General features: G+C 43.2%; 3 protein-coding genes and 3 long non-coding RNA genes across 18 annotated transcripts; 4 read left to right on the top strand and 2 right to left on the bottom strand.

The window, feature by feature from the left end:
• Nucleotides 1–117016: 117016 nt before the first annotated feature.
• TNPO1 (transportin 1) lies at nt 117017–283740 on the top strand. Of its 6 annotated transcripts, none has more exons than XM_073344303.1 (26): nt 117017–117113; nt 122033–122203; nt 158137–158250; nt 166812–166887; nt 184539–184688; nt 195617–195723; nt 197362–197495; nt 200282–200363; nt 202985–203107; nt 212164–212282; nt 221269–221329; nt 221762–221930; nt 228758–228910; nt 239688–239913; nt 243629–243800; nt 248057–248143; nt 248858–248965; nt 249172–249330; nt 249436–249523; nt 252298–252396; nt 252582–252677; nt 261692–261767; nt 262626–262725; nt 265688–265762; nt 271702–271844; nt 278436–283740. In XM_073344303.1, the coding sequence occupies exons 3-25, from the start codon at nt 158146–158148 to the stop codon at nt 271807–271809; spliced, it is 2673 nt and encodes an 890-aa protein (XP_073200404.1). In that variant the 5' UTR covers nt 117017–117113; nt 122033–122203; nt 158137–158145; the 3' UTR covers nt 271810–271844; nt 278436–283740. The 6 variants fall into 6 exon arrangements, with proteins under 6 accessions (XP_073200404.1, XP_073200400.1, XP_073200406.1 ...); XM_073344302.1 differs by lacking the exon at nt 117017–117113 and adding an exon at nt 117129–117241; XM_073344299.1 differs by lacking the exon at nt 122033–122203 and having other exon boundaries at nt 117018–117113.
• On the bottom strand, nt 151023–158619 carry LOC140911384 (uncharacterized). The gene is made up of 4 exons (XR_012158929.1): nt 157750–158619; nt 154182–154308; nt 151561–151617; nt 151023–151277 (listed from the first exon to the last, which is right to left on the bottom strand). It is a non-coding gene; the product is annotated as an uncharacterized lncRNA (long non-coding RNA).
• On the top strand, nt 168028–173318 carry LOC140911381 (uncharacterized). The gene is made up of 2 exons (XR_012158927.1): nt 168028–172666; nt 172788–173318. It is a non-coding gene; the product is annotated as an uncharacterized lncRNA (long non-coding RNA).
• Nucleotides 254471–298305, bottom strand: LOC140911383 (uncharacterized). Its single transcript, XR_012158928.1, has 4 exons — nt 297979–298305; nt 292594–296809; nt 258120–258215; nt 254471–255940 (listed from the first exon to the last, which is right to left on the bottom strand). It is a non-coding gene; the product is annotated as an uncharacterized lncRNA (long non-coding RNA).
• Nucleotides 298306–298425: 120 nt separating this feature from the next.
• On the top strand, nt 298426–515517 carry FCHO2 (FCH and mu domain containing endocytic adaptor 2). 5 transcript variants are annotated; one of them, XM_073344290.1, is made up of 28 exons: nt 298426–298590; nt 321348–321466; nt 322312–322403; nt 328358–328432; nt 332822–332963; nt 333056–333208; nt 351362–351466; nt 380813–380911; nt 396600–396696; nt 420708–420752; nt 422528–422600; nt 427432–427456; nt 451922–451981; nt 459418–459591; nt 460630–460641; nt 463457–463481; nt 465083–465125; nt 467583–467683; nt 472457–472543; nt 488450–488553; nt 489950–490079; nt 494963–495074; nt 495684–495839; nt 498210–498342; nt 500186–500385; nt 503758–503822; nt 513258–513422; nt 513710–515517. In XM_073344290.1, exons 2-28 carry the CDS (start codon nt 321449–321451, stop codon nt 513730–513732), a joined length of 2514 nt encoding a protein of 837 aa, XP_073200391.1. In that variant the 5' UTR covers nt 298426–298590; nt 321348–321448; the 3' UTR covers nt 513733–515517. The 5 variants fall into 5 exon arrangements, with proteins under 5 accessions (XP_073200391.1, XP_073200394.1, XP_073200390.1 ...); XM_073344293.1 differs by lacking the exon at nt 321348–321466 and adding an exon at nt 318526–318624 and having other exon boundaries at nt 298427–298590; XM_073344289.1 differs by lacking the exon at nt 321348–321466 and having other exon boundaries at nt 298427–298590.
• Nucleotides 515518–535852: 20335 nt separating this feature from the next.
• Nucleotides 535853–569725, top strand: TMEM171 (transmembrane protein 171). 4 transcript variants are annotated; one of them, XM_073344296.1, is made up of 5 exons: nt 549856–550365; nt 554274–554357; nt 565443–566149; nt 568483–568624; nt 569414–569725. In XM_073344296.1, the coding sequence occupies exons 3-5, from the start codon at nt 565522–565524 to the stop codon at nt 569601–569603; spliced, it is 960 nt and encodes a 319-aa protein (XP_073200397.1). In that variant the 5' UTR covers nt 549856–550365; nt 554274–554357; nt 565443–565521; the 3' UTR covers nt 569604–569725. The 4 variants fall into 4 exon arrangements, with proteins under 4 accessions (XP_073200396.1, XP_073200399.1, XP_073200397.1 ...); XM_073344295.1 differs by lacking the exons at nt 549856–550365; nt 554274–554357 and adding an exon at nt 535853–536086; XM_073344298.1 differs by lacking the exons at nt 549856–550365; nt 554274–554357 and adding an exon at nt 538359–538557.
• Nucleotides 569726–576716: the final 6991 nt, after the last annotated feature.

The raw sequence follows: 576716 nt of genomic DNA, 5'->3' as shown, positions 1-576716 counted from the left end.
TCTGAGCTCTACTGAGGGGCCCAAGGAAACACCCTAGGACTTGCTGCTCTGGAAAGAAGAGGGTGATTTAAAAAATAATAATTTTTTTTTGGTTGAGTTCTGTGGTGATTTGGCAGGACTTTTCTGCTGGCTTAGGGGGAGCTGTGCAAAGGGACTTTAAGGAGGCCAGCTGGGAGAAGCCATCTTAGGGTCTGTCCAAATACAGCTGCATTTGCTTACCCTGGAAGGGGGACTGAATTTTTAAGTGACCTGGCCAAAGAGCTAAACCACAGAAAACCCAGCCAGAGGTGACCAACAGGACTCAGTGAGCAAAGGGAAGGCCCAGCAATCCTGTACCCAGTCAAAAGGGCATGGGGGCTGGTGAGTCATTTCTGTGTACATGGGCCTCACGGGGGCAGGACCCTATAACACTTGTATTGTAAAAACGCCTAATTAAGTTTCTGTTAGCTTCCTGATTTGTTTGCATTCTAGGCACACAAGCCTTTCACAGACCAGACTACTTTAGCATATTATTCAGAATAGTTTCAAAGGAATCTTTACCCTGCTCCCATTCAAATGGTTCAAGCATTAGGGCATGTCCTTGATGCACTCCACAGTACATCCAAAGCCTCATTAGATGGCTTGAAAAGTGCTGTCACTAGAAAAAATTCTGCTATTTCAGTTTGTCCATAGATGTTAAATCATAGATGATTTCTATAAAATTGTTATATAAACTGATTTGGTCGTCTTTGAGTGTCAGTGAGGATCCACTGCAGGTGTGAATGCACAAGGGATTGGATTTTTTTAAAACAGCAGTCTGTTGGAGCCATGCATGCACCCTGTGTCACCTAATATACCCATGCCAGGACTTAAAGAGTGGAGTGAGTGCAGGGAAGCTTTTGGGAAATACATCCCCCGAATAGCGAGGCAAGGTGCTTTGTGCCAACCACTATGGCAGACTCTAAACCTTTAAGTTTTCAGCCCTGCCTAACCTGTGACTGACTCATCTCTCTGACTGATGGGCATAGCTAATGCCTATTCTGCCTGGGGGAAAGTCACATTCTGGGCAAGTGTACAGTGTGCAGATCTTTTTCATTGAGGACTTAAAGTCAATGGATGAGTGGGTGAAGTCAGCTGCAAAAGCAATGCATGCATGTTGCCTCAGACCCAGAGGAGACCTCTATGTTCAAGGAACCGTAAGGGTCACCTTCAATGAATGTCCCTTCTAGAAGACACTGCGCCCTGAGGTTCAGCAACAAGAGAAAACTGAAGAAACACCTGTCAGAATTAGTACCGGTCACATTGACACTGGTCCCATGACAGTGGGACAATTGGCACAGCTAACTTCAGCAACCACCTCAGAACTAATACAAACTGGCTAGGCACAGAGATCAGCGCTGACTCCTCTGGCATCAAAAAGTCACCATCACAGCCAGCAAAAAGGAAGAGTCGAGGAGAGGCCAGACCACTCCAAACACAGAGTGGGGAACAGGCATCCTTCCTCCAAGAATAGGGCGTCTCAGTGTGCTGCTCCGTTGGTAGATAGCTGTGTGCAGACTCCACCGGCATTGGCACCAAACAACACTGGCAATTGCTATGCAGATTACAGTGCCTAGATATGCCCACACAGAATTGCCAGGTTCCCCTTCATCGGTACCAATACTCCACCAGGCATCAAGACAAAAGCCAAGACCATTGCCACTTGAGGAATACTACTCCTCATCACCATTTCTTCACTGTGCGTTCTCCCCAGCGTCGAGCAAAGATGCCTCTCCATTACTCTGAGAACAGTGCTAAGGCTGTTGCAGGCAATCCTTCTCACAGGGCATGAACCCAGCACAAGCCCAAATGGCATTAGGCTGATCAGCCACAACTGAGCCAGTACCCATTCAACATGCCACCCTGGCCTTACTGGCCCTGTTGGGGACAATCATCTCAAGTGTCCTGTCACAATCTCCTTCCTGCAGTTCCAGGAAGAGGAGAAGATCTCGCTGCCTCTGGTGGCATCACATTGACCACCAGGAACCTGACTTCAGTGCCCAGGAGTGGAGAGGAGCAAAAGAACAACAGCACCCTCAACCTCTACTAAAAGGATCAACATCATTACCTGATAAGGCAGTTCTATCTGCCCTGACCAGTGATGACTCTAAGGCTTTTCAGGATCTACAAGTTCATCTAGCAGAGACTGTGGACATTGAAGAGATGGTCACACAGGAGAGATCCCATAAAATTCCACATCCCCCACAATAGACTTTTATGACAAGAACAATGTAAAATGTGCTTGTAATAGGGTGGACTGGCCCATTAAGTCTAAGGGGGGCCAGAAGACCCTGTTCCAGTGATGTTGCTGTGAGCACAGGCTCAGGAACTGGTCGGAACTAAAAGAAAGGGGGTAGTCCCTGTCGGGAGTGAGATCCTGCAACAGAACCCAAGGCCTAGATAGCCCAGCATCCAGGCAGATTAATGAGCTTAGTGGGGTTGCAGTAGGAGAACCTGACTGGCTGAAGGGAACTAGCAGGCCTGCTTTTAACTGCAGCAGCAGGTTGCTGGCTGCTCAGTGCTTGTGTCCATAGTAGTAATCACTTCTGTTACCTGCCTTGCTCCAGCCTTATTCCTGTCCTCTTCCAGCCCTGATTCCCTGCTTGCTCCTATTGCTGACTCTGACCCACAGCTTGACTCCCAGTTCCTGACTCTGGCCACTAGGCATGACTGCCTATGCCCTGGTTTTGACAGTCCTGGGGAGCTAGCAATGGGATGGGAAGATCCCAGAACACTGTCACTTTAAGGGTCTGGGATCAGGAGTCCTGTAGTATAGGGTAGGGAAGGGCGCCTCTCCCTCCTGGCTAGGAGAACCTTTCAGAAGGAGGGTAGTATATAAACCACCTTCTCTCTCAGAACAGTGCCCATGCAGACAGAAGAAGAAAGCTTGGGCCAGAAGGCTAGGCTTTTGCTGAGCAGAATAAGGTCTTTGTGGATGGCAGGAGAGTTGGAGATGGGTATGAACTATGGGGATGCTATGATGGACCTTGTGTTTGGGGCACTGAGGAATATTTTCAATTACTTTGGGTTACTAACAATCTCGGGAGGGTTGGTGATAGCCCTGAGGGAGAGTATATGGTGCTCTCAAGGGTCCCCAAAGAGGGAGGGCCCTGCGGAAACACCTCTGGCCACAAAGGGTTGCCTGGTGAATGGTGACTCCACTACAGTCCTCAAACAAAAATGCACCAGTCCTTCACTCAGCTTTATCAAAGTCCCCCTTGCAGCAATTTCAGCTTGTCATCTGTCTTCTCTCGTTCCATGGTATTGGAGTGTCTTAATCAGCTACTACACACTCCTGCCTGGGACCACCGTATAGTCCTCCTGAGACTCATGGAGCCTCCATCTGAGCCTCTGTTCTCCTTATACCTGCTCCTTACACCACCTGCGGTGAAGATGATCTTCCTAGTTGCTATTGGGAGTGTTCTACAGTGACTAATAATTTATGTGCTTTTTCTGATGCTCGGTCCCGAAGGAGATTTTTGCAGTCGTTATCACTATCCAAATTATCTCTGGCTCACAGAGTGAAACCTTATCTCTGGGAAATCTTTTGGCAACATTTTAGATTGCCTTCATGCTGCAATAGATAAATGACATCTTTGAATCAGGAAGCTAGCCATGTAACAAGGATGTACTCCTCTTTATGCAAGGTCCTTCTTTTATCAATTATTAATATACTCTGCCTCAGATGCATAGCAACAATATCAGCAGGCACTTTAAAATGCTCTTGCATTTGCTTTTTCCTGCATGCAAAATAGAATGTTGATCTGGCTGAGGAACCAGCATTATCCTGATTAAGTACTTGTGTAGATTTCTTCAGAAGAGGACCAGTTTTCTATAAGATTTCACTTAGTTGTATCACCTTCCCTTCCTCCGTATTTTGAAGTCACTATCTAGCTTTTCAAGTACTGTACTCAATGATATTAGACATTTGATATATCTAAACTTCCGTGATATTTCATACTGTGTAGTATCTTAGATAGTACCATAGCCCAGCAATGCTTTGCACTCTGTGTGTGACAGATTGAGAGGTGAGAAAGGTAAGCTGTGGTGCTATGTACAATTTTTCTCCCGTAATCAAAGAAGTAAACACCAGAAGGATCACCCCTGCTGTAATGGTAGATTTATTTTATGGTATATTATTCTGTCACTAGAATCTCTGTTGTACAGACAGGGGTGTGGTCACTGCTGAACATGGGAGTCAAAGCTAGAGTTTGAGCTGTGTAGAATCACTTTAGGTGAAAGTCTCCTCTTTAAGACAATGATTCCATTTATCATGACAGATGGATTCTAGTCCTGACCCTGCCTGCTATCCTAACTCAGTCACACTTGAGATAAACTGGTAGAATAATCTGATGTGTGGGCATGTATGTCTGAATTTTATATTTAAAAAAAGTTTAAACTCCTCATTAAGCTGTAGCTCACGAAAGCTCATGCTCAAATAAATTGGTTCGTCTCTAAGGTGCCACAAATCCTCCTTTTCTTTTTGCAAATACAGACTAACATGGCTGCTACTCTGAAACCTGTCAGTAGTGGTAACAGGAAGTGTAGGCAGCTGGAGATAGAACAATCTGGCCAGCTAGCCACTGGCCAAGATCACCATGCTCCTTTCCTTCCTGAGTATGTAGGGTGTGGTCAAAGCAGCAGTGGGCAGAGGAGTGGGGGATGGATTTAGCCAAGCCACCCACTCTGGAGATATCTGCACTTTCTCCCTGGGATGGGGGAGTGTAGGGTGGTTGCAGGAGCTGGAGCCACAGCCACAGGGAGTGGTGGGGGCAGCCAGGTCTGACGGTGCCTAGAGCTGCAGGTTGCTGAGTTAGTGAGATCTAGGGAAAGTGAGTGCAGGGAAGCTTTTGGGAAATGGGGAGAGGAGGAAGGTGGGAATAGAAGAGTTGAGGGCATGTCAACACTATGAAATAAGGTCAATTTTATAGAAGTCAATCTTTAGTAAGCGATTTTATATGGTCGATCTTGCCTGTGCCCAATAAGTGCATTAGGTCGGTGGAGTGCATCCTCAATATCGTGGCTAGCATTGACTCATGGAGTGGTGCACTGTGGGTAGCTATCCCACAGTCCCTGCTGCCCATTGGAATTCTGGGTTAAGCTCCCAATGCCTGATGGGGCAAAAACATTGTCGCAGGTGATTTTGGGTACATGTCATAAGTCTTCCCTCCTTCCATCCCTCCCTGAAAGCAATGGCAAACAATCGTTTCACACCTTTTTTCCTGGGTTATCTGTGCAGACGCCATAGCACGGTAAGCATGGAGCCCATGCAGCTGCACACTGCTTTTGTGAGCATTGTAAACACCTCATGCATTATTCTGCAGTATGTGCAGAGACTAGCTAGAAGCCGCCAGGAAGACTGTGAGGAGGACAGATGAAAGCACGGGATGTGGCAATTGGGATATCATGGTGGCATTGGGGCAGGTTGATAGAGTGGAATGCCAATTCTGAGCCTGGCAAACAAGCACAGCCTGGTGGGACCGCATAGTGTTGCAGGTGTGGGATGATTCCCAGTGGCTGCAAAACTTTTGCATGCATAAGGCCACTTTCATGGAACTTTGTGAGTTGCTTTCCCCTGCCCTGAAGCGCAGGAATACCAAGATGAAACCTTCCCTGACAATTGAGAAGCGAGTGGCGACAGCCCTGTGGAAGCTTGCAATGCCTGACTGCTACCAGTCAGTCGGGAATCAATTCGGAGTGGGCAAATCTGCCGGGGGGGCTGCTGTGATCCAAGTAGCCAGGGCAATCAATAACATTCTGCTAAGAAGGATAGTGAATCTTGGAAATGTACCGGTCATAGTGGATGGCTTTGCTGCAATGGCGTTCCCTAACTGTGGTGGGGCGATAGACAGAATGCACATCCCTAGCTTAGCACTGGACCACCTTGTCAAACAGTACATAAACCGCAAGGGGTACTTCTCAATGGTGTTGCAAGCACTGGTGGATCACAAGGGTCGTTTCACCGACATCAACGTGGGATGGTAGGGAAAGGTGCATGACGCTCGATTCTTTCGGAACTCCAGGCTATTAAAAAAACTGCAAGAAGGGACTTTCTTCCCAGGCCAGAAAATTACCATTGGGGATGTTGAAATACCAATAGTTATCCTTGGGGACCCAGCCTACCCCTTGCTCCCAGGGTTCATGAAGCCATACACAGGCAGCCTGGACAGCAGTAAGGAGCAGTTCAACTATAGGCTGAGCAAGTGCAGAATGGTGGTAGAATGTGCCTTTGGACGTTTAAAAGGGTGCTGGTGCTGTTTTCTGAGTAGGTTAGACCTCAGCAAAAGCAATATTCCCATTGTTGTTGCTGCTTGCTGTGTGCTCCATAATATCTGTGAGACATTTATGGCGGGGTGGGAGGTTGAAGCAAATTGCCTGGTGGCCAATTTTGAACAGCCAGATACCAGGGCTATTAGAAGAGCACACTGAGGCGCACTGCGCATCAGAGAGGCTTTGAAAAACAGTTTCACGACTGACCAAGCTACGGTGTGACAGTTGTGTGTGTTTGTCCTTGACGCAAAGCCTCCCCCTTTGGTGAATGTACTTCCCCGTAAGCCAATCCCCCTCCCCCTCCTTCGACCACAGCTGGCACGGGAGATAAAGTCCCTATTGTTCTGAATCCATTCATTCATTATTTATTTAAAAAAACTTGAGATCACCGACAACGCTGACTAGTAAAAGGTAGCCCAGGTGGGGTGAGGAAGGAGGGAAGGACAAGACCACATTGCTTATTGTAGCCACACTACAAATCAAAGCTGTTTGAATGACAGCCTTCTGTTGCTTGAGCCATCCCTAGGAGTTGAGTGGCTGGGTGCCCGGCACCTTCCCCTGTGTTCTTGGGTGTCTGGGTGAGGAGGATATGGGACTTGGCAAGGAGGGCAGGTGGTTACACAATGGATGCAGCAGGGTTCTGAACTCTAGTTGCCTTTCCTGCAGCTCCACCAGACACCTCATCATGTCCGTTTGCTCCCACATTAGCCTCAGCATCTCCTCCTGAGTGTTCCGATCACGGCCACTGTATGCTTTCCTGGCCTCTGCCACCGAATGCCTCCATGCATTCAGCTGTGCCCTATCAGTGTGGAGAGAGAACAGAGAGGGATAAGTGAAGAGAAATAAAGGGAGAGAAGAGGAAAAAGAAATAGACTGAAGACACAATGATGTTTAAAGCAAGAGAGGCTGAGACAGAAAAAGTTAGGAAAGACGGAACTTTTAGATCAGGAAGTGTAATGTTTTATTTTAATCTATATCTGTGCTGATCTGTGTAGTTTATGGGCATTTCCCAAGGATGAGACATACAGATCTTTAAAACAAATGTATTGATAGCATTGACCCTCACTGCTTCCTTGTGGACTAAGTGGTGGGAACACAAAGTATATTTGCCTAAGGCACCAGCATACCTACGGCCAGTTCTAATAAATTTGTTAGTCTCTAAGGTGCCACAAGTACTCCTGTTCTTTTTGCAGATACAGACTAACACGGCTGCTACTCTGAAACCTGTTTTGGAATGCTGTTGGTTTCTATTGTTTCTCTCCATTCCTCCCTTTACTTTTCCTCCCACTGTCTCCTGTTTCGCCATCTGTGCTTCTCCATACATTTTCTTCATAGCTCAGCGTGGTTACTCTTTTTTTTTTTAAGAGGACTTTTTAGGAGCAGATGTTCCCATTCCTCCTTTCTCTCTACGTTTTTCTGTACAAACAGCAGATTGCATTGCTTATGACATGTCAATTTGATTTACCAAGGAAAAAGCAAATGTTTGTTTTTCTGTTCCTTTTCTCTGGCCTCTTAAACCTGGCACTCCAGCCAGATGATTACTCTAGGGCAGGCCTTCCTTCTAAAGTCCCTGTTTCCTTTTCACTATAGTTATTTAACTTGGCTTTCTTTTTGAGCATCTGTTTTCTTTAATACTTAGCACTTACATAGCTTTCTAAAAACATCTAACTGGTCCTTAAATGCAGTTGTGAGGCAGATAAGTTTTATCTCCATTTTTACAGATGGGGAAACTGAGGAAGAGAGGCTACATGACTTGCCTAAGTTGAGAGAATCATTACCATAGCCAGGATTGGAACATGGGAATTCCCATACTCAACCCACAGCTCTGTTTCTTACTACTACTGTCACTAACACCAGTGCTATCAGCCTTCAGCTCCCAAATTTCCCCTTTGAGTAGCATACACACATATATGACGGTGCCTACGTTTTATGGTCATGAATGAATGCTTTAAAAATTCCTCACAGCCCTGAGTCCAGTGACCTTCCTTAGCCAAAGAAGGCTACTGGGAATTGTGTGATTATGGGAGACTTTAATTTCCCAGATGTAGATTAGAGGACAAATACTACTAATGGTAGGATCCAGATATTCCTGGATTTGATAAATGGATTTCTTCACCAATAGTCACCAAACTAACAAGAGATTATGCCATTTTAGAATTAGTATTGTAAATTGGGAGGACCTCATAGAAGAACTGGTTTTAGAGGACAATCTTTGTTCAAGTGATCATGAGTTTATTTTTCCATTTCATTTAAATGGAATTAACAAAAATAGTTATGCAACTAAGATCCTTGATTTCAAAAGGGCAAACCTTTATTTCTAAGAGAATTAGTTAGGGAAGTGGATTGGACTGACGAACTCAAGGATCTGAATGTGGAAGAGGCTTATAATTAGTTTCTGCAACTTTGCCGTACAGTATCTGGAGCCTGAATCTAGAGCAAGATGGGCGAAAAACTCATAGGAAAGCGTTGGAGACCAAACAGCATGAACAAGCACCTCAAACAGTGTTCTTAAGAGAAAGCAGAAAGCCTACAAGAAATGGAAGAAAGAATGGGTCAGCAAGGAAAGCTACCTCTTGGAGGTCAGAAAGTGTAGAGATGAATTGAGAACTACCACAACCCAAGCAGAGCTGGAACCTGCAAAAGAAATTAAAGCCAATAGTAAAAGATTCTTTAGCCATATAAATGAAACAAAAACAAGGAAAGAAGAAGTGGGACTGCTAAACATTCAAGACAGGGTGGGGATTAAAGATAATCTAGGAATGACCCAATACCTAAATTAATACTGTGCCTCCCTTTTCAATAAGGGTAATGAGAAGCTTGGGGGCAGTTGCAGGGTGGCTAGCTGGAACAAGCAATATGGAAGTAGAAACTACCACATCCAAGGTGGAAACTAAACTCAAACAGCTTAACGGGACCAAACTGGGGGGCTGGATAATCTCCATCCAAGAATATTAAAGGAACTGTTACATGAGGCAACATGGGCAACCATAGCAGGGACAAAGACAAGAGGGGAATATAGAGAGGAAATCTAATGAGCATCTTAGATATATGTATACTAATGCAAGAAGTATGGGGAATAAACAGGAAAAACTAGAAATGCTAGTGAATAATCACAGTTATGATATAAATGTCATCAGAGATTTGGTAGGATAATTCACGACTGGAATATTGATATAGAAGGGTACAGCTTGTTTAGAAAGGACAGAAAAGGAAAACCAGGGAGGAAGTATTTTCTACATCTTTGATATACAAGGCACTTGCACTGTGAGGTCACAATAAAAGTGGGAGGCAGACTTGTTGAAAGTCTCTGTGTAAGGATAAAAGGGGTAAAAAGCTGATGTCATGGCAGGGGTTTACTATAGACCAGTGATTCTCAACCTTTCCAGACTACCATACTCCTTTCAGGAGTCTGATTTGTCTTGTGCACCCCAAGTTTCACCCCATTTAAAAACTACTTGCTTACAAAATCAGACATAAAAATACAAAAGTATCACAGCACACTGTTACTGAAAAATTGCTTACTTTCTCATTTTGTCTGTATGAAATTTTAGTTTGTACTGACTTTGCTAGTGCTTTTTATGTAGCCTGTTTTAAAACTAGGCAAATATCTAGTAGAGTTGATGTACCCCTTGGAAGACCTCTGCGTACCCTGAGGGATACATGTACCCTTGGTTGAGAACCACTGCTATAGACCACCTAACCAGGAAGAAGAGGTTGATGAAGCTTTTTTTAAACAATTAACAAAATCAGCCAAAACATAGGACTTTGGGGTGATGTGGGAGTTCAACTATCCAGACATTGGTTGGGAAAATAATACAGCAGGAAACAGATTATCCAACAAGCTCTTGTAATGCACTGGACACAACTTTTTATTACAGAAGATGGAGACAGCAACAAGCAAAGAGGCTGGTCTAGATTTTATTCTGACAAATAGGGAGGAACTGATTTCTGAAAACTGAGGATCTGAAAGTAGAAGGCAGTCTGGGTGAAAAGGGATCATGAAATGATGGTTCATGATTTTAAGGAATGGTAGGAGGGAAAACATCAGAATAAAGACAAGGGACTTCAAGAAGGCACACTTTAGCAAACTCGGAGAACTAATAGGTAAGATCCTATTAGTCAGCAGTGTGCCCTTGTTGCCAAGAAGGCCAATGGCATTTTGGGATGTATAAGTAGGGGCATAGCGAGCAGCTCGAGGGACGTGATCGTTCCCCTCTATTCGACATTGGTGAGGCCTCATCTGGAGTACTGTGTCCAGTTTTGGGCCCCACACTACAAGAAGGATGTGGATAAATTGGAGAGAGTCCAGCGAAGGGCAACAAAAATGATTAGGGGTCTAGAACACATGACTTATGAGGAGAGGCTGAGGGAGCTGGGATTGTTTAGCCTGCAGAAGAGAAGAATGAGGGGGGATTTGATAGCTGCTTTCAACTACCTGAAAGGGGGTTCCAAAGAGGATGGCTCTAGACTGTTCTCAATGGTAGCAGATGACAGAACGAGGAGTAATGGTCTCAAGTTGCAGTGGGGGAGGTTTAGATTGGATATTAGGAAAAACTTTTTCACTAAGAGAGTGGTGAAACACTGGAATGCGTTACCTAGGGAGGTGGTAGAATCTCCTTCCTTAGAGGTTTTTAAGATCAGGCTTGACAAAGCCCTGGCTGGGATGATTTAACTGGGAATTGGTCCTGCTTCGAGCAGGGGGTTGGACTAGATGACCTTCTGGGGTCCCTTCCAACCCTGATATTCTATGATTCTATGATCCTATGGGAAGCAATTCTAAGGAAGGAAAAGAGTTCAGGAGAGTTGGCAGTCTTTAACAAAGGCATTAAGGGCACAAGAGCAAACTATCCAAATGCACAGGAAAGACTGGAACTATGTCAAGAGATCACCCTGGCTTAACCAGGAGATCTTCAACAACCTGAAGCTCATGCCTACAAAAAGTGGAAACTAGGGTAAATTACAAAGGACGAATATAAAAAAAACAACACAAGCATGTCGGGACAAAATTAGAAAAACCAAGGCTCAAAACAAGATAAAACTAGCTAGGGACATAAAGGGGCACAAGAAAACACTTTAGACATACATGAGAAGCAAGAGGAAGATCCAGAACAAGATAGGCCCATTACTCAATGAAGAGGGAAAGACAATAATGGAAAGCACATTTATGGCTGACATGTTAAATGCCTCTCTTGTTTCTGCTTTCACCAAAAAGATTAGCATTGCTCAACCAACTAACATAGTGAACATCAGTGTAAATGTGGTAGGATATGAGACTAATACAAAGAAAGAACAAGATAAGAGTTACTTAGACAAGTTAGATGTCTTCAAGTCTGCAGGGCTTGACAAATTACATCCTAAAATACTTAAGGAACTGGCTGAAGAGATCTATGAGCCATTAGCAATGATCTTTGAGAACATATGGAGGATGGGGGAGATCCCAGAGGATTAAAAAAGGGCAACTATATTACCTATTAAAAGAGGAATAACGATAACCCTGGGAATTATAGACCAGTCATCTTAACTTCAGTATCCGGAAAGATAACGGAGCAAATAATCAGACAATCAGTTTGTGAGCACCTAGAAGATAAGGTGCTAAGTAACAGTCAACATGGATTTGTCAAGAACAAATCAGGTCAAACCAAGCTAATATCCTTCTTTGAGAGGGTAGCCCGTCTTGTGGATGAGGGGGCAGCAGTAGATGTGACATACCTTGACTTTAGTAAGGCTTTTGATACTCTCTCACAGGACCTACTCAAAAGCAAACTAGGGAAATATAACTTAGATCAGAGGTGGACAAACTACGGCCCGTGGGCCAATCCAGCCCATGGGACCCTCCTGCCCGGCCCCTGAGCTCCTGCCCTGGGAGGCTCCCCCCTGGCCCCTCCCCTTGTGTCCCCCGTCCCCCGCAGCCTCAGCTCGCTCCGCCGCCGGTGCAATGCTCTGGGCAGCAGGGTGAGCTCCTGGGGCAGCGCAGCTGCACAGCTTGGCCTGACCCGGTGCTCTGTGCTGCGTGGTGGCGGCAGTGGCAGTGTGGCCCGGCTCCAGCCACCAGTCACCGGTGCTCCAGGCAGCGCAGTAAGGGGGCACGGAGCTGGGGGGTTGGGAGCAGGGGTCCCGGGGGTGGGGGGAGCAGTCAGGAAGGAGGGGGGAGGTTGGATGGAGTGGCAGGGGGCAGTCAGGAGTAGGGGTTCCGGGGGCAGTCAGGGGACAGGGAGAAGGGGTGGTTGGATGGGACAGAGGTCCCGGGGGGGCAGTCAGGAATGAGAGGAGGGGTTGGATGGGGCGGTGGGGGGAAGTTAGGGGCAGGGGTCTGGGAGCGGTCAAGGGCCAGGGAGCGGGAGTGTGTGGATGGGGCAGGGGTCTCGGGGGGGCTGTCAGGGAACAAGGGGGGTTGGATGGGGCAGGAGTCCTGGAGGGGGGTGGATAGGAGGTAGGGGCCGGGCCATGATCCCCTCCCCTAACCCTCCATAAAATTTCCAAAACCTGATGCGGCCCTCAGGCCAAAAAGTTTGCTTGCCCCTGACCTAGATGAACCTACTATAAAATGGATGCCCAACTGGTTGGAAAAGTTCACTCAGACAGTAGTTATCAGTGGTTCACAGTCAAGGTGGAAGGGCGTATTGAGTGTGATCCTGAAGACATCCAGTTCTATTCAATATCCTCACAAATGATTTGGATAATGGCATGGAGAGTACATTTATAAAGTTTGTGGACGATACTGAGCTGGGAGGTGTTGCGAGCTCTTTGAAGGACAGGATTAGAATTCAAACTGATCTTGACAAACTGGAGAAATGATTTTAAATAAATAGGATGAAATTCAGTAAGGACAAATACAAAGTACTACATATAAGGAATAATCAGTTGGACATGTACAAAACGGGAAAAGACTGCCTAGGAAGGAGTACTGTGGAAAAGGATCTGGGGGTTATAGTGGATCATAAACTAAATATGAGTCAACTATTTCAAAAAAGTGAACATCATTCTGGGATGTATTATCAAAAATTTTTTAGTAAGGGCTTGTCTACACTGGCACTTTACAGCACTGCAAATTTCTCACTCAGGGATGTGAAAAAACACACCCTGAGCGCTGCAAGTTTCAGCGCTGTAACATGCCAGTATAGACAGTGCTCCCAGCGCTGGTAGCTACGCCCCTCATGGACTTGGTTTTTTTAGGGCGCTGGGAGAGCTCTCTCTCAGCGCTGTGCTGCGACTACACAAGCCACGTTAAAGCGCTGCAGCACTTTAACGTTGCCAGTGAAGACGTGCCCTAAGACTTGAGAAGTAATTCTTCCACTCTACTCAGCACTGATAAGACCTCAACTGGAGTATTGTATCCAGTTCTGGGCACCACACTTTGAGAAAGATCTGAACACATTGGATACAGCTCCAAGGAGAACAATAAAAATTATGAAAGGGCTAGAAAACATGACCTACAAGGAAAGACTGAAAAAGTTGGATTTGTTTAGTCAGGGGAACAGCAAACCACGGCCAGTGGGAGCTGCGATCAGCCAAACCTGCGGATGCTGCAGGTAAACAAACCGTCCTGGCCTGCCAGCAGATTTCCCTGACGGGCCGCGTGCCAAAGGTTGCCGATCCCTGGGTTAGATGAACAACTGTTGGGAATGGTCTACTCTAGATAATACTTAGACCTGCCGCAGTGCAAGGGGTTAGACTAGATGACTTTATGGAGGTCCATTCCAGTCCTACATTCCTATGATTCTAAGAAATTGGAAGCCCAAGAGCAAGAAATTTTAATGAATCTGTACATATGTGAGTAGTATGCTGTGGAGAATTGCAAATGTAATTCCTATATTTGTTATACCAATAAAATAAAAACCAGCAGGATCTTATTAAAGGGAAAAAGGCAAAATGCCACATTTATTGTGAATACAGAAAGAATCATAGTAAGCAGTTAGTTATAGCTATAATATTCCATTCAATCTCATATTTATTCATACATTCATTCATACAAACACACACACACAGGTTCTGCAAGGTTGTTATCATAGTTACCAGCCTTAGAGTTGCTCATGCCAAGCCACTGGCCAGGTGGCCTGGACATGAGGAGGGAGCAGGGCCTTGTCAGATGCTCATCTGATGCTCCTGGAAGTTGGTTTGTAGAATCAGACCCCAAAGTTCTCACTTTTTAGAATCTATTTTTATAGGAATTTCTTCCTATGCCAGTCTATGGGAATTGCTTCATCATGGTGTTGCTGAATCAATCAGCAGATAGCACGTTCCTGACGGCTCCGTGTTGCTAGGTGTTATCTTGTTCTTTGGTTCTCCCATTCTTGAGGCTGTTGGGTGGATTCCAGTCTGCCCTCTGGGGCTCCTCTGGTTACTTCCACTTGATGCCTTCTTCAGCTGATGGAGACTGGATTCTTAGGCTGGCACCTCCCTGATCATTCAGTTATTATCCACACCAAGCATCCATCCACATACATCCTCTATCTCTATTTTAATCACAATTGTTAATACAACAAAAGGACGGGGAGTATCTGGGTGCTGTTTCTGTTCTTACAGAGTATTGCTTTGAGTCTCTCTCTGTGTGAATTGCTTTGAGAACAGACTCTGTCTTAGGATGTACTAACACAATTAGCAGCTTACAAGTTTCACACATAGAGGGAGAGAAACAGTACCAAAAACCAAGAGACCTCTTAATTAGTAATACCCTGGAATTTAAACTATGGGGAATCAAACTCATTTGTGATTTTAATACAGAACTTCTTTAATATGATCCAACATATTTAAGAAAGATGGGGAGGAAAATGATACAGGAAACTACAGGCCCATTAGTTTGACCTCCAGTCGGGGCTTAAATTCAGCCAGAGCTGTGGAACAGAATTTCAGTAAATATTTTCCCTAGGCTCCAGCCTGATGACGTTTCTAAACTGGGGGGCCACAGCCCTCTGGGGGGCTATGAGCCAGTTTCAGGGGATATGCAGGGTCCCACGGCTGGAGCCCCAAGCCCCGGCGCACCCTGCGGGGCTGAATCCCAGAAGCCCTGAAAGGGGCGGGGGGCCTTTAGGAAATACTCTATGAGAATTTATACCGTGACTTCAGTTATATGCAAGGTCTTAGAACTAATGTTGGAAGAGAGAATAATGAAAGACATAGACGTAAACAGTAATTGGGATAAAACACAACATGGTTTTACAAAAGGTAGATTGTGCCAGACCAATCTGATAACGTATTTTTCTAGAAAAATGAAATTCAGGGATCTAATTTACCTGGATTTTAGTGAAGCATTTGATAATTCAACATGGGAGATTATTAGTTAAATTGGGGAAGATGGAGATTAAGACAAGAATCAAAAGGTGGGTAAGGAACTGATTAAAGGGAAGGCTACAGCAGTTCATGCTGAAAAATAAACTGTCTGATTGGAGGGAGGCTGCTAATGGAGTTCCTCAAGGATCAGTCTTGGTTCCAATCATATTTAACATTTTCATTAATGACCTTGGCACAGAATGGGAGTGTACTAATAAAATTTGCAAATGACACAAAGTTGGGAGGTATTGCCAATACAGAGGACCAGAATATCCATACAAGAAATTTGGACAACCTTGAAATCTGGAGTAATAGAAATGGGATAAAGTTTAATAGTGCAAAATGCAAGGGCACTTCAGGACTAACAGCAATTTTTTTTTCTGTAAGCTGGGGATGTATCAGTTGGAAGTGACAAAGGAAGAGAAAGACCTGAAAGTAGGGGTTGATCACAGGGTGACTGTGAGCTGCCAATGTGATGCAGCTGTGAAAACTCCTAATACAATCTTAGGATGCATTAAGCAAGGTATTTTCAGTAGAGTTAGGGAAGAGTTATTACCATTGTACAAAGCATTGGTGGGACCTCATCTGGACTGCTGTGTGCAATTCTGGTCTTTAAGAAAGATGAATTCAGACTGGAATAGGTGCTCTGTAGGACTACTAGGATGATCAAAGGAATGGAGAACCTACTTTATGAGAGGAGACTTATGAAGTTTGGCTTGTTTAGCCTAACAAAACGAATACTGAAGGGAGATATGATTGTTATTTAAATGGATCAGAAGGATAAACACGAGGGAAGGGAGGAGTTATTTAAATTAAGGGCCAATGTTGGCACAAGAACAAATCGATATAAACTGGCCATCAACAAGTTTAGGCTTGAAATTAGATGAAGGTTTCTAACCATCAGAGGATTACAGCCTTTCAAGAGGAGTAGTGGGGGCAAAAAACCTAACTTGTTTTAAGACTGAACTTAATAAATTTATGGAAGGGATGGTATGAGGACGTTGCTTACAATGGCCTATGGTCCATCCATAACTGCTATTAGCAAATAACTCCAGTGGCTGGAGATGGGACACTAGATGGGAGGGTTCTGAGTTACTGCAGAGAATTCTTTTTCAGGTTTCTGGCTGGTGAGTCTCACCCACATGTTCAGAGTCTAAATGATCACCATTATTTGGGATTAGGAAGGAATTTTCCCCAAAGTCAGATTGGCAGAGACTTTGGGATTTTTGCCTTCCTCTGCAGCGTGGGGCATGGGTCACTTTCTGGTTTGAGCTGGAGTAGATAGTGGATTCTCTGTAATGTGAAGTCTTTAAATCAAGATTAGGGTACTTCAGTAACTCAGACAGAGGTTATAGGCCTATGGCATGAATGGGTGGGTGAGGTTCTGTGCCTCTGAGGTGCAGGAGGTCAGACTAGATTATGATGGTCCCTTCTGGCCTTAAAGTCTGAGTCTATTAGAAGTGGGTCACCATTGCCATCTGGAAGCTGGCCAGCCCAGAATGTTTCTGGTCTGCAGCTAACCCCTTTGGTGGGAGGAGATCAACTGTTGGGGCCACTGTCATGCAGATCTGCTACACCATTTATAAGGTCCTGTCTAGCCAGGTTATACAGCTGGGTAATATTCAGGAGATTGATGGCTTTCCACACATGAGGTTCCCAAACCGCATTGGAGCAACTGATGGGACCTGTGTGCCTATAATTCCCTCCCCCCCCCCCGCCCCAGCCCGGGCTCATAATTTATAAACGGAAAGGGGTGTTTCCCCATGGTGCTCCAAGGAGTGGTTGACCACTTGGGGCAGGTTTACAGACATGCATGCAGGAAGAGTAGATGTTAGAACTGAGTTCTAAGGGATCCTAATTAAATAATGGAGAAAGGACTGTTTGTACACTGTGATACTAAAGGTGTGGAGGTTAGTCTAGTTATTTTGGGAGACCCTGCTTATCCTTTGATGCTCTGGATAATGAAGCCATACATAGGCCACTTTGACAGAAGGACGGAACATTTTAACTATCACCTGAGTAGTTGCAGAATGGTGGTTATGTGTGTGTGTGCATTTGGCTGTCTGAAAGGCAGATGGTGCCGCTCTTTGAATCATTTTGAAAGCAGCAGAGAAAAACAGCCTGACTATTATACCTGCATGCTATGTTCTGCATAATGTTTGTGAGACCAAAGGGGAAACCCTTAACGAAGGGTGAGGCTGAGGTGCGGAGAGTTGCTTTGCAGTTCAAGCAGTCAGCAAGGTGTCCCGTAAAAAATGCCAACACCCAGGGGAATATTGTCAGGGATGCCTGTTAGTCATAGCTGAGACTCGTGCTTGAACATGTGTAGCTGTACATTCAGCACAGGGGTTGGCAACTTTTGGCACCCAGCCTGTCAGGGTAAAGCTGCTTGTGGGCCAGGCCGGATTGTTTATCTGGAGCGTCCGCAGGCACGGAGCCCCGCAGCTCCCACTGGCCGTGGTTCACCGTTCCCGGCCAATGGGAGCTGCAGGAAGCGGTGACTAGCACATCCCTTGGCCCTCACTGCTTCCCACAGCGCTCATTGGCCGGGAACGGTGAACTGCAGCCAGTGGGAGCTGCGGGGCTCAATGCCTGCAGATTACCCTGACGGGCTGGGTGCCAAAGGTTGCCGACTCCGATCCAGCAGCTTATACGTGGGGGTTGGAATATTGTTTATGGGGGTTGAAAGTGGAACATTGGCTTATGAATTATTTTAGCTTTATTTAAAGGATTTTGTGTTACATGTAGTGATGAGTCGTAATGGACTTTTAAACAGCTTTTATTATGAAATGGTAACCAAGCCAAAGATGAAGCTTCAATTGAACCAATGGATCAATAAAAATATTTGAATATAAACTTACCAAGTTAATCTACTGATTAATCAACAGAAAGCAAACCTTTAAATAAAAAGGTAGAAACCGAAGTGCAGCAACGCAAACAGTGAAAAAATAACAAGGTTGGGGAGGGGTTTAAAGTTACAGGCATGTATAGGTCTTTCTTTGCCTGCCTCTCCCCGCTGCCTCTTGTATGCAAGATTCTGGGGTTCGATGGCATGGCTCAAAATTTGCAGGTGTGTTACAGGGGCAGAACTATACACGGCTCTCAGGAGCCAGTGTTCTTATTGAGCAAATGCTAGACCTGAGAGGGGAATGGCCTCTGGGACAAGTGTTTAGTGGATACAGCCAGGAGGGTACCTATTATTGTCCAGGGGCTGAAGAACATAGCTGGTTCTTGGCTGCAGGGTCTGCTGGCCTAGCAGGAACATATGCTGCACAAGGGAGGTCTGGCTTAGGATAGCATTCCTGAGTTGCCTCTTGTCAGGGCCGGTAATAGAGCAGTCATGTAGGTCATACATGACCTAGTGGTCAGAGCCGGGTTGGAGTTGGGGACACAATCAGAAGTCACACCAAAGGCGAAAGCCAGAGTTAGAGTTCAAAGCCATGCAAGGGGTCAAGCTGGAGTAAGTAACTGGAGTTATGGGGAGGAGCAAGAACCAGGAACAAGGTGTAGTAACAGGGGCAAGGAAGGAGGACTTGCTCTCAAGGGGTCTGGTCAGCATGAGGCCTAGCAATTAGCTGCTCATTCAAGGGGTGGAACAGGAACAGGAAGCTTGATACCTGATGGTGTCCGATTAGCAATCCACTGCTAGTTATCTGACCTACCTCAGCCAACAGGTGTAGCCTCTGGTGATGGGGCATTAGCATCAGTTCCTTCATCTGACCCTGCAGTGGGTAAGGCTCTTGCTTAACAACCTCTCAGGCCTGGGTTCAAGACCTGTAGTGCCTGATATCGTCACATCTCCCTGTCTCTTGCCATGCTGTCCTAGGCTGTTGCAACAATCACCTGGGAAAATGGTGTTTCTTTCTCCCTTTGGGTCCTCAACTACTGTCTTCTCTGAGCCAATGTAGCCTTCCTCTGGGACTCTGCCATGAGTTCACCGAACATCTGATGCTGAGTCTTCCTTTTTCACCCCCTCAGGTTGGACAGCCTCTCAGCAGTACACAGAAGCTATTGCAGATACTGTGGCTGTAGGAATATGGAGAAAAAAACAACAACAATCATTTATTGTTCACATTCCTGATAGGCTATGATAGCATTTTTTTTTTTGGTGGTACTCATGGGCGACTACTTGGCTAAGGCTCTTTCCAGCCTTGAGGGGGGGGAGAACTTCAGAGATGGTAGACCACTGTCTGTATGTGAGGAGGTGGAGGGTGCATTGGGATTTGTCTGCTGTATATACTATTTGCCACTGTTCTTTAGTGGGGTGGAGTGAGTTGAACATGTGCAGCTGTACATCCAGCTGCTAATCCATGGGGGTTGGTATAGACTAAGCAATGTCCATTTTGGTTTTATAGTTTTGTTTGTGTTTCTGAGGTGCTTCTGTGGAGTCAGAGGGGTGTGGGGAAGATATGCAGGGGCCAAGCCAGATAATAATCCCGTCTGTGATCCCCATGAGGTTGTCCTGACTCTGTGACATTACGCTGAGGTGAATGACTAGGAGGCAGAGAGTGGTCTTATTCAAAAAAGGCAAAGGACAGACCAGCAAGATATGCTGTGAGGTTATTCATGAAGATGGTCCTCCAAGAAGTGCTACAGGAGTGGAAGGGGATTGCAAGCTATACCGGGGGTGGGGGGCATGGGCATGCAAGCTATTCTATAATGCATGAACCAAAACTGAGCAATTCCTTGATCTTAAATTCTGGTTTATCTCTCCCGCTGCAGGCATGGAGAAAGTGCAATGAAAATAGATAGAGTCCTGCAATGATTGTCTGCTGGAATGCATGTTACAGGGCATCTAACCCTCAGCAGAGATCAGTCCTGTTTATACCTTTTGAAATCTTTACCAGGTATGCAATATCCGTGTGTACGTTATGTAAATTATGAACACTAACCAGACTTCTCTTGCTCTAACCACTCAATAAACTGTTGCATCTTGCACAAATGAAATCTTTCATTATTTGAATGTGCCATGAGTGGGGTGTAGTAGAAAGAGAGATCCTGAGACATAAGGACTGGTATAAGGGCCTGGTGTAAGGCCTAAGGCCCAAACTAAAGTCAGGCCCTGCCATGTTATAAAGCAGATACCTTCTTGCCAAGTTCATGATTGGACAACAAACCTGCAAGCAGACATCTGCTTTGTAACAGGGCAGGCCTGACTTTAGTTAGTGCCTTGGGCCTTGCACAGGTCTCATGTTCAGGCTCTCTTTCTACTACATGGGGGATTAGAGCCTGTGATTGTACTATGCTGCCAGCTGCCATTTTGAGCTAGTGAATTGGGGCAAAGAGGAGGGTTGTTTGCCAGATAGGACAGATGAGGAAAGAGGAAAGCAAAATAGGCAGATGAGCAAATACTCTTGGTGCTGCAGTCCCGAAAACTGTCAATAGTTGTTGCTTTAGCATAAGAGAGAGGCTTAGTGCGTGAGTGGAGTAGCTGCCATTTTGGAAACATGGATGAGGGAGGGGAGGCTGAACAGGCAGTGGGGAGGAAGGTGGAGCTGAATACACTAAAGGGCTGCTAGCTCACATCCATCTAAAATGCCTGTGGCCAATGGGCAGCTGGAATAGAAGACAGCACAGCACTATAGCAAATAACAAACTGTAAGGATAGGTTCATGCCAAAGTTCCCTCCAGGGATCTGCCTCTTTAGTCCTGGCCTGGCTTTCTGGCCTAAGCTCCTGTGTAGACAAGCTCTTACAGCTTAGTAAACTGCCACCCCAGTGTGTATATTCCTTTCAACCTTTCCGTTCTAATCAACAAATAAAATCCCTGAAACTTGAATTTTTCTACTTTTCATTCTTTGTCCAAAGGGTGGAAATAGAATTTCAAACAAATAACAGAGGCAGAAGCTGTTTCATCAGTTGAAATACTCCCATCCACTTCCAGTTAAATTTTTTTTAAAATTTCCCATCCAAAAATAAAACGCTACTGTGCCCTGTTCTCACTAGGAGGAAGAACTAAAGCCTAGATCCTTGTTCTTCAGATGTGCAAGTGCTGGAATGGGGGCTTGGACCCCATTTCTGAATGTTTAAGCAGAAAATAAATGTCATTATTGATGTTGGAAGAGCTTTCATATGACTAAAATTAGGAACAGAAAGGATACTATCAATATGGCTTATGACCAATAGCAATTTAATTAAACTGCTTCAACTTAGAATACTGATGATCAATCTCGAAAGCATGACACGTGAAAAGAAATTTGTCAAATTTTAGGAAATTTCAGTCTGTTCATGAACAATTCTTAAGAAGAAAGAAACTAAATACACTAAGTTGTTCACTGCTCAGATTTTGTAGACTGGTTGATGCTTTGCTTTTTCATGTACTCCATACAGTCTTCCTAATTTGTGGAAAATTTTGACTCTCATTCCACTCACAATTACATACATTCTCCCCTCTCTCTAAACTATGTACAGCTGATCACATCAGTTCTTCAGGTTGCTGAGAAAGACTTTTTACATTTCAAAAGTGTCATAACTTCTGGGTGGTAAATAATTCAATCAGACTTTAAGCAACAAAGGATAACTATTGTTAGTGCATTGAAGTTTTTTTATTGTAACAGTTGCTTAGTTCACCTTTATCCACTACATATATTTTTGCATTATTAGAAGAGAAAATAAGTCAAATCACAATGATGTACCTAGTATAATATGTGGTGGAATCAATCAGCTCAGCAATAAATTAATAAATGTCCTAGGTAGTCACTCAGATTGCTCCTGAATAATAATGAATAGTGAAAAGAAAAGGAGTACTTGTGGCACCTTAGAGACTAACCAATTTATTTGAGCATGAGCTTTCGTGAGCTACAGCTCACTTCATCAGATGCATGCTGTGGAAACTGCAGCAGACTTTATATATACACAGAGAATATGAAAAAATACCTCCTCCCACCCCATTGTCCAGCTGGTAATAGCTTATCTAAAGTGATCATCAGGTGGGCCATTTCCAGCACAAATCCAGGTTTTCTCACCCTCCACCCCCCCACACAAATTCACTCTCCTGCTGGTGATAGCCCATCCAAAGTGACAACTCTTTACACAATGTGCATGATAATAAAGTTGGGCCATTTCCTGCACAAATCCAGGTTCTCTCACCCCCTCACCCCCCTCCCAAAAACCACACACACAAACTCACTATCCTGCTGGTAATAGCTCATCCAAAGTGACCATTCTCCCTACAATGTGCATAATTAAGGTGGGCCATTTCCAGCACAATGAATAGTGCATTTCATTTATCATTTTGTATCTAGGTGGCATTGTTCATTACTCTTAAGATGACTCATCTGGTTTTGTAGAACATTTGATTCCATAAGACACAGTGCCCCTCCCCCGATATCCTTAAAGTTGAACCTATAGAAAACATGTGCATAAAGTTAGTGTCCGCATAGAAAAGATTAAATGAGGCACACATGTCTCTCTATTCACACCACCACAGTAGTAGAGCCATGCACGGAGGAACTCTGCATGAGCTCTCCCCTTATGTCTTGTTTGGTGAGGGAAGAGACTTGACACGAAGTCCCAGCGGCTTTCAGAGTTTCCAGAGATTAGATTAATTGAAGTAAGGAATGAATATATTTCCTAAACATACCTGCCATTTCAAAGATTTTGAGAGACAACATGGGTGAGTAATATCTGTTTGGGCCAACTTCTGTTGATGAGAGAGACTAGCTTTTTAGGCTTACACAGAGCTATTCTCAGGTCTGGCAAAGATTTGGCAAAGTAACAACAGGTCCTGAAATCTCCCATTTGTCCATTATCTGCAGTCTAACCCAGTTCTCACCCTGTTGTAAAGCTATTACTGAATTAATTGTTCCAATGGCCCTTTTAGGTAACAATATTAACATAGGAAACTTCTGAGGGAATTAGTTTCATTTACATTTGGTTTTTTCACCCTCAGTATTTAATATGTATGTTTTGTCTGATTTGAAAAATGGCATCATGATTACTGTGCCTCAATGACTTCCACAGCAAGTGTGCACATTATCACCAGTAATTATTCTGTTACACCTCTGAATTTTACCTAATAAGATCTTGACTGTCAAATGAGTGGAGTGATCCAAAGTTGTTACTCGGAAGAAAACTTTTTTCTGATTGCCACCCCACTGTAGCTCATACATGAGGATGCTGGTTATGTGCAAAGACATGAGCAATGCTGCTTGCATTGAGCTTGAACCTTTTGGAAATGATATTACAACTGACACAGGCAGGGACTACAGACAAAGCAGCTTGTCTGGCTATTTGTCTGATGGCAATCTTAAGGGCAGTATACCAGAATCTCACATCTGAACCTTCACTTTCTGATACATGATTATGGTCCAACATTTTCTGAAATGCAAATACACAAAATTATCCAGTTATCTGAAACTGATTGATTATGCATATTCAGTTAAACTTCTCTAAGACATTCAGATAAGCATACTTGTACTGTAGTGTTGTGTTACACTGAGTCAAAGTAAGGTTTTGGTTGTTACACTGATTCCTTAGGGGGACTTTCACATGGGCAAATCTGAAAAGACCCAACAAAATGCTGTTAGTTTGCCAGTTATGTTTCTTGTAATTGTAACGAAAACACTGAAATCTGCACTGCACTATGACTGACTTTCGATATGCAACCCACTCTCTCGCCCGATTTAAGGTATTCCCAGGGTTCCAAATACAACTCTTTGACCTTTCTAGTTAGAGACCAATCTCCACTGAGTAACTGATTTGAACGGATCCCTTGGGTGATCACTTGAGACAGAGAAACATGTTTGTACAAAAAAATCTCCCTTACACTCAGTTTTCCCCTCATCCGAATCTTGCAATTTATTTATTTTATTTCTTATTTATAGAGTGGCTAACATGTTGTAGGCATTTCACAAACAGAGACAAGGTTCCTTACATCAGGAGTTCTCAGTCAAAATAATTAAGCCTTAGGGTCATTGGTGGTGCATATAAGAGGCTTAGGGAGGCTGAAGCTTAGAGAGGCCTCCCCAAAAAAGGCAGGGGGCAAAAAATGCTGGATGCTGCGTGGGTCACCTCCCTTTGGAGGAGTGCTGGCCCGCTGCCTTTGGAGCGCCGCTGCCAGAAGCTCCCTATAAGTGCGTGGGGGTGGGCCACCAGCACCTGGACTTTGGCCCCACCTGTACTCTGCCCTGAGACCTCGCTCCCGCTTGGCCTCTTTCCCCGAGGCCCAGCCCTCGCTCTGCTCCTTCCCAACCCCACTCTGCCTCTTCCCCCAAGGCCACCCTCGCCCGCCGCTCTCTCTTCTCCGCTCCCTCCCCCAAGTTGCTCCAGCATGAGCACACACAGCAGGAGGAGGAGTCCCACATCTGGACCAGCCAGTGAGAGGCCGTGTGCACTGATGCCAGAGCAATTCAGCTGACGGGCACTGGTACGGGGGGATGGGGGGGCCCCATCACTTTTTTTCCTAACTTAAAGGCAAGTAACAGGGATAGGAAAGGGAGGAGAGGAGCGAGCGGTGGGTGGGGGCTTCAGGGGAGAGGGGCAGAGAGGAGCCAACAGCAGGCATGCAGGTATCAGGAGAGGGGGGCAGAGAGGAGCCAGTGGTGGGCGGGGGGGGTCCTCTCTGGGTGGGGAAAGAGGCAGAGTGGAGGCAGGAAGAGACAGAGCAGGGGGTGGGGCAGAGTGGGGGTGGGGGCATGGTTCAGGTCCAGTGCTCATGTAAGCCTCCCCAAATAAAAGAGTCACGTGCCACCTATGTTTAGGGTCAAATTAACTGCTTACATAAGTAGGCACAACTCCATTGAGTCCAACTGAGTTTGACTTGCATATTCCAGCAGCAAATGTGTAATCTTGTCTTTGTAACATAAAATGTTACTATGGAGATAATTTTGATACAGTAAATTCAATGTCATGATATCCCTGCAAGAGAAGAAAGAAGGAAAAGATGGGTTTAGAGCATGAGTGCTGTTGTTTATTTGTACAGAGTTGAATAATTAACAAAGAAAACACTTTTTGAAGATGTAAAAAGCGACTAGATACCTAATGAAGGAATGTAAACTTTAGATACTCTTCCTATTGGAGAACTGAATTATTGACAGTATGTGTTATTTTCTTGCCTAAGTAGAAAAGGAGAGGTGACAAATATAGAAGATAAAAGAACATAACACAGTTGAGGCAATACGGGTTATGAATTAAAGTAAATATATGCTGTAATGTATTAAAAGTTAGAACAGTGACTTGTTTTGAATCACTTCAACCCACATGGTCCATCTTTCCTCATAGCAATCTGCTGTTAATCTACTTCAGGCAGAAAGTCTTTCAGTTTCTCTTAATCCTTTTATTATTGTTATATTCACTGGTAGAATGTGCAGTTTGGTTAATTGCAACCATAAGCACTAAACCTATACAGACAGACGTAAGGTGGAATGTGCAAAGACATGAGGTGTCATCCATGTGGGTGGATCTCTTTGCAGGATCCAGGCCATAGTGATGTAATACAGTTAATAATTGCAGTTGCACATGTGAAAATATTTAATCATAACTCCATGGATATTTTCTCCACTAAGGTATCACTCTACAAGCTCAATGATATGAGGATTCTCCAGGAGGAAGAATGTTTTCAATGTTTCATTTCATTTTTGTGATACATGGCTTAAATTTTTCAAACCAATTCTTCATTCTTGCATAGCTGTAGCCTGGAGACCGGCTACAGTGTAGGCTGATAGTCAGAATCAAGTCTAAAATGGCTGGTCAAACAGGGAAGAATTGGTTACAGATCTGAAGGTGGAAGGCAATGTGGGTGCAAAGTGATCATGGAATGATACATTTCATGATTCTAAGGAAAGGAAGGAGTGAGAACAGCAAAATAAGGACAATGGACTTAAAAAAAAGCAGACTTTAACAACTCAGAACTGGTAGGCAAGGTCCCATGGGAAGAAAATCTAAGGGAAAAAGGAGTCAGAAGAGATGGCAGTTTCTCAGAGACAATGTTAAAGGCATTACAGCAAGCTAGCCTGATGCAAAGAAAGATAGGCCTCACTTGGGTTACTGTGTCCAGGCTTGGGAGCCCCACTTTAAGAAAGATGCAGAGAAATTGGAGAGAGTCCAGAGGAGAGCAACAAAAATCATAAAAGGTTTAGAAAACCTGACCAATGAGGAAAGGTTTAAAAAGAAAACCGGTGTCTTTAGTCTTGAAAAAAGACTGAATGGGGACATGATAAGCCTTCATGTATTTTAAGGGGTACTATAAAAAGGACTGTGATCTATGGTTCTCCATGTCCACTGAAGGTAGGACAAAAAGTAATGGGCTTAATCTGCAGCAAGGGATACTAAGTTTTTCCTAATATCTAACTATAAGGATAGTTAAATATTGGAATAGGCTTCCAAGGGAGGTTGTGGAATCCCCATCATTGGAGGTTTTTAGGAACAGGTTAGACAAACACCTGTCAGGGATGGTCTAGATAAACTTGGTACTGCCTCACCGCAGGGGGTTGGACAAGATGACCTCTTTAGGTCCTTCCCAGCCCTACGTTTCTGTGATGCTCTGATTCATGAGTAGAAAGGCCTACATACTTCCTGAGAAGGCAACTGTGACAGAGCTAACATATGGGAGAGGAGTCAAGACATTAGCCATCTGAGCACCTACAAAGATCAACTAGGAGGGTAGAGACAGGCCATCACAGTAACCTGCAAAGACACTCTCCCCAAAGGCAACTCTTCCTTTTTAATCATAGAGAACCTGTCCCAGTTCTTTCTCTCATGTGAACCACTACAGTCACCTTCTTCATCCCCTTCTTTTAGAAGGAGAGGGGCCAAGATCCAGAGAGGGCTACTCAAGGGAGCTTATTCATTTGAGTTTCCATGCCCATCCCTGATCATATCCCTGAGTGCAGACTGGAGACCAGATGTGAAACAACTTTGTTCCTCCTCTTTCTCATCTTCCCCAACAGTCAGCTGGACCAGTGTGATGAGGACAACATACGCACCCCTTACTGCCATAAATCAACTGGGTCCAGGATCTGATCCTTCATCTTTTTTATTTATTTTTTTTTCTTGCTAGCTTTTTTGTCATTTTTTATTAAACTTGTAAATTCAAGAGGGAGGGGGAGGAAATCAAACATCAAGCCATGGAGTAGTAGCTAAAAGAATTGTTACCAGCTTCTAAATTAATTTAATATCAGCTGTCTTTGCTAAAAGTCTTTGAGAAATGGAAGTAGATGGTGATATGCACCTGCAGAAACCTCTCCTTGCAATGCTAATGTACAGTATGCATTCTCCCAGTTTCCTGCTCCCTCTCAGCTTCCCTGCCAGAAGCCATTATTTTAATTTAAGGAAGATAAAAATACTTAAGATTTTAGAATTTTTTCCCCTCTATTCTTCAGAATTACAGGCCCAATAGTCCTCTTCACCTCTGTGACCAGAGGATGCAGATCAAGCATATCTGGCCTGAAGATGGAGGGAAGAATGGTTTGGAGAGTACTGGATCCATTTCCCCTTCAACTCCATACTCTGATTTTGCAGAAGCCTCTCTGGGATACACTGCAAAGGTAAGTCTCCATGGACAGGGAGGAGGCAGAGGTGCAGGGGACTGTCTTCAGCACCATTAAATAATCACCTCCCCAGAAACCTCTGGAGATTTTCTAAGTAAGATCATATCAGCACAGGTGATAGAAGAGGCCAAGAAGCATCATGGACGATCTCTCTCCAGGACCTCTAGCCTTTGATTGGTGTCTTGAGCCAAATGGGCTTGGGTCCTTCTGTACAGAAGATATAGAGGTAACCCCACAGGCAGAAAGTCAATTTCCTGTCCCCTACATGTTTGGTTTCCCTCTTGTAGGACTTGATATAGTGCTAATACTGATTTCACTCTTGAAAATGTTTGTCTTTTATATGACATGACTTTGCATGAAAGCTAAGCAACTGGAATCACTTCCAGTAGAGGGGAACTGTAACTGTGACCAAATGGAAAGGACACACATTTGCTCTATATTAAATCTCTCCATGACATACTGAAACACTTGCTGGTTTACAACTTATATGGTAAACTAATTGCTGAATTAAAATAATTTGGCTTCTGCTATAGTAATTAGTATGCAAATTACTGGTGTATTACCTCTGAATCATAAACTACAATGACAAATTTAACACTTGCATATGCCACATACCATTCTTAGAAATCTTTCTATTTGTCAGTAGTGATGGAATTTGGATATTAATTTCCTTATTGAACAGTTATGCATTAAATCAAGAGTGACTAATTAAATATAATTCTCAATGTATTCTAGGTTCTTATATCACACCCACCACCATGTTGTGAACTCATTTATTTCACTGAGCATTAAATTAAGACATTAATTATACAATGCTCCTAAGTGTGCTAAATGACTGACTGAAAAATACAGTTAAGGCAAACAGTTCCTTTTGTAACTAAAAGACAATCTATTATCTGGACACAACAATGCATATTCAAGTTCTATACGGTTTTTATTAGGAACCTTAAATGACTGCATATATCCTGTATGTGCAGATTCTGTGCTTGTTGAGATATACTGGAATCTTAAGTAGACAGGCTCTTTCACCACTGGTAGCAGAGGTATAGATGACTAGGGCCAGATTTGATCCAGTGACCTAGAGGCAAAAGGATGCATAAATACTCCCCTTGCAGTGAATGTCATCCTGTACATTGCATAACGGGGTTTCATCCCTAATTGTGGTGTTTGGGTGTCTCATAGTATACATAGTTATTACTATGATAATTGTCTTGATTCTGCAACCTTTACTCACAAGTACTACTAGGCAGGTGTATCATCCCACTGAGTTTTGAATATATTGTAGTTAAAAAGAAAACTAGGCCAGATCTATTGCTGTTACATTAAGTAACACTTAGACAAGCTGTGATTATGAGAACCCCTAAATGACAACTGGCAATGGGTTCACTGTTCTTTAACAGGTTTCAGAGTAGCAGCCGTGTTAGTCTGTATCCGCAAAAAGAACAGGAGCACTTGTGGCACCTTAGAGACTAACAAATTTATTAGAGCATAAGCTTTCGTGGGCTAAAGCCCACTTCATCAGATGCATAGAATGGAATATATAGTAATATATATATATATATAGAGAGAGAGAGAGAGAGATAATATACACATACAGATAAGTTGGAAGTTACCATACAAACTGTGAGAGGCTAATTAGTTAAGATGAGCTATTATCAGCAAGAGAAAAAACCTTTTGTAGTGATAATCAAGATGGCCGATTTAGATAGTTGACAAGAAGATGTGAGGATACTTAACTTAAGGAAATAGATTCAATATGTGTAATGACCCAGCCACTCCTAGTCTGTATTCAAACCCAAGTTAATGGTATCTAGTTTGCATATTAATTCAAGCTCAGCAGTTTCTCGTTGGAGTCTGTTTTTGAAGCTTTTCTATTGCAAAATTGCCACCCTTAAATCTTTTACTGAGTGGCCAGAGAAGTTGAAGTGTTCTCCTACCGGTTTTTGAATAAAAAGAAAAGGAGTACTTGTGGCACCTTAGAGACTAACCAATTTATTTGAGCATGAGCTTTCGTGAGCTTTCGTGAGCTGTAGCTGTGTTATATTGGCTCTGATACTCAATTGAATCAAACATGCTGGTGTGCATTTGCTACTCCATTGGGAATAGCAAATCTGGTAAGTACTATGAGTGTGCAGTGACAGGGGCTGGACACAACAAGAGGATGTATCTGAGATGTTTGGTGGACTGGAATATACCAAGTGTTTACCTGGAACGCAAAGTGAGGGCTGGCAGAGCCCAGAGAGTTCTTGAGTGCCTGAAGGACTGGCAGTATATTGTAGTTAGAAAGCAAACTATTTAAATTCATATAGGGCCAGATTTTATTGCGGTTACATTAAGTAGCACTTACTTAGACAAGCTGTGACCCTGAGAACTCCTAAATATCTTCCAGCTACCAGAAGAAACAACTCCCTCTTGCTGAAGACAGGAAGGTAGCACAATGACCCACAGCCCTGGCTCTCTGAGAAATTGTCACACAAGTCAGCCAGTGAGTTCAATGAGATTGGTAACATGCTGTATGCTGGTGGACCAATCACCAGCCTGGGACAGATAATTGGCCACTCCCAGTTCAGTCTGCAGCCCTTTTCCTCTGTGCTCTCTTTATTCTTTGACATACACGAAGAAAGAAAGTGGAACAATAACAGGAAGCAACAGTCTTGTTCTTCAGCTCAAATTGCATGGCCCTCTGGCCTCCAATAGCTTACTGCACTGGATGTTCCCCCAGGGATCCATAGAGCTTTCCTGTCCTCCTGCAGCATTCTGCTACAGGCAAGTGCACTCCCAGTCTTCTCCTGCTCCCAACTTCCCCCCCTGGGCCTGGGGCCCTCATTTTATATCCCCTGGCTGGAAATGATCATTTCCAATCACTAATGTTGTCCAGCTGGGACCGATGAGTCCTAGCACCTGTCCAGAAGAGGGCTAGCATGAGTAACATCTGTAAAATCTGGACCTAAATAATTTACTTACAGAATATCCAGACTCTTTCTGCCTTTCCATGTGTGGAGACACATTCAGTCTTGGTGTAAGGGTTGCAGTTCCATTGACTTAATTGAAGCTGTGCCCACCTACACCAAGACTGAACTTGGCCTTTGGTCCATGAAGTGTTTTGTAATAGAACTATGCACAGCTTTCTACATCTGCAACTATGTACAGACACTGTCCCATGGGTTGGTGAAATCATCACATTCCAGACAAGCTTTTAGATCATTTTCTTCAAGGGTTATACGTACTTGGTGTCTCGATTATGTATGGTTTTCTGAGTGCTGAATTTAGAGATTAATCATAGTTGTTATTAATACAACAAGAATGTACTTAGACCACATTCTGATCTGTTAAACCCTTGTATATCCAAAGTAACCCCACTGAGCTCAAAGGGGCTTCAAATTGAGCAGAAGCTTATACATCCTGCTCAACGAGTGTTTTAAATCATATTCAAATTCACTTCTATTGTATGCATTTCTAATGCTGCTGGTAGATGCATTATTTTATTAGAATTTCATTTAGGTTTTTGCTTTGATCTATACATTCACTTTCATTTTCACAAAGCCTACGAGGTCAGATAAAATCTGAAAATAGTAGAATAAGACTGTTTCTATTAAATTATTTATGTTGCTAGGTTTGACTTACTTTGAGGAATGGAGAGATGTGCTATACATACACAAAAGAGAGGGCTGGGTTACACTAGTGTGATTGAGAGCAGAATCTGGCTCATAGATTTCAGGAAGCTAGCAGCATACAATACTTTCTTTTATTTTACAGGTAATGTGGTGTGTTTTCTGTTAACTCCATGGTGAAAACAAATAGCTTTCTTGTCTAATACTTGAAGGATTGGGGGAAAAAATGGGTGGATGAATAGAAAGGCAAGCAAATTCCATCAAGTGGATGTTGATTTTTGTTAAATCTTTCTCTGAACTGTGGCCAGGGAATTAAATAACTCAACCATGATGGGATAATATTTAGACCTAAGCATTGTCTTCTCCATTTCTATATATATTTTGCCTTGCAAGCACAAATTAAAGAGTATAAGAAGAAAGCATACCTTGATAGTTTGTAGAAATAGGGTTATCAGGTTGTTGGCTTTTTTCTTGATTATTTTCTTTGGAACAATTGAAATACGTAACATCATAAACTTATCTTTATATATGATAAATATTGTAACTGATTATACTGCAGCTGTCACTGTATGAGTTGTGATATTCCAGTCGCTTAGATGTTTGTAGTGTGCTAGGTGTACCATGTGCTTGGGATCAAGTGCTGTAGGTGCTCTATGCACTAAGCTCTTCAAACTCTAGCCATCACTGAGTTCCTAAAAAAGCTCATAGATTCCCAGGAAATAACAAGATTCCTTTACTAGGGCTGCCAGCAATAAAAGGTATAATTACTTTAGTTATGTTTGCTGTAAGTTGCCTGCGCTGCCTGCTCCCACAAGCACCGCCCCCACAGCTCCCATTGGCTGGGAACCAGCCAATGAGCTGCGGGAACTGTACTAGGGGCAGGGGCAGCACCCCAAGACATGCTGTCCCCCGCCAGGGGCCCCAGAGATGTGCCAGCAGCCAGCCACTACCAGGAGCTGCGTGGGGCCAGGGCAGGCAGGCACCCTGCCTGAGCCCTGCTGCGCTGCTGGACTTTTAGTGGCCTGGAGATCGCGATCGACAAGTTGGTGACTACTGATTTATTTTTGCGGGGCCCCGTTAGCCCGAGGCCCTGGCCTCCAGCCCCTAAAGCCCCTGCATTAATTCGGCCCTGAATCCTTCCATAATCAACTCCCAGGCTGCTGCCTCCAAGCAGCTGCTCTTGCTCTCACATGCAGCCTCTGGCTCCCTCCTGAGCTTCGTCCCTACTGACCTCTGGGTTTATTTCCCTTTTCTGTACTCTGGAGATTATGGCACTTTCTGCTGGCTGGATGTTGAACTGGGAGTTAACAAAGTGCCCAGCAAAGAGCCAGCGGGTTCATTTTGTTAATTACTTTTTATTACTGTACTTACGCTAAACAATCTGTTCTATCTTGTATTTAGCTGTGACACTGAGTACGTTTCCCAGACCTGAAGAAGAACTCTGTAAGCTCGAAAGCAGAGCTTGTCTCTCACCACCAGAGGTTGGTCCAGTAAAAGATATTACCTCACCCACCTTGTCTCCGTAGTGTACTCATAGGTACATACACTTCCCTCCAGCTTTCTTTTCAGAGGGTGAGCTCTGGGAGGAGGTGGGAAGGGGTGGCCCTTGAGCTTCTTAGAGCAGGGCCAGTTCATCTCCTCCCAGCTCCTCTGCATCTGTTCAGCAACAGCACTGTTAAACGCTCATGAGAGGTGACTTCTAGTCTCCCCTGGCTTCAGTGGAAGAGGGATCCACTGCCTGGATCCAAATGGATTGGACTTAGATTTCCCCTAAAGGTCACACAATACGTACAACTCATGAATTCTGGTGGACATTATGAAGCTATTACTATGAAAATTGCTATGTCAGAGATCAGGGGGTAGCCAAGTTAGTCTGTATCCCCAAAAACAATAAGGAGTCCGGTGGCACCTTAAAGACTAACAGATTTATTTGGGCATAAGCTTTTGTGGGTAAAAAACCACTTCTTCAGATGCATGGAGTGAAAATTACAGCTGCAGGCATTATATAATGACACATGAAGAGAAGGGAGTTACCTCACATGTGGAGAACCAGAGCTTGCCTCCCAAGGTCTGTGAGAGTGAGGGATCGTTTTCCAGGATAGGTTGTAGATCATTGATAATGTGCTGGAGAGGTTTTAGCTGGGGGCTGTACGTGATGGCCAGTGATGTTCTGTTATTTTCCTTGTTGGGCCTGTCCTGTAGTAGGTGATTTCTGGGTACCCATCTTGCTCTGTCAATCTGTTTCCTCACTTCCCCAGGTCAGTATTTTATTTTTAAGAACACTTGATAGAGATCTTGTAGGTGTTTGTCTCTGTCTGAGGGGTTGAAGCAAATGCGGTTGTATCTTAGGGCTTGGCTGTAGACAATGGACCGTGTGATGTGTTCTGGATGGAAGCTGGAGGAATGTAGGTAAGTACAGTGGTCAGTAGGTTTCCGGTATAGGGTGGTGTTTATGTGACCATCACTTATTTGCACTGTAGTGTCCAGGAAGTGGATCTCTTGTGTGGACTGGTCAGGCTGAGGTTGATGGTGGGATGGAAATTGTTGAAATCCAGGTGGAATTCTTCAAGGGCCTCCTTCCCGTGGGTCCATATGATGAAGATGTCATCAATGTAGCGTAAGTAGAGGAGGGGCGCTAGGGGACGAGAGCTGAGGAAGCGCTGTTCTAAGTCAGCCATAAAGATGTTTGCATCCTGTGGTGCCATGGAGGTACCCATAGCAGTGCCACTGCATTCATTGGAAATGTGGAATTCAACAGTGCTGACAGGGCTGAGAGCACATCCCTGCCAGACCAGGGACAAAGGTCTGTCATTAGATCTTAAATGGTCATCTGTTCAGGTGGAAATGCCTGAAGATCGGTAGGCTGGCTAAGGCTGGGAGTAGTTACTTTCTCAAGCTATTCTGCAGGGGAGGATGGAAGGAGGGAAGAGAGAGAATGGAATATCCCCAAGCAAAACAAAGGGACAGAGGTTACAAACCAGGGTTTTAAAAGAGACTCATACGGGTAAGGCTGTGGGGGAGAGACATGGGAAGTGTCTCATAGCAGGGGGAACTGATTTAGTTGCATGATCAACCAACGGCAAAGCAAAGAGAAGCTCTCTGGCTGAGAAGACAAGCCATGTGCTGCAGATGGCCCCTGAATGTCCCAGAGAATGCTCTGGAGTGGAGAGGAAACAGAAGCAGAAAAATCTGTTTAGGGTTTATTATTTTTGTATAGGTGTGTAGTTCTTGTGCTATTAAATAAAGAGCAATGGTGTGTTAGAATCACATGCAAAGTCTGTGTGTTATACCTATCACATGGCCTTGAAGAGTTAACCTGTGAAACTAGAGTATCCACATGGCTAGAGTTCTGAGAGAGGATGTGTTTAAACTATGAGGGAGCTTGAGCTGTCAGCACTGGTCCCAGAGCTATGCAGTTGGACCAGCAGTTCTCAAGAAAGGGTGACAGAGGATCTGCACCTTGAAAACATGCCTGGAGATTCCAAGCCAGAGGCAGTGCCTGGACTCTGGTGGCTTAAAGCACATGGGATGAGCATTTGGATCCCTTCATGGAATGTCCAAGAGAGGGCACTTGTGTAGATCTGTGACATCTCACAGTGGACTCCTCTTATCCTTGTGTGGTTCAGCTGTGGAGTTTGTTCCAGGCTGTTTCCAGCATCCCCTATTTATAACCTCTTCCCCAGTGAGCTCCAGCTGGCTATTGGTGTCTCCCACTAGGTAGTCTGCCCACAATGAAAGCCTCCTATATGTAGTTTCACAACTGCTACTGAGCTTCCATACTGACAGCCATACCCCAGATTCTGAACGTTTCTTGCTCCTCCAGTGGGATCGCCCTATCTGCACCCCATGTGACTGCAGTGACACCATATTGCAAACTAATGGACGACAAAAATTATTCCTTCATTGCTTCCATTCCATATTTGAACAACTGAATGCTGCAATGCAAGCATGTGGGCTATCGTAACACCTGAGGACATCAGACAAGGATCAGAGCACTATTATGCTGAATAAGCTGTAGAAAATAAGGCACATTGTATGCTCCACTTTATTTTTAATTGAAGTTTAATTTCAGCCTTGAAGTTGGGGAGGTCCAGTATATTTTTATCAGTAGTAAAAGTTACAGCAGAGAGAGTTCAAAGAAATGTTCTGATGAGGCTTAAAACAAGATAAATTAACATCAGACATATCCTTACCTGTTCAAATATATGACTGTATCCAATACAAGAGATCTCTGTGTCTTTAAAAAAATAAAACAAATAACCCCCTTTCCCAAAACCCAACATGTTTTGAGAAGAAAAAAATGGTTTCCTTTCATCAGTGAGTGGAAGGGCCCTACTTAATCTCCTTTGGATGACACAGCCCAAGACAACTCATGTAGTGATGCTGGAATTTTCAAAAGATATTATTGGTGCCAGTGGCCAGTTGCTCTCCATGGGATTGAGGCCCAGTGCATGTTTAGCCACCCAGGGAACTTAAAAACAGTTTGTAAGTCCTGCACACATCCCCTGAATGCTCCAAGTGGGACAGTCTGATGTTAAGGGATTGACTGATCTGTCAGAATTTTCAAAAACACTTGGAAGCTGCCAGGAATTCAGCCAAATGAGGACTGCAGAAATAATATCCCTTGCTGTCATTGCTCTACAGTCATTTTATTTATACAAACTGCTGAGCACAAAATGGCAAAAGTTTGGAGATCAAATCCATTTCTGCTCTATTGAATAGACAGAGCTGGAATTTGTTGCACTGAAAAGAATGATGGGCTACCCACAAAAAAGGAGCACAACTTATTTTTGATACAGCCTGGGGCCCTTCTCTTGAAAAGCTGATGTCTCTGAGGATTCTTTAATAGTAATCACTGTTTTCTGTATGCAATGAGAACAAAAGTTACTGCCCGGTATAAAAACATATGTGCAGGGCTTGTATGCTGAGGCATAGTTTTATGTACATGCCCTTCAGGATAATTGTTAACATATTGTGCTGTCTTTTTTTAAAGGTGAAAGAGGGCATGACTTCCCAGTGGTGTTCATAGTTTAGTCAGAGTGAAGTGCTAAACTGTCTTCTTTTTTCAAATGCTCCTGTTTTCTCTGTTCCTCATAACTGTATTAGAAAATCGCAAATCCTATCTGCAATAGAGATTTAATAATAAGATAGAAACCAATATTCCTGTGTACTCAGTGCTGGAAAACTAATGCTAACTTGGGGCCTCATTCTGCATCTCTTACTCACCAGGTGTGTTATGTATTATTTGTATAGTCCCTGGTGTGTGTTAGATTCCTTAAAGAACATATAATAGACCATCTTTGCCCTGAAGATTTTGTAATCTAAGTAAAAACAAATAATAAGAAATGAAGATGGACAATAGGACAGATAGGATTGGGGATGACAAGATTGTCTCAAGTAACACTTATTCATGCAAATAGTTCCATTGAAGTATTGAGCCAGATGGTTCCACCCTATGGGAAAATCCAAAGGATGAGGCAAGAAGAAAAGTCTCTTTGCAGAACAATCCTCTGGTGACAGAAGCGTGGGGAGGGGGGCTATGGACTTTGGAACTCAGGCCTCTCCAAACTTTGTAAAACACAAATTGTCAACATCACATGTCAAAATATACAAAGTACCCTTAAATCAAACTCTAGGTTCTCAAGCAGCATTTATCTTACGTTGCCCATCTGTAAACTTCAATTATCAATGGAAATATTTTTTTCTTCGGTTTGTGTGTGTGTGGTGAAATCTGTTTACTGACATAAATCTCATCCTTCTAAGGCTACCTATTGGAAATGGAACTGTTCTGTAGAGATGACTCTAGCTTTACTGGACCCTCTCCCCCGTGGCAGCATGGCTCCTGCAGGTCTCACGTTATTGCTCAGTATCTGCCATGAAGGGGCCCACACATATGGACTTCTTCACAGCTCAAGACTTGCCAAGGCAGGGGTGGTGCTGCTCTCCATGGGATTGTCCTTTGCAGAACTTAGGGACATAAAGCTCCCAGGTATATTACTTTCTTTATGGAAATCCCCAGGTTCTGTCCAGGGCAGTGCCGTGGAGCACAGCATCCCACCTTCTTTAGAAGCAGGGTTAGAGTTATATATAGAGGGCAGCTTCAAGTGAAGTCCCTGGTAGGGATGATGCAAGCCAAGCTCATCATCCCTGTGAGCAAGATTTATAGGGCTTGGTCTTTAGTTTTTCTATACTGCCACAGTTAGTTAATTCAGTGCAGAAAATTTTAATCTTAAGATGAAAGCCTAGACTGAACTCACTGCTTTACTGTGTTAAATAATTCTCCCCATTATAGCCCTACCATTTAAAAAATCCTGTGTTTAGTTGGTAATAACTTCATCTTAGTACCATGCTTGTGTCAGATATATTTGATCATGGATAAGAAACTAAGCTCAGTTAAAAGCCAGGCTATCGTGTGTAATTAACATGATGATTGTCCCCGTGACATTTATTTGAAATAGAAAAATGCTTTTCTTGTAACTAATGTCATGTAATGAATACATTTTATAATCACCAGGAGCCTCTTACTGTGCATTTAATGCTATAGATGTTAACTGTGAATAAGAGTACTTATCAAAGATTATTTTTACTCAGTCTTTAAAGGTGGATACAAATATTATGAAATATTTTGGAAACAAATGTCAGCATCATTTACAGTGACTTCCAGTTATGCATACAGCTGGTTTCATAATCAGTGAATCACATAGAAACAGTAAAAGCAGTAACTTGGATTGCTTCCAGTGCCAGGACCTATGTGCTAATGGATCTGCATCAGATTTCAAAGTTACATTTAGCTTTCATAGACTGGGATTGGATTGCTTAGAGCACTTGTGTTCACTTTTGAATCTCATTTCAGTTAGATAAGACATTTCGTAAAGCCCTGTACATGCCTGTCTCGCCTCCTAGCAGGACTATGCTGTTGTACGTGCTAACCAGCTCTGGTGCACCTGTCAAAAGTGTTCAGAATAAAAGAGCTTCATCATATAGATCTTTTAAGAAATATTGTAACCACATATAGATGTTCTCTGAGAGATTTTGTGGTGTTTCAGTTTAGTTGGGGGAGGTCTTGGTTGGATATTAGGAAACACTGTTTCCCTAGGAGGGTGATGAAGCACTGGAATGGGTTACCTCGGGAGCTGGTGGAATCTCCTTCTTTAGAGGTTTTTAAGGTTCGGCTTGACAAAGCCCTGGCTGGGATGATTTAGCTGGTGTTGGTACTGCTTTGATCAGGGGATTGGACTAGATGACCTCCTGAGGTCTCTTCCAACCCTAATAGTCTATGAGTTTATGATCTCTAAAGTTATTCAAGATACATTGTACTGTTACTTGATCACGCTTTGAGATCTTATGTGTTATGGAGTAGAGCTGATCAAAAAAATGGGTGCAGGGGAGGGAAGGGTGTTTTTCTATGGAAGTTTTTAATTGTTCATTGAAAACCCAAAAACCTGAAAATCAAAACATTTTCAGTCAAAAATCTGAAAAAAATTAGGTTTTGTTCAAAAGTTTTCATTTTCCAGATTTTTGATTTTCTGATTGAAAAAGTGAATTTTTTGAGGAAACCAGACACTTTCCATGAAAACTTTCATTTAGTCAAAAACCCTTTTATTTATTAATAAATTTTTACAGAAAAGTTTTTTGACAGCAATTTTGGCCAGCATTATTATGGAATAGTGCTAGCCACTCCATAGTTAAATTTAAGATAGCATAGGAGGTGAAAGGGGGCATGGCCAGAATGATTTGGTGCATCAGGAACCACAGATACCAGAGTAGCCTTTAGGGAGCCATTGCAGCTGGCACAGCTTTGAGTTTTTGTATACACTTTTGCAGGGGATAACTTTAAAATGTGAGTCCACTGGGGTGATAATGAGTGTTGAAAGATTATATGGCAGCAAGGAATTGTCTGTATCCCTTAACTACTCATTTCCAGACATTCTAACATTTGGGTTTTCAGAAGGTTTACAAAAGTAAAGAAAGTGCAATGTTGGTCCTGGGTGTTAGCTAAACTCCATTGAAACACATCTCCAAACTAAATATTTTTTTTTAATGACATTTTAGATCTGAATTCTGTTTAGGCTTGCCAATTTTGGTTGGACATGTTCCTGGAGATTTCATCCTGGGACTTCAATCACCCTGATATCTGCTGGGAGAGCAATACAGCAGTGCATAGACAGTCCAGGAAGTTTTTGAAAAGTGTAGGGGACAATTTCCTGGTGCAAGTGCTGGAGGAACCAACAAGGGGCAGAGCTCTTCTTGACCTGCTGCTCAAAAACAGGGAAGAATTAGTAGGGGAAGCAAAAGTGGGTGGGAACCTGGGAGGCTGTGACCATGAGATGGTTGAGTTCAGGATCCTGACACAAGGAAGAAAGGAGAGCAGCAGAATATGGACCCTGGACTTCAGAAAAGCAGTTCCCTCAGGGAACTGATGGGCAGAATCCCCTGGGAGAATAACATCAGGGGGAAAGGAGTCCAGGAGAGCTGGCTGTATTTTAAAGAATCCTTATTGAGTTTGCAGGAACAAATCATCCTGATGTGTAGAAAGAATAGTAAATATGGCTAGCGACCAGCTTGGCTTAACAGTGAAATCCTTGCTGATCTTAAACACAAAAAAGAAGTTTACATGAAGTGGAAGATTGGACAAATGACCAGGAAGCAGTATAAAAATATTGTTCAGGCATGCAGGAGTGAAATCAGAAAGGCCAAATCACACTTGGAGGTGCAGCTAGCAAGAGATGTTAAGAGTAACAAGAAGGGTTTCTTCAGGTATGTTAGCAACAAGAGGAAGGTCAAGGAAAGTGTGGGCCCCTTACTGAATGTGGGAGGCAACCTAGTGACAGAGGATGTAGAAAAAGCTAAAGTACTCAATACTTTTTTTGCCTCAGTCTTCATGAACAAGGTCAGCTCCCAGACTACTGCATTGGGCAGCATAGCATGGGGAGGAGGTAACCAGCCCTCTGTGGAGAAAGAAGTGGTTCAGGACTATTTAGAAAAGCTGGACGAGCACAAGTCTATAGGGCTGGATGCACTGAATCTGAGGGTGCTAAAGGAGTTGGCAGATGTGATTGCAGAGTCATTGGCCATTATCTTTGAAAACTTATGGCGATCAGGGGACGTCCCGGATGACTGGAAAAAGGCTAATGTAGTACCCATTTTTAAAAAAGGGAAGAAGGAGGATCTGGGGAACTACAGGCCAGTTAGCCTCACCTCAGTCCCTGGAAAAATCATGGAACAGGTCCTCAAGGAATCAATTCTGAAGCACTTAGAGGAGAGGAAAGTGATCAGGAATAGTCAGCATGGATTCACCAAGGGCAAGTCATGCCTGACTAATCTAATTGCCTTCTATGACGAGATAACTGGCTCTGTGGATGAGGGGAAAGCAGTGGACGTGTTATTCCTTGACTTTAGCAAAGCTTTTGATATGGTCTCCTACAGTATTCTTGCCAGCAAGTTAAAGTAGTATGCGCTGGATGAATGGACTATAAGGTGGATAGAAAGCTGGCTAGATCGTCGGGCTCAACTGGTAGTGATCAATGGCTCCGTGTCTAGTTGGCAGTCGGTATCAAGCGGAGTGCCCCAAGGATCGGTCCTGGGGCTGGTTTTGTTCAATATCTTCATTAATGATCTGAAGGATGGCGTGTACTGCACCCTCAGCAAGTTTGCAGATGACACTAAACTGGGAGGAGTGGTAGATACAGTGGAGGGACCTAGACAAATTAGGTGATTGGGCCAAAAGAAATCTGATGAGGTTCAACAAGGACAAGTGCAGAGTCCTGCACTCAGGATGGAAGAATCCCATGCACTGCTACAGACTAGGCAGCAGTTCTGCAGAAAAGGACCTAGGGGTTACAGTGAACAAGAATCTGGATATGAGTCAACAGTGTGCCCTTGCTGCCAAGAAGGCGAATGGCATTTTGGGCTGTATAAGTAGGAGCATTGCCAGCAGATAAGAGGGATGTGATCATTCCCCTCTATTCGGCATTGGTGAGGCCTCATCTGGAGTACTGTGTCCAGTTTTGGGCCCCACACTACAAGAAGGATGTGAAAAAATTGGAAAGAGTCCAGCGGAGGGCAACAAAAATGATTAGGGGGCTGGAGCACATGACTTATGAGGAGAGGCTGAGGGAACTGGGATTATTTAGTCTGCGGAAGAGAAGAAAGAGGGGGGATTTGATAGCTGCTTTCAACTACCTGAAAGGGGGTTCCAAAGAGGATGGTTCTAGACTGTTCTCAGTGGTACCAGATGACAGAACAAGGAGTAAGGGTCTCAAGCTGCCATTGGGGAGGTTTAGGTTGGATATTAGGAAAAACGTTTTCACCAGGAGGGTGGTGAAGCACTGGAATGGGTTACCTAGGGAGGTGGTGGAATCTCCTTCCTTAGAGGTTTTTAAGGTCAGGCTTGACAAAGCCCTGAGCTGGGATGATTTAATTGGGGATTGGTCCTGCTTTGAGCAGGGCATTGGATTAGATGACCTCCTGAGGTCCCTTCCAACCCTGATATTCTATGATTCTGTGACATAATCTTTAATTAAAGATTGATCTTTTGTTCCTGGAGACTCCAGGACAATCCTGGAGGGTTGACAACCCTAATTCTGTTGCTTGTTAATAAAATTTAGAGCCTGGTCCAGTAAACGCTACTTTCTAGGTGTAATGCTTACTACCACAATTAATCACATTAACGTTACCCTCCTTACATCTTTACTCACAGAAGTCAGTGGAACAACTCACTGGGGAAATCACTATTCTCGGTAGTAAGTGTTGGCCAGTTTGGACCTTAAGATCTGTTGTATGTATTTAGATGTAATATATTGACTAAAGGTGTTAAAGTAACCTTGTTACTGTCCAACATTAAACAGTGTTAAACAAGGTCCCCAGTTTGGCATACAGAGACCTGAGCCTGCTTAGTACCATGGCAAACACACCATTAAAAATCCTTTTAACCTTTTATTGAAGATAAAGAAAAGGAACAACAGCTAAAGCATTTGAAATGTAAAGTATTAAGGCCTTCATTTTAACAACATCCCTTTCTCTTTAGCTTGAGAGAGTTTTTAGAAGGAACAAACCCCTTGTTTGACAGTCTCTTATATGGTATCACAGATGGTAACCACAGTCCTTTTGGGGAAAAGAGAAGTTAGTTGAGATGAGCTGGAGCTGCTGCTGTTAAAGTCTGATCCCGTTTCATCCTAGATGGTGGTTGGGATTCAGCTAGGGTCGGTAGAGATGGCAATATGATCTCAGTCCCTCTCTCTGGCTGTGATGGGGCTTACCTGGCCCTTCATAGCCCTGGCTAGAGACCCTGTGGTCCTACTACACCCCATCCCAGGAAGGAACAGTGGAGGTAGGTCTTCTAGGTCTGCCTTGTTACCTGCACCCACTCTAGGGCACCTTGCCTTTACCCTTCCGTGGGCTCAAGGCATAACCCCGTTAATTTAGGCTCCCCGACCCTTTCCCAGTTCCTAGGGCTCAGTGCAAAAGGCATCTACCCTTACCCAATTCCTAGCGCTCAGGGCATAATCTTCTGCATGTTTGCTGGGCCTTTTACCAGTGAAAGAGACTTGCACAATAATATCCTTCACCTCTAGTTATTAACAGTTACTAAAACAGAATACACATGCTAAGCATACAATGCTCACCACTCTCAATAAGGCAGACAAACTTTTCTTGATGGCCTGTCAAGATTAGATCATCTGCGGCTTCAGTTTCTTCATGGTGTGATTGGCAGGATGTTGAGGTCTGGCAGCTCTGATCTTGGGCTGTGTCCTAGAGTTAGGTTCCAAAGAACTTCCTTTTGGACCCCAGTTTATAAAATTAAACTTGAGTCCCGCTTAGATATACCTTAACCATCATTTTAAACTAAAGTACTACTAAACAGTATTTTTCATCAGTCCTAGCCCATCACAAAACAATTCTTTAACCAATCAGACCCCACCACCTTAGTTGATTTAAATCTTGCAAAATTAGTTATGCAACTGATCGACACAATTAAAGAATCAGACAGAAATCATACAGATAAACAACAGAGAAGTTAGGATCATAAAGGCAAAACAATAAAGAAGTATAAATTTCACAATCACAACTGTTGATAAGTGGTTTCTAGCTAGACAGAATGCTATCAAACAAAGTTTTCTTTAAAGATCTTAAGACCTGTTTCTTTATCTGGTGATGGTGGGTACTATTAGGACAGAAAGCCTCCTTAACAGTCAGATATCACATTGTTTTGATGCAATTTAAATGGAATGTGAGATTGTAACTCTCTTACGGTTGCTAGGCGTCCAGTTTTCAACCGGAACACCCAGTCAAAAAGGGACCCTTTCGGCTCCGGTCAGCACCACTGACTGGGCCGCTAGAAGTCCAGTCAGCAGTGCAGCAGGGCTAAGGCAGGCTTCTTGTCTCCGTGCGGCTTCTGGAAGTGCCCAGCATGTCCAACTCTTAGGCGCAGGGGCCAGGGAGGCTCCGTGTGCTTGCCAGGCCCTGAGCACCGGCTCTGCAGCTCCCATTCGCCAGGAACCTTGGCCAATGGGAGCTGTGGGGGCGGCAACTGCAGGCACTGCGCAGAGTCCCCTGACCCTGTGCCTAGCAGTCAGACATGCTCGTCGCTTCTAGGAGCTGTGCAGAGCCAGGGCAGGCAGGGAGCCTGCCTTAGCCCCGCTGTGCTGCTGACCAGAAGCCACCAGAGGTAAGCGCCACCCAGCTGGAGCCACACCCCAACCCTTTGGCCCAGGTCGGGACTCCCTCCCACACACTAACTCCCTCCTAGAGTCGTCACTCCAACCTCCTTCCCAAGCCCTGAGTCCCATCCTGCACCCAAATTCCCTCCCGGAGCCTGCACCCCATACCCTGTCCTGCACCCCAACGCTGAACCCTCTTCTGCACCCAAACTCCCTCCCTATGCCCTCACTCCACACTCCCTCCTGCACCCTTGCCACACTCCCTCCAGCCCAGAGCCCCCTCCTACATCCCCTGCTATACCCATTCCTGGCCTCATCCCCAGTGCAAAACTGAGTTGAAAGACCATACTCAGAGTAGTTATCAGTGGTTTCCTGTCAAAGTGGAATTCCAGATAGATCAGTCTTGGGTCTCATACTATTCAATATTTTTATTTAATGACTTGGATAATGGAGTGGAGACTATGCTTATAAAACTTGTGGATGATGCCAAGCTGGGAAAGATTGAAAACACTTGGGAGAACAGGATCAGAATTCAAAATGACCTTGACAAATTCTTGAATTGGGTCTGAATTCAAATCAAACGCACAAATACAAAATGAGGAATAAGTGGCTAGGCAGTACTACTGCAGAAAAAGATATGGAGGTTATAGTGGATGACAAGAGAATATGAGCCGACAATGTGACACAGTTGCGAAAAGGCAAATGTCATTTTGCAGTGTATTAACAGGAATGTTGTATCTAAGACACTGGAGATATTTGTCTTGCTCTGCTTAGCACTGGTGAGGCCTCAGCTGAAGTACTGTGTCCAGTTGTGAGCACCATACTTTAGGGAGATGTGGACAAATTGAAGAAAGTCCAGAGGAAAACAACAAAAATGATAAAAGGTTTAGAAAACCTGCCCTATGGAGAAAGGTTAAAAAAAAGAGCATCTTTAATCTTGAGAAAAGACTAAAAGGGGGATCTGGTAAATCTTCATATATGTTACGGGCTGCTATAAAAAGGACTGTGATCTATTGTTCTCCATGTCCACTGAAGGTATGAAAAGAAGTAATGGGCTTAATCTGCAGCCTGGGCGATTTAAGTTAGATATTAGGAAATACTGTCTAACTATAAGCATAGTTAAGTACTGGAATAGGTTACCAAAGGCAGTTGCGGAACCCTCATCATTGGAGGTTTTAAAGAACATTTAAGAACATTCTAGGTAAACTTGTTCCTGCCTCAGTGTGTGTGGGCCTGGGGACTCGATGGCATCTTGAGGACCCTTCCAGACCTACCTTTCTATGATTCTGTGCTTCATCAGTTCTTGTTTGAAAAGTATATAGGAAGTATCAGGATGCTACAAAATGTGGTAGTGATGAGTTCATAAGTATCACTCTTCCCTGTGATCCAGCACAGAACTAGTGATCCAACCCATTTATGGGGTTGCTTACAGAGGTGTGGTCTTTCAGATGAGATATAAAATCTAAATCCCACCCACTTGTGAGCATTGACTATCCCATGGTACTTTCTGCAGGAGTCAGTGTTAGGCCTGTTGCCCTAACTAAATTCCAGCTGGGATAGATTTGCCTGTTGAAATGCCATTGTGTCTCAAATAGACATGACATTCTGTTCCTTAAACTGTTGGCTGCTGTGCTGTTGGAAGCATTGTCTAGGTTCACCACCAGTATGTAGCGGGCAAAACATTTGCTCTTGCTAGGGTTTCTGCAATTGTAAAGGTACAATCTGTCATTATACTAGGGGTGAAATCCTGACACCATTGACTTAAATAAGGCCAGGATTTAATCGTACGTATTTAAATTGTCTTTAAGAAGGTTTAAGAAAAAAAGGAAAGGGACAGGAGCTTTTGAGAGTTTCTAGGTTAATGGAAACATGAAGCTGACACAGTGCTAGGTTTCTTGGGATTGCTTCCGCAATTCATCTCTCTGTTCCTGCTCTTCAGTGGGGAATGAGATGTCACTGATTAATCTACATCATTTTGCCTTGCTAGTGCAGCCAGTCTAGCAGAAATTCTTTCATAACACAAGTGGTTTACAGCAACAGCAGCACTGACTGTAACTGAACTAAGTCCAGAAATCACTCTCGGTAGTAGCAGCCAAATTCCACAGACCTGTTACAAAATTCACACAACATAGTGACCATCCAAGTGCTTAACATGAGTGTTGTTATATTGAAAAATATATTCAGTTATTCCATTTTAATATGCTGCAAAGCCTTGGCAGAGCTTGCAATGTATTCACTTTCCAGGCACAGAATCACTACAGCCTGGAAGTGGGTGGGAGGCCAGGCTTCATATCTTTCAACACCATCTACATTTTTCCTTGGGTTGTTAAGATCTAATGTGACTGTAGTCTACAGATGGCCTGTCAATTTTAATTTTTCCTGAGCTATCTAGTATGTTTGGAATAAGACATAGTCTCAGATCTTATTTCATTTTTTTCATGCTTCGAAAAAAACATATTATACACTTGAACTGATACAGAGTTGAATTTTACTTTTGATTGAGAGAGCCTGAGGGTTTTTAACTCAATGATTTAAACAGGAATTTGCCTGAGGAAGAACTGAATAGCAACAGCACAATTTGGTCCTATGAAATGCAAAGGCTTGTATTTACAGTGAACTCTGAAGCTGTCATATGCACTGATTGTTCTGCCGGGGTACAGCACAGTAGTGATTTAAGAAATGTGTTTCCACCTTTCACTACTAGTAAGGCTTTTTTCTATTTTCCTACCCTATTGTCCTTACCAATACTGTCACTGACTGAATGTGCAAAGCTTTATTCAATTTCAAAATAACTATGCATTAGTCCCTTTAAAGAAAAAAAATCACTGTAGCCAAATCATTGTTATGTAACAGCTCTTGTATTCAACCTATCCAACACTCTCATTACATCTTTGTATGTGGAAGCTGAGTTCTGAATAGGGAGTGCACGTAAAAGGAGGTGACTAGTATAGCTTAGTGTATTTGAGAGCTGATGTAGATTTAAACAATAAACCAGCTCATGTTTAAATAGTTCCTTTTATCCAAAGGATCCACAATTACCATATGTAAATACAGCAACAACGGAATACATCCACCTCCAGAGTGGATGGTGGATACCTACCAATACACTTACACAACTCATACAAATGTCTACATAAGCAGTTTTTTAGAGTCTCCACCAAGAAGAACCCTAACCAATAAATTGTGTTAGACTCAGTTTACTAATGGACACAATGGGCCCTGCTGTGATTTGAACCTGCAATTTTCACGATAGGTAGATGTTTTAGCCGTGAAATTTGTAACACCATGCCACCCCTCCAGCTCAGACTATTATACTAGAGAGGTCTATGACAAATGTGGCAAATGCCTGATCTGAAGTGCTTGAAACAACGTGTGTGATGAATTGGACCAGCATTGCAGAATAGCTGAAGTTGAGAAATCTTGGGCCAGACTTTCAAAAGGCAGCTCAGTAACCACAATTTGAGCTACTTTAATGGCCAAAAACTTTCAAAAGTGTTCAGCACCGAGCAGCTTCGTCATTTAGCTGTTGGATGCTGAGCTATTTTGAAATTCTGCCCCTCCCCCCTTACATAAAAGCTAGAACATATTGGCAGCAGGCTTCTTGTAGCTTTAGTTGTACGTGTAAATGTGACATTCAGTGTTTCGGGTACTGTGTGCTGGGTAATGATGTGAAAGGACTTCCTATTTCTAAAACTAAATTGGCTCTTTATTAAGAACTTTTTACAGAGGTGCTGTAACTGCAGCTAGCATGCAGCTGGGGCAAATTAGGGTTTGGTGGGGTCCCTGGATCAGAGGAAGTGGGGCCCCTCCCCACCTCACCCCTTCTGCCTGCTTTTTGTTTGTATGGCTCTCAATGGCCAGACTCAGATCTACTCACCTGTGCATAGTGGCTTCAGAGCCTTGGCTCCTCTGTAGCAGCCTGCCTGCCTCATTTGGCATTCTCTTAATTGATTCTGTTTTCTGACCATCATTCCTCCACTGGGCTGTAGAAGACTATCCCTCATGGAAAGCAGAGTCTCGGTTCTTCAGCCCATCAGACCCTGTGCTGGATTACTGTCTACTCCCTAGGAAGCTGTATTATGATGGCCTAACATTGCCAGGTAGGGATCCCTTCCTGTCTGGTTTGCCTTTGTCTTGGCTATCTTCCCACTGCTTTGTGAGTACTCTAGGGGAAGATATCTTGTGCTCACATTCCCATATGGTCCAGAATGATTTCTGCCACAGTGTACTGTGGCCCATTTTCTGGTCATAGAGTGTCAGCTGTACCATACCTTGCAAATGTGCCTTCAGTTTCCTGATCAGTTCTTGTCAGAGCCTACTCTAGATAACCCACCTCCCAGAAGCTGGAGTAGCAATTTGTAAGGCTAGGTTTTAGTCAGGGATATTTTTTGTAAAAGTCATGGACAGGACACAGGCAATAAACAAAAATTCATGGCCCTGACCTGTCCATGACTTGTACTATATACCCCTAACTAAAACTTGGGCCAGGGAGCTGTGGAGGCAGCAGTGGCTGGTGTGACTACCTGATCACAGAATATCAGGGTTGGAAGGGACCTCAGGAGGTCATCTAGTCCAACCCCTGCTCAAAGCAGGGCCAATTCCCAATTTTTGCCCCAGATCCCTAAATGGCCCCCTCAAGGATTGAACTTACAACCCTGGGTTTAGCAGGCCAATGTTCAAACCACTGAGCTATCCCTCCCCCCTCTTGCATTGGCTGCTGCAGAAGTCATGGAGGTCATAGAATCCATGACCTCCGTGACAGTCATAGAGCCTTAGTAATCTGTGACCGTGTAGTTTCTGTCTTTAAAAATGAAGAGGTTTATTCTGACCTTTTCCCAGCGTGAGTTTGGGATTTAATGAGTGTAGAAGCTCTTTCTGCACCAATCAGTACTAGGTTTATAATGGCACCAGAAGTGCCATGGGGCCACGCCCCTGCTCAGCAGGTCCCCCGCCTGCCCGGCGCTCCACTTCACTTGCGCTGCAGCCCAGTGGCTGCAGCACTGGCTTTCCCCTCCTGCCCCTCCCCTGCACTCCTCTCTAGGCCCAACCCAGGACTTCTCACTCCTCCTCTCAGCTGGCTGGCTGAGAGCTCCTCTTTCCGCCTTCGCCCTCCGTCACTGACCAGTAGATACACACCCCTGGCTCATCTCAGGTATGCTTTTATCCCCAGTTCTGCAGCATGTGTCCATCTCATGATGTTGGCTCTTAAATCTGCTGGAATTACTAATCAGTCGCCTTTAAACAAAATCCCAGTTTGCACACATAGCTCATCCCTCACCTCGTGGTAGGGGGGAATCTGCCATTTGCTCTTTTCAATCTGGCTGACCCTGAAGTATGAACATTTTTATTGCCTGTAGCACTCCTTTCTGTTCGGCGCTTTGTTGGATTGCCAAGGGTCTCCCACCAGAAATGCGAAGGTAGTATCACATTTTTATAAACTCCATCTCGTCTTTGACAGAGCCATCTGTGTTGTACTCTGGAAACCATTTCCTCTCACCGTACCTGCCACCAGGAGTGTCTTTCCTGGGCAGTGCCTTATCCTTCCCTCATTGCACTGGAGTCTTAATAGCATGTTGACAGGTTTCAGAGGAACAGCCGTGTTAGTCTGTATTCGCAAAAAGAAAAGGAGTACTTGTGGCACCTTAGAGACTAACCAATTTATTTGAGCATGAGCTTTCGTGAGCTACAGATGAAGTGAGCTGTAGCTCACGAAAGCTCATGCTCAAATAAATTGGTTAGTCTCTAAGGTGCCACAAGTACTCCTTTTCTTTTTTCTTAATAGCATGTGTTATAGTTGCTTGGGAAAACTCAGCGGTGCCTTCGCCATGGTGCCTTCCAATGGCTTGTGATCAGATTGTGTATCCACCTTGTCCAAAGGTGAACTGATGGAACCATTCTATTTGAAAGAGCACAGCCAATAGCTCCTCTTCTATCTGAACATATCCTCCTTCTGTGTCTGTCAGGGCTTTAACACCAAAGGCTATGGGCTACTGGCTTTGCATAAGTGTTGCTGCTAGGCTTCCTGTGCAGCCTTTACAGTAACTCTCGCTGTGCTGCAGGGTTGTAGCACTTTAGAACTGGTGCCTTGTTTATGCATTGCTTTTTATTCTTTGAAATGCCTGTTCTTGGGTTTAATCCTTTAAAAACGCAGTTGGGCTTGTATGTGTTCTCTGCTGTGCATATAGTAGAAATTTTTTTTAAACAATATAATCATTTATTAATTATTACAAAAGTGACGAGGACCTATCCTACACTGCATCATTGTGTATTAATTGTCTCAAGAGTTCACAGGCTTCTGATAGGTGTGTGCAGAATCTGGAAATATAAAAGGTCATCCCTGTGAATCGCTGGACTCCCTTTATATCCTTTGGTCCAGGCATTTCCTTTATGGCTTCGATTCTCAGAGCCAGGTCGGAATCTCTGAAAGCCAACAGATGTCCCATGTAGGGGACCTCAGTTCTCTTCTGTTTCAACTTGTTTGCATTCAGCCTCACCTTCCACTCCCAGCTCTTGTTTAGAGGTTGATGCAGCTTGGTGGTATGGCCCTGGATTGCTTCTTTCTTGACAGCTCCTTCTCCTACAAAAAGAATGTCATCAGCTATGGTCTTGGTGCCTCGAAGTCCAAGCTGCCTATTTACTCTGTTTCTAGGTGCTTCTTTGTTTGCCTGTTAATCACACTCTTCTTTGCTGTTGGTCTTGCTAGACTGACCGCTGCCACCAGGTTTCATGTACCATGTGCTGGGTAATAACATGAGAGCACTCCCTGTTTCTAAAACTAAACTGGCTTCTTATTAAGAGCATAGGCGCCGACTTCATGAGTGCTCCAGGGCTGCAGCACCCACAGAGATAAATTAGCAGGTGCTTAGCACCCATTGACAGCCAAGCTCCCCTTTCTGCCTCCAACTCCTGCTCACCTGTGGCCTCTGCCGATGAACTCCTCCCTCTCCCTCCAGCGCCTCCTGCATGCTGCAAAACAGATGTTCTGCTAGATGCAGGAGGTGCTGGGAGGGAGGAGCAGAGACAGGGCATGCTTGGGGGACAAGGCAGAACTGGGTGGGGAAGAGGCAGGGTGGGGGTGCAGCCTTGGGGGCCAGGGGTGGGGTGGAGGTAGGGACTTGGGGGAAGGGGTGCAGTGGGGGCAAGGCCTGGGGCTGAGCAGGGGTTGAGCCCCCGCAGGGAAAATTAGAAGCCGGCACCTCAGATTAACAGAACTATTTACAGATGCGTTACAACTGCCACTAGAATTCCAGCCATATGCTCAGAGACTGGCTTCCTGGTGCCTCTTACCTCCTGCAATCTATGCTCCTCCCTCCAAGTTTTGTGCAGGTTGTTACACAGAAGAGTATTAAGGTAATGAATTTTATTTCCTGGATCCAGTAATGTGACCTAGTTGAGGTTGCAATTGTTAATACCCCTGTGACAGGCAAAGATCAGTTAAATCTGGTGCTTACTGTTTCACTGTGAGAAAACTAGCCACAATAGAGTTGTTCTCTGAAGCTGGTAGAGTTTTGTTTCAAGTTCTCAGTGACCTGAGACAGAGCAAGGTACAAGCAGAAAATCATCTGATGTAGTGAATTGCCAGTCAGAATAGTAGAATATTCTGTCTGACTGTATGTTAATAACAAATGAAAAGATCTGCAATATTAAACTAATTAAGTACTTAATGTCTGTTCAGTTCTTTCAGAGCCTGCGAGGCTTTCGTGTACAAGTCCTAAGTAGTTAATTGTTGTTATTGCATTATCTGACAGTCTGATTCATAGTCACACACTTTAGCCTTTTTCTTCTAACATTCTGCATGCTTTCTGTAGTGTTTCAGGAAGTATTTCCAAGTTATACTTAGTGTAGAACATCACAAAGAGAAATTGTGAATCATTTTTCTTAGAAATGTATAATAAGTTGTCTATACATTTAGTCTGTTGTTACATCATCAACTGCTTCAGCTTCCAAGGTTACAAAAGCAATTTTTTGGGCAGCATAAGTGGGAGTGTTGTTAAATGCTTTAATTGTTTTTAGCACTTGAAAACCTTCCAGAACAAGTTGTCAGAATAATCTTGGAATCCGATAATGTCTTTTAAAAAGAAAAGACCTACTCAATCCACACACTTCTCAGCTACATGGAGAAAAGCATCAAAGCCCATTACTACAATCTCTGATAGTCATTTAATAGCAAATTACTATCCTGCTGCCAACAGTGTAACAGCTATTTTTTAAAGTAACACTTTAAAATATATATTTTTTCAGACCAACAACATTCATTTTTCGGGGGTTGGGGGGTTGGCTTTTTATATCAACTTCTGAAGTCCCAATTAACTACAGCCAGCCCCAAATAAAGTGTTTTCCAACTACAACTATTGTAGAATAGAACTGGGGAGTTTTGTAAAGCCCCTTTCACAGAACGAAAGCAAGATAAAGTGTTATAGCATCCTAGCTCATGCTCTCTAAGTCTAGAGAGAAAACTGCTGTTTGCAAGACAGTGATTTCCATTTTCTCATAACAGACTGGTATTTAAGTCAGTTTCAACGGGACATAATTGAACCAATATCCCTTAGCTGGGTCACCGTTCTCAGCATAAAGTTATCTCTACGATGCGCAAACAATGTACTGTCAGTCTAAAATACTTCTGCTTTTGATTAAGGAAAACAACACACGCACGGTGTGTTTCTTCTGTTACAGGTTACAGCAATTGTCTACTGAGCTCTACATAGGGAAAATTCTCAAAATGTCAGGGTGCAGTAACAGACAACAAAAGGGGTCATATTTCATAGCTACATGCACCACCTGGATTCAATCTAAAACTCATGAGATTTGGAGAAGTAAGGAGTCTAATCCAGATTTCCAGCCCCTAAATTTGGGGCTGTGTAAATGAGAGGCTTTGGAGCAGTCTCTTTTGGGGCCTCAAAGTTCAAATCCAGCTTTCTTACCTAGAGTTTTAGCCCCTGTGTCCAATCTAATCATTTATGGGCTTTTGCTGTTGCTTTACAAAGCATTGCAGATCATTTTTGTTAGATTCAAAATGTGGTCAGGTGTCAAACCTGATTTTTCTCTCACTTTCTGCTTGCCAGTGCTATGCTCCTATAACAGCTATTAGTCTGAGCCAGCTATCTACCATCAGTTAACATTAAAAAAATTTATTTAAGGGATCATCTCCAAACGGATGGAAAATGCTTCTATGGAGGGCAACACTAAGTGCTTAAACAACATGGAATACTGTTGTGAGTTTTGTGGTCATTGTTAAGCTTTATGGTCGTGCTTATATTTTATGATAATTGCTTACAAAATCTAGAGATTTATGGAGAATGTAAAGTCACTGTGAAAAACTCATGCTTGATCCGTTGTCAGTAATCTGTGAACACCTGTAAAGAATTTCAGCAGGTACCTATTACCTAATTCAGTACATAGAAGCCTTCGAAGTTTTCCTATGTATCCTGATATTTGAGCTCTAGTTAGTAAAGGACCATAGCAATGCTAAAAATCCTGCTTGCAGCTAATGCACCGAGTGTGTACATATGTGAGCAATTTCCCCTGACAAGCAACAAGGGTTGCCAAAGAGACTGCTGGGAAGTAGTTTGGACTCGGAAAATAAGCAATAACACCTCAAGTAGCTGAAGTTCTCATGCCTTGCACATATGATGGTATCAAGTATAACTACACATCTAGGTGTGTGCATATGGAGAGAATGGGTAATCTGTTGGGAAGATAGGATAAAGCGAGAAACAATTGTTGGATTAGATAGACCATACCAAATTTGCTATTGTTTATATTAAAACAGAGAGTAAATAGCTTACACAGCTGTAAATAGCAGACACAGCTGTAAAGGTGCTTGGGGGAAGAACAGATTGTTTCAAAAAGAGGGATGGCCCAATGGCTGGGGCACTAACTTGGTACTTGGGAGGCTCATATTTGATTACTTGCTCCGCCATGCGCTTCCTATGAGACCTTAGACAAATCACTGAAGGCTGGATTTTTAAAGGTATTTAAAGAAAAAGTCCTTTACACAATGCACAGTCAACCTGTGGAATTCATGCCAGGAGATGTTGTGATGGTCAAAAGTATAACTGGGTTCAAAAAAGATTTAGATATATTTGTAGAGGATAGGTCTATCAATAGCAATTAGCCAAGATGGTTGAAGAATTCAGCCCATCTTCTGGGTGTCCCTAGCCTCTGATTGCCAGAAGCTGGGACTGGACAGGGGCCGGGGAAGGGAAGACCGAGCTCCTGCTGGGATTGGGGGAAAAATCAAGCTCCTGGTGGGGCCCAGGCAGGGAGAAAGAGGGAGTTCCTTCTGGGGCTGGGGTGGGTGGAGGGGGGAAGAGTGAGCTCCTGCTGGGGGCCAGGGTGGGGATAGTGAGTTCCTCCCAGGGTTGGGTGGGGAGCGTAGATAGTGAGCTCCTGGGAGAGCACAGAATGTGCCCCTCTGAGATGGGGTGTACTTACCCCACCCTGGCCCCACAATGATTAAGTGTGCATTGCAGGCTGAGGAAGTGTGCCCGTCAGCTCTGCTGGCATGCTTAGCCTGGAGGCAAGATATAAAAGGAAGCAGCCCAGCTCAATTTGGGCAGGCTGTTGAAGGTAGAGGATTCAGACTGTAGGCTCTTTCCAGGGAGCTGCTACAGACCCCCAACCCTAGGGCCAAGGCACACAGAGCCCCAGATGGATTCCAGGCTATCTGACGAATGTAGAGGCCATGTTGTCAGGAACTACACTGCCTGAGGACCCTAGAGACCCATGGAGCTGTGGACCATTGTGGTGAAGACAGGGTAGGAAGCAACCCAGGGGATTTAGACTTTGCTCCGGTGGGTGAACCAGTCGGCATGTTTCCGGCGGATCACCACTGACTTGGGGCGAGTAACCCCGCCACTGCCAGGGTCCTGGGCTGGGGCTTGGAAGAGCAGGGAGGGCCCAATTCCCGCTATTCTGGGTGCCCCACACCCCTGAATGGTGCCCCACTTCCCCAGTGGGCCAATAGGCCACACAATCCCACAGAGGGGTGCGACTTTATTGACTCCGGCCATTAGGCCACACTGCCGAGAACAGCAGGGCGATTTTATTGACTCTGGCCACTAGGCTATACTACCATGTTTTCTAGTAAGGGTCATCAGCATAGGCCCTAATAGGGTGACCAGTCAGCAAGTGTGAAAAATTGGGGTGAGGGGTAATAAAGCATATATAAGAAAAAGACCCACAAATCGGGACTGTCCCTATAAAATTGGGACATCTGGTCACCCTAGACCCTAACCAGCTGTGGTACAGCCTCTTTCCTTTCTTTTGACCACATGTGACTTGACATCCCGTGATGGCATGTACCTATCTCAAAACACCTTCCAGAAGGGGTCAAATTTAAATTCCTGTGCACGCCCTTGTTTAACCATTACTGATTTAAGAGAGGACATTTTATCCCATGACTGCTTATTTGGCTTAAGAGCCTTGTCAAAGCCTTTCTGAAAGTCCAAGTACACTATATTGACTGTATCACCCTTGTCAATATGTTTGGCACCCTCAAAGAATTCTAACAGATTGGCGAGGCATGGTTTTCCTTTACAAAAGTCATACTGACACTTCCCCAACAAGTTGTGTTCATCTATGTGTCTGATAATTCTATTCTTCACTGTAGTTTCAACCAGTTTGCCTAGTACTGAAGTTAGGCTTATTAATTTGTAATTGCCAGGATTGCTTTTGGAGCCTTTTAAAAATACTGGCATTACATTAGCTATCCTCTAGTCATCTGGTACAGAGGCTGATTTAAGTGATACGTTACATACTAGTAATTCTGCAATTTCATAGTTGAGTTCCTTCAGAACCCTTGGGTGAATACCATCTGATCCTGGTGATTTATTACTGTTTTATCAATTTATTCCCAAATCTCCTCTATTGATAACTCAATCTGGGACAGTTCCTCAGCTTTGTTATCTAAAAAGAACGGCTCAGGTGTGGGAATCTTCCTCTCATCCTCTGCAGTGAAAACAAATGCAAAGAATTCAGCTTTCAGCTTGTCTGTCCTTAGTGGTCCTTTAGCACCTTAGTCATCCAGTGGCCCCACTGATTGTTTGGCAGGCTTCCTTACTTAAAACTAACAGCAATTTTTTTAAGCTTTTCTTGCTAGTTGCTCTTCAAATTGCTCTTTGGCCTTCCTAATTATACTTTTACACTTGCCAGAGTTTATGCTCCTTTCAATTTTCCTCACTAGAACTTGATTTCTAGTCTTTAAAGGATGTCTTTTTGCCTCTAACTGCCTTTTTTACTGTGTAGCCAGGGTGGCCTTTTTGCAGAGGTGAAAATAAGCTGGTACGCCCCGGTACGGTGTACCGATAAGAGCTGGTGCGCTCTACCAGGACCAGCTTTCCCAGAGAGCAATTTAAAGCCCTGGGGTGGCAGCGGGGATTTAAAGGGCCCCGGAGCTCCAGTCGCTGCTACCGGCCCTTTAAATTCCCACCTGAGCCTTGCTGCCCGAGCCCTGGGATAGGGGTGGGGAGGCTCTGGCACGGATTTAAAGGGCCCCAGAGCTCCAGCTGCTGCTACCACCCCAGGCCTTTAAATCCCCGCCGGAGCCCTCCTGCCAAAGCCCTGGGGTAGCAGCGGCTGGGCTCTGGAGTGGATTTAAAGGGCTGGCGCAGTAGCGGCGGCTGAAGCCCTGGGGCCCTTTAAATCCCTGACGGAGCCCAGCCGCTGCTACCCCAGAGGCTCGGGCAGCAGGGCTCAGACGGGGATTTAAAGGGCTCGGGGCTCCGGCAGCTGCTACCACAGTGGAGCCCCAGGCCCTTTAAAGCTCTGCCAGAGCCCAGAGCCCCAGGGTAGCGGTGGCAGCTGGGAGCCCCCAGGGCTCCTCAGTGATTTAAAGGGCCTGGGGAGTTGAGGCCATGCCTCTTACAGTTGAGGCCACACCCCCTGCACAGGACTCTGGCGTACCGGTAAGTCCTCTAATTTACTTTCACCCCTGCCTTTTTGTGGTCTTACTGTGGGTTTTGATTTGGGGTATAGGTTTAGTTTGAGCCTCTATTATGGTGGTTTTTAAATGGTTTCTATGCAGCTTGCAGTTATTTCATTCTGGTGATTGTTCCTTTTAATTTCTATTTAACTGGCTTCCTCATTTTTGTGGAGTTCCCCTTTTTGAAGTTAAACACTACTGTGGTGTGTTTCTTTGGTATTTTCACCCCTACAAGGGTGCTAAATTACATTATGGTAGCTATTATTGAGTTTGTCAGCTATACTCACATCTTGGACCAGATCCTTTGCTCCTCTTAAAACTAAATCAAGAACTGCCTGTCCTTGTGTGGGTTCAGGACTAGCTGTTCCAAGAAGCAGTCATAAATGGTATATAGACTAGCTGTTCCAAGAAGCAGTCATTAATGGTATATAGAAACTTTATTTCTGGATCCTGTCCTGAGGTGACATGTACCCAGTCAATATGGGATAGTTGCAATCCCTCATTATTATTGGATTTTCTGTTTTATAGCCTTTCTAATCCCCCTGCACGTTTCCTAATCACCATCCTGGTCAGGTGGTCAGTAGTATATTCCTACTGCTATACTCTTATTGTCGTAATCATAGCGATTCTGTGGTATTGTTTGGTTCATTTAAATTTTTTACTATTGTAAGCAGGGGAGTAGTCCCGCTATTGTGGGGAACTTTCCTTGCTTCTGCACTACCCCGGTGAAGTGGGCTAGCGAAAGGATCTTAGTCCTCGCTCCCACTTCCTTTACCCAGTGGCCTCCCTGCCCTTGAGGACTCCCCTTCCACTCTCCTGTCTGGCAGAGTCCTCGTAACCCCAACAAGGCTGGGCCCAGGATTCCTGGGGGACTCGACCCCCAACCCTGCTGTAGTCACCTAGGACAGGGGCTAGGGTCTCCCCACTCCAGGGTACTGTCTCTGCACTGGGAACTTCTCTGACCCACTGACCATTACATACAAGTTAAAGCAAATGCAAGTTATTTAATCAACAATTAATTTTAATAAGAATAAGGAGAAATGGGAAAGGTTAAAGGAAACACATCAACCCGCTCTGTGGCAGGGAACATCACAAACAGTGTCTCTGGAATGTCCGGGCAGTTCAGTCTGTTCCTTGTAAGTCCCAGGCCGCCTTCTCAGGCCCTGGTTTTGCTGTAGGGATGCTGTGGGTTGGACACTTGCTCTGGTGGTGGCCACACGCTCTGAGGCTCTCAGTGGTAGGACCCTTCTTCCCAGTGTTGCCCCCGCCCTGTCGGGGTTACAATCCAAGCCTGGCCTGCAGGGCCTCTTGACTGAGGCGTCTCCCTGTGCTGGGCCTGCTGCCCAGGGTCCCCATCGCTCTCCCCAGCTGCTCACTGCACCCAGCTCCAGACTGCTCCAGCCCCAGCTCCACCACTCTGTCTCAGCACTGCTGCTGCTCTGCCTCCAGCTCCCTGGGCTGCTTCTTTAGCCCGTCTGCCTCTGGTTGCTACAGCTCTGCTCCCAGGACAGGTCTGCTCTGCAGGCTGCTTCTGTGACTCTGCTCCTGGCACTGACCTGCTTCCTGGGCTGCTTTTCTGGCCCCTCTGGCTCTGGTTTCTGCAGCTCTCCTCCCAGAGCAAGTCTGCTCTCTCTGGGCTGTGCCTCTAGCTTTGGGGCTGCAGCTCTGCTCCCAGGACAGGGTCTACTCTCTCAGGGCTGCTTTTCTGGTCCCTCTGGATCTGGCCCAGCTCTGTTCCCCAGCTTGCTTGGGCCCCTGCTTTCTCCTTAGCTCGGCCCCACTCTGTCTGACCCAGGCAATTCCAGCTCACTCAAGGACTGGACCTCCCTGGCCTCCTGTCTGCCTGATTAGCCTGCCTGCCCTGTCATTCAGGCTGACTGGAAGCGTTGTCCTCTCCCCATTGTTCCTGGGGGCTGTCAGTCTCAGGGTCCTGATTCCCCATCGACCCTTCCCCCTTTTTTAGTACTGGGAGCTAGCAACTAAAACACCCCCACTGAATGTTAGTAAGGGGGCAACAGTCCCCTAACACTATATTTGACACTGTACTTTTTTTCACGTATAGTGCCACTCTCCCACCAACCTACTCTAGTTCTTATGTATTTTGTACCCTGATATTACTGTGTCCCATTGATTATCGTCATTCCACCAAGTTTCCAGGATGCCTATTATAACAGTATCCTCATGTAATACCAGGCAGTCAAGTTCACCCATCTTAGTATTTAGACTTCTTGGATTTGTATATAAGCACTTATACAATTCTGTCAATATTTAATTGTCTTCCTTCATGGATGTAACTAAATGGGACTTTTTTTGTTTGACTCTTTATCTTCAGTTCCTGTTTGTGGTTTATCAACTTCTATCCTCTCCTCTTCTCTAGAATACAGAGACTCCTCTTTAATGAATCCTCTCCTAAGGAATGTCTCTGTCTGAACTGCGTGCTCCTCTGTATCTGTCGACTTTCCCCCAGCCCTTAGTTTAAAAACTTCTCTACAACCTTTTTAATTTTTCATGCCAGCAATCTGGTTAAATTTCAATTTAGGTAGAGCCCATGCTGCTTCTGTTGGCTTCTTCTTTCCCAAAAGGTTCCCCAGTTCCTAATAATGCCTCCTGTGAACTCCATCATCTCCTCCATGCATTGAGACCCTGCAGTTTTACTGGTCTTTCTGGCCCGGCACATTGAACTGGAAGCATTTCAGAGAATGCTATCATGGAGGTCCTGGACTTTAATCTCTTATCTAGCAGCCTAAATTTGGCCTCTTTGACCTCTCTCCTCCCTTTCCTATGTCACTGGTACCTGCAAACTTCACACCCAGCAGGCAATTCACCAGCCAGTTCTCCTGGTCATTACAGACCCAACTATCTATAGTTCTAATAATTGAATCCCCCTTTACTATTGCCTATCTTTCTAATAACTGGGTCCCTCCACAGGAGACACATCCTCAGTGCAAGGATACAATGATGTCATCTGGTAGTAGGGTCCCAAATATGAGATTGTTTTCCTCTGCAACTGGATGTTCTCCTTCCCCGAGACTTTCATCCTCCTTGACAGCACAGGGGCATCAGACTGGGGATAGGACAGCTCTACTGAGTCCTGGAAAGTCTCCTCTATATACCTCTGTCTGCCTTCACTCCTCCAGTTCAGCCACTGTAGTCTCAAGAGCCTGTAGAATCATAGAATCATAGAATATCAGGGTTGGAAGGGACCCCAGAAGGTCATCTAGTCCAACCCCCTGCTCGAAGCAGGACCAATTCCCAGTTAAATCATCCCAGCCAGGGCTTTGTCAAGCCTAACCTTAAAAACCTCTAAGGAAGGAGATTCTACCACCTCCCTAGGTAACGCATTCCAGTGTTTCACCACCCTCTTAGTGAAAAAGTTTTTCCTAATATCCAATCTAAACCTCCCCCACTGCAACTCTGTACTTGGTCTCTGAGGGCCATGAGCTGCTTGCACCAAATACACACAGGTGCCACCTGCCCACAAAACAGGTAATACTTGCTGCATTCAGTGCAATAAATGGAATAGCCCAGTTCTGCTGCTGGACTTCTGCTGGCATTATTTTTACTCTTGCTGGGGCTTTTGTGTGTGTGTGTGTGTGTGTGTGTGTGTGTTGTGTTTATTGGCATAAGATTAGAGAATGTTTGTTAGGTGCACCTGGTTCTCACGCTCCCTCTCTAAACTCCCTTGCAAAACTCCCATTCTCTGGTCGCTTAGCAGCTGGCTTTTTAAACCCCCTTTCTCCCTGAGACATTGTACTGTGGGTATGCTGCTGGTGTCAGGGCTCTGAGCCAAAGCTGCACAGCACAGAAGCACCCAGAGTTACGGGCAGATGGTGACACAGCCCCATTCTAGTCTGGGTGAACCTGCAAAGCCTCACAACCTGCTACCTGCCAGCCAGCCCACACATCAGGAGAGCCAGATGCAGGCCACTGATAAGGAGAGGTGCAAAAGAGCACCTGCACAAAAGACTGTAGTGTGCACACAGGGAAAGAAAAGGCTAGCATTAGAGTTATTGAGACTGAGCAGGAGACTGTTATGGCTGCTAGGGCAGCTGTTCTGGCTTAGGTTAGCAGTTCTCAACCAGGGGTCCACAGCTCACTGGGGATCCTCAGGGCCCCACAGCTAAAACCCAGAGCCCCGAGCCCTGGCACTGCCACGGAGCTGAAGCACGGAACCCTGAGCCCTGGCGTTCCCTGCAGGCTAAAGCCCCAAGCCCTGGCACTCCCATGGGTCTAAAACCCAGAACCCCAAGCCCTGGTGCATCCAGGGGGCTGAAGTCTGGAGCTGTAGGACTAAAGCCCAGAGTCCCGAGGTCCCCCCCCGCAGGGCTTAAGCCCTGAGGCCCCCTCCCACCAGGCCCTGGAGTTCTATAGCATGTTGCTGGGGTGGCAGGCAGCTCTCAGAAAGAAAAAAGGTTGAGAACCCCTGGCTTAAGTAACTAACTGCTGGAGAGGACTCATGGCTGAAGATCTTGAGTGAAGGGAGGCACCCATCTCTGGCCCATCAGTCAGGTGCATCATGTCAGCCACTTAGGTACAGTACTCTAGCCACTTTTTTAGCTCTCGCCTTGGCATTTCACCTCTGTCTAGATTAGGTGGCTCCCTGTTCGACTGGATGGCTTCTGAAAGTCCTCTCCTTAGGTGCCTAATTCTCCCCAAACTTTGCAAGGGAGCCTGGGCATCTAGCTAGGGGCTGAAAAGGCCACTGGACAGCAGACTGCATAAGAGTTGCAACACTGAGCCTAACTCCCTTTGTGGATCTAGCCCTATGTATCTTTATGGACCTGGGCCTTCAGAGCATAAGACCCACTGACTTTCAATGAGATTTAGGCTCCTAAGTCACTTTTGAAAATGGACCTTAGCCATCTAAGTCACATAGACATCGCAACACTGAGTGGAGCAATGCCTAAACACCTTTACAAATTTGGGCCTTTTTGTGTGTCCATTTTCCCATCTGTAAAAGGGGGATAAATAGTATTTCCCTACCTCACAGGGGTGTTGAGGATAAATACACTAAAAGATTGCAAGGGACTTAGATATTACAGTGATAGGGACCATATAAGTATCTAATCTAGACAGAAAAGCATAAAGGTGAATGGAAAAGCTTGCATAAATAGCAAGAAAAAAACTTGATTATGGATCAATAGCAAAATATAGCTGTAGATTAAAAGGGATGCATTTTTAAAAGGTTGGTATCTAAACTGCATCTGCAATACTGGTACATGCAAATCTACATTTGTTCAAGCTCTGAGTATTTGTATGTACTAAATAGGGATGAAGCATGCAGATTTTCACTTCGCAAACACACGATTTGTAGCTCTCTTTTATATCCAATTTCTGAAAATTTGGCTCCCACACCACAAATACAGACGCATCTTAAATCCAAAATATTTCAAAATCATTTTCTCCTTCACAACTTAGCTCCAAATGTGCTGGCTTGAGTAGCAAGAATTGAGGACTTCACAAACTATTACAGCAGGGCATGCATGAACGGAACTGTTCTGCTATCTGGGGGACAGTTCTAGACTCTGGCCTTGGCAACTGATTTTTTTAAATTTTCTTTTTAAAATTTAATTTAAAAATTTAAAGCTTACAAATATATACCAGGTCTTAATCACTGGCTTCTGTTTTCCTGGAGCAAATAATTATGGGTACAATTTGTCATTAGATTTCTGACTGAATTCTTTTAATTAAGTGCTAGGTTACATCTACCCGGGGATGAAAGCCCCGTGGTATGGCTGTCGCTGGCCCAGGTCAGCTGCCTCAGGCTCATGAGGTTGGTGCTGCAGGGCTAAAAATTGCTATGTAGACATCTGGGTTCAGGCTGGAGCCTGAGCTCTGGGATCCTCCACGCTCACAGGGTCCCTGAGCCCAAATATCTACACAGCAATTTTTCAAAAAAATATCTACACAGCCCAAAACCCAAGCCCGGCAAACCTGAGTCTCTGATCCAGGCCAGCTGTGGGTTATTTAATCCCATGTAGACATACCCATATTAAGGACCAGATTTTTAAAGGTGTTTAGATGCCTGAAGATGCAGCTAGGTGACAACTTGCAGATAGGTCTAAGTATCTTTGAAAATCTGGCCCTAAGGCATCTAAACTGCATGTGCTAAATAATTGCAAGTGCAGTGAATTGAGCCTGCATAACTGTGGTACAAAACAAACCAACAACAAAAAACAAAGACCAAATTAAGAAAATTCATCCCTGGCGTAGTTATGCCAGGGAAAAAAAAGCTGGTCCATTTTCTTTTGCTGATTTTGAATTCATTTAACTTTAATGCAGCCCAGACTTGTCTTCGTATGAATTATTTGGTTTCCAGTAGCTCCCAGCTAAAAATACATGCCTCTGATGGTAAAGCAAAAGAGAGGGGCATTACTGGAACCAGAAGTAAACAAGGAATTTGGGAAAAAAAAATTAAAAGGAGAAAAGATGGGGGGGGGCCTATGATAGGAGAGGAGCTGTGTGTGTTTCCACTTGATGCTACCATGAAGAAAAAAAATAAAGGACAAAGTGCATTGGCAAAGAATCTAATCCAGTTGAGATAGCTTAATTATACAAATACATATTTAACAGTTTCATTTATTGGAGCGAGAATGTGGTGGGGTGGGTGGGATATTAGACAGAGACTCAGGAGATTTTGGTATTATTCCTTGCCCTGCCATAGACTTGCTGTATGACCTTGGACAAGTCCCTGTGCCTGTGTTCCCCCTCCCACTTTTTGTTTTGCATTTGTTTTCTATTTAGATTGGCCGAGACACTCTCACTATATATTTGTACAGCCTGTAGCACAATAGGATTGGTTGGGACCTCTAGGCACTTCTGTAATATTAATAATAATGATTATAAAAGTTATTATAATTTTTAAAATTTCCACTGTATGCTCAGCAGAGCGCCCGTACAAGCCCAGCTGTTTTTAAAGGATTAAATCTCATTTTTCTCTCCATGCTTTGCTGACAAGCATTGTGGTAAGCGTCCTAATTTTACCTTCTATTTGCTAGAATCTACTTTGTTACACCCATGCAGCCATATGGGGCCGCACTGATGTACACAAAAGTGGGTTTGCACGGATGTAGATGAATGCAGAATTGACCCAGATGGCCAGATTCATCCCTAATATAACTCCACAAGAAATTAATTTGCTCAGTACTTTTTAGGGCCTCAGCATAGGAGCCTGCCTTGCTTTAAGTAGTACCTTACTCTGAGTAGCCCTACTGATATCAGCGAGACTATTCATGAAGTAAGATACTTCTGATAGTAAAGAAGAGAAGCAGAATTAGAACCTTAGTACTATTTGAAGAATAATTTACCTTTATTAAAAATAATAATAACCACACTGGGATACATTCTCTTCTGGGTTTACTGGTATTCCTCCAGCTGAGGTCAATGTGAGCACTATATATGCATCCAAGGGTAGACTTTGGTTTAATGTTGTTTTTTTTTAATTAAAATATTTATAACTTTTATACATGGTTTTTTAAACATCATGGGCTTTTCTAAAAAGCTTTTTTGGCATCTTCTGTTCCTTTTGGTGGTAATTATCAAGTCTGTTATCAAGGTCCAGAAGCTGCACTGAAAGAAAGTATAAAGTACTGTCTGGTTTCTTAACAATATAGGATTTGTGCCCCTTTGGAGCAGTTAGAGGAAATGGGTAAAAACTGGGAACCTGAAAAAGAATTCATATGACTCAGACTTTTCACTCTGGATTAATAACTAGTAGTAATTGTAGTATTTATAAAGAACTCTCTGCCTTTTATCAACTGTACAAGACAATATGCTTAAAATACACCTTCAATAAAAGTGAAACAAAACTGATAGGAAGCACACACACAAAAAAAATGTGGAAAAATTAATCCATGGAAAAGCCCTGCATACTCTGTGGCAAGCAAGACCTAAACTCAGCAGCAAGATCCCTGGATCCTGAAGTACTGTGGTATGGCAGACTGGAAAGGTTTATCTAAGTTAGAAAATGTGGGATTTTATTGAATTAAATATGTAATTGAGTGAGAATTAGTACAGCTGCTTATGTGTTGTTCATGTTCATATCTAATTTGTTTTTGTAATTATTTTACTTCATAATAGGGCAGCATGTAGGAACCTAAATCAAGAATCAGGGCCCTGTTGTGCTGGGCATTGTAGGTACGTATACACTGCAATTAAAGGCTCATGGCTGGCCCATGTCAGCTGACTCAGGCTTGGGATAAGTGGCTGTTTAATTGCTGTGTATATGCTCCGGCTGGCTACACCGCAATTAAACATCCACTTTGCCCAAGTCAGCTGATATGGGCCAGTCACGGGTGTTTAATTGCAGTGAAGACATACCCTGTCTGGACAAAGTGTGTAGTTCCTATGCCAGAGAGTGTACAGTGTCCCCACATTTGTTTCTGAAGTGCTGCAGATTTTTCTCTTGACAATGCAATAGCTGCACTGTCGAGATTGTCTGGGAGCAACCTGAAAATTTTGGAACTTGAGGCTCTGGGCACTTGGGGAGGCATACAAGGCAGTTTGGGACTGTGGGATATGGATGTTAGCTGGATGATAATGGTAAACTGTTCTGCAGTGATGTAGTTAATATTGACATTTAAATTGTTATTTTAACAACCCATTAAAACAATGGAGTAGTTCATACCTCTCAGAGCTTTTGATTTAGGCTTTTGGAAGACTCAGGATGACAACACTGAGTTCGTTTGCACTCAGTTCATGTTTTCATGGTTTTCTTTGCAACCATAATACAATTTTTTTAAAAAAATAAGCTTGGATATGGTGCCCACAGACTCATGGAATATATGGGAGCAGCCATAGTAATTCTTTGGCAACAACAAAAACCTTTGAAATAAAAAATGTTTTGAGATTATCATAGGTCATAATGATGGAAGTGTATTTGGAGAGATGTCGAGTAGCAGCAAAAGTATGAAGTTGTCTCTAAATTAGACAGGACCTAAGCAGTTTAAATTTGCATCTTCTATTTGTGTTGGTTTTCCCTGTGAGAGGATACAACCTGTACTACTTTGATTGGTCAGGAGATAGCTTTCAAGGAAGCCACTTGAATTAAGAGATTCTTAAAGCCACAGATGCAAGCTAAGAACTCTTCCATGCTTGCTCAGAAAGGAAGGCATTATCACAGGATGATGTCAGTGACTATACACTTTAGAGGAAGGGAGCCCATACCAGGGTAGTGTGCATGGGAGGGAGGAATGAAGGAATGCTGGAGAAGGTTGATCCTAATGCAGTCTCAAAGTGGGGCCTCCTCAACATTAATAAAAAAAGGAGGCAAAAGATCATCTCTTTACTTCAGGACTTGGCGCACACTGAGTTTTTCATCCACATTGTTGTTTTCCAACTGCTTTGCAGATACTGTGTCTGAATGCAGACATCATAAGAGAAAGATCTGCTGGTGCAATCCATATGTGATGCACTGACTTGGTAGGATAAATTCATTATGTCCACAGTCTGACCTGTATCATTAGAACACTGGATTTCTATCCGGTACATTTTGATACCCGGATAATCCTTACCATGTGAAACTTGCTGCTGACACTTACCTTGCAATAAGTACATTCTTTTGGGCCATATTTACCTCTGTAGAACTCAGGCTGTGGCTCCCAATATGAGAAAATCCACCTGGAGAGGGGATGGTACAGTGCTGTAAGCTGCCTGTAAAGTTTTCCCTGCGAGAAAAGTGGGCCTAGAGCTGTATGAGCAAGTGCATCATGCATGGAGCTTCTACTGGTGGGGCTTCTATGGAACTACCCTCCACTTGCAGAACATAAGAATGGCCATACTGGGTCAGACCAAAGGTCCTTCCAGCCCAGTATCCTGTCTACTGACAGTGGCCAATGCCAGGTGCCCCAGAGGGAGTGAACCTAACAGGTAATGATCAAGTGATCTCTCTCCTGCCACCCATCTTCACCCTCTGACAAACAGAGGCTAGGGATACCATTCCTTATCCATCCTGGCTAATAGCCATTAATGGACTTAACCTCCATGAATTTATCCAGTTCTCTTTTAAACCCTGTTATAGTCCGAGCCTTCACAACCTCCTCAGGCAAGGAGTTCCATAGGCTGTGCGCTGAGTGAAGAAGAACTTCCTTTTATTTGTGTTAAACCTGCTGCCCATTAATTTCATTTGGTGGCCCCTTGGTCTTATATTACGGGAACAAGTAAATAACTTTTCCTTATTCACTTTCTCCACACCACTCATGATTTTATATACCTTTATCTTATCCCCACCTTAGTCTCCTCTTTTTCAAGCTGAAAAGTCCTAGCCTCTTTAATCTCCCCTCATATGGGACCCGTTCCAAACCCCTAATCATTTGAGTTGCCCTTTCTGAACCTTTTCTAATGCCAGTATATTTTTTTTGAGATGAGGGGACCTCATCTGTATGCAGTATTAAAGATGTGGGCATACCATGGATTTATATAAGGGCAATAAGATATTCTCCGTCTTATTCTCTATCCCTTTTTTAATGAGTCCTAACATCCCGTTTGCTTTTTTGACTGCCGCTGCACACTGCATGGACGTCTTCAGAGAACTATCCACGATGACTCCAAGATCTTTCTCCTGATTAGTTGTAGCTAAATTAGCCCCCATCATATTATATGTATAATTGGGGTTATTTTTTCCAATGTGCATTACTTTACATTTATCCACATTAAATTTCATTTGCCATTTTGTTGCCCAGTCACTTAGTTTTGTGAGATCTTTTTGAAGTTCTTCACAGTCTGCTTTGGTCTTAACTATCTTGAGCAGTTTAGTATCATCTGCAAACTTTGCCACCTCACTGTTTACCCCTTTCTCCAGATCATTTATGAATAGGTTGAATAGGATTGGCCCTAGCACTGAACCTTGGGGAACACCACTAGTTACCCCTGTCCATTCTGAAAATTTACCATTTATTCCTATCCTTTGTTCCCTGTCTTTTAACCAGTTCTCAATCCATGAAAGGATCTTCCCTCTTATCCCATGACAACTTAATTTACATAAGAGTCTTTGGTGAGGGACCTTGTCAAAGGCTTTCTGGAAATCTAATATGCTAGGTCTACTGGATCCCCCTTGTCCACATGTTTGTTGATCCCCTCAAAGAACTCTAATAGATTAGTAAGACATGATCTCCCTTTACAGAAACCATATTGACTTTTATTTCTTCTATGTGTCTGACAATTTTATTCTTTACTATTGTTTCAACTAATTTGCCCGGTACTGACGTTAGACTTACCGGTCTGGAATTGCCAGGATCACCTCGAGAGCCCTTCTTAGCTAATGTAACGCCAGTATTTATCTTCCAGTCCTTGGGTACAGTAGCTGATTTAAAGGACCGGTTACAAACCATAGTTCCGCAATTTCACATTTGAGTTCTTGAACCCCCCGGGTATAGCAGTCACTGGTACTACTGCCTCTCATCCCCCAGGATGAATCTCCCCAGCAGTACAGTCACTCCTCCAGGCACAAAATGCACAGTTTATAATCCTCTGCACTTGCTCAGGTGAATCTGGCTGTTATCCCTAGAGCAGTGATGGCATGAAACCAAGGTTACACTTTGAGCTAGAGATGTAATTCCCAGCTCAAGGAAACATACCTGGGCCAGCTCTGATCCAGCTAAGTCCGAGACACTAGGTACATATTTGGGGTGGCTAGTCCCTCCAATAGCTCACATTGCCACATCTTCAGTGCATTAGCTTGATCAGAGCTACCACAGGTATGTCGTCTTGAGCTGGAAACTATCCCCCCAGCTCAAAGTGTAGACATACCCTAAGAATATGTCCTTTATTTTGCACAATTGACTTTTAGTTGTATTAATATTAAAGCTGCTTCCACTACTGCACCTGGTATTTCAGCAGCACTGTGATAGTAAACAAATGACTTCTTGATACATTCATTAGAGTTGCCAGAGAGCCAGCTCCCTCTACAGGAGTGTTACAGTCATTTACAAGTCCACAATATAGCACAAGGGTGGGCAAACTATGGCCTGCAAGCCGGATCCAGCCCGTCAGGGCTTTGGATCCAGCCCGCGGGATTGCCACCCCTGTGGCACCACGGGGCTAAGGCAGGCTCCCTGCCTGCCCTGGCCCCATGCCGCTCCCAGAAGCGGCCAGCACCACATCCCTGCAGCCCCTGGGGGAGGGAGAGGGTAGAGGGCTCCGTGCACTGCCCTTGCCTGCAGGTATCGCCCCCCGCAGCTCCCATTGGTAAGCAGCGTTAGGCCGGAGTCTGCACCCCTGCCCCCTGATCCCCCTGCCACACCCCGCACTCCTCCTGCACTCCGTACCCATCCCCCTTGTACACCGCGCACTCCTGTGCCCCAACCCCTTGCCCTGAGCCTCTTCCTGCACACCACACCTCCTCCCACACCCCATACTTCCTCCCTCACCCCAACCCCCTGCCCCAGCCCTGCATTCATGGCCCTGCATGCAATTTCCCCATCCAGATGTGGCCCTCAGGCCAAAAAGTTTGCCCACCCTTGATAAAGCATACCAGTAACTACCTTCTTAGCCTTTTATACTGTACTTTTCATAGTATGCAATTTCTGTTTCTCTGACAATTGATAGCCCATACTATATCTGAATTGACTATTTCAGCAAACCCTCTGGAAGTCATTTGTGGCATTTTATCATCTTCTCTGATAACTATACTATATCAAATACCCATTATGTACCAAGTATTGATTTCATGTGGTTAATTTCAGCATCATATTTAGGCTAAATTCTATCCTCGCCACTAACTATTGTAATCAAATGCCAACTATATAATTTCCTTTAAATTAGACAGGATTACAGATGACTCTCTCACGTCTGGTTTTTACATGCAAAACAAAGGGAAGGTTGCATAATTGCTGCGCCATTGTTGGTGCAGCGATTTCTGGACAAGTACGCGTTACAGCATAAGGCCAAGGGAGATCAGGGAGTGAGTGCACCTGTACTTTCCACATCTGGCCTCAAATGTAGAAGATCTACCCCCTCAATGGTATCTGGGCATAAATGTGTCCTCTTGATTTGTGAATGCCAGAAAGAGGTTAGGACTGGAGTCTACGGTGGAGGAGGGTACCATGTGTAAGCAGGGTCTGAATGAATGCTTCTCTGACAGCTAGCTGGGAGGGGGAGAGACATGGGTGTGTTTATGTAAATACAGTTTGATTCTGCTCTGCTAACATATTCAGCAAAAAGTGATCAACTTTGGCTGGTGTTGGGTACAAATCACCTTACTACCGAATGCAGGGGTAGTAAAATATGGTTACCAATGTTGTAATTATTGTAGGAAAGCAGGACTGTGCTTAACCTGTCCCAAATGACTCCGTTTAACGTGTCACCTGCAGTGGAAAGAACCTTGTTAAGTCAGGGGCTTGAATGTCAGAGCCCTGTGAAAGTAAGAGGGGTGAGAACAGGTTTCCCCAGCTAGGAAGCTGCATACCCCCAAGTATCCTCCCTAGACTGGTTTAACCTATTCCTCCCCACTGTTCAAAGAATAGAGCTAAATAGGCTTCATAAAGACCCTCTTTGTTATATTAAATGTCCAATCAGAACTGAAAGCTGTTGTGGAAAGACTGTGTTTCTGCCCTGCCTGCTAAGAGCTAAAATCACTTGAGATGGGGCAGTGAAAGAGACTGATGTGCAGATGTCACAGCAGAGAGGCAGGTGGCAGCAGAAGGCGACTGACAGCTGGTGAATGAGTGGCTGGTGCAGCAGAGAGGCATGATGAGCAGCCAGCAGGGCAGCTGGTGGAAAGGCCTGATGAGAGCGGTGAGCAGGCAGCCAGCATGAGCAGCTAGCAAGGTGGCTGGCAGAGAAGGGCGGCGATCGAGTGCTGGAGCAGCGGAGCAAGTAAGGTACGTTTTTACTCCACCCAGGGGTGGGAGGTGAACTCTGCAGATGCACCTCTGAACTCTGGCTCTGCACTGACTAAGAACAGCAACTGTGAGCGGGGTGCAGAGAAGGTTGGGCACGTGAAAGGGACTTTTCGGTTGCTGCACTTAAGGACCTGAGGGCACTGCCCAACCTACTTGGGGGTGGGTCTTTTAGTCATGGTTTATGTTTGTGAACCTTGTTTGCAGCGTTTTCCCAAATTAACGCCAAGTTACTTCCCTCCTTTAATTAAAAGTTTCTTTTCTACACTCAGACTCTGTGCTTGCGAGTGGGGAAGTATTGCCTCTCGGAGGTGCCCAGGGGTGGTGTGTAAATTTCCCAGGTTACTGGGTGGGCTTGAGCCGGTTCTGTGTTGTATCAATAAAAAGGAACCCCTAGATATTGAACTCTGCCCTTATTGCTGCTGGCTCCACCTGGCAGAAGGGTTACACATGTATGCAAAAGTCCAATCTGAGCTGAGTTTTTCGTGAGTTCGGTTTCCATATAGATTCTTTTGAATTAGCTCAGCCATGGGACTGGTGCAAATGGTTGTAGTTTCCACTCCGTGTCTGGTGATTGGGTCAGGAGCAGAGTTAAGTGCATGTGGTGCACTGAGGGTGGTTTCAGGAGAGAAGGGAGCACAAAAGTACCCTTTGCACTCTCCTGATTCTGGGCCATTCTGTGCTGGGCTGGTGCCCCCCAAACAGTCCGGCTGCTTTAACCTGTATCTGCTGCCAGTGGCTCCAACAGACTGTTAGAATAAATCTTCAGTCCAGGCAGTAAGCCAAGGAATCAGTACTAGGCAATACCACAATTTAATCTAGGACCCTGGCAGACTTCTAATATTTTACCTGGATAAATTGGTATAGATGTGATATGACGTGTGTGTGTGTATAGGCAGTGTGGTCTAGTGCGGTGGCTCTCACCCTTTTCAGACTACTGCACCCTTTCCAGACTACTGTACCCTTTCAGGAGTCTGTCTTGCATATCCCAAGTTTCACCTCACTTAAAAATTACTTGCTTACAAAATCAGACATAAAAATAGAAGAGAGTCACAGCACATAATTGCTTTTTCATTTTTACCATATAACTATAAAATAAATCAATTGGAATATAAATACTGTACTTAACATTTAGTGTATAATATATAAAGCAGTATAAACAAGTCATTGTATGAAATTTTGGTTTGTACCGATTTTGCTAGTGATTTTTATGTAGTCTGTTGTAAAACTAGGCAAATATCTAGATGAGTTGATGTACCCATGGAAGACTTCTGTGTGCCTCCAGGGGTATGCATATCCCTGGTTGAGAACCACTGGTCCAGTGCAGTGGTTCTCAGCCAGAGGTCTGGGAAGCCCTAGAGGGTCTCAAGCAGGTTTCAGGGGGGCTTCCAAGCAGGGCCAGCATTAGACTCGCTGGGGCCCAGGGCAGAAAGCCAAAGCCCCTGTCAGGGTTCCATCCCCACTCTGAACTCTAGGGTACAGATGTGAGGCCCCGCATGAAAAACACCCTAAGCTTATTTTAACCAGTTTAGGTTAACTTTCCCAAGGCACAAATTTTGCCTTGTCCTTGAACAGTATGCTGCTCCACCAAGTGATTTAGACAAAGAACAGGGAAAGAACCACTTGGAGTTCCTATTTCCCCAAAATATGCCCCCCCCCAGCCCTTGCACCCCCTTTCCTGAGGAGGCTTGAGGATAAACAGGATGAACACAAACCAGCCGTGGTTTTTTAAGACCCAAAAAACCCAATCAGATTTTTAAAAAACAGAACTTTATTAGAAGAACTAAAAAAGATAAGAGAACAGCTCTGTAAGATCAGAATGGAAGATCATCTTACAGGCAGTCAGATCCAAAATCTAGAGAATCCCTCTAGGCAAAAACTTAAGTTACAAAAAGACACAAAAACAGGAATACACATTCCTCTAGCACAGCGAATTTCACAAGCCAAAGCAAAGAAAACCTAATGCATTTTCTAGCTAGATTACTTACTAACTTTACAGGAGCTGGAGGGCTTGCATCCTTGATATGTTCCCGGCAAAGATATCACACAGACAGACAAAAGGCTTCCCCCCCCGTCACCCTCCAGATTTGAAAGTATCTTGTCCTCTCATATGTCATTTTGGGTCAAGTGCCAGCCAGGTTACCTGAGCTTCTTAGTCCTTTACAGGTGAAAGGACTTTGCCTCTGGCCAGGAGGGATTTTATAGCACTATATAAAGAAATGTGGTTACCCTTCCCTTTGTATTTAATTTATGACAGCCCCACTGCATGGGACTGAAGCCCAGGTCCCTGAACCCTGCCACACGGGGCTCAAACTGCAGCCTGAGCAATGTAGCTCTGTGGGGGGCCCTGTGGCATGGGGCCCCAGGCAATGGTCCTGATTGCTACCTCCTAACGCCGGCCCTGGCTTTTATATGCAGAAAATCAGTTATTATTTTGTGGCACAGGTGGGCCATGGAGCTTTTATAGCATGTTTTCTTTCTGAGTTGAAAAAGGTGGAGAACATTTGGTCTAGTGGATTAAGCAGATAGCTGAGAGCCAAGAATTAGTAATTTGGAGAAAGAAGGGAAGGACTAAACTGAACTCCAGTCTAGGGAGTTTCTGTATATTTTCTAGTTGTATTAAGCTGTTGTACACACCACTCACTACCCTCTTGTGGAAGAGACTGTTCTGACCTTTTTTGGTTTTGCTATTGAACTATCCCACCACCCCAGATAGAGACATTAACTTTGAATTTTCTATCTTTCAGATGTATTGGGATTTTTTAAACTACATTCCAACTGTCTTCAAGGTCGTCTACAACTCTACCTCAGATCTCATTTCTCATAATAGTCCCCACACCCCCTTTGCTCTGCCAAAGATCCCAGTATTGCCAGCCTATTTGTTTTCTTCTCCCATTCCTGTCTCTGTGCCATCTTCCATGCACATATGCCTGGAACACCCTTCTTATCTCTTGCTCTTTCCCATTCAGATCCCTCCCAAAGATGTGCTTATTCTGTAAGGCTTACTTGAATCACCATAGAATATTTTAGGGAAAGATGATGGGAAGAATTAAAAAATCAACACCCTCATCTGGTAGCTTAAGAGTATCTTCTAGGTGTATTTTATACTGGCCAGGGCAAGGACTCCATTTTTATGGATTTTTTACACCACAAAGCACATTTTCAGTTCTTACCAAATAATAATGTATTGTTATTACTTAAGTTGCAGTAGATAAAAAATGTGCTAGCTACTGTATACTCAGGCAAGAAACCCCTGGCCCAAAGAGCTTACAGGCTGAAGTTATGTTAAGGTTTTCTTTACTGATACCTACACATATTTACAACTTTAACACTAGCCTAACCAAAGAGGATGGGGTTGTAATATGTATGTGGTGGGTGGGAATTTTTCATCTAAGTCCTCTAAAGGGTAAGTCTACACTATGAAATTAGGTCGAATTTATAGAAGTTGAATTTTTAGAAAGCGATTTTATACAGTCGACTGTGTGTGTCCCCACTTAAGACCATTAAGTTGGCGGAGTGCGTCCACAGTACCGAGGCTAGCATCGACTTCCGGAGCGTTGCACTGTGGGTAGCTATCCCACAGTTCCCACAGTCTCCGCCGCCCATTGGAATTCTGGGTTGAGATCCCAATGCCTGATTGGGCAAAAAACATTGTCGCGGTTGGTTCTGTGTACATGTCGTCAGGCCCCCCTTCCCTCCCTCCCACCGTGAAAGCAACAGCAGACAATCGTTTTGTGCCTTTTTGCATGGGTTACCTGTGCAGACGCCATACCATGGCAAGCATAGACCCCGCTCAGCTCACCGACACTGTACGTCTCCTGCGTCCTGGCAGACATGGGTCTGCATTGCTACACAGCAGCAGCTCATTGCCTTGTGGCAGCAGATAGTTCAGTACGATTAGTAGCCATCCTTGTCTCCTGGGTGCTCTTGGCCGGCCTTGGTCAGGTCGGTCGGGGTGCCTGGGCAGACATGGGTGCTCCTGGCGGACCTCGGTAAAGTCTGTCAGAGGCGCCTGCACATAAATGGGAGTGACTCACATCATTCTCTTCTTTAAGTTTTGTCTAATGGAGATTCAGTCCTGCCTGGAATATTGGCAGAGGGATAACTCAGTGGTTTGAGCATTGGCCTGCTAAACTCAGGATTGTGAGTTCAATCCTTGAGGGGGTCATTCTGCCTCAGGCTGCTCTCCCAGCCAGCAGCACCATCTGCTGCCAGCTACCCCTTGCTCCTCCCTCTGTGAAAGCAACGGCCGACAATCGTTTCGCCCCTTTTTCCATGCTGGCGCCATATTGCTGTCAGCATCGTCATCCACCTGCCGCTTCTGCAGCCGCTCTGCTCTCCTGTTCATGGCAAGCATGGAGCACACTCAGATCACCGCAACAGTTGTGACCACTCGAAACACCACGCGCATTATCATGCAGTATATGCAGAACCAGAACCTGCAAAAACAGGCAAGTAGGCGACAGCAGCACGGTGAGGAGAGTGATGAGGACATGGACACAGACTTCTCTCAAAATACGGGCCCTGGCAATTTGGCCATCCTGGTGGCAATGGGGCAGGCTCATGCTGTGGAACGCAGATTCTGGGCCCAGGAAACAAGCACAGACTGGTGGGACCGCATAGTGTTGCGGGTCTGGGACGATTCCCAATGGCTGTGAAACTTTCGTATGCATAAGGGCACTTTCATGGAACTTTGTGACTTGCTTTCCCCTGCCTTGAAGTGCCAGAATACCAAGATGGGGGCAGCCTTCACAGTTCACAAGTGAGTGGCAATAGCCCTCTGGAAGCTTGCAATGCCAGACAGCTACTGGTCAGGTGGGAATCAATTTGGAGTGGGCAAATCTACTGTGGGGGGCTGCTGTGATGCAAGTAGCCAACGCAATCGCTAAGATGCTGCTATCAAGGGTAGTGACTATGGGAAATGTGCAGGTCATAGTGGATGGCTTTGCTGCAATGGGATTACCTAACTGTGGTGGGGTGATAGATGGAATGCATATATATCCCTATGTTAGCCGACGGCCAAGGATGTTTGGTGAGGTGCCAGCTATGCCCGTTTATACCATCCGTGACTTTAACCGCTAGGACGCACTGTCCCTTCGCGGCGGGCAGCCCGGGCTAGGCTGACGGATGCCCCAAGGTCCTAACCACCCGTGACTTTAACTGCTAGAGCTCAGAGCTCCTTCGCAGCGGGCAGTCAATACTGACTGACAGGTGCCCCAATGGCAGCACTAAGAGCCTCTCCACACCCGTGACTTTAACTGCTAGAGCTCAGAGCTCCTTCGCAGCGGGCAGCCAGGATTGACTGACAGGTGCCCCAAGAGTTTGCCCCATGGAGGCGGCACAACTCAACGCTAGGCTTATAGTACTCTTACCTAATGGCCAGGCTTTAGAGCCAAAACGGCTGAGGTTCTTTAATTGTGTTGGCTGCTTTACAGTAAACCAGAGAAACAAGTCAGGCTTATGCATAAATGGTTACCAAAATTTATTAAGCTAGATTCTAATCATGTGGTTACAAAATTGCTAGTGCCTACTTATTTAAATGTAGAGATGTTACACACACAAACAAGTTACAAAACTGAAGCCACAATCCCAAAGAAAGAAAACAAAGTATAGAGCTCTATTTCAAAATATGTGTACACTAAAGATAGAAGATCAGGTGTGGGTGCTTCTTACCCTCCTTGCATCTCTCGATTCCAGCGGTGCCAAGCCAGGATCGGTCACTCAATTCCGCAGAAAGACGAATAAGGGACAAGGCGTAGGGACCCTCTTAGCTGCAGAAGCCTTGGGAGGCTGTCACTTATCTGACCAGCAGATAGATAGTGAAAAGCACTCAAAAATCATGGTGCTGTAGATCCCCTACTTATACCTCTGTGCTCCTTTATTCTCTTTCTCCTTTCTTATGCCAAATTGAGGCTGGTCTGTCGGGGTGACGCCAGCTTTCGCAAGAGTAGTTTACACTTGCAAAGGAGAGAAACAATAAGTTTCGACTACTGGACATTTCTTTTATCAGGGTAAATATTTTCCCACCTAGGATGTTGGTGTGTGTGCATCACGCTATTTAGTAGGGGCTAAGAGCCATGTCTGTCACAGGGCCTCTGCCTGCTGTGAGCTTAATCGTCGTATCTGTTCCCAGAGGCACATTGTAGCAGCACACCTGTGCTTTCACAGCTTCAAAGGCTGTGCTGGAATATATGTTAAGTGCCCTGTTCCTGCTTCCTCCTGTGTTTCCAGCAATGCTGGTCTGAGGGTGGGGGGGTTGGCTGTCTGGCTACACCCTATCTTGGGACTGGACCACCAAGGCAGCCACTACATAAACTGAAAGAGGTACTTTTCAAAGGTGCTGCAAGCACTAGTGGTTCACAACGTTTCACCAACACCAACGTGGGATGGCCGGGAAAGGTACATGACGCTCGCACCTTTAGGAACTCTGGTCTGTGGGAACGACTGCAACAGGGGACTTACTTTCCAGACCAGAAAATAACCACTGGGGATGTTGAAATGCCTATAGTTATCCTTGGGGACCCAGCCTACCCCTTAGTGCCATGGCTCATGAAGCCATACACAGGCACCCTGGACAGTAGTCAGGAGTTGTTCAACTGTAGGCTGAGCAAGTGCAGCATGGTGGTCGAATGTGCATTTGGACCTTTAAAAGCACGCTGGTGCAGTTTACTGACTCGGTTAGACCTCAGCAAAACCAATATTCCCACTGATATTACGGCTTGCTGTGTTCTCCACAATATCAGTGCAAGTAAGGGGGAGACATTTATGACTGGGTGGGAGGTTGAGGCAAATTGCCTGGCTGCTCATTACACGCAGCCAGACACCAGGGTGGTTAGAAGAGCACAGCAGGGCATGCTGCACATCAGAGAAGCATTGAAAACCAGTTTCATGAGTGGCTAGGCTATGGTGTGAAAGTTCTGTTTGTTTCTTGATGAAAACCCGCCCCCTTGGTTCACTCTACTTCCCTGTAAGCCAACCACCCTCCCCTCCCCCGTTTGATCACTGCTTGCTGAGGCAATAAAGTAATTGTTTCAAATTCATGCATTCTTTATTAATTCATCACACAAATGGGGGGATAACTGCCAAGGTAGCCCGGGAGGAGTGGGGGAGGAGGAGAGGATGGAAGGACAAGGCCACACTGCACTTCAAAACTTATTGAATGCCAGTTTTCTGTTGCTTGGGCAGTCCTCTGGGGTGGAATGGTTCGGTGCCCGGAGGGGCCCCCCCACCGCTTTCTTGGGCATCTGGGTGAGGAGGCTATGGAACTTGGGGAGGAGGGCGGTTGGTTACACAGGGGCTGCAGCGGTGGTCTGTGCTCCTGCTGCCTTTCCTGCACCTCAGCCATACACTGGAGCATATCAGTTTGATCCTCCAGTAGCCTCAGCATTGCATCCTGCCTCCTCTCATCACGCTGACACCTCCTCTTCTCTCACTCATCCCTCCTCTCCCCGCATTCATTTTGTGCTTTCCTGGACTCTGACATTGTCTCCCGCAACACATTGTGCTGGGCTCTTTCAGCGTGGCCTGCATGAGCTCAGAGAACATTTCATTGCGAGTGCTTTTTTTTCGGCTTCTAATCTTTGATATCCTCTGGGATGGAGATGATAGGGGGAGCGTTGAAACATTTGCAGCTGTGGGAGGGAAAAAAGGGAGATTAGTCTCTAAAAAGAGACATTTTAGAGAACAATGGGTAGACTCTTTGATGGTGAACCAAGCTGTTAACATTACATAGCACGTGTGCTTTCTTTACAAGGTCACATTTTGCCTCTTATGTCGAGGGCATGCCAGTATGGTGTGAGAGATCACACACACAGGGCCAGCAGGCAACAGAATTTGGCTTGCAGGCAGACATGGTAAGCCACAGTCTTTTGGCTTCTTTAACCTTTCTAACGTGTGGGAATGGTTTCAAACAGCAGCACCCTCATTTCACATACCAAGCACCCGTTGGGTTGGCCCTTTAAAATGGGTTGGCCATTTAAAAGGAGGGGCTGCGGTTTTTGGGTTAACATGCAGCACAAAGCCAACTAACTCCCCCCACACCCACCCACCCAATTCTCTGGGATGAGCGCTTCACCCCTCCCCCCCACTGCGTGGCTAACAGCGGGGATGATTTCTTTTCAGCCACAGGCAAACAGCCCAGCAGGAACGTCCACCTCTGATGTCCCCTTAATAAAATTCCCCTATTTCAACCAGGTGACCATGAATGATATCACTCTCCTGAGGATAACACAGAGAGATAAAGAACGGATGTTGCCTGAATGCCAGCAAACACCGGGACCATATTCTGCCATGCTTTGTTATGCAATTACTCCAGACTATGTGCTGCTGGCCTGGCGTGGTAAAGTGTCCTACCATGGAGAATGGAATAAGGCTGCCTTTCCCAGAAATCTTTTGCAAAGGCTATGGGAGTACATCCAGGAGACCTTCACTGAGATATCCCTGGAGGATTTCTGCTCCATCCCCATACACGCTAACAGACTTTTCCAGTAGCTGTACTGGCCGTGGATGCATCCCAAATCTTCAGGGCAAATTAATCATTAAACATGCTTGCTTTTAAACCGTGTACTATATTTACAAATGACTTCACCAGAGGTCCCTTCTCCGCCTTCTAGGTCCGGGAGCCTGCCTTCGGTGGGTTGGGAGGGTACTGTCTCCAGGGTGAGAAACAGTTCCTCGCTGTCGGGGAAAACAGTTTCTCCGCTTGCTTGCTGTGTTTCAACCTCCTCTTCCTCGTCCCCAAAATCCGCATCCACGTTGGGTGAGAGTCCATTGATTGAGTCCACGCACAGGGCTAGGGTAGTCATAGGGGCACCCCTTAGAATGGCATGCAGCTCATCATAGAAGCGGCATGTCTGGGGCTCTGACCCGGATTAGCCGTTTGCCTCTCTGGTTCTTTGGTAGGCTTGCCTGAGCTCCTTAAGTTTCACATGGCACTGCTGTGGGTCCCTGTTATAACCTCTGTCCTTCATGCCTTTGGAGATTTTTTTTTCAAATATTTTGGCATTTTGTCTTTTCGAGCAGAGTTCTGATAGCACGGATTCGTCTCCCCATACAGCAATCAGATCCAGTACCTCCCATTCGGTCCATGCTGGAACTCTTTTGCAATTCTGGGACTGCATGGTCATCTGTGCTGATCAGCTTACCACATTCACCAAACAGGAAATGAAATTCAAAAGTTCGCAGGGCTTTTCCTGTCTACCTGGCCAGTGCATCTGAGTTGAGAGCGCTGACAAGAGTGGTCACAATGGAGCACTCTGGGATAGCTCCCAGAAGCCAATACCATCAAATTGCGTCCACACTACTCCAAATTGGACCCAGCAAGGTTGATTTCAGCGCTAATCCACTCATTTTAAGAGCCCTTAAAGTTGGAAGAAATGGCTTTGTAGTGTGGATGGGTGCAGGGCTAAACCGATCTAACGCTGCTAAATCTGACCTAAACTCGTAGTGTAGACCAGGGCTAAGAGCTGCGGACCTTCTAATATATGTCTTCAAAGCTACATATCCGATGAAGTGAGCTGTAGCTCACGAAAGCTTATGCTCAAATAAATTGGTTAGTCTCTAAGGTGCCACAAGTACTCCTTTTTCTTTTTGCGAATACAGACTAACACGGCTGCTACTCTGAAATATATCCTAGCAACTCTCCTTTCAGTGGAGTAGGGTATAATTTGGCTTCCTCCAGAGCCCATCACCTACCATTCCTTGAGACCACCAGAAACTACTACTAGAGAGCAACACAAGGGCTTGTATTGAACGCACGTTTATGTGGTAGTCCCCACCCTGTAGTCTGAGCTCATTGTTGCCATAGGGTGACATATTGCAGCTTCCTGCCCCACCCCTCTATATGCTGAGATGGCACACACCCTTTGGAACCACATTGGCTCTGCTGAATTTGGGTGATAGATTGTGAAAAGCCATGTACAGAGAGTCCAGTCCCCCATTTACACCCCCCTCTCTGTGACGCCACGAACCAGAACCAGACCAAAATAGGTTCCATGTCTAACTCTCTAAAAACACAAACTTGAAAATACTGAAATTTATTTTAAAAAGTTCTTTCTACTATGTATTTTTTTTCAATGTTCTATTCTGGGAGATAGCTTTCCTCCAAGTGTTCCTGTTTGTCTAATGCATTTGCTGAAATATGGGATATTATCTGCCTACATGGAAATGCAGTAGCGGTGTTCTTTCTCTAATTTGCATTATTCATCCAGCACAAGAAAGCTCTGCTTGTCAAGAGGAAGCTCAATGGGCCAGCTTGTTCAGCCTATTAATAAATAACAGAAATAGCACTTAAACATCTAAGCACAGAACTTGGGGGGGGGTGTGGTGGTATTTATTTATACTGTGTTGATTAACTATTTGCTGTAACCCCCTCCCTATCAGTCTCATCCTCTATGACAACAGTTCTTAAACTTGAGCAACCCAAGGACCCACATTTTGATTTAAAATTTTTCACAGACCCCCAACCTGGCTTCTAATTTTCCCTGAGGGTGCTCCATCCCTGCTCAGGCCCTGCCCCTCCTCTTCCCTACCTCTTCTGTCCCCCCTTCCCCCCCCCCCGGAGTGCATCCCATCCCTGCTCCTTTCCCTCCCACACAGCTGTTCCGCGGTGTGCAGGAAGCACTGGGAGGGAGGGGAAGGAGTTGATCAGTAGGGCCAGCAGCCCTGGACATGACTCTGTGGACCCCAGTTTGAGAACCTCTGCTCTATGTGTCACTCCACACTGCCCATCTTAGGCTCTTCTCACCTGCCCTTTTCCCCTCATTCCCCTTTCTAAAAAAAGTGGAACTAATATGACACTTAGTGCCATTGCATTTTTCTTTGCTTGTGTTATGCCTGTGTCTATCTTGTCTGTTTAGATAGTAAGCTTTTCAGAGCAGGGACCAACTGCTATGAGTTTGTACAGTGTCTTGCACAACAGGTCATGATTCTTGATTATTGATGACCTTTAGCTACTACCATAATAAACATGATGATTAATAACCGTATTTGTCTAGGTTTCAGAGTGGTAGCCGTGTTAGTCTGTATCAGCAGAAAGAATGAGGAGTACTTGTGGCACCTTAGAGACTAACAAATTTATTTGAGCATAAGCTTTCATGGGCTAAAGCCCACTTCATCAGATGCATGCAGTGGGAAATACAATAGGAACACGTGTGTGTGTGTTTGTGTGTGTGTGTATATATATATATACACACACACACACACAACATGGAAAAAATGGGAGTTGCCATACCAACTCTTAACTAAACCAATCAAAAATCAATCCCTAAATCAATTAAGGTGGGCTATTTCAGCAGGAGAAAAAAACTTTTGTAGTGATAATCAGGATGGCCCATTTCAAACAGTTGACAAGAAGGTGTGAGTGACAGTAGGGGAAAAATTTAGCATCGGGAAATAGTTTTTAGTTAGTGTAATGACTCATCCACTCCCAGTCTTTATTCAAGCCTAATTTAATGGTATCCAGTTTGCAGATTAATTCCAGATCTGCTGTTTCTCGTTGGAGTCTGTTTTTGAAGGTTTTTTTTGTTGAATAATTGCGATTTTTACGTCTGTAATTGAGTGTCCAGGGAGGTTGAAGTGTTCTCCGACTAGTTTTTGAATGTTATAATTCTTGACGTCTGATTTGTGTCCATTTATTCTTTTGCGTAGAGACTGTCCAGTTTGGCCAATGTACATGGCAGAGGGTCATTGCTGGCACATGATGGCATATATCACTTTGGTAGATGTGCAGGTGAACAAGCCTCTGATAGTGTGGCTGATGTGATTAGGTCCTGTGATGGTGTCCCCTGAATAGATATGTGGACAGAGTTGGCAACAGGCTTTGTTGCAAGGATAGGTTCCTGGGTTAGTGTTTTTTGTTGTGTGGTTGCTGGAGAGTATTTGCTTCAGGTTTGGGGGCTGTTTGTAAGGGAGGACTGGCCTGTCTCCCGAGATCTGTGAGAGTGAGGGATCATCCTTCAGGATAGGTTGTAGATTCTTGATGATGCGCTGGAGAGGTTTTAGTTGGAGGCTGAAGGTGACAACTAGTGGTGTTCTGTTACTTTCTTTGTTGGGCCTGTCCTGTAGTAGGTGACTTCTGGGTACTCTTCTGGCTCTGTCAGTTTTTCTTTGCTCTCCTGCTGATAATAGCCCACCTTAATTGATTGGTCTCATTAAGAGTTGGTATGGCAACCCCCATTTTTTTCATGTTCTTTGTATATAGCAGATAGCTGAGAGCCAAGAATTAGTAATTTGGAGAAAGAAGGGAAGGACTAAACTGAACTCCAATCTAGGGAGTTTCTGTATATTTTCTAGTTGTATTAAGCTGTTGTACACACCACTCACTACCCTCTTGTGGAAGAGACTGTTCTGACTTTTTTTGGTTTTGCTATTGAACTATCCCACCACCCCAGCTAGAGACATATATGTGGAAAATCATATATATAATCTTCCTACTGTATTTTCCACTGCATGCATCTGATGAAGTGGGCTTTAGCTCACGAAAGCTTATGCTCAAATAAATTTGTTAGTCTGTAAGGTGCCACAAGTACTTTCAGTATTTGTTTAAAAACCAGAGCCAAGAGGATAACTAAAACTCTGACTTTTTTATAAAATGACACTAAGTTGTATTTAGAATTGGGGGTTGGATTTGCCCCATTGGCTACAAAGTGGGCGCATTTCCCCTGCACAAGGGGAGGAGGCCTTTGGAGGGAATGCACCCTGTTTGGAGCACTAAAACACAGCTTTGTGAAAGGTCTCTGAATGGTGTGCATGGGAGGCAGGTGGGAGAATGACCAGGGCAAGCTGGGAAAGGAACAGAGCCAGAGGATCCGTTGCTGCATGAATTCTCCATTTCTAAAGGTTGTATCTCTTAATGCCAGAGTCTACTAGTAACTAGGTCTTCAGCAGAGCACTGTAGGGTCAATAGCACATCTGGCAGGACCAGGAGACTGGCACTGAGCTAGTTTAATGGTCCTAGCATGATTATCATTACTTTTTATATTTATAAACCTGGAAATCAGTGACCTACCTTGATATGTCAATTGCAATTACACACACAAATTAAATGTATCCTTGTTGTTGACATTGTTTTTTACTACTCTGCTTTTAACTAATTAATTCATACAATTAAGGCTTGAAACTCTGGTGCAGAAGTCCTCCGAAAGGCATAAAACACTTATTTATAATTTATTCAGGAAAAATGTGTCTTGCTACCGTGTCTGATTTTGTGTGTGTGTGTTCAGCCAGTTTTACTAGCACTTGAGAGCAGAAAGGGAATGAGGAGTCAGATTTCACTATATATGTCATAGCAGCATATTTTTCCAACTGTAAACTACCTCTCTCTGATGAGAACATTAGCTTTTGATTTATTGTACGAACCAGCTCATCTCACGCAGCCGTGGATTCTGTTTTCTTCCATTACACAGGTAAGAGTTTAAGTTGTGAAGGATTGGTCTAATGGATAGAGCAGAGGATTGGCAGTTTGGAGATCTTGGTTTTATTTACAACCCTGCCACCAACTGGCTATTTGACCTGAGATAGGTCATTTTATCTCAGTGTTCATTATCCAATCTGTAAAATGGCTATAATAATAGCTATTCACCTTTTGTAAAGTGATTTGGTATTTATCGATGAAACATCAGTATACAAAGGCAAAGTAATTGTCATTATTATTTAATATTTTGACATGGAAGCTCAGGACAAGCTGCTGGCCAAGAATCTTGCCCTTAGCATGTTTATTATGTATTTTCTACAATTTGATGTACATCTGTGATTATGCAGCTATAGTCATAATGATGTGTTCTGATGACATTATGCCTGTTAACAAGTTTCATTTGACACACATGCCAAAACATGTTTAATGTAGATGAGCAGCCTTCCCAAGTCTGCATGTACCATCTTTCCTCTGAGAAGTCCCTTTTGCTAACGTCACTTTGTTCTACCATGCCTTTGACTGTGGCTGTGAATGTTCAAATGCCAATAGATATTTGTGCTGCGAAAGAGACAGAACTCAAGAACTTCTGCAGATTAGCGATAGCCAGGTTTTCTTTCAGCAGATATCTGAAAAATCTATTAAGAAAATATAAAGTGCCAAACTATGTAATGTATTCAGTTTATTCTATATGGAGATAAGATCATTTCAACCAATGCCTATAAAAAAACAGCACAAGCATATAGCTAGAACAGGGGTAGGCAAAATTTTTGGCCCAAGCGGGATGGGGAAATTGCTTGCAGGGCTGTGAATGTAGGGCTGGAGCAGGGGGTTGGGGTGTGGGAGGGAGTGCAGGGTGTGGGAGGGTGTGTGGTGTGCAGGAAGGGGCTCAGGGCAAAGGGTTGGGACACAGAAGGGGTGCGGGGTGTACGAGGCGGCTCAGGGAAGGGGGTTGGGGTGCAGGAGGGGTGCAGCATGGGGTTGGGGTGCAGGAGGGGTGCAAGGTGTGGCAGGGGGCTCGGAAGGTGGTTGGGGTGCAGGGTGTGGCAGGGGGCTCAGGGCATGGAGTTGGGGTGAGGGATGCAGGAGGGGTTTGGGGTGCGGGCTTCAACTGGTGGACTTATTCGCCCCTCATCCTTCTCTAAGATCCAGTTAAAGGTGGCTAAAGTGGCCAGCGGTTGGAGCACTTCATGTGGTGGTGGAGTGACGCGTGAGTGCCAACAGGCCAGGAAGCTGTTTGAATAGACATATTTGTTTGGTGCATGAAACTCTATACTTTGCAAGGGAACATGGGAGTTGTGAAGGTACACCTCATCAACGCAAAGCTACCAACAATGCCAGCAAAAGCAGACTTCTTCCTCCAGTGGCAGTGTTAATTCTCCACTGGCTCCTCATCCATGAAGCTGGTTCTTGCTGGGAGAGGCTCAGGGTATGTCTACACTACGAAATTAGGTCAAATTTATAGAAGTCGGTTTTGTAAAAAGCGTTTTCATACAGTCGATTGTGTGTGTCCCCACACAAATGCTCTAAGTGCATGTAGTCGGCGGAGTGTGTCCACAGTACCGAGGCGACCATCGACTTCCGGAGCATTGCACTGTGGGTGGCTATCCCACAGTTCCCGCAGTCTCTGCCGCCCATTTGAATTCTGGGTAGAAATCCCGGTGCCTGCTGGGGCTAAAACATTGTCGCGGGTGGTTCTGGGTACATATCGTCAAGCCCCCGTTCCCTCCCTCCCTCCGTGAAAGCAATGACAGACAATCATTTTGCACCTTTTTTCTTGAGTTACCTGTGCAGACGCCATACCACGGCAAGCATGGAGCCTGCTCAGCTCACCGTCACCGTATGTCTCCTGGGTGCTGGCAGACGTGGTACTGCATTGCTACACAGCAGCAGTTTATTGCCTTTTGGCAGCAGACAGTGCAGTATGATTAGTAGCCGTCATCGACGTAGTCCTGGGTGCTCTTTTAACTGGGCACCTGGGCAAACATGGGAGTGACTCAGCCAGGTCATTTCCCTTGTTTTGTCTCATGGTGATTGAGTCCTACCGGCAGTGCGCTGTCTTTTAATCTGCAGCTAGCAGAAGACGATGGCCAGTTGTCATACCGCACCGTCTTCTGCCGAGCACCCAGGAGATGATGAGGGCTAGCGGTCGTACTGCACAGTCTGCTACCAGCAAGATGTATAAAGATAGATGAAGTGGCTCAAAACAAGAAATAGACCAGATTTGTTTTGTATTCATTTTCTCCTCCACTCCCTTCCTCCCTCTGTGAAATCAACGGCCTGCTAAACCCAGTTTTGAGTTCTATCCTTGAGGGGGCCATTCAGTTTCTCACAAAGCCACCCCCTTTGTTGATTTTAATTCCCTGTAAGCCAACCCTGTAAGCCATGTCATCAGTCGCCCCTCCCTCAGGGCAATGGCAGACAGTCGTTCTGCGCCTTTTTTCTGTGCAGACGCCATACCACGGCAAGCATGGAGCTCGCTCAGATCACTTTGGCAATTAGGAGCACATTAAACACCACACGCAGTATCCAGCAGTATATGCAGCACCAGAACCTGGCAAAGCGATACAGGGCGAGTAGGTGACGTCAGCGCGGTGACGAGGGTGATGAGGACATGGACACGGACTTCTCTCAAAGCAAGGGCCCTGGCAACGTGGGCATCATGGTGCTAACGGGGCAGGCTCATGCGGTGGAATGCTGATTCTGGGCCCAGGAAGCAAGCACAGACTGGAGGGACCGCATAGTGTTGCAGGTCTGGGACGATTCCCTGTGGCTGCGAAACTTTCGCATGTGTAAGGGCACTTTCATGGAACTTTGTGACTTGCTTTCCCCTGCCCTGAAGTGCATGAAAACCAAGATGAGAGCAGCCCTCACAGTTGAGAAGCAAGTGGCAATAGCCCTGTGGAAGCTTGCAACGCCAGACAGGTACTGGTCAGTCGGGAATCCATCTGGAGTGGGCAAATCTACTGTGGGGGCTGCTGTGATGCAAGTAGCCAACACAAACAAAGAACTGCTGATATCAAGGGTGGTGACCCTGGGAAATGTGCAGGTCCTAGTGGATGGCTTTGCTGCAATGAGATTCCCTAACTGTGGTGGGGTGATAGACGGAACCCATATCCCTATCTTGGCACCAGAGCATTAAGCCGGTGAGTACATAAACCGCAAGGGGTACTTTTCAATAGTGCTGCAAGCACTGGTGGATCACAAGGGACGTTTCACCAACATCAACGTAGGATGGCTGGGAAAGGTACATGACGCTTGCATCTTCAGGAACTCTGGTCTGCTTCAAAAGCTGCAGGAAGGGACTTACTTTCCAGACCAGAAAATAACCGTTGGGGATGTTGAAATGCCTATAGTTATCCTTGGGGACCCAGCCTACCCCTTAGTGCTATGGCTCATGAAGCCATACACAGGCACCCTGGACAGTAGTCAGGAGTTGTTCAACTGTAGGCTGAGCAAGTGCAGAATGGTAGTTGAATGTGCATTTGGACGTTTAAAAGCATGCTGGTGCAGTTTACTGACTCGGTTAGACCTCAGCAAAACTAATATTCCCACTGTTATTGCAGCTTGCTGTGCGCTCCACAATATCTGTGAGAGTAAGGGGGAGACGTTTATGGCGGGGTGGGAGGTTGAGGCAAATTGCCTGGCTGCTGGTTACACACAGCCAGACACCAGGGTGGTTAGAAGAGCACAGGAGGGCGTGATGCGCATCAGAGAAGCTTTGAAAACCAGTTTCATGACTGGCCAGGCTACGGTGTGAAAGTTCTGTTTATTTCTCCTTGATGAAACCCCCCACCCCTTGGTTCACTTTACTTCTCTGTAAGCTAACCACCCTCCCCTCCTCTCTTCGATCACCGCTTGCAGAGGCAATAAAGTCATTGTTGCTTCACATTCATGCATTCTTTATTAATTCATCACACAAATAGGGGGATAACTACCACGGTAGCCCAGGAGGGGTGGTGGAGGAGGGAAGGACAAGGCCACACAGCACTTTAAAAGTTTAAACCTTATTGAATGCCAGCCTTCTGTTGCTTGGGCAATCCTCTGGGGTGGAGTGACTGGGTGGCCGGAGGCCCCCCCACCGCGTTCTTGGGCGTCTGGGTGAGGAGGGTATTGAACTTGGGGAGGAGGGCAGTTGGTTACACAGGGGCTGTAGCGGCGGTCTGTGCTCCTGCTGCCTTTCCTGCAGCTCAACCATATGCTGGATCATATTAGTTTGATCCTCCAGCAGCCTCAGCATTGAATCCTGCCTCCTCTCATCACGCTGCCGCCACCTTTCAGCTTCAGCCCTCTCTTCAGCCTGCCACTTTCTTCAGCCCGCCACCTCTCCTCCTGGTCATTTTGTGCTTTCCTGCACTCTGACATTGTCTGCCTCCACACATTTGTCTGTGCTCTGTCAGTGTTGGATGACAGCATGAGCTCAGAGAACATTTCATCGCGAGTGTGGTTTTTTTCGCCTTCTAATCTTCGCTAGGCTCTGGGAAGGAGACGATCCTGTGATCCTTGAAACATATGCAGCTGATGGAGGGGAAAAAAAGGGACAGTGGTATTTAAAAAGACACATTTTATAGAACAATGGGTACACTGTCTTTCATGGTAAACCTTGCTGTTAACATTACATACCTAGCACATGTGCTTTTGTTCCAAGGTCACATTTTGCCTCCTCCCAGCGCGTGGCTAGACCCTCCCCCCTACCTGGCCAGTGCATCTGAGTTGAGAGTGCTGTCCAGAGCGGTCACAATGGAGCACTCTGGGAAGGCTGATTTCAGCGCTAATCCCCTTGTCGCGGGTGGAGTAAGGAAATTGATTTTAAGAGCCCTTTAAATTGATAAAAAGGGCTTTGTCGTGTGGACGAGTGCAGGGTTAAATCGATTTAATGCTGCTAAATTTGACTTCAACTCCTAGTGTAGACCAGGGCTCAGAGTAGAGGAAAGGAGTTAATGAAGACGGATAATGCTGGCAACAGGTGAAGGAGCTAACTTTTACTATACTCATGACAAACATGTTGTGCATGCTTGAAGACCATTAGATTCAGTAAGCTTTCTGACTAAGTGTTTTGTTTCTCTATCTATTAAAACAATCTTTTGGCCTGTCATCATTCTTGCCTCCTTTCCCCCAATCATATGTTCAAATTCTTGTCCACTTGACTCTGGATTCTTAGAGCAGAAGGCTGGGGGTAGGGAAACAAAATGCAGTTACCTGTTAAAGGTTACACTATAGCAGCTAGAACACAGTGTAATATGCTTGTTTTACTGTCTTGTTGCACCACCACCTGAGTATCCTGATGGTCTATCCTCAATCATTAATCAGATCAGTACAGAAAGGCCACGAGGAGCAACTTCTTGGATCAAAATGAACCTGGTTTACTTGACCTATTGCGTGAACCAAGATCAAGGGCTAGGCGGAATTTCCGTTTCTTCTGTCTCCTCTTCGTTTCAAAGGAGTCTTGTAAATGCCCAGGAGTTTTTGGTCAGAGAGGACTTTGATAAAGACATAGGGCTTGGCTACACTTGCAAGTTAGAGCACATTAAAGCAGCCCCAAGTGCCCTAAATCCCGACCCATCCACACTGGCAAGGCACTTAGAGCGCCTGGACTCTGAAGCTGGAGCGCTCCTGGTAATCCACCTCCATGAGAAGCATAAAGCTTGCTGCACCTCGGCTGAAACGCCCCAGCGTCAGTGTGAACGAGGTGTTGCATTACTGTGTTCTGATCAGCCTCCGGAAACGTCCCATCATCCCCTTAAGTCAAGTGGCCACTCTTCTCATTGTTTTGGAATCGGCCACAGGAATGCGGATATGCCCTTTCAAAGCTCCGTTTCTGACAGCCGGCATGCTTATCTGCTCCGGGATAAAGCAACCATTACTGTGGAATGCTGCTGCTGTGAGTGTGAGAGAGAGGGGATGGGGGGAAGGGAGATCTGCTGCTGTCTGAACTTACAAGCTGGCTGACATGCTCTCTCCCCCCACATACACACAACACACTCCCTGTTACACTCCACCTCATCCCACCCCCCATTTGAAAAGCACGTTGCAGCCACTTGCATGCTGGGATAGCTACCACAATGCACTGCTCTCTGTGGCATTGTAAGAGCTGCTAATGTGGCCACACCAGTGCGCTTGAATCTGATAGTGTGAACACACAGCAGCGCTTTCCTTACTGCGCTCTCCAAGGGCTCTCCAAGGGCTGGTTCACGGCACTCTACGTCTGCAAGTGTAGCCATGCCCTTAAATACCAGAGTTTCTGAATATATTCTAGATCCACTGACATGGTCTGTTAGAAGCAATTTGGTAATAAGGATGAGGGGAAGAATTTTATTTTGTAATCTCAAATTGAAAGTTTTCCTCTTCCCATTTATTCTGTGATGCAAGGCCAGATATGAGCTGAAAGAACATTCACATCCCAGTGTCTGGATCTTATTGTTTGTTGATATCTGTGGAGGAAGAACTTGACTGGCCTTTGTATGCCTGGGAGTACCAGTGCTGAAGTAGCAGCATGTGTATCTGTTACTCTGGTAATCCTAAAAGAGCAGTTTCTATTGTCAGTAGTTTGCAGCCAAAAGGACCTATACCTGGTCTGACTGCTATACTCCTTTTCTTCCAGCAGTCAGATCCTCTGCAGATTCTTGGCATCCTTGCTTGAGGATATTGTGTTTCCTTTGGCCATCAAAGGAAACTAGAGCCTTGAAAACCTTTAGGGCAGAAAGTTTTTGAGAGTTTTTACATAAAACAGCGTAGCCCAGAGCACAATCCATGCCCACCCAGGGACGCGGGAAGGCTGCTCTTTATTTTCTGAAAACACCCACTCAGTGTGCAGCAGCAGTCAAAAAAGCAAACAATGTTGGGAATCGTTAAGAAAGGGATAGATAATAAAACAGAAAATATCATATTGCCTCTATATAAATCCATGGTATGCCTACATCTTGAATACTGTGTGCAGATGTGGTTGCCCCATCTCAAAGAAGATCTATTTGGAACTGGGAAAAGGTTCAGAAAAGGGCAACAAAAAGATTAGGGGTATGGAATGGCTGCCATTTGAGGAGAGATTAATAAAACTGTGACTTTTCAGCTCGGAAAAAGAGGACGACTAAGGCGGGGTATGATAGAGGTCTATAAAATCATGACTGGTGTGGAGAAAGTAAATAAGGAAGTGTTATTTACTCCTTCTCATAACACAAGAACTAGGGGTCACCAAATGAAATTAATAGGCAGCAGGTTTAAAACAAACAAAAGGAAGTATTTTTTTCACACAGCGCACAGTCACCTTGTGGAACTCCTTGCCAGAGGATGTTGTGAAGGCCAAGACTATAACAGGGTTCAAAAAAGAACTAGATAAATTAATGGTCCATCAATGGCTATTAGCCAGGAAGGGCAGGGATGGTGTCCCTAGCTTTTGTTTACAAGAAGCAGGGAATGGGTGACAGGGTATAGATCACTTGATGATTACCTCTTCTGTTCATTCCCCCTGGGGCACCTGGCATTGGCCACTGTCAGAAGACAGGATACTGGGCTAGATGGACCTTTGGTCTGACCCAGTATGGCCGTTCTTATGTTCTTAGGTTCCAAAGGCAGCTGAAAATGTGGGTACATGCGGATGGGGGTGGGCAGAGAGGAGTGAGTGAAAGAGTGGAGTGCAAAAGAGGGGAAACTACAATAGTCAGACAATTAGCTGTATGTTAGCCAGCCTTAATAGTCTTTCCAGGAGAAAGAACTATTGGTTGTTTTTTGGGTTTTTTTTTTTTATGGTCCATTAAGCCTATGTAATTATGTAAGGCTGCATTAAGGTCTCTTATTCTATCTCATTTTCTTTCAACTCTTCCTTTCCAGAATGGCTTTCCACAGATGAATAACTTATACCTTCTAAATTTTAACTGTTTTCTGTGTCTTCTCAAATCTTCTTTTCTTGTTCATTGGCCTCATGTCATTCCCTCTCCACTGGTCCTGTGCAAACACTTTTATATAACAAAGCTAAAGCAGCAAATTAAAATAATTGTTTAATACTGCTCTTGCATGTTCATGATCAAGAGTAACTTTCATGGATGATCCAAAGTCATCGCCTTGTAACAAGCAGCTGGTCTTTCCTTTCTGTGTGTGTGTGCGTACTTGCTCTAGTTGCATTAGTCATACAAATGATCAGATCACTATAATAAACTAGAAGAACTATGTGATCATCAGCTGCTGGAATTCTATTACTAGAAATGGGTACTCAGAATTATAGATCTTCTTATGTAATAGGACTGCCATAGAATTTACAGAATCTTGCCATTGCCATTCTATTACTCATGCCAGGGAAATAAATTCCCAGACATATCTAGAAATCTCAGAGTCAAAAAGTGATAGTTTTTTAAAAGTGTAGAGTGATAAAACTACTGATAAAACTTTTTCAACAAAGTTGCTGAAATTCTTATCCAAGAAACAAATTAAATCACAAAAAAATTCAGTAACATTAATTGATCACATTATAATTATGGAAATTAATAGCAAAATTCAGACTACTAAAAAAGGCAATTATTTTTGTAATTTTTTTCCCTCTCTTTATTTAAAAAAAAAAATTATTCAGGTTTTGATGCCAACAAAACCATGACTTTTCTCCCTATTTTTAATATGCTATTCAGTGTTATATTTCTAAACACTTTAAAAAGAATTAATCGCTCTTAGGTTTGCTACTATATAGCACTGTCAGAAGCCCGTATACATCCAGGTAATTAGGCCACCTTGGCTGTATGTGTCTGGTCTGAAAAAGGGAAGAGAGATTAATTGTAAAGAATGAGATAATTCTCATCACCTGGCCAATTATCCTTTTCACTTGCCCTGAAATTTAAGTACCACTAAGTAGAAAAAGTGAATTATAATATAACATAACCTATGATTTTCTTCAACCAATGGAATGTGACAGAGGCCCTTTTGTTAGGAATACAAAAATATTAACATTTCTGATTCTGTCATTTGATTATTTACTTTAACCACATGAAAAACGTATGCCTTCGTCTTTATTTACCGTGGAGTTTGTTTTTCCAAGCATGTCATTAAAAATAACTTCCTGAACAGACAGAAGCACTGAATATAACACAGTGCAGTCTAGGTTAAGGGCCATCAACAGATTATTTGAAGATTATCTGGATTATATGATTACCACTGTGAAATGTAGGTGTGTTACAAATTAAAAATTAATCAGATCTTACAAAATCTATTATTAAATCAAGGTAACTGTTGTCCTACTTTTAAAAAAAAAGTTGGGAAACATTTTAGTGTTTCTATAGTTAATAGAATGAAGTGCGAAAAGACTAATAACACAAATGCTTGGATTTTGTTTAAAAAAACTCATGTACTGAATGCACTAAATACTCTTTGAGAGATTTTGTTGTTGCTACTCAATTCATTTTGAAATGAATTACAAATATGTCTGTCTATGACTACTTTCCCCTCCTCTGACATTACACCAGTTTTGATAAAGCTGACTGAACTTGTATTTGGCAAGTTAATCTTGCTCTTCCAAGGATATATTGCAGATATAGGGCTATATGCTGCCCTCCACTGTATGAAGTCAAATGCAATATGATGGATCAAAACCATGGTAGTGGGAAAACAGTGAGGCCACAGTTTTCTCATGAGGTTGGGGCTTTGCTGCTTTGAAGGGGGAGAAGCAGTCCCACTCCCCATAGGTCTGCAAGGTTAAATTACTACTGAGCACCAGCAGCAATTCCCCTGTGTAGCTGTAAAATCTACCAGTCCCAAAAGAGGGCAGCAGGCGGGCGGGGATGTGATGTGATGCAGCTGATTTGGGAGGGGATGGAGGGCAAGTGGGAGCATAGTTCCTGCACAGTCATTGGCAGGAGGGAAGTTCGGAGAGCTGTGTGGAGGCTCTGGGACCCCCAAGTGGGTGCTTTTTGCCTCCTGCAGGCTTATCAAGATCTTCAGGATAAGGACATTGAATCTTCTACCATTTCCATAATAGAACTGAGAGATTGACTTCCAACCTGAAATCTGCATACCACTATTCCCAGTGCATACACTCTAAGTGCATTCGATACCACTGCTAGTACCATCATGTCGTGAAAAGAGACAGGAAATGTGCCTGGATGTGCAAATAGTCAATGTTGATCTGTCCCCATCATGGAGCCATTGCTCCTTAAGAATGACCAAGTACATATATTGACTTAAAAATTACAAATAAAAGATCAAATCTTGCTCATGTAAACTCACATGAGTAACAGTGAAGTCAAATGGACTATTCCCCCCCGCACACCCCTCCAAAAAGAAGAATTTGGTGCAAATAATGTGTCAGAAAATGTATTGAAAATCGGGCTTTCCTTTGCTTAACTGTTAACTGCTTTTGAGTTAAAGGTTTTGTGTTTCTTCTGCTACAGGTAATGGCATCCTAATGTTTAAAGCAGTGTAAGAATTGAAGCTCCTTGAACTATTTAGGTATTAGCAATGTTAACATTTGCAAGGGAAACACATTCTATGGAATTCATGACTTGGGAAATCCATTAAAATCCATTTATTTGTGAAGTTTACATATGCATGCTGTTAGTGATTTAAGTTTTCAAACAGCTGATTTTTAAAGCAAATCGATTCATTTTTAAACATTTGCCTACTTATGTTTCTGTGTCTCTTAAAATTACATGCTGCTTGGTGGGGTTTTGCAGAATATACTTCTTGGGTAGGCAGCAGTTTCATGATGGTTGTGCATTACTCTGTCAGCAGACTCTGCCCCCAGGAGCTACCTGGGGATGGGAGGGGAAAAGAATACTGTGTTACTGACAATGACATGGATGATTCAAGCATCGACAATTTGTGCAAGCAGCAGCAGTGATGGTACTGATGACATTGGGACAGATTATGCATCTTACTTTTCCAACTTGAGGAAAAATCCTTTGTTTATTATTATCTAATATTAGAACCTAATATTGCAAAGGGCGGAGAGCCCTCAACGTTGGTCAACTTGGTGCCTTGAAAGATGGGGCTGCAACTTTTCAGTTATTAAGCATGCAAAATGCCCCCTGACTTACAGGGGCATTATTTAGCCTATACCTGCAAGGTGCTGGCCAATTTTGAGAAATACTAGATAATTACCCTCAATTCCCATTTACTTCAGTGAGAGCTGAGGGCACTCAGCAGATTGCAAGAGTCTGAGCCCTATGTGTATATAAAGACTACAGTGTCTGTCTTTTATTAGCATTTTGGTCATTATGTGTTTGCTTTTTCCCCCCTGTAAAAATGAATCTTTTTTTTACCAATATTAAATTCTAATTACTGCAAATGAATGGCCAGGTTTTAGTGTTAACTGTAAAAGTTGTTTCTAACTGGCTTGTTTGCTGCTTTAATCAGTTTTAACTGAAAAGAAAAAATATAATTGGAAATCTCCTAGATTTCCTTCATTATCCTTTTAGTTGTGACTATGTACAGCAGTACTGATACCATATCATGTCATGGCACCAGCATGTATGTCTCTAGGATTTATTACTAGGCTCATGTCTGCTCTTTTATGGATTTCATCCAAGACATGCTTGAACACAGAGCTCTTGGAATGTCTCCCTTGTGGGAGTTCAGATGCAGTGAGCTGCATCAGCAAATAGCTCTGATACTCAGCAAGGCAGCAACTGTTACATTCCAGCATAGTTTGATTTAGTGCAGGATGTTATACATTTATTCTGCTGTAACCCTTTTATTCCCATTGGTTTACATGATCCAAATCTAAAAATCAATTCTGCAGAGGTTTAGAGATTGCAGTACTCTCCTGGGATTTTATATGGCAAATATTACACATCCCTTTTGCATAGAGAACAACCACTAGATGTTTACTATTTTCTTGTAGCTATGAAACATGAAACATCTTGGATATAGCGGTGGAAAACATTTTTGATCAAATTTCCAGAAAGGGCAGCCTAAGGTCTGTGCACCTACATTTAAATGCACAATTACAGTGATTAAAAACATACAAATCCGGTAACTGTGCATGCAAATAGCTAGCCTGCCAGCCATTTTAATCTGGCCTGTGAGCTCCCACTGCGGAGCGGGGTCTGGGGCTTGTCCTGCTCCGGCGCTCCAGCCGGGAAGCAGGGTTGGGGGCCACTCCACGTGACTCCCAGAAGTAGCGGCATGGCCCCCTCCGGCTCGCCAGCCGGGAAGCAGGGTTGGGTGTCTCGCCACGCGGCTCCCAGAAGCAGCGGCATGGGCCTCCCCTCTGGCTCCTACATGTAGGGGCAGCCAGGGGCCTCCGCTCTGCGCACTGCTGCCATCCCAAGTGCCACCCCTGCAGCTCCCATTGGCTGGGACCCGCAGCCAATGGGAGCTGCAAGGGCTGTGCCTGCAGATGGGGCAGCGTGCAGAGCTGCTGGGCTGCGCCTCATGTAGGAGCCAGAGAAGGTACATGCCACTGTTTCTGGGAGCCGCTTGAGATAAGTGTTGCCCGGAGCCTGCACCCCTGAGCCTCTCCCCATGCCCCAATCACCTGATCCCCCTTCCGCCCACTGAACCCATCAATCCCAGCCCAGAGCACTCGCTTGCACTCCCAGCCGGAGCTCTCAGCGCCTCCCCCCCCCCCCCAGCATCCCGCTCCAACCTTGAGTCTCCTCCTGCACCCTGAACTTCTTTTCTGGACCCACCCTGGAGCCCACACCCCCACCAGAGTCCTCACCCCCTCTTGCACCCCAACACCAATTTTGTGAGCATTCATGGCCCGCCATATAATTTCTATTTCCAGATGTGGCCCTCGGGACAAAAAGTTTGCCTGCTCCTGCTTTAGTTTCATGCACAAAGGTAACTGTGTGTGACAGTGCAGTTTTGCAACTATGCAAAACTTCATTAAAATAAAAGTGCGGCCCAAAGCTCTTATTTCTGGCAAATCAATATATAGTCATTAAAAATCTGGTGTGTGTGTGTGTGTGAGGAGGTGAGTACGCTGCTAATTCACTAATCAGAGCTTGACCTTTAACCAAACACAGCTGTCAAATCTCATTAAACTTCCTTATGTAGGCGGGGGAAGAATGTATATCAACTGCCTTTACATAAGGACAAAGAGTACAGGCATTCTTGGTGTTAATTCCTTCAGTGCTGAAAAGGAAGAATTAATATCCAGAAATTCTTTCAAACAGAAAGAAATAGCTGGCAGGTGGGTTTTTTCCACTCATCTGGTTGACAATAGTGTTTACATGGAACAAGAGAAACAAGCTGAATACATTAGTGATATTTAAGAAGGAAGGAAGGATTCTCAATCTTGTGGTTAAAGTACTTCTGGGAGTCAGGATATGTGAGTGCTGTTCCTGGCTCTGCCACAGAGTTCCTGTGACCTTAGACAAGTCATTTAGGGTGGGCTCTGTGAGAGGACTTAAGTGTTGCAATGCTGAGTGGCACGGCACCTAACTTTTAGGTGCCTAGAAAATCACAGGAACAAAGCTGAGTAAGGCACCTAGGATCCCTGTACAATTCATGGGGGAGGGGGAAGAGGAGTCTAAGAATGTGATCCACAAAAGCCATCAAGCTGGGCAGAGAGTCTCCTAAACTAACCAATGGGACATGGCAAGGAGAAGGGTGTGTGCTAAGCCCTGTGCCTCTCAGAGAGAGATGCCTAGCTCTGTTTAGTGATCCACAAATGGGCACCTGCTACCTAGAATAGACAACATAGGCAGGTCAGGCATTTCTTTTGTGGGAATGAGATAGGCATATGCCTTGCTCCACATAAAGGTGGGGAAGGGGTACCCCTATTTATGATGATTATCCTAGTGGTTAGAGCTCTTATCTGGGATGTGGGAGATCCAAGTTCAGTTCCTTGTTCAATCTTCTCTCCCCATCAGGCAGAAAAGTGTGGGGGAAACCCCCTACCACGCAGGAGAGTGCTATAACCTTTAGTTATAGGCTATTCTGATGTGGGGCTCCTTTTGTCAGGAATCGGTTCCTGCAGCAGACCCAGTCTCTGGACAATCCAATGAGCACAGCTGGCCTATAGTAGGCTGCCTGATTGACTACACTGCCAGATTGGTTGGAAGAGAAATCACGCTTTCTCTTAATCTCAGCAGAAGCAGTAGTTCAGCTGTGATAGTGCCTACTTGTTTGAAGTCCTTTTCTGTCTTTCCCCTGTTCTCCTCCAGCTTTAGCCCAAGCTTTGCTTCACTTCAGGTAACTAGGCTCTGACCCTAAGGCTTGGACTCCTGATTACAGCTGTGACCCTGGGCTCTGATTCCTGGCTACTCACTCCTGTACTGACCATTAGGCATGACTGCCTATGTCCCAGTCATCTGACACCCTCCATCTCTCCTGTTGAAACTGTCCCACTCTGGATAAATAATGAATCATTGGAGCAGAAGGACTGGACCCTGAGTCTCCTAGGTCCCAGGCAAGTGTTCTAACAACTAGGCTGAAAGTTATAAGGCAGATAGGATGAGTGAGTTGTGTACTGAAAATAGGGATTTAGGAGCCTAAGTATTTTTGTAGATCCGACCCTTCACCTAGATTTTCACATTTCTTCACTTAATTTGGGCTTGAAGCAGCAGGGAGCGACTTCCAGAGGTGATGAGCACCCATATCTTCAGTTGATGTCAGTGAGAACTCTGGGTGCTCAAAGAAAAGGTTAAGTGAGACCCCTACAGGTATATTCTGAGGCTAAATGTATTAGTTTGTAAATGGCTGAGCTTCTTGGATAGAAGGAGCTATAGAAGTGCAAACTATTATTTAGAATACTGCCAAATCAAAGTTTAGATTATCATTCACATAAAAAAATAAACCCACCTTTGCCCATTTTAGAATCCAACTTTAACTGAACCTGTTTTAGAGTCTGTTTGGGTAAATGTTTTCCCTCCCAACCCCTTCTGGTTTCCAGCGAGGACCAAACATGGAAGTTCCAAATGCCTTGAGAGAGTCTCTTCACTAGAGAGACAAGACCAAACATTAATTTCCACCAAAAGGGAGATTGCTGGGGAGCAGACTTATTGGTCAACCCTACTGATGGCTGTAGAGGAAGGAGCAGGCTAGCCCCATTGCTATTAAAAGGATTGGGAGTAACTTGCCTAACAGCTGGCTCTCTAAATCCAGTAGAGGGGAGCAGTGATTGCCACCCGAAGAAGACACTAGACTATGAAGAGAGGCAGGCCAGTACAGAGCCTTCCCTCAGTACGTGTTGACACCTGTTAAAGGTACTGGAGCCTATTGAAAAAGGTGGTTGTGTCTATGGGGGGAGGGCCTGGAATTTGCTGGGGGAAGAGATTGTGTGGGGACTTGGAAAGGAGGGTTTGCAGTTTAAGGGGAAGGGAAGGAGTGGAATCCTCAGAACATTCAGTTAATTCATGATTCAGAGGAATTTTTGGATGTTCCTATACATATTTAGAATTAATCCAGGCTGTGAACCATTGAAGTTTGCCCATCACTCAACTGAGGACTAAATTATCCTCTCAGATGCCTATGGTGGTTCCCAACTCTGATATTTTGGAGTTGTCTCATTACATACATGGAACTCTAAGGGACTTAAAATGAGATTGTGAAAATCCAGCTTCTGTTTTTGCACTTAGGAGAGTTGCAGTTGTTCAGGTGATGCAGGACCAGATCAGGGTTGGGGGCTAATGTGATGGTAGCATTAAGTAGGCCTCAGATGGAGGGTGAAAGAAGATCTGGTTTGTGTATGGGAAGTGCAGATGGGAAGGGTAATCAGCAGAAGGAATGTTTGGCTACTAGGGGAGTCTATGAATATGACCTGTTGATATGGCCAGGAGAAGGCACAAGTGCCTATGTTAGTAAATGAAGGGAAAGAAACACTGTTCAGAGGCCTTCATTTTCTCTTAATGGTAATACAAATTGTACCAGTTCAGTACTATTGTACCTTACGCACCATTTTGTCGTCTGATATCTGTTGAGTATCAAGATGGTTGGTGGGGTTAGGTCAGAGGTGGGCAAACTACGGCCTGCGGGACCATCCTGCCTGGCCCCTGAGCTCCTGGCCTGGGAGGCTAGCCCCTGGCCCCTCCCCCGCTGTCTCCCCTCCCCCACAGCCACGCTGCCGCACAGGCAGCAGGGCTTTGAGCTCCTGCTGCTCTGAGCGCCTGGTAAGGGGGCGGCGTGCACGCAGGGCGGTGCAGGGGTTGGGTAGAGGGTCCCGGGGGGGCAGTCAGGGGCAGGGAACAGGGGGCGGTTAGGGGTGGGAGGTCCCGGCAGGCAGTCAGGGGACAGGGAACAGGGGGCAGTTGGATGGGGCGGAGGTTCTGGGGCAGTCAGGGGCTGGGGAACAGGGGGGGTTGGATAGGGCGTGGGAATCCCGGGAGGCCTGTCACAGGGCGGGGGTGTGGATAGGGGGCGGGGCAGTCAGGAGACAGGGAGCAGGGGGGGTTGGATAGGGGATGGGATCTTGGGGCGGGGGGTCCCAGGAGGGGGCAGTCAGGGGACATGGAGCGGGGGGGGGTTGGATGGGTCGCGGTTTCTGAGGGGGACAGTCAGGGGGTGGAAAGTGGGAGGGGGCCAATAGGGGGCGGGGGCCAGGCTGTTGGGAGGCACAGCCTTCCCTACCTGGCCCTCCATACAGTATTGCACCCCAATGTAGCCCTGGGGCCAAAAAGTTTGCCCACCTCTGGGTTAGGTACATACACCTTCTTTGTCCTGTAACCCTACCCCTTGTATCAACATCACACACAGTGGTGGATCTTATGCCAGGGCAAGTAGTGCTCTTCTTGTTCTCCTTTCACAGTATATCATTAGAGTAGTTGCTGAATGTAGAGTGTTCACCTCACTTCCTTTGCTAACTTGGGGTCTGATAGGAATGTCCTTACTGGCATGATATTGATAGTCAATGGGTCTACTTGCATCTGTGAGGCCTACAAATGGGAATAAGTGTGCAGGATTGGGATCTTAAAAATCTAATACGTACACATCAGCATTTTGCCCAGAATTTCTTCTGTTCCATTCAGGGTCTTATTCTGTGCTCACCCCCATGGTACAGGTTTCCCAACTACAATGCCAAAGCATTCACATTGTAGGGAGCATTTTCTATTAAACTGACAATACAGTGTGAATCTCAATGATCATTTATTCCTGGGTTTTGTTCAGTGATACTACTAGCTGTGCTGAACTGTGACAAATCTGGAAACTTGGTAAGAATGTAGGTTTTAATTTTTTAAGATACTAAAATCAATAAATCATTTAGGAATGATCAGTGACTTCAAATTAAAATTAAATAGATAAAGGAAGTCATATTATGGGTAATTTAGGATGACTGTCAGTTTCCATGTTTATAATTCATTAATTTTTCTTTCCCCAAATTGTCAACAAGGAAACTATATGAATACTAATGATTATTTTGTATTGGAACAGTTTATTCAATAAAAGTTTGTTTTATCAGCAATAATAATTCCAGGATGTGACTTTCCATGTACACAAAACATTGATTAGACAAAGGACAAAAATCCCAAAGAAAATAAAGCAATTTCTGAGATTATGGGCTCATGATACACCATTTGTTCAGAATTTTTCTTACATATAACACTGACAGTCTGTACCCCTCTGTTCACCCCTTTTAGTGGATTATGGTAAAACTTGTTCAAAATATGACTTGTTATGTATCGTTTGCGAACTCGTGATTTGCTGATCATTATTGTCTTGGTAAAATATGTGGTAACGTTGTATGTAAAGTTATAAGATTCCACTGTGTGATATCACTGGGACATGTTCTGGAGGGCAGTCACAAACTAGTTCCCCGGAGACAAAAGGCTAGCCAACGCCTCAGCTAGGTGTTAATGAGATCATATGGACCATCATCTGATTAAGTGGCCTCAGCAGGAGATAGGGTGTGGGCAAAGAATCTAAGTTTTGACAAAGAAGCTGCTTGAGGTTCCTGTCTATGCAGACTTCCTGTCACCTGAACGTCAATTGGAGATGATTCTTGTGCAAGAGAAATTACTACAAGATGAGAGCAAACTCCCCGCTCCACTATGTCCCCCCTCCCCCCCAATCACCTCTCCCTTTCTCTCTACCAACAGTATCGATAACACCTGAAGAACAAAGGACGCAGCACTGGACTGGGGGATAGATTGTGACTGAAAGGAGTTCAGCCAGTAAGACTGATGAGATATGTGGTGAGAGAGACCTTTGCTTTGAATTCCCTCTAACTTGTTAAGTTAGTCATTAGTTGTGATTTACTTCTACTTTCTTATAACCAGTTCTGACTTTTATGCCTCATTACTTGTAATAACTTAATCTATCTTTCTGTAGTTAATAAACTAATTTTACTGTTTTAGCTAAACCAGTGAGTTTGGATTGAAGAATTTGGGAAACTCCATTTGAGATAAGATTGGTGCATATTTTCTATTAATAAATTATGGACTTTAAATGAGCTTGTATTGTCCAGGAGGGTGCTGGGCAGTACAAGGCGCACATTTCTAGGGGCAGTCTGGGACTGGGAGTTTGCTGGTGTTGCCCTGCAGTGTAATTCATGAGTGGCTGGCTATAGCACTCATACAGTATAGCTGGGAGTCAATTTCAAAATTGAACATTCTGAAGGAATAAACAAAACAAGATGATTTAATTGGGGATTGGTCCTGCTTTGAGCAGGGGGTTGGTGACCTCCTGAGGTCCCTTCCAACCCTGATATTCTATGATTCTATGATTCTAAGATGAAAATATCTTAGCTTATCATGCTCAAAATATTTTTGTGATTAATAACTTTTTATCTTTAACATTTATTGCATTTTCTAATGTTCCATAAAACATAGGATAATGTCAAACATGAGCTAGTCCCTAAGGATTATATAAGTAACAACAAAAATGACATTAACCTTCCTCTTCCAAATAAAATTAAAGGAAATACTGCCCCAAATCTACAGAGAAACTGTAGGAAGGTAAACATATTAGATAACAAGGAAATAAATTTAATTCATGGTACTTAGCCTTCAGAAATTCCCTTAAATAAATATATAATATCTTAGTAAGAAAATTGTTAATTCACTGTGGTGAATATGGTTATCTACAAGTGATAAGCAAAAAGAACTCCAGTCTCCCTGAATTGATTTACAAGGAAGATATGCCTTCTAATAAACAAGTACTTCATACAGCGAAGGAGATGGGTGCCAGTCTGTCTATGGTATTGCCAGGGAATCAAAAAATTCAGATTTCAAGTCCAGAAGGGACCATTCTGATCATCTAGTCTGACTTCCTGTAGAACACAGGCCAGGAAACTTCCCCCAAATTAATTCAGAGAGCATGTCTTTTAGAAAAACATCCAATCTTGATTAAAAATGGTCAATGATGGAGAATCCACCATGACACTTGGTACATTGTTCCAATACTTAATTACCCTTACTGTCAAATGTATGCCTATTTCCAGTCTGAATTTGTTTACCTTCAAGTGCCACACATTGAATCACATTATACTTTTTTCTCTCTGTCTTTATTTATTTTATTTGTTCCCCATGTAGATACTTGTAGACTGTAACCAAATCATCCTTTAGCCTTCTAAATAGATTGATTAGAAAACATGACTTATGGTTAAGGCTGTAAGTCTGTCACAGAAGTGACAGATTCCATGACTTTCTGGGACCTGCTGATTTCTACAGTGGTCGGTGTGGCTGGCCCTGGGGCCGCCTGAGCAGCTCGGGCAGCCCCTGGGCCAGCTGCACCGGCCGCTGCTAGAGCAGTCTTGGGCCACTGCACCACCCTCCAGCAGCAGCGGGAGTGCCGGGCTGCCATGCCTCCCGGAAGCAGGGGTGCTGGACTGCGTGCCACACCCCACCCCGGAGCACCCATTGCACCCCTGGGCCACCCCCTTCCTCAGAGCACCCAAGATTTAGTCAGGGGTATATATAGTACAAGTCCTGGATAGGTCATGGGCAATGAATTTTTCTTTACTACCTGTCCATGACTTTTACTAAAAATACCATGACTAAAATGTAGCCTTACTTATGGTGATAGACTCAAGAAGCTCATCCTTGTGGCTCTTCTCTGAACTCTATCCAATTTATCAACATCCCTCTACAGCTGCAGACGCTACCAGAACTGGACACTGTATTTCAGCACTGGTCGCACCAGTGCCAAACAGAGGTTAAAATAACCTCACTACTCCTACTTGAGATTGCCCTGATTATGCATTGCATTAGGTTTTTCGGCCACAGCATCACATTGTGAATAATGAGTTGAATATGAGCTGCCAATGACCCCCAAATCTTTCAGAGTCACTTCTTTCCAGGATAAAGTCCCTAGTCCTGGAAGTATAACCTACATTCTTTGTTCTTAAATGTAAATATTTAAATTTAGTCAATTAAAATTCATATTGTTTGGCTGTGCCCAGTTTATGAAGCAAATCCAGATTGCTTTGAATCAGTGACCTGTCCTCCTCTTTATTTACCACTCCCCCAATTTTTGTCATCTGCAATCTTTATCAGTGATTATTTTTTCTTCCATGTCATTAACAAAAAATGTTAAGTAGCACAGGGCCAAGAACCAGTCCTTCAGGACTGCACTGGAAACATACCTGCTTGATGACTCTTTCCCATTTTAAAATTACATTTTGAGGCCTATCAGTTTGCCAGTTTTTAACCCATTTAACCTGGCACACTTTAATCTTACATCATTCTAGTTTTTAATCAAAATCTTGTGTGGTACCAAGTCAACATTATTATTGTTATCAACCAAACTTGTAACCTCATCAGAAAAAGATATCTAGTTAGTTGATTGGCATAAATTACACTACCCTCCTTGAATGCTTTATTAATTGAGTCCTGTATCAGCTGCTCCATTTTCTTGCCCAGGATTGATATCAAGCTGACTGTACAATAATTAACTGGGTCATCCTGTTTACCCTTTTTAAAATTGGCACAACATTAGCTATCATCCAGTCATCTGTACCTTCCCCAGTGCTCCAAGACTTATGGGAAAATTAACATTAACTGTCCAGTGAGCTCCCCAGCCAGCTCTCCATAAAACTCTTGGCTGCAAGTTATTGGGACCTGCTGATTTTAAAAATGTCTAACTTTTTAGCAGCTTTTGCTTAACATTCATTCTCTAGAGATACTAGTGAAATGAGACTACCCAGATTTTGACAGAGCAGAAATATTTATTTGAATAGTCTGCCTTTTCTACATTATTGATAATTCTACCATTTCCATCTAGTAATGGACCAATACCATTGGGGGACATAAGATCTGCATAAGTAGTATATAGTAACAAGAGTAATTTGAAATGCCTTTATAATGAGAGAGAATAGATGTAAAGACCACATGTGACACAGTGCAGAGGCACTGCTGAACAAGGGCTTAACTTCAGCTCAGTTTCCCTTCTCCTTGTGCACGTGCTCAGACAGAGCTATAAAAGTGGCTGCTGGGAAGACAGAGAAGAGAGGAAGGGCTTTCCTCTCTAGAAGTTTTGTATTGCATCTTTTCTTGCTTATGACACCTTATTTTGACTTTATAAAAGCTATTCCCTAATTTTAAAACGTTGCTGTATCTGTTTTTCTGCTTTTTTTTTTTTTTTTTTTTTAAATTCTACCAGTTAACACTACAAAATATCATTGGAGGGGTCTTATGTGAGCTCCTTAGTAACAGAGCTATCCTTAAAGAAAAGGAGTACTTGTGGCACCTTAGAGACTAACCAATTTATTTGAGCATGAGCTTTCGTGAGCTACAGCTCACTTCATCGGATGCATACCGTGGAAACTGTAGCAGACATTATATACACACAGAGATCATGAAACAATACCTCCTCCCACCCCACTGTCCTGCTGGTAATAGCTTATCTAAAGTGATCATCAAGGTGGGCCATTTCCTGCACAAATCCAGGTTCTCTCACCCCCCTCCAAAAACCACACACACAAACTCACTCTCCTGCTGGTAATAGCTTATCCAAAGTGACCACTCTCCCTACAATGTGCATGGTAATCAAGGTGGGCCATTTCCAGCACAAATCCAGGCTTTCTCACCCCCCCCCCCTTTTCCCGGACACACACACACACAAACTCACTCTCCTGCTGGCAATAGCTCATCCAAACTGACCACTCTCCAAGTTTAAATCCAAGTTTAACCAGAACGTCTGGGGGGGGGTAGGAAAAAACAAGGGGAAATAGGCTACCTTGCATAATTACTTAGCCACTCCCAGTCTCTATTTAAGCCTAAATTAATAGTATCCAATTTGCAAATGAATTCCAATTCAGCAGTTTCTCGCTGGAGTCTGGATTTGAAGTTTTTTTGTTTTAAGATAGCGACCTTCATGTCTGTGATTGCGTGACCAGAGAGATTGAAGTGTTCTCCGACTGGTTTATGAATGTTATAATTCTTGACATCTGATTTGTGTCCATTTATTCTTTTACGTAGAGACTGTCCAGTTTGACCAATGTACATGGCAGAGGGGCATTGCTGGCACATGATGGCATATATCACATTGGTGGATGTGCAGGTGAACGAGCCTCTGATAGTGTGGCTGATGTTATTAGGCCCTGTGATGGTGTCCCCTGAATAGATATGTGGGCACAGTTGGCAATGGGCTTTGTTGCAAGGATAAGTTCCTGTGTTAGTGGTTCTGTTGTGTGGTATGTGGTTGTTGGTGAGTATTTGCTTCAGGTTGTGGGGCTGTCTGTAGGCAAGGACTGGCCTGTCTCCCAAGATTTGTGAGAGTGTTGGGTCATCCTTCAGGATAGATTGTAGATCCTTAATAATGCGTTGGAGGGGTTTTAGTTGGGGCTGAAGGTGACGGCTAGTGGCATTCTGTTATTTTCTTTGTTAGGCCTGTCCTGTAGTAGGTGACTTCTGGGAACTCTTCTGGCTCTATCAATCTGTTTCTTCACTTCCGCAGGTGGGTATTGTAGTTGTAAGAAAGCTTGACAGAGATCTTGTAGGTGTTTGTCTCTGTCTGAGGGGTTGGAGCAAATGCGGTTGTATCGCAGAGCTTGGCTGTAGACGATGGATCGTGTGGTGTGGTCAGGGTGAAAGCTGGAGGCATGTAGGTAGGAATAGCGGTCAGTAGGTTTCCGGTATAGGGTGGTGTTTATGTGACCATTGTTTATTAGCACTGTAGTGTCCAGGAAGTGGATCTCTTGTGTGGAGTGGACCAGGCTGAGGTTGATGGTGGGATGGAAGTTGTTGAAATCATGGTGGAATTCCTCAAGGGCTTCTTTTCCATGGGTCCAGATGATGAAGATGTCATCAATATAGCGCAAGTAGAGTAGGGGCTTTAGGGGACGAGAGCTGAGGAAGCGTTGTTCTAAATCAGCCATAAAAATGTTGGCATACTGTGGGGCCATGCGGGTACCCATAGCAGTGCCGCTGATCTGAAGGTATACATTGTCCCCAAATGTAAAATAGTTATGGGTAAGGACAAAGTCACAAAGTTCAGCCACCAGTTTAGCCGTGACATTATCGGGGATAGTGTTCTTGACGGCTTGTAGTCCATCTTTGTGTGGAATGTTGTACATTCACATTGTGAAGAGAGTTGTCACTTTGGATGGGCTATTACCAGCAGGAGAGTGAGTTTGTGTGTGGGGGGGCGGAGGGTGAGAAAACCTGGATTTGTGTTGGAAATGGCCCAACTTGATGATCACTTTAGATAAGCTATTACCAGCAGGACAGTTGGGTGGGAGGAGGTATTGTTTCATGATCTCTGTGTGTGTATATAATGTCTGCTGCAGTTTCCACGGTATGCATCCGACGAAGTGAGCTGTAGCTCACGAAAGCTCATGCTCAAATAAATTGGTTAGTCTCTAAGGTGCCACAAGTACTCCTTTTCTTTTTGCGAATACAGACTAACACGGCTGTTACTCTGAGAGCTATCCTTTTAACATGGCCCCATAAAGTAGCACCCAAGCTTGCATTTAAAAATAGATTGTTTGTAGACCTTTTGCTTGTAAAGATACAAATTCTTTGTTAAGATTGAAAGAAACAAGTAGCTGAGTGTGACCCAAAGACCCCTCGATGCCAGCTGGAAAGGGGGTTACAAGAATATCCTGGTTCTGGTATGTACATTCTGGTTCACCAAAGAATGTCCTGTGAGGTCTTAAATGAAAGCAGGGTCATGCTGGTCCTTAATATTGTTGTGAAATGTACATGTACAGATACTTTGTAAGGAATTAAGTATGTATAATGGATTAATTTTTTTTTTAAGTTTCTGTATCAATGCAGAGTTGACTAACAGGTTTTCTGTCAGACAAAAGATGTTTATTCACCTGTTCCCCTCTCAGGATGTAAATTAAGCACTGTAAGCTAATGCAATACATACAAAGTCAACAGGGCAGCAGCACACAGGAAACTAAGCCACAGGGGTTATTCTGACTCTGAGCACAGACAATCAGTTTTGGGGATATAAGTAGATGGCAAAAAGACACTCTTTATCCTGCACCTTGGAAGTAAATGGACAATGCATTTACATTCATGAAAATGGGATCTCTGCCAACCTTGGAGGAAGATGTTGCAAAAGACTCTAAGTGAGAGAAGGCTACATTAGACAGGAGGTTAGTCTATTATGATTTTGTTTTATATGTAACCCTTTTGTTTCAATATTCAAGAGATAGTGAGTAAGGATAATGGAATTTGTGATAAACGTATTGTTTTCACTGCAGAGATATAATCTCACTGTGTGGTACTAAACAAGGGTATGATCCTCAAGTTAAATCATACAAGCTGGTGTATACACGGTTTCCTTGGGGCAGCAGACTTGGTATTTCTGTTAGTGTTCAGGGGAGAAGGGGATGGACACAACAGGGGAATGCTTCAAAAGAATTGAGACTATCAACAAAGTAAGATTTGCATAGCCCAGTGTTGGGTTGCTAAACAGGCTGGTGGTGTCAGCCAGTTCAGCACAAGCAAGTCTCTCATGGGGTGGCGGAGTGAGTTAACAAGGTGAATCATGGTGCTGGCTACCCCGAGACCTGTCACACTAGCTGCATTCCTCAAGAGGCACAATCCTTGCCTGAGTTCCCTAATCTGCAGGGGGAAGTGTACATGGCACACCATTGACAGTGGAATCCGCTATCCTTGAAGAACTAAGCTAGGTGTAAAGGCTAGTGCACGAGGGTGGAACAGTACCACGGTCCCATGTCCTCCCCTCTTCCAGCTTTGGGGTCACTTGTGCCCTGGGTTGATGCTGGGAGGTGGTAGACTATCTAGTGCCCCAAGCACAGGCACATGCAAAAGGGATGGGAAAGACTGTGCCATCCACATCCCCTTCACAACTACATTGGGACCAAGTTATGTCTGATCTGAACTACTACTCTGTTATGGTTTTCAAGCTACAGTAAGGCGGGGCTGTCCAACAAAAGTAATCTCCAAGGACTTTTAGCTAACACAGCCACAATGCCTCTGGGACCATCAGGGAGAGTCCAGACTAAATGCAAGAGTAGGAGCTGTGCCACTATTTAACAGCGTTCAGTGTGGAATCCCCAAACTCGTATACAAACTTACTCCAAATTTGGGAGAGTTGGATCCATGGTTTTATTTCAGGCCTATCTCTACTTACAGTTTTTTTAGCTAAGAAATGTTGTCAAAGGTCATTTTAAACGTGCATCCTTATAAAGAATGTTTACAGCCTGTACTGGAATACTTTTCAGGGATGGCTGTCATTTGATAAATATCCAATATCTAAATAAAGATAAGTCTAATTAATTACTCTTTTTTTTCAAGCTAATCAGTGTTCTGTATGCCTAAAATGCTCACCATGCTCTGCTTTGAAATCCAGTTTTGAATTGGCTATGAATACTACCCGTTTTCATTGGGAGGAAGAGTAGATGACTGGTGGCTTTTAAAAAATACATTTATGAAGCTTTTTAGGCGGAAGCTTGGTCTATCATAGGCGCCTTCTGGAGGTGGGGGGAAACCCTTAAGCACTAAGTGTCCCCTTTGGCAAACCCTTTTTCAACTGAAGCAGAGTGCTTTTTATTAAATATTTTACCTCAAGATTATGCCTGAGTGGAAAGTCTCAGTGGCACCAACAAATATTTCATCTCTTTATTAGGAAAATTCCATTCCTCAGCTCTTTTGTGTAAAAGAGCTTTCCTGACCAACATTCCTTATCATCCATTGGACTACATGTGGGAAAGCAAATGCTTGGGGTGAAATCTTGTCCCATATAAGTCAATGGGAGTTTTGTCATTGGCTTCAGTGGGTTAAGATTTCACCTGTAATGTTTAGTGATTACATTATAATTTAATATTAACCATACGTCTTCTGTAGCAATGGCTTTATATATTGCAAGTTGTAATGGTTTATTGTAAGTTGTAATTGTAAATTATATATGTTTTACTTTATACTTGTAAGGAAAAAAACTTTCATCTATAACACTGAAGTATTTTGTATTAGTTTTAGTACTTTGTGCAATTTACCTTTGTCGTGCCATTTTTCGGCTTATAGTATTAAGAAATTATTTATAAATATGACTCATCGAAAAACAAGGAATCAATTTATCTATTTTTATATGGCAATGACTCTGCACTTCGGGACTGTTCCTTAATGGATCAGTAATCATATTTTTCCTCATACACACAGTCTGAGCAGTCACACTGAAATCCAATCTTGACCAACAATTACAAATCTATCTGAGCTGATTATATATTGAAAGAGTTTGGGTTTCACTTCCTGAAGTGAAGAATGTTTTGCCATGTCTCTGAGCTAAAAAGAAATTGGGTCAATAATATAGCAAAAACACAGTAGTATGTTTTTTATTAGTGTAGCACCCTCCTGGAGCACCCCCAATCCCCAAGAATGTTAGAGTCCTTTATTCTTGCCTTTTCAAGGGCTCGGTGACCCATATTAGGATGAATGGATCCTGGTTATCTGTGGGCATTGCTTCCACTTACTGGCTGGGTATTTAAATTAATTACCCCTACAGCCTCTCGGGATACTTGAGTGATGCAGGAGTGGGGAATTTGCATTTAGTAAATGTGCTTTGCTCTAGTTAGAGAACACTATTTGTTGGGCTGGCCTCCCCTACCTCTCTCTTTGTCTCCACTTCTGACACTTGCAAAGGATAGTTTTAAACGTTTTCTAGAACTGAGTGATGGTAGTGGCAGTACTGGAGATCCTTGGTGGAATTCATTAGATGGCTTCAGCTTGTGCAGGTCTCTGCTTTCTCCTGTGTTTAGTGGGAAGGGCAGTACCCTCATAAAGCAGTAATTCATTGCTCTGTTCCACAAAAGAACTGGTCAACTGGAACCAATAGGAACCAGTTGAATGTATTCAACTAGAATTTCCAGGATATATATGATGCCTCCTAGATTATGGCACTTAGAAAAGTGACCAGTTCATTGATGTCTGCAGCTACCACTAATCTAGGTTCAAAAGTTCATGGTCTCTTTCACTAAACATTCACTTATTTAATACTGGAGAGCGCAACTTCATCTTTAGAGCAAAATTATATGTTTAATTTGTATATAGTTTATACATTGTCTTCATTTCACTATAATCTTGAAAACCTCTGCAATCGTTTAAAGTTTCACATTCACTCAAAATGGGCTGGGTTTCTTTGAGGAAGGGTACCTAGCCCTGCCAAACAATACAAAATAGGATATAACTCACCAATGGATCTTGCCAATGAAATATTAAACATGGTCTTGCTTCCGAGTTGGTGAAGAGACTATTGTTGGTGTTTTTTGTTCTTTGTTGATGGGGTTTTTTTGGCGGGTGTGGGAGCAGCAGAGGTGCAGAAACCTGTTGTTTCTAATCCGTGATGACCAAAGGTAAAAAGTTCAGCTTTCAGTTCTATCTACAGAGAGTAGTTTCAGGCACTAATTTGAAAGTTCATGAGCTTGACTGAAAATAATTTGGGGATAGACAATTTTAAAGATATTATTTTTTCCTTACAAAGAGGGCCAAATTTTGGACTGATTTACAGCCTATGGCATTTCATTGAGGTCAGTGAGTTTGCTCAGGCCATAAATCTGTGCAAAAATTGGTCCAGGAAGTCTATTCACATGACCCGCATTTCCCAGATAATCCTATATATTTTAGACATGTAGTGGTGTGATGTTTGCAGGTTTTAATTGCAGTGTTCCTCCAACCTCCTTATTATTCATAGAAGTTCCAAAAATATTATCTATTTAACTATTCACATAAGCCAAAAAAATCAATTTTATTCTAATAGGTTTATAAACAATATATAAATAAATTTCCTCAGATTTGTTCTTGGGTCTCCCTTGATGGGGCTGAGAGGCTCTGTTTGGTTCCTTAGGCTTGGCTTCTTCTTGATTTTGTGTGTGTAAATGGTGGTACACTCCCAAATCCACTCACTGAAATGAAATGCCACTCGCAGTATATTGTACATATATTAGAAAGAGGAGGATCATATTACATTCTTCCATAAAGTAGTCAACAATGTTAACATTGTTAAATGTAAACATTTAAAGTAACTCAGATGTCCATTGATAACACCTCACTGATATGAATGGGACATTTAACACCTATTAGATATATTAGAATCATAGAAGATTAGGGTTGGAAGAGACTTCAGGAGGTCATCTAGTCCAATCCCCTCCTCAAAGCAGGACTAACACTAACTAAATCATCCCAGCCAAGGCTTTGTCAAGCCGGGCCTTAAAAACCTCTAAGGATGGAGATTCAACCACCTCCCTATATAACCCATTCCAGTGCTTCACCACCCTCCTTGTGAAATAGTTTTTCCTAATATCTAATCTAGACCTCTCCCACTGCAACTTGAGACCATTGCTCCTTGTTCTGTCATCTGCCACCACTGAGAACAGCAGAGCTCCAACCTTTTTGGAACCCCCCTTCAGGGTCTCTTCTGCGGACTAAACAAGCCCAGTTCTCTCAGCCTCTCTTCGTAAATCATGTGCCCCAGCCCCCTGACCATTTTTGTTGTCCTCTGCTGGACTTTCTCCAGTTTGTCCTCAATCTGACCCCAAAATTGCTATAATTTGATTTGATTTATAATCTAAAAGACAGCCTGCAAAGGGCTATTCTGGCAGCAGGTGATTGCTGAGTACAAGGGCACTCTGGCCATGCCTCTTCCCCAGTCACTGTTCACATACCCCTGAAGAGTTTCATATGCCAGCAAGAGTCCTTGAGCAGTTGGCTTAACTGATATTCGTGCCCCTAGATTGGCTCAAAGCTGCTGCTGAAGGTACCGAGATTTATCCCCCATAACAATAAAACTCCTTTTCTTATTTTTTCCAGACTTCACAGGAAATATTCTATTTTTGAATGACACATGGAATGTGAAATTTCAGGGGGACTTTTTTTCTTTGGTGGGGAAGCAAGATCAGAAGTGTGGAAATCTGCAATTGTCCCCTTATTTTATTAAGCAACTAGTGCAATTTTGGTGGTTAAGACCTGTCTGACTTTTTTTACATTAAACATTAAGAGGCGGAAAACCAAAAAGGAACAGAACAGAGTATGTAAAATATACCACCTGTGTATATAATAAATAGGTTTTTCAGCATATATGGAACATGTATTTTTATTACACCATTGTTTTAATCTCTTTTTGATTAGGATGTTTTCTTTGTTTATTTCTTAGCGTAAACTACTAATAATTTAAAACGTGTAAAACTGCTGCAGGGAGATTTTTATCATGTGTATTGAGGAGAGGAGGATTTTAGTATAACTGTGTGAAACTATGTCTTAGAATTGAGCAATGCCTGAGAAAATGAGGGGGCTGTGATGGCATGTGGCAGCCTTTATTGGGCAGGGGGGAATAGGGTTGTATGTGCAGTGTCCTTTGTCAGAGTGCAGTGACTGGGTGTGGGGGAGCTGTGTGCATGAGTGCTGACCCCTTTCTCAAGGGATAGAGGCTTGGGGATGGAGCTGTTGCGGTATTGCCAACAAAGTGTTAAAAAATCATGAAACTGGCTTAAAAATCTAAGAATTGTAAAAACATATATATATATATATATAAAAACCATCTGGGTTTTGAGCCTTTAAGGTTCACTTGGGTCATATTTTCAATTTTTTCTCTGCAACACGAGGGCAGAAAGTTACATTTTAAAAAGAAATGAGAATCTCATGTAATCACACGAAGCTGGGTCCTTAAAAAACAGACCACATATTACAGGAATCATGATAAAAATCTCAAGAGCTGGCAACAATCCAGGGTTGTGGGACCCTCTTAGAACAAAAACAATGAGAAGTCCTTTGTGCATAAGCTTTCGTGGGCTATAACCCACTTAATCAGATGCATGGAATGAAAAAAAGTAGGTAGGTATAAATATACAGCACATGAAAAGATGGGAGTTGCCTTACCAAGTGGGGGGTCAGTGCTAATGAGACCAATTCAGTTAGGGTGGATGTAGCCCATTCCTAACAGTTGACAAGAAGGGGTGAATATCAACAGAGGGAAAATTATTTTATTTTTTGTAGTGACCCAGCCACTGATTCAGGCCTAATTTGATGGTGTAAAGTTTGCAAATTAATTCCAGTTCTGCAGTTTCTCATTGAAGTCTGTTTTTGAAGTTTTTTGTTGAAGAATGGCCACTTTTAAGTCTGTTATTGAGTGTCCAGGGTGATTGAAGTGCTCTCCTACTGGTTTTTGAATGTTACAATTCCTGATGTCTGATTTGTGTCCATTTATTCTTTTGCCTAGAGACTGTCCGGTTTGGCCAATGTACATGGCAGAGGGGCATTGCTGGCACATGATGGCATATATCACATTGGTAGATGTGCAGGCGAATGAGCCCTGATGGTGTGGCTGGTGTGGTTAGGTCCTATGATGGTGTCCTTTGAAAAGACATGCAGACAGAGCTGGCAATGCAGTTTGTTGCAGGGATTGGTTCCTGGGTTAGTGTTTCTGTTGTTTGGTGTGTGGTTGCTGGTGAGTATTCGGGGGAGGGATAGCTCAGTGGTTTGATAGCTCAGTGGCCTGTTAAACCCAGGGTTGTCAGTTCAATCCTTGAGGGGGCCATTTAGGGATCTGGGGCAAAAATTGGGTATTGACTAGATGACCTCCTGAGGTCCCTTCCAACTCTGAGATTCTATGATTTGCTTCAGGTTGGGGGGCTGTCTGTAGTAGGAAAGGCCCAACAAAGAAAGTCACAGAATGCCACCAGCCATCACCTATAAAATAAATTTTAGTCTCTAAGGTGCCATAAGGACTCCTCATTGTTTTTGCTGATACAGACTAACACGGCTACCCCTCTGAAACTTCTTAGAACAGTGTCTGGAAGAAAAGGAAGCTCTGTGTGGGAGACCCTTTAAAGGGATCAGTGGCTGGGAGAGAAGAGAAAAGTGTGTGTGTGTGAGAGAGAGCGCTTCTGATGGGGACAGTGGCTGAGAGAGGAGGACTGTTTGTATGTGGGACTCCAGGGGCGTGGGGTGATATTGTCTAGGAGAGGGGACTTTGTGTAGGGACGCAGTATTGCCAATTCTCCTGATTTTATCAAGACCCGATCTTAAAGCCCCGACTCTTGGAGGCAAGTGACTATGTGAGAATCTCAGCTTTAAAAAGCATCTAGCTCTCATGGTCATGTAGAAAACATGAGCCAAGTGTCTCCTAAAGATTCAGAAACCAGAAGGCAAATAAAAAGTACACCAAACTATTTTTGGTTTTTAAATCTCAGGATTCTGGAGGCCTGATTCATGATTTTTGAACACTTGGGGTTGGCAATACTGTGACTCTCTGAGGGGGATACGCACTGGCCAATAGGGGAGTGTGTGTGTGTGTGCGCGTGTGTGCATGCGGGGCCGTGGCTGGGAGTGAGGAGAGTGAGCTCTGTGTGACTGTGCAGTTGGCAGTGTGTATGGGTGATGGTGCAGGAGGCAGTGGCTGGGAGAGAGTGAAGGTGGCTGTGTATGTGTGACTGTAGGGGGGAATGACTGGGAGAGAGGGGAATGGGCAAAGTTGCTCTCATGGGGTAAATAAGCACCCTGACTTTCACAATAAACCAAAAAATCAATCCCATTGATCCCATTAATCCCATTGATCCTGCTAATCCCATTTCAAAACAAGCCAATCCCTAAGAACCCTAACACTCTTTGTGACTAGATCCCCCGGCCTGCAGTCGGGCTGTGGTGTGCCTACTCTGCACGCCTGACTCCCCCCCACCCCATTGCCTCTGCTTGCTGGGAGCTGATTGATTTAAAAAAAAAAAAAAAAAAAGAAGCAACAAGCTGCAACAAGCTCCAAGCCAAAAACTAGCCAACAAGCAACTCACAAGCCAATAAGCCAAAAACAAGCCGAATTTCTGCGTTTTTTTGTGGGTCTGGCATGTCTGGGAGTAGGCTCTGTGTGTGTGTGTGTGTGTGAGAGAGAGACTGTGTAGGGGGCAGTGGGTGGGAGCAAAGGGAGTGGGCTGTATGTGTGTGACTGCAGGGGCTGTGGCTGGGAGAGAGGGGAGTGGTAGTGTGCCTGATATTGTGCAGGGGCAGTGATTGGGAGAGAAGGGAGTGGGCTGGGTGTGTGTGTGACCCCGAGGGAAGGGGGCAGAGGCTGGGCTAGAGGAATGGGGTTGGGGCGGGACAGCCATTTCACTGTTGTCTCCATCACACACCAGGCCACGTGTCCCAGCTGGAGCCACCGTTGCCAGGGTTACAGGGCTGTGGAGCCCCTGCGTGCCAGGTCCCGCCCCAATCCCGCCCCCCGACCAATGGGACATGCGGTGGCGGCGAAGCCAGGTTCCCTTTGTTCAGCCATTTCAGGGGCCGGAGTCGCGTTTTCTTGTCGGGCGCTGAGACGCAGCGGGAGAGGACGGGCCGCTCCCGTCCCTCGCCACTCCCCTGCCGCCGGGCTCTGGGATGGTGTGGGTAGGTGTCTGAGCGCCGCGAGGGGCGGGCGGGGGGCATCGCCCCCAAGCTGTCATCGCCTGCTTGCGGGGATAAGGGCGGCGGCAGTGCAGACACCCCCGGGATGCTTCCTTCTCCAGGCCTAAAGGGTGAGTGGCCCTAGCGCCCCCAAGGCGGGAGGTGGGGAGCTGGGCATGTCTAGTCCCGCGCTCTGCCCTCCCCCCGGCTTTGGGCTCCAGTCACCGCGCTGCTTAACGACAGCGATGCAGAGCTAGTGTCTTTGCTCCAGGAGGCTGGGGCCCCTTAAAGGGCTGGGGGTGTGTGCTAAGTACCAGCCATCGCGAGGCTGTAGCTCAGGTTAATGCAATATCCAGGCTGCAAGCGTAAGCTACAGGGTTAAGAAAGGAAAGTTTCCTCTGCAACATGAACTTTGCCATATATATATATATTATATATATATATTGCCTTGCTCCCTTCATCGTGCGTCTCTGTCTCTCCTCGCTCTCTAGATTTGGTTGTGTGCGTTTTTTTTCCTTTAAAGAAAAGCTAAAAGAGGCAGAAAACCCCGGCACTGGTTTGGTTTATATATTCGGCAGGCTTAGCTGACCTGGGACTTGTAAATCCTTTGCACTAATGGAGTAGTGGAAATACTGAGGCCCAGTAGGCTTTTCGGTTTGGTACTAAGTGGCTTGCTCCATTTGTAATCTCTACAGCTCCCTGCTCTGAACATATTAATCTCTTTCTCTCTCTCGAATTTGCAATCTCCAATTTCAGGAGCGGAGTTGAGAAATTGTAACCAAAATGCTGTACATCTGTGAACACATATGGACTGTATATTATCCAAGTGTGCAGGTAGCAATTTAAGGAATTTTCCACTGCACATTCTTCCTTATAACTTTGCCTGTTTAATTTTTTATCCAGTGCTTATTTCCATAGCATTTGAACACTTCACATATATTATTTTATGCTCAAGGACACATAAGGAGCCTGTGGCAGAACTGGGAATTAACCCCCCAGAACCCTCCTCCAGTGTTTTAACCACAGTTTAAAAAAATTGGCAATACTTGTTCTGTTCATGAAAATCCTTTTTGCATACCATATGTGAAACCTGGACAATCAGCTGGTTTTGAGTTATGACTGGGTGAATGAGTGGAAAGAGGGTCATGTTTTCTTACAGTGGGAGCAAACTATGCTCTTGTAATTATTTTTTGTTTATAAAATGGCTGGAGAGTGTGCCCATCTTTTCCCCAAAATTAATCAGTAGTCAGACCAAACTCAAAAATATTTAAACACAAAAGGTAATTATTTATTTGGAAAATTATGAGCATGTGAAATGGGTTAGAAAGTAATGTTTTTCATCTTCAAGTACAGAAGTTGCGGCTGGCATGAATATTGATTTAAGAACCAAATTCTACCATCACATATATGCAGAGTTCTCAGTGACTACCAACTCCAGTCCTGAATTGGGGCTGCAGCTAAATTTTGCTTGGCGTAGCCTGAGGGAAAGTGACTTTATGGTATCTTGGCACCTCCCAGGAGGAAGCTGGGGACCAGAGTGGTCCCTAGTGTAAATTAGGGCAACCCTAGGGACAGTACTAACTTGTAGCTAGCTGCGGAGCCTCCCTAGGAGCTGTCCAGCAGCCCTGAATAGCTTGTGCAATTTGGCCATGTTTCCATCTTTCCCATGTCTGTGCCTTTCCACTCATGCCTCTGGCGCACCCCAATGCCGGGACTACAAGGAGAGGTGACATAAGCCCATTATACCTGCTCTGCACCACTGGGAAATCCTTCCAAAGCTGGTGTACAGGGACTGCAGTGCAGGCCAAAATCCTAGTCACTCTGTCTGCACTTTACTTTCAAATCCCCCATGGGTGCAGCTGCACTAATGTATTCCCGGTGCTGAAGAGCTAGACAACAGGATGGTACAAATGTTAGCACTATCATCAATGGAGCTTTACCAGTGGTAATGAAACAATGGGAGATTTAAAATATAGATATTTAAAGCTAAGTGTAGACAAGGCCTGGGAGCCCAATCCATGCATCTGAAGGAAGAATTTTGCTGTAACTCTGTCTTGTCACTCCTATCCCCAGTGGTAGTGATTATTTATTAAATTAATCCACTCTTGCAGGCTGTCTGGGCAGGTAAAAATTTAAATACATCTGAAAACAGTATAATACTTCACTGATTACTCTTCCCACTGTCTTATGGTAGTGGCGTGGGACATCTTTAGTATTGTGCATGAAATACCTTATTGACATATTTATCCTCACAAACAAGTAGAAAATGGCATATTTTAGTGTGGTAGAGAAGTAAACTGATTCAGCTCATTTCTAGCCATCAGAAGAATGCATTCTTTTTTCCTAACCAGACTCAGTGTCCGTGTTATTTAATTAATGAAATGTTGAAATAAATATATAGCCTACTATAGATTGGATGATTCTGAAGCTGAGTCTGAGTCTAGATTTTGTATTTGTCAAATCTGACACATGGCATACAATTAAAAACCTTTTAAATAAAAGTGAGTTTTGTTTGAGTATAATATAATATGCAAACTATTGTAAATTACCTCATAAAGTTGAAATGTGTACAGCACTGTACACAAAGGAAGACAAGGTGCCTGCCCTGAAGATTTTACAAGCTAAATAATTTAATCAAAATGAAATACAAAAGGAGAGAGAGAGAGGCGTCAAAGCAAAAATGTTTTTTGGTTGAGATTAGAAAATAGATGGGCAATGATGAGGGGAAGAGTTGCAGAAAGACTGTTCCACTATTAGGTTCTGGAAAGAAGGCCCTTGTACAAATGGTGGCGAGATGGTAAGAAGAGACTAAGGAGTCAGTGGTAGACAAGAGATCTAATTCGCGTCAAAGACTGTTTACAAACAATTTTGCAGTAGTTTAAGTAAAGGTACGTTTTTTAAACCAGACCAGTTAAACAAGAGCAAATCCCTGTATAGACCTACTGAGGCCAGGTCTACAGTGGTATAGTGTAACTGTTCCGGCATAACCCTGTAGTGTAGATGCAGCCTACAGTGATAGAAGGAGGTTTTCTGTCACTGTGGGATCACCACTTCATCTAGCGATGGTAGCTAGGTCAACAGAAACATTCTTTTGTCCATCTAGCTACTTCTACACTGGGGAGTTAGGTTAGATTTTTCATACCCCTGAGCACCGTAGCTATGTTGAGCGTGCCTTATTTAGGTGTAAGAGTGTCCTATATCCATTTAGCTTAAGTAAAATCCTTACTCACTTAAGCTAAATGAGTATAAGCTGCTCTTAAACTGAAATGACTGTGTCTGCACAGGGCTTTCCGCTCATTTAACCAACCTGATTTTTAAATAGATTTGAGTTAAACCGGCACAACTTTCTCGTGTAGACAAGCCCTAAGGTACAGTCGTGGAAATCAGGAGTGACTCCAGTGAACTCCATTGGGTTACAGAATATGAGATCAGCATAAAGGATGAAGGTCTGAATGGCTGAAGGATGTCCATAAACAGTAGTTAACAAAAAGAGGAGGTTTGAACTGTCTCTCAAAATAAATGGAGACCCAAATGAGTAATTTTAGTATGAGGGTGAGGTGATTGCACTTCTTTTTAGGTGCGGAGAAGCTAGTCATCATCAGTATTTTGAAAATACTGCAATCTGGAAAGCTGGGACTTCAGGAGGCCACAAGAAAAAAATAGTTGTAATAATCAAACTGAGAGAGAGAGAGTTATTTTGAATGTATTAGTGATCTCTATTTACCAAATTGATATATTAAATATAAATAAGCTATCTCCACGTAGCACATACGAACATAAGAATCAAACCAATGGTCCAGATAGTCCAGTGTTCTGTTTTCTAACAGTGACCAATGCCAGATGCTTCAGAGGGAATGAACAGAACAATTATTGAGTGATCCATCCCCTATTGTCCAGTCCCAACATCTGGCAGTTGGAGGCTTAGGGACACCAGTAGCATGATGTTGCATCCCTGACCGTCTGAGCTAGTAGCCATTGATGGATCTGTCCTCTGTGAACTTACCTAATTTTCTTTTGAACCCAGTTACTCTTTTGGCCTTCACATCCCTGGCAATGAGTTCTGCAGATTTCTAGTGCATTGTGTGAAAAACTTCCATATGTTTGTTTTAAACCTGCTGCCTATGAATTTCATGGAATGACCCCTGGTTCTTGTGTAATGTGAAGGGATAAATAACTCTTCCTTATTCACTTTCTCCACACTGTTCATGATTTTATAGACCTCTATCATTGCCCCCTTAGTCATCTCTTTTCCAAGTTGAACAGTCCAATCTTTTTAATCTCTCCTCATATGGAATCTGTTCCATACCCCTAATTACAGTATTTTATTGTCCTTCTCTGTACCTTTTCCAATTCTAATGTATCTTTCTTGAGATGGGGTGACCAGAACTACACACAGTATTCAAGGTGTGGGTGTATCCTGGCTTTATACTGTGACGTTATTATATTTTCTGTCTTATTATCTATGCCTTTCTTAAGGGTTCCTAACATTCTATTAGCTTTTTTCCTGCTTCTGCACATTGAGTGCATGTTGTCAGAGAATTATCCACAATGACTTCGTGAGTCATAACAGCTAATTGAGACCCCATCATTTTGTATATATAGTGGGATTATGTTTTCCAGTGTGCATTACTTTGCATTTATCAATATTTAATCTCATCTGCGATTTTGTTGTCCAGTCACCCAGTCTGTGAGATCCCTTTGTAACTCTTTGGAGTCTGCTTTGAACTTAACTGTCTTGAGCAATTTTTTTATCATCTGCAAACTTTGCCACCTCCCTGTTTACCCCTTTTTTGAGATCATTGATGAATATGTTGAACAGCACTGATCCCAGTACAGAACTCTGGGGGATCTTGCTGTTTACTTCTCTCCGCAGTGAAAACTGGCTATTTATTCCCACCCTTTGTTTCCTGTCTTTTAACCAGTTACTGATCCATGAGAGGACCTTCCCTCTTATCCCATGACTGTGTACTTTGCATAAGAGCCTTTAGTGTGGGACCTTGTCAAAGACTTTCTGAAGGTCCAGGTACACTATATCCACTGGATCACCCTTGTCCACATATTTGCTGGCACCTTCAAAGAATTCTAATAGATTGGTAAGTCATGATTTCCCTTTACAAAAGCCCTGTTGACTCTTCCCCAACAAAACGTGTTCCTCTTTGTGTCTGAGAATTCTGTTTTGTACTATAGTTTCAAACAATTTGTCTGGTACGGAAGTTAGGCTTACCAGCCTGTAATTGCCAGGGTTGCCTCTGGAGCTTTTTTAAAAAATTGGCATTATGCTAGCTATCCTCCAGTCATCGGGTATGAAGGCTGATTTAAGTGATATACCACAATTAGTATCTCTGTAATTTTATTATATTTGAGTTCCTTCAGAACTCTTGGTTGAATACCATCTGGTCCTGGTGACTTATTACTGTTTAATTTATCAATTTGTTCCACAACCTCCAGTGTGTATATATTATGATTGCTTTGAGGACACTATGCAGTGTCTGTATCATGAAATCCTTTAACCTTACTATATTTCCACAACACATGGTCATGGTATACATTTCAAACCATTGTATAAACTTGTTTATGTTGCCGTGGAAGATGGTATTAAGATCTGCCCATTCCATTGATTACAGTGGTTCCGTAGTAACTAAAACACCTATTGCCCTGGTATTTAAGTAATGAACAACAATTAATTATTGCATAGTGTGGTCAACCTCCCTTATTTGTGATTGTGGATGTTTAGGTGTTTTATTTTTTGTTTTGCTTCTTTCTTTCCTTCCTTCGTACTTTCTACCTCCTCCCCTCTAGTCTCTCATATTGTGGATTGGTTCTGGGAAAATGCCACTACTAAGGGAAGGCCTCATTAAAGAGGTGCATCTTGCACTTGGCCAAGGTTGAGGTCAACCTTTATATTTTCTGTTAATATGTTGTACAGCTGGAGTCCAGTGTACTTGGAAGACAGGAAAAAACTAAACAGAATATGTGGTGGCAATAAAAAGTTTCCTTGTTTGGGAATACTTTTATAAGTATAAACATAAAAACAAATATTATATTAGAGCACCAGACTGAGATTTAGGAGACCTAGGATGAGATCCTTACCCATGCACAGGCCCCTTTCTACCTGGTAAAAGGGCGGGAACAATGTTGCAGGTCTGTAAAAGCCTCAGTTCCATTTGTGGGAGGATTCCCCCCCTAAAGACACTGTGGAAGACAGCAGTAAGACAGGTAGTCTTATTGCTGCTATGGAGGACCCCCCTGAAGGCCAGGTGTAGGGTGGGACAAGGTAGTGCAGTGGGAGGAATATGTTGGGGGCTGGGGCCGCACATGCAGCCCTGCTAAGATTCTAACTACCACTGCAGCCCACAGGCCAAACCCAAGAAGGTTGTTGTAATTTATATAGGCCCATAGGGCTGTCTAAGTTAAATTGGTGGCCTCTCCAACTCCTGGAGCAGCCCCAGGTTGGGAGAGCATAAAGGTGAAAAAGCTATACAAGCATCACATACTCCCTTCCCCCTCTCCTAGGCTGTCAGTTCTTTGCTGCGCGTCTCAGAGTTGCAACAAAGACTCTCACCCCGATCTCTATCATATTTCCACCTTGGCTACTGACCATTGTGCATTGGGCAGTCACTTTGCTTCTCATTACCTTTGTATTTTTATCTGTAAAATAGGTACACAAAACTCATCCTCCCTTGTAAATCTTATGGAAATCGATGGGTAAAAAGCACTCTATAAATGCCAAGTATTTTTCATTTTATTACTATTACTCTTGTGGTGATCTCTCCTATTAGTAAGTGGTCATCCCAATTTTGTAGCACTTTGCACATGCTAATATCTACTGTCATTGCATTCTTTCTACCTGTGATATAGAATTGAACCTTCAGAATGGAGATTCTGAATTGCAGATTTTAAGGAATACATTTTCTGAGATAGTGGATTTATGCTATATTAATGGTTCTAAAATGTTATCTCTAGACTACTGGTGGTCTGCAGAGCTGCTGCGATCACAAATCATATTTAGGCAGATTTGATACTAATGTAAATCTCTACAAGTTGCAGGGAGAAGGAATTTAACAAGTAGAAGATGCAAGACATAACCATATGCATTGCATTGCATCAAGTTTATCTATATTGCTACTTTGTTCGTTCATTTATTCTTTTTGTGAAACGAAGCACTAGAGCAGGTGCCACAGGAAAGTCATGGAGTTGGGAGGGTGGTGGTGGTTAACAAGAGGATCTCTGTTTTCAGATATGGTTCACCGTATGAAAAAGCTTGAACCATTGTAATATCATACCTAACAGGCAACTGTCAGATATAACTGGAAAAATTTGTAACATTGTGTCATATTGAGTTCTGAAATGCCTCTTAAAAACATCTGTTCAGAGAAGCTACAAAAATGTAATATATCATGTACAGAGGAAATATAGATCAGTGGACATGGAAAACTGAATAAATTCAATGCAATTAACTTTATTGGACTGTCCAGAATATGAGCTTTAATTTAAGAGGATAAAATTCATAGCATATTTGGTTGTGAAGTTGTATAAATCAATTAATTGCTGTCATTTGTCTTGTGGAATCTGCAGCTAGGCAGAATGGAATAAAGGCACATGAAGTATCCTCTTAGTTCAGTAAAAGTATAGCTTTTACCTTCTAAGTCCATGTACATTTTTAGACTGCTATATTAGAGAAGTCTGGTTATAATACAGTAGTCCCTTGACATGGTATTAACCTAATTTGGTATTGCAGTGCAGAATGAACTCCGCATTAAGCCTTGAGCTTGATATTTTGGGAAAATGCTCAGACAAACAAGTTTGGTTACAATTTGCAGGAGATAATGCTGCCCACGTCTTGTTTACAGTGTCACCTGAAAGTGAGAACAGGTGTTCACGTGGCATTGGTGTAGCCGGCATTGCAAGATGCGCTAAAGGTTCATATGTCTCTTCATGCTTCAACCACCATTCCGGAGGACGTGTCCATGCAGATGATGAGTTCTGCCCGATAATGATCCAAAGTAGAGCGGACCAACACATGTTCATTTTCATCACCCGAGTCAGATGCCACCAGCAGAAGGTTGATTTTCTTTTTTGGTGGTGTGGGTTCTGTAGTTTCCGCATTGGAATGTTGCTCTTTTAAGACGTCTGAAAGCATTCTCCATGCCTCTTCCCTCTCAGATTTTGGAAGGCACGTCAGGTTCTTAAATCTTGGGTCGAGTGCTATAGCTTTCTGTAGAAAACTTACATTGGTACCGTCTTTGCGTTTTGTCAAATCTGCTGTGAAAGTGTTCTTAAAACGAAGATGTGCTGGGTCATCATCCAAGACTGCTATAACATGAAATATATGGCAGAATGCAGGTAAAACAGAACAAGAGACATACAATTCTCCCCTAAGGAGTTCAGTCACAAATTTAATTAACACATTCTTTTTTTAACGAGCATCATCAGCATGGAAGCATGTCCTCTGGAATGGTGGCCAAAGCATGAATGGACATATGAATGTTTAGAATATCTGGCACGTAAATATCTTGCAATGCCGACTACAAAAGTGACATGTGAATGCCTGTTCTCACTTTCAGGTGACATTGTAAATAAAATGTGGGCAGCATTATCTTCTGCAAATTTTCTCCAGCAGTATCTCCCGTCAATGTAAACAAACTTGTTTGTCTTAGCAATTGGCTGAACAAGAAGTAGGACTGAGTGGACTTGTAGGCTCTAAAATTTTACATTGTTTCGTTTTTGAGTGCAGTTTTGTAACAAAAAAAAATCTACATTTGTAAGTTACACTTTCACGAAAAAGAGATTGCACTACAGTACTTGTGTGAGGTGAATTGAAAAATACTATTTCCTTTGTTTATCATTTTTACAGTGCAAATATTTGTAATAAAATAATTTAAAGTGAGCACTGTACACTTTGTATTCTGAGTTGTAATAGAAATCAATATATTTGAAAATGTAGAAAAACATCCAAAAATATTTAATAAATTTCAATTTGTATTCTATTGTTTAACATTGTGATTAATCGTGATTAATTTTTTTAATCACAGTTAATTTTTTTGAGTTAATTGTGTGAGTTAACTGCAATTAATCGACAGCCCTACTTTTTTTTACATTAAAAAACCCCTCAAAACACCTGGCTAAGATATTTTCAAAGTGACTAGTGATTTTTAAGATGTTTGATTTTGAATTGCCCAATTTCAGAAACCTTTAAATTTCTAATTTTGAAAAAGTGTTGCCCATACTCCCTCTGAAAATCAGACCGTCTTCAAGATATCTCAAATTTGGTATCTTTTAACTGAGGTACTTAAAAATTACTAGACACCAGAAATGAGGTATGATTTTCATGGGGAGGGGGATCAGAACTTTCTGCAAACTGAAAATGTTAGTATGTCTGTGGTTGGACACTTCAAAATGGAGTAACTTATGACAAATAGATTTTTGCACACTATAGAGAATGCTGGTACTTAGTACATTACCTTTCTAAGTTTTAGCTTCTAGGATTCTTAACTTGTCCATCTGTGCTCAGAGGTGCACAACTTACTGAAAGTTCTGCTTTCCTAAGAAACAATGTAGCTTGAGACTAATCTTACACATATAATGGTCCAAATCTTTCCAGAATCTGTATTTACTTGTATCCAGAATTTTATTTACTTGTATTGTGGTAGCACTGAGGAGCACGGAGGGCCCTTTGTACTAGGCACTGTACGGTTATATAACAAAAAGACAGTTCCTGTCCCAAAGAGCTTGCAAATTAAGTATAAGACAGGAGACAGCAACCAGATACAGACAGACAAAGGATAGCACAGGGAAACAATGAGACCATTGTCTCATTGTGGGAGCACTACTATAGTTAAGGTTGCAGTATTGCATCTGATTATAGGTTGACCTCTAAGTTCTCTAAAATGGACATGCTTAGTTAGATTTCTTTAAAATTTGGTGTGCCTCCTGGGAGTATAGGGAAGTGTTAACCCTGGTCTACACTACGAGTTTAGGTCGAATTTAGCAGTGTTAGATCGATTTAACGCTGCACCCGACCACACAGCGAAGCCATTTTTGTTGACTTATTGGGCTCTTAAAATCGATTTCTGTATGCCTCCCCGACAAAGGGATTAGTGCTAAAATTGACATCACCGGGTCGAATTTGGGTTAGTGTGGATGCAATTTGACAGTATTGGCCTCCGGGAGCAATCCTACAGTGCTCTGTTGTGACCGCTCTGGACAGCACTCTCAACTTGGATGCACTAGCCAGGTACACAGGAAAAGCCCCGCAAACTTTAGAATTTCATTTCTTGTTTGGCCATCATGGCATGACCATGCACAGCTCATCAGCAGAGATGACCATGGAGTCCCAGAATCGCAAAAGAGCACTAGCATGGACCGAACAGGAGGTACTGGATCTGATCGCTGTATGGGGAGATGAATCCGTGCTATCAGAACTCTGTTCTAAAAGACGAAATGCCAAAATATTTGAAAAAATCTCCAAGGGCATGAAGGACAGAGGCTATCACAGGGACCTGCAGCGGTGCTGCATGAAACTTAAGGAGCTCAGGGAAGCCTACCAAGAATCCCAAGAGGCAAACGCCCGCTCGGGGTCAGAGCCCCAGACATGCCGCTTCTATGATGAGCTGCATGCAGTTCCAGGGGGTGCTCCTACAACTACCCCACACCCGTACGTGGACTCCTGCAAGGGAGTCTCTCGCAACAGGGATGAGGATCTGGGGGACGAGGAAGATGATAGCGCATACCAGGCAAGCGGAGAAACCGTTCTCTCCGACAGCTCGGAATTGTTTATCACCCTGGAGACAGTACCCTCCCAACCTGGGCTCCTGGACCTTGAAGGCGGAGAAGGCACCTCTGGTGAGTGTACCTTTGTAAATATAATACACGATTTAAAAGCAAGCATGTTTAATGATTAATTTGCCCTGAAGACTTGGGATGCATTCGCGGCCAGTACAGCTACTGGAAAAGTCTGTTAACGTGTCTGGGGATGGAACGGAAATCCTCCAGGGACATCTCAATGAAGCTGTCCGGGAGGTACTCCCAAAGCCTTTGCAAAAGGTTTCTGGGGAGGGCAGCCTTATTGCATCCTCCATGGTAGGACACTTTGCCACGGCAGGCCAGTAGCACGTAGTCTAGAATCATTGCATAACAAAGCATGGCAGCGTGTGGTCCCGGTGGTTGCTGGCATTCAAGCAACATCCATTTTTTATCTCTCTGTGTTATCCTCAGGAGAGTGATATCAATCATGGTCACCTGGTTGAAATAGGGGAATTTTATTAAGGGGACATCAGAGGTGGCCGTTTCTGCTGGGCTGTTTGCCTGTGGCTGAAAAGAAATTATCCCCACTTTTAGCCATGCGGTTGGGGGAGGGGTGAAGCAATCATACCAGAGAATTGGGGTTCGGGGGAGGGGGTTAGTTGGGTTTGTGCTGCACGTTAACCCGAAAACATCAGCCCCTCTTTTTAAATGGTAAATGTGTCTTTTTCAATTTTAATTTTCCTTTTTTTCCTCCCGCAGCTGCAAATCTTTCAATGCTGCGACTAGCATCTCCATCACAGAGGCTAGCGCAGATAAGAAGGCGAAAAAAATGCACTCATGATGAAATGTTCTCTGAGCTCATGCAGTCCACCCAAACTGAAAGAGCCCAGCAGAATGCATGGAGGCAGACAATGGTAGAGTCCAGGAAAGCACAAAATGAATGCGAGGACAAGTGGCAGGAGCAACAGGAGAGGTGGCAGGATCAAGAGCAAAGGTGGCGGCAGTATGATGAAAGGAGGCAGGATGCAATGCTGAGGCTACTGGAGTATCAAACTGATATGCTCCGGCATATGGTTGAGGTGCAGGAAAGGCACAGACCGCACTGCAGCCCCTGTGTAACCAATTGCCCTCCTCTCCAGGTTCCATAGCCTCCTCACCCAGATGCCAAAGAATGCGGGTGGGGCGGCCCTCCGGGCTCCCAACCACTCCACCCCAGAGGACTGCCCAAGCAACAGAAGGCTGGCATTCAATAAGTTTTGAAGCGCAGTGTGGCCTTGTCCTTCCCTCCTCACCCCTCCCCGGCTACCTTGGCAGTTATCCCCCATTTGTGTGATGCATTAATAACGAATGCATGAATTTGAAACAACAATGACTTTATTGCCTCTGCAAGCGGTGATTGAAGGTGGGAGGGAAGGGCGCTTGGCTTACAGGGAAGTAGAGTGAACCAAGGGGGCGGGTTTTCATCAAGGAGAAACAAACAAAACTATCACACCATAGCCTGGTCAGCCATGAAACTGGTTTTCAAAGCTTCTCTGATGCGCAGTGTGCCCTGCTGTGCTCTTCTAACCGCCCTGGCTTTGCGTAATCAGCGGCCAGGCAATTTGCCTCAACTTCCCACCCCCCCATAAATGTCTCCCCCTTACTCTCACAGATATTGTGGAGCACACAGCAAGCGGTAGTAACAATGGTAATATTGGTTTCGCTGAGGTCTAACTGAGTCAGTAAACTGCACCAGCGCACTTTTAAACGTCCAAATGCGCATTCGACCACCATTCTGCACTTGCTCAGCCTATAGTTGAACAGTTCCTGACTACTGTCCAGGGTGTCTGCGTATGTGTTCATGAGTCATGGCATTAAGGGATAGGCTGGGTCCCCAAGGATATCTATAGGCATTTCAACATCCCCGATGGTTATTTTCTGGTCTGGAAAGTAAGTCCTTTGCTGCAGCTGTTCATGCAGACCAGAGTTCCTGAAGATGCGAGCATCATGTACCTTTCCCGGCCATCCCATGTTGATGTTGGTGAAACGTCCCTTGTGATCCACCAGTGCTTGCAGCACCATTGAAAAGTACCCCTTTCGGTTTATGTAGTGGCTGCCTTGGTGGTCCAGTCCCAAGATAGGGATATGCATTCCGTCCATCGCCCCACCACAGTTAGGTAATCCCATTGCAGCAAAGCCATCCACTATGACCTGCACATTTCCCATAGTCACTACCCTTGATAGCAGCAGCTCAGTGATTGCATTGGCTACTTCGATCACAGCAGCCCCCACAGTAGATTTGCCCACTCCAAATTGATTCCCGACTGACCAGTAGCTGTCTGGTGTTGCGAGCTTCCAGAGGGCTATTGCCACTCGGTTCTCAACTGTGAGGGCTGCTCTCATCTTGGTATTCTTGCGCTTCAGGGCAGGGGAAAGCAAGTCACAAATTTTCATGAAAGTGCCCTTACGCATATGGAAGTTTCGCAGCCACTGGGAATCATCCCAGACCCGCAACGCTATGCGGTCCCACCAGTCTGTGCTTATTTCCTGGGCCCAGAATTGGCGTTCCACAGCATGAGCCTGCCCCATTGCCACCAGGATGGCCAAATTGCAGGGGTCCGTACTTTGAGAGAAGTCTGTGTCCATGTCCTCATCACTCTCGACACCGCGCTGCCATCGCCTCCTCGCCTGCTTTTGCAGGTTCTGGTTCTGCATATACCGCATGATAATGTGCAAGGTGTTTACAATGCTCATAACTGCCGCAGTGATCTGAGCGGGCTCCATGCTTGCCCGTGGTATGGCGTCTGTGGGAGAGCAGAGTTGCAGGGGAAGCGGTTGTTCAATGACGATGGTTTGCAGACCTACTGCACCGTCTGCTGCCAGGACACAACAGCTGAGCAGGCTGCACGCTCGCCGTGGTATGGCGAGACAAGAGCAGACAAGCAGAGTTGTAGTGGAAGCGGCCCTGCGAGACCACCAGGAGAGCAGAGTGGCAGCGGAAGCGGTGGATGACGATGGTCATATAGAGGACCTGCGAGGTGGATTCATAGCAGCAGGAGAGCAGAGTGGCATCTCAAGCGGTTGTTCGATGACGACGGTTTGCAGACCTACTGCGCCGTCTGCTGAAAGCACTACGGCTCCCGCATGGAAAAAAGGCACAAAACGATTATCTGCCATTGCTTTCACGGAGGGAGGGGCGACTGACGACACGTACCCAAAACTACCCGCAACAATGTTTTTGCCCCATCAGGCATTGGGAGCTTAACCCAGAATTCCAATGGGCGGCAGAGACTAAGAATTGTGAAATAGCTACCCACAGTGCAACGCTCTGAAAGTCGACGCTAGCCTTGGTACTGTGGACGCACTCCGCTGACTTAATGTGCTTAGTACAATGTGCTTAGTGAATGTACACAATCGACTGTATAAAATCACTTTCTAAAAAATCGACTTCTATAAATTCGACCTAATTTTGTAGTGTAGACATACCCTTAGTGATCCAAATTTGGAGTCATTTGACCAAGGGGTTCCTGAGTTACAGGCTCCCCGCCTCAAAAAACAAACAACAATTTCCTTCTGCTGCCTTGTACTGTTAAACTGAGAGGTGCTAATGACTGTGCACCCCAGCTACACTGCAACCTTAGCTCTGCCAGTGCACCCCAACATTTCATGAAAGCTATAAATAAGTGTTGGAGGAACATTAGTTAGGAAACTGGAGGGTTCATGCCTGACCAGAAAATGTATACTTTATGGCATAGAAACATTACAAACTCTGCCACCTCAGTGTTTCTCAGAGATGGGGTGCATTTACTGGACAGAGGTCAGAGGATCTCTGTCTCAAACATATAACTGTCAGTATTCTGGAACAGAATCCCTGTCTGTGAATTTCTCTTGCCAGCCCAGCCACAAACTTCACCCTCCAACCATTGTGAAACTCTGGCAGGAACACCATTTCACTGTAATGTAGTTATCCTTCTTTCCAGGCACTGCATGTGAGTCAGGTTATAGGAAAGGGAAAGAAAGAGGAACAGAACCATTTGTGTACAAGGCAGTGAAGACTTTAGGAAGATGCATTCCCTGCTTATGGTGGGGAGGCCTGGGTTCAGTAGTGGGAAGGGGCCAGGTTGGAGGGAGGCATGCATTCATTGGGTCAGGGGTATGGCTGAGGAGATGTGCCTAAACAGGGCTGGTGGGGCCCAGCTTGGGTGAATACATAGGAAGGGGTGTGTGTGTGTGTGTGTGTGTGTGTGTTAGGAGAAGGGGAGGGCAACTGGCTCAGTATGGAAATTGCAGAATGTGATATGTACAACTGCCTAAATGACTACTAACTCCTACCAACAATATATCTTTTCATGTTAAACAAAAAACGCTAGGAAATTCAATGGCAAAAAGCTACATTATCACAGAGTCATGGTTGCTTGGTGGTATGTTGTTCCCTTGCAGAATGCTGAGTTGAGCAAAACCAAAATTCTGAAAACCAGGAAATGCACAGCTAAGGTTGCCAATACAACCTTAACTCTTCCCTCTTTCAGCAATGCCCCAGTACACCCCATTAACATACATACCTTTATTCTGCCGGTCCTACGCTTGCTGAAATGTACAAACTCTTCACATCTTTTTACAACGTATTCACTCTCACCTACAGGATTCTATCTAATATTATCGGAAGACAAAAAAGGTTGGGGGAGAAAAAATGTTGCCCTCACCACCTTCCCTCTGCCAACAATGCCTGACTATGTATATAGCACGTATTCACGGTGGCCCTTTGCAGTCTAAGATTTGGGAGGCTTCATATCCTGGCATACACTCACACACTTAGCCAACTACCCAGAAAAAATACCAAACATGTACAATTTAAGAACTATTTTAGTCTTTTATAGCTTCCTCATTCTGAGCTGGGAGGTGTGATTCCTAGCTCATGCAGATGGACCTGTTCTAGCTCCACTTGAACTAGCATGATAAAAATAGCAATACAGCTAGGGTAATATGGGCAGTGGCTCAGGCTAGCCATCCAAGTACATATCTAGGGGATCCAGGGAGGTTTGTACTCGGGCAGCATGTCTGATTCGCTGCCCTTGCCATCCTGGCTGTGCTGCTATTTTTAGTGCAGCAGTTCTCAAACTGTGGGTTGGGACCCCAAAGTGGGTTGTGAACCCATTTTAATGGGGTTGCCAGCTGTGTTCCCTCTAATTTTTCCCATCCATGTGCGGAATGAATTGTTACGTGTACCAATATGGAGGAGATGTGTGACACATCACCTTCATATTGGTGCTCATAACAAAATTAATGGGGGGCTGGGGCCAAGGGGTTCAGAGTGTGGGAAGGGGCTCAGGGCTGGGGCAGAGGGTTGGGATGCAGGGGAGTGAGGGCTCTGGCTGGGTGTGCAGACTCTGGGGTGGGGCTGGGAATGAGGGGTTTGAGGTGCAGGAGGGTGCTCTGCCTAGACTCCCCCCAGCTCTCTCTCCCTGTGGCAGCTCTGGGGCTGGGGCTGCAGGATAGGTGCCCCGTCCCCATCCCCAGCAGGTCTGGGCTGGGGCTGGGTTCAGGCCTGGGGCTGCGCTGCTCCAGCTGCGCCTGGGGCTGGGCTGGGCCACCCCAGCCGTGGCAGGGCCGGGCTGCAGCAGAGTTGGGGCTGGCGGAAGGGCGCCCTGGCTGTGGCAGGTTGGGAGCTGGGCTTGGTTGGGGTCAGGGGAGGGGTGCCACGCTGGTCCCCGGGGGGGTTCCCTGAGCACCTGCACAGCACTAAATAGGCTGCTGTGTGGCTGCGCAGCTTACGGGGAATTTAGGACTCATGGGCTGGCGTTAGACTTCCTGGGGCCTGGGCCTGAAGCTGAAGCCCCACTGCCCAGACCCGAAGTTGAAACCCAAGCCCTACCACCTGGGGCCAAAGCTGAAGCCAGAGGGCTTCGCCCTGGGTGGTGGGGCTCAGGTTACAGGCCCCCTGCTTTGGTCCGTCTGCCCGGGGCAGTGGAGCTCAAGTGGGATCAGGTTTCGGTCCTCCCTCCTGGAGTAGTGTAGTAATTTTTGTTGTCAGAAGTGGGTCGCGGTGCAATGAAGTTTGAGAACCGCTGTTTTAATGTGTTAGCTTGAGCAGAGCTAGTGCAGTATGCCTATATGAGCTCGGAATCATACCTCCTAGCTCAAATGTAGATGTATCGTTACTCACAGGATACTGTCTCAACCTACACTTTCACTTAACCATCATTAAAGCATTAGAATCTTCTTATAGTCCTCCTCGCTGCTGACAGTGTCCTTTGTAATAAAAGCCCTATGTCTTGACAAAACCTAAACAATTTTTCATAGAAATGATGCATACTTCATCCTGAAGGTACAAATGTATCTCTTCCTTTTCCTCAGACGAGAGGATGCAAAATATAGATCCTCATATCACAATCACAGCTTTATCTCCCACCTCAAAGTAATCCACAGATCTTGCAAATACACCTCGCCCATGCAGAGCTAACTACTGCTTCCACTGTTCACTACAGCTATATCTGATACTAACCACAATTAGTGTACTTGGAGTGTATATGAACAATAAATGCTTAGACTGCTCTCACATTTGTAATTGTAAATGGGGAATCATCAATGAACAGGTATGTTTCTAATGGGGCCTCACAGGGATCAGTTCTTGGCCTTATGCTATTCAACATTTTTATCAATACCTGGAAGAAAACATATTTCAGCTTGCTACTGACAACACACTTTGTAATAAAATCCCTGTGCCCTGCTAATTAATATAATGTACACAATTCTGCATTGAAATGATGCATATTGGATCCTTAAGGTACACGTGCAGCTCTTCCCTTTGCTTATACACATTAGTGGGTGCAAATGATGGATTTCCTCATATAATAATCACAGCTCTGCCTCTGTAAGACACTTCAATACAGAGGCTACGTGTGGCATGAGGCAAGTCGGTTCATGTCCGCTCCCCTCCCCCTGATCTCTGCCTTCTATTAAGGAAGCATCCACCAGCACTGGGGGGGCTTGCAAGGTGGAGCTATCACAGTCCAGTGGACTTAGCAGTAGCAGCTGAGTCCGGGGGCTCTCAATGGAGGGACCATCCAGCTGAGCAGCACACTGAGGCTGGGCAGGGCCTTAGGATAGGCAGTGGTAGCAGGCGGGGCAGGGCTGTTCCTGATGTCCAGCAGTGGGGAGCTGGGCTGTGGGTGGGAACCAGCAGATCCATCCCCACCTTCCTTGAACCAGCCACGGGTGCTGGGCTCTACAGGGGCTTCAGTGGCCACAGAGCCCAGCCAGAGGTGGCTCAGCAGAAGAGTGCTCCTTCTGCATGTGGCAGCTGCCTCGGGCACAAAGCCTAGGGGATGAAGCAGCCCCACGGTCCCTAGGGCCTGGGCCTAGCGGGACGGCAGAGGGGCAAAGAGGGCTTTAAGCCCCTGCCTAGGGGGCTCCTGTGGAATCTGCAAATTTGGGGCAGGAACAAGCTGGAAATCGCTTCCCTCCCAACTCCAGCACTTATCTGAAGGGTGGAGAGGCTCCCCCATCAGGTGCTGTGCGGGGCTCCAGGAGGCTCTGGCATAGGCAGAGCTCGGTTCCTTCTGGGCAGTGCTCTGTGTGGAAGGGTCTTGGGCTTTCCTGGGTGCCAGGCCAGCCAGAGGCAGCAGGGAAGGAAGGAGCCCGCTCTCCAAGCTGCAGATGTGCTTAGCGCTCCTCCCAAGGGCTGGTTCTCCACACAGCGCTGGGAGCAGGACATGTCCCGCTGGGGGTTTATGGAGGAGCAGATGGGTTTATGGTTTATGGGGGTTTATGGAGGGGCTGGGGGGTGAAGGGGCAAAGAGGGGAGGGGACAGCAACAGGGGGAGCTGGGGGATGAGGCAACAAGGAGAGGAGCATGCAAAGGACCGATGGGTGGGCAGCAGAGGCGAAACATGGGGCAGTTGAGTGCCCCCCATTATCAACAGTTATGCATTGTCTCTGCTTCAGACAGACATTGAAATAGGCTTTGCTGGAAACTGTTAAACATTCACTATGTAAATAGTGAAAACAACTATATTAAATTAGTATTTCTATTTATTTACAAACACTTATTCATCCATTTAATGAGCTCTGTTTATCTTGGGGGCAGGGAAACAATAAATTTGTTAGTCTCTAAGGTGCCACATGTACTCCTTTTCTTTTTGCGGATACAGACTAACACGGCTGCTACTCTGAAACCTGTCAATTACTATTTTATAATCCTCTGCATATTCAGTTTCTGTCTGTTTCATTATTAGTCATTTTTTGTGGCACTCCTCTTAGTTCTGGAGTTTGGACTAAGAAGTAACTCATAAATGAACAAAATAAATACATAGTAGAATGCTTTGTATAGTGAATAATATTCATAAGCCCAGCAAAAATTATATTAAAATCTTTAAGAGTCTAACAGAAAATATAGAAAACTTACAGTTCAAAGTAGGGATGACAATGAATTTCCTTAATAGGTCACTATTTGAGAATCCCTGATTCATTTTGTAAGAGGTATATTCATATGTAATTGCGAACTGGATGGGTAGCACTGCGGAGCTCTGTCCAGTTTAGTTGAAGCTGCATCAGCTCCCAATTAGTCTGTATATTGAGTTTTTAGGGCTTTTTTGCACTGATGTAGAAACAATGATCTAGCTATGTTTGTGCAAGATCCTAATATAATAGAGTCCTGGTCCACGACTAAGGCTCCTAGGCACTACAGTAATACAATAATAATAATAATTAATAATTGTATAGATACACTGGTATAAAAAATACTTGGACCAAGGTAAATTGTAACAACAAAAATCACTTTTTACACTGGTGCAACACATCTATAAGAAAAGGAGTACTTGTGGCACCTTAGAGACTAACAAATGTATTTGAGCATAAGCTTTCATGAGCTACAGCTCACTTCATCGGATGCATTCAGTGGAAAATACAGTGGAGAGATTTATATACATAGAGAACATGAAACAATGAGTGTTACCATACACACTGTAACAAGAGAGTGATCACTTAAGGTGAGCTATTACCAGCAGGAGAGCGGGGCGGGGGGAAAAACCTTTTGTAGTGTTAATCAAGGTGGGCCATTTCCAGCAGTTGACAAGAACATCTGAGGAACAGTGGGGGGTGGCAGGGCAATAAACTTGGGGAAATAGTTTTACTTTGTGTAATGACCCATCCGCTCCCAGTCTCTATTCAAGCCTAAGTTAATTGTATCCAGTTTGCAAATTAATTTCAATTCAGCAGTCTCTCGTTGGCATCTATTTTTGAAGTTTTTTTGTTGAAGAATTGCAACTTTTAGGTCTGTAATCGAGTGACCAAAGAGATTGAAGTGTTCTCCGACTGGTTTTTGAATGTTATAATTCTTGACGTCTGATTTGTGTCCATTTATTCTTTTACGTAGAGACTGTCCAGTTTGACCAATGTACATGGCAGAGGGGTATTGCTGGCACATGATGGCATATATCACATAGGTAGATGTGCAGGTAAACGAGCCTCTGATAGTGTGGCTGATGTGATTAGGCCCTATGATGGTGTCCCCTGAATAGATATGTGGACATGGTTGGCAACGGGCTTTGTTGCAAGGATAGGTTCCTGGATTAAAAGAAAAGGAGTACTTGTGGCACCTTAGAGACTAACCAATTTATTTGAGCATAAGCTTTCGTGAGCTACAGCTCACTTCATCAGATGCATACTGTGGAAAATACAGAAGATGTTTTTATACACACCGACCATGAAAAAATGGGTGTTTATCACTACAAAAGGTTATCTCTCCCCCCACCCCACTCTCCTGCTGGTAATAGCTTATCTAAAGTGATCACTCTCCTTACAATGTGTATGATAATCAAGGTGGGCCATTTCCAGCACAAATCCAGGGTTAAACAAGAACGTCTGAGGAACAGTGGGGGGGAGGGAGGGAAGGAATAAACAAGGGGAAATAGGTTACTTTTTATAATGAATCAACCATTCCCAGTCTCTATTCAAGCCTAAGTTAATTGTATCCAATTTGCAAATTAATTCCAATTCAGCAGTCTCTCGTTGGAGTCTGTTTTCGAAGTTTTTTTGGTTCGTGAAGGATAGTCACTTTGAGATCAGAAATCGAGTGACCAGAGAGATTGAAGTTTTCTCCGACTGGTTTATGAATGTTATAATTCTTGACATCTGATTTGTGTCCATTTATTCTTTTACGTAGAGACTGTCTCTAAGGTTAGTCTCTAAGGTGCCACAAGTACTCCTTTTCTTTTTGCGAATACAGACTAACGTGGCTGTTACTCTGGTTCCTGGGTTAGTGGTTCTGTTGTGTGGTGTGTGGTTGCTGGTGAGTATTTGCTTCAGGTTGGGGGGCTGTCTGTAAGCAAGGGCTGGCCAGTCTCCTAAGATCTGTGAGAGTGATGGGTCGTCCTTCAGGATAGGTTGTAGATCTTTGATGATGCATTGGAGAGGTTTTAGTTGGGGGCTGAAGGTGATGGCTAGTGGCGTTCTGTTATTTTCTTTGTTGGGCCTGTCCTGTAGTAGGTAACTTCTTGGTACTCTTCTGGCTCTGTCAATCTGTTTCTTCACTTCAGCAGGTGGGTATTGTAGTTGTAAGAATGCTTGATAGAGATCTTGCAGGTGTTTGTCTCTGTCTGAGGGGTTGGAGCAAATGCGGTTGTATCGAAGAGCTTGGCTGTAGACAGAAGACAGAAGAGCTTACAGACAGCCCCCCAACCTGAAGCAAATACTCACCAGCAACCACACAACAGAACCACAAACCCAGGAACCTATCCTTGCAACAAAGCCCGTTGCCAACTGTGTCCACATATCTATTTAGGGGACACCATCATAGGGCCTAATCACATCAGCCATACTATCAGAGGCTCCTTGATCATCACTACAAAAGTTTCCTCCCCCCACTCTCCTGTTGGTAATAGCTCACCTTATTTGATCACTCTCATTACAGTGTGTATGGTAACACCCATTGTTTCATGTTCTCTATGTATATAAATCTCCCCACTGTATTTTCCACTGAATGCATCCGATGAAGTGAGCTATAGCTCATGAAAGTTTATGCTCAAATACATTTGTTAGGCTCTAAGGTGCCACAAGTACTCCTTTTCTTTTTGTGGATACAGACTAACACGGCTGCTACTCTGAAACATCTATAAGAGTTTTCACTGGTACACTTATGTTGGTGTTGCTCTTCTGATGCATAAAACAGCATAGACAATGCCTGAGTCTCTTCAAATCCATTTATAAGTGTTTTTTTGTGTGTGTGTGACAAGAATGCTAACATCATGAGGTAAGTTTTTTTAATTTTTGTTTTATTACTTCCCACACAGATTTGTGTCTTACCAAATACTGTATGTAAATGTATTCCACTAGAATTATGCAGTGGTCTCTGGGGCCTGTTACCTTCAGAGGAAATTCTATGCAATTCTACTAACACAGATCTTCATAGCTCTCTGTAGTAATTTGCCCCTAGCTTTTGCGGCTTCTATTGGCTGTTTTTATTGTAACAACTTGAATAAGTTACTTAATTGAAAGTGCAAGATTTCTCCTAACTCTGATGTTCAGATGTCGCTTCCTAGAGCAATTAGAGTGAGAGAGTATCATTGAATGGGAAAAAGTTGACGAAGAATGCTTGAAATGCTTTTGATGGAAATACGCACAAAGGGTCCATTTTCTATTAGATATTCAGCATGTCTGTTAATTGAAATAATCATTACCATTGAGGGGGTGCTGTTTTTCTCCTCAGTCAAATTAGGCATTCAGATTTTGTTGTTCCTTTCAGTAGAGAAACTGAAAACAGGAACTATTCTCATTGAATATTTAATGTGGTGTTTTAATTTCTAATGAGAACATATTTTATTTTACACTGTACACTTTTATGTATTATTCATGCTGCCTTCTGTACTTGGATAGTACTGTTTTTATCCTGGTTTTTATATTAAATGTTTGCATCACTTCATGTTGTACTATTATTCAGCATCTAAAATATTGATTATACAGATTGGAAGGAAACATGTTTTTTCTTTAAGCGTGTCATTATGGATCCTGCTCTAGGTGTGCATCTGCCTCATGTGCACAAGATTGGAATCTTTTGAATAACAGTGTCAGCTGGGGCCATGCCTGTGCTGGTACATATTCTTGTGCTGTACCCTTCACTTGAGGTCATAAAGAGCAAAGTGCCGCAACCCTCCTTCAGTTCTCTCTTATGCTCATGGCAGCAAGATGGAACTAGCAGTGTTCGCTTGCTACCCCCTAGAATTTTTTCTCCTCTGACTTAGCTCTTTAGAGCTAAATTCCTTTCCTTTACTCTCTGTTATTCTTGATTTCTTATTTTTTCCAATCAAACAGTTTAAAAAAAATTTACTTTTTCCTTTGGCACTCAGTGCCTTTTCCTGCTCTAAATGGTGGGCTCAAAGCCTTCAGGCTTTAAACCATCCCCATCCTGTGGTGGTTTAATTCCTCTGACCGACAGACACAGCTGCTGTTTATTCTGCCTTGGTAAGGCAGATTGGTATTCAGCATGCAGATCTTTTTCTGCCAGGACACAGAAGTCCAGGGACAGAAGTCCATGGAAGTCCATGGAAGTCCTGTGTGAACTGTTATCTTCTTGAACAGTCCATGTGGATGACTTCAGACCCCAAAGAGAGAAGATTGTCTTCAACAGTGGATCCAACACCTAAGTCCTTTTCTGCGGGTGCCCCTTCCAGGGGGTACTCAATCTCCAAGGTCCGTGTTGACAAAAGATCATTAGTATCAGGCAGGGATCCAGCACTAGAGTTCAACCTAGCACCAGCTACCCCAGCAGAGAAGACCAGTACTCCTGTCTAAAGCAGCCTCTTCTCTAAGGCAAGAGAGGCCCAAACATAGGGACAGACATGGCTCCTGGTCTGTGCTTGAGTCCTAAAATAAAATGCTAGGACACCCTTCTGGTATTATCACTCATACCTGATAGGAATGCAAACTAGAGTAGCTTCCCCTGGGTCTGGGGAGCCCCACAGCAGGTCTGTGCTCTGCCCCCTGCTTACTCTGTGCCTCTTGGTACCACCTGCCACAGGTTACTCCATGCTCCAACAAGCCTGCAGACTCCACGCTGGTGCTGGCTGATGCAACAGCAGAACAGATCTTTGGCTGAGTCTCTGGAACATCCCAGCAGTAAACAAAGCACCCTTCCCCTGGCTCAGGGTGGTGAAAGCCATAGGTACACATCCCACATGCTACCAAACTCAGCTCTGCCCTGAGCCAGCGTGGACTGTGTCACAGTGGGGAGCTCTGGGCTGGGATAGGGGCACTGGTTCTGGGAGCCCTTGGGGGGAGGTGTAATCCATACAGCCTGTGATTCCCCCTCCTTCCCCCAGCCTCCCTGTTTTAAGTAATAGTACCAAAATAGTGTTCCGGCTCCCCCAAAAGTCCCGGAACGACATTCTCGTACAACTCAAGCCCTGCTCCTGGCACCAGTCCCTGTCTTGTCATAAGGAGGGGTGATGTCCTCTGTACTGAGGCATTCACAGTCAGCACTGGTGCATACTTCTGAACTCTTGGGCACCACCTCTTGATGATGTCTACTCCTTATCACCTTCATTGGGGCACACTTTTTCTCCCACATCCAGCACAAAACCAACTTCCCTCAGATCAGGAGAGGACTGGAGGCTCTTTCTTTAGAGCTCCTACATATCCTTCACAGGCAGGGCAATGACCTAGTCAGCCACAGGTGAACCAGTGTTACCAGTACTATATGCCATCATGGCCCTATTGGGCATCCTGGGAACCTCCATTCTGGGCTTGCAGGATTTGATTTCCTCCCTACCACTCCATGAAAGAGAGGTATCAGTCTCCCTCTGTATCTTTGGCTAGACTCCTGTCAACTGATAGAGATGAGCAAGTGGCTGAGGAGGAACAGGTCCCAGAACCTCAGGAGCAACGTTTTTTCCCTCCTAAGGACTGATCATCTTCTATCTTGGACAAAGCCATTTCTTCAACCCTAGTACTGCTGCCTGACTTCAAAACATTTCAGAAGTGTTCTTCACAATTTCTGAGACTCTTGATATTAAGACCTTTGTCAGCGGGAAAAGTTCACTAGCTTTTTGATATTCTGCACTCATTTGCTCCTGATAGAAAAGCCCTACCTATCAGTGAAGGCATTCTAGATCCAGCTAAGACCCTTTAGCAGACACCAGCTACTCTACTACCTATGGCCAACAGAACAGAGGAACATTATCCGGTACCCCTTAAGGCAGAGGTGGGCAAACTATGGCCCGCGGGCCCGTCCTGCCCAGCCCTTGAGCTCCCAGCTGGGAAGGCTGGCCTCTCTCCCCTGCAGCCTCAAGTCGCCGTGCTGCCAGTGATCTGGGGGCGAGGTCCCCGGCAGCCTGGCTGCAAAAGCCATGGGGTGTAGTGTATTAAATTGCTCCCCATAAGAATGTGCTACTTATGGTAGGTAGCACATTCCTACGGGGAGCAATTTAATACACTACACCCGGGTAAGGAAGGCTGTGCCTCCCCAAACAGCCTGGTCCGCGCCCCCTATCCCTTTCCCACTTCCTGCTCCCCGACCGCCCCCCTCAGAATCCCTGACCCATCCAAACTCCCTGCTCCTTGTCCCCTGACTGCCCCCTCCTGGGATGCCCTTCCCCTAGCCGCCCCCCCCATTCCAGACTCCACCTCCTATCCAACCCCCCCTGCTCCCTGTCTGTCCCCTGGGACCCCCGGCCCCTTATCCAACCCCCCTGCTTCTCGCCCCCTTACCATACCACTCAGAGCACCAGGACTGGCAGCCGTAAGTAGTACACCATAAGTAGCACATTCCTATGGGGAGAAATTTAATACACTATACCTGGCCCTCCATACAGTTTCGGAACCCCGATGTGGCCCTCAGGCCAAAAAGTTTGCCCACCCCTGCCTTAAGGGATTTGACAAGGTTTATGTGCACCCATCCACCTAGCGTTCCTTGGCTCCTATACACACTTGTCTCTGCTGTGCATAAATAATCTAAGCAGGCAAAAAGCACTCCCAAAGCTAAAGACCCCCCCAAGAAACTGGAGTTTTTTGGGAGAAAGGCCTGTTTCTCAGCATCGCTACAGTCATGAACCACTAGTTACTAGGTTCTCCTTGCAAAACATAATTACCTCACATGAGGTGGGTGTCTCTTTTCATATACAAACTTCCACAAGATGTCATAAAGGAGCTGAAATACATCATTAAGGAATGCCAGCTAGTAGCCAAAATGTCACTACGAACAACCTTGGACACAGCAGTCGGATCCATGGCCAATGCTGTGACCATGTGCTGCTTGTAGCTTCATAGCCACAAGCTTAAGGCATCCATGAAGAGGTGCAAAACACTACTGAGGTCTTGTGCTTTGAGGGAACATAACTGTTCAGTGAACGTACCAACACCTTGAATTACCTCCAGAGATTTCAGGACTACGCTATACTCTTTGGCCATATACACATCAGCCCTGAACTGCAAGCCCTTTAAGTATCAAGGGCAGTCTAGGCAGAAGATCCCTACCTACCTCCCGAATAGATCTTCTGAATACCAACCTAGGAAGAAGCCTAGATATTCCAGAAGAAACTGTTTCCTTTCTTGACCAAAGGTGTGTTCATACCAGCTTCCAGGCAGCATTTTTGACATGAGGGTTGAGACCCACAGTGTAACCTCTCAAGAGGCGATCCCTATTTTGAGTGTCGCCTTGCCCCTTTCCATCAGACTTGGTCTTTTATAACAATGGACAGATGGGTGATGAAGTAGATATACAGGGCTATGCCATCCAGTTTCACTGCTTAGCTCCTACCAACACTCTTTCCTTGTCCTCTTTCAGGAGCCCTTCTCACAAAGCCAACTAAAAGAAGTGGCTTCTCCATTTTTACTAGGAGCCAGAGAAGAGGTACCTCTGGGAGTACAGAAAAGAGGCTTCTACTTGTGATACTTCTTTGTCTCAAAGCAAAAAAGTGGTCTTCATCCAATCCTAGACCTGAGAAGACAACATATATTTCTGCCATTACAAATGCAAGATGGTAACATTTGCTTACAATAACCTCTCCCTTCAGGCTCAAGATTAGCTTTTGACCTGCAGGACGCATACTTTCATATCCCACAGGTAGTATCTGTGATTCTGAGTGGGGCCCAATCACTATCAGTACAGGGTCTTTTCTTTCATTCTCTCCACAGCACCGAGAGTCTTGACAAAATGCCTAGCAGTAGTAGCAGCACATCTCAGGAGAAAAGGCATCCATGTCTATTCATATCTCAATAATTGGCTAATCAAATACACACCGGTATAAAATATTGAATAGTCACTGGGCCAAAAAGTGAAAGAGAGAGAGTGAGAATGAGACTGTAGCTCAGTGGTTAGGATACTCACCAGGGAAGGGGAACACCTGAGTTCCTCTACCAGTCTCTGCTCTAGTGAATATTTAATTGTTTATACAAAGTGCAACAGCTCAGAAGGAGAGACCAAAAAAACCCCCAGGCCAGAATAGCCAAGTGGTTAGGCCACTCATCTAGACTGGGGGAGAACTGGGTTCAAGACTCTGTCCCAGAGTGGGGATTCAAACTTGGTTCTGCCACATCCCAGATGAGTGCCCTAACCACAGGCCTGATTGGTCTAAGGAGATCATCTCTTTGGTTTTTTGTGAACATAGCTCTCCATTTCCTTTGCTTGTATTAAAAAATACCCCACATGAAATTTTTCTGATTTTTTTTTATTTGCTAAAAATTCTGGTTTCAGTTTGACCTGTTTTTTTTCTTTAATTTGGAACTGTGAGAGAAGTGAAAAATCAGTTATTTGTAGAGCTCTACTACAGACAGGATTTCTTGCACTTGTAGGGAACAATCCCTTTTACAAGGCAGAAAGCCCTCAGTGAGGAAGACTTATTCCTCTAAGGCTATGGGCTTGTCTACACTTGGGAGTTACAGTGCATTAAAAGAGCCCCGGGTGCACTAGGTCACTACCCGTCCACACTGGCAAGGCACGTAAAGCCCTCTGACTCTGTGGCTGGTCCGCTCCTGGTATTCCACCTCGACGAGTGGAATAACGTTTTGTGCGCCCCCGCTGGAGTGCCGCTCCACCAGTGTGGATGCCCTGGTCTGTTAGTGTGCTCTGATCGGCCTCCAGAAGTGTCCCACAATGCCACTCTGGTCATCACTTTGAACTCTACTGCCTTGCCCTCAGGTGACCAACCGTCAGACTCGCCCTTTAAATTCTCTGGGAATTTTGAAATTCCCCTTCCTGTTTGCTCAGCCGGGCATGGAGTGCTCTCAGCGAATCTTTCCAGGTGACTATGCCTCCATGCGCCAGGCAATCCCCAGTATGGAGCAGTGGTGAGGTGCTGGTCCTCATCAGTGTTTGGGGGGAGGAAGCTGTCCAGTCCCAGCTAGGCTCCAGCCGTAGGAATTATGATACCTTCTGGCAGATATCAAGGGACATGATGGAAAGGGGCCATGACTGGGACGCACTGCAGTGCAGGGTTAAAGTAAAGGAGCTGTGGAATGCCTACTGCAAAGCCCGCAAGGCAAACAGCTGCTCCGGTGCTGCCCCTGCGACCTGCCGTTTCTACAAAGAGCTGGATGCGACACTTGGTGGTGACCCCACCTCCACTCCGAGTACCATCATGGACACTTCAGAGCCCAGTTCAACAAGGCAGGAGAAGCAGCAGCAAAGCGGGAGCGAGGGTGGTGAGGCGGAGGAAGACAACCCGGAATACCTAGATGCATGCATACCTAGGAGCTGTTCTCAAGCCAGGAGGAAGGTAGCCAGTCGCGGAGGCCGGTGCTTGGGGAAGGACGAACACCAGAGGAGGTTCCCGGTAAGCGGCTTTTATTTTGGGAAGGAAGTTATTCGGTGAGGGCTCTTGGGGCGAGGAGGGTTAGGGCTGCATGCATGCCTAGATGCGGAATAGGGTGTTGATGTGCTCTCTCACATCATGGTAATCGGCCTCAGTGGTCTCTTCAAAGGTCTCATCCAGAACTTGGGCAATGCGCTTGCGCAGGTTTCTCGGGAGAGCCACTGTGTTTCTCGGGAGAGCTTACTTGCCCCAGTAAGGCTAATATGTCTGTGCCACTGTGCCGTGAGGGGTGGGGGGACCACTGCTGCACACAGGCAAGCTGCATATGGGCCAGGACGGAATCCGCATTGCAGTAGAAGACCCTCCCTTGCTTCCCAGGTCACCCTCAGCAGCGAGATATCTTCCAGGACGAACTCCTGTGGAAAAAGTGGGGACAGTGTTCAGTGTAGGGGCCCCCTCCTACAGTTGGCTCTCCCCAAGGCACAGAAACCCAGAGGACAGTACAGCCGTGAAACAATCAGTCACGCTTGACCCTGTGCTTACTCACCATTTTGGGGCTCCCGTGGGTTATGTGCGCTTGCTTTGGGATGGACAATTTATGCTATTGTGTAGACTATGCTTGCCCTTAAGTACGGGGGAATCATTGCTCTGTCTGGTGTGAACAATGCTGCCTATGTTAAGTGTTGGATTTTGCCTTTACAGATGCAAGCTTGAGATCTCAGCTGTCCGTGTTATCACCGGCCGAAAGACTGCAAAGAATCAGAAAGAGGCTGTGTAGAAGCAAGGAAGACGTTGCATGAAGTAATGCAGCATACAAGTAATGAAAATCAAAAAGTGCAGGAGTGGCAGGACAGCGAAAGGAGGATCCGCCAGCAGAATGAGGAGCGCTGGCACAAAAGTACTCCGTCAGCGAAGCACGGATCGGCTGATAAGCATCATGGAGCGCCAAGCAGACTCGATCCAGGCGCTCATAGCCGTGCAGGTGGAGCACTACCGGGCCCAACCCCCCCCTTCAGCGCTTGTCCCAAAACTCTTCCCCTTGTGCCCCCATGTCACCTCCAACCCACTTTCCCCAACATCTGGGTTCTTACCGCCACTAGTTGCCTCCAACACCTGTAGCTTCACCACCCAGCCCTGAAAACTATGACCCTCGCCCGCTGCACTCACCCACCCCCATCACCATGCAGTATAGCCATCCTGAAGTGCAGCACTCATTGCACAGCACTCCAGACAGGAAGGCTGAATATGATAACAGGACATACGCAAAACTACGATTCTACCGTTCCCCACTCCACCCCCTTGCCTTTTCTGTTTCCCAAGCAGTTGTGTTTCTTTTCAATAAAGGGATTTTTTGGCTTTGAAAACATTCTTTATTATTGCATAAAGTAAAAGATATGTTAGCCCAGGAAAGAAACAGGCACTGCAAGTCAGCGTAGCAAACACAGATTCCTACTAACATTGGAACCACTGCACTTCACTCTCGTGCAGGGCACCAGACATTACTGGTGGCTTTCAGCCTCAAGGCATCCCTAATCCTTGCAGCCCCCACGCTGGGCCCCTCTAATAGCTCTGCTCTCTGGATGTTCAAATTCAGCCTCCAGGTGTTGAACATCTGAGGTCCATGCCCAAGTGAAGCTTTCACCCTTCCCTTCACAAATGTTATGGAGGGTACAGCACACGGATATAACCGTGGGGGATCGGTCATCGGCCAGGTCCAGCTTCCCACATAGAGAGCGCCAGCAGCCCTTTAAATGGCCAAAAGCACACTCCACAGTCATTCTTCACCAGCTCAGCTGGTTGTTGAATCACTCCTTGCTGCTGTCAAGGCTCCCTGTGTAGGGTTTCATGAGCCATGGCATTAAAGGGTAAGCGGGGTCTCCAAGGATCAATGGGAATTTCAACTTCCCCTACGGTGATCTTCTGGTCTGGGAAAAAAAGTCCCAGCTTGCAGCTTCCTGAACAGGCCAGTGTTTGGAAAGATGCGTGCGTCATGCAGCTTTCCGGGCCAGCCTGCGTCAATGTCAGTGAAACGCCCACGGTGATCCACAAGCGCGCCTGGAGAACCATAGAAGAGAAACAGCCTTTCCAATTAACGTACTCTGAGGCTAGGTGGGCTGGTGCCAGATTTGGAATATGTGTGCCATCTATTGCCCCTCCTCAGTTAGGGAAACCCATTTGTGCAAAGCCATCCACAGTGTCCTGCACGTTACCCGGAGTCACGGTTCTTCTGAGCAGGATGCGATTAATGGCCCTGCAAACTTGCATCAACACGATTCCAACGGTCGACTTCCCCACTCCAAACTGGTTAGCAACCGATCGGTAGCTGTCTGGAGTTGCCAGCTTCCAGATTGCAATAGCCACCTGCTTCTCCACCGTCAGGACAGCTCTCAATCTCAAGCTCACCCCTCACACAGTCCCATTAAAGTGACTTTTCTCATCTGAAAATTCTGCAGCCACTTCTTGTCATCCCATCACTCACTGCTTGTTTCCCGAGCTCAAAAGCAGTGTTCCATGGTGGTCAGCATGTCCGTGAATGCCACAAGCAAACTCGTGTCATATGCGTTACTCGAGTTGCTATCATCATCGGAGCCCTCACTGTCACTTTGGATCATAAGGAATAACTCGACTGCCAAATGTGACATGCTGACGAGACTTGTCAGCATACTCCTCAGCAGTTTGGGCTCCATTTCCGCAGACCGAAAGGGAAGACAGAGCGCACAGTACAAAAAACGTGGAAAGATGGCGCCAAATGTGGACGGAAGCAAAGGGATTGTTGGGATGTGAACCGATGCATCATGAGGTGTTGGGACAGGACCCAGAATGTCCCGTCCTCCTGCCCCTTTCCCACAAGCTACAGCACCAGAATGTGAAGAGGTGCTCTGTGGGGTAGCTGCCCATAATGCATTGCTGCCAGTGCTGCTGCAAGTGCCGCAAATATGGCCATGCCAGTGCGCTTGTTCCTGTCAGTGTGGACAGACTGCAGCGCTTTCCCTACTGCGCTCTCCGAAGGCGGGTTTAACTCAAAGTGCTCTACATCTGCAAGTGTAGCCATGCCCTATGTTTACACAGCACTTTTGTCGGTAAAACTTCTGTCAGTCAGGGGTGTGAAAAAAAGCACCAGTGTGGACAGCACTTTGTTGGCGGGAGATGCTCTCTTGCTGACAAAGCTACCACTGCTTATTGGGGGCAGTTTTATTTTGCCGGCAGGAGAGCTCTCTCCTGCTAGCAAAGAGCGGCTACACGGGAGACCTTACAGTGGTACAGCTGTAGTGGCACAGCTGTGCCGCTGTAAGGTATGCAGTGTGGACATAGTCTGAATAGACAGGCTTGTCAGTTTGGGTAGTTCAACACAATCTTGATCCAGTGAAGACGCCTACACCAATGATTCCTGAATATAGCCTGCACTTGAAACCTCTGGACTTTCATTCAATTCCATCAAAGTCTGCCTTGCAGTGATCTCTGCATGTAACCCCTCTGTTCAGTCATGTTCAGTTTTCTCTTGTCCCATGAAAAAACAACAAAGAGTCCTTGTGGCACCTTAGAGACGAACAAATTTATTTGGGCATAAGATTTCGTGGGCTATAACCCACTTCATGAGATGCATGAAATGGAAAATACAGTAGGTAGGTATAAATACACAGTACATGAAAAGATGGGAGTTGCCTTACCAAGTGAGGGCTCAGTGCTAAAGAGTCCAATTGAGTTAGGGTGGATGTTACCCATTTCCAACAGTTGACAAGAAGGGGCGAATATCAACAAAGGGAAAATTACTTCTTGTCGTGCTAACAAGGCCAATTCAGTCATGGTGGATGTGGCCCATTCCCAACAGTTGACAAGAAGGTGTGAGTATCAACAGGGAGAAAATTATTTTTTGTACTGACCCAGCCACTCCCAGTCTTTATTCAGGCCTAATTTGATGATGTCAAGTTTGCAAATTAATTCCAGTTCTGCAGTTTCTCACTGAAATCTGTTTTTGAAGTTTTTTGTTGAAGAATGGCCACTTTTAAGACTGTTATTGAGTGTCCAGGGAAATTGAAGTGCTCTCCTATTGGTTTTTGAATGTTATAGTTCTTGATGTCTGATTTGTATCCATTTATTCTTTTGCATAGAGACTGTCCAGTTTGGCCAATGTACATGACAGAGGGGCATTGCTGGCACATGATGGCATATATCAATCACACTCGTAGATGTGCCGGTGAATGAGCCGCTGATGTATGGCTGTTGTGGTTAGATCCTATGATGGTGTCCCTTGAACAGATACGCGGATGGAGTTGGCAACGTGGTTTGTTGCAGGGATTGGTTCCTGGGTTAGTGTTTCTGTTGTGTGGTGTGTAGTTGCTGGTGAGTATTTGCTTCAGGTTGGGGGGCTGTCTGTAAGCGAGGACTGGCCTTTCTCCCAAGGTCTGTGAGCGTGGGGGATCGTCCTTCAGGATGCGTTGTAAATCCTTGGTGATGCATTGGAGAGGTTTTAATTGGGGGCTGAAGGTGACAGCTAGTGGTGTTCTGTTATTTTCTTTGTTGGGCCTGTCCTGTAGTAGGTAACTCTTGGTACTCTTCTGGCTCTGTCAATCTGTTTCTTCACTTCCCGAAGTGGGTATTGTAGTTTTAAGAATGCTTGATAGAGATCCTTTAGGTGTTTGTCTCTGTCTGATGGATTGGAGCAAATGTGGTTGTATCTTAGGGCTTGGCTGTAGACAATGGATTGTGTGATGTGGTCTGGATGAAAGCTGGAGGCATGTAGGTAAGTATAGCGGTCAGTAGATTTCCGGTATAGAGTGGTGTTTATGTGATGTCGCTTATTTGCACAGTAGTGTCCAGGAAGTGGATCTGTTGTGTGGACTGGTCCAGGCTGAGGTTGATGGCAGGGTGGTTTAGGTTGGATATTAGGAAAAACTTTTTCACTAGGAGGGTGGTGAAACACTGGAATGCGTTACATAGGGAGGTAGTGGAATCTCCTGCCTTTGAAGTTTTTAAGGTCAGGCTTGACAAAGCCCTGGCTGGGATGATTTTGTTGGGGATTGGTCCTGCTTTGAGCAGGGGTTGGACTAGATGACCTCCTGAGGTCCCTTCCAACCCTGATATTCTATGAAATCCTGGTGGAATTCCTCAAGGGCCTCCTTCCCGTGGGTCCATATGATGAAGATGTCATCAATGTAGCGCAGGTAGAGTAGGGGCGCAAGGGGACGAGAGGTGAGGAAGCGTTGTTCTAGATCAGCCACAAAAATGTTGGCATACTGTGGGGCCATGCGGGTATCCATAGCAGTGCCGCTGACTTAAAAGTATAAATCAGGGGTGGCCAACCTGGGCACATCCCTCGGGTCATGTCGCTTCCCGCAGCCCCCGTTGGCTGGAGCGGCGAACCGCGGCCAGTGGGAGCTGCGATCGGCCGAACCTGCGGACACAGCAGGTCAACAAACTGGCCTGGCCCGCCAAAGGTTGCTGATCCCTGCTATAGAAAATGTTGGTGATCTCGAAGTTGAATAGTCTTCAGAATCCTGTATGTTGAGGATGGATTCTCCTAAACAAATTGAATTGGCTGTCAGCACTGGTTCTCCACTTGTGAGGTAACTCCGTTCTTTTCATATGTCAGTATAAGAATTCCTGCATCTGTAGTTTTCACTCCATGCATCTGAAGAAGTGGTTTTTTACCCACGAAAGCTTACATCCAAATAAATCTGTTAGTCTTTAAGGTGCCACCGGTCTCCTAAACAAAATAAGTCAATGCAGTTATTTAATTATTATTACCATACTGCTCATTTAGTATTACTCATTGCATTCACTGACACTCTGTACTACTTTAAAGGTGAAATTGTAAAAGGAAGATCTGACTATTTCAGCTATTTATTTTTTATCACAACTGCATCTAAAATGATAGTACCATAGAGTAACAACTATATTTTTTGCTCAAACATGAGAATTCAAGAATAGTCCAGAAGGAAGACAGGCAGTCCTTAGGAAAGAAGTCTGAAATAAAAAAGTTTACCAACCTGAAGATCCTGCATGTTGAGACATATTCCTTTCATCATCTTCAACGCTGCTTCCTCCTGAGAAGGAACACTTCTTATGATGTTGTTTCATTAGGGCAACCAGGCCTTGCATTTCTGTGTTGCTCTGTTTGCATTTTGCACGCATGCCTAGGAACTTCATTAAAATATTCCCCAACTGGGTCTCTTTTATGGCCTGCTGCCATTATAGGTTTTCCCTTCTAGTGAGAGAATAGTATGATAGATCTCAAATCAATGAAGGCTATACTCAGAAAGACCTCAAGACTTCTGGAATGTGCTGCTTAAGCAGTTTCACTTTTGTTTCTACTGCCTGTCCTTCCCTTCTCACATTTATTTCCAGACTTCTTCTCCTTGTCCGGATCTATTCTGCCCCCAACTATCTTCTATTCATTGAACTTTTTGAAACTTTGCACTTTTAGAGAGGTAAGGGGCTGTGTGTACACAAATTTGCAGAGGGACAATAGCGTTTAGGTCTGTTATTTCTCACCGCTATATATTATTTATTTAAAACATTTTTGCTGTTAATAAGTATGTTGTCTCTGGAGACACAAATCCACAGTTTGAGAACTGAAAAACTAAGCATCTCTGATGGTATCTTATAGACTGAGCACTGAGTCCCATTGGACAGATAGAAAGATTAACCTAAATAATCTACAAAGAAGCCCCTGGAACTCCATAAGATTGGGTCCTTAATCCACGAACTATTGGAACTCATTTACAAAGCTTTTCTTAAACATTACATGACTATTAGGACTACTAGGACTATTGTTATTTCTGTCCTATGTTTTTCTTCCATCTCAATCCTCTTCTCTGTTTCTCTCCTCGGTTCATCTGTAATTCCTCCTGTGCACCAAGACCTAATTCCCAGCCCCTCTTGTGGTTTTCACTCTCACCACATCATATTATACAATGATCAATTGTGAAATAGTTAATGAAGATGTAAAATCTCATAGATAAGATTTAAAATTAACACTTCAATGTCATTAAAAGGGGTTGGGGTCATTCACACCACTCATTGCCTTTGTGTTAGGCTACCTGTTGTCTCAGAAAGACCATTCTGAATCAGTTACACTCAGTTCTCCTTTGGATGACTGACATTAAGTACTCCTGAGGGAATTCTGTGCCAAATAAATAAATAAATAAATATTCTGCAAACAAAATTTTTAAAATGCTGTAAATTTTAATGGTCAATAAATGTGGAGGTTCCAGCATGGCAGTGAGAAGCACAGGACACTGGCTGTATGGAAGTGGGAGATCACCTTGCAGCTCCCCCGGACACAGAGTCAGTGATGAAGCTGCACCCAACCCTGACACAGCGCAAGGGCTGGGCCTGCCCCAGAAACACCCCCGAGGCCATGCTCCTCTGCACCAGGTGCACTAGGTATGAGCAGGCAGGCTCAGCCCAGAAGGATCCAAGTATGGAGGGGCTTGGTTTGGGGTGAGAGGGTTCTGGGTGGGGTAATCTGGGTGTGGGTGGCTCAATGGCGGACCAGATGTGCGGGGGGATCTGGATGCACAGGGGCTTATTGGGGGCATCGGCGCCAACTCCATGGGTGCTCCGGGGCAGCCCCCTTTCAGCTCCCCCCGCTCCCCCCAGCACCTCCCGCCTACTGGTGGGCCTCGCTGATCAGTGCCTCCCCCTCCCTCCCGGCGTCTGTCATCTGTTTCAGGGTGTGCAGGAGGCTCTGGGAGGGAGGAGTGAGGTCAGGGTGTTCTCAGGGGAAAGGGGGAAGAGGTGGGGCATGGGTGGTGCCTTGGGGGAGAAGAGGTGGAGTGGGGGCGGGGCCTGGGGTAGAGCCATTGGAAAGTCGGTGCCTGTGGTTGGGGGGGTTCCAGGGGCAGGGGCAATAGGACTTTGTCGGGGTGGGGGTCCCGGTGAAGGTGGTTGGGGCTCAGAAGGGGGGGTCTGGGTGTGGGGGGATGGGGCTCAGCGGAGGGGTCCGGGTGCTGAAGGAGTGGGACTTGATGGGGTGGGGGCAGATGCAGCTGGTTGGGGTTTAGTGGGGTGGGAGTCTGGTTGCAGGGGGCTCATAGGGATGGTCCAGGTGTGGGGTGGGTGGGGCTTGTCATGATGGGGGTCTGAATGTGGGGGGCTCAGTAGGGGGTGGTCTGGGTGCAGGGTAGGGGTCTGAATGCAGTGGAGGGGCTCAGTGGGGAGGGTTCCAGTGCAGGGGGTGAGGCTAGGCTGGGTGTCGGTTCAAATGTGGGGGGCTCTGTGTGCAGGGGTTGAGGCTCAGCAGGTGGATCTGGTGCTGGGGGGTGCCGGATGTTGGGGGTGAGGCAGCAGGATTGGGGGTGCAGGTGCGGGGGGCTTGGAGGGGTTCTGGATGCGGGGGGAGTGAGGCTTGGTGGGGAGTTCTGGGTATGGGGGGGTTCAGATGCATAGGGGTTGGGCGGACAGGGATATTAGGATGTGGTGGAAGGGGGTTTACAGAGTTTCCTGCAGCCGGGAAGGTTTTTGGAGATGGGTCTGACCAGCCCCAGCCTCACCTTGCTGGGGAAGAGGGAGTCCCATCCTCCACTGCCCATCTGGGACTAGCAGCTGAGCCTGGCACAGGGTAGGAGCCACCGGCTGGGGTGTCCCCAGCACTGCAGTGATTTACCTCTCCACTGGCTGCTCCGGGTTCCCAAAACAAGGTGCCCGCATTGCTGCAGAGGGGTGCATGACTGCTCTTGCCTCCCTTTGCTTCTTCATCAGAAAGTCATTTTTGTGCAAGGAAGCAAAGAAATCTGTGGGGGACATGAATTCTTCATTAACATAGTGGCACAGAATTCCCCCAGGAGTAATTAAGGCGTCAAACTTTTTTTTTTTAATGAAAGCTTATACTTGACCTACACTTAAAATTTAGGTCAACATAGCTACATCAGTCAGTGATGTGAAAACTCCACCACCTTGGCTGACATAACTATGTTGATCTAACGCCAGTATAGATGCAGCTATGTCAGTGGAATAATGCTTCTGTTGGTCTTGCTACTATTGCTTGGGGAAATGGTATTGCTACAGCAATGGAAAATCCCCTTTTAGCAGTGTAGGCTGTCTCTGTTTTACGGGGTTATGCTGGCATAGCTACAGCACTGCAGCTATGTCAATATAGTCCCTGTAGAGTAGACATACACTTAGGGCTTGTCTTCACTACTGGGTTAAGTAGACGTAAGTTATGCTACTTAAGTTATAAGAAAAGGAGTACTTGTGGCACCTTAGAGACTAACCAATTTATTTGAGCATAAGCTTTCGTGAGCTACAGCTCACTTCATCGGATGCATATGCTCAAATAAATTGGTTAGTCTCTAAGGTGCCACAAGTACTCCTTTTCTTTTTGTGAATACAGACTAACACGGCTGTTACTCTGAAACCTGTACTTAAGTTATGTAGCTTAGGTCGACTTACCCTGGTATCTTCACTGTGCTGCATTGACGGGAGACGTTCTCTGGTTGACTTACCTTACTCTTCTCGGGGAGCTGGAGTACTGGAGTCGATTAAAGAGTGTTCTGCTGTCAATTTAGTGGGTCTTCACTAGACCCGCTAAATCGACACCCGCTGCATCGATTGCAGCAACATTGATCTCCCCAGTAGTGAAGACACGCCCATAGGCCAGTGGTTCTCAACCTATATACCATTATGGACTGCATATATGGCCCACAGTGCGTTATGTGGGCCGCATCCAATACTACGTCTATGGCCCTGAGGATGTCACATTGGCTGCAGCTTTGTGCTGATTGTGCTGCAGGTTGACAACCAGTGCCCTATGTTTATGCTGGAGAGCTTACAGCTGTGCTGCTGTAAGATCTCCCATATAGCCGCTCTATACTGACAGAAGAGAGCTCTCCCATTGACATAATTAAACTGCCCCCATCAAGAGTGTCTTCAGCCAACATAGTGCTTTCCACACTGGTGCTTCTGTCGGTGTAACTTACGTCATTCAGCATGTGTTTTTTTCATACCCCTGAGCGACATAAGTTATACTGACAACAGTGCTAGTGTAGACATAGCCTATGAGCCTTCAGAATTTGAATGGGCTACATAAATACATAAAGTGGGCTAGATCTTGCCTGTGGACTAGGTGTTTGACACCTCATTACTAAAATATATATTACAAATAAGTGTCCCTGTGCTCTCGGGGGAAAAGTTTAGCTGACTAGAACTGAACTAAAGGATTCCCATTTCACTGATGTAGTACACTAAAATATCTTATTATGGCTCAGTTTTGCAGAAATAAAATTAGAAGAGGAGTTTCTTGTGGGGGGAGAGGAATAATTTGTTTGCCTGTGAAAGGCTGCTAAAATTGAAGATTGCATCAATAATGGAAGTCATTGGGCCAGAGAGCAAGAACGGTTCTACGGTCCAGTGGTTAAAGCATCTATTTGGGAGGAGGAAGACCTAGGAGCCAATTCATCTGCTCCAATCACTCTTTCATTATCTAGTAACTGTAGAACAACTTCAACAGGAGAGATGGAGGGAACCCTTTCCCCATCAGAATATCCCATAGCTCAGTGGTTAGAGTTAGACCTTGCCCTGTTCAAATCCTCTTCCCCCTCCCCGTTGTCGGAGGGAGGAACTGAACCTGGGTCTTCCACATCCCAGATTAGTGCTCTAATCAATGGGCTAAAAGTTGTAAGGTGGATGCCATTATCACCTGTTCCTCCTTTGGCTCTTTGGGTGGTGTGGGATGCCTAACTTATTACATGAAAGGCCTTAGGTGCCTAAGCCATCTGGCTCCAAGAGAGGGAGTCCCATTTGTGGATCACTGAGCAGCAATATACACCTATCTCTGCGGGAGGGGTAGTTAGAATCCCCCCTCTGCATCCCCCATTGGCTTGCTTAAGTGACTTCACACCTAAATGGATGGGGCCTTAGTCCCTGCTGCCGCTGTTCAGAATATACACTCCTGCATAACTGCAGTGTTTTCAGGTCTCTGAAGCAATTGCTTCTGTTGCTCTCTCAGGTTTTTGGGGTGGTAGGGATTGGAAGTGTTGCTATCACCCTCTTGGCTCTATGGGGTGGAATGTGTATGGGGGTGGTGCTGAGGCGCTTAGGGAAAGCGCTGCATGACCGTCACTCTCTGGAGGAGAAAGGGGTGCTGCCTTCGCAGGTCGCCGAGTGTGTGACATGAGTTAGGCCATGCCCCTGCTGCTGGACATTGCGCTGAGGTGCATCCATTAACGCTATTATACCAATAAAATAAAAACTAGCAGGATCTTATTAAACGGGAAAAGGCAAAATGCCACATTTATCGTGAATCCAGAAAGAATCATTGTAAGCAGTTAGTTATAGCTATAACATTCCATTCAATTTCATATTTATTCACACACACAGACACACACACAGAGGTTCTGCAAGGTTGTTATCTTAGTTACCAGCCTTAGAGTTGTTCATGCCAAGCCACTGGCCAGGTGGCCTTGTCAGATGCTCATCTGATGCTCCTGGAAGTTGGTTTGCAGAATCAGACCCCAAAGTTCTCACTTTCTAGAGTCCATTTTGATAGGAATTTCTTCCTATGCCAGTCTATGGGAATTGCTTCATCATGCTGTTGCTGAATCAGTCAGCAGATGGCACATTCTTGATGGCTCTGTGCTGCCAGATGTTATCTTGTTCTTTGGTTCTCCCATCCTTGAGGCTGTTGGGTGGATTCCAGTCTGCCCTCCGGGGGTCCTCTGGTTATTTCCACTTGACGCCTTCTTTGGCTGATGGACACTGGATTCTTAGGCTGGCACCTCCCTGATCATTCAGTTGTTATCCACACCAAGCATCCATCCACATACATCCTCTGTCTCTATTTTAATCACAATTGTTAACAAAGCGAGATGAATACAACAAAAGGGTGGGGAGTCTCTGGGTGCTGTTTCTGTTGTTACAGAGTATTGCTTTGAGTCTCTCTCTGTGTGAGTAGTTGTTGTTACAAAGAATTACTTTGAGAACAGACTCTGTCTTAGGATGTACTAACACAATTAGCAGCTTGCAAGTTTCATACAGAGAGGGAGAGAAACAGTACCAAAAACCAAGAGACCTCTTAATTAGTAATACCCTGGAATTTAAACTATGGGGAATCAAACTCATTTGTGATTTTAATACAGAACTTCTTTAATATGATCCAACAACGCTGCCTGATAGATCATGGGGTTTAAATCAACTGTTTTATTGACTCCCTCCGGCTGAGAGAGAGAGAGACCCACCTGGAACTTGAGGCTAGAGGCTGCGGTGACTGCTGCTGCCCGCGCAGGCAGAAAGGCTGAGCCGGCTTGGTGGACGGGCGGACGCTAAGACCCAGGGGGACGCATCACTTTTAGGACCAGCCTGCAAATTCGGCGTGAGTGACTCAGTCCGCTCAGCGCACGCAAGGCAGGCGGCAGTGGCCGGGGCTAGGAGCAGGTCCGTGCCGCTCGCCTAGGCCAGCTGCAGCTCTATCGGGGGGGAGGCGGCGGCCGCAGCGCGCGCGGGTCCGCCGTTCGGTGTGCGCGCGCGCGCTGGGGCGAGAACGGGCCGCGCTCCGGGCGCAGCCTACCCTGCGCTCAGGCCTGTAGCGCTAGTAACCGCGGCCGCCTGTTGTCTGTGTTTTGCAGCGACCCAAGATGGAGTATGAGTGGAAACCCGACGAGCAGGGGCTCCAGCAGATCCTGCAGCTGCTCAAGGAGTCGCAGTCCCCGGACACCACCACGCAGAGAGCTGTGCAACAAGTATCCTTGGCCCGGTCCGGGTCCCCGGGGCCTACTGCGGGGCCGGGGTCGCTGCCTGCCGCGCGGAGGCCGAGCCACTCAGGCGCAGTTCGCGCTTTCCACGGGTTCCGTCTCCGCTTCTTCTTCGGTCCCGCGGGGGAAGGACGGACAGGGGCTTCCCGGGTTTGGGGAGCCGGGGCGTGAGGGGCGCGGCGAAGCTCCCGGGGAAGGGGAGAGGGAGCGGTAGTTTCTCCGGGTTTCAGGCCCCGCTCGATGAGGAGGGAGCCGCCAGCAAGCTGGGGGGCGCTGTTGGCCCAACCCCCGCCCAGGCGCTGAGGTAGGCGGCAGTGGCGCGGGGTTTGAACCGCCGAGGGAACCCGTGGGCGGTAATGTTACTCGCCTCCCCCTCCTGGCCCCCGGCCCGAGCACCTGTTGCAAGCCGGGAGCTAAGTGGAGCTTTTCTTTTTAAAGCCTTGGCCGGGCCATGCCGCTCTGGTGTCTCCCACTTTCCCGGGTTATCCCACGCTGGGCCTCTGCCAGCCCCCAGCTGCAGCAGCGGGGAGCTCGCCTTCCTGAAGGGCTCCCTACGGCCGTGCACAGGCCTCTTTCCATAGAGGGTGTGGGTGGATCCCGCCAACAGGGCTGGGGGCAGGCCTGACACAGGGTTTCTAGTTGAGAAATGCTGCTCCACCCCCAGCCCTGCCTGGCGGGGCTAAACTCTGTGATGTCTCCAGTTCGCTCTTTTCTCGGGAGTCAGCCATGGAAAAAGGGAGGAGGCTCATTTAGCAGGGCATGTGGTACCAGCACCTCTGTCAGAGTGCCCCCATCTTTTGTGTATGCCTGGTGGATCTGGGGGAGTGGGGCCTTTTTTCCATGTCCTAGTGCTTTCATAGATAATGGAACAAGCATAATCTGGTGGCGGTAGTCGCTGGCAAGCATATTTCTATTTGGTCTCTTCAATCTATGGATGAAAGTTCAGGTTTTCCACATTGTGAAAACAGTACTTTGTTTGCAAGGAAGACTTTTGAAAGAGTTAATTGTTATATGGTAAACCAGGGAAGGTCACCTGCCAAGGGAAAATTGATTTTTTTGTTTGTTTCTTTGATACTTTAAAAAGACAAAAACACAAAAAAACCCAACCAAGTACTTTTTGCATTGCTTCTGTTTTTATATTAGCAGTTCTGATTTTGTGCACTCTGAAAGTTTCCAATGACTGTAGAAGTGGAGTGATTATTCAGACCAGCTAAACCTTGGGCAGAAAAATGTTTTTGTTAAGATTCATCATCCCCTTCTCCTTTCATGAAGATACAAAATACTGAGATATGTAGGAAGTCTTTCAGGAAAAAAACAGGTAGACATACGTGACATTCTTGATACTTTCAAGGTATTAGATTTAACACCCACTCTCCGCATTCTTTCTCCCCACTCCAAAAAAAACTGGTTACTTTAAGGCTTTTTGGTCAAATTAAGAGTACTTCTAATTTTATTTATAAATTAAATGTAGTTTATTTCAGGTGCTGTGCTCCTTTGTGAGCTCCTGTGATTTTTATAAATAAGGCTAAGATTTTTGTCATGGATATTTTTAGTAAAAGTCATGGGCAATAAAAAAAAATTCACAGAAGCCCATGACCTGTTGATAACTTTTACTAAAAATATCTGTGACAAAATGGGGAGCTTGTCTGGAGGGGTCCCCCTGCCGCCTGTGTCAGCTGGGCAGCTGCAGGGGTCCGCCCGTGGCGGCTGGGAGCTCCAGGGTCCCTCCACCTCTTTCTGCCGTGGGCGGCAAGGGAACCTGTAGCTCCCACCACCGGGGCTGAAGTCAGAGTGACTTCTGTGACCTCTATGAAAAAACTGTAGCCTTATTTATAACCATTTTTCCATTTTAAGATGTTTCATTTCTTGCCTTTTGCTCTGTGAAAGATCTGTACACAAATGGGAAACTGAGTGTGCATTTGATAGTATTCTGAGTATAAAGTAAATGCCCAAATTTAAAATAGAGACTTTTAAAACTTTCAGTTACAGTAATCATGTTAGTTGTAACAATAAATTTTAAATGGTGGTTTTTAAGTTGTCTCCTTGATTAAATAAGGTATTTTTAGATTATTAAAGGGATACTATCTTGTTTAACTTGTCTCAATTTCTAAATTAGTAAAAAAAAAAAACACCACAAAAAACCCCCTCCTAAATTAGTAAAAAAAGCAATAACCCTCCCCAAATAAGTCTGATCGCATATACCTATAAACTTAAATTTCTGTTGCAGTGATCTTAAACAGTTGTGTTGGTGAGTGGTGTCTTGAAAATTGAAATGATTAGAAGCTGACTAAACAAAAGTGAAAGTAGCTTGTGTAATTTCATCAAGGTGAGAAATGCTAAGCAAATAGCATAAATAGTGATAAGTAAATTGTAATTTTAACTACCAAAGATATTAATGCAGTCTTAAGATGACTTGACTGCATCCCATATTTTTAACTTTTTGTCATTTTAAATGTTTGATGAAGGATATTTAATCAAAGGGAGCTTTCATATGCTGAATGCTCCCAATAGGAAGGGAAAGGAAATATCTAATGTATAACTTATTTTAATTTTTTTTTTCCATTTAGGTTTCATTTCTTTTCATTCAGTTTGCTTAAAATGGAATTAATAGCTGTCTGGTGTGCTGTGACACTCCAGCATATGCCATACATTAAAGATGTACTCTGCTGGTGTTGGCCCTAGTAAGTGGTGGCTTTTTACAGTTTTTATTATATGATGCAGTTTTGTAAAAACCTCTTTTAATATAACTTGCGGAACAGTGCTATATAATAAAAATGCCCCTCGATAACATTTATGGGCCTGCTTCAGCAAGTCGCTGAGATTGCTGTCCTATCGCACCATGGTGCTTAATAAAGCGTTCCAGTGGCGCATGAGCCAGCTGCTACAAACTTAAGGCACTTTAAATTGATTTTTGTTTTCTTATTAATATGGGCTGATTACCCTTGTTGTTCTTGTGTTGGGCATTCAAACACATGTAATTAAACACAGGTCATATTAAATGTTAAAATTTCTTTTAATATGAAGGTAGTAGTAGGCTTGAATGGCTTATTTGATGCAGGGTCATATTATATACCCTGCAATAAAACTTGAAAGGAGTGGGAGGACCCAAGAATCTGACAGTGTTGCCAACTTAGCTACTTTGTCACTAGGTTTAGTGACTTTTTGGTTTCCCTAGTGAGAAAATAAGTGTCAAAGTGACCAGTGACAAATCTAGCTACTTTCACTGCCAATTACGGTGATATTCAGAGAAAGAAGTCACCAATATGTGTAGTCACAAAATCATTCACAAGCAGCTCAGTAGTGTTAATAAAATCCATTCCATGCTCCTCTTACTACATTCTGTTGCACACCAAGTCAATGACATTATGTCCCAATTGAGCATGTCCTCAGAAGGAATCCCATTCCAGGGCTTCATGCGCTGAGATCACTATAATCTGCAGCGGAGGAAAAGAAGTTTGTGGAGGCTAATTAAATACTTTGCTGAAGCCAGGTGCACTTCGGAGAGAGCAGCATATTAGCCAGGGCTTGTTTTTACCCAAATGTGTTCTTTCTTGCTGCTCCGTAGTAGGTAGCACACCCTGTGATGCAGGGAAAGATGGCTAATGAAGTGGGCTGGGCAGGGGAGCCAGCGAGGATTGCTGCATGGATGGAAGATGGGGTGGGATGAGACAGGACCGTGTGCCCCAATGGGGCAGGGGAGTGGTCACCTTTCCTCCAGGGATGAAGCCCTCACTACAGGATCAAAGGTGGAGGTAGCTTGATTTTGCTTCCCCTTTACACCTTCCTCTGGCTTGGCCTGGGGTTAGCTGCCCTACTGTTCTCAGAAATTAAACCCTGGAAGTGGGGGGAAGAGGCCCTGCTATCTGATTTTTGTTTTTAAAACTACTTTCTTGGCTCCCTGCAGTTCTGAGCTGAGGTCAGGCGAATGCCCTCTTACCGCTGGCTCTGGGCCCTCCCTTTCACTAACCTGTTGGCTCAAATCCAGGCTGGCAAGAAAGGGAGGCTCAGCTGAAATTAACCAACCCCAGCCAACCTGGCTGCCGTGTACAGAGCATCCTTCCCAATGAGCAGGGGGCTGCAGTTTCCTTCCTAATGAGCAATGGGTGCCCTCATGATGATGACAGTGTACTGGTGTAGTTGCTTCTGGTGTGCAACAGAATGTAGTAAGAAGAGAGCATGGAATGTATTTTATTAACACTATTGAGGTGCTTGCGAATGATTTTGTGACTCTACTTGCCTGTGTGTGTGTGTATGTATATGTATATAAAATTCTCTGGAAATTTTGTTCAGTGACATTTTGACTCCTTTTGAGTGCTTAAACAGTTACATCTAGTGACTTTTCAGGGTTTGTCTGGTGACTTCCTGCTATGTGAAGTTAGCAACAGTCTCAAAGAGTGAATGAGGAATAAGCTGTTAAAGCTGGCAAATCCTGTGGATCCTAGGCCAGTAGCTTCAGTGTTGTTGTGGGGTTTCCACTTAGAACACCTCTTCTGGTTCTCCTTCCTGCTGTGCTTGCTCTATACTTTTTCCTTTTTTGCAGGGGAAACGATGCAGAGGTAATAGCAAGCTTTGACTCCAGTTGATTTTTGTGGTGTGTTTTTTCTGTAGGTTTAAAAGGGGAATGTCTCAAAATGTCTTCATCCCAACATACTTCTTAGTCTATGCTTGCACTGCATTGTAAGGTGTGCTGTGTAGCTGCTCTTTATTGCTGGGAGAGAGCTCCACCTCCAAGGAGGGGCGGGAGCTTTGTGGCTGGCACAGTTGTCGGCAATGAAGTGCTGTTCACATTGGTGCTTGTCATTGTTAAAACTTGTCGCTCAGGGGTGTATGTGTTTTTTCACACCCCTGAGCAACAAAAGTGTTAACAATGAAAGTGCCATTGTAGACAAAGCCTAAGTCATGCTAGTCTTGACTACAATTATTTGGCTCTTGGGGAGGGTTCACCGTCTTCCAAAGATGTGTAGAACATGCCATATTGATTCTGTTATTCCAACCCTGGTTTTTTTTTTTTTAACCAAAGAGGCTTTTCCTCCATAGTTCATACTCTCTTTCACAGCAAAGGAGAGAGAAGGGCTTTAGTAGCCCAATATATAAAGCTTTTATTTTTGAACGGAGTCATTACCTGATACAAACTGTAGATATTTTTGGTAATTTCTTATTTGAAACTCTAGTTATTCTGTTTCTGAATATGACAACGTTAGGTAACAGTTGCCTGTTAAGCAGCTAATCTTGATCATTTAGAAATTTTGTTGCGTAATTGTTTGTTTTTTTAATATATAATTTAAATATAGGAGTTAACAGCATGGTGGTGTTGCACACTTGTAGCTTCAGATATTTAAGTACTATTGGCGAGTTAACCAGGGCATGGAAATAAAAGGATTTAGCAACATGCCAAATCACTGTTGCTAGGCAAGCAGCAGTGAAATACTTGCAAATTTTGAATAGCTGGAAATGACAAATCATAGAAAAACTGTAGGCTTGTTGTAGTACAGTAGAATTAGTGAACACCATAATACTGTTTATAGTTCCTCCATGATACCTTAAAGAGGTGGCATTTTTGGTGGTGTGTGTGTGTCTGCACCAAAAAATTAAAAATTCTGTGCACAATATTTTAAAATTCTGCAAAATTCTGCATATTCTTTGTAAAAATTACACAATATCACACTATATTTTCAATTATTTGCTGATAAGTATTTTGAAATTACCAGAATACTTGAAAATGGTGTGATTATATTGTTTGTGTTTTGACAAATAAAATACGCAGAATTTTAAAACTTTTAATTTTTTTGGCAAAGATTTCCCTCAAGAGTACCAGTGTTCCATGTGGCACAAGTTGGGTGCGGGAAGGTGGGTGGGTCGGGAGAGAATCTGGATGCACAGGGACTTGGTGCACAGCTCTGGGTTCAGGGGGAATGGGACTCTGCACTGGAGTCCAGGTGAAGTGTGGTTAAAGGGGTGGGGGAGAGGCTGGGGGAGTGGGGCTTAGTAGGGTGGAGAGGTCAGGGTGCAGCTGGTTGGGGCTCAGTGGGGTGGGGGTTCTGGATGCAGGAAGTTCCTGAGACGGAGGGGTTTCCAGATGTGTGGCTGAGGGGAGGGATGAGTGAGTGAGCACTGGTGCATCTTCTCTTTGCTTCCCCCACAGAAACTATTTTCTGTAAGGAAGTGAAGGGAATCTGTGGGGGAGGAGGTATTTTTCTGCATCGCAGTGGTGCAGATTTTCCCCAGGAGTTTTTTTTTTTTTTTTTTATTTATTTATTTATTTATTTATTTATTTTTTATATATATATATATATATATATATATAGTAAATATTTAATACAAGATAATCCTTATGATATATAGTTTGTATTCTAGGAAATGGGCATTATATGTAAGGATTATCTTGTATTAAATATTTACCGTTTTAAGTAAACCCACTCCTTCCCCCCCTAAAAAAAAAACCCAAAAACCTTTATGCTACAATGTATCAGCCATTCATGATTTAAAAAAATTCTCGACTCTTAGTGCTCAATTAAGCTGCAGTTTGGCAAGCTGCTTAAGCATGTGCCTAGAATTAAGCAAGAGAGTAGTCTTGTTGAAGTCTTAAAGATCACACTTTTATGCCTCGGAGACCATACTAAGTCAGGTTCAGTAGTTTTAATGGTGAAATACAATATTATTTGCAGTAAAAATGAAACATGTTAGACATGCTTTAATGTCTTGCTGAATAGCGGTTCAATGTCTGGCTTAAAGTTGATGCTGTTCATACTTTAAATATTTAACTATGAATAATACAAAGGACTCTACGTGGATGCTTAGAAGTTAATTAAATGTTGTACTTCAGTATTAAAATTGCTGGAAACTGACTTCAGATTTTTTTACTCTCTACATTACAAGCTGTGCTACATATTTCATAGATTCCAAGGCCAGAAGGAATCTTTGTGATCATCCTGTGTGACCTCCTGTGTAGAACTTCCCCAAAATAATTCCTAAACAGTATCTTTTAGAAAAATATCCAACCTTGATTTAGAAATTCAGTGATAAGAGACTCTGTTGCAACCTGTGGTAAGTTGTTCCAATGGTTAATTACTTGCATTTTTTAAAAAAAAAAACATTATGCTGCCTTTTTAGTCTGAATTTGTCTAGCTTCAGCTTCCAGACATTAGATCATGCTATACCTTTTTCTGCTATATTGAAGAGCCCATTATTAAATATTTTCCTCCCTATATATGTATTTATAAGACTGTGATCGTCACCCCATAAGCTTCTCTTCGTTAAACTAAATAGATTGAGCTCTTTGAGTCTCTTACTGTAAGGCATGTTTTCTAATGCTTTAATCACTCTAGTGACTCTTCTCTGAACCCTCTCCAATTTATCTACAGCCTTCTTGCATTGTGGACACCAGAATTGGACACAGTATTCCAGCAGCCGTTGCACCAGTGCAAATAGAGAGGCAAAATAACTTCTCTACTCCTACTTGAAATTCTCCTGTTCATGCATTCCGGGATCTCCTTAGCCCTTTTTGGCTACAGAATCGCATTGGGATCTCATGTTGAGCTGTTTATCCACCATGTCCCCCAAATCCTTTCCAGAGTCACTGCTTCCCAGGATAGAGTCCTTCATCCTATAAGTATGGCCTACATTATTTGTTTCTAGAGATATAATTTATATTTAGACATATTAAAACATGTTCTATTCTCTTGTGCCCAGTTTACCAAGTGATCTAGATTACTCTGAATCAGTGACCTGTCCTCTTGATTATTTACCATTCCCCCAATTTTTGTTTGTGTTTTTCTTCTAGGTAATAAATAAAAATGTTAAATAATTTAGCTCAAGAACAGATTACTGTGGGACCTCACTAGAAACACACCCACTCCAAGATTCCCCATTTAGTTACATTTTGAGACTCATCAGTAAGCCATCTTTTAATCCATTTAAAGTGTGCCGTATTAATTTTATCTTTCTAGTTTTTAATCAGGACTGTCATGTGGGACTAAGTCAAATGCCTTCCAGAAGTCTATTACATCAACACTATTAGCTTTACAAACCAAATTTATCTCATTAAAAAAAGAGATGAAGTTCGTTTGACAGCATCTGTCTTCCATAAACTGATGTTGATTGGCATAAATTATATTATCCTCCTTTAATTCTTTATTAATCAAGTCTGATATCAGCCCCTTCATTATCAGGCTTATAATTTCCTAGGTTATCCTGTTTATCTCTTAAAAATAGTGGCACAGTGTTAGCCCAGTCTTCTGAAATGCTTTGAAATCAACATTACTAGTCTAGGTCTCCTCAGCCAGCTCTTTTAAAACTCTTGGATGCAAGTTATGTGGACCTACTGACTTAAAAATGTCTAACTTTAATAGTTGCTGTTTAATATGCTCCTGAGATATTAGTGGAATGGAAAAGAGACTTATGTACAAGAACATAATTTGTGTTTTAAAAGTCTGTCACTGTGGAAGTATAGTGCTATTTGGAAGTATTAACAATTACATGTCTAAGTAATCACTCAACTTTAGTGTAATCTTTGAAACGTATACATTTTCCTTAACAACCTTACTTTTTAGAAACTGGAACAACTGAATCAGTATCCAGATTTTAACAACTACCTGATATTTGTTCTTACGAAATTAAAGTCTGAAGGTAAGCTGCTGGGTTTTTGTTATCTTATTCTAGGCATTGTGTAATGACTTTAATTCATTTGTCTAAATTTTTTAGGACTGAAGGATAGATTTTAGGTGCTGATTCTGCCACCTGCTCCACAGACACTTGTGTGGAGCTTTAATGACTATTAGGGATCTGGATGGGCTCAGGGGGCTGCCTGCATATTGCCAGTGGTAGGATCAAGGCTTTAGACTGGGTTGCGTCCTAGCTTTCCTTTGTTTGTTTTTTCTGGATGTTAGCATCAGTGCTTCATCAGAGTAAAATGAGATCGTGTAATAACCTTCCTTGTTGGAAGACAGATGGTTCAGAGGTCACAAATCCAAATGAATTTCTACAGGATTAGACCAAGTAGTTTGTGCATGCTATTAAAACCATTACACAATTTGGCATATTTAGTAGTTTCTGATGGAGAGAGAGTTTGTGGTGTTAGAGAAGAGGTATTAAAGGTTTCTCTGAAGACCCCATCTAGCAGAATACTTGCTCTTGGGTCTTGGCTCCTTAGTGGAAGACTGTTACAACTCCATTATTTATTAAAGATTGTTTACTCTTGTGGACAGTAAGTGTGAACCAGGTCATCTGCTGGGTTTAAATACTGATCTCCAAATTTACCATTCAATTCTTTCTTGGTAATGGTGGTGAAGAAGCTCATCATTAACTCTTTTTGCATTGCATCAATATTTCATATTGTCTCATGCATTCTTTTTATTATTTAGTGTCCTTTCCAGTCAGTCTTAATTGCCAGTCCAGTTGCCTAATTTGTGAAGCCTTTACTGCAAGTGTTTTGAGGGCCTGCTCCAGGTACCTTGGCAGGGTGTCTTTCGCCTACTGTGGCATGTGTTTCAGCTCTCTTATACCATGTTGGCATGTTCTTGCTTTTATTTTTCTTGGAGTTTCAGCCGTTCTCCCTTGGAGCTCTTCCCCTGAAGTTTTCTCTGGCTCTTCTCAGTGTACTGGCACCTGACTCAGTGTGCTTCAACAATTTGTGTTTTTTAAAATGCATATTTCTTGATGCTTTGTACTCAGCCCAGCACTTGCTTGATGCTTCGTTCAAATCAAGGTTATACAAAAAAAGTAACAATCTTCTTAGCTTGTGCTTTTTTTGTATTTTGGTTGGGTGGGGAGGGAGGGTGTATGTCAAGAATGAAGGAAGGAGTCTACTGTGATGTGTGGGGGTGTCAGCTATGTCTTCATATGTCACTCTGAGCACTAGCAATATAGGGAGTGGCTCCAGTTCCTCTTTCCGGCACTCCAGAGAAACTTCTTGAAGTCCAGCCCAAGCTTGTCCATAGGGCTTTGAAGGATAAACTGAAAACTAAAGCCTGAGCCAGCCAAGATCACTGGAATGTTGGGATGGACTGCCAGCACCATCCATGCACAGACCCAGATTCCCCAGACCCTGCTCCCCAGTAAGCCCAGCATGATTATTTCAAAGCTGAAGTGCTTTGTGCTATGAACAGCAAAGTTGAGATCTCTGCATCAGCTCCTTGAAAATACATGCTTGAAGTCTATAGCTTTGCACAAGACAAATGGAAGAGATGACAAGAGAACCAACCACACCACACTTGGTTCTGTTGAAGCCCCTTTCTACATGCAGCTTTATATCTAAACTTCCTGTTTTTTCCCCCCTACCCATTGTGTCTTGTGGTTGAAATTTAGAAGGGATTGATTCTGGGTATTTGTATATTCTTGATGATTCAGCATAATCGTTCCTGGCTGTTAAAATATTCAATCAGGTTGTCCACCATTTTTTTTTTCTTATTGCCTATAGGTAATTACAGCTTTGTGGGGAAGAAGAGCAGGAAACACTGCTAGTTGCAAAATGACCACTTCAGAGCTGCTGCCAAATATAAAGGGCCAGCCCCACCAGTGGTAGAGAGTGAGGAGGAATTCAACCCTGAATTGGGTGGAGCCAAGAAAGTACTGAAAGAGCTGTTCTCGGGAAGGGGCTGAATTGGTGTTTTATATCACATAGGCCCTGAGGTTGCGCAGAAGCCCATAGTACTTCAAAAAATGCCTTTTGCTCTGCATCAGCAGGGGTAGAATCTCGTTACAAAGTCAATGCTCTCTTTGTCCTGAGGCTGAACCTTCAGCCTCAGTCAGCGCTCTTGGCCCAGGAAGCTCTGGCCTCAACACTGGCATCTTCAGCCTAGCCAGTGCTGGTGGCTCCTGGAGTACTTAATATGTTCTAAGTACCCCCTCCATATTGCTTGGACAATTCAGATACTAGGGTGTTATCCAAGATTGAGGCTTGTTACCTGGACTCAAATGAGTTGGAGTATTCGTCTGACTGGAAGTACATATTCATTGCAGAGGAACATCCGCTCCCCCACATTCAATAGCTACCATGCCCTTGCACTCTATTTTGGAGCAGCTGGTGAAGGTGTGGCAGATGCATCAAGCTGCTGCAGCTCCTAAAGACGGTTAAAATATCATCTAATCCCTCAGGATGCTGGCAGCAATATTTTAAGAGCTTGCTTAGAGGAAAGAGTGGCCACGCTCTGCACCTCAGAATCCTGATCCGTAGTACTGAGACTTATTTCAATGAACAATTTGCCAGTCCATTTTGCAACCCTTCTCAACAGGGGTGGCCATGCCTTCATAACTAAAGGGCAGGAGAAGCTATGCAAAAAAATTCACACCTTCAGTAACCTTATTCCTCAAGAAAGATGCTAGGAGCTTCAAAGCTAGTCCATGAGAATGTTGAGTTAGCCCAGTATCCGGCATGGGTAATATTTGATGCATGTGAGACAGTGGCAGAGGTGGCAGTCTTGGGGTGTATGCCCTTATGTCTGTTCAGCTGTCAGCACCTGAGCTTCACCAGGAAATCCAGAGAGTTTGAGGACTTGTTTTAAATTGGGGGGGGGGGGGGAACTCATTTGATGAACAGGTAGGGTGCTCTTTGGTGAAGGCAAAAATGACTACAGAAATACTGCATTCTCTCAGGCCTGTATGCAAGTCTCTGAGTCCTGTATGGAAGGAAGGGAAAAGCTCCACGTGCAAAAAGTTAGCTTTTGAATCAATAGTAGGCTTTAAGGGACCAGAAGCCTCTTTTTAGGAATCTCAAAAAAAGAGCACAGCTTTTGCCATTGTTTCAAACACCAGAGGTTGCCCACATCTAATGCTGATCTGGTCTGTGCCTTCATAAACCGGTTTTTTAGCTCCTTTTTTGAGACTGCTAAACGGAGGCTTCAGATTAGCTCCTTAAGGAAAAATGTTGGTAAGGGAAATTGCTTTCTTCCATAACTTCATCTGTCCTTTGGCCATAAAGGCATGAGAGTTTGTGAAATGAAGGGTTTCCTGAGAGATTTGCCAATTCGCCACTAACAGTAGCATGCCATTGTCACCTTGTCAGAAGTCTTGGGAGTCTGCATGACTACCAGGAATTGTTAAATGGGATAATATGATCAGATTTGTAGAAGAACTTCTGGGGGCTAGTGTCCCTGCCCAGTCCACCAAGAATGCTCTCGTACAGCATCTTTCTCATGCCAGAAATATAAACCCTCCTGACAAAGAACAATCATATCAGATAGCTCCAATGATATTTGTACTAATCATGACATGTCTCCGTGTGAAGCAGCCTCTGGACTCTGAGGTCTCAGTGGTCATAAGCAAGTCTCCTGTCACATCCCAGTAATGAGACTTCAGTGTCTCATTGTCTGAGGAGAACTTAGTTTGTAATGGACTTCCAAATGTCTCCTGTCCAAACTGTAGCGATCATGGTTGCATCCAGCTTAGGATAGGGGATCTCATACAGAGGGTCTCAGTATCCAGGGAGTTCAGTCTTTCAAGGAATGTTGCATATGAATGTTCTGGAGATCAGTGTGGCTCTGTGTGCCTTAGGTGTCCACGTGCTTAGTATCCCCAGAAGTGTTCCTGGTTCAGTGACTATCAGGGCTCTCATTTGCATAAGGAACACAAAAATGAGTAGGGAGGTACTGGGCTTTGCCACCTGTTAGGTAAGTCTTCAGGGGCTGGAGTATGCTCTACTCCACAAGACTTTCATAGTACATGTGTACATGGCAAGAAAGGAGACCACAATTGCAGATGAGATCATCTGGAACACATCCTTACAAGTGGCTTCAGGATATGGAAGTGCCAGCCAGTCCCTCTTCTAAGGGACATTCGAGGTGGATCTCATCATTACTTACCAAAGCAGAAAACTACTGGTGGCCTGCTCGTGGCTTCCATAAAAAGTCACATTAGCAAAGGATGCCTTTTCCATACTGTAGGGAAAGAGATGTCTCTGACTTTTCTACTGCTCATTCTCCTAGCTAAGGTCCTGGCAAAGTTGAGAGAGAAAAGTGTGATAGTATTCGCCTCATACTAGCTCAGATAAGTGTAGTTCTCTGTACTGTTGCGGCTGGGCAGAGTTGATTCTATCAGATTGAGAGAGAATCTGGCCTAGATAATATTCCACATCTAGGGCGCTCAAGACCTTTTGCTTTGCTCCCTGATGACAGGGTAAAGATCTGTAAGTATGGTGTCTTCCAATAGATAACTCATGTCCTAGCATCTCAAGAACATCTATGAGAAGGACCTGTCATCTCAAAAAGAGAGGTTAGTGGTCAAGGTAGTTCTCTTCAATTGGGGTACTCTCCTCACCCACCTCAAATTGCTTTACTAACTTCTTTGTGTCTGTGCCCGCTTTGAAGACTCCCTCCATTCAGGTTCATTTTGGAAGCTTTCTGTTGATTGTGAATTAGTTGAGAGTAGATCAGTGTCTGCAGCCCCTTGTCATGCTTGTGTGCAGCTTGATGCTTTCTAAAGCCCCACTTTGATGTGGAATACTAATGTGGATTAAAACTCTTCGAAACACTCAGTCCTGTGAATTTAACCTTATGTGGAAGATCAGGTTCCAGGTAGCAGTAGGCTAGCTTCAAACTTGATCAGATTTTTGCAAAAATGAAGTACTGCAGACTCACATTAGATTCACCTCCCAGGATGATGGTGGTGGTGGTCCACCTTGATGAGTCTGTCATTCTGCCAGCATTCTTAATATGCTTATCACATTGAAGTGTGTCTCCATATGCTTAATGTTAAAAGGTTCTTAGACTTCTGTTGTGAACCAAAGACTAATTAAGGTAGCTTGTCAGGCTTTTAGGTTAATCCTCAAAGGTTCTGGAGACTCAAAGGTTTGTGACTTAGTATTTTTATAAATTTTAATTAAAGAAATCATCACCAGAGCAAAGCTGCTATTCCACTGAACCAAGAATAAAGCAATTCAACTATCATGTAAAGATCAGATCAACAAATTAGTCTCTATTGGGTTTGAATTAAATCATCAAATTAGTTTGATCATTGTTAGATTGTGACTATCTGCTTGGTTATAAATCCCAGCTAAAGAATTTAACAAAGTCAATCAATTATAATTTGAATGGTTAAATATGTTCACTGAACCACAACCTTGGAGCCAATTATTAAGTTTCCTTCTCAGACGTCAGTTATATGGTGGTTAATACCTTCCTTCCCCCTGGAGGCATTATTACAGTACAGATTTTAACAAAACACTTGAGAAACCAAAGTTTGACATCTTACACCAAAAATTACAGGGGAAAATTTCTAGTCTCTGAGGACTTTCAAACATAAAACAGTAGCTTTGAGATGATGTTTATGGCATATTTAGCTGAACTTTTCTTTCATGTGCCTTCTGCATTTGGACTTCGTTGGTGCTTACATACACCCAACCACACTTCAACTCCAGTGCCCTAAAAATAAAAGGCTACATAGGCTGGAGACCTCTCGGCCTACTAAAAATAAGGTAAGGGCTTTGCAAACTCTTCAGCTCTTGCAGTCATCTTGACTTGCCTGCAGTTTCCGCTCTGACTCTATGCAAGGAGCAGTGCTTCACATTAACAGGGTTTCTTTCGGTGTGTCCACAGATAGGGCAAAGGTTCATGTAGCCTGTGATTGATGCATGTGGTCCAGGTGGAGGTGACTTCCTCACATCAATGGGATAGACATTCCAGAATCTTGAGACTATCTTCTGTCAGATGGCTTGTAAGGCTTCTTGGCCTTACCCTTGATTCTTATGGTTTGTGAATTTTGCTTACTCTGCCTTGCAACATCTCCTTCCTAGATCTTTGGATAAGTCTGGTGTGAGGCCTATTTTGGCGCCAAGTAAGCTAATCTAAGGATTGGATTAGGTCACTTTTAGCTAGTGTCAGTTTGGAGAAGTGCTGCCTAAGTCAGCAATTTTAAAAATATTTGGAGTTCTACACTGTTTCGGTTGCAAGTCTGTTCCCTACAGTATTGATACAGGTAGTCTCATGCTCTGGATTGAAGAAGCTGGCATTGTTGTATCCAGGTGAAATGGTCTGGAGATGACATTGTCATCTGTTTTATAGAAAATGAAATATAAAAATCCTATAAAAGAATCATATAAAAGACTGCTAGGGTCATCTCTCTCCCCCCCCCCCCCAAAAAAAAACCCAACAACAACAACCAGTCACTCAACTTTTCATCCATCCAGCAAAATTGTAAATTCAGATCTATGATCTTTCATCACTTCACTTTATGCTGCTTAGACATTACAAACAGTCCTATTTTGAAACTGGGCTATAGGTGTCACAGCTTGTTTTCAGCTTTCATTTTGACAGAAAAAAATTACCTTAAATTATTTCTTAAATAGGTTTTAAAACTTACATAAAGCCTGTATTCCCATGTACGCTTTTTTTTTTTTTCCTCACAGCATACTAAAGACCATAAGTCACTAAACTCTTGATCAGTATTTAAATCACCAAGTGGAAAGCCTTTATTTAAATCTATTTTAATCAACTTTTCTGTTTGTACTTCAGTTATTTTTCTAAAGAAAGGTGCATTCTCATTGGTTGATACAACCATTAAAATGTTGATTTATAACTAAACAGAGCCTTCATGCTAGATTTGGTACATCTTTTTGCTATTTAGGAAGGTGCACTATATACAATTATTTAAGCAATTATATAGCTTAATATTTTCAGGACCTTAATTGTACGCTTTTAGTATGTTAGAAAATGATGAATGATGCTTATTTACTAGATAATTAATTTTTTGCTCATGACTTGTATCAAGGTGCATGAGGTTGGTAACTGGAATTTAATTGAACACAACAGCATATAAAATTTATTTTTATTAAACAAAACTAGCCCTGTTGTGCCATATTTTATAAAGTTTGACTTCAAAAGTTAATTCTCACACCCCTCTTCTCCCCCCCCTTTCTTTATATAGGAAAGCAGCCTTTAACTCAGTTTTTGATAGAAGCTGTGGATTCCGTGTATTTATTTATTTTATTTAAATGTTTTAAGAGATGATAAATTTAGGCTTTAATAATTTTGTATTAAATTCAGACTTTAAACAGCTTTATTTTTAAAAATATCTGACTTTTTAAATTAAAAATGTGATTTTTTTAAGTTGATTTTTACCCAAACATTTTTGATTCCCATTTGCTTGGCAGTGCTGTTATCAAGAGGACTGTCTAAATGGATGTCTGTCTGCATTTTATACTGCAATGTCTTCTGTCTTAAAAATGAGACTGAGGGTAGGCTGCCACACTGTCTGCTTTGGGAATGTTTCTCAGACACCCATGAAGCAGCTACGTACTTACAAATGTTACTGCTTGGATTCAGTCTTTAAGAGTGTGTCTGTTCATACTGTGAATGGTAGCACTTGTTTCTAAGGTAGGGGGAGGCTGGACTCTCCCATGCTTACAAGAAGTTTTGTTTCATTTCAGGATGTCCTTATTTTTAGCCAACTTTTTATGTGAAGGCTTTTTTCCATTAGTCTATTTTGCAGATCTGTAGTTTTCCAAATAATTCAGAGTGCATTTTTCCCCACCTTGAACCCCTTGGGGTTGTGACCATATCTTCATAAGGTACCGTAATACTTGTTTCTATTTCTTTCGTATGTGGTGGTGGTGGTTTTTTAATTGATCATCATTTGATAAATTGGCCTATATCCTGAGATGCTTGCTTCCCGGGCAACTGAGGAATGGACTACTTTGGGGGGTAGTGTTTGCACTCTGGCAGGATGAGGTGTGACAGCCAGTAGGGATCTGACTCATGCTCTTCCCCATTAATGTTGCCGTACTGGTGACTCTAAATATTCAAAAACCAGGATTTTGGCTTAAAAATCGTGACCCCATACTGCAGAACAATAACTGGTGTGTTCTATTTATGTTTCCTGATTTCAGAATGATTTAGGATTTTCTCCACTTCCGTGAGGCTAGAAACTTAATCTTTTTGGAAAATTAGAAAGTATGTATTTTGAATTGGGAGTTGGAGATTTAATAAAAACAGCCAACATCACAAGGCATGTGATGAAATAATTCGTTGGTAAAACTGCTGTTCTGAAGTGTCAAAAATCTTTAAAAGCTAGAGTACTGCTAGTCTTACACTAAAGAGGTAAAACAGAGGAATGAGTATCCTGTTGGAATAATACTGTTGGAGGCAAAAGCACAGTTAAGTGAATATTATTTGACATTTCTCTGGGGGGGCTGATGATCTAGTATATATTTATGCAGTGCTAGCACAATTGTAAGACCATACGTTTTTCAAGAAAACCTCCCCCTCTTTTGTTAACGCTCTCTTTTAAGTGGCCTCATAAAGGGTAGCACTTCTGGCCTAAAATGCTGTGTGAATGGAAAATATTTCAAACAATTTCGGTGTACGTAGACCATGGCATTCCTTGTTAATTTATCTGAAATTACCGTGATCAACAGTAGATTCTTGTAGTGGGGAAAACAGATTTGTCCCAACTGCCTAAATATAGGAACATAACTTCAGTAAGAACCTAAAACAACGCTGGTAGGGTTCCCTTGATATTGGAATGATGAATCTGTCTGCTAACGAGTAGCAATAATTACAGTTTCAAAATACTATACACAGAATTCTTAGCTGTGCACTACATGGATGGCAGTACAGCTGCTGATCCATAACTGTATATTTATTGCTCAATTATGCAAGTCCCTGTCCTCTTCCTAACAATGGCCTTTGGACAATCAGAATGTTGAGATTTGCATGTCCATACAATTTGTTCTTTAACCATGCAGTTCTTATGCAAATCCCTATGGCTTGATTGCCTCCTATTTTCAACTTATCTGTCATGCACCTATAAACATAATCAGCTTTTGACAGTCTTCCCACCTAATTCTAGGTATTAAATATTTTTCAGTTTACATAGGAATTAAGCCCCTATAATCCTGATCCTACAGTCAGATCTATGCTGGAACACAATATTGTGTAACTTTCGATACCATATAACTTTCGATACTTCCTGTTGACTCCTTGCCGTATCCCAGACTAATAAACCTTCTAGCCTTATTGTCTATTTAGCCCAGGATATTGTTGTGGCGGAGTTAACTGGAATCATCCTAAAGTTATTTTTAAAAACAAACTACTTTTTCTTTTTTTTCTTATTTTTCTTTAAAGGGAGAGAGGGGATTGGAGGGAGGAAAAACTGGGTTTTTAATGGGAGTTGCTTAGATAATCTTTGGAAACAAAGTATTTTTGTTTCAGATCTGTATAGTTTTAAAACTAACAGAATTTAGGGTTTTATGACTGAATTTATCTGAGTTTTAATGATTCTTGACAGGCTAAGTATGATTTAATAATTTAGGGTCTCTACTTCAGTTACATTTTATAAATCGTTAGTAATCAACCTCTTGTCTATATACCATTGGTACTTATTAACTTTTTTTAAAATATCTTATCTGACATGAATTAATTATTGTAATGCAAATAGACTAACATAATGGAGCGAGCAAAGCAGGGCCCTGCACTCAGAGAATTTGTCAGTTTGTCAAGCAGTAACTTTTGAAAAGAGCATCTGATCAATTGTGGGGAATGTTCCAGATGCTGATGGGCAGAAGCCTATTGATTTTGGTGAAAAATAAAAAAAACTGGAAAACCTGGTTTCCACTAAAATCAGATCCATCAAGTGCCCATTTGGTGCTCCCTCAGGAAGCTCTCTGGCGCCCCCTGCCTACCTGTAAACTGCTAGCTATAATGTACATAGTTTTGCACTTAGTTGCTTATATAGGCTGAGCTGTACACCCAGGTGGACTTGTGGGGTGGGGGCGGTTTCCAGCTACCCAAGATGGTCCTGTATTTGCACATAAATCATAGTCCAACACATGGAGCTTGGCCTACATTAGCCATGGTGTGCACGACCCAAGTTTGACTCATATTTTATCTGGAAATTAACATAGAATCATAGAACTGGAAGGGACCTCAAGAGGTCCTCTCGACCAATCCCCTGCACTCATGGCAGGACTAAGTATTATCTAGTCCATTCTAGATGTCTAGAACATGTGGCATCCCTTTATTTATTCCATGATGGATGCTAGATGGTGAACACCCTTTTGACTCTTCTAAATTTGTACTCCATGTGTTTTCATTCTTATATTTTTGTTTCACCTTGTGCATGCCTCATCATGTTTTGTAGTTAGTGTTAGTTGTTGGGAGTATAGAATTAGTGTGGTTTTTGTTTTTTTTTCCTTCTCCACTTTTCTGGAGAGCTTATTTGGCTTGGCTGGGCATGCCTGGCTCTTGTCAAGAGGCTATCCCGACCAACAACGTCCACTCTATGCATCTGTTACGTTTTTGGGAGATCTGGGACTCTCCCAAGTAACTTTTGCCTGGCTCTGAAATCTAGAGTTTGGAAGAATCAGGAGACCAAACTGAAGCTGCTGATGGAGCACTCCCTTTGACCTGCTTCTGGGTTAGGTGAGGAGACCCTCTTTGGACATTTTGTCTCTGAACAGATTCATTGCCCCTTCAACTTTTGGCTAACATCTCACATAAAAAGGAGATCTTGGAGGACTCAGGGAAATCTCTGAAGAGGAGGAGTGTGGTCTCTCACCACAAGGAGCCAGCTCCCAAGAAGTCCCAATCTTCTGTGAGGTGTATAGTGTTGAGGCCTAGACCTCTTCACTTGGCGCCATAGAGGTGAAAGATTCTCTTCCTCCAGTACCAGTGGAGCAGGGAGATCCTACAGTACTTTGGAGAAACATGGTGCCAGCAGGGCCCCAGCACAGTCTGTTTCAGACTTAGCAACAGTGTCTTCACGCTAGGCTCCGTCAGTACCAACAAAATCAAAGCATGCACCTTCAGCTTTGGAGCCAACACATTTCAAGCCAACAGTACTGCTCAAATCAATTGCTGCATCAGTACTGATCCAGTCAGTACGGTAGGAATTCTGTTACTCCAGGGACTTGTCAATGTTAGACAAGCCGAAGTCCCACTACTTGCGGGTAGTGATAGTGTCAGTACTGAGACCCCAGTTTTCAGATTACTAATGCTTCCTGATACCACAGGATTCTTCACCCCTCTTCTCCCCCTCCCCCCTGAGGGACATTCAGGAGGATGAGGGAGGCATTCAGTGAATCTCCTCATCAATGTGGGGTTCCCCTCTGCATCATTACAGGAACCCATACTTTGACAAGGACCCTTGCCCACATTAGGGGTTGTGGGATCAGTCCTTGGTACTATCCTCTCTCCTGTATGGGCCTGCCCTATGGCCATAGTGGGATCCTTGGGTAGCATATTGGCAGCACTTTGATAGACTTCTAGCTTCATTGCACCAGGAGACTGTGGTCTCAATCTCCTCCACCAAACCCCTAATACGAAGAGACCTTTGAAGGACAGGAGGCTAGGGTGGACAAAGAGGCTATCCCTCAAGCCCGTATTTTGTCTTTGCCTCCGGACGAGGCAGTCATGCCTCTACCACTGTCGATGGTTGACTGATGTGCTGCTTCTCCCCACCCCCCCATTCCAGAACCCTTGTGAACTGGAGGAGCTGGTAAGTATAGAACCCAGCTAGCAAAAGCTGGAAACTGATTCAACGGCTTTGTTGTTCAAATAAATGCCCCTCCTACTAAGTAATCATGACATTCTCTTACCTTGAGATCACCCCAGGGATCAGGGGCACAGGTAGAAAGGCATACATCTCCACTACCAGAGGAAGGCATCTCGTAGCGACCCTAGGTTCAGGCCTCTTCTGGAGCAAACATTCTGACATTTTATATTGTACTTGTGGCAAACAAGTCTCTTGTGGGGAATGCCCACCAATGAAATATCATTTCTGTGCTGGAACTGAGCAAGGACCATTCATGGTTGGCCACTGTCTGCTCAGGAAGCCTGCTAGAGTTGTTAGGCTCTGGGGAGCTTGAGGACCATTGGGCACTTGTTCTTAGGGTACAATTTCAGAAGTAGATGGCTTCCCAGATACGCAGGCTAGAAATGGGTGACCCTTTTCTTCTTCACATACTGCATGGGTGTCGTGTGGTCTTGACTTATCTGCACTATGGAATTTTGGAAGACAAGTAGAAACGTTACATAGACCAGCCTGATGGTTCTGAGCTCTAGGCCATTCATATGCTCAGACCCTTTCTTTTGGTCAGAAGATAGATAACATTAAGTAGTTGCCTTAGACAGCTATAGAAGCTGGCTAATGGGAAGTGCTGTATAAACCAGTGAGTGTGATCACTTCTGTTGCTTTAACTAGCTAATCCAAATCTGATGAAAAGTCTCTTAACGTGCCACCCTGAAAAAATTGGATGTCTTTTATGTGGATCCTAGTCTATCAAGTGAAATAATAACTTTCGGCTTCTGGTATTTCAAATTTCAAACATTCTAGAAATGGTGTGAACAGCTACATTTCTTTGGTGGCTGATTTTATTGTGCTTTGTACTTTAGTTTTGTTCTCTAATGCGTGTTCTAAGTGCTGAAATAGTACTGAGTGTTCTCATTAAAAAAATTCTGTGGACATTCTTAACTCTTGATGGGGGGGGGGAGACTTTGCTTTTGGGTCAAGGCTTTGCATTCCATGTTTATTAAAATGTCTAAAAGGTGGTTTGAAAGGCTTCATATATTTATACTGCTCTTTGCTTTAATCTGTGAAGTTAAATATTTATTCCTTGATGTAATCTAATTGCTATCATGTGTATTGAGTGATTGGTTGAATGTTTCTATAGAAACATTCAGACAGGTTCTTGCCCCCAAGGCATTTGAAATCTAAGCTGTTTTTTTTATAATTTATTGGGACACTAAAGGCAAAGATAAGTAAACCCAGAAAATCCAAAACTAATACGAGCTTTGATTATTCTATATCTAGCCAAGTGGATTCATGGGGAAACAGACACCACTTCATAACTTTCTTTTTGTCAAGTGCTTTAATTAAAATGTTATGTAATATGAATCCTAGTGTAACAAAATAAATATTGGGACACAGCATGTTTTCCTCCATCTGGAAATAGTTTGGAATAGCTAGGTCTGAAGAATCTTGTATAATACTTCCTTAGTTTGTTCAGTAATATGACGTGTACTACTTTCTCTCAGGGATTTATTGCACTTGTCCCCACATCACTTCTAATCTTTCTTGCTTGACTTGCAAGATAAGGAGGAGAAACTGAATCCAGATGTTTTGCAGTACACACCCACCACCACAAAGATGCTTAATTTACAGTTTTCAGTAGACATGAGAGATTCTGTTTCTAAGGGTATGGCTACACTTGCAGTTGTAGAGCGCTTTGACTTAAACCAGCCTTCAAAGAGTGCAGTCGGGAAAGTGCTGCCGTCTGTTCACACTGACAGCTGCAAGTGCACTGGCGTGGCCAGATTTGCGGCACTTGCCGCGGCATTGGGAGCTGTGCACTGTGAGATAGCTGCCTATAAAGTACCTCTTCCCATTCTCGTGCTGTGGCTTAAGGGGGGGAGGGCATTCTGGGTGCTGTCCCAACATCCTTGCAATCCCTGTGCTTCCATCCACATTTGGTGCCATCTTTCAACCTATTTTGTGCTGCACGCTCTGTCTTCCCTTTCGGTATGTGGGAATGGAGCCCAAACTGCTGAGGAATATGCTGACGAGTCTCAACAGCATGTCACGTTTGGCAGTTGAGTTACCCCTTAAGATCCAAAGTGACAGTGAGGACTCTGAGAATATCGACTCGAGTAACGCATGCAACATTAGATTGCTTGTGGCTTTCACTGACATGGTCACCACCGTGGAATGCCGCTTTTGGGCTCGGGAAACAAACACTGAGTGGTGGGATCACATCGTCATGTAAGTCTGGGATGACAAGCAGTGGCTGCAGAACTTTCGGATGAGAGAAGCCACTCTCATGGGACTGCGTGATGAGCTCGCCCCCACCTTGCGGTGCAAGAACACGAGATTGAGAGCTGTCCTGATGGTGGAGAAGCGGGTGGCTATTGCAGTCTGGAAGCTGGCAACTCCAGACAGCTACCGATCAGTCGCTAACCAGTTTGGAGTGGGAAAGTTGACCGTTGGAATCGTGTTGATGCAAGTTTGCAGGGCCATTAATCGCATCCTGCTCAGAAGAACCATGACTCTGGGTAATGTGCAGGATATTGTGTATGGCTTTGCACAAATGGGTTTCCCTAACTGAGGAGGGGCGATAGATGGGACGCATATTCCAAATCTGGCACCAGCCCACCTAGCCTCAGAGTACGTTAATTGGAAGGGCTGTTTCTCTTCTATGGTTCTCCAGGCGCTTGTGGATCACCGTGGGCAATTCATTGACATTAATGCGGGCTGGCCTGGAAAGGTGCATGACGCACACATCTTTCTAAATACTGGCCTGTTCAGGAAGCTGCAAGCTGGGACTTCTTTCCCAGACCAGAACATCATCGTAGGGGAAGTCGAAATGCCCATTGTGATCCTTGGAGACCCCGCTTACCCTTTAATGCCATGGCTCATGAAACCCTACACAGGGAGCCTTGACAGCAGCAAGGAGTGATTCAACAACCAGCTGAGCTGGTGAAGAATGACTGTGGAGTGTGCTTTTGGCCATTTAAAGGGCTGCTGGCGCTCTCTATGTGGGAAGCTGGACCTGGCCGATGACCGATCCCCCACGGTTATATCCGTGTGCTGTACCCTCCATAACATTTGTGAAGGGAAGGGTGAAAGCTTCACTTGGGCATGGACCTCAGATGTTCAACACCTGGAGGCTGAATTTGAACATCCAGAGAGCAGAGCTATTAGAGGGGCCCAGCGCGGGGGCTGCAAGGATTAGGGATGCCTTGAGGCTGAAAGCCACCAGTAATGTCTGGTGCCCTGCACGAGAGTGAAGTGCAGTGGTTCCAATGTTAGTAGGAATCTGTGTTTGCTACGCTGACTTGCAGTGCCTGTTTCTTTCCTGGGCTAACATATCTTTTACTTTATGCAATAATAAAGAATGTTTTCAAAGCCAAAAAATCCCTTTATTGAAAAGAAACACAACTGCTTGGGAAACAGAAAAGGCAAGGGGGTGGAGTGGGGAACGGTAGAATCGTAGTTTTGCGTATGTCCTGTTATCATATTCAGCCTTCCTGTCTGGAGTGCTGTGCAATGAGTGCTGCACTTCAGGATGGCTATACTGCATGGTGATGGGGGTGGGTGAGTGCAGCGGGCGAGGGTTGTAGTTTTCAGGGCTGGGTGGTGAAGCTACAGGTGTTGGAGGCAACTAGTGGCGGTAAGAACCCAGATGTTGGGGAAAGTGGGTTGGAGGTGACATGGGGGCACAAGGGGAAGAGTTTTGGGAGAAGGGCGGTGTGGGGGAGGCGCGTGGGCCCGGTAGTGCTCCACCTGCATGGCTACGAACGCCTGGATCGTGTCCGCTTGATGCTCCATGATGCTTATCAGCCGATCCGTACTTTATTGCTGGAGCTCCGCGCTTTTGTGGTGGCATTCTGCTGGCGGATCCTCCTTTCATTCTCCTGCCACTCTTGCACTTTTAGATTCTCGTTAAGTGACTGCTGCATTACTTCATACAGCATGTCTTCTTTGCTTCTGCGTGGCCTCTTCCTGAGTCTTTGCAGTCTCTTGGCCGGTGATAACACTGATGGCTGAGATCTCAAGGTTGCATCTGTAAAGGGAAAATGCAATACTTAACAGCGGCAGTACTGTTCACGCCAGACTGAGCAATGATTTCCCCCGTACTTAAGGAGAGCAAGCACAGTCTACACAATAGCATAATTTGCCCATCCCAAAGCAAGTGCACATACCCCACAGGAGCCCCAAAATAGTGAGTAAGCACAGGGTCCGGGGGAAATGATTTGTTTCATGGCTGTACTGTCCTCTGGGTTTCTGTGCCTTGGGGAGAGCCAACAGCTGCGGGGGGGCCCCTGTACTGAACACTGTCCCCACGGTTTCCACAGGAGTTCGTCCTGGAAGATATCTCGCTGCTGAGGGTGACCTGGGAACCAAGGAAGGGTCTTCTGCTACAATGTGGCTTCCGCCCTGGCCCATATACAGCTTGCCTGTGTGCAGCAATGGTCCTCCCCCCGCCCCTCACGGCACAGTGGCACAGACATATTAGCCTTACTGGGGCAAGGGCTACAGTGGCTCTCCCAAGAAACCTGCGCAAGCGCATTGCCCAAGTTCTGGATGAGACCTTTGAAGAGATCACTGAGGCTGATTACTGTGATTGTGAGAGAGCACATCAATGCCCTATTCTGCATCTAGGCATGCATGCAGCCCTAACCCTGCTCATCCCAAGAGCCCGCACCGAATAACTTCCTTCCCAAAATAAAAGCCGCTTACCGGGAACTTCCTCTGGTGTTTGTCCTTCCACAAGCACTGGCCTCCATGACTGGCTACCTTCCTTCTGGCTTGTGAAGAGCTCCTGGCTGCATGCATCTAGGGATTCCGGGGTGTCTTCCTCCGCCTCACCACCCTCGCTCCTGCTTTGCTGCTGCTCCTCCTGCCTTGTTGAACTGGGCTCTGAAGTGTCCATGGTGGTACTCGGAGTGGAGGTGGGGTCACCATGAAGTGTCACATCCAGCTCTTTGTAGAAACGGCAGGTCGCAGGGGCAGCACCGGAGCAGCTGTTTGCCTTGCGGGTTTTGCGGTAGGCATTCCGCAGCTCCTTCACTTTAACCCTGCACTGCAGTGCATCCCGGTCCTGGCCCTTTTCCATCATGTCCCTTGATATCTGCCAGAAGGTATCGTAATGCCTACGGCTGGAGCCTAGCTGGGACTGGACAGCTTCCTCCCCCCAAACGCTGAGGTCCAGTACCTTGCCATTACTCCATATGGGGGATCACCTGATGCTTGGAGGCATGGTCACCTGGAAAGATTCACTGAGAGCACCCCACGCCCGGCTAAGCAAACAGGAAAGTGACTTTCAAAATTCCCAGAGAATTTAAAGGGCAGATCTGACGGTTGGTCACCTGAGGGCAGGGCAGTAGCCTTCAAGGTGATGACCAGAGTGTCTAGAATAGGCATTGTGGGACACTTCTGGAGGCTGATCAGAGCGCATTAACAGACCAGGGCTTTCACACTGGCTCCATGGCGCTCCAGCGGGGGCGTATCAAACGTTATTCCACTCGCCGAGGTGGAGTACCAGGAGCGCTGTACGTGCCTTGCCAGTGTGGACGCATCGCGAGTTAGAGCACACAGGGCTGCTTTAATGCACTCTTAACTCGCAAGTATAGCCATGCCCTAATTCTGCAACCATTGCTAGTAGTTAGCCTTAACTTCACCTGACGGATATTTTTTACCCTTGAAAGCAACTATTCTCTTAAAAGCAGAACAGGAGATACTGAAATTTAGTGGTACAAAACATTTTGTGTATGACTCTTTCTTTTGAAAGAGTACATGTGCTAGTGTCCTATACACCCAGTGAAATCTGAATGTAATTTTATTGTATTGTGCAGATGAACCCACACGATCCCTGAGTGGTCTCATATTGAAGAATAATGTGAAAGCCCATTTTCACAACTTTCCAAATGGAGTAACGGACTTCATCAAGAGTGAATGTCTAAACAACATTGGTGACTCCTCCCCATTAATTAGAGCAACTGTAGGTGAGTTTCCAGATACAAATTTTCTGTTGTTGGTATTGTTCTTCCAGCTTGCTTGTTGCATTTCTTATCTCTGATGTATAAATAGAGAGAATCTGAGTTACTTCTAATTCTGCAATTTACTGAAATTATCTGCATGACCAGTTAGAGCTAAATTAAAGTGGTGTAAAAGGCATGATACTGTCAAAACTAATGTGTTTTGAACGCAACATAAAGATGAGTCTGAAATGCAGCTTAATAGTTGCATCTGTGTAAAGTTTTCTTTATCAGACTCATGAGACGTACACTTCTGACTTGTTTCCTTCTTATTTAAAGCTGAATTGAGAATTCAAGCTCATAATTTTTGACATAAGTTTCATGGTTTAAGGCCAGAAGGGACCACTAAGTAGGTCTATTAGTATGACTTTCTGTATGCCACAGTACCATTAAATTTTCACACAGCTACCCTTATATTAAGCCAAAAGGCTTCAGTTAAGCTAAAGCATTTCAGTCCTCAAAAGACTAAACCACATGTAGCAGGCATAAAACAGGAGAGAGCAAGGTGCCACCAGTGCTCAAGGTCCCTGACGTGCGCTTGGTATAATTTTGACTAGGTGGGAGATGCCCAGATGATTCCAGTAGGTGCCCCAGGCTGCAGAAAAAGATTGAAAAATACTACTCCTACAATACATCTAGGCAGATGCACATTGAGGAAAAAAATAGTTCCTGATTCCCTGCCGGTGATTGGATAGAGCCTTGAAACACGAGGTTGCTGGTTGTACTGCTAACTAATTTCATAACTGTCCCTAAGCTTTGCATCTAAAATTGGAATGCGGTGAATGACCGTTTCAAAATCATATTTAACTTTCTGTTGACTACAGCAGTGAAACAACTTCTTATATTAACTGACATTTTGTAGTAGCATCTGTACTTTTTTTTTTTTTAAACTTCGAGTGAATTGTGTTGTGGTACAGACAATAGGGACAAATCAAGAGTAGGGCACCGTTTTACTGTGTTGTAGAGATTCACAGAAAGCGACCTTTCCTGTTCTGAAGCGCTTACAATGAAAAGGACAACAAAAGAAACTAAGAAGATATATATTTTTTTAGTTCTAGCCTTTTTTGTTGATCCCTTGTCTAACTTATTAAATGTTTTAAATTCTGCTGTTGTTTCTATTATATTCCAAACAGTAGAAAAGTCACTGTTTGACCAAATTTAGTCACAATCTCCTATCAGAGAAAGTTTCTGAAAATGGAATATCACTATTTGTGTCCTAGCTGGTGGGCTTTTTTTGGAGGGTGATATGGGAGTTCGTATCTATAATCTTGACTGATTACTAACTGAGGAGAGAGGTTTATTAGATACACAGCAAATTTCTCTTTGATCCCTCAAGTCCATTTCTGTATGGATCTTTTTTCCTATGTGGCTTTTTTGGGAGGTGGTGGGAGGGGAAGCATGTCTGTTGCTAACACTCCTTTCTTCTACCTTCCTCCATTTCTTTTAGAATTGCTTTGTGATTTTTTTTTTTATTTCCCTCCTACAGCCCGCGCGCGCCCCCCCCCCATTTCTGTTCTCCTGCTAAAAGGGTAGAGGCAAGTTTCTGCAACTTTTCTGCTCTCAGGGCTTTGAAATGCCTAAGATCTTCTCTGCTGGCTCTCATGTACCTCAAAGGATGTAATCAGTGGAGCTGGTTAAGGAGTGCATTTCAGCTCCTGTGTGGCCTGTTTGTAGCTCACACTGGAAAAGAGAACCCAGTTGCTCCTTTTTGAAGTGGATTTGCCTGTCTCCCAACGGAACTGTAGGGTGAGACAAGGCACTGTTTGTAGTACCTTGTCACTGATGTTGCTGCAGCATGAAACACTTTCTGTTGGGGGATCATGAGCACCTGGGTGGTAATCACTGGGTTAACTATGTAATTGGGAGGATAGAAATGGAAGGAACAGGAAGCAAGGGGAAGCTCAGAAAGAAAGCTAGGGGGGTGAGCCTGGACTGAGGAGCGAAGGCTGCGGGGAAGCCTTCCTTTTCTGTAAGCCTGCATTACACTGTGATTTTTGTAAATACACACCTTGGCGAAAGGGTCACAACTTGGTGTGTGTTTGTGACCATGACACCACATGAACTGGCCAGGCAATGAAGTACACTGGGTGGCGACCGAGGAACCCTATGACAAGGGGTTTGGAAGTGCTCCTGGGTTTATAATGCAGCTATTTTTGTGCATTGAAGGATTCTTGCAAGGATTCTTCGGCACATGATAATTCTGAAGATGAATATCAGCTGCCTAGTTTTGTCTAGGCTAGAATGACTGTCCTGAGTGCTGAAGCACCCACTTCAGTGCCACCATCCATCACAACCTCAACTGCAGGGTCCCCACAGATTCCTTCCAGTCACAGCCTGGCTCCTGGTAGGGGCATTTGACACTAGCCAAACCTAAGAAGCCCATTGCTAAGCCATCACAGTCTGCTAGGCTGCTATGTTGGCACTGAGCAACCAGGCACCTATAATTGCCTAGGCTCCCATTGAGCTTACTTAGGGAGTTAGCCTCTGCTCCTCTAGCATCAGCAACAGTCTCTGGATCCCCTTCCTTCAAAAAGAGAGAACATTGCACCATGCAACATTGTACCAGAGAGAGAGATGCTGCTGCTCCTCATTGGGTTCTCTGGTGCTGAGCTCTTCAGTACTAAGCAGACTGGAACAATGCCGTCTCCAACTCTTGGCACTGGAACTATTGGAGCCAAACCAGTTGATGCTAGTCTCCGAGAGGTGGTTCTACTTGAGAATCCCTAGGATCCCTTCTGTCTCTGTGCTTGGCACTGGGCCATCAGCTCATATATTGGCTCCTTAGCTTACATGCTGTTGCCTTGTCACCCAGCCTCATCTATGAGATTACATTGTTCCGAGACTGGCCCAGAAATTCCCTTGGTGTAATCTGGGGGGGGATTTGAGGGCCCCATGCCAGTGTTGACATTGGGTTTTGATTCACAATAGCCCCCCATGTGTCAGGGGGCCCTGGTGAGATGTAATGCAGCATCCTTTCGCGTTTGTTAATGTGGTCTCACTTTCAAGGGTCTATCCAGGCTTTTATTGACTGACTGGCCCCATACATCTAGCCCTGGAGCTGAAGGGATGCTTCGTCAGCACCAACACTGTTAACACAGCCTACAGCACTGACTGTCGTACCAGGTGACCTGATTTCTCAGCACTACCTTCCCCAACTCTCACATGTCACCACACCAGTGACTGATGTGGGGGTTGATGTCCATTTGGATGATGGGGATTCCCTAATTGGGGCCATCACTTGATGCTGCCACCTGTGACTATAAACAGCTTAACGAGCTTCACATTCCACATGCTCCCTTTTGCCAACAGATATTACAGTGGTGGCACCTCCTGATTCCCTCTGACATATTAAAAGTCCAGATAGGTTGTTTTTTGTTTTTTAAATCCTTTGCTAGTTATCCACTGACTCTTTCTGCCTCCTTGAAATGGGGTTCTTCAGCCCATCTGCTCTAGGCCTCCAGGACCATCACTGACCCCTGAGAGACTGCTGTTGCTTAAAAACACCCATCTCCCAGAACTACACGCAAAAGGCGTGAAGCTTTTGGTTTACAGTCGGGCTCTCTCAGGTGCATGGGTGAAGTAGTCAACACACAAACTTTTCACAATCTAACAGTTTTTGCTCTTTTATATCTAATCACATGAAGCATAAGATAGTATAGATCATACAAAACCATAAACATCTGAAACTGCAATGTGTCTCACATTCTAGCTAACTCGTTTCTTGTGAGTCATGGGCGTGCCATTAGTGTCCAGGTAGGCAGGGTTTCTCGTGCCTCTTGCAGGCTGTTGCATGGTGAGTAGTCTGTCCCTTATGTACTGGAGAAGGTCTCCAAGCAGACCTGCCTCTTCCCTTTTAAAACCTTCAGCCTCCTGTACCCAGGTGACACCCTTGTCAGTTTCCCCACATGAGCACAGACCCCCGTCTGGTAACGTTGTTGCCAGGGTGGCTTTACCACTAAAACAGTTTTTTTGAGCAGGGACCAATCCTTTGTCTGGACAGATTTCCAACAACTGAGAAATCAAGTTGGCTATGTTGTTCTTCTGCTACCAACCTGTGGAATTTTCAGCCTAACACTAAGGCAAACTGACCATAGAGGAGAAAAAAAGACTGCACAAAATGGAGTTTGAAGTCTGACATAATCTCAAACAATTAATAAATTGTATAAATATTACCAATTCATCACAAACCTGAGTCAGCCAGCCCACCAAGTTATGTTTGAGGCTGATAGGTCGCAGGACATCCTCAACTTTTTTCTCCTTGTATGACTGCTTATATATGAGGCCACTACATTACTGGGTGACTCAGCAGCACATCCCAAATGCAGCAAGTTGAGCAGGCTAACTGTTCTACACTAGCTTCTGCAACTACTAGTGGGAAATCACGAACATTTATATTAAAAGGAGTCAATTCACTTTGAGTGCCTTAAACTCCTCCTGCTCCTACAGATGCCTCCAATGTGGGCAGGGGAGGGCATTACCAAGAACTGCAAGTACATGGCAGTTGTAATACCAGAGAGGCAAAGCTCTACATGTGTGTTCTGGAACTCAGGGCAGTTAGCTGGAACCTGAACCTTTCTACCACCACATCAACACCAAGTGATCCGGGTCCTGATGGGCATCACCGTGATCATGTAGTACATAAACAAGAAGTGATCTACTTCCTACCATCTGTACAAAAGCAGGGAAACTCTGGTATTGGTGCACCAAACACAGAATCCTCCCCATAATTACATCTTGTAGAGACCAGTGTGCAATCAGACTTCCTCAGCAGGAGAAAGCAGGATCCAAATGAGTGGTCCATGCAACCTTCAGGAGACTGGAAACCTGAAAGTGGATCTCTTTGCTTCCAGAGGAAACATGAAGTGCCTTTTATGCTGCAGAAGAGCAGGCAGGGACAAAAAGTCATTGTCAGATCTATTTCTTCTGGACTGGAGTGAAGGCTTACTATGTATCTTTCCTCAGTCCCACTCATCCTTACAGTGCTATAGGAAATCAAGAGACTGCAGTAGCTATTCTGGTGTTCCCAGTGTGGCTGGTCCCAGAGCTGGTACGCTGAGCTCTTGCTGCTCTCCCTACAACCTTCTTTCCCATTTCCACAATCTCTACACCTTTTGTTTCTGTGGAATAGCTGGGTGCTTCAGCGCTACCTGGAGAAACTCCTGACTGTTAGCCTGGATAATCTCAGAGAATGCAAGAAATCTTCCTCCAGTTCAGAAAAGTTTTATTTTATCTCCAAAAATGGAAGAGATCCTCCATGTGGTCCAGCAACAAGAATCTGTTCCTACCTATAAGGGGGAATCCCTGCTATATTGGACAACTTGTGACCAGTCCTTGATGTATAACTAGTATTTCTGTAAAAGTACAACTCATGGCTATAAGCTGATTATGAGCATGTGCAGTGCAAAATGGATTTTTTCCTCATTCTACATTAGTCAGATTCTTAAAAGGACTTAGTAAATGCTTTTCCTAGGAAGGGAACCATTTCCCTTCTGGGATTTATATTTGGAGCTTGCCAAGCTAATGGGGCTTCCCTTTAAATCTTTCAAGGGTGCCTTCCTAAAACTCATGTCCCTTAAGACAACATTCTGGATAGCACTTGCATCAGCAAGAAGTGTTTCAATTCCAGGGTGTAATGATGCTCCTCTCTACATTGTAGTGTAAATAGGCAAATTGATGCTTAGACCTCATCTTGGGTTCTTTCCTGAAGCAGTATAAGACTTCACTATAGCCAGTGTATTCAACCCTGTTGTATACCAGGAGGTATATCTTCAGAATCTAGATCAGTGGTTCTCAACCTATTTACCATTGTGGGCCGCAAAGCAGCTCTGTTATGTGGGTCGAATCCACGCAATATATACACACACTACCTGTGTGGCCCTGAGGATGTCAATGGGCCGCAGCCATGTGCTGATTGGGCCACAAGTGACCTGCGGATTGAGAACCACTGAGCTAGATGTTTAAAAGGAGCCTGATGCCTTTACCTACGGAAGAACACAGCTCATTGTAAGTAACCTCTCTTCTTCATGCTAACGCATCCTGTGGGTACACAGCTCAATGCAGGAGAGTGGAAGCGTAACAGAATTTTTACGTTTGCCCAAGCAGCTGGCCTACCCTGAATTACTGCAGTTTTCCTCCGGTCTTAATTGACATGATATATGTGCACTTTTTGGAAGGTTAGGGGTGGGATTGGCCTACAGACATTTATGTGCTGAGTGTAATACTCTAAAGGCTATTTTTGCAACTTGTCTTACTGCCATTGGACTAGACTAGTTGCCATCTTCCAGTTTTGTTTTGTGCTAGAAGGTCATGTTAAATTATATTTTCTTATTTTTTTGTAATTTTTATATGTAAGCTTGGTGACGTGATAGCGCATATTCTGCACCAAATCAGTTTGTGTGAAACTTTGTATACCATCTTTGTTCCTTTGGGAGTTTAGAAGCCTTTGTTTACTTTGTCCCCATTGTTATCAAGATAATAAGTTGGGTTATGCTGAAAACTTACAAGAGCTGAATATCTTGAAAATGCTTTGTCACTGCTGTTAGGCAGAAATTCTTTAATTGTAAGAGCACTATATTTCCTTTTTGAGGAGAAAAGGGAGACAAGATGCTTCCTGTTTAACTGTGGCCTGAAACTCTTACAAGATTTAAAATGTATTTAAGTACTGAATCTGTTCCCCCACTTGTTTTAAAAAAAACTTACTTATTTTTAAAATAAACTCCTCCAAAAGTAACCCCTCATACCACAATCTTTCTTGGAGGCCATCTGCAAAGACTAACAAAATATTTGGAGGATGTCAGTGTTTCAACAGTTTACCCTTCTACCCCTCACTTCCAAAATAGAGAATAGCAGAATTTGTTTGCTTAGGGCTGCTTTAGTTTTAAATAAGCTGACACAATCCGCATACCTTCATGGATCTTTTGAATAGTTCCTTCCTAGAACTTTCAGCAAGAAAACTAGTAAGTCTAACATCTGGAATGTAGCTCATACTAATATCAAAGAACTGTGTTCCCCTACTGTTTCAAATGAATGTGTGTGGTTTGATTTATCTTAATCAGCAGAGCAATATATTGCTACAGATATTTTAAAAGTGGTATGTTTTCAACATTTTTCTCTGTTCTGAAAGAAAAATTGCTGCTACCGTCCTAAAAGCAATTGCTTGAAAATCTAACCCTGTCCTGGGAATTTGTGAAATTCTGTGATTTGGTTTTGTCTGTATGTATGCTATATAACTGATTTCTACATTTTTATTGCAGTTTTCTTTTAAAATATGGGGATTCTGACAATTAATGAGCAGTGTCACCAGCATGGTTTTCTAAGTGCAGACTGACCAAATTCCCTTTACTCATACCCCTTTGAAGTAGACCCATCTTAAAGGAAATTGCTAGAGTTTCTAGTCTAACAAAGACTTTTAAAACCTAGCTGGGTGAATGGAATATGCAATTATGAAAAGAGTAACTTAGCTTTTCCTTTCTATATTAAGATAATTCTTCAGCATAGCTACTTCTCATATTTATGAATGGAAGTGCTTTCTTTCATGCATATTCTTATTTGCCTCCAGCTATAATATTTAAGAAGGCTTGTATGAACAAGGCTTCCACAGAGAAGCTAGCTTATACTACTTGGTCAAGGCTGAGGTCAGAGCTCATGTATATGAACACTTTTTGCACCCTGCATAGTGCAATGTCTGGGCATCTTACTTGTTCAGCACCCTACCACCCTGGATGAAAGGGCATCCACCACTTCAATGTGTAGCCCCCACAACTATTTAGCTGCTTAAGATCTTTCAGCAGCCAGACTTCAAAGTTCCACCACAAGTAAATTGCTTGCTTTTTTATTCCTTACTTTATTGGTTTTCTGTGGATGAGACATCCTTTATAGGCACCTCCATGCCCTGGGAAGCTTTAAAGTGGGTGACTTCATCTATGACCACGCTTCAGTCACTAACTGTTGTGAAATCCAGTTTTCAGCTGTTCAGGCTCATCTTCTAATGCTGACAGTCTTGACTGTAGTAGGTTCTATGGCCAGGTTTCCTCTGCATTACATCATCTTCAGCTGTAGAGTGCAAACGGAGTTTTTCTGTAGCTATGAGTGCTCCTCTCTCAACCTTTTTCTTCCTTGGAAAAGGCTAAAGCGTACAACAGGCATGAGATTCTGGCCTAAGACACCCTTAATGATAACATGATTATCATGAGATGAGTTTGACCGATTCGCTCCTCAAATTAAAAACTTTTCTCTGTAACCAGGTACTCTGGCCCTTCAAAAACAGGCTTCCCACTTGGATTTTGTTGCTGCCTCAGTCCAGGACAGAAAGTATTCTGGGGGTTGTAGTTCTCTAACAGATTGCTTGGGCTCTATAGGCTAGAGGAAAGAATGCTGGGAAGGTGGTCTGGGCTATAGACGAGTTCCCTTTTCTTACAAGAAGGAGCAACTTGGTCTGCTGATGGTCTGGGCAAGACCTGTAGTACAGCTCTTAACAGAGAGGGAGCTGGGTAAAGAATTCAAGAGGGACTGTGACAGGACTGGGGAGATGGTTTGGGAAAAAGGAAGACCATAGAAAGGCATAGGAGATGGCTCTGAGAGAAGAGTGAAGTGGGAAAATTGCTTCATTGCTTAGGGTCTTGGAGTCTCCCCTATGCATCAGTAGTGCAGCTTAGAGGGATTGTTTAATGCTCTTGCATCAAGAGTAAAGGATAAGTTGTTGACTTTTCAAGGGTAGAAAAACTTTCCTGCACTGCTGACGAAAAGCTGTGGCTCAAAAAGCAGAATTAGACTAAGGCTTTTTGTTGGGCTCTGAACTTTTTAATCTTTTGATAGAGAGGAGTTTGTAGTTTGGCCATAAGACTACTTGCCCATGTTCAATTGAGGGAGTCTGTTGATAGCTGAGGAAAGTGAGGCACAGTTGCACCCCGATGGGTAGGCAACCTTCTTTTCTGTCTTTGTCTCGAGTCTTGTATTAGGTCAAAAGGATTCTAGCAGTGCTGTAACTTAAAGGAGTGGAAAAGAAACTCTTACCATTGCCTGCTACTTTCTGTTGTCCTTCTCAACTTCATAAATAGAAATCTAGAAAGCTAAAAGATCTCTGACACCTCAGTTTCTTCATCACCAGAATAAGTGGGATGGGAGCTATTATTTAAATCTTTAGAGAGTAAAATTCCATGAGAATCTCAAATGTTTGGGATGAAAATCTATGAGGGTGTCTAAACATTAATTTGCACAGTCACTCTGTTCATTATTCTTTGAGCCTACATACTAAGGGTTTGAAACAAATTTTAGCTATTTATTGCCTCAGATGCAGGGGTGGGGAGGGGGAAGGAACTGACCAAAAGGTTGGCAAAACCACTAAATCACTTTCCTAAAGACCAGTAGTGGAAGCATTGTAATCATCCACAAGCAACACTGAGACGCAATCCACTGTCACTGTGACTAATCTTTGTCAGTAGGTCAGAGGCCTTGAATAGGCTATTGTATGCACACCTTGCAGATACTTTAGCCAACCAGCTCGTGGCTACTTTTAAGATCTCTGGGCGGTAAACTTTTTTTTTAAAGAGCACTTGCATATGACAGTTGCTGAACTTGCAGAGTAAGAAATCCCTCTGCTCTATAAAGCAGAAATGAGAGAACTTTACTGTAGACAGACCTTGTAAAGATATTCATTCTTCAAGAGCCTAGAGGAATTTCAGGAGGGCATGAGACAGGTGCATAGCCAGTTTTTTCCAAAACTTTCACCACCTCAGACTACTATATGACTTCCTTCCCCAATCTGTTCAGCAAAACATACATGGAGGAGACCTCAACGTTTTGTTCACCTTATGCATCCACATCACATCAGGTGGGTGAATTTTAAAGTTCATTTGGAGACATCACTCTGAAATTTAAATCCCTACCCAGGAGATGAAGGAATCTAGTGCTCTACATTAAAAACCAACACAATGAAACAGTTGGTCATTCAGAAATTTGTGGAGTACCTTCTTCAAACTGGGATAGCAGAGCATGTCTCTTCCTGAGAACACTCATTTGATCTTCTACACAGTATGAAAATAGTCAGGGGAGAGACAGAGCAGTATTTGGTCTTAAAGCTCTTGTACAATGTTTGAGGATGTTCAAATTCATATTGAAGACCCCTGGAAATTGAGAACTGATTTAAAATTGAGAACTGTTGGGGATGCTAGTTTTGTTTGTCTCATTGCCTCTGTTCAAGAGTACATATGCTGACTGATGATAGCAATAGTCGAAATGCTAGTGTAGAAAAGATACTGCAGCCATCAGTGTTAGGTATTGTGTCATGTAGCTCTTCTGTGAGCAGTGTTGGATGGCATGATCCATAAAATGTTGGTCACCTTTCTCCCTGCTTATTCGTAGTGCTTACACTGTTGCTATAGTTAGTGGTGCTCAACCAGTGGTGGTAGTGGTGGGAAACTTATGTCAAGAAGCCTAGTATTGGCACTCCTATATTTGGGTTCTACTTTCTATTGTGTTTTTTTTTTTTTTTTCCATTTCTATGTTAGCAAACCAAATTTCTTAAACCAAGTTACAGCATGAGTAGTGCTCTGCTCTAGCATTTGGTTTGAAGGAGGTTTTGAGGGCTAGCAGGGTGAGGGGGAGTGACCCAGCTTTTTGTTGTTGTTCGACAGATCTGAACTACCTCCTTGGCAACAGGCAAGAACAATCAGCTGGATTCCCAGTCATTCCTAATAGGAGAGAGGTTATCTAGTAACTTTCTTTGTAATAAAATTGCCTTCCTCCACATTTGTCTGCTCTTAACAAAAAGCAAACTACTTAACTAAGTAGTTCTTTGGGCAATTGTACTGGGGAGGTGGGGGTGTTTCCAAAAAGTGGATCCTGCATTTCTTAAGAGAATCTCACTTTTTTCATTCTTTTTCTTCAACGCATCCAAGGCATTCTGATTACAACCATTGCCTCTAAGGGGGAATTGCAGAATTGGCCTGAACTCTTACCAAAGCTTTGCAGCCTCTTGGATTCTGAAGACTACAATACCTGTGAGGTGAGGAGTTTTGTTTCAAATACAAATGTAGAGGAAAAATGTCATATTTCATATGCTTGTGGTCTATCTTGAGCAGCGTTTCCCAAACAATGGGTCCCAATTCACCAGTGGATTGCAGGAATGGTCTAGGTTGGTTGCATGTGCCCCAGAAGCACTTCCTGTGGGGATCAGGATCCAAACAGTAGTAGCACAGAGGAAGCAGCTGGGCTGGTGGCCAGCCAGCAGGCTGTCCCTTGGGTTCTCACTTCCCCGGGGCAGGAGGCAGCTAGGTGGCTGCTGTGGTTGCAGCTCAGAGGTAGCTGACAGGGCCAGTGAATGAGCAGTCAGCAGCCTGGTGATGATCATGGCTGGGCTGCAGGAGGGGACAGGTCTTGGAGAGCAAGAGTAAAGGGGCGGGAGGGGTAAAGGGAAGTGGGAGGAGCTGAGTGAGAAGGGAGAGAGATGGGGAAACAGGGAGCTAGGGGGCTAAAAAAGGGAAGGTGTGTGTGGGGGGGATCAGGAGTAGTGAGTTACCTTAGTAAAATGTTTGGGAACCACTGCTCTAGAGCTCAGTAGTTCCAACTGCTTATTCATTCTAGCTTCTTATTGCCACATACCTATTTTTTAACTGAACAGTGGCTTACTCTTTTGCCTGACTGAAGTGGTATGGGTTCTGTTTCTTGCCTTCTGGAATTTATCCTAAAATTTACTTGGTCATAGATGTTACACTGGACTGGTGTGAGAATGAGATTACTTTTGAGACATAAGGTGATCAAAAATGGGTCCAGAAGAAGGCAAACGTTAACTTTGCTAGATTAAAGTCTTAAATTATCAGAACAGTTGATACCTCTGTTATGAAAATATAACCTACTACTGGATTCCCTTTGCTACATGATTTTAGTTACTCTATATTGGATCTAGAAAAGCTGTTTGAGATGTTGTTGTGGTTTTTAAAAAAAAGTCTCTGTAGAGATTTGAGAGCAATAAATAGTACCCAAGATCAAATCTGACAGGGATGGTCTAGGTAGGCTAACTCTCCTGGATAAACTCTTTTTCTTATTTTCTGAATACTTTATTTTGGATGGAGTGGGAGAAAACACTTCAAAAATAATGTTCAACTTGATTTTAAATGTGTATGATAAATCGTAAAACTCCAGCCACAAAATGATCAAGTACCGATAATTTAGGAAATTGTCACACTGGATTTAAAACTTTGAAATACAGGGGAAAATGCTCTGCATTAGTATAAATGGAGGAAAGTTTTTTGTCCGTATCTTAAGATCTGATTTGTACTCTTAATTATCAAATATGTTTAGTAAATATGGCAGGGAAAACATGCAGTATGAATAGACTAGCACTGAATGACCAAACAAAATCTGTCTACTACTACTCAAGTTGGGATCTTGCAGATCAGATCAAAATGTAAAATTACTTGTCTGTCTCTTTTCGTCATGAAATTGAGTTGAAACTAACTAACGTGTGTTAGATCATAACTGCATCTGTTTGCTAAGTGTGTTACAAATAGCTAGCCATGCTCATTACTAAATAGAGATGTGTAGCTACTCATTGGATTTTCTTTTCTTTTTTGGACTGGGGGGGAGTAAACTTTCTTAGGGAGCTAATTTTTTTCTGAAGAAAGCAAACTTATGTATTTTACAGGGTGCATTTGGAGCTCTTCAGAAGATATGTGAAGATTCTGCTGAAATCTTAGATAGTGATGTATTAGATCGACCCCTCAATATCATGATTCCTAAATTTTTACAGTTCTTCAAACACAGCAGTCCAAAAATAAGGTAGGTATACATGCAGCACTGAAGTCTCAGATGAAAATTGATTTAGATCATCAATGAGCTATCTTGTGGTATTGTTTAAAATGTCTGAAAAGTGATCCTGCATGTGTAATGGTGCAGGGAAAAAAGAAGCCTTGAGAGTTCATGTTAGTGTCAGTGACTTGCATGTCACTTTTTGCTCAGTTAAAAAGTAAAAAGGTGATGTCTGTCTTCAGCCTTACTACCAGCCTAGGGTCTTGAAAGTCAACTGTGTTCTCCTGGCTTCACCAGCAGTAAGATTCAGCAGCTGGAACTTAGTTAATAAATCTCTTGCTCGTGAAAGCATGAGCCAGAATAGAATCCAGTTCACTCTTTCATAGCTGTATTGGCTGCGGTGTGAACATGAAAAAAAAAAAAAAAGCAGTAACATACATTTTGTCCGTAAAGCAAGTGTGTGTAACACGTTCCTCATCAAATTGCTTTTCTGACTGTACCAGTGTTTTAGTGTTTCTAACCTTTCATGAGATCAAATTAAAAACATATTCGTTTTTTCAGATGAGGTGACTACAATACTAATATAAAATAGAAATATCCAGTGGGCTGGAAAAAAAAAAAATCTATAAAGTGGATAACTATAAAAGAACTGTGGAGTGGTGATGGGCATGAAATTAAACATGATTTTACAGGGTAATAAAACCAAAAGTGGTTTTGAGTTACACGTACAGAGTCATTATAGTATGTGAGAAGAAATAACTAGCTGTTACTGCGATATTTATGTAGTTCATCTCTGGGCACCATGTAAGTTAGAAGTTATTGCTCACATGGCAAAAATTCAGATGAACAGAAGATTATTTCATACTGCAAACACTAGTGGGATGGGGTTGAAGAGACTGTAGGGAGAGATATCACAGTAGAAATTAAGATGGAAAAATTTCATCATAGTGAAATGTTAGGCTGTGGAATAGGTTCCCAAGGATGTGGGTTTTTGCCACTGAGTCTTTTAAAGCTAGACTAGATACATTAGATTTTTCTGATACAGTAAGGAACAATCCTGAGCTTCATCTGATCTAATCTAATACATATGGGGGAAAATATTTTCCTCTAAATAAAACAAATTCTCCTTACTGTGTGTCAATGCTGTTTCTCTTCTTCCTCTGCCTACTGTTTAAAAAGGCGCGCATGCACACACGTTTTGAGTTCCCTTTATGGAAGGAACCTACTGAACAACGACACTGGGTAATTCTTTCAGTAATGTCATCAAAGATTTATTCTAAACACTTGAAGGAAATATATTTTTCTTAGAGGGGAGCTGTAAAACTCCTACATGTCTGTTCCCCAAAATGGCCTAAACAACAGGATGTGAATTTAAAATTGAGAGGGGAGAAGTCTAAAGACAAAAACCTCAAACTGTTTTCACGGCAAACGTGGAATGCAGTTGTTTTTATACTGCGGTTTTTTGATGCAAATGGTGTCAACAGATATATAGTAGAAAAAAATACTTCCTAGTTCTATAGAACATTATAGAAGGTAGGGATGGAACAGATGTGTTAAATCTAGTCGTCTTTTGTTAATGTATGATTGTGTTCTACAAAACATTTTTTATTAGTGTTTTGTCCAGTCTGTTTCTATTGATCTTTCTTTTTGTTCCTTGCCCATATTTCTAATCTGTCTAGATTCATTCGTGTGATCTAGAATGTATTTTATTTAGGATCTGTTAGTTTTTTAAAAAAGCCCTCCATCTTGTTAATATTTTAGTTTTTAAAATTTTAATTTAAATTAATTCAGGTTTTTGAGTCTCAGATTTCGAGAAGTTGGGCCTGTCGTGTATATACACTAGTTCCTCTGAAAATAAACAATATTGCAAAAATAATAATCTTTTTGACAATGAGGAGGCAGATACATTATAAACATCACCACACAGATTGCATGGGACTTCTAGTTTCAGATGAGAGAGAGTCACCATTCATAAGCATAAGCTCCTTTTAACAGAAATTACACAGTAGTGTTTCCAGAGCTGCCAGATTCCATAATTCTAGCAAATCTCATGATGTTTTTCCCTATCTTTAATCATGCATTTTTTTTAATAGTCTGTCATAAAGTCTTGATATAGTGTAAGGAACTCTACAAAATGAATCCAGTTTCTTCAAAATCTTAAGGACAAATCCAGGCATAGGTGTGTGGACTTGAAAGGGCCCAATAGTAGCAGATTGATTAGGGGATTCTGTGCTGCCTTAGAGCAGAGGACCCAAGTTCCAAGGTGACTTTTCATTCTTTGTTCCAGTGCATAAAGTTAACAATCTGGGAGGTTGGTCAGTGAATCTGCTCTGTGCATCAGCTGGCCCCAAATCCTGTGCTGGTGAGAAGTGGCCCACATATGTTCTGCCTCCTTTGCTTGCCCCTCTAACTTCTAGAAGTGGCCTGTTTGCCTGCTGGCTCTTACAGAAGAGGATTTAATTTCTCAGCCTTGTACCTTTTGACTGAGTGCACATACTTTGGATTGTTTAGATTTTTTTTTTTTAAAAGCAGGGTTTAGTCCATTGGTGTTGCATTGTATTTTGTATTCCTGAGATTTTCCTGTGGAAAAGAAAATAATATTTTAATATTACAAATGAATCAGTGTAGTTAAATACTCTCTTGATCTGCATATTTGGATTCCTCTTATTTGATTCTGAAAATTACCGTTAGACGTTGTAGTGTATGTCTTTGCTTTGTTTTCCTCTCCCCAATTTTTTATGTTTGTATACAGTTTAGAAAAAGTTTCTAATGAAATTTTCCATCTGTTTTTAAATAAATGCTTGTTCTACTTCTAGGTCCCATGCTGTTGCATGCGTCAATCAGTTTATCATCAGTAGAACTCAAGCTCTTATGTTGCACATTGATTCTTTTATTGAGGTAGGTGAGTGCCCCCCCCCCCCCAAATTTTGTATTTTTAGTGCTAGAATGTTGCTAATACTGTTTAATGTTAAACAAAGAATCTGCTTTTTCTGTAAAAGGAGTTGCATGCAGTAATGATACAGAATGTTTATAGTTCATGTATCCAGGACTTGGCCCTAGACTTAATTACATTGTTTTAAATTTGTATGTTTTTCTTTGCTGGCTGAGAAGTGGTAAAACTATTAAGATGGTTAAACTATTAACTATCCCTTCCTCCCCACCCCCTTGCATATGTTTGCTTTAAGTATTCAAAACATAGTGGAGTAACACGCTGCAGTAGAACAGCTATTTTCAACCAGTGATGCATGAGAGGGGGTGCCTACTGAGTAGAACCGGTGTATCAAACCTGGCAGTTGCCTAGAAACCTGCAGAGGCTGGGAAAGAGCAGACAATTCCATCCCGCTTCTGCTTCTGTGGTGCCTGCCTCTGACCCCACATCAGACTACCCAATCGTAAAGTAGCTCCTCTGCATCCTTCGTCCATGCAGTCCTCAAATCTAGAGTGGGGAAAGTGGCTTTGAGAGACTGTAGAACCAGCTTTGCAGCCCTAAGCAGTGCTCCCCAGCTTCCACAGCTGAGTGCTTTGTGAGTAGGTAGAAAAAGGGAGACTCTGTCTCCCCACCCAGTAGCTCCTTCAGTCTAGGAGCACCAGCCTTCATGCTTTCCACCTTTACCTCTTTAAATCCACAGTATGGTGCCAGAGTTGTCCTGTGATCCAAAATCCTTAACTATTTGTGATTTCAAAGAATTCTGGAGTATGTATGGTGGATTTCTGAATAATTTTTCAGTCATTTTTATAGATCTCTGACCAAGAAAACTATTACAGTGGTTCTTAGTGGAGACTGATGAATATTTCTGTGAGGGGAGAACAAGTACAGTCTTCAGCTTTATGTTCAATTAGATTGCATTATGGGCAAGATTTTCAAGTTTTATGTGCAAAATCAGAAACAAGTGTGTTTAATTTATAAACAGAAATAGATGCATATGCCCTAATTATCCATTTGTAAATACATATACCATACACAAGTACAGTAATTACATGAGCAAATTATTAATGTGATCATGCATGCCCTCCTGTTATCTCTTCATTTCTGCTCCACTTTTGGCCTATATATTTATACATACAGGGCAGTTGTCAGTAGTTAACTGGGGAAGGGGACTGGGGGGACAATCCTCCTTGCAATATAACACATTACAGTGAGGGTCTCAATTAACTCCTGCTGGAATAGGGTTTGCAAACTACATCCCGTGTGTCTGCTAGATATGAATATTGACCAAGGGTTACAGCTACCCTTAGATTTTGTATTCATGCACTGTTATGCTGGGGGAGGATAGCCTTAATCTGCATTTCAACTTCTGTGGCCCTCCTAGAAACAGGATATATTGAGTCAACACAGCCTTTTAGTGGTCTGGCCATGTCTCCATAGGGTCAGCACTGCCTGTTTGTGGGCCAATTCAGAGTACCTTTTGCTCTAACCTTCCTTTCAAGTGAACTTTGCCTCGGACATCCTTGTGGCTTGGCTTACATTGGAAGGAGTTGATGTAAATCTGAGATGAGGAAAGTTCTAAATGTGAATAACTGGAATTTTGAAAATACATGCTGTAGCGTCACTCAAACAAGAAAAATATGTATCCTTTGTGAGCCACTGGATTGCTCTCTGAGAAAATGTTTGAGTATGTGATGGTAGAGGGCTCTTTCATTACCAGTACAAAACCAGTTTCTTCTGTCTTGAGTGCCGTGGTCCTCATTGCTTAGAAGCGAGTTTATTTAACTTAGATTTATGTTGGGTTTGGTATAGAAGACTTTGGGGGCTAGATCAAGGAAATCTAGGGCCTTAGGCACACCATGATTTGGAGGGGCCCCTATGACCTCCCTCATGAGTGTTTTTTTTTTTTTTTGGTGTGGCCAATCCTCATGGCTGCCTCCAGTATGAGAGCAGGGGGACCTAGTCCCTTCCAGAGATGGGCCTCTCTCCTCGCTCCCTGGAGATACTGGGTTGGCAGCAGCAGGCGCCCCATCCCATGTTCATTAATATTATTATTGCTGAGGCATCTCTTTGGGTGGATCAGGCCTGGTACTGTTTTCTCTACTTGGAACAGAATCCTCTCAGCAGAGCCTGCTGTAGTAGTGGGTCTTGCTGTTAATGCTTCGTTGATAGCCATGGATTAAATCTCACCCTTTGGTGCTATTATCTGTCTGTCTGCAGGCTTGGAGAAATGTTAGTGCATCCATTATATTAGGGTCATGTGTTCAAGCCTTTCTTTGTAGCTGTTAGACTGAAGGCAAGTTTCTAGCCCTAAACTTCCATTTAAAGAAAAAGTATATAACTCCAGGAGGCAATAGCATATAGTGCCTATGCTTTAATCCAGCCCAGGTCATATCCATATAAAGTGCTAGAGAATCTGTGCAGTATCATGTACGTTCAGGTGAATATAAAGGAGCATTAATTCCAATCCTGAATGGTATTGAGTGTCAAACGCACAGAAGTGTGCACTTGCATGATAGCTTGCTTGATGATAGCAAGTACTATTCTGTATAAAATAAAGGGATTAGAAAAGTCTCTTAATTTTTCTCTACAGAATCTCTTTGCATTGGCTGGAGATGAGGAGCCTGAAGTACGCAAAAATGTGTGTCGGGCTTTGGTGATGCTGCTGGAAGTTCGAATGGATCGCCTGCTTCCTCATATGATTAGTATAGTTGAGGTAAATTTTTTGTTTCCTAAATTGCATGCACAAAAATGCTTTAAAGTAATAGTTATAACAAATAGTGTGTTTTGTCAGCTGTGTGTAATGCAACTTTTGCATATCTATATCTTCATCCTTCTTGAAGGATAGGCTATTTTTGGCAACTGTGAAATTATCTTCTGGTTGTCTGGCTGATTTGTATATGTGACACTTGGTCCAAATGATATAGTTTACTGACCTTAACTTAATTGAGGGGAAAATTCATTCCAAACTGAATTAAATAAGCCGAGAGAGTGAGTGTGTGTGTTGCGGGAGCATCTAAATGAATGGCGTGCTGGTGGAATATTTCACGTAGATAACTCTGGAAAAATGGAAGTCCTCTATAGCTTAACAATATCTGAGCATTTTGGGGAAAAAAAAAAAAAGCATTTTGTCTGGGGAGGAGACTCTGGCAGAGCCAGGTCCATTGTTGACATTGAGAGATTTCCTGCCACCAGTACAGTCTCAGGTACAGTAGACACTTGTTTGCAGCAACGCTTAGTAAGAGAAACTGCCGCTTATGAGCAACATTTTTCCCTAGGAACACTTTCCCTACCATGAATTTTCTACTTGCTAACAGCAACATAGCAGCTGCATAAGAGCAACTTTTGTGACGTTGTGACGTCACATCCTCCTCTTATTAGCATCATTTTTTGGTGGCATAAACAGACTAAATGCCAAGAAGTCTCTCACCGAAAGAAAAAGTACACATTATCCCAGACTCTCAAACTTCAGGGACTACTCAAAACCAAGTCCCAGTCAAGTGGGAGTTGCACAGATCAGTTGTTTGCAGAATGTGGAAGCAGAAGGATAAGCTTTTGGCTAAGTACAGAGACGGACAGTCAAATAGCTGCTGTAAGCACGGGTCTGAAGGAAAAGCCCCTGATGTTGAGCAGGCTCAAGAAGAAGAGGGTGCAGGGAGTACTGCTTTCTGGACCCGCAATCAAGGAAAAAACCCTTCAGCTTGCTGCTTCACTTGAATTGAATGATTTTAAAGCAAGTGACGATTGGCTTACCAGATGGAAGAAACTCTTCAATGTCTCTTACAAAAAAGTGCCTGGCAAAAAATGGTCGGCAGACAAACCAGCAGCTGAGCACTGGCAGTGTGAAAAAGTCCTCACATTCTTGAAAAGTTTTCCCTGGCCGATATCTACAGTGCTGACGAAACAGGACTTTACCTGAAAGGGCTCTGTGACAGAGGACAAGTAGGAAAAAATTGGAAAGCTAGAAGGAGAGAGCTTCAAAGGACAGTATAACTGCTTATCTGTGCCAACATAGGTGCTAGTGACAAATGCCTGCTGTTCATAATCAGGCAGTCAAAACAAACCACATGCTTTCTGAAGGATTTCAGTAAACTACCGCTCAATTATGTCAGTTCAGCAAATGCCTGGATGACAGGTGAGATTTTCATCAACTGGCTAAAAAAGGTGAGATTGTCCTCCTCACTTGCAGAGCTGTAAGATATGCCTCTTACTGGTACTTGCTTCACACACCTCCACTGGTTCTCTCAAACATTCAGCTCAAATTCTTACCCCAACACTACATCTTTGATTTAAACATATATAGCTCAAGTGTGATTAAGAACATGAAGGGACAATACCAATCAAAAATTGAAAACCAGATTATTGTTGCTCTTGATGCAGACCCCAGGGCAGATATTCAGACAATCCTGAAAAGTGTAAATTTACAGGTTGTGTTGCTGAGGCATGGCTAGATGTAAAGCTGACAAATTTACAACTGTTTCAGGACAGGCAAATTTGTTGTGCCAGTGGAAGGTGTGCACAATGAGGATATTGAAGAGTTTGACAGCCTCCTGAATGATATTCCATTTCCAGTCAACATGGAAAAAAGAGGACTTAATAGCTGCTGTGACTGTGAAATGAGGATTTGCTCATGTTTGGTGACCTAACGAATGAGGAATTACTGAATGCAGCAGATGCTGCAAGGCCAGAGAAACGAGCTTGTGTTGATGAAACATATCATCAAGAGAGTGAGGATGATTTTGATGAAGTTCCACCTCCGACAAACTCCGAGCTGTTGAAGGCTTTGAACCCACTTCAGCACTTTTCATAGAGAGATCTGTAGACCCTTCCTGGGATATTGAGTCCCATCTTCAAACAAAATTGTGACTGACTGAGAAAGCAGAGCAAATTAACAGATTTCTTTCACACAAAATGAGTTTTATCCATTCTTAATTTAGAAGTTGATATTCTATAAATAGAATACACTTTTTGATGTGGAAATATAATACTGTAATACTCTAATTTAGGTTATTTATTTGCTTAGCAGACGCCCTTATCCAGGGTGACTTACAGTGCGTATGAAGTATTAAAGTGCGAGTTCAAAAAAGGTTTACAAATAGGAGCAAGAGGTCGTGTTGTCATGGTTGATGTTTGTTCTTAAACATAAAGATAAAACTTGATATTTTTATAACGTTAACTCAATTAATACTGCTTTCTTGATGCAATATGGTGGTAGGCTACACTTGCAAAATAGAGCACATGTTTAAAATGTACACTATACTAATGTAATACTATAGCAATAATAAACATACATCACCTTGTTACAATTATAGATAGCATGTATGTAGCTGTTTTATGCAACTATCAGAAAAAGCAGGCTGCCTTTGGTTTGATGAATACCCCCTATAATAACAGCCGCTTAGGAGCAACATAACGGAAGAGCACCGATACGTTGCTACTAATGAGCATCTGCTGTACTGAAAATGCCATGTATGTCGTTGATGCCCCCAAGAGGAAGTCTACACACTGTCACCATGGTGTACTTTCTCCCTATTATCAAGCAGAGATGCTTATTTGAGGTCTGATCAGTGCCCCTGAGGCCCCTGTGGGGTTCTCCTACATACTCACATCGACTCATCAAGACTGGTATTGGTCCATTCAACAACCTGAGTCATCTGTACTATACAGTGTGCTGCCAGGGCCCTCTTAGGGATATTAGGGTCTGCCTTCATAAACATCGAGAAGCAGGTGGTCTTCAAGGAAGAGAGAGGGCTTCCTCTCCAGTGGCATTCCTGGCCAGACAGGCAACACCAGACTATCAAGTAGATGATTCAGGGGCTGAGCAACATCAATATCCTATCTTGCAGCGTAACAATCTTTCGTAGTCATTGCTTCGTGAAGCTATATCCTTTGCATAGGTACTGGCAGCAGACAATATTAAGTGTTCCAGGAGCTCCTTACGTGGGTTGTCGAGACTCTGGAAATCAAGCATTGTCATCTCAGAAATACCATAAACTGTTCAACATCTTGTCAGCTTCTAATCCAGCCAGGATCGTCCTCCCCATTAACAAGGGACTGCTAGACCCAGCTAAAGCCCTGTAGCAGATGCAAATCACTATTAACACCAATTGTGAAATGAGTCATAAATAGTTGTCAGTTACCTCCTTTTGGGGTTGAGTACTTCTGCACTTACTCCAACCCAGGCTCCTTAGTCATATTGGCCATTGAATCAAAATTTAGATGAAACAGAAGTGCCCCAAAAGACGACAGAACTTTTGCCCAGATGCCTCTATTTAGAAAGAAGTTGTACTTCAGTTTCTTTACAGCTATGTGTGGCTAATTGCCAGGCTACTTTGGCTAAGTTTGCCTTTCTAACGTGGGTCAGGGTGATGACCTTCCTCATGAAAGCAGAGAGGTGCATAAGGACATAATAGAGGCCAATTGGTGGGCAATGGACACCTGAAGCCATGGCCAAATCTGTCATCACAGAGACCATAATGTGTAGAACATTGTGGCTCCAAGTATCTGGTATCCTGAGAGTTGCAGACCACAATTGAGGACTTGTCCTGGGGGCTTAGCTGTTAAGCAAGTGGACAGACTGCTCTGTACTCACTGATGGACTCCAAAGCTACCTTATCCTGTCTAGAGAATTACACTTTTTCTGTCCCCAGCCACAGTTGAGACAGTGTACATAGTCTTACCATCCCAAACAGATGAAGTATCACACCAAAAAAGCACCTAAGATACAACAGGGTTGCCAGCCTTCCTCTTCCTCAGCAACATCCACTGCTCCGTTGATATTACAGGAGACTTGACAAGACTTGAGAACCCCACCTTTGAAAGCCACTTCTTCCATTCCATTGGGTGTGGTTTTCCTTGACATGAGGTATTTGAGTGTTCAGTGATCTCCTATGGCTGTCCCATCCGGTTCTACTTTACCCCCTTCCCTGTCCCTCTTCAGGGACCCTTCTCAAGAGAGCCTATTACAAAATGTGGAGGCCTTGTTGCTTTGCTTTGTCTTCCTCGGGAGTACTGGGGAAAAGGCTGCTTTTTCCTGGTATTTCTTCATTCTGAGGAAGGAAAGTGGGGTGGTCTTTGTCCTATCCTAGACCTGATGAGACTGAACAAATATATGCCATCCTCAACATGAGACAATTAACATTGCCTCTTTCTCCAAGCTCAGGACTGGATCTCATACATCCTGCAAATGGAAAGCTATTTTCACATATTCAGCCAGCCAGCCCACGGAAAGTATCCGCAATTCATAGTGGGGCCTAACCATTATCAATACAGGGCTCTGCCCTTTGGACTTTTAGTGGCTCCTAAAATATTCTGGCTGGCAGTAGTGGCAGTGCATTTAAGGAAATAGGATGTCTGTCTACCCATACCTGGATGACTGGCAGATACCAGCATTAGACAAATGGCCTTAAACAGCCTTTCTTTGTGAACTGTGATAAACCAGTAGCTGAAAGCCCATGCTGTAGCATATGTGGGGCAGTTGGACCAAGTATTCCACCATCTGTGCAGTTCCCTCTTACAACCAAATGAAATTGTTACATGCAATTTAGCTGTAGAGCAAAGGTAATTGGTTGAGTTACCTCTATTACAATGGTTTAGGGCTCTTGGCATGGCATATCCTTACCATAACGACACTACATGGGTGTAATTCGTAAAGTCAAAAAACTGAGAATGTGAAAACTGTGTGGTAACTGACCACAAATCCAGTGATTGAACCTAATGATCATTCTGAATAAAAAGAGTTCTCAGCCATGCTTGTAGCAGTTTCCAGTGCTTCACACTGACTCAACAACAGACATAAGCTTCAGAGTGACAATTCTGGAATCTTAGTCTCTCTCTCACTCACAGATGGTAGAGTTTATAGGATCTTTGATTTCAGATAGACAAAAGCCTGCCTGCTAGAGAACAGATTCTGGTCTCTTCAGTTAGCGGTAAACTACCTACAGGTGGTACATGTGTGTCTGGGACTCTTTGGCTATATGTTGGTGAGCAGGTATAAGATGCTGCTTGCCACATTTCATTATTGGACCTTACAGTTGTGGCTGAGGTCCATATGCTTCTCTTTCGGACGTGCATCACAGTCCCACTTCAAATTCTGCAGTAACTCGCTTGATTGCTAGACCTAGTAAACTTGAGGAAAGGGGCAGTGTTCCGTCCCGTCCTTGGGGATGACACTTGTTACAGACATATTAGGATCTGACTGTGACACCCTCAGATGCAGGGCATGTGGACTCAGGATGACTTGAATACACATGAATGTCCCAGAGGAGAGTATAGTGTTCCTGTCTGTTTTTCAGAACTCCACAGTGCAGTTCCTGGTGGACATTGTGTTGGCCAAGTGGTTGATCCATCCTCTTTCTGTCAGAAAGTCTTCAAGTTCTGGGAATGGTGCCATCAACATGGGGTGACCCCATTGGTGTTCCCCACCTCCCATGATTCAGTTATATAACCTAGCAGGCTTCCTGAGCAGAAATGTGATAACCACCCCCAAGTGGTCACTGTTTGAAGTCCATCCTAGACCCAGTACTCCTGGAAGTGGGACTCCTACCATAGACTTAGTCACCACAGAGGACAATGATCATATGGATCTCGACTAGACACCTTCCTCCTTCAGTGGTCTTGATGACTTCAATATGCTTTCCCTCTAGTTTCCTTGATCCCCAGAATATTATCCAAGATCAGATGGAACAAGAATTTAATCATGATAGCCCCATACTGGCTGAAACAGTTTTGGCTGTTGGACCTATTACAAATGTCCAAGAGGCCTTCCATATATCTTCTGGCCAGCACAGAGATAAAATCTCAAACCTCTGTCAGATACTGTACTAAGAGCCACACTTGTTGCACTTGACTGCTTGGATATTTGCTGGGTAAGCAACACTGATGTAGACTGGTCCCTTAAAGTTCAGGAAATTTTTATACAAAGCAGGAAACCTTCCACCAGGAAGATGTTTTGTCGTTCTGAGGTGTACTTCTAGGGTAACCTAGGATAGTATTGACCCAAAGGAGGTTCTGATACTGAAGGTCTTGGACTATCATGCTCCTGAATCACATGGTATTAGCATTTAACTCCCTTAAGGTTCATCTTGCCACAGTATCTCTGTCAGACTCCAGTTGTGTCACCAGTTGTACTCTGGTCTTCTTACACCCTGTGACATCATAATTGCTCCAGCGGCCTACTTTTATTCACCCTTCAGGCAGGGACCTGTCTTCCATGTGGGGCTTTGATGTCATCCTTCTAGAGCCTATGGAGCTTCTCTTGGGATCACTTTTGGAATGCGCAGTACACCACTTTACTTTTCTTGTGGCCATTATCTCAGCATAGAGAGTGAATGAGCTCCAAACTCTTATGATCTGACTGCCTTCACATTGTCCATGTGGAAGGATGTGAGAGAATAAACCACACTCCACCCGAGGTGGAGTTCTAAAACCACCTTGACCCAATCCATCACAGTACCAGTCTTCTCTCCTGGCATCAAGTGAATGAAGAAGCTGAATCTTGATGAAGAAGCTGAATCTTTGGATATTTTCAGACCTTGCCCTATACCTGAATGGGACCATATCTTTCAGGTGCTCGCCTCTCCTCTCTCTGACCATATCTGCTGCAATGAAAGGTCGTACTATCTCATTGAAGATAATTTCAAAGTGAATCACTTTCAAAGTGCCTCCACAGACACTAAGTAGTAGTAGATACCCATCTTGTGCCCCTAGAAAACACTTATCCAGATGTGTGGATCTACACGGGCAATGCTCAAAGGAGAGAATGTGTCTGCAGAATTGTGAACAGAGAGATGACTTGATGTAGGATGCTTATTGATGATAGACAGTGGCAACATAAAAATCAAACTTGCATTTGCATCCGAAAGCTATAAACTATGTGAACATTGTGATCTCTTCAGGTGGAGGGTTCTATAATTGTGGTCTGGCTGCCAAGGAAGTTCTTGACACGAGTCCTGAGTCTTGTTCTGAGTACGCTATTACTTCTGAGAAACCATTTTCTTGTGGGGCCTCAGTTGCAAGTGGTGGTGTGTAATGCCTTCATGTACCTCATAGCACAGTGGGGCCAATAGTGTTGCTGCAACACCAATTTATTCTATTGCTATGCAATCTTCATTCCCATTTCTTTACAGCACACATGCACAGTTGTGGCTTGTATTTGAAAATACTCATTGATAATTTCTTTCTTTGAGGATGGGTTTTTGCTGTCCACAGAGTCAGGCCTGCAATATGCAGGAGGTCAGACTACATGATCATGATGGTCCCTTCTGACCTTGAAGTCTAGGAGTGAGTCAGATTCACTCCTGAGGCCTTAGTTCTTGAGATGTTCTTTAGGCTATGTAGCTCACCAGCTAATTCTTCTCTTTTCCTTGGCTGTAAACTGGCTCTGGCTCCCTAACCTACTGCCGCCTAGCTCAGTGTAGCAGTATAGGGAGCATGTACTGTGATCCAAGTAACTCCCACTTGTGGAGAAAACTGGAGACAGTGGCAAGGAGAATGAAAACAAAATGTCAGGTACCTGGCTATGGCAAATCGGCAGATGCCTTTTTGCTTTTGGAAAAAAATTCCAAATGACACAACTGCAATTGTAGTCAGATCCCTTACTGTTCACATCTTCTTAGAGCTATAGTTTCAAATTGTGTGTAGACCAAGGCAAAAAATGGCATTGGTTTACTCAGCATTCACATTTTGAAGGTTATTCATTGCAACCGAAGGGCTAGAAACAGATTTGTTTTAATGAAAGCTCAGATTCTGGAGTGCAGTTCTGTGGCAAGAGCATAACATCCATGGCAAGTTCTGTAGCTGTGGTGTGCAAAGGATGCTGGTGATGTATTCCCCTTCTGCTCATGTTTTGGAGGTGGGCTGTGGCATACTGAAGCAATTGGAAGAATTTTTTTTAAAGCCCTTACTTGCTCTAGGTACATGGTATGGTAAACAAGTGGATTTTCTTGTTTTTTGTAAATTGGAACGCAGTTTCACGTGTAAGGACCAGCATGAAAGGATGCAAAGATTGCAGAATTTAAGGAGACTTGAGGGAGAGGTTTGAATGAACCTAGCACTTCTGAATGACAAGTGGCATATAGCAATGGTATGAACAGTGTGCAAGAAGAAGTGTGTGTTTTGGCTTAAAGCAATGATTATGGAGTATTAAGCTTTATTGGACCTTCGTTGATTTGAGGCATGGTCTTTCAAAGCTCTTGCTGGCAATAAGATTATCATTTCCGCTATTTATCTTTACTGGATTCACTCTGTTACATATCTTTGTTTATTATGGGATTTGATCATATTATTTTAAAAGTATTAAAGTAGTAAAGATTATGAAACAAAGCAGGGATTTTAAGGTACTAAAAGTAATATGAAAACACCTGCATCTATACATTTGTGGAGCTGCACCTTCCAGTTGTTGGTGGAGGAGAGATTTCTCTTCTCCCCCCTTGGGTGGGGGGAAGAGATCAAGTTGTCAAAAAATCTTAAGTGTTTGGCTCTAGCCTCAGGTTTAGCAAGCATTGGAAGATGACCGAAAAGTGAAGAACTTAACATTCTTAAGCCATGTACAGTGTTAAGTAGAATGAAGTTATCTTCACCTTAAGGTACAGTCAAAGTGGCAGTCTGTTGCAGCTGTATATACTAATCAAAAAGCACCTTTTTAAACAAAAAATGATCATTCATAATGGCAGACTGCAGACTAACACATGTAGTAATTTAACTTAGAATTCTATCAAAGTGTCCAAAGGAACCTAAGCGAATAAGGTAATGATTTCTCTCCATATTTTGTAGTACATGCTTCAGAGGACTCAGGACCAAGATGAAAATGTGGCTTTGGAGGCGTGCGAGTTTTGGCTGACTTTGGCTGAGCAGCCAATTTGTAAAGATGTGCTATGTCGGCATCTTACTAAGTAAGTTAATTTTCAAACAAGCAGAGTGAAGCATATTCTACTGAGAAACTAAGGATTGTAAATTAGGCCTCTCGTTCTTGAATTCTGACTGAAATCTGTTCTGTAAAAAAGTTTACAAAGTGCTTAGGAGAAATTCTAGATATCTGGTGGTTCTAGTTGCTTTTTTTTGTGTGTAATCTACAAATGATGAATTCAAGTATTGACAGCTGTTTTGTATGTAGTGATGGAAGTGGTTGGGCTAATAAATGTCCACATGATTGGATATGTCTCTGCACAAAGAACAGGGTGTGTGGAGTTTAAAAAAAGTTTTAAATCAGATTGAGGCTCTGCAAAAACTACTTACAATTTTTATCTCAACTTTAGCTTTTTTTAGAAAAAGGATTTATAACTCAGTTCATTTATAAATTTTAAAATGCCACTGCTGGTAGGGTATCACAGGTGAAAAACAAAATACTGAAATTTAAGATTCTGATCTGGAAAATGCTTCAGCAGTATATAATCACATGAAGAGTCCCACTGATTTCATTAGAGTTAAGCATATGCATAAATGTTGCCTGATCGGGGCTAAAATTGTAACTTTAATAAACTTTTTTCCTAGTGGAATGAAATTGGTTACTTCAAAATAAAATTCCTTCAGTGTTAATAGTGAAATATTTACACTTCCAGTATATTAATAAGGTAGTTGTGAACTTACTATACACACAGGGCTAAAATTTTCAAAAAGTTAGGCTTCTAAACCTGAATTTTGGACACCGGAGTGGGATTTTCAAGAACATCTAAGTGACTTCAGAGCACAAACTGTGATGGAGTATAGCCTGGCCAAAGCTTTTTAAAAATTTATTTACTTATTTATTTTAATTCTGGAAATTCCATATCAAGGAAGTTTGGTCTAGGCTGCAAATATTGCATCAGCTGTCTTCATGTCACCTTTTTTTTTGCGGTCGGGGTGTGTGTGTGTGTTCTTACACTGATTAGTGAGGCTTGTCTTTTTTCGTTATAGATGTGCAGTTTAAATGTGAAAATTCTTAGTAGAAAGAAATTTTATGTTAAAAAAAGAAGAAATTTGGCTAAGTATTAGGAAACTAATAAAAGAAACCAGTCCAAAACATCTACTTTACTTTCTTCAAAACTCTATATTTTTAAATTACTAAAAAAACAAAAACAAAAAAAAACCCCAACCCCTAGCAACATGTAAGTAAACTGACTTTTTTTAAATTTAAGATTGATTTAACCTCTTTTAAAAATAACTCTTTTTATTTAACTCAAAAGTTCTATCCAATCTGCTAAAGAACATTTGGTTTAACTGCTGCATTTTGAAGTACTTCTGTTTTTCTTGTCTTCACATCACTTCTATGTTTTTGAGTGTATCTTAGTGTTGATGGTTAATACTGACTTTAAAGTTGCAATGCAAATGTAGGCTTGATTCAGATAATAAATTCAGTAGCCATAAAAGGTGAATACAAAGGTTTTTTTAACTAAAAATTTATTTTTAACATTCAGGTCTTCCTTGCAATATTGTGCACTTCAGTATTTTGTTCAGCAGTTAGTTTTCTTTTAAGGGGGAACTTTGAGAACATAATTCTATCAATATTTGAAAATCCTAGAGCTATAATAAGTTAAACAGTGGGCAAGGTTGGTGTACTATTTCCTTAGACAAGCCTAGAAAACTACCTGAAAACTCAGCTAATTGTGTCTGTGAAATGATCCAATTGCTATGGTGTCTAGCACCCTTTCCGACCTTTGCTCTTCAAAGGCTTTTTATTTTTCTGTAAGATTACTTACTATATAGCTTCAGGTACTCATCACCCATATACCATGGTAATGATGCTCAAGAAATGATACATCCCTACACCCTAAACACCAATTTGTTTAGGTATTTCTCTATTTAAACGGATTTGGATTTATTTGGGTAGGGGAGAAGCTATTACCAGCATGATTTAATTTGTTGTGAAGGTGGTATGCTAATAGGAAGACTGTATATTAAGGCTGGCATTCATTTTCAGTCACAAAACACACATAGGGACTGATTCTCCCATTGATGCACATTCAATTCACATGGACTTCAAAAATAGTTAGATCCAACATGTACTATTTTTATGGATTGAGTTGCTGTCTAATTAGTTTGATTTTACAATTTACTTGAAGAAACTTACTAGAGAGAAGTCATATACACACACTTAAAAGGAGATTTTTGGCAAAGCCGTGATCAATAAGCATTCACGAAGTTCTTCAAATAGCTTCACTATAGGTGCTCCACTTCAGGATCTGCCTGTGCCCAATTGGAGATTTTGCCTCATTGGTATCCACAGAGCTGGGCCTACACCCTAGATATCCTCATATCCGAGCACAAGGATATGTGGCGTAGGGTGGGATAGACCCACCACCGCTCTAGTGCCTTCTTAATGAATGGCCTGTGGCCTGAGATGGCATGTTGTGTTGTCCCTAGCCATGCAGCTTGCTACCTCTTTTGTTCTTTTTCTTATTCTTTTATTTTATTTTTCTGTTATTTAACACAGTTTGTGCTTTTTTGGGGGGTGGGTTCCCCCACTCTCCTTTTCCTTGCCTGATCAGAGCCTTTGTTTTTTCTCAGGATACAATCTGCAGCCTCAAGTAATGGGTTATGGCCAAGAAATTGGGCTCCAAACCCTATGGACAGGTCTGACAGGTCTTTTCCCCCTCAATGACAGGCACTCAAGTGGCCTCTTGGGGGAGAGACTTGCATCTTCCAATTGTAAAAGCTGCTTAGGATATAAAAATAGGTGTAAAAAAAATGAAGGGAAGACAGGTTAAAATGCCTGTTGATGGAATATCTCCTTGAGAGCTATGGAATCCAAGTCAAATCCTGTACATCAGATTTGGTTGCACAGAGAGCCCTAGCAGCTGTCACTGCTGCTGCAGTAAGCAGAGACCCTGGAGACTCCTCAGAACTGTCCAGACCATCAAAAAAGAGATCCCATTTCCTAGGATGGGATAAGAGAAGGGGAAAGTTACCCTTTTGATTTAGCTCATGAGGCCCCATGTACCAACAAGGGTATTGCTGAGCTCCTATGTCCTCTGGTACCAAGACCCTGGCACTAGCTAGAAAAGCCACCCCACATATCTAGAAGCCATCTGTTAAGCTACAGCAGCACCTAAGTCAGCACCGGACCCAGTGCTTCCAAAGTACAAGGACTCTTAAGGCTAAGCAGAAATAGTCATCAGCCACATCTTCTGCAAGCAGCAATGAAAGCACAGAGGTTGTGCTTCGGTACCATTTTCAGGACCACACAGTGTTCTAACTCCTGAAGATTATCTCAAGTCCCTAGTACCATCCAGGCTCCTTTTCCACGAGGATCTTTGGATCCGGGAAGAACCTGAGTCTCTATTGCTCAGGAGAACCAGAAACATAGAAAAGTCCACATTAACTCTGGTCCAGCGCATAGAGTTTATCGGAGTGGTTCTTGACTCCACGCGAGCCAGGGCCTTCCTTCTGGAAACATGTTTTCAGGCCATGTTGGATCTCATTGCCCACATGAGGCATCCAATCACCGTGGCCCACACATGACTGTGGCTGATGGGCCACATGGCAGCATGCACGTATGTGGTCAGTCATGCCCAGCTTCATCTGCAACCCCTGCAGACATCTTGGCAATAGTCTACGTTCCTAGCAGGCACCCCTTGGACTGAGTGATCACGGTACCGAGCCACGTCCTCTCGTCCATAGATTGGTGGCTAGACCCCAAGTCAGAGCTGCAGGGAGTTCCCTTTGTGTCCTCATTACTGTTGCTCACCCTGGTCTCAGACACATTGGACCTGGACTGGGGGGCCCACCTGGGCGAGCTCAACACCCAGGGCTGCTGGCACTTCATATCAACGTCAGGGAGCACAAGGCGGTGCGCCTGGCCTGTCAGGCATTCTTGCTCCACCTGAAAGGCAAGGTGGTGCAGATCCTCACGGACAATATGGCTGTAATGTATTACATCAACAGGCAGGGTGGTGCCCTGTGTCGGGAGACGCTCTGCCTCTGGGACTTCTGTGTGTAGCATGCCATCCATCTGGTGGCCACCCACCTACCCGGAACCAAGAATATCCTGGCAGATCATCTCAGCAGGACCTTCTCATCTTGCCATGAATGGTCCCTCCATCTGGAGGTGGTCAGTCTGATCTTCTGAAGGTGGGGGACTCCCAAAGTGGACCTGTTTGTGTCCAGATGGAAGAGGAAGTGCCACATATTCTGTTCCCTGCACGGCAGAGACAAGGGTTCCCTGTCGGACGCCTTCCTGATTCTGTGGTTGGAAATGCTGATGTACACCTTTCCGCCGGTACCACGTATCCCCAGGGTCCTGCTAAAGGCAAAGCAAGACAAAGCATCTCTCGTCCTCAGAGCCCCGGCGTGGCTTCGCCAGCACTGGTTTGGCATGCTGCTGAGTCTTTCAGTGGTTGAGCCGCTGCAGTTGCTTCTCCAGATGGATTTGCTGTCCCAGGATCACAGCAACCTGCTCCACCTGAACCTGGCATTGCTGCACCTGACACCGTGGCTTCTGCGTGGAGTGCTTAGCTGCGGTCCAACAGGTCCTGCTGGGTAGCAGAAAGCCTTCCACCAGGGCTACCGGTGTGGCAGAGTGGAAGCACTTCATGTGTTGGGCCTTGGACAAGCACATTTGTCCAGTCTTGAGGAAGCGTCACTGCAGGACATCCTGGACTATTTGTTGTATCTTAAGCTCCAGGGCTTGCTTTTGCCTTCGGTCAAGGTACAGCTGGCAGCCATTTTGGCAGGTGGCTCTTCACCCATCCCACGATGGTGCAGTTCCTGAAAGGTTTAAGACGCCTGTACTCACATGTCCGGGACCCAGTCCCCCTGTGGGACCTGAATCTTGTGCTTTTTGACGCTCATGAGCCCCACCTTCGAACCCTTGGCTTCCTGCTCCCTTCTGCTCCTCTCCTAGAAGGTGTCCTTGGTCACTATAACTTCGGCTCGGTGGGTGTCCGAGATCAGGGTGCTGATGTCGGAGCTGCCTTATACAATCTTCTACAAAGACAAGGTCCAGCTGTGGCCACACCCGGCTTTTCTGCCCAAGTTCATTTCCCAGTTCCACACTGGCTAAGACGTTTACTTACCGGTCCTCTGTCCAAAGCTCATGCATCAGATGAGAAGTGCAGGTTGCATACTCTGGAGATAAAATGGGAGCTGACTTTCTACACTGACAGAACATGGCCATTCTGTAAGTCAACGTAATTGTTCATTGCTGTTGCAGACCGGATGAAGGGTTGCCCAGTGTTAGTCCAGAGAATCTCGTCTTGATCACTTCCCTCATCCACTGTTGCTACGACCTGGTGAAGCTGCCCCCGCTGGCAATCATGACGGCTCATTCTACTAGAGCACAGACATCTTCGGCGGCCTTCAGGGCGCAGGTGTTGATCTAAGACATTTGCTGGGTCACCACCTGCTCGTTCGTTCATACGTTCACATCGCACTTTGTGCAGACCCAGCAGGCTTGAGATGATGCTGGCTTTGGGAGAGCTGTGCTACCAGCTGCATGACGGTGAGCTCCGAGCCCATCTCCATTGATACTGCTTGTGGGCCACGTAGAATGGAATGATTCAAGATATGTTGCTCATGTCCATTCGATTACCCACTCTCCTGCCCCTCTTGTTGGAGTTGTCGGCAAGAAAGAACTGAGAGTGCACGGGCCAGCAGCGCCTGATGTACCGCAGCATGAGTGCAACGCTCTAGAGGGCTCCACAGCCAGCCCTACGGGTACTGCTATGGCAAAAATCTCTGGCCACGCATGTGGGCGTGCACACACCTAGAATGGAATAAACATGAGCAGCTCATCTTGAAGAAAAACAGTTATGAAAGGTAGGTAACTGTTTGTTTTTTCACCTAGCTGCCATCACAGTCGCCCCCCCCCCCCATACCCAACCACTATAAGGTTTATTAAAGGTTGTTTGTTTTTTTCCCAACCTTTTTCCTCTTTCAAAATGAGGTATGTTATATGGATGTACAACTTAGTCCACAGTGCTCTGAGGAAAGCCACATTTGAACCTATAGGAAATGTTTTCCTTCCTTCATTTGTCCCTCAAGATCTTGTTCTTGGTAGCAGACATCTCAGCCAGGAGCGTAGGGGGACTATGACTCTGATGGCTGACTCACCATACACAGTATTCTATCTCAATAATGTGACACTACATCTACACCCACGATTCCTACCTTAATCAGGAAGTTCACCTGCTGGCATCTTATCCCAAGCTTCGCTCTTCAAAAGGAGCAGTGAGCTCCATACACTGTACATAAGAACAGCTCTCCACTCTTTACCCTGAGAGGGCTAAGTCCTATGTGACTCCTCGTAGGCTTCTCATCTTGATTACAAAATGAATGAAAGGGCATCTGATTTCTATGAAAGACTGGAAGTCCATCTTAACCTGTTTTAAAGCTTTGGGTATTAACCCCTGAATTAGCATGATTGCCTGTTCCACCAGGGCTCAGTCTACCTCTGCAGCCCTACTGAAAAGCATACCTGTCTCAGCCATACACAAAGCAGCCACCTAGTCTTTTGGTAGGCATGTTTTCCTAGCATTGTGCTATCATGCCTACTTCTGGAGCTGATGAGGCTTTTGTTGGTGCTGATCTACTGTCCATACTGAATCTGTCTCTTCAGCACCATCCTCCATAGTTGAGATACTGCTCTGGAATCTCTTGAAGTGGAACACCCAAAGGAACATTACTTGTACAGTAACTGGAGTGCTTTGAGATATGTCCATCTCCCCCCCCCCCCCAACACACACACACACACACACACACACACGAGCTCCTCTACCTGCCCTCCTGCCTCAGTCTTCTCTCTGGACTTCGGTGGTTTAGAAGGAACTGGAGTCGTGCAGGACTGCCTAGAGTGCAGGTGCAGATCTGTGGACAGTGCTGATGAACATGTCTGATCAATAGCTCATGTGGATGCAAACAAAAGAAGTATGGGCTGGATGAATGCACTATAAGGTGGGTAGAAAGTTGGCTAGATTGTCGGGCTCAACGGGTAGTGATCAATGGCTTCATGTCTAGTTGGCAGCCGGTGTCAAGTGGAGTGCCTCAGGGGTCGGTCCTGGGGCCGGTTTTGTTCAGTATCTTCATAAATGATCTGGAGGATGGTGTGGATTGCACTCTCAGCAAATTTGCGGATGGTACTAAACTAAGAGGAGTGGTAGATACGCTGGGGGGCAGGAATAGGATACAGAGGGACCTAGACAAATTGGAGGATTGGGCCAAAAGAAATCTGATGAGGTTCAATAAGGATAAGTGCAGGGTCCTGCACTTAGGACGAAAGAACCCAATGCACCGCTACAGAATAGGGACCGAATGGCTAGGCAGCAGTTCTGCGGAAAAGGACCTAGGAGTGACAGTGGACGAGAAGCTGGATATGAGTCAGCAGTGTGCCCTTGTTGCCAAGAAGGCCAATGGCATTTTGGGATGTATAAGTAGGGGCATAGCGAGCAGATCGAGGGACGTGATCGTCCCCCTCTATTCGGCATTGGTGAGGCCTCATCTGGAGTACTGTGTCCAGGTTTGGGCCCCACACTACAAGAAGGATGTGGATAAATTGGAGAGAGTCCAGCGAAGGGCAACAAAAATGATTAGGGGTCTGGAACACATGAGTTATGAGGAGAGGCTGAGGGAGCTGGGATTGTTTAGCCTGCAGAAGAGAAGAATGAGGGGGGATTTGATAGCTGCTTTCAACTATCTGAAAGGGGGTTCCAGAGAGGATGGTTCTAGAGTATTCTCAGTGGTGGAAGAGGACAGGACAAGGAGTAATGGTCTCAAGTTGCAGTGGGGGACGTTTGGGTTGGATATTAGGAAAAACTTTTTCACTAAGAGGGTGGTGAAACACTGGAATGCGTTACCTAGGGAGGTGGTAGAATAGCCTTCCTTAGACGTTTTTAAGGTCAGGCTTGACAAAGCCCTGGCTGGGATGATTTAATTGGGGATTGGTCCTGCTTTGAGCAGGGGGTTGGACTAGATGACCTCCTGAGGTCCCTTCCAACCCTGATATTCTATGATTGATCCTGAAGTGGAGCACTTACAGGGACACCCTTCTCGAGCTTAGTTAAGTAACGTTTCCATTTATAGTGACAATAGTTCTGAAACAGTTTCACACTTGATTAGGATGCAGTAAAGCTGCGCTAATGGAAGAGACCAGTATAGATTAGGAAGTGGTTTTATAGTCCGTGCCAGGTAGGTCTAATGCAGGTGACATTATGCACACCCCAGGCCAATTAGGGATCTTTGTGTCATATTCGTAACAGTGAAGCTGGGCCCAAATCTTGAGCTAGGATCACTAAAACGGTATCCTTCCCTGCAGAGCCGTGTTCTCATTGTGAAGATCATGTTTTTTTTGGTGGGTATGGTGGGTTGGGTTAGTGAGGTGGCGGTTTTGATTTAATTTTTGAAAGATATTTGGGACAGTCCATGACTAAGGAGGAGTGGAGTGACTAACCTGCTGAGTGGTTATATGAGTAGGGGCAGCAAGGTGGCTGGGATAAGTGGGTGCCACCTTAGTACTCTTCCATCTGTCCTAAAGGGTTAGGTGAAACAATGTGTACAGCACACGTTGGGAGCTTGAGTCCCCATTCAAAGGATTTGGCCTGTACCCAGAAGCACTTTGAGGCGTTAATTTTATAATGTTGAAAATGTTCAACTTACATTTAAGACATGATTTCATCAAATGTGTAACATGATTAAAACTAATTTCGATTTCCCTCAATTATGCAATACATTAACTTAAACTAGAAATTGTGTAACATACAGTCAAACTTTCATAAGCCATATGCCTGTACCTCAGAAAATCAGACTGCTTTTTTTATTTAGGAGCTTAACTTTAGGGGTAGGTTTGAAAAATTTAGCCTATTGATGATAAATATAAACCAGCTTCTAAAAACAAAATTTGGCTCAGAAAATTGACAGTTGTCTGAATTATGCTTTTTTTTAACACATACATATTAAAACCTTTCTTTGTAGGTTGATACCTGTGTTAGTAAATGGTATGAAGTACTCAGAAATAGATATTATTCTGCTGAAGGTGAGCAACAATTTCACTTTACTTCTCAAGGAATGTATTCATTTGACTATTCACTTCTAAATTACTGTGCTAGGGCAGTTTCTACCTAGCAGAAATAGCTTGTACAGTATGGGATATAGCTAAGAAGTTGCGCTAATTAATCCATTCTAGCACAGAACTAGAATTACTACTGTACAATAAAAAGGATTTCTCTACCTCTTTTTCCTCCTTCCCTCTCCGTTCATGTTTCTAGAAGAATGCAGGAATTAGTGGCTCTTTTGGTCAGGTGGCCAGCCCTGAGGTGGCTGTGAAGCTGAAGAAGTTGTCATAGTTTTCCCGAACATATTACCCACTATATTGCCTTTTAAAATATCTTGGGCAACCTGGCTGTACTGTTTCATAATCTGATGGTATAATAACTTGCAAGCATGCTTAATGTTTCATTTTTAACAGGGGGATGTTGAAGAAGATGAAGCTATTCCAGATAGTGAACAGGACATAAGGCCTCGTTTTCATCGTTCACGGACAGTGGCTCAGCAGCATGAAGAAGATGGTATTGAGGAAGATGACGATGATGATGATGAGCTTGATGATGATGATACTATTTCTGACTGGAATTTAAGTAAGTCAAACTACTGTGTTAGGTAGTGTAAAATCTACAGCTCATGTAATTCAGAACCCTCCCTTTCTGACTCCTTCTGTGTTTTTAGTGCATTGAACAGAAATGCTGACGTTTTTAATTTTGGGATAGCTCTGTTCACATTCCTGAAATCCTTTGGTTGCTTGGCACTCTTTCTATTGCTTAAAAAGAAACTCTGCTGTATAGCTAAATTCACATGTTTGTAACTACTATATGTTTACCTTTATTGGTTAGTATGGCAAATGGATCCATTACATGTTTCTGCTCAGATTAATGAAGACTTTCCAGATTTACCCTTCTCACTTAGTGGAAAACCAAGTGAATTTAAGTTCCAGAAAGTCTTACATCATCACAAACCATGGCTGATCTGCCTAACATGACTGGGCATTATTATTGAGTAACTTTTTAGTGCTTTAATCTTCTATATTTATATTTAAGGCCCTGAGAAAAGCACATATTTAAAAAACAAATAAACCAACAAATCTCCAGCAGTGTCATGGATAAATGTGTGTTCAGGGGATATGTATGCTGCAGAGTCGCCGTCGCCCCCCCCCCCCCCCCGCTGTGAATTTTTCCAGCCGCAGGACTTCTGCCTCCCTTCTGAGGTGCTGGCTGCTCATGGGTGGTTAGTTAGACTCGTCTCATCCTGGAATAGGGTCCTATCCCATGGAATTGGGGTGGAGGGTGTGTTGGGGTGTATGTCTTGCTGATGGACAGGGTAACAAAAGCCACCTAGATGAATAGCAAGAGCCAGCTCAGCAAATAGATGAATCCTGTGGTGCCAGCCGACCTGGCCCCGGGGCAGGGATCAGGGCCCCAGCTCCAGTCCAGGCTGGTTTTACTGCTTCCTCTCTGGCTGGCAGGGGGGGAACGGGGGCAGTGCTGAAGCGACTAGGAGCCTCAGCCCCACCCCACAGCGGCTTCTCACCAGCTAACACTGTGACCAGGATCCATTCTGATTCCTCTGTTAAGGCTGGCCTTCCTCACGCCTTTGCTCATGTTTCAAGCAGCATCGGTGCTGGCCCCGATGGGGGGATGGATCTTGGTCTTAGCTCCTGGCAGGCCAGCACTGCAGTATCTCTCCTGAGTCTTTTGGGGGCCACTGTGGGCGAGGCTGGGATTCATAATTGGCATGTTGTGAGCACCACCCCTCACCCCCTGCCAGCCGGACCAAAAACAGCATCAGTGGTCTGGGCCAGGGATTTGCAAACTTTTTTTAACTCAAGGCTCATCTGTGCAGCTGCAGTCGGCACCATGGCCCACTATTAACGCTTCTTGAGGAAAATTATTAATTTTAATTATTATGTAAATATAACCTAGAATGGTGTGATAAACAATGATCAGAAAGGTAGCCATGTTAGTCTGGATCTGTAAAAGCGACAGAGTCCTGTGGCACCTTTATAAACTTACAGGTGTATTGGAGCATAAGCTTTCATGGGTGAATACCCACTTTTTCGGGGCATGCATCTGACTAAGTGGGTATTCACCCATGAAAGCTTATGCTCCAATACGTCTGTTAGCCTATAAAGTGCTGCAGGACACTCTGCCATAATAAACAATGTGCATTTCTTTTTCATTTTAATGTTAGAAATTCCTAGCAATATGCACTCCAAAAATGCTTCAAGACCTTTGAAATGAAACAGTTTTAGTAAAGCTATACTTTGAACACCACATTTTGCTCTGAACTTTTTTAAACAGGGAAAACAGTTTTGTATAAAACTGAACAATAAGCAACACAACAATATTTAACAAAATTATTAAAACACATTGTGCTGTTTGATTTTTTAAAACAAAATATTGTCCAACTTGAACACTATATTGTGTTTTCAATATTTTGAGGGTAAAATCTATACTATTGTGCTGTGTAAGTAAAGACCTAACCCTATTCTCTGTTTATTAATTAGAAAAGAATCACATTGTAAATAAAAATACAAAATAACTTACAGACCAGGAGCATTCTTAATGGGATGGATGTGCCTGCTTCTCCTTGCACAGTTTTTCCATCTGGGGACATACGTTAATGAGGGTCAACCTGATGATATCTTTTGGTTTTCAGTCTTTCAGCCAGGTCAAGGTGCAGGCAGTGGATAGCTAGGGGCTGTGTGCTGGCAGGGAGGTAGCTCAGGGTATGGGAAGGGGCTGTGTCTTAGGGGATGCCACTGCTGCAGGGCCCAGCCATGTACTCAGTCCCTAGCTGGCACAGTGGGGACAACTCTGCTCCTTCTGGCTGTGTGCACCATGCTGTCCTACATGGTCACTCTGGCCACCAGCACTCAGTGGTTCATGGGCACCAAGGACGTACACCTACCTCAGCCTGGAGGGCACAGCAGCTGTTACCCAACCCACGTGGGGAAACTGACCTGGACGTACACAGTGTCTGGAGTCACTGCTCTCCCCTCAGAACGTTCCTTTGTCCCCCCAGCAGGTTCAGGGAAGGGGTGGTGAGTGGCAACGTCAGGCACTTGTGCATGCAGGTCGGTTTCCCCACATGGGCTGTGCTATGAGGTGTCAGGAGCTGTTCTCCCACCCTCCCCTTACCCAGCCCATGTGAGGAAACTGACCTGGACACACAGTGCCTGGTGTTGCTGCTCACCCCTTGGAAACTCCTCCCATGATGGCGGAGCACCCAGGACTGTTGTGGCCCACCTTTGGGGCTCGGCCCATGGTTTGAGAACCCCTAGTATGGGCCAGGCTCTGATCCCTTACCTGGGCCAGGCTGACTGGTGTCATGTGCTTCATCTTCTTGCTGAGCTGGCTCTGGTGGCAAATGCAGGTGGCATTTGTTACCCGTATCATCAGTGAGATGTCTTCTCCTGTCTCCCATTCGCTGGGATAGGAATGACCTGCCGCCTCTGGGATGCACCATGGAGAGCCACAAGCAGGAATGCCCACTTCTGCCTCCCTGCTGCTGGAAAAATTCATGTTTCAAGGTTTTTGTGTTTTTGTGGGGTTTTTTTGTTGTTCCTCCCCTCCTCCCCCACCCTTGAGAGCTGGAAACTTTTAAATGCAAGATGAGATTATCAGATAAATTAATTCTAGAAACTGGTGCCAAACATGCCAAACCCATGGTGAAAATGCAGAAATTGGGCTTGTTTTTGGCTTAATTGGCTTGTGAGTTGCTTGTTGGCTAGTTTTTGGCTTGTAGCTTGTTGCTGCTTTTTTTTTTTCTGATCGGCTCCCGGCAAGCGGGGGAGAGAGTCAGGGGTGCACAGTGAGCCCACCACAGTCCCAGACTGTGTGCTGGGGGGATCTAGTCACATAGAGTGTTAGAGTGCTTAGGGATTGGCTTGTTTTGGCCTTGTTTTGAAATGGGATTAGCTTGATTTTTTGCTTATTGTGAAAGTCGGGGTGCTTATTTACCACCTGAAAGTTGGCAACTGTGACTGGGTCTCTAAGAAAAACACAGAATATTTTATTTAAAAATAATCCATATGCAAATAGAAAATTGTCATATATATCACAAAATAATGTGCAACACCCATGTTCCTGGAATCCCGTTCACTTTTAGAATCCAAAAGTAGATTTGGGCTCCTGATTGATCTTTTCCAGAGACAGTCCAGATGTTAGCTTGTATATTGCTATAAAACACAGTTTAATCTGTGTTTTTTCCTTTTTTATTTTGTTGCATTCATTACTGTAAGTGGAAGTTATCTTTATATATTTAGCTGACTGAAAAGTCATATGTGAAGTTTCCTCTAATTAACTGATTACATAATCTCGGAATTGCTGATGCTATATATAGCAGATTAGAAAGTAAATGGTTTGAAAAGGTTGGTTGACAACTTGTTTTCCTTATATCTGAGCAGGTTGAATGAATGTATATGCTATAGTTTTGGTTTAGCTTTAAGTGTTTGTCATACAGTAACTCCTCACTTTAGCATTGTCCCAGGTTACGTTGTTTCATTATGTCGTTGATCTATTAGAGAACATGCTTGTTTAAAGTTGTGCCGGGGTGAAAGTAAAGCCGAAGATTTATCGGTACGGGGTCCGGCTCTGGTCCCCGGAAGGGTGGGGCTGGGGGGGTCAGTATCCTCCAGCCGGCCCTTCCACGCTGCCTGGCCAACCCCGGGCCCTTTTAAATTGCCAGCCCTGGGGCAGCTGCTCCTTTTGCCCTCCCCCGTCAGTGGCGGGGGAGGGGGGGTGGGTGCAAAAGGGGCAACGACATTAAAGCGCTGCCACGACAGTGCTTTAAGCAGGGTCCTTTGCAACAGCACTTTAAAGTCAGATGGATACGGGCCAGTACTGGCTGCCACTTTTTACTGGTATGCCATACCCACCCGTACCGTCTTACTTTCACCCCTGAGTTGCGCTATGCTTCCTTATAACGTTGTTTGGTAACCACCTGCTTTGTCCACTGGTTTCAGGAAGAGCAGCCCATTGGAGCTAGCTGGTTGGGGCTTGGAACCAGGGTGGGCTGGCAGCCCACTTAAGTTCCCTGTGCGGCAGCTGTCCAGCAGGTTATCAATTGCTGGGCAGTTCATGTGTCCTTCCCCTGCACTGCCGTGTACTGCTCCTGCCCTCTGCCTTGGAGCTGCTCCTGGGAGCCTCCTGCTTGTTGGGGGGGCGGGGGGGGGGGAGGAGGGGTGCTGATGTCAGGGTGTCCCCTGCTCCTGTACTCCATCTCCACAGAGCAGGGGGGACAGGACTCTGGATGGAGGGAGCTTGTTGGCAGCAGCTGCTGTCTCAACTTGCTGATCTACTTAATAAGGCAGTGTACTCAGAGTGGAGTCAGCATACTTAAAGGGGCAATGCACATCTCTCTCTCTCTCTCTCTCTGTCACTCACTCACTTACACATACCACCCCCCCCCCCCCCCCCCCGCATTTTGGAAAGTGGAGGGAATGGTGCGCTCCAGTGGGATAGCCTGCATTCATCATCACGTTCCGTTTCCACAGGGAATGTTTGCAGCCACTGCCATGCTTCTGTTGTGTCTCCTCCCTCCATTTGTGTAGCCTCCCACTCTACAAGGCTGCATTAACAACGTGTTAACCCTTGAGGGCTCAGACTAGTGCTAGTTGATCATTTAGCAGTAAGGCATTCCCTCGGAAATATCCCACCCTCTGACTCCACCACCTCAACCAAGCTTCACAATCATCATTGCTGTGTACAGTATTAAATTTTGTTTAAAACTTGTAGAGTGTGTGAGAGAGAGAGAGAGAGAGAGAAAATTTCCCTAGAACCTCCCCTCCACCCCCCCAGGTTTACATTAATTCTTATGGGGAAATTGGATTCGCTTAACATCGTTTTGCTTAAAGTAGTATTTTTCAGGAACAGAACTACAACGTTAAGTGAGGAGTTACTGTACAAAATTATGATAGAAATCTTTGTACTTGGTAGGAGCGTGAAACTATTTCATGAGGGCTGAAGTGTATCACTCTTCTCACTAACAACTTAGTCTTTCCCACTTTTAGTAAAAAGAAAAGGAGTACTTGTGGCACCTTAGAGACTAACCAATTTATTTGAGCATAATCTTTCGTGAGCTACAGCTCACTTCATCGGATGCGTTCAGTGGAAAATACAGTGCGGAGATCTATATACATAGAGAACATGAAACAATGAGTGTTACCATACTCACTGTAACCAGAGTGATCACTTAAGGTGAGCTATTACCAGCAAGAGAGCGGGGGGAGGGGGACCTTTTGTAGTGATAATCAAGGTGGGCCATTTCCAGCAGTTGACAAGAATGTCTGAGGAACGGAGGGAGGGAATAAACATGGAGAAATAATTTTACTTTGTGTAATGACCCATCCACTCCCAGTCTCTATTCAAGCCTAAGTTAATTGTATCCAGCTTGCAAATTAATTCCAATTCAGCAGTCTCTCGTTGGAGTCTGTTTTTGAAGCTTTTTTTGTTGAAGAATTGCCACTTCTAGGTGTGTAATCGAGTGACCAAAGAGATTGAAGTGTTCTCCGACTGGTTTTTGAACGTTATAATTCTTGACGTCTGATTTGTGTCCGTTTATTCTTTTACGTAGAGACTGTCCAGTTTGACCAATGTACATGGCAGAGGGGCATTGCTGGCACATATCACGTTGGTAGATGTGCAGGTGAACGAGCCTCTGATAGTGTGGCTGATGTGATTAGGCCCTATGATGGTGTCCCCTGAATAGATATGTGGACACAGTTGGTAATGAGCTTTGTTGCAAGGATAGGTTCCTGGGTTAGTGGTTCTGTTGTGTGGTGTGTGGCTGCTGGTGAGTATTCCTGCAGGGAATAGCTCACCTTAAGTGATCACTCTCGTTAGTGTGTATGGTAGCACCCATTGTTTCATGTTCTCTATGTATATACATCTCCCCACTGTATTTTCTACTGAATGCGTCCGATGAAGTGAGCTGTAGCTCACGAAAGCTTATGCTCAAATACATTTGTTCGTCTCCAAGGTGCCACAAGTACTCCTTTCTTTTTGCGAGTATGGACTAACATGGCTGCTATTCTGAAACCACTTTTAGTGTGGCTCCATTTTGGGATTGCTTAATGGTAACTATTTTGTGAAATGGAATACTTTCTCTCTGCAACTAATCCACAAGTGTTTAAGCTCTGTTCTATGGTTATTTATTTGATCTTGAGTAGAGAAAGCTGCCCGTCCATGGCTATGTAGCCCATAAATGCAGTGTGACTGTTTCTCCCTGGAATGTGATTTGTGGTTCCAGAATACAATGGGGTATTTACGCACTACAGTGAAACAGAAACATTGCTACACTGCTCCCCCTATTGCCCTAAAATGTTAGTGTAAGGCTAAGGTAGTTTGAAATGAAGAGAGACAATGTAGTAATGGGTATTATAATAGATTTACAATATGTTAATTTTCAGGGAAGTGTTCTGCTGCTGCACTAGATGTCCTTGCCAATGTATTTCGTGATGAACTTCTGCCACACATTTTGCCCCTTTTAAAAGAACTGCTGTTTCATCCAGAATGGGTGGTTAAAGAATCAGGTATCCTGGTTCTAGGAGCAATTGCTGAAGGTAAGACAAATTTGCACTCATGTTATAGCAGAATTCTATTATGACTAACCAAGTAGTCTCCAACCTTTTTACACACAAGATCACTTTTTAAATTTAAGTGCAACCCAGGATCTCCCCTGCCCCTTCCCTGAAGCCCTGCCCTGCTCACTCCATCACCCCCCCCCCCCCCACCCTCACTCACTCTCACTGGGCTGTGGCAGGGGTTTGGGAGTGGGTGCGGACTCTGGGCTGGGGCAGAGGGGTTTGGAATGTGGGAGGGGCCTCTGGGCTGAGCCTGGGGCAGGGGGTTGGGGTGCAGGAGGGGGTGAGGAGTGCAAGCTGTGGAAGGGAGTTTGGGTACAAGAGGGGGCTCTGGGCTGGGGCAGAGTATTTGAGATGCATGAAGGGGTTTGGAGTGCTGGCTCTGGGAGGGGAGTCAGGACTGGGGGTTGGGGTGCGGGCTCCCACCGGGCAGTGCTTACTTCGAAGGGCTGCTCCCGGGTAGTGGGCTAGGGCAGGCTCCCTGCCTACCCAGGGCCTGTGGCGCCGCTGCAGTTCCCAGCTAATGGGAGTTGCGGAGCAGTGCTTGCATGCAGGAGTAGCATGTGGAGAACACCTCGCCTCTCATGGGGGTGTACTGGCCGCTTCCAGGAGCGGTGTGGGGCTGGGGAAGGCAGGGAGCCTGCCTTAGTGGGTCACTTATGTGTGGTAGTGTGTTTTGTTTTTTTTTTTTCCTCTCCCTGTTCTGTTTATTCCTTCTGAAGCACCTGGCATTGGCCACTGTTGGAAGACCGGATACTGGGCTAGATGGACCATTGGTCTGTCAAAATATAACTATTTTTTATGTTCTTAATTTTTGTTTTTAAAAAAAATCACCTATTTTGAATAATATGACTAAAAACGGTTAGGAAAACTGATATTTTAGCTGTTAGTACAAAGAGTATTTTAAAAAGTCTTTAATTTTGTCAGACATTCTGTAGAACAATCATAAAAGCATGTTTGTCCTAATATAGAGAGGTGAAAAAATTAAACTTTAACAATTTAGATTTTTTTTTAACAAAATAAGCTACTGTGAGACTCAGCTTCTCATTGTCTGAAAAGTTTGGGTTGGTTATGCCTTCAGGTTTAAAGAACATTTGTAATTTGCTTGGTATATTTTAGTCCTTACATGACATTTCTGTTTGGCTAGCAGTTTGCAAGGATTGGAATCTTTCTCTCTGATTTGATTACTGGTTCAGGGCTAGTGCCTGGGAAAGCTTATTAGTATGCCTAAGTGTTTATAGCCCAAAGATACTGGACTTCTAAAATACTAGTGTGTCTATGTTGGTAAAATATAAATTTCCAGCTGTGACTCTAGCCTCCTCTCATCATCTTCTCTCAAATATGTCTACCACGTTCCACATTGCTTGTTATGCCCTTCTAAAAGCTGTTTGCTATCTGCATCGTACTCAGATTCTACTAAAAACTCATCTACTCATTAAGGATACCTTTTAAAACAAACAGCTGTAGCTCACAAAAGCTTATGCTCAGATTAATTTGTTAGTCTCTAAGGTGCCACAGGTATTCCTTTTCTTTAAACAAAAAACAGTAATCACCTTCAAGGTATGTCTTACAGACTTATCACCTATTTCTCTTGTAACACCTTGCCTTCTCCTTCCCACTCATCCCTTTTTATCACTATCACTTCTTGTGTAATCAGTAAGGTTAAGATTTTTGTCAAGGTTATTTTTAGTAAAAGTCAGGGACAGGGTCGTGGGTAATAAACAAAAAATCATGGAAGCCTGTGACCTGTCAGACTTCTACTAAAAATAATGGGGGAGGCACCTGACTGGGGGATGCTACGGGAGGAGGGGGGTCTAGCATCTGCAGCCCTGGTGACTGGACCTTCCGGATACCCCCTGCCTTTCTGGTTCTCACAACCCCCCTCCCACCTTCCCCTTCCCCTGGCAGCTGGGGACTGAAGCGGAAAATAACTTGCTTGTGGCTGCAGTGCATGCAATAAAAGCAATACCATGTCCTCAGGAGGTGGGGATGTGAAACTGAGTAATGATTATAAAACTTCACTAATTACAACAAAATTATGGAAAATATTTAAAGTGACCTACACTTGAAAATCTAGTGTTTCTTGTTACTCTCTTGCTCCCCCACTCTGTTCAATTACAATTATATTTAATAGAGTACTTTAGCCAGCTCTGAGGGTTAGAGACTTTGTATAATTTCCAAGCTGGTTTTCCTGGTTTTTTTATGATATACACCCTATATTTCTAGCCCTAGTCTTTCATGAAATGTTGATGTTTAAACTGACACACAACCCGTTACTTCCTCCAATTTAGCAGTGCTTTCTTTTGGCATTGATTTAGGGCTTAATGTAGCTGTAGCCAGTCTCAAACCTTGGAACAATGTCATTTTGAGTCCATTATATAGCCAAGGAATTACACTCAAGTCTAGCACTTACAAATTTACCACCTTCACTGATATTAAAAGATAGTAAAAGTTAAGGATATGTTAGAAAACAAAAAGCAAGGAAGATCAAAGCTTAATTTGCTCTCAGTATATAGGCAGAATAAGGTGTTGAAATGTTTTCATCCTACCTTGGATGTTGAAACATTAATGTGTATGTTTTACTTTACAACTGACTTCTGGAAATTCAGAGTTTAAAAACTGTGTCAAGTATCAGAGGGGTAGCCGTGTTAGTCTGTATCCACAAAAATGAGGAGGAGTCTGGTGGCACCTTAAAGACATCTGAAGAATGCATCTGAAGAAGTGGGTTTTTTACCCATGAAAGCTTATGCCCAAATAAATCTTAATCTTTAAGGTTCCACCAGACTCCTCGTTTTCACAGTTAAAAACTGTGTGAAAAAATCAAAAAAATTTCATTTTGGCTAGACCACAAATTTATTTATTTTTTTTGGTTTTATCAGCAAAACAAAAAAAAACTAAACGGTTCTTGGAGTGCTTGCTCATGTTGATTCCATTCTAGATGTGTACATATGTGCAGACATTAGAGATTTTTTGCCTTAGCCGTATCCGTAGGGCCGGCTATGGTGCCCTCTTGAGTGCCGTGCTCATGCGTTGGTATATTGGGTGCCGCTGGCCCCACCCCCTCTCAGATCCTTCTTACCACCCATGGTAGTTGGTCAGAGAACCTTTCCCTTGCCTAGCAAGGGTTAGTGATTCTTCTACTTCAGTCTTCAAGCCTTCAGGCCTTGTAAATAGTTTTACAGTAGTTAAGGAGTGTAGTTAGAGTCCCAGTGGGGACTTTGCCCCAGTCTCCATGTTTTAAGCCCTGCTTTGACTGAAACAGGCCTATGCCTGTTAGTGACCCCAATAGCAGCTGCGTCAAGTGCTTGGGGGGAATCACACATGAAGGAGAAGTGTCGCATCTGTGAGAACTTTCGTCCCAGAACTCGGAAAGAGCGAGACATCCGTTTGAGGGGAGGCTGCTCTCAGTCTGGCATCTGAACCTTCCTGGTCAGACTCTGCCCCAGCGCTTCAGTGTGCAGCACACCCCTGGCGCCAGGCTACACCCGGCACTGCTGCTCGATGCCGGGGCCTAAGAAAAGGTCAAAGAAGAGCAGCTCCGTGGCATAGAGCAAGAAGGGCAACTGATCCGGTTCGGGCTGCCAGCCCACACTGGAGCCATATGGACGACCCCCCCTCACCCCTGATAGGGTCTCCTAACCCCCTGAAGGATCCAGCACCGACTCCAGGGAGTGGCAGGGGATCCGGACTGGTGGCAGGGCTGATGCCTTCCCAGGCTCTCCCGGTATCCAGAGAGCAAGGCCTCTACCAGCATCTTCCTGGCCCAGGTGCTAATTCAGGATACCTGCAGGACTGCTACCCGGTTGTCTGTCCACACGTTTACATCTGATTATGCACTTACCCAGCAATCCTGAGACGATGCTGGCTTTGGCAGAGCAGTGTTGCAAGCCAAACGACCATGAACTCTGAGCCTGCCTCCAGGGATACTGCTTATGAGCCACCTAGAATGGGATTGACATGAGCAAGCACTCAAAGAGTAGGGAAAAAAAAAAAGGTTGCGTGCCCACGTGCACAGTTGTTGGAGATTTTTGCCTTAGCAGTACCCGTAGGGTTGGTTGTAGCGCTCTCTTGAGTGCTGTGCTCCTGCGTTGGTATATTAGGCACTGCTGACCCTACACCCTCTCAGTTCCTCCTTACCACCTATGACAGTTGGTCAGAGTACCTTGTCTTGCATCGCTAGAGTGTTGGGGTTTTTACAGTCCATTGGTCTGTCTCCTTTGTTGTTAGTTGATACGTACTTAGTTAGACCTTTAAGTTAAATGTTATAGTTGTTGTTTAGGAGTAGTCCCAGCTGGGACTTCGCGTCAGACAAAGCATGCCCTGTTCCCCTGGCTTTGAGCCATGTTCATTGTGCAGCTGGCCAGTGCCCATTAGTGACCCCCACGAGAGTTATTTAAAGTGTTTGAGGGAGTCCCACAAAAAAGATAAGTGCAGGATCTGCAAAAACTTTCACCTTTAACTCAGAGGGAACGAGATACCTGCTTGAGGGCCCTCCTCCTGGAGGCTGTGCTTTGTCCTACCTCAGAGCACTCTTGTTCAGACTCCACGTCCAGCACCTCGGCATCAGCATGTTGTGCACTACCGGCACCAGAATTCTCTGAGCACCGTTCCCCCTCCCCGGTGCCTAAGAAGCAGTTGAAGTTGAGTGGCCCATCAGCATTGGAGAAAAAGGGGGCTTCAGGCAAAGGACCTGTGTCTGGTCGGAGCTGCTTGGGGGTACCACTGCGGTCGGACCTCCTAGTCCAGCCAGGATCCCACCTCTGACTCCTGGGAGTGGCTGGAGGTCTCAGCCCCTAGTACGGTCATCTGTGCCCAAAACGGGCCTGGTGGCCAAAGAGCAATCAGGCCAACGGGCACCGTAGACACCAAGCCAGGTGATGGAGCAGGCCAAGGCCCCGGTATCTACGGGCAAGCTGGTTATGGGATCGCCCCCTAAAGCAGCAAAGCGTCCCTGATCTCCGGACCGCAGGCCTTGGATCCTGGCACCTCAGCCTCTGTCCCCGATTAGAAGACAGGTTCCTGATGCTAAGGTCTCTGCCTGTGAGGCACAGGACACCTGAGTCGCTATTCTGATCTACGTACCCATGGTACTGTTGGGTCTCCTGCCAGAGTTCGCCATGGTGCAGATCACCATTGCTTAGGCGGTCTCCCAGATGTCGATTACCCCCAGTGCGGGATTGTTTCAGGTTGTGGCACTGGTCTCCAGCTCCCCAGTACTGCTCTTCGGGCAGGCACCAGTCTTTTTCCCTCTCCTTACTGGTCGCTGGCGAGGGTTAGTCGGCAGATTCAGGCATCTACAGCTCTGCCCTGGTCACCAGAAGGGCAATGGTCCAAGCCTGAAGGGGAGTTGAACCCCTCGTCTTTAAAAGGTGAATCGCCACCAGTACATGAGACCGGTGTGGCTCCTGCAGCAGCAGGGTGGAGGCAGTGGCAATGGCTTGCTCAGTGGCATTACTGGAACCTGTGGGGTGTACCTGTTATGTCGGTTTCAGAGTCCCACCGTTCCTCCCAGGGTGTATCTGACAAGCTGCCCCTGGCTCAGCTGGCACCCGAGTCACAGCACGGTGCCAAATCCAACTTGGGGGCAACACAGTGGCCCCGCCGCCCAAGGAGCCATCTGCAGACGAGTAAGGATAAGCAGACCGTCCCCCAACTGTGCAGTCATCTTTGTAGTCTCCGGACGAAGTGGTGGCGGGCCCCTCACAAACAAACAGCTCCTCCTCAGATGTCTTCAAAGAGCACAGGCCTTGCTGGTGGCTGCCAACCTGAATTTGGAGGTTGAGGAGCTAGCGGAGGAGACAGACTTCTTTAATATTACACCCTCCTCCACCCTGTCCCGTGTTGCAATGCCCATCCACCTAGGGGCCCTTAAAATTGCCAAGTCTGTGTGGCAGACCCCCTCTTCAGTTCCCACTATGTCCCCATAAAGGGGTCTTAGTACCTGTACACCCATCCTCTAGCAGGATCCCCGGTCATGTCTGCCATCAATGAAAGGGGCAGGCAAGTGGCGTGCCAAAAAATAAAGATGCAAAGAGGCTGGACTTATTTGTCAGAAAAATGTATTCGACAGCCAGCCTGTAATTTCAGGTGTCTTACCCATGAGTCCCTGCTAGGCAAGTACAACTTCAGCCTGTGGGACTCCATCAGCAAGGAGGGCCTCCCATAGGACTGAGCCCAGGACTTAGCCACCTTGGTGGATGAAAGCAAAGAAGTGGCGAGAGCTGCCCTCCAGATGGCGTGGGGCTCTACAGACTTGGCAGCCAGGATAGTCACCTCTGTGGGGGTCATGAGACACAGGTCCTGGTTACGGTACTCTCCGTTGTCCCAGGAGATGCAGACTACCCTTCTGTTTGAGGGAGCTAGGCTCTTTTCGGAGCTGACTGTTGCATGGCTCCACACCCTTAAATATTTCCGTACCACCCTCCATTCCTTGGGCCTTCACGCTCTTCAGCAGGCTAGAAAGCCTTTCTGTCTGCCTCCGTCGAGTCCTGGGGTGTCCCCTGGTCCAGCTCCTACAGAAAGAAGGACAGAGACAAAGGATTTTAACTGCATCACCCTTCATCTTCCCTTTCCTTTGCCCAGCCTGGTTCTTCCAGAGGCCAGGGAAGCCAGAAACAGGCATTTTGAGGATGCGCCTGTGGACCGTGCCCCAGTCACTTCACAGGATCCACCCCCCTTGCTCTTTCTCAACCGCCTGCGCCCCTTATAGTTGGTCTAGTCAACGCTGACCTCGGACCGTTGGATGCTCCTCATAATATCTTTGGGCTACACCCTGCAGTTCGAGGCTGGCCCTCCCTTCCTTCCAACCCCTCCCGTCCCTCTTCAGGGAACTTTCTCATGAGCAACTCCTCGTTCAGAAAGTCGAGAGCCTTTGGTCTCTTGTCAGCCCCGAGAGTGTTTACAGAGTGCATAGCACCATTGGCTGCTTACCTGAGGGGTGCAAATTTATCCGTACCTTGACCACTGGCTAATAAAGGGCCAGTCCCAGGATCAGGTACGGCGGCATCTTGATCTGGTTTGCGCCAACTGTCGCGAGCTGGGGCTGTTGATAAATAAGAAGATATCGATTTGAATGCCTGTACAACACTGAGTTAATTGGAGCAGTCTTTGCTTCTACTTCAGGCCAGAGCCTTCCTCCCTGAAGCTCTGTTCCAAGCCATGGCGTAACTGATGTCATGCATGCAAGCCCACTCTCTCACCACTGCACTCACATGCCTATGATAGTTGGGCCACATGGTGGCCTGCACTTATGTGGTCTGGCATGTGCGGCTCTGCTTCAGGCCCCCTATGGGCTTGGCTGGCATTGATCTATGTCCCCAGCAGACACAGCATGGACTCTGTGATCAGGGTCGTGGACCACGTACTGTCGTCACTCACATGGTGGCGGACTCCTGCATTGGTGTAGGAGGGGGTTCCCTTTCGTGGCCCCATCCCTGTCAGTGACCCTAGGACCTACAGTGAGGAGCCCAACTGGGCGAGCTCAGTACACAAGGTTGTTGGTCGAGTTACGATTGCTCCCTTCATATCAACATCAGGGAGCTCTGAGTGGTTCGCCTGGCCTGCGAAGCCTTCCTACCTCACATAAAAAGCAAGGTGGTCCAGGTTCTGACCGGCAGTACTGCGGCTATGTTCTATAGCAACAAGCAAGGCAGGACCAGGTTGTCTGCCCTTTGCCAGGAAGCCCTCAGGCTCTGGAACTTCTGTATACAACACGTCGTCCATCTCGTAGCCGCACCTTCCCGGCGCCAGGAATGTTTTGACACATCGCCTTATGAGGACCTTCTCGTCTCGCCACAAATGGTCCCTCCATCTGGAAGTGGCTAGCTTCATCTTCCGGAGGTGGGGAACTTCCTAGGTGGACCTGTTCGCGTCCAGCACATGTTCTGCTTGTTCTGGGGGATCGACAGAGGCTCCCTGTCAGATGCTTTTCTGCTCCCATGGTCAGGGGCTCTGTTATACGCCTTCTCTCTGGTGTCTCTGATTCACAGAGTCCTCATGAAAATCAAGCAGGACAGGGCAAAGGTGATCCTTGGCAGGAGTGCTCGGCCGCTGTCCAGCAGGTCCTGTTGAGCAGCAGAAAGCCCTCCACCAGAGTGACCTACTTGACCCAAAGGAAGCAGTTTGCTTATTGGACCTCGAATAAAGGTATTTGGCCTAAGCAGGTGTCGTTGAAGTTGATTCTGGCGTACCTCCGGCTCGAAGGCCTGTCCCTTTTGTTTATCAAGGTCCACTTGGCTGTTATTTCAGCCTTCTGTCTGTTGCTTGAGGGTAGGTCGACTTTTGCCCAGGACGTGACTTGTAGGTTCCTCAAGGGCCTCGAGTGCCTCTACCCGCACGTCAGGGACCCCGTTCCATCATGGGACCCGAATCTTGTGCTGTCATGGCTCAGTGGACCCCCCTTAGAGCCTCTGGCTTCCTGCTCTCTCCTTCGCCTGTCCTGAAAGGTCGCGTTACTAGTTGTGATAACATCTGCCCGCCAGGTGTCCAAGATTAGGGCGCTTACCTCAGAACTGCCCCATATGGTCTTCTACAAGGACAAGGTCCAGCTGCAGCCACACCTGGCTTTCCTGCCCAAGGTGGTCTCGCAGTTTCCTATGGGCTGGGACATTTACTTACCTATCTTTTTTTTTCTAAAGCTGCATAAGTCGGAGGAGGAGAGTAGATTGCACTCCCTAGATGTCAGGAGGGCACTAGGCTTCTGCATTGAAAGGACCAAGCCATCCCACAAGTCGACGCAATTATTCGTCATAGTGGCTGACAGGATGAAAGGCTATCCAGTGTCCACTCAAAGAATTTCTTCTTGGATCACTGCCTGTATTCACTGCGATAAGGCCAGGGTTCCACCTCTGGTGATCGTAACTGCCCATTCAACCAGGGTGTAAGTCTCTTCTGCAGCTTTCCTAGCCCAAGTGCCTCTCCAGAACATCTGTAGGGGGCTGCCTGGTTGTCCGTCAACATGTTCACATCCCATTTACACACTTACCCAGCAGGCCCCGGACGATGCTGGCTTCGGTAGAGCAGTACTGCAAGCCGCTAGACTGAACTTTGAGCCCACCTCTGAAGATACTGCTTTTGAGTCACTTAGAATGGAATCGACATGAGGAAGCACTTGAAGAAAAAACGAGTAACTTTTTTTTTTAACTGTTTCTCGAGATGTGTTGCTCATGTCCATTCTATTGCCCACCCTTCTATCCCTCTGTTGGACGAGCTGGCAAGAAGGAACTGAGAGAGTGTAGGGTTGGCAGTGCCTAATATACCAACGCATAAGCATGGCATTCAAGAGGGCGCTACAGCCGACCCTATGGATACTGATAAGCAACACATCTCGAAGAACAACACTTACAAAAGGTAGGCAACAGGTTTTTTTTCGAATCACATTCAACATTTAGCTTGGCCTGAAATTTAATATCTTGTTTAGTTTTTGGACAGTTGACCACTCTTTTTTTTATATTTAAACTCAAAGAAAATTTGAAAACTTTATTTACAAAACCACTGGGGGAGATGAGATACTGGTGCCCTAATACCCTATAGTGCTGTGGTTGGAGGATTTGCCTGGGATGTAGGAGATCCAGATTCAGGTCCCTATTCTGCCTGATTTGGAGCAGGGATTTGAACTTAGTAGAGGGGTGATACTAATTACTGGGACACAGGGTGATTGGGGTGGGACTCTCTCTTTCTCCTGTTGAAGCTGTTCTGTTTTTGTTTAAATAATTTAAATATTAATTGGGCCACAGGGAGTGAGAGTGACTCTATCGTCCAGTGGTTAGGGGACTCCCTCTCCACCTTTCATTTATTTATTCTAGATAAAACTATTCGAGGAATTCATGTCAAATTCACAAATAGGTTTTGGTCAACTCTGAACTGCAGTTTTGGTAAATAAACTATTTGTCCAAAAATTTTCATCAAGCTCTACTCAGTTGTATTGCTTAACGGCAACCTTTTTTAATGGATATGTCTTGTTTTGTCGAGTCTCCTGCATAAATGCCTACTGCTCATTCATCATCATTCCTGTATTGTCTGACTGATCTTGTCTGTCTCTCCCTACCTCTGTTCACCTACTCTTTCTCCCCTCTTTTTCCCAGAGCTCCCAAGAGAGGAAAAGCAGGTCCTAACTGTGTAGTGCACCTGTGGACTAAGAAATATGGTACTAGTTGGTTGGGCTGAAAGCAGTTAGGCAGCTTTGCTCCCTGCGGCGGCTACTCAGAAATTGAAAGGGTAGGGACATTTTGGTAGGAGTGATCTTGATCTCTGTTTTGGATACTTCCAATGGAGAGCAGCGAGGGAGTAGGACAGCCTAACTCTCCTTAACACAGAAAACTGGCAGTATTAATGATCCACCATTAAGGAGTAGACCCTTAGGGAACTGTAGCCCATATCCTTATAACTGAGGCGCTAATCGTCTGTGTCTTATCAAACAAAAGTAAATTAACACAAACTTGCAAACTAATTTTATTAAGCAGATGTGCTTGTTAAACTACCGTTCGCACACCAAGGCTTTTGAGTATCATGGGAGCAGTGGATGATATTGATGATTTTGGATGAAAATGGATTGACAAATTGCAAAAAGTAATAAATTGTTGTCGTACAGATAGTAAGACGTTCCAGGCCTGATGAGCTTGATTGCATATTGGCAAGATTTAGTCTCCTTTTTTTGGCACCTTTCAGAATGTCTCAGTGAAGAGAGAAATATTAAGCCAGAGTTATTTTAAGCCTTTCTAACAGCAGTATTTTACATTACATATTTTTGTGTTTGTAGGTTGCATGCAGGGTATGATTCCATATCTTCCTGAACTAATCCCTCACCTTATTCAGTGCCTCTCTGATAAAAAGGCTCTTGTGCGCTCCATTACATGCTGGACTCTTAGCCGCTATGCACACTGGGTAGTTAGTCAACCCCCAGATACGTACTTGAAGCCATTAATGACAGAGTTGCTAAAACGTATCCTCGATAGCAACAAGAGAGTACAAGAAGCTGCCTGCAGGTAAGTCAAGAAAGTTATTGTCTATTGTACTTGGTTTGCATAAAATAAGTACTTCAGTAACTTTTTTAAAAAATAAATTAAAAGGCCTAAATACCTTTTTTTAAAATATTTTTCTCTGTATAGTGAACTTTACCCCAAATGTGGTAGGGTTCATAAGTCCCTCTTGGTGATTTTAGTTGATTTTGAGCTGTCCAGTTTGATCTTTAAATGTGTTGATTACTGCACTAAAGAACTTCATTACAATAAGGGAAATTTTGTCTGTATGCAGTACCTGATTTTCATTATTAAGTGGTAATTTTGATTTGCCTTAAAAGGGAAGGCTAACTTTGTTACTGATTTGCATTCTGTGGCAATGAAAATGAAAGACAAATAATGCTATAACAGAATTATGTAAATAGATTAGGTCTGACTCAGGATTTCTGAAATTGTGGGTCACAACTCTTGCAGGGGCCATGAAAGGAGGTCTTGAGAGGCTGTGCAATAATATAACTTTATTTTTAAAAACTCAGCAAACTTAAAATTACTCCTTAAAATGGACAACTCTGCGTAAGCTTTTGTAACCAGGAACCCTACTAACTTTTTCAGTGTAGGCTATTGCTGGATATGATTGTGTGCAGCAGGCTGTGAGAGCCTCTGCTACTAAAACAGTATTAAATCTATAATCTTCCGGTGCTTGGACTTACTATTTTAATTGTATTTGTATTCCCCTGATACCTAAAGGCCCTAGCCAGGATCCAGAGCTCCATTGTGCTAGGTTCTAAACAAAATTGAATAGACACATCCTTATGCAAAAGAGCTTACTCTTACAAAATAGATAGATGATAACAGACACAACATACTACAGCAAAACATTTACAAGTACAAAACTTGTTAAACATTTTTCCTTTTTATTTCATGAAACCTACCCACCTGTTTAGCCAATCTGATCTGCTGCTCACATAAAATCCTTTCTCCCTGCCCTCCTACAGGGATAACTTTCCATCCTTTATCGAATGAGCAGGAACTTGCTGATATCAGAATGTCCACTTCACAAGTTATTATGCACGCACGTGTAATCCAAACTGGCAATGACAAAATGTACAGTTAATTAGAGCTCTGGTGGCTGTAATCACGGAGAACCATGGGCAGTGGTAAAGGGATAATTGGGAAAGTTGGATTATTTCATGAAATAATGCGTGGCAAACTGTCATAGTGATGGCTTGCAAGAAAAAATATAAAGAAGCATGGTTTTACATCCATTGAGCCAATACCATGGGTTGTAGTATATTTTGAAGTGTTGGATGCTAAGGGTATGAGCCCTTCAGAGTTTTTGCAGCATTTAGAAATCAAACATCCTTTGAAAAATAATCCCGAGAATGAGTTTGTGAAAAATGTGAAGCCTTGGGACATCAACCAGGCTTGGTCATTCAGAGTGGTAGTGTCAATAGTGTCTTTCAGGCATCTTATTTGCTATCTTCACAAATTGCACAAAAGTGTAAGATGCAGCATTGCAGAAAATGTTGTTCCCTGTGCAGCAGACAGGATTTCAAGGCCTGGAGCAGTTACCACACTGAAAAGTGCCAATGTTATATAATACTGCCTATTTTCAGATCTGTGTAATTTCTACATAAACCCAAACATAAAACTTGTCTCTTTGCCAGTAAGAAACTTCTTGGGTATCCCCAGCCCAAGGGACTGTTGTACCTGTACAATTCTAACCTGCTGGCTTTTTAATGCTTATTAGGAGGAATACCTGTGGGTACCAAGTAACATAATCACTGCCCATCTACAGTGTGCTACAATTCCATTGTGATGTAGGAAAATGGCCATTCTATAACTGAGTGTGGTAGAAAAGGGGCATGGTCACTTTTTCTAAAGGGATTAACTTTTTAGCATCCAGGACAGACTGTAGTATATTAATTGGTACTTTTTTGACACAATCCAGGCCAATAAAATCTTTCTGCTATCCAATCATACGTGTAAATATACCTGTGGAATGGCATGTTCCATCTCGATTCCCTTGGAGCCTAACTGCATATAGTGTGTCATAAATATAAAGGGAAGGGTAACCACCTTTCTGTATACAGTGCTATAAAATCCCTCCTGGCCAGAGGCAATATCCTGTTACCTGTAAAGGGTTAAGAAGCTCAAGTAACCTGGCTGGCACCTGACCCAAAGGACCAATAAGGGAACAAGATACTTTCATCTGGGGGGGGGGGGGGAGGGGGAGGCTTTTATTTGTGCTCTTTGTTTACGAGTTTGTTCTTTCTTGGGACTGAGAGAGGCCAGACAGAAATCCATCTTCTCCAACCCATTCTAATCCAAGTCTCCAATATTGCAATCAGTATAGGTAAACCAAGCAAGGCGGATTAGTTTATCTTTTGTTTTGTTTTATGTGAATTTTTCCCTGTGTTAAGAGGGAGGTTTATTCCTGTTTTCTGTAACTTTAAGGTTTTGCCCAGAGGGGGATCCTCTGTGTTTTGAATCTGAATACCCTGTAAAGTATTTTCCATCCTGCTTTTACAGAGGTGATTCCTTTACCTTTTCTTTAATTAAAATTCTTTTCAAGAACCTGACTGATTTTTTCATTGTTCTGAAGATCCAAGGGTTTGGGTCTGTGTTGACCTGTACCAATTGGTGAGGATTATTATCAAGCCTTCCCCAGGAAAGCGGGTGTAGGGCTTGGGGGGGATATTTTGGGGAAAGATGTCTCCAAGTGGTCTCTTTCCCTATTCTTTGTTTAAAATGCTTGGTGGTAACAACATACTGTTCAAGGCCAAGGCAAAGTTTGTACCTTGGAGAAGTTTTTAACCTAAGCTGGTAAGAATAAGGGTCTTTCATGTGGGTCCCCACATCTGTACCCTAGAGTTCAGAGTGGGGAAGGAACCCTGACAGTGTGTGTCTGTGTAAAACTGCTCTTTTTCCCCATACTGGGAAAAAATCTGTTCCCTCTACTGGCTCATCATTTGATTTTTTTGCCGCTTCTGCTCTCTACGTCTGTTTTTTATATCCATTTTGTTTTAGATCATGAGCTTTTGAGGGCAGGGACTGCCTCTTCATTAGGTTTAGACATTGTCAGACACAGTGGAGCTGGCCTGCGATAGTACAAATAAATAGGTGCTGTGATAGTACAAATAAATACCCGATTATATAACTGAACTGATGAACAGCTTTTGTCACAGAGTTCCTGCTGCTTCAGTTAACCCATTGTAGCTAAACTTATAATAGTACTTCTGGTTTTCCCCATATGCATGATAGGCTTTAAGAGAATGTCTGTCTGAATTTTATATTCACCAGAAATGTTAGAATTTGGTCCTTTTTAAACTTTTAGTTGCAAGATTTGGTTGCCTGGATATCAGTGCCATTGTAGAAACACATTTTGGATTAATTTTAAAGGGGCAAACTGTTTATCTAAGGATATATCTTCACTGTGAGTGGGGGTAGCTCAAGGAGACATACTCACTCTAGCTATCATTGAGCTAGTGTGCTAAAAATAAAGTGTAGCAGAGCAGGGGCTAGCTGCCCCAAGTGTGTGCCCATCACAGATGCTAGGCACATGGGTTGGTTAGCCCTTCCAGATGCTTTCACTGCTGTGGCTACATTCTATTTTTGCACACCTAGCCCTCATTGAGCTAGCAAGAGTAGATCTTCTTGAACTGGAAATCACATCTAAATGGAAATGTCACCTTCTTAATTATACTGATTTAACAATCTGACTTGTTGTTTTGCTCCTTAGTGCCTTTGCTACTCTAGAAGAGGAGGCTTGTACAGAACTTGTTCCTTACCTTGCATATATACTTGACACTCTGGTCTTCGCGTTTAGTAAATACCAGCATAAGAATCTTCTCATCCTTTATGATGCCATAGGAACTTTAGCAGATTCTGTAGGACATCATCTAAACAAACCAGTAAGTATCATTTGTATTATGTATAAATCATTGTCATAGTGAAACAGTAACATCATGACTGTCCTACTGCAGTAGTGTATAAGATTTTAAATGAAAACTTTATTAAAATCTATATAATAAAAAAAACACTGACCTTTCTTTTACACTGCCGCAAGGATGCACTTGGATTACTAAGTGTACTAATATTTTCTGTTTTAAATATAGGGGGAATCATACCTATAGAATCTTTTAAAAAAGAACACGTTTAAATGCAGTCAGTGTATAGGGCAGCGGTTTCCAAACTGGGATTCGCAGAACGTTACGGGGGTTCACCAGAAAAATTTCACTAATGGTGGTGAGAGGACCCCGGGCATTGGAGGCAGCAGGTGGGACATGGTTACAGGGCAGGCAGCGCGAGCCCCAGCGAGAGCGGGACAGGGCAGTTGGGGCTGGCAGGCCGAACCCTGCCCTCATCAGCGGGGGAACCGGCCACCTGAACCCCGGTGGTCTGCATGGGGCTGGCAGCCCGAGCCCCAGGAAGAGCGGGCCTGGGCAGTTGGGGCTGGCAGCCCGAGCCCCAGCGGTCAGTGGGACCTGCAGCCCAAGCTCAGTTGACTGGGGCGGTTGGTGGGATCCAGCAGCAGGAGCCCCACGGAGTGCGGAAGAGATTTAAACTTAAACCCCTGGAAATAGTCATTTTTAGGACAGGGTTCACGAGGATTTCACAATTTAGTGAAAGGGGTTTGCAGGTGGTTAAATTTTGGGAACCACTGGTATAGGGTTAGTGAAATGTTAACGTTTGTGATATTGAATTTCTTTAAATCTAACTCCCGTTGTAGTAGGTGGGGACCTTAATGAGAACCTTAAAATATTAAACCATACTCAGCATTGTGCTTAGCCTGCATTTTTGAAAATGTCATTCAATACCATGTTGAAACCTAAGGCTGCTTGACCTACAGACGCTCATGTATTGGGACTGTAGAACCCTGCTTAACAAGTTCTGCTGCAGAATATTTTTCCTAAGCTAAAATTTTTGTAATGAGCGCTTAAGACAAGTCTTTCTCTCAGCTCCTTTCAAAAACCATTAGCTATGTACAGGCTGTGAAAGTAAATGTTTCAAAAGGCAGAAGATTCTTAAACTTTCTGTCATCAGCCAATTATCTGTTTAGTCATATTTTCTGTGTGGGGGAGAACTGGATGACTGGACATGGAGGTTTCTCATTGTATTCCTCTTCCCAGCCCCCCGCCCGACCCCTTCAATGTTGGTAGCGTTTTTCACCTGGCTTCAGTGTTAAGGGTGTATAGCAGGGGTTCTCAGACTTTTGTACTGGTGACCCCTTTCACATACCAAGCCTCTGAGTGCAACCCCACCCCCTTATGGAAAGTGTTAAAGGTTGCTGCTGCTGTTCCTATAGCTGTAGTATAGAGAAAGATTAGGTGCTTCTGTTTACACTTTCTCACATAACATGGATGTTCCCTTGTCCTTGTATCTGGCTAGCCCTCATCAAATTAGTGGTAAACTTGTGCGCTGAACAGTATGAGTTTATAGAAATGTCTGTTTAGTCCTGTTCTTGAACTCTTCTGTGGAACTGGATATCTTTGTGGCAATATGTTCCATAGGTTGGTTGTACATTTTGTGTGTGTGAGTGAGAGAGAGAGAGGGTGGGGAGTATAACAGTAAAAATATTTTTATTGCCTTTTTAGTTTCCTTGCCATTATGGGGATCTACACCTTCTTTTGAGTCATCTGATACTGGCCACTGTTAGCAACAGGATACTGGAGTGGATGGACCCCTTAGAGGCTTCAGCTCATGATGAATGCTGCCCATCACTTGTCTGTCCTGTATTATAGGACAAGACTGTTATTATCTCAGTACAGTCTGAATATTGGTACAGCTAATCTTGGAGCTCCCCATTATTTCAGCAACTATGAGCACTTCAAACTTATTCCAGTTGAGACTTCTTTGCCTCTGTCTTACAACAGATATAGTCACATGTTCATCTCAGATTCCTGCAACTTGCCATTGGTCCTCAGTATGCTGTGGCCCTTTAGTGTAGTGTCAGCCCTGAAAGGTTCTCTCTGGCTCCAGAAACTTGATTCTTTCTTACAGTATCTTTTTTGACTGGGCTGTATTATCAATCAGAAAAGCAATTTCATTCTAGCTCAGTGAATGATTTATCTGGGAGCGCTCTGGGGGACTGTCTCGATGGTAGTTCCTATTTCCCGAGAGAGAGAGACTGATCTAGCAAGGTATCAGAAGCGGATCCCAAGAGCCAGATGTGCTCCAGCTTCTTGGAATCTTGATCTTGTTAGAATACTTAAGTTAGGACCTGTGGGATGACTGAAAACGAAGGGGAAAGCAAAGACAAATGAAGGTATGCTGATCCTACCTAGTGTCTCCCAACTGGCTTCATACATTGTAGAAATGCTAATTCAGAGTGCCATCAACCAGACTCTTTATTCCCCTGCATCACCTTCCATACCTGTTGTCTCAGGTGGAAGTAATCATGCTGTTGCAGATGCTGTATCTTATATCCTAGTTTGTGAGAAGTGGCTCTTGAAACAGCTGGGCTGACTCTCCTGGTGATGGATGCTGCTGAGGTCAAGAGAGCTGTGTGCCACCTGGGTTGTTTACTTCATCTTTGATCACTGTTTGGGCTGGTGGTTGGCCAATGTATGCTCTTTCTCAGGTCTTCGAGTTTCTTAAACCAGTGTTAGGTAAGGATGTCTCAACTTTCTGAGAAGATAAGATTCAGCAGTAGGAGCTATAAAGACAGGGATAGTCAATAGGCGGACTGTGGGCCAAATCCGGACTGTCAGATGCTTTAAATGGACCCGGAAATCTTTTTATTATTATTGTTTGTTTTTCTGTGGAGTCTAGACCTTGACCAAGAAATTTGGATCTTGACAAAAATTGACTACATCTGTATTAGGGAATACCTCTTGCCTCTTAGTGTGAAGGGAAGTAGAACAGAATTCAATGAAACTTAAATATGCTGTCCTTAGGAACTAAATGCAAAGCTTATTAGGCCGTCCACTTCCCCCCTCAAGTCCTTAGTATCTGCATCCTTGTGAATGGCAATATAATTGTCCTTTCTGGTGAGTAATACCTCTCTGCTGAGAGTGGGTGAGCCAATGGTCCTCCCTTGTTGCTGCCCCTTCTTGTCTTTCCCCATACCGTCTTCTGGTTCCCAGCATCGTCTCCAAAATTAGTGTCCTGATTTGCTGTGGAGCAAAGAATTTCCCTTCCTATTGTCCTCTGCCAGCCTTATTTAAGGGATATGATTTGGCATTCCTTAGGTGGAGTCCTGAACTTCTCTTGTGTCGTAGAGTGTAGGATCTGACACCCTGTTTGTCCTATAATATGGGCCCAGGAAAGGATGGAAAACAGACAGCTGTATCATTAATAGGAGGATTCAGAGAGAATATGCCTCAGCGAAGAACTGTGAAGTAGCCTCTTGATATATCTTGGCACAGATGAGCTTCCCTCAGGGCACCTTTTTAGGCATAGGTTTCTGAGCGTTATAGTCCAAGGATATGCTGTTCGTTACCATGCCATCGTTGATATTGTTATTGCTGGGCAATGCATTTTTAGAGTAGCTGAGTGAGATTCTGGCCACACTGAAGTTCGTGGTAAAACTCTGATTTCAGTAGGGTCAGGATTTCACCCTATATTTTTCAAGTCCAGAAAGTCAGATTAAGTAAAACTTTTTATACTGGGTGCATTGTGACGTTACGATAGATACATATTTCCTGTGTATAAACTGTACACTTTTAATTATGATCACATAGCTGGTTTTGGTCACACACGTAGTGGTGTGTGTATGTGGTGTGGAAATAATCTTTTGTGGAAGTCTCTATACGGATTAAACTAGAACATGGGAGAACTGAATCTCACAGAATAAATGGATATTACTGAAACTGCCTCTAGTGAGCAAAGTTGTCAGTGATGGTGTATCTATTGGCTAATATATAGTGGTAAAAAAACAAGCTTTGTTAATACATTGGTGTTTCCTAAAATCTAATCTGAGAAATATCAAACTGTGAACTCATTATGAAACTTTATTAATAGTCATGCAAGAGATACAGTTGTTTACAATTATCACAATTGAAACTATTGTAGTAATTTCACCATTGATATGTAATAAGGACCTTTTTTGTAAAAGAGAAAATGTGAGATGGGACGTAATCATGGGTTTCAGACTTCTGAGGTAGAAAACTTTTGGAATTCAGTATTTCAGCAATTAATCAACAATATTTTTCCTCACTATAAATAGGAATATATTCAGATGCTAATGCCTCCACTAATCCAGAAATGGAACATGTTGAAGGATGAGGATAAAGATCTCTTCCCTTTGTTAGAGGTAAATGTTCTGAAGTATTTTGGTGTGAAATTGGATAACCTATACAGTCTCTCTTCTACTAAGTTGATTTTTGTGTTATAAATATGTTTAATATAAAGCGGTCTGGATTTTATTGTGCTGAATCTTTTAAGGATCTGAATTATAATTGTGCATAAATTAGTGTAGCTCTTACAAGAATGATCCTTTCCTCTGAAAAGACTTCAGGTTGGTGGTGAGACTGTAGAGATTAGGCATAGAGGTAAAAATGTTAATTATGGAAAAAGCCATTTCTGCATACCTCATTCATTTTGGCTGGCAAGAGATAATCTTCCCTTTTCTCTGATTAAAGATATAGCCATTTGGGAATATCTCCTCCTGCAGCAAAGATTTTAGATTAGTTTTGCTGGAGTCCTTGTGTGCTTCTCCTATAGCGTTTTTTTACTGCCCATCTTTTATTCCTACAACTTTGCTCCCATAGAACAACTCGGAGGCGCTCCCAATTGGACACTGTCAGCCATCTCCTGTAAACTGAACATTCCCCTTCAAAATCTGTGGCATGAAAATTATTAGCCCAGTCCTAAACCCAGGTTTTCCATAACGGTAGCATGTTATAGTATTCTATGAAAAAGTGTCTGCCAAAATGGTTAAATTTTTCTCTTCTCTGTATTTAAGTAGGGCCTTGTGAAACAAAGTGTACATTTTCATTGTCACGTGTCCATTGCTTTTGTGTTCCAGTGCCTGTCTTCGGTTGCCACTGCCTTGCAATCTGGCTTCCTTCCATACTGTGAACCCGTGTATCAGCGTTGTGTAAACCTGGTACAGAAGACTCTTGCACAAGCCATGGTATTTTTCTATTATTCCCAGGATTTGTAGATGCATTGGGTATGCAACTGCGTGTGTATTACACTGGGATTTATAACATATCCATCAAACAACATCTGAGTGAAGTGACAAAACATAAACCAATTCCTGATTTGCATGCATAGCATAGAGAGAACTCAATCGGTTTTATATTGAAGGTGGGTGTCTTAACTAGTGTTTTATTACAGTTGCACAATGCTCAGCCAGACCAATACGAGGCACCAGATAAAGACTTCATGATTGTGGCTCTTGATTTACTCAGTGGCTTAGCTGAAGGACTTGGAGGCAACATTGAACAGCTAGTGGCTCGCAGTAATATCTTAACACTAATGTACCAGTGCATGCAGGTGAGAAGAATTTTTTTTGTAAATCCTGGGATTTATTTTTTGAATAAGCCTAGTTCTAATCAACTTCTTTCTTCTACCTTTTGTGGGATTTTTTTTGGTTTTTAGGATAAAATGCCTGAGGTACGACAGAGTTCTTTTGCCTTGTTAGGTGACCTGACAAAGGCATGCTTTCAGCATGTTAAACCTTGCATAGGTATGTTTCTTTTTTTTATATATATATTATGTTGTTAGCTTATATCTAGGACTGTCAAGCGATTAAACAATAATAGAATACCGTTTATTTAAATATTTTTGAGTGTTTTCTACATTTTCAAATATATTTATTTCAGTTACAACTCAGAATACAAAGTGTACTGTACTCTATATTTATTTTTTATTACATATAATTGCACTGTAAAAAACAAAAGAAATAGTATTTTTCCATTCACCTAATAGAAGTACTGTCATGCAATCTTGTTATCATGAAGGGTGAACTTACAAACATAGAATTGTTTAAAAAAAAAGGCATTAAAAATAAAACAGTGTAAAACTTTAGAGCCTACAAGTCCACTCAGTCCTACTTCAGCCAATTGCTCAGACAAACCAAGTTTGTTACATTTGCAGGAGATAATGCTTCCCAGTTCTTGTTTACAGTGTCACCTGAAAGTGAGAACAGGTGTTCGCATGGCACTGTTGTAGCCGGCATCGCAAGATATTTACGTGCCACATGCGCTAAAGATTCATATGTCCCTTCATGCTTCAGCCAGCATTCCAGAGGACGTGTCCATGCTTATGACAGGTTCTGCTTGATAACCATCCAAAGCAGAGCGGACTGACGCATGTTCATTTTCATCACCTGAGTCAGATGCCACCAGCAGAAGGTTGATTTTCTTTTTTGGTGGTTCGGGTTCTATGGTTTCTGCATGGGAGTGTTGCTTTTTTAAGACTTCTGAAAGCATGCTCCATGCCTTGTCCCTCTCAGATTTTGGAAGGCACTTCAGATTCCTAAACCTTGGGTCAAGTGCTGTAGCTATTTTTAGAAATCTCACATTGGTACCTTCTTTGTGTTTTGTCATATCTGCAGTAAAAGTGTTCTTAAAACGAACATGTGCTGGGTCATCATCCAAGACTGTTATAACATGAAATATATGGCAGAATGTGGGTAAAACAGAACAGGAGACGTACAATTCCCCCACCCCCCACCCCCCCCAAGGAGTTCTGTCACAAATTTAATTAATGCATTTTTTTTAATAAGCATCAGAGTGGAAGCATGTCCTCTGGAATGGTGGCTGAAGCATGAAGGGGCATATGGGTTTAGCATATCTGGCACATAAATACCTTGCAATGCCAGCTACAAAAGTGCCGTGCAAACGCCTGTTCTCACTTTCAGGTGACATTGTAAATAAGCAGGCAATGTAAATGTAAACAACTTGTTGGTCTTTGCGATTGGCTAAACAAGAAGTAGGGCTGAATGGACTTGTAGGCTCTAAAGTTTTGCATTGTTTTGTTTCTGAGTGCAGTTATGTAACAAAAAAATTTACATTTGTAAGCTATACTCACAAATTGAAGAATTGAATTGGAAAAATACTATTTCTTATCATTTTTACAGTATAAGTATTTGTAATAAAAATAAATATAAAGTGAGCACGCTTTTTATTCTGTTGTAATATAAATCAATATATTTGAAAATGTAGAAAAACATCCAAACATTTAATAAATTTCAGTTGGTATTTTATTTAACAGTTTGATTAATCGACAGCCTTACTTATTTCACATGTTGATAGGTGAAGAAAAAATTGGTGGTATCTTCACCATGGACCGGATTGATTCTCCTGGTGGTGGAAGGTCTGCGTGTTGTGGGGAAATGGGCAGTATCAGTTTCCAAACAGCTATCTCATAGTCGGTTCATCTCACTAGGAAGTGTGTGCTGTTAAGGCTAGGAGTAGATGTCCTAGTTCAAAGTATCACATAGGAGCCTTTGAAGCAACTGCTACCTATGGAGGCCTGATAGCAGACTTGAAAGCTGCCATCCCACAGCAGAAACCTTGATGAGGAAGAGATGTGGCAGTACCAACCATCCTTTGAGTCAGAGGTAGTCAATAGGCAGACCGTGGGCCAAATCCTAACTGCCAGTCACTTTTGAACAGACCCCAAAATCTTTTTTTTTTTAACTTAACATTTTTTATTATTATTTTCTCTGGAGTCTGTACCTGGACAAAAAATAATGGACTATCCCTGCTTCTGAGTAAATTAAGCCTACTGGGCCAGGCTGGTGCAAAGTTCCGTTTTCATCACCCTAAACCAGCAACAATGTGTGGACATAATCTATTTAGATCACACTTTATAAAGACACACTGCATTTTTCTTTTTTCTTTAAATTTAAACTGTTCAAGAGTGAGTTTCCCCAGACTGATTTTATACCATGGTCATCTTTGATCTGGTGTATTCAGACTGTTTTGTAACTAATTTAGCTACTTTCTGCTGAAAATGGAAAAGCTGATAAAATGTTACCCCTGATTTACAACCTATACTGCTTGTTTTAGGAGTATGTTGTTTCCATTGCAAACATCTGTACATAATAATTGAAAATGTGAAAAGCTTAGCCAAGAGCTTATTGTCTTTATTTCAGCAGAAGGGTTATAGTATCCATTGTAGGTTTTTATAGCACTTACTGATCCCTTTGGCAGAGGCATATGCCAGAGAGGCCTGTAACTTTCCTCCAAACAATTACTGGACTGACTTGGGGATTCTAAAATTTGAATTCATTCTTGTCAGATGTTTTATCAGCTCAATGATGTGTGCCTTCATAACACGCTTATTTGAGGAATTAGGAGCAACAGTTTTACAACTAACTCTTGTCTGTTCTACATGAGGCATTCCATGCATTTACATATTTTTAGGTTGTGAAACGTATACTGAGAACTTCTAGTAGTGGGAAAAAAAAATCTTTACTGTACACAGTCAGTTTAAAAATGTTGTTCTTTCTAGCTGATTTCATGCCGATTTTGGGAACCAACCTAAATCCTGAGTTCATTTCTGTGTGCAACAATGCTACATGGGCAATTGGAGAAATCTCCATTCAAATGGGTAAGAATTGATTTTTTTTGTTTGTTTTTTTGTAAAATGTTTAAAGGTTTATGTATTTTTGTTCGGTTAAATGGCAAATGAAAATTTTGATTCTGCGTGTTCGTCTAAAGTGCTATATACATAGATCTATTTTGATTATTTTAATAGTCCTTTTCTTCTGAATTTTTGTGTTTTGGCTATTTTAGGTATAGACATGCAGCCTTATATTCCTATGGTGTTGCACCAGCTTGTAGAAATCATTAACAGACCCAACACACCAAAGACGTTGTTAGAGAACACAGGTACCCAATAACTGAAATGTTTGTGGTGAAAGGAATTATGCAGTTGTCTCTGAGATCAAAAATCACCCACAGCCTTTAAAAATTGCTTAGGGAAACCAAACCAGAACTGATATATTTACAACATTTATAAGCAAAAGCAGCTCTGTTTTGCAGAAGTTTTTACAAGTCTCAGTGCTGCAGTGAACCAACTGTCATATATTTAGGTTGTTGCTTTTTAAACCTATTTTATAAAATTAATAGCTTTGTTAACCTCCAATTCTTTCAGGTCTTTCTTTTACACTAGTTTAGATGTATATTTATATGTAGATTCATGCAAATATATGTCTAACTTGGAAAAGTTTGAAAACATAATTGGCATATGTGAAAACAGCAGAGGAAAATGAAGATTTGGAATGAACAAAAACCATAAAAATCCAGTGGGTGCACCAAACATTAGAGAGAAATCAGTTTGCAGTAATTGCACTAAAAAAATTTTGATGTATAGTGGTAACGTTACTACAATCAAATTAAAGTGTAAAAATAAAAAGTGTGTATATATAGTTTGTAGTGCCTAACTTTTTATTACAAATTATGAAAACTACTTCAGTGATGGCATGCACATTTTATATTCTGGCCAATGACAGTGCCTTCGTATTGGGAGCTGCTAGAAAGTGTCTCATTAAACATGCACTCCTGAGGCTTGTTTCTTTTGCATTTTTAGAGAGCATGTTCTGGTATAAAGAGCACCTTCCATACTCTAGAAAAGCTTAATTATGATTTAATGAGTTTCATTTTAGTACGTTGACCTTTTCTTGGCATTTTCTTAGTAATTGAGTGTCCTCTCAGATTTTTGCAGTTACTCATTTTCCTTTTGGTGAGGAAACACAGTTCTTTGAGTAGTGTCCCTATATGTACTCCACTTCTGGTGTGCATGTGCCCCACGTGCCTTCGATCCGAGATTTTCACTAGTAGTGTCTGTTCGGTCTGCATATATGCTGCTGCTATCCTCATGCCCAGCACCGAGGCTACATTAGGTTGTGCAGGAGAACTGCCCTCGGTTTCTTCTCAACCACATTGGCCTGAGATTGAATTTTATTATGTCTGTATTTTGTGTGCCTTGGCCACTTGCTGAGTTTTTTGTACTTAGTTTATTTAGCTTAGTTTGTTGTTAGTAGTAATAGTTAATTAGTGGTTATTTTAAGATTTGTTTTATTTCCTCTGAGGAAATCCTCTCTGTGAAGGATGTGCCTGTTCACAGGTTTTTAAGCGTTGCCTCATGTGTAGAGAGGCTATCCTAGTCAGCGATAGACAGTCTAACTGCATTCACTGCCTGGGAGAGAGTCGAATCCCACAGAAGTGTAACTCCTGTTTAGCTATGGGACATGGGAGAACTGGGAAATCAAGTTGTGAGTGTTAATGATGGAGTGCTCCCTTCACCTGGGTTTGGAACCAGGTCAGGAGAACCCCTTTGTACATCAGTCCCTGGGGTCTCTAGCAGCCCTTTGACCTCAGCACAGTACTCTTACAAAGGGGAAAGCCTTGAGGATCTCCTCTAAAGATCCTAAGAAGAGGAGCTCTAATTCCCCTCCTAAGGTATCCATCTCCGAAAGAGCTCACTCTCCGACCAGATCAGCAGCCATGCTTGGTACCGTAATGGCAAAAGGCTCTTCTGGTACCAGCAAAGTGGGAAAATCCTGCAACTCTTTAAGAGTAAACACGGCTCTGAGAAGGAGCTAGTATTGTCTAGTGGAGATGGTCAGAGCAAACACAGAAGATCAGTACTATTGGATTTAACACCTCTCCAGGTACCCTTATCGAGCTCTTTGGTACCCTTTAAGACTTAACCTCCATCTACAGCAGCGCTACCTGTGAAGCACGCAAAACCATTGGTACCTTTCTGCAGGGATAGGCGTACTGGTCTGTCGGTATCACAACTAAATACTGGAAGACTTTAGGTAGCTGAAGGACTTATTGGTGACTGCTTGAACCGGTGTGTCTGTTGGTGACAGGTACTGAGCATCTCTCTACTGAAAACCTCTGTCTCTGAATCTCTATACATTCCCCAGTATTGTCACCTCTCTTGAGTCAGAGCTCTCTGATTAGAGGAAGAAGAGGATGATGATGGAGATCTCCTTTGTGTATCATCGATCTCTGTTCGGTGTTCTCCTATGTACCAATATACAAACCCCCCTTTCTCAAAGAGACAGGGAAGATGTCTGGAAACCTCATCACTCCTGGTGGGCGCAACTCTGGATGCAGCCCCCTCCCCTTTATGGTCCTCAATGGCCATATTCGTCCCTGGGCATTTTATCGCTGGCAAGTCTCCAGAGCCCCTCTCCTCTCGGGATGATAGGGAGACTCAAACGTCTCCCCCTCCTCCCCCCAAACAACAGGAGGAAATGTTTTAGGATGAAGAGAAGGGTGGATAAAGGCTGCCATCTCATCTACACAGGCTGAGGTGGTAATGCCTCCTCCTCCATCTATTGCCAATGATTTTTTGCAGTTTCAAGACCTCATTAAACGGGTGGCAGACTCCCTACAGATACCTCTTGAGGAAGTCAAAGAATCCCAACACAAGCTATTGGATATTCTTCACTCTGTGACATCAGCCAGAGTTGCCCTTCCTATCAACAAGGCTCTGGTGGAACCTGAAAATACCATTTGGCAAACCTTTGCTAGAGTAACATGCACGTGTAAGGGAGACAATTTAAAAAGTGTTGTTTTTCCTACCAAGATCTCTGAGTGCCTAGTTTCTCATCCTCCACCTAGCTCTCTGATGGTTGAAATCATGATCAAACGAGGCAAACAACACTGGTATAAATCCACCACATATGACAGACCAGAAAGAACTGGACCTTCTGGGGAGAAAATTTTACCCATTGGCAACCCTACAGTTCTGCACTGCGAAATATATGGTATTGATGGCCAAGTGCAACTTCACAAATTATGCAAAACTTAGTTCCTTTATTCCTTATTCCTTGACACCTTCCTTCGGATTAAAGGGAACAATTTCAGCCTACCATTGCTAAAGGATAATTACTGGCCATGACATCTCTTGAGGTGGCTCTTGATGCTGCAGATATCGTAGCTCGTTCCATCTCCGTCGCAGTGGTGATGTGCAGGGAATCCTGGCTACAGTGCTCTGGTTTACCCCAGAGAAGTCCAGAATATGGTAGAGGATTTCCTGTTTAATGGTCTGAAGTTGTTCACAGAGAATACTGATGAGTTGTTGCATGTTCTTAAAGACTCCAGGGCCACATTACATTCATTGGGCAGCTACACTCCTGCGAACAATAGAAAATTCAGTAGATGGCAAATCGCTCAAACATCCCACCCAATGCAATTCTCTGGTTTTCAGAGACTGGAACCACCTACACACACGTAGGTTCCAGAGAAAAAGATCCTCTAACCCACTTAACCCAAGTTTGCCAAAGACTTCTTCATTAAAGTGTCAGTTTTGTGGAGATGGTTGAGGGTTCGGACTCCCCCTTCTCTTTAGCCTGTCAGCTGCAATGATTTGTCCACCTCCCCCCATTTGAGGACTAACCCCCATTTCTGACCAGCAGGAGAGCATATCACCGTGGACAAATGGGAGCTGAAAGTAATATCGGGCTCTACACCATCCTTATTTTGTTTCTCTCTCCTCTTCAGGGACCCCTCTCATCCGTTCTTACTAAGACGAGATTAAACTTCCTTCTTCGTTTAGGAGCGAGAAAGACAGTCCCTCCTCAGCTTTGGGGAAGGGACTTGTATTCAACGTACTTCCTTGTGCAAAGAAAATAAGAGGACAGAGGCCAATCTTCGATCTGAGACCTCACAAATTTGTTTAGGAGTCTTAGAAATTCAGGATGATGACTCTGGCAGCTGTAACTCCTTCTCTTGATTCAGGGGATTGGTTTTTGGCCCTCGTCCTTCAGTTGCATGTTTCAATATAGCACTACGCCCATCTAACAGAAGGTTCCTGCATTTTGTTATAAGCTGGGATCATTTTAAGTACAGGTGCTCCTGTTTGTTCTCTCCTCGGCTCAGAGAGTGTTTTCAAAAGTTCTCCCGGTGGTGACTGCCTGCTTGCATCATGAGGCAATCATAGTATTTCTGTACCTCATTGACTAGTTGCTCAAGGGATGGTCATACCAGGAAGTGTTCTCAGCCCCCTGGAAAACACTTTCTCTGTTCTTGGACTTTGGGTCACCAATTGCACATGGGAAAATCAACGCTGACTCCTGTTCAGAATACACAATGTATAGGAGTATCCCTGGATTTCTTGGCATCCAGAGTCTTGCTTCCTATGGACAGATTCACAACACTATCAAACTTTGTCAGAACTATTCAAGGGAGCCCCCAGATTTCAGTCAGAAGCTCTCTTGAACTTCTAGGTCACATGGTGGCTTGCATTTTTGTGACTGAATGTGAGATTACACCTTGGCTGTTTTCCAGGGGTGGCTCATATCCGTTCTCTCGCCAAACAGAGACCACCTAGACAATCAGGTGTAAGTTTCTCAACAGGTAAAATGCTTCTTAGATTGGTGGATAGTTCATCACAATGTAGGGGCGGGGGTCCCCTGCCTCCAACCAACGCCAGTGGTTAACCGTAACCATGGATGCATCTCTGTTAAGATAGGAGTGTGCATGTCTTGATGCTGTACTGGTACAGAACAGATGGTCACCTCAAGAATCTACCCTCTGTATCAAGCTGTTGGAGCTCAAAGTGGTCAGAAATACCTGCCTTCATTTTCTGCCTCTCATCAGAAACAGATCTATCCATGTCATGATTGACCATGCAGCCTGCTTGTTTGATACCATTTGGCAGGGAGAAGTAAGATCCCCTTCCCTCTGTGCTGAAGCAATAAGGTTATAGAAACAGTGCATAAAACGTTGCATACAAATTTCAGCGATGTATTTCCAGGGTAGGAAAAGTGTTGGAGCCAATGCCCTGAGCAGGTTTTTTTCCCCCAAGACTATGAATGGGAGCTGGATTCCTAGTTCTTCTCAGCATATTTCAGACTTGTGGATTTCAAGAAGTGGACCTCATTGCCACAACTACAAACAAAATTACCATCTATTTTGTTCAAAAGTGGGGTTGGGGAGGGGAAAGGTTAGGTCACAATTCCCTGGGGAGAGCCTTCCTTCTCACTTGGATGAAGAAGCTGTTTGTTTCCCCTACCACCTCTGATTCTCAAAGTGGTGAACACAAGCAGACAGGACAAGACCAGAATTATTCTAATAGCTCTGGTATGGTTGAGGCAGTCATGGTTTCACCTAGCTCTTCGTTCAGTGATACATTTTCCAAGCACTCCTCAGCTCCTCTCCCAGGGTTCCAGTTGACTGCTGCATCTCCAGCTGAGCATTCTCTGACTCAAAAGCATGGCTCCTTGATAGTTTGCAGGGTTAGTAGGTCAGTTGAGCAGAGGTATATAACAGATGATATTAAATAGTAGGAAAGGTTCTACCAGAAATATTTACCTTCAAAAGTGGAGAAGATTTAGTCGCTTGTGTGAATTCCAGAATGCTGTCCCTGAATCTGCCTCACTTCTACTTGTTCTGGAAGATCTGCTGCAACTAAAGAAAAGAGCAAAAAGAAAAGGAGTACTTGTGGCACCTTGGAGACTAACAAATTTATCTGAGCATAAGCTTTCGTGAGCTACAGCTCACTTCATCGGATGCAACAGGAAAAATGAGACCATCACTTACTTCTCTTTGGTCTTTGTGCTATCTTTTCATCACATTGTTTAGGGGTTCTCACTGTTTGCTCACCCTACAACCATTAGGTTCATGAAAGGTCTGGGTAATCTCTTCCCACTGGTGAAAGCCCCCACCCCAGTTTGGGACTGTAATTTGTTTAAGACTCATGAAATCTCCTTTTGAACTGATGGCGACCTGCTTGTTACTACATTTTTCCATGAAAGCAGCCGCCTTAGTGGATATTACATCAGTCTGCAGAGTCAGAGAGATGGAGGCCTTCATGGCAGACCCTTTGTTCACAGGATCCTACAAGGGCAAAGTTTCCTTAAAACCACACTCTAGGTTTCTCCTAAAGCGTCTTCTGAATTAGATCATTTACCCACCAGTTTTCTTTCCAAAACCACATTATTTCAACCTGGAGACCACCTTCTATACTCTAGATGTCTGGAGGGCGTTAGTCTTCCATTTAGATATGACTAAATAATTTCATACGTCTCCTAGGCTGTTCCGTTTTGTTTAGACAGATCCAAAGCTTCTGCTGTTTGTACCCAAGGACTGTCAAAATGGATTTTGGGATGTATTATAGCTTGTTACAGTGATCACTTGACAAGGTCAGAATCTACATCTGTGGCTCTGCTTCATTTTCTGGTATCTGAGATCTGTGGAGTTGCTACATGGTTTTCAGTACATACCTTCTTCAAGCACTATGCCTTAGTCGGTGCCTCTAGATCTGATGCAGCAGTTGGCAGTGAAGTTCCTTTGTGCTGGACTTTGTTCCAAAGTTCACTCCTCCTTATAGGGATTCTGCTCAGGAATTTCCCAAAGTGAAGCACCCATAAGGACACTACTCAAGAAGAAAGTGATTACTCATCCTGTGGATAACTGTAGCTTTTAGAGATTTGTCGCCCTCTGGGTGCTCCACTACCCATCGTCCTTCCCCTCTGCTTCAGTTTCTCCTGAGACTCAGTGGTGGAAAAAGAATTAAGGGTGTTTTGTCTGCTCAGTTTGATGTAGCCTTGGTGCAGTGCATGTGCTGGTCAAATTGACACTGCTAATGAATATCTATCAAAGGCACGTGAGGTGCATGCACACCTGAAGTGGAGTACCCATTGGGGGACACACCTTGAACTAGTTGCTGTACAGGGTGAGTAACCTTCTTAAACAAACATCACATGCTGATGTCATTGGCATTGATGTCACAAGTACAGGACTGCACTGTACCATGAGAGGTTAAAAAGAGAATTTGGAAGTGTTTTAGTTTGTGTGTGTCTTCTCCAGTATTTTGTGAAACTAAATGTTAAAAATGTAGTGTTTTCAAAATTAGTGTGGAAGGTGAACTTTAAGAAGAATTAGCTGGTTGTTTGGCATGTTATAGATACTGTTTTTATTTAAGAGATCATTTTTGAGCAGCTATGTTAATTAAACTGCCAAATGGTAATACTGACAAGTGAATTCTGGTTTTTCTTCTTCTCATTAATTGATATAGTAACTGACATGCATCCAGTGCTCAAAAGTGCTTGCTTGTATTACTGTTGCAGATACTATAGAAGCATCCAAACACTGAATTTTTGTTTACTCTTTAATAGTTAACGTAAATGTAGATATGTAACTGCAAATAAATGTTGAATGTGGTGTACTTACAAGAAGTTTGTTGTAGGATATCACCCTATATACTACATGTTCTAGAATATTTTTTCTATTTACCCTAATATTTAGCACAGTAAGCAAGATGCTACCAAAATATTTACATTTTCCTGGTGTGTATTGTCTTAGTGTCATTTTTGTCCAACTTTTTCTCCTGGAACAATATAATTAAGACACGCTCAGTAAAAAATCATTGCATAGGAAGTGGATAGGTGGCACAATCTTCAGCCTCCACAAAAAATACTTCTCCTTGTATTGGCTTCTGCAATGTGGAAGATGAGTGGAGTTTATCAAATGTGGCTTTAAAAAAAAAAATCTTGTTATATAAACATTTAACTGCCTGTCTTCCTGATATAAAAATGCTGCTAATGTTATGTAAGTATATTAAAATTGGCACTGTTGTGAGGCTGCTCTTATAATTAATTCAGCTGAAAAATGTGCATGCCATGGATTTTGCAGATACGGAAAACAGAAGTATTATGTGACCAATATGCTTTAATATAATTTGGGCATCTGACCAAAGTGAATTTCAGAAAGGTAGCATATCCTACACCAAACTTGACTGGAGAGAGCATCATCTGCTTTATTGCATGTTCATGGGAGTGCTCACAAATGCCTGTTTTAATTAGAATGTTGCATAGTATGTCTCTTGAACATAGGTTTCCTTTCTCTGCTTCATATGAATCTGCTGGATTTTAGTATTATTCATGTAGTTTGCTTCAAGTAATCTTTAAACATTATTCCCCACCCTCTCCTTTTTCTGAAAGATTAATCTTCTGTGAGTTGAGTGAACACCAATAAAGCATTCTTGTGTGATCACCTTACCTTTCAGTCTGCCCCTTATAATAAAAGCAGTAAGCTATTTATTTAGTCAGATACACACATGGAATAAACTTTCTCGTGCTAATACCTTTGTGCCAGAAGTCCGATTCTTCCAAGAGAAATTCTATTGTGTTCAGTAGATGTGATTTAAGGAGCCTATTTCACTATGATAAATTCTATAGCTATTAATGAGCTATTTACCTGCTGAGAGTTAATTTAGAAAAAAAATGTTGCTAAAAATCATGAAGAAATTGGATATATGAAGTCCTTAGCAAGAAAAGTACTTGTATATTAATATTTTAATTGTAGATGAAAGAGCATATTCAAATAACCACATTCTTTGGGTTTAATTTGAACGTTGTAATCTAATGCAAACTTTAATTTTGAAATTCAAAAAAGTGCAAGCTTAAAACAAAGTAACTCTTAAATTACTTATAGTATATTCTGCTGATATTATAAACTGAAAATGTTTTGTGTCTTTGTACCAAGAACATTAGAAATAATACATGTGAGTAGCTAGTTTATCACTGACTTCTAAGTAACAAGATTGCAGAGATAAATCTGAAGAGGGCAAAGTCGATAGCTCTGTTCAAATAGCCTTTGGAATTTAAATTGTGTTTTTGGTGTTCTCTCATTTACTTAATTCCTTTTTTTTTCTTTTTTTCTTTTAATCCCCAAGAGTATACCATATATGTTGCTGCCCCTTATTTTAGGGGGTGGTAATAAACAGCACTAGTGAAATCTTATGTTTATTATCATACACAGATTCTGTTGGTTTCTGTTTCTGAGTTATTTGTTGTTTTTTCTTTATTTTTTCTCCTTCCCCCTCATTTGCTCATGTCTTGGTTGGCGTTTGGTGGTGTATAACCGTGATTGCGTTACCTTAGCAATAACAATTGGTCGTCTTGGTTACGTTTGTCCTCAAGAGGTGGCCCCCATGCTACAGCAGTTTATAAGACCCTGGTGTGTATTATTCAATCTTTTTTTTTTAATTCATTTTTCTTCTCTTTCTTTCTTTCTTTCTTCTCTCTATCTCACTTTTAGATATATTTTCAGTTGGTTACAAAATCACAATCCTTAATCATTGCCAACCATGTGACTAATCTTGTCCTATCAGGTTTGTGAGTTTTTAGTAGCACCGTCATGTACATTTTATGTTGTGGCTAACGACTAATTGATGCATGGGATAAGATTGTCACATGCTTGCTGTGTTAATAAGCTTGATTATGAAAGAGCATTTTAAAATCCATCAGAATGATAATATGATGCATGCAAGTACTGTAAAAGTTAAATTGCATTACATTACTTTAAAAAAATTCAGTCTGAGACTTGAATTTCTGTAAGGAATACATGTTTATAGATTTGTTACGTATGGAATAGTTTGCTTGCTTCTGTAAAAGTTAAATAACTGTTCTGTAAGTGGTATCTGATCTACTTCAAACTGTGCAGTATAGTCTATGTTCTTCTAATAATGATAGCTCTTATCAGTACTGCGGATAAACATTTTAGTGGTATTTAATGGAATACATGTCACTTTTTAGAAATCATAATTGTACATGATACAGCATTAGGTATAAGCAGATTTAAAATTCAGAATTCTTCAAAATGTAGAAGTTTCATTATTTCTAACTTCTGAAGTTAAATGCAAATAAACTACACATGAAAAGAAACTCTGAAATCTTTATTTGAAGTGTTTTGAAAACTATTCTAGGAATTTCTCCTCAGTGTGACTCTTACTCCATCAAATACTGTCAAACTAGTTAATTAAACTAAATAAAAACTGATTCTGTTGCCTAATAGCCTGGTTCTCCAATTTACTAGGTGTACCTCTCTGCGGAACATAAGGGACAATGAGGAAAAGGATTCTGCTTTCCGTGGGATTTGTACCATGATCACAGTCAACCCTAGTGGAGTAGTCCAAGTAAGATATTTGCACAGGCATTTGATTTTTGTTCTGACAGGCTCATTATAAAATTGAGTAGGAATAACAGTTTAAAAAAAAAAAGCTTAATTTGAATGCTGTAAAAGAAGTTAAGTACATATTGGTTCCTTTCTGCAATTGGTAGTCACTTTTAAAGAACAATAGCTGAGTAAAGTGGGGTGTATCCACTGATTTCAAGAGGATTAAACCATTTACATCAGCTGAGGATCTGACTCAGTTTGGCTTTTTTCCTCCTGTGGTTACTGTAATTGAAATGGAAATTTTGAAGACACACACAGTTAATTTTAGATATTTTATTGCACTCCTTGCCAAAAAGTAAAAATATGTGGACAAAGTGGTTGTATCATATCACAGCAGTTTTCATGTCAATTAAAAATACAGTATTTTCTTTCTAAATCTCAACATCACACTTCAAAGTGTACAAACCATATCTTAAATTTCAAAAGATGTAAACTTATTTCGCACTGACGCCCTCACAATGTTCTTTGTACAATTGGAAAAATAATGAATGTATATGTAACTATTCAAAAATATGTGTTTTATTGTTAGTCTGTACATCCTGAAACTGAATAGTCTTGACAAAAATCATTAGTCTTTCATTCAATCATTCATTTCAGTCTATTGTTAATTTCTTTTGAAAACAGCTTCAAATTCTGAAAAGATAGTTGATAAATGTAATTGTATAATAGTATATGCAAAATATATTTGAAATGTAACTTGTCTAATATGCACTAGTGACTTCAGATTCCAATTAAATGTTAACATAAATTGCATGGTGTCACATCTTTGCATCTCATTCCCTTTAAGAATGATTGTTTGGCATGCTTAATTTTATAATAATGCGTGAGTCTACAGTATTCACTTCAGATCTTCTCTATTTTGTTATGGGCATAAAGAACATAGTAACATGTATCTAATAAATGACTGCCACTATCTACCATATCTTAAAGGTGTACTACAATGATGGATTCTTTTAACATTTTTGTTTTTACTAAGTTTTGTCCTGGTTTTATCATCTCAGCAACTGACATTGCTGGTTATGCTATAATTACTACTTCAAATTAAAAATCAATTTTGTTAATGGTCCATTTCTCTTAATTTGCAGTGTTAGAATAGCTTTTGACTACTCTGCAGTTTTTCTTTAATCGCACTTCATCCTCGTGTTTCTTTTATTTAGAAGCTGCATAATGTGTGGGTTAGAATAAGACTGAGAGTCAGACCTGGAGTGCAGTCTGATTCTGACAGATCTCTTGTGTACCCTTGTTCAAGTGCTTAATCTCAATACTTTAGATTCCTCCTTTGAGTTGAGTAGGTGTAGTGGACAGAGTACAGGTGAGGCAGCCAAAGATGCATGATAAACTGCATTTACTACATGAATATCATTATTACTTTTTTGGTAGAACAAATTGAAAAATTTTGGTCAAAGCAACTCCACATCCCTGCAGCTCCGGAGCTGCTCAGCCACTGAACAATGGGGTCCCTGCAGCTCCCAGCTGCTGTGGGGTGGGGGCGTGGCAGCAGGGTGCTGGACCTTCCTCCCTCCCTATTTTGTCATGGATGTTTTTAGTAACAGTCAGGGACAGGTCACAGGTTCCTTGATTTTTTTGTTTATTGCCCATGACCTGCCTCTGACTTTTTTACTAAAAATATCCACGATAAAATCGTAGCCTTAGTCATAAACCATTTCTGAAAGAAAACCTACTTAACTTTTTTGCTACAGAAGATTTATAAAGAGATCTGTTTTAGTCATTTAGTCATTAAATCTGATAGAAGGTTGGGTATACAGTAAATTAAATATAAAAATGTGGAAACTTGAAAACATTGGATGCTGTAATTGTAGCCTGTTAGTCATGTGAGCTGGATGGAATCTAAAGTCCAATGAAGCAAAATTTTGGGGATTGAAGGGGAAGGGCACTTGGGAGAATATTGTTACAAGCAGCTGGAAGAAAAAGCTAAGAAAAGACAAATTTTATTGTTAAACTTTTAAAATGCTAATATTTCACTGTGTCTTTTATCTATACTGACATTGATTTACCCTATGTATTCTAAATGGAGCTGGTAGTTATCTACCCATATAACTATAGTGATCTGGAATTTGAGGCGTGATATAGAAATTTACTAAGTTGCCTGGCTGTGGATTTTGGCTCCTTCACTTCATTCCACTTTTGCCTTATTTTCTACATAATATTTCCATCGCTCTTGCCCCCATTGTGCTTTCATTAATTGTGATTTTTTGAAGACTCATGTTAACATACAGCTTCAAAAGAGGTGAAACGGAAAAAATAGAGAAGGAAAGAAAAGGAGTTTTCTTTATTTAACATTTATATAGTAGTCTTCCTATGTTCCTGAAATGTCAGATGTGTATATTTTTAACTTAATATGAAAGGGAGTATGGTTTAATGGTTGGGCAGAGGAATAACCCATCAGAGCCGATGAACCCAGGATGCAGGATTTTTGGGGGAATAGATTATGGATTATGACACTAAGTTAGAAAAACTTCATTTGGGCTGTATTGACTTTATCCCAGCCCTGCTGAGAGGAGTACTGCAGCCTTGGGGGGGGGGGGGGGGAGGAGGGAATGTGTTTTGAGCAGGGGGAGATGTATTATAGCTGTAAGTTTGCAGTAGTTTCTTTTCTCTGAAAGATTTCCCTGCTCTTTGGTTCTTTCCAGTGCAGTGCATTTAGTTGGGCAAATGTGTCTGGGAAAAATTTACCAGGTAGAGGCATTCAATCTTAAGGGCTTTCGTACTTCACCTTATGCAAATACTAAACTCACTTAAAAGTAAATCTAAAATATAATAGAAACATGTGTGGATTGAAGTTGAGATTCCGGCAACACTTACAAATTAAGAAATCAGTGTGTCATATTGATTTCCTTAATTTATGAATTAAAATGATGCAAATATGGAGTTTCTAACCTATGTAATGTTTAATCTTACAGGACTTTATATTTTTTTGTGATGCTGTTGCATCGTGGATTAGTCCAAAAGATGATCTCCGAGACATGTTCTGTAAGGTAATGTTTCTAATTTAATAGAAAATGTAAAGCCTACCTTTTATGGCTCCTTCACTTCTCTTCTGACTCTCTCTACTACTTTCCCTGTTCCCCATACCTTTTTACTTTGGTTTATTGTGTTCATGGAGAAAAAAGAAAATTACCGAGTCCCAATGTGGGAGTCCTAATGTATGAGTTTGGATTTTACATCAAACCTCATCAAAGCAAAAACTTGTGAATAGATTTTTAAAAATATACTGTACACTTGTAAATATTTCAGATTTGCAATTTTAGCAGTGTTGAAAGTTTGTTTACTCAGGGGGCAGAGCAAGCTTTAAAGATGCTTTAAAGGTCATGCCCAATAGAATTTGGCTATGTATGGAAGAACCAATATTTTTATAATACAATAAACTATCAAACTTTTAAACTTCAATTAAAAACCATTTTTAAATACAGAAAATGAGATTTTTGCCTAAAAAATATACAACTTTTTTTTGTATGGTTAGAGGGACGGAAAAAAGTTTCCAGTTTTTGTGTTAACTTTACTTAACCTGACTTAAAATCATCTTGTTTATAGAAGATAATCTTGTCTTTGGTGATGTTGAAAAGTCTTACAAGCGTTCTTTAACAATACTTTTTGGCCACTTTAAAAGAGTTTGTCAGCTGCAGTGCAATTGTCCTGTGAAAAGTGGGATTCAGAGATTAACAAATTTGTTTTTGTTTGCATTTAATTTTTCAGCATCAAACAGTTAACTTCTGCATTTCCTGGTAATGCAATCTAAAATGCCTTGAGTTAGTTGCATGTCATGTTAGGGTTAGGTAGAAAAGCCTATCAAATTGTGTTTTTTGTTGTTAGGTCTGATTTTTTTTTCCTAAGAGACATGAAAATCAAACTTTTGCAACTTGGAGTGAATCACAAAAGCAGGTGCCTGTTTCTTTAAGTCTATAAAGGATAAAAGAAAAAGGCATAAGAAAACACTTTATTCTACTGTCTGTGGGTCTGTCAAGGACTGTCTTAAATATTTGTCATTTCTTCAGCTCTCTGCGTCCAATTGCTTTGATTAAAATCTGTCAAGCAGATACCCATGAAACAAGTTTTTGTTTTTTTATTGATTTCCTAAATAGATATAATGCTACTCCCTCAACTCCTTTGCAGTGTTGTGCCCTCCCATCTGTTTTATAATCTCTCTGTTTCTTCACAAACGTGGATGGCAGTAGTGGCAGCCCTCCTAAAGGAGGGTATAGTTGTCATACTTTACTCGGATGATGGACTAATCTTGGTGTTTTTCCTTCAGACAACGTAGATGTAAATTGAACAGAAACTGGAATTTCAGCCTCGTGACCAAGTCAAAAAAATTGCTTGTCTTCTACCCAGGACCTGATCTATCTGAGCCCCATTAAGGAACCCAAAGCTCCAGATACACACCCTCACCTACTGTTGCCACTTGAATACTGACAAGAGGAGAATTTCAACCATAGGGAAAAGTCTGAGCCACATCTTGAGTTGGTTGCCTAGGGCAGTTTCAAGGTCTCTGCCTGGGACAGCTTCTCCTCAGCATGAGGGAAGAGCTTCCTCCATCTGTTCAGCAGGAACTTAACTCACAGCAGCAGTGAGGTCTTGTTCTCTTCCCTCAAGCTCTTGATAGAGAGCCTGATACACTCGAGCCTGATACACTCAAGCCAGATACAGCAGGGGTTGGCCCTCTGACACAAAAACATTACTATCTTCCAATGCATCCAGGAATTCCCCTTGGTGCTTGTTCCACTCCATCTATTGCCACCTCTCCAGAAAGTGGGCAATAATATTCTTAAGTTGGCAGGCCTTCCTATTAGGTACCTCATTCCAGTAGAATAGGTCTTGGCACCATATGAAGACACAACTATTTTCATATGAGATCAAAGTTCTCCTTGCCCAGTCACTTCGGGGTGCTGGTGGGGATTATGAAGAATAGGACTTCTCTGAAGATTCCAATGTCTGATTTCCGCACCCCCCCATCCCATTGTCCTTTGAACCATGCCCTTGATATCAGATGACCCAACTTCCTTTTACTTAAGATTGCTAGGATTTTTAGAACTCTTCTGAGAGAACATCTCTTTCCTTCCAGGAGTGGGAAGGGGGAGAAAAGATGTTTTCCCTGTATAGAGATCTGAAATAAATAACTAAGGCTTACCCTGAGCATACTAATCCTTCTCAAAGCTATTAATAGACTTTGTGTACCCTATAGAGTCTTTTTCATGTTAGGAGTTTCAGCTAAGGACTTGAAGTGTTTTGTTGCATTCATTGTTGAGTAGCGAGGAAAGTACCTCCCACCAAAGAAAAAATTCTGTGAAGTTGGAATCTCTCTAAGAGCAGATTCATAGATATCAAGGTCAGAAGGGACCACTATGATCATCTAGTCTGACCTCCTGCACAATGCAGGCCACAGAATCTCACCCACCCACTCCTACAATAAACCTCTCACCTATGTCTGAGCTATTGAAGTCTTCAAATCATGGTTTAAAGACTTCAAGGAGCAGAGAATCCTCCAGCAAGTGAACCGTGCCCTATGCTACAGAGGAAGGTGAAAAACCTCCAGGGTCTCTTCCAATCTGCGCTGGAGGAAAATTCCTTCCTAACCCTGAATATGGCGATCAGCTGAACCCTGAGCATATGGTCAAGATTCACCAGCCAGATACCCAGGAAAGAATTCTCTGTAGTAACTGAGATCCCACCCCATCTAACATCCCATCACAGGCCATTGGGCCCATGAATAGTTAAAGATCAGTTAATTGCCACAATCATGTTATCCCATCATACCATCTCCTCCATAAACTTATATGGTTTAATCTTGAAGCCAGATAGGTCTTTTGCCCCCACTGCTTCCCTTGGAAGGCTATTCCAAAACTTCACTCCTCTGATGGTTAGAAACCTTCGTCTAATTTCAGGTCTAAACTTCCCAATGGCCAGTTTATAACCACTTGTTCTTGTGTCTACATTGCTACTGATCTTAAATAATTTCTCTCCTCTCCCTCTCCAGTATTTATCCCTCTGATATATTTATAGAGAGCAGTCATATTTCCCCTCAACCTTCTTTTGGTTAGGCTAAACAAGCCAAGCTCCTTGAGTCTCCTTTCATAAGACAGGTTTTCCATTCCTGGGATCATCCTAGTAGCCCTTCTCTGTACCTGTTCCAGTTTGAATTCATCCTTCTTAAACATGGGAGACCAGAACTGCACACAGTATTTCAGATGAGGTCTGACTAGTGCCTTGTATAACGGTACTAAAACCTCCTTATCTCTACTGGAAATACCTCGCCTGATGCATCCCAAGACCGCATTAGCTTTTTTCACGGCCATATCACATTGGCGGCTCATAGTCATCCTCTGATCAACCAATACTCCAAGGTCCTTCTCCTCCTCCGTTACTTCTAATTGATGCGTCCCCAGCTTATAACTAAAATTCTTATTAATCCCTAAATGCATAACCTTACACGTCTCGCTATCAAATTTCATCCTATTACTATTACTCCAGTTTACAAGGTCATCCAGATCTTCCTGTATGATATCCCGGTCTCTCTCTAAATTGGCAATACCTCCTAGCTTTGTCTCATCCGCAGACTTTATTAGCACACTCCCACTTTTTGTGCCAAGGTCAGTAATAAAAAGATTAAATAAGATTGGTCCCAAAACTGATCCCCGAGGAACTCCACTGGTAACCTCCCTCCAGCCTGACAGTTCACCTTTCAGTATCATCTTCTGTAGTCTCCCTTTTAACCAATTCCTTATACAGATATGAGCTGGTGATCAAGTGTATCTCAACCATTGTATCTCTGGACCTGCTGCACCAAGACTTTAAGTTCCTGGGTGGCACATCTGGAAAAATGGATCCAGAGGTTCCATGAGCAAGAGTTTGGGATTAATTGGATTTCCTGTACACTTCAGTTATGACCATGTCTTCTGCTTTCCTTACCAAAAATGTAGTAGGACCACAGTTTATCTCACTTGAAGGCAAAAAAGGGTATCCTACCTATTTCCCCCCCAAGGACACTTTGTCTTCAGAGAACCTAGACAAAGCAATCTGAAGCATCGCTTCCAGAAAGCAGGGTAGATAGAGGATACTTTTCAGACTGTACCACTTTTTTTGGTCTTTTTCCAAACTAGTTTCAAATTCGCTTCTAAAGATGGGATAAACCCCGGAGCCCTCATGGAGGACAGAGGGAAATCTTCTCATACCAGAAAATCTTCTCATACCAGCCTGGGGAGAAGAATCTGTCACTTTTTGTTTTGATTTAAAATGATTGCAGATAACCATTGAATATTTCCAGTGATGTCCATATGGTACCATCCAAAATTTGCTGATGCCTCTTGGAACATGTCAGAGTCTGAACTATGAAAGCCACGGTGGAGTTAGTTGATTTTGTGTCTAGTGATTTGAACCTTTACCTACAAGTACCTTCAGCTGAAATTCTTTTTCTGGCAAGCTGGGGTTACGTTAATTATGTTGCTCTAGGGATGTCTCCACTGGGAACTCTGGAGTCTTGTTGCCAATCTTCTAGTTGATTGATCAGTCACCTGTGTAGGAAGGAGGAATGTGGAATAGCTTGCAAAAATTCTATTTCAGAGAGAGAAGCAGTGACTTTTTAGTGTCAATTTCTGGTTTCAGTTTAGGTCCCTTTGGTCTCAGCCTTTACCTAGTTTGAGGCACCCTCTGGTGCTTCTGAACTAGCTGCTGTGCCTGAGGAAGAGTTTCCAAGCCAGGCTTCCTTTATGTCCTCCAGTTTAGTGTCCCTTAGGGCTTGTCTACATGTAAGGCAGCAGAGCTGCACCAGTAGTGCATAGTGAAGACACTACCTATTATGGGAGAAACCCTTCTGTCTACTCCAGGGGTTAGGTCAGTAAACCACGTTGCTCAGGTGGTTATACTGACATACATTGGTACTGCAGACCAAGACTGAGTTTTTTTTCTAAACCCTTTTAAGCGTTTTCTAAATATTTTAAAGCCTTTCCTTCTTATAATTTCTGCAAGGAGGGTTCAGTGAGTCTATGTTTCTGGTCTTTTGACACTTACGTGCTGCTAAATCTTTCATGGTGATAGGAAGAGAGTCCTTAAAATTATTTTCTTTCCAAAGTTTCCTTTTGGATTCCCCTTACTTAATATAGAACTCATTTTTTCTTTTCTTTTGCAATAGCTGAGTACCTCTGGAATGCTCTAGACAATAAAGCTCTAAAATTTGACTTTGAAAGAACTAAATATTTTCTGTTTCCCATTTATTTATTATGTTAGAGGAATACCAGTAGAGGCATTTAAAATCCTAACCCTTTTGATTTAAAGCCTCTATTCAGTTGTTATATTTGGATGAAGGGACTTGGTATCCTCTGAATGTTAGGGTCCATTCTGTTCCGATTGTAACCATCTCCTGGGGATAGAAATGAGAGGTTTCAATGAGATGCAAATCCCCAATTTGGGTCTTTCTTTGTTCTTACTCCAGGAATTGCCAGATAGGCATTTAAACCTTGCCAAACACTAGGTTGGGTTGTAGTTCTAGTTTACTTCCTTAATCCATTTTTAAAGGAAATAAAGTATGAAGTATATTGGCAGAATTTAAAATTTGTATTTTAGAACATTTGCCTGGAATGACCCTCACTAATTGTAATATTTTTTAGATTAACCCCTTTTTTAGGTATAGCAAATGTTTCACTAATTACACTTCATAAAAACTGCTCCTTAGTTCAGTTTTTCATTTAGAACTAAGAGTGATCACTAAAATTATTTCTCAGTGCTATGGAAGTTTTATCTGGAGAATTTGAGTGAGATAGGCTGAGGCCAACACTTCTTGGCACAAAAGTCTTAGCAAAGTTTGGTGCTGTTTTCTGCATGATATGTAGTTGATGAGCAACTGACTGCAAGTGTTCCAGACTGTTACACTGAAGATTCAGAATAATCAGAGCTAAAAATGTAATTTTTTTTAACCTACCTGCAGATCCTTCATGGATTTAAAAATCAAGTTGGGGATGAAAATTGGAGGCGTTTCTCTGACCAGTTTCCTCTTCCCTTAAAAGAGCGCCTTGCAGCTTACTATGGAGTTTAACCTCATGTATTCAAGCTGCAGTCCCATAATTAGGGGTAAGTACAAAAATAAATTCAAGTTTTATGAAGTTAACTTGTAAGTCCATTTTGTATTACAAGAAGTGTGTTTCTTAAACAGTCACTGTATAGGCTATATTTGTTCCTATTCATTTGGCTCTTGCACCATCCTTCTTTTAATGCATGCTATAATACTGTACATGAATATTATATGTGGCACCTGTAGTAAAAGGTCACGCTCAGTTGCTTTGAAATTTTTTAGTTTTACTTTTTGATGAAATTTATTATGCTTGCTTTCATTTGGGGCAAAATGTTCTTTTCCTTAAGCCTTTATCAAAAAGCTGTTTTTAAGCATGGGATCAGTGGCGGGGAGGAATGTTTTCAACCATATTTTTTGAACAAGAGAAGCTGACGGAAACTTGAAATATGACAGTTATATTTATGACATGGAGAAAATGTGCTCTTCTTTTTTGATAATTGGATTGTGTTTGGCAGGATTATGAGTGTTTTTAAAAGAATTTCACAATGTTCCAATGGGATGGCGGCACAGAATTCATATGGTCCGCATATTTCTGTGTGCAGCGCATCTGTTCCAGTGTGCCTGGAGTAGCCTCAGAGAGGCAAATCACTGCAGGGGGAAAGGGGCTGGGCGTGCATGCCTGCAGGGGAGACATTTGATCACCATCGGGGCAGGGTTGGCCAACAAGCTGGAGAGACTATGTGTCCCTCTCGTTTGCTTCTGCGGCTCACCAGGCATGCCAGGGGGGTAGGTCTTTTTATTATGCACAAGGAAGGTACTGTCCCTGAGGCAGAAATGTAGGAGCCTGCCTGCTAATTAATTGATATCATTCTCTGAGGCAGAAACTTTGCCTGCCTGCCTAGTAATATGTCCATAACTTCTTGAGAATCGGAAAAACACTTAGTTAAATATTAGTATCGTGTTACTGAAAATAATTTGTTTTTAAATTAAAAAAAAAATAGCTTTTGAAACCCCCGTCTTCCCCACATTTTGTTAATGTTGCTGTTGATGGTTAATTGAGCTCATTCCCTGAGGCAGAAATGTAGCAGCCTGACTGCATAGTAACATTGTTAATGTTCCTATAGTTAGTTAACTGTTCCCATTCTCAGTTAATTCCCCCAGGAACATAAAACCTGTAAATGTTTTAAGGCCCCTACATTGCCAGAGTGATGTAAAGCCTTATAAATGACAGTAAGGGAATTAGCTAGGAAGATCTATGTGCTTTTCTCACTTTTTTCCTGTGCCAAAGTGGCACCATGGGGTTAGATTACAGCTCAGGATTTATTTTACTTATCTATTTAAAAAAAAAAAAAGACTGAGGGCAAATAAAACATTTACTAAGCAGTCAATAAAATGTCAGGACAATCAAACCAAGCATTTCACAAAGTACCTAGCAAGGTCCAGGACAATGATTAGCAAAACTATATGACTTTCATGTGTGAAAGTCTGAGCAATTTAAAATGACATTCTACTCTCCTGCCTCCCCCCATTTGGTGTTCTGTAATGTAATTTAAATGAAAATCCAGGGTTATAACTAGAATGCAGGGTATTAGTTACCAAGTGTTTTGTAATTTAACCTTCATGTGTTTAGGAAATGCTGAAGTTGTTGTGACTCTTTTCAATATTGTAGTTTAAATAATTTACCAAAACAATTGAAACTGGTGTGATTATATTGCATTATTTTGACAAAATTTGCATAGTTTTGCAGATTTTTAATTTTTTTTGGTGCAGAATCCCCCCGGGGTAGACTGCATGTACCTGTGTGTATGAATAGATACTTTACCAGGACTGATCTGGAAGTGCGTGTGTGTGTGCATAATAAAGGGGAATTTCAGCTTTAATAGATGACTGTAGAACAAGGTCTGCTAGAGGGCGATATTTTTGGAGTTTAATGTAGGCACCCTGCACACACCCACATCATAGAAAATTTGAAATCTTACTTTATGTACATTTAGATGAGAGATGATGTGGAGCCATAAGCCTCTAAGACAGTTCTCAAGTTCTCAAACTGGGGGTTGGGACCCCTCAAGGGGTTGCGAGGTTATTACATGGCGGGTTACAAGCTATAAGCCTCCACCCTAAACCCTGCTTTGCCTCCAGCATTTATAATGGTGTTTTTAATTTATAAGGGGGGGGGGTGTCACACTCAGGGGCTTGCTATCTGTAAGGGGTCACCAGTACAAAAGTCTGAGAACCACTGCTCTAAGCGAGGTGAAACAACAGTACCGAAAATGTCATTTTTTGCACAGTTCCAGAGACACTGCAACTAGACTGACTACACTTTTTACTGTTTAAGTTAATTTCAGCATCTTAAAGTGGTGTTTACTGATCAGAGGTTCCAAATGACCATGCATTAAAAGATTTGTATTGATTTTGCATGGGCAAGTATTCCCCCCCCCAGAAATGAAGCTATTTAGCATGTGGCAAAAATGACAAATATCATTTTCCAAAATACGAACATGAAATATTTTCACATTGCATATTCTTAATTATCAAAGTACGTCACAAGTGATTGATTTGGTCAGCAATTTTAAATTGTAATATTTTTCTATATTTTCAATCTGTCACTGAAGGTTGCACACTGGTAACAGTGGATTAAGTGCCAACTGAGTCCTTAAAACACGTCATTAAATAGTCTGATGATGCTGTAACTTAGTATGTGTAGAGCCCTGCGCAGATACAAATGTATAGCTGTGGCTATAAATCGGTATCCATGGAACCATAGGGCTCTTCCTGGAACCGCAGTGGCAAAAGGCACAAAAATGTTGGACCGCCGCTCCTCCAGTGCGGCTGAAATGCACCCCCACCCCCTGCCCGTCCCTTCCATGCAGCTGTCTGGGGGCATGCGCGCTGCTTGAAAACAAGAGTGCTACCAAGGGCGGCAGCTGGTGAGTTTGGTGCCCGCCCCACTTGGCAGGGCTGGGTCGGTGCCGCCAGTACAGGGCGCTGGCTCCAGGGGTGGCAGCGGCATGTTCTGCTTCTTTTGCTGCTGCAGTTCCTGGGGGAGCCCTGCAGTTCCACGGATATCCGCATCCGCGGGTATATATTTGTATTCAAACAAGGCTCTAAGTATATGCTCCACAACTGGAAGAATTTCAGAGATGGAGGTATGCCCAGTCTCCTGCATTCAAGTTCTGTAATCAGTTTCTCCAGGTTATGCAGATACTACTGCCAAATGCAGAGCGAGGGGGTGACTGGAAGCTTCACTGACACTGTGTGCCAAGTTTTCATACTACTTTACTGCAAATAGGTTCAGCTATGCCAGCAATGTTCCCTCTAATTTTTGACAGGCCGTGTGTGCAAAAAATTTCTTCTGTGCAAACTTTTGTGCGCACGGTGTTTAGGATCTGTGTGCACACGCACACAGCTTAGAGGGAACAGTGTATGCCGGGTAAATACCGGTCAACATTCTTGACATGTTAAATCTCCCTGAAGAAGTACCCAGTGCCTTTGAATCTGGGGAATTTGCTGTTCATCAGATTCCAGATTCTTTCAATGGAATTTGGAGTGACCTGGAAAGAGAGAAAACTGTCATCAAGGACTCAAAGGGAAGCAGTGGGATCGTAGGACTGACGAGAAAAAAGCCAGCACTTGTCAGGTGGATCCTCACAAGACATGCCCTGAGTGAATATGTAAAAACTATGAAAGAAGTGGCCTAACAAGAAGTAGTGAAGATGAAGTCCACAAACAAGTCCTTGCTGCTAAACTGAAGGGGAATGAAAAGCATGTTACAGCTCTTACCAACCATGTCATCAACAACAAAATCACATCCAGATGTGCTTATTATTATATCTACTGAATTGCATGTTACATCAGATTTACAAGAGTCTTTATTGAAAGGAGCACATGTCGGTGAAGAACAAATGGAGAGATTTGTAAGAGGTGCACTTGATTCTGATGGGACACATAGCTTCTTCAGCCCCGTCAAGAAGTCTGGCATTAAAACATTTGCTGACATGGCCAGGAAGACCAGATTTAAGTCTGGGCAAGGGAAGGACAATCACAGTAGCTCTCGCTCCAGAAATTGTTTTCTGCAGAGCCCTGAGCTTAGCACGATACAGAGATGTCAGTGGCACTTGTTCTTAGACCTGTGCCTGAGTCCATCTTCTCTGTTGATGGAACAATGAGAAGAACAGACCAACCTGAGCTAAGAGCATGCAAAGAAGAAACCACTGTGTACCTCAGACGTCATACAAATGATGGCTGGAGACAAATTCCAAACATTCGATGAATTGGCTGAGTATTTGAAGCAGATCTTAAAAGGATTTGACAAGGCTAATTCTGTAATCGAAGTCTTTTGACATGTATGACAACAGTAACTCTGTACAAACTGCAGAAAAACAGCGCCAGGCAGGATCTATGAGGGGATGTCCTGTGCCTCCATGGAAAAAAGTTTCTAAATGTAACATCCAACAAGCAGGCACTTGTTAAATTTTTCCGTGAGTATATGGTTCAAAGTCCACTTAAGCGTGGGAGCACACCCAGCACAAAAGCTCCTTCTTGCTGGAGTCTTTTTCAGTGAAGTAGTAAAATCCATCACCAACAGAGATGTTGAAGTTCAAGAAATGTACAGCATTGAAGAGGAAGTGGACGCAAGGATGCTTCTGCATGCTATATGTGCCAGTATGGCTTTTGGGTCTTTGTGTCAAAGGTAACATAGTGATTAGGTCACCAGATACAGATGTTTTGGCCCTTGCTGTTCACTGCTTTCCAAAATTGGAAAACCCAGGTAATGTAGATTGAAACAGGCACCATTACCAGCACAACTGACAAGTATTGCTTCATACCTGTGTGTATTTGTGACACACTCATTTCTGACTTCCGTAACATAATGCATGCACAGTAGAAAGTAACAGGAGGTGACTCTGTTCCATCCCTATTTTGTATTGGGGCAGAAAAATCTGTTTAATATATTCAAAACAAAGGGAGCTTCAGAGCTTTTGACAGACTGGGGAAGTGTGGTGCAATTTCTGCACCAAGGAAGTTGTAGCAGTGCTGGATGATGAGAGCGAGAGAGAAAAGGAAACTCACAGAAACCTGAATTAGTTGTCCCTTTCTAATCATCAAAGAAGTCCCTGGCTAACTTCCCACCATGTGAGGACAGTTTTGAAGAGCCCGTCAAAAAAGCAGCTTAGCAAACAGAATTGAAGGTCTTTTCACATAGATAAATCAGATGTTGGGCCATCATTATGGCATGCATGGAAAAATGTGGATGATGAACTGCTTCCTGTATTCTTCAACGGTCCAATGGTAACTGAGCTTCTGTAAGACCTTATTTGTGCCTGTACTTGTAGAGGTCACTGCACAATCAAATATCTGTAGTCAGAACAAGCTTCCCTGAACAGAACTGTGTACATGCCAAGGGAATGAAGACTATAGTAACCCACTTTCACTTGACAGAAATCATGATGAACAAGATCATGTTGACTAGAAGTGACACCAGTGCTATTACATTTCAGTGATACCTGTACAAATTTATTACCAAATTTTGTTGTACCCTTTAGATTTTTGTGATGCTTTGGGATCAGAAAGAAATCCAATTTTATGTCTTCAAATAATATAGTCATTACAGTAACAGAAACAAATGCAGATATTTCCAAGTGTTCATTTTAATGTGTTGGTGTCATTGTTTCTATGGTAACGATGCCACTTGACAGCTCCACATCATCCCTTATCTTAAAGTAAACATAATAAGCTTTCAAGTGGTGTGTGTAGAGAGCGTGGGGGGGGGGGCGAAGAATGGTAAAACATATATGATGGGGCAAAATTAAGATTGCATAGTCAACCTTAACATTTCATGATAAAGTGATGAAACTCAGTATTCTTTTAATGTGACTAATTTTTGTGTGGAATGAAAGCAGAAATCAGTTCTTCTAACAATGCTATTTAAATGGTCCTGCAAATTTTGGTCCTCCAACCTAAGAGTGTAAAGTGAGTGGAGCTACTATACGGAATCTTTTTATTCGTGGACTCAAACCATCAGTATGTTCCTGGACAGTCAGAAGCAAATCTATTACAGGCTGTTTCAATTTGAAAAGTGGTTTAAAAAATCATTAAGAGGTTCAGTATTTGTCATCTAAATGACTCCTTTGAAAATCTGATCAGTTTACAAGTGAAAATATTTTTTGTAACTACCAGATGTGGTGCACTCCAAGAAGTAGTTTGAGAAATAGAATTGATTCCCAATTCCAATTGAGTGGACAGTATCAAAGTATATTAAATATAGTTTCATACTTGGTTGAATTTTGTTATGGAATATTTAAATTTCAGTAAACTTGTGGGAAAACTGTATGTTGTAGTATTAATTAGTTATTCCTGCATTGTGATTTTGGAAAACTGTTTTATCCACGTTAAATGTGAAGTGAGTTCTATGTTGACATAAGTTTAATGGGTTTGTTTAGTTAAAGTAGGATTTGTTACATATTTGATAAGTTTTTAGTTTTTTATTCTGAAAATATCAGTGCTGGTGAAAATTGTTCAAAATTAAGCTTGCCACATGAGTGGACTTGAAGTTGTTTACCACAAAAATGTTTATTTTTGACCCTGCGTAGCTTAGTAAATTTAAACCTGTTTCTAAACACTTATTTGTGCTATTTTTCTTTTCTTTACAGGTCCTTCAGTCTAGGAGACTATGAGGGAGCCTCTGCACCCAGGGAAAATGTTACCCTTTACTGGGGGGAAGGGTAAACCAGTAGGGAATACAGTACAATCCCAAGCCTACTGGGAGGGGCGGGAGGGAGGTGTTGCCGTCACTGTATTAAGTCGATGTTGGGAAACGTTTTAACATCTGGAGCCTTTGTGGGTGGAAATCTGTCTCCTATTACAACTCTGCACTGGATGTGAAGAAGCAAAAAAGAGAATCTATTCACAAAACAGCACACTCTGGAATATTATGGGGAATTGTACCAAAACAAGAACCATATAATTGAACCATAGGGATATGTAAAGAGGAAAACTATTCTGCGCACAATAAAGGAAACCTAAGAATGGGGGTGGGGGTTTACAAAAAGCCTTTGACTGTTTAAGTAAGGGTTTTCTCATTATTTCATCCTGCTTGATGGGATTCCTAGGTATTTGCATGTTAATGAAGAACTACACAAATGAAGTTAGTACAGTTAAAATGCAGCTTGCTACCTGTATTAGGAACTGGCACCTGCAGTGTACAATATAGAAACCCCATAATAAAGGTTTAACTTTAACAAAATGAAGCAACTTGCAAGATGCCAAATGAGTCACTCCTTTCATTTTTTGGGTGGGGGGAGGGGCATTTCAAAGGAAAGATTGACATCTTAATTTTACATTAAAAACTTTAGTGGATATGATTTGATGGTTGTACTTCATTAGATTTAATTTCAAGAGTAAGGCATTATTCTTAACATGCAGTTTAAGATTCAGGCATGCATTCTGGCTCCTAGTGATCAGAAGTAATTTAAATTAGTGGGAAAGTAGCATGCTTGCATCACATAGAGTGAGATTGGTATACTTTTACTTACGTTGCGCCAGTTTTGTGTTGCAGTTTACCAATTTAATATAGCCCTGCATTTAAAAATCCTTTTTTAAAGATTCTGTGGATTTTTATTTTTATTAAGAATATAGATATAAAGTACTGTAGTTTACAATTAGGCCTTGAAATATCTCTTTAGGATCTGTTAAGAATAAGATTGATATTGTATTGTGTGTAACCGGCACAATGTGGAAAGCTGATATAGCTGTGCAAAATATTTGCCTCTGTGCTGTCAGTGTGATGTGCTTTCTGCATGGTTATATACTGCTAGTGATTTTATCAGAACTTCTAAAAATGAGTTTCATGGTAAGACCTGTTAAAGGCTGCATAAATGTTAGTTGGCACGTAAAGACAATTGTAGAAGTTGATGACATGATTGCTATATTTCATTGTTTATTCCCACTCAACATATTATCTTCTATGCTTTCTTTTTTGTTCAAAGCATGATCTTTGAGATGTTTAAGTTAATGGATGTAATGCAGGGTATCTACACTGTATCGGCGCATGTTGGTGGCCCTTTGTGTCGTAGTTAAGTGCACAAGGGTGCAAGTTAAAAGCTACAGAGTGAAAGTTGGTTTGGATCCTCTTCATTTCATTTGTTTGGCTTTTCTGTTGTTTTTCTCTACTTACGTGTATTCCTGTGAATAAATCCTTGTTAAGTTAACCCTTTACTTTTCCTTCCATGTGTATTTTCTTATGTACTGTGAATGTGAAAACCTAACTGGTACACTTGATCTTGTGTCCATCTGAAAGTGCAAGTCTTTATTAATTTAGATTACCTAAAGAGTGTATCCCATGATGATAAAGGAAAATGGAGAGATTTTAACTCTGCTGGTCAGAGGTGAAGCCACACCTTTCCATTTTTCAAGTGCTGTGTAATTAATCTATAAAACAAAATTAAGCCATAACAGCCTTTTTATAGTTTTAGTTTCTTACCGTTGCATTGCAGAATGAATACTGGATAACAGGTTTTGTAAGAACTTAATCTTCTTTGCATGGTTCTATTCTTTAAGAATGTTTGAATAATTTAGCCATTGCACTGAAGTTTGAGTTGTGTGATAAATGCTGTTTAAAGAAGTTTTTTTTTAATGCATGGTAGCATGAACAAGTTTTACACATTCCTTTTTTGGCTTTTCAAAATGATAATAGATTATCTTGCTTGAAGATAGTTTTCACATATACTGACTAAATTCAGTAATGCTAGTACATGATACTTACTCATGTTGTTTAATCAGAACTGCATGTGGTGATTTGCTTTCAAATTCAGTTGCTTTGTTAGAAACTACAAATCTTCCTTCTTGGCTAATAATTCTAAAGTGAGTGGGTAATAGTTTTCTTTGACTAAAAATATGTCTGACATATTACTATTAAAATGTAGTGAGGTAGGCTCTTGTCCTAGACCCAAATGTATTTTAATTTCTTGTAGAGGTTAAACATTTGGCAAGTTTCAGGAAAAAACTACAGCTTTTCCAGATTAAAATTTTGTATATAATATAAAACCTACTTTATAGTGCAGTGTTGTTTGGACTTTATTTAAATTCAGCTCTAACAATTGCAGCAACCCCATTAACTGGAGGAAAAATCAGTCAGATTAGCCCATCATATCCACTTTTGTGTGTATTTTAAATCTGTATCTATAAACGTGTGACTGTTTACAGATGTGAACTGATTTGGTATAGCAGTAAGGAATATAATCAAAACAATGCAAAATTAAACAATACTGCCATAATCATAGTACTTTAATAGGTCCTCTGGTATATTTTAAAGCAAATTAAACCATATTCCTAATACATAATAGTACAGGCATTTGCAGAAGACATTTTAGGTTATAACTTGAGGTAAGAAAAGTTGATTCAGCATTAACAGTTGTAATTCAAATTGTTGCATCATGGGATATATATATATAAAGCATCTTAATTCTTGTGGTGTAGTTTTTGACAGTTTTTGAATGTTGACTGAATGTTTATACCAGTAGAATTGTATGTTTGTCTTTGTTACATTCCAGTGTTTCTGCCTCTTGGCATGCTAAAAGCACGGCTTACTTCATCTGCTCCTTATGCACTGAATAAAGTGCTGTTAGTGTGCTAAACTACAGAAATAGCCGCTGCTAAGTGATAATGTAGATTTTCTACTTGAATATTTTGTTGTAGGAACCTCAGGAGGTCAGTGTTTACTGTTTTTTATATGCCTTGTTTTTCCTGTTTGAGTTTCCCTTTTTGAAGGATTCTAACAGTGAACAAAAGCTGCTGATCAACCTAAGTTGGTATCAGAAAGTGTATTTAAAATTTTAAATGCACCTTTTTGGCAGTTCTAAATTGCAGTTAAATTAGTCTTAAAGTAAAGTTCAGTACGACAGTTTTTCATTTATACATTCAGAAAACAAGTTGTCTTTTTCATTTAAAAAAAATATAGACTACTTCATGACTTCAGGCAATGTAAGCAAAAATGATCAATTTTGTAAATTTTTTGAAGCTTGATTTTCTAAATCAGTTTGTACATAATTAAAATTGTAATAAGCTAATTCTTATGTTTCAGTTTATTGCTACTTACTAGAGGTTGTACCCAAGAGATCACTTTTAAAAGAATGGATTTAAAATTTATAGCCATTATGATTTTTAAAATTTAAGTAGCATAAATTTTGTACTAAACAATCTTGACACGCACTGTGATTTTTGTTAAGACTTTCTTTAGCATTGATCTAAATTACTTAAGCTGCATATATGTATAATATAATTAAATATATATTCTAAAATTTTAAGTGGCTTTCCTCAACAAACTCATTGCTACTCCAACATGAAATATTCAGAGACTAGTTTTATCTCAGGTGAATACTCTTGTACCCTTTTTGTTCACAACATATGTATAAAACACGTCGTAATTATACCAGTTTATGTATTTCATATATGTATTTTCATATATGTCTTAAACGCTTACAATCTAAATTAACCTGCTATGGGACAAAAATGATTTTGCTTCACATCAGTCACCTATTTTATTCATATTGAATGTATTAACAGATAAAGGTGCAAAACAATCTTTCCTGGAGAAGACTGCATCCATGCATAACAGCAACTAAAATACTTCATAAATAGTGCTTTTAAGCATTGCATAGGAAGTTTTTTGTTTCAAATATTATAAAAAAAGTTATAACTTGGCATTAACTGCTTCTCAATTTTTTTTTTGTAAGGTGATGGACCTTTAAAATACTGTGGAAGGTCTACAGACTATTACTTTTTTTTACTGTAGCTTTAGGTAAAGATTGAGATCTATAATGAAACTGCTGCTGTAAACCACTTAACACACAGTAATGTAAATACTCGTTTGCATACAGCAGTTTGCTTACATATTCATTACATATTATTGGCAATACCTAATCTTGGGTACAAGTTTGATACACTAGTTGTAGGTTTCATATGTATATTCTTCAGTATGACTTACATCTGTCAGGTTATGAGACCTCTTCCTCCAGTACAAAAACGCTATCTATAGATGGTTCTTGCTTTTTGCACTTATTGTTGGAGCTAAATCAGTTTTAGGTTATTCTAAATGAAAACTGTAATAAGTACATTGTGGCTTGCCTTTCCAATGTGTATTGTGCTAAAATAATAAAGATACTTATAAATCTGAATGTATTCATGCGAGGGGAAGTTAAAATGGATGTATAATAAGGTTAATTCCCCATGCTTTGTTGGACAGTGTACTTTTCAACAAATCTACTTTCCAAACAAGTTCAAGGCTTACAGCGTAGTATCTCTTTTCTGTAAGTTGATACTGTTGAGGTACTTTATCCTTAAGTCTCTTTCTACGGATGAGTAACAAAACTGGGAAAGCCTGGGTGACTTTTGTGGGAGCAATGTTTGGACCACACTGTGTAATCAGGTTTATTTGGTTGTAGAAATTTTCTATGTTAATAGTACCTTATCTTACAAGGAAAAAGAGGTGGATATGTTGTAAATGACCTAACTTAATACCTAAACAGTTATAAACGTGTTAAGATTGGATGCAGTGAATAAAATAGTTTAGAATTAGCAAAATGACTGGATCTTTCTGCTGACAACTTAGGTTGTATGAGTTTTGCTTGAAAGCTTTAAATCTCATGTTTCCTGTACCTGCCACGTTAGAATGTTTCCTTCAAACATATCCTCCTGCAACTTCTCAAGCTGTACTAAATTGAGTGATATTTCTTGAAGTCTGCCTCTGTGCTAATAGTACTTCATTTTAAATAGAATATGGTTTTAATTTTTGATAAGCTGCTGAATTTTAAAGAGTTTTTGGGGCCACCAAATATTTTGGATCATGCAGAGAATATATATTGTACTGTAGTAATTTTGTATTTACATTTGTATGATGTGACATAATAGATGTGAATGTTAATCACTGCTTGACTATGTTAATAAAGTTGTTTAAATATAGATGTTGCACTCTGATTTTTAATGGAGGATAAAAAATTCATGTCCAGACATATTTTTTTGTACTTACTCAGTAGTGCACTCTTGTGGTTCAGCTCTGTTCTGAAGGCTGTAAATTCTGTCAGTGTTGAAATGAACAGGACTTTCTCTTTATTTGAAAGAAAATGATCTCTGGCTCAACTAACACCTGTAATTCAATTAACTTCGTTCTAGATGCCTCACACTCTATTGATATTTTGTAAATGTATTTGTACAAGCAAAAGGTTATACCTAAATTGAAATAAATCTGTATTTGGTGATGCAGGTAATTTCTGCCCCCTGGGACACTGCATTCAGTAGGTTTTAAACAGCATAACTTAAAAACATTTAATGTGCCAAAATGAAGTTTTATTTACCACACAATACTGATAAATCTGAATAGAAATAAGGTTATGGAAGGCAGAAAACTTCTATATTTTAATCTGTCTTTAATAAAAAGTAGAACTGCCATGGTCTTATGATTTAGGATCAGATCTTCAAGTGGTGTAAATCTGCGTAGCTTCACTGACTTTAGTGGAGCTATGCCAATTTATACCAGCTGAGGATGTGTTTCTTAGTTTTCTACACAACCTACTGCTGCAAAATCCTGTGATGTGAAAGTGTAAAACTGACAAATGTGGACAAAATCCATGTACTTTACAGATGTTAATTTGACTATCCAGTATTCAAAATTGACCTGAATTAGTCAAAAGGAGTTAACATATTATGTACATAGTTTCCCTCTAGAGTTGTCAGACTTTTGCTAAAACACTTTTCAGTATATTTTGCTGAATAGATAATTACGTGCACGGGACTGTAAATCATTTTTATTTTATATACACCGTTTATACTTTGGAATGGCAGTGTGTCCAGTTTATTTACTCACTTTCCATTTAAGTTTGAAGAAGAATCCTATTAGATGGATGAGTCTGACTTGATTCAAATTTAGAACAAATACAATGTACAAAATGTGAAAACAATATTTTTACTGGCAGCAATACTGAAAACCTGCATTAAAAAATGAGTTATGCTTTGCATCTTCTCTCTACCCTACTTTAGTCCTGTTGGACAGGTGATGCCAATCAGAGTTGCAGAGTTAGAGGTTTAGGCTTCTATACAATCTGATGGATTTGCATTCTGTTTCTGCTCTATTACACAGTTGTAACTTGTTTTTAATATTAATTGATATGAGGCTTAATCACTTACCTATAGCACACTAGCACAGTTACTGACTTTTAAAATTAATGTGTTTTGGAGATAGCTATTTCAGAAGTGAGCTTTTCAGAACTGGTAGCATTTGCAAAAAATAGATAGGCTTTTTTGGATACTTTCGGAGAAAACTGACAATACTTGGCTAATCAGCATATGAGGAGTTCTTATTCCCTTCAAATCAGCCCTCTCTTTTAGTTGTAGAGAGACCCACCATAAGATGAATGACTTCAGAGGTTTCATATCGTTCACTGAAAATATGCATAGATAATCTAGTTCTAGGTTTTATCTCTCCATGTGCATTTATAAGACACCCATCACTTTGGTTTCTAGGTGCCAGCTGCCTGTTACCTGCCTCTCCCTTGAGATGAATCAGTAAGAATCCAAACATTATTTTGAAGTTGGTCTGTTTCATCTCCTTGTGATTTAAGGAGTCCTGTTACACAAGCTTTGTTTCCTAATCTGGTTTAAGATTCTTCTGTTAAAAGAAGCTAAAATACTTTACCCTTTTCTCAGAGAAAACTGGGGGCGGAGGGAAGACTCCAATACTGGTTTCCAGCGCTTACAGCTAAGAAAGTCTTTGTTCTTTTCTTCCCTCTCTTAATAGGCCTCTTTCAGCCTCTCTTTACAGGCTGTACAGTGACTTGTTCCTCAGTACAGTAACTCCTCACTTAACATAGTTATGTTCCTGAAAAATACAATGTTAAGTGAAACGATGTAAAACAAATCCCATTTTTCCATAAGATTTAATGTAAATGCAGGCGATTAGGTTCCAAGGAAATTTTTTGGGGGGGCAGACAAAAGGCATTATGTACTGTAGTGTGGTTGGGAAGTGCCCGTGGCTTATATCACACAGGCACAGCCCGCTGCAGGCAAGGACACTAGGAATCACCTTCACAGCAGCAGTGGCAGCTTACCCAGAGAAGAACAGGCGCTGACTTTGCTGCAGGATGCTCCAGGCCTGCCTCTTCCCGTTCCTGCTCCACTCCAGGCCCACCTCTTCCCCGCTTCCCCACTCTTCCCCCTTCCTCCCAGCGCTTCCGTGCTGCCAAACAGCTGTTTGGCATGGCTTAGGACTTTCTGCTTTCTGGGAGGGAGGGGGAGGAGTGGAGACGCAGCACTTCCCCGCTCCTCCCCCTCCCTCCCAGAAAGTCCTAAGTGCTGCCAAACAGCTGTTTGGTGGTGGGGGAAGCGCAAGGAGGGAGTGGGAGGGGGCGGAGAAGGGGAACTTGTGCAATGCTCCCTTGTAAAGTTGCTACTCTTCCACAAAATCTTACATGCCGTGTTCAGAGGAGATAGCCAAACGACGTTACAAGGCAGCACTGCACAACTTTAAATGAGCATGTTGTCTAATTGAGCAGAAACGTAACTTTGAAACCATGTTAAGTGAGGAGTTACTGTACTAAAATGCAGGATGCCCAAGAGGTCATATAGGATCAGAAAAAATCAAGAACTCTCTCTGGGCAATAGATTTAATGAGAGGAGAGATGGTCCAGTGCTTAGAACACTGGCTTAGGAATTGGGAGAGGAGACTTGGATTAAATTCCCTGCTCTACCACTTATTTCTGTGTGACCGCCCACAAGTCATTTAATTTCTCTGTGCTAGTTCCCCATCTGTAAACAAGTGGATAATACTTCCCTATCTAACGGGGTGTTGTGGGGATAAATACATTAGAGATTGTGAAGTGCTTTGAGAGCTGATGAAAATGCTACGAAACAGCTAGTATTATTAGGTATTAATCTGAAATGTGGATCTCTAAAATATCTCTATTTTCTCTCCTTTTGAGAATGAATGAGGAGAATGTTAAATAATGAAGAGGACAGGACAATTGATACAGAATGATCTGGATTGCATGGTAAACGGAGTGAGCACAGAGTAGTATGCATTTTAATATAGCCAAATGTAAAGTTATACGTCTAGGAACAAAGAATGTAGGCCATAATCTCTCTCTCTGTGAAAGTATCTTGGGGAGCAGTGATTGTGAAAAAGATTTGGTGATTATGTTGGGTATTGCAGCTGAATGTGAGCTCCTAGTGTGGTGCTGTGGCAAAAAGGGCTAATGTGATCCATGGATGTATAAATAGTAGAATACCTACTAGGAATAAGGAGGTTATATTACCTCTTTTTGGCACTGGTGCAATGAGAGCTTTGACTGCTAGAGTGAAGAGTAAGTTATCATTTTTTTTGTTCCCCACATAGGTACTTATACTTGTGATTAAGTTACCCCTTAACCTTTTCTTTAAGATTGAGCTCCTTGAGTATCTATCATAAGGCATGTTCTGTAATCCTCTAACATTCTCATGAATATTCTCCGAAGCCCCTCTCCTAATGTATCTGTTCTCCTTGTATTATGGACACTGGAACTGGGCACAGTACTCCAGTAATGATCTCACTAGTGAGTAATACCACCTCCCTGCTGTTAGATAGTCCTCTGCTTATATAGACAAGGATTGTGCTAATCCTTTTAGCTACAATGGTTTTCAATGTTTTTTCATTTGTGGACCCCTAAAAGAATATCAAACGGAGGTGTGGACCCATTTGAAAAATCTTAGATAGTCTGTGGACCCCCAGGAGTCCACGGACCACATGTTGAAACCACTGAGCTACAGTATTGCACTGAGCTGCTGCTGTTGTGTTTGTTACTTGTGCGCTTTTCAGCGTGTCTGCATTCCAGGATAGTCCTCCGTCTTTTGTGACCTACATTCTTTGTTCCTTACATTTGTCAGCATTAAAATCCATGTTCAAAGGAACCCACCTTACCAAAGCGATACGAATTGATCTGGGTAAGTGACATGACTCCATTGTTTGCCACTTCACAAATTTTGTAATCTGTGAAGTTTACCAGCAACCATTTTTATTATCTTAAAGATCCATTAATAAAAATATTTAATAGCATTTGGCCAAGAATAGATCTATGCAGGACCCCGCTGTAAATGCCATCATAGAATAATAAATCCCCATATACAATTACTTTTTGAGATCTATCCGTTAACTGGTTTTTAAATTAATTTAATATGCGCTATATTGATTTTTGTATGGTGCTAGTTTTTATCAGAAGGACATGTAGGCCTAAATTAAATGTCTTACAGAAGTCAATTATGTCAAAACAGTTATCAACCAAACTTTTAATCTCAGAGGTTTTTCTATAAAACCATGTTGAGTGGCATTAATTATGATACTCTCCTTTAATATTTTAGTGATTATGTCCCATATGAACCTTTCTATGATTTTGTCTGGGGTCAGACTAACTGACATCTAGTTACCTGGGTCATCCCATTTACCCTTTTAAAATATTGGTACATATTTTCTAGTTCTTTGGAACTTTGTGTTCAAAAACTTCTTTTAAAAAATCAACGTTAATGGTTCAGAGAGCTCCTTGACCAATTATTTTAATACTCTTAGGTGCAAGTTACCTGGTCCTGCTGATTTATAAAATGTTTAAAGTTAATAGTTGCAGTTTTAACCTCCTCCCTAGTTACCGATAGAATAGAAAATATTTCATCAAGATATGATATGAATAAATCATCCTGTTCCTTTACACAAACAACAAATGTTTCTTCAAGGCCTGAGCCCTATGTATATTCCACTGTGGGTGTGGGCATTCACTCCAAGCACCTGCACTCAAAGAATTCTTGTAAGCAGAGTCCATTGGTCCACGCATGTGCCCTTGCCTTCCTCCATGCTTTTAACCAAAGGCAAAAAGGGCACAGAACAGATTATATAGCTTTCCTTCAATTTTTTCTATCTCAAAATATGGGAAAGGACCTTCCTCTTTAATAATCCTCCACAGAAAATTAGTAAACCCTAGGAAATCCATTCTTTTTGTAATGCTGGACCTTAAAGCAAGCCTGTTCATGATACATATTTTCGACATTAAAATTTGTTCAGATGACTTTTTTTATCCTCTTGCTTCAGCAGAAAGGATGGGATTTTGCTGAATACTAGCTGCTTCCTTCTTTGCTTTTCTTTTGACACGTTCCCTAAACTCATTATTTCTATAGTGATAAGTTTTTAAGATTCACTTAACTGATTTGGACATCCCATATTTTTCTTAAGTTAGCTTAATGTTTGTGTAAAGCTCTGAATTGATGTCAGGAAACTAAAGTGGGCTAGGTCCCTGTTCTTCTGGCCTTTCTCTGCCACCCTTCCTCCCCCTTCCTCCCCACCACCCCCATCCCATAATGGACACAGTAGCAGGGCAGGGGCCACTGTTTCATTCTGAAAAATTAGATGTTTCTAAAATGTGAAAGTGAGGCTATGACTCCTCTCCCAGATCGTCCTCCAGTACAGGAACCATGGCCAGGAACTGAGGCTTCCAAACGATTATCTTGCATATGGGAAGGAGCCTTAAGCCTCCGCTCTGCTCCTGCAGCCTTTGCTGCCATCTTCTGGTCAGAACAATAGTTACAGCTGTCAGGTTATTTCCATTCCCCTCTCTCCCCCACAAAGCCAGTGCAGGCACTAAGGGTGTTATAACAACACACTACCTTATTTTAAATAAATGAATGCCTGATACTGACTCTCTCCCCTCATCCCTTCCTTGGACTTGACCCTACAGAGTGGTGTTGTTCCAACGTGCTTCCAGCACATCCACCACTACTCCAGAAACAGACTTCTCCAGCTCTGTGAAGTCTCAGGACTCAAGTTATAGTGCCAAAAGGATCCAAAAGATCTGTCTTGCCCTGAGATTTTGTGAACCAGCCAACCTTTCCTCCAGTCAGAACATGCCATGACGCAATGCACTATTTTACATTTCACAGACCAAATTGGGAGGAACTGTCCAAGGAAACAGAAACCTCTTATCTATCCACTGTACAGGCCCCAAGACAGTAACCAAAAACTACCTGAATTAAAATTTATGCTAATCAATGCAAGGTGTGTTGCCAACAAACAATGTATGACCTCTTCAGAGATTAAGCACTCAACTGAGCTTGCATAAGAGGCCTGGCCTGATGACACTACAAGCTCTGTTAGCCCCCCTTCTCTTTCTCTTCCTCTCCCTTCACCTGTCAGCTTCTTGGCCTATCACAGACAGGACAAGGCTGGTGGCACTGCATTCACCTTTTCAAACACCAAATCCAAAAGGATCCACAAGTGAGATGAATTCACTCCAGGGTGTATTTGATTTAAATCACTAATCAGGAAGACTCTATTTAATCATGGATTTCTACAGAAAAGTGCATTCTTGTTGGTTGTTATAACCTTAATACACATTCTTCACAATTCAGAGATAGATGTAGAATTTATTTTTAGAAGGTACACACTATGCACTTTGTAAATGATTTATTCTGAAAACTTTTTAGATTAGTTTTACAGCTATATCAGAAAATGAATGATTATTTGGTTATTTCATTTACCAAAGGTAATTGAAGCAGATACTTATGAAGTCATTGGGAGGTGAACTATCTCCAATTCAACAGGTTAAACATTATTATTTCGAGGATTTTCTTGCCAAGCTGTAGTAGGAGGAGAACATCACCAGACATTTAAATTGTTTTATTTAACTAAAAACATTATGTATTCTGGATTTTTTTCTTCAACAGCAAACATATATTTTAACAAAACAAACATATGAATTTTTGAATTTAGTTAAACATTCAAGATTTTTAAAATCAGGTTTTTGTTAAAGTTGTTTTTAACTAAAATAGTTAAATGAAATACATTTTTTTAAAAACAAAAATTAAATCAACTGTTAGCCAGGTCAACATGAGAAACTTAAAATATTGGCTTCTGCAGCTAACTCAGTCATCTTCACCTCCATTTTCCTGTTTGTTCACAATCTGGAAAAGAAAAATAAGCTTTCCTGCTTTTTCACGTCCCAAACGATTTCTCAGTTTGGAATGAATTAGTCCAAAGGAAGAAAATATTCTTTCTACACCAGCAGAAGAAGCTACTGCTGTTAAGTGAGCTTATCACTTCAACAGTCTCTGAATCCAAGTACTTAAATGACTTCCACCAGTTCACTGGTGTGACTTTCTTTAAAACAACATCAGCAAACATATATTTCTTGAATGGTTTGCCCTTAGCTCTGAAGTTTATTATAGTTGGCATTATGGAGGGCTGATTGCTAGATGTCCATGTCATAGCCAACTCCTCTTCTTCAGCAGTTAAGGTTTGACCCTGATACTGAGTATTGAGAATATTTGCAAGAAAATGAGCTGGAGAGAGTGCTTGTCCCATTCGGTTTTTGTTTTTTTAATGCTTGTAATTTAACTCTGTCATTACATGTTTCTCTTTTTAAGATTTCACTCAGTTCCTTCCAAATTTCAACAGCATCATCAATAAAACAGCTATTTCCCTGCATTTTGTTCAAGCCTCCAGAAATAGGCTTCAGGGTACTCAGCATATGTTCAACATGTCTCTTAAGTCCAATGTTGACAACTTTGGCTGTGACAGTGCCATCTATTTTTTCTTGATTTTGTTCACAAACTGTCATCAGATTAGGCCAGTTCTTGATATAGTGCTCAAAATAGTCCACTGCTGAGTTCCATCACATGTCTTGTGGGAGAGTTAGCTTGATTCCTCCCACTTTTTTCAGAGCAGCTGCTGCAAAGTGGTTGTTACGGAAGTATTTTGTAATTTCAACAATATTAGCTTTTATTTCTGGAACACTGAAGTCTTTGGCTAAGAGGTGCATCAAATGAGCACTGCAACTGTGTGTTATTGGGACCCTCTTCTAAATAATTTCTTCTCATCTTGGATACACTTGCAGCATTGTGCGTGACCAAGCTGCGTACTACATATTTGAATTGTTTTTCACAATTTTGTTATAGCTTTTACTGCTGATACTTGTAAGTATTCTGCTGTGTGTACATTTCCTGATGTATCAGTTGTTTCTGTAAGGAAGACATTCCCTTCTTCTGTTGTCACACAAGCACATACAACAGGATCACTGTGGACATTGCTCCACCCATCAAGACTCAGGTTAACAATTTCACCCTCTATACCGTTTGCACACTGCTCAATTTCTATTCCATACACTTTATCCAGCAATTTGCCTCCAACATCTGCTCAGGTGGGTGGACTGTATCCTGGTGTTAATGACTGCACCACATTAATGAAGTGTGGGTTCTCAATCATACGGAAAGGAGAGTTGATTGCATAAAACTGGGCAATTTTTTCATCCATTACCTCTTTTTGTAATCTGGTTCTTTTCACAAATTTATCTATGGTTGTTTCTGGATGATGGAGATTTTTTTTTCTTTTTGCTATAGGTGATATACTGTGCCTATGTGACATACATGATGTGACTGAAACACTATCATGACGTAACTCAAACTATAGAAAAAGATGATCTTGAAGGTGGATAGTCTTCAGAATCCTGTAAATTGAGGATGGATTCTCCTCAACAAAATAAGTCAATGCAATTATTTAATTAGGATTACCATACTGCTAATTTAGTATTACTCATTGCATTCACTGACACTCTGTACTACTTTACAGGTGAAACTGTACATAGAAAGATCTGCCTATTTCAGCTATTTATTTTTTATCACAACTGCATCTAAAATGATAGTACCATAGAGTAACAACTATATTTTTTGCTCAAACATGAGAATTCAAGAATAGTCCAGAAGGAAGATAGGCAGTCTTTAGGAAAGAAGTCTGAAATAAAAAAGTTTACCAACCTGAAGATCCTGCATGTTCAGACGTGTTCCTTTTATCATCTTCAATGCAGCTTCCACCTGAGAAGGAACACTTCTCATGATGTTTCATTCAGGCCACCAAGCCTTGCATTTCTTTGTTGCACTGTTTGCATTTTGCACGCATGCCTGTCTTACCCACAGGTAGAGGAACTTCATTAAAATATTCCCAAACTGGGTCTCTTTTACAGCTTGCTGCCATTATAGGTTTTCCCTTCTAGTGAGAGAATGGTATGGTAGATTTCAAATCAATGAAGGTTACACACAGACCTCCAGACTTCTGGAATATGTTGCTCAAACAGTTTCACTTTTGTTTCTACTGCCTGTCCCTCCCTTCTCACATTTATCTCCAGACTTCTTCTCCTTGTCCAGATCTATTCCACCCCCAACAATCTTCTATTCATTGAACTTTTTGAAACTTTGCACTTTTAAAGAGAGATAAGGGATTGACCATTATTGTTTATTTATTCTGTTATTTCTCACCTCTATATATTTTAAAACATTTTTGCTGTTAACAAGCATGTTATCTCTGGAGCCACAAATCCACAGTTTGAGAACTGCAAAATTAAGTATCTCTGCTGGTATCTTCTAGACTAAGCACTGAGTCCCATTGGGTAGATAGAAAAATTAACCTAAATCTACACAGAAGCCCCTGGAGCCCCATAAGATTTGGGTCCCTAATCCATGAACTATTGAAACTCATTTACAAAACTTTTCTTAAACATTATATGACTATATTAGAATGTCTAATCCCTATTCCATGATGGGTTTCAGAGTAACAGCCGTGTTAGTCTGTATTCGCAAAAAGAAAAGGAGTACTTGTGGCACCTTAGAGACTAACCAATTCGTGATGAGATATCTTTGAGCTGTAATGTATCTTAATTAAAACTAGATGGATTTTTTTGATAAAATCCTTTTTTGAGGAAAAAGCTAATTTAAATTTTAAAAAATCATTGATTTTTTTTATCCACCCTGATTCACTCCATTTTATTTTTCTAAAAATAGAAACCAGAGCCAATGCTAATATGGACTCTATTTAGAGACTTCCAAAGTTTAATTGGCTCATAAAAGAGCTCCTGATACATTGGTGATTGTGGTAAAATACCCCAGACTTCTTGTCCTAGAGATTTCAACAGCTGTTGACAAGGCTGCCGCTGTAAAAGGCCCAAAACTTGTCTCGTTATCTGCCTCTTTAGAACTTTCACAGATACAACCCACACAGCTAGTCACTCCTTCAACCTGGTCTTCAAAATAGATGTCAATATTGGGGACATCACAATCCAGCCGCTGTCTTGAACAGACCATGACCTTATTAAGCCAGTGGTCAAAGACCTATGATGCTGTCTCTACTGTGAAGACTCATAGACTTCATCACATTTTCAAGCATGCTGAAGGACAACAACAGCCCTTCACCCGCAGGACAAAGAGTGAATGATCTGGTGAATCATCATTGTATGTTAGCACTGAGTATTAACACATAGCCTCTTCCTACACAGACCTCCTTCGTTTTCTGACACTCTGTCCCAGATGGAGAGTGGGCTGGAAACTCTGCCATTGATGGCAAAAAACTGAAGTTGAAACAAAGGATTTCTTCAAGCCTATACTGAGGCTGTGTAATAGGCCAAGTAAACTTTCCTACTGGCTTCCACTGAAGCTGCCAAATCCTGCTCTAATGAGCTATCCAGGGTGATAAACAATGTCATCAATCTTAAGTGCCTGCAGGCCAAAACGGAACCCAAATACTGTGAAATAACAGTTCCTGAATATTAACGAAGGCTTCTCAAATTTCATCGATACCCATATACCACCCAACAAACATGTTCCAGAGTTCAATACATTCATTCCTCAAGGGCTATTGGGATACCCTAAAAGAATCTCAACCCAAGTCTCCCAACTGGGAGTCTGACCTATGCCCTCTCTGGCTGATGAAGGAGTCATAAACAATTTCTGAATGAAATAGCTAACACTTCATTCAGTGAATTAATCTTCCCTTCCTCCTTCAAACGTACAATAATCTTACCACCACTGAAGAAATCCATCTTGGATGTATCTGTTCTACCATTCCGGACCAAGCTCATAGAGAAGTTAGACAATGGATAACTACAATTCATCTAATTGATGCTAATATCCTAGAACCCAGCACAATCTGGATTTAGGCTGGGATGTGGGATGGAACCCTCTTTAGGTCCTGATGTACGATGTACAGCTGTCAGTGGAGAGTGGCCAGATATCCATTCTCATCCCCCTGGGCTTCTCTGTAGTATTTGACACTGTTGACCCATGAGACACTGCTGTTCCATTTGAGAGAGGTGGCAGAGGTACAAGGTAATGTGCTAAAATGGTTTGAGTCCTTCCCTGGAGGGGTACACTCAACGAGTAGAGATGAGAAACTGCACCTCCACTACCTAATTTCTCACTTTTGGAGTCAGGCAAGGATAAATTCTCTCTGGTCCTGTTCAACATCTATATGCAGCCACTAGGTGAACCAGTAAGAAATGTATGCAAGAGTCAGCACTATGCAGATGACACATACCTCCACCTACTCTTCACCCCGTAAGACCATATACGGCCATCAACTCCAAGTTCTCACATAACAAAATCCACAAGTAGTGCTATCTGCCTTGTCTGGTTGGATTGGAAACTCCCATCCTGACAGATGATGAGCTGGCCTTAGTTATACCTGCCTTTGTCATATCTCCTCTGGATTACAGTGTTGGTATCCTCATGTAGGCATGAAGCTATCAGATCTTGGGGAGCTTTGGCTAATATAGACTGCTAAAGCATGTCTTCTCAGCAATGTGGGATACTACACCTACATCAAACCTGTCCTCTGATCTTTACACTGGATTCTCAGAGGATGTTGTCAAGTCCTTAGTCTTTATCTTTATAGCGTTTGTTGTCTGGACCTAGGATTTCTAAAAGGATGCCTAAACCTCTGGGATGAAAACTTCAGTCAACTCCACTTGTTTTGGCACAGTAGAACTCAATCAGTGTAAAGTTTGTCTGTGCAAGAGATGTATCATTCTCTGGGGTTGGTCCAAGACTGTGGAATGAACTCCTACAGGAACTAAGGAGTATCGGAAACCTAACCTCCATTTGCTCCAAATGCAAAACCTCCACTCCTTTGACCTTGCCTTTTCTCTTGTGCACAGCAGCATGTACACTTAAAACAAACAAACAAACCCTCACCAAACAAATCAACCTTCTCTGATAGATACTAGTCATAATGCTTAATGCACTATTGGAAGATACTCAGATACAATGCTGATGGGGGTAGTATAAGAACCTAAATCGAATGTCTTCCATTTGTACACAGAAAAAGTACAGCAAAGCACTGGCAGTAGAAACTTCCATACTGAATGTGCTTCAGCTTTATTGTTTTGCAGCTCCCTCTTGAGTTGTCCCCATGATAACATATACTGGAGAGGGGTTACCACTTTCTTAGCGGGAAATGATTTGGATCCTAGCCCTGAAGTATCTACATAGGTCAGCCTGTTATTGGAAAGAGCTCCAGGCAGACATGGCATGTCAGCTGCTGCTTTTCTGCCTTTTGGCACAGTAGTTTAATCTCTAATGTGGGAGGGTGTCTACCTGTTCTTCATACCTGGCTTCTATGAAGAGGGAAGATGACCAGTTTGAAGAAGAGATCAGGGGTTGGATAATGTGGTGGTCAGTTTCTTAGTGAAGCTACTGCTATTCTCAACCCCTTCTGATGACTACTTTTATCGTTTCTAGGAATTTACTGCCGTGGTCACAAACTTCTGACCTACTGTTATCACGAGTGTATGACAAGCCTGTTTTCATATCTTGGAGCTGCACCATAAGCACAGTAGGGCTTGTCCCTTGACTGAGGGTCTTCTGGAGCTACTGATGGACCTGGCTAACTTGCATCCATTCCACCTGCTTCTACAATGTATGATAAAAGAGCTGATGCTACCAGAACATGAATCCTTTTTTAATTGAGCAGGAATTAAGTACTTTTGAAAGGTACTGATCATGAAGTATCATTCACCATAGCTGTACTATTTTTCTTACCCTTAACTTCAACCGTGTCAGGAACAGTGGTTTGGCAGCAGCCCTCATGTTGATCAGACAACCTCAACTGGGGCCCATCGCTTAGCAGCCACTCTGGATAAGACAGAACTTGTCTGCTATGGCCCTGTAGCCTTCCCCTCTCTGCTCACCTTTGCTTCTTGCCTGGCTGAAGAAAGGAGGGTAGTTGAACCTTTTTGGGGAAACGTTTTGCTGAGGCAGACTTAAAACATTACCGCCCTCTATCGAACTTGCCTCAAGGGTCGGGCTTTGAATCATAGAATCATAGAATATCAGGGTTGGAAGGGACCCCCGAAGGTCATCTAGTCCAACCCCCTGCTCAAAGCAGGACCAATTCCCAGTTAAATCATCCCAGCCAGGGCTTTGTCAAGCCTGACCTTAAAAACCTCTAAGGAAGGAGATTCTACCACCTCCCTAGGTAACGCATTCCAGTGTTTCACCACCCTCTTAGTGAAAAAGTTTTTCCTAATATCCAATCTAAACCTTCCCCACTGCAACTTGAGACCATTACTCCTCGTTCTGTCATCTGCTACCATTGAGAACAGTCTAGAGCCATCCTCTTTGGAACCTCCTTTCAGGTAGTTGAAAGCAGCTATCAAATCCCCCCTCATTCTTCTCTTCTGCAGGCTAAATAATCCCAACTCCCTCAGCCTCTCCTCATAACTCATGTGTTCCAGTCCCCTAATCATTTTTGTTGCCCTTCGCTGGACTCTCTCCAATTTATCCACATCCTTCTTGAAGTGTGGGGCCCAAAACTGGACACAGTACTCCAGATGAGGCCTCACCAATGTCGAATAGAGGGGAACGATCACGTCCCTTGATCTGCTCGCTATGCCCCTACTTATACATCCCAAAATGCCATTGGCCTTCTTGGCAACAAGGGCACACTGCTGACTCATATCCAGCTTCTCGTCCTCTGTCACCCCTAGGTCCTTTTCCGCAGAACTGCTGCCTACCCATTCGGTCCCTAGTCTGTAGCTGTGCATTGGGTTCTTCCGTCCTAAGTGCAGGACCCTGCACTTATCCTTATTGAACCTCATCAGATTTCTTTTGGCCCAATCCTCCAATTTGTCTAGGTCCCTCTATATCCTATCCCTACCCTCCAGCGTATCTACCACTCCTCCCAGTTTAGTATCATCCACAAATTTGCTGAGAGTGCAATCCACACCATCCTCCAGATCATTTATGAAGATATTGAACAAAACCGGCCCCAGGACCGACCCTTGGGGCACTCCACTTGATACCGGCTGCCAACTAGACATGGAGCCATTGATCACTACCCGTTGAGCCCGACAATCTAGCCAGCTTTCTACCCACCTTATAGTGCATTCATCCAGCCCATATTTCCTTAACTTGCTGACAAGAATACTGTGGGAGACCGTGTCAAAAGCTTTGCTAAAGTCAAGAAACAATACATCCACTGCTTTCCCTTCATCCACAGAACCAGTGATCTCATCATAAAAGGCATTTTGCTGGTTGGTGCGACACGCGTTAGAAATGGCGAGTAGCGCCTCAGGGCCTGTGCCGCCTGGGGCAGCCGCGCCGTCCCACGAGCGCTGGGCCAGGGCTGCTGCAGAACTCAAGGCAGCGCGAAACCCGCGCTCTCCCACAGCCGAGCCCCTCTCAGGCCGAACACCGCCCGCTCTCGACTCCTGCGCACACCCTTGGCCGGGGGAGGGGCGGGCGGGCGGTGCAGCGACACGCCTGCGCACTGGGGGAGGTGGCCGTGGCTGGCTGGCGCGTGCGCGCCAGGGCGGTTTGGGCTGCAGAGTGGCTGCCGCACAGTAAAGGGAAGGGCGGCGCTCTGTGGCGGGCGGCGGCGGCGGCTGTTTCCTCCGTTGGGTCTTGGTGGCTGAGGCCGTCGGAGCCGGGCTCACCCAGCGCTGAGGCGGCGGCGCGGTCATGGCGTCTTTCGTGGAGAGTTTCTGGGTAGGAGCCGTTGGTTGTGTCCGCTCGGGCCGCGGCTCGCTCCCGCTCTGCCCGCTGCAGGGGAGGGACAGGAGTCGGCATAGCCGAGTCCCCTCTGGGCCAAGCCGCTCTGGCTCCTACGCCACCCCGAGGACTGGGCTTGGGCCTTGGTGTGGGAGGAGATGGGGGTCGGAGTCCCCGCGCTCGTGCGCCGTGTCCCCGGCCTCTCCCGCTGCCGGCAGTCCTGGGACCTCCCCGCCTCGCGTCCCTGCTGGGGACGGGACGGGACGGGACTGGGGTGTGCGGGACGCACACGGAGCCCTGCTGTGGAAGGACCCGTGAGCCGGTCCCCTCACGGGGCGCAGCTGAGGCTGGGGTGCCCTTTTGCCGAGTGTGTCTATTGCAGCTGTGGGGAGCCGGCTCCCTTGGTCGCGCCAAGGCTAGGGGCAGGCTGCTGTAGGGAGAAGCTGGCACAGCTCGCTGTGCGCTGCTGTTGGATATGCACCGATTCACGGTCCTGCAAAGCACTAGCTGGACATAGTCCAGACATGGTGACTTCCGTGGCATTACCGACCATGTATCTCGAGGGATGCGCTGGAAGGGAACTCCAACTAGGTCTCATTCGTTCCTAATCTCTTTGTTAAAACTCATACTTGAAAGTTAGAGGTTATTCATTTCACTTTTCATACAATAAAACTGCCCCGGTAAATAGCACCGATTCCAGCGTACTGCATTTGTATTAGCAAACACAAACTGTGCTTCCGAAGTCATGCCCTCCCAGTGAAAACTATTTTTCTGCCAACATAGTGGGAGCGATGCAGAGTAACGGCAGGAATTTATAGCTTTCAGAATTATTAGTTTAAATTATCCTGTAGTTTTAACTAATTTACTGCATTGTGTCTACTACTATAGTGACATTTTTTAAATTTTAGAAATACCTGAATGGAGAGAAATGAACTAAATGTTTTGAGAAATTGGTAGTCTTAATTTCCTGATTTGAGTTACTTACAGAACTGTGAATAATGGATACATATGCATTGTAGAGAATTTTGATTTGTTTTAAGTGGATTAATCTTTTCCTGAGAAAAATTACAAAACATTGAAAGCTAGCTTAAATCTGTAGAATTTTTAAACTAGCCTTCTACACTGATAGGTCTTAATTCAAATTTAGATTTTAAGTTTTAGTGTGTTTATTGTCAAAAGTCTCATGTGTAATTTGAAGGGCTTTGTTTTTATTGTAGAAGCATATGGCCCTTTTAAATGTAAAGCCCATAGGTGTGTGTATAATGTGGGCTCCTAGAGCTCTGATGTCTTTGCCTTAATGCTTTTATATGCAAAGGTTTACAAATGAGCCATGATAGTTTCAAAGTACGTATTTGCTAAAAGTTGAGCAGGGATAACATCAGAAGGGAAAGTGTTGCTTTCAGATTTGTCTGCTTTGTAAATATGAATAATAGTTCTCCTTATTTACAGTAAACTAATTTTATAAATATAGTGAAAATTTTAAGAAATAACCGCAAACATGTTTTGTTTGTAGTCTTAAATTCAACAACTTTATTAAAACTGTATGTTGTTAAATCCAATGTAAAAATTCTGAACAGTACTACAGCATTGGAGGGGAATGTATGTTTAACTACATATGAAAACTTTCTGTAGCTTTGTAAATAGCATTTAAAAGGATGCTTGATAATGTTTGGTGTTAGTTGGTTAACAGTAGGAACAAACTGTGGTAACCTTTGGTGTTTTTAACAACAGATACAAAAATAAAATCACACATCTGAAAATTTAGTTCCTACTGTTAACCAAGAAGCACAAAATTATTGTAACTGAGGTAGGCCCTTTAACTGTTTTGATGTCCAGTTGTGCTTTCTGTCTCACTGGCAAGTCAGTATCACTCATGCATTACTCTGTGGGGAGTTCACATGCACATTCTTCCCAGGGTCCTCCAAGAGAGTGTTCCCTAGAAGCTGTAGCATTAAGGAAGAGGCACAGCAGGCGTGTGTGCACACTGATACAGGAGAGAATGAATATTACTGAGCATATGTGGGTAAACCTGAGAGCAACACCATTATTCTCTTCTCCTTGAAAGACCCTTAAAGACATCAGTAGAGCAGTAGTACTCCTCCCTTCTTTTTTTTGTTTTGTTCAGGGGATCTAAAAAAATAAACTGCTTGTGGTATTCAAAGGGTTATCAAAACTTTTTAAAAGTCTTAATTACTTAATTAAAATACAAACAAATTGATAATGTCTATTTAATTTTGAATGAAATATTTTTCACATGTCAGAAAATATTGCGTATCTATAAAATCTCAAACTGAAGGTATATTATTGTCTATAGTACAGTCAAATAAAATGTAGCTTAGCTCATTTTTAATGTTTAAAGCTTAGTCTGTCCCCATCAACGTTTCAATCAATTCATTGTTCAGTATCATTGTTTCCTTGTTTCAGAGAGGACAGAATACAGACCCTACAATTCCAAATGTATTAAAATGTCTAAATGCTCAACGTTTTTACAGTTCAGACAAAAGAGGGAAAAAATAATCCAGTGCATTTAAATGTACAACATTATATCCAACAAAGATATAATTTAAACATATAACACACCACCTCTGTGTACCTTTACCGACTACTTCATGGTTCTATCTAGTGGATAGAACACTGAACTAGGACTTGGGAGAACTGGGTTCTTCTATTCCCCGCTTGGCCACTGGCTTGCTGGGTGACCTTGGGAAGTGACTTCACCTTCTTGTTTCCCCATGTGTAAAACAAGGATAATTTTGGAAAGCACTTTGAGATTGAATGATGGAAAGCACAATATAAGAACTAGGTATATTTATTACATAACATTCAGTTACTTTTTTTTTATTACAACTCTTCATTTATTATTTTAGAGTAAGGAGGCTGGCCACGAAGGGGAAATATATTTAGACTACATTCTTCAGTAACTATTTTAAGTGATTGCAGTTCTTGAAGCTCACTTGTTGTGTGCCCTTGCCGAACCGGAGTATGTTCCACGATTTTAGAATAAACGTTTGTTTATGTAGCAAAGGGATCCAAATTCAATCCACAAAGTTGTGAATTAAATGTTCATAGTACTGTGATTACAAATGATTGACATGGTTTGACGTGAATCCAAAGTGGAATTGAAATCTGGAGAAAAGTCTCAAAATGTACGGTTCAGGATTCCTTTAGAAGGAAAAGGATGAGACTTTCAGAGAAAGGAATGCTTGGGGTAGAAAATGAAATCATAGTTTTATAATGAATCCGTATCTCTTTGGTGTTGGAATATACACCAGTCTCCAGTTGAAACTGCACATATGCCACATGGGAAACTAAACCATGGATCTTGTGCCTTAAATGGGCCTCCACTGGCTTGAATACTTATCCTCTTTTGTAGTCATTAGGGAATACACCAGAAACCTGATGGTCTGGTCTGATTCCATTCAGAATAGGGAAGTGACACATGTAAACACCCTATTTATGTAATTCTGTCTCCAGTACGCTAGGCTGCTACTTTTAAGGACTTTTTTGAGAAAATGATTCAGTAATGTACTGATGTAAACAAAACAAATGTATTTAAAATATATTGTTTTCTTTTCAGTGGCGAAGATTAAGAAATTCTTTAAATAATAGGTTACCATTAAAAGTGGCAACATTTAGAATTTGAACAGGGGGCATTTTTTTTTTTGAGGGGAGGAAAAAGTGAAAACTAGATAATCTTTTAGTGTTTGTATTCTATGGGAATATTTTAAAATGCAGTACAGTAACAGAAAAAAAAGGATATATTGCTTTAAAACAAGTTTTTCATACAGGTTTTTGTTGTTGTAGGGTAAAAATGCAAGACAAGTGTGGTGTCGATTATAAATGATTTTTGAATTCATTGTTATGAGGTAGCGTTCCCAGCATTCAAATCACTTGACTGGACATTCTCAACACTCCTAATTAGGATGTTGTCACAGAACAATGGGTACCTACTGTTATATACAATGTATGCTGACTTAAAGCAGAGATATCGGTGAAATAAAATTCTTATGAAAAGTGTTCGCATTGTAAAAATAAATCGTAATTTGTTACTTAATGCGTTTTGATACTGATGCAGTAGAGAAACAGTTGCTCCCTTACTCTAAATAATGACTGGATGTTTTCTTGCTACTTTTCTAGAAGAGGCCCATTGGAAACTCCATCCAAACTTATTAAAATGTTTCATGAAGAAGCTAGGTACTGAGTAGCTGAAGTTTAGGAGCTGAGGAAGAAAAAAGAATATGTTCAGTGAATAACTGGTACATATTCCATGTGGTATTAATTTGACTAGAATTGTGGTTCTCAGACTGTCATCTGCAGAATAAAATATTTCAAGTGCAGACTAGCAGAGACTGAAATGTTGGGAAGGGATCATGGGCCATAAAATGATCTCTTTTTAGATGTTGACTCAAAATTTATAGTTGGAGAACACTTGGACCAAACTGCTGGTTTTCAAATTGTCAGGCATGCCCCCTGAATGGGGTGTCGATGAGGTTGTCGGGGGGGGGGGGGGACGGGGGACGAGGATATGACTGGTTAAGCATTTTTCTTGCTTCTTCAGGGTTGCTGAGAAATTTCTCAAAGGTGAAAAAAATATTACTTGTTCTTTGACTATATTTTTCCACAAATGTACAGCCCTCATTGTCCTTCCTCATTGGTATGGAGACAAGGTGGGTGAGAGAATCTTTTTATTGGACCAACATCAGCTGGTGAAACAGAAAAGCTTTTGAGTTTATATAGAGATCTTCTTGAGGTCTGGGAAAGGTACTCTGAGTGTCACAGCTAACTTCAAGATGGAACAGATTACTAAGCATAAGGAGTTATGACATTGTAAGAGACCATTCAGTGTGAAGTGGGCAGTTAACACCTCTGCAGTCGTAGGACAAAGGAGGGTTAGTAGATTACAGATTGCTGTAATGAGCCATAAATCCAATGTTTTTTACTGAGTTCATGATTTTTAGTGTCTAGCAAAGTTATGAATTTAAGCTCCCGGGCTTGTCGTTTGAAGGTGTTCTGCAGGATTGAGAGGTCAGATGTGGAGTGATCATTTTGTGAAAAGTGTTTGCTCAAGGGTATTTTTGTCTTTTCTGAGTAAGTTCATTTGGGAGTGTGGTGATTGCCTTGTTTCACCCACATAGTTGTGGTTAGGTCATTTAGCACGCTGGATGAGGTATACCAAATGTTGTGCTAGGTATGTGTAGTACCCATGGATCATCATGGCAATAGATTGATCATCATGGCAATAGAGATGTGTTTGCAGGTTTTGCATCTGTTATGACAGGATCTGGTGTTGCTTTGAGTTGGTGTGCCCTCACTGTGTGGAGCTTGTTTGTGATGATGAGCTTGGTTAGGTGGGGGCATTGTTTGAAGGCTAGAAGAGGGGGTTAGGGAAAGATTTCTCTCAGGATGTGGTTCCTATTGGGTATAGGTTGTAATTGCTTGATGATGCTCTTCATATTTTCCAGTGTGGGTAGGTATGTGACAACTAGAACTGTGTGCCTGGTGCTTCCCACCCTGTATTGAAGCAGGTTGCCCTGGGATATTTCGGTGGCCCATTCCATGATGTGATCTACTTCTCTGGAGTGTCCTTATTTGGTGAAAGAAAAGGAGTACTTGTGGCACCTTAGAGACTAACCAATTTATTAGAGCATAAGCTTTCGTGAGCTACAGCTCACTTCATCAGATGCATATCATGGAAACTGCAGCAGACTTTATATATACAGAGAGAATATGAACCAATACCTCCTCCCACCCCACTGTCCTGCTGGTAATAGCTTATCTAAAGTGATCATCAGGTGGGCCATTTCCAGCACAAATCCAGGTTTTCTCACCCTCCACCCCCCCACACAAATTCACTCTCCTGCTGGTGATAGCCCATCCAAAGTGACAACTCTTTACACAATGTGCATGACAATCAAGTTGGGCTATTTCCTGCACAAATCCAGGTTTTCTCACATCCCCCCCATCCCCATACACACACAAACTCACTCTCCTGCAGGTAATGGCTCATCCAAACTGACCACTCTTCAAGTTTAAATCCAAGTTAAACCAGAACATCGGGGGGGGGGGGGGTAGGAAAAAACAAGAGGAAACAGGCTACCCTGCATAATGACTTAGCCACTCCAAGTCTCTATTTAAGCCTAAATTAATAGTATCCAATTTGCAAATGAATTCCAATTCAGCAGTTTCTCGCTGGAGTCTGGATTTGAAGTTTTTTTGTTTTAAGATAGCGACCTTCATGTCTGTGATCGCGTGACCAGAGAGATTGAAGTGTTCTCTGACTGGTTTATGAATGTTATAATTCTTGACATCTGATTTGTGTCCATTTATTCTTTTACGTAGAGACTGTCCAGTTTGACCAATGTACATGGCAGAGGGGCATTGCTGGCACATGATGGCATATATCACATTGGTGGATGTGCAGGTGAACGAGCCTCTGATAGTGTGGCTGATGTTGTTAGGCCCTGTGATGGTGTCCCCTGAATAGATATGTGGGCACAATTGGCAACGGGCTTTGTTGCAAGGATAAGTTCCTGGGTTAGTGGTTCTGTTGTGTGGTATGTGGTTGTTGGTGAGTATTTGCTTCAGGTTGCGGGGCTGTCTGTAGGCAAGGACTGGCCTGTCTCCCAAGATTTGTGAGAGTGTTGGGTCATCCTTTAGGATAGGTTGTAGATCCTTAATAATGCGTTGGAGGGGTTTTAGTTGGGGGCTGAAGGTGACGGCTAGTGGCGTTCTGTTATTTTCTTTGTTAGGCCTGTCCTGTAGTAGGTAACTTCTGGAATTGGATAAACAAGAAAGATGCAGACAAGTTTCTGCGATTCATAATTGTAATGAAGCATTATTCAAGAGAAACTTTCGGGAAGATTGTGAGGCGATGGAGCCTATTGGTAGGCTAAAAGTTGTCTGTTTTTGAGGCCATTCACAGCTACCCACACCGCATTCAGGCTGCCTGTAGAATTGCTTTGAGCATGCCAACAACTCAAGCTAGTGTAGAGCGACTGTTTTCGGCTTTAAAATAAATTTTAAATGATTTGCAGCAGGCTATGAAAGATGACTTGATTGCTGCAATAATTTTTCAGAATGAATTATGAATGATTCTAGTTTGTATCATTGTTGATATTTAAATTGTTTTAAAAGTCTGAATAAAAATGTGTTTTCAAAATTACAGTGTACACTTTTTTATTTAGTTAAAAATTAATTTGAGTCGGCGCACAGTCAGAGCAGAGCTGGAGCAGTCAGTATTGGTGCTGGAGTGGAGCAATTCAAAAATTTGATTGTGCCAAATCGCTGGATCAAAGATATTTTTGCTGCCAGACTGATATGCAAGAAACAACTAATGACAATTAGAACAATACTGTGAATGTTGCTACTGATATCCGCAAATTAATTTTTTAAAACATATGGCACGTCACTGTACAAGGCAACCTTATTTGACCCTGAGATCCCAGTGGAAGCAAGAAATTTGGGCTCTTACATCCCATGCAGATAACAGATGGCAATCAACTCAATCAGCATTTAGGAATGGGCTTCCATATTTCTCTTGTCCAAACTGTAGCAACCACAAATGTGGTATCAGGGAAAGGGAGCCTATGTTTGGAGGCTCCACATCAAAGGACTTGGTGTATTCAGGAAAAACAATTACAGAATGTTTTGGACGGGAGGGTAGTCCTGGATGCATTCAGTTCTTTCAGATTACTATTATCCCGAAAAGTGGTGTGGTTGAGAAGTACTATTGGGCCACTGTTTATATAAAACAGTAAGGAGTATAAAATGTTAGATCCCTTCAAGGCCAGAAAGCCTTGCATATATAGGAGTGGTTGCAGGATTAGGAGTTTTCAATCAGTTCTTCCAGTGAATGTTCCGGAATAGAAAGCTACTCGTTTTCATACAGCACTGAGAAAAAGCTCCAGTAGCAAGATATATCTATCCACTTTAGAAGTAGGCTCTTGCAGTTGTCTTGGAGCTCAGGAGCAACACAGGTTTGATAATCCTAACAGTCCTGTACTGGCCCAGTTGGGTAGGGTTCTAAATGCCATTGTAGATGGCCAAAGCCAGTTCCATCAGGTTGAGAATCTGGACTCAAATCTTCATACTGACTGGGATGCACTGCTCCATCCCATCCCAGGAGACTTTCCTTAACAGCCTGGCTGCTGACAGGATAAGGAGCTCGTAGGCATGGTGATCTTCAAGAATATGCTTTGTTTCTGGTGTTTTTGGAAATCATCTACCAGAAGGACCTATACTTCCAATTGGAAGAGTTAGTAATGTGTCTCAAATTAAAACAAAAAACCCCTTTAAGTTTACTTTAAAACTTTGAGGCCTGATTCTCCTTACACCAGTGTTACACTAATACTGTACCACTTGATTTCAGGGGAGTCACCTGATTTACACGAGTGTGAGTGAAATAAGTTAGTTCATTCGTATATTAATAAACCTTAATGAATAGCATATTTAACTGAATTTGTGGAGGAGGAATTGGTTTTAAAATAAGTTATGAATATTTGAAAATACAGACATGAGCATGCACAATTTGAAGTTCCGTAGAGAAGAACTCAAAAATCAGTAAATCTCATGTTAAAGTTGTTTCAGGAAGGAGATCTCTGCTACAGATGTGTTGTTTTCTGCTCCTCTTCTACTTGTTAAATGTAAGCCTTTGTCATAATCCGGTTAAAGTATTACTTAAAATATACATACTTTGGAATATGACAGAGTTAGCAGTGCCGGGGCAATTGTAAATTAGAATTACCTGATTTTATGTTTGTTTGATCTGACAACTTTATCTTTGCACTTAATTCTAGAATTTTGCACTTAATATTAAAAATGAGCTCTTTAGAGTTGACCAGAGCCCCAACAAAAAGAGGCAGATATTTCTAGTCTTGTTTTGTGGTGAATGTGGAAGAGAGTAATTTTAATATGAACACAATTAGTTGTTCCTTTTCTCATGTGTATGGAAGCAGCTCTAGTTTCTGTTTTTTTTCACCCTTTGCAAACACACAATAATTAACATTTGTCAGAAGGCTAGCGTTTTGTTTATAAAGTAGTGAACTAACTGTCATAGGTGTGACGAGGAGTTAAGTAATGTTTTTTTATTGAACCAACCTGTGTTGGTGAGAGAGACAAGCTCTTCCTGTCTCTCCAACTGAAGTTGGTCCAATAAAAGATATTACCTCATCCACCTTGTTTCTCTAATATCCAGCCACTGACATGGCTACAACTACACTGTCATTGGTGTATAATATGTGCCTTATGGAGCTGAAAGTTTGGAAGTGTGGTCACGGATGCTGAATTTGATCTGTTGGGTCAACTGGTCAACTTCACCTTGTGGGCTTCTGCAGGCTTCACCTTTTGGCTTGAAAAGCTTTTCAAAATCAGTACATAGTTGTTTAGTATTACCAGTAGCCTCCTGTAGAGTAGATTCCACTGAAACATTCAAGAAAGACAACTTGACAGATAACCAGTAATGTAGGCACTGCATTTTCAAATACATTGTAGGGTTGACATATGAGAGAATGTGAATGAGTATTCTAGAATTTCGGTTTCATTGTTGATAAAGAAGGAAATATCTGGTCATGGCACTATTCAGGACGGCATGTCAGGGGTCTTGCAACATCTCCATGGGGTTGTACTTCTTGTAATAAATGGAGTTTTGACCAAGAACATAAGGACCAGAATTCATTATAATGTAGTATGTGACCTCCAAATGATTGCTGCTGTTTCATTTATAACTTTAAGTATCTTAATTAAAATGTTTCTATAATGGTTTATTGTTAAAAAAGTGTGGGTACAAAGGCACATCAATTAAAATGAGTGATGGTTTGAAAACAGGAAATTATCCAGTTTTCATTTCATACGAATTCAAAGTTAAGAGACTTCGACTTTTTATGGATTAAAATAAAATCCTATTAAGTCAGAGGACTTTTTCCATCTGTAGTTTTTGAATGTCTGTTTGCTTGTTTCCTAGAGAATAAGTTGGTTTTTTTAGGCTTAAACAAATCATATTTAAATTGTGTTTCATAACAGAGTATTTTTCTAATTCCTTTTTCACATTACTGTCAGGGAGTGGAGCTATTTGAATTTTGGATAGATGATTCTAGGCAAAGCATACTCCTGCACAAACTCAGAAGGTACCAGTTAGCTAATAAAGCTTAGATAAAATAGTATAATTGACTTTTGTCAGATGTTTGTTTACCTTTCCCGTCCTTGATGGGATAAGACAATCTGTGTTCTAAATTTCTATAATCAAAGACAATTAAAGTTTGATCATGGACGGAAAGGACTGCTGCTTTGGATCTGCACATATTTACTGTTTGTTAGCAGCTCATCTGATGAGTTTTGCGGATAAAATAATGGTGTTAGCTGCTTTTCCCATTAACTGTAAGACATAGGTATCTGTCTTGTCTAGTGCAGGAAAATTCAGGATAAACTTAAGAGGTGATGCATTTTACACATACTTATGTTAGGAGCTAGGTCTGTATTTATGTTTTATGCTAATAGACAGTGTGCAAAGTAGACAGTCCTTGTACTTGGTACTACTTGATTAAAAATGTAGGAAATCAGTACTGCTGCAGATGTGCCAAGTTAATTCTGGCTACTATACCAAACATAAGCTTTACGTTCAAATTTGCTACATATAAAACATGAGAATTTCTTCTTGGAAATTTCAAGATGTATTACGGTAGTTCAACAAAACAGGGAGTTCCTGTAATCAGTTTCCTGTTATGTACAGGTTGTAGAAAAACTGAATTCAGGCTGAAGAGTTGCTGACAGGGCTACTTCATTTTCATGAGAACATTGTTTAGTTGCTGATGAAGGGAAATTGAAATGAAATATCATCTAAAGGTTAGCTTCCTTCACTTTCTGTGACCCTTACTTTTTTGTATGCATAGTTTGGGTAAATAATATCCTTACATGGGCCTATTTAATAGAAATATTTATGGATACTGGAAGCCCCATTTTCTCTTTGCCCTGCTCTCTCCCCTGACATCTGAGAAGGACCCCCTTTATGACAGTGTCAGAAGAGAAGTATCAATCTGAAGCCCAGCTGCTGAAGAGAAAATCTTCAATTCCTGTGGGAGGAAAAGAAAGCAATACCAGAAGTCCTGAATAACCAGTGGTGATTGTGTGTGGAAGGGTTCACACACACAAAGCTGCAGTCTTGTTGGGGAGGACTGACACAATCCCCATTCAACAGATACTTTTTACTACAGAGATATTCACAAAGCAATCCTTCAAAATGATGTGAGGAGTATTGGAACTAACCTCCCTGGAGATGTTGCAGGTGAAAAACAGCTCTCCTCCTACCCCAAAAGAGCCATATCTGCTGGTGTTGGATTGAGAGGGAAGATGGGAAATCAGCATCTGATTTCACTGCTTCTCCACGTTATAGCAGAGGGTGGTACCTATTGCTAAAAGAAACTGGAAGGTCTGAATCCTTAAATACATACACACTATTCTCACAGCAAACTAACTGACCAAGAATTATTATTTTATCATTGGTTATTATTAGTTAACCAATCAGGATGCTTTTATTATATTATATCACAGTGTTTTAATATCATGTGTTGCAAAGAGCCTCAGGAGACACATTAAAGAGCCACTTGCGGCTCAGGAGTCTGTCTGAGTATCACTTCCCTAGACAAACTTTTAAGAAACTTTCCACTCTAACGGATTGAGGGATGTTGCATGCACCAGATCAGTGTGACTCTCCAGTTGCCAGAGAATTGTCTCATGTTATTAGCCCTGGACACATTGTCAGAGGAAGGACCTTAGGGGACCTATTGGACTCCAGAAGATGGATCTAGAGCCAGATGATCAAACCTCATCTGATGAAAACATTTGGGTTTCCTTTGCCACTTCCTCAATGAGAAGATGTGATTCAGTTCCATGGGCTGGTAGAGAGAATGGCCTCCACGTTGAAAATTCTATTGTGTCAGTGGAAGAGGTATCTCACTCCATATTTGACTTTTTGGGGTGTCCTTCCAAGGGTAAAATCACTCTCCCTGTACAGAAGGGGGTACAAACAGAGCTGGTTGTAGTACAGTGCCTAGCACACGGGTCCAGGTCTGATAGGTGTTGTGATACTACTGAGGGTACAGCTGCTACTACTACTCTACTAGTATGTGGCTGAATCCTTCCCCTGGACAAGTGATCTCCAAAAAAGGCCAGTGGGATCTACCAGTTTCCAGTTGAGGGTTTTTCCTGTTTCGTATACACCTTGGTCCTAACACACTAGCTGCCACTGCTGTTGTCCAGAGAATAAGAGGAGGGATGGGCTCATTTCACCCCATTGAACAGCAAGTTAAAAAGCTAGATGCCCAGGGAAGAAAGATCTTCTCTTCAGCTTCACTGGGCATTAGAGTATTTAATTAGCAAGTTTTAGTGTCCAGATACCAGTACTATCTGTGGAAGAAGATGGCTATATTTGATAAATCCATACCTGAGGAGCAAAAGAAACTGGTCAAAGCTTTTGTTTCTGAGCACTGATTAGCAGCCCAGACATGCATTAAGAGCTTCCTTTGGCTCCTTGGATGCAGTTTTTAGGATAGCTTCAACTATTACCTTGAGGTGCCATTCACGGATCTGATCATCTAATCTGCCTCCTGAAGCAAGAACCCAAGTGGAATGCCTTCCATTTGAGGATGATGAATTCCTTTAGTGCTAGAGCTGATGTGCAAAAACCAAAGGTTAGTAGAGCTATGGCTATAATCCCTCAATATCTGTCAATTGCTTGGAAGATTCGGCATTCCTACTTGCAGATCCCACAGACAGCCTATTTTCTTATTTTTCAGCCTGTTTTGCTCCCAAAAGATTAAATCAGCAACAGCCAAAAAGAAAAATTTACGTCTCCCCCAAAACGGGGAACTGGCTACGTCAGGGGCAGGCAAACTTTTTGGCCTGAGGACCACATCGGGTTTCCAAAATTGTATGGAGGGCCGATTAGGGGAGGCTGTGCCTCCCCAAACAGCCAGGCAAGGCCTGACCCCTGTTCGACCCCACCCTGCTTCTCACTCCCTGACAGCCCCCCCAGGACTCCTACCCCATCCAACCCTCCCTGTTCCCTGTCCTCTGACTGCCCCCCTGGGACTCCTGCCCCATCCACCACTCCCTGTCCCCTGACTGCTCCCCACTGCTCTATCCAACCCCTCCTCTCATTCCTGACTGCCCTCCCAGGACCTCTGCCCCCATTCAACCCCCATTCTCTGCCCCCTGGCTACCCCCTCGAACTCCCCTGCTCTCGATCCAACGCTCCCTGCCCTGTTACTGTGCTGTCTGGAGCACCTGTGGCTGGTGGCGCTACAGCCCCACTGCCGTGCAGCACAGAGCACCAGGTCAGGCCAGGGCTCTGCAGCTGTGCCGCCTCAGGAGCACACAGCCCCCCTGCCCAGAGTATTGTGCCAGCAGCGCAGTGAGCTGAGGCTGCGCGGGAGGGGGAACAGTGGGGGAGGGGACGGGGGCTAGCCTCCCAGGCCAGGAGCTCAGGGGCCGGGCTGGAGGGTTCCGGACCATAGTTTGCCCACCTCTGGGCTACGTCCTCGTCGTCTTAGCAGAGATATTTGAGAGCCTCAAACCAGCTATGAGTCATTTACCTACGTCCTCGCTCCCCTCTTCCCTTTGGAAAGCCAACTTTCCCACTTTTTCAACTTCTGGAGAGTGCTATCATTACAGACACAGAGGGATTCAGGAAGTCATTCAGAGGTGTTTCTCCATCCAGTTTGACATCCACTTTCTCCCAAACCTTCCTTCAGGGATCCCTATCACCAGTATCTGTTAAGAACAGAAGTCTGCTCACTATTGGAGGTAGGTGCTATAGAAGAAGGTCCCCCCCCCCAAAAAAAATTGGGAAAGGGATTCTATTCCACATATTTCGGAGGATGAGGGTCTTCCACCCATTCTAGATCCTTGAAAGCTCACTTAAACAACCTGTTTCAGAGTAACAGCCGTGTTAGTCTGTATTCGCAAAAAGAAAAGGAGGACTTGTGGCACCTTAGAGACTAACCAATTTATTAGAGCATAAGCTTTCGTGAGCTACAGCTCACTTCTTCAGATGCATATCGTGGAAACTGCAGCAGGCTTTATATATACACAGAGAATATGAAACAATACCTATTCCCACCCCACTGTCCTGCTGGTAATAGCTTATCTAAAGTGATTTCCAGCACAAATCCAGGTTTTCTCACCCTCCACCCCCCCACACAAATTCACTCTCCTGCTGGTGATAGCCCATCCAAAGTGATAACTCTTTACACAATGTGCATGACAATTAAGCTGGGCTATTTCCTGCATAAATCCAGGTTCTCACATCCCCCCCACCCCCATACACACACAAACTCACTCTCCTGCTGGTAATAGCTCATCCAAACTGACCACTCTTCAAGTTAAAATCCAAGTTAAACCGGTCTCCCAACCAACACTACAGAAAGAGGGATTCTAGGTGGACTCCTCCTGAAGGTCGAAACAGCAGACTGGACTTCTACATAGAGTGCTTCCGCCGACGTGCACGGGCTGAAATTGTGGAAAAGCAGCATCACTTGCCCCATAACCTCAGCCATGCGGAACGCAATGCCATCCACAGCCTCAGAAACAACTCTGACATCATAATCAAAAAGGCTGACAAAGGAGGTGCTGTTGTCGTCATGAATAGGTCGGAATATGAACAAGAGGCTGCTCGGCAGCTCTCCAACACGAGTTTCTACAAGCCATTACCCTCTGATCCCACTGAGAGTTACCAAAAGCAACTACAGCATTTGCTCAAGAAACTTCCTGAAAAAGCACAAGATCAAATCCGCACAGACACACCCCTGGAACCCCGACCTGGGATATTCTATCTACTACCCAAGATCCATAAACCTGGAAATCCTGGGCGCCCCATCATCTCAGGCATTGGCACCCTGACAGCAGGATTGTCTGGCTATGTAGACTCCCTCCTCAGGCCCTACGCTACCAGCACTCCCAGCTACCTTCGAGACACCACTGACTTCCTGAGGAAACTACAATCCATCGGTGATCTTCCTGATAACACCATCCTGGCCACTATGGATGTAGAAGCCCTCTACACCAACATTCCACACAAAGATGGACTACAAGCCGTCAAGAACACTATCCCCGATAATGTCACGGCTAACCTGGTGGCTGAACTTTGTGACTTTGTCCTTACCCATAACTACTTCACATTTGGGGACAATGTATACCTTCAGATCAGCGGCACTGCTATGGGTACCCGCATGGCCCCACAGTATGCCAACATTTTTATGGCTGATTTAGAACAACGCTTCCTCAGCTCTCGTCCCCTAAAGCCCCTACTCTACTTGCGCTATATTGATGACATCTTCATCATCTGGACCCATGGAAAAGAAGCCCTTGAGGAATTCCACCATGATTTCAACAATTTCCATCCCACCACCAACCTCAGCCTGGTCCAGTCCACACAAGAGATCCACTTCCTGGACACTACAGTGCTAATAAACAATGGTCACATAAACACCACCCTATACCGGAAACCTACTGACCGCTATTCCTACCTGCATGCCTCCAGCTTTCACCCTGACCACACCACACGATCCATCGTCTACAGCCAAGCTCTGCGATACAACCGCATTTGCTCCAACCCCTCAGACAGAGACAAACACCTACAAGATCTCTGTCAAGCTTTCTTACAACTACAATACCCACCTGCAGAAGTAAAGAAACAGATTGATAGAGCCAGAAGAGTTCCCAGAAGTTACCTACTACAGGACAGGCCTAACAAAGAAAATAACAGAACGCCACTAGCCGTCACCTTCAGCCCCCAACTAAAACCCCTCCAACGCATTATTAAGGATCTACAACCTATCCTAAAGGATGACCCAACACTCTCACAAATCTTGGGAGACAGGCCAGTCCTTGCCTACAGACAGCCCCGCAACCTGAAGCAAATACTCACCAACAACCACATACCACACAACAGAACCACTAACCCAGGAACTTATCCTTGCAACAAAGCCCGTTGCCAACTGTGCCCACATATCTATTCAGGGGACACCATCACAGGGCCTAATAACATCAGCCACACTATCAGAGGCTCGTTCACCTGCACATCCACCAATGTGATATATGCCATCATGTGCCAGCAATGCCCCTCTGCCATGTACATTGGTCAAACTGGACAGTCTCTACGTAAAAGAATAAATGGACACAAATCAGATGTCAAGAATTATAACATTCATAAACCAGTCGGAGAACACTTCAATCTCTCTGGTCACGCGATCACAGACATGAAGGTCGCTATCTTAAAACAAAAAAACTTCAAATCCAGACTCCAGCGAGAAACTGCTGAATTGGAATTCATTTGCAAATTGGATACTATTAATTTAGGCTTAAATAGAGACTTGGAGTGGCTAAGTCATTATGCAAGGTAGCCTGTTTCCTCTTGTTTTTTCCTACCCCCCCCCCCAGATGTTCTGGTTTAACTTGGATTTTAACTTGAAGAGTGGTCAGTTTGGATGAGCTATTACCAGCAGGAGAGTGAGTTTGTGTGTGTATGGGGGTGGGGGGGATGTGAGAACCTGGATTTATGCAGGAAATAGCCCAGCTTAATTGTCATGCACATTGTGTAAAGAGTTATCACTTTGGATGGGCTATCACCAGCAGGAGAGTGAATTTGTGTGGGGGGGTGGAGGGTGAGAAAACCTGGATTTGTGCTGGAAATCACTTTAGATAAGCTATTACCAGCAGGACAGTGGGGTGGGAATAGGTATTGTTTCATATTCTCTGTGTATATATAAAGCCTGCTGCAGTTTCCACGATATGCATCTGAAGAAGTGAGCTGTAGCTCACGAAAGCTTATGCTCTAATAAATTGGTTAGTCTCTAAGGTGCCACAAGTCCTCCTTTTCTTTAAACAACCTGGTAATTCATGGACATTGGAACCCCTGGGAAAAGAATCTGCATATGAACATATTAAAATTGAGAGCAGTTTTGTGTTCTCTCAAGTTCTTTCTCCCTCATCTGCAAGACAAAGTGATACAAGTGGGTCAGATAATGAGGCAATGTTCTATGTCTGCAAACAAAGAGGAGCTCATTCTAGACAGCTGTGGAAGGAAGCTGTGGAATTGTGGAACTGGTGCATTCATCATGACATTTATCCCATAGAGCAAGTCAACAGCCTGTGGATCTTTTGAGCGGGAATAGAAGACAGCAGCACAAATAGTCACTTGAAGAACTCAGTAGTAATGAGAGATTCCGTCTTTGGGAGTATCCACAGATAGGTCTGTTGGCAATGAAATGCAATTCAAAATGTCCAAAATTTTGTTTTAGAGCAGAAGCAAACATTCTGTAAGTCTTGTAAATAAGGCACGAGAAGTAATTCTTTCATTCTACTCCACGCTGATTAGGCCTTAACTGGAGCATTGTGTCCAGTTCAGGGCGCCACATTTCAGGAAAGATGTCCATGGGGCCGGACGAGTTGCATCCGAGAGTGCTAAAGGAACTGGCGGCTGTGATTGCAGAGCCATTGGCCATTATCTTTGAAAACTCGTGGCGAACGGGAGAAGTCTCGGATGACTGGAAAAAGGCTAATGTAGTGCCAATCTTTAAAAAAGGGAAGAAGGAGGATAAGTAAGCCTCACTTCAGTCCCCGGAAAAATCATGGAGCAGGTCCTCAAAGAATCAATCCTGAAGCACTTACATGAGAGGAAAGTGATCAGGAACAGTCAGCATGGATTCACCAAGGGAAGGTCATGCCTGACTAATCTAATCGCCTTCTATGATGAGATTACTGGTTCTGTGGATGAAGGGAAAGCAGTGGATGTATTGTATCTTGACTTTAGCTAAGCTTTTGACATGGTCTCCCACAGTATTCTTGTCAGCAAGTTAAGGAAGTATGGGCTGGATGAATGCACTATAAGGTGGGTAGAAAGTTGGCTAGATTGTCGGGCTCAACGGGTAGTGATCAATGGCTCCATGTCTAGTTGGCAGCCGGTGTCAAGTGGAGTGCCCCAGGGGTCGGTCCTTGGGCCGGTTTTGTTCAATATCTTCATTAATGATCTGGAGGATGGTGTGGATTGCACTCTCAGCAAATTTGCGGATGCTACTAAACTGGGAGGAGTGGTAGATACGCTGGAGGGCAGGGATAGGATACAGGGGGACCTAGACAAATTGGAGGATTGGGCCAAAAGAAATCTGATGAGGTTCAATAAGGATAAGTGCAGGGTCCTGCACTTAGGACGGAAGAACCCAATGCACAGCTACAGACTAGGGACCGAAGGGCTAGGCTGCAGTTCTGCGGAAAAGGACCTGGGGTGACAGTGGACGAGAAGCTGGATATGAGCCAGCAATGTGCCCTTGTTGCCAAGAAGGCCAATGGCATTTTGGGATGTATAAGTAGGGGCATAGCGAGCAGATCGAGGGACGTGATCGTCCCCCTCTATTCGACATTGGTGAGGCCTCATCTGGAGTACTGTGTCCAGTTTTGGGCCCCACACTACAAGAAGGATGTGGAAAAATTGGATAGAGTCCAGCGAAGGGCAACAAAAATGATTAGGGGTCTGGAACACATGACTTATGAGGAGAGGCTGAGGGAACTGGGATTGTTTAGTCTGCAGAAGAGAAGAATGAGGGGGATTTGATAGCTGCTTTCAACTACCTGAGAGGTAGTTCCAGAGAGGATGGTTCTAGACTATTCTCAGTGGTGGAAGAGGACAGGACAAGGAGTAATGGTCTCAAGTTGCAGTGGGGGAGGTTTAGGTTGGATATTAGGAAAAACTTTTTCACTAGGAAGGTGGTGAAACACTGGAATGCGTTGCCTAGGGAGGTGGTGGAATCTCCTTCCTTAGAAGTTTTTAAGGTCAGGCTTGACAAAGCCTTGGCTGGGATGATTTAATTGGGTATGGGTCCTGCTTTTGAGCAGAAGGTTGGACTAGATGACCTCCTGAGGTCCCTTCCAACCCTGATATTCTATGATTCTATGTGGACAAACTGGAGAAAGTCCAGAGAAGAGCAACAAAAATGAGTAAAGGACTAGAAAACATAGCCTATGAGGGAAGATTGAAAATATTGGGTTTGTTTAGTTTGGAGAAGAGAAGACTGAGAGGGGACATAAAAGGTTGTTACAAGGAGGAGGGAGAAAAATTGTTCTTAACATCTGAGGATAGGACAAAAAGCAATGGGCTTTAATTGCAGCAAGGGAGGTTTAGGTTGAACATTAGGAGAAACTTCCTAACTGACAGGGTGGTTAAGCACTGGAATAAATTGCCTAGGGAGGTTGTGGAATCTCAGTCATTGGAGATTTTTAAGAGCAGGTTAGACAAACACCTGTCAGGAATGGTCTACTCTAGATAATAGCCCTGTCGTGAGTGCAGGGGACTGGACTTGATGACCTCTTAAGATCTCTTCCAGTCCTATAATTCTATGATTCTGTCCATATCAGATGCATTTCTCATTTACTGGGAAATAGATTTTCTCTATGGTGTTCTCCATCTGTACTCGTTCAAAGTATTATAAAGAAAATAAGACTGGACAAGGCCAGAATAATTTTGACTGCCCCAGCTTGGGCAAGACAGAAATGACTTACAGACCATCATCTATCCGAAATAGTGTTTGTCTTTCAGTAATCACAGATTTCCTGACCCATTTGAATGGTTGGATTTACTTTCCAGAACCACACTCTTGATAGCATGGACCATGGGACCTTGAAATGTCTCGTTTTGATTTGAATTCAACAAATTTTACTAAATTCCAGTAACAATCAACCTGTAGCTGCTATGACCACAAATGGAAAAAGTTTTCTATTTGTGCAAATAATATTAAGAGATCCAGCATCAGCCTCCTCTATTCAGTCCCTTCTGTAGTATCTACTTCATTTTAAGCCATTAGGAGACTTTGTGTCATTCATTAAAGTACCCTTTAGCTATTTCTGTGTACCATGTACTAACTGATAAGCCTGTATTTACCCATTGCACAGCTGAGAGATTCATGGAAGAACTAATGAACGTTTTATCATCTAGTCAAAGAAACTACACTAAGAAGGGATCTTAACAGGACTGCTTGAATTAAATCGAAAGTGGGTTTATTCACTGATAAATTTTTTTAGTTATTTTCCTAAAGAAAGGTTCATTTTCAGTAGTTGGTATAACCATTAAAACATGTTGATTTGCAGCCAGATACAGCAGGGCTGGGCAAACTTTTTGGCCTGCGGGCCACATCAGGGTTCTGAAAGTGTATGGAGGGCAAGTGTAGTGTATTAAATTGCTCCCCGTAGGAATGTGCTAATTACCGTGTACTACTTATGGCTGTCAGTCCTGGTGTGCTGAGCGGCATGGTAAGGGAGTGGGGGGCTTGGAAAAGGGAAGGGGATTCCAGGGAGTGGTCGGGAACAGGGGTGGTTGGATAGGTGTGGGAGTCCCGGGGGACCTGTGAGGGTGTGGGGGTTTGGATAGGGGTAGGTGCAGTCAGGGGAAAAAGGAGTGGGGGGGATGGTTAGGGGCGGGGGGTCCCAGGAGGGGGTGGTCAGGGGACAAGGAGCAAGGGGGTTGGATGGGGTGGGGTTTCTGAGGGGGGTGGGAAGTGGGAGGAGGTGGCTGGGGGTAGGGGCCAGGCTGTTTGGGGAGGCACAGCCTTGTAGTGTATTAAATTACTCCCCGTAGGAATATGCTACTTACAGTGTACTAACGGCTGCCAGTCAGGTAGCACATTCCTACGGGGAGCAATATAATACACTACACCGGGTGGCTCTCCCAGCTGTGCTGTCCGGCAGGAGCTTGCAGCCCCACCACCCAGAGTGCTGGTGGCACGGCGAGCTGAGGCTGTGAGCTAGCCTCCCTGGTTGGGAGCTCAAGGGCCAGGGAGGACGGTCCGTGGGCTGGATGTGGCCCGCGGGCCGTAGTTTGCCCACCTCTGAGATATAGCCTTTATGCTAAATTTGGTAAGTTTTGTTACCTAAGAAGATGCACTTTATTTTTTGCAAATGTATTTAAACAATTATGTAGCTTAACATACATTTACTCAGTCTCTTCATTTTTACATTTTGTTACGTTAGAAGATCGTGAATGACATTTCTTACTTTATGATTTTGTACTTAGAATTTGTCAGGCTGCATTTGAGTGGAATTGGAAATTGTATTTTTAAATGTGAAGAGAATTAAGGTTTTCCGGTATGGAAAAGGTTGAGAACCACCACATTATGAAAACTAAAGAGAATACCGTCAATTTTAGAAGTTCAAAAGTGGTGTGCGTTTCAAGATATTTAGAAATATGTTAGTGTGTGAATTGAGGAGTTCGTGGGGACCAAATAAATGTGAAGAAAATAGAACAGTATTTTAAAAAGGGAGCATTTAAAAATGTTTCCTCTGCAAAAATTAATGGTTTACTTTAATACATGTATAGTAGATTCTGTTGTTCTCTGAAGAGTTATTGTGGCCAAATTTGGAAACTAAATTGTCTCATGAAAATATAAACAGTAAGTTTAGTTCTGTCTGAATTGTTTCTAATGCCTTATTGCCTGCATAGTGTGGAGGCAAAGGAATGGGAGTTCCTACGTCAGGCGAAAATTGTAGTAAGTTTAGTAGTCACCTATTGTTGAATGAGTATGCAAGTACTGTTTAGCTTTACGTTGGTCTACATTTTAGATACGCAAAGCAAAGCAGTGTGATAACTTGGAAGGGGAGTAGGTATTGAACTGGCTAAGGTTAGCATTTGCAAATAGCCTATGTAGAGTAAATAAATACGGTTCTGGCTTCTGATCACCTTGATTTGCTGATTATGGTCCCTTTGATCTTAAGGTATTTTCTGACTTATGTTCCTTTGTACGCAGTACTAAGAATTTTCTTGCATTGAGTTTGGTAACATTGGCCTTAACTGCTGATTGAGCCAAGACGTCTCATTTCACTTTTTCCAGTTTCGAGTTAGACCAGTAGTTGAAACAAAAAGACTACACAAATAAAGTGGAAAGACTTAAATCTGTTAGCCAAACAAGTTATATTTTTCTATTAATCAGATTTTTCTGTTCCTTTTTTCTGAGCTATGAGCTCCAGGAAACTGCACCAGCAACATTACACCAGTGTTAAACTTTAAAAAAAAATTGTTAATCCATTTATAGTTTACTGTGCTTAACTGTATGCAAGACAGTCCATTTACATACCTGTAAAGAGACTAAATTGGTACAGACATATAACTACAGCTAAATCAATCTGCAACTTGCTGAACTTTGTATTCACCTTTTTTTTTAACATTGTGATGAATGGTAACCTGAAAATTAAAATAAGATTAATACTCTTAATGTTGTTTGGAACCAATAAAGCAAAAAAACCCAAAATTACTATGAGGTAGATCAGATATACTTAGATTGGCTCTTGAATGTGTCTCGTGCGGCTCTTTGCAGCACGTGATATTAATCGCACAGTGCGATTTAATTATTAACTCATCTAAGTTATTAACCAGTCAAGATGCTTTTACCATGTTGTTAATCAATTGTAGTTGGTCAGTCATTTTGCTGTGAGAATAACATAATATACACTAAGTATTTCCTGTCACACTGTGTTTAAATATAAATATATATAGTACAATAGTAAATGAAAAAATGAATAATAGTTTAATAATAGAAAAAATTGCTTAATAGTTATATTTAACACCTTTTAAGTGCGCTTGGTACATTATGAAGATAATTGTCCATGACACTTAATGCTCTACAATCTAAATATCGCAGATATAATTGATGATAGGCAAAGGGAGGTTGTAGGGGATGAAAGAGAGCGATTAATGGTTTTAGCCATTTTACCAAATATTATAGAGGGAGAAGTGACAAAATTTGGCATGGACCTGAATTTGAGGAAAGAAGAATGTGAAAAGTCAGTTTGAGTGACCAAGAGGACTGTGGAGTGGTCAACAGTGATGGAGAAGAGGGGAAGGGTAGGTACTGCAGAAGGAAAGAGTTCAGTGTTTGACAAGTTTGTTTTGAGAAGTGGTGGTGAGACATCCAGGAGGAAAAATCAGAAAGACAGGAAGATAGATGAGTCTGGAAAGAATGGGAGAGATTGGATTAGAGAGAGACATTTAGGTAATCAACACAAAGATAGTAACACCATGGGAGTATATTAGGTGATTCAGGGAGTGTGTATAGAGGAAAGAGAAGAGAGGATGAAGGACAGACTTTCTGGGAACAACAACAGAGGTGGAGGATCAGGGAGAAAGAATGCAGTGCTGAAGGAGCACCCTGCAAGGTGTGAGAGGTTAGGATGGCGGGGGGTACAGTGATTCAGAAGCCCAAGGAAAAGAGGGTCTTCAACACAGCATAGAAAAAGTGCATATGAAAGAGTGGCCATACCTTGGCAAGGAGTTCATTTGTGACTACTGGGTTAATTGTTTGCAGTGTTTTTGTAGCTGTGTTCGTCCCATGATACTAGAGATACAAGGTGGGTGAGGTAATATTTTTTTATTAGACCAACTTCTGTTGGTGAAAGAGACAAGCTTTCAAGCTACACGGAGCTCTTCTGAAGGACAGCTGAAGGACACCTACCTTGTCTCTCTATTGGGTTAAATGGAAATTGAGTGGTTAGGAAATAAGCTGGGTTGGAGCAGATCAAGAAAGCAATTGGTGGACAGAAGTTGAAGCATAAGGAACAGCCAGCTTGTTTAACTTTCATCCTCCTTGATCAACTATTAAAATGTATAGGTACAATACTTTGTTCTATAATTGTTTTAATAAGTTGTGCTTCATAGTTTTGATTAAACTATAAAGTCTTTTTATTCTTTAGGGGGAAAGGAACAATGGCTTTGATGTCCTCTATCATAACATGAAACATGGACATCTGTCGACAAAAGATCTAGCAGATTTTATAAGAGAAAGGTAAGTATTTACCTTACTATTTTTGAATCTTAGCATACCTGTGTGTGTTTACTTTTGAAAGTTTGATTGTGTAATGTGATGGTATGCATATTTTTTTGTGGCTTTCACAGGCTCTGCTATATTTTTCCACGTTCTTTAGGCATACTCTGCTTACAAGTGCATATTGTCTCTTGCGCTTCTGTTATTACTTGATTTCTACTTTGCGGATTTGATTTGGCTGACATTTGCCTTAGTGAGCTAAGAAGGGTAAAGATGGAGATGCCAGAATATTCAGCGTCAGGAGTCAACTATTTAAAAAAAAAATTAGTGTACTGTTTAATTGTTTGAAGAAAACCATTTATTTCTTTTCTTAGGCAGTAAAAACAATATTTGTTCGAGAAAGATTAGGACGATCATTGCTCATAAAGTTAGAACAAACAGCTCCCCAGGCTCTAGTATAATACCTAATAAAGTGAAATTCTCAAATTTAAAAAATAGCAGAAAAGAGAGACTCGGAATCAAAATAGAGTAAATGGGGGTGTGGGGAAAAAAATATAACCAATAAACAAGAGTGCCTACCATATTTTCAGAATTGGCAGGAGTGAGCTGCAGGACTAGCAACGTGACACTCAGGCCAACAAAATGTGCATGTTCTATTTTTACATAGTCAAGGGTAAATGCTCAGCAAAAACATAATGCACACTAGCTTTTTTTTATCATATCTTCCACCATTAATGGGACTCATGGCAAAGATTTTTTTTTTGTTCTTGCTTGTACGCACAATGTAGAGCACAAACTAGAATTTTATAATTCAGATTGTTATCAAATAACTTTAGAAAGGAGCTCTTAATAAAAATATAGATTTAATACTGTATAACTTACAAAAGGGCACATTTTTATTTGGAGAAGTATAGGTTTGTGGAACGCTTACGCTAAATCTTTTGGTTTTTTTAGGGTACTTTAAAACTTAAGGGACTTTACGTTTAAGGGCAATTTTTTGTTTTTTAAAAAGTAAGTATTTATGAGAATTCTCTTCCAGGAACATTAGACTTTATTGAGAGTTTTGTATAAGTAAGTATTGCAGGGTTAGGACCTTAAACAAAAATTGACCCAAATAATTTTAAGATATAGCTAAAGGAAGTTTAAAACGCTAATAAGAATATTATTGTAGTTTGATAATGTAAAGAAGGAAAACACAAATTGTGGAAAATGATTGATTTGATCATTTTCACTGTTTCTCATGCACTCATAAGAATATAATCATTAGAGGCATTCAGTTCCCAGCGATTCCCTTAATTAAGCTTAGTTTTAACCAAAATTGAGATTCATTTGAGCATTCTTTCTTAGGTGAAAATTCAGTAGAAGAGGAGCTAGATTTCATGATAAAATCAAGGTTGCATGTCCTCTTCTACAACTGAGAATAGTCAGACTGCATGTGACAAAAAAAGCTTGAGGGTTTAACTCTCGGATCCGTGTCTGCACTCCTCTGTTCTTTCCTCTCATGTTGGCACCATTATTGTAGCCCTGACCTCTCATGTCAGCTATCGCAATTCCCGTATCTTCCAGTTTTTTAGGAAGCACTTTTGTCATACCAGCTCCTGTAATATCATCAATGTCAATAAATTCTAGAATATGCTCTCTGGCAGTCACCATTGCAGGGACATTTTCACTAGGTTCTGTTGTTGTTACAAAACGCACCATTAGTCATTTGTTCCATATGGCTGATGTCAGGTGTGCAGTCCAGAATAACAGAGTAATATCTTGCTGATGTTGCCACTTCAGATGTGCCACAATCTTCCGTTTGACTTTTGTTACCAGTAACTATATGATCTCATTTTGAATGGTTTTTCCAAGGTAGTGGTGTGTGTACATTTCTTGGGTGGTATGAGGGGGCAAGGCCAGATGGCTATGGAAAAGTAGTGGGAGACAGATATATTAGCCCCAGGCTAAACAAATCCCTGTTACCAGGATAATGGCAGCTGCTCCAGGTCAGTTAAGACACCTGGGACCAATTAAGATCTTTCCAGAAAGCAGGGAAGGTTGTTTGGGACCAGTTAGGGTCTGGCTGAAACGAGTTAAAAGCCTCTCAGTTAGTCAATTGGGTGCGCGTGTCAGGAGCTGTAGGAGGAAGCCATGCTGTTGGAGGAACTGAGCAGTACAAACCATACCAGACACAAGGAAGGAGGCCCTGAGGTAACGGGGAAGTAGATATTGAGGAAGTGGGGGCTGCTGTGGGGAAGTGGCCCAGGGAATCTTACACGTCCTATTTCCAAAATGTCAGCTACCATAGCTGCTACTATAGGGTCCCTGGACTGGAACCTGGAGTAGAGGGTGGGCCTGGGGATGCCCCCCTTCCCTCCCCGATTAATCACTAAGACTGGGAGACAACAGAGACTGTGCAAGGGAGGGTTACATCTCCTCACTTCCCTTGCTGGCTTATGATGAAAATGGCTCAATAGGCTGTGACCCTTGCCTCTAGAGAGAGAAGGGCTACGTGGAGGGTCACAGTGAACCTCTGATGCTAGCGAAATCCTCCAGGAAGCGTGGGACCCACTGAGACAAGGACAGAGCTTTGTCAGAGTGGCGACTCTTCTTAGATGCTCCTGGAGTACAGCATCAAAACTAAGCCATCAGCTCCACAATTTTAAGGAATTTTCCATTGTTTGGCACACACACTGATCTGAAGTGCCACACAGTGCTAGGTTTTGAGTAGTAAGCATTCTCACAATGGCAGTGAGCCTTTTCAGAACATTTTGCCAGTAAAGAGACTCTGATGCAATCTTCTCTTGATGCTGATCATCTATGGTGGCCTTTAACCTTAGTCTCATCTCAGGCTCTTTCCACCTATGGAATGCTCTCTGGTAATTTGCTGCCTTCTCATGACATGACAGATTTCTAGCCAGATTTTTCCAGTCCTTTGTTCTTGTAGAACCTAATGTGGCTGGAACATTAGACTGGAAGAGTTTTCAACAAAAAGAGTATGCAGCATTCTGGGTTTTTGAGTACATAAGCCGTAGCCTCTCCACTTTGTCACCATTGGGGATTTCATGCCAGTAATGTGTTGGATGGAAACTTCTATTTTCATTGTCTTTGGGGAACATGAAGTTTTTCACTTGCTGTGGCCCATGCAGTACAAGGAAGTCCCTCAGGCTGCTGCTCAAGTGAGTCCACAGTCCTGGATCATCTAGACTTAAGGAACTAAACTCAGCAGCAGCTGTTTCTTGCGCCTCCACCACACTCTTCTTTGATCTACACTTTTCTTCAGGAATGTGCATGGTTACATCCATTTAAGATGGAGATATGGATGCTGCAGTAGCTGCCAGGTCACCTGCACTCTGACTAAATGGAAGATCAGGCATCTCCTCACCACTCACATCCTCATTGGGGCCAGAAGACTCACCGTGAACATTTGTGTCTATGTATCTCAGGAGAGCTCCTTCCTGCTTAGACAGAAAAGCTTCCTTTGCTTTTTCTTTTTCTGAATGCTGCCCCAGAGGGGCATTTTCTTCTTTCACTCACGACTGCTGTTCTGTGCCAGCTATCGTGGCTCTCAACACTGAATTGAAGGGGACAAATAAGCAGGCTGGTAGCAGGGCCTGAGTGAGGGAAGATATCAGCATCTTAAGGGCCTAACTGGCTTCTGCTACTTTAGTTGACTGCCTGTTCTCCTCAAGTTGGTTCAGGGAAACAGCAGGAAACAGGAAGCTCCCTGAGAAGCTGGTATTAATCAGTCCAGGCTCCTGGGGGTGCTAGAGAGGTACGTAAAAGGCTCCTCCTCCTCTCTCTCCCTGTAGGTCCTGCTGCTTTCTGTTATTCTCTCTCACCTTTTCTGCCTGCCTGCCTGTTATGTCTCTTGTGCCCTCCTTCCTCCAGCACAGCACTCAACCATCTCTGTGCATCTAGAGCAGAGAGAATACATATGCACCAGCAGCAGACACAATTTTCTGCACTCTGGGTCCCAATGGCACCCCTCCCCCTCTCCCCCTGTCTGGCACCTGAGGCGGCTGCCTCAGTTTGCTTCACGGTAAGGCTAGCCTTGTATAAAAATACGTAAACACACATTTTAATTATCTTTGGGCAGGTCTATACTTAAAAAGCTGCAGTGCTTTAGTGAAGATGCTACTACACCGCATAGTTAATCCACTTCCGCAAGAGGCGGTAGCTATGTTGACATAGTGCTGTCTACATCGGGGGTTAGGTTGGTATAACTGCATCTTTCAAGGGTGTAGATTTTTTCATGCCCCTAAGCGACATAGTTATAGTGATGTAAGTTTATATTGTAGACCTGTCCTTTCTAATGTGGAATAATCAAGGACAAATTCTTCAGCCATACAATTAATAGAAGAGCAGAAACATCAAAAAGGAAAACGTGCAGTGATTGGACGTGCTATGCATAAACAATCTGATATTAAATTGGCAAATTTCTAATACATAAAGTTTTTAGATTTCATGAAAATATACTCCTTTGTGTTTCCCATGTCACATCAGGTAACGTTAACTTGGTGACTCTTAAAGTATTTCAAAAAAATCTTTTTTAAATTAACATGTTTGTAAGTGAAAAGCCTTTTCTATTTTAGTTTCAAATTTGATATTTTAAATTTCTTCTTAATAAACACACACAGTGATAAAATGATCTCTTGAAGCCCTTTCCTTTAAAATGACAATCCAAGCTCTTACTCATAGCAGTGTTTTCTTAGAAAGATATCTGCTGATCTGTTTTTAACGTTCCAGTGATGCCTCTTAAAATGTTCTACAGATCTTGTAATTTTTTTAATCCTAGGTAAAAGATCAAGTTTTTGACCCATTGTTTTATTTGAATTATAAAATGTATTTAATGTAGCCCCTTCCCTATCAGAATTAGATAAAAACTGAGTCTAGGCTGGATTTTTGTTTTGGAGGGTAGGGATGAGACAGAGGGAAACTCATATACAGAGTCTTCTCCTCCCTAGTCATCTTACTGGGAGTTGAATAGATTGATCTTTATGCTCTCTAGTGAAATTTCTCAAGTGATTACTTCTTCCTTGGTCTCGTATTACCAAAGGAAATGCCTTTGCCTAAAAAGTCCCAGTACAAGGGAAAATCAGAAACCACCACTTCAGCAGTGAACAGCTACAATCAAGACAACTGGGTTGGAAAATTCTATAATCTCCCCCACAAAATTTCAAAATTTTAACAATTTATCTAATAAGTAGGAAAATAAAAAATGTCAGCTCTTATGAGGCTTACTTGGTTTCAAAGGAAATTAACTCGGAAAATGAGGGTGGAAGAGAATTCAGTATGTGCAGATGAGCTTCTCTAAAAATATTTCTAGGTCATTCAAACAAAAGCACTCTAAATACCACAGTGACATTATTCCTATCATACTGTTACTCCAAATCCAAACAACACTTAAAATCACAGTATGCCATTCTAGCGGTACAGAGGGATCTTAGAAGATGAGCCCGTTCTTAAAATTTCACTTTTAAATACCTTTTTAGTGCAACTTACTTCACCAATGAATGTGATTGCTTTGTTTATATTTAGTATTTGTCTATTTGAGTGTTGTTAAGTATCTTGTAAAAGCATGTGTTACAATTGCACTACTCTGTAGATCAGAAATTTATAGTACTAAAACAGCCTTTGGCAAATCATCCAGCAGTGTATGAAGGCAGAATGGCTTCCCCTTCCCACCTTATTGTGAAGCTCTTGAGACAGTTTGATAAAGAGCTCATAAGAGCTGAGTTTCTGCAGTGTTTGTAAGCATCATTCTGCCACACTATTCACCATGTCTGACTTTTAGCACACAAAATCTAAGTTGGTGGTGGATTTTATGAGGGTACATTGAAAACACTGCCTTTGTCATTTTAAAATAATACATGGTAAGCTGAGTTTCCTTTACTGTACCTTTAAAGCATATATGTTCATGGATCCTAATAGCTTTGATTGTGATTTGGATTACTTAACATTAGGGATTTTGTATGTTTTGTTTTTAACAGGGCTACAATAGAGGAGGTATATTCAAGGTCAATGACAAAGCTAGCCAAATCAGCAAGCAATTACACACAGCTTGGGTAAGTTAATAAGTGTATAAAAGCAAAATTATTAATCCCTGTATGCAACATTTATGCAATTAAGATTTTAACCTGAACGTTGCATTAACAAAATTAAAGTTCTAGTAACAGCCTTAACTCTGGAATCTTTTAAAATGCATTGTATCACAATAAGGCTTTTAATTACATGATTATGCACCAGTTATAAAATCCACATGGCTATATGAAAAAAGGATTATAGAAAAAGGTTCATTTTAAATATAAAATGGTTCACAAGTCCATTTGCTCATACAGTCTTACTGGAGGAACAGTTATGGAGCTGGCTGTTGTGGCTCTATAATTAAGGTTGAATTCCATTTTGTACTTAAAGCAGGGATTCAGGCTCTTTGTTATGTATGAAAAATACAACAGTTCTTCCCGAAAGTTACAGCAGGTACTCTCTGAGTACAGATTGAATTTTCAGAAAATTCAGAGTAAATTTGTTCAAATTTAAATTAAAAGTGCATCCTATAAGAAATGTAGCATCTGTGTAAGTATTTTCTTTGTCCTGAATTATCTTAGTAACAGAAAAACAGTCTTCAGCCCTTCCATATAGGTAGAATTCATTGAAATCTTGTGCATAGGCTGTATTTAGGAAATTAAGTTGAAATTAAATGAATAGTTGTATCTAATTGTTATTTAGCTAGAGACAGGGTCAGATTAATAGCTCAGTTAATTATTAAGTGGGTCCATTGTGTTGTCAAAGGTAACTCAACCAATCACCATCCTTCCTTTTTGTAGCTAATTTGCTTGCAACAATTCTGTTGGTTGTGATGAGCCAGTGGTGTGATAAAACTGGACAGAATCACCAATACATTTTGGCTGCTTTGCATGCAAAGTAACTATAAATACAGCTTAACAGGGCAGTGCTCTCTAGGTTATTTGTGCTGCTCTTGTGTGCCAGTGAATCTGTTCTTAAAAGTTAAAAAAAAGTTTGCAATGATTTATGCTTGATATTACACCATCTGTAGAAATATCACATGCAATGTTCCCTGTATATTTTTACATCCATGTGCAGAATTCATTTTGTTATGTGCATCAATATGGAGGGGATGTGTGGTGGGGGTGAGGCTGAGGGGTTCGGATTGTGGGAGGGGGCTCTGGGGTAGGGCAGAGGGTTGAGGTGCGGGGGACTAATGGGTCTGGCTGGAGGTGCAGGCTCTGGGGTGGGGCAGTGATGAAGGATTTGGGGTGCGGGCTGTGGCGGGGAGAGAGGACTCCCTCCGGCCCTCTCTTGCTGCAGCAGCCCGGGGCCAGGGGAGAGGAGCCTCTCGCCGGCCGGGGCCTCTCCCCACTGCACACCTGTGCAGCCCTTGATAGTCTGCTGCGCGGCCAGGCAGCTTAGAGGGAACTTAGATCACATGGCAAGATTCACTGTAGGTGTCATGTTGATTGATCAAGTGTCAAGGTTCCTTCCCCACTCTGAACTCTAGGGTACAGATGTGGGGACCTGCATGAAAACCCCCTAAGCTTATTTTACCAGCTTAGGTTAAAACTCCCCAAGGTACAAACTATTTTACCTTTTGCCCTTGGACTTTATTGCTGCCACCACCAAGCGTCTAACAAATATATAACAGGGAAAGAGCCCGCTTGGAAACGTCTTTCCCCCCACAATCCTCCCCAAACCCTACACCTCCTTTCCTGGGAAAGGCTTGATAAAAACCCTCACCAATTTGCATAGGTGAACACAGACCCAAACCCTTGGATCTTAAGAACAATGAAAAATCAATCAGGTTCTTAAAAGAAGAATTTTAATTGAAGAAAAAAAGTAAAAGAATCACCGCTATAAAATCAGGATAGTAAATACCTTATAGGGTCATCAGATTCAAAATATAGAGAATCCCTTTAAGCAAAACCTTAAGTTACAAAAAGACAGAAAAACAGGAATAGACATTCCATTCAGCACAACTTATTTTATCAGCCATTTAAACAAAACGGAATCTAACGCCTATCTAGCTAGATTACTTACTAAGTTCTAAGACTTCATTCCTTTTCTGTTCCCTGCAAAAGCATCACACAGACAGAGAGAACCTTTGTTTCTCCCCCCTCCAGCTTTGAAAGTTTCTTGTCTCCTCATTGGTAATTTTGGTCAGGTGCCAGCGAGGTTATCCTAGCTTCTTAACCCTTTACAGGTGAAAGGGTTTTTCCTCTGTCCAGGAGGGATTTAAAGGTGTTTACCCTTCCCTTTATATTTATGACATCAAACATGACATTTTTAATACTTTTTTAAAACTCCGAGATGAGAGAAAAAAGTTAAGGTGCTATGTTTGACAGTATATATCAGTATGTTCAGGGTAAAAAACATTAGAGGTGTTGTAATTATCCCAAAACCAACCATTACAAACCTAGGAAATTCAGTTAAAGTTTACACTCAGAAGAAACCTTAACATGGTGTAAGGTTTGAATGTGCAATTAAGACACCGAACAACCTTAACTCTTCCCTGTAGTGATGCCATAAAGAGGGAGAACTATAAAAATCAATTTAACCAGGGTTTACAGACACTTTTATATGCATTAAATCACATCTTAATGTAGATTTTTGTCTTGGAATATATTGAAGAAAATATTTCCTTTCAATTATATTATATTGTGTTTTGCTGGGTGGTGATTGTGGGAGTGTATTTGTAGTTGTACAATAGTATTACATAAAGATCCTATCAGGATAAAGACCGTATTGTGCTAGGCACCATACTAACAAAACAGAACAAGATCCTTGTAACTGTAAATGCAACTTAACTTGGCAATGCTCTCTACCTTATTTGTGGTGCTCTCGTGTGCCAGTGAATCTATTCTTAAAAGTTTAAAAAAAAAAAAAAGAAACTATTTCAGCTTGATATTACATCATCTTTAGAAATATCATATGGCAAGAGTCACTGTAGATGTCATGTTCAGTGTTCAAGTATGACATTTGTAATACAACAGTACTTTTTTTGAATTTTAAGATGGCAAAAGTTAAGAAGGTTTGTTTGAGAGTATATATGAATATATGAGAGTATATATTGATCCATGCTCCAGAGAGTTGATAGTCGGAAAAGGTAGGATGAACAGAAACAAACAACTAAGACTGCAAATTGTCAGAAATACAGAATGTGTTAATTAAAATCCCCCTTGCCCTATAACAAGCACCTAACGCTTAGTCTGTCCTGGTGCCATAGCTAACTTGTACTGATTACCCAAGATATTTTCCTTCCTCCTTACAGAAATAGATTCAGCCTCAGTCAGGAAGAAAAACAAAAGTGGAAGGAGAGGGGAAATGTGGCCGTAAATGTCTGAAGACCCTGCTCATAGCTACTTCCCCAACTCCATGACAGGAGAGGCTCTCGGCTATGCGTTGGGAGATGAGGGAAGCTGTTGTAGAGGGAAAGAATATTATAATGCATATTTGCAGGGATACACTAACGGACTTGAACATTAATTCTGAATCTCCTTTTTAGTACTGCAATCTTAACATGGTACTACTGTAGTGTTTGTATTTAATTCCTTATTTTCTTAATGAGAAAGATAAATTTTTTCAGTTATTTCATCAAACTTTGCCTGCATTTATTTCAGTCTCTGATCATCACCGCATCATTAATATGGACTATGATTTTAAAGATATCTAAAAGAAAAAAAAATCTGCCTCAGAACAGGCTTGAGAAATTTCAGTCCAGAAGGCTGTTTTAGAAAGTCTAAGCCACTGAATATAAGATCTTAAACTTAAATGTTATTTTTGCCAAGTATATTAAAACAAGGGTTTTCTTTTGAGTTTTTCAAGTTATCTGATAATGAAAAAAGATTTTCCTGTGATTTCCCAAAATTTTTTGCTATAGGCTAAGATCAAGCATGAGGTTTCAGCCAAACAGGTAATTTTTCTGCATTATAAGCATCTAAAAGTCTCGTCCCATCCTTAGTGAGGTTCTGCTCTGAAAACAGCCAGCCTCGCATGTTCAATCTGGCTCTGAGTCCACATGGATGTTTTACTTGCAATATCACCAGTATGATTAGTAACATCTGTTCAATTCTATTATTCAGTGGGTTTACGCGGGTATAACGGACTGGAACTTGTCCATCGTAAGTACAAGATATAAGACTTAGTAAGCTTGATTCTGTTCTGTTTTATTTATGTTGACTGTGCATGGTTAACAGGAGTAAAAAGCAGTAAACATTTAATTTTGTCTTTGAAGTTAGTAGGGAGGACTTTGAATAGGAAAAGGAATGGATTTGAATAAGAATGTGCCATTTTTATATCATTAGTCTTAGAGGAGAGTGCACTTTATAAGCATATCATCAATACCTCAGGGTTCTATTATAAAATTGTAGCTGGTTTTAAAAAGAAAAAAATTGAATTCAACATTAAATAATGTTTCTCTTCCCTGTAACCTTTATTTTTAGGACATTTGCTCCGGTTTGGGATGTTTTCAAAATATCAACAGAAAAAGTAGCAAGCTGTCACTTGGAGCTTGTCCGGAAATTACAAGAGCTAATAAAAGAAGTGCAGAAGTATGGAGATGAACAAATCAAAGCTCATAAAAAGGTTACTCACTCTCCATTTTGTGTGTTTTCAGTTACTTGTTATAATTAAAATATTAAACTGGTCATTTTTGACAAGTATGTAATATTTGACAGACTAAAGAAGAAGTTTCAGGAACTTTGGAAGCAGTGCAAAACATTCAAAGTATCATTCAGGCCCTACAGAAATCAAAAGAGAACTATAATACTAAGTGTGTGGAACAAGAACGTTCGAAAAAGGAAGGAGCAACACAAAGAGAAATTGACAAGGTAATTTTGCAAAGTCTTATTTAAATGCAGTGTTTTGTCAAATTGTTTAGTAATTTATGATGCATTTTGTGAGCTGGCTCATTATTATTACTTCAAGAGAAATATTCAACATCAAAAATTGCAATAGATAAGTGTAATCTTTCCTGTTTCATGTGAAACAGTGAGTGGCTGTTAGTAACCAGTATTTTCTCAATGCCTTGTCTCTTGATTAATTGAATTCTTCACTGTTAAATGTTGTGCAAACTATGTTTGTAGTTTAAACACATCATGCAGTTTTGAGGGGGGTTTTTTGTTGGTATTTACTGAAATTGGATATAATCTTTTCAGCACCTACTACATCCTTTTATTAAATTGAGTGCAGTCAAATATGTAAATACCAAATTTCCTTATTTTAAAATACATGAGTTGAGATTGTGCTTCTATTTGCTTAGTTAAATACACTTTTTGCGTTAGTCTGATATAAGTAGTTATTTACTATTATCCTAATGCCTGGATACAATCAGAAAGTTACTGATAGAAAACATTCATTCATTTTTCTTTTAGCTTCATTGTCTAAGATACTAATGACCTCCTAAGCAATTTTCCTGTTTTTCTTTAACAATTTAATTTTTTTCTGTGAGAATGAAATGAGGATAAAAGGGTAGATTTTTAATTCTGTTCCAGTTTGGAAAAAACTGGCCTGGCCAAAGATACCATTTATACTGAAATGGCTTGAAGAGGTATTAAACTGTTTAAGTTCTGTTATGTAGTTATTAGTCTACTATGAATCCTAGATATTTGAAACAAAGAAAGGTACTGGTTTACCTTTCCAGCTAGTGAGAAATTGAATAGTAGATGACATTGGATAACCTCGTCTCTGGAGAACAGTGCATACTGAGGATAAATTTCCCTCTTCTAGGACCCAAAGTAGAATCCAGTTTACCACAAATGTGAAGTCTGACAGGGTGGAGAGCCTATTTGTGCTCTCAGTTGGTTCAAAGGAAGACAAAGCTTTGTATCATCACTTTTGAATTGTGGCAGTCATGCTAGGCCTGTTAATGTTTCAGGACTTAATCAAAGGAAGACACATACTCAGAATTTCACAACACAGCAGTAATGCCAAGGTGGCAACTGGAGACATAAGTTGTATCTATATTGCAAAAAAAACCCTGCAGCACTGAATCTCAGAACCCAGGTCAATTGGCTCAGGCTTTGGGACTAAAAATAACAATATAGATGTTTCCGTTTGGGCTAGATCCCAGGCTCCAAGGCCCTCCTCCCCTTGCTGGGTTTCAGAGCCCAGGGTCCATCCAGAGCAGGAACGTCTTCACTGGCATTTTGAGACCTGCAGCCCAAGCCCCACAAGCCAGAGTGAATTGACCTGTGGTCTGACACTTGGTGCTGCAGGCTTTTCATTGCAGTGTAGATATGCCCTAAACTTGTTGAGGAAGGTCCACTTTCATGTTCTCATGGGCTGAGGTGAGCCTCCTTTCGGTAAAATATCTCCACCACCCACCCACTTAACTACACAGTGGACTCGTTCAGTAGATCAGAAGTGCTCCTGGCTCTGGGGTCGCTGATGTTGAAAGGAGGAGAAACCTGGGCATGGATCTGATCTCAATTTAAAAAAAAACAAAATAAGAGTGCCGGTTGATTGTGTCTGCTGCAGAGGAAGGAGAAATCTACTGACTTTTCAAAGGATGGATTTGCCATTCCATGGAGTTTTCCTTAGTTTATGTCTTCCCTTCCATCTTTCCCTTCTATCTTTTCCTCTGGACAATCAAGAGGTAGTCTGCAATTCCCAGACTAATTCTTGTTGCTCCAAAATGATCAAGCAGTTTTTGATACATGGATCTCTTAATCCTGTCCCAAGGGAACAAGGTCCCTCTTCTTCTGTCCCACCACTTTTTTGGCAGACACCAGCATCTGGATCTAGAAACCCAAAATCTTTTGGCCCTGGTCTGTGGCAAGACACCATAACTCCTTTAGGAGTATCTCGGACAGGGTAGCCTTGATGGTATTTTATTCATGCAAAAAGAGTACCTCCTTTGCCTACCATTTGGTGCAGGCAGTTTTCTCTTGCCTTGTGCAGGCCAAATGATCTCTGCTAGATGGACTATGATACATTTACAAGGGACTAGCTCCCAGCTCTAAAGAAGCCCAAATGTTGTGATTTAGCATCCTAAAAAAGTGATTGGATTGGGGGACAGTGAGATCCTTTCACCTGTTTTGTTTCTTGAAAGTTGTGATATTTTGCTGCCTCCATTCAGATCCCCTGTTTTTAACTCTGGAGTGTTAACCTCGTTCTACAGTGATTATGTGAATCATTGTTTGACTATTTGAGGCCCTCCACTTATTGAACTAGAATTTTCTCACCTTCAATGTGGTTTTCTTGCTGACTATCCCTTTGCTGTCCTCTCACCTTAGATTTTCACTGATGACAAAATTGTCCTTTGAGCTTGTCCTAGTCTTTTCACTTGAACCAGGACATCTCCTTTCCTAGCTTCTGCCGCAGCCCAGGAACCTAGGAGGGAAAAACCATAGTTTACCTAGGTAGACTGGAACTCTGCAGGAGGGCAAATTTAGTTGATGCACTCATCAAAGGCTCGATGAAAGGACTTAAAGGTTTCAAGGTATATTATAGCAGAATAGATAAGATCTAGTGTCCAGGAGGGTTACATGTCTGTGGAAATGTCTTGTACACTTAGACTCAGAACACTCAAGCTGTGTAATGTCTAGTTTGTGAGTTGAGAAAGTTGTATGGGTGGATGATTCAAGCAAAGGTCGTCATTTGGCACACTCTCCAAATGTTCACTAAACACTAGTGACTGTTCAGGCATTGGCTAAATACACAGCTGCATGAAACAGTGCTCCCATTAGGAGCTACCAACTCTGCCTTTATTATGTTCTCTTTGATTCCATTTTACTTAAGAGTACGCACTCAAAACACTTCAGAGACATGTTACCAAAGGTTGTACCAGTCAACTCTGGATAGAGTGGTCTCTGACCACCTTAACAGGACAGAATATATCTTTTATATCACAAACATAGGGAAACAGTTGTTATCAGAAGACAAGTAATGTGCTCCTCTGTGGTGCAATAGTGGGTATCTACTAAAAGTTCATTGTACAATCAAACATTGAACAGATATTGTACTGAGGCATCTGAAAGGAAAGTATTTGAAAAATCTTATTACAAAATCGGGTAACCTTAAGCAACTATCTGACACTAAAATCTTAGTACTAGCTTCTGTTATGGTTTCATCTTGCTCCCTGTTATGTTAGCACAAACTTCCTGAACTTCTTCATTTGTAATGACTTTACGATATTTTTTTGACCGACAGCCAAGTTTTTAGTTACAGTAAATTTACCAAATGGAATCCCAACAATTGCTGAGTAAGTGTGTTTGTACACACATGCAAACATCCTGCTTTTAGAACTCTAAAGATGTTTGATTATTTGCTATTCATTTGTTCAGTAATTTTCCTCAGTAAGTTTCACAAAGTAGTTAAGTTTTCCCTCTTCAAAGCACAAATTGCTCTTCCTGTGCTTAGTTCATACATAGTTATGGGATAAAGAACCTTGATTTTCATCTGTATTATAAACCATAGCTGCAGTATTTAGACTGTTAATGTATTATCTGCTGTTTCAAGTTTAATTCGTTTTTTAAATTTAATAAAATAAGTCTTAGTTTAAAAGTCTTCTAACTTGACATTTCCTTGCTTTTTAAGGATTTGCATTGGGGAGATTTCACACTTAACCTTAATTTTTTTTAAATCAAGTGTTTGTTTATGGAATATTGTGAGTTTTTAATACTGCAGGTACAGAAGGGTATTTGGGAAGTGGAGGGCAGGAATGTCCCCTTCCTCTCTTTGCCAATGGCTTGTGGAGATACTAAGGCAGGGATTAATGAAACATGGGTCAAGGGATTAATTGTGTGTCAGGAGTGGGAAGGGGCTAGGGCTGGGGTTGCCACCCATCCAGGATTGTCCTGGAGTTTCAGGAATTAAAGATTAATCTTGAATTAAAGATTGTCATGTGATGAAACCTCTAGGAATACATTCAACCAAAACTGGCAACCATAGGCGGGGCTGGTACATCCCATTTCTACCCTCTTTAATTCCAGTACAGTCGTGTCTGTTTTCTTGATGTGTAGGAGAGCGTGTTGAGTGCCATTTCTGCCAGCCATGATTCCTCAGAGTGGAGAAATTTCTGTCTGTACCACAGAGCTTTGGCAAAGCTGGAAAGCCCCAGTACCCTTAGGGTACATCTGCACAGCAAAAAAAAGGCCCACATAACGAGTCTCCGAGCCAGAGCTTGGGCTCGTGCTGCAGTACTAAAAATGACTGTGAAGATGATTGGGCTAGGGCTGGAGCCTGGGCTGTGAGACCCTGTCCTGTTACCAGGTTTCAGAGCCTGGGCTCAGGCTGAGCCAAAATGTGTACACGGCGATTTTTAGATGTGCAACACGCACCTGAGTCAGTTGACTGGTGCACTGAGACTTGCAGCCATGGCTTGCTTGCTTGCTTTATTGATTGATTGCTGTGTAGGCATACACTTCATTTCTTTTCCTTTGGAGCCCTGGCTGCTACTTCCCCTGACTGAACTGGGGTTTACGGTAGACTGTCCTCCTCAGTTTTCAGTCTTGTTTTCGAATCAGCACACAGAATGTAACCATCTTTTTCTTGAGGACATTCTGGCTTTAATTCTTTTGGTAATGATAGAGAATCTTTGTGTCCTAATGAGGCTGAAAGGATGGAAAATGATAAAATACAGGCAGGAACTGATCAGAAAGAGTCAAATAAGAGTCCCATTCAATTACATTGTGTAATGGCAGACAGCTAAAAGGAGACAAGTTTTTAAAGTGCTTATATACCAATGCTAGAAGTCTAAAACATCAAATGAGTGAACTAGAGTGCCTCGTATTAAATGAGGATATTGATATAATAGGTTTCAGAGTAGCAGCCGTGTTAGTCTGTATTCGCAAAAAGAAAAGGAGTACTTGTGGCACCTTAGAGACTAACCAATTTATTTGAGCGTAAGCTTTCATGATCTTCAGCTCACTGCATCCGATGAAGTGAGCTGTAGCTCACGAAAGCTTACGCTCAAATAAATTGGTTAGTCTCTAAGGTGCCACAAGTACTCCTTTTCTTTTTATTGATATAATAGTCATCACAGAAACTTGGTGGAATGAGGCTAACCAAATAGGACATAGTAATACCAGGGTACAAAATATATCAGAAGGACAGAACGGGTCATGCTGGTGGGGGAATGGCATTATATGTGAAAGAAAGCATAGAATCAAATGAAGTAAAAATCGTAAATGAATCAAACTGTACCATAGAATCTCAATGGATAGAAATTCCATGCTCTAATAATAAGAATATAGCAGTAGGGATATATTCTTGACCACCTGACCAGGATGGTGATCGTGACTGTGAAATGCTCAGGGAGATTAGAGAGGCTATTGAAATAAAAAACTTAATAATAATGGGGGATTTCAGTTATTCCCATATTGACTGGGTACATGTCCCCTCAGGACAGGATGCAGAGATAAAATTCTTCTTTGAGTGCTTGTTCACTTCCATTCCACATTAGGTGTGCACGAGCGTCGGAAACTTTTTCCCTTAGCGGCTGCCGTCAGGCTGGCGGGACCCCCTGAGTGGCGCCAGTGTGCCATGCATATATCCCCCTGCCCCCCGACCCCCTCCAGTTCCTTCTTACCGTCTGTGGTGGCGTTGGAACAACCTCTCTCTCGTGTGAGAGCAGTCCTTTAGCCTTTCTCATAGATAGCTGTTATCAGTTAGTTAGCATACCTTTTGTTGTGGACACTTAAGTGATTAGGTGCTTGGAGGCTTCCAGCACCCGCCCCGGGCCATGCTGCACGTCCACACGTGCCGCAAGCCTATGCCAGTTAGTGACCCCCACGGCTCGTGTTTGGGGGAAGAACATCAAACTGAGCAGTGTAAGATTTGCAAGGCGTTCAAGCCAAGAACAAAGAAAGAAAGAAACTTTCTTTGGAAGCAGTTGTTGGGGGAAGCCGCATTGCAGCCACCGGCCCGGAGCTCCCAACATCGGCTCCGGCTTCCTTGGTGCGTAGTGTCCTGGAGCCGTCAGGAGACCCGGCACCGGCTAAACACTGAAAGCTGTTGGCTCCAGAGCGCCAGACTGGGCCCCAGCACCGCTCGTCCTCCCCGGTGCGGTCCACAGCACAGCCAAAAGGAAGGCGTGGACGTTCCCCACATAGGAGGTCGGCGCCTTCCAAGGCCCCGAGCACCGATAAGAGTGGGAAGGCTGCTGTACCGGCGCTGGCACCAGTGGCTTCAGCACCACAAGTCCCACCGAGCCCAGGCCCAAGTGAGCTCAGTGCGGACGATGGGCTCAAGGACTTAATGGATCAGCCCTCCATGCCTGGCACCTTTGAGGCTGCAAAGAACCTCACTGAGCTGTCGGCGACGATCCCCCTCCCATACAGGGAGAATCCTCCGGCACCCATGCCATGGGTGCCGTCGAGGGGTAAGCCGGCAATGGTGTGCTGTTCGAGGACACCGTCCCGAGATTGGTCCCGGAGTTGGTCCTGGTCGAGCTCTGCATCTGTGGACTCCCGGTTACCCACGGCTCAGAAGGAAGTTGTGGTACTGGGACTGAGTCGGCGCGAGGAAGTAACGGAAGAGGCATGACGCTCTCCAGCACCAACTATAGACCAGCACCGGGAGGAGTTGAGACGGCCCTCGCCGGAGGACTCCCGCAGATGCCGATCCCGGTCCCAAGAACGTCGGTCCTGGTCCAGATCCCGGTCCCAGGGATATTGGTACCGGTCTCGCTCCCGTTCTGTTAGGACCACTCGTTGACCTCCCGCCAGCACAGATCTTCGGCACCGCTGTGGCCTTCGCAGTCGGCGTCGCCACAGTCCGGCGCCGACTCCGGCCATTACAGTTACTCGCACCGTGCTCTGGACAGCAAGGACCCTCAGACGAGGTGGCACCGCAATGGGGGCTGCCAGGTCATTGGCCCTTCTGGACTCCTTGGCCCTATCAACAGTGCCAAAGGGCCCTGTCCACGGCGAGCTACCCGGTGCAGTGGTCCTGGTCCCCACACTAACGCCCGACGGCGCTGGAAGCTACAGTATCCAGGCCTCCAGCATCCCCCGAGGATAAACCAAAGAGACCAGCACCGAGTCTAGTGCCGCCCCAAGGTCTCCCGCCTCAGCCTGAGCCCGAGGCCCCTCCCATGGGAGAAGGGGAGTAGGAGGACCAGCTAGACGGGGTTGAGCAGCTGCTAACCTCCTCGCCATCCCCGGATGAGGCAGTGGCAGGAACAGCGGTGTCCAGCCTTCCACTCATAGACCACAGAGTCCACCAGGAGCTACTGCGTAGGGTCGCCCAGAACTTGGGGTTGCAGGCCGAGGAGATGGTTGAGCAGGAGGACCCCATGGTGGACATTTTGAGTCCTGAAGGTCCATCTAGAATAGCGCTCCCGCTAATTAAGAACATTCAATCGAATTATAAGACTATATGGCAGACCCCGGCCTCCGGCACTCCAACGGCTAAAGGTGTGGAACGCAAGTACTTTGCCCCATCAAAGGGCTACGAATTCTCGTTCTGCCACCCAAGTCCATGGTCCCTGGTGGTCTTGGTGGTGAGCGAAAGGGAGTGCCATGGACAACAGGCCCCGGCACCTAAGACCAAGGAGGCAAAATGCCTGGACCTTTTTGGCAGAAAGGTGTACTCGTCAGGGGGCGTTCAGTTGAGGATTACTAACCATCAGGCCATCCTCAACAGGCATAATTTTAACTCCTGGGTGGCGGGGGGGAAGTTTTAAGGACAACCTCCCGCAAGGTTCCCAACAGTTTACGGCCCTGGTGGTTGAGGGCAAGGCAGTAGCTTAAGACCTCTCTCCAGGCCTCCCTGGATTCAGCAGACACGGCGGCCAGAACAATCACGTCGGGGGTGGTCATGAGGCGCTCGGCATGGCTGCAGGAGTCGGGCCTGCCGCATTAGGTCCAGAGTATGCTTCAGGACCTCCCCTTTGAAGGGTCCGGACTCTTTTTGGGCCAGACAGACGCGAGGCTGCATAGCCTCAGGGACTCGAGGGCTACAGTTAAGTCGCTGGTTATGCATACCCCGGTGATGCAGAGGAAGCCCTTTAAGCCGCAGCCTCCCCCTCAGCACCAGTACCAGCCTCATCATAGGCATGAGCCTTACTGTAGGCGAGGCAGGGATAACAGGCGACGACGCAATAATCACAACAATGATGCGCCAGTTCAGAACCAAGGTCAGCACAAATCCCATCCAGGCACTAAGCCAGGCTTTTGAAGGTGCGCTCGAGGACAGCGTGCCAGACTGGTCACCAGATCCGTCCTCTTGTTTCCTGAACCACCTGGCCCGTTTCTCCCGTGCGTGGTCCAGCATTACATCAGACCGTTGGGTCTTACACACAGTATGGAACAGGTACTCGCTGCAATTCTCTTCCTTCCCTCCCTCCCACCCCCTTTCCCATTCCTCTTCAGGGACCACTCTCACGAGCATCTGCTAGAGCAGGAGGTTCGCTCTCTGCTAGAGGCGGGGGCAGTAAAGGCAGTGCTGCACTGCCTAAGTGGGAAAGGTTTCTACTCCCGGTACTTCCTCATCCCCAAGGCTAAAGGGGGCCTTCGTCCCATTTTAGACCTGCGCGGGCTCAACAAGTTCCTGGTCAAGGCCCAGTTCTGCATGGTCTGTCTGGGCACCATCGTCCCTTCCCTGGATCCAGGAGGCTAGTATGCTGCCCTCGACATGAAGGATGCATACTTTCATATCGCCATCCACCCAGCATATTGGCGGTTCCTGCGCTTCACCATGGGCCAAGAACATTACCAGTTTGTAGTTCTCCCGTTCGGTCTAGCCGCGACCCCATGGGTGTTCATAAAATGCATGGCAGTGGTGACGGCCTTCTTACAGAGGCAGAGGATCCGGATTTACCCGTACCTCGACGACTGGCTCCTGGCGGGTTGATCTGAAGCGGAAGTGTGGGGCCAGGTGGAGGTGGCCCTGAGATTGTTCCACAAGCTTGGGCTCCTGGTCAACGTCCCCAAGTCCACGCTCGTGCCCACGCAGAGAGTGGAATTCATAGGGGCAGTCTTGGACGCGGTGCAGGCCAGGGCAAGCCTTCCAGAATTCCGATTCCGGGCTATCCAGCAAGCGGTGGCCTCCCTACGCCAGTTTCCAATGGCCAGGTGCTGCCTGTGGCTGCTGGGCCACATGGCAGCATGCACGCATGTGGTCAGGCATGCCAGTCTGAGACTCAGGACTCTGCAGGCTTGGCTCGCTCAGGTGTACCACCCAGGCAGGGATCCCCTGGACTTGGTAGTGACAGCTCCAAGGGACATGCTGGATTCCCTGCTGTGGTGGCAGTCCCAGCCTGTGGTTTGTGTAGGCATCCCCTTTGCCGCCCCACAACCAGACCTGATGCTGGTGAAGGACGTGTCAGACCACGGATGGGAGGCTCACCTGGGGGACCTCAGGACTCAGGGCTTGTGGTCTGGAGCAGAGGTGTCACTCCATATCAATGTGAAGGAGTTCAGGGCGGTTCGTCTAGCCTGCCAGACCTTTCCAGCCATTCTGAGTGGTCCCAGCATGACAGTTCTGACAGACAACACTACTACCATGTTTTATATAAACAAGCAGGGCGGGGCTCTTTCCTCGTCGCTCTGTCACGAGGCTCTCCTCCTCTGGGACTTCTGTATAGCCCACGCCATTCACCTTGAGGCGTCATATCTCGTGGAGGTGTGAAACAAGCTGGCGGACTACCTCAGCAGGTCGTATTGCATGCACGAGTGGATGCTCAGAGTGGACGTCGTGCTTTCGCTCTTCCGCAGGTGGGGGTTTCCCCGGGTAGACGTGTGCCACCAGGGCCAACACCCAGTGCCTGTGGTTCTGCTCATTCCAGGGCCTCAGCCCCGGCTCAGTCCCCGACGCGTTTGCGATCCCATGGGAAGGGGACTTCATGTATGCCTTTCCCCTGCTCCCGTTGGTACACAAGGTCCTGCTCAAGGTACGCAGGGACAGGGAGGCGGTGGTCCTCATCGCCCCGGCGTGGCCCCGCCAGCACTGGTACACAACGCTCCTAGAGCTGTCGGTGGAGGCCCTGGTAGTCCTTCCCTGACACCGGGACCTCATCATGCAGGACGGCGGGCAGCTTCTCCATCCCGACCTGCAATCACTACACCTGATGGCATGGAAGCTCTGTGGCTAAACACCTTGGAGAGCCAGTGCTCCCTTCCTGTGCAGCAGATTCTGCTTGGCAGTAGGAAGCCCTCTACCAGGGCCAAGTGGAAAAGGTTCTCGTGTTGTTGTGAGAACCGACAAGTGCGGCCGTGCCAGGCCCCAGTGCAAGCCATCCTCGAGTACCTCCTGCACCTCAAGCAGTTGGGGCTGGCCCCATCCTCAGTCAGAGTGCACCTGGCGGCCATCTCCGCCTTCCATTCGGGGTGGGGGGGGGCTCGGTGTTTTTCCACCCAGTGGTGGGAAGGTTCCTTAAAGGATTGGAGAGAATGTTTCTGTACTCACGCCCCCCAGTCCCTCCTTGGAACCTTAACTTGGTCCTCTCTAAGCTCATGGGACCCTCGTTTGAGCCCCTTGCTACCAGCTCCCTCCTCCACCTTTTCTGGAAGGTGGCATTTCTGGTGGCCATTACCTTGGCTAGAAGGGTGAGGGTGAGCTGAGGGCTCTCGCTTCTGAGCCGCCATATACAGTGTTTCAAAAGGGTAAGGTGCAGCTCCAACCACACCCAAAGTTCCTCCCTAAGGTGGTCTCGCAATTCCATTTGGGCCAGGACATTTGTCTGCTGGTGTTTTTTCCAAAACCCCATACAGACCCGAGTCACCGCAGCCTACACACCCTGGATGTCCGTCGAGCGCTGGCGTTCTGTTTGGAGCGGACCAAGCCCTTTCGTAAATCTGTGCAGCTGTTCGTGGCTGTAGCCGAGAGGATGAAAGGCCTCCTGGTGTCGGCGCAGCAAATCTCGTCTTGGATTACAAGCTGCATCCAGGCGTGCTATGAGCTCACAGGTGTTCCGGCCCCGGCGGTCACGGCCCACTCAACCAGGGCGCAAGCGACTTCCACGGCTTTCCTGGCACAGGTCCCGATCCAGGAGATCTGCAGAGCAGCTACCTGGTCCTCGGTGCACACCTTCACATCCCACTACGCGGTCAACCAGCAGGCCAGAGAGGATGCAGCAGTTGGCAGAGCGGTCTTCCAATCGGTTGTTCTGTGACTCCTACTCTCCTCCAGAGGTAAGCTTGTGATTCACCTAATGTGGAATGGACTTGAACAAGCACTCAAAGAAGAAAAAGCGGTTACTTACCTTCTCGTAACTGCTGTTCTTCGAGATGTGTTGTTCACGTCCATTCCACTACCCACCCTCCTACCCCTCTGTCGGAGTCGCCGGCAAGAAGGAGCCGGAGGGGGTCGGGCGGCGGGGTATATATGCATGGCGCAGTGGTGCCACTCAGAGCCCCGATGGGAGCCACTAAGGGGAAAAGTTTCCAATGCTCTTGCATGCGATGCGCGCACACCTAATGTGGAATGGACGTGAACAACACATCTCGAAGAACAACAGTTACGAGAAGGTAAGTAACCATTTTTTTCTTGACACCTTATATGACTGCTTCTTGGAGCAGCTGGTCTTGAAACTCACCAGAGGAGAGGCAATTCTTTATTTAGTCCTAAGTGGAACACAGGATCTGGTCCAAGAGGTGAATAAAGCTGGACCACTTGGTAATTGTGACCATAATATAATTAAATTTAATATCCTCGTGGCAGGAAAAACACCACAGCAGCCCAATACTGAAACATTTAATTTCAAAAAGGGGGAACTACACAAAAATGAAGAGGTTAGTTAAACAGATATTAAAGGGTACAATGCCAAAAGTGAAATCTCTGCAAGCTGCGTGGAAACTTTTTTTAAACACCATAATAGAGGCTCAACTTAAATGTATACCCCAAATTAAAAAACCTAATAAGAGAACCAAAAAAGAGCCACTGTGGCTAAACAAGAAAGTAAAAGAAGCAGTGAGAGGCAAAAAGGCATCCTTTAAAAAGTGGAAGTTAAATCCTAGTGAGGCAAATAGAAAGGAGCATAAACACTGGCAAATGAAGTGTAAAAAAACAATTAGGAAGGCCAAAAAATAATTTGAGGAACAGTTAGCCAAAAACCCAAAAAATAATCGCAGGGTTTTTTTTTTAAAGTATTTCAGAAGCAGGAAGCCTGCTAAACAACCAGTAGGGCCACTGGATGATCGAGGTGCTAAAGGAGCACTCAAGGCTGATAAGGCCATTGCAGAGAAACTAAATGAATTCTTTGCATTGGTCTTCACAGCTGAGGATGTGAGGGAGATTCCCAAACCTGAGCCATTCTTTTTAGTTGACAGATCTGAGGAACTGTCCCAGATTGAGGTATCATTAGAGGTGGTTTTGGAACAAATTTATAAATTAAACAGCAATAAGTAACCAGGACCAGATAGTGTTCACTCAAGAGTTCTGAAGGAACTCAAATGTGAAATTGAAGAACTACTAACTGTAGTCTGTAACCTATCATTTAGATCAACTTCTGTACCAGATGACTGGAGGATAGCTAATGTGACACCAATTTTTAAAATGGGCTCCAGAGCTGATCCCAGCTATTACAGGCCTCTAAGCCTGACTTCAGTACACAGCAAACTTGTTGAAAATATAATAAAGAACAATATTGTCAGACACATAGATGAACATAATTTGTTGAGGAAGAGTCAACATGATTTTAGTAAAGGGAGCTCATGCCTCACCAATCTACTAGAATTCTTTGAGGGGGTCAACAAGCATGTGAACAAGGGCGATCCAATTGATATAGTGTACTTAGATTTTCAGAAAGCCTTTGACAAGGTCCCTCACCAAAGGCTCTTAAGCAAAGTAAGGTGCCACAGGATAAGAGGGAAGGTGCTCTCATGAATTGGTAATTGGTTAAAAGATAGGAAACAAAGGGTAGGTATAAATGGTCAGTTTTCAGAATGGAGGTAGGTAAATAGTGGTGTCCCCAGGGGTCTATTCTGGGACCAGTCCTATTCAACATATTCATAAATGATCTGGAAAAGGGGGTAAACAGTGAGGTGGCAAAATTTGCAGATACAAAATTACTAAAGATAGTTAAGACCCAGGCAGACCGCGGAGAGCTACAAAAGGATCTCTCAAAACTGGGTGACTGGGCGACAAAATGGCAGATGAAATTTAATGTTGTTAAATGCAAAGTAATGCAGATTGGAAAGCAAAATCCCAACTATACATATGAAATGATGGGGTCTAAATTAGCTGTTACCACTCAAGAAAAAGATCTTGCAGTCATTGAGGATAGTTCTCTGAAAACATCCACTCGATGTGCAGCAGCAGTCAAAAAAGCAAGCAGAAAGCTAGGAATAATTAAGAAAGGGATAGATAATAGGACAGAAAATATCATGTTGCCTCTATATAAATCCATGGTACTCCCACATCTTGAATACTGTGTGCAGATGTGGTCAGCTCATCTCAAAAAAGTTATCTTGGAATTGGAAAAGGTTCAGAAAAGGGCAACAAAAATCAGGGGTATGGAACGTCTTCCGTATGAGAAGAGATTAATAAGACTGGGACTTTTCAGCTTGGAAAAGAGATGGCTAAGGGGAGATATGATTGATGTGTATAAAATCATGACTGGTGTAGAGAAAGTAGTTAAGGAAGTGTTGTTTATTATTTCTCGTAACACAAGAACTAGGGGCCACCAAATGAAATTAATAGGCAGCAAACAAATAAAAGAAAGTATTTCTTCACACAACGCACAGTCAACCTGTGGAACTCCTTGCCAGAGGATGTTGTGAAGGCCAAGACCATAACAGGGTCAAAAAAGAACTAGATAAATTCATGGAGGATAGATCCATCAATGGCTGTTAGCCAGGATGGGCAGGAATAGTGTCCCTAGCCTCTGTTCGCCAGAACCTGGGAATGAGCGACAGGGGATGGATCACTTAATGATTGCCTGTTCTTTTTATTCCCTCTGGGGCACCTGGTACTGGCCACTGTCGAAAGACAGGATACTGGGCTAGGTGGACCTTTGCTCTGACCCATAGGGCCATTTGTATGTTCTTATGATGACAGGTGATGGCCATTTTTTACAGCGATAGTGTTATTTCATATTTCAAGCCTTTAGTGAAATAGTTGCTGTCAAGGTTCCTTCCCCACTCTGAACTCTAAGGTACAGATGTGGGGACCTGCATGAAAAACCCCTTAAGCTTATTTTTACCAGCTGAGGTTAAAAACTCTGCAAGGGACAAACTATTTTACATTTTGCCCTTGGACTTTACTGCTCCCACCACCAAGCATCTAACAAATATATAACAGGGAAAGAGCCCGCTTGGAAACGTCTTTCCCCCCCCAATCCTCCCAAACCCTACACCCCCTTTCCTAGGGAAGACTTGATAAAAACCCTCACCAATTTGCATAGGTGAACACAGACCCAAACCCTTGGATCTTAAGAACAATGAAAAATCAATCAGGTTCTTAAAAGAAGAATTTTAATTGAAGAAAAAGTAAAAGAATCACCTCTGTAAAATCAGGATGGTAAATACCTTACAGGGTAATCCAATTCAAAACATAGAGAATTCCTCTAGGCAAAACCTTAAGATACAAAAAGACAGAAAAACAGGAATATACATTCCATTCAGCACAACTTATTTTATCAGCCATTTAAACAAAACAGAATCTAACGCAGATCTAACTAGATTGCTTATTAGCCCTTTACAGGAGTTCTGACCTGCATTCCTGCTCTGGTCCCAGCAAAAGCAACACACAGACAGAGAGAACCTTTGTTTCTCCCCCCTCCAGCTTTGAAAGTAGCTTGTCTCCTCATTGGTCATTTTGGTCAGGTGCCAGCGAGGTTATCCTAGCTTCTTAACCCTTTACAGGTGAAAGGGTTTTTCCTCTGTCCAGGAGGGATTTAATGGTGTTTACCCTTCCCTTTATATTTATGACAGTTGCCATCTTTGCAGAGAACATGATTAATTTCAGTGGGTCGCTTCAGTCTGATTGAGAGTTGTGGGGAGTAGTGGTTATTTTGTGAAGAGCCAATTGTAATTATAAGAACAAATACACAACAGTAATTAACTTTGTATGTCTAAACATGGTGGGTTGTAATTAAGGATTCTGCACTAGTTTTTTGAGTTCTAAATATACAGAAAGTTTAAGGAGAATTCACCTGTTTTTTAACAAAAGGCTGCAAAAAAGCTGAGGCACTCAAGAAAAAACATTAAGTTCTGTTTTTCACTAATTCTAAATTAAAATTGGTAAAAGTACAAAGCCTTCAGAAAATTCAGTCTTCCCTTACAGATTATCTGCTGTAAATTTTGAGACAGGGTTCTTTGTACTAAAAAGGTCAAATCCCTACTTTGCATGAAAAACTGAACCCAACTTAATACAGAGGCACTGCCATACCAATATATATTTTAAGGTTAGTAATACCTACAAAAAGGAAAAAAAAATCTTGTGGTTTCAAATAATGAAATTATCTTAGATTTGGGGTTCAGAATGGGCCATTTTGATCATCTAGTCTGGCCTCCTGTATAACACAGGCCACAGGACTTCCCTGAATTAATGCCTGTTTGAACTAGAGCGGGGAGGACAAACTACGGCCCGCAGGCCGGATCCAGCCCATCAGGGCTTTCAGTTCGGCCCATGGGATTGTGAGCCCCATGGCTCAGTGGGGCTAAGGCACGCTCCCCAACGCCCTGCCCTGACCCCCTTCCTGCACCCCTTCCCCCCCACACACACACCCCGCATCCCTACCTCAGCCCTACATTCACGGCCCTGCATACAATTTCCCCACCCAGATGTGGCCCTTGGGCCAAAATGTTTGCCCATCCCTGAACTAGAGCATCTTTTTTTTAGACAAACATCCAATCTTGATTTTAAAATTTCCAATGACACAGAATCCAGCACAAGTTTGAATTCCTTTTCTGGACTTTCTATTTTCTTTATTTTTCCCGTTTCTTCTTTCACTTTTTGAAAACTAGATCGTTCCATTTGTTTGCCTCTTGAGTCTTCCAACAGTTTTTAAAAAATGTCCCGGATGACTGGAAAAAGGCTAATGTAGTGCCTATCTTTAAAAAAGGGAAGGAGAAGGACCCAGAAAGTCAGCCTCACCTCAGTCCCTGGAAAAATCCTGGAGTAGGTCCTCAAGGAATCAATTCTGAAGCACTTTGAGGAGAGGAAAGTGATCAGGAACAGTCACCATGGATTCGCCAAGGGCAAGTCACGCCTGACTAACCTAACTGCCTTCTATGATGCGATAACTGGCTCTGTGGATGAAAGGAAAGCAGTGGATGTATTATTCCTTGACTTTAGCAAAGCTTTTGATATGGTCTCCCACAGTATTCTTGCCAGCAAGTTAAAGAAGTATGGGCTGGATGAATGCATTATAAGGTGGATAGAAAGCTGGCTAGATCATTGGGCTCAACAGGTAGCGATCAATGGCTCCATGTCTAGTTGGTAGCCGGTATCAAGCGGAGTGCCCCAAGGGTTGGTCCTTGGGCCGGTTTTGTTCAATATCTTCATTAATGATCTGGAGGATGGCGTGGACTGCAGCCTCAGCAAGTTTGCAGATGACACTAAACTGGGAGGAGTGGTAGATACGCTGAAGCATAGGGATAGGATACAGAGGGACCTAGACAAATTGGAGGATTGGGCCAAAACAAATCTGATGAGGTTCAACAAGGACAAGTGCAGAGTCCTGCACTTAGGGTGGAAGAATCCCATACACTGCTAAAGACTAGGGACCGAGTGGCTAGGCAGCATTCTGCAGAAAAGGACCTAGGGGTTACAGTGGACAAGAAGCTGGATATGAGTCAACAGTGTGCCCTTGTTGCCAAGAAGGCCAATTTTGGGCTGTATAAGTAGGAGCATTGCCAGCAGATTGAGGGACGTGGTCATTCCCCTCTATTTGACATTGGTGAGGCCTCATCTGGAGTACTGTGTCCAGTTTTGGGCCCCACACTGCAAGGAGCATGTGGAAAAATTAGAGTCCAGCGGAGGGCAACAAAAATGATTAGGGGTCTGGAGCACATGATTTATGAGGAGAGGCTGAGGGAACTGGGATTATTTAGTCTGAGAAAGAGAAGAATGAGGGGGGGATTTGATAGCTGCTTTCAACTACCTGAAAGGTGGTTCCAAAGAGGATAGATCTAGACTTTTCTCAGGGGTAGCAGATGACAGAACAAGGAGCAGTGGTCTCAAGTTGCAGTGGGGGAGGTTTAGGTTGGATATTAGGAAAAACTTTTTCACCAGGAGGGTGGTGAAGCACTGGAATGTGTTACCTAGGGAGGTGGTGGAATCTTCTTCCTTAGAGATTTTTAAGGTCAGGCTTGACAAAGCTCTGGCTGGGATGATTTAGTTGGGGGTTGGTCCTGCTTTGAGTAGGGGGTTGGACTAGATGACCTCCTGAGGTTCCTTCCAACCCTGATATTCTATGATTCTATGCTTTGAAACTCTTGCATCTTATTTGCTCTGTTTTCTGAACCTGCATTTTTTCCTCCACCTTTTCCTTATTCTTCAGTTAAACATTTATTTGTGATTTCTAAAATGAGCTAATCAGTTACTCCTTAGCAATGTACAAGATTCTTAAAATACTTCAACAAACAATGTATGGAATAGCTAGTTCCAATAGGGGAATCTAAAAAGGCCTATAGTATGTACTTTCTTTCCTCTTTCTTGTTCCTTCCCCAGAATAATCGGTAACCAGAAACATGTATTGTGCTGCTTTTTCTCCCTCCTGGCACTGCTACTCACCATTTTCTAGTTATCTGCTTTTCGTATAAGACTTGTAGTTATCTTTACCTTTTATGACATTTCCCCAAGATCAGGTGCACCCTGAAATCTGGCACTTCCAATTATGTATTTCATGTACAGTATGGGGTTTGAATAAAAATACGATCATTTCTTATAAGTGCTTAAATTACCATTCTGTGGAATTTTAATAAAACACATTTTACTGTTTTCTGCCTCCTGCCCTGTTGGACATTTTGGTATAAATCATCCCCATCTTCATCTTTTCAGTAATGATAAATATAAATTGCCTTAGGTTGGAATAAATTTATTGAAAAATATAATTGTATTCTAATAGTTTTTGTGTCATCTGTTCTTTACAGGCAGCAATAAAATCAAAGAAAGCTACAGATACCTATAAACTGTACGTAGAAAAGTATGCTGCAGCTAAATCTGACTTTGAAAAGAAAATGACAGAAACTGCACAGGTAAGTGTTGGATTATTTGCATCCAGTCAAGTTTTATTTTAGATGGCCCCAAAGGGACAAAGAATTTGAAGAGTAATACATTATAGAATCATTGTGAAGTAGGTCTATTTGAAGTTAATGAGAGTTGCATATTTTTAAAAGTAATTTGGGGCACACAAGATAAATTTAGGATGACTGGCTTCTGTTTCCACCAGTGAGATTCATGAATTGAGAAGTGTAGGCATGGGTGTTCTAGGATTTTTGAGGGTGAGTATGGGGAAGAGAAAGTGATCTTTTGGGGGGAAAGGTAGATGTGTTTGCATGTACTTGTAGGAAATCAGGTGACTGCTGTAGCTGGAAATTTGATCCAGAAGGGAGTTCCTGTATTGGAGTTCAAAAGGCAATATGTAGTAGGCAAAGTCTTAGGGTCCAGGAGGGGAAGCCTTATGGAGAGTAGCCTAGACTCTCTTTTTATTTTTTTGCTAGAAGGAATGAGCATTGGAGTGACTTAAAGATTTGTTGGGGTTAGGTGGGAGGATGATAGGCCATAAATAGGGATTCTGCAAGGTCAGCTCCCAGACTACTGCACTGGGCAGCACAGCATGGGGAGAAGGTGACCAGCCCTCTGTGGAGAAAGAAGTGGTTCGGGACTATTTAGAAAATCTGGACGTGCACAAGTCCATGGAGCTGGATGCGTTGCATCAGAGAGTGCTAAAGGAGTTGGCGGATGTGATTGCGGAGCCATTGTCCATTATCTTTGAAAACTCATGGCGATCCGGGGAAGTCCCGGACGACTGGAAAAAGGCTAATGTAGTGCCCATCTTAAAAAAAGGGAAGAAGGGGGATCCTGGGAACTACAGGCCAGTCAGCCTCACCTCAGTCCCTGGAAAAATCATGGAGCAGGTCCTCAAGGAATCAATTCTGAAGCACTTAGATGAGAGGAACGTGATCAGGAACAGTCAGCATGGATTCACCAAGGGCAAGTCATGCCTGACTTATCTAATTGCCTTCTGTGACGAGATAACTGGTTCTGTGGATGAAGGGAAAGCAGTGGACATGTTGTTCCTTGACTTCAGCAAAGTTTTTGACACTGTCTCCCACAGTATTCTTGTCAGCAAGTTAAAGTAGTATGGGCTGGATGAATGCACTATAAGGTGGGTAGAAAGTTGGCTAGATTGTCAGGCTGAACGGGTAGTGATCAATGGCTGCATGTCTAGTTGGCAGCCAGTATCAAGCGGAGTGCCCTAAGGATCGGTCCTTGGGCCGGTTTTGTTCAATATCTTCATTAATGATCTGGAGGGTGGTGTGGATTGCACCCTCAGCAAGTTTGCAGATGACGCTAAACTGGGAGGAGTGGTAGATACGCTGGAGCGTAGGGATAGGATACAGAGGGACCTAGACAAATTGGAGGTTTGGGCCAAAATAAATCTGATGAGATTCAACAAGGACAAGTGCAGAGTCCTGCACTTAGGACAGAAGAATCCAATGCACCGCTACAGACTAGGGACCGAATGGCTAGGCAGCAGTTCTGCAGAAAAGGACCTAGGGATTACAGTGGACAAGAAGCTGGATATGAGTCAACAGTGTGCCCTTGTTGCCAAGAAGGCCAATGGCATTTTGGGATGTATAAGTAGGGGCACAGCGAGCAGATCGAGGGACGTGATTGTTCCTCTCTATTTGACATTGGTGAGGCCTCATCTGGAGTACTGTGTCCAGTTTTGGGCCCCACACTACAAGAAGGATGTGGAAAAATTGGAGAGAGTCCAGCGGAGGGCAGCAAAAATGATTAGGGGTCTGGAACACATGACTTATGAGGAGAGGCTGAAGGAACTGGGATTGTTTAGTCTACAGAAGAGAAGAATGAGGGGGGGATTTGATAGCTGCTTTCAACTACCTGAAAGGTGGTTCCAAAGAGGATGGATTTAGACTATTCTCAGTGGTAGCAGATGACAGGACAAGGAGTAATGGTCTCAAGTTGCAGTGGGGGAGATTTAGGTTGGATATTAGGAAAAACTTTTTCACTAGGAAGGTGGTGAAACACTGGAATGCGTTGCCTAGGGAGGTGGTGGAATCTCCTTCCTTAGAAGTTTTTAAGTTCAGGCTTGACAAAGCTCTGGCTGGGATGAATTAGTTGGGGATCGGTCCTGCTTTGAGCAGAAGGTTGGACTAGATAACCTCCTGAGGACCCTTCCAACCCTGATATTCTATGATTCTATAGCAGTTAGGTAAAGGGGAGAAGGGACTGAGCAGCGATCTTGGTTTTGACTCCCCAAAATCAGTACATGCTTCATCATTTTTTCCTGTTTTAAGTTTTTGAACAGTTGTTCCTTTTCGATAGTGTTGTTTTTAAGTGTTTCGCATTACAGAAAAATATCTAGGGCAGTAATGCAAAGTAGTAGAGTGAGAAGAATAACAGTCCACCCTAACAATTTCTTTAAGGTTTACTTGCTAGGATGAATACATAGCCAAAAATAATACTGTTGTATTTTAGTTGTCAAACTCTTACTTCCTGAGTTCTCCTACAACAATTCAGTCCCCTTCTCTCAAGTTTTAGAGTGTCAAATCTGAGTTGGAGAAAATTCACTTATGAAAGAACATCCTGGTTGGGTCATTCTAGTTGTTACTGGTGATTCTGAAATGGAAAGTTCCTTGTAAGTGGAGGATATTGTGAAATAACTGCAGGTACTCTGTTTTCCTCTACTGACAGGAAAGCATTTTAATTACATATCTAGATTAGCGTTGAACTCAAAGACAGAATGGTTAAATTTCTTCCTCTTGAGTACGAAGACTTATTTGCTAATATAATTGAATCAGAAGTTCTTCAAGTGATGGTCTCTTTTATAGTCCACTGAGGGTTATGCGCCATGCGTCTAGAGCCAGAGCTTTCCAAAACAGTAGTGTCGTTGGTCCGTGCATGCACCCTTGTATGGCCTCATGGTTTTGCCCAAGGCAGTCAAGGGCAGGGTGGACCGACTGCGTCTTCAATTGCTTCTCACCGCCACATGGTCTGAGTCAGAGCTCCTGCTGTTTTCTCGTCCTTGGTGACGCACTTTCCAAACTTTCCAGAAAAAACAACTGGATCATCATGAGGAGGGAATCCTGGTTACATTCCTCAGGCTTTCCTAGAGAATACAGAGCACAACTGAGGACCTCCCTTTTATGAATCACACCTCTTCAGTTAGAAAACAGATGATTCCTTGCATGCACTGAAAAACTCTAGAGCCATCCTGCAGTCCCTAGGCATATATATGCCAGCACCAAAATAAAAGTTTTATCGCGCACCACCTATACAGCACTATAGAATTCTCCAGTTCTACCACCAGCGAGCCTATGAACCTCAACAGAAATACTCGAAGGTCAACAGATCTGGTCTGCTGGTGCAGTCCTCAGCGCAGCACCCCCTGTCTTCACATAAGCAATATTTCTAAGTGCAGCTAGAGAACTGTCAACCACTTTGAACCCCAACACTCATGCCAAACACCCACTCTGGGGGCCGTCTCAAACTTTTTCTACCAGCATGGAGTGCGATAACAGTGGAGAACCTGGTCCTGGAGGTAATTCAAAACAGCTATATGAGTTTATGATGCTACCTCTGCCACATGCCCCGCCTGGTCCCATTTCGGGGATCACTCTTGTGACCGTATTCTTACTTTAGAGGTGGACTCCCTCCTGCAGAGAGGAGCAGTGGAACCAGTGCCTACAGCCTTTCAGGGCACAGGGTTTTATTCCAAATATTTCCTGGTGCCCAAGAAGAAAGGGGGATGGAGACCAATCTTGGATCTTTGACACCTCAACGTTTCCATTCACAAGCCAAATTTCCGCATGGTCACACTTGCAGCCATCATTCCCTCACTAGAAAAAGGCATGTGGTTTACGGCACTTAATATGCAAGATCCCTGCTTCTTTATGAACATCCATTCAACCCACAGACCGTTCCTAAGGTTTACTGTGGGGTCAGCACTTCCAGTGGGTCCTCCCATTTGGACTTATCACTGTTCCATGAGTCTTCAGAAAAGATTTTTCCATGGTAGAGGCTCACGTCCGATAGCAAGGAGTCCTTGTCTTCCCTTACCTAGATGACTGGCTGCTGGTGGTGCAGTCCCAAAAGAAGCTTGGGAATCAACTTCCCAGGTCCTTCTACTCCTCTCCTCCCTAGGGGTGAGTGTGAATATTGAAAAATTGACTTTGCACCCCACACAGTCCCTAGAGTTCATTGGAGCATGCATTGATGTGACCTCTGCACATACTTATCTGCTGAAAGACAGATTCCAGAGCCTACTGGACCTGATTGTTTCAGTGATATCCAACTCCTTGGTCTCAGCCAGAACTTGTCTTTCCCTCCTCGGCTACATGGCAGCGTGCACGTATGTCTCAGCCTTCGCTCACCTGTGCTTCTGCTGTCGGGACTCACTCTCAACTCCATCAGGGTGCACACAGTGGCTATTAACACTTTCCACCCTTTGGTGGAGGGACATTTGGTTTTTACCCACCCTTTGACTCTGTACGGTTCTGGAAGGGCTTTGTATGTAAATACCTGTCCATTCAGCCTATTGCTCCTCAGTGGGACCTCAACTTAGTGCTTACTCATTAATGAACTCTCCCTTTGAACCCGTGGCCTGCTGCTCCCTTTCTCTTCTTTCCGTTAAGTTCGCTTTCCTGGTTATGATCACCTGTGCAAGAAGGATTGGTGAACTAGGGGCCATGATGACAAACCCCCCTTTCACCATGTTTTGTAAGGACAAAGTTTTGCTGCGCTTGCATCTCAAATTTCTACCAAAAGTGGTTTCCTGCTTCCACCTCAACCAACCCATATATTTGCCAACTTTCTTTCTCAAACTATACACCTCAAATGAGGAACAGTGGTTTTGCTCCCTTGATGTCCGTAGGGCCCTGGCCTTTTACCTATAAAGGACGAAGTCTTTCAGGAGGTCCCCTAGACTATTTGTTGCCATAGCGGAAAGAATTAAAGGGCAGGCCATCTCTGCCCAGAGAATCTTGAAGTGGGTCTCAGGGTGCATTACCCTCTGCTATCAATTATTAGGGCAGACCCCACCAGATGGGGTATGGGAGCATTCCATGAGAGCGCAAGCATCAACTGCATGACGTGCCCCTTGCGGACATATGTAAGGCGGCCACGTGTTTATATGTACATACCTTCTTCTCTCATTATGCCCTAGTTGCATGATTCTGCAACAGATGCCTTGTTCGATGTGGCAGTCCTTTATTCCAGGGGTCTATCAACTTCCTCTCACCCTCCTCCTAGCTGACTCACCCTCAGTGGAATACAGTAGGGACCATCACTTCAAGAAGGGGAGGTTCTTCAAGTGATTGTTCATATTGATTCCAATTAGGTGCTCACACCGCATGCACAGTCATCGGAAAGTTTTTCCCTTAGCAGCACCTGTCAGGTCGGCTGTGGAGCCCGCTGGAGTGGCTCCTCCATGGTGGTGAATATAGGACCCTGCTGACCCGGTGCCTCCTCAGGTCCTTCTTAGCGCCAGTGATGGTCGCTGGAACTGCGGTCACTTGCTTAGCAAGTGCTTCACTTAGCTTTGTATAGTAGTTTGATCGTAGTTTTGTAGTTAATAGTTGTAGTTATTAGTTAGTAGTATTAGGTTAGTGGGAGCGGGGTTTCCCCATCCCATATTCTTTCCCTGAGTTCCGGGGCATGTCTCTGTCCCATAGGTTTAAGCCCTGTGGCACTTGCAATAAGCCTATGCCAACAGGCGACCCCCACGACTTGTGTCTGAAGTGTCTGGGGGAGGCGCACCAAATAGAAAGGTTCAGAATTTGTAAGGTGTTCTGCCCAAGGATGAAAAAGGAGCGGGACTTCCATCTGAAGCAGTTCCTGAGGCAGTTCTTTGTCCTCATCTGGCCTCGGGCCAACAGGATGAGGAAGGACTCAGACCAAAGAGACCCTCTGCACCAGTGTTCCCTGGCACGGCAGACTGTGGAGACAAGCCGGCACCACTCTCACACCCCAGTGCCATATAAGTGGCACAGGAAGACCGACGGGCTGTTCCCCTGTGCTGAAGACAGCGGTGCCAGCCAGCACGCACGACAGCAGTGCATTCTACACAGGTGTACTTAGTGCCAAAATTGCTGGAGACAATGCCATTGACTTTGACCCCTCTAAGGGGACCTTTGAGTCCGGCGCCTATTGACTCTCCTGAGAGAGAGTGCCAGGTGGAGGAGTTAGAACTACCTTCCACCTCAGACACTTTTGAAGCCATGAGGGATCTGATTGCCATGATGGCACCTCAGCCCCCGGCAGGCAGAGACAGACCTCAGGTGCTGCAACAAGCAGCACCGTCCAGAAGAAAGCCTGCCATGATGAGGCAGTCACCCTCACAAGTGCAGCACCGCTTCAGGACACCCCTGTTGCTGCACTGTTTGCCGGCACCAACCTCCAGATGAGGTTCCCCGGCACCATCAGCACGGTGCTCACCTTTGCCGGTGACGACGGCAGAGTGACACCGATCACCGGCAGAGCAGCACCGGTCACCTGTGCGGCCTCCTCGGCACCACTACCCCATGCAGTATCTATCGGTGTCACTGTGGTCCTCAAGGTCGTAGTATAGATTGTTGGACTTGGACGCCGATTCCTACTACTCACGGCATAGCCGGCACTGGTCAGACAGATGCTGACATCGACAGGACACGGATATGGTGCCCCGGCAGCCCCAGTTGCAGCCTCCAGGCCAGTGGCCGTTTTGGACCCCCTGGGCTTACCACCAGGCCCAGGTCTCCCTTTCCAGGGGCTCACAGTCGATGGTCTCTCAGGGTCTTAGGGGCCAACCTACGCCTTGGGGCTCCGAGATGAGGTCCGCACACAGCAACCCACCCAACTTGGCGCCCAACCCTGCAACTGGCACCGGGATGACTGTCAGCACTGAGGACCATGGTGCTGAACAGGTTGACACTAGGGAATCAGAGGGGCAGGAGGACCTGCATCCCCTCTGGCCTCGTCATCCTTGTCCCCGAATGAGGCAGTGGCAGGGGTTTCGGCCTTGGGTCTGCCCCTCATGGACAGCAGGGCCCACCAAGACCTGCTGCGCAGGATTGCCAGCAACATGGGATTGCAGGCAGAGGAAGTGGTCCCTGTGGTCCCTGAGGACCCTGTGGTGGACATTTTGGCACTGGAGGGGTCATCAAGCGTCGCTCTGCCCCTTATAAAGATCATTCAGAGCAATGTTAAGCCTCTGTGGCAGACCCCTGCTTCCATTCCTCCTACTGCCAAGTGGGTTGAGCAGAAGTACTTCTTACCCTGTAAAATGTACGAGTATCTTTTCATGCACCCTCAGTCCTGCTCATTTGTAGTGATCTTAGTAAACAAGGAGGAGAGATGGGGGCATCAGGGACTGACTCCGAAGTCCAAGGAGTTGAAAAAAATGGACCTTTTCTGACAGAAGGTCTATTTGACCAGGGGACTGCAACTAAGGATAGTTAACCATCAAGCTATCCTCAGTAAGTATAACTTCAACTCATGGGAGTCCATGCTGAAGTTCAAGGAGTTGGTGCTGCTGGACTCAAGGATAGAGTTTGCGGCAATAGTAGAGGAAGGAAAGCAGTGGCACAGACTTCTTTGCAGGTCTCTCTGGATGCTGTGGACTCTGCCACCAGCACCCTTTTCTCAGGGATAGCTATGAGGAGGAGTTTATGGCTGCAGGCATCCAGCTTACCGCTGGAAGTGCAGCAAACTTTGCAGGACCTGCCATTCAATGGGGCAGGCCTGTTTGTGAAGCAAACGCACTCCAGGCTGCACAGCCTAAAAGATTCCCAGGCTACGATGAAGTCGTTGGGTATGCACGCACAGCAATTCAACGCAAACACTTCAGGCTGCAACCTCAACAATGCCCGTATCCTCCTCAGCTGAGGCAGGATTTCTCTAGAAGGAGGGCAGAAATGGGAGGCGCAAGCCTTCCCATCCTCCGCCCGGGCAGGGCTAGGGCCTGACTAAACCATCGTCGGGCTCAAAGTAGGCCGTTCGAAGGTGCGCCTGAGGACGGCACACCCGCCATGACACTGGATCCTTCCCCCTGTTTCATGTATTGCCTATCCCACGTCTACCATGCTTGGTTCCAAATAACATTGGACCGCTGGGTTCTTCGCACAGGAGAAGTGGGATACTTTCTCCAATTCTGCTCCCTCCCCTCTATCCCAACCTCCTCCTTCAGGGACCCTTCTCACAAGCAACTCCTTATGCAGGAGGTGCAGACGTGCCTCGCCATAGGGGCAATGGATTCTATTCCCAGTATTTTCTAATTCCCAAAGCCAAGGGGGGTCTCAGACCCATTCTATAGCTGCGAGGACTCAACAAGTTCATGGAAAAATAGAAGTTCCAGATCGTTTCCCTGAGTGCGATTATCCCTTCTCTGGATCCAAGAGACTGCTACGTCACTCTTGACTGGAAAGATGGGTACTTTCACATACCTAAACAGCCTGCAGACAGACAATTTCTCCAGTTTGTGGTCGACCACAACCATTATCAGTTCACGGTCCTCCCCTTCAGCCTGTCGACATCCCCCCGAGTGTTCACCAAGTGCATGTCAGTCATAGCAGCCTTACTCTGACGGAGACAGGTGCAGGTATATCCCTACCTCGACAACTGACTGCTGCAGGGGGCATTCCAGGGAACAGGTGGAGTCTCAGGTCTGCTTAGTCAGATCCACCTTCAAGAGCCTGGGTCTCCTTCTCAGTGGGAACAAGTCAAATTTGTTACTGACCCAAAGAATAGAATTTAGTGGTGCGGTGTTGGACTCGGTCCAGGCCAGAGTATTCCTATCAGAGGCCCACTTTCAAGCAATGGCAGACATCGTACAAGGCCTCAGGCCATACCCGACCACGACAGCTAGGGTATGCCTGAGTCTCCTTGGCCACGTGACAGCATGCACATACATAGTCCGACGTGCCGGAATGAGGCTCAGACCCTTCCAAGCATGGCTTGCGTTGGTCTACTGTCCAGGGTCACTGTTCCACCACAAGTCCTTGAGTCCCTCTGACGGTGGCTCGACCCTTGATCAGTATGCGAGGAAGTCCCATTCAACAGCCCCCAGCCCTCCTTGTCCCCAGTATCAGACGTGTCTGCACTAGGATGGGACACGCACCGGGGAGACATCCAGACCCAAGGCCTTTGGTCTCAGGACGAGATCTCACTCCATATCAATATCAAGGAGCTGAGGGCGATCCAACTAATTTGCCAAACCTTTAAGGCCCAGTTGCATGGACAGTGCATGGCAGCTGTGATGGACAACACCACTGCCATGTTTTATATCAACAGGCAGGCTGGAGCTCATTCCTCTCCCCTTTATCGGGAAGCCCTTCAGTTATGGGAGTTCTGCATAGCCCACTCCATTCACCTGGAAGAGTCCTGTCTCCTAGGGGGCACAGAACGAGCTAGCGGACTACCTCAGCAGATCCTTCTGCAACCACAAGTGGTCCATCCGCCCGACTATCATACACAACATCTTCCAGAGGTGGGGATCTCCCCAGGTCGATCTGGTCGCCACACAAAGCAACAAAGTGCCTGCAATTCTGTTCTTTCCAAAAACACAGCCCGGGCTCACTTGTGGATGCGTTCCTGCTCTCTTAGACAGGACATCTGCTGAACTTGTTCCTGCCATTCCCACTCGTACACAAGGTCCTGCTCAAGACCAGCAGGTACAGGGCAGCAGTGATACTGGTGGCACCGGCATGGCCTCACCAGTACTGGTACACTACGCTCCTGGAGCTGTCGTTAGACGCCCTGATTATGTTGCCACTCCTACCGCACCTGATGACCCAAGACCCCGGTTGCCTTCAACACCCCGACCTACAGTACGTCCGTCTCATGGCCTGGAAGCTTCATGGCTAAACCCCATGGAGCTCCTATGCTCGGAACCAGTGAGGGAGGTCTTATTTGGCAGCAGGAAACCCTCTACTAGGGCTACATACTTGGCAAAGTGGAAAAGGTTCACATTCTGGTGTGCTCAAGACTGCACACCCCCACTTCAGGCACCCATACCTTTCATCCTGGAGTGCCTGCTACACTTGAAACAGCAAGGCCTGGCAGTGTCATCCATCAAGGTGCATCTTGCAGCCATTTCGGCCTTCCACCCAGGAGCAGCTGCGTGTTCCGTCTTTGCCAACCCCATGGTCGCCCATTTCTTCAAGGGTCTGGAACATCTATGCCCACAAATTAGACAACTGGTCCCGGCATGGGACCTTAACCTGGTCTTCTCCAGGCTAATGGGGGCCCCCGTTTGAACCACTGGCGACTTGCTCGGTCCTCTACCTGTTGTGGAAGGTAGTCTTTCTAGTCACCATTACCTCTGCTAGCAGGGTATCTGAGTTAAAGGCCCTCACATCAGACCCTCTACCCATACGTTTTCTATAAGGACAAGGTACAGCTCAGATCTCACCTGGCCTTCCTTCCAAAGGTGGTGTCCCAATTCTACACCAACCAAGACATTTTTCTACTGGTATTCTACCCTAAACCGCACGCAAGCTGCCAGGAGCAGAGGCTCCACTCACTGGACGTTCGAGTGCTGGCCTTTTACATGGCGCTCACAAAGCCATTCTGTTAGTCGAACTAGCTCTTTGTGGCGGTGGTGGGCGGGATGAAAGGTCTCCCAGTCTCATCACAGAGAATCTCATCGTGGATCACATCCTGCATCCGGACGTGTTATGAGCTAGCCAAATTTCTAGCTCGTGCACTTATGGCACATTCCACAAGGACACAGGCTTCCTCGGCGGCGTTCTTGGTCCAAGTACCGATACAAGAGATCTGCAGGGTGGCAACATGATCTTTGGTGCAGACGTTCACCTCTCATTGTGCCATCGCCCAACACGCCAGAGATGATGCAGCATTCGGCAGAGTGGTGTTCCAGTCAGCGATTCCATAACTCCAACCCCACCTCCTGGGTAGGGCTTGGGAGTCACCTAATTGGAATCTATATGAGCAACCACTCAAAGAAGAAAAACAGTTACTCACCTTCTCGTAACTGTTCTTCGAGATGTGTTGCTCATATCCATTTCAAACCCACCTGCCTTCCCCGCTGTCTGAGTAGCTGGCAAGAAGGAACTGAGGAGGTGCTGGGTCAGCAGGGTCCTATATTCACCACCATGGAGGTGCCACTCCTGGGGGCTCCACAGCTAAGGGAAAATCTTTACGACTACTGTGCATGCGGCGCACGCACACCTAATTGGAATGGAAATGAGCAACACATCTCAAAGAACAACAGTTATGAAAAGGTGAGTAACTATTTTTTACTTACCTATAACTGGAGGTTCTTCATGGTGTGTGGTCCCTGTCTGTATTCCAACCCCCGCTCCTTGCCTTCTGCTGTGGATGTGGTAGATCTGTGGTGGAAAAGAAACTGAAGATGCAGTCGGTCCACCCCACCCTTTATCACCTCAGGTGAAACCATGGGGCGTACAAGGACGCATGCGCGCACCAACGGACACTACTATTTTGAAAAGCTCCTGGTGCATGGTGCATGCACATAACCCACAGTGGCATACAGATAGGAACTACCCATCTCGAAGACCCTCCCGTTACAGGTAAGTAACCTCCCCATATCAGTTCTGCATAAGAAACAGAGCCATAGTTAGAGAAGCACTTGATATATGCTTTTCCTTCAGTCTATCTAGAATCGGAAGTTCTGATCAAGCATGAGAAAACTAAGTTCCAAAGTCTTGATAACTTTGGGCTAGCTGAAACATACAGTTCCCAAACACATTAGAGACTGTAACAGCTGATTTCATCGGCCTTGGTGTTTTGTGTCACATTTGGTAACTCAAAGCCAGGGCATATCTTTGATTCCATTCCTGAAATCTTTGTTGGCATGGCTTCAGAGAAGTTAGAGCCATCTGTCTGAAATATCAGATAACATATTTCTATCAGAAGACAATATAAATTTAGATGAAGACATTTTGAAGTATGATGTTAAGTCAAATATTCCACGCACAGTATTCTATTAACTTTACCTCCATGCAAATTAAACATCTTCCTATCATTCATTTGGCTATAGTGTTGGCTTTCCAAGAAGGTGATGTTCTCCTCTTAGTCATTGTTTTTATGAGGGATGTATTGCATTAAAAATACTACTTCAGGTAGTCAATGTGCATGTCCCTTCTGTGCACAAGCTTGGAATCTTTTGCCATGTCATGTCTTTTGCCATGTCTGTCAGGACCACTCTTGTGCCCTTTGCCTCCTTGTAATCCCGCACGAGGACATAAAAGATGGAGAAACGATGACCTTTTATGTTTCTTCTTATTGCCAGTGGCTGTGAGACAGATGCTGGACTGCATCCAATCAGCTCACACTTTTGTCTAAGCTTCAGACTTGTCTGTGAAGAAATGCTCTTCTTGTTAGTTTAATTTGTAAATTTTTCATTGTATTTGGATGTTCTGGGGGGAAAATAAGAGGTGACAGGGGAGAGCCCCCTGTACATACTCTCCCCCACTCCCTATAAAGCAGGGCAAAGTTACACAACCATCAAAAATACCAGACTCTAAGTGCTTGGGTTTTACTTCTGCCTTTGTGTGATGGGTATAGCAGGTGTCTCTTCTGCCTCAGGGAAGCTCATGTCCCTGATACATGCTACGTCTGCTTCTCCTTATCCTGCACTTCAAAGTCAAGGGATATAAGGCTCAAACTGCACTTCTTGGAGCAATCCATGAAAGTGGCATCAGACCCATTTGGAATAAACATGGTCCCAACTGGAACCTTAGAGCCTTTCGTCATTAGTGCCCCAGCTAACAGGCTTACTTCTGGTTCCAGCAGGGAGAAGAAACTGGCTAAGTAAACACCAGTACTGGGATCCCCATTACTGGCAGATACCTCCTTGATATTGAAGACATCAGTGCAGACCTTCTGCACTGACTGTGGGACAAAGAGCCCCTTAATGTTTTGTGACTGCAGCTCCAAGTAAACATTATGTTTGCCTCAGAAGGAGGACCTTCCAGGCTTTCCAGTTCCGAAGATGGTAGCAGGGCACTGACAGCAAAGAAAGCCAGAGAAGCGTTGGCCCTGGTGCCAACATCAATACCGAGAGCCCTTCTCATGCTGACACCTGCACTGGTCAAAGAACCACTCCAGACACCAAAGTTTGCTATTCAGGATCCACCCTCACTTTTTCTCCCAGCACTGATGTTAGCACCAACTTGGGCACTGGCATCATCTTCACCCAGAACTGTGTTTGATGGTACAACGATTCCCAGAGGAGTTCTTCGGCCCTTCTCTAAGCTACTCCTCTCCTGACTCCAACAGAAATCCCTCTTCAGGGAAACTGAAGCGCCTTAGGGGATATCCAAAGAGCCCCCTACAAGATTGGTAGTGGCTGGTCCATCCACAACCTGGCCAATGCCTGTATGATCTACCACCAGAGCCCTATTGAGCATATTGGGGCCCACCATCCCACCTGTCCATGAGTTGAGTACCATCAATATCTCCATGAGGAGGAGGATATCCCAGGCTCTCTCTGAATTAGTGTCCAGGGCCCTCACACTAAAACTGGAAGAGCAAATGGGCAAGCTAGCAAAACTGGCCCAGGAGATGCTCCAGCTTCCCCACCCACAGAATCCTCTTCTTTCCCCCAACAAGACTGACATCCTGGCTCTGGTACTGACCAAGGATGACTTTTTACATAACTCCCTACTGGATGAGACAGTTCTGGCTGATGGACTTGCTGCACATATCAGCATAGGTCCAATCAGACTTCCAGAAAGCCCAGATCTGTTGTCACAGAACCAAGAACAAATTTTTCATCCAGACCCAGCATCTCTACAACTGATGACCTGAATGTTGGCTGGAGGTGTGGAAAGACTGCTCTTCACATGTTCAGGAAATCTTGGCACAAAGCAGAATACCATCCATGAGGAAGATCCATTCCTTTAAATGCAAGAGATTTTCCATGTGGGCAACCCAACACAGTCTAGTGCTTGACCAGGCCTTAATACTGAAGATTCTGGATTACTTAATTGCAATTGAAACAATCTGGACTCTCCTTCAGTTAGATGAAGGGTCATCTGATGATGATATCAGCATATTGCCCTCTAATACTGTTGCTTTTGATAGTCTCCTATGTGACAATATTGAAGTTCCTTAGGGGTGTGATTGATGTACACTTTATTCACTGGGAACAGCGCCTACCCCAACATGAGACCTCAACATTGTTCTTCTGAAGCTAATAGAGCCCTCTTCTGAGCCCTCACGGAATGCCCTGTTTGCTATCTGACCCCTAAAATAGTCTTTCTGGTGGCCATCACCTCAGCCAGGAGAGTAAGTTTCAGGTGCTCAGGGTTGAATTTCTATATACAGTGGACATAGTGGTTATGAGACCTCATCCAAAGTTCATTCCTGAAGCGGTATCTGAATTTCACTTAATTCAAGTAATCAGCTTATCTGTATTCTTCCCTAAATCACATTCCACACACAGGGAAAAGAAACTGCACACCCTGGAGATATCCTGCTCTATGCTACTTCAAGGACAGGACTAAATCTTTCAGACTACCCCCATGCACGTTTTTGGTGATAGATGGTCACTCTGAAGACCAAGACATTTAATCTCAGACCGTCTTAATGGACTGTTGAGTGTATCACATTGTGCTACCAGCTGTTAGAGATACTACCCCCACTGTCCACCAAGGCTTTACTACAGTTCAAGCAACATCCTGTTCCTGTTTCTGAAATTGCAATAACTTCTGTGTAGAGTAGTCCAGTGATATTTCTAACCATTACGTACTGGACTTGGCTGCTAGAACCAATGCCAGATTTGGGAAAGCATTCTCTCTCTCTCTCTCTCTCTCTCAGGATCTCTTTTCCCCCAATGTAGATGGAGATATACCAATATACTTTATTTTGGTTTGGGAATCAAAATAAGCTGTACCAGAATAAATACCTTTATACTTGTATAACTGCATACGCAGTAAAGTGGTGGTTGCCACTTTAATTATGCCAGCAGGATTAAAGTAGAAAACTTTTAAATGTAGACAAGCTCTTCTTTCTGTTTTAAACCAAATATATTTTGGTTTCGCAGTTTCCTTAAGTTGATTTGGAACAGGTTTAGGCTAAACTGAAACAAGTCACTCTTAAAATGAAATAATTAACTGAAATAAGCATCCACACAGTGCTTTGCACCAATTTAACTAAAATGATACAAATTTATATACACAGATCCTTACTCTAGATGTTTTCTTAATTCTTGTCCTATCCTCAGCGGTTAAGGAGAACAATTTTTCACCCTCCTTGTTACAACCTTTTATGTAATTGAAAACTGTTATCATATCCCTCCTCAGTCTTCTCTTCTCCAGACTAAACAAATCCAATTTTTTCCATCTTTCCTCATAGGTCATGTTTTCTAGCCCTTTAGTCATTTTTGTTAATCTCCTCTGGACGTTCTCCAGTTTGTCATCTTCTTTCCTGAAATGTGTTGAGAATTGGACACAACACACTAGCTGAGGCCCTATCAGCATGGAGTAGAGTGGAAGAGTTGCTTCTTGTGTTCTGCTCTTACAACATACCTGCTGATACATCTCAGAATAATGCTTGTTTGTTTTTTTGCAACAGTGTTACACTGTTGACTCGTATTTAGCTTGTGATCCACTATAACCTCCAGATGCCTTTCCACAGTACAGCAGAACCTCAGAGTTATCAACACTGGAGTTACGAATTAACTGGTCAACCACACACCTCATTTGGAATTGGAAGTACACAATCAGGCAGCAGCAGAGACCAAAAAAAAAAAAAAAAAGCAGTATAGTCAGTATTAAACATAAACTACTGAAAAAAAGTAAAGCAGCATTTTTCTTCTGTGTAGTAAAGTTTTCAAAGCTATATTAAGTCATTGCTCGGTTGTAAACTTTTGAAAGAAACATAATTTTTGTTCAGAGTTACAAACGATCTCCATTCCTGAGCTGTTTGTAACTCTGAGGTTCTACTGTACTCCTTCCTAGGGACTCACTTCCTATTTTGTATGTGTGCACTTGCTTGTTCCTTCCTAAGTGGAGTACTTTGCATTTGTCTTTATTGAGTTTCATCCTGTTTACTTCAGACCATTTCTCCAGTTTGTCCAGATAATTTTGAATTTTAATCCTATCCTTCAAAGCACTTGCAACACCTACCAGCTTGGTATCATCCACAAACTTAATAAGTGTACTCTCTATGACATTATCTAAATCACTGATGAAGATATTGAACAGAACCCGCGCCAGACCAATCCCTGCGGGACTCATTCCATGTGCCCTTCCAGCTTGATTGTGAACCACTGATTACTATTCTAAGTCCTAGTAATATAGTTTAAGGAGCCACCAAATAGTCTGACCTGTATATTTCACAGCCCACCAGCGCTACCCTGCACCCACACGCTAACCTAACAACTGAAATTAGGCCTAAATATTACAGCCGCTAGGAGACTATACAATTACATGCCACAGGCAGAGAATAGAAGGGACTGAGGTGCACTGGCAGTCAAGGCCTATGTAATGGCAGGAAAATGATTAAGTGAAATATATCCAAGATAATGCCAGCAAATAACCTGCACCCACGTGCTGAAGAGGAAGGTGAAAAATCTCCAAGGTCACTGCCAATCTGATCTGAGGAAAAATGTCTTCCGGACTCCAGATGTGTGTGTGAAGTGTGTTTTGAGACAGATTATGACTTGCGAATTTGAGAGGCTAGATTGTGGTGGTTTAAAAAACAAAAAAACCATACACAAACACACCGGACACCAGGGTTTTTTGCTCTTTCAAATTGGTTAAATTATAACTTACTCCTCAATGAGTGCAGATGCTGTTGGTGTGTTTGAAGAAATATGATTTAGAACTAACTTTATTGTTAAGGGTGTTTAAAAAAGAAACAAACATATGCTTCATATCCAATTGATAAGTTGAAGTAATAGACTGGATTTTGGAGTGATACTCTATATAAAGATGTATATAGATAGCCAGATATATATTATGCAATTGGTACACACTTCTAATGAAAATAGAAAGTTGCATTTGCATAGTTGCTATTTCCATTAATTGAGATAACTCAGAAAAAATTAAATGTAAATGTTGCAAAACATTCTTTACAAAAAACAAAACAAAAAAAAGCAAGTGTAGGCTAAGTACAAGTATGAACAATTTCAGTTCGAGGGGGTAACTTTTTCACAAGGTTAGAAGGTAAGAAGAGAGGCTTGTAATAAGTTCCTACACAGGCCTAACTTTAGCATTTTTTAATAATTGAGGTAAATGCTGCTTTGTTTTTTTTAGTTTGAATGATTGCAGATCTGTTTAAACCTATTTCCCTGTATATGGAAATTTTACTTACCAAATGTTCTGTGAAAGTCTCTCTCTCTCTCTCTAATAGGTTCACACTGATCTAGTTACCTTCCCTGCTAGGTTTGGGATTATATGTTCATTTTTGGTGATGTCACTTTATCTTTATTAAATTGCTGAAAAGGAACAGACAATTGAGGGTGTCAAAAACAGTTATGCATCTCCAGTGAAGTACTTGTATGTCAATCAGTGAGGAAGTTAAATATCTTGGAATCCTGAGCTCTTCAAAAGTCTACAGGTGTTAAATACTGGTTCAGAAATTCAGTAGTGACTTTGTATGAACAGAATACAGTTCTGGGCAAGTAACTTTTCTTTTCACAACACTTTTTGAAAGCTTACGGGAAGGGATATGTGTAATTTTAGAAAATAGGGGGAAAAAACCCATAAACTCGCACTTTAAATTGCATTTAAGCATAATTTGAGTGCACTGTTTGCAACTATATTTTTATGAATACCAACCAATATGACAACAGTGATATGGAAGCACAAAGTTTTAGATAATAAGCCAGTTCCGTTCTTATTTAATACTAGCTTAAAAGATCTAAGAAGCAACTTGAATATAAAAGCAAAATGTCTAAATATTAACTAGTAAATGTTCTTCCTTGGATTATTAAAACAGGAATTTGGAAAACTTTTTATTACATTGAATTTCCACATGTTCATCACTTACACATTTTGACAAGATGTCTGTGAAAGTTTAGTGGACCTGTTTACTTCTTAAATAAGAGTAGAAAAAGTCTGCTAAATCATACATTTATTTTTTGTTAATCAGGTGAGAGTCAACAACTCAGTAGTGAATGAGAGGTAGATAGATTGAGTGGGAGTAGGCCCTGAAGGGCTATAAAATTGAAGACTTGTAATTTGTTCAATGTGATGATGAAGAGGGAGTCAATAGAAGAATGATAGGAAAGAGGTGGCATGATCAAAGCAACGGACTAGGAAAATGATCTTTGCAGTAGGATTCTGAATGGATATGAATAGGGCAAGATTGCATTGTCAAAGTCAGAGAGAAGGATGTGGTAATAATCGAGACTCAAGATGAGAGCCTAGACGCTGTCTGGATAGGAAAGACGGTATTTTAGAGATGTTATGCAGAAAGAACGAGCAAGATTCAGATATAGCTTGCATGTGAAGACCTAGAGAGAGGCCCAAATTGAAGATGATGCCTCGGTTACAGGTCTGAGTGACAGACAGGATAATGGTGTTGTCACAGTGATCAAGAGAGGACATAGCAATCTGGGTTTGGGCGGGGGGGGGGGGGATGAGATTAAAAGATCTGTTTTAGCTGTATCGAGCTTGAGCTGTTGACTAGATATCCACAAGAAGTTGTTGGAGAGGCAGGCCGAGGTTTTAGTTTGGACAGGAAACAGCTGTGGATCAGAGAGGTAGATCTGTGAGTTGTCAGCATATACACCTCTACCCCCATATAATGCGGTCCGATATAACGCGAATTCGGATATAACGCGGCAAAGCAGCACTCCGGGGAGTGGGGCTGCTTTGCCTCGTTATATCCGAATTTGTGTTACTGCAAGCAGTTCCTCTATGCCCCCCCCCTTACTTGCAGCGGCCTCCCCGCCCCAGCTCATCTCCGCCTCCTCCCACGAGTGCGCCACCGCTCCGCTTCTCCTCCCTCCCTCCCAGGCTTGCTGCGCCAAACAGCTGATTCTCAGCAAGCCTTGGGGGGAGAAGCAGAGTGGTGGTGGCGCACTCAGGGGAGGAGTCGGAGCAGAAGAGATGCGGGGAGGGCCAGAGCAAGTAACCGGCGGGGGGGAGGGCGCAGAGGAACCACTCACCACCCCAGCTCACCTCCGCTCCGCCTCCACCTCCTTCCCTGAGCACGCCACCGCCACTTCGCTTCTTCCCCCACCCCCCTTCTTTCTTTCCAGGCTTCCCGTGCCAAACAGCTGATTGGCGCGGCAAGCCTGGGAGGGAGAGAGGGAGAAGCAAGCGGCAGTGGCACGCTCAGGGGAGGAGGCGGAGGCAGGGTGGAGGTGAGCTGGGGCGGGAAGCGGTTCCTCTCCCTACCCCGATATAACACGATCTCACCTACAAGACGGTAAGATTTTTTGGTTCCGGAGGACCATGTTATATCTGGGTAGAGGTGTATATATGGTAGTTGAATTTGTGTTTGTGGGTGAGATTACCTACAGATAAAGTGTAGAGGGGGAAGAGAAGGGGACACAAAGACAGAACCCTGTGGTACAGAAAGCTTAGGGTGAAAGTGCAGTAGCTGGAGAAGCAAGTGGAGACAACAGTGGGATTTTTTTAAGATGACAGAGAGTACAATAAGTTGTATTGTGAGGGGAAAGAGCCAGAGGAAAATCGGAGGTTAAGGGAGGGGATGAGATTATGTTTGTGGGAGATAAGGAGATGGGGTGCGATCACGGAGACAAGGAGGGGTTAGAAGAGAAGAGCAGATGAAAAAATTGCCTCTGTGACAGGGAAGAAGAAGGTGAGAGTTGCTGGAGGCAAAGTGGGGAAGGCAAGTTGAAGGGAGGGGAAGGTCTTGTTTTGGAAGAAACTGCCAAGATCCTGTACAGCAAGAGATGTGGAGACAAGAGGAAGTGAGTGAGGGTTTGAGTAGTGAGTCAAAGGCAAAAATACAGCTGACATTGTGGTAATGGGATTCAATAAAGTTGAAGAAGCAGTTCTTCCAGTAGTATCCTTGTGGGTGCTCCATTTTAGGTGTGCACGCACCCATGCACCTTTGATCGGAGATTTTAGGTAGGCAGTACCTGTTTGACCTGTTCATGCACTTCAGTCCCCTTCATGTCCTGCACTGAGGATATATAGATCTGCACAGGCAAACAGTCCTCAGTTCCTTCTTAGCTGCTTTGGATATCTAACATGCCTGCATCATGATTAGCATTACTGTTTTTGCAGTTTTGTTAGTTTAGTTGAGTTAATAGTAGTAGTTTATTTAACCTGGTAGTTATTTAGAAAGGTTTTTCATGTGATTACAACCTCTGCCCTCCACCTCCTCTAAAGGGAGCTCCTTGGGGGTGGTTCTTGCCATGGTATGCTGGAATCCCTGGAATTCAAATGTTGCCTCTCCTGCCGGGAATCCATCCTGGTTAGTGATGGACACCCTGAGTGCCTTTGCTGTATGGGAGACACTCACATACCCGCAACATGCAAGATTTGCATCTCTTTTAAAAGCTGATCAAGGAAAAACAGAGAAATCAAGTTTAGGCTCCTGATGGAGCAAGCTCTGCAACCAGCCTTGGATCTGGATACAGGGAACCCTACTGTACACTGGCCTCCAAATTTTATTAATGCCCCATCAATTGCTACATTTCAGTCACCAAGATCCTCAACAAAGAATAACACAGTAGGTAGTGACTAAGCTCCAAAGAAAATAAGTTCTAGTTATTCTTCGAGTGATTGCTCATGTGTATTCCACAGTAGGTGTGCGTGCTCGCCACATGCACCGGTGCCGGAAGATTTTCCCCTAGCAGTACCCGTAGGAGGGAGCGCCCCAGCGACCCCTGGAGTGGCACCTGCATGGTGCAGTATAAGGGGAGCTGCACGCTTCCCCTACCCTCAGTTCCTTCTTGTCTCCAGTGAAGGTGTGTCGGAACTACTCTGCTCCAGCTTTGCTGTAGCTCGTCCCCAGACCTGTTCATTCGTTCAGTGTTGGTACCTGTAGTTAGGTAGCTGTTTAGTTAGTTCAGTTAGTCAGAGAGCCCTGGCCGGGGCATGCCGCATGCCCCGGATTTTAAGTTGTGCGGCACTTGTGGGCCATCTACGCCAAGGAGTGACCCGCAAGCAGACTGTCTGCGCTGTTTGGGAGAAAACCATATTGGCGATCGTTGCAAAATTTGCAAGTCATTTAAGCCTCGGACCAAGAGAGAGGGGGACATTAGGCTCCGGGCCATTCTCATGGAGTCGGTGCTGACCCCGACTCTGGTGCACCACTCTGAGCCGGCACTGGGCACCGCTGTGTCGGTGCGTGGCGACCTTCCAGTGCCATTGAGCAGTCGGTACCACTCCCCATCCACAGGGCACGCCAAGAAGGCCAGAAAGACGCCACCTTCGCAGCGGCACCGAGGAAAACCTGGGACAGAGGCTAGACCCATGTTGGGCAGTCCTCAATCCCCACCAGCCTCTAGGCGTCTGACTCACATAGAGCAGAGTAGCCCGGCCCCTTCGGAGCAGGCCTTCCTGAATGTCTGGGTGCCATCCACACTGGAGGCCCTGTAGGCGGACCAGGACATTATGTCCATGCCAGTACCAGGAGCACCGCCGATGTCGGCCCCATGCTTCAGGGGCAAGCCACTGCTGGGATCTCCGCAGTCACCCCCAGCTCAGTACTGGTCTCGGTCCAGGGAACATTCCTAATGCCATTCGCCGCCCAGCCACTGTTCGGGGCAAAGACCCTGTGGATCTCCCTCAACTCCCACCAGACTGTCTGGTTGGGTTCCGTCAGACAGAGACTTGGCACCGCTCCACGTCGAGGAGCGAATACCGATGGGACCGAGGCAGGCATCGCCAAAGGTCCTTGTCTCGGAGGGGTTATCGCAGCCTGTCATGGCACAGACGTCGACACCATTCCCGCTCGGAATCCCGCTCCAAGACTCTGCCAAGGCATCTCCTCCGCAGCCCCGGGTGTCAGTTGCTGTCGTCTCGCCGTCGCGGGTTCACCCGTCAGAGCAGATCACAGAGCAGCCGTTACCGACGGTACTGGTCCTCCACATAGGGATCCGGGGACAGCAGTAGCCTGGCCTCCATTTGTAGTCATCCATCAATGGGCCAGGCCGAACAGCCGGCCCTGCTGGTGCTGCAGCAGGTGCAGTGGCACTGGGCGCCATGGCCGGCCCAATGGTACAGTGGGTACTGTGGCCCCTGATGCAGCCCCCTGTGGGGGCTCGCTTGGCGGCCGGAGCCTCGGAAGCACCCTCGGCCTCTCTCTCCAGACCGCTGAGGAAGGAGTCGGTGGGACATACATCCTCGGCACCGTGCTCAGAGACCAACCAGGTGGTGGATCCTCTGGTGCCAGTGGACACCCAGAGTACCGCACCGGCCTCCTTGCCCTCCCTGGATGAGGCGATAACAGCCCCGCCCCGCTCCGTCCCACAGGAGGACTTCAGGGCCCACCAAGAACTCTTAAAAAGGGTGGCATCAAGCCTCCACCTCCAGGCAGAGGAGATGGAGAAGGCCTCGAACTCTCTGTTTAATGTGCTGTCTTCTTTGGCATTGGTCAGGGTAGCCTTGCCTCTCCATGAAGGGGTGGCAAAAATTTCAAATGTCCTGTGGCAAACACCCGCCTCGTTGGCCCCCATCTCTAAAAGGGTGTACCCGCCAAGGGACACGAGTACTTATACACCTACCCAGAGCCCAACTCCCTGGTGGTCGAGTTGGTCAACCACAGGGAATGGCAGGGCCGGCCAGCCCCTACCCTGAAAAATAAAGATTCATGGAGGCTGGACCTTTTTGGAAGAAAAATGTATTTGTCCTCAAGCTTCCAGTTACGAGTGGCAAACCACCAGGCTCTCCTGTACCAGTATGAGTTCGATCTGTGGGGCTCCCTGCCCAAGTTCAAGGACTCCCTCCAGGAGCGCGATAGGAAGGAGTTCAAAGCGCTGGTGGAGGAGGGTACAGTGGCTGCCAGGGCAACCCTGCAGGCAGCTTTGGATGTGGTGGACACGGCCGCGTGGTCCATGGCCTCCGCAGTGTCCATGAGAAGGGCGTCGTGGCTCCTGCTCTCTGGGCTGTCCAGCGAGGTGCAGACTTCCATGCAGGATCTCCCATTTGATGGCAAAACTCTGTTTGCAGAGCAAACGGATTCAAGCCTGCATGGCATGAAAGACTTCTGCATGACCTTCCAGACGCCGGATCTCTGTGTTCCGGCTCTGGCTAAACCTAAATTCAAGCCGCAGCAGACTCCTGCTCGGGCCACCCACCTGAAATGAGGCCGCCCATAAGAAGTCGCGGGACTGTAAGAGGCACCCTCAGAGGCAGTCTCTGCCTGCCCCCCAACCTGGGTCCTCCAAGGGCAAGGAGGCAGGGAAAAGGCGGTTTTGATGGGATGCTCGGGGGCGCCCTGCCAGTTCTCATCAGGGATGCACCCTCAGTAAAGCTTCCCTTCTCCAATCAGTTGTGTGCTTTCCTCCCGGAGTGGTCGCGGCTGACCTCAGACCCATGGGTCCTCAACACTATCTCCCGGGGCTACACCCTCCAGTTTACTTCCTCCCTGCCCAACCATCCTCTGTCCCTCCTGGGGGACCCCTCGCACAAAGCTCTGCTCGCGCAGGTGGTGGGGCCGCTCCTGGCCTAGGAACAGTGGAAGTGATGCCTGGGGAGTTCAAAGGCAAGGGGTACTATTTCTTCTGCTATTTCCTTATCCCAAAGGGGGACTCAGGCCCATCCTGGACCTGCGAAGTCTGAACCAGTACATGGTGTAGCTCAAGTTCTGCATGGTCTCCCTGGCTTCCACCATCCCCTCCCTGAATCCCGGGGACTGGTATGCTGCCCTCGATCTGCAGGACACGTACTTCCACGTTCATATATTCGAGGGGCACAGACGCTTCCTCCATTTGGTGGTGGGGCAGAATCACTATCAATTTACGGTCCTCCTGTTTGGCCTGTCCACTGCCCCTAGGGTATTTACAAAATGTATGTCGGTGGTAGCAGCCTACCTCAGGCACTGGGGGGTCCAGATCTTTCCCTATCTGGATGATTGGCTGGTCAAGGGCAGCTCCCGGTCGCAGGTGAGGGATCACATGATGCTCCTCTTGTCCACATGAACCGCTTTGGGCCTGTTGGTAAACAACACCAAGTCCACGTTAGTCCCAGTTCAATGCATAGAGTTTATCGGGGCACTCCTGGACGCCTCGTCGGCCAGAGCCTCCCTCCCACCGGACAGGTTTGAGACCCTGAAGGGGCTCATCGACATGGTCATAAGGTTCCTGGTGACAACAGCCAGAGCGTGCCTCCAGCTCTGGGGTCACATGTCGGTGTGCACATACATGGTCCATCACGCCAGACTCAGGATGAGGCCCCTCCAGCGTTGGTTGGCCTCGGAGTTCTCCCAGGCCAGGGACAGGATGGACAAAGTCCTCCCCATACCCGACTCGGTGATCGTCTCCCTACAGTGGTGGTCCGCCCCAAGTAACATGCTCCAAGGGGTCCCGTTCAGGGACAGGGCCCCATCGCTGGAACTGGTGTCCGATGCGTCAGATCTGGGTTGAGGGGCCCATGTGGGGAACGTTCAAACCCAAGGCCTGTGGTTGGCTCAAGATCTGACCCTGCACATAAACATCAAGGAACTCGGAGCGGTACGGCTGGTGTGCGTGGCCTTCCGCTCGCACCTGGAGGGCAGGGTGGTCAGAGTCCTCACGGACAACACAGCCTCGATGTTCTATATCAACAGGCAAGGCGGGGCCCGCTCCTCTGCCACGAAGCCCTCAGGCTGTGGGATTTCTGTATAGCCCACGACATCTACCTAAAGGCCTTCTATCTACCAGGTACCCGGAACGCCCGGGCGGATCACTTGAGCAGGGACTTCTCTCAACACGAATGGTCTCTCCACCCAGAAGTGGCTCATAGGCTTTTCCGAGTGTGGGGGACTCCCCAGGTGGACCTGTTCGTGACTCGGCAGAACCGGCGCTATCCACGGCTCTGCTCCAGTGGGGGACTGGGAAGGGGCACTATCTCCAATGCCTTCCTCCTGTCCTGGTCAGGCCACTTCCTCTATGCCTTCCCCCTGTTCCCACTGATCAGCAAGGTCCTGGAAAAGATAAACAGACAAAGCTTGGGTTCTCCTGGTTGCCCGGCGTGATCCAGGCAACATTGGTACAGAACCCTCACGGGCCTCGTGGTTGCTCCGCTGTGGCAGTTGCCATTCCATCCAGATCTGCTCTTCAAGGACCATAGTCGCCTTCTCCACCCCAGCCTACCGCATGGCTGCTCAATGGCTAGGTAGGGAGGAGAGGACATGCTCAGAAGGGGTTCAGCGCGTCATACTAGAAAGCAGGCGGCCCTCCACGCGCCACGCCTGCTTGGTGAAGTGGTCCTGGTTTTCTAGATGGGCGGGTGAACGGGGTGTCTCCCCGATGGCCGCCCCGATCCAGCTTATCCTTGACCACCTTCTCCACCTTAGAGCCCAGGGCCTGGTACCCTCGTCAGTCCAGGTGCAACTGGCAGCCATATGGGCCTTCCATCCGCCGGTGCAGGGTCACATGGTACTCTCTCAAGTTATGACTGGCCAGTTCCTTAAGGGGCTGGACCGTCTTTTTCCATATGCTAGGCTCTCGGTCCCACAGTGAGACCTGAACCTGGAGTTGGCCCATCTCACGGGGCCCCTGTTTGAGCTGCTAGTCACATGCTCCTGGTCCCACCTCTTGTGGAAGGTGGCCTACCTGGTCGCAATCACGTCAGCCAGGCGGTTCTTGGAGCTCAGGGCCCTGACTTCTGAGCCTCCGTACACAGTTTTTCATAAGGACAAGGTCCAGCTCCGCCCACACCCTACATTTCTCCCGAAGGTGGTCTCTGCCTATCACATGGGTCAGGACATTTTTCTCCTGGTCTTCTGCCCCAAGCCCCACGATTCCAGTGAGGAGCGCCATCTCCACACTCTCTATGTGCATCAGGCTCTGGCTTTCTACCTCGAGCAGACCAGGCCGTTCAGAAAGTCCTCACAACGATTCATCGCCTCGGCTGAGCACGAGAGGTAGGTCGATCTCCACTCAGTGGCTTTCCAACCGGATCACTTCTTGCATCCGTACCTGTTATGACCTGGCGGGTATCCCCCCTGCCACCGATTGTGAAGGCATACTCAACTCGAGCGCAAGCCTCGTCGGTTGCCTTCTTGGCCCAGGTCCCCATTCAGGACATTTGTAGGGCTGCCATGTGGTCTTCGGTTCACATGTTCACCTCGCACTACACGATCGTCTCCCAAACCAGGGATGATGCTGGGTTCGGCAGGGCTGTCCTGCGCCCTGAGAACTTGTGAACTCCTACCCGCCTCCAACAGATATAGCTTGGAATCACCTATTGTGGAATACATATGAGCAATCACTCAAAGAAGAAAAGACAGTTACCTTTTCTGTAACTGGTGTTCTTCAAGATGTATTGCTCATGTGTATTCCACATCCCACCCTCCTTCCCCTCTGTCGGAGTTGTCCAACAAGAAGGAACTGAGGGTGGGGGGAGCGCGCAGCTCCCCTTATACTGCGCCATGCAGGTGCCACTCCAGGGATCGTTGGGGCGCTCCCCCCTATGGGTACTGCTAGGGGAAAAACTTCCGGCACCGGTGCATGTGGCGAGCACGCACACCTATCGTGGAATAGACATGAGCAACACATCTCGAAGAACACCAGTTACGGAAAAGGTAACTGTCTTTTCTCCTTGTGGAAAACTTCCAAAAAGAGCCAGATCACTTCAGAGACCACGTGCTCCAGAGGCTGCAGGTCCCCAGGGATGTTCCATGGAGGCTCGAAGCTGCTCCAGTACTGGGAGCTCTTTGAAGACTTCCAGTTCCTCGAAACACCATTGTACCAGTCATACCTCAGTATTGAAACCAAACCAGATATTGTTGAAGCAGGATGAATCTAGCAAAGACTCCACTCTATTTCACAGAAGCATGCTACATCTTCACACTCCCTGCGTTCTGTATCTGAATGAATATCCAAGATGTCTGCACCTGTATAATAGAGGCTGTGTATGTCATCTGTACTGGAGTCATCTGGACAGGCCTGTGTCTCAGCAATCAGTGCCTTCGGTACCTGCCCCATCTTCCAAGATGAGGCCACCAAAGCAGGCAGTTCCCTTGGTAGTGACACCAATTACTGCAGACCCTTGACTGATTTAAACTAATTTACACCAGTTCCATAAGAATTTAGATATTCTAGAGACTTATTTATGTCAGATGAGCTGGAATCCTCCTTGTTAATAGGAACCAAGCAATTGTCAGTACTGTGATCTATTGGGTCACCGAGACCCATATCTTTCACTCGTACATCCTAGCTCTTCAGTACCGACTGTGTCAGATAGGCAGTTGCATTCACCTCAGGCATCTGCTCCACCACTGGATTTTCAAGGATGATTCCTCAGACTCTCAGATTGCTTTGGGAATCCCCTGACTATTCTACATCAGGCATTCCTCCGTCTTTCTACCATGAGACTGAAATCTCAGGGACAGTCTCATACCCCTCCTTATTGGCATGATCAGGGTTGGATGCCATCTCCATTGCTTTGTGGTCCACCTCAGTGCCCGTATTTGGATCTGTGGGCTGTTTACTTCCAGCAGTTCTCAAAGCCTCCCACTTGCTCCCAAAGGGACCATGGCGGGAGACATGTTTCTGTCTCATTACTCCCTCCTCAACAGCCTCAGGAGAAGTCTTTAGAAGACCAGGAAGCTAGAGTGGACAGGGAAGACAACCTGCAAACTAATATTCCATCATCCTCACTAGATGAGGCCATAGTTCTGCCAACACCTTCTCTCGCTGTTGACTTTAAGCAGTTTCAGGAGTTGATTCTACTACAAGAGGTCCAGGAGTCCCAACATAATCTTTTAGACGTTTTACTTACAACGGCTTCTGGCAGGGCGGTTCTACTAGTGAATGAGTGTTAGTGGATCCCACAAAACAATCTGGCGTGCAATGCCCACTGGCAAATGGGTACACAAGAAATATTACATACAGGTAAAATAATTCAAATCCATGCTTCTAGAGTAGATGCTTCTGTTGCCAGCGCAGTCTTGTTTTCAGTGTTAGATCTAACTTAGAAGCTCTCACCTTCATCAAGGGATACTGCTCAGGAGTCACCTACAGTGGAGGATCCATAGGGACACTTTTGAAGAAGAGCTTACTCTGCTTGGGCAATAACTGAAGGAGTTTGAGATGTGTGTCCCTGTGAGTCTCTGCTACCTGCTCTCCTTCCCCTCTGCTTCGGAGTCTTGTATGTCAGGATTTCACAATAGGGAAGGAACTGAGGGCAGTTCCCCCATGCAATTCTTTATATATCCTCAGTTCAGTCCACAAACAGGACTAGAGTGTATATGCAGGCTGAATAGGCATTGCCACCAAAAATCTCCTATCAAAGGTGCATTGGTGGAGCATTCAGAGACCCATATCCTGGAGAGTTCCAGTTACAACACAAGGAGAGTAACCTCTCCTTTTGCTGAGAAGATGGCAGAACTCATAGTGGAGAGAACAAATTCGTAGTGGAGGAAGTCAGCCTGGTCATGGGATTTTCACCAGAGATGCTCTCCAACATGAGAGCAGGAGCAAAGGAAGCAGATACTGGGGGTGAACTAGGGCTTGGGGTTGGCAGAGCAGGTTTTGTGGTGGGAGGGAGTGGCAAAAAAATCCAGGGTAGAGGAGAATGAAGCATGGAGAGTCAACAGCCACATCAGTGGAAGAAAGGAAAGAGAGGGCTGAAAGAAGAGAATTCGTAAATGCTGATGGAATGGAAGTCGTGAAAAGGCTAAGTGACAGGCTATGGGGATGGGGGGAGGGCAGGGCTGATGGGCAATGCTTAAAAAAAAAAAAAAAAAAGTAATGGTTGGAGAGGGGAACTCAGCAATAGAAATTGGAGAGCAGTGCTTATTGAAGACCCAGTCAAGTGAACAGCCCTTTTGGTGAGTGGGAGTGTTGAACCAGTTAGTTTTCTGTTTGTCTCCACAGATATTTACAAGTACAGTTGCAGTAATTGCATTTGCAAAAGTATGTATTGTATGAAAGTTTTTCAAAATTGTACTTCGAAAGAGCCACTAGAAGTTAGTTATGTAAGTACTATATAAATTGCAGTAGTAACTAATCTTCAACTATACTAGAATGTGAATTTTTTAAAATGCTCAAATGGTTGAATGATGCATTGTGATATGATAGAATATCTTTCTAAGTATACTACCTAGCTAGCTTTAGTGTATCCAAAAATGCCTGCCTTCCTCTTACACATTTTATTAATAACTGTGGTTCAGATCTGGAAAGTAAACTGTGTGTTGGTGATTATTTTTCTTGGCCAGCGTATCTAATACTGTAGTCATAACACCAAAGTTCACTAATTATTTTAACTATATTAACTGTTTTCGTCATGACTCTAATTGCTTCTTTTACTACACAGAAATTTCAAGACATTGAAGAAATGCATCTCCTTCACATGAAAGAGATTGTAGAATCTTTGTCAAATACTGTAAAAGAAATTCATTTACAAATAGGCCAGGTGAGTTTATTTAAATTAATCTTTGTATTAATCTGACTATAAAATTTTAGATTTGTTTCTTAGATTATGAAAAGTCATATATCACTTATTGTTTCGGCAATGATTGCCAGTTTTTGGTCCATGACATAGACTTGTCTTCCACTAGAAAAAGGAGAAATGTGCCAGCAAAATTTTTTTCCTGTAACCTTATGGTTCACTTTATGACGATACAAGCTTTGAAATTGTCACTTTATGACAATACAAGCTATGAAATTCAAATGTATAGATGCCACAGCTATTATAATATATCACTCTTTTGCAGGACTTTTTTTTATTCCTTCAAATTGTATAGATACACATCTTAATATATAGGAGCAACATAACCAGGGAACTTTGAATTTTATTACTTTTGAGCATGTAAAATCACAGTCTTTATGTTGCATGTGTTTGCATATATCTGTGGCTTTATTCTTGAGTGATTGCATGTTACAATAAACACACTGGGCAAAATTAATAGATAATATAAATGGCTGTATAAAGTATGTGTGACCAAGTAAGTATAAATTATACTCTGAATGGGGTGTGTAGGGATTTAGCAGGAAAACAACAAACAAGAGGGTATACACTTTTCTGTTTGCTTTTTCTATTACAGCCTTGTGCTCCCATTCTCTCAGTATGTAAATTACACCCACTTACTGAGGTGTAAATTACACCAGTGTTTAAAACCCTTCTAACTTTAGCCCACTGATCGTATTTATTTGTGTCCTCATAGTTTTTATAAATTGAAGTACATTCCTTATGTACTTATACTTAATACATGTATGTGATGGATAGCTGCACTCGGTGTACATATAGAGCCACGACGGATATCCTGCATTGTTGAGGATTATTCAGGGGCAGTATACACACTTCATTGATGATGTGTTCCTTTCAACCGGTATTCTTCAATCTGGCAAAGTACTCATTCCTCATCCAAAAGTATATAATGCTAATATTTCAGTTATTTTTTTAAATAGTTCAATCTTGATAAAAACAAAATGTTATCTATATTCTGAAAACTTAAAAAAACAAAAAACAAAAAGCAAAATAGAATTTTATCAAACTCTGGAGCCAAACCTTATTTTTAGAGTTAGAATAAGTATGAGAAATTTAAGACACAAAATAGCATCTTAAAATAAATGTTCCTCATTACCCATAATCACAGCAGTTTCTGTAAGTTGCTGTTCTCCCTCATGACTTCTAAATTCTAATGTTTTTTTTAATCAGATTAATATTTGGAAGGCTCTGTAAAGAATGCAGCTTTGGTTGATATAGAAATAGGATTATAGGTTAAGGATGAAACTGAATAAGATGATAGTACCTTTACAAAGAGGTCTGGGTTCTCTCATATTGTTCCCCTTAGTATACCTATGCTATAGGAATTTTAACAGAAGGGTAATATCTAAAAGTTCAACACTGTGTAGAATTTCAGTATTCAAGATAGTATGTGTTTTTGAGGCATGAAAATCTCAAACGTTAAATGATTGATCCTCTCAGGCAAATAGGGTTTTGTTTTTCTCATTTCTGGGCAGTTATCCCCCTGTGTCTGAAGACCATTGAAAAGGCTTCTCTTTCAGTTCCTGCTTTGGATAAGTTCTGCAAATTATGAATAAACTTTGGGTATTCAGAATTGATTTCTTCTTTACTTAAACGGCCTATTGCCACCTTTAGACTTCCATACTCTTCATTTTAAGGACTTTTAAAATAGTTTGTCTAATTGGGTATACCAGGTATTAGTGAAGTGGTACAGGAACTGACTATTGAGAGTCATTCTAGAGAGAATGATCAGTCTTTTAATTTTTAGAAAAGGGGGAAAGAAGGGGATTATCCCTGCTTTCAGACAGTTGTCAATGCTCTGGTTAAAAACCACCATAGTTAAAAAAGCCTTCTGTGATAAATGAAGGGAGGCGTAGCTCCCTTTTATGCAGCCAGCCAGCCAGTTAGCTATAAAATCCCTCTTAGTAGCTATTCTCTACTTGCTTTACCATGAAGGATTAAAAGTCACTGCTATGCATAGGTAAAAGGAAGTGAGTGTGCACCTGACCAAAAGAGCCAATGGGAAGGGTAGAACTTTTTAAAATTGATTCAAGACTCCCCTTTTGTCTGTTTGTCTGTTGTCCTCGGGGAGAGGCAGACAGGGCTGTAACTATGCTGTAAGAAGCTTGGGGCCAGGCATGAAAAATCTAGGTATCATATCTAGAAGCTCTACTTATTTGAAATCTCAGATATGTAAGTAAATCAGGAAATGTCAAGGAAGATGATGCGATCTTTATCTCCTTTTATTTCTTTATGGCTTGTGGACTCCTCTGTGCTAACCCCAGGTGCTTTTGTTTTGCTTGTAATCTTTAAGCTGGACCTCAAGAACTTATTCTTGATGCTTAATCCTTGTAGCTGCTCTTTTTAAATCTAGCAATAGCCTAAATTCCCAAATGTATTTTCTTCCTTTTGTTTTTTAATAAAATTTACCTTTTTTAAAAAAAAGATTTGGATTTTTGTGTCCTAAGAGGTTTGTGCACATGTTTAATTAGCTGGTGGCAACAGCTGATTTCCTTTGTTTTTCTTTCTCAGCTCTTCCCTGTGTGGGTGTGTGTGTGTGAAAGGGCTTGAGGGTACCCTACAGGAAGGAATTCCCAAGTGCACCTTCCTGGGTTCTCAGAGGGGTTTTGCACTTGGGTGGTGGCAGCATTTACCAATCCAAGGTCAGAAAAAAGCTGTAACCTTGGGAGTTTAATACAAGCCTGGAGTGGCAAGTATTAATTTTTAGAGTCCTTACTGGCTCCCCGCTTCTGCACTCGAAGTGCCAGAGTGCCAGCCTTGACACCTTCTTTGATAGTTGATCTTCCAAATTTTCATTCACTATCAAACCAGGATACATTTTTCATGAACATTTTCATGACAATTTTTTCCCTTTTTGTCCAAATTTTAAGTTTCAAATTGTTTGACCAGCTCTAATAATCAGTTATGCAAAAAGCTTGTGCATTTTTGAGTATTTGAAAAATTTCAATCAAGTTTAGAACATGTTACAGCACAGAGACTACAGTGAGCATATAAAGTGATTTACTAATGGATCCAGATGTAAACTCTCTACTCTTGCTTCTTTTGCTTAATTAGCAGCATTCCATACAGTGGATCATAGTAATCTCTTAAAACACTTAGCCCCAGTATGGCTGCAGTTATATCTTTCATGAATCTCAGCGCAATTTCATCTGGGGTATATTCTGTGTATTTTTAGTTACACAAAAGTTGCTAACATATATATTTCAAAGAGATTTCTTGATCTTTTTTCTCCATGAGCAGATACTGGTTCATAGTGTTTATAGTTACCCAGTTCAGTTGTCTCTTGCATTTAGGGCAAGAGTATGTATATATCCGAAAGCAAATTTGTCTGTTGGTTACAGTAGGGGACTGGAATTCTGGAGACCTGGATTTCATTCCGAACTCTGCCCCTTGACTTTGTGAGACCTTAAGAAGATAATTTCACTTCTGTTTCCCAATTTGTAAAATAGACATAAAACCTATCCTTGTAAAGAACTCTGATATCTTCAGATAAAATACCCTGTAAGTCTATATTCTGGTGGTGGTGATATTTATTGGTGTCAATCGTCCATCTTGAAAGACAGTGGTGTAAATGTCAAAGCAGTTCAGCTGCTGTGTGTCATGCTGTTGCGTTGCAAGTAGCTAAAATGTCCAATTCTTGAATGACAGTCCTTGCCCCAAATAGTGCAGGTGTAAGGCTCCGGGCCAGAGGATGAATGCAGCACACTACTAGCTTTTGAGGCGAGCAGCGCTTTCCTCTTCACTTTTCTCTCTCCATGTATTATTTATTGGTTATTTATTACTATCATAACATTCATATTTTGTTCTTTTAATCTTTCGTATAATGGATGTTTCGTTTCACCAGTATAATCCAAAATGAAGTCAGTGGTGGTATATTTTATTTTGTTTTCGTATTGTTGAAAAATGTGCTAGGGTGCTTTACTGAAATACACAAGATAAGATACCTGCCTTCAAGAACTTAACCACTATTTTTAGTAGTGATGCAATGAGTGGGTGACAAATGGGATGAGGCGGAACAGTGTTTACAGTAGCAAGATAATGTGGCGACTGTTTTTGGCATGTGCATTTCTTATAGTTTATATTTCACAACTCTGCCAATCCCTGTGTGTTCAATCTTTCCTTGTACTGTGTAATCTTTGTCTCTGCTCAGCCATCCAAACATGCCAGTAGTCTCTACCCATTTGTCAACTTCTTACGCAAACATCTCTTTCAACACAATTCCTTGCACATGTAACACTCTCCCTCAATTTATCTGTGAGGTCACTTTTGTCTCCTCCTTCAAATCCCTCAAGAGCAACCTTGCTTAAAATAACACAGTCCAGCTGATAATGGGTATGCTGAGAAGCTCTTGAGTATAATCAAGACATATAATGTAAATAGGTATGTAATAGATATCTAGTGTCTATAAATACTACATTTTAAAAAACTGTTAAAAGAATATTAAAGTTGCCAAATCAAGCACTCAGAAGTTAGGAAATGCAAGAATTAAGTTGCTTATACAACCTTAATTCAGCTCTCTTGTGCAATATGATCATGTTTAATTACACAAACTTATGCTATTTTTTGTATAGAACCCCGGCCTCAGTTGGTGCACAGGATGGATGCTGCTCACTGAGTCAGTAGCCAGTGTGTGGCCCAGTGCATTATTTACTTAACACTGTCCAAACCCTGCACTGAATACAGAATTATTAATTTCTTCGTGGACTTTTCTGTGATGCTTTCATTGAGGTATTTTAGTTTTTTACAAACATTAATGAATTTATCTTTACTACAACCCTATGAGAGAATCACCACTTTACAGATGAAGAACATAGACTCAAAGTCACAATTGTCAAATTTTCACTAATTTTAGGTGCCGAGTTCAGCCTATGGCCTGAATTTTAGCATTTTATAGCAATTTATATGTTCTGAGCAGAGTTCCCATCAGTTGCATTTGTGAATATTCAGCATGTAATCAGACCCCAGGTGCCTCAGGTTGGGTACCCAGAAAATAAGGAGCACCCAGTGGCCACTTGTGGAATCTTTTTGTTTTGTGACTTACCTGGCATCGCATAGGAACTCTGTGGCAGGGTTAGAATCCAGTTATTCAGGTAAAAACAACGAGGAGTCCTTGTGGCACCTTAGAGACTAACAAATTTATTTGGGCATAAGCTTTCGTGGGTTAAAACACACTTCATCAGATGCATGGAGTGAAAAATACAGTAAACAGACTATATATTCTAGCACATGAAAAGATGGGAGTTGCCTTACCAAGTGGGGGGGTCAGTGCTAACAAGCCAATTCAATTAAGGTGGAATTGGCCTGTTCTGAACAGTTGACAAGTAGGGGTGAATTCCAGGGGAGGAAAAATTACTTTTGTAGTGCTAACGAGGCCAGTGCAATCAAGGTGGCCCATTTCCAACTGTTGACAAGAAGGTGTGAGTATCAGCAAAGGGAAATTACTTTTTGTAGTGACCAGTTCACTCCCTGTCTCTATTCAGGCCTAATTTGAAGGTGTCCCATTTGAAAATTAATTCCAGTTCTGCAGTTTCTTGTTGGAGTCTGTTTTTGAAGTTTTTTTTGTTGAAGAATTGCCACTTTTAAATCTGTTATTGAGTGTCCAGGGAGACTGAAGTGCTCTCCTACTGGTTTTTGAATGTTACAGTTCTTCGTGTGATTTGTCCATTTATTCTTTCACGTAGAGACTGTCCGGTTTGGCCAGTGTACATGACAGAGGGGCATTGCTGGTACATGACGGCATATATCACATTGGTAAATCTGCAGGCGAACGAGCCCGTGATGGTGTGGCAATGTGGTTAGGTCCGATGATGGTGTCCCTTGGATAGATATGTAGACAGAGCTGGCAATGGGGTTTGTTGCAGGTATTGGTTCCTGGGTTAGTGTTTTTGTTGTGTGGTGTGTAGTTGCTGGTGAGTATTTGCTTCAAGTTGGGGGGTTGTCTGTAAATGAGGACAGGCCTGTCTCTCAAGGTCTGTGAGGGTAAGGGATCATCCTTCAGGATAGGTTGTAGAACCTTGATGATGCGCTAGAGAGGTTTTAGTTGTGGGCTGTAGGTGATGGCTGGTAGCATTCTGTTACTTTCTTTGTTGGGCCTGTCCTGTAGTAGGTGACTTCTGGGTACCTTTCTGGCTCTGTCTGTTTCTTCACTTCCCGAGGTGGGTATTGTAGTTTTAAGAACACTTGATAGAGATCCTGTAGGTGTTTGTCTCTGTCTGAGGGATTGGAGCAAATGCGGTTGTATCGTAGAGCTTGGCTGTAGACAATGGATTGTGTGGTGTGGTCTGGATAAAAGCTGGAGGCATGTAGGTAAGTGTAGCGGTCAATAGGTTTCTGGTATAGGGTTGTGTTTACGTGACCATCACTTATTTGCATAGTAGTGTCCAGGAAGCGGATCTCATGTTTGGACTGGTCCAGGCCAGGTTGATGGTGGGGTGGAAATCGTTGAAATCCTGGTGGAATTCCTCAAGGGCCTCCTTCCCATGGGTCCAGATGATGAAGATGTCATCGATGTAGCACAAGTAGAGTAGGGGCGCTAAGGAATGAGAGCTGAGGAAGCATTGTTCTAAGTCAGTTATTAAAATGTCATACTGTGGGGCCATGCGGGTACCCATAGCAATCCCGCTGACTTGAAGGTATAAATTGTCCCCAAATCTGAAATAGTTGTGAGTGAGGACAAAGTTCAGGCACCAGGTTTCCCTTGACATTGTCGGGGATACTGTTCCTGACAGCTTGTAGTCCATCTTTGTGTGAAATGTTGGTGTAGAGAGCATCTACATCCATAGTGGCTAGGATAGTGTTTTCTGGAAGATCACCAATGGATTGTAGTTTCCTCAGGAAGTCAGTGGTGTCTCAAAGATACCTGGGAGTGTAGGGCCTGAAGAGAGAATCCAAATAGCCAGACAATCCTGCTGTCAGGGTGCCAATGCCTGAGATGATGGGGCGTCCAGGATGCTCAGGTTTATGTATCTTGAGTGGCAGATAGAATACCCATAGATGGGGCTCTAGGGATGTGTCTGTGTAGATTTGTTCCTGTGCTTCTTCAGGAAGTTTCTTGAGCAGATGGTGTAGTTTCTTTTGGTAACCCTCTGTGGGATCAGAGGGTAATGGCCTCTAGAATGTGGTGTCAGAGAGTTATGACATTCAGCTGCATTAACCATGACAGCATCTTTCCTTTCTGAAGTTCTCAGCCTCATTCACTACAAAAATAGTTAAATTTTCTTTAGTTAAATGAAGCTACTTTAAATGTGCTGGATATGTAAGGAAACAAATTTTATCAAAATTCATCAAAACATTTTGCATTTATTGAATTACTAAACAAAGAAAGTATTATCTGCAGTTAGTGAAAAGAACTAATTGGTCCTGGCCACCATGCCCTTCAAGATTTTAGAACTAGTAGATCTCATCTTCTCTCACTTTATTTTTATTCATAGATTGGAAGAGGAAAAAACTTTCCTGCCTTTTCAGCTCTCAATTGGTTTCTTGACTTTGAACAAACTAATCATCGAACTGAACTAGTTGAATAAATTGAAATGAAGAAAATATTCTCTCTGCTCCTGCAGAACAGGCTACTGCTGTCAGAAGCTGTTTTAACTTCAGCCAACCCTGATTTTAGGTGACTTCTACCAGTTCAGTGACTATCTTTAAAATTTGGCAGCAAGCTTTTGAAATTAATTTCAATTTAAAAATATATATATATTTTTTAAGGATTTTAATAGATTATAGTAAATTTAAGACTTAACATAGATTGTCATAATTTTAAGTTTATTTTTAAATAGATTTGTTTTTAAAAAATATATTTTTATTTACATAAAAATCCAATTAAATTTTTTTTTAGTCACCTATTTTTATTCAGCCAACTAACTGTATATTCCTCATTTTCAGAATGGCAATTTTAAGATGCAGCAGTCTCATTTGCAGAACTGCTAAGCACTCACTGCTGCAACTGAAGTTAGTGGGCACTGTGTTATATAATGACTATCCCCTGATTCTTCAGAGTACTTAACACCTCCATTTGGCAGCCCAAAATTAGTGGACTCTTTTTATCTTAATCTTTGATCCTCAGTTCCCCATCTGTAAAATGGGCATAACAGTAGACCCTCACAGGAGTGTTGTGAAAATTAATCAGTTAATGTTTAGTGAAGCATTTAATGAGTACGATAACAAAGCCCATGAGAAAATTAATAATTATGTATTTAGAGCAGGGTTTTAATAGTGTGCAGCTAATAAGACATGGGGCCACACAGACAGTGAGGATAAAACAAAATGTTGTGCAGCTGCTCATTTAGCGAGCACCGTCTATTTTGTGCACTGAATGAGGCAGGGGCCCTGTTTAATTACAGGACCACTTTAAAAAAAAAAAAGACGGAATCATAAAACGTACACATAAGGATCCTGAATGAAAGTTGCAGAAGCAACTTCAATTCTGGACTTTTTTATATTTTGAGTGCTTGACTTTGCAAACTTAATGTGCTTTTAGCGTGTGTGTGTGTGTGTGTGTGTGTGTGTGTGTGTGTGTGTTTTAAAATGCTGTGGCTATGTGTTTGTTTTGTCTTGGAGCCGTGGGGTGGGGGACCAGGTAAATTGAGAATAAATGAGACATGCTGATGCTTTGTGTGGTAGAGAATGTTCCTTGCTATATGTGTTTACGGCATGGAAAGTAGTGGGGCTTTGTGTCTTATTGGAGCCTACCACAATACATATAATAAATATTTTATCCAATCTCTAAGTAGGATTTTTAGCTAGGTAATTTTTAAAAGTACTACAGGTTAAGTAGAGTTTTCAGACCTCAAATGTACCCCCAACTTTTCTGGTATTTCATGTGTATAAATAAGTTTTGTTTTTGTTTTTTTGTTCTTTGAGTATGTCTGTGTGTATCTCATTGTATGTGCACGTGCGCCTCGCGTGCACCAGATTGGATTTTTTTTTAATAGCAATGTCTGTTGGGGTTGTGCACATGCCCTGTACCACCTCGTGCTCTTGTGCAAGGGCAAATAGGGCGAAATGGCTGCAACCTTCCCTCTGTTTCCCTCTTACCTCTTGTGGCAGTGAAATGGAACCTGGCAAGTGTCTTACTGCTACTTTCTCTGTGTTTCAGCTCACTTCCTATGATGTTTTGGTGGTGAAACTCTCTTCATGGTCCTTATCCCTTATGTTCTTTAATTTCTTTATTTTTCTTTTTTGAATGTCCAAATTAAACACAGATTACCACCCCCATCCCTATACATCTCTTTATACTGTGAGACAAAGTGCCCCACAACAACTACCATGATAAACTCTAAACCCTCAGGGTTTAAACTCTGTCTCATCTCTCTAATTTCCCTGGTCAAAGGGCATAACTAGTTCCTATTGTCTCTGGGGAAGACCCACATCCCTGATCCGTGTTTGATATTGAAATCCATCTTGTTGAGGATTTGCAAGTCAAGGCACTTACAGCTGAAACTATACCCATTCAAGTATTCAGTGCATGTCATCTCAGACCCAAAGGAGATAACCACCTACAAAGGATCGAAAGGTCATCCTCAGCGAGTACCCTTGTGAGCAGACACTGCACCCTGATGGTGACAGGAGGACAGGGGAAAATAACACCATAGAAATTGACTCTAAACAACTTAGCATGGGGGGCCTTTGGCACTGGCCACTGCTACCCTAGCTTGATCAACCCCTTCAGCACAAGTACTGACAGATTTGGCACTGGGCCTGAGCACCAGTGCCTCTGGCATGAGAACTGACACCAGCGCCCCAACACCAGGGCAAGACTGAAAGGCAGGGCCAGGCAGAGTCAGACATGGCTTCAGACACCACCCCAAGAAGACAAGAATAGACATCACTCCTTCTAAGGGCAAGGTGCCTGTCCTCCTTTAAGGAAGTAGTATAGGTAAACCAGCAGTGACACTGGCACAGACACCAGCAAAGACACCCAGTGCTGAATACAGAATCAAGATGTGCCCTCATGGAACAGTCGAGGTCCCTTCCTGGGAAGTCATAAATCCTGGGGGTAATGCCAGGTACCAGAACTGCTATTCAAAGAGTGTTACTCTTCATCACAGTCAACTGAGTCTTCTCTCCAATGCTGAACAAGGATGATTTGCCTGTAGACACTGAGAGAGAGTCTGTACCAGAGATTCCTCATGCAAGGCACCACCACAGGAGAGACATGAATTGCACTGAGCTGACCAGTCAGCACAGGACCAGTATCCATACTCTGTGCCGCCCTGGCCATACTGATCCAATTGGGGACCTTTATCTCAAGTGTCCCACAGTAGATTCCTTTCCTGTGGGTTCAGAAAGAAGCAATTGAGCTCCTTGGGCAACATCACTACCCAGACCATTGACCCATAGGACAGATGGCAGTGTCTAGTAACTGGGAGCAATGCAAAAATCACAGCACCGTCAGTTTCCTTTGAAAGAATAGTCCTTGTTGCAGGACTAGGCAGTCTTGTTGGCCTGTATATGAGGCCCTTACCCAAATGCTGGTGACTTGAAAGCCTTTCAGGATCTTTTGCCTCACATCATGGAGACTAGATCTCAAAACAGTGATACAAGAGAAATCACATAAACTCTTTGACCTTTTTGATCACGTAAGTTTCAACCACAGTTGCTCTCCCCATTAATGAGGACATACTAAAGCCAGGCAAAGGGGCATTGCTAAACCACCATCCAACCTATTTCCAAAGTGGTGTAGAAATGTTATGACGTGCCCCGGAAAAGCTTCAAACACTTCTGCTGTCGCCCAAACCCAGGATCGTTGTCAGCTGCAGCAGTGCAGGAGACGTTGAAATTGATTAAAGGAATATCCAAAGATAAAGACCTCAAAAAGCTAGGCTAGTTCAGGCACAGAGTCCACTTGTCCACCTCACTGCAACATCATACATTGAACGACCAGGTGTTGTCAGGAAATTATATTTGGCAAACATGGGAAAGGATAACTTTCTTCCTCACAAAAGTACCACAGGACACTAGAGGGAAAATAAGAGGTCACATAGTTGCTGGAGAAACCCTATAAGCAGTCCTGGATGCCTCTGACTTGGCCACAAGCTCAATGGCCACATCTGGCCTCTTGGCTTTAGGATCTGAAATACCAAGAGAAGTCTTAGACATCATCCATGACCTACTGTTCAAGGGGATGGAGCTCTTCAGTAAGAAAACAAAGTACTCCACTTTTTAAAAATAACAAAAACCAAAACTCTTGAAGGGCCACCCTGAGGTTACTGGGTGTTTATACACCAACTAAAGGAAGTCTTACAAATAATAACTCCAGCAGAAGAAAGGGCTCTTTTTCCTATCCTTGACCTGCAGAGACCAAACAAATACATACCCTGCCTCAGATTCAGTGTGATAACACTTGCCTCCATCATTTCATCTCTTCAGACTCAGAACTGGTTTGTGCCTCTCAACTTGCAAGACTTGTATTTCCATGACTCATACTTTCACATGGTGTATACTGTCCACAGGATGTACCTGAGATTGCTAGTGGGACCAATCATTACTAATACAAGATACTGTCATTTGGACTGTCTACAACATCAAGAATCTCCACAAACTGTCTTGCAGTGGTAGAGGCCCACCTGTGAAACTAAGGCATTCATGTCTACTGTACTAGGACAACTGGCTGAACAAAAGCTTATCAAAGCAGAGAGCCTGGAGTGCACTCTCTCTCTGCTTATCCAGTTGGGCCTCCTAGTGAACTATAAAATATCACTTGTCCCATTGCAGATGATAGAGTTCATAGGAGCTGTGATAGATTCCAGATTTTAAAAATAGTGTACGTGCCTGAGGACAGGTTCCAGTTGCAGGCACTTATACTTCATCTAACATCAAAACCAGCTATAATGTTATGGACTTGCCTCACTGTATTCTACCACATGCTGGCACACATGTATGTGATGCTGCTTGCCAGACTTCATTTGTGAACCATCCAACAGGAGCCAAAGCTATGCTGTTCCCCAATGAGACATTAGTTACACAGGAAAGTGTCAAAGTCACATTGTGTCACTTCAGAACTGACTTGTGTTGCCTGTGAAGATTTGCAATATGTAGTTTCAGAGGGCAGGCAGGTGGTTGGATCCCACAAATGTGAGTACCCTTTTCAGTCCCCATCCCAACAAAGATATTCATTATGGACATCTCCTGGATGATATGCAGCTACAAGCCATCAGACTGATCTTTATTATGTTTGTGCCTGCCCTCTTAAACTCTATAGTGAAAGCTTTGTGTTGTCTGTTAAAGATATGCATTATGTAAACAAACAAGGGAATGCCTGCTCCTCAATGCTGTGCCTAGAAGCTATCAAATTCTGCACTTGGTGCCATTAGAACGACATGACCCCTGATGGCCCTTCCTCGCCCAGTAGTCAGAACCAGCCTACTGGATTTCCTGAACAGGCAATCAGTGACCAGTCACCAACGGTCCTTGCACCAGTCCAATAAGACTGATATTCTGTCATTGGGGATTCCCCATGATCAACTTGTTTGCCACCAAGGGCAACTCCAGAGGAGATCTGAATCCAAGATCGTTATCAGATACCTCAGTCCTGCAGTGAAACAGAAGTTTGTCTGATTTTTCCTTTGATTTCCCCTGATTGCAGGGCAGCCTCCAAAACACAGAGACAAAGCCTCTTTCACCATGATCATTCTCATAGTTTCATACTGGCCAAGTTAATTTTGGCTGACAAACCCCAATGCAGATACCAGTTCAGCCTCTGATCCAGCTTCCATTTCACCTGGACCTGATCTCAGAGCAGTATGGCCAGGTACACACTCCAGACATGGAATCACTGCACTAGACGGAATGAATGTTGGCTAGTTAAGAATTACGGCTAGACTGCTTCCTCCAGCTTCTGGAAAGCCTAATTCAGAGCAGGAAAACATCTACCAGAAGGACTTAATCCTCTAAATAGAATTGATTTTCAGTATGGGTGGCCTAACACAATCTGTACCTCAGTCCAGATCCTTGACTGTTTGCTACATTTGAAGCAGGCTGGCCTGTTCAGTTTTATTAAGGTCTGCCTTGTGTTTATGCTTCTCTTATCTCACTGTCTCAAAGTTTCTCAAAGGGCTATTGCATACTTACTGACCAGTTGAAGAACCTGCTCCTGTCTGGGATCTCAGTTTGGTCTTCCTGCAGCTCCTGGAGCCTGTTTGAATCTCTCACTGAATATTCCTTGTACCACATCACTCTAAAGTTGGTCCTCCTGATGGCCATACTTCAGGCTGGAGGATGAGTGAGCTTTCAGGTGCTCATGGCTGAACCTTTTATGAGACATTCCGTAGAGACAAGGTAGTCTTCAGACCTCACTCAAAGTTAATTCTTAAGGTGGTCTCAGATTTTCACGTAGAACTGTAGTCTTCCCAAAGCCACACTCGGAAACAGGAGAAACCAAATTGTTCACACCAGCTGTTCCGAGGATATTCCTTTTGTTATACTGACCGAACCAAACCATTCAGGCTGCTGCTCCAGTTGTTGACAGATATAGCTGGGCATTCTAAACGTCAAGCCATCATTTCACAAAGAATATCGAAGTGAATAACACAATGCATCTTGCTGTGTTACTAGCTGACTAGAGTACCTCTCCCACTGAACATCAAGATTTACTCCACAAGAGCAAAAGTAACATCCTCTGACGGCTTCAGGAATGTGCCGATAGCTGCGACTTGTAAGATTATAATGTGGACTAACCCACTAATTTTTGTCAAGCACCGTGGCTTGGGACATACTGGCTATTTTGGGAGAGCAGTACTTGAATCACTGCTCAACTGATGTAGCTGAAACTCCTCATCCCCTCCATTCTGAGATACTGCTTGTCATTCACCTACAGACACATTCTCAAAGAAGAGAGAATGCTTGCTTACACTACAAAAACTGTGGTTCTTCATGGCATCAATGTGAATCCCATGACCTGCCTGCCAACCTCACTTTTCGTAGTCCTTAGCTACTACAGCTTTGAATTGCAAGGAAACTGTGTGTGGTCCATGGCTGTTGTGCCCTTTATGCCCTCTCATGGGAGCACAAGGCGGGATAAATAAATAAATAAATAAAAAATTTGTTCTTGTGTGCATAGGGTAAGTCGTTGTTTTTTTATCGTTGTGGTTCTTTCTCCTCTCTGCCACCACATATTACCAGTGGACCAGGCATATGCTTGATTACATTAGATTTATTTGATAGTTCTTTCTAAGAAAAATATTTTGGTTTTGTGCCAATTCAGTTGATTTGTATGCTGTTTTCATGTTTTATACACTCTTTATCCAGCCTGGTGGGCAAGCGATTGTGCTAGTGGCAATATGCTGTATATGGGGGACTCACAGCAGAAACAAGAAACTCCTGCTTTTTTCCACCAGATGCCGCCCATTGCCTCTGCAGTATGCCGAGTTTGAGTGTATCAGAGATTTGAAGGAGTTATGAAACATTGCTACGTTTTTATTAAAATAGTTTTAATTGTTATCTTTATTTTCTTAATTCAGTTCCGTCTTTATTATCTGAAGCTCCTTGTTATCTGAAACAGGGTCATGTCCTCTGCTTTCTACTCATTATATGGGGAAAAAAATTCCCTCAGTAAACTGAAACTTTCTAAATTTTAGAGATTTCTGAAATCTCAATAAATTGAAGTTATTCATTGTCCCCCATTATATTTGGATAATCAAGGTCAAATTTTTCATAATGTTCAAGTGTGTATACCAGGAAACAAAATATTATCTTGCCTTTTAAAAAATTAAAGGAATTGTCCGTGTTTACCAGAAAGCTTTCTTCCCCAGACTTCAAGTCTATATTTGTTTCACATGTAATTGAGATATTACACTCACTTCTTTTAGGCAAAACTGTAGAAGTCCCTGTCTGGACCTTAAAAAGCTTTAGAACATTATACTGTATTATGCTTTTTTAGGAGTTATGGGGCTGTTGTTAAAAATATTGAAGCAAGCTTTGGAGTCAGTGGTTTTTCCTACAGATTCTACTCTCATGTCAACATAATTATGTGTAAACAATAAACTTTATTCTTTCCTACAATTTGTTAATGCATTGAAATTTAACTTTATTTATAGTTCAGAATGGGAATGTCTAAATCCTTAGCAATTAAAAAAAACTGTGCCTATTAGATTGTTCTGCTGCTGTTTATTATTTAAACATTTTTATTTTTAAAACACCTATCCATGTTGCTGGGTTGGAGAGGCTTTTTCTGAGCACTGCTTTTAGCCAGGTAGGTGGAAGCTATGATTGTACGTTACATATTTACACTCTCGCTCACTGTTGCTGCCCCAGAATGCTTGTCTTTCTAATTTATGGATGAGACCATCTATCATAATTGTTGCTATGTATAATCTCTTCTCATTATTTATTTATAATAAAATAAGTTTAGAAAGAAGAAATGGAGGAAAATCCTAGATCCATTTTCACTAACAGTCATTCTCTGCTTTGTCCTTCCTGTGAATCCTCCTTGGCACATGCCTAGGGTTACAGGAACAAAGTAGTTTCATTGCTAAGATGTCTGGTCATGTTCTTCAGCCTTTTAAGAATTTACTCTGGAAGACAATGTTTTGAACACTAACTATAGGAAAATCAACTGTTTAAACTAATCAGTTTCTCCAAATATTGTTTTTTACCTTTTTCATTTATTTTCTTAAAGGTTCATGAAGAATTTATTAATAACATGGCAAATACTACAGTTGAAAGTTTGATACAAAAATTTGCAGAGTCAAAAGGCACTGGCAAGGAGAGACCTGGTAAGAGATTATAAATGCAAGAAGAATTGGAAATATACATTTTAGAATTTATTTGGCAAGTTTGCACATCTAATACAGGTGAATGATTTTGCATAATGTACAGTATGTTTGTAATGTGTTTATAGTCTTCAGTTCTCATACCGTAATGTGTAATTTTTTATTAGTGTATCATATTACTATTATTACAGTTGAGTTTCTGGACATATTGATTGACAGCTATATATGTAGGATATTTCATTGATGTAAATGTTGTCAGAGGGGGTTTGACTGTCGCTATGTTTGCACAGAAAGAGGGAGAGAACAAAATCTTATTAATTGAATTTTAGTCTTGAATGGTTAATCACTGAAAACTATTGTCAGTTAATCTCAAAGTTTAAGGTTCTCTGTACTTTTTTACTACTTCCCCCTTGTGCTTTTCCATTACACTTTAGTTACACAATCATATATTTATCAAAGTCAATATAATTTACAACTTGCCCTAAAACTTTAGATATATGATAATTTACACTTACACTAATTTATCTGTGATAATTGTTCAGTATAACTTTATTAACTAAACTTTTTTTTCCCCAAAATTATACATTTTAGTACTTTTTCCGGTACTCATGTGGCTGCTCTGGTTCTGCCTCTGTGCTTCCTACCATTCAGGTGTGGCATTGTGGGTGAGCCCTCCTTTAGATTCTCCTTACCCTGGTTTAGATAAGTCCAAACAGACCTTCTGTGTGTTAAGAGAAGCCCCCCTTTTCAGAGGATTTCATTTATTGAAACTAAGATGAACATAAACATAAGTAAGACCTCGTTCCTGTATCCATAGGAAATTCGCTATCTTGGGATCAGTCCAACTAAGTTCTTGGTCTGGTAGCCAAGGGATACTCCAGGTCAAGCTCCTTGTCTGGAGCCAGGACTTCTAGATTGCTCCTGCTCTCTTCCCTTAGAGCTCAGCTGCTCCTGTTCCCTTGACCTGGAGAACAATCTCAGGTTCCTTCCTTTCAAGATATTCCTGTTCCCTTCACCTGGGGAGTAGTCTGTCTCTCTCTGGAGCCCTCTTAGTTCCTTCCCCTGGGATACTTCTGTTTCATACCTGGGAACTCTCACGCCCTTGGGTTACCATGCTTCCTAAAAGCCCCCTCAACTCAGAGGAACGTTGCTCCTGGGAGTATTCTCCCTGACTGAGCTCAAGAAGCCTTTTTATAGAATGCAGGTGCTCCTTTACTATTGACCATTAAACAGTCACTTGGGGCGACCTATTACTCCAAAGTGGGTCTTCACAAGGGCCTTCTTGGGCAATCTAGGCCCTGACTCCTCTTCTAAGGGCCCGTTGCCCCATGACACAATGCTTTATATATTTTCTCTTTCACCAGCAACACAGCCTTCCTTAGGGCAAATATGTAGTGGAGTTGCAACCCTGTGCAGCAGGTCACAATGCTAATCAAATATGGCCCATCTGTCTCCATCTGTGGAGGAGCAGATGGACCAAATCTGAGTGGCGCTTCATTCTGTTTTAGCCACTTGAAACATTGGGAGGTATGGAAATGGCAAAACAATGTCAAGGTTGTCAGCAAAAACAACACGTGCCTAAACATGTTTTGTTGTATCCTTGGAAATGTCCAGCTACCCAGTGGCAGTAAATCCACATAGACTGTGCTGGAACGTTTATGGGTGGGCTTGGCAGTTTTGGTTTCAATTTCAAAGAATATTTTTATTATTAAATCTTGAACTATTTTAATTATTACACTCAGGGATAGGGTTGGGATTAGGGTTAAATCAGCACTGACAGCAGGGCTACAGGGGGCTTCCTGCATGGTATAGAGGCTCAAGACATTGGGGTGCAAGGTTTGGGGGAGGCTGCAGTCCTGGCCTAGCTTAATAGAGACCCCCAGCCAGGGCTGCAAGGAGAAAGACGAACCTCGGGCTGTGGGAGAAGACACCCCACTGCTGAACACTTCCTGGCCTGGGATAGTCCCTGCACTTCTGGCTGATGAGGGAGTGAGCAGGGTCCTAACAGCAGGAACCATTACATTGGATCCCTGCAGGCACAATGTGCGGAGAAGGCTGTGGTCCTGATGGGGCACATCAGAGCCTTGGCCAGGGTCTTGTCATTCTCCTCGCAGCCCTGGCCAGGAGATCTCTGTTCTTCCCCAGCAGGAATGCAGCCCTCTCTGCACCTTCGACCTGCAGTGATCCAGTGTCACCCAGCCCTTTGGCTGTGCAAGGAGCCCTCTGGAACCCTGCTGTCCGGTCCCTGCTCCCTCACTCCCGTGACAGCAGGGCTGCAGAGGGCTCTCTGCATTGCCACATAGATGGTGACACGCAATCCCTACAGGCACAAAGTTGTGGGAAGAAGTCTACACTGGCATAACTGTTATTGCTGGATATTTTCTTGTCAATTTCAGTGTGAGCAGTAATCTGTTTACCAACATCTATCGATTTAAATCAGATCCTGCCAAGCCTCTTTACAGGGCATATGTTTTTGATTGCAGCAGGTAGATGCTCATTCAGGGAAGCCATACCGCCACAGAAGTGGGTGGCTATTGCTTTGTGGAAACTGGCAATGCCAGACTGCTGTAGGTCAGTTGCAAATCCCTTTGGAGTTGGGAAGTCTGCTGGCAGGGTTGTGTATGTGCAGGCAGTTAAAGCTGTGTCCTACCTATGGGTGGTTGCCGTAAGCAAAGTTCCGGAAATAATAGCTAGCTGTAAGAGGATGGGATTTCTGAACTGAGCTGGGGTACCCACATCCCAGAATTTTGCCAACCAAAAGGGGAAAGTAAGTTTGTGAACCAAAAGGTGGTATTCTCTTGTTCTGCAAGGCTTAGTGGACCACAGAGGCAGATTCATGAATACCAACATGGGAAATACTGGAAAGGTTCGTGACAGCAAGATGCCGAGAAGATTGGGATTGTACTTGAAGGGGCAAGGAAGGGACTTCATTCCCTAGAAACTGCATGGTTCTCGATGGTGTGTCTGTGCCAACTATTATTTTGGGGTACCCTGCATACCTGCTTATGAAACCATATCCCAACATCAACGACTCTGGAAAAAGGGAATTCAGTTACAACCTCAGTAACTACAAAATGGTTGTGGAGTGCACATTTGGTAGGCTGAGATCTCATTGGCGCTGCCTATGCACCTGTCTGGATCCCAGTGTGGCCAGTGCCATTCACATAATCCCCACTTGCTGCGCACTGCATAATGTTTGTGAAGGTAAATGGGAGTGCTTCCATCCTATGTGGGCACAGGACAAGTCTGGTTTACAAACTTCATACAGGCAGCTAGATCCCACCCATGTGCCTGTTCATCCTGGTTCCTGGCAGGCAAGAGAAGTGATGCTATGTGTTCGCATCTCTTGGCACAGCAGGAAGGCAGAGGGTGATACCTCAGCTGCCTGTGCTGAAGGATATTTTCACACCCTGTTCAGCTGCTGGAAAAGCATAGGAGGGAACATTGGCAAATACTTGTGGGGCAACATACTGTTGTGAGGGTGTTGTTCCCCTATAGCAGACGGTCATTAGCTTTTCGTTCATGTGATTATTCTCCCATTACACATAATTATAGCAGGGCACCTCCCTCAGATTATCACATTAGAGTTGGGAGGGTGGCAGCAAAGTTGTAATGTAATTCTTTAGTCTTAAATGGTCACACTTACTTGCATACCTTAGTTACTGGGAGCACTCAGTCGGTCTTTGTGACCTTATCTACATTTGGTTTTAGGAGAGGGGGGTGCACTTATTCTTTTTTAACGGTTCATTGTCAACGATGCTAACCACTTGGTGGCTGTTATGGAATACAATCTCAAGGTTGAAACAGGTCAGTGTTTTTTTTGAGGGGAAGGGGGCATTTAATCACGAGGTAGTGGCAGATGCCTGTATTGTTACTTGAATTATTTCATTTTCCTACCTCTGAACCAAGCCATAAAGATGATCGTTTACTCATTGTCTGTGTGGTGAATTCTGCTGCTTTTAGAGCTAGTAGCGCCTTCTGTAAGTACATAACAATGCACTTTCCTCATCCCTCCCATGTACCCTTGTGGCTTCAGCTATTTCTTAACCTGGGTGGGGGAGATTTGCGTGTGGGGCAGACAGAAAAGCATTTGTGGTATGATGGCACCAGACATTTATGCTATTCCATTTCACGTGCTGTGCATCATGGGGCCGAATCCCAAATGAGAAAATACCTTACATTCATCATCCCTAGGAATGAGGGACCAGACACTACTCGAAGAAACTATTACATTTATTAAAAGTACTGTGCAAGGTGTAATTGAAATATTTTAAAAGGAAATGCAAACCAACGAAACATAATCAGACTGAATCTGAGGACAGTCGTCAAATGTTAATGTGTTTGCACTTGTCTTATTCCCTTACCCCGACAAGGAGGGGAAATTACTATGGAAAATTGTTCTTGGGGACAACCAGGGATGTCTTCTCTGTGGTGTTTAAGGGACGGGTACTTTTGGTGGGCTTCAGGGACTCATTGTTCTGCTCAGGGATGTCCCCAGGCAAGGGGTTTTGGGGACTGGTGAATTTTCGGTGCTGAAGTCATACAGGCTTCTGCTGGTCCCTCGGGGCGGGGATTGGGTCCTCCACCTCAGCAGCGCTCTGGGTGGCAGCCAGAGGCAATGGTGTTGGTGGCTGTTCATGAAGAGGTACAATGGCCATGGCAACTGGCAGACCCCAAACTCGTTTGACCACCAGTTCTATCAGTCTGTCCACTACGGAATGCTCCTGTTCACTAAGGCATGCCTCCTTCTCCATGAACTGGTTCATCAGTGTCTCTTCCTGTTGAAGAGACTGATTTTCCCATGCCCTGAGGGACTCAAACTGCTCCTGATTCCTCCTGTCCATGTCAGTGAGCACGTCCTCCAGGGTCTTTCTCTGTCTGATTCTGCTGTCTCTCTGGTGGTGCTCCTGTGCTCCCGGCAGAATGATATCCCTCTGAGGGGTTGATGGTCCTGCCAGTTCAAAGACAAGGGTCGCATTTTTTTTCCTGTGGAAGAAACTGAGAAATCCTCTCACATTGCATAACTTTTTGCTATGGAAGGCACCGTTTTGATGCTATTCAACATTCCACAAATGCAACTGTTAGACTATCCTTGGTTCTCGGGAAACTTTCCCAGTGGGTAAAGAAGGAACAGAGGCTAATTATGATAAGATACATGTATTGATGTTTTTAAAAATTTGAAATGTTCATAGTATCTATGAAATGTTCGTAGGAGGAGGAGGAAGCAGTTCCTTAAAGGGGCTATATTATCAGTTTGCAATTTCTTCTTTAAAAGCAGGCCAACATTTTGAGAACATAGCAGTTTTCAAGGTACCAGAATGGTAAAGAGGCTTCCTGGTCCTGTGAAAGAGATCTGGCATAGATTGCCGCATGTTTCTGCTAATGGTCACTCCTCTGCATATTACTAAATGAAGGGTTTGGTCAGCTATTAAAATGTGGACCAAGAGACTTGTACTGCTGGTGACCCTCAAGACCCAGATGGAGTTTCTGCTACAGCAGAAATTTTCTAAAATTACAAGACTGGGAGGCATTTTGACAGGTTATTGTCTATATTCTCAGCTAGCATATAGAGTTTGCATACCATGAATGCTGCCTACCCACCCATCCCTCTCCCAGCATCACCAGATAACAATGGTGAAATGGACGGGGAATGAAAGAGCCACACCCTGCAAATGTATTTCATTACCGATGTTTTATATCTGCTCATGACTAATTCCTCACCTCTCCTCTGCAGTGGGATACCTCACTGTGTTTATCTAAATGCTAAACTAGATCCTGCTCCTGCCTCATTTCCCCTGGCTTATGCAGCATGGCTCAGTGCATGGAGAAGGCTATACACCAGAGAAAGTAACAATTTTGTAATCTTCCAGAGGAGAAAGGACTGCTGTGACTAACTTCTCCTCAGTCAAACAAAGTTTTCCCTTCCCCTTCCTAGACCTCTTCTCCCCTCCACCTCAACTCTCCCTCTCTCCCGTCCCCCTTCCACACAGCTCCGATTTATACAGGCATGGTAAGATTGGGAATGGTATGGGAAAGGCACTGAAACTGTATATAAAAGTTTTAAAGGAAAAAAGGGAGGATGTTACCATCTTTAGACAAATTGTTTTCTACAGCTGTCCCATCCCCAGCTGGGACTTTTCTAAACCTACACCTTTGCTTGTTCTTATCCACGCAGCCTCTGGACCATCACTGCCTGTGAGTTGGCTGAGAAATGCACAGACACAGGCACAGTGATTGTACATTAATAATCTGTGTTATAGCTTCTGTGAAATGCATAATAATATTTCATCAGAAATCAATAAAATCATTGATTTATAGCTGTGTCTTGCTCAGGGGCCCTTAAGAGTTGAAGTGGAGCAGGGGGGCTGGGCTTGAAATCACAAATGCAGCACCAGAGCAAGAAAGGATATTGGTGGGGAGTTCCACTGTAATTTACCAGACTCGGGTTCTGATTCTTACCAGAACTTGGGGTCCTCCTCAGGGTTGCCAGCCATTTCAGGCTCAGTACCAGGAGCTGTTGACAGAACCCGATCTATCTTGCTGAAGAAGGGGACTATACGATCAGCCCAGTCTCATTGTTGGAGTCTTTTGCCCTGCTGTACAGGATCCTGAGGTGCTTGATGCACTGTTCCAGGCTTTGTGAAATTTTCTGGTACAGGTGTATTTCTGTGCTGCTCTGGGAGAAAATTTGGAGGACAGTGTACTTCACCCATATGTTGATCAGCAGTTGTGTGTGGTCGACAGGCCAGGGGGCTGCTCTTGGAGTAGGAGCAATATCCATATGTAATGATCAAAAGAGTGCAGCGGAAAGGAGTTCTGATGTGGTCAAGTGCAGCTTGCTACGACTGGTGGAAATGGGGGGACAGGGAGCTTTATAGATTGGGAAAGAGGTCAGGTAGAAAAAGGTTAGTTGAATTTGGGAAAGGGAGTGGAGGACTATTAAACTCAAGACCTGGTATGTGCCTCTTACCTCTGTCCACACTGCACACTGGTGCTGGTATAGGGTGGTGCCATAACCAGCACTGCATACTTCAAGTATGCTAGTTACTTGTCTGTACTCACTTTCAGACACACACTTCTGTGGTGAGCTCACACTCAGCATAATTGAGAGATTGGGGCAAAGGTAGCTCTAAATCATCTTTTCAACTCCCCTTGCCCTCTTCTTGGTCTGTTCTAACTTATGCCAGTGAGGCTCAGCCAGAGCACATGGTACTTTAACCCTGCCTGTTTCACTGGAAGAGTGGGTGGCATAGAGCTGGCATAGAGGAATAGCCAGAAGGATCCTTTTCTAACTGCAGCAGCACAAAGCATTCAGAATTTGAGCCATGGATCTGGCCCAAGGACTCCTCAAGAAGATAACAGAACAAATACTTCAGTGGAAGAGCCAGAAACAACTTCTTTAGGCAGTCTTTCACTACTGTGTTCCACAAGAACACCCTCAGACTCCCCTATGTCCAAAGAGCGGGTGGCCGGGCAAGGCCTTTTGTTTTGTTTTGTTTTTTGTTATGAGCCCAGTGACTTCAGTATGGGCTGATGATGAAAATTGGCAGTGGCTATGGTTTTGAGTCCACGTCCCCTTTCCTTGCAAGAGATTTTTGTCTCTTAAAAAAAATATATACACCCATTTATTATCTGAGTTAGTCCCTATTACTGTTATTTATTATTATTTATCTCTAGTCATCTTTGCAGTTGTAAGTACTTCAGGTGAGAGTAGTGTCATCCTCAGCCTGAAAAGCCTGAACAAATTAGACATGAAATGAAAGTTCAAAATGCAAACCTTGAAATTTACACTAGAAACTTTCTATGAAGATTTTCTGATTTCATTTGGCCTCTGAGAGGTCTACCTACATGTCCTAGTCAAGAACTTACCCACAGATGATTCCCCAAGTTTCTGGTCATAAGAGAGTAGAGTCCAAATGGGTGAGCAAGCAGTCATTAGATCCTGCATAATAGTGTCTCACTCCATAGCCACTGCCTTCACAGAAATTAGGAGTAATGTGGAATCTTTCTGCAACCAAACAATGCCAGAAACCACATATTCTCCTACCAAAGTCGGTGGGAGAAAGCATTGTCCCAGCCCTGGCCAACTAGTTTTCTCTATCTTCTCTCCTTTTCTCCTCTACTTGCAGTAACCCAAGATCCATAAAAAGAGATGGCATCAGTAATACTAGTAACCACTCTAACTTAGGTATCTTAGCAAAGATCCTGAGAAGTAAATAAAGCAATTAATTTGGGTTTTTTAGGTCGTGGAAGAGCAGAAAGGTTAAATAATTAGAGTGTGAAATAAACATACTAAAATATGATGTCATGAAATAGAGAGGGTGCAATGGTAATGGATTACTGGATATATACAATTATGGAAATGAAGGCTGGCTGATAAAATAGTTGAACAACGTGAGGACTCTGTGACCAGATTAAGACACTAAACTCTCTTCTGCACCAAAGAAAAAAACAAAGCTTGGTAAAATGATTGTGGCCAAACAGGGTTATATTATATTTGGTGGAAGGAAAGGGAAGGTTTGGTTTGTTTGGACAGAAAATGTTATCACTGCAGCTGATCAGAATTTTTTGAATAATTTTTTCATTAAAAAATGGCCTCTTGTCAGAACTGAAATTTTCACTAAAAAAATTTATATTTCTCAACGTTTTTGGGAGCAAATTTGGAAATGAAAAAATGGAATGTTTTGTTGTGGTTTTTCCTTCATTCAGCTTTTGCGTTTCCAAACTGCCTGGAATCCTATTTTTTTCCTGACATTTTAAGTAGTTGATTAAAAAATTTTTTTACCAAAAATATTGGAAAAAACAAAGAATTGGTACAATTTGAAGCATGTGAAATGAAAATTATTTCAAAATTTTAGCAACATAAGCTTCTCCTTTTTATATATCCTTTAGATACCAATGTGTTGGCAGTATTTGATGTTTAGGTTATGAATGTTTGTGGTTTTAAAGATAATTTTCTATATTAGAGTCCACTATAGGCACACTTATTATAAATTTAATAAAATATGTTCCAAAATAAGGTAAATTGAATTGTGTATCATGTTATAGAAGGGAGAGTAGAGGATGTATTTGTAGAATACACTCGAATTCAGAAGAATGACTGACTAGACATAATCCATGTTTAACTGATGATGCTGATACAAGCAGAAGGATCCCACAACATAAAGATTGTGGGGGTAAATAGGGTTGCAAGAACCTCATCTAATAGATCTGGGGAAGACAGAGTGTCTGAGAATCCCAGATATTAATAAGGTAGTCTAGTTACAGTAGTAGATATTAATAAAATAGTCTAGTGATAAAAATTAAATAACTCATAAATTACTGATTTTGCTCTTAGGAAAGGTAAGTAAAAACAATAAACCAATAGCCATGGTTGATTTAAATTAATCTACAATGTAGTGTTTTTAATACAGCTGTTTCTGTTCTGCTCTCTGGGGGGTACTGTTACATTATGGTGATAGTCCAAGCCTTCTGAAATACCTGTCACTCAAGAGACAGCAGATTTATTATGTTAATATATTTAAGCATGTTTCTTGTAGTTCTTCGCTATTTAAGTGGTCATAAAGTGGTACACAGCCAAAGTTTGACTTTCTATTAACAGAAAATATTCCAAATATGATTGTACTGATGGTTACAAAATATGCATGCTACTTTTCATATAGCTGTGAAGAAGCATTTGGTTTTTCCTTCTCATTTTCGTAGTCCTGCCATAATTTACCACAAAAAAGTGGTTTTTATTCAGGAGCGGCTCTAAGGCAAGGAAGTATGAGGAAATTAAAGTGTATTAAATTAAAAATCTATATTATGCAATATAGTCTACTTTCCTAATGAAATTAAGTTGAATTATAGGAAAATAGTATTATCTGTAAGATTACATATATGGTTTAAATTGCTTGCTAGGTAAACATAACTTTTGCTGGGGGCAATTGCATTGTACATACCCAAAATTTCATTGGTCTTGGCAGTGCTACAGGGTGACATTTTTGTCAAAGGTAGTCTGCTCCTGAATGATTTCTCCAAAGAATTAGTCACCAATTTAACATCAGGAGTACATGTCTTTGAGGTTTTTTTCCTTGAACAAACCTGTTTGGCAACTGCAAGTAAATTCTCACTCTATTTATGTTTGACCTCATGTATGTCCATATTACATTGTCTCCAGGAGTACAGTCTCACAGTATTTTTCTGTTGGTTCCTCCATTGTCATAGAATTGCTGGTAGTTTATAGTGACCTTCTGCACCAGTAGTTCTATTTTTAAAGACTAGATATTGATTTTCTTCATTTTGTCAGATGAAGGAGCAGTGAGGCACCCATTGACCTGTCACCTGAATGGTGTGAAGCAGGAACAGGGAAAAAATGCCAAAGCAGCAGCAAACATTTAGGTTTCCCCACCACACACCCTCCCCCTACCACTTGATGCTATGAAGTTAACTCATTTCTGTGTATGAACAGTTGAAAAAGCTTTTATGCTGATTAAATGTTACATAAATTGCATCAAGCAAGAATTCCCTCCTGTTTTATATATTTAAAAACAAGTGTTCTTGTAAGATAATTACCTATTGATCCACCCACTTTAGTTTCATGTACTCAATTTATCGTCTTTGTGTCTAAGGCACATATATATTCACCAACTATAACTTCAGGTTCCTAGCTTTTAAAAATATAGCTATATTTAATTATGTTCATTTTATTGTCGAAATTCTATAATTAAGGTTGAGATAGATTAGTTGCTGCTGATTTTTTTCTGAAAATAGCCTGCATCTGCACCAAAATCTGTTGGTCATTTGAGTTTCTAACAGAACATATAAGAGGTTCTGAATATTTAATACTGGAAACGTTTTAGCCCACTTTCAAAACTCAAGGATGACTAGTTTTAAACAGTATGCACGTAGACTTCAATGGGCTAGTGAATTTGTCTTGTTTGTGGGTTTATTTTTCTTTAAGAAAGACGTACCAAGGGACATTGACGTGACTAGCCACAAATAATGAGCTCTTCAGGTGGACCTCAATACCTTCTGATTAAATATGATCGTAAATATATTTGGGTTGTCCTATAAGTTCCTGGACCTATTATCCCTGGGAATGAACACGTCCCTAACCATTAGAAATTGAACTTAACTGCTCTCCTTCCCCTCACTGGTTAAGTCTTTCAGAAGATTGCGAAGGTCTAGAGGATTTCTGGTAGCCCTTAATTGGCCCAGGAAGGCTTGTGATCTTGGGTATTTTTCACCTACTCTGAGGCATGGGTTGCTTGCTGGGATCATCTGTGTGTATTTATCACTTAATCAATTCCCTGCTATTGTAGGGGCCACAGACAATGGTGCATGTTGATCTCTCGTGTTTTCTGCCTGTGCCACACAATAGTTTAGTCTCCAGAGAGCTATAATATTTTGGTCTTGTTCTGGTTGTTGGGTTTAGTGTGTAGGTGTCTGGGTGATGTCAATAGCCTTGATGTACAGGAGGTAAGACTAAATAAGCTAGAGGTCCCTTCTGGCCTTAAACTCTATGACTTAGTTCCCGGAGATTCAGTAGCTTGCCCTTATCTTCATATATTATTTCCTCATTCCACAGACCAGTTCATCAGGGAAAATCTGGTTTGATCACTATTGTGAATCTAGTTCTTAAAGAGTACATGTGAAGAATTGGCTTATATTGCAAACGGTGACTTACATACTGGGTGCACTTGCCTAATGTTGACATATTAAGACATCTTCAGGGCCTGATACAAGGACAGAAAATGTAATTTTTTGGACATACTTTTCATAACATCCTTTGGTTCAAATGACTGGCATAATAAAAGCCAAAGTTTTCATTCCCTGAAGCTCCAAATAGCCGCTGTTTGGCCCTAAATAGGCACGGTAGAGCATAGATTTCCTTCTGAAAGTGGTGAGATTTGTTTTGTTTGTTTTGTTCAGAAGTAAACTAGAGGCTCTCCCATCCCTTTAGTATTAGGTACTGTAAATTTTTGCTAAAATGGCTCACATGCTCCCTCTGAACTGCAGAGAATAAATTTATTGGGATTTTTCACTCTTCAGTTGACTTTTTAGTGTTCTTTTGTCTAATCACTTGTGGGAATTGTCACATATAGATCTATACTTGTTTATTCATAGAATCAAAGAATATCAGGGTTGGAAGGGACCCCAGAAGGTCATCTAGTCCAACCCCCTGCTCGAAGCAGGACCAATTCCCAGTTAAATCATCCCAGCCAGGGCTTTGTCAAGCCTGACCTTAAAAACCTCTAAGGAAGGAGATTCTACCACCTCCCTAGGTAACGCATTCCAGTGTTTCACCACCCTCTTAGTGAAAAACTTTTTCCTAATATCCAATCTAAACCTCCCCCACTGCAACTTGAGACCATTACTCCTCGTTCTGTCATCTGCTACCATTGAGAACAGTCTAGAGCCATCCTCTTTGGAACCCCCTTTCAGGTAGTTGAAAGCAGCTATCAAATCCCCCCTCATTCTTCTCTTCTGCAGGCTAAACAATCCCAGCTCCCTCAGCCTCTCCTCATAAGTCATGTGTTCCAGACCCCTAATCATTTTTGTTGCCCTTCGCTGGACTCTCTCCAATTTATCCACATCCTTCTTGTAGTGTGGGGCCCAAAACTGGACACAGTACTCCAGATGAGGCCTCACCAATGTCGAATAGAGGGGAACGATCACGTCCCTCGATCTGCTCGCTATGCCCCTACTTATACATCCCAAAATGCCATTGGCCTTCTTGGCAACAAGGGCACACTGCTGACTCATATCCAGCTTCTCGTCCACTGTCACCCCTAGGTCCTTTTCCGCAGAACTGCTGACTAGCCATTCGGTCCCTAGTCTGTAGCTGTACATTGGGTTCTTCCGTCCTAAGTGCAGGACCCTGCACTTATCCTTATTGAACCTCATCAGATTTCTTTTGGCCCAATCCTCCAATTTGTCTAGGTCCCTCTGTATCCTATCCCTCCCCTCCAGCGTATCTACCACTCCTCCCAGTTTAGTATCATCCGCAAATTTGCTGAGAGTGCAATCCACACCATCCTCCAGATCATTTATGAAGATTCCATCAGGACAAAATGGTAGTGATTAAGTCAGTATCTTGTTTCTTTCCAAAGTGAAATCATCTTTCCAGTTGGATCAGACGTTCCTCCAAGGTACAACAGAGCAAGAAAGTACCATCCTACACTCCACAAATAGAGGGCTTTATTTATTTATTTATTTGCAGAAGATTCAGGAAATTAAAAACACGTCACCTATTCATTCTTTTTAGGAACAGGGCCATATGAATTCTTAACAGCCTCCTTAGACTTCGTTGTTTTAGGTTAAAGACTGTATTAAGAAAGCTGTCATACCATACAGAGAGGATAAGCTATCAACATTATTCCACAGTATGTCTCTCTAAATGTGCATTACTTATCTGTAAATAAATGTATTTGGAATAAAGTATTCCATTACAGGCTTTCAATGGCAGCCTCTGCAGATGCAGCCTTCAGCAGGTGGGTCATACATGATACAGTCTATAATCCTTTTGTTCTATATATCTTATATATATATATATATATATATATATATATATATATATATATATATATATATATAAATCTGTATATCTTTATATAAGTTACTGTTGAAGTTTCCATTGTCTAGGCTGGCATAATCGGGTCAAATGTTGAAATATAGTGAATTCTTCATCTTTCCAAGTCTATCTTTGGTAGGGTAGATATCCCAGTATGTTTTTGACGTTGTGGTCAAGTGTTTTTACTGAAAATTTTGTTATGTAGTTCTCTGGAGACCAAATGAGAAATAACATATTTTTATTTTAATTGAATAAGGCTAGCCAGTTGCCTCCTTTGGGTTTAGTGGAGTAACATTACAAGAGATTTGTGGTTTCTTGATCTTCACTTGCTGATAATAAACAGTTTGCTAAATTCTAACCTGGTTTAAGGGGACTAACTCTTCCATCCTAATCCTGACCCTGAGACTGACTTGTACAGTGAAAGTGCAATGTACAACCTCCTTGTATATTGATGTCTTCATCTGTAAAAGGGAAGAGAAATGCCAGGAGTCTTCTGAAAAATAGTGCTGTATAAATTATTACTATTAATTATAATAACTTTATGCTCCATTACTGCCCCTGTCTCTTCTTGGAAGGAGGGGGTCCTTGTCCCAACAATGTGACATTTTTCTTCGTTCAACATGGACAAAAAAAGAAATTCCACACAGTCTTTTGGCCTCGGTGAGAAAGGTGGCGGAGTCTAAAAGCATGGGGGCATGACAATCTGCGATTAGGCACTCAAATAGTAGTATGTTGGGAACCACATAAGAATCTAGATGAGGCAGTTGTGTGTTCCACAGTACTTTCTGTTGAATCATGAGGACAGACTCTGGTTACATCTTTCTTTTGTTCGTTTGATAAGACACCCACAAAAATCCTTTATTTATACTTTTTGAAACATTTTCTTATAAAATGTAATAGAATGCAATTATAGCAGCATTAATTTTCAAAGTTTTTCCTGCCCTGTTTTCAGTTTAGTTGTAATGTTTCTTGTTTGTCTTTCAGTTAATTATATATCTTTTATTATATGTTCGTTCATTTTCAGAGATGAAGTGCATTGGCTATAGAGTAAAACATATATTTAAATTTTATTTAATATATTTAGTGAGCAAGTAGTTGCTTAAGGCCACTTGACCCAGGCAGGATGAATACTGTATTCTAAATACATTTCCTTACAGATCAGTCCTGTTCACCTTTACACTTCAGTTGATCAGTTCTGAAAATAAACTTTTAGTAATTGGTCATTCTAAAACTAGATGTTCTAGAACAGAAAATGATTCCTTCACTATCTGTTTATTTACAAATGTGGAAAGAGATTTATCTTCCATTTTTCATCAGACAGGCAGTTAAAATGTAATGTTGCTGTTAAAAATGGTACTCTAGACAAATTTATTTTGCATTTCTGGTGTCTCTGTTCGAAAACTTTGAATTTTTTGTTGATAATAAACATGAAATAGCATCAGATGATAGCAAGCAAAAAATTGCCTATGTGTTTGTGTACACACAAAATTGACCTTTGTGATTCAGCTTAACATCTAAGCACCAAGAGCAGTCATTTGTTTTGACAGCAGAATTAATTGAGGCTAAAACAGTTGAAATTCCACTTGTATCAAGCTGTTCATTAGGAATTGCTCTCTGGCTTTAGTGCTGTCAGAAAAATAACTTGTCCTGCTATGATTAAATTGCAGAATGATGGTCGGTCCACTGCATTCAAGAGAGAGGTTGAATAAACTTTCTACTGTGAAAACAATTCAGAAGTGACACACTGCAAGGGGGGTCAGAATGTGCATTGATATCCAGCTGAGCTGTCAACTGGCGCTGAGCCAGGCACGCAAAGCTTTGTCATTTGAAGCGGCATGAGAGGCATATGCAGTTTTTAAAAAATTGTCCTCCTTTCATGCATGATTTCATGTCAAATTAAAAAAAACTTCTCAAAAACAAGGATATTGTCTTATCACATTGGTAACTACAAGTAGCTTTGCAATTTTTTCTTTTTCAATTTTATAAGTTTTAGGTTGATGAAAATTTTAAAAAGCTTGTGTATATTAATGTATATATAAACTGATTGTGAAGTAAAGCTAAATTTTTTTGCAATGAAGTGAAATGCAGTTCATAAAAGAGTAGATAATTTTAAGTAGAAAAAGTAATTTGACTATTTCATTTTGATTAATTTTTTAATGTGTCGGGATTTCCCAGTGTATTTACAAGAGATCTCAAAGGCTATTTTTGAATGTACAATATAATTCTATGTTTTCTTTGCCAGCAATATTGAAATAGTTTTTAAATTATTATTTGTCTCTCTTATTTGTTAAAGAATTACCTTGTGTATGTTTTTTATTTTGGGTTTTGTTTTTTGGGGTTTTTTTTGCAGTGTAAGTGATTCTATCCCACTAATCTATAGTTGCAGTCTTAGCCAAAATTGTTCTCTTAGCCTCTCCCCCAAAGCATATACTAGTGACTTGTTGTAGCAACCTGTTCAATCTGGCTGACGAGACATACATGTCTTCAAGGACATTAGTGCCACTTCATAGATTAATTAGGTAGCAAGTGTAAGATTGTTTTCATTTAAAAACCTTTGCGTCTGTTCATCTTCCTCAGAAATGAAATGCGTCCTTTTAAAGATATTCCTAATATCCACTAGACAAAAAACAATTTTATTGACATAGTTTATTTCCTTTTCCATTCAGGAATTAAAAAGTAAATTCTACATACATCATAGCAGTTGCAGATTTATATACCACTATTGAGCGTTATTGTTACAAAGAACAGAGCTGACTTGGCAGTTTTGGAGTGAGATTAATATTGCAGTATCTTTGGCCAGCCTTTTCTATCTTTTTGAAGTGTCACAAAACTCCATGCATTCACACACCTTTTCTAGCTAGAGGACAGGCAGTAGATACTCTGATACTCTAGGAGTGATGTCATGAGTTGAAGACACTGTGGCTTATTAAATTGATACTACTTGTAATAAATAAATTATTTCAAGTAGTAGTTGGTTAATTTCAGTAGAATTTGTCCATTGTTCTGATCACGTTATCTTACCCCTTCAGTCATCCTACCGACTTCCCCTTTTCCAGTGTATCAAGTTCAAGCTTCTTGTCCTTGCCCTCAAAGCCCTTTACAACTCAGCCACTCCCTGCTTATTTGCTCTAGCCTAATTGATGTATTGCTCCTGTCTTTTCCATACTATCAGTGCCTCTAGTCTAGCCTTATACACTCATTAGCTTGTTTCTCCCACATCTGTATCTGTGCTTCCCATGTTGTGCCCTATCTGGAATGCTTCTGGAATGCATACGTAGAAGCTTTCATTAACCTATCTTGAAACTGTTTTCTGATTAAGTGCGGTTGGGATAATTTATACCCAATTTCAAGAGCTTACTTATTTTGAGGCCCTCTCCTTGTCACATGATATGCATCCAAACTCCCACTGATATCAAAGTAATTAGGATGCATATCCTATGGCAGGTCTGGCCACTGAAACTTTACATTTCTCATCCTTCTGCTTTGAAGGTTAGTGAGAGTGGTGAGCTATAGTTCATCTTATTGTAAATGTGATAATTTTCCCTGAATGTGTCTCTTGAAACATTTTATTAAATTATATATGGACTTTCATTATAAACTTATTTTGAATGGCTCATAATTTTCTCAAATATCTTACTTTGAACCGAAACTTTCTGGACGTGGCCTCAAATTTTTGTTTAAAGTTGAAGGAAAAACATTTATAATTTTTCAACTACAAAAACAACTCATTCTGCTTTTCTAAAATGCCCCCCCCCTTTTTTTTTTTTTTGAGCCTGGCTGAAATTTTCTATCCTTGTTACTGTTTTCCTTCTTATCTCTGTTTTCTACAGTGGGCATCATGGTATTATCTACGTGCTTCTCATTTAGAATAGACCTATGTAGTAACTTCTTCAGTAGACTTTTTTAAAAAATGAAATGAACTGTGTTGGTAGCATTCATTGAGTAATAGACTCCTGATTTGTGTTTAGAAGGAAAGAAAGACATAAGCAATTTCCAATATACTTGAGACCATGTGTGGTACATCATTTCTGTTTAGTTTACAGGCTACATCATTATGGAGTATTTTAGACATGTAGTGTTTATTAATTAGGTGAGTGTGCACTTATATTACAATTACATTCCAGAGTTATATCAGTATAGACTTTTTTTTTTTTTACTTTGACCAATCGCAGAAATTTAACACACTGGTTAGTAGCTTTGAGCAGGGGGTTGGACTAGATGACTTCCTGAGGTCCCTTCCAACCCTGATATTCTATGATTCTATTATTAATATCTTTGTATTTTTTTAATGAAATGGAACAATTAATACAATGTTACTATTATACATTTTAAAAAATTCAGGAAATGTAAGTAACTGTTTCCTAATAAAATAACTCATCTATAATGAATATAAAAATATATAAGCATTTAATAGTCTAATTAAGAATTTAAAATACTACATAATAGTATGTGCAATGTGGGTGAATTTAAATTTCTCCTAGTAATGTAGCTTTTACATTTTGTGACTTAATTATTAAATACGTTATGTTCATGAATTTAATGTATATTTGTCATATAATAATAGAATGATTGCAGCACTGAGTTACAATTCTGTAGTTAAGAAAGGTTCTATTCAAGCTTTTCCCTCCCTTTTCAGTAAAACCATTATCTGCAGGCTGAAACTATCCATGCTTGATCTGACTGAGTGATAGTTCAGGAGCTTTTTGCAAAGTGTGAAATTTAGTTCAACTGTTAGAATTATCAGAATAAGCCCAAAATAAATGCAAATTACAGATTTTTTGTGTGTGGAAATAACTCTCAAACAGCTTCATTTTAGAACCTGGAACTGGCCAAATCATAAGTCCATAGAGGAATAATCACATATCTATTTAGGAAAAGAGTATATATATAATTATTAGAGATATTAGTAATCAAAAATGAGAGAGGGAGTGTCTGTAATTAATTTTCCTAATATTTGGTGTTGCAAAAAAAAAAATTTAAAAAAAACTTAAAACATTTACCAAACATTCTATTTTGGCCACTTTCATTTTCACATTGCTTTAGATTATATAGATGAGAGAACATGTTTTTGCCATTTCACATTTCATGTGCATGGTGGAATAGGGTTCCTTCTCATTGACATGAATTATGTTTCCTTATCTTAAGTGAGCCAGAAAGGAAGAGATTTCAGTTTTTCAATTATAATACAGTTAACTTACGTTCCTATTAATTTGTACTGCAGTAGCACCTAGAGATTCCGATCAGGGCCCCATTATGGCACTGATTCTGAAGACTTTGGCTAGCCAGTCTGCTTCAGGAGATGGTTTAGCCCTCTCAGTACCAATACTACATCCTGTACCTAGAAACCATCACTTTTTCTTCTTTGGATGCTGTAGTGGATAATGCATCTTCACTGTTAGATCATTGGCTCCCAGGGTTATTGGCGTTACCCTGTGCACCATTGGGGTCTATAAGCAATAGAGTTTGTGCAGCTAGGATCTCAGTTCACCACCTAAACAGAAGTATATTTATACTGAGACTTCTTCAGCCTTCTGTGGTGACCCTGTGTAGGCTTCTTCCTTTGTCCTCTATTCAGTCCTTGGATATTGTGGAGTTGTTGATACAGACTTCTGTCTGCTTCATGGTGAGCAGGTGAACACATATACATCAACATCTCCATACAACCTTTACAAGAACAGGTGAAGCAATGTGGATTCCAGTGCCAGTACATGTAGATACTCTCAGCTCTTCCTACCCTACGCAACATATGACAGAGTGACTGCCATCGAGCTGGCCACGTGCTTAGATGAGGTCAGCTCACGAATGAAAAATGTCTGGTTGAAGCGGAACCTGAAAAAGAGGAAGGGTATGTTGGTTGACAGAGGAAAGCACTTTGAGGTTTTTGTATTCACAGTGCAGACTCTATTGGCTGAAGATGCACAAACACAGTTAGTCCAATACACAGTTTAGGTGTGCTTCTGGATTTCACATTGATGTTGAGCTGTCGAATAGCAGTGTCCATGCGTAACACCTTCTACTGTCGCTCGTTGCCTAGGAGATAGTGATCTGTTTTGGTGGATGATGATCTGGTCTCAGTTTTACACCCTTTTGTAACCCTCCGGCTGTACTTCAGCAGTGTCTATTCTTGCATCCATTTGTGCACTATATACACTTTGGTACATTCTAGTACAATAAGTAGTCTTCCTCAAGATAACCAAAACACGAGTAGAATAGATGTTTAAGTCTATTGAAATATCAAATGTATTAGACTGTGAAATAATCTTCAAAGGCAGGTGGTAGCAGGTGGAATGGATAAAATACAGAAGCTGTGATGGGTTGTTAATGAAGTCTTAAAGTGTTGAAGTGTGATATCTTCTCTAATTACAGTATAATTTTGTATATTATACTGTTTAAAAAAACCTGAAACTTGCAGCATGCTTATCTTACTCCTCTTATTCTGTGCCAAAAAATTTAAAATTCTGCATACAATACAGTATTTTAAAATTCTGCAAAATCTGCTATTTCATTTATCAAAATATAATCATGCCAGTTTCAATTATTTTGGTAATTTACTTCAAAATACTTGTCAGCAAGTATGACTGTAACAATACAGACAACAAAAGATTCCAGATTTTTTTTTTTTGACAAATAGATTCCTTACTAGGCATATTAATACAGAGCTTTGAGTAATAATTCATTTAAACTACAATACAGAAACGTAATTCTTGCACCCCTCAGAAGCAGTGCAAAGGCTTGGGGGGGTCAGGGGGTAATGGGGGAGCTCAGGGAAAGGTAAGGAGCCTGGGAATAAACCTGGAGAGTAAATATTGTGTGTGGGTGGAAGACGTACAGGTTTTTTGTGGGGAGGGTAAGGGATAGTTAGGGAGTTGGGGAGCCTCCCCCATGCAGACCCTGGCTCAGTGCTGTCACCCCACTAGCTGCTGTGTAGACCCTGTGGGACCCCTAGCCCCACCTCCTTCTCATCCTCATTTAAGAATGACTCATTCATTTTGTAATGAGTACCAGTCAAAACAGTAAAAAAAAAAAAAAAAAAAATGCTCTAGCGCACCACTAGTATTTTTTGCATTTTTTCTAATCTAGATCAAAACATTCTGAAAGATGCACAACTTCCTTGTATTTCTAATTCAGTAAAACTCAAAATATGACAAAAAGGCAGTCTCAAAGTATTGCTTATTACGAAAGCCTTCTTATAGTGAGAATGGGAACAACTTCTGTATTTAAGACTGTATAAATCTTTCCATTCTAACACCCTGTTTTCAGTGACTGTAATTTAGTTTCTCCAGGCTTGGATCTCTGCCTAAAAGTGACAGGTTTCAGAGTAGCGGCTGTGTTAGTCTGTATCCGCAAAAAGAAAAGGAGGACTTGTGGCAACTTAGAGACTAATAAATTTATTTGAGCATAAGCTTTCGTGAGCTACAGCTCACCTCATCGGATGCATTCAGTGGAAAATACAATGGGGGGATTTATATACACAAAGAACATGAAACAATGGGTGTTACCATACACAACTATAACGAGAGTGATCATTGAGGTGAGCTATTACCAGCAGGAGAGCGGGGGTTGGGGGGAACCTTTTGTAGTGATAATCAAGGTGGGCCATTTCCAGCAGTTGTCAAGATCGTCCGAGGAACATCCGAGGGGAGGGATAAACATGGGGAAATAGTTCTACTTTGTGTAATGACCCATCCACTCCCAGTCTTTATTCAAGCCTAAGTTAATTGTATCCAGTTTGCAAATTAATTCCAATTCAGCAGTCTCTCGTTGGAGTCCGTTTTTGGAGGGTTTTTTTGTTGAAGAATTGCCACTTTTAGGTCTGTAATCAAGTGACCAAAGAGATTGAAGTGTTCTCCGACTGGTTTTTGAATGTTATAATTCTTGATGTCTGATTTGTGTCCATTTATTCTTTTACGTAGAGACTGTCCAGTTTGACCAATGTACATGGCAGAGGGGCATTGCTGGCACATGATGGCATATATCACATTGGTAGATGTGCAGGTGAACGAGCCTCTGATAGTGTGGCTGATGTGATTAGGCCCTATGATGGTGTCCCCTGAATAGATATGTGGACATGGTTGTCAATGGGCTTTGTTGCAAGGGTAGGTTCCTGGGTTAGTGGTTCTGTTGTGTGGTGTGTGGTTGTTGGTGAGTATTTGCTTCAGGTTGGGGGGCTGTCTGTAAGCAAGGACTGGCCTGTCTCCCAAGATCTGTGAGAGTGATGGGTCGTCCTTCAGGATAGGTTGTAGATCCTTGATGATGCGTTGGAGAGGTTTTAGTAGCTCACAAAAGCTTATGCTCAAATAAATTCGTTAGTCTCTAAGGTGCCACAAGTCCTCCTTTTCTTTTTACCTAAAAGTGGTAATTTATTTTAAAGTCTGAGAAGAAAAATAAGTTCTTTGGTTTGAGTATGGGATTTGAAAACAATACTTTTCCTACCTTACACATAATATAAATATCATGTGTGTTCGTACACACATGCAGAGGTTGGGCCCATTATAATAGGCACTGTACAAACACATAGAAGGGACAGTCCCTGCCCCCAAAGAACTTAGGGTATGTCTACACTGCAATATAAGCCCAGGGTTAATGGGAATTGCATCAGCTGACCCATATTGAGGAGCCCTGGGCTTGAGCGTCTACATTGTATTTTAATGCTGTTTAAGATTTTTCTAAATTATGCCCAAACCTAGGGCTCTGGGATCCACACCAAAGTGCGCAGACCCAAGTCAAAGTAACGAAATCCCAGAGTCCCTAGCATGTGCCTGTCCCTTCCCTGAAATGTGGCCACTTTAGCTCTAGGACTGTGGTGCACTGTGGGAAAGCTTTACTGCCTGCCCTACACTTGACCAGATAGCACCTCACAAAAGTCTTGATGAGTTCACTCTCCACTGTAAGCCCAGGAGGCTCTCTGATAGTGTGCTTACAGATCCGTGAACAGTAGAGAATGGGTTAACGCTGATTTGAGCTGCCGCAGTTTGCAAAGGTGATGAGGGTGGCTTCCATTTTCAGTAGAGTGGGTGGCACATTGTTGGGATAGAGAGGAATAAGGAAGTTGTCCATGGAATTGTGGGATATTTCCAGCAGACTCCCAGGACCCGAGTCAAGCCGGACTTCATCTACCTTGTAAAGCAATAGGTCTTGGATCCTGGGTCCCGGCTTAATTAGAGCTTGGATCCTTCAGGGTCCTGGGACCTGGGGTCTGTGCCCTGGTTAGCAATGTTAGATGCAAGGAGGGGGGCCTCAAGCACAGGCTTACATTGCAGCGTATATATACCCTCAGTGTCTAAAGTGTAGTGTCCAGAATAGTGAACACCATTGTTAAAAGGATACTGACTGCTTGAAATCTATACTCTGTTTGAAACAATGAGTTACAAGTTTCAGAGGAACAGCCGTGTTAGTCTGTATTCGCAAAAAGAAAAGGAGGACTTGTGGCACCTTAGAGACTAACCAATTTATTTGAGCATGAGCTTTCGTGAGCTACAGCTCACTTCATCAGATGTTCAACATCTGATGAAGTGAGCTGTAGCTCACGAAAGCTCATGCTCAAATAAATTAATGAGTTACAAGTAATTTAAGTATTGCACCTGTCCTGATGCCTTCTGGTATTTTTGTCATGTTTACAATATTTTCTCTATTTTTAAAAAAAATATTTGTGTGTCTGCTCTTGCAATATAAAAGACCAACCCAAACAAAACGATTTGTCATCAAAATAATTGACCCTTCAGGGTAAACAGGAGAGCTAACTACAAACAAGGAGCTGTCAAATGCACAAAATAAACTGGGAAAAAAAAGAGAAGAATAAACTTGAATAAAACAGATTTGTATGCCACTGTAGTGCTGGAGCCATGTCTTTCTTTCCCATTTTGACTTTTCTTTTCGTTTCTCTTTCTCGTTAAAAAAACATTAAATTAAAAACTTAATATTAATATAATAATATGCTTGCAAATTTGAATATACAGTCAATAAAAGGTAAAAGTTTAGGTGTCCTAAATGCAGTGTTAACTTAGCTACTTTGAATGTAACATACATTAAATTGTACTTGCAATATTCTTATTGGTAGTCACACACATTCTGTATGGATCCGGACCATGTAATATTGTTGCCCTGATATCTGAATATTCAAATTTGAAACCTTACTATCATGTTAGTTATTTAATTATATGTTTATCATTATATTTGTATGATTGTGCAACTTAACTGATCACGGTGCAGTTAGGGGTGTCTGAGATGTAAACTGGATCTTAACAAGACTATTCAGAGTTAGGTAGTATCATTACTTCACGTACCTTGTCTCGCTAGTATCCTGAGACCAACACAGCCACAACAACAACTGCAAACTAAACTATCCAGTCTGTTTGGAAGAAAAAGATGCCACTTTCAAAACATCTCAGAAAATGCCTTTTAAAATTAAAACTAATAGCTAAGTTAGATTTATATTAATGTTCAATGTTCTTCCTTTAAGGCCTTATCGAATTTGAAGAATGCAACACAGCTAGTGCAGTTGAAGGTGAGTTCCTGCAGTAAAGTTGTTGCATAATTTTGTTAATGTCTGCATGAAGATATATCTGTATAGATAGATATTTTTTAAACGATGTGTGTGTAAATTAAAAAATGGAACCCAGGGTATGAAGGGTATTCAACACATTACATAAAACTGTTACTCTACTTTTAAATCATTTGAAAGGCTAATAAGTAAATGATATTTTTGGGTAATGCATTATTTGTTTTAAACTGATATTCAAGAAAACATCCAATACCACTATTTTACACTCTTTATGTACAATTGCCAAGGGATCAAAATGTTTCTCATAAACGGCTGTACTTCCATCCATAACCATTTGGTTGTGATCCCTAGTCTGGCCCTCTGTTTCTAGAATATTGGACCTCAAATGATTGGATAACTTCCAAGTGTTAAAGTAAATTGCCAAAACTACAATGGAAGGACTTTCATAATATTCTGACAGTTGATCAGGGAAGCACCATTTTGAGACCTATAGTTTTTTAGTTTGATAAGGGACAAGAAAAAGAGTGCTTTCTGAAATAGACTAGATGGAAAATGAATATCAGATCATACACTGAAGAATTATTATTTCTCCAGAGGGGAAGGATTCCATCAGTTTGCCTCCTTTTTATTTTATAATTGGCTGAGTTGTAGCTTCCTGATTATAAAAGGACACTAGTTTTCTCAGCCAGAAAATTTCCAAGACTGGGGAAATCCCTCTGCTGTGTCCATGCACCTAATGTGCTACTAGTAAGGGGAACATTGTCATTTCGTAACATTATTTTCAAACTGGGAGAACAGTTGTTGACTTATTGTTCAAGATATCCAGATTATAAAACTGCCTTCCTAAAAATACAACTTGCTTTAAATTAAGAGGATATTTGGTAAGACTGGAATAAAAGGCATAGTTTTGCATCCTACCCAGCTGTTTGTGGAGGCATATAGTCAGTCCCATTTTTTCAGATCTGTGGAAGAAGTAAATCCAGGAGAGGAGTCTGATATTGTGTCTGATTAAAACTAATTTTGACACATAAGATCATTATAAAATAAAACTTGTAGTAATTATATTTGTATCATGTACAATTCAAAGTCAGTTTTACTATGCAGAACATATTTATTGTTATGATACAAAGGACTTTAACCTTTGGAATAATTTTTATTCAGTTCCCTATTTTGTTGTAAGTATGCTGCAAATCTTTTGACTCCACTAATTTAGTTCCAGGTTTACAAGGGAAGTCAGACTAGTTTTCCTCCTTGACTACTTATTGCAGCATTTGAAAGGTTTAGGGTTTTGGCAGTTGAATAAACTAGATGGTCTGGTATTGCCCATTCCATGCTTCTGATAATTTATTAATACAATATAGAAAACTACAATAAGACTCTGTGGCATGTCGTCTTATTTTATAAAGCTTTTTTTTTGTAGAGGAATCTTCATGACATTTACTGCTGTATTGTCAGTTTTACCCATTCTCTCTGAAATGCCCACCGTCTTGCATTGGTGTAAATAATATAAGATTATGGATTCATTGAGCAGTATCCATCAAATCAGCTGTAAATCTTACATACCCTCTCCCCCAAATTAGCGGGGAGAGAGAATCAAAAACAAATCTGAGCCATTTAAAAAAAAGTATTCAAAATAAATGTATTAAAGATGGACATAAATGTTATGTTAAACAGAATTGTAAATGTTAAACAGAGAATTGTGTTCGTAAATGTATTATCTATATTGTTAAATATAAATTCACTTGGTGGTCTTCTAATGATAAACATTTGTTCTGTAGGGATCAAACCAAGGAAAAGAAAGGCATTTGGTTTATCAGGAATAATTAAGAAAGAAAAAGATGCAGAATCTGTGTAAGTAGATTTCAAACCCAGAGCATTCAATCCTAAGTGAAAATGGAACAGCGTAATTGTGGAGATAAATATTTAGCTTTAAAGTTGTGTGTGCCTAAGTATTTGCAGGATCAGGGTCTTAGTTTCTCTCTTTCTGAAAAGACCCTTATAAGACCCTTATAAGCAACAGAAGAGCAGAATAACCTTTAGTCACTTTTTTCAAGGGAATTGTTTTATCAGTATGAGGTATTAAAGGATGTTCTATCAGAAAGTGAATTTAAAAAAAATTCAAGTTTGGGATGTCCCTTTAAGTATGAGATAATTATGACTCATACATTGTCATATGAAGTTTCTAGAAGCATAGGAAAATAAAATTTTATTTTGGAATGAGAAGGAATTTTCTTTTGAAAAAAATTGAATTCATAAATATTTGCTGTGTGCTCATAAGCAAAAAACTTTTTTAGACAAACATTCTGTACAGTTTAAAAAATTTTGAAAGGATAAGTAGATGAAAACTATGTACAACCAGACATATGTAAAATTGTTGCCAACATATGTTGTGCCTTCCTTTCATCTGCTTTCTTGTAAAGTAGCCATTTTGATTCCATGTAGCTTTCTTGTGTGAATGGGGTTACCCAAGTTCAGTAGTTATTAACCCTCCTTGAATTTTTTGCCAATAGAATTATATTTTGACCTTAACTATGGTTTATTACACAAATTAATCTCATATTCCATATTACTCAATTGTTAAGTTAGCTTGTCTCAGACCAGGAATCTCATTCCCTGAGAAACTTCATTCCTTGGATGCAATGGAGTAATTCAATTTTATCTAGAAAGAATGAAGATTTTCAGGAACACTTAGGGCTCTTCATATTTTTTTTCCAGGGGTTCAATAAAGAGGCCAGAAGCCTCCAAGTCAACTGTGGCCAGGTGGATCAATGATTATATCTGCCTTCTGTACAAGGTCACTTTTCCTCTCAATTTATAATTGAAGGATAGTCATTTCTCAGACAGGAAGGGCTGGGACATTGGCTTCTGAACTGTGTGAAGCCACTACATGTATTTTCACAGAGTTATCCACGATTATCAGTTAGATCTGGATACACTGAGTGACTGTCTTCAGGCAAAATACATTTCATTCAGCATCAGAAGGAAACTGGCCTCGTTTTGAAGCTCTTATGCGCTGCATTCTTTTAGGAACAGTTCTGTTTTGCACAATACTGAAAAGATGACATGACCCCACACCGCCGCTGTGCCCCACCCCCTCCCCCAACAAAATATCTCAGTACAGTCAGTCTAAAATCAGGAACAAATTTTGCAAAAATGTTAACACTTATGACTAGCATTATTATTCAACCATAACCCTGTTTACTGTTATCTAAGATCTTGTCTACATGGTGGATTAGTCCTCACCACAGGGTGTAAATTCTAGTGCACACTAACTGGCCTGTGTGGACCCTGCTGGTGCACACCAAAAGTTCCCTAGTTTATGTTTATGTAGTCCTGTTTCAAACAGCACTACATTAACACATAATACAGAAATTGTATTGTGCGCCAGTAGGGTCCACATTGGCATGTTAGTGCATGACATGCTAATGCATCATGTAGACAAACCCTAACTTTTCCTCATCCTGCTTCCCTTCCTTCTTGCCTCTTGTACATTAAAAGATCTGGGAGTGTTCCTGGGTTAGCAGGTTTCATAGGATTTTTTAATTTGAAGGTTTTCTTTAGAAAAACTAAATATAGCCTTGTTTTATTGTTTATTGCTAGTGACTCTTTCAGATTTCTTTGCATCCTTGCTTTCTAGAGATTGTGCTAGAGTTGGATTATTTTTGTAGTATGGGGAAGTGGTTAATTAAAGTAAAATGAAGGTGATCAGTCTTCCTATCTGAGCCTTGCAAAAGCCCCAAAGCAGGTTTCTGAATGTGACCTCTCTTTCCAGCCTCACCAGAGTCAACTGGTGAAAACTTCAGTCTGCCTCTCCATTTCAGAAGCTTGTCGAAGGACAGTAGGGAGAACTTAGAAGATGACATTTAGCTTATTCAATCCTTTTAAACCCCTTATTTCCTGTTCTCCTATTGGCATTGAAGTCTACGGTTTCCTTGAGGACTAGAATTACATAATTTTTAACTGTTGAGTATAACATGGAATAGATTTTAAGGTCAGAAGGGACCATTATTGTCATCTAGTTTGACCTCCAACATAACAAAGGCCATAGATTTTTTTTTTTTACTGGTGATTCCTGCATCAAAGTCATTACTTTTCGTTGAGGAAAAATGCATCTTTTAGCAAGACATCCAGTTTTTATGTAGATTTCAGGTGATGGAAAATCCACTACATATCCTGGAAATAAATTGTATTTCTAAATTGGTGATTAATCCAGTGGTTAATTGCCACATTCTTTTCTCTCTCTCTCTCTCTAAAAACAGTGTCATATTCCTAGTCTGTATTTGTTTAGCTTCAGCTTCTAACCACTGGATCTTGTTGTGTCTTTATGCCTTTGCTTACTAGATTAAAGAGCTCTGTACTATCAGAAATCTTCTCTTTGAATCACCTCTAACCTCTTTGTTAAAATAAACAGATTGAGCTTCTTTGGCCTTTCACTGTAAGTCAGCTTTTTCCAGATCTCATATAATTCTTGTGGCACTTTTCTGAACCCTTTCCAATTTATCGAGCGCTTTTTATAGTGTGGACACCAGAACTGGAAAATGGCATTCCAGTAATGGTCTCACTAATGCTCTTATGCCATGGAAATAACACCTCCCTAATTCTACTTTTTATTCCCCTATGTGTACGTCCAAACATTGCATCTGCTTTCTTAGCCACCACATTGCTCTTTAGTTGGTTATCCAGCGTGATGCGTAAGTCTTTTTCTGAGTTACTGATTTCCAAATACAGTCTTCCATCCTGCAAATGTGACCTCCATTTTTGGTTCCTAGTTCTGTGACCTCATATTTAGCTTTATTAAAACATGTTCTTGTGAGCCCGTCTTACCATGCAATCTCAGATAATTCTGTTGAACTGACCTGTCCTTGTCATTATTTACCACTCTACCAATTTTTGTATCATCTGTAAACTTTCCCAGCAATGATTTTGTTTTCTTCTAGCTCATTAATTAAGATATTGAATAGTATTGGGCCAAGAATATAGCCTTGTGTGACCTCACAGAGCTGCCCTCACTGTATGATGATTCCCCATTTACACTTTCTTTTTGAGATCTATCCATCAGTTTTTAATCCGTTTGTTATGTGCTGCGTTGATTTTGTAGCCTGCTATGGATCTTCATTCTAGTTTGCTTCCAGTAGTTTCTAATCCTCCTTGTTTATGGATCATCTTTTGTTTGTATAGTTCAGGTAATTATTTTTTTTAATACCAGATGTTGTAAAACTTAGTTCTCATGTCTTGAGACACATGGGAGAGATCTGATGAGCCTTCTCTTTGAGCCATCACTTGCAGTTTCTGTTTTTTAAAATAGCCTTGCCTGTTGCCGCCACCTTAGCTAGGCCAGCAAAGAGGTAAAATGTACGTCAATTAAAAACTTGTTTATAGTTTTCTTGTGTATTCTTGTGTTCTTTTTAGAAAGACACCTCATTCTAAGTCCCTTCTTAAGGTGATGTTGGAATTCCATAATAATGGTTCAGTTTCTTTGCAAGTTTTCTTTCGTCATTCATGAAGAGATTATGTATAGGTTGGATGTCTGAATTGCCTTTTTGGCCTATCAAAGATACGTCTGTTACCAATTTTATTATTCTTTCTATTTGTCATAAATACAGCTGTCTTTAAGAAATAATTAACAAAATATTCATTTACAGTGACATTTGCTATTTGATTTATGATGGTGCAGGTTACAGAAGGCCTGTGTACTAATTTCATATTCAGGTGTTTAGTTAAGAGTAGCTCCAGCTTGCATTTATCAGTTGTCTTGGAGAATTTCATGTCTGGTCACTTGGACTGACTTTCATTTTTGAAAACATTATTGTTTGAATCCAGAAACTATGACAGGATCAGTTTACAGTCCCACATCAAGCATTCACAAATACTAAACACCCACCAACTGTTTTTTTGGAAACTTTTTATTTTTAGAGGTGATTTTTATTTTATTTTTTTACCAACCCCTTGTGGTGGTAATCTGTCTTGTTACTTGTTGGTAGATACAGCAGTTCTTATAATGCAACCCAAGACTATCTAACTGTAACTCCAAGGCCCAGATGGTTCTCGGATATGATCTAAAAGAGTGAAATTATGGAAGAGAGAAACTCTAGACTCCATTAGCCTAGTCACAGTTGTTTCTAGAACAGATTATTGTCCAAATGAGTGAATTTTTTTGTATGGACAGTTTCATTAATATTGGTGACAAGGTTTTTCTGCATGTGCACATCATCTACGTAGGCTTGACTGTCTCAAATTACATAAATCTACACAAAATTGGTAAACATTTGCCTTAAACCCACAACAATGTGGGAATTCACAGATATAACTTAAAATGGCACTCCTGCCTTAACTCATTCCATTATATTTTTTTTCTTTTTTGCACCATGGCGTGAGTTAAGGCTGGAATGTCAGCTTTGATTTTCAGCATTTATGTGAATTCCTTGCTTTGGTGGACTCAGCTTAAACCTTCAGTTATTTTAATGATCTTTTCTTGCTGCTGAATAAAGAGAATTCACTTCATTAATATTAATGTCAGTCAAATAAGACAATGTTGATGTTGCTTTTTAGGAGTTATGTGCAAAGGGGTGGGTTGTAAGCAAATCAAAAACTACTAAAGGAGATTCCAAAGTTGTATAAATAAAATACTTCTCTGTCTGTGCATTTTTGATAGTTACACGTTTTTTTCTTTGTTTTTTTACAGGGAATGTCCAGATGCAGATTCAGTTGTAAGTAGACTTATTTCCTGCACAAGTGTGTAATCTAACTTTGTCAGGAGCTAAAATTTTAGTCAAAACTGACATATCTTCTGGTATCGCAAAGCAAAGTACTATTCTGGTTCTAATGTCTTAATTGGAATGCCTGTACAGTAGTTATTTTACCGAGTTTGAAAACAGAATTTTTTAAATCTCTAATACATTTACATTTCATAGAAACTTTAATTTTTAAACAAGACACTTTAACGATTTGTAATTTATTTTGGAAGTTTAATAGGTACTACTTAATGGAGTAAACACTTGTAATGCTCTTGAAAGATCCTAGCCCTGCACTGTTATCTGCCCTTGCCAACTGCTGTGCCCTTGCAGAGCCCTGTTGAGTTCAGTGGGTTCCATTTGGCTTCAACAGTTTATTCACATGGATGACAGTATAGGTTCAGAGACTACATTTGTAAATGTCTGAAATTTATATTAAATTTGTTCACTTATTGGCATGATAGACACAGCTTTGTTTTTATGCAACTGTTTCATTCCTCTCACGTCCATTTATAGTGTATTTTATAGTTTCACTTTCAACTTTGAAGATGTAGCAGTTTTAAATGAAACAGTGGATTCAGTACTTTTCTGTTTCATAAAAGGATCCAAATTAATCTGTTTTTGTTCATGGTACTATCTATGCACTGACTGTTTTAATGATAGTTAACATTTTGGAGACTTGGATTACCAAAAAAAAATCTAGTTTTGCACTTCTGCTAAATAAGAAAAAGTACATTAAGTTCTCTTCATTATTTGGTACAAAGGTACATAATTTATGAACAGTCAGGTTTTTATTATTATCCACGTAATTGAAACACAGCTCTGTTATCTGTTACAAAAGCTTGTTTAAATTGCTGAAAGAATTTGGACAAAGCAAATGTTCTTTTTTGGGTGACTTTACAGTGAAAGAACAGAGAATTAACCCTAGAATTATCACGTCCTTCATGGAAATAATGGCTTTTGACAGCTCTAAGGTTAAATCAGTGGAGTGAAACATAACTGGGTTTGACTTACAATGTTTACTTTCTGATTTACTTGTTTTGATGCTCATGGTTTAAAAAATTAATGAAACAAATTCAACTGTAAATGTGCCTGGGATTCTTTCTGACTGAAAATTTCATATTTTCATAATTTCTAACCAGAAAATTAGTACTTTCATTTGTTTCCCAGTCTGTATCATTCCCAGCCATTCATGAATGCACTTAGAACAAGATTTATAACTTCCATCTATTGTCTCTTTTTAAGTTTCAAGCTATTCATACTGCTCGCTTTGGTGAAATCCTGTAATAAAATGCATTCAAAACATAGTCACTTTCACATAAAGTGATGCAGAATGCTGTAGCTGTTCAGCAGTCCATATTGTACACTGGGGAATGTCTCACAACCCCATCACCATCGGGTTTCTAATGGGCTTGGACAGATTATACCCACAGGTGCAAGATCCTATTCACCCATGCAATCTGAATTTCATGTTGGCAAAATTAATGGTGCCACTCTTGAACCTCTTGCAATTTGCTCTCTGCTCAATCTTTCTGTGAAGATGATTTTTTAATTGCAATTACCTCAGCAAGGAGAGTGGGTGAGTTGACAGCGCTGGTGTCAAATCCTTTCTATGCAATTTTCCAGAAGTTTAAAGTTTATCGCCACCCTCATCCTAAATTCCTAACAAAGATGGTCTCCAATTTTTACAATAACCAGGCAGTTTATTTGCCGACTTTCTTTCCAAAGTCTCACACTCGGAGAGATGAGGAAAAACTTCCATTCATTCGAAGTGAAAAGAGCTTTAGTTTTCTATCTGGACTGCACTAAGTCCTTTATGTCCTCAACACAGCTGTGTGTTGTGATAGCGGACAGAGTGAAAGGCCATCTGGTTTCCACTCAGAGAATTTTAACCTGGGTTTCTTCATGCATTCATTTGTGCTACCTTTTGGCTTGTGTTACTTCACCACTAGAGTGTTGGCTCACTAAACTAGGATGCATGCAGCATCAGCAGCTTTCCTGGTGCATTCTGGACATTTGCAAAGCAGCAACTTGGTCATCAGTGCACACGTTTGCTTCTCATTATGCTATAGCCAGTCAGTTCAGGATGATTCCTCTTTTGGATGTGTTGTTCTCTAGTCTCTGCTCAAGTAGATGCCAACCCACCTCCAAGTTAATCACCTACAGTGGACAAGTGCAATTACTCCAAGAAGAAAGTTACCTATCTTTCCATAACTGTTCTTCAAGATGTGTTGCACATGTCCATTCCATGACCTGCCCTCCTTCCCCACTCTTATCATTGTCTATCTGATAAAAAGCAAGTGAGAGGGTTGGGTGTGGCTCTACCCCCTTATGCCAACATGCAGTGGCAGGCTACAGCAGAGGGCCCTCAAGCTGCCCTGATGTGTATTGCTGAGGGAAAAAGACATCTGACAACTGTGCATGGGGTGCACACATCTCTACAGTGGAAAGGACAGGTGCAAAACATTTCAAAGAACAACAGTTACAGAAAGGTAGTTAACCGTTTCTTCCATGTGGTATATACCTCACGCTTCGTTTGTTACATCAGAAAGATTTCTCTTGGTATTTTGTATATGATTAGTTAGTTATAGGTGGTGGTGGTAGTACCCTTAGCGTTAGATTAGTTTAGTAGTTACATAGTTGGTTTTTCTCTGGTTCGATGTCTTCACCCCTCCTGTGGAGTAGCTGTCCCCAGCAGTAATCTCCATATTTGGTGCTTAAGAAATACTCAATTTGCCTGCCCTTCGAAAAGGTAATGCAAGTGGCTAGAGCAGGGGTCGGCAACCTATGGCACACATGACAATTTTTAATGTCACGCTGTTGTCTGCCGGGGACAGCAGTGTGCAATTAAAAATCCGGCCCAGCCCACTCTTCCGCCTACTGCTCTCTCCTTGCAGGGCAGACAAGCTTCCCCCTCCCCCGGCCTCTTCCCCCAGCATGCAGGGTTCCTGCCCCACCTTCTCTCCCTCCCTGCCGCCGATCAGCTGATGGCCCTTGCTATGGAGGGGGAGAGGGAAAAGCAGAGCCGCAGCGTGCTCTCTGCTCTGGGGACATTGGGGAAGGAGAGTGGAATCGGCATATCCCCTCCAGCCCCCTGCTGTGAGCTGCTCAGGGCAGGGGGCTGGGAGCACCCCCATGACCCTAGCCCACACCCCCAGCCCTCTGCCCGGACCCCTGCGCCTCCCTCACACACCCCCAGCTCCATGCCCTGACCCCTGCACCCCCTACAACCCCAGCCCTGACTCCGGCACCCTCCTCACACACCCCCAGCCCCCATGCCCTGACTCCTGCACCCCCCAAATCCACATCCCCACCCTGAGCACCAAACGGGAGCTCCTGCACACACACCGACATTCCCACCTTCACCCCTTGCACCAAATGGGAGCTGCCCAGGTAAGCGCTCCACACCCAAACCTCCTGCCCCAACCCTGAGCCCCCTCCCTCATTCTAGCTCCTGGCCAGACCCTGCACCTCAACCCCCAGCCTGCTCCTTCACCCCCAGCCCTGTTCTCAGTGCACTCCCACCCTCAACTCAGTGCAGAGAGAGAAAGAGAATGGGCAAGACCCAGGGAGAAAGTAGGTACCTACTCTATGTGGACAGGGCTGGGACCCCAGACCGGCAGCGGGCTGAACAGGGCCGGCAGCCGGGACCCTGGCTGGCAGGAGCCAGCGGACGGAACCCCAGACCGGCAGCGGGCTGAGCCACTCAGCCCACTGCTGGTCTGGGGTCCCGGCCGCCGGCCCCACTCAGCCCACTGCCGGTCTGAGGTTCTGGCTGCTGTCCCCTTGCCAGCTGGGGTCCCGGCTGCAGGCCCCGCTCAGCCCGCTGCCAGCCTAGGTGAGCGGAACCCCAGGCCGGCAGTGGGCTGAGCAGGCTGGCTGTGTAAGATCGGCATTTTAATTTAATTTTAAATGAAGCTTCTTAAACATTTTGAAAACCTTGTTTACGTACAACAATAGTTTAGTTATATAATATAGAGACTTATAGAGAGAGACCTTCTGAAAAACGTTAAAATGTAGTATTGGCACGCGAAACCTTAAATTAAAGCGAATAAATGAAGACTCGGCACACCACTTCTAAAAGGTTGCCGACCCCTGGGCTAGAGACTTACATCTGAAGCTGCTCCTTATGGAGTGAGTCATGAGGCCTGCTTCAGCCCTGGGATTAGATTGTCTGGCCCCTCAGAGAGCTTTAGTGCTGCCAGGAAACTCTGACTCTTCAAGGAGAAGAGACTGTTATTTCGTCTCGTCCTCCAAGAAAGAAGACTCCTAAAACTGACCACAGTCACTCCAAGATTTTGGGAGATTTTTTCCTCCTCTTCTAAGAGGAATGCTGACTGGCACCGGGTTTCCTTGAGTACTCAGAATAGAGCAGGGCTCGCTATCGACTTGCTGGTACCAAGGTAAGATCATTCCAGCATCATGCTGGTACCATTTGTGAGAAGGCTATTGAGTCTGATATCGACGGTGTTGGTCTCAGCGCCAACCATATCGACTCCACAGGCTTATCAAGCTGACAGAGATTTACTCTCCCTTTCTGTGCTGGACTCACCTGTGATATAGGAGTCATCAGCTGTGGTGATGTCTTCCGTGATCCCGGGACCATCTGGTTTGATTGCCCCAGAGTATGGGCTATTGCAGGCATCATCTCTGGCACCACTTAAAATCCAGACTGCAAAGACAATATAAGTTTCTATATCAGCACCAAGACATCCGTTGTCCATGTCGATTCAGTGTTTCTCTCCGGAGACAGTGTCAGCTTCTATAGTCCCAATGCAGGCCAGAGCTATAGATTCGGTACCAGCTTCTTCTTTAATGCCAACATCCTTTCTGGTATCAGGTGCTAGTGCTGCCTCTATGATGCTGCCAGTGCTCAAGACACCAGCTTCTCTACCTGCATAGGCACCAATGCGACCCAGATACTGGGCATATGATGGCTCCACCAGAGGTGGCTCCTCTGTTCCCTTTGGACTGTTTGGAAGGTTCCTTGCATTCAAGTTCAGAGTCATTTTCCACTTCTCTGTCCAGGAACTGAGCTCAAAAGTCTTTGATACCTCAGGGGAGCACATCAGTACCAGGATCAATATGTTCTCTCAGTAGAGAGAGTGGTTCTTGGCCCAGTTTTTACTGGCCATCAGTGCCATATCCATTTCTTCTGTGGCATTCATGGAACTACTGAGATTCCCTTGATCATTAAGGTCTCGATCCTTGGCTTATTGTGGTCACTGAACTCTCCTGCTGTCTCGTCTCGTGGTCCACCTACACTGGAAATGTATATGGAGGTTGTTCAGTCTGAGCCATTATTGCAGGAGCAAGCAGAATCCCATTGGCCATGCTTCCTTCTTCTTCATCTTCACCAGATGATTCAGCTATACCAGATTCCTCCTCTTCTGTGCCTGATGACTTTCAATCATATTAAGATCTCCTAAGGCGAATGGCTACAGCATTAAGGCAGAATTTGTTCAGGGCAGTACCCATAGGTTGGTAGACATTCTCCAGTTGTCAGCTCCAGGGAGAATAGCTTACCCTATAAATAAAGTGCTTTTGGAACCTGCAAAGACTTTGTGGCTTGCCCTGGCTTCCTTACTGCCCACAGCGAAGCATACTGATAAGATGTATTATGTCTCTAATGCAGGGTTTCAGGTACTTCTACTCACATCCAGCCCCTCACTCTCTTGTTGTAACAGCTGCAAATGAGAGATTGTGACAGGAGATATAAGAGAATGCTTAAAGGAAAAGAGTCTAAATGGTTGGATTTGATGGGAAGAAAAATTTATTCAACTTTGTTTTTACAAATGCACATTGCCAATCAGCAGGCACTGTTGTCAGAATATGATAAAATTACCAGAATCCTCCAAGAAAGTTTAAGGCTTTCATGGCGGAAGGTCATTGAGTGGGAAAGATGTCATTGCAGTTAGCACTGGATGTGGCAGACGTCTCCTCCAGGATTATGGCCTCAGATGTAACAGAGAAGAGCTTCATAGTTACAGGACTCTGGCATAGCTCCCAAGGTCCAGCTAGGACCTACATTTCAATGGTTACTTTTTGTTTCCAGAAAAGATGGATGAGACACTACAGTCTTTTAAGGACTCTCAAGTTACTTTATGTTCATTTCGGGTTTATACCCATGATTAAGAGATGGCATAATGGAGAGCGGCGGCAGCAACAGTACCAACAGTATTCCCAGTGGTATTACAAGCAGCCAGCTTATGCTGCTAGACAGCAGGACTTCTTCAGAAAGAGCCATAAGTCACAGAGAAGAAGGCCTTTTGGTTCTAATTTGAACCAGCCCACCCATCCTCAATCAGTTTTAGCTAAGCAGTCAATTTGATGCTCGTAACAAGGGCAGCTTACCAGTTGTCAATTTCCACACCAGTTCCTCTCCATTTGGAGACACTGTCCCACTTCTACATAGAATCATAGAATATCAGGGTTGGAAGGGACCTCAGGAGGTCATCTAGTCCAACCCCCTGCTCAAAAGCAGGACCCATCCCCAATTAAATCATCCCAGCCAGGGCTTTGTCAAGCCTGACCTTAAAAACTTCTAAGGAAGGAGATTCCACCACCTCCCTAGGCAACTCATTCCAGTGTTTCACCACCTTCCTAGTGAAAAAGTTTTTCCTAATATCCAACCTAAACCTCCCCCACTGCAACTTGAGACCATTACTCCTTGTCCTGTCCTCTCCCACCACTGAGAATAGTCTAGAACCATCCTCTCTGGAACCACCTCTCAGGTAGCTGAAAGCAGCTATCAAATCCCCCCGCATTCTTCTCTTCCGCAGACTAAACAATCCCAGTTCCCTCAGCCTCTCCTCATAAGTCATGTGTTCCAGACCCCTAATCATTTTTGTTGCCCTTCGCTGGACTCTTTCCAATTTATCCACATCCTTCTTGTAGTATGGGGCCCAAAACTGGACACAGTACTCCAGATGAGGCCTCACCAATGTCGAATAGAGAGGGACGATCATGTCCCTCGATCTGCTCGCTATGCCCCTACTTATACATCCCAAAATGCCATTGGCCTTCTTGGCAACAGGGGCACACTGCTGACTCATATCCAGCTTCTCGTCCACTGTCACCCCTAGGTCCTTTTCCGCAGAACTGCTGACTAGCCATTCGGTCCCTAGTCTGTAGCTGTGCATTGGGTTCTTCCGTCCTAAGTGCAGGACCCTGCACTTATCCTTATTGAACCTCATCAGATTTCTTTTGGCCCAATCCTCCAATTTGTCTAGGTCCCTCTGTATCCTATCCCTGCCCTCCAACGTATCTACCACTCCTCCCAGTTTAGTATCATCCGTAAATTTGCTGAGAGTGCAATCCACACCATCCTCCAGATCATTTATGAAGATATTGAACAAAACCGGCCCCAGGACCGACCCCTGGGGCACTCCACTTGACACCGGCTGCCAACTAGACATGGAGCCATTGATCACAGTGCTTGGGAAACAAGAACTACATACAAATATGTCCTAAACACTCTGGGATTGGGGGTTATGTTATCCATTTCCCATCTATCCCCCCCATCTGGTCCCTTTTAGGGACCCATCTCAAAGTCACTGCTCCTACAGCTGATCCAGACTGCTTTTCTGGAGCCATAGAGGAACTTCCCCTTCAGCACTGGGGAAGGGGATTCTACTCTGCTACCTTTTTTGAGGTACCTTCCACAAGTCCAATATGAGACCTATTCTGGACTCAACAAATATATGAGATTCTGCATGATAACCTTAGCTACAATTCTCCTCACATTAGATCACCATGACTGTTTGCAGCCTTTGATCTTCAGCATGCCTACTTTCATGGAGCAATTTTCCCAAGCCACAGGAAGTTACTGAGATTCGTAGTAGCAGGCCAACATTACCATTAAACAATACTGCCCTTTTGCCTCTTATCAGCCACACATGTATTTATCAAATGCATGACAGTAATGGCAGCCTGTCTCAGGAGGATGAGAATTCACATCTTACCATACATAGAAGACTGGCTAGTGAGGAACAAGTCCTCTGTCATGTCCAGTTCATACTGGATCTCTTCGATCGGCTAGGATTGATTTTGAACAAGACAAATTCAGCAGGAATTCCAACACACAAAATAAACTTCATTGGGCCCTACTAGACGCTGAGTTTAAGGATCTTTCTCCCACAAGAACATTTCCAAACAAATTGTCGCCTGTGTCTGTCCCTCCAGTCTCACACTTCAGCTACAGTCCATGTACATCTGAGTTTAGTAGGCCATGTGGCCTGCTAAACACTTATATAGTCCAGCATGTGAGATTGTGCCTTTGTCCTCTTCAATCGTGGTTGAAGTTGGTCTGTCATCTGAGATGTTGTTCATTGGACAAGCTTCTCCAAATGCCACTGGTGATTCTGGAGTCCCTACAGTAATGGGCAGAACAGAGCGATGTATGAGAAGGTGTTCCCTTCCTTCTCTGACAAGTACTATATTTACTGATACCGCCACAATAAATTGGGAGGCAAGTAAAGAGAAATGGAAAATTCAGGCTTTGTGGTCAAAACAGGAAGTTTCCCTACATATCAGCATCCTGGAGCTTCAAGTGGTTGACAATGCATGGCAGGCCTTTCAGGCTCAGATCCAGGGCACAACGGTTCACATACTTACCAACAATATCACCACAGTGTATTATGCCAACAAGCAGGGAGGAGCACACTTCAGCCAGCTCTAAAAGGAAGCAATAACGTATTGTCACTTTTGCATGAAGTAAGATATTGTTCCCACAGCTGCATGCTTACTAGGTGCTCAGAATTGGTTGTCCGATCACCTCAGCAGGAGTTTCTCCCAGAGTCATGAATGGTTCATGAAAAGGAGTGTGCTGAGGTCCCTTTTGAAAGAATGGGGCATTCCGACAGTTGACCTGTTTACAGCAAAAGACAAAAAAGAAATGCAGTCAGTTTTGCTCTCAAGTGGATTTCAGTACAGGCTTATTAATTGATGTCTTCCATTTGAATTGAGAATTGGCCCTAATATATACGTTCCCCTTGATACCACTCATTCTCAGACTGAAGCTGGAACATGCCAATCTGATACTCATTGCACCAGCTTGGCTGAGACAATGTTGGCTCTCCGACCTTCACAGTCTGTCTATTCAGTCTCTCAGATCTCCTCCCCTCATTCCTGACCTGCTGACACAACATCATAATCTGATACAGCATCCAGCACTGAGCTGTCTGCACCTAATGGCGTGGATGCTGCATGAGGAGGAAGAACAATGTTTGCAAGCAGTGCAGCGGCAAGTAATATTTAATGGTAAAAAACCTTCTGTTAGGTCTTCCTGTTTGGCTAAGTGGAAGTGTTCTTTAGCTTAAGGAATTTGGCTGATGCTACTGTGTATTCAAGACATTTTGGATTACCTGTTAATCTCAAGTCCTCAACTCTCTCACTCAGCAAATTGAGGGTCCACTTAGCAATGATCTCAGCATTTCATCCTCCAATCCAAAAGAAGTTGGTATTTTCCAGTTCCATGATGGTTAGATTTCTATAACACGTTGTCCACCTCTTTCTTCCTGTAAAAGAATTAACTTCCTCAATACTGTACTAGCTGCCCTCATGGGTCCTCCATTTGAGTCCCTAACCACTTGCTCTCTGTTTCTTCTTTGCCAAAAGACAGCTTTTCTTGTTGCTATAACTTCCACAAGGAGATTTAGTGAGCTGTGGGCCTTAATGGTGGAATCTCCATGTACTCAGTTTTTCAAAAGTAATGATGTCACAATTTTACCTTAACCAAACAATATACCTACCTGTATTTTTTCCTCAGCCTCACTCAAATGCAGATGAACAGCATATTTATTCCTTGGATGTGAGACAGTCATTGGCATCCTGTCTGTAAAGGACTTGCCACCTCAACTTTTTGTTTCTTATGCAGATCAGATGAAGGATCTGGTGATTTCCACACAATTTCTGATAGATTCCTTCCTGCACTATGATAGCATATGGGGTAGCTCAGACCACAACTCCCAGAAACTGGTAGCTCATTTAACAAGAGGCCATGCGACTTTGGTTGCATTTCTCTGGGTTTGTCTACACTGGCACTTCATCAGCAAAACTTTTGTCGTTCAGGGGTGTTAAAAAACCACACCCCTGAATGACTAACGTTTTACTGATGAAAAGTGCCAGTGTGGACACCGCTTTGTCGGCAGGAGAGCCGACAAAGCCACTGCCACTCGTGGGGGGGTGGAAGTTTTTTGTCAGCAGGAGAGCTCTGCCCTGCTGACATACGGCAGCTACACTTTTAACGACACAGCTGTAGAAGGACAGCTGTGTTGCTAAAAGCCTCCTAATGTAGCTATAGCTACATAGCTTAGTGATGTTTCTATATTGGACATTTGCAGGGATGCTGCCTGGTCTTCCATACAGACTTTTACCAAACATTATGTTATTATGCATTATTCTAGATCAGATGCAAACTTTGGAAGGGCAATTCTGCAGTTGTTATTTAAGCAGATTCTGAGACCCCATCTCCATCCATTACTGCTTGTGACTCACCTGAGTGGAATATACATCTGCAACAACTCAAAGAAAAAAGTTACCCTACGTGTACCTTTCGAGACATGGATGCAGACATGTATTCCACAACCCTCCATCCCCTCTGCATCGGAGTCTCAAGTCTTGGATGCCGGTGCACAGGAACTTGAGGGAGGTTAGGGCAGCTCTGCCATCAGTCAAATAGCCCTGGGTAGGGGTACAAGAGGGCGCAAGCACTGCCACAGTCGGTACTGCTGAGCAAAGTTCTCTGGCTTTGCTGTGCTGGACACATGCACATCTGAGTTGAATACACGTCTGCACCCACATCTCAAAGAACAACAGTTACTAATACAGGTCGGTAACCTGGGGGACTGGGATTAGTGGGAGGAGGACATCTGTGTACAATCTTAACTACAGTCATGGAGAAGAAAAATGTAGACATTTTACTAAAAAATACAACCTCCAACAAGATTTGAACTCAGTACCTGTGATGTGTAAGGGAAGTAGTTTATCCACTAGTCTTTGTGTATAAACTGTGGGAAATCAGAGGTAGCACTTACACCACTTTGTTTAGGACTTTCATATTTGGCCATACTGTAATAAGTATTTATGAATAGAAAAAGAAAAATAAGCAATATATAATGCAGCCGTGGAAAATGCATTTTCTGCCATAATTCCAGCAGTTCTTAAGCTGATCCATGGACATCAGACTGTGCTCTTGATCATCTTTGTTTGCAGCTACAAATCACGTGAAAAGAAAGATAATACATTTAATATTTGCCTTAAGCTACTTTTCCATATAACCAGTTCCTGTTGCCACAAGAGTGTTATATGATCAATAATGGGGGACAGAGGGGTCGGTGTGGTCTGTAGAAATCTGAGGAGGGTGGATTTGTTCGAAGAGAGACAGTCTCTATCTAGTTAGGTGTGGTTCACTGTATAGAAAAAGCCTTAAAACTACTGCGATAGTATGTATCAGAAACTACATGCACGTTAAAATTTCATTAAATTTATCCTTGGTTTACTATTTTGCTTAGTTTGCATTAGGCTCTGCCTGCACCTAAGGAATGGCTAGCAGAGGAAGTCTCACTTCTACTACACAGCCATCCAGGGTAGCCCACAGGATGAGAAAGGGAGGAAGAACTGAGAACCAACAACCAGTTGTGGTTAGCTGATTCTTTGCCCCTCTACAGCTTGGAGACTATTCTAACCTCTGCTAACTGGTGAGGGTTCCCTCTGGATCATATGTCAGCTGAAGTGGCCAGAGTGCAGCCCTCTCCAGACACTCCCCCTCTTAAGCCTGACATACCCACTGCTGGCTCATACTCCAGGAGAATCCCCAGCATGGGACTTGTGTGTGCTTCCCACTCCCGTGTGTGCTTCCCACTCCCATGTGTGCCAGGAGGAATAGGGTCAACAATCTGCTGCAAAGTATTTGTTATGGATAGAGCTGTATAAATAACTGATTTTTCTGGTTCACCATTGGGGCGGGGGCTGGGGGAGAGTGGAGTTGGTTGGGTCAAACCAAATTCAAAATGTCTGAATTTCAGTGACTCAAAAAAATTTCATTTAGAATATTTTTAATAAAAGCCAAGGAAATGAAGAGCTAGATTCACAGAACCACCAGAGGAAGTGGTTATGTCCCCTGCCCAATTCCCAGTATAGCTCAATGATTAGGGCACTCAGCTGGGATATGGGAGACCCAGGTTTGAATCCTTACTCTGGAGCAGTGCCTGGAACTTGGGTATCCCTCATCTCAGGTAATTTCATTTTGATGCTGTCTTAATGGTTTGTTTTAACATTTGATTTTTTTTCCCATTTAGGCTCAAACAATTCACCAAAATCTACACAAATTTGCTAAATGTTTGTCTACCAGAGTCCCAAATTTTTCAGTGTAAAAAAAAAAAAAAGATTTTGCCTGAAAAATTGTATCTAACTCTAATTGTCGGTCCTTTATGTCCAGCCCTCAGGTTCAGAAGGTTGGATACCACTGGTATAGATAGTAGGTTGCGGTGTTTTCTTGACTCTGTGTCAAGTTTTTGTGGCTTTGGAATTTATAGTAAAAGTAAAGGGACCTCTATAGAAAAACACGAGAGAGATTGTTGAAAAGCAGATTTTATGTCTGCAGTTGTAGTTTATTAACTTTTCTGTCTTTGTTTTCGGGGTTTTTTGTTTGTTTTTTTAATTCATTAATGTCTAGCTGATGTTTGGAACTCGATAATGCAAAAATGGAAGCTGTAGATCCTAGAAAATTTTAAGTAAATTACTTATTGTCTAATTCAGGTGTGCATTGAGTTATAACCAAGGACGCTGGGAAACATTGATACAAAAAATGTGTGGCGTAGTATAATACTGTGTTGCTGTGATGTGATTTAGATACTTTGCAGTCATAATCTGCTACATTAGTCCAGAGAGCCTCCCAGGGTATGGAGCCTGAATCATAGCTCACAGAAGTCAATGAATCTTTCCATTGGCTTTGGATCAGGCCCATAATGCCTTTTTTCACTTGTCCTAAATAAAGTAAAAATAGAGGCCTTCACACCAAAACTTAAGGCCTTGTCAACACTACCGAGGTAAGTCGACTTAAGTTATGCTACTCCAGCTACGTGAATAGCATTGAAGGCAGAGACAAGATGTTTTTCAGGTCACTCATAGTTTTAGCTGCTGAGCATCTACTTTTTCTATATTTTAAGCAGTGGTGTAGTGATTAAAAAAAGAAGTGGGTAAACTAACCTAACCTAAACTCCATATATCCCAAATGAGAAGTGGGTAAACTCTGTTTACCTGCATTTACCCTTGACTTTACTACTGATTTTTAACTCAGTACATCAGGGTGTATAGATGCTAAAGTAACATTGTTGATAAATCATAGTTGCAAGAGTTTTTGCAAAATCAGATCTGAGATACAAAGTAATACATAGATTTTTAGATGAAATTCTAAAAGAATTTACCCACTAATTTTGTGTCTTAACAGGTTGCTTGCAAGCATTCAGTACATTAGAAACAATTTAATAATCACTTCTCCAAGATGACTTTTCACAGTTGTATGCTAATAAAGAAGGCCAAGTTACCGGTTATTGACATTTTTTTTCCCCATTATCCCTGGCTACTGCATGGATTTTTGGGTTATTTTTATATTGGATCTGGCCAAAATTGAAATAAAAGTAAATGCTTATTGTGTTTATAAAGATATGTGTTTCATTTTAATCTACTTTAACCATGAAAGATCCTGAAATATTGGAAAATAGCTTACCGTTGTAATTAGTTTCAGGAGTCAGTTTGGTTGTATTATTATATGGGCATGTACACAGCCTTTGGATATTTGTTTTTGTTCTGTTTACTTTGTTGTCAAGCTTCATTAGTACTTTTTTTGGCACATAAACTTGGTCAGCTTGAGGTCAAGCATAGCTAAGAACCTTATGATTTGAACAAGCTGATATAAGGTACTGGACTGTGTGACGCTCCCCTTCTCTGGTTTTTAAAATCACATAGTTCTGAAAGTTTTCAAAAAAGAGAAATTGGATCTAAATATTCTGAATGTTAAAGTTAGGTCTTCAAGATAGAATACCAAATTTGAGAAAAGATTGATTTAAGGTTTTATCTATAAACCATCAATGTGTTATATGGTATTAAAAACAGAATTGTTTAGTGGAAAAACTCTCTTCAGCAGGAAATTAGAGCAAGGTGTAAATGCACTCATTTTTAATTGAGAACTGTTGTGACTTGAGATGTGTACAGAGGAGAATCTTTTTTTTCTTAGTATGACATACATGCAGGCAATGATATATACGTGAGGAGTATAGTAAGAAAAAGCTGAAAATACAATTTTGGATTTCATTTTTGAAAATTAAGACTAGTATGTAAAATGATCATGACACAGACCTGACATATTGCTGGTCCTGGACCCACTAATATTTCAAAAGTGAACATGCTGAAGCATGAATCTGTCTGCTTCTTTAAATGTGTTACAGGAGGGAGCATATTACACCAGTACTGTAAAAAATTCACAGGTTTCTTAATCTTTTCAGGGTGCAGTTGAAGTTGTTGCTACTGATATAGAAATTTTTTGGTTTTGGTTCTAATGAACTTCTGTTCAAGCAAAAAAGTTTCATTCTGTTCCTTGTAGAGAAGGAGGATAAAAATATTTTCCTGACCACCAAAAGAGTAGAGAAAACACAATAGGCCAGGGTTGGGCACACTTTTTGGCCTGAGGGCCACATCTGGGTATGGAAATTTTATGGTGGGCCATGAATGCTCACGAAATTGGTGATTGGGGTGCAGGAAGGGGCAAGGGCTCCAGCTGAGGGTGCAGGCTCTGGGGTGGGGCTGGGATTGGAGGGGTTGGAGGTGCAGGAGGGTGCTCCAGGCTGGAACCAAGGGGTTCGGAAGGCCTGAGGGGGATCAGGGCTGTGGTAGGAGGTTGGGGTGCAGAAGATGGTCAGGGGTGCAGGCTCCAGGCAGCGCTTACCTCAAGCAGCTCCTGGAAGCAACAGCATGTCCCCCTCTGAATTCCACGCGGAGGTGCGGCCAGGTGGCTCTGTGCCGCTGCCCTGTCCTCAGGAGCCTCCCCTGCAGCTCCAATTGGCCGCAGTTCCCAGCCACTGGGAGCTGCATGCAGAGCCTCCTGGATGCCCCTACACGTAGGAGTCAGAGGGGTGACATGCCATTGCTTCCGGGAGCCACAGCAAGCCCCCGACCCTGCTTCCCGGCAGGAGGTTGAGGGCTGTATTAAAACGTCTGACGGGCCGGATGCAGCCCCGGGCCATCATTTACCCACTCCTGCCATAGGCCATACATGGTAGTAAGCAATCTGATCCAAAGTGTTTGGGAGCCTGTAAGGCTCCCAAGGGCACTAACTTCTGAACAGATTTGGCAGTTATTCTTCAAGGGTCCCTCTGCATTCCCACTAATGGGATTCAATGCCTTTGCATTGAACTGAAGAACTTATAGTAAAACAGTGCCCACTGTGGGGGTGCAGTAGTGGTGTCACCCTGGTCTACAGTACAAGTTTAGGTCGAATTTAGCAGCGTTGGATCGATTTAACCGTGCGCCCGTCCACACGATGAAGCCATTTTTGTCGACTTAAAGGGCTCTTAAAATCGATTTCTGTACTCCTCCCCGACGAGGGGACTAGTGCTAAAATCGACACGGCCAGGTCGAATTTGGGGGTAGCGTGGATGCAATTCGACGGTATTGGCCTCCGGGAGCTATCCCAGAGTGCTCCATTGTGACCGCTTGGACAGCACTCTCAACTCAGATGCATTGGCCAGGTAGCCAGGAAAAGCCCTGTGAACTTTTGCAGTTCATTTCCTGTTTGGCCAGCGTGGCAAGCTGATCAGCACAGGTGACCACGGAATCTCAGAATCACAAAAGAGATACAGCATGGACCGAACGGGAGGTATTGGATCTGACTGCCATATGGGGAGATGAATCCATGCTATCGAACTCCGTTCTAAAAGACGAAATGCCAAACTATTTGAAAAAATCTCCAAGGACATGAAGGACAGTGGCTACAACAGGGACCCACAGCATTGCCGCGTGAAACTTAAGAAGCTCAGGCAAGCCTACCAAAAAAATAGAGGCAAACAGCCGCTCCGGGTCAGACCCCAAGACGTGCCGCTTCTACGATGAGCTGCATGCAATTCTAGGGGGTGCCCCTACAACTACCCCACCCCGTACATGGACTCCTTCAAGGGAGTCTCACGCAACAGGGATGAGGATTTTGGGGACGAGGAAGATAACGCACAGCAGGCAAGCGGAGAAACCATTCTCCCCGACAGCCAGAAACTGTTTATCACCCTGGAGATAATACCATCCCAACCCTGGCTCCCGGACCTTGGAGGAGGAGAAGGCACCTCTGGTGAGTGTACCTTTATAAATATAATACCTGGTTTAAAAGTAAGCGGGTTTAATGATTAATTCGCCCTGAAGACTTCTTAAGACTTTTCCAGGAGCTGTACTGGCCGCGAATGCATCCCCAGTCTTCAGGGCAAATTAATCATTAAACCCGCTTGCTTTTAAACCAGTAATTATATTTACAAAGGTACACTCACCAGCAGTCCCTTCTCCTCCTCCAAGGTCCAGGAGCCTGGGTTGGGCGGGTATTGTCTCCAGGGTGATAAACAGTTCCTGGCTGACCGGGAGAACAGTTTCTCCACTTGCCTGCTGTATGCTATCTTCAACCTCCTCCTCCTTCTCCTCCTCATCTTCATTGTCCCCAAAATCCTCATCCCTGTTGCGGGAGACTCCCTTGCAGGTGTCCATGTACAGGGGTGGGGTAGTTGTAGGGGCACCCCCTAGAATTGCATGCAGCTCATCGTAGAAGCGGCATGTCTCAGGGTCTGACCCGGAGCGGCCGTTTGCCTCTTTGTTTTTTTGGAGGCTTGCCTGAGCTCCTTAAGTTTCACGCGGCACTGCTGTGGGTCCCTGTTGTAGCCTCTGTCCTTCATGCCCTTTGAGATTTTTTTTCAAATATTTTGGCATTTCATCTTTTGGAACGGACTTCTGATAGCATGGATTCGTCTCCCCATATGGCAGTCAGATCCAGTACCTCCCGTTCAGTCCATGCTGTATCTCTTTTGTGATTCTGAGATTCCGTGGTCACCTGTGCTGATGAACTCTGCATGATCACCTGTGCTGATCAGCTTGCCACGCTGGCCAAACAGGAAATGAAATACAAAAGTTCACAGGGCTTTTCCTGTCTACCTGGCCAAAGTATCTGAATCGGGTGCTGTCCAGAGCAGTCATAATGAAGCACTCTGGGATAGCTCCCGGAGGCCAGTACCGTCGAATTGTATCCATGCTACCCCCAAATTCGATCTGGCCGTGTCGATTTTAGCGCTAATCCCCTCGTCGGGGAGGAGTACAGAAATCAATTTTAAGAACCCTTTAAGTCGACAAAAATGGCTTCATCGTGTGGATGGGTGCAGGGTTAAATCAATCTAATGCTGCTAAATTCGACCTAAACTCGTAGTGTAGACCCGGGCTAAGATGATGTCATCACCCACATCTGTGTAAGGAAGTTTGACCCACCTCAGTTTCTTTGTCATTGCTGCAGAGAGCTAATGAAACTACTTGTGCTGTCCTTAAGACTAGTTAGATATTCCATAATCTGCAATATCCCAGAGAAATGCAGGATCCCTTCAGAACTGTCTGTGAAAGTTCTGCTGGTCTGATTTGGAGAGCCCAGTCAGCTTTCGTTGCCAAGGACACCATCCATATGGAAAGATATGCAGAGCTCTTTTCAGTTACTTATGTAGCCCTACATTCAGGTGTCCATGAAGACTCTTTAACATCATTCCTTTCATAAAGTGTCTCAAAAAGATTAAGAATGAACTAGAGCCGAGAACTTTTCAGATTTTTCACAGTGAGATCTCTTAATAGAGAGAGAATCACATGGACTACCTCCCTCTGGTTTGCAATGACATAACCCTCCCTGTGGCAGCTGTAGCCGTAAAAGTATTCAATGTATTTTAAACTGTCTTTTAATGCAGTTTAGCAGGTGAAAATGAGATGCCAGTAATGTGACCAGTCACCTGTCTGTGGAGCACAATTTGAGAAGCTCTGAACAAAAGTATTGTAAGATAATACATAGGAAATTAAGTAGAAATTTAAATATGCTGTCAGTACAAGAAGGTTCTACCTTCTGAGCTTGTTTTCAAATTATGGCCTCAAATATTGTCACCTTGTACTCTCTCTCCATTCTATTAGTGACTCGGAAGAGAGGTAAGCAAGAATGTCTTCAAGCCCAGGCAGTTGCCATCCTCAAATTGGGTATACAGCCCTCATGCAGATTTTCTAAGAGTTCTTAAGACTATCTGTTTTGTCCATGAATAAAATGTATTAGTGTACTAGTAACACTGTCAGCAGATATTTGTGGATATTGTCAAGGAAGGCTTCTTTCAGAGACGATAAAATTCTAATGCTTTTATCAGATTATAGTCTCATAAGTAAGGCTGCAAGTTTGTCATGGAGGTCACAGAAGTCATGTATTCCGTGACTTTCTGGGACCTTTGTGACTTCTGTAGCAGCCATGTGGCTGGCCCAGGGGCTGCCTGAGCTCAGGTAGCCCCTGGGACAGCTGCACCGGCCTCTGCTAGTGCAGGAGGGGGTGAGCGCTTTGGGCGGCATTTACCTCGGACGGGGCGCCCCAGAAGTGGCAACACTCCTCGGCTCCTAGGTGGTGGCACCTCCGCCTGCAGGCAGCGCCCTCGCAGCTCCCGTTGGCCACGGTGCCAGCGCTTGGGGTGGAGGCAGTGCACAGAGCTGCCTGGCCACACCTCCGTCCGAGAGCTGAGGGAGGGGGATGTTGTCACTTCTGAGGAGGCTTGGAGCCAGTTAGGAAGCCCGCCAGCCCCGCCAACCACTCCCCAGCACCAGCAGGGGTCCCGGGCCATGCGCCGCTGCCTCCCCCCCAGCACCTGTCATGATCATGGGCTGTGAATTTTTGTTTACTGCCCATGACCTGTCCACGACTTTCACTAAAAATACCCGTGACTAAAACGTAGTATGCCAACATTTTTATGGCTGACTTAGAACAGCGCTTCCTCAGCTCTCGTCCCCTAACGCCCCTACTCTACTTGCGCTATATTGATGACATCTTCATCATCTGGACCCATGGAAAAGAGGCCCTTGAGGAATTCCACCATGATTTCAACAATTTCCATCCCACCATCAACCTCAGCCTGGTCCAATCCACACAAGAGATCCACTTCCTGGACACTACAGTGCTAATAAACAATGGTCACATAAACACCACCCTATACCGGAAACCTACTGACCGCTATTCCTACCTACATGCCTCCAGCTTTCACCCTGACCACACCACACGATTCATCGTCTACAGCCAAGCTCTGCGATACAACCGCACTTACTCCAACCCCTCAGACACAGACAAACACCTACAAGATCTCTATCAAGCATTCTTACAACTACAATACCCACCTGCGGAAGTGAAGAAACAGATTGATAGAGCCAGAAGAGTTCCCAGAAGTCACCTACTACAGGACAGGCCTAACAAAGAAAATAACAGAACGCCACTAGCCGTCACCTTCAGCCCCCAACTAAAACCCCTCCAACGCATTATTAAGGATCTACAACCTATCCTGAAGGATGACCCAACACTCTCACAAATCTTGGGAGACAGGCCAGTCCTTGCCTACAGACAGCCCCCCAACCTGAAGCAAATACTCACCAACAACCACATACCACACAACAGAACCACTAACCCAGGAACCTATCCTTGCAACAAAGTCTGTTGCCAACTGTGCCCACATATCTATTCAGGGGACACCATCAAAGGGCCTAATAACATCAGCCACACTATCAGAGGCTCGTTCACCTGCACATCTACCAATGTGATTTATGCCATCATGTGCCAGCAATGCCCCTCTGCCATGTACATTGGTCAAACTGGACAGTCTCTATGTAAAAGAATAAATGGACACAAATCAGACGTCAAGAATTATAACATTCAAAAACCAGTCAGAGAACACTTCAATCTCTTTGGTCACTCGATTACAGGCCTAAAAGTTGCAATTCTTCAACAAAAAATACTTCAAAAACAGACTGCTGAATTGGAATTAATTTGTAAACTGGATACAGTTAACTTAGGCCTGAATAGAGCCTGGGAGTGGATGGGTCATTACACAAAGTAAAACTATTTCACCTTGTTTATTCCCCACCACCACCCCCCACTGTTCCTCAGACATTCTTGTCAACTGCTGGAAATGGCCCACCTTGATTATCACTACAAAAGGTTTTTCCCCCCCCCCCGCTCTCCTGCTGGTAATAGCTCACCTTAAGTGATCACTCTCATTACAGTGTGTATGGTAACACCCATTGTTTCATGTTCTCTGTGTATATAAATCTCCCCACTGTATTTTCCACTGAATTCATCCGATGAAGTGAGCTGTAGAGCACGAAAGCTTATGCTCAAATAAATTTGTTAGTCTCTAAGGTGCCACAAGTACTCCTTTTCTTTTTGCAAATACAGATTAACACAGCTGCTACTCTGAAACCCATTAGTTTTCAAAACTTTTATAAAGTTTGTGACAAACACTTTATATAATACATTATCATATATGGAAAATGTTTTTGAATTTCATTATATTGTGTGATGGGCAGCAATGCAAAACATTCATGTGACAATTTTCCCCGTGTTTTAAATCTTTTGAAATAAAAGTTTGACATGTACAGATTTTTGATCTGCTGCTTCTCTTTTGTGGACGTAAAAAAATTTCTCTTGGTTTTATTGGCAGTATCAAAAACTATGTTTAATATTTACACAAGAATTCTTATTGTAGTGACTGATTCAATGTACCAGACTTAAGGAAATGGTAACTGGTAGCAAATTTAGGCAATGAAATGACCATTACTACATCCTTTTAGTTCTGAAACTTTCCTCAATCTATTTTGCCCCTCTCAACTTTTTTTTTTTTTTTTGGAGGGCGGGGGCAGTAGAGAGAAAGTGTTGACTACTTATGCCCAGGCTTCTTTCAGTCCATGCCTTGATTGCTGTGAGATGAGGCTCTGTCAATCAAAATAAAATTGTAAAAGGTGAGGCAAAATTAAAAGTAACATTTTAATATACTGGTTACCATTAAAATTTAAACATTTACCACCAGATGCTGCATATTTACTAAATTATTTCCTATTTTAAGTATAGGAAAAAACTGTAGTATCTCTGAATATGTGGTAACTATTGGCAAATAAATATTTTTAAGATGACCACCGAAGCTATGTTGGTCCTTTAAGGAAAAAGTAAACAAGGTAAACTTATACTCATCTTTTGGGACAAAAATATTATTTATTGAAAAGTAAAATTAGAAAAGCTAAATAACTTCTTAAAATCAGCCTCTGATTTCTTGGTAACCCAGGATCCATGTATTGAAATTAAACATTAGAGAGGTGCTGTTAAATATTTTTCTCTACTTTTGCATTTTATTCCACATTATTAGCCTCTTGGAAACTTTAAAGTAACAGGGCTTTTTCCATTTGATTTGTCTATGTTCACTTGGCAAATCTTGCATCTACTGTTCCATTTCCAGGGTAAATAATGCAATACAAGAAGCTCCTTCTTAAGTTAACTGCTGAAAACAAAACTATCTCTAGGGTTAGAAAGATTCATATTTTCAAGTGCAGGCATGAGGATGCTTGGCGCACACATGCACAATCTGTCAACAGTTTTGATACTCCTTATTTAGATTTGGGAATTGGACAATTTTGACTGTGTATGTATTCGTAGGTAGGTCTAAAGTTCCTTATTATAGTCAAGATATTCACATCTGAAATGAAATTATGTATCTTGCAGGAATATTTTATAGTGATGCTTTTATTCTCCTTTGTTAGAGAACCAGGTGACAGACAACTTGAAATAAATGTGGGTAGTACGTGGCATGATCTCTAACCAGAAATGCTGCAGCACTCTCAAATGAAATATACGTGGTTCTGCACAGAAAGTTGAACAAATTAAAGAGAATTCACTTAAAGACCCCAGAAAGATGACTAAGACATGTCTACAATAGACACATTTGTACATTCTAAGAACTATATGGTCCACAAAGCCCACTTGTAAAGTACAGTGTATCCATACACAAATGCTTCCGTTTATGTGCGTCCCAGATACTGTTTGAAGTAGAGTTAATTTCTACACATCTAAATAAGTTTAGTCTAAACTCTTTCAGCCTGTACTGGTTCAGATATAGTGTTAGTATGAAAATGGTTCAGATAGTCATCCTACTGCTGACCCATAAGGCAGCTGCAGCCTTTTGAAATTTCTCAGAATCCAGTGCTTCTAGGAATTTTGCTCTGAACTGTGGGAAAAGTATAAAAAGAGGGTGCTGCAACTGAAATTGTTTCCAACAGCTCTAATGTGGACAATGGGGCAAATCTGCGGTGATGCAGAGAACAAGTAAGCATTGCTGCTATGGTTATAATGATCATCTCACTAGTTCAGTCAGGATTGGTTCAGTTTTCTGATATAAACATGGCAGAGGTAGCTACTGGAGAATAAGAGAGCCCAAAAGAAAAACCAAAAAATCCGATAAATGACTGGGGGTAGGATATGGTGGTCATACCATGAAAACCTTAATAAACAAGATGTAAATAACTAGTAAGAGCCACCAAACAATCAATTTAAATTGAATAAATTCTATGAATAACATTGAAAACTACTGAAATACATAATACAGCATAAACACTATACCAATATTAAACCATACAAAGAAATGCTGTCTTGCTGTCCAGACCCTCCCTTTGACAATTTCCCCAGATTGAATTTTTTTCAAAAATTCCTTTTACAGCAGTGAGTTTTCAGCTGCTCTGCATTATCCTTCCTCATGCTTTTTGCCAAGAAAGTAGAAAGTATTCTTAGAGGCCCTATGTCAGATTTCCTGGCCTGACTTCTTGCCGCTTTGCGCGCTTAACTGACAGACTTCACTAACAGCCTTTAAATGGGTTCTGAAAGAATTCTGGAGTCTGTTTTTCTTGTTTCTGGATTTTTCTTAAAAATAAATTTTATTGGAAGATTCTAGTCCACTAATTCTCCATCCTTCTCCCCTCGCTCCCCCCAACTGTTTCCCATCCCCTGCCCTTTTAAATAGAAAGGGGAGGGGGCGGGAAAATAGAAAAATTGATTTAGAAAATAATTTTTTTCTCTATGGTTGTAACAGACCATTACGTTCACTTCCTTTTGTGCCATCTCAAAATTTCCTGTATATGTCTTGGATCAATAGTTTAAAAGATTCAGGATGAGGAAAAAATGTCTAAGTCCTGCCTCAAAATTTTTGGAGCAAGCTTTTAATGCCTGTTTAGTCAAAGTCATATATAAACTACTTTCTTGTTTCATGCTCTTTTCCTCGCGAGTGTCTGTATTTCAGCAAACGTATAACCAATCAACTTGTTAAAAGAAACAATTTAGCATCCTAATCCTAGACTACTGTTCTTTTTTGATAAGGGATTTATAAGAGGCCAGATTTCTACATTTTGGAGATCTCCCTGTCTTGCAGTTTTCTACAATGCCTATCTGTATAATGTCTAAACACTTCACACACAAATTAAATCTTCATGTTGTGGTCGCTAGTGGACTTAAAGGAACTTTCTGCTCTTCTCCCCTCCTTGGATTAGGAGGCTCTCTTTGAGTATAATTTTATAAAGTTAAAACTGTATGGCTAAAATTTTTAAAAATAGATGCTTAAAGTGTTCTTTTTAGTCCATATTTAAGTGCCTGCATAAGTATCCTGATTTTCAAAAGTGATGAAAATCCATCAATTTCACCTTAAATCATTGGGAACTGCTAGGTGGTCAGTATTTTTGAAAATCAGAAAACTTTTATGTTGGTACCTAAATAGGGATGCAGGAGCCTGATGTGAGCTTCCCATTTTTAAAAATCTTATTCATATATTTTAAAACTAATGAGGGGAAAATATTTTGTTAAAGTAATGATACAGGATTGCTACCTATGGAAAAAGAAATTTACATCATGCACCAGATTTTGACCAGTCTGTGTACTAATTGGAGTGTGAGATCCTGCAAAATCAAAGCCTGCAATAATGTAGCTGAAATAATAGAAGTAGAAATTGGGAAGAGATTTGAAAACTATGGGGCTAGGAGAATAAGTGCTTTAGACTTAAAACTGCAGGCAAATAAAATCAATCTGTATACAGTGCATTTTGGTAAAGTTACACAGATAACTCCAGACCCATTAGCACTTATTTGAAATGTGAAATCTGAACTGTGAGAGAATTTCTGAGCCATGGAGCGTAACTTGAAATAATTGCCTAATAATAATGGGTAACTGTCGCTTTCACAAAGTGTCATACTGTAATTTTAATCTGGCCACAGTGTCAAACAAGTCTAAATTCCTAAGTACAACAGTTTCAAGTAAAAATACATTATTGTGATTGTACATTTCAGAGGGATAGAAGAGGTTATCCGTGCCATAAATTTTCTTTTTTTTTTCTTTAGAACATTCCTGACGTAGATGACGAAGGATACAGTATTAAGCCAGAAGCAAGCCAGAATATCCTTTTATCTATTGCAAATATGTTGGGGTGGGATTGTCATGGGAGGTCTGGGGGCAGGGCTTGGCAGAGGGGTCTTGGTGCAGGGAGGGCTCCAGATGCAGGGGATGAGGCTTGGGTGGGGTGGATGTTCTGGGTGCAGGGGGATGGGGCTTGGCAGGGGGGGTCTGCTTATGAGGGGAGTCTGGATGCAGGGGTTTGGGCGGACGGGAGAGCAGCTCCCTGTACAGTGACCCCTCCTACCGCAGCTGAGGAGTGATGGGGACAGGAAGAGGGGGGATAGAGCTTCCTGCAGCCAGGCGAGGTTCCTGAGGGTGGCTCTGACTCAGCCCCAGACGAGCAGCTGAGCCCAGCACAGAGTAGGAGCCACAGCCCCCCACAGTGATTTACTTCACTAGCTGCTCTGGGCTCCCAAAGCGATGTATCCACACTGCTGGTGAGGGGAGCGTAACTGCTCTTGCGGCTTCCCTTTGCTTCCCTGTCAGAAGACATTTTTCTATGGGGAAGCAAAGAAATCTACAGGTGACATGAATTTTGCCCGCATGCAGAGGTGAAGAATTCCCCCAAGAGTAAGGACCTCTCAGGGTAGTTAAGCGCTATAATGTATTACCTAAGGAGTTTGTGGAATCACAGTCATTGAAGGTTTTTAAGAACAGGTTAGATAAACACCCGTCAGGAATGATTTAGTTATTATGTAGTCCTGCCTTGAGTGCAGTTGATTTTCTCAACTTTTCATGGCAAGTTGGATCTGGACGTGTTAGGTTTTTCAAATTCTGTACACTGCATAAAAGACTCTGATTGCCCAGGGTGAGTAAGTAACTTTTATTTCCCGAGCTTCAGTGATATTTCTTGTGATGCTAGATTATCTGCAGACTGTTCCTGAAATACTATTCTAGCCATTAATTGGAAGATATTCTTTCTTTCACTGGTCTCTACTTTGATGTTTCTATTACCATCTCCTTCATGAATGAGATTTCCACTAGTATGAAGTGGTACTATTCCATTTGGAATGAACACCTCCCTGGAGTCTTTCTACTTCAGTTTTTGGAGCACTAATGATGAATTGCCTCAGCTCATCAGAATGGATGCAGAATCATGAAGATGTAGTATGTCAGTTTCATTACAAGATCCAAACTCATGATGTAGTTGTGCAGTAAGGTTTACATGTGGTAGTATGATAAATTTGGAACTGTTAAATAGTACGCACTCCACAACTGAGAAGCACTTTCTTTTAATGTCTTCTAAAAGATGATACTCTTTGCAGGCTGAATTATATGCCTCTTTATCCATCAACCAAAAGGCAAACTCCTGCATCAGATGGGGCACAAAAGTAGCTGACATCTGTAAACAACAATCATCTAGCTTTGGCTAATATTCTGAGGCTTTCATTTTGGCTATTTCAGACCAAAGGATTGAAGTGGCATTATACAAAACCAGTTGTTCATTTGAAAGCTGTTCATTAAGCTCACTCACCAGAAGAACATCCACAAAACATTTGGATGACTTAAGTTCCTGGCTTCAGATTAGTTGCAGCTTGGATAGAATCAGTTAATGTTATTGTGCTGCATAGAACGAAGATAGATGTGCCTTGTCCATGCTCTGCATGGAATGAAATGACAGAACCATAGTGATCTTCTAATTTTGCCTGTAATTTGCTACTGGAATGGCTTGCAGTTTCTAGATCTGAAGGAAGTAGGCTTTATATTTTTATAGCTGGTTGAACAAGAGAAGAGCCTTCTTGTTGTACATAAGATCATTCTCTCGCTCCAATCAGCTGATAAGATGCAGTGTCATAAAGTGACTGTATTGTTTATAACTAGGTGGTTTTGCATTAAGATTTGTTTTACTGAAGCAGAAAGAAAGGCATGTTAACTGATAAAGTGCAGCATTAGCAATCAAGCCTTCCACAGATATTTTACGCATCATGTCATCTCCTCCTCTTTGAAGTGCTTGCCTCCCTTAGGTTGGTTGTTATCTCATATGTTTCTGTTCTTATTAAGTTTCTTGTCTGTCTTGTGTGTTTTTCCTCAAGCAAACAATGCAACAGGACTAATTGCTGGAGGATGTGCTTGCTCTCGTGGCTATAGAAGCAGGTTAACGTGATGCTTTCTGATCGCTTTCAGAGTCTGTTTTCTTTCCTGGGTTTAGTACAACTCTGCGGTATCCAATTCAACTTGTTTGTGTATTTTTGAAAGGAACCTCTGTGATAGAGTATTGGTGGCCCATCATCTAAACTAGAAAACTCATCCAGTAGCTGTAAATATAGTTCATCTCTCCTAACTTCTGCTGCCAGGATCACAGAATTCTGTCCAGTACTGGTGGCTTTTGACCGTTTTTCATACTTTTGACTTTCTTGACAATTAATACATTTCTTGTTTGTGGAGAGTCTTTTTCTCTTTGTCCTTCATGTCATTTTATACTGTCACTTCCCTGTAGAGGTAAAATTCCAAAAGTATATTGCTAACATTACTGCTACCATTTTTCATCTTATACAAGTATACAGACTTGTGCTAAATTAGATATAAATTAGATCTGTATGATAGTATTACAATTGCTATTTTTGTTTAATGAGCCATTTGCTTGAAGCCCAGTAGGAAGCTGTGTATTGTTATTTCTAACACTAATACTGACCTGCACATAAGTGTCTCTGAATTAAAAACCTAGTTTGTAGAATGTTTCAAAGGCTAGTACTGTATGGATAGGCAATTACAAATGACAAATTCTACCTGGCAGACTAGATGCCAGCCCTGGAGGTTTTTCACTTTCCTCTGTAGCATGGGGCCCGGGTCACTTGCTGGAGGATTCTCTGCTCCTTGAAGTCTTTAAACCATGATTTGAGGACTTCAATAGCTCAGACATAGGTGAGAGGTTTTTTGCAGGAGTGGTGGGTGAAATTCTGTGGCCTGCGTTATGCAGGAGGTCAGACTAGATGATCATAATGGTCCCTTCTGACCTAAATATCTATGAATCTATGTACAGAAGCTTACAAATGGAGAAGCACTACATTAGGAATTCACGTACATTTATATCTACCCACTGTGCAGTACAGAGTACTGTGTAATCTGCTACTACTGGTGCACAAACTTCAGTGTGAGACTGATCGGTTAAGCAATTTTAAATTAAAAATATATAAAACTATTATAATCACTTGTGAGATACTTTGACAATTAAGAATATATTGTAAAATGTTGATGATCACCATTTTTGTCACATTCTAAACAGCTTCTTCATTTCCAGGGGAAAAATACATCCCCATACTAAAACAAAAAAATTTAATATGTTGTCATTTGGTAGCTTTGGCCAATAATTTCAACACCTTAATGTAGTGTTTAACTTGAACAGTAAAAACTATAGTCCTAGTCACATTGCTGAGTTTCTGGAACTGTGCAAAAAATGACACTTTCCCATTTTGGGTACCATTGTTTCACCTCACCTACAGGCTTATGGCACCACTTGACAGCTCCCCATCAGACCTCATCTAAATGTGCATAAAATAAACTTTCAAATTATATATGTTGTGGATTTGTGTAGGGATAGGTACATTAAACTCCAAAAATATGGCCCTTTTTGGAGAAATGTCACACACCTACAGACAGTTCATCACTGAGAAGCTGCGTGAAGCTGCACTGTTTTCTGCCTCCTGTACTTCTCTCTGTGAGGTGATGCATTCCGTGTATGCTCCTGATATGAACACCTGGGGCTCCAATATGGCAGTGAAGGAGTATTATAAGGAAAAGAAGAAGGGGCCCAAAGAGAGAGGTACCAGGGCACATGGTCACCCTCATAGCCTCTGCTGCTTAGATCTGTAGGAGACCTTAGTCTTCCTCTCTGATCCATAAAACTTGGAAGAACAGGCTCTAGGGCAGTAGGTGGGAGATCCTTCCCCACTTTGTTGGGAGTCAGAAGAGGAATAAGAAAATTTCAGTGCCAAAGAGGGGGCTGCAGAGGCAGGGATTATAGATTGTAACCCCACAGCAGCATTCAGTACCAAAGAACAGGCCGGTACAACTGAGGCAGTGAGCCCTCGTGCTCGTAGAATGTGCAGCCCTACCAATAGCAAGGGAAGACTTAGTTTCCTCTGTAACTTGGAGGTCCTTTGGTACTGTATATCTCATTGTCACTGAGGTAGATGGGGCTGTTAAAATTGGGGCTAAATTATAGCCCATAGGAGTAGCCAGAGTTGAAGTAATCTGTAACGACTTGCTCAGTACCAGTACCGTTATTGGCAATGAAGGAGAGGCAGCAACCAGTGCATATACATGTGGTGCTACAGACACCTCAGTGGTTGCAGTCTTTCTATTGATCGTTGACAAGGTAGGCTCAGTGGGTGGTACTAAATGGTACTACCGTGAGCCCAACTTGGGCTATAGGATCTCCTTGGATTGGAATTAAAGGGGAGAGTTTGAACTCTTCTTTATGGAGGTCTTTTGAGGAGATTTGCTTCTGCTCTTAGAGGAAGAACGATGCTCCTTTCCCTCAGTGGTCGTAACAGGGACAATCCTACCTGTATCTCTGGAAATCAAAGGCTTAATCAGTAGAGTCCTGGAGCTAATTGTGGATGAGCTCTCAGAGGTGCTTCTCAACACAACAGGCAGTTGTACAGGGATATCAGATGAATCTCTGTCTGAGACAGCTTGCTTGGAAGTGGTCAAAAAGAAACATTTTAAGCCTTGTTTCTCAACTCCTTTTCGAAAAGGACTAGCACACAGTGCATTTATGGAGGATGTGGGATTCCCCCCAGGCAAAAAAGACACCTCATGTGTCCATTGTTAACTGGAATTGTCATGTTGCAGGAGGGACAATATTTAAATCCTAAAGCCGTGGTACCAAGAAGATTCCAGTGGGAAATGAATACAAGGAAATAAAACTTTCCCCCAAATTACCCAAAGCCTGTCAAAAATGGGGGGAAGGGTGCTAATGGGCAACTATGTAACTACCCCAACATATATACTAATTCCTCAATTCACTCTAACAAGGGGAGATAGTACTGCAGACACTGGGAGCTTCATGAAAAGCCATGAGCAGGGAAGAGGAACTGAGCAGTGGTTGTCTAACAATGTGTATTTGCATATATGGGGCAGCAATAGCTAGTGTCTGTCATGTATTCTTGGCAGGTTTCAATAGTGTCTCATTAATTGGAAGAGTTACTCTTCCCAACAAAGATATGTACAAAATGTTCAGTAATTTGAGTGTCTCTTATCCATGGGATGTTCTCTCTCACACCTGTCTATGAAGACCTCCCTCTTTGTGGCAGACATATCTGCTACGAGGGTGGAGGAGATGGGGGCTCTTACAATGGAATCCCCACACACACACACACTGTTTTCCACTGTGTCAAGGTATTCCTTAGGACACAGCCTAAGTTCTTACCAAAAACTATTTCCCCATGTTTATTTCCCACCCTACTGTTCCTCACACTTTATTGTCAACTGCTGGAAATGGCCCACCTTGATCATCACTACAAAAGGTTTTTTTCCTCTCCTGCTGGTAATAGCTTACCTTACCTGATCACTCTCGTTACAGTGTGTATGGTAACACCCATTGTTTCATGTTCTCTGTGTATATAAAATCTCCCCACTGTATTTTTCACTGCATGCATCTGATGAAGTGAGCTGTAGCTCATGAAAGCTTATGCTCAAATAAATTGGTTAGTCTCTAAGGTGCCACAAGTACTCCTTTTCTTTTTGCGGATACAGACTAAAACAGCTGCTACTCTGAATATTAATCATGGTGAAGCTAAGCTACGTACCCTTCTTGAGCACAGGAGCCTTTTAACTTCAGTGAGTGAAACCTTTTAGGTCCTCTCCTAGGCTATTCTTATTCTTTGCCGAGAGGATGAAAGGCCGCCCTGTGTCCTTCCAAAGATTATTTAAATGGGTTTTAGGGTGTATTAGGCTCTGATATGACCTAAATAAATTAGATCCTCCAGACAATATTATAACCCATTCTGGTAGGTTGCAGTCAGCCTCAGCTGCTTTGTTGAGAAGCATTCCCATAACTGATCTCTATAAAGCTGCCACCTAGGGCTCTTATGCATACCTTTACTAGACATTATGCCTTAGTGGAAGCATCTAGAGCAGAGTTGTTTTGCAGTCTATTATGAAGACTCAGAGCAGCCACCACCTTAGTTAATTCACTGCTTGGGAAGCACCAAGAGTGGAATATGTATGTGGACCAGCACTTGAAGAAAGAAAAGTTATACCTGTTGTCACAGGGTAACTAGTCCCTGTGGCTAAATTAAGCCCAGCACTCCTGCACCAGAGTAGGTGAGCCTAATCCAGCCAATAGTAGAGGGCTGGGCTACACCTGAGTCAATAAAGGGCTGTGAGTAGGCAGCTGTGGAGGAAGGACTGAGACAGGCTAAGCTTTGGGGAGGAAAAGCTGCACTAGAGTGGAGCTAGCTCCTGTGATGGGTCCCTGGAGCAAGGGCCAGGGGCTCAGGGAAGCGGGCCAGGGGCTCAGGGAAGCAGCCCTTTAGCTGCTGCTGCAGGAGGGGAGCAGAACTGACTGATGCTGGGAGACTGCCAGGAGCTGGAGTGCCAAAAACTCCTGGGAGGCGTGGCCCTGAAGGCTGGGGTCAAGGCTCGAGTGAAGTCCCTCTGTTATGACAAATAAACCTTTTTGACTGAGACTGGGCGTGGTAGCGCATGCTTTGGAGCTGGGGAGAAGCAACAGCCCTGATAACACCTGTACAGTAACGAGGATCCTTTGAGATGTTGTCCATATATTCCTCAACCCACTCTTCTTTGGAGTCCTACAGTTGGATTCTGCAGTGGAGGAGAAATTGAGGGGTAGTTGGTTCTGTATCACCTTTTATTCCCTCAGTACAGGAGCATGAGCACTCTCAGAGCACACGTACAGACCCGGTGGACACTGCTAGGCAAAAGACTCCAATCTCAAGTGCATGGGGTACATACACACCAAAGTGGAATACATACATGTTGAAGAATTCCAGTTACTGTATAAGTAAATAACTTCTTTACAGAGGGGCAGAAATGAGTCAGAGGTTTGGTAACTTGCCTGTAGTCACGGAGTGAGTTGGTAGCAGAGCTGGGAATAGAACTCAGAAGTCTTGACTCCATTTTATTCTCCAACCTGCGTTGCAGACAAATTAATATTACTGTAGAGCCTAAATTTTTCCGTTCTGGTCATTTGTGATTTTAAATTTGTAACAGTACAGTTGCATTAATATACCTTCTGCATTTGTTAGATGCTTAGGGTGAAAGCATCAAAGTTTAACTTTGAAGTATGAGTATTGGCAAACTGTGGATGGTGTTTTCAAGTAGCTTTTGTCAGACACTTTTTTAACTTTGTTAGTTTTATGTGTGAATAGTGTTTACTTGCTGAAGATGTATATGTTGAGGAGTGTGTGAGAAACTGATCTATTCACTATATAGATGACACTAAAACATCAGTTACCTTAACTGAGAAAAACATATCAAAGAGAACCATTTCTACTCATCCAGTGATTCTGACTCTGAAGATGATGAACCGAGGAGATTCCATGTAGAAATCAAACCTGTACAGCCAAATAATAGCTCTCACTACACTATGGCTTCGTTGGATGAATTAAAAGTATCTATAGGGAACATCACTCTTTCCCCAGCAATATCTGTAAGTAATTTGTTCCATATATTACATTTAGCAGAGAAGCAAGTTAATGTATTCCTTACATTTTGTTTCACATGAACTATCAACTTTACTCTTTTCTGTGGAAGGTCAGATTTTACTGAGAAAGATAGGTCTAACTCCTGAGGCATCAAGCATCCATTTTAATTCCAGCTGTAAATTGCAGCATCTCTCTCTCTCCCATATGTATTCATCACCACTTTGTTTCTGGGATTGATGATGTTAGTTCCAGGTGTGAGATGTGCTCCAGGGAGCAACCTTAACAAATGAAAGAAAAATAGTGACTATTATCTTCTCCCCAAGCCTCTTACAGATATAACCTCTCTATTCTGGGATCCATATTTTGGGTTTAAATTGCGATGTGCTGGGGATCCTTTTTAACAGATGGATGAGATTTGTATTGGATTGTAAGCACTTTGAAGCTAAGGGGATAAGTACTATAGAAAACCCTAAGATAGACCAGGGGTATATATGACTTTACATTGAAGCTTGCTATGTTTTATTCCTTAGGATGATAGTGATCATTTTGTATTTAGGATTAACATTACTGCTTTGAGCAGGGGGTTGGACTAGATGACCTCCTGAGGTCCCTTCCAACCCTGATATTCTTTGATTACAGTTGAACCTTATAAGTGATATCAGTGCAAAATGAAGGTTAGAATAAAAAGGCGTGGACATTAAAGCAAGATTAAAGCATACAATCTTATTTTTTAAAAACTAGGTGAAAGTCTGTGCTGGCATACCCATGCAATTCATAACGTGGGGGAAAAAAGCTAAAAATGACTAAGAACTTAAAAACTGGATTGTAAAAGCCCACAAATCCCAGTGATGATTGAATTTAGTGATATTCTAACCAAAAAGAGCAGTCAGGCATGCTTCTAGCTGTTTCCGTCATTTCATGCTGACTCAACAGACGCTCTAGGCTTCAGAATGATACACAGGCAGAATATCAGTCCTGGACATTACTATTATATAGCTATATTAATCATGTTTTTCCCTTTTTCTTTCTCATGCTGATACTAGAGACACAGTCCTGTAAGTACAAAATGCCTTTTTTTCCCCCCATTTTTAGACTAAAAACAAAATAATTATTGTTTAAGGGAGGAAGCAAGTTCTAATGGTTAAAGCACAGGACTGACTCTGTTGGTCTGCGTTCTCTTCCTGGATCTGTCAAACACTTGCTGTGATATCTTGTGAAACTCATTTAATTTATCCATTCTGTAAAATAAGCATGGGTGGTGGGTATCAAAGGCAGGGAAAGGCTGAGCCTCCCCAAACAGCCTTGCTTGGCTCTGCCTACGCTCCACCCCCAGGCCCCTTCCTGCTTCCCAGCGCTATGCTGCGAGGGGCTCTTTTCCCTGCCCTGGGGCTAATGGGGGCCGGCCTGTGCTCCAGGTCTGCAGGGGTGGGAGCGGGTCTGCACACACAGCCCTGAACTGGGGGTTATAGTTAAGGCTGCGAGTTTGTCACAGAGGTCACGGATTCCATGACCCTCAGTGACTTCTGCAATGGCCAGTGCACCTGGCTCAGGGGCAGCTCAGGCAGCGCCTGCACCAGATGCACCGGCTGCAGTCTCATGCCACTGCTCATGTGTATACACACGTACACACACACACACGAGTTTGGGTGTCAGAGGGGGCAGAGGGTTGGGGCCTGGGATGGGATGGGGTGAGGCGGGCTCTGGGCAGCACTTACCTGTGGGGGCTTCCTGGAAGCAGCAACATCCCCCTCGCTCAGCTGCTAGGCAGAGGCATGGTCACTGCAGGCTGCCTCTGCCCAGAGCACTGGCTTCGCAGCTTCCATTGGCTGGGAACTGCAACCAATGGGAGCTGCGGCTGCCGTGCCTGCAGGAGGAGGCAGTGTGCAGAGCTGCCTGGCCACGCCTCCGCCTAGTAGCTGAGCAAGGGGGATGTTGCCGCTTCCAGGGATCCCCCCAGGTAAGGGCTGTCCAGAACCCGTCTCACCCCATCCCTTGCCCCAATCCCCTCCCACACCCAAACTCTGCTGCTGCTGGGGGGGAGGCGCAGAGTCAGGTATGGAGCTTGCTGGCCCCACCAACCCCCTTAGCACCAGCAGGGGTCCTGGGCTGGGTGCCTTCGCCGCCCCCCCCCCAGCACCAGTGGGGGCCCAGACTGCTCCCAGCCACCCTCCTCCAGCACCCACGGGGCCCTCTGACAGTCCTCCCCAAAGTTTTATTCACTGGTGTTTTTAGTAAAAGTCACAGACAGGTCACGGGCAGTAAACAAAAATTCATGGCCCCTGATCTGTCCATGACTTTTACTAAAAATATCCGTGACTAAAATGTAGCCTTAGTTATAGTGGATCACAAATTGAATATGAGTCAGCAACATGATGCAGTTGCGAGAAAGGCTAATTTCATTTTGGGGTGTAGTAGCAGGTATATTGTATGTAAGACAAGGGAGGTAATTGTCCTGCTTTACTCTGCACTGGTGTGGCCTCATCTGGAGTACTGTGATCATTTCTGTGCGCCACACTTTAGGAAAGATGTGGACAAATTGGAGAGAGTCAAGAGGAGAGCAACAAAAATTATAAAAAGTTTAGGTAACCTGACCTCTGAGCTAAAGGTTAAAAAAACCTGGGCATGTTTAATCTTGAAAAAAGATGACTGGCGGGGGGACCTGATTAACAGTCTTCAAATATATTAAGGGCTTCAAAGTTATAAAGAAGACAGTGATCAATTGTTGTCCATGTCCGCTGAAGATAGGACAAGAAGTAATGGGCTCAGTCTGCAGCAAGGGAGATTTAGGTTAGATATTAGGAAAAACTGTCTAACTATAAGGGTAGCTAAACTGTGGAATAGGTTCCAAGTAGGGCTTTAGAATCCCCATTTTGGAGATTTTTAAGAACAGGTTGGACAGACACCTACCAGGGATGGTCTAGGTTTACTTGGTCCTGCCCCAGTACAGGGGGCTGGATTTGATGACTTCTCAAGCTCTACATTTCTATCATTTTATATACTTTAAAAAAATATTATTTCAATACTATTTCTTTTTAACTTTCTATACTTAAGAACATGTTTGTGTGTTCTATATCCCCTTGGTTCCAATACACAGTATGTCTGTGTTTACACTTACCACATTATGTAAAGTACAGGCGCTACACATGGCAGTGTAAGGCTCTGGTAGCAGGACTCTACACTACTAAAAACAGTGGGAAGCACTTCTTTGGTGAATAGAGAACCATGTAAGGTATATACCAAAGGGGTTCAGGCATGCAGGGCACTTTCTCAACTCTATTCACCCAAGCCAGACCTCACCGTCTACCACTGCTGTTTATACCCATGCTGTCTGGGTGTGCAGTGTTTGTGCGCTACACGCAGCCGTACGTGTAGATTTACTTTTTGAAGGTGCTTCAGAACTGCTGTAGTGTCAGCTAGCTGACACATCTTACTTCTGCTGTGTTCATGGAGTGCTGCAAACCCTAGCTTTCTAGGAGTAGTTGCTCTTAGACTGTTTTCCACTCACCCCCATCTCTCCCTGAGCTGACAACTGCTGACATGCTGCAACTCAGCTTGCTCTTTTTCCACAGTCTTCCATCTTAATTTCCCTGCTTCAACTCCCACCTTCAAACTCCAAATAGCCTTTCCCATTTCCTACTGCCTTGCCTTCAGCCAGTGCTCTCTGTTCTCCTCTCCTACCTTCCTTACACTCACCTGGATCCTGCTCATGTTCTGTGCCCTCCCTGAACTTTACGCTGTCTCCCCAGCATTGAAAACAAAACTATGAATGGGAGGGGGTACATGCTAAATAATACTTGTGCCATTTAGTTCTTTAGTAGATGATTAATAAAAGTTAATGTTTATTTGTATTATTTTTCATTTTTATTTTAGGCTCAAATGAACAGGAATTCACCTAGTAAGTGCAAACTTTAACTATTGGGGTATACTTTGTATTGTTCTTATCAAAATCTTTATATTTAGCATGAAATTTAATTTCCCGATTTCCTGATTATGATTAATTTTAAATTTTGTATTTTAAATACAAGAAAGATGTTTATCAGCTCTTGTTGCCATAACAATAATAAAAAATGAATTTAGAAAAAATAACCACCCAACTGATGTATTAAAACTTGAAGAAAAAAATGTTAAATGAACATTACCAGCCAGTGTTTCAAACCAGTGAATGTGGACTACTCAAAGACCTTATTGCATCTACCTTCTCAGCTCTCCCCAAAAGTCCTAGCAAAGAGATGACCTTTAGGGCATCCTGCAAAGTTTAATAGATTCATGCTGTTTGTGATCAAGGATGGGGAATAAGTTCCAGAATGAAGGGGCCCTCATTGAAAACATTCTATTGTCAGTCCTGTGTACTGAGTACTCTAGTTCATGCACCTCCTAAAATAACATTCTTCCTCTTTCACCAACCCCAGAACCATTTTAGTGTCCCAAATCCCCAAACCAAAAACTCCTCTTATTCTGCTGTCAAACTTTCTCCTTCATCCCATGTTTTGTCCTCCCGCTCCATAAAAAACAGCAGTTTGTCCCAGTCCTGTGATCAAAAAGTGTGCAGGAGCAGGGACTTAGAGAATGGAGTCCTGGTGAGTGAGGTGGCAGGCCAAGCCAAGCACTGACTGAGCAGCTGTGGAAGAGTGGCAGCTGCTGTCTCCTTGCTGGATTCTGGCTGGAGCAGTGGGAGTTCACTCTTAAAATGGAGAGTCCCAGTCAATGGAGGAAAGGGTGGGTGAAGCCATGATAGTGGCAATTCCAGTGCCTCAGAAAGGAGTTGTTCTTTAGAGTGCTGTTTAATAAAGATGTGAGTGCAGACTCCCGTGCATTTTGAGGAGTTCAGTTCCTCCACTGACATGTACAAAATTACCTCAAAGAAGGCAACAATGTGAAGTAGTCAGAAAATACATTTGAAATGCTGCATGATAATACTGTTCAATCAAAGCTCATTAGTATTCGCTTTTGAAAGAAAATGTTAATTACATGGCCCTTATTTTGGGGCAGAGTAGTATTTGCTTCAGGAAATAGCAACTAGCCTTTTACTAGTATTATCCTGTTAGTATTCTAGATGCTAAAGAATTATAATGTTTGTTTTGAAGTGTTTAGTGTTCACACTTTAATCCGCTTTTCCTGGAAAACTTAGATGATCAGTAACATCTGCGAAAAATTAATGTTTTTTTCTGTTGCAGTAGGGACTTAAAACTGCAAAAGAATGAAGTTGACTTATGTTGCATCCCATACAGATATACTTTCAAAGGACCAAGACTTTCTAACAAAAATTATCCTTCATTTTTGTATGTTAAGCATATTTGAGGAAGTATTTTAGAAGCAGCTGACTCATAACATTACATAAATAACATTAATTTCATCCTTTCCATTTCAGTAATTCTGAATTATTTTCATTGCAGCTATTATCATTCCAGATTGTTTTTTATCATGAAGCTGAATGATTTTGTTAATCAAATTTCATGGCTTTCATTTGTCATAATAGGGTGTGTTTTTTTTAATTAGGTGAAGAGTTAACAAAATCAAAGCATTCTGCTCCATCTAATGAGTAAGTTCCACATTTAAAATGTAGGCTTTACATTGAATTCCATTTGTGTGGGGGTTTTGGTTTTGGTTTGATACAGGATTGAGAAATCCATTGCTAGACTTGGCTATCCAGTTTAGGCTGGATAGCTAGTGATTACTAAGAGGTGAGGACTAATTCAAAATTCTTTATTTAAAAACTGGGAATTTTATCCTCTCCTCTTCTCTTCATGGGCGTGCCTTTTTTCTACCTATTCATTTTCTTCATTGTGATTGGCTCAAATTATTTTAGTTATAAATATAAAATGTTATTTTATATTAAAATTATTAAAAGTAAAAGAAATCTGTTAATAGTCTAAATTCATCCAGAAGCTACCATAACTTTTAAGGAATACAAGTTTGATAGGGTCAAGATTTGGGCTGGTTCACATACAAGTTTTACTGAAATAACTAAATTGGTTTTAATTAGGGCTGTCAAGCGATTAAAAAAATTAATTGCACTGTTAAACTATAATAGAATACCATTTATTTAAATATTTTGGGTGTTTTTTATACATTTTCAAATATATTGATTTCAATTACAACACAGAATACAAAGCATACTGTGCTCACTTTATATTTATGTTTATTTATTACAAATATTTGCACTGTAAAAAAACAAAAGAAATAGTATATTTCAATTCACCTAATACAAGTACTGTAGTGCAACCTCTTTATAATGAAAGTTGAACTTTCAAATGTAGAATTATGTAAAAAAAAATAATTGCATTCAAAAATAAAACAATGTAAAACTTTAGAACCTGCAAGTCTAATCAGTCCAACTTCGACCAATCGCTCAGACAAATAAGTTTGGTTACAATTCGCAGTAGATAATGCTGCCCACATCTTGTTTACAATGTCACCTGAAAGTGAGAACAGGCGTTCGCATGGCACTGTTGTAGCCAGCATCGCAAAATATTTACGTACCAGATGCGCTAAAGATTCATATGTCCCTTCATGCTTCAACCACCATTCCAGAATACATACGTCGCTGATGATGAGTTCTGCCCGATAATGATCCAAAGTAGAGCAGACTGACACATGTTCATTTTCATCATCTGAGTCAGATTCCACCAGCAGAAGGTTGATTTTCTTTTTTGGTGGTTCGGGTTCTGTAGTTTCCACATCGGAGTTTTGCTCTTTTAAGACATCTGAAAGCATTCTCCACATCTTGTCCCTCTCAAATTTCAGAAGGCACTTCAGATTCTTAAACCTTGGATCAAGTGCTGTATCTATCCTTAGAAATCTCACATTGGTACCTTCTTTGCATTTTGTCAAATCTGCTGTGAAAGTGTTCTTAAAACGAAGATGTGTTGGGTCATCATCCGAGACTGCTATAACATGAAATATATGGCAGAATACGGGTAAAACAGAACAGGATACATACAGTTCTCCCCCAAGGAGTTCAATCACAAATTTAAGTAACGCATTCTTTTTTTAACAAGCATCATCAGCATGGAAGCATGTCCTCTGGAGTGGTGGCCAAAGCATGAAAGGTGCATATGAATGTTTAGCATATCTGGCATGTAAATACCTTGCAACGCCGGCTACAAAAGTGCCATGTGAACGCCTGTTCTCACTTTCAGGTGACATTTTAAATAAGAGGCGGTCAGCAGTATCTCCCGTAAATGGAAACAAACTTGTTTGTCGTAGCAATTGGCTGAACAAGAAGTAGGACTGAGTAGACTTGTAGACTCTAAAGTTTTACAAAAAGAACAGGAGTACTTGTGGCACCTTAGAGACTGACAAATTTATTAGAGCATAAGCTTTCATGGGCTAAAGTTTTACATTGTTTTGTTTTTTGAGTGAAGTTATGTAACCAAAAAAAAATCTACATTTGTAATTTACACTTTCACGATAAAGAGATTGTACTATAATACTTGTATAAGGTAAATTGAAAAATACTATTTTTTGTTTATAATTTTTACGGTGCAAATATTTGTAATAAAAATAATATAAAGTGAGCACTGTACACTTTGTATTCTGTGTTGTAGTAGAAATAAATATATTTGAAAATGTAGAAAACATCTGAAAATATTTAATAAATTTCAGTAGGTATTCTTTTGTTTAACAGTGCGATTAATCGCGATCAATTTTTTAATCACAGTTAGTTAATTTTTTGAGTTAAGTGCAATTAATTGACAGCCCTAGTTTTAATGAACATATTTTGTTGAAAAAAGAAATAGGACCCTTTAATTCTGAATTAAGAGTGCCTACACACAAACTTGCACCAAAATAACGTAAAGTGTAAATTTAAAACATTTTGTTCTTTTGGTGCAAGTCTGTGTGTGAACCAGCCTTTGACCTACATTTATCCAACAGAATGTTTTTATGTGGCAGGGATGTTCTCATTCGACTGATTATAGCACACAAGTCACTTCAGTAATTCGGTTATAAATATGTATGCTTTGTATTTATTTTCCTATTTTAACTGTTACAATAGGAAGGGGAACAATGACCTCCTGGCATGGGATCTACCCTTTGCCACTTCTCTTGATTCATCTTCTTCAGCTTCATTGACATCCACATCCTCATCCTCATTAGGTAAAATATTTGATACTAGAAATTCTGTTATAAATCCTAAGTGTTTATTATAATAACCTTCTTTGGAGTTTTTGTTTTGTTATTTTACTATTGGAAGGGATTCGCATTAGAGAGAATTGCAATGAGAGAATTTTGAAACATGATATCTCTCATTCATATGATGATATAACTTGTATATACAGCAGGATACAGTGTGTTAGAATGTGGATTACTATAAGTAACTGTGTTCGTTCTTTGAGCATCTGAATAAACTGAAGGCAGAGTCCATTTTTTGCTAGTACTGTGCACAGCTCTTCCTATTTCCTCCATAATCCACCTACTGTTACTGGGTTCCCTAAGCACTACTTTTTCCCAGGGTTACAGTCCAAATAATGTATGGGGCTTTTCCTGCTCCTTCACCTTTCTCTCTTCCTAGGAAAGGATGCTCCCACTTGTTTCTTTTAGGTCAATGTAACTGGATCACTGCCTCTGGAGCACCCTATTGTGGTCTGAGGTGGCCTTGTAGGCACCCTGCCCTCAGTTTCCTGGGTTCTCTGCAATAATTGACTCCTGTTGTGGGGTCTGACTCATTATCTCTTTTACAGAGTATAAAACTCTTCTTTAGCCCCACAAGTCCAACTCTTCTCCCTGGTTCCAGAGTCTCCCCCAAGGGCCCATGCTACAATTCAAACAAACTTCTCCTCCTAGGGTCAGGAGTCCCACGGCCGTCCTTGTTGGGACTGTGTTGATTCAAATAGGCTTCCTCTCCTGGGTTGAGGAGTCCCATAGCCCTTCTGCTGTGGCTGGACTGATACAGGCCAACTGCAGCCTTCAAGCAGCTTTTCCTAGTTGGCCCCTCCTTACTTAGTCCTTGACTCCCTGGGCTGTGACAGGTCAGCAGGCAGCCATCCTTCCCCTGATGGTGTATGTCCTGTTATTAGAAAGAAGGTAGCATATATGCTGCCCTTTCTCCCAACCAACCTGGGGAGCTCTGGGAAGGAAGGGAGCCTTGCCCTGCGTGCACTACAAGGCTTCTGGTTCTGGGTCCTTAAAGAAACAGTAGTCTGTGTTTTCACCAAGCATTCATTGTTCCCACAGGGACTATCTTCCTTTCTCCCAACACCTACCTTTGTCTTTTGCTAAGCATTTGTCCACTCAAAAAGTCACAGAAATTTTAAAGGGGCACACTGTGGAACAGGTTGACTGGCCTGTAGTCCCTACTACGCTTAAAGGGACAGTGAATAATTCTGTTACAACAAGATTAAGGAAGAACTCAGATTCTCCTTTTGTAATGCTAGTGCCATTCCAACTTTTCCTCTCCGTTAGATCTTATGCATGGAAGGGCAAAAAGGAAGCATGCATGCATAGGTAGGAGTAATTGACATTGCTATCACAATAATTAACTGTAGACCTTCTTAAAATGAAACCTATTCTTACCTTGTCTACATGCTTCTTACAAATTGCCTTGACTTTAAAATAATGACTGGATTTTATTTTTCTCTATTTTCAGGTCCTTTGTAGAAGGACCCTATGAAAAACAATGGAAACCAACTGCAGGAAGTACCTTGATGGGTTGCCCATCTCCTTGCATGTGTCTGTTGGGTTTTAACTTCATAATGTAATATAAAGATTTAATAGGTGTGGTAATTAGACACTTATTGATCACCACATCTGTTAATTTAAAAAAATACATTGTTAAAAGCTAAGTTTACCTTAAATTAGGTCCCCTGCAAGGAAGTTAGGCAACACAGCAGCGGAATTTCCTGCAGTGACATCCTGGTATGCATCACTGGATGTTTCCCATAATTATCTGATGTAAGGAGGAAAAAAATTGGGCCATTGTTTTTACAATTTTGAAATTGATTTCATTCTAATCCAGGGGTTCCCAAACTTGGTTCGCAGGTTGTTCAGGCTAAGCCTCTGGCGGGCCTGAGATGTTTTGTTTACCTGAGCGTCTGCAGGTATGGCAGCTCCCAGTGGCCGCGGTTCACCATTACCGGCCAATGGGAGCTGTGGGAAGCGGTGCAGGCCGGCCACCGCTTCCCGCAGCTACGATTGGCCGGAACGGTGAACCGCGGCCATTGGGAGCTGCGAGCAGCCATACCTGCGGACGCTCAGGTAAACAAAAAGAAAAGGAGTACTTGTGGCACCTTAGAGACTAACCAATTTATTAGAGCATAAGCTTTCGTGAGCTACAGCTCACTTCATCAGATGCATATCGTGGAAACTGCAGCAGACTTTATATATACACAGAGAATATGAAACAATACCTCCTCCCACCCCACTGTCCTGCTGGTCTGGTAATAGCTAATCTAAAGTGATCATCAGGTGGGCCATTTCCAGCACAAATCCAGGTTTTCTTACCCTCCACCCCCCCACACAAATTCACTCTCCTGCTGGTGATAGCCCATCCAAAGTGACAACTCTTTACACAATGTGCATGACAATCAAGTTGGGCTATTTCCTGCACAAATCCAGGTTTTCTCACATCCCCCCCATCCCCACACACACACAAACTCACTCTCCTGCTGGTAATAGCTGATCCAAACTGACCACTCTTCAAGTTTAAATCCAAGTTAAACCAGAACATCTGGGGGGGGGGTAGGAAAAAACAAGAGGAAACAGGCTACCTTGCATAATGACTTAGCCACTCCCAGTCTCTATTTAAGCCTAAATTAATAGTATCCAATTTGCAAATGAATTCCAATTCAGCAGTTTCTCGCTGGAGTCTGGATTTGAAGTTTTTTTGTTTTAAGATAGCGACCTTCATGTCTGTGATTGCGTGACCAGAGAGATTGAAGTGTTCTCCGACTGGTTTATGAATGTTATAATTCTTGACATCTGATTTGTGTCCATTTATTCTTTTACGTAGAGACTGTCCAGTTTGACCAATGTACATGGCAGAGGGGCATTGCTGGCACATGATGGCATATATCACATTGGTGGATGTGCAGGTGAACGAGCCTCTGATAGTGTGGCTGATGTTATTAGGCCCTGTGATGGTGTCCCCTGAATAGATATGTGGGCACAATTGGCAACGGGCTTTGTTGCAAGGATAAGTTCCTGGGTTAGTGGTTCTGTTGTGTGGTATGTGGTTGTTGGTGAGTATTTGCTTCAGGTTGCGGGGCTGTCTGTAGGCAAGGACTGGCCTGTCTCCCAAGATTTGTGAGAGTGTTGGGTCATCCTTTAAGATAGGTTGTAGATCCTTAATAATGCGTTGGAGGGGTTTTAGTTGGGGGCTGAAGGTGACGGCTAGTGGCGTTCTGTTATTTTCTTTGTTAGGCCTGTCCTGTAGTAGGTAACTTCTGGGAACTCTTCTGGCTCTATCAATCTGTTTCTTTACTTCTGCAGGTGGGTATTGTAGTTGTAAGAAAGCTTGACAGAGATCTTATAGGTGTTTGTCTCTGTCTGAGGGGTTGGAGCAAATGCGGTTGTATCGCAGAGCTTGGCTGTAGACGATGGATCGTGTGGTGTGGTCAGGGTGAAAGCTGGAGGCATGCAGGTAGGAATAGCGGTCAGTAGGTTTCCGGTATAGGGTGGTGTTTATGTGACCATTGTTTATTAGCACTGTAGTGTCCAGGAAGTGGATCTCTTGTGTGGACTGGACCAGGCTGAGGTTGATGGTGGGATGGAAATTGTTGAAATCATGGTGGAATTCCTCAAGGGCTTCTTTTCCATGGGTCCAGATGATGAAGATGTCATCAATATAGCGCAAGTAGAGTAGGGGCTTTAGGGGACGAGAGCTGAGGAAGCGTTGTTCTAAATCAGCCATAAAAATGTTGGCATACTGTGGGGCCATGCGGGTACCCATAGCAGTGCCGCTGATCTGAAGGTATACATTGTCCCCAAATGTGAAGTAGTTATGGGTAAGGACAAAGTCACAAAGTTCAGCTACCAGGTTTGCCGTGACATTATCGGGGATAGTGTTCTTGACGGCTTGTAGTCCATCTTTGTGTGGAATGTTGGTGTAGAGGGCTTCTACATCCATAGTGGCCAGGATGGTGTTATCAGGAAGATCACCGATGGATTGAAGTTTCCTCAGGAAGTCAGTGGTGTCTCGAAGGTAGCTGGTAGTGCTGGTAGCGTAGGGCCTGAGGAGGGAGTCTACATAGCCAGACAATCAGCCCGCCAGGGGCTTACCCTGAAGAAGCCGCAAACCGAGTTTGGGAACCCCTGTTCTAATCTTTTGGTTTTAAGGATGTCTCTTTTAAATCAGAAGCAAAGTATTCTGTTTTCAAACTTAAATCTGCTTGTTGGTGGTGTAAACATTTCCTTTATTGAAAAGATACAGTTATTTCTCTTCAGATATTACAAAAATGTATTTTTACATGGCAAATACCTTTATTTAACTAATTACTTTTAATGGAACATGACACTGAAGAAAGAGGGTTAGTGGAAAATTTTAACAATCTTTGGATATCCTTGCATTTGCCTGTAAACGGTTCACTGGGTCGCAATTATCTAGATAAATTACTTTTCTTGCAATAGGTTATTGTGGGAAGTATTCCATGTTTAATTATTAAAATTGATGCTCTGAAAATGTTCACATAGCCAGGAATAAACAACCAAATTAAGTGTGTTTTTCTTTTATTCAGTTAAGATCAAGCTTGATGTGAATTTTGAATATCCTAATATTTTACATGGTTTCCAGAAATTTGGGTTGGCTTTCTGTTGTTGTGAATAGTTTGCTCAGGACACTTGTATTACTATTTTCAAAATGGCATCTCAGATGCTGCCCTATAGTATGCAAATTTCTTCATAATCCCTATGCTTTTTTCTTGCTATTTTCTGTAGCCCAATCTGTTCCTATACAAAAAAGTTCTCTTTGTTCTTCTTGCATCCTGTCTAAAGATTGCACAGCAAATATCACCAGTACCTCAGGTAAAAATGGTAACTTTTAATCCAGTTATAATTAGTGTTTTATAATAAGTAAGAGACAAAAAGTGTGTCCAAGGACCTAATCCAAAGCCCTTTGAAGTTAATGGAAAGATTTCAGCTGACTTCAGTGGGCTTTGGATCAAGCCTCATAACATTTGTTTATATGTTTTGATTCTTTGCTACAATAGAGACTTATAACGATACAAAGTGTTAGTCAATCAGAAGGCTAGCAGACTCTAATTTACTGATACGTTGAAATGAGAGAGAGTGTTACAAATTAGATTTATAAAAAGAACCTGGATTTTTCTAATTAACCTGTCTTTTTATTAGCTGAAATGCAGGTTTTGTTTGTTGTCAAAAACGAGCCAGAATCCAGTTGTTTAAAGACACTGGGTAAAATTTCAAAGGAACCTATGGCCCAGATTTTTAAAGGTGTTACTGCGTTCAGCATTGCAGTGATTTAGCATTGCTATGATTTAGAAGCATACATCTCATTTCAAATGGTATTTAGGCACTTAGGACCATAAATCTCATTTAAAGGCTACTGAGAGCCTAAATCATTTTGGAAAATGGATGTCAATGCTTTTGATCATTTTAGCCACAGTGAATAATGCTCACTTCAGCTGATCCTTGTCCAAAGCAAAATGAATCCATCTACATCTGTTACCTGATGTATACAATATTAAATAAAGTGAGTATTTGAAAATATCACAGAATAAATATAATGTACTTTGGAAAAATATGTGCCATGGCAAAAGCAACAATAGGCAATTATCCTGTGAAAGTAAGTTTTGATAGTATTATTTAAATCAAGCTGACCTTTATTGCTTTTTGAGCTGCAGTTAGATACCAAGGAGTGGGATTTCCAAAACCACTGGGACTGGACCTAATTTGGCACTCCTTGAAGTCACTGGGAGTTTTATCATTGACTTCAGTTGGACAAAAGTTAAGCCCATGCTTAGCTCTTTTGACAATCCCATCCCAATAATTAAGGTGCTGACTGAAATGTACTTGCAAGTACATATAACACATTGTGGTTTAAAAAGTCACCACAAGGGCATTCTTTTCCTTTTCACCCTGCTTAAAACCTTCCTTTTGGACATTGTTTTGCAGCTCTATATGAATTACTATAGTATTTAAACAATTGGTAGTCCGTGCAGCATAGAAGTAAACTTAGATTGTTCAGTGAATAAGTGTCCTTTGATAGAATTTGAAGCAAACTTTGTCATCTTGGGAAAACGTGATAGAAATTATTTTGGCTAGTTATGCTTTCTGGATTAGTTATTCATGTTATAAAAATGCTTCTTTCATGTGCTCTTATTTTCTTCCTTCCTTCCCTATTTCCTCCAGTATGTTCATATGTAGTTTTAAAAATGCATTTTTTTATGTTTGTGCACTGTTTTAACTTAGGACCTGTAGCAATGCAAACCTTAGAAACAATGTTTAAAGCATTCAGCAGGAACAGTAAGATCTTCTAAATCTGTAGATTTCAGGTCTTGAAAAATCTATTAGCCTATGGCAAGTAGGAAGCTTTCCCAGGCAAGTGCTATCGACTCTCCAGAATTGAAGTAGTTCTTCGAGAGCTGTCCCTGTGGGTGCTCCACTTTAGGTGTTGGTGCGTCCCTGCACCTTTGCTTGGAGCTTTTTACAGCAGTACTCGTACTGGTTGTGCACGCGCAGAGCTTGCCCCCCCCCCCCCCCCCGAGTGTTCCTTAATAGTACGCATGCGCGACTGGTCTCCTCAGTTCCTTCTCTACCGTACCCGGCCTGAGACAGAGCTCAGCAGACTCGTTAGAAAACTTTTTCTCCCTTGTTACTCTTACCCTATTAGATAGATAGTTTGTTACCAATAGTGTTAGTTATTAGTATTACCAGTAGTGTGTGTTAGCTTCTCTTTTTAAAAAAAAAATAAAATTTCTCTTAGTTCCTGTCAATGCAGTTACTTCCAACATGCCTGGCTCCCCAGGCTTTAAGCGCTGCTCTAATTGTAAGGATGCCATCCCTCTATCAGATGGCCATTCACAATGCATAAAATGTGGGTGGGAGTCCCACATCCCCCCAAAATGTGCCCACTGCAGCAAAGTTAAATCTAGGGCACGAAAGGACAGGGAGTTGAGGCTAAAGCTGCTCCTGCTGCAAAAATCCTTGGTCATCTTAAGACCCAGGCGCTGATTCTGGCTCTGCTCCACACCACAGCCCCCTACCCCCCCCCCCCCACCTCTAAGAAGATGAAAAAAACTTCAAAAAACATCACCTTCCGTGACCCGCAAAGCGAACGTCACGGGAAAAGGCTTCTCCTGGCAGGTCTACCGCCTCCCTCCCAGCGCTCCCCTGGCTGAGCAGTTTTGACATGCCGTGCGAAACCCACCTGTGGCTGCGGCAATACCACAAAGCTCCAGTGCCAAGGCTTCAGGCTTCCAGTTGCCTGCCTCTCAGATGGCACCTTTCGGCACCACGGTGGAAGTGGTGCTGACAAATGCGGACGTGTCTGACCCCCTGCAGGCTATCACCCCGGCACCCACTGAGCTGGCCGGCAGCCAAACAACTTTAAAGACACCGATGCAGAGGAACTTTTCGTCACAGCAGTTTCCTCTCGCACAGCCCTCACCACACAGAGGAGCTTCAGCACTCCAGTTTACGCAGTCAAGTGACCTGCTTGTGTCACCCATTCTGCAGTCACCCTTACTGAATGCCTACTTCTCGCCAAATGCTCAGCCAGGGTCTGAACAGCCTTCCTCCAGTGAGGAGGAAGCTGGTCTCCAGGAGGATTTTTTACCGTATGAAGTCTCTCATCCTCAGACCCCAATTAATAGAAGTCGTAGAAACATCACCTCATCCTACTCTCAGGATCCTGCCCTGTGGATGGCACCACCTATGCCCTTCCCATCACAGTGGCAATACTGGGCCCCGTGGGCATCCTATCCTTGAGACCACACTCACTATGCCACCTCAACCAGGCCCAAAACCGGCCCAGCACCACAAGTTCACGAACCTGCCACTGATGCCAGTCACCAGAGAGCACCATCACAAGTGCAGAATCAGGCATGACCTATCTCTAACCCAGTAGACCCAGTTGTTACGTCTGATGAAGCCCTGCTTTCTCCTCCCCCGACATCTTCAGCTGATTTTTCAGAATTTCAAGACCTTTTCAAAAGAGTGGCCAGTGAATTAAGAATTAATCTGGAGGAGGTTCCTGAACAGCAGCCTGAGTTAATGGACATCCTGCAGACGACGACTTCTTCTTCCAGGATTGCATTGCTGATCAATCCAGCCCTTCTGGAACCTGCCAAAGCCATCTGGCAGACTCCTGCCGCAAGCTTACCTACCTGCAAATGAGCGGACTGCAAGTACTTCATCCCTTCCAAGGGCTCTGAATTTCTTTTCACTCATCCAGCACCTAATTCACTGGTAGTTGACGCAGTCAACCAAAAGAACAAGCACCAGTATCCCCACTCCACCCCAGCCGATAAAGACAGTAAGCGTTTAGATCTGCTTGGACCTAAAGTATACGCATCTTCCACCCTACCATTTCAAATTGCTAATTATACGGCCGTTCCTGGCAAAATACAAAAATTACAACAAATTCATGGACTTTATTGAGGACATTCCAGAAGCAAAGAGACAATAATTCACTGCTTTACTCTGTGAGGGACAAATCATACCACGTACCGCTCTTCAAGCGGCCCTTGATGAGGCCAATACTGCAGCAAGATCCACCGCTATAGCAGTAGTCATGCGCCTAAGTTCGTGGCTCTCTTCCTCTTCATTTCCTCTAGAGGTCCAGACTACTATTGAAGACCTTCCATTCGACGGTGACAAACTCTTTGCCTCCACAACGAACAACGTCCTTCACTCAATGAAGGATTCAAGGGTAACTCTCCGGTCCTTAGGAATACAAACCCCTACAACCAGAAGGGTTCCTTCTCACCAGCCATGGCTTGAGTCAAAGTGTATCCATGTGGTATTTTGTCTCGCATTTCTCTGTCACCGTGCTTTTCTTATGTATGTAGTCCTTAGGATTTAGTAAAGTAGTCGAAGTTAGATACGGTTTAGTTGGTTTGGTGTGATACCTTCATCGAGTTTTGAACACTGCCTGTCATGTGAGATGTCTGTTCCTAATTGTGAACCCAACATTCAGTGTTTGTTGTGCCTTGAAGAATGGCACATTAAAGAAAAGTTCTTCATTTGCAAGTCATTCAAAAGGAGAATGAAGGTGGCTTTAGAGACTTGCATCTGAAACAATATCTTATGGACCAGGCAGTGCTGCTTCAGCACCAGGGACCTCCACAGGTCGGTCGGCCCCTCAGAGAGCTTTGGAGCTGGCATGTTCCATGGCCAGATTCTGATTGCTCCCCCAGGATGTAGAAAGATTGTTCTTCTTCCTCTGGTCCCCCAAGGAAAACGACTCTCAAGATGAACTGGGCTACAGAGCTCAGAGAGATTCCTCCTCCTCTTCCAAGAAGAGTGCAGACCAGCATTGAGATTTTTCAGATGCCCAAGATAGTGCTGGGCCCCTACCCACTCTTTGGAACTGAGACGAGATCAGTTGGACACTATACCATCAATTCCAGTATTATTCATGGGGCATCCGCTGAGTCCAGTACTGACAACATTTGTGTTGACACTGACTGTTTCCACACCACTGGCATACCAGGCAGCATAGGGCTGCAGAATTGTTGTTATTGTCAGTACCATTTTCCACACTGCTTAATCCTCAGGGTGCAGGATTGAGGTTGGCCTCCTTTTCGGTACTAAGGGGCTCATCAGTGCACACATTTGTTTTCGGTACCAATGACTGTTTCAGTACAGACCACCTCTACAATATTAGTACCAGCCTTGACTTCAGCACCAAAAGAGACACTGGTAATGATTATGAATGCAATGCCCCCACCAGGGCCCAATGTGCCAGCTACTTTATCATTGATCACACCAGTGCAGTCTGCATATTGGGCTTCAGATGAGGCTGGATGTTTACTTGCACCTGCCTAGAGATGCTTGTCCGTTGCCACTAGGCTGCTTGAAGGGTTCTTCAAGATTGAACTTAGGAGCATCTTCCTCCTCTCTCTTGCCTTCAAGGCACTGTCCTCGGAAGTTGGCAAGGCCTTGTGGTTGTGCTCCTGTGGTCCAGCACAGCATAGAGGACTTAGCTTTCAATGCTTGGTTTTTATTTTATGAAAAGATTGATGAGACACTACACTTGCTAAGGAGTCTTGTGCTACTTTGCTTTCATTGGGAGTTTATTCGTAAAGAGATGTCATTATGGAGGTTATCAACAACAGCAGCAATAGCACTCTCATTGATACTTCTGGTAGTTGTCCTACCCTGGTAGGCAGCATGACTTCTCCAGGAAGGGGCACAGGTCACAGAGTAGGAGGCCTTTTGGGTCCAATTTTAACCAGCCAGCATGTCCTCCATCAGCTTCAAGCAAGCAGCCATTTTGACTTGCATATTGAGAGCTGCATTTTGGTCTTTATCTCCCCAGCCATATCTCCACCATTTGGGGACAGGCTGTCTCACTTCTAAAATGCTTGGGAAACAGTAACCAAAGATAAATGGGTCCTAACCACTGTGGGAGTTGGTTAGACCATTCAATTTCTGTTCATTTCCCCTTCCCACCCCCACTGCCCTATCCTTTTTCAGGGACTCCTCTCATGAGTCACAGCTCCTTCAACAGTCTAGGCTGCATGCTTCATGTTTCCCCTGCAGCATCAGGGAAAGGGATTCTACTCATATTTCCCGCTCCCCAAGTCCAGTGGAGGGGTGAGACCTATTCTCGATCTCTGTGGTCTCAACAAGTACATTAAATACCATATGATTAACCTAGCTACTGTTCTCCCCGCTTTGAATCACGACTGATTTGCTGCCCTTGATCTTCAGGATGCTTATTTCCACAGCAATTTTTTCAAGACACAGGAAGTTTCTGAGATTTGTAGTAGCAGGTCACCATTAACAGTACACAGTGCTTCCCTTTTGCCTGTCCTCAGCTCACACTTATTTACCAAATGCATGACTGTAGTAGCAGCATATCTCAGAAAAAGAGGAATTAATGTCTTTCCTTTACCTGGATGTTTGATTAGTAAGGGGCAAGTCCAGAGACCAAGTCTTCTGTCTGGTCCAGTTTCCTCTGTTTCTTCAATCGTCTGGCTCTGATTGTGAACAAAGTAAAGCCAGCCACCACAATAGCAGCACACAAATAGAGTTCACTGGAGCCCTCCAACACTCCACAAGTTCGAGGGTGTTTCTGTCAAGAGAAGGATTTCATGCAGTTCATTGCCTGTGGCTGTCCCTCACTCTCACCCTTCAACTCTGATCCTTGTATGCTGGAATTTGTTAGGTCATATGGCCACATTTACATACGTGGTCCAACATGCAAGATTACATCTTCATCCTCTTCAGCGATGGTTGAAGTTGGTGTATCTATAGTTACTGATGCCATCACAACAGGTTGGGGAACACAACTGGGGACATTGAAGGTTCACGGTTTATGGACAGACAAGGAAGCATCCCTTCAAATCAACATCCTGTAGCTTCAAGCCATTTACAGTGGATGCTGGGCACAGATGAAGAGCACACACGTTCATATCCTCAGTGACAATATCACCACACTGTTTTATGTGAAAAACCAGGGAGGAGCGTGCCTCAACCACCTTTGTCAGGAAGCAATAAAGTTGTTTGTCAGTTTTGCTTTAGGGAAGACATCTCCACAACTGCTCACTTACCAGATGCTCAGAATAACTTGGTTGATCACCTCAGCAGGAATTTCTGCCAGAATCACGCGTGGTCTCTGAAGAGCAGCAGACTGAGGTCCATGTTCAGAGAATGGGGCATTCCAACTGTCGACCTGTTTGCAACCAAAAACAGGTTTTGTTCTCAACTGGGTCTCAGTCCGGGATCCTTAATCAATGCCTTCCATGTGAACTGGGGATCAGCACTGATGTATGCTTTCCCCCCAAGCCCACTCTTTCCGCAGTTTGAAAACAATCTGATGTTGGATCGTGCCAAACTGATACTTGTTGCATCAGATTTTATCATTGCAAGACAATGTTCTGAAATCTTCTCAGTCTGTGTTTGACGTCCCAGATCTCTTTCCCTCTATCCTGTCCTCCTGACTCAGCACCGTGGTCAAATTTGGCATCCAGTGCTGAGTAGTCTGCACCTCACGGTGTATATGCTGCATGGTTAGATGTGGGGAAGGATGGTGTTCAGAAGCAGTTCTGAGAGTTCTGCTTACTAGTAGAAAACCTTCCACTAAGGTTATCTATTTGGCCAAGTGAAAACATTTTTTTGGTTTCATCGCTAGCCAAGGGAATTCAGCTGAAGCTAGCCAGCATTGAGGACACTTTGGATTATCTGTTGCATCTTTTAGTCCCCTGGTTTCTTTTTTCCCCTCTCTCTCTCTCTCAGCTCATTGAGGGTCCACTTAGCAGCAATCTCTGTATTCTGTCCTCTGATTCAAAGGAAGTCTGTTTTCTCAAACTTCATGGTAATAAGATTTCTAAGAGGAGTTGTCTGTCTCTTTCCACTTGTGAAGTAAACTCTTCCATTATGGGACCTTAGTACCATATTGGCTACCTTTATGGGGCATCCTCACAACTTGTTCTCTCTCCTTTGCCAAAAGGTGGCTTTTCTTATTTCCATAACAGCTTCAAGGAGAGTGAATGAACTGCAGGCCTTAATGGCAGAACTTCCATAAATGCAGTTTGCAAAGACAAAGTGGCCCGAAGACTGCATCCAAAATTTTTGTCTAAAGTGGTTTCACAGTTTCATCATAGAATATCAGGGTTGGAAGGGACCTCAGGAGGTCATCTAGTCCAACCCCCTGCTCAAAGCAGGACCCAATCCCCAACTAAATCATCCCAGCCAGGGCTTTGTCAGGCCTGACCTTAAAGCGTCTAAGGAAGGAGATTCCACCACCTCCCTAGGTAACACATTCCAGTGCTTCACCACCCTCCTAGTGAAAAAGTTTTTCCTAATATCCAACCTAAACTTCCCCCATGGCAACTTGAGACCATTACTTCTTGAAACCCTGTTTCAGGTAGTTGAAAGCAGCTATCAAATCCCCCCCCCCCCCATTCTTCTCTTCTGCAGAGTAAATAATCTCAGTTTCCTCAGCCTCTCCTCATAAGTCATGTGGTCCAGCCCCCAGTCATTTTTGTTGCCCTCCGCTGGACTTTTTCCAATTTTTCCACATCCTCCTTGTAGTGTGGGGCCCAAAACTGGACACAGTACTCCAGATGAGGCCTCAACGATGCCGAATAGAGGGGAATAATCACGTCCCTCGATCTGCTGGCAATGCTCCTACTTATACAGCCCAAAATGCTGTTAGCCCTCTTGGCAGCAAGGGCACACTGTTGACTCATATCCCGCTTCTCGTCCACTGTAACCCCTAGGTCCTTTTCTGCAGAACTGCTGCCTCTAGCCACTCGGTCCCTAGTCTGGAGCAGTGCATGAGATTCTTCCGTCGTAAGTGCAGGACTCTGCACTTGTCCTTGTTGAACCTCATCAGATTTCTTTTGGCCCAATCCTCTAATTTGTCTAGGTCCCTCTGTATCCTATCCCTATGCTTCAGCGTATCTACCACTCCTCCCAGTTTAGTGTCATCTGCAAACTTGCTGAGGCTGCAGTCCACGCCATCCTCCAGATCATTAATGAAGATATTGAACAAACCCAGCCCCAGGACTGACCCTTGGGGCACTCCGCTTGATACCGGCTACCAACTAGACATGGAGCCATTGATCACTACCCATTGAGCCTGATGATCTAGCCAGCTTTCTATCCACCTCATAGTCCATTCATCCAGCCCATACTACTTTAACTTGCTGGCAAGAATACTGTGGGAGACCATATCCAAAGCTTTGCTAAGGTCAAGGAATAACACATCCACTGCTTTCCCCTCATCCACAGAGTCAGTTATCTCCTCATAGAAGGCAAGTAGGTTAGGCATGACTTGCCCTTAGTGAATCCATGCTGATTGTTCCTGATCACTTTCTTCTCCTCAAAGTGCTTCAAAATTGAGTCCTTGAGGACCTGTTCCATAATTTTTCCAGGGACTGAGGTGAGGCTGACTGGCCTGTAGTTCCCTGGGTCCTCCTCCTTTCCTTTTTTAAAGATGGGCACTACATTAGCCTTTTTCCAGTCGTCCGGGACCTCCCCCAATCGCCAGGAGTTTTCGAAGATAATGGCCAATGGCTCTGCAATCACATCCACCAACTCCTTTAGCACCCTTGGATGCAGTGCATCTGGCCCCATAGACTTGTGCTTGTCCAGCTTTTCTAAACAGTACTGAACCACTTCTTTCTCCACAGAGGACTGGTCACCTCCTCCCCATACTGCCCAATGCAGTAGTCTGGGAGCTGACCTTGTTCGTGAAGACAGAGGCAAAAAGAGCATTGAGTACATTAGCTTTTTCCACATCCTCTGTCACTAGGTTGCCTCCCCCATTCAGTAAGGGGCTCTCACTTTCCGTGATCATCTTCTTGTTGCTAACATACCTGTAGAAATCCTTCTTGTTACTCTTAACATCCCTTGCTAGTTGCAACTCTAATTGTGAATTGGCCTTCCTGATTCACTCCTGCACGCCTGAGCAATATTTTTATACTCCTCCCTGGTCATTTGTCCAAGCTTCCACTTCTTTTAAGCTTTTTTTGTGTGTGTTTAAGATCAGTAAGGATTTCACTGTTAAGCCAAGCTAGTTGCCTGCCATATTTACTATTCTTTCTACACATCGGGATGGTTTGTTCCTGCAACCTCAATAAGGATTCTTTAAAATACGGCCACCTCTCCTGGACTTTTCCCCCTCATGTTTCACCTTAATGAAATTATATATTTACCTGTGTTCTTTCATAAGCCACATTCAAATGTGGATGAACAGCGTCTTCACACGCTGGATGTGAGACGATGCTTGGTATTCTATCTGAAAAGGATGAGACCAAATAATTCATCACCTCGATTTCATCTTCTGTGCGGATCGGATGTACGGTCAGGTGGTCTCTGGACAGATGATTTCCAGATGAATCATTTCCTGCATTATGACAGCATAATGTAGCTCAGATCACTCTTCCACAGAAAGTGATGGCTCATTTGATGAGGGCCCAAGAAACTTCTGTTGTGTTTCTCAGTAATGTTTCTATACTGGATATTTGCAGGGCCGGTATCTGGTCTTCTGTGCATATGTTTAGCAGACACTATGTTATTACAACTGCATCTCTGTCAGATGCAGACTTTGGGAAGGCAGTCCTTCAGTTGTCGTTCAAGTAGATTCCGAGCCTCACCTCCTTCGGTTACTGCATGCCAGTCGCCTGAGTGGAATACACGTGTGCAGCCACTTGAAAAAGAAAAAACTGTACTATAATTGTTGTTCTTCGAGATGTGGGTGCAGATAGGTATTCTCTGCCCCTGCCCCATCCCCTTTACAATGGAGTTTCTACTCTTGATGTTAGTTGCAAAGGAATTGAGGAAGGTTGGGCAGCGCTGCCCTTAAATAGCCATTGGAGGGGGTTATGAGGGCCTAAGGGCGTGAGTACCACCCCACTGGATATTGCTAAGCAAAGTTACTGGCCTCGGTGCACTGAGTGCATGCACACCTGAGTTGAACACGTCTGCACCCACAACTCAAAAAAAACAATTACAATACAGGTAGGTAACCACTTTTTATAGTTGCAAAGATAATTTTCCAAATATGAACTGAGTGTAAACCAATACTGTGTTGTCTTCCTAAGTCTGCACACCACTCTACTGCCACAGTTGCTTGTAGCTTTGACAAGCTGCAGCAGTTTTTACTGTTGCTGTTCCTGCCACTGCAGCAGCCAAGAAGGTGAGGGAGGAGAATAATAGGGGAGTCCACAAACCATAACAGCAGTCAGGTGATTTTGAGGTGAAAGAGAGAATATTCCTTTACTACCAGACACCTACTAAATGGAGGCTGATACAGAAGATAGAGCCCAAACAGGATACTGTATGGAGGAGAGAAAGTTGGAGAAAAATGAGAGCTCAAAATTAATAGTTTGGTTGACAATATTACAGTTAAATGATGTACACAAATAATATACAGTGGAGTCGCATTTTATGTGGGGGTTAGGTTCTAAAGTTAGCACATACAAGGCGAAAATCGCATATAGTCAAAATTACCCTTGAAAATCCCTTAAATTGCCCATAAAGTACAGTATACTCTATATGGTTTTGTGTATACTATACAACCCTGTACAGTAATATGAATAATGTATACAGTAACATACAGTATATAATAGAGTACATATGCAAAATATAATTTTACAGTATTTTTAATTACATAAAAGAGAGAGAGAGATGGAAGAATGAAAGAATAAAAAAGGAAAACAGTAAACCTAACCACTCACCATTCATCATGGATATTCTTGCTAGTCTACGATAACGATGATAATGGTGATACGACGACGATGAATGATGACGATGATGATTAGTACAGCGCCCGTATGATGAACGATGAGATGATGAAGATTGGTGCTGTACACACACCAATGGTTAGTCTTCCTCTTCCACTGACAACACTATTGGGGGGTCATTAGGGCTTGATGTCAATCCAGGAGACGGAGGTGATGGAGAGCGAGTTGTAGACGAAGTCGTTGGCTCTGATTCAGCTCAAGAAGTTGATTGCGTAGGCTCATCTGCTGCTGATCGTTTTTTCTTGAAAAACATGGTGATCGGCAACTATCACTGTTGTCTGTTGAGCTGCTCAAACATTTCTTGATACGGTCTCAAATCGTCCGTAATACTACGTGTGATTTTGAGGCCTCGTTCAATAGAGGGATCGTATTCAGAAATTAAATCATTCAAGTGTTTCGCTGCTTGGAATACTTCAGCAAATTTATGAAGATTCCAACTTGTTGGTTCTTTCTGTTCATCGTCATCATCTTTGTCTTCTGTAGACGATTTTATCAGTTCCTCTAACTCTTCGTGAGTCAGTGTTTCTCTGTGGCCCTCAATTAATTCTTCAGTTTCTTCCTCAAGTGGGTGGTGATGGCTTAGTCGACATCCTTGTCTGGTCACCTGAACAATGTGTTTCACTTCTTTGTCAACGGTCAGGAAACCCTTAAAATCATTCACACATTCTTTCAATAGGTGTCGCCAACATGCATTGACTGTTTCAGGCTTGATTGCATCCATTGCCTGTTTAATATACGTGATGCAATCGGCAATGTTGACGGACTTCCAGCACTCCATCACATTAAGATTAGGATCAGCCTCCATAGTGCTATGTATCCATGAGAATGTAAGCCTCATGTACATGGCCTTGAAACAGCGAATCATGCCTTGGTTGAGAGGTTGGAGGATGGAGGTGGTATTGGGGGGAGAAAGATGACTTCAAGTCATTATGCGCAAACCAGAGTGCTTCAGGGTGGCCAGGAGCATTGTCTATGATCAGCAACACTTTAAAGTCAAGTCCTTTCTCTTCGAGGTACCGCTTGACCTCTGGAATGAAACACTTGTGGAACCAATCCAGAAATAATGCTGCCGTCACCCAAGCCTTTTTATTTGATTGCCAGAACATAGGCAGGAGATTTTTGCTCTTGACTTTTGGGGCACGGGGGTTTGCAGCCCTGTAGAGTAAGCCCGGCTTTATTAAATGCCCAGCTGCATTGCCACAAAACAACACAGTCACACGGTCTTTAGCTGCTTTGAAGCCAGGAGCTTGTCCTTCTGATTTAGAAGTGTAAGTGCGGTTGGGCATTTTTTCCAGAAGAGCCCAGTCTCGTCAGCATTAAAAATTTGTTCCACAAGGTAGCCCTTTTCTTCTATGATTTTCTTTAATTGTTCAGGGTAGGCTTTTGCTGCCTCTTCATTGGCAGTTGCAGCTTCACCAGTAGTCTGCATGTTTTTGAGGTTGAAGCGGTTCCTAAAACTGTTAAGCCAACCTTGGCTGGCTTTGAATTCCTTCTCATCAGAAGGCTGTTCCTCTTTGGTGTGAGGTTCGAACAGTGCATAGAGGCTAAGAGCCTTTTCTCGCAAAGTGTTGCCATCGATAGGCACATGTTTACAGTTCTTGTCTTCCAGCCATAAGTTTAATGCCTTTTCAGTCTTCACTAAAGTCTTATTGCACACCTGGCTTGTCACCTTAGCAGTTATTGGAGCACTTGATGCCACAGCTTGACGTATTTCTCTCTCTCGAATCTTGATGGCACGGCTGCTAGATTCATTGCGGCCATATTTACGCACCACATTGGAGACTGACATACCGTCTCTCAGTAAGTCCAACACAGCCAGTTTTTCTTCCAGTGTTGGAACAGATTGCTGTTTCTTCGGTTGAGCACCAGATGAAGTAGTTGGCTTGCGTTTAGGGGCCATGTTGTTCGAAAAATATGTATCTTTGAACACTAGAATCACACTCAATGCAGCAAGATGCTCACACTGTGAGAGACACGCGGGAACTGAGACCAACTGAGGGAACAGCAGATTCACGTCTCGCATCTCACGCTCGCTCTGGGGCATACACTCATTGAGTGGAATGGTGGGCGGAATCGCCCACACTGTTTAAATTGTTGTTTTTCTTTTTTTCTTTTTTGCCAAGCGCGTACAGTTGAATTTGCTTAAGTTAAATGTGCGTATGATGCGACTCCACTATACAACTTTTAATCCTTTAAATTGCAGACAGGGCCTGAGAGAACAGTTATTTTTCAGCTTGGCTAGTAGACTTAATCTTCAGGGTGTATATGTTGAGTACATTTTTAAAGTTTGGATTTATATTGGAGTTTTTAAAATTTTCATGTTGCTTCTAGCTTTCAACTTTTCCCTTTTCCTTCAGCTACACTAAAAGAGCAAAATAGGAGCGCCTTCTCATCTACCTTTGATTTTCCTGAGTACATAATATCTGAATCTTTGCTTGGGCACCTACAGATTCTGGGTCTAGGAGCCCATCATCACCAGACTTCACCTCTAGCTCTTTGTGCAAACCTTATATTACAACAGAACCAACAGGGAACACAAATACTTTATCTATTATTTTGTGGTCTCAGAATCTGTTTGCTTTACTGGTGATCTTGTTACAGTTGAACAAACAAGTGCAAACCACAAGGAGCCCCAAAGTTTGCATTTTAAAACAGAAAATCTCCTCACTGCCTCTGCTGCTTTGCTTGGGAGTTCTTCCAATAGCTGTGCCTATGAGGATCAAAGTACCTTGACAGTAATATTATGTGCCATGAAAAATTATTCATTGAAGAAACTGGCAGTGCTGCTGAAATTTTTTCCACATCTTCATCAGTGCCACTGGACTCTAGTTTAGTCTCCACTTGTGCTCATATAAACAAGGGTATGGCAAGCATGTGTTGTATATTGGTCTTTGCCTAATAACTGACTCCAAAAAGTAGACTGACTTCTCTCCCTCACTATTACTCACCTGATATTAAAATTAATTCATCCTCTCATCTAAAGATACTAAATATTATCAATGTTTTTAGCACCAAGCCTCCTGAGTGAGTCAGTCAACATATAAATAAGTATCCAACTGAAAAAAAACCTTCTTGACTAAGGGCATTGTTCCTGATCAAGTGGAACTTTGCTTTTTAAAAAAGCAGCGAATATACTATTCTGAGGGATGTCAAAGGCAGTGAGCGATCAAAAACTTCTGGAAAATGTAAATATTTAGAATTTCAAAAAGTAACTGTGGTGTTTTTTAAATTTTATATTGCTATTATTAGAGCAAAAATCTAATTTGTACTTATTCTTTTGATATTTAACACATCAAATTTTAAAGTGCAGTTGAGACTACAGTTGTGACACAAAATAACAAATGTAAAGAAAATCAGTGTTGAGACAGGTATTCCATCTCCTCTCATTGTGTGCCTCTGATCAGGGTGTTTATCATGCAGTACTTACAGTAGGCATAAAAGAATGAATTTAAAGGGAAGATTGGTAATGTTAGTCTCGAATTGGTTTGCTTTTGGCATTTGTGGTACAAATTTAGGATGAGTAGGATTTTCAGGTGCTCAGCATTGACCTAATTCTATTTCCATTGAAGTCATTGATAAAACTGCCATTTACTTTAATAGTAACAGAGTTATGCCATCTCTGAGTGCTTTTGAAAATGCCACACTAACTGTAATTTTTCGTGAATATTCTTTTTGGCTAAAAGCACATCTAAAATTATTTTTGGACAGATAATTGAATATACTATAGCTCTTGTTTATCATGTAATTATGTATTTGCTTTTTTTTGAAGAAAAAAGGCACATTTTTGATTCAGCATACTCACTGGATGACATCTAACTGCTGTTTTGAAGTATAGTTCTTCTCAGAAAAGTGGCCATGTAAAAATAGCACCTTCTTTCACTAAGGTTTTATGGTGCCCTGGCATGTATTAAGAGTTATATCTGCTCATTGTAGAGGCTTTTTAAAGTTTCTGGTAGTCCTGCTGAAAGAAATGAGAAGTTACATGGTTTCTCACACATCAACTCAATTATTTACTAAATTTTAATCATTTATAGCACCTGTGAAAACTTACTGAAGGCAGTGTGGTTTCTCATATGTCAGTGGCCTGATCTGAAGATAATGGAGCTGCACAGCAGTCATCAAAGGCCTAACTGGCCTGTTTTATTACTGTTGGTGACATATGAGAGATAAAAGACCAGACTTCACCCTGAGCCCATGCTGAGCATACAGGGTGAAAGCTAAATAAAACCATCTTTTTACCTAGAAACTGGGTATATTTGATATAGAATCATTAAGGAGCTATAATGATGGAACCCACAATGCCATTTGTAGTCATTTTTCAGAGTACCATAGAATCACATTTTAATACCATAGCAGTTTTTGTTTATGAATTCCTGCACAATAGAGTTCATAATAAAGTAGAATCTTTAACAGAAATGTAATTTATAATGGTTGCACTCAGTGACTTTTATAATACTAATGATTTTCTTCACATTATTTTTTTGTTCAGCCAGGCCCACAACTCCTCTTTCTGTAGGCACTATTGTACCACCTCCAAGGCCTGCTTCCAGACCAAAGATATCAACAGGGAAACTTAGTGGAATTAATGAAATAGTATGTATTTAATTTTAGTTTTTGTTTAATTATATAACTTATTTCTCAAGGTATAGCTCAACTTGAAATAAAGCAATCATTTACTCCATTATAGTTAACGGTCAGTTTCTTTTTACATCAAACTTTTCAAGAGTTTATAAATCACCCATTTTAATTGTTGTCAACCTAAAATGTGCATGGAAATTGTTCACTGTGAATGTAATAATTGGTGGCATAAATTCGTTAGTATTTTTTATGCAAAGCAGCTTTTGGAGGGGTTAGGTGTGTTTGCTTTTACTTGCTCAAACAAAGAATCAGTTTTAAAAACTGAAGATTGCATATACGTAATGCCATATCTTCAGAAAAAACCTTGAGTGAAATCCTGATCCCAGTGAAATCAATCGCAAAACTCCTAGGATTTCACCCCCAATTTCTAGGAGAGAGAACCACACCAGGGAAGAGCAACTCATTCATATTGTCAGGCTGATACTGTTTATCCATCTTATGATAAACATTTTGAATTCTTCTGACCTAACATGGCTCACTAGAAGTTGGCAAAAAGGGCCTTAGCTCTCCTGAAACATTTACTCTAAGTACAATTTTATTACTGTTATGTGCATTTCTGTACTACCCATCAGTGTAGTACCTGAGAATTCTTTACACATTATGAGTGCTGTAAAAAAGGAGAGATGGGTAGCAAAACCAAACCACAACCTCCACCATTTCAGATTTGCTCTTCCCTTGCTTATGTTAAATTGTTTGTTCGGGTGTTACTAAAATTTAATCTAATCTGTCCTTGTTAATCTTGGGTGTGAAACTACCCTTGTGCAACACCAGATGAATTTTGGTGAGGAGAGTTCAGGGCAGAGGGGAGGATTAATGTGTGTGGAAAGCCTGAGATCCACCCTTTTACAATGCAGTGGCACTGCACCATCTCCAGGTTAAACAGCAGATGGTTCTTTGAAAGACACCAACCTTCCCTCTCCACTAGTGTGGCCTCTAAAGTAGTCATCCATGGAAAGTGCTCATGTATTCAGGGCTGCAGGTTCAGGCAGCAGCACACAAGTTTAGCTTCTCTGCTTTGCTCTTTGGCACTTAGCTCAGCCTGAAATGTTATATAGGCCAAGCATCATGTTAACTCATTAAAGATTGACTATCAGGAAAAACTTCCTAACAATATTCTAAATTATAGAAAAACTGCCCAAGGGAAATGGTAGCAGTTCATAAGTTATTTTACTTTGAAAATTAGGATGGATAAAACACTAGAAAAAATATATCATAGGGAACCATCTTGTATTAGGCAGGGAATGAACTAGATGAAGATGTCTTTTCTTTTGATTCTCATAAGATTTCCTTTGTTTCATCCATTTAAAATCATTTATATGTATGTAATTATATTGACATATTTTGTTTTAAGCCGAGGCCATTCAGCCCACCCTTGACCTCTAACTCCAGTCCACCACCGATAGCTCCTTTGGCACGTGCAGAGAGTATCTCATCAATATCGTCTTCTGCTTCTCTAAGTGCAGCAAATACACCCACAGTAGGTAAGTAATTCAGACTGCTTGTGAACAATTATTTTATGTCTTTATAGCCTTTAATTTTTATAACTTTTTTTTTAAGAAAAGCTATAAATCTTCATTCTTCAGGGCATAAATCAACCACTAACTTCTGGATGTTAGGAGGAAATAGCCATATTTGTCCAACTTAGGTTTTCTTGCAGCTTCCTTTGAAGTATCTGGATACTGTCAGAGATGGGATACTAGGCTAGATAGACCACTGGTCTGATCCAGTATGGCAATTCCTTCAGTGAATTTTTTTTTTTAAATTGTTGTAGAAATGCTTATAAATGCTTGCTTGGTATGCAGGATATGTATTCATTAAGTGCAGGCTGTTATTTATTTCGAGATTTTATTCTACATGATATTGAAATATTCTTTTGATATAGAATGAATTTAATCATTTTTAAAGAAACCATTGAGTTTAGGCCAATAATCAGGTTTTGTTTTAATTTTTTCTGTTATAAAACATAATACTAATAGAATTGTTTCCATGAAAATTGTTTAGAAATAGTTTATAGTGATTTTAAATGTTCCCTTGCCTTGCTTACAACCCCATAATTGCAGCATTATGTAGATACATAGAAAAAAAAATCTGGAACTGATGGTCATTTCCTTTCTCCAGGTTGAGTGAAGTAAAGGAACTAAATAAAGAGCATAAATGGTGAAAAGTAAATTAGGGCCCCAATCCTGCAATATACATGAATAGTGCCATTGACTTTAGAGGGGCCATTCACCTGCATAAAGTTACATGTTAGTGTTTACAGGATCAGGGCCTTGATTTCTTTTAAAAAAATTTCAGTTTTGACAACCTGAGGTGTAACTAGCAAGGAGATTTTGTTTTGTAAAAATGTATTTTTTTAACCTAATCCTTTTGCAGGGCTGATTATTATTTTTAAGTGCTGGACACTATTACAAATTTAGTCTTCTAAATTAAACTTAACTCCAGCAAATGTATATTGTTTCAAGGGAATTTGTGGAAATGTCTAATATTTCTTAACTAATTTATTTTATATTTTAACCTCATCTTTCATTAAAATTCTTATTTTTCAAACCTCCTTCCATTTATATAATGTAACTTTAAATTGGTGCTTTTTATTATTGCTTGAAATGTTTTGTTTTCTTGCAATGTTTTGTTTCATTTAAATGTAATAGATGATGATATAGTCATTGGAAAGCTCCCTACGATTGAAAAACTTTGTGAGACACCTGCAGGTATTGTTCCAAAAGAAGATTTATATGTTAACTAATTATCCTAAAACTGTATCTAATAAAATTTTAGTTCTTTGTGACTTAGCTTCCTCCAGCAATCTGTACTATCTTCCAGCCATAAAGTAGCTCCAAAGCTAAACTGCTTAATCAGTTATGTGTTGTATTAATCATTTGAAATTGATATAACCAGTCATTTAAAAATTTCCAAAAAAAACTCAGGTAAAGCCTGTGGTCTTATTCTCCCTAATCTTCCATAATAGCTTTACCCCAAAAAAGGGGGGGGGGCAGCAGTGGCAATTATCTTGAACTTTTAAAATGACAATCCTTACTTAACACTTCTTTTAAAGGACCTGTTTTATGTGTGGCATGCAAATAAGGAGAACTCTGAAATATTTGAAAACTTCTACCATAAATAATTCTGTTACCTTTTTTTCCAGACAGATATTGTTCATTACCCTCCAGCATACTAATTTAGCAAAATTAAAAGTGCTTCAAATCGTGGGATAGTAGAACCCAGGCACCTCTTTGTAACTCTGCTGGAGCCACTCTTCATATAATGACACTGTGGAGCTACTTCACCTTTTACATTCTCAAAACCATTTAAATCTCAAAAGATCTAAAATTTTTGAAACCTATGTTGCAGTCTGAGGTGCCCGTTTCAGTGAAGTCTCAAAGTCCTACTAACTTTTCAAACTGCTGCTGTTTGGCTCAGGAGAGAGGCTACATAACCCCACCAATAGGCTTCTGCCACTGGAAGCTGGTAAGAGAGGAGAGGACATTCCAACAAACTCATCTTTTCCATACCCTGTTCCCCAAGGACTTGCCACCAGAGGAGAAAAGAAGGTTGCTTTTCCTTCTGTTTCTCTTCCCTTGTTATACAGGACCCTCTCTGTGGGTGGGGGGCAGATGGGCACCATCTGAAGTTTCTAATGGCATCAAAGATAGAATGGCCAGACTTTGTTAGGTATGAGGTGTGTTGGGTGATGCATTCTCAAACTTTTTCATGTTGTGTGACAAGGAGGGTGCCCAACTCCTGAAATCAAAATAAAGTCCCTCCCCCCCGCCACAACCAATTTCCTCTCCAATGCAAATCAATTCAAATACTTCCTCGTCTTCATGAAAAATCAGTTCTAACACTACTGAGCATCACTTTGAAAGTCTCACACACATTCAGAACTCTTTCTCACCTGTACACACTAAAACTGGTCTACTCCACAGTCCACTGCTCTTCAAATTGCCTTCAGCCTCTCTAGGGCACAATTCCTTCATGCCAGCCTCTTTAAAGCCCTTCATCCCCTTCAAAGGTGCTGCCTCACTCCTTATTGTTCCTCCATCTCAGCTTGCTTCTTTCCTTCTCCAGCTCCACTTTGAGGTCCTCAGCTGCAGCCTCCCCCTGTCGCACCACTCCCCTATTTCTGGATCTCCAGCTCCAGCCTCCTTTCTCACTCCCAACAAGGATTCTCAGCCTTTTGTACCTGGCTGCACAGCAAACAGCCCAACAGAACACTGATTTACAATGTTAAATCTAGTTTGAATTTATCTATACGAATATAAAAAGAAAAAAGTTACTATAAATCAGCAATTTGTTCCTCTGTAAAAGACCATTTATTTAGTAGGAAGTGATCACCTTCCAGCCTGGCTCTGCAGTTGAGCTGTCTAATCATTACTTCCTATTGGTCTCATGAAAAGGGGATAAATTCGTAGAGCAATACATATAGCCTAAACACATTTTAAACTCTTTGTTATAGATTACTTTCTATTATTTGCTGTCTCCATAGTTGAGCATTTCACTACAAAGATGGAAATTAATGGATCCAGTTTTACTGACTCATGATAAAATCATGGACCCATTAATTTCCATGAGTCTTGCAATATTTGATGAGTCATGCAATACTTTGTTTTTCTTAAAGCTCCAGCTTCTGGAATTGTACAGTTATGTGAAAATCTCAGCTTTCTTTTTAAAAAACATTAACTTTCTAGCCTTCGTGGTTACAGCAAAAAGCTTGAAAATGTGGCCTAAGTGTACACTGAAAGGCAAATCAAAAGATGTCAACATATTTTTTGTTCATTTCATGTTTTCAAGACAGTCCGCTAATATTTCTTTAGTCTGATTCATGATTTTTGAATGCCTGGGCTGGCAATACCATGGGTCGAAGGAAGAGTACCTATTTTATTAGTTAGGGTTTTTTTATGTAAGTGAATTGTATTAGTAAGTATTCAAAACATTAAAGCATCTTGTAAACAGTGCACAAGACTTTAGAGGAGAAGGTAAGGCTTGATAGTATCATAGTGAGACTAAATATCTGGAATCTGAGCATTATTTTTTTAAACTCCTCTCCCACCCTCATGCTGTTCCACCTCCTCCTCCTCCCACCCCTCCAGTCTCAAATTAAACATACAGTGCCCACACCCACATGTACTTGCTTCATAGATCAGTACATGTATTAACAGCTGCTTCCCCAATTAAGGTCCCACCCTCCTCCTACAGCATGTACTGCTGAAAAATCTGAGAAGAACATCACAGTATTTCAAAGTAAATGATAGGATTAGTTTGAAAGCAGAAACATATGACTTTCTGCTTTATGGTACCTCAGTAGAAAATATTCATTGGCCTGTTTCTGCCCACTTGTTGAAAAGTGTTAGGCTTCGTTTGTGAGCAGTATGCTTTGCATGAGGCAGTCAGGTTTAATAGGAGTACAGGAAAAGAATAATAATAAGCTTTCCACTGTGCTATTGCTTTCAGTAACTGGCCGTATATATTTTAGAATGGTACATTTTAGTCCCTGGTCTTCACATGTGCATGCACAACATTTTGTTGTTATGCATACGTTAACCCACACTATTCTCATGCAGCCACACTGTAAGAAGTCTCAACACTTCGATTGGTTTTGTAGGTGAAAATTGAAACACATCTGTGTATGCAGGTGTTTGCATAACAACTTATGAAGGCTGGACACAGGCCTTGCTGACTATTTTCCCCAGTACATTGTATGACTTTTAAAGTGGTGCATATTTCCTTGTAACTCTGAGGCATACCCTGATTCCTTAACAGGTGGACATAAAGATCTCAGTAAATAAAAATTTTCTGTGATCATCTCATGTGAAAAGTGTTTGCTTGCTTGGTAGTGCTTGAGACTTAGTTAAAGATGCCAATGCTTAATTTATGTGGAAAAAGACTAAACTCCTTGGGATTTTTATGCAGACCAGAATTGGAATCAGGGCATGTCCATGATGATTCTCTTCTTGACTATACATTTTCTTCATATTATAAGCGTACAGTAGAGAGTTTGTTTTATGAGTCGTACCAGCTACATGTTTAATTTCCTTTGGGTGCTGTTGGCTTTAATTAATATGATGTTACCATTTATGTTGTATTGTGTATGATGTGTTCCCTAGTATCTATCTGTTTAAAATGTGATTGTGAGTCTCCTGTTTTCTCAGGTTGCTTATTGTTGCTTAGTGCTTTGATTGTGTTATATTCTGATTTGAAATGTTTTTCGAATACATTTTTCCACACACTTTTCAAAGAAAATACTTTGGACTTTGCTGTGAAGCTGATGGTAGTGACTTCTTGTGACAGTAACATAGGTAGCCAACCATTTTTAAATCTAGCTGATAAGCTTCTTGAAAATTAAACCTATAAACTATATGTATTCTAGGTGTTTCACGTGGTCCCAGCCCTGTCACCCTTGGAAACCAGGACACCCTGCCTGTTGCAGTAGCCTTTACTGAATCTGTTAACGCCTACTTTAAAGGAGCAGATCCTACGAAGTTAGTTAAATAGTGAATTGTTTTGACTATACTGAGTTACATTTAGAAAACAAATTGGTCTTTTTTCTTTTCTTTTAAATATGGGGGAAAAAATGGTGACACTTTAGAAGAATGTGGTAAATTCGTTGAAATGAATTTCTGATGAAAATGAGATGGTGATTTGTCACTGGCCAGGCATAGTTCAGGTAGGTGCTATGTCTAAATTGTCCCATGCAGCTCAAAGCACCTCATTTCTACCTGCAACACCCCTGCTATGCCAGTTGTAGCCATCTCCTACAAATAGTTGTGCCTTGTGTTTGTGGTGTGGAAAAAAAACCATTCACCAATAGACTGTATGCTTTATCCACCAAACTCATTTCACTTGCAACCTCATCGAATTTTTAAATCATATCCCAAGAGGTGAAAGAGGTACTGTATTAAGTCATAGTGCCACCTTCTCTTCATTTAAAATCAATTTGTGTATTAAATTTATGACTTAGATACAAATATTCTGAAAACAGTAAATCTTTACTTTAAGATTAATACTGAAATTTGACATGCAGTAAGAACTGAGTATTTTTATTTTTATTCCATTGTAATAGAATTGCTCTTCTCTCATCTCTCTCCCAGATGTATTGTGAAGATCACTGGTGATATGACAGTATCATTCCCAAGTGGGATTATTAAAGTCTTCACCAGCAACCCATCTCCAGCTGTACTCTGCTTCAGGGTAAAAAACACAAGCAAACTAGAGCAGATTCTTCCAAATGCACAACTTGTATACAGGTTTTGTATTTTTTTATCTAATAGAAAACAATGTAATTTTAAAATGTGAATTGTTGCATTTATATTTAAAAACAAATTCTCCACTACCTTATTGTTTAAACTTTGCTGTGAATTTGATTTATGCACCAGTAAATTGCCCTGTATATTTTTTATGCTTAATTTCTGTTCAGCACTCACTTCAGTCCCATTATGAGAATTGCATAGATTATTAGACTTGAAATTTCCATTGATTATAATGGGAACCACATGGCTAAAACTCCAAAAATTGCTTAAAAATCTAGTTGTATGAATCTGTGGATGTCTCTTTACATAAGTTTTTGTAAATTAAATGTTTTTAGACAAGCTCTGTTTACAAATTAAACCAGATTTAATTTATCTAAATACATAAATAGATGTTTAAATTATATGAAGAGTGTACCTGGTCACTAACCGAAATTTCAAGAAGACTTGATGCTCCCTCTTCAGGGCACATGGCATTTTTTGTACAGGGATCACATTGGAATGCTTGATGGATCAAGGGTCAGCCTTCACTTGGAAATCTCTTAGCTTGCAGTTAATAGAGAAGTTCTTTTTCTGATATGACAATTACTATTGTGGGGTTTTTTTAAGCTACATCTTTTATACAGTAGACCAGAAACTTTGTGTTACTGTATAGATGAGAGGTTTCAGAGTAGCAGCCATGTTAGTCTGTATCCGCAAAAAGAAAAGGAGTACTTGTGGCACCTTAGAGACTAACAAATTTATTTGAGCATAAGCTGTTAGTCTCTAAGATGCCACAAGTACTCCTTTTATTTGAGCATAAGAGCTGTAGCTCACAAAAGCTTATGCTCAAATAAATTTGTTAGTCTCTAAGGTGCCACAAGTCCTCCTTTTCTTTTTCCTATCTTCACAGTGAGAAGGCAGATTCTATTTAGATGAGCAAAAGGACTTCTGAAAATTCGTAGAGGGGAAAAAAGCAGTGCCCATCTAGAGTAATTGTTTTGTAAATTGCAGCTAGAGCTGCCTGAAAGTCAGGATTTCTGGTTTGTGAGAAATTTCAGTGTTTTGAAATTTCTTGCAAACTAGAAATCCCTCCAGAAAATAATTTTGGAAACACCGCCACATGGAGCTGCAGACTCATATAATCCACGTGGCGGTGCTGCCATGGCTCCTGGAAGCCAGAGATTTCTGGCCCCAGAACAGTCCCCATGGCAGGGCTGCCTCAGACCTATGGGCTCTGGAACATGAAAGCTCAGGGAACTAGGTAGACTAGACTATTTGTTGCTGTAGCAGAGCACTTACAGGGACAAGTGCTATCTGCTCAGGGACTCTCTAGTTGGACCTCCAGCTGTATCACTTTTTGTTACCAGTTGGCAGTATCTGCCTTCCCTGGGTGGGGAGAGGGCCCACTTCAGTAGAACACGTGCAAATCAATAACAACATGTCTTTGAGAAGTACCTATACTGGACATTTGTAAGATGGAAACCTGCAGTTCCATCGATACCTTCACAAAGGATTATGCCTTAGTCCTAGATTATTCTCCAGATTCAGCAGTACAGACAGCAGTATTACAGACATCTATACTGCCTGCATCCTTGCACTCTCACCTGGTTGAATACTGCTTACCACTCATGTGTGGAATACACACTGGGACTGCCACACAAAGAAGAAAAGCAGGTTGTTTACCTGTAACTGAAGATTCTTCAAGGTATGTGGTCCCTATCTCTGTGCAACTGCCTGCCCTCCTTCCCCTCTACTTTGGATCATGACTGGATTTGCAATAAGAGGAGGAACTGGAGAAGTGTTGGTCCACGCTGCCCCTCAAAACCTCAGTATAGAGCATGAGGGAAGCAACTGTACAGATGTAAACCAGTGGAAACCACCTGCTAGAAATCTCTGATCTCAGGCGCCTAGAGTGCATGCATACCATACGTGGACTAGAGATAGGGACCATACATCTTGAAGAACCTCTAGTCACACGTAAGTAACCTCCACATTGTGATCAAGGCATTTTAGTGTTTATAATCTTACATTAGATTAAATTTATTTTTAAAGATACTTTTGTAGCTTTTTCCCCTCAAGGTGTCACTACAGGTCAGGTTTTGTTAATATTAAAAATATGTCCTCTTGAAGGCACAATCCAGACACAGCCTTAACTATGGTGCCACTGGCATTCACCTGTAATCCAGGAGTGTGTATTTGTGTTGAATGCTAGTATTGAATAGGTAACTGATGTGTCTTGATATTCTGAAAGGTGCAATTATGTTACAACCTCTTAATTGTGTGTTTGAAAAAAGAAATAAAGGGCAAGGTCTACCACTTAATTTTAAGACAACCAACATAAGAAAAGTGATATTTTTATTCCCATTCCTATCTTCATTTTATATGTAGTGATCAATCACAGAGTGACTCCAGTACAAAAGATTTTTGGATGAACATGCAAGCTGTCACAGTCTACCTCAAGAAGTTATCAGAGCAGAATCCATCTGCTTCCTATTATAATGTTGATGTTTTAAAATATCAGGTAAATATTTTTTTTATTTGGAGATTATTTTTTTAAGGAACTTTTGCAGATTTCACATCTGTAAAGAGACTATCAGAATTATTGTTTGTGTGGGCATAAAGGAGGATTGTCACCGTTTAGTTGGATGGTTCTTAAGCCACACCTACACTAAACTGTTCCAAACCATAGGACCTCACCGGGCTGCTGGATCAATTTTTGCCCTTGGTGTTTCCTTGCTGCATCTCCTGGCTTGATGACTTTTCTGTTTGCTCATACTTGCTCTGAGCATGTGACACTTATGCAGGGTTCCAACATTGTTTCCTTTGACTATTACTGGCAGAGGGAAGTGAGACCTTATACTCAATTTGATGGTATTTCTCCATCTGTCTATGTGATAACTTTTGAATGCTGCATCCAGTCAATTCCAGATTTTCAAGAAATGTTCTAGGCATAACCCTACTGATTTTGGTGAAACTGGAAAAATCAAAAGGGAGAAATGAGGGATAAAAGGAGCCCCTGCAGCTGCCATTCAGCAGCTTCATTTGCCTCTGTTATTGTCTATAGATAGAAGAACCAGTTGATGGCACCCATACCGCTTGCCAGGATAGCAGCTCTCCCCATCTTCCAATACAGTTTAAAAATGTTGATGCCCTTAAAAGGAGAGTGTGAGGTCATGGGGGGCATGTAGAGCCCCTGGCATGGAGGATGTGGGCACACAACATCTGGTGAGATGGGAATAGGGGATGCACATGAGCCCCTGGCCTGGGAGGGAGTGTGGGAGACCAGGGAAGAGGGAGGCATCTAAAGCCCCTAGCATAGGGTGGGGAAGGAGAGGGCCACTCAGAACCCTTGCCGGGGGGAGAATGGGAGACATTGATATTGGTGCGGGGAAAGGGAGTATGGGGGGCAAAAAGAGTCCCTGGGATGTGGGGGCGGGGTCATACAGAATCCTTGGGTGGATAATGGGGGACCCTAGTATAAGACAATGAGGGGGCACACAGAGCCCCTGGCTTGGAGGCTGGGGAAGAGTGGGGGAACCTGGTGTGCAGGGGGGGATAATGGGGAAGCACAGAGTCCCAGACATGAGGGAGCCGTTAGGGACACCCAGATCCCCTGGCATAAGAGAGAAGGTAGCGGTGTCTGAAATAAAAGGGGATGGGAGGGTGGCTCACAGGGAGCTTGTAAGGGGAATATAGGGGTACAGAGAGCCCCTGGTGTCTGTGATGTGCTCAGCCTACGGAAGCAGCCAAATGTGTGCTTCAACTGGTAGGCAAAAGTTGTTTTTAATTGTACTTTTGTGATAACTGTCCCATGACTGTAAGTTACCCTCTGTCAATTAAATCATTATGGTCCACAAGTGGATGAGAGAAAATAAGACCTCTCCAGACAGATTTCTTCAGTGCAATGTAGAATACAAAAGACAACTTAAAAACTAAACTGACACAAATGTTTTGTATTGGAAGAGCCAGAAAGGGAAGGGAATTTGGGGGGTGGAGGGGAGACAGTTAATCCCCCCTCCTTTCCCACGCCCCCAAATAAGTCTGACAAAAGCAGTCTGTGGAATTAAGAGATAAAAGCTGCTGAGCCCAGTCTGGCTTGGATGTTGTTCCCAATTAAGCTGAGTATATCCCATTTAGTTATAAGGCACAATTGGATAGATGGATGGATAATCTCAATTGTGTGTCATTAAGTGATACTTTTTGAATGAGACCTTCCTCCCCCAAAAGAGCATTAGTGATTATTAATTTGCATTTATCTCAGATATAACCAGGATTTATAACAGAGTTAGAAACTTAATTGTTGCTAACATAGTTCCATAATTCTTACAATAAGTAAATAGATATTTAATTTTATTTTTTAAAAGGTATCTTCAAATGGTATCCAGTCCACTCCCTTGAATCTTGCAACTTACTGGAAGTGTAATGCTAGCACTACTGATGTAAGAGTGGATTACAAATACAACCCAGAATCTATGACTCTGCCTAGTATGCTGTCTAACATACAGGTTGTCGTACCGGTAGATGGAGGAGTAACAAACATGCAGTCACTTCCCCCTGCAAAATGGTAAATTCAGTGCATTTCTGTTATAGTATCAAATTTCTTTCAGTACACTTGTTAACATTATGTGAATCTTGAAAAGAAATCTTGAGAGTCTTTTGCAATCGCTGTAGTAACTTATTTTAAACCCTTTGATAGTGTGTAAACTTATTAGATAGTACTAGTTTTCACTCCAAAACATAGACAATGCCCAGTCAATTTATATTAATTCAAATTGAAAACATGCACTCATTCCAACCATAGGAGAGCAGCTCAAGCCAATGCAACTATCTGTGTTCTTTTGGACAGATTTTTCACTGGCTGTATTTTGCACTAAACTGGGTGTAACATCTTCTAAACTAATGGCCATTTCATTTGAAATTGCTTCCACAGATCATGTTGTTGAATTTGTATGTCATGTCATGTGAACAGTGTAATCATTGGAAGCAGTTAACCCACCTGCTGCCATGGCTACACAGGTCAGCACCAACACTGAGGTTATATAAAGGTGCACATTTTTCTCCTTGAGGTCTAGTTTCACCTGTAGACAAATTAGAGAATTGCTGGTCTGTGGCTCAGTATCAATTTGCCATCTATTTCTTTAAAATTTGCAGAAAGTTTTCCTGTACCTTTTTCTTGTAGTAATTAGTCATTAGTTTTTTCTCTGTGGTGTTTTCAAATAAAGTTTGTTTTCCTCAGGACACGTATAAATGGAGATGAGGCAGATTTTGGGGGGAGGGGTGATTAATATGTTGCACAAAGTGAAAACAAAAACTGTAACAGTTACAAATGGCATTCATCAGGAAAAAATAAAGGGAAATACTAGCATTGCTCAAAAATGGGAATTGGGGGACGAATTGGAAAAAAAAATAGAAATTTTTCTTGATTTTTCTAAATAAAGAAAGCTAAAGTCAAAATATTGTGACCCATTCTGTAGTCAACAGAAAAACCAGGGGAAATTTTTCGCAATTTTGTTGAAGTTTATCCAAATTGTGTTTAATTCAAACACTTGAAAAATTTGAACTAGCTTTAGTAAATATAATATAAAATCATATTACTCAAATCTTTAAATTTTACATATGTTTGCTGCTTTTCATTGTGGTAAGAATTCAGAATGGAAGAATTTTTCATAAAGACAAAATTATGATGCTTTGTGTTTCAAGGTTCTTTCTAAAAGTTGTCTGATTTTTTTTCATCTGAACCTTGCCTTGCTTCACAAACTGATGTGGTGCAAGTGCTGTGGTGTTATCTGGATAGCTTCCAGTTTTTCTGGAATTAATCAATTTTTTAATATTGTGCTTTGAGGAAGTACTGTAGAAGAATCATTTTAATCACAGAAGCTGACAAGCTGAATCTTCCTTGTTCTTCAGGCCTGCTATTTTCAATTACCAAATGATTGTTAAATTATTCCACTAGGACTATGGCAGCTTTTGCAGCCTACCTGAATAATGCTTTAATCTCTGAGCTGTGCAAAGTATTTACTAGAGCTGGTCAGAACACTTTGCAAAAATAGAATGTTTCATGGAGGAATAGCTCAGTGGTTTGAGCATTGGCCTGCTAAACCGAGGGTTGTGAGTTCAATCCTTGAGGGGGCCATTTAGGGATCTGGGGCAAAAATTGGGGATTGGTCCTGCTTTGAGCAGGGGGTTGGACTAGATGACCTGCTGAGGTCCCTTCTAATCCTGATATTCTATGACTCTATGGAGATGTATTGGTTTCCACAGATCCTTTGTTGGGAAGATGTTTGGGTAAAGAAAAAAGGAGAGAGACTCTAGCTGGGTAGTTGGAGGTCTGGGATGCAGAAGACCCAGGTTCTAGTCCCTGATCTGGGGTTGTGGAAGAATGGACTCAATGTTGGAGCTACCCGCCCCCACAGTTGGGTGTGGTGTAACAGGCTCTCCTCCTCTAGCACCCCTGCAGTCTGCTGATTCTCATGACTCAGCCCTCTGCCCAGATCATGTCTAGTCCCACGCCTCCCAATGTAACAACATCCAAATAACAAGTTGTCCAGTCCCTCTGGCTGGTCTGCTCAATTCTGGGCTCAGTACTCAGTACACTCTTTTCTCAGGGCTTCCAGTAGTCCATATCCCCTTCTCCAGGGCTTTGTACCACCTCACCAGTGGCTGCTGGGGGAGCCCAGGCTTTCCCACTACATCATGTTTCAGTCCAGAGACCCTAGGACAGGCAATCAAGGTTCACTGTGTCAGACTTCATGCTGCCATCTTCCTGGACTTCTTCCTACCAAGTCTGTCAGCTGGCCTCTCTAAAGCGAGGACTCTCAGCATCCCTTCCCCCCCACCAATAAATCCCACACCAAAAGTGCTGCTTAACCCAACTTCTGACCTTGTCAGGCTTGCCCTTTCACCCTCTTACGTTTTCTTAACATAGTTACTCAGCTGAACACCTCCCACCTCTCTCTGAAAGTCTAGATCCTGCCTTTCTATTAGGGCTCACTGCCAGATCCTGTGCCACACTGGTGACTGCTCAGTCTCTCTCCTGGCCTCCTGCCAGCCTTTGCAACTTAGTAGAGGATCCCAGGGTCAACTCGTCCCTGAGTTTCCTCCTTGACCTTCCTGGTCTCTCCACTGTTTAGTCCTGGAGTTCCTCCCTCTCTCCCTGCAGTCCCTCTTCTGCTCCAGATTTCCTCATTTCATACTACCCACTCAGTTCTTCTCACAGCTGGGACTCATCTTTAATTTGGTCTGACCCACCCTCCAGGTGCAGCCAGATAGCATAACTGCGCCTCAGGTCTACATTATTCCTTTGTTGCTTGTGTGGGGTATATATCCCCATCACAGGTGATCTGGAATGAAAAACTCCACTCTGAATCAGGCAGGGCAGGGACTTGAACCTGTCTCCTACATACCAGGCCAGTACCCTAACCACCAGGCTATAATTTCAAAACCTCAAAAGTTGTCACAAAATGGAATTGTCAGCCTTTGGTCAGCTCTCGTACCTACATATAGGTTGGTATGTGCTTTGGATGCTGAAGTTCTAATGTCTGCTTTGGGGGAACTGTTTTACAGTCCCTCCTCCACCTTCTTCATCTACTGCTGCTTAATCTCTCTTCAGAGATTATCTGTGGGAAGGTAATTTTATGCATGAGAAAATGAGATTACTTTTCAGTAATTTATCTAAATATACTACCTCCACAGAGCCACACTTATTCACTTCAACCTGTGCCTCTTTGTAGACTTACTTTTCAGACAGCTGAATTTCGGAGAGCAGGGGGAAAGGGATGCCTTTGTATAACCTCTGTCTAAACTGAGTTTAGTACAAGGATCCCTTCTTAGGGCTAACTGTTTTCAGCGGTTCCAGGGTCACCAGGTGAATGGATCTAGGGCAGGAATATATTCTAAAACTTTCTGTTGTTGGTGAGTAACTAGCTTTCTCTTTTAGGAATGCAGAACAGATGAAAGCTTTTTGGAAAATATCTGGTATTTCAGAAAAATCAGAGAATGGAGGTAAGTTTGAGTGTGGTATTGGTAATTTTATTATATAGAAATAAACTATTTAATTAGAAGAAATGCATTTTTATCATTTTCCTTTGTGTTTTACTTTTCCCACTCTGGTGTCTGCATCCTTTTGCATGTGATCTCCTATTCCTGGATTGTCCTCTCATCTGGTTTACCAAGCTGCCACCACCACATTCAAATTCACCTTGAAAACGCTGTTTACACAGCCCAAAAGCTGAGTTATCAGCCAAAATAAATAAATAAAACTCTCTACCTTACTTCTCCTTGAAATCCCAGTATGTCATAAGAACTGCCATACTGGGTCAGACCAAAGGTCCATCTAGCCCAGTATCCTGTCTTCCGACAGTGGCCAAGGCCAGGTGCCCCATACGGAATGAACAGAACCGGTAATCATCAAGTGATCCATCCCGTCGCCCATTCCCAGCTTTTGGCAAATAATCCTGCTGTGTGTGTGTGTCTCTCTCTCTCTCTGATTTAAAACTGCTTGGAATAGGAAGTGTTCATTTTTTGTCTTATAAAGCACCAAGAATGTTGTCAGCACTTCACAAATAACACAGAAGAAACTGAAACTGTTCCCAGATGTTACTTCCTAATTCTCCTGAAATGTTTGTTTAAAAAAAAAACCTAAATTCTTCAAGATTATAAATGGGTTGTTTTTGAATAAATCTAATCTTAAAATCTCAGGTTAGTTGACTGGTTTATTTTATTGTTAATTGGGAGCACAAAATATAGTTGTTAATAAAGCAGCTATTGGAGAAGAAAGGGTGAAACTACTCCAGAGCAGCTAGCAGTTCTAATGACTAATCATTGCCATCGATGAGGAAAATATACAGTACATTGCAGGTTTTGCCTGTTTCAGTACCATATGGAAGTGAATAGCTGTTCAAGGAAAGTTAATTTTTAATGCCATTTTTGCATAGTTTAATTGTTGACTAAGCAGAAAGTGTACAATAGTTAGATAAATATTAGTTACTAAGATCACATTCTGCATTTTATGTAACTTACAGTTTTATTAACCTGGGATAGGAGTATGGATCAGCAATAGAGAGAGTCAAAAGAAAACACTGAAATTGATAGTCTAAAAGTTCTCTTTTCTTGCTTGCTCACTCCATCCATTTTTATCTACTTTTTCTCTCCATGTCTGATCCATTCTGTCCATTTCCAAATATTTTTTCTCATTTTTGTCAATGGTTTTTTTTCTCTCTATCCTTTCTGTCCACTTACTTTCTAAAGCAGTATCTCCTATGTCATCTAATTCTAAGATGCCAATATCAATGGCATATAAGCATCACCACCTAGATACAAAGGAGGGAGGAAAGATGCCATAGCATAAGTCAATATCTTTCATTTTCATTCATATTTACCACATACTCTGTTCACCTTTTCCTTGCTCTGTCCCATATGCTGTTGTCTCAATACCTATTGTTCCTGTTCTGACGTTTCCTCAACTTTGTAATGCTGGCATCTGTATTGCATTGTCTTCACATTCTTACCCAACTGTCTTTCTATATAAATAATAACCTTCAGCACTTACTACATAGCAGTTAATAAATATTAACTATTTGTCACACCACTTCTGAGATAGGAAAAAATTGTATTATCCCCGTTTCACAGATAGTGGAAACTAAAACATAAAAGTTAAGTAGCTTGACCAAGGCCACAGAGAGAGAAAGATTGCTAATACCAGAATAAAATGTTGGAGTTCTGTGCCCTGTCCAGTGTTTAATGTATTAGAACATGTTGCAGTTTCTTCTGGCCAAACACCATGTGGCTGTGCAGCTGCAAAGATCTGGGCAGTGGTCAGGTGGAAGTTTGTAGCAGCTGAGTCGGCAAACGTGCACATGAAAAATAGAAAAATTTTTCATCAGTAGATTTAAAAGTACTTTGCAAAGGTGGATACTGTTATGGGAAAGTGCATATAAATTGACTTGCCTAGTATGTCACAGAGTGAGTGGCAGAGGTGGGAATTGCTTTTAAGGCCAGAAGAGGTACAGCTGGGATCAGGTAGCATAATATTCTGTATAACACAGGCCAGTAATACCTGCATCAACCCCAGTAAGGTTTTCAGCAATGTCAAGCACCCACCCACAGCTCCTGTTGACTTCAAAGAGAAAATATATGGACTAGGAATAATTAACTTCCAAAAGGGAGACTTATTTAATTTTGAAGGAAGTAGTGGAAGTCATTGAGTGCTCCTTTTTCCTCCTAGTCTATAATATGAAAACAAGGGAACGCTTCTTTAGAACTAAAAGAAGGAAATAAATCTTTATTCATTGTATATTGAATGTGCAGCGGCACAGGAGCCAGCAAAAAGAGCTGTAAATGGGAGTTTGAGTGGGAGTTTCCAAGGAGAGTTTGTATTGCGGTGCTTGTTTGGGGTTTGTTTTTTCTGTGGGTGCTGGTGTTTTGGTGTGCTTTGTTTCCCCCAGATTAACAGGATTTAGGTGGGAAGGCTATGACAGATACAGAGGCAGCAGTGGGAGTGACCCATGTAGTGGAAGACACAATGAATAGGACTGGATGTGGAAGCTGCGGTATGTACATGATCCTGGAGGGGGTACCTGGAAAGAGTTTCGTCTGCATGAAGTGCCGTCTGATAGAGCTGATGGAAGAAAAGATCCGAGGATTGGAGAGGCAGATGAAAAGTCTGGTTGAGTTTAGAAGGGGGTTCAAGCGGATTATGGAGCAAAGACATGAGGCAGCTGAAGGGAAAAGCTCAGACTTGCAGGTGGAAGCAGGGCTGAAGAGCTCTGAGGGAAGATGGCTGGGTGAAGAAAATGGACAGTGGAAGCATGTGACTAAGAGAACTGGGCAGAGGAAAAGACAGGCTAGTGAAGGAGAAATAGAGCTCAAGAACAGATTTGCAGAGTTGGAAAATGAAGAAGGGGCTCAGCAGGTGGTCACTGAAGGTTGAAGGACAAGGAAGAAGAGAAGAGTGGCTAGTCCTGTAGGAAAAGGGGAAGAGTCAGTGGAGACTACACCAAATATGAGCCCCAGGAGGATACGAGATGGGTTGAAGAGGATTACAAGGGAGAATCGTAATAGAAAGAACATGCAACCAGAGGGAATGGGATAAACCGAAGAATCGCACCGTCGCCAGGAAAAGGCAGATCTTTGTGAGCAGGGACTCCTTATTGAGAAGAATGGACAGGCCTGTAACCAGAGCTGATCCAGAGAATAGAAGGGTATGCTGTCTTCCAGATGCTAAGATACAGGAAGTGGACCTGAGGTTGAAGAGGATCCTAAAGGGAGCGGGAAAGAATCCACTGATCGTCCTTCATGTGGGAACAAATGATACTGGTAGATTCTCGCTGGAACATATCAGGGCAGACTATGCCAGGCTGGAGAAGACACTTAAGGAAATCGAGGCTCAGGTGATCTTCAGTGGGATTCTGCCTGTTCCTAGAGAAGGGCAACAAAGGTGTGACAAGGTTATGACTATCAACAGATGGCTCAGGCACTGGTGCTCTTAGGAGAGCTTTGGGATGTATGGCCACTGGGAGGCATTCGTGGACAGAGGACAGTTCTCTTGGGATGGACTTCATCTGAGTAGGGAAGGAAATAGACTTCTAGGATGGAGGTTGGCACAACTGATTAAGAGAGCTTTAAACTAGGAATTTGGGGGAGATGGTTGAGAGATGTCCAGGTAATCTCCACACCGGATTTTAGCATTGAGAGGGAAGAAAACAAAGAAAGAAAGGATACAGCCGAGAGTAGGAGAATGGACATAAGGAAAAAGGGCAGTGTGGATACCAGTCTAATAGGTTGTACTGGCTGTAGAATGTCCGTTCCTAATCGGGTAAAGAATGTGAGTGAGGCCAAACAGCAAAAATTAAGAGGTTTGTACACCAATGCGAGGAGCCTTGGTAACAAAATGGAGGAACTAGAGCTACTGGTGCAGGAAGTGAAACCAGATATTAGAGGGATAACAGAGACATGGTGGAATAGTCGTCATGACTGGACTACAGCTATGGAAGGGTATGTGCTGTTTAGGAAAGACAGAAATAAAGGTAAAGGTGGTGGAGTAGCATTGTATATCAATGATGAGGTAGAATGTAAAGAAATAAGAAGCGATGGAATGGATAAGACAGAGTCCGTCTGGGCAAAAATCACATTGGGGAAGAAAACTACTAGAGTCTTCCCTGGGATAGTGGTTGGGGTGTGCTATAGACCGCCAGGATCTAATCTGGATATGGATCGAGCCCTCTTTAATGTTTTTAATGAAGTAAATACTCATGGAAACTGCGTGATCATGGGAGACTTTAACTTCCCAGATATAGACTGGAGGACAAGTGCTAGTAATAATAATAGGGCTCAGATTTTCAGCTAGATGCGATAGCTGATGGATTCCTTCAGCAAGTAGTTGCTGAACCGACAAGAGGGGATGCCATTTTAGATTTGGTTTTGATGAGTAGTGAGGACCTCATAGAAGAAATGGTTGTAGGGGACAACCTTGGTTCAAGTGATCATGAGCTAATTCAGTTTAAACTGAATGGAAGGATAAACAAAAATAAATCTGCGTCTAGGGGTTTTGATTTCAAAAGGGCTGACTTTCAAAAATTAAAGAAATTAGTTAGGGAAGTGGATTGGACTGAAGAAATTATGGATCTAAAGGCAGAGAAGGCCTGGGATTACTTCAAATCAAAGCTGCAGAAGCTATCGGAAGCCTACATCCCAAGAAAGGGGAAAAAACTCATAGGCAAGAGTTGTAGACCAAGCTGAATGAGCAAGCATCTCAGAGAGGTGATTAAGAAAAAGCAGAAAGCATACAGGGAGTGGAAGATGGGAGGGATCAGCAAGGAAAGCTACCTTATTGAGGTCAACATGTAGGGATAAAGTGAGAAAGGCTAAAAGTCAAGTAGAGTTGGACCTTGCAAAGGGAATTAAAACCAATAGTAAAAGGTTCTATAGCCATATAAATAAGAAGAAAACAAAGAAAGAAGAATTGGGACCGCTAAACACTGAGGATGGAGTGGAGGTTAAGGATAATCTAGGTATGGCCCAATATCTAAACAAATACTTTGCCTCAGTCTTTAATGAGGCTAATGAGGATCTTAGCGATAATGGTAGCATGACAAATGGGAATGAGGATATGGAAGTAGATATCACCATATCTGAGGTAGAAGCGAAACTCGAACAGCTTAATGGGACTAAATCGGGGGGCCCAGATAATCTTCATCCAAGAATATTAAAGGAATTGGCACATGAAATTACAAGCCCATTAGCAAGAATTTTTAATAAATCTGTAAACTCAGGGGTTGTACCGTATGACTGGAGAATTGCTAACATAGTTCCTATTTTTAAGAAAGGGGAAAAAAGTGATCCGGGTAACTACAGGCCTGTTAGTTTGACATCTGTAGTGTGCAAGGTCTTGAAAAAATTTTTGAAAGAGAAAGTAGTTAAGGAGATTGATGTCAGTGGTAATTGGGACAAAATACAACATGGTTTTACAAAAGCTAGGTCGTGCCAAACCAAGCTGATCTCCTTCTTTGAGAAAGTAACAGATTTTTTAGACAAAGGAAACACAGTGGATCTAATTTACCTAGATTTCAGTAAGGCGTTTGATACGGTGCCTCATGGGGAATTATTAGTTAAATTGGAAAATATGGGGATCAATATGAAAATTGAAAGGAATTGGTTAAAGGGGAGACTTCAGCAGGTCATACTGAAAGGTGAACTGTCAGGCTGGGGGCAGGTTACCAGTGGAGTTTCTCAGGGATCGGTTTTGGGACCAATCTTATTTAATCTTTTTATTACTGACCTTGGCACAAAAAGTGGGAGTGTGCTAATCAAGTTCGCACATGATACAAAGCTGGGAGGTATTGCCAATTTAGAGAAGGACTGGGATATCATACAGGAGGATCTGGATGACCTTGTAAACTGAAGTAATAGTAATACTATGAAATAGTGAGAAGTGTAAGGTCATGCATTTAGGGATTAATAACAAGAATTTTAGTTATAAACTGGGGACACATCAGTTAGAAGTAACGGAGGAGGAGAAGGACCTTGGAGTATTGGTTGACCACAGGATGACTATGAGCCGCCAATGTGATATGACCGTGAAAAAAGCTAATGCGGTCTTGGGATGCATCAGGTGAGGTATTTCCAGTAGAAATAAGGAGGTGTTAGTACCGTTATACAAGGCACTGGTGAGATCTCATCTGGAATACTGTGTGCAGTTCTGATCTCCCATGTTTAAGAAGGATGAATTCAAACTGGAACAGGTACAGAGAAGGGCTACTAGGATGATCCAAGGAATGGAAGACCTGCCTTATGAAAGGAGACTCAAGGAGCTTGGCTTGTTTAGCCTAACCAAAAGAAGGCTGAGGGGAGATATCATTGCTCTCTATAAATATATCAGAGGGATAAATACCGGAGAGGGAGAGGAATTATTTAAGTTCACTACCAATGTGGACACAAGAACAAATGGATATAAACTGGCCATTGGGAAGTTTAGTCTTGAAATTAGGTGAAGGTTTCTAACCATCAGAGGAGTGAAGTTCTGGAACAGCCTTCCAAGGGAAGCCGTGGAGGCAAAAGACCTATCTGGCTTTAAGATTAAACTCAATAAGTTTATGGAGGAGATGGTATGATGGGATAACATGATTGTGGCAATTAATTGATCTTTAAATATTCATGGTAAATAGACCCAATGGCCTGTGATGGGATGTTAGATGGGGTGGGATCTGAGTTACTACAGAGAATTCTTTCCTGGGTATCTGGCTGGTGAATCTTGCCCACATGCTCAGGGTTCAGCTGATCGCCATATTTGGGATCGGAAAGGAATTTTCCTCCAGGGCAGACTGGAAGAGGCCCTGGGGGTTTTTCGCCTTCCTCCATAGCTTGGGGCACGGGTTACTTGCTGCAGGATTTTCTGCACCTTGAAGTCTTTAAACCACGATTTGAGGACTTCAATAGCTCAGACGTAGGTGAGAGGTTTATTGCAGGAGTGGGTGGGTGAGATTTTGTGGCCTGCATTGTGCAGGAGGTCAGACTAGATGATCATAATGGTCCCTTCTGACCTTAATATCTATGAGTCTATGAAACATGAGAATTCACTGTCACAGTGGCCTTGTCTACACTAGAAAAATATATATGCATGTTTCTGAAGTGGTACAGTTCCCTTATTTACATTACAGCATTTTCCAAGGGAACTCCACTGGCCCAGAAAACGTTTACAAGTTTTGCCAGTGTAGGTACACCCAGGCCATTGAGACAAACACTGATTAGATTTAGGTACTTACCTCCTTTGTAAAGCACTTTGAGATCTGCTGATGAAGTGTGCTTTATAAGAACTGTTGTATTAATTTAGAATGGAATAAATGGACCCAGAGGTGTTAACATGACTCTGAAACTGCCAAACATTGAACAATTTTAAACAAGATTCAGGGTTTTGGTATAAGTAGACTTCAGTCTACTTAGTACCAGGGCAAACACTATGAAAAATCCTTTTAAACCTTTTATTAAAGATACAGAAAAAGAAGGAAAATCAGTTAAAACATTTGAAATGTAGAGTGTTAGGTAATGCTTTCACTATCACAGTATCCCTTGTTCCCTTTCCTTGTAGATTAAGAAGGAAAAAAACCCTTGTTTCACAGTCCCTTATATAGCGATAACTGTCCTTTTGGCTGGGGGAAAGAGAAAAGGTTAGTTGAAATGAGTTGGAGCTGCTGTTGCTGCTGCTGTTAAAGTCCAATCCTCTTTCCTAGAAGACAAAACAAGACGAACACACAAAAGGGGAGAGAAAAGAGCAGCACAGGTAGAAAACCCAGCTTCTGTCTCTAGTGTTTACTTTTACTTGTAGCCTGATTGCTGGAGAAACAGAGTCATAACACAAGATCTTATCAGCCACTCCAAAACCAGGCAAACTTGTATCAGCATGGGGTTGTTTAGAGCATTGCTTTTAGCTGCCTTTCTGGTTACCGGTTTACAGCAGTGTTGCAAAATATACAGTCTTGAGTGGCTAAGCCGGACTTCTTAACCAGAAGGAAAAACAGGAGAGAAAGGAAAGAAAAGCAGTAAGATAGGGAAGGAAAAGGATTGTGTGTGTGTCAGTCAGACCAAGTCTCACATTCTAGGTAGTATTTGGGATTGAGCCAGACCTCCTGGAGGTGGAGGTATCATCTGGGTCCCTCTTGTGGCCCAGTCTGGTCAGGACATCTCTTAGGGCTTATCTACTCACAAAGTGCTGCAGCAGCACCAATGCAGCGCTTAGTGAAGATGCTACTACACTCCCAGGAGAGCTTCTCCCATCAGCGTAGGTACTCCAGCTCCCCAAGAGAAACCTTCCTGTTGACATAGCGCTGTTTACACTAGGAATTCATTTAGTATGACTGCATTGCTCGGGGATGTGGATTTTCCACACCCAAGTAACATAGTTATACCAACATAAATCAGTAGTTTATGGATTAAGGTGATGATGGCACAGTGGTGTGTCACTGGATTCTGGGGTCAGAGGAGAACGTGGATGGGGACAGCCATGATGCTAAAGCTTGCTGCAACAGTTGTTGGCAGCTGTTTCGGCGGGGGTTGCTAATTTTCTCCAAAAAGTGGTGGTGGTGTTTTTCTTTGAGAGCCTGAAAAGGGAATGATGGGCGGAATATTGCCCATCCTCTCATTAAATTGTCCACTTATTAGGCCTAATTTCTGACACACTAATTTTGATGCACCGATGTTTGGATCCGCACTTTTATTTACCAGGCATTATTTTAACACAGTCCTTCAGTTACAAAAGTAGGCCTTTTTGTGTGGACTAATTCTGTTTATCTCCCTTTTGCACCTTTTCCCATTGACATTTGTTGTTATAGTTCACTATGATATTTTATGAAAATTTCCCACTTTTCACAGTTGAGTTTACAGGTAGGGTAAATTTGTATACACAAATATTAAAATATAATCCCTCTGTTCTATTATTGTGTAATCCTGTCATTGGAGGTTTTTAAGAAGAAGCTGGACAAACACCTGTCATGGATGGTCTTGGTTTACTTGGACCTACCTCGGTCCAAGGAGCTGGACTTGATGACCTATCAAAGTCCATACCAGCCTGTGCTTCTATTATTCTATATGATGATTAGCTACATTTGCAGTTCAACAAGCTTAAACAGTTATTATAGGAGAGTTAAATACATTTCAGGTGATTGATCATCTGAAGCTCAGGAAGAAAATTTTTCTTCCACATACAAGCTATGTAGATTGTGTGCTGTCTTTTTCTGAAGCATCCTTATATATTGGTCACTGCCTTAAGCAGAATACTGGACAAATAGACCAATGATGTGATCTGTTATGGAAATGTGTATATACATTCCTACACTCCCAGAAATTAGAGATCTTTATATTAGTGAACTGCCTATTACTTGTGTTTTGTGAAATGGATTGTTTTATTTTATAATCTCAAGACATTTAATTTTGTCATTATTTTTATAGGTTCTGGATCCCTGAGGGCAAAATTTGATCTTTTAGAAGGACCCAGTAAACCAGCTACACTTGCAGTGCAATTCATTAGTGAGGGAAGCACCCTTTCAGGTGTAGATGTAGAGCTAGTAGGCACTGGCTATCGGCTTTCCCTAGTTAAGAAGAGATTTGCCACTGGTAAGAAATTGAGATTTTTATATTTTTGAACTAACATGATTTACTAATGTAACTCTGACTTTTCTAATTATCTGTATGGAGCATTTTTATACTTTGTCTACTGATTATCTGGTATATAAACATGGAGTACGTATGTGATGCATAATGAAAATAGTTATTGGTGCTTACTATAGGTGAAAACAAAAATACTGAAACTTTCTTTTATCTAATGTTTTATAGTCTTGTTTGTTGTAAAACATAATTACTGTAAATATTATAATTGCAAGAGGCTATTTATATTTTTTCAGGACGATATATGGCAGATTGCTGATGAACCTGTGGAAATCATTGGATCAAAGGAGCACAAGAAGCTCACTCTATTTTCTCTACCTTTCAAACACTATTTTAACATGCATTAATTTTTTTAAACTTTGACCTGTTTGGGGGCTCACTACAAAATAAGAAAAATGCACTTTTTTAAAGAAGTCATTTTGGGAAAAAAATGTTATTACTTTATAATAGCACTGAAGTGAACTTCAACACTGTTTTGTAAATGATCAACTACAATCGTTAGGAAACTTGTTTATTCAGATTTTAGTAAATTTATATAAACTTCAGTCAAAATACTAATCATTAGCTATATTGAAAATGTATGAAACTATATTGTACTGTAAACATTAAACTTAAAAAACTAGGAGAGCAAGCACGAAATATATTAGCTTTGCATAAATAATATTCAAATGTAAGTTTTCAGTTTCCTTAATTGCCATTGTGCAAAGCAAACAGAGGCAAAGATAATCTCTCCACCCACTTACGTTGCATTCATGTGCTATAAAATCAGTTGTTAGAAAGAGATGTATACAAAAAGTATGTGATTCCCATGTACCATATATTAAAGTGTAAATTGTTTTATATATAAGATTTAATTTTTTTTCTAAGTGCAATGTGTTAAAAATTGCAAAAGGCAGCAGAGATACTTACTTCTGCTGTTAGTAAATTTTATGGAAGTTGTGATTGTTTGAATTAATGCTGTAGACTTAATTTATTTTTATATGGATTACATAACATTTGTGCCTTTTTTTTAAACTGTGCCTGTCCGATTTGTTGTTGTTGTTCCTCACTTCCTTTTTCAGTCTGGCTCTTCCATACCGTGGTGTTTATGTGTAGTGCATAGAACTTCATAAAATTCCTTTGAGTAGAATTTAGAAGGTATATTTACAATAACTGGAGGTTGCTTTGTAAAATGTTTAAAATACTGGATTACTTCGTTATGGGGTAATTGCAATAAATGCAGCCATTGTAGAGGGAAATGCATAGTGCAAGACTTTAATATAATCACAGAAAAACTCAGTGTCAAAGTTTCAACTTTAATCTCACCAAAGATGTGTGAATTCTGAAGATGCATAAAGAATGATAAAAACAGGATAATTTTTAAAACAAATGTAGCATTTCCCTTCACTCTGACTACTAAGTTGTTGAAGATTCAAGTGCTTTATGGACTTGTGACATGAATGTAAACCTTGTGCTTTGTGAGGAATAGCATTTTAGAAAGATATATTTTTGGCAGCAGCAGCAAAAGTGCTGCCATTTGCATTATTAATTTAAGCTTCACTGAAAAACTACCAATTTGTATGTTTGTATTGTCACCTAATCTGTTTGCCATATGCAAAATATAGGGCAGTAATCTGAAGTGACACATCGGTAGCATTTCTTAAAACCGGTTAGTAACTTCAAAAATCTGTCATGTATTGTGCTGTTGTTAAACAAGTCCTTATTAAGTGCAGAAATCAAATGTTTTGGGGCAGAATAATTTAATAACCTGCAAATGGGAACTGTATATTATAATTCTGAATATCAGTGTCTATTCAGATTATATACTGGAAGCAATAATAAATTTTTTGTTTGTGTAATAATTCATGTAAAACCACTAACAAATTGGACTGCTAAGCTTTACACAGATGAATTTTCAGGACCTTTAGACACTTATGTAAGTTCTGATTCATGATACACATTACAGACAAAAGAGTCCATTGTTAAACAATATACAGTACAGTATGTGCTTTTTATATGTACTCCTTGTTATAACAAACCTGAATTAAATTTGACTGGAGCAGTACATATGGCTCTTAATTTGCTAAAATATTACTCTTTACTGAATGATGAACATAACTAGAATATCTAATTCTTATTGTAATTGGCATTTAAAATGGTACAGTCTTTTACTGGAATCTTAATTGTAATCTGCTTTGTAATCAAACAGTGTGTTTAACCTGACAGTTATTTTATTATTGAAATCCAAGAATTATTTTACTCTCCATTTTTAATCAAGTACTACTTAAATTTCTAAATTTATGCAAGTAGTTAAGTTTCAACAATTTTAAACTAGCATTCATACCATGTGATAAAACATAATTTGTAATGGGTACCCATTACAAATTTTGAAGCCATACAAATTTATATAGACTTTTTGTAGAGAAATCCATAAACAGTGTAAAAAAAATTAGATATTTGATGAGAAATGTATGTAGCAAGCTGGTTCTTGCTTGTGTATACAGTGATAACCTTTGTAGCTGCCTCCTATTGAGAAAATGAATTTTTAAACAATCCTAAAGGATCTGAGGTTTGTATGGATTATTAATACTTTGGAGTGTAAATTAGAACAATACAAATTTATCTTACAAAAATTTGTAAATACTTCTGATTTTTCATAAAATGTAAATTTTCAAAAAAACCTGCACCCATAATAAACATGTAATATATAATTTACAAGATGATTTATGCTATTTATACTTACAATAATCAACAATACTCAGAATTCCAAATGCTTAATACCGGGGTAATCTTGTGCCATAGTATCTCGTTGGTTGGAACATATTACTTTATTTGCTCATTATTTCAAAGAATTAATAAATACCATCTGTTGTGGAACTGTTCTGGAACTGTTCTCTGGATAAAGCAAGAAGAAGGGTGTTTTGATAGAAAAGGAAATTCAGCAAAGAGATGGTTCTGAATTTTACAGATACTAACAATATTGGCTAATCTATTCCTAGCAATGAATGTTACAAGAATAATCTGACTCCAGTGGATTTTAAATGTATATTTGAGTGGGCTTCTAATTGCTTTTTCTAAAACTGGCCTTCAGAAAATTGCTAAAAGCAGAGCATCTGAGCCTTCAAAGCCAGTCCTAATGAATTTTGAAAGATCAGAGGAGGATACAAGGGGAGGAAAAAAGGGCAAAAGAAAAACATAGAAGGCTATTGACTTATGAAGTCGTCATAATATAAAGCATTTACTAAGCAATTAAAATGTCTCTTTCCCCAAACATTTTTCAAATTAGTGCACACAAAAGCTAGCAAAGAAGATAAAATATTTCATGTTTTTCCTAAAAGCAAACAGTTCCATAAATGTTCTTCCTAGACTTCTGAAGACAATTTTTTGTATAAGCTAATTTTTCATAATCACACAAGGAAACCAATAAGAGGATTTAATTTTTGCTTATTCTGTATAGAAAATGTACAAATGGGTGACAATACTCCTTTCTGCACCTTTAGTCTTCTTCACCAGTCCTAACTGACTATGGAATGCGTATACCAATATATTCCAGACTTCTAGCACATATCCTGAACACAGGAGGGAAGGAAGGAGCATTAGCTCTGAGAACATTCCTTCCAGAGACTGGCCACAGAAGCAATAGTTGTCCTGAAACAGACTTTCCGTTATCTTTTTATTTCAGCTGAAAATGAAGACAAATTGTTGAACTTCTCAGTGACCAGCAAGAAACTAAATTCCAGTTGAAACAAATACTTCCCCTCCAATCCCGCCCTCCTGCAAAAAGTATATTTCTAAAGAAATATCAAAGGGTCTTATCTGAAATAATCATATTGTACCTGAAACTCTCTTAAGAGATTTATTTCCCCTTTGAGAGAGAGGGAGAGATGTTTAGAATGCTGGCTTCTGTCTTTCTAGATCTCTTTCCAGAATCCAAGAGTGGGATAAGGCTGAGTAAAGTTTTTCTGTATCCCTCATTGAGTGCTGGTGATTTCCAGTCCTGTTAGGTTCCCCCATCACATCCATTATCTTTGACCAAGACCACTACATGGGATTTCCTTCCAAAACAGTCAACTAAGTTCTGTTATCAATAAATAAGAACACTCCTTTCTTTCCCACCCGTGCCCCAGAGCCAAGTGCATCACTTTTAACAATCAGCATTCCTGTCATGCTTGAAAGCAAAAGACTGAAGGCATGATTCTAATGTCAGATGTAAATCGGAAGTGACTCCACTGAAGTAGAACCCTCCATACAAACAATTTAACAGAGATCAGAATTCCTGGGAATCCAGCCCATCTGACTTTTCTCATTTTAAGTGGATGACCATGTATTGCCCCAACTACTCCAAACTGGATTTGTACTGTTCCAACACGCTTTTTGCTGAAAAGAAAGCTGTTTAATGTATTTAGAAAATGACATACTTGATTGCTCACACTATTTCTAAATAATATTTTAGATTTTGGTAAACAAAGTAGGACACGTGAAGTAGATAAGACATTTCTGCTTATCAAGTGGAACACAGATCGGGTAATAAACCTGGTATTTTGATCTATTAGCCAGGAAAAACATACTATGCGTCCAATACTATTAAATGAAAAAGCTTGCATGTTTCAAATAGGTTTAAGAGATGCATCTGAGTAGCTATGAAACTGGTGTTCTTGGAAATGGTTTCCATTTCACTCATCACACAACTGTAATTTTACTTTACAGCATTCAAGGAAAAAAATATCTGATTTATCAGAAATTCCTCCAGGGCAGACTCCTAAACCAGAAACATTTCAAGCTATTTTCTTCTTTAATGCCATGTTAAATTGCAAGTCATGGGATAAAATTGAAGGTCCTTTCATGGACCAGTACCTGATTAAAAGACAGGAGACAACAGGTAGGAATGAATTATCAGTTTTCAGAATAGAGAAAGGTACATAGTGGTGTCCCCCAGGGACGGGGACCAGTGGTGTTCAACATATTCACAAATGATCTGGGAAAAGGGGTAAATAGTGAGGTGGCAAAGTTTGCAGGTGACACAAAGTTACTCAAGAGATAGCTAAGTCCAGAGCAGACTGCAAGGAGTTGCAAGGGGTTCTCATAAAACTGGTTGACTGGACAACAAAATGACAGATGAAATTTGGTGTTGATAAATGCAAAGAAGGGCCATTGGCAAGCATAATCCCAACTACACATACAAAATGATGGGATCTAAATGAGCTGTTACGACTCTAAGAAAAAGATCTTAGAGTCATTGTGGATAGTTCTCCATCCACTCAAGGTGCAGTGACAGTCATAAAAGCGAACAATGTTAGGAACCTCTAGGAACGGGATAGGAAATAAGACAGTAAACATTATATTGCCACTATATAAATCTATGGTATGTCCACACCTTGAATACTGTGTGCGGTTCTGATCACCCCATCTCAAAAAAAATATTAGAATTAGGTATGGAACAGGTTCCATATGAGGAGAGATTAAAAAGACTGGGACTTTTCAGCTTGGAAAAGAGACAGTTAAGGGGGGATATGATCAAAGTCTATAAAAAGCATGAATGATGTGAAGAAAGTGAATAAGGAAGTGTTATTTATCCCTTCACATAACACAAGAACCAGGGGTCACCCAATTAAATTAACAGGCAGCAAGTTTAAAACAAAGTATTTCTTCACACAATGCACAGTCAACCTGTGGAACTCCTTGCAAGAGGATGTTGTGAAGGCCAAAAGTATAAACGGTCAAAAAAGAATTAGGTAAGTTCATGGAGGCTTAGATCCATCATTAGCCAAGAAGGTCATGAATGCAAGACCATGCTCTGGGTGTCCCTAGCCACTAAGTGCCAGAAGCTGGGAGTGGACAACAGGGTGGATCACGCAATAATTGCCCTGTAATGTCAGGGTCGGCTCCAGGCACCAGCATTCCAAGCAGGTGCTTGGGGCGGCAATCTGCAAGGGGCGGCAGACCACGTGCTGATAGGGCATTTCCGAGGCGGCAGCAATTCTGCGGCAGCCTCTCTCTTCAGCCACTTGCGGTGGTAAATTGGTGGCAGCTTCTATCTTCAGCTGTCCATGGCGGCAGCTTCTATCTTCAGCCGCTCATAGCAGCAGCAATTCGGCGCACTGCTTGGGGCGGCAAAAACAGTAGAGCCGGCCCTGTGTACTGTCCATTCCCTCTGAGGCACCGGCCACTGTCAGAAGACAGTATACTGGACTGGATGGATTACTGGTCTGACCCAGTATGGTTGTTCTTAAGTCGTGCTCATGAACAAACTGATACGCAGGTCTCTTAATTGAAAACTTAACAATCTTCAACGTTTTGTACAATATTGTTTCTTGAGTGTTTCCTCCCAGACCTTATCTGACCTGCCTCCTTATTGACATGCAGATGTTACCTTTCCCCTTAGTTAATTTAATTCATTATCCTTTCACTGTTTCAAAACCTCTAGAAACCACATAAATCATCTTTAAAGAATGCTGCAAGATTAAACGCAATATGTTTTTTAGAAAAACAAATGGTCTTACCTGGGTTACTTATAAGCCTTCATGAAAAGAATTGTAAATCTTGTGTCTTATACACACTACCACGTATGTCAGTATAAGTTATGTTGCTATGGGAATGTGAATAAGCCACCCTTTGAGCGACGTCAGTTACACTGACCAGAGTGCCGTTGTGGAGACTGCTGTGCCAGAGCTTCTCCTGCCAACATAGCGACTGCCGTTCGTGGAGGTGGCTTTATTATGCCGACGGAGCATCTCTCCCATTTGCATAGAGCATCTTCACCAGTAGTGGCATAGTTGCATTGGTGCAGCTGTAGCGCTTCTGATGTACGCTAGCCCTAATTTACATTTCACTATTTATGCTGTTACGTTTGTTTTTTTTCTGAATTACTATCAGGCTGGCCAATAGGCCATTTTTACTTGCCCTATTATTGAGTTTATTATTTCTTTTGTAGCCCTCAAGCATATACTGTTGCCCTTAACAAATTTCTGTAAAAGACACCCTCCCTGCCTCTAAAAGCAGCCAATCTAGGATCCATATTCTACCACAAGGTCTTGTGAACAGATGCCCACTGAAGTTAAGGGAGTGCCCACATACTTCGTTGCAAGATTGGGCCCTAAGGCCCATCTCCTTTGCTCACATGGAGCCCCATTAATGTCAATGAGACTTCTCACATGTGCTAAATTATGCATGTGGGTAAATGTTAGCAGGATGAGAGTCTAATTTTAAATGTGAAGCAACTCATGACTAACAAATAAGGAGGTAGAACACTGATTTATACAAGATCACGAAGTAACTCTGGTTTTACATTACAAATTAATTTTTTTAAGTTTTTACACATTTCAATAACCTAATGCAAACTGCCATGTTTTCCTTGTCAGCTTGCACTTTGTTTAAATCAATGCCTATTTGTTCTTTTCTATTCTTTTTATCTTTCACAATTTTGTCGTTTAGTTTAATGTTTTTTATTATAGCCCATTTTGCATGCAACTTTTAACCTTTGCTGATTTTTGTTTTACCTACTGTCTTATTTCTTTAATTTTCTTTAATCCAACTCTGTGTTATGAACTAATACTATTTTTTTATTTTTAAAATGTTGTCATTTCGTTTTAACCTGTTATATTCATTTTAATACTTGCCTGTATCCTCTTTCCTGTATCTTACTCATTAGATGACCCGTGGTCACTTCAAACCTCTATCAGCATCCTAGCCCCAGCCCCTCTCCAATAAAGACACCATCTGTTCCCGAGCACAAAACTGGCAAAGCTCCTCAAGCTGTTTGGTCTGTAGGGGCAATGGCTATAACCCAGCCCTTTATTAGTAGTCACATACCCTTAGAATGTCCCAATGAGTTCCCTCTTGACCATGGTTAATGAAAGAGCTCTCCAAAGGAGGAGCACTTCCCCAACTTGCTCTGGCTCTTCATCCATCCAGCTTGTTCTGGTATCCTTTAAATGCCCTTTCCTTTCTTCTGGTCAGATCCACTCCTTCTATTATATGGACTTTCATTTTCAAGACTCCATAGCCTTTTGATCTGCACCATCTATTCCCAGTTCTTATATTGGCACCCATTACTGTAATATCTGAGTCTCTGATGCCCTCTGGATACTGGTACTGATCTCATCAGACAAGATATGGCCTCCACATAAGAAAAGGTTACAGGAGATAACAAGATGGCCAGTTGCCCTCTGATGCATCACAACCAAAGCCCCCAAATTACTTTGGGCCTCAAAGGAAGAGGATTTTGATGAGGGAGAACACTAATCAAGACAGAACTATTTCCAGATCCTGACCAGCAACCAGATCTCTTTCCTGAAAGCAAATCTCCCCATGTTACCTAAGGTGGAATCCTTTATTCTATATACCCTGGTAAATCTAGACTTAAGGCTTGTCTACACAAATAATTAGTTCGCTGCAAGCTGAGTGTGTGACTACTAATAAGGGACTGAGTTCTCACTACTGCCCCTACAGACCCAAAAACTTAGAACTTGAGGAGCTTTGCCAGCTTTTCCTTGAGAGATTTGCTGTTTTCCCTCCACTAGCCTACCACAGACTCTCCATGTCTACACTACCACTTACGTTGCTCAGGGGTACGAAAAAAACCACACTCCTGAGCAACGTTAGTTTTGCCGGCATAAGTAGTAGTGCAGACAGCACTATGTCAGTGGGAAAGCTTCTCCTGCCAACGTAGCTACCGCCATTCATTGAGGTGGTTTAATTATGTCGATAGAAGAACTCTCTCCCATTGGCACAGAGCTGGTGCACTGGTACAGCTGCGCCGCTGTATGCTCTCTAGTACCGACGTAGCCTAAGTGTTCACATGCACCCTGCTGATGTGCATTAACCGTTTAAGATACCTTGATCTAGTTCTCTTTGAAACAGGGTTAGCTGAAAGCACTCCACCAAACCATCGACAAGTGTTAGCAGGGTGCACACAGACAGCTAGCCCTGGTCTACACGAGAAAATTACTTCTGCGTAACTACATTGCTTAGGGGTATGAAAAGTCCACATCCTTGAGCAGCATAGTTAAGCTACCTAAGGGCCACTACAAAACTGTCGCCCTAAGTTACATTGCCATACAGCTGCTCCAGTAATTAAATCACTTTTGTGTGTTCGCGCTACGCTCCTTGTGTTGGCAGTGTATGTCCTCACCAAGAGAACTTGTAGCAACTGTACTGTCATTGTGGGGCAGTTTCTAAAAGTCAGTAACAGTCGATGTAAGCAACATAGTGCCTACACTGACACTGCATCAAACTGACTACATCGATATTGACTCTGCGCCTTTCGTGGAGGTGGAGTTAAATCAGCATAGCAGGACAGTTACGGCAGTAGGAGCAAAATCTTAATGTCAACACTTACATAGTTAGGTCGATGCACGGCAGCTTATTACGACGTATCTCTGTTGTGTAGACCAGGCCTAAGTCCCCATGTAGACAGTGCTATGTCCACAGAAGGATTCTTCCGTTGACCTAGCTACCACATCTTGGAAAGGTGGATTACCTATGCCAATGAGAGAATCCCTTCCAGCAGCGTAGACAGTGTCTACAATGAAGTCCAACAGCAGCGCAGCTGTGCTGTTATAGCTAAGTGTAGATGAGCCCTTAGTGGCAGGCTAGTGCAGGGTAGATTTACATTCCAGCTTGTCACAGTTTAACTGTTCATGTAGACAAGTCATAGAATCATAGACTATCAGGGTTGGAAGGGACCTCAGGAGGTCATCTAGTCCAATCCCCTGCTCAAAAGCAGGACCAATTCCCAATTAAATCATCCCAGCCAGGGCTTTGTCAAGCCTGACCTTAAAAACTTCTAAGGAAGGAGATTCCACCACCTCCCTAGGCAATGCATTCCAGTGCTTCACCACCCTCCTAGTGAAAAAGTTTTTCCTAATATCCAACCTAAACCTCCCCCACTGCAACTTGAGACCATTACTCCTTGTCCTGTCCTCTTCCAGCACTGAGAATAGTCTAGAACCATCCTCTCTGGAACCACCTCTCAGGTAGTTGAAAGCAGCTATCAAATCCTCCCTCATTCTTCTCTTCCGCAGACTAAACAATCCCAGTTCCCTCAGCCTCTCCTCATAAGTCATGTGTTCCAGACCCCTAATCATTTTTGTTGCCCTTCGCTGGACTCTTTCCAATTTATCCACATCCTTCTTGTAGTGTGGGGCCCAAAACTGGACACGGTACTCCAGATGAGGCCTCACCAATGTTGAATAGAGGGGGACGATCACGTCCCTCGATCTGCTCGCTATGCCCCTACTTATACATCCCAAAATGCCATTGGCCTTCTTGGCAACAAGGGCACACTGCTGACTCATATCCAGCTTCTCGTCCACTGTCACCCCTAGGTCCTTTTCCGCAGAACTGCTGCCTAGCCATTCGGTCCCTAGTCTGTAGCTGTGCATTGGGTTCTTCCGTCCTAAGTGCAGGACCCTGCACTTATCCTTATTGAACCTCATCAGATTTCTTTTGGCCCAATCCTCCAATTTGTCTAGGTCCTTCTGTATCCTATCCCTGCCCTCCAGCGTATCTACCACTCCTCCCAGTTTAGTAGCATCCGCAAATTTGCTGAGAGTGCAATCCACACCATCCTCCAGATCATTTATGAAGATATTGAACAAAACCGGCCCCAGGACCGACCCCTGGGGCACTCCACTTGACACCGGCTGCCAACTAGACATGGAGCCATTGATCACTACCCGTTGAGCCCGACAATCTAGCCAATTTTCTACCCACCTTATAGTGCATTCATCCAGCCCATACTTCTTTAACTTGCTGACAAGAATACTGTGGGAGACCGTGTCAAAAGCTTAGCTAAAGTCAAGAAACAATACATCCACTGCTTTCCCTTCATCCACAGAACCAGTAATCTCATCATAGAAGGCGATTAGATTAGTCAGGCATGACCTTCCCTTGGTGAATCCATGCTGACTGTTCCTGATCACTTTCCTCTCATGTAAGTGCTTCAGGATTGATTCTTTGAGGACCTGCTCCATGATTTTTCCGGGGACTGAAGTGAGGCTGACCGGCCTGTAGTTCCCAGGATCCTCCTTCTTCCCTTTTTTAAAGATTGGCACTACATTAGCCTTTTTCCAGTCATGCGGGACTTCCCCCGTTCGCCACGAGTTTTCAAAGATAATGGCCAATGGCTCTGCAATCACAACCGCCAGTTCCTTTAGCACTCTCGGATACAACTCGTCCGGCCCCATGGACTTGTGCACATCCAGCTTTTCTAAATAGTCCCTAACCACCTCTTTCTCCACAGAGGGCTGGCCATCTATTCCCCATGTTGTGATGCCCAGCGCAGCAGTCTGGGAGCTGACCTTGTTAGTGAAGACAGAGGCAAAAAAAGCATTGAGTACATTAGCTTTTTCTACATCCTCTGTCACTAGGTTGCCTCCCTCATTCATTAAGGGGCCCACACTTTCCTTTGCTTTCTTCTTGTTGCCAACATACCTGAAGAAACCCTTCTTGTTACTCTTAACATCTCTCGCTAGCTGCAGCTCCAGGTGCGATTTGGCCCTCCTGATTTCATTCCTACATGCCCGAGCAATATTTTTATACTCTTTCCTGGTCATATGTCCAACCTTCCACTTCTTGTAAGCTTCTTTTTTATGTTTAAGATCCGCTAGGATTTCACCGTTAAGCCAAGCTGGTCGCCTGTCATATTTACTATTCTTTCGACACATCGGGATGGTTTGTCCCTGTAACCTCAACAGGGATTCCTTGAAATACAGCCAGCTCTCCTGGACTCCTTTCCCCTTCATGTTAGTCCCCCAGGGGATCCTACCCATCCCTTCCCTGAGGGAGTCGAAGTCTGCTTTCCTGAAGTCCAGGGTCCGTATCCTGTTGCTTACCTTTCTTCCCTGTGTCAGGATCCTGAACACAACCAACTCATGGTCACTGCCTCCCAGATTCCCATCCTCTTTTGCTTCCCCTACTAATTCTTCCCGGTCCTTAGAAGCTCCTCAGGTTCAGACCACGTATAAAGTATTTGAGGGTTCCTCCTTCAAAAGTGCCTCCCCTGCTCCCTGCCATCCTCAGAATCATCACTGGAAGAGTTGGACCCACATGGAGAAGTTCTCTCTATCATAAAAAAGATAGTCTCTCCAGAGACTCTGGATAGGTCATTGTCTATCCCATATTCTGGTTCACTGAGGCCTATTGCAATTTCCTGAGCTTTGCCATTTCACATCCATTTCCAGCTTGTTATTCTTCCATCCAGGCTCTTCTTCATCTCCCGAATTTTTACCAAACTATCAACAATTACCTTGGACAGCCATTGTTAGCCAAAAAGTTTCCTTTGGCTAGGAAGTCCCTCAAGTGACACATTCAGGTAAGACCGCCGACGCTTACTGCTCTCCACATCTGCAGTCTGTCTTGCCTTTCTCCTCGTGTAAGAATCTTCATCTCAACAGTCCCTCCACTTCACCTCAAGGAGGACTGGTGCCACTTGTCTTCTTTTCACACTTCTCATATGTACTTTTTTCCTGGAAGTTGTAGACCAAAGTGGTGGACTACTATACCAAACTTCCTTGCGAGATCTGCTGTCTGATCACACTGGCTCTACTGGTAGAATGGAAGAAAAGAGGACTATAGCTAAAGGAATGCAAGTAAGAAATTCTCCCACATTTGCTTTTAAACCTAAGTTTCCCTTTGCTCAGTTTCAGTCCATTACTCCTCTATTTATAGCCCCTTGGACCACTCTAAACATTTAGTATTTATACCCTTCAATCTCTTAACTTCGACCAAAACAAAAGAGATGATTATCTTCATTTTACCAGCGATTCTAGTATGGAAAGTTAACTTCTCTGTGTCTCCATTTACCCATTTATAAAATGGGTAAGACACTACTTACCCTGCAAGATGTATGAGGCTTAATTAGTTGATATTTGCAAAGTGCTCTTTGATCCTCAAATGAAAAACATTTTACAAACACAATGTTGTTAGTACTAGTCATGTGCTGATTCTACCTGCATTTTATTCCTGAGGGCTTTCTGTGCCAAAAAAATTAAAATTCTGCACACAATATTTTAAAATTCTGCAAATTTTATTTGTCAAATAAATGTGGAGGCTCCAGCATGGCATTGGGGAGCACAAGCCACTGGTTGCACATAGGTGGGAGATCACCGTGCAACGCCCTCCTCCCCCAGGACACTGACTCAGCAGTGAGGCTGCAACCAACCGTGACACAGTGCAAGGTCCAAGCCTGCCCCAGGAACACCCAGAGCCCTGCCCCTCCGTGCCAGGTGCATTAGGTGTGGGCAGGCAGGATCAGCAATGCAGGATCCAAGTGTGGAGGGGCTTAGTGTAGGGGGAATCCAGATGTGGGTTGAGAGGGTTCTGTGTGGGGCAATCTGTGTGCAGGCAGCTCAGTGGAGGATCTGGGGGCAGTGGGATCTGGGATGCACAGGGGCTTGTTGGGGGGTTCTGGGTGCAATAGTAATGGGACTGTCTCGGGGGATCCAGGTGAAGGTGGTTGGGGCTCAGCATGGGGGAGGGAGGAGATAGAGCTTGGCAGGGGTTCTGGGTGGGGGAGCTTGGTGGGGGGTCCAGATGGCTGGGGGAGTGGGGATCCAGGTACAGCTGGTTGGGGCTTGGTGGGGTGGGGATCTGGGTGCAGGTGGCTCGTTGGGGTGGTCCAAGTGTAGGAGGAGTTAGGCTCATTTCGGGGGGGGGGAGTCTGAGTATGAGGGGGTCTGGATGCATGGGGGATGGGCGGATGCAGAAGTAGCTCCCTGTACAGCTGAGAAGTGATGGTCGCAGGAAGCGGGGCAGTTTGCAAAGCAAGATCTCCAGAATGGTGATGACCTTCAAGAGGAATATTCCAGACCCTTTTGAACCTATGATAATACCTGCATCCTCACCCGGTGGAGCAGTTAACCTCTCAGTACTGTTCACTGTTGACAATTTTAAGGCCTTTCAAGACCTACCAAAACAAATGGTAGACACCTTACAGATCCCTGTAGATGTCATGAAAAACAAGTCACAAACTGTTTGACATCTTACACCCTCTGATTCCAGTCATATTAGTGATGCCCACTAATGAGGGCATCCTTGAGTCAGCCAAGGATCTGTGGCAGAGCCTGGCCACTATCTCAGCCATTTCTGAAGAAGCAGACTGCTTTTACCAATCCCTCCACAGGGATTTGAGTATTTTTACACCCATCCTATTCTAATAGTGGTTCCAGTACTAAAAAAACAAAACAAAATGGCCCTCCTAGATTGATACCTAAAGATATTGTTCCAAAGAAACTAGACCTGTGTGGGGGAAAAAAGGTCTACTCTTCTGCTAGCCTCCAAGTTCATGCAGCAAGTTACCAAGTTTGCTAATGAAGTACGATTACCTCCAATGGGACAAAAATCTCCCAGCCCATGGACAAACTTCTGCAAGACTCAAAAACTGAACTAAAGTCTATTTATACTGAGGATCAGCTGATTGCCAACATGGCATTAAAACCAGCTTTAGATGCTTTCAACACAGCTGCAAGGACAATGGCTACTTCGGTCACAAACGGCAAACCATCATGGCTGCAATAACTGGACATAACAGCAGAGGTTCAGATCATAATTGAGTGCATGCTTTTTGAAGGTCATGACCTTTTCAACTCTAAGACAGATGAAGTGCTGTGGCAGGTAAAGCGTGCAAGAAGAAAGATCCACTAGTTCTATTGGTAACTCCAGCTCCGAAACACAAGGACCGTCATCTGCTGGTTCCATCTAGGAGTGGGGATCTGAACTCATCATTGGTACCGGCTTTCTCATCCAAGGAGTGCATTGCCTCCAGATACATGACGGAAAAATCAATCTCAACTGTTGGGAACCCCCCCAAACACTGGGATGTATGGGCACATATACAACACTGGAGGATATCTTCCTCTCTTATTCACAGTTTCCCATCCTCTCTGGCCTGGCCTGCTGTGGAACATTACTACACTGGTGGATGATACTACTTCGGTGTATCAGCAGCCATCTCCTCTCCAGCCATCAGGCAGGAGTGCCCCCAGTATCGATGGCCCCACCGTTGGAATAAGAGCAGTTTTCGGACTTGGACAAGTTAGACATGCCAGCCATTCCTCCATCTCCTTGGAGAGAGACAAGCCCGGAAAGGCAGTCAAGGAGATCTGGATGCTACCCATCCAGATATGACTCTCCGATGGACCGCTGGTACCTGATGCCATGGGGTCCTCCACAAATGGCTGACCCCTCTTTCTGGCCCTACTGGTGCTTATGGGATCCCTGTGCAGATGCCTGGGGATCCATCCAGGAATCACACTTCTCCTTTTTGGCACTTGGATCCATCAGAGTATGAGGGGGAGGATATTGACCTGGATCTGCAGGTTCTGACAGTACTGACATGAGTCTTATCCTTGTCTCTGGATGAGGTAGTCACTCTTTCCTCTTCATCTCAGCTGGACCATCCTAGGCAGTACCAGCAGCTACTGCAGAGGATTGCCAATGACCTCCAGATACTATTGGAGAAGATCCAAGACCCACAATACCGGCTCCTGGATATTTTGCAACCTGCAGGCCCAAGTAAGGTGGCGTTTCCAGTTAACGAGGCCATCATGGAGCCAGCTAGATTGGTCTGGCACAATCCGTACCATTGATCTGGCACAACCCAGTACCGTGTGCCCCCACACCTAGAAAAGCCAAGACGCACTATTTCATCCCCACCAAGGGAGCTGAATTTCTTTTCTCCCACCCCAACTCTTAGTCTCTGGTGGCACACACAGTTACAGAGAGAGCTAGGTCAAAACATCAAAGGAACAAACTGACTGACAAGGGCTCAAAGAGGTTGGACATCTTGGGGAGAAAGTCTTTTCTCCTATGGCCCACAATTCCTTATTGCTAACTATCAGGCCTTGTTAGCGAGAGATGATTTTAACAATTATTGCAGGCTGGTGGACTTTAAGGACAAGCTTCTCCTTGAGTACAGAGCCTAATTTCAGTCCTTCATAAAGGAGGGAAAGAAGATTGCTTCAGGCTACAGTGGATGCTGAAGATACAGCATCCAGATGCCTTGCCACTGGAATAGTTATGAGGAGGGACTCTTGGCTACAGTCGTTGGGTTTCCCCAGGAAGTTCCTCAATACCACATGGGACCTCCCTTTTGACAAGCTAAATCTCTCCAGCAAGAAAATGGATGAGTCCCTACACTTGCTGAGGGATTCAAGATTGACTGTTCTCCCTGGGAATTTACGCCCTGGCTCCAACAAGAAAATACTGCCCCTCCTCAAGCATTCTATCACCAGTGTCCAGCCGAGCCTACATAGAAATGTCAGAGGTTTCAGAGGCCTTGCTTCTTGGCTCCCTCTACCACCATGCCCTCTACCCATTCCCCACTGCCTGCAAAAGGCTACTTTTGACATCTCGGTGGAGACCTGCCTATGACCACAGATACCACCCACCTCTTCCCCCACTATTTTGGGGGGCCATCTTGCACTCTTCACCCACAATTGGGACTTGATAACTACAGATAGATGGGTCTTGGAAATTATCCATCAAGGATACTCCATTGAGTTCCTTTCCCTCCTCCCTCATAAACCCCTTTCCTGGTCCCCTTTCAGGGACCACTATCATGAGGTGATTCTTCATCAAGAGACTGATTCCCTCCTACAAGGGGCAGTAGAGCGTGTCTCACCTCCGTATCAAGGGAGAAGGTTCTGTTCCCCATATTGTGTAGCCCCCACAAAAGATGGAGGGTGGAGATCCTTTCTGGACCTTCGGCAACTAAACATCTTTATTCAAAAGTCAAAAGTCAGGTTGGCTATGTTAGTATCGATAGCCCCTGCCCCACCGGAAGGATGTGGTTTCACCTTGGCTGAAGCATGCTTAGCGAGGACAGAATCTTCAAAGATTTTAGCTGTTAAGTTCTAGCAAGTGTGCAAGCAAGTACAAACTGCAATTTCTCAAAGGCTTATAAACTGGCCAAATTTGGAAGATCATCATAGGCACGTCACTAACACAAAAGCCATGCCCCCGCCAAACTCCAAGTCTCTGCTCCAAAGCATGGTGGCTCTAAAGCTTTTCCAGACAAAAGGTCACCAGCATTTTTTAACATGAACAAAACATATTTAGGCTTGGTAGGATTTGATTTAAATTAGTAGATGACTGTAAACATCAAATTCAGCCAACATTCCAGAATCAACAAAAAAAATCTCCATCAGTAACAGCTCCAGTGCAACCTCCCCCCATACATTGCACCTACAGGGATTGGGGTCACTGCCCCGCAGCAGCAGATAGAGCCCTCTGCAACCCTTCTGGCAAGGGAGAGAGGGAGCAGGGCCATGACAGCGGACCTACAGAGGGCTTCCTGCACAGCTATGGGGCCAAAGAACCTGGAGCCCTGCAGGTGCAAGGAAGGCTATGGTCCTGGCCAGGAAGACAGAAGATCCCTGGGCCAGGACTGCAAGGAGTGGAACTAGTTCTTGGCTGTAGGGGAGGCCACCCTGCTGCTGAGTGGCTCCTGATTGGGGACAGGCTCACCCTGCTCCTTGCAGTCCTAGGCAGAAGTTTCTGTTCTGTTTTGCCAGGATGTCTTTCCTACACCTTGTGCTAGCAGGGATCAGGTGCCACCAGCCCTTTGGCAGAACAGAAAGTTCTCTGCAGCCTAGTACTGGATTTTGCGCCATGGCGCCGGGCCCACAGTCCAAAGGGGCCTCAGCCTGGACCACTCTTCTCCGCCCCCTGTTCTCTCCTGTGGGGGCAGAAGCTTCTTGCTGCCGGCTCCTGCTACAGCAGGACAGGCTCTGCCAGCAGCCAAGCTCCTCCCCGCCTCTTCCCCGAGGGTGCTATATTCCCTCCCCTCCCCCTCTCCCTGCAGCCAATCAGCTGTTTGCCAGCAGGAGGGAGGGGGATGAGCAGAGCCTCAGCATACTCGCTGCTCCTGGGAGGAGGATGAGAAGAGGCGGGGACAGGACCTTGGCGAAGCACCCCCATGACCCCAGCTCACACCCCTAGCCCCCCTGCCCTGACTTCTGCACATCCCACACATGCCCAGCTCCCCTCACACCCCATGCCTGACTCCTGCACCCCCTCCACATCCGCACCCCCACTCTGAGCACCAAACTGGAGCTCCTGCACCCTCCCATTCCCACCTGCACCCCTTGAAACAAACAGGAGCTGCCCCAGGTAAGCACTCCACACCCCAAGCTCCTGCCCCAACCCTGAGCCCCCTCCTTCACCCTAGCTCCTGGCCAGACCCACCACCCCAACATTTTTTTAAGATTTTTTTTATAAAGCGCTCTTACCCAAAGCACTTTACAATAGTTAGCTAATGGTACAAACAATATTTGGAAAGATCATTAAGTGGTCCGTCGAGACTCTCCATGATTTCCAAGTGGTCTGTGGAAAAATAAATTAGACTACAAGAACAATCTAGGTACCAATCAAGGTACCAATCAAGGCACTTTATTTTCTGAATTTATTTGCTATTACCTATAGGAGGAGGATGAAGAAAAAAATGAAAAATGGGGGTGGGGGGAGATAAGAGAGAATGTTCTTTATCTTGGCTGGGTCCCAAGGAGGGGCCCCAAAAATGAAGCTGAACACAAGGCTGGGGGGCCCCCACTAACTCTAAATCCACCACTGGCTGTCACATCACCTGGGCTGCGGATACTGTCAGCTGGTCCCCACCTGCTAGTGGGCAGTACAGCAGACATGGCCCTGCCCACTAGCTCCTCTCCAACTCCCTAGTCCACCCACCACTTGCTCCCCCCCGCTGGCTTAAAAATGATTGCCCCCCGCCCCGCCCCGGGCTTTTCTGGCAGCCCTGTTGTCAGGTATCCAGTTTTAGACTGGAAACTCCAGTAGAAAACAGGACCTAAGGGCAGGTCTTCACTACCCGGATCGGCAGGTAATGATCGATCTATCGGGGATCGATTTATCACGTCTCATCTAGATGCAAATAAATTGATCCCCGAACGTGCTCCCTGTTGACGCTGGAATTTAGGTTGGACCCCCCCCCCCCAGTGTAGACCAGGGCTGAGTGTCCAGTTAGCAGTGCTGACTGGAAACTAAAAGTCCAGTTATAGAAGTAACCACATTAACCTCCGATCCTCCCGCTCCCAACACCCACCCCAAAGGCTAGAAGAGAACCTGTCCTACTGCTGTGGGAGGAGGGGCAGCTCAGTGCAGAGAGAGACAAAGAGAATGAGCTAGAACAGAGGTGGGCAAACTATGGCCCGTGGGACACATCCAGCCAGCGGGACCCTCCTGCCCGACCCCTGAGCTCCTGGCTCCGACCCTGCTGTTCCCCGCAGTCTCAGGGAGCCGTGCTGCTGGCACAATGCTCTGGGCATCTGGGCAGCTCAGTTGCAGAGCCATGGCCTGACCCGGTACTCTGGGTGGTGCAGCTGGAGCACCGCCAGCCACTGGTGCTCCAGGCAGCATGGTAAGGGGGCAGGGGGAGTTGGACAGAGGGCAGGGGTGTGGATAGGGGTCAGGGCAGTCAGAGGGTGGGGAACAGGGGCGTTGGATGGGGCAGGGTCCCAGGGGGGCAGTCAGGAATGAGAGGGGGGTTGGATGGGATGGCAGGGGGCAGCCAGGGGTGGCGGGTCGGGGGTGGTCAGGGGACAGGGAGAAGGGGTGGTTGGATGGGGTAGGAGTTCCAGGGGGGCTGTCGGGGCAAGAAGTGGGGCAGGTGGTCGGATAGGAGGTGGGGGCCAGGCCACACCTGGCTGTTTGGGGAGACACAGCCTCCCCTAACCAGCCCTCCATACAATTTTGGAAACCCTATGTGGCCCTCGGGCCAAAAACTTTGCCTGCCCCTGGGCTAGAACCAGGTAGGTACCTGCTCTATGTGGGCAGGGTCGGAGGGGAATCCTGTTTACCCTCTCCCCAGCCCTGCTGCGCTTGCTGTTTACCCATGACCCCTCCCTTGCTCCAGGGACCAACCCTAGCTCCCCCCCCCACTGTGCTTTTGCCCCTGGCCCCTTTTACAATCATTCGCAAGGGGGGACCCACAAATATGTTTGGTGCTGGGCCCACAAAAAGTTAATCCAGCCCCGCTGTCACAGCTTTTTCACTTACTCATCAGCCAGGCGCAGGGGGCCAACCCCAGACAGAACAGCTCAGCAGCAGAGTCAGTGGCCTCCCGCATGGTCACAGGCTCAACTTTCTCCTTGCAGCCCTGAGCAGAGTGTCTGTTCTGCTTGGCCAGGACTGCAGTCTTCTCCACACCTTGCACTTGGATGTTTTGTGCCCCTGGGCTGTGCAGAGAGTCCTGCAGCCTTCTTGTCAGTACGGCCCTATCCCTAATCCCAACCCTATCCCACTTAGTTTCCCACAAAAATAAAAAATAAAAAATTGGAAAAAAGAAAACTTTATATTTGTTGTGTAAAGCCTCCGCTCAATCCAGTAGAATGCGATTGTAAAATCTGTAACTTTTCAGTCATTGCTAGTATGATCATTAAGTTCTGTAACCTTTTGCAAATGTAACTTTTAGTCATTGTTAGCATAGCCTTTTAAATTTTGTAACTTTTGCAAGCTTTGTAACCATTTCAGTTACCACTTGTATAACCCCGGAGCTTTGCAACATCGCATCACGCCATAAGGGCGTGTGAACAAGGGTGTGTATGTGGGACTGGGTGGAGAGGAACTGCAAACAGAAAAGAGCTCGGAGCCAGGCGTGTCTGATGTAATCTGCCCTGAGAAGGCAATCACGGGATGCTGTAAAGAAAAGAAGAACCTGATATGCATGAAAAGAATAAGTTCTGGGAATGCTTCTTGGTGATGGACACAGAAGGAAAACTAAGTGTATGTGACAGGAACTGCCCAGTTCCAATAAAAGGAAGAAAGCACGCTCACAAGCTCTCTTCTTCTTGACCTGCTCGCCGGCCTGGATCCGTGACCGCAGGCGAACACACCAGATTTACTATACTGTGGCTTCTTGCCTTCCTCTGCTGTCTCTGGATTCTCCACCTACATGAGTGTGTGGGTGCATGAGGGTACAAATGCGTTGAACGTGTGTGTGCATGAATAAGCTCCATCCTTTTTCTGTTTGATCCAATAGTGGCATTTAATAAAACAAATATAAATGTAACCCTGGGCTGGTTTCTAGTGAAACTGAGGGTAACCATATTAATCATCAAAATTGAAAAAAAATAAGAACTGAAGTCTAAGCCTACATATATTTTTTCCCTAGCCTCACTCTTGGAAATGGCTGAATACCCCTTTTAGCTTAAAAAATAAAAATCCACAACTCCACCTGAGGCCCACACCTGGCCTGGAAACACTTCAGCCCTCTGGCAAAATTATAAGCAACTGAAAGCAGGGCCCTATAATGAGAAGAGTGGGGTACAATAGTAAATTATGTTACTCCTCCTGATGATAATAAATGACTTGCTAGCCGTTCTGGGGCACTTCTGTATTTTTCTCCTAGCTGGCTTTAAAATACCCCCCCCCCCCCGTGTGTATGTGTTTGCTCCTCAGTTAATCCGCTGGGAAATTTCCCATCTTCCCCAACTAGCAATAGTTTGTTTAGAAGTGTATTCTAACCAGTTATGCTCAAATAAATTGGTTAGTCTCTAAGGTGCCCACAAGTACTCCTTTTCTTTTTGCAGTTTTAGGGAGTGCAACCAGGAAGAGCTCTTCAGCTCAGCCTTCCCTTTTCCCTCCAGCCAATCAAGGATGGGCTATCACCAGCAGGAGAGTGAATTTGTGTGGGGGGGTGGAGGGTGAGAAAACCTGGATTTGTGCTGGAAATGGCCCACCTGATGATCACTTTAGATAAGCTATTACCAGCAGGACAGTGGGGTGGGAGGAGGTATTGTTTCATATTCTCTGTGTATATATACAGTCTGCTGCAGTTTCCACTGTATGCATCCGATGAAGTGAGCTGTAGCTCAGGAAAGCTTATGCTCTAATAAATTGGTTAGTCTCTAAGGTGCCACAAGTACTCCTTTTCTTTTTGCGAATACAGACTAACACGGCTGTTACTCTGAAACCTGTCAAGGAGAACAGGGCACCTTGGCTCCAGGCGGTAAAACACGCCGCTCGTCAGGCAAACTGGTGGGGCTGGTCTGGGTTTACTGGTTGGTCCTAACCCAGCGCAGGGAGCTGGACTTGATGATTTATCCAGGTCCCTTCCCGCTGTACTGGGCTGTGTGTATTATTAACTCACTCCCATGGCCGTGTCCACACCCTTGCCCTGCCGTTGCGGCAGGCGGCGGGGCGGAGGGAATAGGTCCGGCTGTACATTGCACCAGCGGGGGGAGGGGGGTCTGCCCCCCCCCGCACCCCCGGGAGTTTCGGGTCCCTGCGGCTGTTGCTGGGCTAGACACCGCGCCACGACCTCTGTGAACCGGCCGCTGCCCCTCCCGCCTCGGGAGCCGCTGGGCCCGGCCCGTCTGCGCTTCCCCCCCGCGCCCTGCGGCTCGCTGCCTCCCTCAGGCTGCCGAGGCGAGGCGGGGTCGGGTCCTGCGGCCGGGCTCTGGCCGCCGCGCCGGGGCACAGGGCGCGGCCTGCCCGCCCCGCCCGGAGCTCAAGGTCGCGTCGCAGAAGGTGCCAGCCAGAGCCGCCTGGCCCCGAGCCCGCAGCCAGCGCCGCCCATCGCTCCCTGGGCGCCGCCTCAGAGGCTTAAATAGCGGCTCCCGCCGCCGCGCCGGCCAGCACGAGCCGGGCGCGCTGCCCCTGCCCCGCCACCGCCTCCTCAGGTAAGGGCCGCGGCAGCCCTGCGCTCCCCGCGGGCTGGGGCTGGGGCTGGGGCGAGGACGGGAAGCGGGCGGATACCGCTCCCCCAACCCCCCGAGCAGCGGGAGCCTCGGGATCCGGCGCCGCTGCCTAGGCTGGAGCCGGCGGGGATGGGCGCGTTAGAAACGGCGGGGCAGCTGGGTCCGGGCCCCGTGCGGGAGGGGCTCAGCCGGGGCCAGCCGCGCGCGTTGCGCTGAGGGCGGGGAGAGGCGGAGTGTCGCCGTCCTGCGCCTCCCCTTCCCACCAAGCTCCGCTCCCTTGGGGCCCGTGCGCTTGGGGCCGGTCTTCATCGGGGGTTTACCTGGCGCTGCGTGGGCGGCCGGCGTGCAGAGCTCCGCGGCTGAGCCTCGGCCGCCGGCTGCCCGGCGTTTCCCAAACGCCGCCGCCACGGCTGGGGCGCCCACCAGGGGCTTCCCCTGCGGCAGCAGCCTCCCTGGCGGGTTGGGGCGGGGCTAAGCCATGGCCCCGCCCCCGCCAGCGAGGGTTGGGCCCTGTCCCGCTCAGGACCACAAACCCTGGGGGCAGTGGGGCTGGGGCTTCGGCTTGCGCTCAGGTGTGGCAGGCAGCAGGCTCCGGCCCCAGGCTCACCATCCCCTCCCATGGCCCCCGGCCCCCACCGCCTCCTCTGGCCCCGGGCGTGCAGCAGTCGCCTGCCATGGGCTCTGACCGTGGGGCTTCTGGTTCTGTCCCTGGACTCTGACCGTGGGGCTTCGGGCTCTGTCTCTGGGCTTCGCCCACATGGCAGCAGGCTGCAGCCACATGGTTTGGGGCTCTGGCAATGGGATCCAGCCCCAGCCTCCCATCGCCCCTGACCCCACGGTGTCCTCCGGCCCCAGGTTTCAGCCACAGGCCCCAACTTTCATTTTTCTGGGAAGGGGGGATGCTCCTCCACCTTGAGGCTCGGACCCCACTCTGCCCCTTCCCTTAAGGTCCCACCTTCGCTCCACTTCTTCCTGTCCCCCCTCTGCCCTGCCAAACAGCTGATCAGCGAGTGGCTGGTGGGTGCTGAGCACACACTATTTTTTTTCCATGGATGCTCCAGTCCCGAAGCACCCACGGAGTTGGCACCTATGGTTTCGGCTGCATGCTCCATTCCCTGGCCATGTGGTGGTGGGCACCTGGCTCCAGCCATTGGGCTTCAGGCTCTGGCCCCCAGTTGTGCGATGGCGGGAGCCAGCCCCAGGCTAACCCCTCATGCTCCTGTTGCTCCAGCCCCCATGCCTGACTGTGCAGCTATAGTGCTCTGGTCTCCGGTCTCTCCCCCATCACTCCTGGCCCTGCTGTCTCCCCCAGTTCCCTGTCCATTCCCCCAGGCACCCACTGCTTCCCTCATCCTTCATCCCTGACCCCCAGCTGCCTCCCTACACATCTCCCCTTCCAGGGTTTAATTTGTCCCCCAGCTTGCCAGGGCTGTGCATGTCTGTTGTGAAAAGTGATATTTGTATGTTTGTTGATATAACTTTTCACTGCCTCCCAGCTAGCTAGCAAGTCTGCTGCTGTGCAAAGTGATATTAACAAACACAAATAGCACTTTTTACAGAAACAGATTTACTGGCTAGCAAGTCTATAAAGAAAAAAGCAACCAAAAGAGCAAAAGAAACAACAACAAAAGGCAAGAACATGCAAAGCACCTTATTACTCCTCATATACCTGACAAGGTTCTAAATTAATGGTATCAACTCAAGAAAGGAACCTGAGTGTCACTGTGGACATTCAGTGAAGACATTGGCTCAAAGTGCAGCTGCACTTTTAAAAAAGCAATCTGTTAGGCTGCATAAGGAATGGGATGGAGAATTCATAGAGTCCAAGGCCAGAAAGCAGGGCCATAACCAGGGCAGGGCAAGCAGGGGCCGCTCAGGGTGCAAAGCCAAATGGGGCAGAAAAATTATGAAAAAACAGTAGGGAGAGCAAATATGCTTGCTTGCCCCAAGTGCTAATATCCCTAGTTACAGCTCTGCCAGAAGGGACCATTATGATCATCTAGTCCAGGGATTCTCAAACTGGGGGGCGGGACCCCTCAGGGGGTCACAAGGTTATTACATGGGGGGTCGCGAGCTGTCAACCTCCACTCAAAACCCCGCTTTGCCTCCAGCATTTATAATGTGCTAAATATATAAAAAGTGTTTTTAATTTATAAGGGCGGGGTTACACTCAGAGGCACCACGCGGCTCAGCCCCACTCTGGCACTCCGTCTGGGGCACTGGTTCAGGGGCCGCATTCTGCGGCTCAGCCCCGCTCTGTCGGGGCACTGGGTCGGGGGCCGCATCACGCAGCTCCCGGAAGCTGCAGCATAGTCCCGTTCCAGCTCCTACGCGCTCCAATGGGAGCTTCAGAGACGGTGCCTGAGGATGGGGCAGCGTGCAGAGCTGCCTGGCTGCGCCTCCGCGTAGAAGCCAGAGAAGGGACATGCCACTGCTTCTGGGAGCCGCTTGAGGTAAGCGCTGCTAAGAGCCTGCACCCCTATAGCCTCTCCTCTCGTCCCAATCCCCTGCCCCAGCCCTGATCCCCCTCCCTCTCTCCAAACCCCTCCTCAATCCCAGCCCGGAGCACCCTCCTGCACCCCAAACCTCTCATCCCCAGCCCCACCCCAGAGTCCGCACCCCCTCCTGCATGCCAATCCTAATTTTGTGAGAATTCATGGTCCACTATACAATTTCTATTCCCCGATGTGGCCCTCGGGACAAAAAGTTTGCCTACCCCTGTACTATAGTGATGAGTACTACAGGAAAGCCCATGAAAAAATTAACAATTCTGTCTTCAGAGTAGGGCCACACTCTGAATGAGAATAAAACAAAATATTGAATAGCTGCTTATTCAGTGAACACTGTTTATTCTGGGCAATGAAGAGGCAGGGGTCACTGTGGAGAAAAAATGTATGTGATCATGTAATTAAAGACTGTGTCATAATGCATATGCCCCAGAAAGCTGAATTAAGTTTCCACAGGCAACCATAATTCTGGTATTTCTAATTTTTAAGTGTTGACATTGCAACTTTAATAATCTTTTAATTTAGGGAGTTTTTTGTGTGTAATATCTTAAATTCTTCAAAAAAGCAAATTGAAAAAACATGTGGCCTATCTATCGTGGTTTCCTATTAACACTTCTATGGTACATCAGCCGGGTTGGAACCTTTAGATCCACTTCACAGACCTCTGCCACTTGAGCTAATGGAGTCACTGTTAACAGTAATAAGTTGTCATCCTCTCTAGGTGGACCAGCACCAACACTTTGCCACTGTGTTTCACAGGTTTTGCTGACAGCAGAGGAATGGCAAGACTCAGGAATCTAGGGTTCCATTTCAGGTGTTGGAGAGGAGTGTGCTGTAGTGGGAACAGACACTTCTGCGCCATCCCCAGCAATCTGTCTATGTCCTTCCACTGGCTCTTTGTTCCAGTCCCAGTCTCCATTCCTCAGGCTTCTCATCCCAGGCCCAGCCTGTCACAATTCACCACATCACAGTTCTTGAATTAACTGCACCCCTGACTCCCTCATGGTTTTCATGAGGGTGTCCCACGTAGGTTTGAGGCCACTAGCCATCACCTTTCTTGGGGTGGGATGCCTTAATGCTTTCCCTCTAGCTCACAGTCTTAAGCTTCCAATTCTTTCAATTCACTGTGATCACCAGAGCAGGTCTGAGTTCAGTTCAGCACCTGCAGTTGTACTCTCTGAGGCAATGATAGGGGTAGCCAGTGATCAGCCAGCTCTCATTAAACCAAAGTACTATTTATTTAGAAAAAAAATTATTACAAAGAAAACACATCTTAAAACAATGACCAGCTAACATGCATCCCTGGTTTTCCAGGCAGTCACCCATCTTTCATGTGGAGACTCTGATAGGTTCTAAAATACTTCAGGCCCTCTCACAGGGACTGATTCTGTTGGACACAGTCTCATGCCTGTCAGTTTCCAGATGACGTCTGTGTACCAGCCTCTCCCTAGGTTAGAGCCATCCCTTAAAACAGTCCTTTGTATTTAGGCCTCTAGAACCAGGTTGAACCAGGATATGAACTTCACCCTGGGGTGGTGCTGTGAAACTTCAAAAGGTACTTTACCTGCATTGTTGCAGTATTGGGGATTTGCATTGCACTGAGGATTTGCTATTGTCTTTAGTTCCTGCAGGAAATGCCCCTTATCTGACCTGTTTGGCCCTGAATACAATCATGAGCCTGCCCATAAAGAGACATATATTATAAAGTTAACACAATAATCTTTGTGTATTGCCTGTTTACATAGAATTGCATCTGTCACACACCACTCCCAGTTCCTTTGTTCAATCTGGTAGCCGCGTTAGTCTGTATCAGCAAAAACAACGAGGAGTACTAGTGGCACCTTAGAGACTAACAAATTTATTTGGGCATAAGCTTTCGTGGGCTAAAACCCACTTCATCAGATGCATGGAGTGGATGAATGCATCTGATGAAGTGGGTTTTAGCCCACGAAAGCTTACTCCCAAATAAATTTGTTAGTATCTAAGGTGCCACTAGTACGCCTCACTGTTTTTGTTTTTGTTCAATCTGTGTCCCACCTGCACTCCCAGCCTCTTAGCCCAACCAGTTCCCTCCCTCCTGGCTCCTGTCTACCCAGTCTCTGATCGGTCTTCCTTTCCCCCATGCCGACTTCCATTTGTCTGCCACTGGTTCTCCTTCCTTCCCAGGCTGTTCATCCAATCTCAGTCAGCCTACCTCCTCCCCCCTGCCAGATCCTTGTCTCAGTTTTCTCCCTGCATACCAGCTCCTTGTCAGATCTGGCCCCTTCCTCTCCACTGATTGCTAGTGCTATATTCTTTGCCCAGCTAGTCGCAGACTCCCCACTTCCTCATTCAATCTCCATCTCCTTCCTGTCCCCCTAACCAGTCATTTCCCTCCCTGGCTGCCAGTCCCAATCTCTTTTTCCCAGCCTGTCCCACCTGTCTGGCCCTTTGTCTCAAACTACTCTTTCTTCCCTCCCCACTGTCTAGCTCTTGTCCCTGCTGCATTTGAGTCAGACACCTTCCATGCTGCCTGGACCCAGGGCTGAAGGGGTGAAGCCAATCTTCCTCTGCAGCTGTAGTTCCTAGCTGCTGCAGAGCAGAGTGGGACCGGCTTTGGAACTGAGAGCAAGAGAATTGTCACTCCTATGCTCTCCATGCCCCTGCTGGGCTCAGGCACCTTGGAGGAAGAAGGTGACTGAGGTTTCAGATGGCACTCAGTCAAAATGGCTTGATTTCCCTATAGTCTTCACATATGGAAATGAGACTAATCTCCAGTAAAGATGACTGTCCTCTCCCTTGGCTTTTAATTGGGCTCAACAGCTGTTCTCAGGGAAGATGGCTACCTGGAACTCTATGGTTAAAGTATGGGAACAGAGAGGGAAATTGAGAGAAAAAGGAGGGAAAACACAGCGGTCAAGTGAGACCTATAGAAGCAGAATGAGAGTGGGACCAGTGTGGGGATTAGCCACCGGGCCAACAGGGCCTGTGCGCAGGGGCCCTGGGGACTGCAGCAGAAGGGGTGAAGAGGGCCCCCCCACTTGCTCTGGCCCAGGCCCCACAAAAGCTTAATCCACCTACGTGTGGGACAGGAAACTGGATGTGGTAGGGAGGAAAATAGAGCAGTGATAAGGAAGGTGTATGGAGAGAGTGGCTGGCTAGGATAAAAGGAGTTTCCCATAATGGAAGGCTCGCACTGTGTGCGTTTTTAATGTTAAATTTTGAACCTGGAATAATCACACACAAATTGAGGGCAGGCAATTTAAAGGTTTAAAAACTCAGGAGGCAGACAAAGAAAAATATTTCTTTTAAATCTTGATTATTATTTTTTTTTAATAATTAGAGGTGCCAATTCTGATCACAATTACTAATGATGAAAGATCACTCATTACCGAGTATGATCATCTTCCATGGGAGTTATGGGTCCTCAGGTGGCTAATAAGGCCAATCCTTGAACCACAAGCTCTATTACAATGAGGACAGATGTTTTCAGGCTCAGCAGGAGGCTGTTGACCATGACTGGAAACCAGTCTCTCCTTCCTCCTGCACTTCTTGTCCCCTTCGGCTTGCCAGTGAGCAAGTTCAAAATGCAAGGGACCATCACATAGGACTTCACTCCATTTTAAGCGATCCTACGCAAGTGTCTCCCAAGTGTCAATGTCAATATTACACTTTTTTAGGTTGTCCTTCAGCAAGTCCTTGTCACGCTTCCATTGTTCACCCACATTACGGTACCCTTCTTTCAGCTGAGAGAGCAGGACCTGTTTTGGGAGGCAATGGTCTGGCGTCCGGACAACTTGACCAGTCCAGTGGAATTGCTGACAGATGATCATTGTCTCAATACTGGTGGTCTTTGCCTCTTCCAGAACACTAATATTGGTGCACCTGTCTTCCCATTTGATTTTCAGAATCTTACAAAGGCAGCATTGATGGTGCCTCTCAAGGACTTTCAAGTGGTGTCTATAGGTTGTCCAAGTTATGGACTCATACAACAGTGTTGGGAGAATAATGGCTTGATAAACAAGAAGCTTGGTGTCTGTTCAAATGTCATGATCTTCAAAAACCCTGTGCCGTAAACGAGAAAAAGCTACACTGGCACAGCTCAGGCGATGTTGAATTTCTGCATCAATATCTGCCTTGGATGAAAGATGACTTCCAAGGTAGAGGAAATGATCGACATTCTCCAGTGCCATTCCATTGATTTTTATAGATGGGGCATGTAATACCTCATTTGGAGAGGGCTGATAGAGCACTTTAGTCTTCTTGATATTAAGAGTGCCAATGCTTACGCATGTCTTCGTTTCAAACACATGCAAGATCGTTTGAAGATCTTTCTGGGAGTGGGCAAAGATTGTGTTGTCATCAGCATACTGAAGTTCCACAATAGATGTTGTGGAAATCTTACTCTTGGCTTTCAGCCTGCTAAGCCTGAACAGCTTTCCATCCATTCTGTAAATGATTTCAGTACCAGTTGTCAGAGTAACAGCCATGTTAGTCTGTATTCGCAAAAAGAAAAGTACTTGTGGCATCCGATGAAGTGAGCTGTAGCTCATGAAAGCTTATGCTCAAATAAATTGGTTAGTCTCTAAGGTGCCACAAGTACTCCTTTTCTTTTTGCGAATACCAGTTGTAAGCTTCCCAGCAATTAAGTAAGGAATGATGGCAATAAAAACCGCAAACATGGTTGGAACGATTATATAGCCCTGTTTGACTCCAGTTTGTACTTTGAAAGGTTCTCAAAACAGTCGCTTTCATGTTATCATCAATTGTAGGACATTGGATGTCCTGATAAATACATCAATCTTAGAAAGTACAGTCCAGAGGGCCCGGCAATTCACTGAATCAAAGGCTTTAGTTAGATCAATAAAAGCCATGTACAGTGGTTGGTTTTGCTCCTGACATTCTTCTTACAGCTGCCGTGCTGTGAAGATCATATCCGCAGTTCCATGACATGGTCGGAAGCCACTCTGTGATTCTGGTAAAATTTCTTCTGACGGGCAGAAGGTGGGTTGCAAGGATCTGCACTTGCAATGGCTAGGAGGGAGATAGTTTCCACAATCCACTTTATCCCCTTTGTTGAAGAGGGTGACAATCAGGGCATCCCTCATTTCACTGAGTATCTCCTCCTTTATCCAGATTTTAAGGATAAGCAGGTAAAGCTACCGAATTAGCTCTGGTCCACTGTTTTTAAAGATTTCAGCGGGGATCCCATCTAGACCAGCTGCCTTGTTGTTCTTCATCTGTTTGGTGGCATTGTGTACCTCATACAAATTGGGAGGGTCTCCGAGCTCAACCCTAAATGGTCGTTGAGGGATTTGCTCAAGAACTTCATCTGGAACCATAGAATTACAGTTAAGGAGATCTTCAAAATGTTCTTTCCAGCAAGAATTGATGACTTCGTTGTCCTTCAGAAGTGTGGTTCCGTCCTTAGAGCGAAGAGGATTCGTACCATGACAAATTGGCCCCTAAACAGCCTTGGTGGCAGTAAAGAAACCACATGTACTGTGGATTTCCATGAGATGTTGGCATTCTTGCGCTTTCTCAGTCCACCATTTGTTCTTGAGTTCTCTGGTTTTACATTGGCATCAGCTTCTCTCTTTATATTACTATTTATGTCATTCTGCCAAGCACGAAATGCCATTCTTTTCTCATGTATGAGTTGCTCAATTTCAGCATCATTCTCATCAGACCAGTCCTGATGTTTTCTGGTTTGGTAGCCTATAGTTTCCTCACAGGCATTGATGATTACTGCTTTCAACTGACTCCAATGTTCCCCAGTTTCTTCCTGAAACTCTGATGGGAGCTGTTCTTCTTAGATTGCTTGGTCATACTTAATAGGGTCCTTCAAATCTTGAACCTTCAGCTTGTGCCTGACCTGCTTATTTTGCAGCCTCCATTTGGGAGGGATCTTAATTTTCATTGTGGATCGAATAAGGTGATGATCAGTCCAACAGTCATCAGCACTTGTCATTGCTCTTGTGAGAAGTAGGTCACTACGATCTCAGGCATGAGCTATGATGTAGTCGAGGAGATGTCAGTGCTTTGACCATGGGTGTCTTGGACTTTTCCTTTTGTCGGAAAAGAGTGTTTGTAATAATAAGTTCATGTTCAGCACGCTTGGTCAGGAGCAGAATTTCATTTGAATTGCTTTTGCCAATTCTTTTTCCCGATTGTTCCTTTCCACAGGTTTGAGTCTCGTCCAACACATGCATTGAAATCCCCCAGAAGGATGATCTTATCTTCTGTAGGGGTTTCTGATAAAATGGTTTCCAACTGAGAATAAAAATCTTCCTTTACATTCTCATCGGCATCCAGTGTTGGTGCATAGGCGCTCACAATAGTTGCCTGTTGATTTTTGGTGAGCCTCAATCAGAGTGTCCTAAACCGCTCATTGATGCCAACTGGCACCTTAGAGAGGCACCTTATGAGCTTGTTCTTTATAGCAAAGCCCACTCCATTCAATCGGGGTTCATCTATAGATTGTTCCCTTGCAGAAGTAGGTGTATCCTCCTTTGTCCTTCATCAGCTCTTCTAGTTTCGGACAAAGTAGCAATATCGACGTTAAACCAACTCAATTCACGAGCAATAATGACTGTACATCGCTCTGGTCGGTCACTGTTTGCGTTGTCCATCAGGGTACATATGTTCCAAGTTCCAAAGTTTAAAAGTTTCTTACATTTTCGACCACTGAGGTGGTGATCTCGCTGGATGCAGGTATCCAGCCAGGAAAAACAGAGGCAAGACTATTTTAGGGTACCTTTTCTAACCCTCTGCCCATGTGGGGTGAGCATAGTGGATCCTAAAAAGGACTGCTCAGACATGGGTGCAGCTGTCGAGATGCTCTATCTGCCTCAATCTTTGAGCAAGGCAACTATATCACACACACACCGCCTGTGTGTCAGTCTGTGACTAGGAACTTCCAATTTTCTCTGTCCTGTTCCCATCACCACTCGCCAATTGCCACCGGACTTTTGACTTGCGCACTGTCATTTTCCCAAAAACTGGAAGATGCCTGTGTGGGACTTCTTTTAAAGTGGGGAGACTGGCGCATAACAGTCACCATGCTATCCTTGACAGATAGAGGATCACCACCTTGTAGTGGTGGAGAGACTTGCATGTCTCAATGACCCCGAGTGCAATGCTGCCTGGAGTCATGTAATCCCTTAGGGTCAGCCATGGCAGAACGGTCAAGGTCGAGGTTCCAGACAAAGTGTGATCCAAGAAGTCCCTAACGGCAGAGCAGACGGAGGATAATTGCACAATGGAGGTGAAACTGTTGTGTAATGTTACAACAGCTGTGAAGGTGGATGAAGGCTGCAGCAGATATAGGATCTCCAATCGTCATGGTGTCAATGAATTGGTTTCAATTGCTAATATATAATATCAAAGTTTGCATTTATGTAGCACTTCAAAGTACTGCACAAACTCTAAAGCACTAATCCTGCAGTTGGGTCTGCGTGCATAGATTTTTGTGCTATGCTGATCCCCTAACTTGGGAAGTATTCGCTAACAGGAGGACAGCAGTATTGTCAACTTGTGTGATATTTTTTGTTTTGTTTTTAAAGTCCCAGCTCCTTAAGTCATATGATTTAATGAGAATCTCCGCTTTCAAGACAGGGGAAGAGGAAGTAAATTTCTAGCCCTCGTGGTCATGGAGAAAAGTTTGAGACTGTGAACTCTACAGGCATAAAAAGTACCAGTTTATTATTTTTTAAAATGTTGATTTGGGCTGTGACTCATGATCTTTGAATGCATGGGATTGGCACTAATGTGAAAGTTGTAATCTGAGTGACATGCAGGAATGATGTTAAGAGGCTGGTCTCTATTTTCTGTCCCTGGTTAACTGACATAGATCAGGATTAACACCCCTGTGACTCTGTTTATTGTGGCGATAATCACACTGTAATGAGGCGGTGTGGTTCCCCACCGTCCCTCTGGAAACCAGAGTAGGCAGAGCCAGGGAGCTGCTAGGGCCCCGGGCTAGGAAGCAGTGGAATGGGAGGGCCTGCATCCCCGCTGCCACCCAACTTGCGGGTGGCAGAGTGGGCAGAGCCAGGGAGCTGCTAGGGCCCTGGGCTAGGAAGCAGTGGAATGGGAGGGCCTGCGTCCCCACTGCCACCCAGCTTGCGGGTGGCAGTCTCCCCCACTCCCAGCCCCTTCGGAGCTAAGGGCCTGGGTTTACTATTATATTCTGTTGTTGCTCAGCCCCTGCCTGAGGGCCTGAGCGCCTGACTCACTGTTGACCTGCCCTGACCCAGGGCCTGGGCTTACTGTGTTTATTTCTACCCTCACAAAGGCTGCAGAGGAAGACTCCTGCAGCCAGACTAATTCCCCGCAAGACCTCTTTAGTGAGGCGGTGTGGTTCCCCGCTGCACCAGAGAGAGATGAGCCCCAGGTAACCTCTCTACACATACAGTGTTCCCTTTAATAGCTATTTGTGTATGTGTATTTAGTGTGTAGGGAATGCTGGTCATAACATTGTCTTAGTTAAAGTTGCAGTCAGACTTATATTTTTAGTTCTCTCTCCTCCAGGGTGGATTTGATTTAAATCAAATTGATTTAAATTGTGATTTACATCACTAATCAGGAAGACTCGATTTAATCATGGATTTCTACATAAAAGTGCATTCTTGTTGGTTGTTATAACCTTAATACACATTCTTCACAACTCAGAGATAAATGTAGGTTTCATTTTTAGAAAGAACACACTATACATTTTTAAACAGTGATTTATTTTGAAAACTTTTCAGATTAGTTTCACAGCTATATCAGAAAATGAATGCTTGTTTGGTTATTTCATTTACCAAAGGTAACTGAAGCAGATAGTTCACCGCCCAAAGACTGCATAAATATCTCCAATTCAACAGGTTAATCATTAATATCTGGAGGATTTTCTTGCCATGCTGTATTAGGAGGAGAACATCATCAGACAGACATTTAAATTGTTTTATTTAACTAAAACAACAACTTTGCATATTCTGGATTTTTTTCTTCAGCAGCAAACATATAATACTTTAACAAAACAAGCATATGAATTTTTGAATTTAATTAAACATTCAAGATTTTTAAAATCAGGTTTGTTTTTGTTAAAATTGTTTTTAACTAAAATAGTTAAAATATTTTTTTAAAAAATTAAATCAACTATGTCAGCCAGGTCAACATGAGAAACTTAAAATATAGTTGCTTCTGCAACTAACTCGGTCATCTTCACCTTCATTTCCCTGTGTTCACAATCTGGAAAAGAAAAACAAGCTTTCCTGCTTTTTCAGGTCCCAAACAATTTCTCAGTTTGGATGAATTAGTCTAAAGCAGGGGTGGGCGAACTTTTGGGGTCTAAGGCCACATCTGGGTGGGGAAATTGTATGCAGGGCAGGGGGCTGACGTGCGGGAGGGAGAGCAGGGTGTGTGGGGGGGTGTGGTGTGCAGGAACGGGCTCAGGGCAAGGACTGGGGCAGAGGCGGGGTGTATGAGGGGGCTCAGGGAAGGGGTGCAGGAGAGATGCGGACAGCAGGAGGGAACTCAGGGCAGGGGGTTGGGGTGTGGCAGGGGGCTCAGGGCAGGGAGTTGGGGTGCGGAGTGTGGTGGGAGCTCAGGGTAGGGAGTTGGGGTGCAGGAGGGGTGTGGGGTGTGGCAGGGGGCTCAGGGCAGGAGACTGGGGTGCAGGGTGCGGCAGGGGATGGGGTGCAGGGTACGGCAGGGGGTTAGGGTGCAGGAGGAGTGCGAGGTGCAGGCAGGGGGCTCTGGGCAGGGAATTGGGGTGCAGGAGGGGTGCAGGGTGCAGGCAGGGAGTTGGGGGGCGAGGTGCATGAGGGGTTCGGGCTCCGGCCCGGCGCCGCTTACCTAAAGCGGCTCTGGGGTGGCAGCAGTGCGCACTGGGGCCAGAGCAGGCTCCCTGCCTGCCCTGGCCCCACACTGTGCCGCTCCAGGAAGCGTCCGGAACCACGTCCCTGCGCGACCCCTGGTGGGGGGAGCCACAGGCCTCTGCGTTCTGCCCTTTCCACACCTCCAGGTACCTCCTCCGAAGTTTCCATTGGCTGCGGTTCCCTGTTCCCAGCCAATCGGATCTGTGGGGGGCTGTGCCCGGAGGCAACGGCAATGCACAGAGCCCTCTGCCCACCCCCCGGGGCCCCAGGGACGTGGCGCTGGCTGCTTCTGAGAGCAGCGCGGGGCCTGCGGCGCCACGGGGGGCAATCCCATGGCTGGATCCAAAGCCCTGATGGATCTGGATCCGGATCCGGATGCAGCCCGCGGGCCGTAGTTTGCCCACCGCTCATCTAAAGGAAGAAAATATTCTTTCTACACCGGCAGAAGAAGTTACTGCTGTTAAAAGTGAGATTATCACTTCAACAGTCTCTGAATCCAAGTGCTTAAGTGACTTCCACCAGTTCATTAGTGTGACTTTCTTTAAAACATCATCAGCAAACATCTATTTCTTGAATAGTTCACCCTTAACTCTGGAGTTTATTATAGTTGGCATTGTGGAGGGATGATTGCTGGATGTCCATGTCACAGCCAACTCCTCTTCTTCAGCAGTTAAGGTTTGACCCTGGTACTGAGTACTGAGAATATTTGCAAGAAAATGAGCTCGAGAGAGTGCTTGTCCCTTTGGTTTTTTAAATACTTGTAATTTAAATCTATCATTGCATATTTCTCTTTTTAAGATCTCACTCAGTTCCTTCCAAATTTCAACAGCGTCAACAATAAAACAGATATTTTTCCCTGCATTTTGTTTAAGGCTACAGAAATAGGATTTAGGGTACTCAGCATGTGTTCAACATGTCTCTTAAGCCCAATGTTGAGAACTTTGGCTGTGACAGTGCCATCTATTTTTTTCACGATTTTGTTCACAAACTGTCATCAGATTAGGCCAGTTCTTGATATAGTGCTCAAAACAGTCCACTACTGAGTTCCGTTGCATGTCTTGTGGGAGAGTTAGCTTGGTTTGTCCCACTTTTTTCAGAGCAGCTGCTGCAAAGTGGTTGTTACAGAAGTATTTTGCAAGTTCAACAACATTAGCCTTTATTTCTGGAACACTGAAGTCTTTGGCTAGGAGGTGCCGCAAATGAGCACTGCAACCGTATGTTATTAGCTTGAGACTCTCTTCACTCTCTTCTAAATAATTTCTTCTCATCTTGGATACATTTGCAGCATTGTCTGTGACCAAGCTGCGTACTAGACATTTGAATTTTTTTTCCACAGTTTGTTGTAGCTTTTACTGCTGCTACTTGTAAGTATTCTACTGTGTGTGCATTTCCTGATGTATCAATTGTTTCTGTAAGGAAGACATTCCCTCCTTCTGTTGTCACACAAGCACATACAACCGGATCATTGTGGACACTGCTCCACCCATCAAGACCCAGGTTAACAATTTCACCCTCTAGACCTTTTGCACGCTGCTCAATTTCTCTTTCATACACTTTATCCAGCAATTTGCCTGCGACATCTGCTCTGTTGGGTAGACTGTATCCTGGTCTTAATGACTGAACCATGTTAATGAAGTGTGGGTTCTCAATCATACGGAAAGGAGAGTTTGTTGCATTAACAAAATGGGCAATTTTTTCATCAATTACCTCTTTTTGTAATCTGCTGGTTCTTATCACAAACTTATCTATGGTGGTTTCTGGATGATGGCGATTTTTTTTCTTCTTTTTGCTACAGGTGATATACTGTGGCTATGTGACAAACATGATGTGACTGAAACATTGTCATTGGCAGATAATTCTGAAACTATAGAAAATGATGGTGATCTTGAAGGTGGATAGTCTTCAGAATCCTGTATGTTGAGGATGGATTCTCCTAAACAAAATAAGTCAATTATTTAATTATTATTACCATACTGCTCATCTAGTATAATTCATTGCATTCACTAACACTCTGTACTACTTCAAAGGTGAAATTGTAAAAGGAAGATCTGCCTATTTCAGCTATTTATTTTTTATCACAAGTGCATCTAAAATGACAGTACCATAGAGTAACAACTATATTTTTTGCTCAAACATAAGAATTCAAGAATAGCCTAAAAGGAAGACAAGTAGTCCTTAAGAAAGAAGCATGAAATAAAAATGTTTACCAACCTGAAGATCCTGCATGTTCAGACATGTTCCTTTCATCATTTACAATGCAGCTTCCTCCTGAGAAGGAATACTTCTCATGATATTGTTTCATTCGGACAGCCAGACCTTGCATTTCTTTGTTGCACTGTTTGCATTTTGCACACATGCCTGTCTTACCCACAGGTAGAGGAACTTCATTAAAATATTCCCAAACTGGGTCTCTTTTATGGCCTGCTGCCATTATATGTTTTCCTTTCTAGTGGAGAATGGTATGGTAGATCTCAAATCAATGAAGGCTACACTTAGAAAGACCTCAAGACTTCTGGAAGATGCTGCTCAAACAGTTTCACTTTTGTTTCTACTGCCTGTCCCTCCCTTCTCCCTTGATCTATTCTGCCCCCAACAATCTTCTATTCATTGAACTTTTTGAAACTTTGCACTTTTAGAGCGAGGTAAGGGATTGACTCTGTACACAAATTTGCAGAGGGACTATTTAATAGGGTTGAGGTCTGTTATTTCTCACCTCTCTATATTTATTTATTTATTTATTTATATGTTTAAACATATTTTTGATGTTAACAAGTATGTTATCTCTGGAGACATAAATCCACAGTTTGAGAACTGCAAAACTAAGCAGCTCTGATCATAGAATATCAGGGTTGGAAGGGACCTTAGGAGATCATTTAGTCCAACCCCCTGCTCAAAGCAGGACCAATCCCCAATTTTTGCCCCAGATCCCTCAATGCCCCCCCCCCCCAAGGATTGAACTCACAACCCTGGGTTTAACAGGCCAAAGCTCAAACCACTTGAGCTATCCCTCCCCCCATCGTATCTTCGAGACCAGACTGAGCACTGAGTCCCATTGCGTAGATAGAAAGATTAACCTAAATAATCTATACAGGAGCCCTTGGGACCCCGTAAGATTGGGTCCCTAATTCTTGAACTATTGGAACTCATTTCCAAAACTTTTCTTAAACATTACATGACTATATTGTCTCATACTATAGCATTAGAATTTATAATCCCTATTCCATGATGAGATATCTTTGAGCTATAATATATCTTTATCTTTAGATAGGTTTTTTCCCCCTCACAAATGTGATTTAAATTAAAAAAATCCATTTTTTTTTTAATCATTGATTTTTATCCACCCTGCTCTCCCCTGTTACTCAACTACTTCCACCCCACCCTACCAATTTTGTCTTAACAGTTTTTGGCCTGAACATTTTCATGGTTGCTCTCAAGCCAAAGAAGAACGTTGAGAGCAAACTTTTTTGCATACACATGGACCTGGTGGCATCTGATCTGATGAAAATGCTGTCAGGCACACAATCAGCTATGGGCATAATTCTTTTTAAAATACTCTTTTGGTGGGACTCTTAAGTAGTAGAGCTTAATCATGCAATGTTTTTACCATTAAAGTTTGGTGGTAGCATAAGTGAAATTAGTCCTCCTCTGGATTTTGCTGCATAGAATCTGGTTCTTTGATCTGCAAAGCCACAACAGACTGTTCTGAATGTTCCTTCTTTTGTGGTACTGAAAAAATTAAGAAAATATGTACAAACTCCATTTTTAAATGTATGTGTTTCAACTTAATCATGTAACAGCAAAATTAGTGCAGGAGAAGGAGGCACTGTGTCGGAGTAGTCAAAACAAATTTATGGGCTCTTTAAGAGGTTTTAAATTAGAATTATTTTTTTCATTTCAAATTGTTTCCTTTTGTCCTAACTTCACTTTATTTTCTATTTTGTGCTGGAAAAAAATAGATGGAAATGAATAAAGTATTATTTTATTGAAGGTTTCTCCCTAATTCCACTGTCCCACTACTATAATTGATAATATAATCTGCTTCAACAGAAAAATAGTTAGACACAGCATAGTCTGAAAAGCTAGTTAGCCATTTTTGTTATTGGTGAAGCTTGTGAGGCCCTATACTCAACTTGATGGCGCTTCTCCGTTTGGATGTAATACAATTACTTTAGAATACCACATCCAATCAATTAAAAAAAAGTCAGGAAATATTCTAGGCATCACTGGGCAGAACTCTATTAATTTTGGGGGGGAAATCCGAAAACCAGAAGGGGTGAAATGGGGGACATATTGAGCCCCTGGCATCTGTTAGCAGAGCCACATGTAAGGGGACTGTTGCCCCCTTACTAACATTCAGTGGGGGTGTTTTAGTTGCTAGCTCCCAGTACTAAAAAGGGGGAAGGGTCGATGGGGAATCAGGACCCTGAGACTGACAGCCCCCAGGAACAATGGGGAGAGGCCAATGCTCCAGGTTAGCCTGAATGACAGGGCAAGCAGGCTAATCAGGGAGTCAGGAGGCCAGGGAGGTCCTGTCCTCTGTGTGAGCTGGAATTGCTTGTGTCAGACAGAGTGGGGCTGAGCTAAAGAGAAAGCAGGGGCCTAAGCTAAGCTGGGGAGCAGAACTGTGCCAGATCCAGAAAGATCAGAAAAGCAGCCCAGAGAGAGCAGACCCTGTCCTGGGAGCAGAGCTGCAGCCCCAAAGCCCAGAGAGAGCAGACTTGCTCTGGGAGGAGAGCTGCAGCAACCAGAGCCAGTGGGGCCATAAAAGCAGCCCAGGAAGCAGGTCAGTGCCGGGAGCAGAGTCACAGAAGCAGCCTGCAGAGCAGACCTGTCCTGGGAGCAGAGCTGTAGCAACCAGAGGCAGATGGGCTAAAGAAGCAGCCCAGGGAGCTGGAGGCAGAGCAGCAGCAGCAGTGCAGAGACAGAGTGGTGCAGCTGGGGCTGGAGCAGTCTGGAGCTGGGTGCGGTGAGCAGCTGGGGAGAGCGATGGGGACCCTGGGCAGCAGGCCCAGCACAGGGAGACGCCCCAGCCAAGAGGCTCTGCAGGCCAGGCTTGGATCATAACCCCGACAGGGTGGGGGCAACACTGGGAAGAAGGTCCCTACCACTTAGAGCCTGAGAGTGTGTGGCCACCACCAGAGCAAGTGTCCAACCCACAGCATCCCTGCAGCAAAGCCAGGGCCTGAGAAGGCGGCCTGGGACTTACAAGGAACAGACTGTGAACTGCCCAGACATTCCAGAGACACTGTTTGTGATGTTCCCTGCCACAGAGCGGGGTGATGTGTTTCCTTTAACCTTTCCCATTTTTCCTTATTCTTTTTAAAATTAATTGTTGATTAAATAACTTGCATTTGCTTTAACATGTATGTAATGGTCAGTGTGTCAGGGAAGTGCCCAGTGCAGAGAGAGTACCCCGGAGTGGGGAGACCCTAGCTCCTGTCCTAGGTGACCACAGCAGGATTGGGGTCGAGCCCCCCCAGGAATCCTGGGCCCAGCCTTGTTGGGGTTACGAGGACTCTGCCAGACAGGAGAGTGGAAGGGGAGTCCTCAGGGGCAGGGAAGCCACTGGGTAAAGGAAGTGGAAGCGAGGACTCAGATCCTTTCGCTAGCCCACTTCACTGGGGTAGTGCAGAAGCCAGGAAAGTTCCCCACAAGAGCAGGACTATTCCCCCGCTTACACACAGTTGCAAGCACCCATGTAATTGTCTATAGATCAAACTAATTGATGGCACCCATTAACATCTTCCAGCATAACAGTATCGCCGTTCATCCTCCCAATAGGGTTTAACATGTTGACACCCTGCATGATTTATCATTCAGACAGAAAAAAGAGAAATAATAATAGAGGCTGTTGTAATAACTGGACCTACAACTTTACCCTAATTGTGAGCTCAACTGTAAAAAGTAAGTGAAAGTTCATAAGATGTCACAATAAATTATGACAACAAATGTTGACAGGGGGGTGGGGGGTACAAAAGGGAGCCAGACAGACTAGTGAATTAATCTAAATGAAAAGGCATACTGATATAATTCAGACTGTTATTATCATGCTTGGTAAACAAGAAAAGCTTGGAATCAGAAAGGAGTGAACCAAAATTGATGTGTCACAAACTAAACCTAGTGGGTGGACAAAACAATGAAGGAATGGGCTATTCTGCTCTTTTGCGGGTCCCTAAAAAAAGACTTTAGGGAGAAAAATTGGCTAATGGAGCAAGGTTCACCATCGTGGCTATAACCCACTATGTCCTGGGACCAGGGCCGGATTAATGCAAGCGCTTTAGGGGCTGCAGCCCAGGGCCTCGGGCTAAGTGGGGCCCTGCAGGGCCTCGGCCCAATGTTTCTTTTCATCCAGCAAGTCTCCGCAGCACAGGCCTGACACTGGTCCCCGAGCCTTGATGCCCTCCCTGGGGCCAGAGCCATAAGTGCCAGCTTGCTGATGTGCCCCTGCGGCCCCTAGGCGAGGGACATTCAGGGAATCTCTGCACACTGCCCCCGCCCCCCTAGTGCCTGCTCTGCAGCTCCCATTGGCTGGGTACCGAGGCCAATGGGAGCTACAGGGGCGGTGCCTGCAGGCATGGACAGCGTGCACTGTGCAGAGTGGCCTGGCCCCTCTGCCTGGGGGCTGGTCATGCTGGTCACCTTGGGGAGCAGAGCAGCGTGGAGCCAGGGCATGCAGGGATCCTGCCTTAGCCCTGCTGTACTGTCGACCAGGAGCCACCCGAGGTAAGCGCCTCCCGGCCGGACCTGCACCCCATACCCCCTCCTGCACCCCTACTCCAGCCCGGAGCCCCCTTCTGCACCAAAACTCCCTCCCAGATCCTGCACCCCCTCCCAGCCCTGAGCCCCTTCCTGCACCCAAACTCCCACCCAGAGCCCGAACCTCCTGCTGCACCCACTCCCGCACCCCAATCCCCTGCCTGAGCTCATTCCCCCACTCCAAACCCCCGGGGACCCCACAAAATCTAATAGCCTCGAGCCCACAGGAGAGTTAATCTGGCCCCCTTTGTCATCCTGAGAGGTCTGACCTAACCAGGCCAGAGAGGAGGATCCAGATACGGTTCCCAGCTGGAGTCTCCCAGAATCAGCATAGATCTCCCAGTGACTAATGAAAGCAACCTGGGAGATTTTAATAGGATATTTTAAGAAAATGACATTACATCATGTTGGGGAAAAAAATCTCCAGGAATAGCTTCTGTCAGAGTTGGGAACCCAGATGACATTGCCACTTCTACCAATTCCAGCTGAGTCCCAAACACAATTTGGGGTGGAACAGGATTGGATTTAACAGCCCATCTCTATTAATTTCTTCTCTTTTCCCCAAGAGGACAATTACTACCATCTTTAATACTACCTATGAAACTGTAGGTCAAGTTCATTGCACACACCATTTGCTTGCATTCCTCTGTCCCCCAACCCCACCCCCTTGTTTTTCTTTCTGAAAAGTCTCTTCAGATAAAGAGCAAGGCATGTTGCTAAAATGGAAGCTTTATTTAATACTTTATAGATCAGATGCTTTAGCTGTTTTGCCTTCTTGTTAACTTTTCATCAAAAGATAAAGAAAGGGTTTTGAATGGTATGTTTGCTGTAGTACTAAGCAGGCTGAGGTCTCTGTAGCCAAACCTGAATTTTGTCCAACACAGTTTAATTTTGGACAGTGACTGGATTATGTTAACACTTTTAGCCCATATATTCCATCTAAACTAATATAACAGGGCACACAAAGCCCTTGCCATGGGGAATGAGGGAGTCGGAGATCCTGGGAAGAGGGGGAGTATGCATACCCCTGGCCATGAGTCGAGGAGGGAGTGGGAGACAGAGCCCCTATTAGGAGGGGGGAGGGGGAGTGGGAGTAACAAGGAATCCCTGAAATAAAAGGGGATGGGAGGGTGGCACACAGGGAACTTGTAGGGAGGAACAGAGGAATGCAAGCAATGGTGTGTGAAATGAACTTGACCTACGGAAGCAACACAATGTGTGACACTGCTGACCTCTTCCCCTTCCCCCAGAATATTTAGTAACATAAGGAAAAGACTTTTAAAGTATGTTTTGCTTGGTGTTCTTTTGGTTAAGTTTAGAACATTTCAGTTACTTTAGACTTAGCCCAGATTATTGGCTCTGTTAGGGCCACTTTGCACTTGTCCACTGATGTACAGTCATATAGCTTATCATGAGATGATCACCCCGGGATAGGGCTATCTTCAGTGGGCATAAAGCCAACATAAGCTTCTAGGCCAAATCTCCCTACAACAGACTCAGGGAGTATGTCTAGGAAAAGGGACAGTGCCGGGCTGCTGGCAGGCAGCACAATTTGGAGTAGTTATACCGTGGGACCAGTGTGGTTTCATAGCCCATATAAGATGAGAGGAGCGCAAAAGTGGCTTAAAGCCACTTCTTGCAACTCTCTTGGACTTGCACTGTGGGCTCCTCAGTCAGCACTGACGATTCGGACCTGAGCCTTATAAAATTATTTCATTTGTAAAATTTACATTGTTATGAGTGTTTGAGGGAGGGGAGAGAAGAGAGAGTCGGTTATTTGGCGGGTTGGGGGCGGGAGATTTTTTGTGGAGGAAAGTTATTCTACATTGTAATTGCATCTGATACTCCTTCCTATATGGGTTTGGTTTGGTTTTAACTAAAATTAGCTGCTCATATTTAAGGCTGATGCTTTCAAAAGTGTATCAGAGAATGGATTGCTGGAAATTATTTCTGTGTTGAAACTGCTGGGAGATGTTATTAGTTTGCCTGGACTTCCGTAATTATTTTGATCCCTGTCCTTCTTCATTGCCATTCACTGGAATCAATTTCTGGTTTTTACTTTGCCTGGTAATATCTTTGTGTATTGCTCAACTAGTTCTAATAACCTATTTCAGTGAGGAAACCACGTTCTTTAGAGTGTTTGCAATGTGTGTGTGGTGCAGTCTTCTTTCATTATGCCAAAGGTTTTCACGAAGGTTTGGGGCTTTTTACCTGTGTTAGTTTCTGAAAGTACTGTAGTTTTAAGTTATTGAAGGTAAAAAGTTCTTCCCAAGACCTAGCAAATCGGTACCGAACTTCTCCAGTACAAGCCCTGCCATTCTTTGGCTAATTCATACTAAGAAAATGTTTGCAAATAATCTTTCCTTCATAATCTTTACCTTTTTTAATTAACTATTCTTCATACAATTACATTTTAAAGGATTTCTGAATCTTGATGTGTAGAAACCAAACCCCTACTATGACCTATAAGAATCTTAGTTCTAAACACCACCATTATAGGGTACGGCAGGACTCTTGGACAAAATTGTGAAACAACATATGGTGCAGCTATCAATAGCAGTTTTACTGGGGAAGGGCAGATTAGCAGAATCAAGGAAGATCATTAATAAAAATGAATCCAATTTGTATTACTCCAGCAATGTAATGGTCAGCTTCACCAATACTTAGGTTGTACTAAAGCTACTCCTAACTAAGGGATCAAGGTCTTCAGTTTATAGTTCTGTCAAAATGCCTTCTAATTTCCCTTCCTGTAAAGCTTTTCCCAAGTCCATTGCTATCCATAGGGAAGTCTCAAGCATTCCACATAGCCAAGGATCCTGTTGGTGGCAAACAGTTGCTCAGACTGTTCTTAATAAAGAGGTAGAGCACACTCAGAATCATGAAGAAATACTTAACAGACTTTGAAATGACTGTCTACAAATTAACTGGCCAGTGTAATTAACAGCAGCTAGCTGGATTTTTCTATTTCTTCTGGTATCTCAAGACAGCTGCTGGACTTTGTTCCTCCCTGCAATAAGCTACAGAAACAGCCCCTTCTCTCTTGAAGTTGCCTTACTTTGGAAACATTCGAAGTCTGCAGTCCCTTTGCTTTTCTTTGGTTGTATGCTTATCCCGTATTTTACCTTGCCTCTGTCCTGTATTGCTCTAATTCTCATTATTTGTCAGCCCACAATAAGTAATCTGGTTACTTTGTATCTATTTTTTAATTCCCTCAGAAATGTGGTATTACTCTTAAAAGTAGCTGTGTAAAAATGGCAAGTTAGTCAATAGACTTGCTCCCTGTTGTTGTCAGTTGTGTTTTCATATTCTACTGAAAAATATTAATTTACTCTGGGTTGTGTGTTTTTGTTTGTTTTAGCCCTGTAGGGGTAATACAGCAAATGGAGAGTGAGACGGACTTTGTTTTGGCTCTTTTATGTTCAACAGTGTTCTTTCAATTGAAAAGTATTTATTGTTGATTCATGAACAAGAAAGATCCAGCTTGACTTTCAGTTTCCAAATTGTCTGAAGGGCTGACAGTTAGAAAAGACATTTTTTAAATTATTTATAAACTGAGCAAATTCGTTTCTCACTGATTTTTGAATCAATAATCACGCAACCTCAGCATGCTGTCTCTACAAACTCACTTTTCAGATCAGAAAAAAAGGTTACTCACCTTCTCGTAACTGTTGTTCTTTGAGATGTGTTCACGTCCATTCCAATTAGGTGTGTACGCGCTGCGTGCATGTCAACCAGGAGATTTTTCCCTGAGCAGCGTTCGGAGGGTGGGCCTGGGTGTCCAATATAGGGCCCTGCCAACCCCCCAACCCCTCAGTTCCTCCTTGCCCACTGCTCTGACAGAGGGGTAGGAGGGTGGGTATTGGAATGGACATGAACAACACATCTCGAAGAACAGCAGTTAAGAGAAGGTGAGTAACTGGTTTTTCTTCTTCAAGTGCTTGTTCAGGTCCATTCCAATCAGGTGTCTCACAAGCCAAAGTTCAGGAGGTAGGGTTGGAGCTGTCTACTGATTGGAGCACAGCTCATCCAAGGCTGCGTCCTCTCTGGCCTGTCGAGTGATCGCATAGTGCATTGTGAAAGTGTGTATAGAGGACCACATTGCTGCCCTGCAGATTTCCTGTGTGGGGACTTGTGCCAGGAATGCTGCTGAAGAGGCCTGAGCCTGGTGGAGTGCACGGCGGTCGGCGGAGCGGGCACCTTCGCCAAGTCATAACACTCAAGAATTCATGATACGATCCACGACAAGATACGTTGCGATGAGACAGGGAGGCCTTTCATTGTATCTGCCACTGCTATGAATAACTGGACAGACTTTTGGAACAGCTTCATTCTCTCAATATAGAAGGCTAGTGCCCTGCAGACATTCAGTGAGTGAAGCCTCTGCTCCCTGCCGCTGGAGTGCAGCTTAGGGTAGAACACTGGGAGGAAGGTGTCCTGGTTGATGTGAAACTGGGAGACAACCTTAGGGAGAAAAGCCGGGTGAGGTCTGAGCTGAACCTTGTCCTTATGGAATACAGTGTAAGGGGGCTCTGATGTAAGAGCCCTGAGCTCCAACACTTTCCTACCTGAGGTTATCGCCACCAGAAACGCCACCTTGTATGAGAGAGAAAGCAGGGAGCATGTCACCAGTGGCTCAAATGTTGGACCCATAAGTCTGGAAAGGACTAGATTAAGGTCCCAAGTCAGGATAGGCTGTCGTTCTTGTGGGCGCAGTCTGTCGAGACCTTTAAAGAAACGGCTGACCATTGGATTCATGAAGACTGAGTAGCCGTCTGCACCTGGATGGAAGGCGGAAATGGCGGCCAAGTGAACCCTTATTGATGACAGGGACAGTGCCTGCTGCTTAAGATGGAGGAGGTAGTCCAGTATAAATGGCACCAAGGTGAACGTCGGAGACTGATGGTGCTGCTCCGACCAGATGGAGTACTAGCTCCACTTGGCAAGGTATGTTGCCCTTCTGGAGGGCTTTCTACTGCCAAGGAGAACTTGCCTGACTTGATCAGAGCTGGACATGGAGCTTCAACGCTGTGAGGTGGAGTGACTCAAGGTTTGGGTGCCGGAGGCAGCCGTGATCCTGCATGATTAGGTAGGGTGATCAGAGTTGCCACGGACATTTCCAAGAGCGATGTGAACCAGTGCTGGCGTGGCCAGGCTAGAGCTATCAATATCACAAGGGCTCGGTCCCTGTTGATCTTGAGGAGCACCTTGTGAACGAGAGGGATGGGCAGGAATGCATATAGGAGATGGCCTCTCCATGGAAGTAGGAACGGATCCACGATCAAGCCTGGGCTGTGATTCAGGAACAAGCAGAATAGCTGACACTTCCTGTTGCGTTGTGTGGCAAACAGGTCTATTTGGGGAAAGCCCTATTGTTGGAAGATTGATCTTGCCTATGTCCGGCCAGAGGGACCACTCGTGGCCATGAAAAGAGTGGCTGAGACTGTCCACCAGTTTGTTCTGTATCCCAGGGAGATATGATGCTTGCAGGTGTATTGAGTGCGCTACATAGAAGTCCCACAGCATGAGGACTTCCTGACATAGGGGAGAGGAGGGTGCACTCCTGTTTGTTGATATAAAACATCACCATGGTGTTGTCCGTGAGGACGGATACACATCTGCCTGATATATGGACTCTGAAAGCCTGGCATGCCACTCTCAGTTCTCTCAGTTCACATGCATCCGACGAAGTGGGTATTCACCCACAAAAGCTAATGCTCCAAAACGTCTGTTAGTCTATAAGGTGCCACAGGACTCTTTGCCGCTTTCTCAGTTCTCTGACATTGATATGCAGAGTGAGATCTGCCTGAGACCAGAGACCTTGCGTCCTGAGGTCTCCCAAATGTGCCCCCCATCCGAGATATGACTCATCTGTCTCTAATGAGAGGGATGGCTGGGGGCCGGTGAAGGAGACTACTGCACATACTACCTGTGGGTCAAGCAACCACAGGAGGGAGTCTAGTATTGGATGCTGTCCAAAGCATCCTGAGCTGGTCGATATACTGACGCTAGCCATGACTGGAGCGGGCGAAGCCTGAGTCTGGCATGCTGTACTATGTAGGTACAAGCGGCCATATGCCCCAAAAGTTTCAGGCAGTTCCTTGCTGTAGTGGTGGGGAACTGCCTGAGGCCCCGTATTTGTCACCCAGTGACTGAAATCTGGCTTCTGGGAGGTATAACCTGGCTTGAGTTGAGTCTAACATTGCCCTTATAAACTCTATCCTCTGCACCAGGGACAGTGTTGATTTGGCCTTGTTTAGAAGGAAACCCAGTTCAATGAATGTCCTTCTTATGAAGCTGACCTGCTATTCCACTTGAGGTCTGGAGTGGCCTTTGATCAGCCAGTCGTCGAGGTATGGGAACACCTCTACCTCTTGCTTGTGTAGGAACGCCGCAATGACTATCATGCACTTGGTAAACACCCAAGGTGCTGCTGACAGGCCAAATGAGAGGACAGTAAACTGATAGTGGCTGTTGTTCACCACAAACCTGAGGTATCTTCTATGGGGTGGAATTACCGCTTTCTGAAAGTCCGCATCCTTCAAATCGAGGGCGGCATACCAGTTTCCTGGATCCAATGATGGGATAATGGAGGCCAAAGAGACCATGCGGAACCTGAGTTTCTTGATGAACTTTGTTGAGTTTCCACAGGTCCAAGATGGGCCTGAGACCACCCTTGGCTCTTCTACCAAGAGTAGAAGCCCTTGTCCCTTTGCTCCTGAGGAACCTCTTCCACTGCCCCTACCGAGAGGAGTGAGTGCACTTCCTGTATAAGAAGTTGCTCATTAGAGGGATCCCGGAAGAGGGATGGTGAAGGTGGGTGGAAAGGCCCAGAATTCGATGGCATATCCCCTCTCTCCTATGCAGAGCACCCAGCGGTCCGAGGTGATACAGGACCATGCACAGTAGAAAGGGGATAGTTGGGACAAAAAGCTAAGAGAGGTTGGATCCAGCTGCAGTACTGGTGCACCGTCCTCAACCGCACTTTCAAAAGGGTGGTCTGGGGCCAGGCACTGGCTTGGGCTGGCGTGAGCCCTGGCCTGAGGAGGGGTGTTGCCTCCTTCTGCAACTCTTGTTCCTCCTACAAGGAGTGTCCTGGCAGTTCTGAGGCTGGTAGAACCTAGAGGGAGCTTGTGGCCAGAAGTGCCTATGTTGGGTGGCCAGTGTATGGAGCCCAAAGATCTAAGGGTGGCCCTGGAGTCTTTTAGACTATGGAGTCTTTTATCCATCTTATCGGCGAAAAGGGCCGAACCCTCAAAGGGGAGGTCCTGGATTGTTTGTTGGACCTCATGGGGCAGACCAGAGACTTGCAACCAGGAACCTCTCCTCATTACAACCCCCATTGCCATACTACATGAGGCTGCATCTGCTGCATCCAATGCCACCTGCAGGAAAGCTCGGGAGACCAGTTTTCCCTCTTTCACCACTGCCTCCCTGTTTTTAGGGGAGGGTCCCCGGAAGCCCTGGCGCTCTTGCTTATTGGCCACATCAACCATGAGGGAGTCGGGGGGTGGGTGGGTGTATAAGTGTTTGTATCCCTTAAAAAGGACAAAGTACCACCTCTCATTCCTCTTGGCTGTAGGGACCAGAGATGCAGGGGTCTGCCATAGGGTTTTTGTTGTCTCTGAAATCATCCTTATTAAGGGCAAGGTGATGTGGGAGGGACCAGAGGGTGCGAGAATGTCGATGTCTGGGTTGGATTCCTCCATGACCTCCTCCACCTGTATGCCCAGGTTCTGGGCAGCATGACATAGGAGCTGCTGGAGGACCCTGATATCCTCCAGGGCTGGGGCCGTCACCGTCCCTGCCACCACTTCATCTGGGGAGGATGAGGAGGAGAGGCCTAGCAGCAGGCCCTGCTCACCCCTCAGCGCCCCATGGGTCTCGCGGCATGCGGTATTCCAGAGCTTGTGGTGCCAGGGCTCCTGGGGGCCGAAAAATCGGTGCCGAAGCAGACAGCACCGAAGATGTTGATTCCGGCGGTGCCAATATCCTTGATGCCAGTGGTACTAATGCTGCAGCTGCCAGCAGTGCCGCTGATTGGCAGGTCGGCACCAGAGCTGTAGGTGACAACAGCAGTGTTGGTGGCGCTTCTATCGGTGGTGGTGCTGTCAGTGGACCCAATGGTGCCTGCGGGGAGGAAGGAGGACACCGATGCTGACCTGGACCTTGGGTACTGGACCTGTCCCTGGCACTGGTGATACACCCAGGGTGTCCAAAAGGGCCACTGCATAGATGGTTGCCACTGCGGAGACCATGGTACCGGGTAGGGCGGGTGGTCATGGTGGGATCTGGACCTCCTGGTCCTATCTGACCGATAGGATTCCGATTCCGAGGTCTTTGAGTAGGAGGACCACGGAGGAGCAGTACTCTGGGCCTCTGGAAAGCAGTGCCAAGAGGTCGGGGACTAGTGCAGCTCCTCCGTATGGGTGGGCCATGCCAGAGAGAAGTGCACTGGAGATAGGGATCAGCACGCCATCATTGCTGGGTTTATCCCTTAATTGGACTTCGGGCCATGCAGTCATCGGTGACTTGTCTCTCCTCTGCTGGGAGGACGGCGAGTGAGGCATATAAGGTCCCTGGGTGCCTCAAATGCCTCAGGAGTCAAGGGGAGATGGAGGTGATGACCTTGGCAGTCCAGGGACCGTTGAGGGTTCAGCTCGACTGAACCCCAGATGGGGCAGGAGTCGACGAGATCCTGGAAGGCTGGAGAGACAAAGCTGCCTGGCTCAAGGTGTGCTTTGATGCCTCAGGTCCCTTGGTCTTTAAAGGGGGAGAGCGACCCCTATCTGGCCTTTTCTTCCTTTGTGGCACTGAGCACGGTGCCACACTGCAGAGGGTTTCTTATGTGCGGCGCCATGGCGGTGCCAGGAGTCCTTAGAGTCCTTGCTCCACACCAGCTTGCGCACTGTCGGTGCCAGAGCACTTCGGACTGACATGGAAGTGCTCGGCGTGAGCTCTGCAGATCCCAGGTCAGAATGTGGTCAAAGTGCTGCTTCCATTAGGAGGATCTTGAGTCTTTTGGTCCCTGTCTTTTAAGGGTCCTAGGGCAAAAACCCTTGCAGATCCTGCACTTGTCCTTTTGGTGCCTCTCCCCAAGGCACCGTAGACAAGAAGAGTGTGGGTCACTCTTCAGCATAAACTTGCCACAGTCCTCGCAGAGTTTGAACACTGGAGACCAGGGCATACCCCAGAACTGGGGGGAAATGTTATCGTGACTCTTGGGGGGCCCCCCCCAACTACCTACTAACTGTAACTAATAACTAATGAACTATTTACAACTATTTAAGAAAGAAAAGTGAAGAGGACACTGTCAAACGTGCTTGCAAAGCAAGAGCAACAGTTGGTCCAGCTAGCCATCACTGGTGGTGGGAAGGAACTGAGGGGGTGAGGGGTTGGCAGGGCTCTATATTGGGTGCCATAAAGGCATGACTCCAGGGGGCGCCCAGGCCGACCCTATGGACGATGCTAAAGGAAAAGTCCTAGCTCCTTCAGTTATATTGGGACAGGAAATACTTTTAGGGAAAAGAGCTGACATGTCTGTCAGCTGGCTGAAGGAGGAGCAACAAATCCACATGCTTTAAGTAGGTAATACATTTGAAGCTTTATTGGTAAATGTCCTCTATCCCTCAAAAATTGTCCTCTATCCCCAGCAAAATTCCCTCCAATCAGAGCTCTCTTCTAGCAAGCGGGGAAGGACCACCCCTGCATTCCGTCCCAATTCTTTCTCTTGAATGATAGCTCCAATCCTCAGTGTGATGTTCAGCTCCCTAGTTGCCCACAAAGGCCGGACTTTCTCCCAACCCTCCCTTCTCATTATGTCTCCCTTTCTTATACCGATGACTTTCTAAGTGTGTCTCATCAGCCCCTACCTCAGGGGCTTCTGCAGGTTGGAGGGAAACTTGGTGATTTTTTTCTTTTAAGGTACATCCCTCACAGAGTGACCTCATTTTGAACTAGAATTGGATAAATATTATTAATTGTTCCCTTAATAATAATCTTTTATTTACTGAGCTATTACAATTGCTTTGGGTATAAATATTAAGTCAGTGATCTCCCTTTATCTGTCTTATAACCCATGTCTATTTCCATGAAGCTTTTATTCTAAAATGAAATTGTTTGGGGATATACTGGCTTTAAACCATTGGATAGGCTGAGTAATAAGTGCAGAAGAAAAGTACACAATGTAGTTACCTACATAGTCTCTCATTTCAGTTTATATATTTGTGTTCACAGGTCTGCAGCAGTTTTCTTCCTCTCTGAACACTATCAGGAGATGATATATTTCTCCTTTGCATGAAGAGACGTTTTTGTAATGTGTGCAGTTGCTGTTTCCAGACCTGGTGGGGAAGGAAATAATGGACATCATAGGAAGTTTTTTTTCCTTTTTGTTTTTGGAGTTGCATTGCTATGCACTGGATTTCTGCTTTCAGTCTTTATTTTACAGACTTGCCCATCTGGAACCTTCAGTGATTGCAACAGGGCCCTTAAGATTGCTGGGCCTGTGGTGGTGGTTGTTGGATTAGTTTGTGTCTTACTGGCACAATCAAGAGCTAGGCTGTACCTAAGTCAGAGACAGATGCAAGGTGAGCAGGTGTACAGCCTCATTTTTTGTCAAGGGAACTGTCAGGTTGCCCAGTTTCTTATCTTTGGGTTTTTGTTTTTAACTAGTGGAGTGCTAATTAGTTTCCTGGGCATTTGGGTTCCTGGATGTAGCCCAGGAAGGCACAGCCTACAGTATAATCAAACCAGCACTTCTGATGTTGAACTCTCAGGCTGTGGATTTCTGCCTCTTCAAATCATGGGTCCTTTGATTGTGCTTATTGGATTGAGTTTCTTCGTAATAGCTCATATTAAAAAGAAAACCAATTTAAATCTCAGCCAAGAATCCTCTGAAAATGGAGAACAGCCTCAGAGTCCAGAATCATTTCAAGTTACAGCAGGTATGTAAATGATTTGCATATACTTTAAATTTGAAAGCTAGTTTTACTGACCTGTACGCTAGTTCCTATTTTGTGTGTGTGGTTTAACATACCAAATGAGAAACATGTTGCCTTTTACATCTGAAACATTCAAATTGTAGTTAATTCAGTCTTCTTTCTTCAGGGGCAAACTGCCTTTTGACTTACAAAAAACCTCCAAAGGCAAATGTGGAAGAAATCACACTATCTGGCATAAGTAATTCCAATCCTACTTCCTTTTCCAGAGAATGGAATAGGCATTGTAAATTGTAGGTGTCATGGCTTTTTTTATTACTATATTGAAAATGCAGTTTAGCTTTGAATTCTGGCCTGTTACCTTGTCCCCTGAAATAGGACTGCAATGATTCAGATGCAGAGGGTACTGCTTGTACTGTTTGTGTCACCATTTTAATTCTGGATGAATACGGTTTGTAAGTTTTAAACTACATTTTTAGTGGTCAGAAGGAATGGGTGACAAATTAACCACTATGCTGCTCAACTGCTACCTGATTGATCAGAACTGAAGTCCATTGCACACAAAATCCTGCCTTCGTCATCCTGACATAAGGACTATTTAACCTGATGCTTAATATGAAAAAGTGAAGGTTTGAGAGGCTGACACCAGATATCGGGGTAGAAGTTGTAGAGTTGAGTGAGAGAGTTGTAGAAGAATTGCAATTTAAGAAAATAGTCTTTGAAGGGGAGAAAGCAAAACTAGTACACACACTCTTGTATGTGGAGAGTTCTAAGAAAAGTAAAATATACAAACACTGTAGGATCAAGCATAGACTTAAAATGTGGATTGCTGCAGGATCATGGTGCGCAAGTCTATTGGTTCCATGACTTTACCAGAATCATTGTATTTGGCAACACATGCCCTGCTCAACTTCAGTATTAATTTGCTTTATGAACTGTCTTTGCAAGATGCTCCTTGAGTGTGTGTTTAGTAAGCCAACAATCACTTCCTCTCCTACAACCTGTTTGAAAAGATCTAAATTCTGTTGTCTTCCTTAAGTGCACTACTTTCAGAATAAGCTGACAAAACAAACATATGAGGAGCACCCTGTGTGCAAAGCAAGTTCATGTAATAACATCAATGTTAATGTTGGGTAGGCAGGTGTTGCCTAAACACTATGATTTTTGGGGAGGTGATGGATGGATCAAAAGATTGAAACACCTTGCAAGAACAGAGGTTGAGTTTTACATAGAAAACTTAAGAGGCAAAGACACAAAAAGTGGAGTGGGCAGAGGGGAAGTAGTTGTTGCAGCTGTTTAATTAAGAGAACTAGCTGACTGTTGGCTGTCCATTAAAAACACTAAAACCCCCACAAAATGCAAAGTTCTGAAAAAGAGAGACCATACTCATTGTCCAACTTCATAACATTATCACTAATTAGTGTTCAGATTAAGCACTGCATAATTACAGTTTAGTATATAACGTGTACTGCTTTCTTATAATATGAATTCTATTAGTATTGTGCCTTCAACTATGAAAATGTTATCTAAAATGCCTTTATTAGTTATGCAACTATAGGTACACTGGTTTGATTGTTCTGAAATTGTAACTATCAGAAATCACCATTTGTGCCGACAGTTATAAAATCATTTCATTTAATAATGGCATGTTGCTCCTTAACAGGCAATCAAGTTGCAAGATATAGTAATGGTATAAGTGCAGTTATTACCTCTTTGTATAAATAAGCACTTAAGAACATATAAATCTTAGAAAGCAAGGAACTTCCTGATAATTTGTTAACAGAGGAAATACAGCACATTTGAAGAAAAAATTAAACCAATATGAATTGTTAAGCAGAGCATTGAACATTTTTATTTATAGCATCGTTACAGGTATGCACAGTACTTTATAAAACCAACATTTTAGGCAGGCACGGAGAACTAGGCACATGCGTACTATAGTGATGAGCATGGTATAAAATCTCAGATAGAAAGTGTGCTAATAGCTCTTGCTCTGTATTTAGAGAACACACGTGAGCCTGTCTGCTCGTAGGTTCTGCAGTCAACAGTAAAGGGATTTGTGTCCTTTAGCGAGATGGAACTTTTTTTTATGGCTGCTTTTTTTTTTAGTAAGATGAATCTCTTACATTGTAAAAATCCTCCCAGAATGTGTACATAACATTGTCCTCTACACCAAGGAATGTCAGAACATTTAAAGTATGCATGAACATGGTGCCTGTATCTGTAAAGAAGATAAGCACATATACTATACTACACTAGTATGAATATCTCTTAGGTTACAATGAGGATCAGGAAATGAGTTGAATTTTCATGTCACTAATTAATTTTTTTCTCTTTAGGTGATGCTGTAATGACATTCCCACCCCTCCCACCACCTTATTTTGCTGACTCTCTATCACCACATGTAACTCATAAGCCACTTGCCACAGAGCTGCCTATGAGTGAAAATCCTCCCTCGTACGACAGTATTGTAAATAATGGGTAAGATAGTCTTCATGTTTATTTTCTAGAATCTGCGATGTTTAACTCATGGGTTGAAGTGTAGCTAGGAAAACACTCTCTTAACCATCATTGATTTTATGTCTGACATCTACAAAATTTTCTAGTAACTCCCTGAATTTCTTCCTTCTGATATTTTACCTTAATTTTAAAATATTCTTACCTTGATTGCAGCAAGGGACTTGGATGCCTGTGTTCTATTTTTGACTTGCTGACTTGTGTGAACTTGAACAATCCAGAGACCTTTCTCTGCTTCCGTTTCCCTGGCTGTCAAATGAGAATACTACTATTTATTTAACTACTTCAAAGGCTTTTGGGAGGCTTAATTAAAAGTTGTAAGTCAGCTTTCATCTGAGGATCTCAGAGTACAAAGTATTGTCATTTCAGTAATTGGGGTTTTAGAACTTATAACTATTATAAGGAAGGGGAAAGTAGGGCCATAGTAGATTATGAAAAGGCAGAGGGGCAAAGGAACAAAGGAGAAGAGATGAGAAAATCTCTCCCATTCCCAAGTGGCAATTCTGCTCTATGCAGTGTTGTCAGGGGAATATAAAAAGACCTCTTCTTTAGGAAATGCGGAAAGGCCATACTAGTAAACCATGCCATCTGTATAACAAACAGATGTGTATTTGTGGTGAACCAATTTAAAAAAAAAAAAGGCAGCTTAAAGACCGGCTTCACCCACACTGCGTGTGCATGTGTAAAACTCAAGTATGATTTGGCTCAGTGTATAAATGAGATTGGAATGTACTAATGTGTAATGTTTTACAGGGCACAACTTGAACACGTTCAAGGAATGGTTTCTGTTAGAGAGTACGAACCGCCGTATGCAATTCCTGGGAGCAGTTCATCTTCAGACATCTTACCTACTCTGCATCATTCATCTGAATTACCGCCAAGATATGAAGAAAAAGAAGCAACAGTAAATACTGAATATTCCTCTGGCTCCTCCATGGCTTAGCCTCTTCTGAGCCTTCCACACAAAGAACTGTGAACTAAAGTTCATTTTTCTATGGAATTGTACACTTCAATTTTGTTTTAAATTTATTTTTATAATAAAAATTGTAATGGTTGCATCTATAACCTTAAGACAACAAAACATAAATTACCAGTTTGGGTTTAGAGAAATATTATATAATCCTAGGTTTCCAGCGTTAGATGTTTGTGTCTTGTTATGGGTATAGTGTCTATTTTTAGCTTTCTTTTATAACAGAGAAACTAAGTAGGACACCAACTTTTTTCAGTGTATTTTGATCTACTCAGATCAATTTGTTTCAGGGCTATGGCAAAGAAACAATTAGAAAGTGGCTTTATAAATATTTGTTGTTCTCTGGAAAGTACTTGTACAATAAGTTTGCAAAATTCCCATTTATTTACTTAGCTTAGATATAGTCTGAACATATTAGCAGTGTCTCATTTTAGTCTGCCTGATAACAAATGCCATATAGTTTAATTTGGAACATTTATGTTCATAGAAGTAATCCCCACAAAAATCAGTTTTAGCCAGCAATTAAGAGCCCTAACTCAAAGCTGAGGATAGTTAATGCTCTAACACTTTTAACAGATTTCAGAGTAACAGCCATGTTAGTCTGTATTCGCAAAAAGAAAAGGAGTACTTGTGGCACCTTAGAGACTAACCAATTTATTTGAGCATAGAATCATAGAATATCAGGGTTGGAAGGGACCCCTGAAGGTCATCTAGTCCAACCCCCTGCTCGAAGCAGGACCAATTCCCAGTTAAATCATCCCAGCCAGGGCTTTGTCAAGCCTGACCTTAAAAACCTCTCAGGAAGGAGATTCTACCACCTCCCTAGGTAACGCATTCCAGTGTTTCACCACCCTCTTAGTGAAAAAGTTTTTCCTAATATCCAATCTAAACCTACCCCACTGCAACTTGAGACCATTACTCCTCGTTCTGTCATCTGCTACCATTGAGAACAGTCTAGAGCCATCCTCTTTGGAACCCCCTTTCAGGTAGTTGAAAGCAGCTATCAAATCCCCCCTCATTCTTCTCTTCTGCAGGCTAAACAATCCCAGCTCCCTCAGCCTCTCCTCATAAGTCATGTGTTCTAGACCCCTAATCATTTTTGTTGCCCTTCGCTGGACTCTCTCCAATTTATCCACATCCTTCTTGTAGTGTGGGGCCCAAAACTGGACACAGTACTCCAGATGAGGCCTCACCAATGTCGAATAGAGGGGAACGATCACGTCCCTCGATCTGCTCACTATGCCCCTACTTATACATCCCAAAATGCCATTGGCCTTCTTGGCAACAAGGGCACACTGCTGACTCATATCCAGCTTCTCGTCCACTGTCACCCCTAGGTCCTTTTCCGCAGAACTGCTGCCTAGCCATTCGGTCCCTAGCATGAGCTTTCGTGAGCTACAGCTCACTTCATCGGTTGCATCCAATGAAGTGAGCTGTAGCTCACGAAAGCTCATGCTCAAATAAATTGGTTAGTCTCTAAGGTGCCACAAGTACTCCTTTTCTTTTTACTTTTAACAGAGGAATGACTGTATAAGACTGTATATAAGAATAATAATATATAATTTATGTATATATATATAATAATGTATAATGACTGTATATAAGAAATACTAATATAAATCAGAGACTGATTTATAGCAGCAGGATCAATTTATTTTTGAGTTGGGCTCTCTTGTGTGGCTGAACTACATTTAAAAATCAGTATTTTCCAGGAGCAGAGATTTCTCATCTACAATTGCAAGAAAGGATCTCGTAGCTAGATTCTAAGATATGGAGACATACCTTTAACTGGCAAGTTCAGAGAGCAAGCGTGGCACAGCTATTAAGACTCCTTTGAAATGCACAGCTCCCTCTCCTCTTATTGACTTCAAAGTATCTTGCAAGAAAGCTCAGCACCTTGCATACAGGAATTTAAGTGCTAAATCCTGCAGGACTTTTTAATTCTCAGATTAAAACTTAATTTTAAAAGAAATTTGGAGCATAAGGCCTTATCTAAAAAGCAAGAGTCCTAGAATTTTATTTTAAGTCCAGCAAGGTGGTTTTTTAAATTTAGCTACATCTCATCCATTTCCTCCTTAATTTGCACACAAATTATGTTCCTGTGATACTAGGCCCTGATTCTGCCACCTTTGCACTGAATACCACCTTGCTCTGAGAGTAGGCTCTCTGAAATCAATGGGACTGATCATAGTTTAAGGATGGCAGAATTAGGCCCCTCCATGGGGTTTTTCTTGCTGAACTCCCAAATCTTCACCCACTGAAAATGAGAGCCTAATTGTATCATACTACAGGCCTCTGGATGAACTGAGTCAGAGGTATGTGGTGGTAGCCATTCTTAAATGATAATATTTTCGGTAGTCGTCTTACACATCACTTGGTTTTATTTTCTCCATAAGTACTTGTATTACAAAGGCTTACCTTAGAGCCACAGGACATATTCTGTCACTTCCTAAGTAGCAGGCATATGCATAGTCCCATTGATGTAAGTAACACAAATCACATAAGTGATACTCCACTTGAATAAAGATTATAGAATCTGCCCCACAATTAAGTACAGCATTAGCTGTACAAGTATAGATCTACAGATGTTGTAAATGAGCACATAGCTCTTAAATATCAATTAGCATACAGCCACAGGTAGTCCACAAATTACATTACAAGCTCATAGGTTATGCACATATGTATACGACATTAGCGTGGTGCCGGATATGTATCATAGTAAGTCTGTGCGCATATAAGTAGGTCAGCATGCATAAGTAACCATTCTTCTCCAAGTAGTGTCCCTATGGGTGCTCCATTCTAGGTGTGTTTGCAGCTCCTGTGCTCTTGATCAGAAATTTCATAGTGTCTGTTTGGCCCACGCATACGGGTTACTCAGTCTTGTACTCTGCATTGTTGCTATGTAGTGTTGTGCAGGCAAAGTGCCCTCAGTTCCTTCTCAACTGCCTTGGCCTGAGATGGAGCCTTCACAATTGTCTGTGTTGAATTTTACTTTAGCCGTGACCCCTCAGCTCTTACAGTAGTTTATTATAGTTGTTTCAAAAAAAAAATTGTCATATAGTTTCTTCCTTCCTGGGAGTTTTACACTCCTAGAAGGGCATGCCTGGCTCTGACAGGTTTCAAATGCTGCCCGTTGTTCCAGGAGACAATCGTGGTGAGTGACTGACACTTCTGGTGCATCTGTTGCCTTGGGGAATCTCAAAGGGAAACTTCAGTCTAGCATTAAAATCTAGAGCCAGAAAAAACACGGAGATCAAACTTTGACTCCTTAGATGGAGAGCTTGCTGATCCCAGACTTTGATCCAGGCCAGGAGACCCTACAGTTTGTCAGTCTCTGAATAAGTTGGCCACCTCTACTATCTCCAAGCCATACTCCTCAAGGGCATCTAAGAAGAAGGCCTAAGATTGCTGTCATAAGACTTCCAAAGACCATGCCCCGAGTTCTCCAAGCAGGGAATCTACCTCAAAGAAGATGAGGTCAACATTGACTCCAGCCACTTTGGCTCCCATCAGTCTCTGACACTGTATGCATGAGATTGCTGGTTCCTCAGTACCAAGGACAGTGTTAAATCTAGAGACTCCAAAATGTCAGGCTCTGATAGACCCTTGGTACTGTAAGGAGCAAGGCGGCAAAAAAGGCTCTACCCCTTCACACTCGCTATCGAAAAAGACCACTCTGGCTCAACTCCCCTTGGACCACTCAAGATTCACAGTACTATCAACTCCCTCAGCTACCATTATTTCAGCTCAGGTCATGGATACGGTACCGACAACACACTCAGTACTGCGGGAGTTTCATTTTCCGCAAGACTTGGCTGTGTCCAAGACACCTGACTCACAGTTCTTGGTACTGAAGCCCTCTAGATTCCCAGACATGCATCTGGTGTTGAGAATTGTACCTCAAGTTTCTTCTGCTGCTCCACCACTTCAGCATGACTTGGGAGAGGAGGATTCTGATGAAAATCTTGCTTTGGACGCTCTAATATCTGGCCATAGCACTCCAATCCATTCCCATAGAGGCGCTTTTCCAGACGTCTCTAAGGAAGTTGATCTCACTCATGACCGATGTAGCTACAGCCACCATCTTGCTGATATGAGCACCCATAGATGCCTCCACCTTTGCCATATGCGCCACCCCCTTGACCATATTGGGCCCCCTACGCGGCCTACTGTCAGCAATTCTCTAGGGCTGAGAGAGACAACTTTTATCATCCTCTCTCTCTAGGAAACAGAAACTTCAGGAAGAACCTCTGAGAAACAAGAAGATAGGGCTGATGAAGAGACCTCTGCATCAGTCAACATCTCTTCTTTATCCCAAGATGAAGCGATTATGCCACCTCCACCATCCTGGGCTTATGATTTTAAACAATTTTAGGACCTTATTAAGAGGGTCGCGGTTTCTTCACAGATCCCTCTTGAGAAAGTTAAAGAACCACATCATAAGTTGATTGACATCTTTCATACAGTTTTATCTGCCCGCATCACCCTGCCTGTTAACAAGGTCTTCCTGGACCTATAAAGCTTATCTGGCACAGCCTGGCCTCAATGCCACCCACATGCAAGAGACCAGACAAAAAATATTATGTTCCTTCTAATGACTCAGAATTTTTATTTTCTTATCCTTCTCCCAGCTCCTTGATGCTCGAGGAGGTTAATGAACATGAAGGGCAACACCATGCTAAATCTACACCCAATGATAAAGATCATAAGCACCTCAACTACGTGGTAGAAAGTCGTATTTGTCAGCTACTTTACAATTCAGAATTACCAACTACCAGGCTGAACTCCTTATTGAGCTTCTACCAGAAGAACACAGAAGGCAATTAGTGCAGAAGGCCAGCTGTTCACCAGAACATCTCTGCAGGCCTCTCTCAACGCTGCTGATACCGCCGAACATTTGATTTCTACATCAATAGTTATGAAGAGGGCCTCCTGGCTTCAGCTCTCAGGATTTCCAAAGAAGGTCCAGAATACTGTTGAAGACCTTCCTTTTGAGGGCACTAAACTATTCACTGACACTATAGACAAGTTTTTGCACATGTAAGCAGTCGAGGGCCACTTTACGTTCTCTGGAGAGCTATACGCACATCCAAAAGAGAAAAGTTAATAGGTCCCAGACATCAGAGATCCCACTCAATTCTCAGGTGCCCAGAGATCATATGAACCTCAATTCAAGAGACAGAGGTTCCAGAGAGAAAAAAACATCCACTTCCCAACCTCACAAACCTCTGCTTCAAAACACCAATTTTGATGGAGGGGTGGAGGTCCAGAGCTGCCGTCCCTTTTCATACCAACTGCAGCGTTTCACCTGCCTGCCTCCTTTCAGCAACTCTTTACCACTTCCAGCCTGCTTGCAAATCGCTTACTACAGACAAGTGGGTTTTGGAGATCATCTCCACAGGGTACTCCATCCACTTCGCTTTTGCCTGCCAACTCCCCTTCCCCATCCCTCTTCAGGGACCTCTCATAAGCACCTTTTTAAGACAGGAAACAAACTCTCTCCTACACTTAGGCACTATAGAACCGGTTCCCATGCAGCACAGAGGAGGGGTTTTATTCCAGGTACTTCCTGGTTCCAAAAAAAGAATGGCAGTTGAAGACCCATCCTAGATTTAAGGCTACTCAACACACTTGTAAAAGCACAAAGATTCAAAATGGTCACACCTTGAAGCAATAATTCCATCTCTGGCTCAAGGAGATTAGTTCTCAGCTCTCAATCATCAAGACACATTTCCATACTAATCCACCCATCTCACAAAAGGTTCCTATGTTTTACTGTCAGTCAGGACCATTTGTAATATAAGGTGTTTCCTTTTTGGCCTCTCATCTGCTCCAAAGATCTTTTCAAAGGTCATGTCTTTAGTAGAGGCACACCTCCGCAGAAAAGCAATTCTGGTGTTTCCTTACCTAGACAATTGGCTTCTAAAAGTTTGCTCCCAGGATAAAACTGTAAGGGCAACTTGCCAACCCATACACCTCTTCCTCGCACTGGACCTACAACTGAACATTCAAAAATCCACCTTGATCCCTTACAAAGGTTAGAATTCATAGGCGCTTATCTCCTGCTGCAAGATTTGTGGCCCTTTCCCGTGTAGTCAAGCTATCCAAGAGAAGCCCTCAGACACCTGTCAAGAATTGTCTTTGGCTGTTGAGACATATGGCAGTTGGTACTTTCATTATAGACAGTGCAAGACTGCAGGTGCTTTGCTTCCAGATGTAAGCAGTGTCAGGATGAGCTCCACCCTGACATCTGGTGGTGAGGTGTGGCAAGTTGTGGAAAAGAACTTCAGGGGCTGATCTCATTTGCATAGGCACACCCACACCGCCTAGAATGAGGCCATAGCTGCCCAAATGGTCACTTTGGCTGCTGTGGGATCCCCAGTGTCTCTGTTATTGGGGCAGGAAGAATAAATTGTTATTACCCTGATTATGGGAACTGTGCTTGGAACTGTAGTTGGCCTTTTGTTATGATGGAGGGACTCACCATCAACTAAGTAGCACTCGCTAGGCAAGGGACATGGGTTCCAAAACTCTGTGAATTGAGAGAGGCTGGGGACAAGTATTAATGCTTGGTAGTATGGGCCTCTTGGTGAGGGCCTTAGATGCTAATTGCCCTTCCTTCTCTCTTCACTGTGGAATATCAGAGCTAATTTTGGTTTCATTAGGAGTCTAGTTACATGCTGCTGAGCTCACTTTGGGCTAATAGTGCACCAGCACTGTGGCTCCCCTACTACAAGCTGAATTCACCAAAGAGCTGAACTGACTAAGAGCTGAAATCACTGAGCGTTGTGTTAAGTAGTGGGGGAGCCTGAAGATATACTGTGGAGCAGTTTGCGGGACGGCTGGAGTGCCTTGTGGACAGGCTGGGGGAGCAGTTCATAGGATGGCGCGAGCTGCTAGTAGGGCGCAGAGCAGTTCGTGGGACGGCGGGAGCTGCTTGTGGGCTGCAGAGCGGAGCTGAGCAAAGCAGTTTGTGGGGCGGCTGGTGGAGCGGAGCGAAGGCCTATGGAGCTGTGGGGCGGTCAGCTTCAGATCATGTAAGGTGCCTCTTACCCCCGCCCTCATCTCCACCCAGGTTGGGAGGTA

Source organism: Lepidochelys kempii, chromosome 5 (genome assembly GCF_965140265.1).
Source record: "Lepidochelys kempii isolate rLepKem1 chromosome 5, rLepKem1.hap2, whole genome shotgun sequence".
Lineage (NCBI taxonomy): Eukaryota > Metazoa > Chordata > Testudines > Cheloniidae > Lepidochelys > Lepidochelys kempii.
Note: the sequence above shows the minus strand (reverse complement) of the source record. Positions and strands in the feature narration are given on the sequence as shown.

What these genes read in the sequence shown, in the direction of transcription:
- TMEM171 (XM_073344295.1), top strand. Translation starts at nt 565,522, where the DNA reads ATGTGTGCAGTTGCTGTTTCCAGACCTGGTGGGGAAGGAAATAATGGA. An exon ending in ATCATTTCAAGTTACAGCAG is followed by an intron (nt 566,150 to 568,482) that starts GTATGTAAATGA and finishes TTTTCTCTTTAG; the next exon opens with GTGATGCTGTAATGACATTC. An exon ending in GACAGTATTGTAAATAATGG is followed by an intron (nt 568,625 to 569,413) that starts GTAAGATAGTCT and finishes AATGTTTTACAG; the next exon opens with GGCACAACTTGAACACGTTC.
- FCHO2 (XM_073344289.1), top strand. Translation starts at nt 298,564, where the DNA reads ATGGCGTCTTTCGTGGAGAGTTTCTGG. An exon ending in TCACTTCCCCCTGCAAAATG is followed by an intron (nt 500,386 to 503,757) that starts GTAAATTCAGTG and finishes TTTCTCTTTTAG; the next exon opens with GAATGCAGAACAGATGAAAG. An exon ending in TAAGAAGAGATTTGCCACTG is followed by an intron (nt 513,423 to 513,709) that starts GTAAGAAATTGA and finishes ATATTTTTTCAG; the next exon opens with GACGATATATGGCAGATTGC.
- TNPO1 (XM_073344299.1), top strand. An exon ending in CTATGTCGGCATCTTACTAA is followed by an intron (nt 212,283 to 221,268) that starts GTAAGTTAATTT and finishes CTTTCTTTGTAG; the next exon opens with GTTGATACCTGTGTTAGTAA. An exon ending in GACATCATCTAAACAAACCA is followed by an intron (nt 243,801 to 248,056) that starts GTAAGTATCATT and finishes CACTATAAATAG; the next exon opens with GAATATATTCAGATGCTAAT.